This window comes from Heteronotia binoei, chromosome 6, assembly GCF_032191835.1.
Source record: "Heteronotia binoei isolate CCM8104 ecotype False Entrance Well chromosome 6, APGP_CSIRO_Hbin_v1, whole genome shotgun sequence".
Taxonomy (NCBI): Eukaryota; Metazoa; Chordata; class Lepidosauria; order Squamata; family Gekkonidae; genus Heteronotia; species Heteronotia binoei.
The window spans coordinates 8,582,830-9,143,478 of NC_083228.1; the positions used below are offsets into that span (position 1 = coordinate 8,582,830).

At 47.6% G+C, this 560,649-nt stretch overlaps 3 protein-coding genes and 4 non-coding genes across 7 annotated transcripts; 5 read left to right on the forward strand and 2 right to left on the reverse strand.

The window, feature by feature from the left end:
• Nucleotides 1-13,710: 13,710 nt before the first annotated feature.
• LOC132573511 (pre-mRNA-splicing factor SLU7-like) lies at nt 13,711-17,174 on the reverse strand. The gene is made up of 2 exons (XM_060241017.1): nt 16,980-17,174; nt 13,711-15,931 (listed from the first exon to the last, which is right to left on the reverse strand). Exon 2 carries the CDS (start codon nt 15,851-15,853, stop codon nt 14,102-14,104), a length of 1,752 nt encoding a protein of 583 aa, XP_060097000.1. The 5' UTR covers nt 15,854-15,931; nt 16,980-17,174; the 3' UTR covers nt 13,711-14,101.
• Nucleotides 17,175-22,705: 5,531 nt separating this feature from the next.
• Nucleotides 22,706-86,757, forward strand: BMS1 (BMS1 ribosome biogenesis factor). Its single transcript, XM_060241028.1, has 23 exons — nt 22,706-22,974; nt 28,247-28,518; nt 32,341-32,531; nt 32,905-32,984; nt 34,826-35,014; nt 35,618-35,760; nt 39,573-39,694; nt 40,833-41,029; nt 44,020-44,159; nt 45,649-46,421; nt 50,955-51,056; nt 52,647-52,801; nt 57,697-57,778; nt 60,472-60,548; nt 64,622-64,804; nt 68,248-68,436; nt 69,800-69,980; nt 74,010-74,068; nt 76,281-76,403; nt 77,798-77,945; nt 79,969-80,144; nt 81,608-81,769; nt 86,335-86,757. The coding sequence occupies exons 2-23, from the start codon at nt 28,343-28,345 to the stop codon at nt 86,563-86,565; spliced, it is 3,879 nt and encodes a 1,292-aa protein (XP_060097011.1). The 5' UTR covers nt 22,706-22,974; nt 28,247-28,342; the 3' UTR covers nt 86,566-86,757.
• A 78,938-nt stretch (nt 86,758-165,695) lies between these two features.
• LOC132573491 (heparan-alpha-glucosaminide N-acetyltransferase-like) lies at nt 165,696-477,587 on the forward strand. Its single transcript, XM_060240983.1, has 15 exons — nt 165,696-165,702; nt 168,081-168,150; nt 172,651-172,705; nt 205,071-205,153; nt 308,281-308,357; nt 310,658-310,688; nt 330,142-330,302; nt 346,106-346,218; nt 356,171-356,295; nt 387,592-387,718; nt 393,983-394,069; nt 433,119-433,196; nt 465,329-465,399; nt 473,169-473,281; nt 477,406-477,587. Exons 1-15 carry the CDS (start codon nt 165,696-165,698, stop codon nt 477,585-477,587), a joined length of 1,380 nt encoding a protein of 459 aa, XP_060096966.1.
• On the reverse strand, nt 177,379-177,450 carry TRNAI-GAU (transfer RNA isoleucine (anticodon GAU)). The gene has a single exon. It is a non-coding gene; the product is annotated as a tRNA-Ile (tRNA).
• Nucleotides 343,101-343,167, forward strand: TRNAS-GGA (transfer RNA serine (anticodon GGA)). The gene has a single exon. It is a non-coding gene; the product is annotated as a tRNA-Ser (tRNA).
• On the forward strand, nt 343,244-343,310 carry TRNAS-GGA (transfer RNA serine (anticodon GGA)). Its single transcript has one exon. It is a non-coding gene; the product is annotated as a tRNA-Ser (tRNA).
• Nucleotides 477,588-557,222: 79,635 nt separating the features above from the next.
• On the forward strand, nt 557,223-557,289 carry TRNAP-AGG (transfer RNA proline (anticodon AGG)). Its single transcript has one exon. It is a non-coding gene; the product is annotated as a tRNA-Pro (tRNA).
• The last annotated feature ends 3,360 nt before the right edge of the window (nt 557,290-560,649 follow it).

The window sequence follows — 560,649 nt, forward strand, 5'->3', positions numbered from 1 at the left end:
TCCATAGGGAATAATAGAGTCCCCCCCCCATTTTCTCTCTCTCACCCACACACCCGCTTCACTGTCTCTGGGGCAAGTGGGCAGCCGTGTTGGTCTGAAGCAGTAGAACAAAGCAGGAGTCTCCGGTGCCTCCACAAGGAGGTCTGGAAAGTACAGGGGCTACGCTGCTCTTTTACACACACACACACACCCACACACACACCCACTCACTTGTCCGAAAGGAAAGCCAAACAAACAGAAGGGCTGCACCCTCAGGAGGTCTGCTGTTGCTAACCCTTCCCCATAAAGGACTTCCTGCTCCAATTTAAAGGCACACACACATTTTAAAACTGGACCTGTTTGCTGGTCCTGCCCAAGATCTAGAGGTACGGGGGGGGGGGGGGGGCTGTGGGGGAGGAGCTTCCCCCGCCGGCCAGCTGGCTGGGGGCGGGGGGGGAGCCTGTAAAACTGGGGAATCCCCCGCTGGGACCTGGAGGTTGGGAAGCCTAGATGGGGGGAAACGCAGGGCGCACACACTCAGACCCAACCTTGTCTCCCTCCAATTGTACAAAAATGCGGGTTCCGTTTCAAGGATGTAGACACCTCACCACCGCTGCTCAAGTTTGAGAATCTTCCAACCCACTCAGTCATTCTAAAAGCACAACGAATGGACACACACGAAACATAAAAGTGAGAAAGGGATATTGAGGAAGCAACTTACTTGGACCCAGCTTCCAGGGACTCCTGTTCTCCTTGCCACTTCCTCCCATTTCCTGAAGCTCGGATACAGAATATCCTGGAAGGCTTCCTCCAAAATGTCCAACTGTTTCTTCATGAAATTCGTTCTCTTTCTTCTATCTCCGCCTTGGAAAGTAGCATTCCGGTTGAAAGGAGCGTCTGCAGGGGGAAAATGAAGAAGGTGGAGTGCCTCATGAATGCCCAATTCCCACTGTGCTCACTCCGCAATTAATCCAGCCTCCACATTCCATAGGACAGGAACATCTAACGGACACACCTCCTAGACTGTCATTCTCCTTTTTTCAATTTGCTCCTCACAACCCCTTGTGAGGGAGGCCAGGGTGAGTATGTGTGACTGGCAAAAGATGGCACTGGGAGCTTCAATGGCAGAGCTGGGAAGCTCACGGATTGGGAAGCAAACTGTCTTCCTTGAGAAGGAGATGGATTTTCAAGCAGGGCATCCAGAAGACCACCAAATTTGGTGAGAGTCAGTTTGGTGTAGTAGTTAAGTGCATGCAACTGAGAGTCATCGTTTACTATGCATCACCATACGCCCTCCCTGCGTGGGTCCAGATTGAAAAGGCAAACTTGCCCAGCCTACTTCTACACGAATTCTTTTGGTCCTCGAGAGCAGACAGAAAGGAGCTTAAAATATCAAACCCATTTTTAAAATTTACCCTCCAACTTTGGGATCAATGGAGGAATACTATTACACCGGCTTCATCTCCAGTTATGGCCTTCCTTGGGCAATCTTGGTTCCCCCCGGGAAAAGACAAAACTCAATTTAGAGTCTGGAGGGAGAACAATATTTTTAAGTTAACTGATATTACTTTGAATGGTAAATTGTGTTCCCACTCCCAACTAGAAAGTAAATTTAAGATCACCATCCCATGGTTCCAGTACCTACAAGTACACCATGCATTACATCATATAATACCCATTGTAATGCATAACAGGCCACTAAACCCGGTCGAGAAATTAATTAACATAGGTAACTGCACCATAAAAGGAGTTATTTCTATGATTTATATTCTTCTAAACCAAAAAACATGGAGATGCCCCTCCACTCATCTAAACAATTGGCAGAAAGATTGTGCAATCTCAATTAATGAAGACCAATGGAGCCAGCTTTGGACATCGCCTTTATTTAAATCCAAATCCCTTTATTTTTGTCTTCAAAATTATAAGTTATTCGCAAGATGGTATATGACTCCTCTTAATCTTTTTAAGGCAAAGGTGAAGGCTGACCCCCGGTGTTGGAAAGGGTGTGGGCTTTCAGGTTCATTCTTCCACTGCTGGTGGGACTGTCCCAAGGTAACTGATTTCTGGAAATGTATTCTGGAAATAATTTCAAAAATAATAGGGGTTAATATCCCTTGCACTCCTGCAGTGGTCCTGCTAAATCTATGGCCTGATCAATTGCTGTCCACATTAAAACAGGAATTGGTTACTTTACTTTTGCTGGCTGCTAAAATTACTTTGGCATCATACTGGAAACACCCGGATACCCCTCCACTCCAGAAATGGTGCACTAAAGTGTGGGACGTCTTGATCCAGGACAAGCTAACTACTGCCATATCTATGCTTGATAATATGAAATCAGGAGACTGGTTCTTACAGAAATGGTTTAGCTTCCTTGATTACGTAAATAGTTCCGACACTATATTTGGGAAACTGCCAGCGAAATATGTGAATTTTATGATTTATTAGTTCTGACCTGATGCAATCTATAGCTTTTTGAAATCCTGATCTATATGTATTTCTTGAGAGATCCTCTCTTCTTTGTTAAAATCTGCTGACAATAACGAATGTGACGGTACATTTAAGGCAATGTCGTAGACCCCATGTTGGGGCGTGTTGTTGGTTATTGAAATGTTATTTAAACTTCTTTAATAAAAATTTAAATTAAAAAAAAAAAGTGCATGGACTCTTATCTGGGAGAACTGGGGTTGATTCCCCACTCCTCCACTTGCACCTACTGGAATGGCCTTGGGTTAGCCATAGCTCTGGCAGAGGTTGTCCTTGAAAGGGCAGCTGCTGTGAGAGCCCTCTCAGCTCCACCTACCTCACAGGGTGTCTGTTGTGGCTGGGGCGGGGGAGGCAGAGGAGATTGTGACCGCTCCGAGACTCTGAGATTCAGAGTATAGGGAGAAATCCAATACCCAATATAAATCCAATATCCAAATTTGGAAAGGGCTTCATGGCTGGAAGGTCTTAGGAGTGGGCATCATTCACAAATATTACTTTCAAGGTGGGAGAGCTGATTGAAGCCAACGAACACTACTTTTATCTCCTCCCCCGTGTAATTCCTTTACAGGTAACAAACAAAGTGGCAACACAGTATATTACAGACCAAAATCAATACCACTGTGTATACAAGCAATTTGAAAAGTCTCTTATTTTCCAAAGACACCTTATACACAGTACAACAATCTGCAAAGGGGGTGGATTCCACAACAAATTTCTAGCCAATTCTTTCACCAATTTTCCATACAATTTATACAGGAAAGTTCCTTGTTGAAACTTTCATTTAGAGGATAAGTTTTTAGTCCTTCTCGTTGTGGCAATTACATTTCCTTATCACTAGTCGTTTTCAACTCTGGAGTGTCGTTGCTTTCACAACGTTTTCACAGCAGATTTTTTACGGGCTGGTTTGCCATTGCTTTCTCCAGTCATCTACACTTCCCCCCAGCAAGCTGGGCATTTGTTTTACCGACCTTGGAAGGATGGAAGGCTGAGTCAACCTGGAGCCGGCTACCTGAACCAGCTTCCGCTGGGATCGAACTAAGGTTATGAGCAGAGGGCTCCGACTGCAGTACTGCAGCTTTACCACTCTGCACCATGGGGCTGCTTGCACAGGGGACTACCTTTACCTTTTAGAATAACGGCTCCAATCTTCTCCGCCTGTCAACTTAATGGGTCACGTTTAGCAGAGACGCTTGATCATAGGGCCATTCTCCAAATGCAATCTTTTGACGTCAAAACTAAGACTTCTTGCATTCACAAAAGCCACAAGCCCCCAATCTACAGCTGTGTCCACCACCACAACAAATGCTGGATGAGCCAGGCGGTGTTTCTCAGGAAGGAAAGGAATACAAGGAATTAAACAGGCTTGTATTCAGCATGGCAGTCCAACTCTCCTAAAAGCAAAGGAAGTAACTTTCTGCTCTCTGGATGGAATTTTCAAAAACAAGCTAAGCTAGAGAAATGGGCCCTTCTCAGTCTGGAGTTTATTTATTCAAAAGAAAACCGGAGGATTTCACAATGCAATCCTATGCAGACTTACTCCAGTCTAAAGTCCCTGAAATCAATACATTTAGGAAGGAGTAAGTGTGCTTACAGCTGAAGTTCAGTGGCCCTGAAATTGCCGCCTGGTGGCGAACGTTGGATTTCCATGACACATTGTCCAAATTTACAAGGCAATCCATACACCAGGGGTGGCCAAACTTGCTTAATGTGAGCCAATAGAATGGTCAGGTGTTTGAGAGCCCCAAGACATGAACGCCAGAGGTAGGTAGGTAGCTAGGAAGGAAGGAAGGCAAGCTACTATAAATGCATTCTCCAAGCTGACAGATGACCTGGTTTGGAGAAGTGATTTAAAGAGAGAAATGCCTTCGCCAGGCTGGCTGAGCAGGGGGGGGGGGGGCTTCAAGAGCCACATAAAATGTATTAAAGAGCCACATGTGACCCCCGATCCACAGCTTGACCACCCCTGCCAGGCACTGTTATTCCAGGTTAAGGACATGAGATCAAGGGGCTTGGGCTCTTTTGATTTTGCATGGGAGGGTAAAGATGTTCCTAATTATTGCAGTCCTGAATGCATTTCTCTGGCAAAACCCCTCCACATTTCCCTGGGAGGAAAAGGCTTCTTTCTCCTGCGCCACATCAGCCATGAAAAGAAAACTTTTCCCCGATAGTACCTTCGAATCAAGGGGGTTCCTGCAGCCACTTACAGAAGGACGAACTGGCTTCTTGCACAAAACTTGGAAGTTTATAGCCCTCCTTTTCCCCAGGTAAAGCTTTTAGTCCACAAAAGCTTCTCCTGGGATTCAAGGGCCAGACTTCAAGGGCTTTGCCTAAGAGCTCCACTTTCCTTCCCCAGGGAATGGAGGAAACAGCCAAGCCAAAAGTTGCTCCCCCAGTGCCTTGACTGTACCCTTCATCTTTATCACATGGGAGACAAACTAGGAGGGTGTTTATGGCACCATCCCTGGGGATCATTTGGGCTTCATGCAACAAAGGGGTGACTCAGAGGCCCCTATCTATCTCCCCATTAGTGCAAATGGGCCTGTAATCTGGAGGGCTCTTTCCTGGGTGGGGCCCCTTGAATCACAATGGAGGTCCTTCCCGCAGTCTGAGTTAGATGCTCTTTGCCTCGGGCCATTTCACTCTGCAGGGGACACGTTGAAAGGGAGAAAATGTTCCATTCTTGAAAAGATAAAGTTAAAGGCTGCAAGGACACCTTGGCATGAGATTTCATTAAATATAGCTGCAATTTGCAATGTTGCTGCCCTATATGTGCTGTACTGTGTAACTTCTCCCCTTACTGGTTTTAAGTGTCTTCTATTCCCACACTCATCTCCAAAGTTCTAAAAACAGAGAGTGAAGAAGGGGGTAGTCTCTAAGCAAGTGAAAAAAGATGTGCTATATTTTAAAAACAAAAAAACACCAGATTCCTAGTCTCCTATAAGGCTGGGGAGGGACGGTGGCTCAGTGGCAGAGCATCTGCTTGGGAAGCGGAAGGTCCCAGGTTCAATCCCTGGCATCTCCAAAAAAGGGTCCAGGCACATAGGTGTGAAAAACCACAGCTTGGGACTCTGGAGAGCCGCTGCCAGTCTGAGTAGACAATACTGACTTTGATGGACCAAGGGTCTGATTCAGTATAAGGCAGCTTCATATGTCCAAGAGCTATTTTAGCTCAATTTCTCAGGGACTGTCTGCCATTTCCTCCCCACGGCTGTTCTGTATAGTTTTAAAATTAGTATTAAATTAGCACATATCTGTTTGCTTCTTTGGTTTGGATGTCTGAATATCAGCCAGGATGGAGAAGTGGGGGGGGGGGGGGGCAGAGCTTACCTAAGAGAAGCCATGTTGGATCAGGCCAATGGCCCATCCAGTCCAACCTTCGATGTCGCACAGTGGCCAAAAACCCCCCAAGTGCCCTCTAGAGGTCCACCAGTGGGGCTAGAAGCCCTCCCACTGTGCCCCCCCCCAGCACCAGAATACAGAGCATCACTGCCCCAGACAGAGAGTTCCAACGATAAGCTGTGGCTAATAGCCACTGATGGACCTCTGCTCCATATGCTTATCTATGAAGCTGTCTATGCTCGTAGCCGACACCACCTCCTGTGGCAGTGAATTTCAGCTTCAGCTGAGAATTTCTGCTTGAACACCACATTCCCAACCCAAATGAGACCGGGGGGGGGGGTGTCCTGTTGCATTATCAGGGATTTTTATTCTCCACACTGCCCCCCCCCCTTTGTTATGAACCATCAGGGTTGCCACTATACCTTGGCACTACAGTGTTGAGAGCTACTGTTTCCAACTCTTTCTAGCCCAAGGGAGTCGAACTCATTTGTTACGAGGGCCAGATCTGACATAAATGAGCCCTTGTTGGGCTGGGCCATGTTGGGTTGGGATGAGACATGCCAGGCTGGGCCAGGTGCGTACCTATTTAAGATTAGGCAGTAGAGAAATAAACTTTTTAAAGGACACAGACAAACACAACATTAAAAAAAATCCCTTAAAACACAACATGCTTAAAACATTAGCACTCGTTGGTCTTAAAGGTGCTTTCTGTGTATTTCTTCCATGGGATCCAGGGAACTGAGCAAAGGAAGCTCTGTCTCTTTCCTTCCTTCCCCAGGGGACCAGGAGGGTCAGAAGCCTCAGCCAATAGAAGGAAGAGAGGCTTGGTTCAGTAGCTCTGCTGTGCAATTAAGAGAGACTGGCAAAGCAAGCTCTCCCCCCTTCCTTCCCAAGGGAGGAGCCTCACCCAATGGAGAAAGCAAAGTCTTTGCTCTGTAACTCCTGTGCGATTGAGCAAGTCTGACAAAGCAAGCTGAGATGCAGAAGGAAGCAAGAGAGGGAGAAGGAAGCAGACAAGAGAAAGTTGCTCGTGGGGCTGATAGGAGCCCTCTAGAACATGATGCACAATGCAGGAAACTCACAAACACCCCCCCCCCCCTAAATTCACAGGATCTTCATTGCTGTCAGATGGCCATCTAGCCTCTGTTTAAAAACCTCCAAGGAAGGAGAGCCCACCACCTCCCGAAGAATCCTAGAGTTGGAAGGGACCTCCAGGGTCATCTAGTCCAACCCCCTGCACAATGCAGGAAACTCACAAACCCCTCCCCCTAAACTCACAGGACCTTCATTGCTCTCAGATGGCCATTGAGCCTCTGTTGAAAAACCACAGTTAAAGGCTCGCAGCCCTGCAGAGCAGCCTAACTGCCACCTGCAACCACACCCAATTGAGCTAGGCAGAGCGTGACCTGATGTCTCAGGCACTGGGCTCTTGGAGAGCCCTAAGAGGCATCAGGCAGGTACTTTAAAAACAGTAAGGCTTTTATAAGAAAAGCAAGTCAAAGTTTTAAAGGTAATTAAGGAAGTGCCAAAGAAAACAAAAACACTAACACAAATAAACAAACTAATACAACAGACAGCAGACAGGCAATTTACCATGTGGTTCCACCGCTTCAGTCGGACAGCATTCGTCACCCTGAGAGTGGCTAGAAGAGCGTAGGCAGCATGACCCACGCCCTCTGCAATCATCCCTCCAGAGTGGTGAATAGTTATAGGGATCCCAATTCCCAGGAACATTCTGGACCGCCAATTAGAAGAGGCTCCTCATTGGGAGATGACTCAGCAGATCTTAAATGGAGTTTTGACAGCTGTCAAACTAACTGCTGCCCACCGCAGTTTCTGGTCTAGCTCAACATTAGGCCTGATTAGGCATATCTGGGATTAGCAAGTCCAACTCAAGAAATATCTGGGGACTTTGGGGGTGGAGCCAGGAGACTTTGGGGGTGGAGCCAGGAGACATTGGGGGTGGAGTCAGGAGCAAGGGTGTGATGAGCATAATTGAACTCCAAAGGGAGTTCTGGCCATCACATTTAAAGGGACCACACACCTTTTCAATGCCTTCCTTCCATAGGAAATAATGGATAGGGGCACATTATTTTGGGGCTCATAGAATTGGACCCCCTGGTCCAATCTTTTTGAAACTTGGAGGGTATTTTGAGGAGAGGCACCAGATGCTATGCTGCAAAATTGGTGCCTCTACCTCAAAAACAGCCTCCTCAGAGCTCCAGATACACGCAGATCAATTCTCCATTGTACCCTATGGGAATTGGTCTGCTTAGGGAATAATGGAGTGTCCAGCAGACATCCCCCCCCCACCGCTTTCTGATGACCCTGAAGCGGGGGGGGGGGGAAGGCCTCCAAACCAGGGGATCCCCTGCCCCCACCTGGGGATTGGCAGTCCTAGCCATATCTCACAGATGGAGGAAATCAAGGCCATTCTACCTTCTAGGCTGGATCTTAAACGGCCCTTTCCACTTGCTGATGTTATTTATGCTTGTGCACCAGGCCACAGTCGCTGATTCAGGGCTTAGAAATCAGGAAAAGGCCAAGGCCACAGGCCTTTTCATGACATGCATGCAGATGGGTCTTCCCCAGCTAAAAATCCTTCCTCTACAGTACCTGAACCTAAAGGAAGAAGATGTCGACCAAAGCTTGCATGGGTGGGGTAGGACATCATTCTTAGGGATAAGGAAACCTGTAGCAGCCAATGAAACCCAATAAAAATGCAAAACCCACCCCATGACTAACCAGCACACACATTGGGGGCTGGTATTCAGAGACATAGGAGGCCCATAGGATTAGATCCAAGTGGGCAGCCGTGTTGATCTGAAGCAGTAGAACGAAGCAAGAGTCAAGTAGCACCTTTAAGACCAACAAAGTTTTATTCAGGATGTAGGCTTTCGTGTGCTCTAAGCACACTTCATCAGGTGAGGTAGAGTGAGCAGAGCTACATATAGCTGGTAGGGAGGGGTATAGAATGCAAAATGGTACAAATTTAAGATCCAATGACAGAACAGTAAAATTAACAAATTGAGCAAACCTTTGATCAGGGTAGCATGAGTGCGAGAAACAAATAAAACAGTAACATGTCAAAATGTGAGAATGTCTGTTAATCACTCTATTGTTATAAGCCTGGGCCAAAATGAGGGCATTTCTTTCTCAGACATTTTTCCCATCCAGCTAATTTACCTTTTAGCATGTGACATACATGTAGTTCACCATTAGAAAAAATACATTAAAATATAGTGGAAGATGGGTTTAGTATACGTAATGATATAAACAGCCAATATCCCTATTTGAGAATTAGAGGATTTGAGGATGAGGTTAGCATCCCTTGAGATGGCTCGCCAATGTTCTTCCTGCAGGAATTCCCCTGGGGCCACTTTCTTCCCTAGAAAAAACTTAATGTCTCTCCTTGCATGCAAGTCCTAAAAGTTGTGATTGGGTTGAGCTCTTGAATGTGAGCAATTTGGTTTTTATTTTTATCTGCGAATGATAGAGACTTGGTGGTATTTGTGATGCAAGTATGCCTGCGTAGAAGGAATCAGAGCGCGGAAGAAGGGGTGCCTGAGGATTTGATAAATCACAGATTTTCATAGCAGAACAACACCGGTTGAATTTCTGCAGCCGTTTCAAATGCTAGCCCAATGTGGTGGGTTTTCTGGAAGGTAAAGAAACCCCTCCCCAACTCTTCCAGGGTTGCTGGATGTCTGCAAAGCAGTCTTGAGCTGGTCGCAGTATTGGGGTGGGGGGAGAGCTGCTCTCTGCAATTTTGGATACCTGGGATCCACTGAGCAGAGAACAGAACATCTCAGACCTGAGATTCTACTCCCAGGAAGTTCATTCCTTTGACCCCCACTTGGAAGGTTCCTTGCCCAATGGTCCTTCAGACCAATGCAGATCTTCCCCAGAAAAACTAACAGTGGGTTGTGGATTTTGTGACTTGGTGGGAGGTCCTTTGGCCTCAAGGGAGAACCCCCAGTTTCAAAAAGGGGAGAAGCCAATGGCAGCCCACCCCTTGTGCAGCTTCACCATCAGCAGGCTAGAGAGAGCACCTGGCACAGTTTCTACATCACAAGTAGAGGGGCTGATGTGCACAGCACTCAGACCTGCAACCCAAGGTAGACTTCGGTAAGCTGAGAGTTGAGTTCACTCTTGTTGGTAACACAAAAGAACATGCGTATTTTGAGAGCAGCAGTTAAGTTTTGGGATTTTGTCATTGACTGATGTGGCTCCCTGTCCTCTTTCTCCCTCGAGAGAAGGGAAGCTGGAAAAGTTCTGGGTGAGTTCCTCTCTCTGAGGTTTCTTAAAAGTCTCCCCTCCCATCCTAAAGGTGCTAAGGTGGTAGCACCCCTTGGGGGGGGGGTGGATAGAGCAGAAGGCTGTGTGCCCTCTGGGATGCATCCCTTGTCATCACCAGCTCCCTACTTCCCCACTCCTAATTCTAAGGTACAAGGAAAGGAGGTAGAGTTTAAAATTCTTCCCCTTTACATTTGGAATACAAAATGCTGCAAAATCACCTTCATCTTTGGCCCTGCCCTTCCTTGCCTTGACTGAAGATCTCAGCTCAGGTATTCCAGAAAGACCCATTTCTTTTTTTCCCTTTGGGATGTGTGTGTGTGCGATTATGTCACTCCTCCGGTTGCTAGAGTGGCCTCTCACTTGCCAACAGGACTGAAGAAGGAATGCCCTGTCTCTTTAAGAGAGGCAGAAATGGGCAGCTGAAGCTTTTCATGGCCTGGAAGCAGATATTGCCCTCTTATGCCTCTCTTAAAGGGGCAGGGTGTTTTTTTCCAGGTGGTTGGCAACCCTGCCTTCCACATAGATATCAGAGAAGTCACATGCAAGGTGGAATCCAAACCCAAGGCAGACCCCCCCCCCCTCTCCTGATGTCAGGCCACTGCTGTCTCTTTCCCATCACCCAGCCCAATACAATCTACAACAGACACAAAATAAGAATATTATGATTAGATGGAAATACACTGAGATGGATTTTTCCAAATGTTTCTCTTTTTTCCTTACCCACATTCAGGCCTCATTTTGGGCAGGAGCTCACAGGAAAGCAACTGCGGAACCTCTAAATTTTATTATGCTCTTTCTTACCTACCCCCTCCCCCCAAAAATACTTGCTTCTGGGCTCCATTGTTCAAAACCTGCTGGGAAAATTTTGCTGAACTCTTAAGATCTGACAAACTTTCTAATATTTTTTCCTACAAGAGATGGGAAAATAAGCAAAACATATCGAGTAGACCAATGAAAATCTTCCTCATGCCACTTGGCCACAGAGGAGAAAGTGATTTTTTTTAAGTATGATGGGGGTAAGTTTTTATTATTACAATTATAATTCAAGGAGCATTTTAAGGTTCCACGGGTTATGTGGAAGAATGCTGATATAAACCCTCCAGTGGTGTCAGGATGCCTGTGGCTTTATGCACCTGAGTTATGCAAATGAGTGGTACTAATGAGCTCCGGCACCTCTTTTTCTACAAACAGCCCAGGTTAAAAAGGTGACTGTGTATCAGGTAATAGGCGATGAGACCTCAAGATGATCATTAATGAGGCGGGGCCCACCCTTTCCAATAACTCTGAATTCCATTACTGCAAATATGACAGACTTTGTCGGTCTCTATTTCTGAAAGGCAAAACCTGTGGGTCAAGTGTTATTAACTGATGTGACGTCTTTAGCTTGCATAGAAATTAGCGGATGCTCATCCAAGGCTCTTGGGTCTAGATGAGCCCTTGAGGAGAATAAATTAAGTTTCTACCCAATGGGAGATGTCTGCTCTTTCACATGGATTTCTAATCCCCTTCAGTGGACATGCACAGACCACTTTATGCTCCCTCACCACAGTCTGGGCCTGCTGAGATCCCTGCACTGATTGTGCCCACCTTTCAGTTTGTGCACTGGGCTGATTTCCAAGCGCTACTGGGCCAGGCTGCTCTTTTGCATCATGCAATAACTGACCCTCCCCTTTTTTAATTCAGCATGCTGGGAATCAAACCTAGGGTCTTCTGCATACAGAAAGTTTCCTCAGATTCTCATGAAGGCTGTTCTATGTACTGAAGATTTTTATTCTTAACCTTATTCACTGAATGCTGACGTGGGCTTCCTTGGTTAGGAGTCCCAGAATATCAGCCAGGATGGAGAAGGGGGCGGGGCAGAGCTTCAGCTGAGAAAGCCACATTCTAAACCCAATGACTGGAGGTGTTTCTGTTTCCAGCATTGGTTTGGGGCTGCTCACACAGAAGCCGCTTCTTGCATACAAACCTTGCTTAGCAGTACCTGAACCTCATGGTGGGGCATGAGTTTCTGTGAGGCACTGCTCACTTCTTCATCAAAAAGAGAGCCGGCAAAGCACAATAAAAAAGCAAAAGACCCTCCAGAAAGGGTGGGGTGTGGTGGGTATCTTTTTTCCACTCCACAAACATCCTCCAAAAGGATGATGGTTCCTCATCCTCTTGGAGAGGAGTGACAAGTGGAGTGCTTCAAGGATCTGTCCCAGGGCCTGTTTTGTTCAACATCTTTATCAGTGATTTAGATGAAGGAATAGAGGGAATGCTTATTAAATTTGCAGGTGATACTAAATTGGGAGGGGTTGCAAACACAGAAGAGGACAGAAACAGGATACAGGATGACCTTGACAGGCTGGAAAACTGGTCTAAAAGCAGTTGGTCTAAAACCAATAAAATGAATTTTAACAGGAAGAAATGTAAAGTTCTGCATTTCAGTAGGAAACATGAGTCAATAGTGTGATGCAGTGGCTAAAAAGGCAAATGCAGTTTTGGGCTGTATAGTGTCCAGATCATGTGAAGTGATGGTATTGCTTTTCTCTGCTCTGGTAAGACCTCGCCAGGAGTATTGTGTTCAGTTTTGGGCACCACATTTTAAGAAGGACATAGACAAGTTGGAATGGGTCCAGAGGAGGGCAACGAATATGGTGAGGGGTCTGGAGACCAAGTCTTATGAAGAAAGGTTGAAAGAGCTGGACATGTTTAGCCTGGAAAGGAGGCGGCTGAGAGGTGATATGATCACCATCTTCAAGTACTTGGAAGGCTGTCATAGAGAGGATGGTGTGGAATTGTTTTCTGTGGCCCCAGAAGGCAGGACCAGAACCAATGGGCTGAAATTAAATCAAAAGAGTTTGCGGCTGAACATTAGGAAGAACTTCCTGACTGTTAGAGCGGTTCCTCAGTGGAACAGCCTTTCTCGGGAGGTGGTGGGCTCTCCTTCCTTGGAGGTTTTAAAACAGAGGCTAGATGGCCATCTGACAGCAATTAATATCCTGTGAATTTAGGGGAGGTGTTTGTGAGTTTCCTGCACTGTGCAGTGGATTGGACTAGATGACCCTGGAGGTCCCTTCCAACTCTATGATTCTATGATCCTATGAAACACCCCTGGGGCTGGTCTTCAAAGGTGGATTAGCCCTATGTGATTAAGTTAGGCGCCCTTGCGGTGGGGCAGGTTAAAGACCCACCCTCTGAAAGTCCAGGAAAAGGGAAAGGAACCCTTGGGACAAAGGGAGAGTCTCCTCTATCAAATACAAATCTCTCGCTGTCTTCCAACACTCTGAATTAGGGCATTTCCTTAAATCAGAACCCTGCATTGGTTTACACTGGTGACACCCACTGACTGTCTGGAAGATGCTGCCAGCGACTTTCTTGTCTTCTGTGGCACCAATTCCCAGTTCCTACCAACTCTGAAAAAAATAACTCCGGGAGCTGCAGATCTGTGTTGGCAAACAGTTGCAATCCTCCATTTCTTCCCCTCCTCGCTGCAGCTCCCTAATTTGTACTTGCTGTTGATCTGTGTGGTTCCTGTGACTTCAGGAATGATTTTTCTAGGAAAGGAATGCTCAGGGGAGTATCCATATCCGCCAATATCTTTTGCTAGTGGCTGGCAACCTGGCATTTTATTTATTTATTTATTTATTTATTCATTCCGTAACTTATACCCCGCCCTTCCCACAGAGTGGCTCAGGGCGGCTCACAGCAAACGATAAAACAATAAAACAAAGTGCAGAATGATTACATTTAAAAAGTCAAAGCATTTAAAAACCTAAAAACCTAAAATTCTTAACATTAAAACTATACAATACAATTCACAGAAGTCTAATAAGCTGCATTTATCCAGTCAGGCGTAGGCTAACCGGAAGACGGTTGTCTTCAGCTGAAACACCTGCAGTAAACTCTTTCAGCTTAAAATTGCTATATATATATATATATACAAGGCAGAAAACGGGCAGAGCTTCGTTCACTTGGTCACCATGCCCTGTGGGCTTGTGAGTTCTTTTCACAAATACTACTGTCCCAAGAAAGAGGCCATGGGATCATCTGGACGCTGACGCTTCATTTGATAAGCCTCCATTTCTTCTTCTGTTGGCTCCCGGCTTTCATACATGCTGTTATAAGGTCTCTTTCTTTCATCTAATTGCATGATCTCTTTCACGTGGAGGAGACGGGCTTCTTCTGCATTTAGTGCCTTTTTCAGTTTTTCCTGTTTTTTTCTCTCTTCTCCCTCACTGTCAGAACTGGTACTTTTCTGATGCCTTTTCTTCTTCTTCTTTTCTTCTCCCTGTTTTTCTTGATGGATCTCTACAAGAGTTTTGGGAACAGTCCCGTACTCTTCCTCATTTGATTCTCCAGCAGGCAATTCTTCATCAGCATTAACCATTTCTTTTCCAGCCTCTCCTGTGCAGTATGAATACTTGACAAATGAGTAGCAGCATTTATATCCCCATTTGTCGTCCTTCCAATACGAACCCCAAATACACGTGTGATTGTTGATCATAACGTCTTCTTCATATTTAGAGCGAGCAACTGCCTTTTCTTGGCCTTTAATAACTGTTCCATGTCTAGAATATTCCACATAATCTTCTGTTTGAGCAAGCAGTAATTCATTTGGTGGGGCATCCAGATGTTCTTGCCCTCCATACTTCTCCAGGATGCTCTCTTTCTGCTGCTCCTTGAAGTCTTCTTTTTTCACTTTGAACGATTTGTACAAAAGTTCGAGTTTTGTAGGATCTGCTTGGAGATGAACCTCAGAGCCTTTTTCATAAGCCTCCCAAGCAAATAGCTGTGTTTGTGCCATTGAAATGGTATCCCCAGTGTAACGAACAAAGTTATCACCTGCATAACTGACCTCATCTGGATTCTTTCCTGCATTGGCATATGGATTCTCCCTCATTGCTCTTGTCTTGGGATCATAGTATGCTGAATTGGGGTCTAGATCCCGCAAGTATTTGGCAATATCTTCTCGAATGCGCAGATTCCGGACTGTAATGCGCCGCTTGGAGTCAAAATTCTGCCCAGGCATGTCAATGTCATCTGCGTATTTGTCTTCATCCTCATCTTCGCTGTTATGATCTCGTTCCATCTGTGAATTTGGTTCCTCTTCGCCCCACCGATGCCTTGGAGAGCTCACCTGCTCTGTCAGTTTTCCGGAAGCCAACTCCTCCTGCAGTTTCTGTGCTTTCAGTGTGCGCTTAGCTAAATCAACTTTGGCATATTCCTCTACAATCTTCACGTGCTCTTCTGGGTTGTAGCCATTCCAACGGTCTCTTTTTCCATCATAATCAAACTTCAGCTGTGGCTGCATGTGCTCATCAGGTGCAATGTTCGTTCCTGTGCATTTTGCTCCAACTTTTCTAGGTCTCTCCAGGCAATCTTTCTTCTTATGTGTCAACGCACCACAGTTTTCACAGGCTCCTTTGCGGTATTTTGTTGCAACGGAATTCTCTTTCACCCCTCGCTTATACCATTCTCCTTGTGCAGTCAATTCTTTCTGCTTCTCTGGCTGGGGTCTCTGATGCTTTAGTGTAGGTCTTTTGGAAGGGTCTATATACCATGGCACAGAGGAAATGTACTGAGGAATATGAGGATTAATGTCCTTTCCCTCTTCATCCACTTCAGCTGGTGCATTGCCCAGTTTTCTCTGTTCTTCCAACTCTTTCTTCTTTCTCCAGTCCTCCCTTGTCATTTTTTTAGGCTCTTCTAAACCATTTGACCCTCCAGCAGGGTTAGATGCTATTGCTTCCATATTTACAGATGCCATCGTCGTCTTGCTAAAGATCAGGCTCTCCTCGTACGCCACCGGTTCCACTTCCCACAATGCACGCTGCAACACCGTTTCCTGCAATAAGACGACAAACTGACGTCACTAATGGCGCATTTCCGGTGAGACATCTAAACCTACCACCAAAAATTCTTTTTTTACAAAAAAAATGCAATGTTCTCTTTGTTTGCAGAGCTACACAAAGTCCAAGAAATCCCAAAACGGGAGTACACTGGAATGAGACTACTGTTTGACAAAGATCCTGAACTAACTTACAGCTTGCAGCTTTTACAGCAAACCTTTCAGGATCCTGCATTAATTTAGAACTTTTTTAACAACCATGGTTACAAAAAATTATTTAACCAAACTGAAGACTTTTAAATGCATCAGACTGACGGAACTGGAGGCAGCGCCATCTAATATCAGATTTTTCAATAGTAACAGAACCAAAAAAAACTTTTTATATCAACACAAGTTTGAAATGAACAACAGACTGGAATTGGTACAAAGGAGAGGACTTTATTTAATGTTTACAATTTATCTCTGAAATGACTCCACTTGAAGGACTGATCACTTTAAAAGCTAATTTACCAGTTTGTGCCATAACTCTCAACACGAGTAGATGGCGTTCCCATAGGAAATAATGGAGAATTGATCCATGGCTATCTGGGGCTCTGGGGTGGAGGGGCTGTTTTATGAAGTAGAGACACCAAAGTTTTGAAACTTGGGGGGTATTTGCAGTGCCTCTCCCTGAAATACCCCCCAAGTTTCAAAAGGATTGATCCATGAGCCCCAAAAGAAGGTGCCCCTCTCCTTCATTATTTCCTATGGAGGGAAGGCATTTTAAAAGGTGTGCCGTCCCTTTCAATGTGATGGCCAGAACTCCCTTGGAGTTCAATTATGCTTGTCACACCCTTGCTCCCACCCCCAAAGTCTCCAGCTATTTCTTGAACGGGACCTGGCAACCCTTCTAGGATCTGAGTAGGCAGGTTCCATTCTGAGGATTTCTTCCCGCACTGCTGAGAAGTTTCCAACCCGCTCAGTCATTTGAACCGCACAATGAACACACCAGACACACAACCAGGCAAAAGGGAGGCAGAAAAACCAAGGAACCCCCCCGACTTACTTGGACCCTGCATTCCGGGGCGCCGATCCTTCTTGCCAGCTCCTCCCTCGTGCCGATGCCTGGGTACCGGTGCTTCTCAAAGGCGCCCACCAAAATCTCCAGCTGCTGCTTCGTGAAGACCGTCCGCTTCCTCCTGCGGCCCGCTGCGGAGCTGCCCTCCAGCCACTGGGGCCCCGGGAAAGCGGCGCCTGCGGGGAAAGCACAAAGGGGGCGCTCGCCTTGAAGCCGCTCCCTCCAAACCCGACCTCGCGGCCTCGCCCGCCCGCAGCAGCAGAAGGGAAGGGCAGGGCAGGTCCCCGGGGCGAGCCCCAGTCACCCCGAGGTGGGAAAGCCTTTGTGCCGTCCAGGAATCGCAGAGCCCCAGCTGTTTGGTGCCCACCGACCGTGATCGGGGGAGACTTTGCCCGAAGCTTGCTCGAGGGTGACCCAGCCTTCTATCCTCCCGAGGTCAGTTAAACGAGGACCCGGCTTGCTGGAGGGAAGGTGTAGCTGACTGGGGAAGGCAACGGCAAAGCGCCCCGTCCAAAGCTGAAAACCAAGTCTTCTTCTACGGCACAGTCATTGGACAAGGGATGCTGGCTCAGGGGCCAAGATTTAAGGGCTCCTTGTGGGGGCCCTGCCTTGACCCCGCCCTTGATCGTCTCCAATGGGAGGTGACCTGGGAGGGTCGTGAAGTTCTCAGCTGGGGAATGAGGCCTTCTTCAGGTTGTTTTGATGCTTTATGCAAAGAGGGGGTGACTCAGAGGGACCTTATCTTGATCTGGGCCAGGGAAAGACACAGATAAGCAGCTAAGTCCCTTCCGGCTGTGGAGCCCCTTTGACTGCAAAGACCTTTCTTGGGCCCCTGCCAGAAAAAAGGGCTAGAGCTCCATCCCCCCTCCTTGGCCCTCTGCAATCTGAACAGGGCCCAGCCTCTTCCCTGCCAAGTTCCAATCCTGGGCATGTTTCTCTGGGCCTAAGTCTCACCTTATGCAATTCCATTTACATGCATAGGACTGGGCAGGCCTCATTTGGGGCAAGAACTCACAGGAGCAGAACTCTGGAACCTCTAAATTTTATTGTGCTCTTTCTTTCTCTCCCCACCCCCCCAATACTTGTTTCCGGGCTCCAGTGTTCAACCCCCCCTGTGAGAATTTGGCTGAACTCTAAGATTTGACAACCTTTCTAATATTTCCCCCCACCAAAAAATGGGAAAATAACCAAAACATGTAAAAGCAGACAGATCATAGAATCATAGAGTTGGAAGGGACCTCCAGGGTCATCTAGTCCAACCCCCTGCAAAATGCCACTGCGGCTACATAGGAGAAAGTCATTTGAAAAGTATGATGGGAGCAGTGTTCCCTTGAAGCGGAGTTAGTGTGAGCTGGCTCACAGTCTTTTCGCCTCTGGCTCACACATTTTTTGTCTTAGCTCAGGAAAAATGGCCCCAGAGCAAGCTAATTTATGCAGTATCTCTTTACTTTTTACTTTATTTGATTTACATTCCGCCCTTCCTGCCGAAGCAGGCTCAGGGCGGCTCACAACATAAAATCACAACAATTAAGATTCCACAACTATATTACAAAATTTAATTCCATAAATAAAACGATCTGGTGCTAGCGTCCTTCAAGATAGTTCCAATGGCTTCAGTATTTCTTAAGATTTCCCTACAGTAAAAATGGCTCCGCATCAGTCAGACTTTAATGCCAGGAGCTCACAAAGAAGAATTTTTGCTCACAAGACTCCACAGCTTAGAGGGAGTATTGGATGGGAGCAAGGTTGATTATGACAATTGTACTTCAAGCAGCATTTGAAGGTAGAGGCTGAGCTGATATAATTTGGTTCACCTTCCGGTGACGTCAGGGGTGTGTGGCATATGCAAAGGAGTTATGCCAATAAGTTGTGCTAATGAGCTCTGGCACCCCTTTTTCTATGAAATGACCCCTGGGACTGGGCCCAAAAAATTATTCTCCCCAAATTTTGGTGGATGGGGGAGACGGTTGGCTGTGCAGGCAGAGGGCAAACCTGACCTCCAGTTTCCACTTCTGCAAGCTGACTCAAAGCCGTTGAGTGCAAAGAAAGGGCAAGATTCAAGTCCAGCAGGTTAAAGACCCGCCAGATTTCTGGGGATATTAACTTTAGAGATTCAAAGTCCCTGTCTTTACGTTCAAGTTGGAACAGAGATCTCGAAACCCTTACGTTGCAGGCATCTCCATCCTTCCTTGTATCAGACCCACAGTGGCTCCTGTTGCTCTTCTCTAGTCAAACTTCTTCCTCACAACAACCCTGTGAGGTAGGCTAGGCTGTGAGTCTGTGACTGGCCCAAGGTCACCTACCAAGCTCCATGGCACAGGCTGGGATTTCTATAAATAGGAAAGGCACAACATCACAAATCAACTTGTTCTGGAGTTGTGGGTCTCACTCACGGATGGCTGAGAAACTGCATTCCTGTGGCGACCCCTGGCCTTCTGTTTTTTTCATGCATGGAATCATAGAGTTGGAAGAGACCTCCAGGGTCATCTAGTCCAACCCCCTGCACAATGCAGGCAACTCACAAATACCTCCCCCTAAATCCACAGGATCTTCATTGCTGTCAGATGGCCATCTAGCATCTGTTTAAAAACCTCCAAGGAAGGAGAGCCCACCACCTCTCAAGGACGCCTGTTCCACTGAGGAACTGCTCTAACAGCCAGGATGTTCTTCCTAATGTTGAGTTAGAAACTCTTTTGATTTAATTTCAACCCCTTGGTTCTGGTCCTACCTTCTGGGTCCACAGAAAACAACTCCACACCATCCTCTATAGGACAGCCCTTCAAGTACTTGAAGATGGTGATCATATCACCTCTCAGCCGCCTCCTCTCCAGGCTAAACATGCCCAGCTCCTTCAAGCTTTCCTCATAGGACTTGGTCTCCAGACCCCTCAGCAGTCTTCGTTGCCCTCCTCTGGACCTGTTCCAGCTTGTCTATATCCTTCTTAAAATGTGGGCCCCAAAACTGAACACAAGACTCCAGGTGAGGTCTTATCAGAGCAGAGTAAGCAAGGCAGTCTTACTCTTGAGCTGCTGGTGGTCAGTATTGGGGGGGGGGGGAGCTGGTCTCCCCAGTCGCTGACCGCTGGGATCCACTCATCAGAGAACAGAAGAGAAGATCTTGGGCCTGGGGTTCTACTTGGAGGAAGCTCATTCCTTTGGCCCCCACCTCCCCAGGCCCCATTCAGACCAAGGCAGATCTAGTTCAGAAAATCTTCCCAGCGGGTTGTGCATTTTGTGACTTGGGGGGAGGCCCTTGCCCTTTGGCCTCAAGCGAGAGCCGCTGGTTTCAGAAAAGGGAGAAGCCAATGGCAGCTCAGCTCTCGTCCAGCTTCACCAGCGGCAGGCTAGAGAGAGCATCTAGCACAGTTTCTACGTCACAAGTAGAGGGGCTGATGTACAAAGCACTCAAATCTGCAACCCAAGGTAGACTTTGGTGAGTTGGGAGTGGCGCTCACTTTTGTTGGTAACACAAAATAACACGCATATTATGAGAGCAGCATTTCTAAGCTTTTTAGTTTTGGGATTTTTGCCATCAACTGATGTGTCTACCTATCCTCAGGGAGAGAGGTGAAGTTGGAAAAGTTCTGGGTGGGTTCCTCTCTCTGATGGGGCTTTAACGTCTCCCCTCCCATCCTGAAGGTGCGAAGGTGGCAGTGCCCCTGGGGATGGATAGAGCAAGAGGCTGGGTGCCCTCAGGGGGATGCCTCCCTTGTCATCACCAGCTCCCTACTTCCCCACTCCTAATTCTAACTACAAGGAAAGGAGGCAGGGTTTAAAATTCTTCTTCCCCTTTACATTTGGAATGCAAAATGCTGCAGAATCACCCTCATCTTTGGCCCTGCCCTTCCTTCCCTTGACTGAAGATCTCAGTTCAGATATTCCAGAAAGACCCATTTCTTTTTTTCCCCTTTGGGACATGTGTGTGTGTGTGTGTGTGTGTGTGTGTGTGTGCAATTATGTCACTCCCCGGTTGTTAGAGTGGCCTCTAACTTGCCTACCAACAGGGATGCCAACAGGACTGAAGAAGGAATGCCCTGTCTCTTTAAGAGAGGCTTCAGAGGCTGAAATGGGCAGCTGAAGCTTTTCATGGCCTGGAGGCAGATATTGCCCTCTTATGCCTCTCTTAAAGGGGCAGGATGTTTTTTCTCTAGGTGGTTGGTAATCTTGCCTACCAAAGTCACATGTGGGGTGGAATCCAAACTCAAGGCAGACCCCTCCCCCCATCAACTGATGTCAGGCCACTGCTGTCTCTCTCCCATAACCCAGCCTCATATCAGTGTGCAACATATACAAAAAATAATATTTGAATTAGAAGAATTTATGCTGAGATGGATATTTCCAAATGTTTCTCTTTCTGTTAACCTTAGGGGAGTGTGTAACAGGTAATATGAGAGGAGACAGATGATAATTAAGAAGTCAGCTGGGCTCACCCTTTCAAATAACTGCAAATATGACTGACTTTGCAGTTTTCTGTTTCTGAAATGCAAAATCTGTTAGCTAAACGTTATTCCCTTCTACTGATGTGACATAGGTAGCTTGCCTAGAATATCAGCTGATGCTCACCAAAAGCTCTAAAGTCTAGACAAGCACTTGATGGGAATAAATTAAGTCACTACATAATGGGAGATGGGAGATGAAGTGGATTTGTAATCCCCTCCTCCCCACATACATCCCCCCCTCAACACAACATGGGCCTGCTGAGATCCTTGCACTAATTGTGCCCATCTTTCTGTTTGTGTCCAGGGCTAATTTCCAAGGTCACAACTGCAGTGTTGGAATGGCTTGAAATTGGATTTCAGGTGAAACTCTCTGCCTTAAAACGAAGGCCCCAGCTTCCTCTTGCAACTGACATGAAGTTTCCAACCAGTCATGAGTAAAACTGAAATGTATCCTAAAATCAGGAATCCCTTCTAACTCCATTGAAGTAAATAGGACAGGGGTGGCCAAATCATGGCTTAGGAGTGGCCAAACCATGACTCTTTCACATATGTTGTGTGGCTCTTGAAGCTCCCACAACCCTGTCAGCTAGCTTGGCGACTTCTTCAATCCAAGCCAGCCAGTGGAAGAGAAATGGCTCGGCGAATGCATTTAAAGTTGCTTTCTTTCCACTTTCCCCTCCCCCATCTATTTGTTTTCCTTCCTTCCTTCCTTCCTTCCTTCCTTCCTTCCTTCCTTCCTTCCTTCCTTCCTTCCTTCCTTCCTTCCTTCCTTCCTTCCTTCCTTCCAGCTCTCAAATATCTGATGTGCGTGCCTTGCAGGCCTAAGAGTCATTTTGTAGAAAAAGAGATGCCGGAGCTCATTAGCACAACTCTTTTGCATATGCCACACACCCTGACATCAACTGAAGATGTACTAAATTATATCAGCTCAGCATCTTCCTTAAAGGCTTCTTGAATTATATTTGTCATAATAAAACCTTACTGTCATCATACTTTTAAAATTACTTTCTCCTATGTGGTCACAATGGCATGATGAAGATTTCCATCTGTCTGCCTTATATGTTTTGGTTATTTTTGCGGGAGAAAACATTAGAAAGTTTGTCAAATCTTAGAGTTCAGCAAAATTCTTATGGGGGCTTGAACAATGGAGCTCAGAAGCAATATTGGGAGGAGAGGAGGGGGTTAAAAAAAAAGAGCACAATAAGATCTGGAGGTCCCAGAGCTCCTGCCCAAAATGAGACCCACCTGCGGCTCTCAAACATCTGATGTTTATTCTATGTGGCTCTTACATTAAGCAAGTTTGGCCATCCCCGAAATAGGCAGAGAAGGCTGATAAGGTAAATAGGCAGAGATGCCTGCTTAGAATCGCATAGTAAGAGGGGGAATGAAAATGACAACTGAGAAGAGACTGAGCATAAGTATGCAAATACCTGAATGGGAGAGGGCTTACTTGCCTTAAAAGTGAGTGCTTGAGTGAAGCAGGATGCTGGCCCATTTGTCTAATACATTGGCACACTTCCTGTCTGGTGAACACCTTTGAAGTGGGTGAGTGCAAAAAATGTCAGCCAGTTGTCATGATGTCATAATGCCTTATATAAAATAACTGGTTAGCCACTGGCTGAAGAAGGATGCTAGCCCATTGGTCTGTTCCAGCTGCACACCTCCTGTCCTGTCAGCGCCTTGGAAATGGCTGGGTGAGAGAAATGTAAACTGGTTGTCATAATTCCATAAATGTCATCATGCCATATATAAATGATACAAAGGAACTGTTTAGCCACTGATTGAAGCAGGATACTGGCCCATTGGTCTGACCCAGCAGCAAACCTCTTGTCCCGTGAGCTTCATTGAAGAAGGTGAGTGACCAAAATGTCAGCTGGTTGTCATAATGCCATAAATGTTGCCATGCCATAAATAAATAATATAAAGCCATCAGTTAGCCACTAAGTGAAGAAGGATTCTTTCGCCAGGCCGGTTTGACCAGAGATCCTGAAGGTATATTTGCCATCTTCTGGGCATGGAGCAGAAGTCACTGGGTGTGTGTGGGGGAGGTATTTGTGAATTTCCAGGGAACTCTACTAGATGACCCTGGAGGTGCCTTCCAACTCTATGAATCCATGAACTTCAGCCTCCTGGCTCCAGCCCAGTTAGAAAGCTATCTTTTCCTCCCTCTTTCAAGTCGAATTTTCCCATCCAAAGGCACTTTGCAAATATTTGGTGTCTCTGATCTCATCATCCTAGAGCCACAGCTCAGGTTACAACTACAACTATGCTGCAGCCTTTGAACTAGTCGCCTTTCTTCCTGCGCTGTTTCGCTCTTAATTTGAACCTCAGCCAAAAAGGAGGATGAACAAAGATAACTGCGTTTGCTTTCATTCAAATATATATTTGTGGTAAAGGACAGAATACGTGGGTTGGGGGCGCAGACTATGCGCCTGTTCTTTTTGTACAGAGTTTTATGTTGCTGCACGTGGGTGATTTAATTAGGGTTGCCAATCCCCAGGTGGGGGCAGGAGATCCCTTGGTTGGAAGACCCTCCCCCGCTTCAGGGTCATCAGAAAGCGGGGAGGGGAGGGAAATGTCTGCTGGGAACTCCATTATTCCCTATGGAGACTTATTCCCATAGGAAATAATGGAGAATTGATCTGTGGGTATCTGGGGCTCTGGGGGAGGCTGTTTTTTGAGATAGATGCAGCAAATTTGCAGCATAGCATCCAGTGCTTCTCTCCAAAATACCTTCCAAGGTTTAAAAGGATTGGACCAGGGCGTCCAATTCTATGAGCCCCAAAAGAAGGTGCCCCTATCCTTCATGATTTCCTATGGAAGGAAGGCATTGAAAAGATGTGTCGTCCCTTTAAATGTGATGGCCAGAACTCCCTTTGGAATTCAATTATGCTTGTCACAGCCTTGATCTTGGCTCCATCCCTAATGTCTCCTGGCTCCACCCCCAAAGTCCCCAGAAATTTCTTGACTTGGACTTGGCAACCCTAGACTTAATTCATTTTATTTCAGAGTCGGACAGCCTCTGTCGCAGCCGTCGCGGCGTCTCCTAAGAGGGCGGCTCAACAGCGGGCGGCGGGCCAGCGCCTCCGGCTGCCCTTTTCCTCCTCCCCCCCCCCCCTTCGCTCTCCGCCAGACTCGGCTTCAAGGCGACTTGCAGGCCGAAGCCTCCGGAGGCGCTGGTAGGCCTCGGAACGCCGTCGCCATGGTGACCCTGTTAGTGCAGCAGCTATCGCCTTCCCCCTGCTGCGGAACTAACATCGCCGGCCTCGGTTTCGGGGAGGGGCGCGAAAAAGAGAGCGCAGCCATCCACACGCGCTGCGGGCGGCGCCGGGGCAGGTAAGGGGAGGCTTGGCCGGGCGGGGGGCGCCCAGAGGGGAATGAGCCGAAGGGAAGAGGCGGCGGCGGGGGGGGGCGCTTATTTCTCACCTCTCCGCTTTGGGGGGCTTGCGTTGCCTATTCCGCCGGGGAATCTTCAGATATGTTCCTTTTTGGAAGGATAACCTGCAGGGGCATTTCGACTTACAAGTACTTTGTAGCACTAAAGCACTTTAAATTATTTGTTCTGATGTAATTGTGCTTAGATGCGTTTTTGGAAATGAATTATACGTACTTACCTTACAATCCTAATTATGGCAATGGATTGTGACAATCAGATACTCTGAAGGTTTATACACTAATAATTGCAAGTGAATTTATGATTGTATTCGTCACGGTTTTTCTTTGGGTTCTCATTCTGTTCCGTGGTTCTCTCCATTGTATTTTTAATCCCCAGGTGGGGGCAGGGGATCCCCCAGTTTGGAGGCCCTCCCCCCCGCCTCAGGGTCACCTGAAAGCGAGGGGGGGGAGGGAAATGTCTGCTGGGCACTCCATTATTCCCTGTGGAGACCGATTCCCATAGGAAATAATGGAGAATTGATCCATGGGTATCTGGGGCTGTTTTTTGAGGTAGAGGCACCAGATTTGCAGCATAGCATCCGGTGCCTCTCCTCAAAACACCCTCCAAGATTCTAAAAGATTGGACCAGAGGGTCCAATTCTATGAGCCCCAAAAGAAGGTGCCTCTATCCATTCTTTCCAATGGAGGGAAGGTATTTAAAAGGTGTGTGGCCCCTTTAAATGTGACGGCCAGAACTCCCTTTGGTGTTCAGTTATGCTTGTCACACCCTTGCTCCTGGCTCCACCCCAAAGTCCCCAGATATTTCTTGAATTGGACTTGGCAACCCTACTCAGGAGCCACATGTGGCTCTTTCTGTGTGGCTGTTGAAGCCCCCACCACCCCATTGGCTGGCTTGGAGAAGACATTTTTCTCTTTCAACCACTTCTCCAAGCCAGCTGATGCTTGGAAAATGTATTTGAGGTTAAAGTTGCTTTCTTTCCACCTCTCTCCCCCATCTTCCTTCGTCTTATGACTCTCAAACATCTGACATTCATGTCTTGCTGCTCTCAAGCTTCTGATGTTTATTTGGTGCCTCTTATGTTAAACAGGTTTGGCCACCCCTGGCCTAGGCGAAGTCTCAGTGGTAGAGTTGCCAGCAGCCTGGAGGGGAGAGAAATGCCTTTTAAGCAGAGACTTAATCTGTGTGAGTCGGGAGTTGAAGCTTTGCATGGCCTAGAATAGGGATGGCCAAACTTGCTTAATATAAGAGCCACATAGAATAAATGTCAGATGTTTGAGAGCTACAAGACATGAGTGTCAGGAACGAAGGAAGGAAGGAATGCAAATAGATGGGGAGGGAGGAGAGAGGGAGAAGTGGAAAGAAATGCATTCTCCAAGCCACCAGCTGGCTTGGCTTGTGGAAGTGATTTAAAGAGACAAATGCCTTCTCCAAGCCAGCTGACCAGGTGGTGAAGGCTGAAAGAGCCACAGTTTGGCCACCCCTGGCCTAGAAGAAAGTAGCATCCCCTGGTAAATAGCGCGATGTTATGCACCTTGGGCCAGGGAAGTTGCTGTGTTAGTCAGTTGCAGCCCAAATAGGAATCTGGTTCCCAGCAGGGAATGAGGGGGAAGGGTTGCCAGAGGCTGGAAAACGGGAGATTTGGGGGTGCAGCATGGGGGAGACATGGACATCAGTATAATACAGTGCCATAAAGTCCACCTTCCAAAGCACCCATTTTTTTTCAGAGAAACTGATATCAGTCGTCTGGAGATGAGCTGTAATTCTGGGGGGTCCCCAAGTTCCGCCTGGAGGTTGGCATCCTAGGGTTCTCATCTTCCAGGCTGGGCTGAAGCTCTCCTGGAATTAAAACTGATCTCCAGGCTGCCTAAATTGCTACCCAAATGGCTACTTTGAAAGGTGGGCTGTGTGACATTATATCCTGCCAAAGTCCCTTCCCTCCCTAAAGCCCACTCTTCTAGGCTCCATCCTCAAATCTCTAGGTATTTCCAAACCTGGAGGTGGCAACCCTAAAACCCAGCACAAGCTTTTGTGAATTATTTTTCACCTACAGATTCCCCAGGGGACTGGGGGGCGGGGTAGCCTCAGCCAATAGAAGGAAGAGAGGCTTGTGAAGTCTTGTGAGCAAAAGTTCTGCTTTGTGAGCTCCTGGCATTAAAGTTGTGAGCTCCGGCATCAGTTAGTGTGCTCTGGGGCCCTCCTTCATGAGCAGGCTGAGTAAGACAAAAATGTGTGAGCCAGAGGCTAGAAAACTGAGCTAGCTCACATGAACTCAGGTTAGGGAGACACTGGTGGTGAGTTGGTTGGCCCAGGATTTGGGAGACCCCGTTTCAAAACCCCGCTCTGCCACAGAGCTTGCTGGGGGATCTTGGGCAAGTTGCATATGCTCAGCTTATCCTACCTCACAGGGTTGTTGTGCGGATAAACTGGAGAAGAGGGGAATGTTGTGAGCCACTTTGGATTTCCATAGGAGAGGAAATTGGGGTAGGAACAAAGGAAATGATTTTTTTGCAGCCATATAAATACATAGAAACTTTTTAAAGTCTTCCCCGTTTTGTTGGCTTCAACATAATTAGATTGGCTTTTCTGGCATTTGTCCTGATTTTGCATCTAAAAGAAAAAGAAAGGAAATAGTAGGAACCGTTTCCAAGGTTCCCATTCACTTGCTTGCTAGAGAGCCAGTTTGGTGCAGTGGAGAAGAGCACAGACTCTTATCTGGGAGAACCGGGTTTGATTCCCCACACCTCCACTTGCACCTGCTAGCATGGCCTTGGGTCAGCCATAGCTCTGGCAGAGGTTGTCCTTGAAAGGGCAGCTGCTGTGAGAGCCCTCTCAGCCCCACCCATCTCACAGGGTGTCTGTTGTGGGGGAGGAAGGTAAAGGAGATTGTGAGCCGCTCTGCGACTCTTCGGAGTGGAGGGCGGGATATAAATCCAATATCTTCATCTACCTCACAGGGTGTCTGTTGTGGGGGAGGAAGGGAAAGGAGATTGTGAGCCGCTCTGAGACTCTTCAGAATGGAGGGTGGGATATAAATACAATATCTTCATCTACCTCACAGGGTGTCTGTTGTGGGGGAGGAAGGGAAAGGAGATTGTGAGCCACTCTGAGACTCTTCGGAGTGGAGGGCGGGATATAAATCCAATATCTTCATCTACCTCACAGGGTGTCTGTTGTGGGGGAGGAAGGGAAAGGAGATTGTGAGCCGCTCTGAGACTCTTCTGAGTGGAGGGTGGGGTATAAATCCAATATCTTCATCTACCTCACAGGGTGTCTGTTGTGGGGGAGAAAGGGAAAGGAGATTGTGAGCCGCTCTGAGACTCTTCGGAGTGGAGGGCGGGATATAAATCCAATATCGTCTTCTTCTTCTTGTCTCTGGTGTTCGAGAAGCAGAGGCATCATTTGGCATCTCTTCTGTTCAAGGCGTGCCACGTGGAGTCCCTGGTTTCTCTCTTCCTCGGTGATATTGGCAGAACCACATTGTGCACTGTCAGCGGTAGCTGACCGCCGACCAAAGAGATGGACGAAAAAGAACAGAAACATCATCGCAAGAAACACAGTGGGCCCAAAGCGAACAGGAAAAAGAAGCGCCATTTGACAGACCTTGGCCTTGAAGATGAGGAGGACGCCAGGAAGAGAAACCCAAAGGCCTTTGCGGTCCAGTCTGCGGTGCGGATGGCCAGAACCTTTCACAGGTACGGCACGTCGAGATGTTAATCCATCTGCAATGACCGTCCTATCAGCATACGGTTTATTTTCTTTGTATCACAGCATTTCTAGATTTGACTTGTGGCATTTGTGTAACAGCGTCGTTTTTATTTAGCTGTAGCCACGGGAGAGATGCATTCTTGCTTGTGGGCAGAAACCGTGTTCATTTAAAGCTTTTTCTTGGTTTATTTTGCATAGAATGGTGTTGTATCTTCACTAGGAACCCCAGGAGAGAGGTTTTGGTGATAGTCATCGAATCATAGAATTGGAAGGGACCTCCAGGGTCATCTAGTCCAACCCCCTGCACAATGCAGGAAACTCACAAACGCCTCCCCCAAAATTCACAGGATCTTCATTGCTGTCAGACGGCCATCCAGCCTCTGTTTAAAAACCTCCAAGGAAGGAGAGCCCACCACCTCCCAAGGAGGAAGCCTGTTCCCCTGAGAAAGCACTCTTAACAGTCAGGAAGTTCTTCCTAATAGAATCAGAGAGTTGGAAGGGACCTCCAGGGTCACCTAGTCCAACCCCCTGCACAATGCAGGAAACTCACAAACGCCTCCCCCTAAATTCACAGGATCCTCATTGCTGTCAGATGCCCATCTAGCCTCTGTTGAAAAACCTCCAAGGAAGGAGAGCCCACCACCTCCCAAGGAGGAAGCCTGTTCCACTGAGAAACTGCTCTTAACAGTCATAGAATCCTAGAGTTGGAAGGGACCCCCAGGGCCATCTAGTGAGTCCAACCCCCTGCACAATGCAGGAAACTCACAAACGCCTCCCCCTAAATTCACAGGATCCTCATTGCTGTCAGATGCCCATCTAGCCTCTGTTGAAAAACCTCCAAGGAAGGAGAGCCCACCACCTCCTGAGGAAGCCTGTTCCACTGAGAAACTGCTCTTAACAGTCATAGAATCCTAGAGTTGGAAGGGACCCCCAGGGCCATCTAGTGAGTCCAACCCCCTGCACAATGCAGGAAACTCACAAACGCCTCCCCCTAAATTCACAGGATCCTCATTGCTGTCAGATGCCCATCTAGCCTCTGTTGAAAAACCTCCAAGGAAGGAGAGCCCACCACCTCCTGAGGAAGCCTGTTCCACTGAGAAACTGCTCTTAACAGTCATAGAATCCTAGAGTTGGAAGGGACCCCCAGGGCCATCTAGTGAGTCCAACCCCCTGCACAATGCAGGAAACTCACAAACGCCTCCCCCTAAATTCACAGGATCCTCATTGCTGTCAGATGCCCATCTAGCCTCTGTTGAAAAACCTCCAAGGAAGGAGAGCCCACCACCTCCTGAGGAAGCCTGTTCCACTGAGAAACTGCTCTTAACAGTCATAGAATCCTAGAGTTGGAAGGGACCCCCAGGGCCATCTAGTGAGTCCAACCCCCTGCACAATGCAGGAAACTCACAAACGCCTCCCCCTAAATTCACAGGATCCTCATTGCTGTCAGATGCCCATCTAGCCTCTGTTGAAAAACCTCCAAGGAAGGAGAGCCCACCACCTCCTGAGGAAGCCTGTTCCACTGAGGAACTGCTCTTAACAGTCATAGAATCCTAGAGTTGGAAGGGACCCCCAGGGCCATCTAGTGAGTCCAACCCCCTGCACAATGCAGGAAACTCACAAACGCCTCCCCCTAAATTCACAGGATCCTCATTGCTGTCAGATGCCCATCTAGCCTCTGTTGAAAAACCTCCAAGGAAGGAGAGCCCACCACCTCCTGAGGAAGCCTGTTCCACTGAGAAACTGCTCTTAACAGTCATAGAATCCTAGAGTTGGAAGGGACCCCCAGGGCCATCTAGTGAGTCCAACCCCCTGCACAATGCAGGAAACTCACAAACGCCTCCCCCTAAATTCACAGGATCCTCATTGCTGTCAGATGCCCATCTAGCCTCTGTTGAAAAACCTCCAAGGAAGGAGAGCCCACCACCTCCTGAGGAAGCCTGTTCCACTGAGAAACTGCTCTTAACAGTCATAGAATCCTAGAGTTGGAAGGGACCCCCAGGGCCATCTAGTGAGTCCAACCCCCTGCACAATGCAGGAAACTCACAAACGCCTCCCCCTAAATTCACAGGATCCTCATTGCTGTCAGATGGCCATCTAGTCTCAGTTTAAAAACCTCCAAGTCACCCAACAAGCTTCATGGCTGAGCAGGGGTTTGTAATACCCAAGCCCAGCACTTGTAAAGCTCTCTTACAGTGCCGTCCTGCGCAGAGTTCTTTCAGTAAGACTTGTTTGACTTAGGCTGGCGTATTTCTGCCTAGGATTGCATTGTCAATACTGGAGAGGAATGTTCATTTAATTGTTGGAGCCGTGGTTGAATCAATAAATGAATGGATGGTTGCAAGCGAAGGTACTCTGTTCCATTCTGGTGAATGAAAGAATTCGGGAACGGGTGAATCACTGGATTGAATAAGTGGAGTTCTTCTCCTCTTTGTATGTGGGAGGAGACATGGCCAGGCTTCTGTGGCAAGTTTTCTTCAAAGTGAAATTTGATGACTGCAAAACAGCAGTGATTCCTTTTAAATTACATTTGAAGTGAAGTTTTAATTGCATTTGAAGTGAAGTGTTTTCCAAGCTGAAGACTGCCTTCTGTGTCATAAAATGGCACTTAAAACAAAGTACAACCCCCAGAGAATGGTAATAGGAAAGAACGAGGCATGCTCATGATTCAGGAATGCTTATAGTTCTTCTAGTCGTGAACTTCTGAGCTGCTTTTGGGAGCTTTAGGGTTACCAGCCTCCAGATTGGGTCTTGAGAGCTCCTGGAGTTTGCAACTGATCCCTAGATCAGACTACAGAGAGATCAGTTCCCCTGGAGAAGTGGATGCTTCGAAGGATAGACTTTGTGGCAGGGGTGGCCAAACTGTGGCTCGGAAGCTCTTTGACACATATTGTGTGGCTCTCGGAGCTCTCTGAGAGCCGGTTTGGTGTAGCGGTTAAGTGTGGGGACTCTTATCTGGGAGAACTGGGTTTGGTTCCCCACTCCTCCCCTTGCAGCTGCTGGAATGGCCTTGGGGCAGCTGCTGTGAGAGCCCTCTCAGCCCCATCCACCTCACAGAGTGTCGGTTGTGGGGGGAGAAGATAGAGGAGATCGTAAGCCGCTCTGAATCTGATTCAGAAAGAAGGGCAGGGTATAAATCTGCTATTCTTCTTCTTCCCATTGCCCCATCAGCCGGCTTGGAGAAGGCACTTCTCTCTTTAAATCACTTCTCTGAGTCAAGCCAGCTGCCAGCTTTGGAGAATGCATTTACAGTTAAAGTTGCTTTCTTTCTTTATGGCATTATAGTCTTCTGAGCGCCCTCTGCTCTTCCTCCCCAGGCTCCATTCCCCAAATCTCCAGGAATTTCCCAACTCAGAGTTGGCAACCCTAGTGGGCTTGGTTACTGACAAATTTGTGACGCCCCACCATTGCAAAATTTTCTGGTTCTTGAGCTGGAGTTCTGCACGTAGCCCAATTCAAGCACATAGCTTAACTTTGCATCACCGTATAGTAAAGCTGCAGTGCTACAGTCCAAGCTCTCTGCTCATGGCCTGAGTTTGATCCTGGTGGAAGCCAGGTTCAGGTAGCCGGCTCAAGGTTGACTCAGCCTTCCATCCTTCTGAGGTAGGTAAAAAGAGTATCCAGCTTGCTGAGGGGAAAGCATAGATGACTGGGGAAGGCAATGGCAAACCACCTCGTAAAAAGTCTGCCGTGAAAACATTGTGATGCGACATCACCCCAGAGTTGGAAACGACTGGTGCTTGCACAGGGGACTGCCTTGACCTTTTTATAGTTATTGCAAGTTCGTAATTTTCCTTGTTCTTAAAAAACAGGACTCAGGATCTGAAGACAAAAAAACATCATATTCCTGTGGTCGACCGCACTCCCTTAGAGCCACCGCCAGTGGTGGTGGTGGTGGTTGGCCCCCCGAAAGTAGGGAAGAGTACCTTGATAAGATGTCTCATTAAGAATTTCACCAGGCAGAAGTTGGTTGAAATTCGGGGCCCTGTCACAATTGTCTCAGGTAAGAACTGATCGGAGCCTGTGCCAGAGCGTGCTTGCGTTTATAGCTAATCCTCAATTCAGACATCACACCAAACTGTAGTTCGGGTTAGCTGCAGTTAGAGCCCAAATCATGGCTGGACTGTCCAGATGTACAACAGAGAAATCATGGCTTCTCTACGCTGGTCAGCCATAGCTTAGTTTGTCAATTCAGGGGATTTGCAATTATCTTTTGTTTTTGTTGGGGACACTTTACTGTAACCAAGAGGAACGGTGGGATATAAATATTGTAATAAATAAATTAAATAAATGCTCTCCTAGAACTGAAAATGTTTTTGCACTTTGCAAGGCAGTACTGAAATTTGTTGTGTTTTGCTCTTTCTCCTTCTTTACAGGTAAAAAACGCAGACTGACCATAATTGAGTGTGGATGTGATATTAGTACAATGATCGACCTGGCGAAAGTTGCTGATTTGGTGAGTGGTTGGCTACGAAGAGGCAGATTTTCTTGGGGGGAGAAGAAGGGCACGCTTAATAACCAGAGGGTGTATTTCATCCTTGTTTTGTCCCACTGGGATTGGGCTCTGATGTCATAGCGTTAGGCTGCATTCTCTTCCATTCATACATGGGAGTTAAGTCCCGCTGAATTCTGAGTAAGCAGGCATACAATTGCACTGCGTGTCATTTTTATTGTTTGTTCTGTATAGAAAAGTGGTTTTTCAGGTACACCTTGCAGTTTGTTTATTTATTTATTCGGGATTTGTATCCCGCCCTTCCCACAAGTGGCTCAGGGCGGCTTCCAACAATTGATCACGCATAAAATTTAAACAATTTTAAGTATAAAACAATTAGATACTTAAACATTTAAAACCTTAAAAACCAGTAACATTTCAATTTCATAAAAACAATTAAACCTTAAAAACCAGTAACATTTCATTTCATATAAACAGATGGCTGGCCAGTTACATCAAGTTTTCATCCCAGCTAGGTGTAAGCTAGCCGGAAGAGGGTCGTCTTACAGGCCCTGTGGAATTGAATCAGGTTCCGCAGGGCCCTCACCTCTTCCGGCAGCTGATTCCACCATGTGGGGGCCATAACGGAGAAAGCCCTTTCTCTGGTGACTTTCAAACGCGCTTCTTTTGGCCCGGGGATAGAGAGGAGATTTTGTGTTCCTGACCTCAGTTCTCATGTTGGAGGTGGTCTTACCCTTCTCAGGGTTGAGGTGGTCTTATCCTTCTCAGGGTAGAGATTCCTAAATCTTTCGGAGCTGTCTGAAGGATGACATGCTCTCATGGTCTCTTGCCTCTCACAACTGAATGGAGGCCACTGGCTGCTCTGGGCAGGGCCTTCTTAGTGGTGGTGCCACAACTGCGCAGCTATCTCACCCAGGCTTGCTGAGGACAGTTCTCATTATTTTTGTTCCTGGTTAAGATTTTTTTTTATTACTTTAAAAAATTGAATTCATTTGGTAGGATTTTATTTGTTGCTATGAAAACTGGTGCTATTGGAGACTTTAGTTACTGCTGTTCTCTTTTGTTGCATTTCATTCAGATTTTTATTGTTTCTTGCTGCTTATTCTTGCTGCTGCTTTATTAGTATGCTGCTTTCTTTAGATATTTGATATGAAGTTTGAAAAGGTTTTTTTTGGCAAGGCAGGGCAAACCTTTTAAATAAGTCATTGTTTAAGACTTTTCTCTTAAGGGCATTCCGTGCCAGCCTCTTTGTCTGGGCCCTATTGTTGCATTAGCTGTTTAATTATCTAGTTATTCTGATTCTCTCTATAGCTGTCTGGTAGTTTTTACGAGTAGTTTATTGGAAACCATTGAATTTCAAACAGTGTAATATGACATTTAAAACAACGTGTTACTGCAATCACTGATTTTTTTTTCTTTTTAAATAAAACATGCTTTTTGTAGATTTCCTCTTAATGGGAACCATCTGACCCTAGGGTCTGTTGCTTTTCTTCATTACATATAGCCCTTCTATATGCTCTCTAGAGAGTCGGTTTGGTGTCGTGGTTAAGTGCCTGGATGCTTCTCTGGGAGAACCGGGTTTGATTCTCCACTCCTCCACTTGCAGCTGCTGGAAGGGCCTTGGGTCAGTTGTAGCTCTCGCGGAACTGTTCTTGAAAAGACAGCTTCTAGGAGAGCTCTCTCAGCCCCACGTACCTCACAGGGTGTCTGTTGTGGGGGGGAGGGGAAGGTAAAGGAGATTGTGACCGCTCTGGGATACAAATCCAATATCATCATCATCGTCTTACTGTCACTGACTCTTAATGGGGCCTTAAAATGCAGCATTTTATGCTTTTCCTCTTCAGGTGTTGATGCTCATCGATGCCAGTTTCGGCTTTGAAATGGAAACGTTTGAGTTCCTGAACATTTGCCAGATACACGGCTTTCCGAAAATCATGGGTGTCCTCACGCACTTGGATACTTTGAAGAATAACAAACAGCTGAAGAAGATGAAGAAAAGACTGAAACACAGATTCTGGACTGAGGTGTATCAGGTAACGGGATCTCAGTCACTCGGGATAAATGGCAGGCTCTGTGACGTGTTCTCTAGAAGGGAAGGAAACCAGTTTAGCTCGGTGGTTGTGTGGTAAATGTGAGCTTCTGCCGGTTATCAACCCAACGAACTCATTCTCACGAAAACATGGTTGAGAGGGCAGAATACTCAGATTAGATCCAGGTGGGCAGCCGTGTTGGTCTGAAGCAGTAGCACAACAGACTATTTATTGCACTTCACATCCAGGATACCTTAATGACATAGACATCAGTCTGCTATTCTGACTTACGTTGCCTTTGTTGTTGTCTCAGCCCAGTCAACACAAACTAACAAACACCAGACCCCAACTTGTGAGGTAAGTGGGGCTGGAGAGGGCTCTCACAGCAGCTGCCCTTTCAAGGACAACTCCTGTGAGAGCTATGGCTGACCCAAGGCCATTCCAGCAGGTGCAAGTGGAGGAGTGGGGAATCAAACCTGGTTCTCCCAGATAAGAGTCCGCACACTTAACCACTACACCAAACTGGCTCTCCAGTTTGGTACTCATAAAAGTACGTACGTTTTTTGAAATCGTTGAATTTTTGTGTGTGTGTGTGTTTTCTTTTAGGGCGCCAAGCTGTTCTATCTCTCCGGCATGGTACACGGAGAATATCAAAAGCAGGAAGTCCACAACTTGGGACGCTTCATCTCAGTGATGAAATTCCGGCCGCTCACATGGCAGACATCTCATCCTTACGTTCTGGCAGACAGGTAATTTCCCTGCACTCTCCTGCTGCTTCCCTTATTTTACAAAATAACGTTTTAGTAAAGATTGGATGTTTCTAGTGTTTGATGTTGGCTGCGGCAAAGCTGTAGAACAGTTTTATTTTAGATATTTAAAAAGCAGTTTTAGCCAACCCAGCATTTTCAGATCCAGGGACATAAATTATGGGGGTTCAGCCCCCTGAATTTCCTGGAGGGGGCATTCCCCCCCCCCCCAACTTCCATCATGAAGCTGCTTAAGATTATGCCTGGGATGGAGAAAGTAGAGAAAGAAGTACTTTTCTCCCTTTCTCACAATACAAGAACTTGTGGACACTCAATGAAATTGCTGAGCAGTCAGGTTAAAACGGATAAAAAGGAAGTACTTCTTCACCTAAAGGGTGATTAACATGTGGAATTCACTGCCACAGGAGATGGTGGCGGCTACAAGCATAGCCAGCTTTAAGAGGGGATTGGATAAAAATATGGAGCAGAGGTCCATCAGTGGTTACTAGCCACAGTATATATATGTGTGTGTGTGTATATATATGTATATGTGTGTATATACACACACGCATATTGGCCACTGTGTGACACAGAGTGTTGGACTGGAGGGGCCATTGGCCTGATCCAACAGGGCTTCTCTTATGTTCTTATGTGACACAGAGTGTTGGACTGGAGGGGCCATTGGCCTGATCCAACATGGCTTCTCTTATGTTCTTATGTGACACAGCGTGTTGGACTGGAGGGGCCATTGGCCTGATCCAACATGGCTTCTCTCATGTTCTTAAGCTTAAACTGTACATTTCCCATCCCCATTCATACAGAGGCTACCAATGCCACTTTCTTTCTTTGGGACATTTACTTGCGAGACAGGTGCATCTGTTCACTGCCTTACCTTATTTTGTCCTTGGGATGTTCAGAAGCACTCACTCTGGTTGTCTTTGGAGGCCCTACTTCAATTGCTGCTGCTTTCTGAAGCTACAGTGAAAAAACAGGGACGGGGAGAAAGACTATAACAACCAGAAAACACCAGATATCTCCCTTGTATAATGAAAACCATGCGCTAAATATCTCCAACACATAAATAATACACAAAACACTAGTATTACTTATGAGAAAAATTCAAAATGTTGTAACACACACACACTGTCGCCAATAAATACAATATCCAGAATCATAAACCAAACCACCAGGTTCCATTACAGTTCCAGGCTCCCAAGGAATATGTAAAGGACTTGTACAACACTCAAAAGGTGATATAAATATATTCTCCAACTGTGCGTAAAGGATGTTTTCAACGGAATTTCGATCGTTATATATCCCGTTTCGATTAATATCTTTGTCAAGAGATGCACATATGAATAACTTAAGCCTTTACTTTGAGGCTCTCTAAACCATATCTCAGCTTCGGAAATATTTATTTTAATATTTCTTATCTCTGGAGCCCTGCAGCCTCTGTAATATTCATGGCTCAGTGGTGCATACTTCCTACTGGGCCAGTGGCTCTCCTTTCTGAAGCTAGGCAGGTAGTGACCTGAGAAAGGGCCTTCTCAGTTGTTGCCCCAGAACTCTGGAAGTCCCTCCCCACAGAGGTTCATTTCCCTCTGTTGATGTTTTCTGCCAGTGGGTAAATTTTAAATGTTGTTTTTAATTGTTCAGATGTTTTAAAGGTAAATGGTAGTCCCCTGTGCAAGCACCAGTCGTTTCTGACTCTGGGGTGACGTTGCTTTTACAACGTTTTCGCAGCAGACCTTTTTACGGGGTGGTTTGCCATTGCCTTCCCCGTCATCTACGCTTTCCCCCCAGCAAGCTGGGAACTCATTTTACCGACCTCGGAAGGATGAAAGGCTAAGTCAACCTGGAGCCGGCTACCTGAACCAGCTTCCGCCAGGATTGAACTCAGGTCATGAGCAGAGGGCTCCGACTGCAGTACTGCAGCTTTACCACTCTGCGCCATGGGGCTCTTCAGATGTTTTACTATTGTCTTATGCATGCTGCCCCTTGGGACCCTGTTTGGGTGGAAAGGTGGCATAACAATGCTTTCTAAAATTGAATTGACCCACACTACATGTGTCGTAAGGAGTCTTATACCAGCTGGGGGATGTATGGGAGAAGTGGCTGTAGTTTGACCGCACCATCTGCAGAATCTGAGATAGCTTTTGAGATTGTTGTATAAATGGATTTTCTGAATTTATTAATTTTTGTTCCCCGGCCTGAGCCCATTGAGGGAAGGGCGGGTTATAAATAGAAAATAATGAATAAAAATAAATAAAATAATAAAACAACACCAGAAGGAGCTGTAGCAGAAATCCACAGGCTCACTTAACCATCTGCGAGCCTCTCCCCAGCACAGTAAGCTAGTTAGGATGAGCCTAAGGGACATTCACAGTTGAGTGTATGCTGCCAAAGGATAGAAGAAGAAGATGATGATGATATTGGATTTATATCCTGCCCTATATTCTGAATCTCAAGAGTCTCAGAGCAGTCACAATCTCTTTTACCTTCCTCCTCCCCCCACAACAGACACCCTGTGAGGTAAGTGGGGCTGAGAGAGCTCTCCCAGAAGCTGCCCTTTCAAGGACAGTTCTGTGAGAGCTGTGGCTGACTCCAAGGCCATTCCAGCAGGTGCAAGTGGGGGAGTGGGGAATCAAACCCGGTTCTCCCGGATAAGAGTCCACACACTTCACCACGACACCAGACTGGCTCTCCAGTCTCAAAGCGGCATGGGGTTGCCCCTCACGGGACAGTGTGATGGATGCACCCAGAGTGAGACGACAAGGTTTTTCAGAGCACACTGCAGTCCCTTTCGAGTCTCCCTAGCATGCCCTGGCACACAGTTAGGAAATGGCTGGTGGATATTCTAATGTTGGGGCAGTTGAAATTGCTTGGCCCACCCTTTGGTGATGGGTAAGCTGTGAACAGCCCAGACTAGCCCAGTCCTGTCAGATCTTGGAAGCCAAGCAGGGTCAGCCCAGGTTGGTTGGGAAACCACCAAGGAAGTCCAGGGTTGCTACACAGAGCCAGGCGCTGGCAACCCATCTCTCAGAGTCTCTTGCCTTGAAAACCCTGCGGGATCTGTGACTTGATGGCACTTTGCACCACCTCTGAGCAGCTGTGTGGCACTGCTGCGGGCAAATGCCAGGGAGAGGAGTGTAAAATTCAACCATGTTGCAATACTAAAGAGTGGGGACAGCTTAGGGATGTAAATTGATTAAGGTAAGCACTCAAAAGAGGGAGGTTTACAAGATGATGCATGGGATAGAGAAGGTGGAGGAAGAAGTCCTTTTCTCCCTTTCTCACAATACAAGAACTCGTGGGCACTCCATGAAATTGCTGAGCTGCCGGGTTAGAACAGATGAAAGGAAGTCCTTCTTCACCCAAAGGGTGAGTAACACATAGAATTCACTGCCCCAGGAGGTGGTGGCGGCTACGAGCATAGACAGCTTCAAGAGGGGATTGGATAAACATATGGAGCAGAGGTCCATCAGTGGTTATTAGCCACAGTGTATTGTTGGAACTCTCTGCCTGGGGCAGGTGATGTTCTGTATTCTTGGTTCTTGGGAGGGGCAACAGTGGGAGGGCTTCTAGTGTCCTGGCCTCGCTGGTGGACCTCCTGATGGCCCTTGGTTTTTTGGCCACTGTGTGATGGAGTGATGGACTGGATGTGCCATTGGCCTGATCCAACATAACTTCTCTTATGTTCTTATGAGAGCGATGCCTATAATATCAGGTTAAAGTAGCGTGCCTCGTATTTCCCACATTGTCCTTCCCAAACTTTTGGAAACCGTAACTCTGAAACCTCTTCCTGTATTCCGTAGGATGGAAGACCTGACGAACCCAGAAGTTGTCCGAGTTAATCCGAAGTGCGATAGGAAGGTTTCGCTGTATGGCTACTTAAGAGGAGCGCACCTGAAAAACAAAAGCCAGATACATATACCAGGTGGGATGTACTCCTTCCTCTTTCTCTCTCTGTGTTGTTATTAAAGGGACTCTCAAGTCTTAATAAGACTTTATGCTTGTACGTTAATCCAATTGAATGTATGGTTTTGAAAAAAATGAATCCAGCCAATCAGGGATTGAGGGGGTGTGGTTTTTGGCCCTGGCTCCAGGCTTGTGGAACTCTCTGCCAAATAATATCGGTACCCTGCAGGATTTAAGGCAGTGCCGCAGGGCCTACAAGGCAGAGATGTTCCGCCAGGCTTTTGGTTGAGGACGGTGATAGAGGTCTTTTCTTTCTCTTGGCCTCCTTCTTACCCTGACGGTGAGGTGGCAGCGTGGTCCAGAACTGGCTTAAAATTTGATTTATCGGTGCCGTCTGGGAGACGAAGAAGAAGACTGCAGATCTATACCCCGCCCTTCTCTCTGAATCAGAGAGCAGCTTACAATCTCCTTTATCTTCCTCCCCCACAACAGGCATCCTGTGAGGTGGGTGGGGCTCAGATATCCTGTGAGGTGGGGCTGGGGCTCTCCCAGCAGCTGCCCTTTCAAGGACAACTCCTGCGATAGCTCTGGCTGACCCAAGGCCATGCTAGCAGCTGCAAGTGGAGGAGTGGGGAATCAAACACGGTTCTCCCAGATAAGAATCCACACACTCGACCACTACACCAAACTGGAGATGTTTTTAAGGTTGTGTTGAATGATTTATTATTGCGGTTCCGTGATGGGTACAGTCTATTTTATTTGCTGTTGTGCGTTGCTGGAGCCCTGTGAACTTAGAGGTTGGGTGATCCATAAATTTAATTTATAAATCAATAAATATAAACAGTAACATAATTTGTGGCAGGCTCTCATGAGTCATTCCTTCTGTATCTGAAGTGAGCAGTGAATCCCAGAAGCTCCTCCCCTGCCACAAATTTTGTTAGCCTTTCAGGTGCTACTGGAGTTTTGCTCTTCATTTGATCCTCGCGACAACCCTGTGAGGTAGGTTGGGTTGGGAGTGTGCAGCTGGCCCAGCGAGGTTCCGTAGCATAGCGGAGATTTGAACCGGGACTCCAATATCCTAGCTTCTACACCCCCACTGACCCTACCATTATTAATGGTCCCTTGTCTGGCATCTCTTGTGATTTTTCTTCCGTCAGGTGTCGGGGACTTCACAGTGAGTGACGTCGCTTTCCTGCCAGACCCCTGCGCTCTTCCTGATCGCCAAAAGAAGCGGTCCTTGAACGAGAAGGAGAAGCTGATCTACGCTCCACTGTCAGGCCTCGGAGGTTTAGTCTATGACAAAGATGCCGTTTACATAGACTTGGGGGGAAGTCATGCCCGGCGAGACGGGGAGGTAAAGGCAAAGGGTCCTGGTTGAATCCTTTCCCCCTGCTGTGTAACAGCCACTTCTTGCAGGTTTCTTGTCCATTCGCCATTGTCCAGTTCTTTGACATTCTTGCCTGCAGCAAACTTCCCGAGGGGCTTTTCTCCCTGCGGGGAGACAATCACTACTTCCACTTCTACTGCAGCTCAGGAGCCACATGTGGCTCTTTCACACATATTTTGTGGCTCTCCAAGCCCCCACTGCTCCGTTGGCCAGCTTGGAAGAAGGTATTTTTAACCTATAAAGAAAGGTTAAAACGCTTGGGGCTCTTTAGCTTGGAGAAACGTTGACTACGGGGTGACATGATAGAGATTTACAAGATAATGCATGGGATGGAGAAAGTAGAGAAAAGAAGTACTTTTCTCTCTTTCTCACAATACAAGAACTCGTGGGCATTCAATGAAATTGCTGAGCAGTCAGGTTAAAGGATAAAAGGAAGTCCTTCTACACCCAAAGGGTGATTAACATGTGGAATTCACTGCCACAGGAGGTGGTGCCGGCTACAAGCATAGCCAGCTTTAAGAGGGGATTGGATAAAAATATGGAGCGGAGGTCCATCAGTGGCTATTAGCCACAGTATGTGTATATATATACGTGTGTGTGTATATGTATGTGTGTGTGTGTGCGTATACACACACATATGCTGGCCACTGTGTGACACAGAGTGTTGGACTGGAGGGGCCATTGGCCTGATCCAACAGGGCTTCTCTTATGTTCTTATGTGACACAGAGTGTTGGACTGAGGGGCCATTGGCCTGATCCAACAGGGCTTCTCTTATGTTCTTATGTGACACAGAGTGTTGGACTGGAGGGGCCACTGGCCTGATCCAACAGGGCTTCTCTTATGTTCTTATGTGACACAGAGTGTTGGACTGGATGGGCCATTGGCCTGATCCAACATGGCTTCTCTTATGTTCCTATGTGACACAGAGTGTTGGACTGGATGGGCCATTGGCCTGATCCAACAGGGCTTCTCTTATGTTCTTATGTGACACAGAGTGTTGGACTGGATGGGCCATTGGCCTGATCCAACAGGGCTTCTCTTATGTTCTTATGTGACACAGAGTGTTGGACTGGATGGGCCACTGGCCTGATCCAACAGGGCTTCTCTTATGTTCTTATGTGACACAGAGTGTTGGACTGGATGGGCCATTGGCCTGATCCAACAGGGCTTCTCTTATGTTCTTATGTGACACAGAGTGTTGGACTGGATGGGCCATTGGCCTGATCCAACATGGCTTCTCTTATGTTCTTATGTGACACAGAGCGTTGGACTGGATGGGCCATTGGCCTGATCCAACAGGGCTTCTCTTATGTTCTTATGTGACACAGAGTGTTGGACTGGATGGGCCATTGGCCTGATCCAACAGGGCTTCTCTTATGTTCTTATGTGACACAGAGTGTTGGACTGGATGGGCCACTGGCCTGATCCAACATGGCTTCTCTTATGTTCTTATGTGACACAGAGTGTTGGACTGGATGGGCCATTGGCCTGATCCAACAGGGCTTCTCTTATGTTCTTATGTGACACAGAGTGTTGGACTGGATGGGCCATTGGCCTGATCCAACATGGCTTCTCTTATGTTCTTATGTGACACAGAGCGTTGGACTGGATGGGCCATTGGCCTGATCCAACAGGGCTTCTCTTATGTTCTTATGTGACACAGAGCGTTGGACTGGAGGGGCCATTGGCCTGATCCAACAGGGCTTCTCTTATGTTCTTATGTGACACAGAGTGTTGGACTGGATGGGCCATTGGCCTGATCCAACATGGCTTCTCTTATGTTCTTATGTGACACAGAGCGTTGGACTGGAGGGGCCACTGGCCTGATCCAACATGGCTTCTCTTATGTGATACAGAGTGTTGGACTGGATGGGCCATTGGCTTGATCCAACAGGGCTTCTCTTATGTTCTTATGTGACACAGAGTGTTGGACTGGATGGGCCACTGGCCTGATCCAACAGGGCTTCTCTTATGTTCTTATTTGGTTCTTAAAATCACTTCGCCAAGCTAGCTGATGGCTTGGAGAATGCATTTGAAGTTAAAATTGCTTTCTTTACACCTCCCCCCCATCTGTTTGCTTTCCCCCCTCCTTCCCTTCCTGTCTTGAGTCTCTCAAACATCTGACGCATATTTGGTCTGGCTCTTATGTTAAGCATGTTTGGCCACCCTGAAGTCTTAGGCAAACACACCTGTGGTATAAGTCTGCACTTAAAACATGACTATTTTCCATCATAATCCGTTGGTTGGAAATTGCAGTTATTGGTAATCATAGAGATGAAAGGTACCTCCAAGGTCTTCTAGTCCAACCCCTTGCACAATGCCCCCTGCTGAGCTTTTTAAAGTAATGGAATTCTCAGTAATTAGTAACGAGAGTAACACAGCAGTATTGCCATTGATGGCTTATGGCAGGGCTCCTCAAACCCATGCTTGCGGGTGACATGGTGCTGTTTGACACTTTTCTGGTGCTCACCAAAGGTTTTTAGGTAATGGGCAGGACCAGGTGGGGCTTTGGCCCAGCAAGGCTTCTGACCAGAGATTGGATAGGTTGTGCAGATTTTTAAAAACTTTGCTTAAGCACCAGCTGCCACCACAGCACAAATATCTTCTCTGTGTGGTTGAATGGAAGCTGTGGCAGCCATTTTGTGGCTGGCTTCACCGCCTCAGGCAGCCATTTTGTGGCTGGCTTCACCGCCTCAGGCAGCCATTTTGTGGCTGGCTTCACCGCCTCAGGCAGCCATTTTGTGGCTGGCTTCACTGCCTCAGGCAGCCATTTTGTGGCTGGCTTCACCGCCTCAGGCAGCCATTTTGTGACTGGCTTCACTGCCTCAGGCAGCTCTTTTGTGGCTGCATCCACCACTATGTGTCAGAATTCCAGAGGAGCCCACAGGCTTTTTAGGATCAGCAGGAGAGCCAGGAAGTAAACAGCGAATGAAACCATTTTGTTTTGATTTGTCAGGAGGAAGCAAGGCCGAATCATGAGCTGGTCCAGAGCCTTATCTCCATGCATTCCACCATTGATGCCAAGATGGCTTCCAGCAGAGTCTCTCTCTTCATGGATTCCAAGCCACTAGGAACTGAGGACATTGAAAACCAAACGTAAGTTTCAGTGTTCTGATCAGTTGAGGGCCTTTCTGTGTATGCGCAAGAGAGAAGCCGTTGCCTTAATCTTTGCTTACCTCAGCAGCAGCAGGGGTCAAAAAGTAGGATTTTCAGGGCAAGAGATGTTCAGAGGCGGTTGTCCATTGCCTGCCTCCGTGTAGCAAGGTTTGACTTCCTTGGTGGTCTCTCATCCAAGTACTAACCAGAGCAGAGCAAACTTAGGTTCTGAGATCAGATGAGACTGAGTTAGCCTGGGCCATCCAGGTCACAGCAAGAGACATACAAAGGTGGTTTGCCATTCCCTGCCTCTGTGGCAACCCTGGACTTCCTGAGGCCTCTCCCATCCAAGTGCCAATGAGGGCCAGCCCCGCTTTGCTTTTCAAGATCAGGCTATTCTGACCCATGCAGGTCAGGGCTTAGTTTCTGAAAGCGTGCTTTGGCCTCAAGGCTTACCCTACTCAGCTTCCAAGATGAAGCTGCCTTCTACTGAATCAGACCCTGGGTCCATCAAAGTCAGTATTGTCCACTCAGACTGGCAGCGGCTCTCCAGGGTCTCAAGCTGAAGTTTTTCACACCTATTTGCCTGGACCCTTTTTTGGAGATGCCGGGGATTGAACCTGGGACCTTCTGCTTGCCAAGCAGATGCTCTACCACTGAGCCACCATTCCTCCCCTTAGACACATGAGCATATGAAGCTGCCTTATACTGAATCAGACCTTTGGTCCATCAAAATCAGTATTGTCCACTCAGACTGGCAGTGGCTCTCCAGGGTCTCCAGCTGAGGTTTTTCACACCTACTTGCCTGGACCCTTTTTAGTTGGAGATGCCGGGGATTGAACTGGGACCTTCTGCTTACCAAGCAGATGCTCTACCACTGAGCCACAGCCCATTCATGGCTCTCCAGGGTCTCCAGCTGAGGTTTTTCACGCCTGCTTGCCTGGATCCTTTTTAGTTGGAGATGCCGGGGATTGAACATGGGACCTTCTGCTTACCAAGCAGATGCTCTACCACTGAGCCACCAGCATATGAAGCCGCCTTATACTGAATCAGACCTTTGGTCCATCAAAGTCAGTATTGTCCACTCAGACTGGCAGCGGCTCTCCAGGGCCTCCAGCTGAGGTTTTTCATGCCTTTTTGCCTGGATCCTTTTTAGTTGGAGATGCCAGGGATTGAACCTGGGACCTTCTGTTTACTGAGGAGATGCTCTACCACTGAGCCACAGTCCCTCCCCAGAGATACAGCAAGAGTGGGCTAGCCTGGGCTATTCAGGTGTGGGTGTGGTGTGAGTTACAGCTAAACAGACTCAGCAGACCCCTGCCGGCTTCCTTGTCATGATGATAGAATGGGTTTCTCGCTCTAGAGAGAATTTGTGGTGGGGGGGGAAGGGTGTCAGTGCTGTGGCGTTCTTTTTAGTCTTGCAAGGATTGAGTAGGCTGTGAAAGCTTAAAATTGGTCTTTATTTTTATTCCCCCCCTCCTTTGGGAAGGATGTTTACAATGCCTAAAGAGGAGAAGAAAATGGACCCTCACACCGGGAGGATGCGTCGGAAGGCAGTGTTTGAAGACGAAGACGGGGAAGATGGGGAAAGCGAAGAGGAAGAGGAGGAAGAAATGTCCGTGGAGGAGAACGGGGAGGAGAGCGATAGTGAGGAAGAAGAGGAGGAGGCTCACAGAGAACAAGGCGGTCGAGATCTGGGAAAGGAACCAGCTCCGAGAACTTGCAAGCGCTTTAAAAAAACAGTGGAACAGGCGACTCCTGGAGAACTGCCCGCTTTTGCCGACAGTGATGACGATCTGGAGGTGAGCTCAGGCGACGAAGGAGAAGCTGTCCTTGATGAGAGCATGGAAGAGGCAGATGGAGAAGGACAAACAAGCGACGAGGAGGAGGGTACCGATTCTGGACAGATGGCCAGAAGTGCAGATCTGTTCGGTCGGCCCACGCGCCGTGGAATTGACAAGAGAGGCAGAGTACCGGGAAGCAATGGGGAAAAGGTAGCTCTCACCACAGATTCTGGAAATGGCACAGCGGAAGAAGTGTCCGGATCCGAATTGGATGAGGAGGAGGAAGGGGGATCGGTGGAAGACTCGGGCACTGAAGAGTCTGACGGAGAAGATGTTCCAGAGTCCCAGGCGCAGAGCATTGGAAATAAGAACCCTGAATCAAAGTCCATAAAGGAGGAGGAAGAAGATGACGTTGAAGGTCTATTGAAAGAGGAAGAGGACTATAAAGAAGCGTCTGACTTTTCTTTAGATACAGCTGGTAAGGTCCTTGCTGTGTACGCTTGATTTCTTTATATTTAATGAGGAATGTCTGTTTCTTAACATAAAAAGAGCTCTGCCGGATTGGGTCAGTAGTCCATCTAGTCCAGCATCTTGTCTCACGCAGTGGCCAGCCAGTTCCTCTGGACGGCCAGCGACAGGGCAGAGAGGCCGAGGCCTTCCCCTGAGGTTGCCTTTTGGCTCTGGGATTCAGTGGATTAGAGCCTCTGAATGTGGAGATTCCCCCCAGTCACCATGGCTAGTAGCAGCGTTCCTGCAGAGTCCTGTGAGCCAAAATTCTACTTTGTGAGTTCCTGGCATTAAAGCTGTGAGCTGCTGCATAAATTATTGTGCTCTGGGGCCATTTTTCCTGAGCTAAGAAAAAAAAGGTGTGAGTTGGAGGCTAAAAATCCGGAGCTAGCTCATGCTAACAGCTTAGAGGAAACACTGGACCCCACTAAGTTAAATGAGTCTTTCAGTGCAGTCAATGTATTTATTTATTTAATTTATACCCCGCCCTCCCCAGCAAGGCAGGCCCAGGGCGGCTCACAGATTAATAATAATAATAATAATCAAAGATTTCAGGTTTTCACGGCTAGCATCATCATTAGGGTTTGTAGAATCTTTCGGGCTCAAGTGCCGTGTTCTACAGTAGAACACGGCACTTGAGCCCGAAATATTCTACAAACCCTAATAATAATAATAATAAATTTTATTTATACCCCGCCCTCCCCACCGAGGCAGGCTCAGGGTGGCTTACAGGACATGGCAAAAGCCATTAAGGGTCACGCAGTCAGATCAGCGTGACCGTCCAAGGTAAAACAACAGTAAGAACATAAAAACAAGCTACTTTATAAATTAGTGTGTTCTGGGGTCATCCTTTCTGAGGCAAGACAAAAATGTGCGCGCTGGAGGCTAAAAATCTGTGAGCTGGCTCACACTAACTCAGCTTAGAGGGAACACTGGCTAGTCTGTTGATGATGATAATAATAATAATAATAATATTTTATTTTTATCCCGCCCTCCCCACCTCGGCAGGCTCAGGGCGGCTGACAACATTTCATAAAAACATACAATAGTAATCAAAACAGTTAAATTGAACAATATAGAACATTATAAGACATTGAACTTAACAATTTTAAAACCAGTCAATACAACTGATACAGTTAATAACTTCATCTGCCAGTACTGATGGAAATTGACGCTAGTTCTGCTAGTACCAGCAGCGCGGTATAGATCTTTAAACCGCATTTGGCGGATCCTTAATTCACGGTCCTCTCTAGCAGTCCGAATGTGCAAGTCTAAAACTGATAGACTTCTCCATGAATCAATTAAATTTCCTTTTAAAACTTTGTTCCTGTGGCCCTCACTACATCCTCTGCCAGTGAATTCCACCTTTTAACCACTCTCTGTGTTGTAGTATTTCCTTTTATCTGTTCTGAACCGACTGCCCATCAGTTTAATTGGATGCCCTCATGTTCTAGCGTCTTGGGAGAGGACGTAAACTCTCTGCACCCCATGCATTGTTGTTTTATAAACCTCTGTCATGCCCCCCCTCCCACTCAGTCATCTGTTTTCTCAGCTGAAAACTCCTAGCCTTTCCTCATCGGAAAAGTGCTCCCCCCTGATAATCTTAGTTGCCCTCCTCTGCACTTTTTCTTCCCGGTAGTAATGCTAGCCCTAGTTACTGTGGACATTTCTGCCTCTTTTTGGATTGCTTAGGAAAAAACACTCCCTCTTCCCTTTTACAAAATAGTAGCCATGTGTAATGCAAACTGCATTCGCCAAAACACCTTGAATAAGCAATACACGAATGCCTTTACAAAACCATCCCGTGTGCAATGTGGCTACTGGCCAGAATTCACAATGATTTATGATGAATCCGACGAAAAACAGAACCGGTCCACTTTCATTTCGGATGTACTATCCTTCCTCAAGGATAGTCTTGTCATAGATCCAAGCAGGCAGCCGTGTTGGTCTGAAGTAGCAGAACAAAATAGGAGTCGATTGCACCTTTAAGACCAGCTTAGTTTTATTCAAAACGTACGCTTTCGTGTGCTCTAAGCACGCTTCATCAGACGAGGAATCCGGCACAGTGAGCAGAGCCACCCATAGCTGGTAGGCAGTGGCCCAGAATGCAAAATGGTACAGATCTAAGAACCAATGACAGTGAAGTAAAATTATCTGGTAAAATGGTACAAATATAAGATTTTTTCTTATCATATATTTTGGAATAGTAGACTTGAAGTGCCAAAATTTCCTGGCTTCCTTAAGTTCTTATTTATTTTTTAATTTTTATTCCTGGAACGCCCCTACCAATTTGTATCCATCAGCATTCAGCTGCGGGATGGTTTTGTAACTGTATTAGTGTATTGTCTGTTCAAGGTGTTTTGGTGAATACAGTTTGTATTACGCATTGTTACTGTTTTGTAAACGGAGAGAGTGGGTTTTCCCCCCTAAGTTTCTCTACCTCTGTGATCGTGATCATCCCTGACGTCTTTTTGGTCTTCAGCTGAGATGTGCTGCGCCAGTCAACCATTCCTGATAGATTTACTGTTCATTTTCATTATTTTTGTATTACATATTGAGTGTGTCAAGTGGCACCTTTAAGACCAACCAAGTTTTATTCAGAACACAAGCTTTTGTGTGCTAGAAGCACACTTCATCAGACAATTCAGAAAGCTTGCGTCCTGAATAAAACTTGGTTGGCCTTAAAGGTGAAACTTGATTCCTACTTTGTTTTATTGCTTCAGACCAACCAAGATTTGGGGGGGGGGTGTGTGTGCTGAAGCACCAACGCAACTGCCCACTTGGATCTGTCTATATTGTGTGTGTCAAGTCGACGGATTCAAGAACGAGTCAAAGTTGATACTAAGACTACATTTATTGATAACTGGTACTCTGGCGCAAGCCTCTAGCTTGCTAAGAATGAAACCAATACATTGATACATGGGTTTTAAGATACACTTCCAAAACATTCCTACGGTGGGGGTTCCAAGAGGAAACGTTCACACATAACTACAGGATACTTTCTCACGCAGTTTTCTAGCCATTTGTCCTTGCGTTATCATGCAAGGCTTCCTCCCACCTCAGGCCCTGAGAAGGTGCCGACTATTTCTTTCACACCAGTTGCAAATCAAGAAATGGAAAAAGGGGGGGAAGGGAACGACTAAGGGCAAAACATTAGCAGCAGTGGATCCATTATGATTTTAACCAAACCTGATATAACAGGCCAAAATCCCCCCAGTCTTTATACAGAATTAGTCGATCTTGACATAGTGTGCTTATGTGCTGTCAAGCTTACGGTGACCCTAGGATTTAATGACCTCCAAAACATCTAACGTTAAGAGCCTGGCTCAGGTGTTGCAAACTGAAGGCTTCCTTTACGGAGCCTGCTTATCTCGTGCTGAGTCTTCTAGTGAAAAGGGGATCACATGAGATGCGATTTCAGGCACTTTCACACACACCCTGGCTAATGCACTTTCAATCCTGTTTCAGTGCCCTTTGCGGCTGGATTTTACTGAATGCAGTGGCAAAACTCACTTGCAAACAATTGCTAAAGTGAATTGAAAGTGCACTATTCGGCATATGTGAATGCACCCAGTTTGGTGTAGTGGTTAAGTGTCTGGACTCTTATCTGGGAGAACCGGGTTTGATTCCCCACCCCTCCACTTGCACCTGCTGGCATGGCCTTGGGTCAGCCATAGCTCTGGCAGAGGTTGTCCTTGAAAGGGCAGCCGCTGTGAGAGCCCTCTCCAGCCCCACCCACCTCACAGGGTGTCTGTTGTGAGGGAAGGAGATAAAGGAGATTGTGAGCCGCTCTGAGACTCTTCGGAGTGGAGGGCGGGATATAAATCCACTATCTTCATCTACCTCACAGGGTGTCTGTTGTGGGGGAGGAAGGTAAAGGAGATTGTGAGCTGCTCTGAGACTCTTCGGAGTGGAGGGCGGGATATAAATCCACTATCTTCATCTACCTCACAGGGTGTCTGTTGTGGGGGAGGAAGGTAAAGGAGATTGTGAGCCGCTCTGAGACTCTTCGGAGTGGAGGGCGGGATATAAATCCAATATCTTCTTCTTCTTCTTCTTCTTCACCCGCAAGCTTCATTTGAAAAAGGAGAGAGTAAAATATCTTTAGAGGTGAATACCAGCAAGGGCAGTTTGGATATTAAAGGTGGATCACCGCCTCCCCAAAAGCTTACCTAAGAACCCTGAATCAAAGAGAGCCAGTTTGGTGTAGTGGTTAAATGTGCGGACTCTTACCTGGGAGAACCAGGTTCGAGTCCCCACTCTTCCACTTGCAGCTGTTGGAATGGCCTTAGGTTAGCCATGGCTCTTGCAAGAGTTGTCCTTGAAAGGGCAGCTGCTGTGAGAGCTCTCTCAGCCCCACCTGCCTCACAGGGTGTCTGTTGGGGAAGAAGATAAAGGAGATTGTAACCCGCTCTGAGACTATGATTCAGAGAGAAGGGCAGGGTATAAATCTGCAGTCTTCTTCTAACACAGTCAGGTAAGCAACACTGTCTTTTTCTTTCAGGTGCACTGAAATGGAAAGAAGACCTTACGCAAAAAGCAGCGGAAGCATTTCTGAGACAGCAGCAGTCAGCTCCCAGTCTCTGTAAACTTGTTTATGGGACAGGTAAGAAAACCTCTCCAAACACTTTGCATCCTCTGATCCTATAAAGCGGTTATCAGAACAGACCTGGAACAGGGAAGAGGGAAAAAAGAACATGACAGTCAGAAGTTGTGTGCATGTAACCTTTTTTGTAGCCTTTTGTTCGTATACACCTAAGTATACACCTATTGCTTCATATTTTTTTAAAAATGTAGTTATTTATACATTGCTTTTCTCCCTGGTGAAAGAGCCCCGTGGTGCAGAGTGTTAAAGCTGCAGTACTGCAGTCCTAAGCTCTGCTCACAACCTGAGTTCGATCCCGGTGGAAGCTGGGTTTTCAGGTAGCCGGCTCGAGGTTGACTCAGCCTTCCATCCTTCCGCAGTCGGTCAAATGAGTACCCAGCTTGCTGGAGGGAAAGTGTAGATGACTGGGGAAGGCAATGGCAAACCACCCCGTAAAAAATCTGCTGTGAAAATGTGAAAGCAGTGTCACCCCAGAGTCAGAAACGACTGGTGCTTGCACAGGGGGCTATCTTTACCTTTTTACCTTTCTCCCTGGTGAGTATCCAAAGCAGCTTACAACAACATTCTCCTCTCCTTATTTTTTTATCCTTACAACAGCCCTGTGAGGTAGGTTAGATTGAGAGAGAGAGAGAGTGACTGACCAAGATCCCTCAGTGAATTTCCATGGCAGAGTGGAGATTTGAACCTGGGTCTCCCAGATCTTAGTCCACTTAACTACTATACAATACCTTAGCCCCTTGGCAACCCTGACGGTCTTAAACAAGTAAGTATCCTACTAACTTCTGGGGAGGGTAGGATAGATATCCAATAAAATAAAATAAAAATAAACTCTTTCTCAGGTTCGGGCCGGTCACCCAAATCCTGTTTATTTGAAACATTTATCGGCCACCTCTCTCCCTTGTAGGACTCCAGACAACTTGCAAAACAAATAAAACATTATTAAAAAACCCAACAAAGAACTCGCTTACTCAGATGCAGGTTAAATAAAACCTGAATGAAACCTCCTGAAGACTTGAGAGCGAGGGGGCCAGATGCACCTACCTCCCTGTGTTTATTCCGTAATCATGGGGCTGCCACTGAAAAGGCCTTGTTTCTGTGATTGGTGGGGCAATCAGGAGGGCCTCTCCCTGGAACCACAATAGACATTAGTTGTCAGTTATCTGAAAGTCGGGCTCCCGACCAACGTTCGCTCTAAGCTGCAGAGTCTTGTGAGCAAAAATTCTATTTAGTGAGCTACTGGCATTGAAATGGTGAGCTATTGGCATTAAAGTTGTGAGCTGCATCAATTATTGTGCTCTGGGGTCATTCTAAGACAAAAATGTGTGAGCTAGCTCACGCTAACTCAGCTTAGAGGGAACACTGCTCCTGACATACAGATCGAATACCAGCAAGATGAGTTTATTTTCCTGACTTTTTTAAGGCTTACCTTTCTGTGGTCCAATTCATAAAAGAGCTACCAGGGGCAGTATTTCCGGAGTGTTCTTTTGTTCCTGTGAGGCTTGCAAACCTACCTTGCAAAGTCTTGAAAAGTTATTGTAACTCTGGTATTTTTCTTAATTTTTTTTTTTTTGCTGCTGCTGTTTTATTCAGTGGCTGAGGATGAGGAGGATGAAGGTGAAGCCGGCGGGGAGCTCGGAGGGCTCTTCCGTGTCAGTCGGCCCGACAACGAATCCAAGCGAAAAGCCAACGCCCTTGACTGCTCCAAATTCCCGGTGGAAGCCCCCAAAGATTGGGACTTAGATGAGGTACGCTTTTGTTTTTAAAGTTAGAACATAAGAGAAGCCATATTGGATCTGGCCAGTGGCTCATCCAGTCCAACAGTCTGTGTCCCACAATGGCCTAAACCCAGGTGCCAACAGGAGGTCCACTAGTGGGGCCAGTTTGGTGTAGTGGTTAAGTGTGTGGACTCTTATCTGGGAGAACCGGGTTTGATTCCCCACTCCTCCACTTGCACCTGCTGGAATGGCCTTTGGTCAGCCATAGCTCTGGCAGAGGTTGTCCTTGAAAGGGCAGCTGCTGTGAGAGCCCTCTCCAGCCCCACCTACCTCACAGGGTGTCTGTTGTGGGGGAGGAAGATAAAGGAGATTGTGAGCCGCTCTGAGACTCTTCGGAGTGGAGGGTGGGATATAAATCCAATATCTTCTTCTTCTTCTAAACCCCTCCCACTGTTGCCCCCCCAACACCAAAACTACAGAGCATCAGAGCGTTCCGTATGTGGATCCAATTCCTTCTTGAATTCACTGCCACAGGAGGTGGTGGAGGCTGCAAACATAGACAGCTTCAAGAGGGGACTGGAGAAACATATGGAGCAGAGGTCCATCAGTGGCTATTAGCCACAGCCTATTGTTGGCACTCTCTGACTGGGGCAGTGATGCTCTGTGTTCTTGGTGCTTGTGGGGACACAGTGTCAGACGATGGAGGTTAATCTGCCTCCTCTCCCCAAACTCCATCCCCAAGTCACTGGAAATTTCCTAGACTGAAGCTGGCTGCCCCAACTGTAGGGAAGCATGGATATTATACCCTGACGCCATCCCTCCACTCTCCAAATTTCACTTGCTTTATGAAGAAAGGATAAAGAGGTTAGGGCTCTTTAGCTTGAGGAAATGAAGACTGAGCGGGTGACGTGACAGAGGTTTGTAAGATTATGCATGGGATAGTCAATCCTGTTTGAAATAATTGTCTGAATACACTATATTTTTAATATGCTAGCTGTGATAATTTCATGCCAAGTAAAATTGTCCATAGTCATATTTTATGTTCCTAAAGTAACAGAATGATTTTTAATCTGGAAAAGAAAAAAGAAGTGCTAATGTAGCATTTTTCCCCCCAATTTTTCCGAAGATTTCTGGGGTTTTTTCTGAAAAAAAAAGAAAAGAAAAAAACTGTGTTTTTTTTTCCTGAGCTTCAAAATTTCTGGAAATTTTACATCTCTACTCAAAGCAAGAGTGGAGCTAAGAAAATTCTGGGAGATCATGAAAGCCAGTCATTTTTGACAGAGATGTTCAGCCCAGATTGAACGGTTTCATCCCAGCTTTGAAAGTGCCCCATTTACGGGACTTCCGGGGTTGGAAAATGCCGAGCTGAGCTGCTTCTCAGAAGGGGAGCAGGCTGGAACTTCTGTTCGGGGTAGTGGAAGGCAATCTAATGCCTACTGCCTACTTTTCTCAGTCAGAGATTAGTCCAAGATATGCAAAGGAAACTTTGAGGAGATTTACTTTGGCTAAAAGGGAGTCCTGGGGGGGGGGGCGCTCCTTTGAGGCTTTGAAGGGTCTCCAGAGACGAGTTGCATTTTCATCATCTGCAGAAATTTCCAGAGTCATTTATTTGACTTAAGCTTGACAGGATCCTAATCTTCTTTGATACTACTAAACATCTAAAGCTATACAAGACCGGTGTTGATCTGGATAACTACAGAAAAGGTACAGATCGCTATCTTTCATTCTGGGACTAATTAAAGTTAAGCAAAATAAAATCAGAAGGTGGGAAATTGAAATCTAGAAAGCTTGGAAGAAGAAGGGGAGAAGGGGCGAAATTTGGACTTTGTAAATTTGAAGGACAGTGTTGAAAACTGGAAAGGAATTTATTGTTTGGTCTACTTTCGGTTTTTGAGAAAAAGCCCCATCGTCATAGAACTGCAGCTTCCACAGTCAACACAGGAAATACGTCAAGCATCGTGAGATCTTTCTACCAGCGAAAACGGGATTTGGTGGCAAGTAAATCAGGAAGTATTGGATGAAAAAGGGAAATCATTGAAGCAGCCAGCCTACTCTAGGACTATAATATAGAAAAACATCGGCAGCCATTGGGGATGAGAGAAAGCCGTTATGGATAGTGCCAGCAGAAGTAATAAAAATAACAGCTGAGATGGGTGAAGAAAAGTGGTTGTCATACAACCAACTATTAAAAATACAAAGCGGCAAAATAGAATTGAAAACGGCTGAAGAACTAAATAATAAATATGATTGGTTTCAAATGCAACAAATAAAGAGCTTGGTGGAAAAGGATATTAAAACTGAAGGAATAAGAAAAGAGCAAACAGAAATGGGAAGAGTTCTGCTTGGAGATAATGAGAAATTAATTTCAAAAATATATAAATTACTTCTAAAATGGTCTACGGAAGATGAAGTACTGAATTCTCAAATGATAAAGTGGGCAATTAATGTAAATAAAGAAATACAGATGGAAACTTGGGAATATTTGTGGAAGAATTCTATTACGCTTTCGACATGTCACAGTATTAAAGAGAACTGTTTTAAAATGATGTATAGATGGTATATGACTCCTAAAAATTTGGCAAAGATGAACAATAAGATGCCAGATGTTGGAAATGTAAAAAACATGAAGGTTCTTTCTACCATATGTGGTGGAATTGTGAAAGAGCAAGAAAGTATTGGCAAATGATTCAACAAGAAATTTCTAGGATCTTGGGATATGAATTTAAGAAAGTTGCAGAGACTTTTCTGTTGGGATTACAAATGGAAACATTTCCAAAAGAAGATAGAACCATAATCTGGTACTTGCTTTCAGCTGCTAGGACATTGTATGCGCAGTTGTGGAAGCAAGAAAAAATACCAGAGAAATGGGATTGGATTGTAAAAGTTATGACATGGAGTGAGATGGACAAATTAACAAGAATTTTGAGAGACTATGATTTAGAAGTTTTCACGATGGAGTGGAAAAAGTTTAGAAGGCATGTTGAGAAAGAGTGGAAAGTAAAAGGACATTGGACAATTCTTGATAATGATTAAGTATTAGAAGGAAGAAGGATATTAATCTTTGTTTTTATTAGTTAAGGGTGCCTTTAAATATTAGTATTTTAAGTAACTAACACCGGCGGGGGTCAAGTAACGGGGGGAGGGGTGGTTAGAAAGTAACATATGGGATAGATAAAAAAAGAAGTTATTAATGATGCAAGAAATAGATATTGTTACCATATGTTACCAAATAAAATTGTTTTAACATGGAAAGTGCCCCCATTTATGCCTGCTCACCTTGGCAATTAATTCCCCTCAGAATGGAGGGTTTCTCCACCTTGAACCAGCTCCTTGTCGCACAGGCTTGGGCCTTGGGGGAGGTCTTCTGACAGGACATGGGGAGGGAGAAGCTCCCGTACTGCCCTGCCTTCCCCTGGCACTCCTCACAACTGTTCTTCCTCCCTTGTTGATGGCCTCACCGTGGCAACAGGACCCCACCCTCTGTGTTCCAGAAGCCAGGAGGGTCATCGCAATGGGACAGGCAAAGTGGGTGTTCCTTCATATGTTGATCCACTTCCCTCTTGAATTCACTGCCACAGGAGGAGGCGGCTGCAAGCGTAGCTCCAAGAGGGGCCTGGATCAACATCTGGAGCAGAGGTCCATCAGTGGCTGTTAGCCACAGGGTATAGATGGAACTCTCTGTCTGGGGCAGTGATGCTCTGAATTCTTGGTGCTTGAGGGGGCAACAGTGGGAGGCTTCTAGTGTCCTGGCCCCACCGATGGACCTGCTGATGACACCTGGTTTTTTGGCCACTGTGTGACACAGTGTTGAACGGGATGGGCCATTGGCCTGATCCAACATGGCTTCTCTCTTATGTTCTTATACTCTTCCCTTCACTATCCAAAGTAGATACATCCAAGTGGGCAGCCATATTGGTCTGAAGTAGTAGAACAAAATAGGAGTCAAGTGGCACCTTTAAGACCAGCTTAGTTTTATTCAGAACGTAAGCTTTCGTGTTTCTCAGAGTGGCTTACAATCTCCTTCCCCTCCCCACAACAGGAACCCTGTGAGCAGTTTTCCCTCTAAGCTGTGGAGTCTTGTGAACAAAAATTACACTTTGTGAGCTATTGGCATTAAAGTTGTGAGCAACTGTATAAATTAGTTTGCTCTGGGGCCAGTTTTTCCTGAGCTAAGACAAAAATGTGTGAGCCAGAGGCTAAAAATGAGCTAGCTCACTTCAACTCATCTTAGGGGGAACACTGTCTGTGAGGTAGGTGGGGCTGAGAGAGCTCTGACAGAAACTTCTCTTTCCAGAACAGCCTCCGACAGAGTTAGGACTGACCCAAGGTCACTCTAGCAGGTGCATGTGGAGGAGTGGGGAATCAAACCCGGTTCTCCTAGATAAGTGTCCAAGCACTTAACCACTACTCTGAACTGGATCTGAAAAACCTGGTAGCCAAAAATCATCTTTGCTTAACTGGTGCTTTAGAAGGGGCAAGAAGAGACTGTTCCAAATTCATGGAAGAACAAGTGACTGGCTGTAATTCAAACATTTAGTTTGTGAGCTCTGTACTAAAATGGTTGCAGCTAACGAGGGTCAGAGGTAGTGCAGTTTCATAGCTGCATTGAGGCCATTGGACAGCAATGAAGATCCTGTGAATTTAGGGGGAGGTATTTGCGAGTTTCCTGCATTGTGCAGGGGGTTGGACTAGATGACCCCGGTGGTCCCTTCCAACTCAGGAGGTGGTGGGCTCTCCTTGGAGGTTTTTCAACAGAGGCTAGATGGCCATCTGACAGCACTGAAGATCCTGTGAATTTAGGGGGAGGTGTTTGTGAGTTTCCTGCATTGTGCAGGGGGTTGGACTAGATGACCCTGGAGGTCCCTTCCAACTCTATGGTTCTATGAGCAAGCAGGCGCATTGACCCGGCTCTCTTGTTTTGGCAGGTTATGGACAGCATCCGGGACTGCTTTGTGACTGGAAACTGGGAAGCCGATAAAGACGCGGCCAAACTATTGAAAGACGACGGTAAGGCGTACACTTTTCTTTGATAATTCTTCCGTCTGAATTGTGTAAGTGAGTGCTCCGGAGCAAGCTTCGCTATTGGAAGGACTCATGGGAGAACTTTCCTTGGGTTAAGGGAAAGCAATTTTAAGAAGAGTAGGTTTTTATACCCCGCTTTTCAATGCTTTAAGGAAACTCAAAGTGACTTACGATTACTTTTCCCTTCCTCTCACCACAGCAGGCACCTTGGGAGGAAGCTGGGGCTGAGAGAGTTCGGACAGAACTGTGCCGGGCTCAAGGTCACCCAGCAGACTTCATGAGAGAGGAGTTAGGAGTCAAACCCAGTGGTCCAGACTAGACTTTGCCAGTCTTAACCACTATATCACATTGGGGTGGTGGGATAGGCTCGTTTAGTAGCCGCTGGTGGCAGAAATGGAGAAAAGATGAACACATATCCTTTACTCAGGACAGCTTTTCTCATTGTTTCCCTTTCGATTTAATTTTCTCACCAACAAACCTTGTTAAGGGGGGTAGGTCAGGCGGAGAGATTGTTTTGACCACGTTCCCCAGTGGCGCTGGACCTTCCAAGAAGATCATCCCCTTAACTCCACAAAAGCTCGTTGGTCCTGTAGGGTTGGATCCAGGCTAAATTTTCCACTAACAGAAAGAGTGAAGTCCTTTCTACCCATTTTCTCTTCCCGCTGCAGCCCCCCCCCCCCAGTTTGCCCCTCATATTGTTCCTGAGGAGACTTCCCCATGGTGTAATGTTTTGGGGAGGTCTGTGGGCTGCTCTGGGGTGGGGTGGGGGAGGCAGGAACCTTCTTTTCCTCTGGAGGAGAAAAATGTCTTGCCTGAGCAGAACAAAGAGTCTGGATCTGACTCATGAAGCTGCCTCCTACTGAGCCAGATCTTGGACCATCATAGTCACACTCCAGCAGGGGGTCCCAGGGGCTCAGGCCAAGGATCTTTCAAATTATCTAATTCTGGGGTGTCAAACATGCAGCCCGTCGGCCAAATCAGGCCTCCAGAGGGCTCCTATCAGGCCCACGAGCAACTCACTGTCGTCTGCTTCCTTCTCCCTCTCTCGCTTCCTACTGCGTCATGGCTTGCTTTGCCAGGCTTACTCAGTCAAGCTACGGAGCAAAGCCTCTATTTTCTCCATTGGCTGACCAACACATGAAGCAGCTTATGTACAAAGGCTTGCAGTGCCCAGCCATTTCATGTTTCCCTCTGGGTCTTAGCCTCAAAGCACTGACCTTGAGATTCTGTCAGGAATGTCAATAAAGTCAAAAGTAGGTTTTCAGCTTACAGATACTCAGCTGAACAAGACCTGAACAGCATACTCAGAATGGCTACAGCACAGACGTCATCTCCAGATTTTGGTGCAATAATCTAGAGCAAGAGGTGCCAGTTATCAGAGACTGTTAATTTAAAAAAAAAAAATTGCAAGAGCGCTAATCTTTTAAGCATGTTTTAATTTTTTTTTAAAAAAATCCTTGTGTTTGTGTCCTTTATAAAGTTAATATCTCTGCTACCTAGCATTACATTTTATGAGACACATGGCCCGGCCCGACAAGGTCTCGTTTATGTCAGATCCGGCCCTCATAACAAATGAGCTTGACACTCCTTCCAGTGCCTGATCCTTTATGAGGGAAATGCTGGGGATTGAACTGGGACCTTCTGCATGCCGAGCGGAGGCTCTACCGTTGAGCCACGGTCCCTCCCCTTTAATGGCTCCAAGTCAGCCCCCTAGTAGTACTGGTTGTCTTCTGTGGTGGACCAGTAGGTTTCAGATCTTCTGAAAGTACTCCAAGTGAAGTAATTTGAGAGAAGCCCGCAGTGGAAGCGAATATCTTGCCATTTGTGTGCAGCTGGAAGCTTTGGTAAGCTGACGGGTGATGGCACAAGAAAGCCTGTTGGTTGATTGCAGAGATTTTTTTTTAAAGTTACACCGTCAATAATATATTACCAGAGAATCCTCAGTATTGGGGAGGGACGATGGCTCAGTGGTAGAGCATCTGCTTGGTAAGCAGAAGGTTCCAGGTTCAATCCCTGGCATCTCCAAAAAAGGGTCCAGGCAAATAAGTGTGAAAAACCTCCGCTTGAGACCCTGGAGAGCTGCTGCCAGTCTGAGTAGACAATACTGACTTTGATGGACCCACGGTCTGATTCAGTATAAGGCAGCTTCATATGTTCAGTATAGATCTATGATTTATTTTTAACTGAATGACTGTAACTTTTGGGCTTTATAAGTGAAAAATTACTAAACTGTAAAATTACTAATTAGGAAAAAAGGAAAGGTCCCCTGTGCAAGCACCAGTCATTTCTGACTCTGGGGTGACGTTGCTTTCACAACGTTTTCACGGCAGACTTTTTTACGGGGTGGTTTGCCATTGCCCTCTCCAGTCATCTACACTTCCCCCCAGCAAGTTGGGGACTCATTTTACCAACCTCGGAAGGATGAAAGGCTGAGTCAACCTCGAGCTGGCTTCCTGAAAACCCTGCTTCTGCTGGGGATCAAACTCAGGTCGTGAGCAGAGCTTAGGACTGCAGTACTGCAGCTTTAACACTCTGCACCACCTAGAATTTAAAGTATGGCAACGTAACATTTAATTCGTTCTAGGTATTATTTAATGTTTGTATCTGAGCTTTAAAATTAATAATAAACGTTATTGCACTATAAAAAAAATAGTCACACAATATTCTGCTTTTTATAGAAGAGCTCTATGGTGATTTTGAAGACCTGGAAACAGGAACCGTACACAAAGGCAGGCCGGATGATCAAGGAGAAGAGGTTTGAGAAGAGGGTTTGGGGTTTTTTTGGGGTAAATTAGATGTTTCACAAATGGAGCATATTTAAAAAAAGCTTAGATAAGCGCTGTCCATCATGCATTTGCCCACTCCCCTTGTAAAGCCTTCCAAATTGGCAGCCATCACTGCATCCTGTGGCAGCGAGTTCCACAAGTTAACTACGCTCTGGTGTGAAGAAACACTTTCTTTCTCTGCCCTGAATCTCTCACCCTTCCACATCCATGGATAACTCCAGATTCTCCAGAGAGGGAGAAAAGTGTGGTCAGGTGTTGATCGAGCTATCACCTATTTTTTTTCCTCATCGTCTGTGAGCATGAAAAGCTTTATTCAAAAGTGTCCCTGGTCTGTTGAATGCTGCCGGTTTTCAGTGTTTTCGCTGGAATGGGGGACTCAGTATCATTCTTGAACTGTCCAATGGCTCTGAGAGGCGCACAACCCATCACTTCCGGTTTCCTTACTTTGGGTAACATCAGTAGGCCAAAATAACCCCTGGAGTGCTTTGTAGTGATATGGCACTTGGGAGAACCACCAAGGTTTCTGTAAGATACTTGCTTGCTAGCATATGAAAGCTTGCTAGCATCTGGAGAGCCAGTTTGGTGTAGCGGTTAAGTGTGCAGACTCTTGTCTGGGAGAACCGGGTTTGATTCCCTACTTCTCCACTTGCACCTGCTGGAATGGCCTTGGGTCAGCCATAGCTCTGGCAGAGGTGTCCTTGAAAGGGTAGCTGCTGTGAGGGCCCTCTCAGCCCCACCTACCTCACAGGGTGTCTGTTGTGGGGGGAGAAGATACAGGAGATTGTAAGTCACTCTGAGTCTTTGATTCAGAGAGAAGGGGAATTTACAATAGCTACTATTCTGGGATTCCATGTCGACTCAAGTCTCTTTAAAAATTCTACAGCCCAAGTTTGTCCAAAGGGAGCTAAACCAAGATCAGTCTTTCTTGCTCCCAATGTTCATATGCGTATCTAAGCTCCAGTCACTTCCTTAGGTAAAGTCTGTGCCTTATAGAGTGATGCGGAGCGCTGGTGAGCAGATAAGAGAATCCACAGAAAATGAACTGGCGAGAAAGAAAACTTGTCCTTCTAGAACTTAAAGACAGTTTTGTACGCCTTTGTCAGCTCGATCCCTCATAGTAATACAAATATTCTTCTTGGAGCCACAGAGAGACATCAGGCCCAGTGGTAGGGGTTCTGCCGCTCCTGGCAGACCCCCACACCACGACCCCCCCAAACTCCCCTTTGGAATTTTTTTCTCACTCGCGCTACGCACGTGTGCGGCACAATGACATCACTAAATGACGTCACCGTGCAGGGCGGCATGGGGGAATCGAACCCGGACAACTGCTTGGAAGGCAGCTATGCTAACCACTATGCCACCAGCGCCTGAAGGGCGGGGTCTAAATCTGCAGTTCTTCTTCTTCTAGTCAAGCTGCAATCAATGAGACATTTGAAACTTCAAGGACATTATAAAATTTGTAATGTCTGAACGTCCTGAGTAAGAATGCCTGAGGACCGTTTGTTTCTTCTGCTCGAGTCTAGTTGCAGTTTAAAACAATGCAACCATCCATAGATTAGGATTAAAAATGCGATTCCCCTTTTAACAGTCCGAAGTGGTAAAGTCCATTGATCCAGGTCCGAACTCTGCCACCTCGTCCTGTTTCACTAGTGCAGGTAGCAAACTGAGAACAACAAAGCAGACATTTTCTTCTCTTAAGAACATAAGAGAAGCCATGTTGGATCAGGCCAATGGCCCATCCAGTCCAACACTCTGTGTCACATAAGGACATAAGAGAAGCCATGTTGGATCAGGCCAATGGCCCATCCAGTCCAACACTCTGTGTCACATAAGAACATAAGAGAAGCCATGTTAGATCAGGCCAATGGCCCATCCAGTCCAACACTCTGTGTCACATAAGGACATAAGAGAAGCCATGTTGGATCAGGCCAATGGCCCATCCAGTCCAACACTCTGTGTCACATAAGAACATAACAGAAACCATGTTGGATCAGGCCAATGGCCCATCCAGTCCAACACTCTGTGTCACATAAGAACATAAGAGAAGCCATGTTAGATCAGGCCAATGGCCCATCCAGTCCAACACTCTGTGTCACATAAGGACATAAGAGAAGCCATGTTGGATCAGGCCAATGGCCCATCCAGTCCAACACTCTGTGTCTCATAAGAACATAAGAGAAGCCATGTTGGATCAGGCCAGTGGCCCATCCAGTCCAACACTCTGTGTCACATAAGAACATAAGAGAAGCCATGTTGGATCAGGCCAGTGGCCCATCCAGTCCAACACTCTGTGTCACATAAGAACATAACAGAAACCATGTTGGACCAGGCCAATGGCCCATCCAGTCCAACACTCTGTGTCACATAAGAACATAAGAGAAGCCATGTTGGATCAGGCCAGTGGCCCATCCAGTCCAACACTCTGTGTCACATAAGAAAAGCCATGTTGGATCAGGCCAATGGCCCATCCAGTCAGACACTCTGTGTCACATAAGAAAAGCCATGTTAGATCAGGCCAATGGCCCATCCAGTCCAACACTCTGTGGCACACAGTGGCAAAAATTTTATACACACACACACACATACTGTGGCTAATAGCCACTGATGGACCTCTGCTCCATATTTTTATCTAAACCCCTCTTGAAGGTGGCTATGCTTGTGGCCGCCACCACCTCCTGTGGCAGTGAATTCTCTTCTGCATGGTAAACCTGTTCTGTGGTGTCCAAGATATGGCTTTATTTGTGCGGTCTCATTTGGAATACCGTGTGCAATTCTGGTCACTGCACCTCAAAAAAAGATATTATAGTATTGGAAAAAGTGCAGAAAAGGGCAACTAGAATGATTACAGGTTTGGAACACTTTCCCTATGAAGAAAGGTTAAAACGCTTGGGGCTCTTTAGCTTGGAGAAACGTCGACTGCGGGGTGACATGATAGAGGTTTACAAGATTATGCATGGGATGGAGAAAGTAGAGAAAGAAGTACTTTTCTCCCTTTCTCATGATACAAGAACTTGTGGGCATTCAATGAAATTGCTGAGCAGTCTTGTTAGAACGGATAAAAGGAGGTACTTCTTCACCCAAAGGGTGATTAACATGTGGAATTCACTGCCACAGGAGGTGGTGGCGGCTACAAGCATAGCCAGCTTCAAGAGGGGGTTAGATAAAAATATGGAGCAGAGGCCCATCAGTGGCTATTAGCCACAGTGTGTGTGTGTGTATAAATTTTTGGCCACTGTGTGATACAGAGTGTTGGACTGGATGGGCCATTGACCTGGTACAACATGGCTTCTCTTATGTTCTTATGTGATACAGAGTGTTGGACTGGATGGGCCATTGGCCTGATCCAACATGGCTTTTCTTATGTGACACAGAGTGTCGGACTGGATGGGCCATTGGCCTGGTCCAACATGGCTTCTCTTATGTTCTTATGTGACACAGAGTGTTGGACTGGATGGGCCATTGGCCTGGTCCAACATGGTTTCTGTTATGTTCTTATGTGACACAGAGTGTCTGACTGGATGGGCCATTGGCCTGGTCCAACAGGGCTTCTCTTATGTTGTTATGTGACACAGAGTGTTGGACTGGATGGGCCATTGGCCTGATCCGACAGGGCTTCTCTTATATTCTTATGTGTTTCCTTTTAAGCAACTGCCCCCCTGAACTGTTTGTAGTGGATGCGATGTAGCATTGGGGGTGGAAAGTGCTGTCGAGTAGCTCCATAGTGTTTTCAATGCAAGAGACATTTGGGGTGGTTTGCTATTTCTCGGCTCCGTGTAGCCACCGTGGACTTCCTTGGCAGTCTCTCATCCAAGTACTAACCAGGGCCGACCCTGCTTAGCTTCTGAGATCCGCCAAGATCGGTCTCACCTGGGCACCACGTAGCGTTACGTATCACAGTGCCTTTGTGCAAACCATCCTTTTTTGTGTCTCTACTGGAATGGCAACTCTTGCCCAGTTGGCTCCGTCCCCTTGTCTGCTGTGAGCATTTTGAAAACTGTCTTGGATGAGACCAATGTGTTCTCTCTTTCTCTTTTCGTTTTAGGCAGGAGGCGAAGAGGTGAAAGAGGCGGGCGAGGGGAAAGGAGGCGAGGAAGACGAGGAGCGGCAGCAGCAGCAAAGGATGGATAAGAAGCGGAAACTGAAGGAGATGTTTGATGCAGAGTATGACGAGGGGGACGCCACCTACTTTGACGATCTGAAAGGGGAGATGCTGAGACAGGCCCAGGTACGGAAGTCCCGATGGACAGAGAAGTGGGTGTTGTGTTGCGAGAGCTGCAAATCAGTAAGCGAAAACTACAAGGTGTCAAGCATGCGGTTTCAATGACGAGTCAAGTTTGATGCAAAACTACATTTATTGATAGACTGATACTTTCAGTGTAACAGATTCTTGAGAGTAATGCTAAGGATACGTTGTTACAATACTTTTAAGGCATACTTCAAAAGGATTCCAAAAGGTGGGGGCGAGGGATGTGCTCTCACACATAAACTATCATAAATGTCTACATTCTCATGGCGTTATCAGCACTCTGTCCTTGCTTTCCCCAGATGTGTCACACTCCCTAAGAGGAATGCATGGGAAGGTACTGATTACTCTTTCTCAAGTTAGTTTTGTTTCTCTCTACTTCTACTTTGCAAATAATAAAATAAGAAGGGGGAGGGGGAAAGAATAACAGAGTTAACAGACCTTGGTCCTCCATGACATTTCACAGGCCAGCTTTATGGAGGACCCTAAAACAATCAATTGCCAGTGGATTTCTGCCATGCTTGACACAAGGAGCCAAAACAAAAAATCCAAAAGCAGAAGCCAGCTGATATAGATATATTTTTAGTAAGACCAGGCAAAGACCACAATGCATTGGGCAGCCCAGCTAAGTCCCTGGTGTGAATCTAACTTCTGCATTAAACTAGCCAGGTGACGTCAAGCAGACTGAGACTTCACCTCCTTCTCCATCCTCTCTTTCAAATACGGGACAGTAATTCTTGCAATGGTTATAAAGCGGCGTGCAGGAAACGCTTTTGGACATTTAAGGAAATATTAGCGCTAAATATTGTCATTAAGTATGACATAGATCAGAGGTGGCCAAACTTGCTTAATGTAAGAGCCACATAGAGTAAACATCAGATGCTTGAGAGCCACAGGACATGAATGTCAGTGGTTTGAGAGCCGCAAGACAGGAAGGAAGGAAGGCTGGCAAACAGATCAGAGGAGGGAGAGAGAGGTGGAAAGAAAGTGACTTTAAATGTATTCTCCAAGCTAACTGGCCTGGAGTAGTGATTTTAAAAGAAACGCCTTCTCCAAGTCAGCTGATGGGACAGTGGGGCCTTTGAGAGCCGCACGACATGTGTGAAAGAGCCACATGTGGCTCTCGAGCCACAGTTTGGCCACCCCTGACATAGATTGAGACCGTGTGATGATTTGTCAGGCCTGTGTTTCTCACTCGGAAAAGAGGGAATCCTCTTCTAAAAGGGGATGAGACAGATAACAGGGAGGAGAGGTCCATCGGTGGCTGCTAGCCATGGTGACTGAGGGGAACCTCCACATTCAAAGGCAGTCAGCTTCTGAATCCCAGTGCCAGGAGGCAACCTCAGGGGAAGGCCTCAGCCTCTCTGCCCTGTTGTTGGCCCTCAAGAGGAACTGGCTGGCCACAGTGTGAGACGGGATGCTGGACTAGATGGACCCACACTGATCTGATCCAGCAGGGCTCTTCTGATGTTCTTATGAAAGCCTCAGTCTCTGTGCCCTGTTGTTGGCCCTCCAGAGGAGCTGGCTGGCCACTATGTGAGATAGGATGCTGGACTAGATGGACCACTGGTCTGATCCAGCAAGGCTCTTCTTATATTCCTAAATTGGAAAGGCCACATGGCTTCAGCCATTTTGAAATTATATGAGAACAAAAGAACCATCAGTGCTGTGAGGGTCACATTTTGAGATGTAAGTTTGGGGCCCCCAAAGAGGCCAAATGAAGGCTGTCGGAAGACCAATGAAATAAAGGGACCAACTCTAGGAACGTTGTAGTCTGTGTTTCCAATACTTTAGGGAGGGGAAAGCAATGCCTTTGTGACATCAAGCAGGAATACTGTGACGTCAGTGGCTTGCTCCACCAATCCCTATCCACAATCAGGAACTGATTTGCATGCCTAGCAACCAGCACAGCTGGAGACAGGAGCAAGGAGATGGGGGTGGGGAAGCAAAGACTGACGTCACCAAGGTGGCTGCTGATGTCATAAAGGCAAGGCTTTCCCTCTCATTTGGCCACAGGACTGGGTTACCTGTGAATGAGGGTTATGGCGAGGTGAAGAAGAAGAAGAAGATTAAGGCCGCAGATGTGCAGGATCCTGTAAGGCAAAAAAGTGAGAAGAGAAGAGGATGTCATGGGGTCTAAAGGATGATGACTTGGTGACTAGTCCGTCTCTGAATCCAAGTATTTGGCCGATGGGGTGTTGGGGGCTTCGAGAGCCACACAATACGTGTGAAAGAGATGGGCCTGATTGAGCTGGGCTCTGCTTATGTTCTTAAAGCATGTATGGAAAGAGGAGGAGGATTCACAAGTAGGTATTTGAAAGAGTGCTATAAATAAAAGAAGAGGAGTTTGGATTTATACCCCACCCTTCGCTAGCCAAAGGAGTCTCAGAGTGGCTTACAAATCCTTTCCCTTCCCCTCCCCACAACAGACACCCCGGGGCGTAGGTGGGGCTGAGAGAGCTTTCCCAGAACTGCTCTTGAGCAGAACAGCCTTGAGAGAACTTGTGGCTGACTCTAGGTCACATCAGCAGGTGCGAGTGGGGGAGTGGGGAATCAACCCTGGTTCTCCCAGATAAGAGTCCTCACACTTAACCACTACCCCAAACTGGAGAGGGACGCCACTCACTAACACTTTTAGGAGAGGTCATGAAGAACGGAGGGGCTCAAGTTACAAGAAGGTAGACCAGGCTCAGTACAAGAGAAAACTTAGTTTAGCATTGGTCTTGAAGAGGGTGGTTGTTCAGCAGGCTGTGAAAGGCTATAGATCAGGGGTGTGAAACAAGCAGTTTGGGGGCTGAATCAGGCCCACAGGGGGCTCCTATCAGGCCCCCGAGCAACTGGCTGTCATCTGCTTCCTTCTCCCTATATCTTGCTTTGCAAGGCTTGTTCAATTGTGCAGGAGCTACAGAGCAAAACCTCTATTTTCTCCATTGGCTGAGGCTCCTCCCTTGGGGAGGAAGAGGGGAGGAATGGCTTGCTTTGCCAGGCTCTCTCAATTGCGCAGCAGAGCTACTGAGCCAAACCTCTCTTCCTTCTATTGGCTGAGGCTCCCCCCTCCAGTCCCCTGAGGAAGGAAGGAAAGAGCCAGAGCTTCCTTTGCCCAGTTCCCTGGATCCTATGGGAGAAATACAAAGAAAGCATCTTTAAAACCAATGAGTGCTAATGTTTTAGGCATGTTTTAAAATATATATAGATAGATAGATATACATATTTGTGTTTGTGTTCATTATAATATTTATATCTCTGCTACCTAATCTTAAATAGATACACACACACCCCGGCCTAACAAGGTCTCATGCTAGATCTGGCCCTCATAACAAATGAGTTCGACACCCCTGCTATAGATCGTGCAAGTCAGAAGACTGTGGTTCTGTCAGCCTCATCTTCACTGTTGCTCCCTTTCCCTTCCTCCTTCTGCTATACAGCTTAACCGGGCTGAATTTGAAGACCAAGACGACGAGACCAGGGTTCAGTACGAGGGCTTCCGGCCTGGGATGTATATCCGCGTCGAAATTGACAACGTCCCCTGTGAGCTGGTGCTGAATTTTGATCCCCACTATCCGGTCATCTTGGGAGGCTTGGGAAACACGGAAGGAAACGTGGGGTATGTGCAGGTATGTAGTCCCGGCTTGGTGTGGTCTTTGTTCGGGAATTAGGTTCTTGGGTGCCCCTTTCTGGTGCCACATCTTCTGGTGTGGCCATGTCACATGGTTGCCATATACTGGAATGGACCTTGGTCTCTCGGGGTCAGTACTATCTACTCAGACTGGCAGCAGCTCTCCAGGGTCTCAGACAGAGGTCTTTTGCATCGTTTGCTGCCTGGTCCTTTGAACTGGTGGAAGCTGCGTTCAAGTACCTGGCTCAAGGTTGACTCAGCCTTCCATCCTTCCAATAGAATACAATCCGAGAGAGGTCACTATAATGGATAATACAACAAAAAATGCAAGCTAATGACCAATTTACTAAGAAGTATATAGAAACCAGTCCAAATGTCCAAAACATGTAGATTCAAGTCCCAAAGTAGTGTGGTAAAAAAATCTGCCATGAAAATGTCATGATGCGACATCATAAGAACATAAGAGAAGCCATGTTGGATCAGGCCAATGGCCCATCCAGTCCAACACTCTGTATCACATAAGAACATAAGAGAAGCCATGTTGGATCAGGCCAATGGCCCCTCCAGTCCAACGCTCTGTGTCACATAAGAGAAGCCATGTTGGATCAGGCCAATGGCCCCTCCAGTCCAACACTCTGTGTCACATAAGAACATAAGAGAAGCCATGTTGGATCAGGTCAATGGCCCATCCAGTCCAACACTCTGTGTCACATAAGAACATAAGAGAAGCCAAGTTGGATCAGGCCAATGGCCCATCCAGTCCAACACTCTGTGTCACATAAGAGAAGCCATGTTGGATCAGGCCAATGGCCCATCCAGTCCAACATTCTGTGTCACACAGTGGCCAATATATATGTGTGTGTGTGTACAAGCACACACACACACTGTGGCAAGCCACTGATGGACCTCTGCTCCATATTTTTATCCAATCCCCTGTTAAAGCTGGCTATGCTTGTAGCCGCCACCATCTGCTGTGGCAGAGAATTCCACATGATAAGAACATAAGTTCATCACCTCAGCATCGGAAGCGACTGGTGCTTGCGCAGGGGACGACCTTTTACCTTTTACACAGAATAAATGTCAGATGGCTGCAAGATATGAATGTAGGCTGTCTGAGGGTCGCAGAACATGAAGGAAAGACGATAGGTGGGGGAGGGAGGAGACCAACGGAAAGAAAGCAACTTTAACTCGAAATGCATTCTCTAAGCTGCTGGCTTGGCTTGGCTTGGAGAAGCGATTTAAAGAGCCTTTTAAATGCCTTTGAGAGCCACACAATTTGTGTGAAAGAGCCGCACGTGTCTCCCAAACCACAGTTTGGCCACCGCTGCTTTAAATAAAACCATTCCTTGCTTTTGGCTTAGATGCGCCTGAAGAAGCATCGCTGGTATAAGAAAATCCTGAAGACTCGCGATCCTTTGATTCTCTCGCTGGGCTGGAGGAGGTTTCAGACCATTCCCATGTATTACATCGAGGACCACAATGGCCGCCACAGGCTGCTCAAGTACACGCCACAGCACATGCATTGTGGAGCCTCTTTTTGGGGTAAGGAAGAACAAACTGGCACCCAGACCCTCAGCTTGCTGGCTTGAAGGGAAGGACCAGGAGCCTCTGGGGGAAGGGGAGCTCGATTTATTACAACAGATATTGAGAAAGAGCTGGTGACTCCACGTAACAGTGTAGAACTGTGTGAAACGCAGAGAGGTTTGTTCGTAGAATGTTGGGACAAACGCTCCCTCTTTGCTGTGGAGTCTTGTGAGCAAAAATTCTCCTTTGTGAGCTATTGGCATTAAAGTGGTGAGCGACTGCATCAATTACATTGTTCTGGGGCTGTTTTTTTCCGAGCTAGGACAAAAATGTGTGAGCCGGCGGCTAGAAAACTAAGCTAGCTCACACTAATTCAGCTTAGAGGGAACACCAGTTGGGACGGTTTTGAAAATTGTCTGTTCTTAGGCTGAAGGCATGCACGTCTAAGCCTATGACAAATGAGTTTGCGTTATAGTTTTGTTCTCTCCGGATTGTATCACCGGGGTGTATCAGAAGTGTTGCAAACGGGGGTGTGGAATCAGTTGAAGTCAGTGGTCGGCCAGTGTTTGGAACGCGGGGACGGGCAGACTCACAGCCACTGAAATATCCCCCCCAGTGCCATCCAATGTTCCCTCTAAGCTGCAGAGTCTTGGGAGCAAAAATTCTGCTTTGTGAGCTACCAGTATGAAAGTTGTGAGCTGCTGGCATTAAAGTTGTGAGCTCCTGCATCAGTTGTTGTGCTCTGGGGCCATTTTTCCTGAGCTAAGACAAAAATGTGCAAGCTGGAGGCTAAAAATCTGTGAGCTAGCTCACACTGACTCAGCTTAGAGAGCACACAGGTGCCATGTAAAGGCAAGCATAGGCTATCTGACTTGGTGTCAGCGCAGGGTTCATTGACTCTTCAAAATAATAGAACTCTTTCTTTTGAAATAAGTTTCTTTTATTGAATATACAATGTTACTGCTGCAGAAGGTCTTTGAGAGTGATAACATACATGGAACAGGCACTAGCATTTATGGGGGCACATCAAAGACAGGGGCCTTTAAATCATTCTCAAAACAAAGTTACTTTCCCTCTCGAAGGTGTTTGATTCACACGCTGGCTATCTCCTTCTCTGGGCCATCCACCCTCCCCCTTTCGGCCGATGTCCTTGCGGCGGCTGGGAAGCGGCGGCGCCTCCCTCTGGTCTTCCCGCCGTTTATGGCCTCTGGCGCCCTGCTCTTCCCTCCCCCTGGTTGGCATACCTAGCATTCTATCAAAGGGCCCTAGGGTTAGTTCTAAGCAAATAAACAGTATAGGCAATGTGGTTAGGATCAATAGGATGCAATTGAACACAAGCTGACACTTGGGGGACAATTCTTCCTTGACTTGTCACCTGCTACACCCTAGCATACAAACAGCTGTCTGGCGACAATCTCAGTGCAGTAAAAGCTTTGTTATCTGGTATTTGTGGGGAATGGGAGCAGTGTTCCCTCTAAGCTGAGTGTGAGCGAGCTCCCAGTTTTTTAGCCTCCAGCTCCCACGTTTTTGTCTTAGCTCAGGGAAAATGGCCCCAGAGCAAGCGAATCGATGCAGGAGCTCACAGCTTTAATGCCAGCAGCTCACAAGACTCCACAGCTTAGAGGCAGCATTGAATGGGAGTTGCTGTTTAATTAGATGTGCTGAATGCCTGGGCTTGTTGCCCTGCCACCTGCCCCAGCGCCTAAACCCCAGGGTCCCTGCTGGGCTTCCGTTGTCCATGGGGACAGCCCTTGCACCTGGCACGACCCTTCCCTTCCCCAAGCCATGACGGCAAGCAGAGAAGCGGGCCAGCCAACCTGGCCATCCTCTGTCAAACTGGTTCCCGAAAGGTCAAGGCAAGGTGGTAATCCGAAGCAGTACACCCTTCTGAGGCGCCCACTATGGCATCTACTTTGTGAGCTGCTGGCATTCAAGTTGTGAGCTCCTGCATCAGTGAGTTTACTCTGGGGCCCTCCTTCTGGGCTAAGACATAAGAACATAAGAGAAGCCATGTTAGATTAGGCCAGTGGCCCATCCAGTCCAACACTCTGTGTCACATAAGAACATAAGAGAAGCCATGTTGGATCAGGCCAATGGCCCATCTAGTCCAACACTCTGTGTCATATAAGAATATAAGAGAAGCCATGTTGGATCGGGCCAGTGACCACTCCAGTCCAACACTCTGTGTCACATAAGAATATAAGAGAAGCCATGTTGGATCAGGCCAATCGCCCATCCAGTCCAACACTCTGTGTAACATAAGAACATAAGAGAAGCCATGTTGGATCAGACCAATAGCCCATCCAGTCCAACACTCTGTGTCACATAAGAACATAAGAGAAGCCATGTTGGATCAGGCCAATGGCCCATCCAGTCCAACACTCTGTGTCACATAAGAACATAAGAGAACCCATGTTGGATCAGGCCAATGATGGTTGGGGGAAGAAGTATTTCCTTTTATCTGTCTAACCCGACTGCTCAGCGATTTCATTGAATGCCCACGAGTTCTTGTATTGGAAGAAAGGGAGAAAAGGACTTCTTTCTCTGCCTTCTCCTTCCCATGCATAATCTTGTAAACCTCTACCATGTTACCCCGCAGTTGACAAAAAATGTAAGCCAAAGGCTAAAAAACCTGTGGGCTAGCCCACGCTAACTCAGCTTAGAGGGAACACCGATCCAAAGCCCATCAATGGCTGGAGGTGTCAAGCTGCCCAGGCACATGAGAATGAGGCGCATGCACCCCCGGAGGCCTCGAGGTATGGTGACTGAGTCACAGGACCACACATGAAGCTGCCTTATACTGAATCAGACCCTTGGTCCATCAAGGCCAGTACTGTCTACTCAGGCTGGCAGCGATGCTCCGGGCTCTCCGGCAGAGGGCTTTCGCATCTCCTATTACCTGATTCTTTTAAAGTGGAAATGCCAGGGATTGAACCTGGGACCTTCTGCGTGCAAAGCAGAGGCTCTATCACTGAGCCACCGCTCCTCTTGAGCCTGAGATGGGGAAGAGCTTGCCTTCTGGGCTATGCTGGTTAACTTGAGCATTCTGGATTAGCCAAAATTGCTGGGTAACAAAGCTTTTACTGTAAATCGAAGGCTCTGGCTTCATTCTGTAGTAAGTTTCTTGTGTACTGGAGCAAGGAAAAGCTGGTAGAGTTTAGCGGCCATCCAACCAAAAGCTTTCTGTTTAATAGCCTGATACTGGGCATCACTGCATTCATAGAATCATAAGAGTTGGAAGGGGCCAAAAAGGCCATCTAGTTCAGCCCCCTGCTCCATGCAGGATCATTCGTCTACTTTGGATCAGCAAGACTCGCCTAGGTGATGGTGAGCTTTCTTAGTAGCTAGACGTATGCTAAATTTAAGCCTTGTTCTAGAAGGGAGATGCTCCAGATGTCATTTTAAACATCGTAGTCACTGAGAGCCAGTTTGGTGTAGTGGCTAAGTGTAAGGGCTTTTATCTAGGAGAACCAGCTTTGATTCCTCACTCCTCCACTTGCAGCTGCTGGAATGGCCTTGGGTCAGCCATAGCTCTCGGAGTTGTCCTTGAAAGGGCAGCTGCTGTGAAAGGTCTCTCAGCCCCACTTACCTCACAGGGTGTCTGTTTTGGAGTAAGAAGATAAAGGAGATTGTGACTGCTCTGAAATTCAGATGGACGGTGGCTCAATGGTAGAGCATCTGCTTGGGAAGCAGAAGGTCCCAGGTTCAATCCCTGGTATCTCCAAAAAAGGGTCCAGGCAAATAGGCATGAAAAACCTCAGCTTGAGACCCTGGAGAGCCGCTGCCGGTCTGAGAAGACAATACTGACTCTGATGGACAAAGGGTCTGATTCAGTATAAGGCAGCTCCATATGTTCATATAGGGTGGGATATAAATCCATTATAATCTCCTCCTACTACTGATAAGAACACAAGAGCACTGCTGGATCAGACCAATAGTTCTTCTAATCCAGTGTCCTGTCTCTTGAGATTTCATGTTGCTTTTTGCAGGGAAGAGGTGTGCTGTTAATGCCCATAACTGAAAATTTTGGCTAATCTTGTCTTTCAGGGCCTATCACTCCACAAGGGACGGGATGTCTGGCAATCCAGTCAGTCAGTGGAACAACAGTAAGTGTTATCGTAAGAACATAAGAGAAGCCATGTTGGATCAGGCCAATGGCCCATCCAGTCCAACACTCTGTGTGACATAAGAACATAAGAGAAGCCATGTTGGATCAGGCCAGTGGTCTATCCAGTCCAACACTCTGTGTCACATAAGAACATAAGAGAAGCCATGTTGGATCAGGCCAATGGTCTATCCAGTCCAACACTCTGTGTCACATAAGAACATAAGAGAAGCCATGTTGGGTCAGGCCAGTGGCCCATCCAGTCCAACACTGTGTGTCACATAAGAACATAAGAGAAGCCATGTTGGATTAGGCCAATGGCCCATCCAGTCCAACACTCTGTGTCACACAGTGGCCAAAAAAAGGAAGTGTCATCAGGAGGTCCATCAGTGGGGCCAAAACACTGGAAGCCCTCCCACTGTAGTGCCACTCCACCCAAAGCACCAAGAATACAGATCATCACTTGCCCCAAACAGAGAGTTCCAACAATACGCTGTGGCTAATAGCCACGGATGGACCTCTGCTCCATATGTTGATCCAGTCCCCTCTTGCAGCTGCTGTTAGCTTACAGCTAGCGTTTCCCATGATGGCTTGCAGCTAGCAAGATAATGATGGATTTTGTTCGTGAAGTGTGCATGAAATACACTGGTTTTTTAATGGAATAGTTTCTGGTGGGGAGCCGCATTTGGTCAGCAGTAGAACAGCATGATTTGGGTCCGATAGCTTGGGCAGGAGCTGTGGCTCAGAGGTGGAGCCATCTGCATAGGATGCAGAAGGTTACAGTTGCAGTCCCCGGCATCTTCGGTAAAAGGGACCAGGCGATGCAAAAGACCTCAGCCTGAGGCCCTCAAGAGCCGCTGCCTGCTCTCAGTAGTCAGGATGGGTTTTGATGGCCCAGTTCTGTATAAGGCAGCTTCACATGTTCACCATAAAGACCCGCAGGACTTCCAAGGTATAAGCTTTGGAGAGTCAAAGCTCGCTTTGTGAGATACGGCAGCCTTGTGTCTGATGTGAGATACGGCAGACTTGGGAATCTCATTAGTCTCCATCAGCTGCTGGATTCAGATCTTGTCCTTTAATGCAGGGGTGGCCAATGGTAGCTCTCCAGATGTTTTTTGCCTACAACTCCCATCAGCCATGCTGGCTGGGGCTGCTGGGAGTTGTAGTTAAAAAACATCTGGAGAGCTACCGTTAGCCACCCCTGCTTTAAAGGAATAAAGTTGTATTTAAGCAGTTGCACAATTAATATGTTCCACATGTGCATTCTGGGAAATGTCCTCGAGCAAGTGCCTTGCTTGGCTCCAGATGCAGCCCTTCTTCTCCACAGAAGGGCTTCTCATTTCAGGCTGCTGTGTTCTGGCGTAAGCGGAAAGCACTTGGGCCGGTGCCAGAGCCCAGTATGACAAATTGCGATTCCTGTCTTCCAGCTGGTAGAGGGAAAGGAGGATTTCTCAGGATACTTCTCTGATCTTCAGGGCAGGTGGAAGAAACCAGAGACTCTCCTCTCCCACATGCTCTGAAGCTTAGTGCAGTCTGGGAAATCCTTCTCAGGTTCTGTGGCATTCATAGAGGTCTTAGAGCAGAGATCCTCAGTGTCTTTGATACCCCCTGTGGCTCTCTGGCATCCCCCCCCACCTGCCGTGGCTCTTCTCAGCACTGTTTCCCAATGTGGCCCCTTGCCCCATGTTTCAGGAGAATGAATAAGATTCTTGCCTGGTGGGGGCTTGTGTTTGTCAGGTCATTCCCACCTTGGAACGGCTGTTGCCAGATTAACAGGTAAGCTGGCCTCACCTCAGGCCAAGGATGGAAGTAAATGAGGCTTTTTTGGTTGAGGGTAATTTTGTAGGTGGCTCTCCGTGGCTTGTGCAGTTGGGTACACCACTGATTTAGAGAGCAGTGAATTCAGTAGTGGTGCCATACTGTGACTTGGCCTAGCAGCTTATGGCCTGGTGGCTGAGCGAATCTGCTACTGCATTGTCCTGCCCAGCCACGTAGGTGGCTTTCAGTGAGAGAAGGTGGTTTTCTGCCCATGGAACAGTAACTCCGCTTCTGCATGTAGGGTCCTGAATCTTGTGCCCCCTTTCCTGTTCCTGTAACAAACTAAGAATTGGGCTGTTTGCTTTCAAGTCTTACATCTTAACAATTATTTAATGATGAATTTTCTGTGTCTGGCCTCAGTGGATCTATAAGTTGGCCGTGTCGTTTTCTTTCAGCCTGATTTTCGGATCGCCGCTACTGGAGTTGTGCTTGACTTAGATAAGTCAATAAAAGTTGTGAAGAAATTGAAACTGACTGGCTTCCCGTTCAAAATTTACAAGAATACAGCATTTATCAAGGTAAGTGCTGGAAAAGAATATCTGCAGACATACGAGATGTACGTGAGTGCAGATTAAATGCTGACAGTGTACCACTTTGGCCAAAGGCTTCAAAGGTAGGCAAAGTCTATATAGTGTTTCATACGTGTGTGTGTGTGTGTGTTTTAGATGATTAGCCTGCCCTCTTCTGCACTGCAGGGCTCAGGGTGGGTTACAACATTTTGAATACAATTAACAGTTAAAATTCAATTCACCAATTCAATTGTGTGTGTGTGTGTGTTAGACGATTAGCCTGCCCTCTTCTGCACTGCAGGGCTCAGGGTGGGTTACATTTTGAATACAATTAACAGTTAAAATTCAATTCACCAATTAATTTACAAACTTTCCGCACCCAGTTTCTCAGAAAGATGCCCCAGTAATAGGCAGGATCGGGAACACAGACGGTGATGACAACCTGTTACTTATCCTCAGCCCTTTGCCTGGTGAAACACCTCTGTTACAGGCCCCGCAGAACTGTTTCAAATCTCGCAGGGCCCTGGTCTCGTTTGACAGAGAGTTCCACCAGGTTGCTGCCAGGGCTGAAGAGGCCTGGGATCTGGTCGAGGATAGCCAGATGGCTTTCGGGCCAGGGATCACGAGCAAGTTGGAATTAGCTGAGCGTAGCGCTCTTTGGGGGACATACCAGGAGAGGCGGTCCTGCAGGTACGGAGGTCCCACATCGATTAGGACTTTAAAGGTCAATAAAGAAGTAAAGGTAGTCCCCTGTGCAAGCACCAGTTGTTTCCTACTCAAGTGACGTCGCTTCACGACATTTTCACGGCAGACTTTTTACGGGGTGGTTTGCCATTGCCTTCCCCAGTCATTTACACTTTCCTCCCCAGCAACTTGGGTATTCATTTTACTGACCTCAGAAGAATGGAAGGTTAAGTCAACCTCGAGCCAGCTATCTGAACCCAGCTTCCGCTGGGATCAAACTCAGGTCAATACTGGTATTCAGTTTGGAGCCAGTGCAGCTGGCAGAGCACTGATTGAATATATGCTCTTAGTGGGGGGTTTTCTATAGGAACCTACACTGCTTTGTTCTGGACCAGTAGGAATTTCTGGGTCAGTCTCGAGTAGCCCTGTGTACAGTGAATTACAGTAGTCCAGTCTGGAGGTAGGATTTGAGAATTTAGCTCTACATGCATCGTGGAAAAGCCACTTTGGGATCTGAGATTCTCAAAATCAATTTATAATTTACATCAGATTCTACTATTAAAAGAAATATCCCACTTGGCATGCCTAGTCCCCCACTTTGCATAGATTTAGTTAGTGTGTTTATATAATTTTTTAAAAAATGAAGTGTCCAGAAAATGCCGCACAATCCACGAGCGGTCTTTACACAAAACGCTTCATTGTTCTTTCGCGGCATGCAGGGGATGTTTAACTCCGTGCTGGAAGTGGCCAAGTTCGAAGGTGCGGCCATCCGGACCGTGAGCGGAATCCGTGGACAGATCAAGAAGGCGCTGCGGACGCCTGAGGGGGCTTTCAGGGCCACCTTTGAAGACAAGCTGCTGATGAGTGGTGAGCAGAGTCGTTCCTGTTGTGGGTGTGAAACTTGTTTGATAGGAGGATTGTTTCAAGTGACCCTCAATACCTGCAAGTCCAAATCCCGTCAATGGAATTCGTTTCACAGTTATTTCTATGATGGTAAATTGTCAGAAGAGTAATTCAGTGGATTCACATATGTAGGGAGAACTGTTGTCTGAAATTCTTTGAAGCCACCCCTTCAGGGATAAAGGTTGGCTTTCACTTTTGTGCTTGATAAGGAAACTAAAGTCTGCATTTCCATGTATGGCGAGTGCAGAATAAGAAGGCCTTTTTGGTGGCAACCCCATGAAGACAGTTTCATTTTAAGATTGTGTTTGACTAATTTTGGTTTTATTCATTGGCAATCCTAATTGAGGGTTTCAAACTGTGGTCTTTCATGTGTTTTTTATGATTGTTTTCTTTACGCTATAAACCTTTATTTATTTAGATTTCTATCCTTCCCTCTCCGCAAGCGGACTCAGGGCGGCTAATAACCAATTCAATATATATATTCTATTCAATTCAAAGTCAATATATCCCCCCCCCCCCAAAAAAAAATAATTATTCCTGTCTGAGGACAATTTCTATCACTTTTAATTCCCCTAAGAGCAGTGTCCATATTTCTCCTTGCCTACATTTTGTTGTTCCCACAGCCATCTCCTTGTATGGTAGGGAAGGCTGAGGGGGAATGATGGCTGAGGGAGGATTTGAACTTGGTTTTCACCAGTCCTATAATCTGACATTCTTAACTGTTACTCCTAGCTGGTCTTCAGCGGTTTTGGTTCGCAGATACTAAATTTGTTCTCCAGTGACAAAACATCGTAATGATACAGTTTCCTTTTAAAATTTGAAGTAAAAGCCAAATTTGAAGTCAAGTATGTTTCTGTCTCCTTTGCTCAAGAATATTATGAGAGAAATTCACATTTTCTTGCGTTAGCTGTAGGAAGTATTTGTGTAAAAACAATTTTTTATTATTCTACAACATATTATATCACTATTTCATTTACTTATTCAAATAAAAGTCATCTCGAGGTTGGACTACTGCAATGCCTTCTACATGGGGCTGCCCCTGTGCTGAACCCGGAAATTGCAGTTGGTGCAGAATGCCGCCGCCCGGTTATTGGGGCTCCCAAGACGGGAGCACATTCGGCCGGGGCTTCGGGCTCTGCACTGGCTGCCAATACTTTATCAAGTTTGGTACAAGGTGCTGGTCATTACCTTTAAAGCCCTATATGGCCTAGGACCTGCCTACCTGAGGGACCGTCTCTCCCCACATGTTCCCCAGAGAGTACTGAGATCGGGAACTCAAAACCTCCTTGTTATCCCCGGGCCAAAGGAAGCCCGTTTGAAAGCTACTAGGGATAGGGCCTTCTCCGTAATGGCCCCTTCCTGGTGGAACCAGCTGCCAGAAGAGGTAAGGGCCCTGCGGGATCTCGCTCAATTCCGCAGGGCCTGTAAGACAGTCTGGCTGGCTTACAACTAACCGGCACTTGAAACTGAGTGTAGTTTTTATAAGACTGCTGTATGTTTTTAATGTTTTAACTGTGTAAACTGTGTAAAATGTTTAAATTTTTATATTCTTATGTTAGATTTTATATGCTGTAAGTCGCCCTGAGCCACCTGGTGGGAAGGGCGGGATATAAATCACAAATAAACTAAACTAAACTAAACTAAACATGTTGCATCACATTTCCACCTCCCCGCCTCCCTTTCAAGACTTCCCCAGTGTTACTTACAATATAAAAGCAATAAAGGTAATTTAACATAGGAAGTATTTGTGTCGGGAGAAAGATAGTTGATTGATTCATGAATGAGAGACCTGGTGTGGACACACAGCAGAATGAGACGTTAGAAGGGACTGCACCATTCAGAATGCAGGGGAGGGGGAGAGGTTTAAAACATCCATCCTTCTGTGCAACATGGAATTCTGATTATTTTTTTCCTTCAGGAACTCTACAACAGTTCACCTACCGGCAGTCGCTGTGTTCAAAGCTTAACCTTTCTTTTCTCATTCCAGACATCGTCTTCATGCGGACTTGGTACCCTGTATCCCTCCCGGCCTTCTACAATCCGGTCACTTCCTTGCTGAAGCCTGTGGGCGAAAAGGATTCTTGGACCGGAATGAAGACGACCGGGCAGTTGAGACACGAGAAGGGTATCCGGCTAAAACGAAACAAGGATTCCCTCTATAAGGTAGGCTCCTGTAGTCAGGATCTCGAAGTCATGATATCAACAGAAGGGGGGAGCTGGGAGACCCTGGGTCAAATCTCTCTTGTGCCATGAAACTCTCTGGGGGACCTCGGGCGGTTTGCTTGCTTTCAGCCCAGCCTTCCTCTCAGGGTTGTTGTGAGGATGCAGTGGAGACGGAAGTCATGAGCACTGCCCTGGATATCTTGGAGGGAGGATGAGATTAAAACAGGGGTGGCCAAACTGAGGCCCAGAAGCCACACGTGGCTCTTGGAGCCCCCACAGCCCCATTGACCAGCTTGGAGAAGGCATTTCTCGCTTTAAATCACTCCTCCAAGTCAACCCAGCCAGCAGCTTGGAAAATGCATTTAAAGTTGCTATCTGTCCACCTCTCACACCCCATCTATTTTCCTTCCTTCCTTCCTTTCTATGTGGCTCTTACATTAAGTAAGTTTGGCCTCCCTTGGATTAAAATGTCCTAGGTTTACACAGACAGTTGAAATCGAGTGGAGACTCCAAATCCAAATGTAGAACAGAGTTGGTGGCATCTTTAAGACCAGCGAAGTTTATTTCTGAGCATAAGCTTTCGTGTGCGTATATCTTTCTTCAGGTACCACTTCACATATTGAAGAAGTGTGAATGTGCACAAAAGCTTATACTCCGAATTAAACTTCATTGATCTTAAAGGTGCCCACAGGACTCGTTCTTGGTTCTTCTGCTTCAGGCCGACGTGGCTCCCCACCGGAATCTCTTTTAAAATGTAGTCAGCTTAGCGCTTGGCTAGCTCTCCAGAAGGGGAGTGCTGCTTAGGGAATCCACACATGGATTGTTGTTTTAGAAAAGAAACAGAAATGCTGTATTGTGAAGAAGCTCCATCCTGGATAGGAAAAACAGAAAAGCAGGTTCTCATTGCCTATGTTAGGAGGTAGCGAGATTGCAGAAAGCACATCTTACCCTCATGATGGTTAGGGAGAGAAGAAGGAAGAGGAGTTGGTTGAAAGGAAGGAAGCTCCTAAGAGTAGCCTTCTGGGGAAACCCAAAAACAGGAAGAGCAGACAAGAGGAGGGATACACAGGACCCAGATTGCAAGATGCCATAATCCTGCTGTATACTGCAATGGTCAGGCTGCACCCGGATTACTGTGTGTGGTTCTGGGGGCCTCACTTCTGGGGGCCCTCCTCCGTGGTTCTTGCACATGGCTGCCTCGCCCTTCCCAGAAAGGAGAGCAATACTATGTGGAGGGAGCAATAGCCTGGCCTCCTTCTGCTTGCCCCAGACTTTTCACATTCCTGTTTGGCTCAGGAAAGAGGTGTGAAGATGTTCTTGGGGGGGGGGGCTCTATCAAGAGATTTTCATTCCATGATATTCCAGATATTTTGCAAGATGCGAATGGGGGTGAAGAGTGAATATGTTTCTAAAAAGCATAAGGAGTTGTTACGATTCCATTTCCACATCGCTGTGTTTTCTAGGAAATCGTACGAGAGAAGAAGCATTTCAATAAACTGCACATCCCCAAAGCCCTTCAAAAGGCCCTGCCGTTCAAGAACAAACCGAAGTATCAGGAGAAAAAAGGCAAGATCACAAAGGACAAGTGGAGACCTGCTGTTATCAGAGAGCCTCATGAGAAGAAAGTAAGTCCTTTCCCCTCCCCGTGTTTTGCCTTTTTAAATTTAACATCTTTGTTTTCACACAAAAAAAGATAGCATAGCAAACAAGCCCCCTATAACCCATCCCCCTCCCTCTTCCCAAATGTGTCCTATTAGCAGGGAAGGAAAGAAAAAGAAAGTAGGGCAGGCATGCAGGTTAAGAAAGTCAAGTCCAACATTATGGATTCAATTAAGGGAATATGTCAGACTAACCTTATCTCTTTTTTTGAGAAAGTTACTACCTTGTTGTTCAGTTGCACAGTCGAGTCCGACTCTTTGCGATCCCATGGACAAAGTCACGCCAGGCCCTCCTGCCTTCCACCATCCTCCGAAGTCTGCTCAAATTCGTGTTTGTTACATTAGTAACACTGTCCAGCCATCTCATCTTTTGCCTTCTGTCTTTCCTAGCATCAGGATTTTCTCCAGGGAGTGCTCCCTTCTCATTTGGTGGCCAGAATATTTGAGCTTCAGCATCTGACCTTCCAGGGAACAGACTGGGTTGATTTCCCTTAGGACTGACTGATTTGATTTTCTTGCAGTCTAAGGGACTCTCAAGAGTCTTCTCCAGCACCACATCTCAAAAGCATCTATTCTTCTGCGCTCGGCCTTCCTTATGGTCCAGTTCTCACAGCCATACATTACTACTGGGAATACCATCGCTTTGACTATTCAGACTTTTGTTGGCCGGGGTGATGTCTCTACTTTTTATTATACTGCCCAGGTTCGCCATAGCTGTCCTCCCAAGGAGCAAACGACTTTTAATTTCATGGCTACAGTCACCATCTGCAGTGATCTTGGATCCCAGAAATGTGAAGTCTTTCACTACTTCCCTGTCTTCCCCTTCTATTTGCCAAGGGGTGATATGGCCAGATGCCATGATCTTAGTTTTTTGATGTTGAGTTTCAAGCCTACTTTTGTGCTCTCCTCTTTCACCCTCAACAAGAGGTTCTTTAGGTCCTCCCCACTTTCTGCCATTAGAGTAGTGTCATCTGCATATCTGAGGTTGTTGATGTTTTCCCTGGCAATCTTAATTCCAGGCCAGCATTCCTCACGATGTACTCTGCATATAAATTAAATAAGCAGGGTGACAATATACATCCTTGTCAAACTCCTTTTCCTATTCTAAACCAATCAGTTGTTCCATATCCCGTTCTGACAGTTGCTTCTTGACCCTTATACAGGTTTCTTAGGAGACATGTGAGGTGGTCTGGTACTCCCATCTCTTTAAGGACTTGCCACAGTTTGTTGTGATCCACACAATCAAAGGCTTTAGCATAGTCAATTAAGCAGAAATAGAAATTTTTCTAATACTCCCGTGCTTTCTCCATAATCCAGCGAATGTTGGCAATTTGATCTCTAGTTCCTCTACCTCTCTGAAACCCAGCTTGAACTTCTGGTTCTTGAACATACTGCTGAAGTCTAGCTTGTAGGATCTTTAACATGTCCTTACTGGCTTGTGAAATGACTGCAATGGTGCGATAGTTTGAACGTTCCTTGGCATTACCCTTCTTTGGGATTGGAATACCTTACCGGATCAGAAATGGTGTAGACATAGTTTATCTTGATTTCAGTAAAGCTTTTGATAAGGTTCCACATAATATTCTTGTTGACAAATGGGCAAAATGTGGTTTGGATCCTGTTACTGTTAGGTGGATCTGTAACTGGTTGGCAGATCGCACCCAAAGAGTGCTTGTGAAGGGTTCCTCATCCTCTTGGAGAGGAGTGACAAGTGGAGTGTCTCAAGGGTCTGTCCTGGGACCTGTTTAGTTCAACATCTTTATAAATGATCTGGATGAAGGAATAGAGGGAATGCTTATTTTGCAGATGATACTTAATTGGGAGGTAGCAAATATGGTAGAGGACAGAATCAGGATATAGGATGATCTTGACAGGCTGGAAAACTGGGCTAAAATTAAAAAAAAATGAATTTTAACAGGGATAAATGTAAAGTTTTGCGTTTAGGTACAAAAATCAGATGCCTAATTATAGAATGGGGGAGACTTGTCATGACAGTAGTTTGTGTGGAAAGGATCTAGGGGTCTTAGGGGCTCATACGCTGAACATGAGTCAGTAGTGTGGTGCGGTTTACTAAAAAGTCAAATGTGATTTTGGGCTGTATTCCCAGAAGTCTAGTGTCCTGATTGCTCAAAGTGATGGTATCGCTTTACCGTGGTCTGGTTAGACCTCACCTGGAGTATTGTGTTCATTTGGGAACTACAATTTAAGAAGGATATAGACAAGCTGGAACAGGTCCAGAGGAAGGCAACGCTGAGGGGTCTGGAGACCAAGTCCTACGAGGAAAGGTTGAAGGAGCTGGGCATGTTTAGCCTGGGGAGATGACTGAGAAGTGATAGGATCACCATCTTCAGGTACCTGAAGGGCTGTCATAGAGGATGGTGCAAGAGTTGTTTTCTGTGGCCCCAGAAGGTTGGACCAGAACCAGCAGGTTGAAATTATATCAAGGGAGTTTTCAACTAAACATTAGGAAGAAGTTCCTAACAGAGCAGTTCCTCAGTAAAAGAGGCTACTTGGGAGGTGGTGGTCTCTCTTTCTTTGAATGTTTTTAAACAGAGGCTAGATGGCCATCTGACAGCAGTGCTGATTCTGTGAAATCAGGCAGATCGTGAGAAGAAGGGCAAGGGGAGGTACTGGTGAATTCCCTGCCTTGTGCCGGGGGTTGGACTAGATGACCCTGGAGGACCCTTCCAACTCTGTGATTCTATGAGTAAAGGTGAAGCAGTATCATTGCTCACATAGGTACAAGAATTAATACCAAATGGAGGTGAAGGTTCTGGGAGCTTCTTGCTCGTTGTATGCTCTTTTGCGCAAAAGTCTAGCATATCATTGACCCAGAGATCTATAGAGGGAGATATTTGAGATTTCCAGTATTGTAAAATGATTCTCTTAGCAGCTAAAGCTGCCCTTCGGTTCCAAAATATGTGGTATTTGGAGAATGCCCATAGAGTTGGTATAAAAAGGTAAAGGTAGTCCCCTGTGCAAACACCTGTCGTTTCACGAGATTTTCACGGCAGATTTTTTACAGGGTGGTTTGCCATTGCCTTCCCCAGTCATCTACACTTCCCCCCCAGCAGGCTGGGTACTCATTTTACCAACCTCGGAAAAATGGAACCTGAAGCCGGCTACCTGAACCCAGCTTCCGCTGGGATTGAACTCAGGTCGTGAGCAGAGAGCTTGGTCTGCAGTACTGCAGCTTTACCACTCTGCATTGCGGGGCTGCTAGAGTTGGTATATAACTCCCCAAATTCTAAATAGTAATTCAGATGTTTTCTTTAGCCAACGGTTAATGTTTAACTTACCTAATTTCTGCAGTGAACAGTTCAGCATTGCATGCTAATTTTCCCTTCCTCAATTTGTAGCACAAATTGTGATTGTTAAGCCTCTATTAAGGAACCCATGGTGCAGAGTGGTAAGCTGCAGTACTGCAGTCCTAAGCTCTGCTCACGACCTGTTCAATCCCGGCGGAAGCTGGGTTCAGGTAGCCAGCTCAAGGTCGACTCAACCTTCCATCCTTCCAAGATCAGTAAAATGAGGACCCAGTTTGCTGGGGGGAAAGTGTAGATGACTGGGGAAGGCAATGGCAAACCACCCTGTAAAAAGTCTGCTCTGAAAACGTTTTGTTGCGACATCACCCCCGAGTCAGAAACGACTGGTGCTTGCACAGGGGACTACTTTTACCCTTCAAGGTTCTATTCCCATGAAAGCCAGCTTAAGGCTTATTACTGATTTCAGTGGCATGTGGATTGCACCTCCATATGCTATCCGTTCTCATGGCACGTTCCACTCTCAGGATGACAGCAGTGCTTAATCAAGGATAATGGGTAAAGAGGAATCTGGGTTTGGGTATTGATGAGATTATACTTCAGTGTATCACTAGATCCTGGGTGATCCTGAGCTGTGCCTGTCTCCCAGGCGAGGAGGACATAGCTAGCCAGCCCCTTTACTCTGATTTTCCCAGGCTGCTGCCAGACTGACATTCATGTTGGCCCAAGCGCTGCCCTACACTGAAGGTTTTAGGGCACTGCACAGCTGCAGTACTGCAGTTCTAAGCTCTGCTCACGTCCTGATCCCGGCGGAAGCTGGGTTCAGGTAGCCAGCTCCAGGTTGGCTCATCCTTCCGAGGTGGGTAAAATAAGTCCCCAGCTTGCTGGGGAAGGCAATGGCAAACCACCCTGAAAAAAAAAAAAGTCTGCTGTGCAAATGTTGTGATGCAAAGTCATCCCAGAGCTGGAAACGACTGGTGCTTGCACAGGGGCCTTTGCCCTACGCCACCCCTCAGTGGGAGAAGGGGTTCGACAGGCTCAGAAAGGTTGGGGACCCCTGGACTAGAGGCACATTTCAGGCTCGGTAACGCACAAGGCTTTTTGCCCCACTGCCCGTTATGCCTCAGTGTGTAGGATTTGGGGGCCTGGGTTTCTCTCTTTGGCAGTCGTTATTCAGCCCTTTCAGTGGCACCCACCTCAGCCAGCTCTTCTGCCTTATCTCAGCATTTCTAACTCTCTCCTGGGTGTTCTGTTCTTTGTCTCATTCAGATTGCAGCCCTGCTGACAGCGCTGGGCACGGTGCACAACTACAAGGTGAAGAACGCCAAAACGAAGCATCGGCAGCAGGTCAAGGAACACCTGAAAGTGAAGCAGAAAGAGGAGGAAGCGAAACTCAAGCGGCAGAAGGAAGCAAAGAAGAAGCTTTTCCGGATCATGGGGCAGAGGGAGAAGAAGAGGCTCAAGTCGAGCCTGAAGGGGTCAGCAGAAAGAGAGAAGTGAGGAAACGAGGCATCTGGCTCTAGAGTTCTCAAAGAACAGGGAAAAAGAAACTCTGAAATGGTGTCTTGGACTCCCATGTCTTGGAGGAAAGAAAAGACATGAGCAAATGCTGGATGGGAACACCCAGCGCAATTTGCTCCAAGAACTCCTTTGTAAAGCATCCATTAAAATATTTTGATATTGAGTATTGAATGGGGTTCTCTTCTGATTTGTGTACCGACTACGGTTATTTGTAACATTTGAGTCGGATTTTCTTGCTAGACTGAATAAGAAATGGGGGCTTTGGGAACATGTGTCTAATTTTGACGTTTGAGCAACACACTCCAGAGTCGATCTGGTGAGCCCCCTCCGTACAGACTGAAATGTGTCCACAGCACTGCTTTTTATTCTGTAAAACAGAACAAGTCCTTTGCGATGAGGAGAGTGCGACTTCTGAAAACAATTCGGTTTGCCGAGCAGTTTATTAAAACTTTGCTAGATTAAACTGATTAACAAACTGGAGCTGGATTCGAGTCCAGTAGCCCCTCAGAGACCAACAAGATTTCTGAGTATAAGCTTTCAAGAATCACTTGGCAAACTGGATAACTATATTATCAGTTTTTGATGGCTTGAGAGCAGAGCGCTCCCATTATGTCTGTGCTTACAGAAGATACCTGTGCTCTAACACAGGGGTGGCCAATGGTAGCTCTCCAGATGTTTTTTTGCCTACAACTCCCATCAGCCCCAGCCATTGGCCATGCTGGCTGGGGCTGATGGGAGTTGTAGGCAAAAAACATCTGGAGAGCTACCGTCGGCCACCCCTGCTCTAACACTAGGCTTTGCAGAGGCAAATAATTGACAAATCACGGAGCATCATTTTACCTGTGGGGAAATCCTACTTGCAATTTAGTATTAGGGGAGCATAGCTGTGTTGGTAGACCAGCTGGATTTGAAAGCTCTCTTCATCAAAATAGGATTGCTAGACCCTGGTCAGGGCGGGGTTTCCCCAGATTTTGGGGGCTCCGACGTCCATGAGTGACATCACACGGAAGTGACATCATCACACCAGGCAGATTTGTGGCGACATGCTAGCATTTTGGGCAGTGCTAAATGGCAGAGCGTATCTGCCGTGATGATGTCAGATCACGTGCAGTGACATCACTCCTTCCTCCCCACTCCTAGAAGGTTCCTTCCCACCCTCTGGTGACCAGGTAAGTAAACCTGGCAACCCTAACCCAAAACCACGTTGGTCTCTTAAGGTGCTTTGGCTTGGGATTCAGGTGAGGTCACTGCGTTGGGCTGAAGCAACGGAACAAAGTTTGAGTGCAGAGGCACCCTGAGGCCTGTCACGACTCAGAGGGGGGGTCTTCCACCACTCTGGGTTAAAGGTTCCCCTTGAGAAGGCCCAGAGTCCCCTCCTCCCAAGCCCTTAGGCCAAATAATAGGTGTGAGGACCAGGCAGAGTGAACAACAACAAAAAGGTTTATTTTAGTGCAATATAAATTAACAAGGTGCATTAACCTGTAAAAGGGTGAAGGGAAAATAAACAAATGCCCTAACACGTCTGTCTCTACAGTCCCTACTCTAATACTACACTTACCCTGCCCCTTCCCCCCTGGGTAAGGGGCCTTTCCCTTGTTTCCAGCTCTCCAGGCGACAACCTACCTCCAGCTAAGCCTTCCAGGGAAAAAACACCCACTTTCTGGACTTGGCCTTTAAATTCTCTCCCCAGGCCGCACCCCTTTCTGGGCCTGTTTCCCTCCAAACCCCTTGCTACCCAATCAGAGGGGATTCTGGGAGATGTAGGCTTTCTCCAGTGACTTCTAAGCAGGCTTCCTGGGACCTGTAGGCCTCACTAGGCCAAGGATCATGGCCAGGCCGACAAAGTTTTATCCTGAGTATTGGCTTTTGTGAGCAAGCATGCTTTGTTCTACTTGGGATTTACTTCTGAGGACGGAACTACATATCCTAGGAGACATGAGGCTGCTGCCAAAACTCGCCACCCCGTTTCTTGAGCTCCTTCCTTGTCGCTCTGCAGTGGTCCAACAAACTCCATGCTAAGTTATTGTTACGGCTTTCTCGAACCAGGCCAGCCTGATCTCATCATGTCTCGGAAGCAAAACAGGGTCAGCCCTGGCTAGGGTTGCCAAGTCCAATTCAAGAAATATCTGGGGACTTTGGGGGTGGATCCAGGAGACTTTGGGGGTGGAGCCAGGTGCAAGGGTGTGACAAGCATAATTGAACTCCAAGGGAGTTCTGGCTATCACATTTAAAGGGGCAGCACACCTTTTAAAATGCCTTTCTTCCATAGAAAATAATGAAGGATAGGGGCATCTTCTTTTGGGGCTCATAGAATTGGACCCCCTGGTCCAATCCTTTTGAAACTTGGGAGGTATTTTGGGGAGAGGTACTAGATGCTATACTGAAAATTTGGCGCCTCTACCTCAAAAAACAGCCCCCCCAGAGCCCCCGATACCTGCAGATCAATTCCTCATCATTCCCTATGGGGATCGTTCATGGAGGTGCATAATGGCTGTGGGGGCGGGGCTTCCCCCGCTGGCCAGCTGGCTGGGGGAGGGGGGAAGCCTGTAAAACCGGGGGATCCCCCGCTGGGACCTGGGGATTGGGAAGCCTAGCCCTGGCTAATACGTGGATGGGAGACCACCAAGGAAGCCCAGGGCTGCTAGACAGAGGCAGGCGACGGCCAACCGCCTCTGAAAGTCTTTTGCCTTGAAAACCCCATGACGGGTGGCCAAACTTGCTTAGCGTAAGAGCCATACAGAATAATGGTAGATGCTTGGGAGTTTAGTTTAGTTTTTAGTTTAGTTTATTTATGATTTATATCCCGCCCTTCCCACCAAGGTGGCTCAGGGCGGCTCACAGCACATAAAATCTAACATTACAATTAAATTAAACATTTTACACAGTTAAAATTAAACATTTTACATAGTTAAAAATTAAAACATAGCAAAAATCGAATAGAACTACACTCAATTTCTATTTCTATGCCAGTTAGTTATAGGCCAGCCGGAAGAAGGTTGTCTTACAGGTCCTGCGGAACTGAGCAAGGTCCTGCAGGGCCCTCACCTCTTCCGGCAGCTGGTTCCACCAGGAAGGGGCCATTACAGAGAAAGCCCTATCCCTAGTAGATTTCAGGCGGGCTTCCCTTGGCTCGGGGACAACGAGAAGATTTTGGGTTCCCGATCTCAGTCTCTCTCGGCTTGGCTTCGCGAACGAAGATTCAAGAAGGGTGCAATAGTCCACGTTTGCTGCAGGCTCGCTGGTGGCTGACAAGACCAATGTGGGACAGGCAGGTCCGGCCACAGCGGCTGCAGGGAAAAGTCTGCTTTAGGGTTGGTCCTGTAGCAGTGCGATTCTTCCTCAATCTCCTTTTGTCCTCAAGACCAGCTATGCGTGCGTTCTCAAAGGAAGAGACAGCCTGGTGGATGGTGTGCCTCCATGCTTTGCGATCTGAGGCTAGGTCAGACCACTGGTGATGGTTGATGTGACAGGTGCTAAGGGATTTCTTCAAGGAGTCCTTGTACCTCTTCTTTGGTGCCCCTCTATTTCGATGGCCGGTGGAGAGTTCGCCATACAGGGCAATCTTGGGAAGGCGGTGGTTTTCCATCCTAGAAATATGCCCTGCCCAGCGCAGCTGAGTCTTCAACAGCAGTGCCTCGATGCTGGTAACCTCCGCCCGCTTGAGGACTTCAGTGTTGGTCACAAAGTCACTCCAGTGGATGTTGAGGATGGTGCGAAGGCAGCGCTGATGAAAGCGCTCAAGGAGTCGCAGGTGATGACGGTATAAAACCCACGATTCGGAGCCGTAGATGAGGGTTGTCATCACAACCGCTTTGTAAACATTGATCTTTGTGCCTTTTTTCAGATGCTTGTTGCTCCACACTCTTTTGTGCAGTCGGCCAAATGCACGGTTTGCCTTTGCCAGCCTGTTGTCAATCTCCTTGTCGATCTTGGCATCTGAGGAGATGATGCACCCCAGAACGAGAAGATTTTGGGTTCCCGATCTCAGTACTCTCTGGGGAATATGTGGGGAGAGACGGTCCCTCGGGTAGGCAGGTCCTAGGCCATATAGGGCTTTAAAGGTAATGACCAGCACCTTGTACTGGACTCGGCCACAAGACATGAATGTCAGATGCTTGAGGGCAGGCAGGCAGGCAGATAGATGGGAAGGGAGAGGTGGAAAGAAAGCATCTTTAAATGTCTTTTCCAAGCCACTGGGCTGGCTTGGCAAACTGATTTAAAGAGAGAAATGCCTTCTCCAAGTCAGTTGACAGCGTAGTGGGGGCTTTAAGAGCCACACAATATGCGTGAAAGGGCCACAAGTGGCTCCTGAGCCCCAGCTTGGCCACCCCTGCCCTATGAGGTCACCGTAAGTCAGCTGTGCTCTGACGTCCCTTTCCACCATCACCACACAGCATCCAACTCACTATGCTGAGAGAATGTTATGGCTTTCCCTGAAAGCAGCTGTGGCAGCCAGTGGGGCAGATCTAGCCATCCCTCTGTGGATTTTTTTTGCTGCCCATCCCTTTTCAGCCACCTGTTTTGACCGCCAGAAAGTTGGTTTCTTTGCTTTCTTGACAAAGAAGCTCCCATTGTAACTCGCCTCAGATTGTTGTGAGCCGCCCTGAGCCTGCTTCGGTGGGGAGGGTGGGATATAAATCAAGTCAAATAAAATAGATAAAATGATAAATGCATCACCTGCTGCATGGACCTTCTCACTGGGGATGCCGGGGATTGAACTTGAGACCATCCGCATGCTAAATAGATCCTTTGCCGCCAAGCCCTAAAAGGAGGTGCCAGGCTACAGGGCAGAAGGGAAGCAACGGATGAGTTCTTGGGAATCTCTCATTCTGCCATCACAGGATGGAGTAGGATTGCCAATCCCCAGGTGGGGGCAGGGGATCCCCCGGTTTGGAGGCCCTCCCCCCGCTTCAGGGTCATCAGAAAGCGGGGTGGGGTGGGGAGGGAAATGTCTGCTGGGAACTCTATTATTCTCTATGGAGATTTATTCCCATATAAAATCATGGAGAATTGATCTCCGGGTATCTGGGCTCTGGGGGAGCTGTTTTTGGGGGTAGAAGCACCAAATTTTCAGTATAGCATCTAGTGCCTCTCCCCAAAATACCCCCCAAGTTTCAAAAAGATTGGACCAGGGGGTCCAATTCTATGAGCCCCAAAAGAAGGTGCCCCTATCCTTCATTATTTCCTATGGAAGGAAGGCATTGAAAAGGTGTGCCGTCCCTTTAAATGTGAGAGCCAGAACTCCCTTTGGAGTTCATTATGCTTGTCACAGCCTTGCTCCTGGCTCCGCCCCAGTGTCTCCTGGCTCCACCCCCAAAGTCTCCTGGCTCCACCCCCAAAGTCCCCAGATATTTCTTGAATTGGACTTGGCAACCCTAGGATGGTGTTAAGTTTGGGGGAAAGTTACAACTCGGGGAGCAATGAGGAATTGCCAACTGAGCCCTTAAACGGCCGAGTTCCCTTGTGGCTTATCTCTTAAATAAAAGGAACAAAGTCATTAGGCACTTGCGACCTCTGAGCTTCACGCCCGAAAAGGTTCGCTGATAACAGTCTCGAAGAAAATGGCTGGGCGAACGCAGGCCGTCGTCTTGTTTTTCATCGGAATGAGCTTTGTACAAAACAACGCAGGTAAGAGAAACGCATGATGTTTGCTGAAGGAGCTGGAACGTTCTATCGGGGATTTACACCGGTGGCAAACTTGCTGTTATGGACTTTAACCCAAGAGGGGAACGAACTCTGTTAATTTCAGGCAGCTCTTAAAGGTTCCCGAATTGGACTGTTCTTTTAATTTGTCGTCGACTTAGTTGACAGGGTTTTTAGACAGCTCTGTATAACAGAGATGATACTCCCTGCCCATTACTGTCAGTGCCTTTGGTTTCAATCTGAGACGTTAGATATAATTTATGAGGTGAGTTAAGACTTGCGCCCCTTGGCCAGGTTTTTAAGAAAAGTTACCGATTAAGCTGGAAAGTCGGGGAGGGAACAGTTTCAGAATCCATAAAACTAGACTTATTTAACTGGTGTCACAATATAAGAGCTGGAAGGGACCTTACGGCTCATCTAGTCCAACCCCCTGCACAAAGCTAGACATTCACAACAACCTCCCCGCAACTCACCCAGCGACCCCTGCTGTATTCCCAGAAGGCAGAAAAGCTCCAGGATTCCTGGGCCAGTCTCACCTGGAGGGAAATTCCTTCCTGACTCGAAAGTGGTGACCAGCATTCCCCTGGGCATGTAAGAAAGGGCGACAAGGGCCAAGCACTGGCTTGTCCCTTCCTGCCCTCCCTCTCACCAGCTGTCTAAATTTGGTGTAGATCAGAGGTGGCCAAACTTCTTAATGTAAGAGCCACATAGAATAAACATCAAATGTCTGAGAGCTGCAAGACATGAACGTCAGATGTTTGAGAGTGGCAAGACATGGACATTAACATATGAAGCCGCCTTATACTGAATCAGACCCTTGGTCCATCAAAGACAGTATTGTCTACTCAGACTGGCAGCCGCTCTCCAGGGTCTCAAGCAGAGGTTTTTCATGCCTATTTGCCTGGACCCTTTTTTGGAGATGTCGGGGATTGAACCTGGGACCTTCTGCTTCCCAAGCAGATGCTCTACCACTGAGCCACCGTCCCTCCCTCCAATTAGATGTGTGAGAGCTGGCCAGGGAGGGAGGGAGAGAGGCAAATAGATGGTGAGAGGGAGGAGAGAGAAAGAAAGCAACTTTAAATGCATTCTCCATGGTGCCAGTTGGCTTGGCTTGGAGAAGTGATTTAAAGAGACAAATGCCTTCTCCAAGCCAGCCAACAGGGCAGTGGGGACTTTGAGAGTCACACAATATGTGCAAAAGAGCCACTCATGGCTCCCGAACCACAGTTTGGCCACCCCTGATGTAGATGAAAGCCACCGGGATAAGGGCAGTAGTAAAGGGGGGAATTGACTGAGACTGAGCAAGCACGTTGGCTGGATCCAACCTGTTATTTCTTTAGCATCTTAAAAAAATTGCCTTGCTTAGGCACCAGCTTGGGAGTGACCAAAACAAGAGTAGCATGAGTTTCTGCAATTGTTCCACAGGCCAACGTTTTCCACAGCCGTGGCACTCTGTGGCTTGCTGAGAGCCACATTCTTGGTCTCCATCAGCCCAAAGAACCACATTTGCTTCCATCCCTGGCATGAGGTGCGTAGCTCGCTTGTTCATTCTCCAGGGGTTGATTCAAAGTGGGACCCATCTGCTGATCATGAGCCCCACAGGGAAGAGGGCCTTGTCCACTTTTCTGAAACATGGAGAAGGTGCCATGTTGGGAACGGTGCTCAGAAGAGCCAGAAGGTGCCATGTTGGGGAACATATGAAGCTGCCTTCTACTGAATCAGACCCTTGGTCCATCAAAGTCAGTATTGTCTTCTCAGACTGGCAGCGGCTCTCCAGGGTCTCAAGCTGAGGTTTTTCACACCTATTTGCCTGGACCCTTTTTAGTTGGAGATGCCAGGGATTGAACCTGGGACCTTCTGCTTCCCAAGCAGATGCTCTACCGCTGAGCCACCGTCCCTCCCCAGTGCTCAGAAGAGCCTCAAGGACTTTTCCCAGCAAGGCTTCTTATAGGCCATTGGAGATTTGATTGGCTGTGCACGTTTTTGCTTTGGCAGCATCTGCTACCACAGCACCAGAATCATCACTGTGTGACTCAAGGTAAGCTGAAGCAGCCATTTTGTGGTTGGCTCCACCTTCTGTGGCAGGGTTGCCAAGTCCCCTGCAGCCTCTGGAGGGGGACTGTTTTTATATGTGCAGAATAATGACATCACTCGCAAGTGCCATCATCATGCCGATGATGTCATGTGCCAGCCGCTCTAGGAGCGTCCGAGAAAACTTTATGGTACAATAGGTACCATAGAGTTTCCCCATCCAAATTGCTAGAGTGTCTGGGGAAGCTCCTAGAGCGGTTGGTGCGTGACCTCGCTGGTGCGATGACATCACTGCAAGTGATGTAATCGCATCAGCGACTTCGGGGGAGGATCCCCCTGCTGGCCCAATGTGGACTGGTGGATTGGAAACCTCCAGGGCAGGGGAACTTGGCAGCCCTATGTGGCAGCCATTTTCCAGCTGTGCCCACCACACGGTGTCAGAATTGTAAAGGTGCCCACAGGCTCAAAAAGACTGGTGACTCCTGAAACAGATATACAACCAGGGAGTAGGGCAAATAAGAATTTACTGAGGGTACGCCAAATGAAATAAACAAGTCTTCATCTCCTGAGAGAACGGGTGGCCAACGGTAGCTCTCCAGATGTTTTTTGCTTACAACTCCCATCAGCCCCAGCCAGCATGGCCAATGGCTGGGGCTGATGGGAGTTGTAGGCAAGAAACATCTGGAGAGCTACCGTTGGCCGTCCCTGTGATAGAACACTCAGGGAGAGAGGCATATCTCCCAGAGGAGGGAGTTCCAAAATTTTGGAGTCACAACTGAGGAGGCCCTTTCTTAGGTTGACACCTCAGATGGCTGGAGCAACCAAAGCAGGGCCTCTGAAGATCACTGAACAGGTAGGTTCATATGGGAGTAGGCAGCCTTTCAGGCATGAGGGGTCCAAGACATATATAGAGTTTCATTTATTTACAGGGCCGGATCTTGGGGTGGGCAGAGGGGGTGCTCGCCCCAGGCGCCGATGGAGGGGGGTGCCAAATTGGGTATGGAGTCCATTGTATTCTATGGGACCATAAGATAGAATGGGCCATAAGGGGGCACCATTTTTAATTTTGCCCCCCCCCCTCAAAAAACATGTAGATCCGGTCCTGTTTATTTATGATCTGCCCCCTACCCATAATGCTGTTCTCTTAACCTCTTAGGCGGGAAGGAGTGCCATTTTTAGACACCCAGTCCCTTAAGTGATAGCTTGCTCAGGAAAATGGATGCCATATTGTTATTGTCACAGTGTCAAAAATGAATGTTTGAGCTTACCTGGTCAGACGTGTGTTACTCAGAGACCCTCTTTTTGTGTGTAGAGACTCCGTTGAAGTTTGACCAAGCTGTGCTCACTGTGGCCAGTTTCCTTCCCGAAGAAGTTGGCGTGCTCTACTGGTCTGATGCTTGTTACAGAGTAAGTAGGAGGAAGAGCTGTGCTTTTTTGTGTGAGTAACTGGCTGAGCCAAGGTGAAATGAAAGTTAGTGAAGCTGGAACAACTGAGAGGTGTTGAATTCGATGGATGCAACCAACCAACACTGTGTGGGTGGAAAGTGCTGTTAAGTTGCAGTTGACTAACAGTGACCCCATGGAGTTTCCAAGGCTGTCGTCGTCAGCCGCTCTGTAGCACCCTGCACTTCTTTGGTGGTCTCCTATCCAAATACAGATGAGGGCGGATCTGCTTCGCTTCTGAAATCTGGCAAGATCAGACAAGCCAGATTTATTTTTGAAACATTTCTCAAGGCACACTTTGAGCCCTCTCATGCCTTACTTGTGTGTCCCTGTACACACTTGGGAGCTGTTGAGGGGGACATGGATGTGAGTTTGTGCTCGTGGGTCCCCTGGTTCAGGCCTTTTTTTGGAGCAGGAACGCAGTTCAGGCTGGCTTGGTGTCAGGGGGTGGGGCCTAATATGCAAATGAGTCCCTGCTGCGCTTTTCCTACCAAAAAAGCCCTATGCAAAACCATGAGTAATTGGCTGAGCCAAAGTGAAATGAAAGGGGATGCCAGGGGGTGTGGCCTAATATGCAAATGAGTCCCTGCTGGGCTTGTGCAAAAAGCCGTGTGTGTGTGTATTTCAAATTTATATCCCACATCTCTCATAGCAAATGCACACTGAAACGGCTAACAACAATGCCGAATAACACAGAATCGTAGAATCATAGAGTTGGAAGGGACCAACATAAAACCCAACCACTTCCCCGCGATAACCCAGATATGCATCTTGTTGCTTGATGCCCCAGAGGAAGGCGGTGAGAGCCCCAGGAATAATGCAACCCATCTTTCATTGATTGGGAGAACTAAAGGCTCATCTGCTTAACACACTCACAGCATCTAACTACCCTTATGAGGTTTCAAAGCCCGTCGTTTAGCCTATCGTTTGAGAAGATTAAATGGAACACTTTGGTTCTTCAGGTGGCGAAAGGTTGGCTCGATATTCTGTTCCCTTGGCAAAGGCTTCTGGGAGTCATGGGCATCCATAATTCTGGAAGACGGATCTCCCCTTTTCAGTCGGGACTGTCACCCTCTTCAGTATTGATCAAAACGTCCGCGTCCCTTCTGTCGGATAGAATTTCTGGACGAACTAATTGTTTTTTCTCCTTTCATCTCGCTAAATGAGGTCAATAGCAAGGGCAAAAATGAAAGGGAATTAGCTTTAAGTGTTCTAGGCATCAAAGGCAGCCTGAAGGGAGAGGCAAAAGGCTTTCAGATTGCGGAGAGTCTGAAAATGTGGCTTGTAAATTGCTGAGAGGTTTTCCAAGAATACTAAATGGAGAGTTTACCTCAGATTAATGTGGTGGTCAGCTTTAAATGAGTTAGGGTTTTGGTTTTCTAAGCCTCTGTGTCATGTGGGCTAACCCCCCCCCCCTTTATTCCACTTCCAGTGTAAGAAATTTCTTACAATAATTTTTCAAGGTCTTTCCTGTTGAACCACCATTCTTTCTATGCTATAATTCTTAGGGCTTGAGATTTCCAAGATGGCACCTACCAATGTTTTTGCTGGGTCAAATTGACTGTTAGGGATGCCAGCTCTCGGCTAGCAAGCCCACGACTCTTTCAGGGATCCCATAACACTGCAATGTCACTTCCAGCTGCAATACTAGAAGTTATGACACTGCATTGTGGGACGCTCTAGGATTCATGTGAAAATCTATGCTCTTTACTGTAGTTTCATATGAATCCTTGAATGCCCAGTGATGCGGTGACATCACTTTTGGTTACCAGATGTTTTTAAGAGGATGTCCTCCTTTTTTTGGTATCCATTCTTTTTTGGGCTCTTTAAAAAAAAACTGATGAAAATGACCTCTTTTTGAAGTTGGGAGGTTAGGAATATCCCTAGTTAGCAGGGTTGCCAAGTCCAATTCAAGAAATATCTGGGGATTTTGGGGGTGGAGCCAGGAGATTTTGGGGTGGAGCCAGAAGCAAAGTTGTGACAAGCATAACTGAACTCCAAAGGGAGCTCTGGCCATCACATTGAAAGGGACTGCACACTTTTTAAATACTTTCCCTCCACTGGAAATAATGAAGGATAGGGGCATCTTCTTTGGGGGCTCATAGAACTGGACCCCCTGGTCCAACCTTTTTGAAATTTGGGGGGAGGCGCTGGATGCTATGCTGCAAATTTGGTGCCTCTACCTCAAAAAACAGCTTCCCCAGAGTCCCAGATACCCACAGTTCAATTCTCCATTATACCTTATGGGAATCGGTCTCCATGGGGAATAATGGAGTGCCCAGCAGACATTTCCCTCCCCCCTCACTTTCTGATGACCTTGAAGTGGGGGGAGGGCCTCCAAACCAGGAGATCACCTGCCCCCACCTGGGGATTGGCAGCCCTACTAGTTAGTGGCAATTCTCACAGCTTCAAGAATAGGGGGACTGAAAAAGAGATCTGTCAGAGCGATCACTGGTTTGAAGAAGTCAGTTGGGAAATGTGTCCTCTTTTGGGCTTTTCCGAATATGGTAACCATCACATTGGACTACTCCAAAGTGGGTGTGCGTGGCATGTTGTCCCATTCATTTGCCTTTGCATCCTGCCCTTTTCTCAAGGACTCGGTTTAGGCGCCATGCTTTCCCTCTCCTCAGCACTGTCCTCACAACAGCTCAGTGAGGTACTTTAAGCTGAGGCCCCAGGTCACCTGGTGAGTTTCAGGGGAATAGGACAAAATAATCCAAGTCAAGAAGATGTAAATTAATGATAAAAGGTAAAGGCAGTCCCCTGTGCAAGCACCAGTCGTTTCCGACTCTGGGGTGACGTTGCTTTCAGAACGTTTTCACGGCAGACTTTTTACGGGGTGGTTTGCCTTTGCCTTCCCCAGTCTTTTACACTTTCTCCCCAGCAAGCTGGGTACTCATTTTACCAACCTCAGAAGGATGGAAGGCTGAGTCAACCTGGAGCCTGCTACCTGAACCAGCTTCTGCTGGGATCGAACTCAGGTCGTGAGCAGAGGACTCCGACTGCAGTACTGCAGCTTTTTACCACTCTGCACCACGGGGCTCTCATAAATTAGTGATACCGGATAGCTTTTCCAGGAATTTGGGTTGCCAACTTCCAGGTGGGCCATGACTCCCAATGAAACTAAACAAAACCAGGAGGAGTTGAGAAAAGAGGTTAGCAATAAAGAAGAAAATTGCAGCCAAATTACTAACCTTTTTGCCTGTGTTATTATCCAATTGTTATATTCACACATTGTCATATTAGGTATAAAGTATTCACACCAAAATATCCATAGTCCAGACCGTGATTGAATAATAATAATAAAATTTTATTTATATCCCGCCCTTCAGCATTGTTTACATTCAGTCGTGGACTATGGATATTTTTGCATTAATAAAAAGGTCGTCGTTACCGACCCATGGGGTGACGTCGCATCACAATGTTTTCTTGGCAGACTTTTTAATGGGGTGGTTTGCCATTGCCTTCCCCAGTCATCTACACTCCCCCCCCCCCCAGCAAGCTGGGTACTTATTTACCCACCTTGGAAGAATGGAAGGCTGAGTCAACCTTGAGCAGGCTATCTGAACCCAGCTTCCGCTGGGATCGAACTCCGGTCGTGAGCAGAGCTTGGATTTCAGTACTGCAGCTTACCACTCTGCGCCACGGGGCTCCTTTTACTTTATACTTAATATGAATATGCAAATATAACAATTGGATAACAATACAGGCTGATTTGGTTGTGATTTTCTTCACCCTCTGGGTGGGGCCTGGTATTATCTTGGAGTTCCAACTGATTTCTAGATTACAGAGCTCAGTCCCCCTGGAGTAAATGGCTGCTTCAGAGGGTGTTGTCTCTGGCCTCGTATCCCTGCTGAGCTCCCTCACGAAACTCCATTCTCCTCAGCCTCTGCCCCAAATCTATAGGGCTTTCCCTACCCTGAGCTAACAGCCCTATCGCTAATCGGTTTTTAAACACTTCTTATTGCGTGTTTCCAGGCCCAAGTTTTTCTGTCACTGAAATCTTGCCCATCAACATTGCCTCCATTTTCCACAAGCAAATTTCATTTCAGTGGGCTACCGTTTTCCTTCTGTTTCTTCAGTGTCGATCCCAGCTTCTCCTCAGGGCTGAACCCGCTTCGCAGGGGGTGCCTTCCAACGTGAGTGTGGTTGTCAGTACCCGCTTTCCTCTTGCGATGGCTGCCTTTCTGGGAAGGGATGATGCCAATATTGTTTGCAGGTAAATCATACTACAGTGTTGTGATTGCCATTTCAAGGAGTCGAGTGGGAGAAATAGGACAAGTGAAGGATCAGTCTGCGGACAGAATTTGGGTTGTGATAGTTTATCGTGGGCTTTCTCTGCCTGAACAATCTCTCTTCTCACTCGGCGATTTCTGTCGGTTTATAGAAAACGATGCTGACAGGGGAGGCAAAATCTGGTCAATAATTGACCAACCGTCGCCCAAAGTCCTGTTACATGTTCAGAGTCCGTCTGTGTCTGTATTGCAGTCCTCAAACGGTGCAGAGCCACAGTGCAAAATCTCACTCAGCGGGACAATATTTGAGTCCAGTGGCACCCTTAAAGACCAACAGAGTTTAATGCTGGGTATAAGCTTCTGTGTTCATGCCTGCTTCTTCAGGTACATAAATCCAGAATTTAAATTAAAAGTGCCGTTGGACTAAGACTTTGTTCTGTTGCTTCAGACTGATACGGCTGCCCGCTTAATCTATCCTTAGTGAAAGCATCTGCAATGGCTTTCTTTCTTTTCTAGGCAGGGCTTTTTCTGTAGCAGGAGCTCCTTTGCATATTAGGCTGCACACTCCCTGATGTAGCCAAGCCTCCTGGAACTTACAGTAGGCCCTGTATGCAGAGCCCTGTAAGCTCTTAGAGGATTGGCTACCTCAGGGGTGTGTGGCCTAATATGCAAAGGGGTTTCTGCTACAAAAAAAGCCCTGTTCCTAGGAAAAGCCCTCTGTGCCCGTACCTGCAGGGACGAGGCAGGTGGTAAGCAGAGACAGGGCTTTTTCAGTGGTGGCACATCTCATTTAAAGGAACTGCGAACCTTTTAAATGCCTTCCCTACATTAGAAATAATGAAGGATAGGGCTTCTTTCAGGGCTCATAGAATTGGACCCCCTGGTCCAATCTTTTTGAAACTTGGAGAGCATTCTGAGGAGAGTCATCAGATGCTATGCTGAAAATGTGGTGCCTCTACCTCAAAAAGCAGCCCCTCCAGAGCCCCAGATACCCCCAGATCAATTCTCCATTATACCCTATGAGAATCGATCTCCATAGGGAATAATGAAGTGCCCAACAGACATTTCCATCCCCGCCCCCCCCCCCAATATCTGATGACTCTGAAGCGGGGGAGGGCCTGCTCCCACCTGGGGATTGGCATCTCTATTCCCGAGTTGCTGAACTTCCAACTTCTTCAAAGTAACACAGATAGGGTTAGGGGTAGGGGCAGGTGGGGGGGAGATCCCCTGGTTTGGAGGCCCTCCCCCCGCTTCAGGGTCATCAGAAAGCAGGGGGAGGGGAGGTAAATGTCTGCTGGGAACTCTATTATTCCCTATGGAGATTTATTCCCATAGAAAATCATGGAGAATTGATCCACGGGTAACTGGGGCTCTGGGGGGGCTGTTTTGGGGGGTAAAGGCACCAAATGTTCAGTATAGCATCTAGTGCCTCTCCCCAAAATACCTCCCAAGTTTCAAAAAGATTGGACCAGGGAGTCCAATTCTATGAGCCCCAAAAGAAGGTGCCCCTATCCTTCATTATTTCCTATGGAAGGAAGGAATTTAAAAAGTGTGCCGTCCCTTTAAATGTGATGGCCAGAACTCGCTCTGGAGTTCAATGATGCTTGTCACAGCCTTGATCTTGGCTCCACCCCTAATGTCTCCTGGCCCCACCCTCAAAGTCTCCTGGATCCACCCCCAAAGTCCCCAGATATTTCTTGAATTGGACTTGGCAACCCTAAACGCAGAGCAACCAAAGGTTCCAGTTTACCTTTCCTATGCAAACGGCCCCTGAAAAGCTTGTGCAGCCAAGGAAGGGTCTGTGCAGCTTTCACAGCCACTGGGAGCAGCCATGTTGTTCTGCCTACTCAACCCCCGTCCCCATTCAGCCTTAAAGACACAGACGCACCATCCCAAGAGGAAGCCTCCGGAGGTGGAACGGGGCATGGGAGCTGTGGGGCCGGCCCCAAAGTCTCTGAGTATTTTCCAAGGCAGACTTAATGCCCCTAGGCAAGTCGCTATCCTCTTAGTTCCAGCCTGGCTTTGTATGGTAACAACACCGGCCTGCTTTACTTGATTGTTGTAAATATCACTTTTTAAAAACATCCCTGTCCCAACACAAAAGGCAGCAGCAGGACGGCCTCTGACGCTAGTAGATAGTGGAGTCTGCCCAGGGGCTTGGAAGTGGATTGCCACTTTGCCTGTCCCATGTGTGAGGACCTTCCTGGCTTCTGGAACACAGAGGGTGGCGTCCCGTTGCCACAGTGAGGCCATCAACAGAAGAGGGACAGAACAGTTGAGACGAGTGTCCATTGGGCCAGGCCAGGGGAAGGCGGTGGAGTCTGGCTGCTTCTCTCTAAGTCCTGTCCGAAGAAGGCAGTTTGCCACCAAGGCCCGGTGGTGTAACCAGGAGGTGTTTCAGGATGGAGAATTCCTGGATTCTGAGGGGAATTGTTGAGGGGAGCAGCCATAAACGGGGGTGTTTCCAAAGGTAGGCTGAAACCTGAGCTGCTACATCTCTTTTCAAAAGTGACTGGCTTTCAGGGCCCCCAGAATTTTGTTAGCTCCACCCTTGTTATGAGTGGTCACGCCTTCTTTTGAGTGCATGGGGTTGCCAATCCCCAGGTGGGGCAGACAAACCGGAAACCGCTGTGTACTGATTAGTAATAGAAGAAGAAGAAGAAGAAGATATTGGATTTATATCCCGCCCTCCACTCCAAAGAGTCTCAGAGCGGCTCACAATCTCCTTTCCCTTCCTCCCCCACAACAGACACCCTGTGAGGTAGATGAAGATATTGGATTTATATCCCGCCCTCCACTCCGAAGAGTCTCAGAGTGGCTCACAATCTCCTTTCCTTTCCTCCCCCACAACAGACACCCTGTGAGGTAGATGAAGATATTGGATTTATATCCCGCCCTCCACTCCGAAGAGTCTCAGAGCGGCTCACAATCTCCTTTACCTTCCTCCCCCACAACAGACACCCTGTGAGGTAGATGAAGATATTGGATTTATATCCCGCCCTCCACTCCAAAGAGTCTCAGAGCGGCTCACAATCTCCTTTACCTTCCTCCCCCACAACAGACACCCTGTGAGGTGGGTGGGGCTGAGAGGGCTCTCACAGCAGCTGCCCTTTCAAGGACAACTTCTGCCAGAGCTATGGCTGACCCAAGGCCATTCCAGCAGGTGCAAGTGGAGGAGCGGGGAATCAAACCCGGTTCTCCAAGAAAAGAGTCCGCACACTTAACCACTACACCAAACTGGCTCTCCAAGAACAAGAACAAACCACTGCGAAATTATGAGTTGCAAACAATTGCTAAACAAATCTCTTTTATAAAATCTCTTTTATATTCTATTTCAAATATGAATATACTTTCTCCACAAACCAAAATTCTTGTCAATGTCCATCAAAATATAAATGCTTCTTCGTTAGTGCTGAGAGACGGTACTAAAGTCCATTGTCCTATAATTCCTTGTGTTGAGAGACGTAGACAGTACCCAAATTTTTACCTCTTCTCATGTGGGTAGTAGACCAAAAACTGGCAGGAGCGGCGGCTATGCTAGGTTCAGTCAGTGTTTTGTTCACCTTCCACTGGCCGCTTGTCTTTACATTCCAGAAGCCAAAAATCCTGTGACTTCCTCACAACTGTGAGAGCCAGTTTGGTGTAGTGGATAAGTGCGCGGACTCTTATCTGGGAGAACCGGGTTTGATTCCCCCCTCCTCCACTTGCAGCTGCTGCAATGGCCTTGGGTCAGCCAGAGCTCTCTTATCTGAGAGAACCGGGTTTGATTCCCCACTCCTCCACTTGAACCTGCTGGAATGGCCTTGGGTCAGCCAGAGCTCTCTTATCTGGGAGAACAGGGTTTGATTCCCCACTCCTCCACTTGCACCTGCTGGAATGGCCTTGGGTCAGCCAGAGCTCTCTTATCTGGGAGAACAGGGTTTGATTCCCCACTCCTCCACTTGCACCTGCTGGAATGGCCTTGGGTCAGCAATAGCTCTCTTATCTGGGAGAACCGGGTTTGATTCCCCACTCTTCCACTGGCATCTGCTGAGATAGCCTTGGGTCAGCCATAGCTTTCATAGAAGCTGTCCTTGAAAGGGCAGTTGCTATAAAAGCACTCTCAGCCCCACCTACCTCACAGGGTGTTCGTTGTGTGTGTGTGTGGGGGAGGTAGAGGAGATTGTGACTGCTCTGAGACTCTGAGATTCAGAGTATAGGGCGGGATAGAAATCCAAAATCATCATCATCTTCTTCTTCTCTAGCTCATTCGAATCTACTACCCACATGAGAAGAGGTAAAAATTTGGGTACTGTCTACGTCTCTCAACACGAGGAATCATAGGACAGTGGACTTTAGCACCATCTCTCAGCACTAATGAAGAAGCATTTACATTTTGATGGACGCTGACAAGAATTTTGGTTTGTGGAGAAAGTACATTCGTATTTGAACTAGAATATAAAAGAGATTTGTTTTAGCAATTGTTTGCAACTCATCATTTTGCAGTGGCTTGTTCTTGTTATTACTAATCCCCAGGTGGGGGCAGGGGATCCCCCGGTTTGGAGGTCCTCCCCCCGCTTCAAGGTCATCAGAAAGTAGCGGGGGGGGGGGAGGGACATGTCTGCTGGACACTCCACGAGTCCCTATGGTGACCAATTCCCATAGGTTATAATGGAGAATTGATCAGTGGGTATCTGGGGCTCTGGGGGCACGGCGGGATTAAACCCTGTGGAGGCCCCTAGGCAGTCAAAATCTCAGGGCCCCCCCTCCCAAATTATCTCAGAGTTGGAGCGCCTGCCCCACTGTGGCCTGTGTCCTTCACTGCAGCCTGCAGGCCCCTTCGCAAAAGCCCCTTGGACAAAGCTGCAGGGGAGAGGCAGAGAGAGGCAAACTCGGCGATGACACGAGCCCCAGCCACACCAAGCAAGTGGGACAGAAAGCAGCTCAGTTGCTGGCTGCACGTGCAGGCTGGGAGGGCTGCAAACAGGGGGAAAGCCTGGAGGAAAAGCCACCCCGGGCCCGCTAAAGGCATGGAGGCCCATAGGCCAGTACCTACTTGGGCTAACTGTTAATCCGGCCCTGTCTGGGGGGAGGCTGTTTTTTTGAGATAAAAAGGTCAAGGTAGTCCCCTGTGCAAGCACCAGTTGTTTCCAACTCTGGGGTGACGTCGCATCATGACGTTTTCACAGCAGACTTTTTACGGGGTGGTTTGCCATTGCCTTCCCCAGTCATCTCCACTTTCCCTCCATCAAGCTGGGGACTCGTTTGACCGACCTCGGAAGGATGGAAGGCTGAGTCAACCTTGAGCCAGCTACCTGAACCAGCTTCCGCCGGGATCGAACTCAGGTCATGAGCAGAGAGTTCAGACTGCAGGACTGCAGCTTTACCACTCTGCGCTACGGGGCCAAATTTGCCGCACAGTATCAGATGCCTCGCCTCAAAACACCCTCCCAGTTTCAAAAAGATTAGACCAGCTCATCCCAAAGCAGCATTTTTAAAAATCTGTCCAGGAAACCTTGCTGGACAGAAGCCCCACCTGGCCCAGCCCACTTGCCAAAAGCACTTGATGGGCACCAGGAAAGATATTGGCAGGTGCCATGGTATTCATGGGTAATATATTGGGGACAGCTGTTCTGCAGCACTTAACCCATTGTGGTGTGCAGTTCACACTTTGTTTCCTGTCTGCTTGAGACTGCTGTTTGCTTTCAGATTTCTGTAGTCCAAACCTTACTGTGCTGTTCATGGGGTATCTAGTGTCAAGTCGGCTGGATTCAATAACAAGGCTTTGCTGATACAAAGTAGCTAGTTTATTGATACCATTGTTCTCGACCTCAGAGAGATTGAAGGGCTGCGGTCCATACAGTAAAAGCAATCATATTAAGGTACACATCAAAGGGATTCTTGAGGGAGGGGTACACTATGCAGGACACATTCACACATTGATGTTACAATTTCGTTCCCAGGCCGTTTTGGCCTTGAGCGTCTTCGTCTCCAGCCTCCCACTGACGCCTTGCCTGGGAAGGCACCATAATCTCTTTCCCAAATTCCCATTTCAAAGCAATACTACATAACAAAGGAAAGGAGGGGGGAAGAGGAGAGAATAGCTAGCAGCATTGGCATACAGCATGGCTTTACCCAGGATGCTCTCCTTCTGAACCAAAGTTTGAGCCCGGCGTTGACCAGAGTTAAAGCAGACTTGACGTCTAGGGTGGCCAAGTCCAATTCAAGAAATATCTGGGGACTTTGGGAGTGGAGCCAGGAAACTTTGGGGTGTGGGGCCAGGAGCAAGGGTGTGACAAGCATGATTGAGCTCCAAAGAGAGCTCTTGCAATCACATTTAAAGGGACCATATGCCTTTTAAATGCCTTGCCTCCATTTGGAAATAATGACGGCTAGCGGTACCTTCTTTTGGGGGCTCATAAAATGTGACTCCCTGGTCTACTATCTTTGAAACTTGGGGGGTATTTTGAGTAGAAGCACCAGATGCTATGCTGAAAATTTGTTGCATGTACCTCAAAAACCAGCTCCCCAGAGCCCCAGATACCTACAGATCAATTCTCCATTGCACCCTATGGAAATTGGTCTCCACAGAGTATAATGGAGTGCCCAGTAGACATTTTTCTCCCTCCACCTCTGCTTTCTGATGACCTTGAAGTGGGGTGAGGGCCTCCAAACCAAGGGATCCCCTGCCCTCACCTGGGGATTGGCAGCCCTATGTCTCATCCTGTTGATTATATTTGACTTACAGGATGTAGTCTGCCTTGAGCTTCAGCAAGAAAGGTGGGCTAGGAATAACCTAAATAAGTAATTTTAAACTTTAATAAAAATGGCAATGTCTTCACCTGTTTTCTTTTTGCTAAGACGCCTTTATTTTTGTGCTGTTCTACTGTGGATTCTGCCCATTTCTTCTTCCTTCTGATTTGTTCCTTCACTTTTTGATTTAGGTGGCAGCAGTTGTACGGAGAACAAGGCCATTATTTGGTAACTGTGAAGCGTGACTCTGCTGGGAAGAACCCAACTGAAGTCTCCTGTGCCCAGACTGTGCAGAAAGACCCCGAGAACAGTTACATCCGTAAGTCCGAAGACAAAGCGGATAGAGGAAATGCTGTGTTGTCATGGCTGGGTTGACAAACGTGAATTTAATTCGATTTGAGATTTCGATGCAAAGTTCTATGGAGTGTACTGTGCTTCAGAGCCGAGAGTTACTTATTTTTCTGCTTGGATGTTATTCCCTCCCCCCGCCGCCTTTCTGGGCTTGTTGACTTTCTTTGCTGTCGTGGCTTTTGCTGTGTTTTGTTAGGGCTGAGCTGTGGCTTCGTGAGGCGGGTAGGCTTCAGCTGGGAGACTGCTTTTGTGAATGCCAAGGGCAGCAAAAGGCACCTTTCTGACAGGGCCGGCCCTAGACTGTCGGGCACCCTAGGCAAGGCTTACGTCTGGTGCTTACCCCGCACTGATGACATCACCAAGTTACATGATAGGGGGTGTCCAATTTGGTGCCCCCAGAAGGCCAGCGCCCTAGGCAATTGCCTAGTTTGCCTAGTGGCAGGGGCGGCCCCGGACCTGCTTCTCTTGGGGCTTTCTGAGGGCTTTTCTCCTCTCTTTTTTTTTTCATCACTTGTGTGCCTGTATTGTCTCTTTTTTTCTTTTCTGTATGGGATTAGCACCCTCTGGTGGTTGCTTTGATATTACATCACTGTATCTCCAGCTAATTTCCCCAGGAAATAAGCCGGACATACGGTGATATCTTATAGAAGCATCTACTAAAGGGAGCAAAAAAAGAAAAACAACAACAATGATGCACACAAGTGACAAAAGGAAGAGAAAAGCCCTAATGGGTCTGCCAGATGTGGATGAGAGGGATGCAGCTGTGGCCCATCCCCTTTGGCAGGGCTTTTTTTTTTGAGCAGGAATGCACAGGAATGCAGTTCCAGCTGGCTTGGTGTCAGGGGGTGTGGCCTAATATGCAAATAAACTCCTGCTGGGCTTTTCTACAGAAAACTCCTGCGTGAAACAATGATGACATCAGGGGGTGTGGTCTAATAGGCAAATGAGCTCCTGCTGGGCTTTTTCTACCAAAAAAGCCCTGCCCTTTGGTAGTAAGGTTCTGGTTGGCTGTGTTTGTTGTTGGGTTTTTTTGGCTATCAAACAGTGTCTATCAAACAGTGTGGGCCAGTTTGGTGTAGTGGTTAAGTGTGCGGACTCTTATCTGGGAGAACCGGGTTTGATTCCCCACTCCTCCACTTGCACCTGCTGGAATGGCCTTGGGCCAGCCATAGCTCTGGCAGAGGTTGTTCTTGAAAGGGCAGCTGCTGTGAGAGCCCTCTCAGCCCCACCCACCTCACAGGGTGTCTGTTTTGGGGGAGGAAGGTAAAGGAGATTGTGAGCTGCTCTGAGCGAGTGGAGGGCGGAATATAAATTCAATGTCTTCGTCGTCGTCTTCTCCTCCAAGAAGAGTAAAAAGAGGACATTTGTTGCCTTGTTTGAATCTGATATTAACCCAAAACCATAACAGCCATTGTAGAAAATCTGAAAAGTTTTTTTAAAAGAATCATTCTGAGGATCAGAATCATAAGAGTCCAAAAAGGGGGGTGGGGAAGGCACTGGGTAAGTTTTTTTTTACCAGGCTTGGGTGCCCTGGAGCCGTCTATGGGTCCTTCTACATGTGCCCAGACTGTGATTTATCATTTCCTGAAAAATTCCTCTTGAGGTCTGTGAAGCCAGAATAGAAAGTCTTGTGATGGGAATACACATGTCAAAACAGTTACAAAACCTGTCAAACAGACCACCCAAAATCTTGGCTCCGTTGATCTGACTACGTTAATGATGGCAGTGAAAAGATCTTAACTGAATCGGGTGGACTTCCATGTTGAGTAGTTCTCTTTGCAGTACATCTTGGTATAATGTTGGTTAACAAGTTGGCAGAATAACCACATTTTAGGGTTGCCAACCTCCAGGTGAGGCTTGAAGATCTGTTGGAATTAATGGATCTCCAGTCTACAAAGATCAATGGCCCTGGGGAATATGGCCGACCTGGAGGGTGGACTGATACAGAAGAGCCTTATGCTCAACAGATCAGAACTTACTAGTGGTCCCTGACCTGAGAGACTTCTGACTGTCCTTGACCAAACTGGTGTAAAGAGCCAATTTGGTGTAGTGGTTAAGCATGCGGACTCTTATCTGGGAGAACCAGCTTTGATTCCCCACTCCTCCACTTGCAGCTGCTGGAATGGCCTTGGGTCAGCCATAGCTTTCGTAGGAGTTGTCCTTGAAAGGGCAGCTGCTGTGAGAGCCCTCTCAGCCCCACCCACCTCACAGGGTGTCTGTTGGTGGGGGGAGAAGATATAGGAGATTGTGGGCCGCTCTGAGACTCTGATTCAGAGAGAAGGGCAGGGTAGAAATCCGCAGTCGTCGTTGTCTTCTTCCTCTTCTTCTTCTTCTTATCCTTCTCCTTCTTCACATTTAGGGTTGCCAGCCTCCAGGCGTTCCACCAGGTGTTCTGTTGAGGACAGCGCTGGTCCTGTCTTGGTGCTCCCACCTCCCTGCCCTTTCCCCCATGAGATAGCGACACCGTTGGGGTTTTAGTGCCATCTTTAGTTAGACCACTGTGTTTTTATTGTTTTATTCCCATCGTTATCCTGTCGTGCCCGGTTTTAATCTGTTTCATTTGATGCTTTATATGATCACTTTGTACACTGCCCTGAGCCCAGTTCTACTGGGGAGGGCGGTTCAGAGATTGAGAGATTCAGTAAATAAATAATTATAAATTTAGAAAATAAATAAATATTATGCTTGCCGAAGTCCTTCCCTTCCGTGAACTCTGACTTCAAATGTCCAAGAACTTCACAATGCCAGAGCCGGCAGCCCTATGACGGGCTCACTTCATTCCTTGTCAACAGGAAATGGCAGTCAAGATGTAGAAAGAACTTACTTGACCAGACAAAGGAAATCCCCAGGGCTTTTGTTGTAAGCCTACTGGAGCTTACAGAAGGCCCTGTACTAAGAGCCCTGTAAGCTCTTGAAGGATTGGCTACATCACGGAGGTGTGGCCTAATATGCAAAGGAATTCCCATTACAGAAAAAAGCCCTGGAAATTACCATTATTTCGATTTGGAAAAGTTAATGAGTTTTTGTTTCCATAGAATCATAGAATCGGAAGGGACCACCAGGGTCATCTAGTCCAACCCCCTGCGCAATGCAGGAAACTCACAAACACCTCCCCCTAAAGTCACAGGATTTTCATCGCTGTCAGATGGCCATCTAGCCTCTGTTTCAAAACCTCCATGGAAGGAGAACCCACCACCTCCCGAGGGGGAAGCCTGTTAGAATCATAGAAGAGTTGGAAGGGACCTCTAGGGTCATCTAGTCCAACAATGCAGGAAACTCACAAACCCCTCCCCCCAAATTCACAGGATCTTCATTGCTGTCAGATGGCCATCTAGCCTCTGTTTAAAAACCTCCAAGGAAGGAGAGTCCACCACCTCCTGGGGAAGCCTGTTCCACTGAAGAACCGCTCTGTTGGGAAATTCTTCCTAATGTTGAGCCAGAAACTCTTTTGATTTAATTTCAACCCATTGGTTCTGGTCCTACCTTCTGGGGCCATAGAAAACAATTCAACCCCATCCTCTATATGACAGCCCTTCAAGGACTTGAAGATGGCGATCCTATCACCTCTCAGCCGCCTCCTCTCCAGGCTAAACATGCCCAGCTCCTTCAACCTTTCTTCATAGGACTTGGTCTCCAGACCAAGCTGCCTTGCAGTTCAATTCATGGATAATGTCCAGAAAAACCTAATGGCTGACCACCTACTGAGGTTTTTAAATATAGATGAGTCATGGAAGTTTTGTGGGGGGGTGGGTGGTTAAACTTACGTGGTGCACTACTTCTCAGTGACAGTAAATCCAAGGGTTAACTGGCGTCCTACTACAGTCCTCACCCAACAGAGGGCGCCAGACACCTTGCAAAGTAGCTGCAGGCACCAGCCGAGCCATCCTAGACTATAACATCATCTGCCTTCTCCTCTTGTTCTTTTCTGCTAAATGCTAAACGAAGGGAATTAAAGAGTGGATTTTCTAGCAAGTTAATTCTGTTTGGGGGGGAGGCCCAACGGAGCTGGGGCTCAGCTGTAATTGATAGAGCACCTTAGAGTGTCCAAAGCACTTTGCAAAAGTATGATGGGGGCCAAAACCAGATGTGACACTGCCAGATTAACAGACTCCCCCCCCCCCACACCCACGGCAATAGCCGCTGTCTGGGGGTCTGGTTTGAATCCAGACCACAGTGAAGAGGGCTTAATGCTTTGCACTGAACACAGCCAAGACGGGCTCTTTCCTGGGCTTTGTTGATTCTGGAAGGGAAAAGAGAGAAATTCTTTCTCTCGGATTCCTCCCCCTCCCTAATGCTCATAAGGCAGGAAGGCGGACTGATTGAAAACATGAGAGAGGCAATGATGATGATGATGATGATATTGGGTTTATACCCCTCCCTCCACTTTGACTCTCAGAGTCTCAGAACGGCTCACAATCTCCTTGACCTTCCTCCCCCACAACAGACACCCTGGGAGGTGGGTGGGGCTGAGAGAGCTCTTCCAGAAGCTGCCCTTTCAAGGACCTTTCAAGGACCACTCTCTTGGCTGACCCAAGACTATTCCAGCAGCTGCAAGTGGAGGAGTGGGGAATCAAACCCCATCCTCTCAGATAGGGAGGGGAGGGGAAGGAAGGAAGGAAGGAAGGAAGGAAGGAAGGAAGGAAGGAAGGAAGGAAGGAAGGAAGGAAGGAAGGAAGGAAGGAAGGAAGGAAGGAAGGAAGGAAGGAAGGAAGGAAAGGAGGGAGGGAGGGAGGGATGGAAACAAAGCATTGTTAACCTTAAATGCATTCTCAGAGCCTCCAGCTGGCTTGGCTTGGAGAAGTGATTTAAAGAGAGAAAGGTCTTCTCCAAGGTGGTGAGGCTTCGAGAGCCACACAATATGTGTGAAAGAGCCACATGTGGCTCCCAAGTTTCAGTCGGGCCACCCCTGGGCTAGTGTGAAGATATCTTATCATATAAAACTGAGGATTTGGGTTCCTTCCTTTGGCCAGTCCCTGTGGCTTGTCCGACCTCACACTTTATCCATCTCTTCCCCATGTAGGTCAATGTAGGTATTCATGGGGAGGGAGGGGGGGGGCTACCCACTGATGTAATTCTACAGGCCCACGTGTCGCCACAGGGGTAAGGCGAGTTCACAGCCTCGCTTTGCCAGAAGAGTTCATTTTGTTCTCAGAACAAGTTTACGCCATTAAGCTGTCGCATCCGGTCAATATCTAATTTGGAGCATCAGGCAGAGGCCGGCTGGCAGGCCCTGTTACAGGCGAGGTCCTTGCAGGCGAGCAGCACAGGGGGGGAGTAGACACCACCGGCAACCGGCAGGGCGGCTGCTTAAAAACCCATCTGTTGATCTCAAATATTTGTTCAGCTGGTTTGCTAGGCCAGATAAGCCACCGGGAGGTCTTAACCGGATCAAAGGTAAACTGGTAACCACTTGTTGCTGGTCGCTGTCTTGTACAGCCCCATCTTTGTGGAGAAAGAGGTCGGAGATGGGAAAGCAATGCAAGGCAACCAAATTCTTTATTCAGGGCTTTTTTGGGAGCAGGAACGCAGTTCCGGCAGGCTTGGCATCAGGAGGTGTGGCCTAATATGTAAATGAGTTCCTGCTGGGCTTTTTCCTACATAAAAAAGCCCTGTGCAGAACAATGGTGCTGTCAGGGGGTGTGCTCTAGTAAGCAAATGAGTTCCTGCTGGGATTTTTCCAACCCCCCTCCTGCATGGAACAATGGTGCTGTCAGGGGTTGTGGCCTAATATGCAAATGAGTTCCTGCTGGGCTTTTTCTACCCCAAAAAAGCCCTGTGTGGAACAATGGTGATGTCAGGGGTGTGTGGCCTAACATGCAAATGAGTTCCTCCTGGGCTTTTTCTACCCCTCAAAAGCCCTGTGTGGAACAATGGTGATGTTGGGATGTGGCCTAATATGCAAATGAGTTCCTGCTGGGCTTTTTCTACCCCCAAAAAACCCCTGTGCGGAACAATGGTGCTGTCAGGGTGTGTGGTCTAGTATGCAAATGAGTTCCTGCTGGGCTTTTTCTACCCCCAAAAGCCCTGTGTGGGACAACGGTGATCTCAGAAGGTGTGGTCTAATATGCAACTGAGTTCCTGCTGGGCTTTTTCCACCCAAAGAAGCCCTATGTGAAACAATGGTGATGTCAGGGGTGTGTGGCCTAATATGCAAATGAGTTCCTGCTGGGCTTTATCTGCATAAAAGTCCTGTCTTTATTTACTTCATGCATTATGCCCTAATAGGGACCCAAAACTTCTTACATTTCTCTTCTCTTCCGTTTCATTCTCACTGGGCGGGGGGCAGCCCCCCTATTCTCCATCACTGCTCAACAGGCTGGTCGAGCGATGGAGACATTCCCCCCCCCCCCCCATGCACTGAAACATTATTTCCTTTGCAAACCAGAACTGTCATCATTGGATCGAGTATTCTAGTATTCACCTGAAACTTTATGGTAAAACTATAGAACTCTGGATGAACGCTAGAGTGTAACCCCTACACATTGACACTCACCCTTCCAGTTTTCTCCAGAAGGGATGCTGGGAATGCTGGAACTAGTACCCGCTCCCCCCACCCAATATCGCAGTGAGAAGGAATGGTTTATGGCAGAGATGGCCAAACTGTGGCTCAGGAGCCACATGTGTCTCTTTCACACATATTGTGTGGCTCTTGAAACCCCCATCGCTCTATTGGCTGGCTTGGAGAAGGCATTTGTCTCTTTGGCTGATTACAGACTTTGGGCCTACTCAGAGACACCTCTGAAGTCGACCCAAAAAATCCCTGCAGACAGCAACACCTGTCGGGTGTCCCCATCCCGCACTCACCCCGTCCTGTAGGTCGGTTCTCCCACCTCAAATTGTGACCACTTCGGAAGTGGTAGCAAATGTTTGAGACGGCCAGAAGTTGTCTTGTTGCTGTGTGGAAGCAGAAGGGCAGAGGTGGCTTACAAGAGGGTGTGAAAGCAGCAATGTGCCACGAGACCATCCCGCCCCATTTTCCTTAAAAAAAATGGGTGGCGGCATGTTGCACTTGGCAAGAGTCAGCCAATTTCCGGCCTAGCCTTGCTGTTTTCAGGCCCCCTCTAGCAGCTAAAATGCCCATGGAGCAAGCACGGCCCATGGGATATTTGTGCGCAGTGCTGTGTCGCGGGCGGCTACATGTGGAAAGTGCCGGCTTACTCACAGATGGGAACTGAGCGCCTTGGAGAGGCCAGCGCAGCGAGCGTCTGGAGACCTCCGCCCGGCTCTTTTTGAGCTGCCCCGATTCGGGACGCCTCCCAGCCGTCCCACTTTACCCGTCTGTTCTCAGCCTTTAAATCACTTCTCTAAGTCAAGCCAGCCAATGGCTTGAAAAATGCATGTAAAGTTAAAATTGCTTTCTTTCCATCTCTCTCTCTGTTTCCTTCCTTCCCTCCCGCCCTTAAACAGCTGACATTCATGTTTTGCAAATCTCAAACATCCGACATTTACTCCATGTGGCTCTTATGTTAAGCAAGTTTGGCCACCCCTGATTTATGGGATTTGAACCGGGGGGCTTCTTGATTCCTACTACAATCTTAGCAGCCTTCCACCTTGATAAAGGCAAATGGCATCGCTGACATTTCTTTCACTGGAATTAAACAGAGGTGCATGGCTTTTTCAGTGGTGGCCTCATACTTTGGAAACATGGTCCTGAAGGAGATCCATCTGGCCAAAGACATTTTTATTTAAGGAAAGAAATCCTGAACTGTCCAGCTCCTCCTACTCCTCCTGCTGCTGCTCAGAGGTAGAATTGGTGGTTTGAACTACTTTTAACCCCTGTGGTCTGATGCTGTCTTTTCCAAGGGCTCTTAATTTGATGTTTGTCAGATAACGATCGGACGGATCTTTCTCATTCAAGAGCTGTGCCTGCAGAGAATGGAATTAGCGGGGTGAGCAAAAGGTTAGTCCTGTTTGATGGACCTGGAACTTGTAAATGGCTCATGCATTTAAAAACCAAAAACTCTCTTCATAGTTTCACAACTGTTTTTAAATGTTTTTAAAATCAAAGGGATAAATGGGACGCTGCCTCTTTAAAAGCACAGTATTCCAGGGCTGCCAAGTGCCAAACCCCCAGACAGGGTGGGAGTCCTTCCACTTTGGGGGTCCCCAACCTGCCGGCCCACAGTGGGTCAGCGGGGGAATCCCCTCCAGATGTCGCCAGTGCGATGACATAACTTGTAAGTGTGCCGGCCACTCTAGGAACTTCTGGAAAAACAATGGTTTTCCCAGATGCTCTAGCAATTTGAGAGGAAAACTATGAAGACCTTTGAAGTCCCTCCCCCTCCATCCCCACCGTCTTCAGCTCCACCCCATATTTCCTAACCTGGAGGTGGAAACCCTACCGATCACCAGAGACTGTGCCCAAGGAAGACAAAGGGAGACAGTCCTTCAAAGCTGTGGTCCCAGTTCCTGGAGGACTTACAAGTCTTAACCTTGAATTGCGCTCAGTAACAGACTGTCCCTTTGCTGTGGCTCAAAGCGGGTTACAGAATTAGAGAAACAAAGCAAGTTTTTTAAAAGCAAAAGATTTGCCATAAGCGCTGTAACAACTAGATTGCAAAAAAACTGGGAAACGATGCAGTGCAAACAAGATAATAAATGCCCAGAACAACGCAATAACTGTCAGACCCAGAGCCAAGGAAAAGTCAAGTAGAGTTCAAGATCTTTATTTCAGCTTCATGGGCATACACGTGCGTTGTCAGAACTGACCTTCCCGCCAGTTCCTAGTGCTTATAAACCTTTGCCCTGACCGTTATAATTCAAGCCAAAGCGCGCCAAGCTAAAGCGGGGATTTTGCGCGGGGTTTCTATTAAGCTCTCATAAGAGCCAGTTTGGTGTAGTGGTTAAGTGTGCGGACTCTTATCTGGGAGAACCAGGTTTGATTCCCCACTCCTCCACTTGCACCTGCTGGAATGGCCTTGGGTCAGCCATAGCTCTGGCAGAGGTTGTCCTTGAAAGGGCAGCTGCTGTGAGGGCCCTCTCAGCCCCACCCACCTCACAGGGTGTCTGTTGTGAGGGGAGAGGACATAGGAGATTGTAAGGTGCTCTGAGCCTCTGATTCAGGGAGAAGGGCAGGATATAAATCCAATATCTTCTTCTTCTTCTTCTTCTTCATCACTGCAGTTCTTGGGTCTCATCAGTTTTTGGGTTACATCTTCTCCTGTTTGCGGCCTTGGTTGCATAGCAACTAGCCAGCTCCCAGATATACCATCCTCCCTTCAGATAAGCAACAAGTAGTAACTACATCAAAGCAGCATAGCTAGCGCAAGCACAGTATTGTATTTTTATTTATTTATTTTATTTATTTAAGATTTATATCCCGCCCTTCCCACGAGTGGCTCAGGGCGGCTTCCAGTAGTAGATCCAGCAAAATTACAATATTTAAACATATAAAGGGATCAGCATTTAAAACAGATAAAAACAGATAAAACCATACTGGATGTATAGCTGGATACACAAGGCAAGAGGAACAAGACGGAGTAACTCTTGACATTCTGCCCCTCCTAAGGGCCTCTTTCCCCCGGTGTTTATTGGGATGTTTGTTGTAAAACTCTTTAATTAAAGCTTTACAGTTTGTATCTTTGGAGCTGACCCAGTCAACTTGACTTAATGGGAAATGAGTCCATTTGATAAGATAAAACAGTTCACCACGTTTGATCTTGGCATCGAGAATTTCCTGCACTTCATGATGAATCTGACCACAAACCAGAGTCGGGGGTGGTGATTCTGTCTGGGGGTGCCAATGTGAGGGTCCAGGGTCCTTCTTCAAGTAGCTGGCATGGAAACAAGGGTGTATATGTTTAAGGTTTTTAGGCAGGTCCAGTTCAGCAGTTACTTTATTTAAAATCCTTATGATTGGAAAAGATCCCAGGTATTTCATCCCTAATTTCTTACAGTTCTGTGCATTGGATAAGTGTTTAGTTGAAATGTACACTTTGTCTCCCACTGCTAAATCCCACAGTTCAGAGTGCTTTTTATCATACTGAGTCTTATAGGCTTCTTGTGCCCTCTGATGTTGCTTACTTATGACTGCCCAACCCCCTGCAATCCCTTGCCACCATTCTGTGAAGTCTGTGGGAGCTGACAAAAGGGGGGCAAGTTCAGGGAACGGTTTGCTCTCATATCCGTATACCGCTTGGAAGGGGCTTACTTTGGTGGTGCTATGCACACTGTTGTTGTAAGCATATTCTGGGAAGGGCAGTAGGGCCACCCAGTTGTCCTGTTGGAAGGACATATAGCAGCGTAAGAACTGCTCGAGCACTGTGTTGGTGCGTTCCATTTGGCCATCCGTCTGCGGGTGGTAGGTAGAACTGAGCCCTTGCTTGATGCCCGCAAGTTCACACAGATGCAACAAAAATTTGGCAATGAATTGTGGGCCATGGTCAGAAACCACCTTGGCGGGAAAAGCATGTAGCCGAAAGATGTGCTGGATAAACAATTGGGCCAGTTGTTGGACCCTGGGGCGTTGTTTATAAGGCACGAAGTGGGCCTGTTTGGAAAAAGTGTCCACAATGACCCAAATTACTGTTTTCCCCATCGAAGGGGGTAAATCCGTTATAAAATCCATGGATATACATTCCCAAGAGCGTGAAGCAAGGGGAAGCAGTTGTAAGTGTCCCAGCAGCAACCCCCCCCCTCTTTTTTGCCATTATACAGGTGGGGCATCCTGCTGTATATCCCCCTACATCCTTCTGCAACCCTGGCCACCAAAATTGTCTTTGAATCAAATGCATTGTCTTTACAAATCCAAAATGCCCCCCCCCCCCACTTGGAATTGTGTGCTCTTTGAATCACTTGTTTCCGCGAGGAGGGGGGTACGTAAAGTTTCTTCCCTCTATGCCACAACCCATCCCCCGCCTTCACCAATTGTAACTCCTCCCTTGGGGAGTTGTCCTGGACCGCTTGCTTCAGTTCTCCCAGGAACCTGTCAGGGGGCTCTCCCCCCTTTCCGGCTTTGCGCATGCGTAGTTACCAATGCTCTGAGCTGGGAGGGCATGAACAATGAATCGATAATCTCCTCCCTCTTGCTAACGCATCCACCAAAAAGTTCAGCTTCCTGGGGATATGCCCTAGCTTGAAGTTGAATCGCTAGAACAGCTCACTGTACTTGTTTATTGTTGAGGTTGTGGGTAGCAATGAGGGCAGCTAAATTCTTGTGATCGGTCCACAGTTTGAACGGCTCTCGGGCCCCCTCTAGGTAGTGCCTCCATTTTTCTAAGGCCAGGCTTTTTTGTCCCACACTGACCAATTGCGTTCAGTTGGGCTGAATTTTTGGGATAAATATAAGCAAGGGTGCAATTGACCGTCTGGCCCCTCTTGGAGCAATACGGTGGCATGGGCGACATCGCTCACGTCACATTGCACCATAAATCTTTTGTTTTCATCGGGGTGTATTAGGCAAGGTTCGTATGTAAACTGGGCTTTCAGTTCATCAAATGCTTTTTGACACTCCTCCATCCACAGGAGGCTGGAAATACCCTTTGTGTCTTGCAGCTCCTTCCCCTTGGTTTTCAACAGTTCTGTGAGGGGTAGCCTCAGCAAAGTTATTAATGAACCCCCTATAAAAATTTGCAAACCCGAGGAAACTCTGGAGCTGTTTGCGGGTCCGAGGGGGTTTCCAGTCCACCACAGCTTGTAGCTTACCTGGGTCCATCACCAGCCCCTCCATGGAGATGTGGTAACCCAAGAAGTCGAGCTCTGTTTTGTGGAACTCGCATTTCGACAGTTTGGCAAACAATTTATGTTCATACAAAGTCTGTAGCACCTCTCTCACCAACTAGATATGTGAGGGCAGGTCTTGCGAGTATATCAACACGTCATCCAGGTAGCAGACCACGCCCCTATATAGGTATTTGTGTAACACCTCATTGATTAGGTTCATGAATACTCCCAGGGCCCCTTTGAGGCCGAACGGCATGACCAAATACTCATATTGACCAGTGGTGTGTTAAAGGCGGTTTTCCACTCATCCCCTTCTTTGATGTGCACCCTGAAATAAGCGTCTTGGAGGTCAAGTTTGGTGAAAATTTTACCTTGGGACACCTCCCCTAGGAGGTCCCATATGAGGGAGAGAGGGCACGCATTACTCATGGAAATCGCGTTCAAGCCACAAAAGTCAGCGCAAAGTTGTAAACTACCGTCTTTTTTCTTCCTGAACAACACCAGGGTGGCGTGGGGGGATTTGGCGGGTCATATGAACCCCCTACACAGGTTGAGTTCCAGGAATCTTTGTAGCTCCTCCCTTTCCCCCTGACTCATTGAGTATAGCTTGGCTTTGGGCAGTGGCTCCCCCTCCACTAATTCAATGGCACAGTCAGTGGGTCTGTGAGGGGGGAGTTCATCTGCCTCCTGGGCGTCCAATACCCCCTGCAAATCTTGATACTCGGGGTAGACTGGGTATTTCCACTTTGGTGACACAAAGATTCTTGAGCTGGGGAGGGGTGTGTGGTCCCCATTCTTTGTTCCACTGATGACTCTCACACACCGGATGTAAATGGCGCTCCCACTCCACTGGACGAATGGGTCGTGATCGGCCAACCAATCCAGGCTGAGGACGGCTTGGAACTTGGTGGCCGGGCGATAATGAAAGTGCGGGGTTCCCAATGTTCCCTCACCCTCAAGGCACACACTTCGGTCCCCGTCCTACACAACTCCCCCTTCATTGGGCTCCCGTCCATCTGCTCAAACACACAGAATTCTTGAAGGGGTACAGTTTTTAGTCTTAACGCTTCCACCAGACTCGGAGACAATAAGTCTTTGGAACATCTCGAGTCTAGTAGGGCCCTGATGCAGAAAAACCATTTTGTAACGGGTTTTACTAGAGTTATTGGTACATAATACAAAGTCCTGGATAATCTCACCCGTAGTGGCGCAGCCATGGCTCTGACCTGCTGTTGTGTGCTCTTCACAGCAGGCTTGGATCATTTCCCAACAGCTGGGCTCCTCCGTCCTCCTTGAACTCCTCGGGGATTTGTTCTTGGAACTGCAACACTGCTGACTTAGCCTTGGTCATTGAGGCTCCGGGGCCGCCAGTCTTCTTCGCCTCCAGTTTCAGGGGTATGGAGGTTCTCGGCTCCTTTGGTTTACTGGGGCACTTGCTGGCAATGTGATTCCCGCCCCCACACTTGAAGCACAGTTTCGCTTTGGCTCTCCAGTCATGCTCCTCCCGCGAGAGCTGCTCCGGGGCGCACTTGGCCAAGCTGGGTTGAGGTGTCTTCTCCCGAGCATCTTTTGGGGGGCCCCCTTGTTGTTTCTTATGGAGGGCGATCATCTTGTTGCGGTCCTCTATCTTGCAAGCTACTGGGTCCACCTGACCAGATCTCACGGTTCCCCCAACTTCAGAGCCTCCCCATAGATGTGGGAATTTAGGCCCCTTTTGAATTGAAGAAGATGAAGATGAAGAAGAAGATATTGGATTTATATCCCGCCCTCCGCTCCGAAGAGTCTCAGAGCGGCTCACAATCTCCTTTACCTTCCTCCCTCACAACAGACACCCTGTGAGGTGGGTAGGCTGGAGAGGGCTCTCACAGCAGCTGCCCTTTCAAGGACAACCTCTGCCAGAGCTATGGCTGACCCAAGACCATGCTAGCAGATGCAAGTGGAGGAGTGAGGAATCAAACCCGGTTCTCCCAGATCAGAGTCCGCACACTTAACTACTACACCAAATTGCTTGATCCTGGCCCTGTCGTCCCATCGCTGGACCTTGGAATTCAGCTCCATGAATGCACTGAGGTAGTCTCAGACTGACCTGGCGCCTTGCTTCAGGTCTTGCAGGGCCATTATCGCATTAGTTTCTTGTGGGGGGTCCTCGAAGTGGCATCACAAAGCCCTCAGAAGGTCGGAGGCTGAGTTCAGGGCGGGGGATTGTTTCTCAAAAAGGGTAACGTACCATCAAGCCGCCGGGCCCTGGAGACAGCTGCCGATGTACACCACCCACTACTGTTCCATCGGGAAGTTGCGGGCCCAGATGCTGAGGTGTCCCCGCACTGTCACAATGAAATAGGTCAGTTCCGATGAGTCCCCATTGAATCTTGCCTCACTCACTTGGGGCACTGGTTACTCTGGTCCAGGTTGGGATTGGGGTACTGGGTCACCTCCTGTGGGTGGGTCCCCTCAGCAGGGGCTTCCCCCCCAAGCAGGAATGAGTGGACTTTCACTCCCTCCCGGGGTTGGTTGCAGTGGGGGGGGGGCAGCCGCAATCCGTTCCCCCATCACCTGCACTTGCCAGGCAAGGTTCTGCATTTCTTGGATCATGAAGGTGTGCATGGCTTGCATCTCCTCACGAAGTTGACTGCTTTGAACGGCTAATGCTTCTTGCATCCACTCAGCAGTTGCGTTCTCGAACCCACCAGCCTGAGGATCCTCTCCCCGACTCTCATCACCCTGAAATCCCCATGGATGATAGGAGCATTGCAGCCCTAAAAGTAGGTGGTATTGCGGGGGTTCCTCTCTCAGATCTCCGATAATACTCTCCCGGAAATTCATGGAACCCCAGTCCTTTCTCTGCACCGTTACAGTGACCAGGGTGACCCAAGGCTCTTTGGGCTTTGGTTCTTCCTCCCCGTTCGTCTTGGTAATCCCTGTAGCCTGGTCCTGTTCACCAGCCCTTGTGAGTCTGGGATTAGGCTAGGCCAGGGTAGTTGTGAGTTCTGACAAAACGTCAGACCCAGAATCAAGGAAAAGACAAGTTGAGTTCAAGATCTTTATTCCAGCTTCAAGGGCATACACATGCATTGTCAGAACTGGCAAGCACGCTAGTTCTCCCAACTTATAAACCTTTGCCCTGACCGTTATAATTTAAGCCAAAGCGCGCCAAGCTAAAGCGGGGATTTTGTGTGGGGTTTCTATTAAGCTCTCATCACCACAGGTGTCGTTATCAGTTCTTGGGTCGCATCTCCTCCTTACATAGCAACTAGCCAGCTCCCAGACATACCATCCTCCCTTCAGATAAGCAACAAGCAGTAACTATATCAAAGCAGCATCGCTAGCACCAGCGCAGTATTGTATAGCTGGATACACATGGCAAGAGGAACAAGATGTATAACCCGCCATCCTCTTTCCTTTATGAAGGGGCCCTCCATTTTATTTACAACAGCCTTATATAAAATTCTTCCTAGCAGAAGCAGATTATGTAAATGAAACAGACATTTGTTGAATATGTGTCTTGTATTCTCTTTAAGATTCAGTGGGGGGACAATGTTGAATGCATTTGTAGAAGAACTATTTGGCAATGAATTGTGGGTCGCGGTTGAACTATTGGTCTACGCTGGCTATTGATGGTGTGGGGGAGGATAGGGTTGCCAGATCCAGATTGGGGAACTCCTGGAGATTTTGGGATGGAACTTGGGAAGGACAGGGACCTCAGCAGGGTATAATGCTATACAGGGATGGAATTCTAGCAGGAGCTCCTTTGCATATTAGGCCACACACCCCTGATGTAGCCATTCCTCCAAGAGCTTAGAAAAAAGAGCCTTGTAAGCTCTTGGAGGATTGGCTACATCAGGGATGTGTGGCATAATATGTAAAGGAATTCTGCTAGAATTCCACCCCTGATGCTATAGAGTCCACCCTCCAAAGCATCCATTTTCTCCAGGGGGACTGATCTCTGTATTCCAGAGATGAACTGAAATTCCAGGGATGTAGCTGGCATGCTTGGTTTATTTAGAACATAACAGAAGCCATGTTGGATCAGGCCAATGGCCCATCCAGTCCAACACTCTGTGTCACACAGTGACCAAAAAAACCCAAGTGCCATCAGGAGGTCTATCAGTGGGGCCAGGACACCAGAAGCCCTCCCTCTGTGCCCCCCCCCCCCAGAGCACCAAGAATACAGAACATCACTGCCCCAGACAGAGAATTCCAACAATATGCTGTGGCTAATAAGGTTAGCATGTCCAGACTGGAGATGTGTAGGGGGTGAAGTGTGAGGAGGGCGGGGTTTGGGGAGAAGAGGGAGTTCAGTGGGTTATCATGCCATAGACTTCACCCTCCAAAGTGGCCAATTTCTCCAGGGGAACTAATCTGTGTTACCAGGAGATCACTTGTAATTTTGGGAGCTTTCCAGGTCCCACCTGGAAGCTGGCAACCCCTAGGTCTAATTCTGCTGGCCTCAGTGTTGCTTAGGGTTGTCAAGTCCAATTCAAGAAATATCTGGGGACTTTGGGGGTGGAGCCAGGAGATGTTGGGGGTGGAGCCAGAAGCAAGGGTGTGACAGGCACAATTGAACTCCAAAGGGAGTTCTGGCCATCACATTTAAAGGGACCGCACAGCTTTTAAATGCTTTCCCTCCTCCACTGGAAATAATGAAGGATAGGGGCACCTTTTGGGGAGCTCAGAGTACTTCATCCCCTGGGCCAATCCTTTTGAAACTGGCATCAGATGCTATGCTGAAATCTTGGTGCCTCTACCTAAAAAAAACAGCCCCCCCCCAGAGCCTCAGTTACCCACAGATCAATTCTCCATTGTTCCCCATGGGATTCGGTCTCCATAGTGCCCAGCAGACATCCCCCCCTCCCCTGCTTTCTGGTGACCCTGAAGCAGGGGGAGGGTCTCCAAACCAGGGAAATCCCCTGCCCCCACCTGGGGATTGGCAACCCTAGTGTTGCTTCCATACTGTAGGAGTATGTGAGAAGGAAGAGGGGGGCATCGCATGTTCCCTGAGCTCCTTGCTAGCCTATTTCGCAATTCTGTAATCTCCATAAGCAAATAGGAGGTGGATCTTTTCCCTGCACTTGAGTCCACAGAACGCCAGTCCTTTGCGGCAAGATTTACAAACGGGTATTAAAAATGTCTTCGCCAGTAGCGGAAGGCTCAGCTCGTGCAGGTTCGGCATGTTCTCTGCACTCCGTTATTAATCCTCTCTCCCATTACGTGCGGCTCTGTTTGCTTTTGGCAGGGGCGCATTGTGTGTTCTGAAGGATGGCTTCCTATACCTTTATGTCAAATGCATCACTGTCTTTCTGTGACCTTTGCAGAAGGCATTTGCAAAGCTGGCTGCTGCCTCTTAAGAGCAGAGTAAATGTGCGTGCTCCGTGAGGAGGGCGGGGGTGGGGGGGAATAGATGGCTCCGTTTATTACGAAATCTCGTTCGGAGGTGTTAATTTAGCTTTCGTCAGAGTTGCAGAGTGTGATCCGATGCTGCAATAGATACTCCAGCTGGAAATGGGGAAAGTATCTCTACTGGAGTGTCGTGTGGGGTTGGGCCTCGATTGCACACCATCTTTGCCCTGACCTTAATGGCCCAGGCTTGCCAGAGGTCATCATAGAATCATAGAGTTGGAAGGGACCTCCAGGGTCATCTAGTCCAACCCCCTGCACAATGCAGGAAACTCACCAATACCTCCCCCTAAATCCACAGGATCCTCATTGCTGTCAGATGGCCATCCAGCCTCTGTTTAAAAACCTCCAAGGAAGGAGAGCCCACCACCTCCCAAGGAGGAAGCCTATTCCACTGAGGAACTGCTCTGACAGTCAGGAATTTCTTCTTAATGTTGGGCCAGAAACTCTTTTGATTTAATTTCAACCCCTTGGTTCTGGTCCTACCTTCCAGGGCCACAGAAAACAATTCCACACCATCCTCTTTATCAGGGTGGCCAACGGTAGCTCTCCAGATGTTTTTTTGCCTACAACTCCCCTCAGCCCCAGCCAGCATGGCCAATGGCTGGGGCTGATGGGAGTTGTAGGCAAAAAAAATCTGGAGAGCTATCGTTGGCCACCCCTGCTCTATATGACAGCCCTTCAAGTACTTGAAGATGGTGATCATCTCACCTCTCAGCCACCTCCTCTCCAGGCTAAACATGTCCAGCTCCTTCAACCTTTCTTCATAGGACTTGGTCTCCAGACTCTTCACCATCTTCATCGTTCACCTCTGGACCCATTCCAGCTTGTCTATATCCTTCTTAAAATGTGGGGCTCAGAAGCTAAGCAGGGTCAGCCCAGGTAGGGACATGGATGGGAGACCACCAGGATGCCATAGTTTAGCTCCAAAGAACACCAGATATCTCCCTTATTCAATGAAAACAGTGTGCTAAATTACACGAACACATGAAAATACACAAAACACTAGTAATACTTAGGAGGAAAAGTCATAATGTTATAGCACACACACTGTTGCCAATAAATACAAAGGTCAGAATAAGAAAAACCAAACCACCTGGGGCTGCAACTCGCTCCGCCTCTTTCGCGGGGCAAGCAAGATCCTCTAAAAACCAGTTTCTGCTTGCCATGGAAAAGAGGTAGAGTGAGTTGCAGTCCCAAGGCAGCTTGTGCAAAATTGGGTGGAAGCCCCATGGAGAAGAGGAGCGTGAGCCCGGGACAAGGCTAGCGGGGAATCGGTCTGTGATTCAGAGGCTTAGTGATTCTGCAGGAATTTCCCCTCAGTCACCGGGGCTAGTAACCATGGACATTTACCCTCCATGAATCTATCTAATCCCCTTTGAAAGCTGTTTAATTCAGGTGGCCATCACTAAATCACTCTCTGTGTAAGGTTCCATTTCCTTTTGTCTTTCCTGAACCTACTGCCCAGCATCAGCTTCCTTGGTTGCCCTTCAGTCCTAGCATTCTGGGAGAGGGAGAAAAATTCTTTGCCCACTCTCTGTTGTGGGGGAAGAAGATAAAGAAGATTGTAAGCTGCTCTGAGACTCTGATTCAGAGAGAAGGGCGGGATATAAATCTGCAGTGGTCTTCTTCTTCTTCGGAACAGATATTGGAGTGGTCCGCATGCCTGGACACCAGTGTGTATGGGGGTGTTACACCATCCTAAGGGTGCATAGGTGCTATCTCCTTGAATAGGATGCCTCTCTTTGGCTCACCCTGGGAGCTGCCCTCTGACCTCTCCTCTCTCTCCCACTTTGACCTCTCCCTCTCCGCACATGGCCTTCCATGGAGACACATGTCTTTGCAGGTCTCTCTTGTAGATAAACTCCCCACATACTGCCACACACAAGCTGGCCATTTGTGAGAAGGAAAGTACTCTTTAGATTAGGCTTCTCTCTCTTCTTTGGCCTGCAACGTCAACTGGATCTACTTGAATAAATGTAAGTTTATCTTCTTTGCAATATATTTCTTGGGAGATTTAAAAAAATATACCAATACCTACAACCAATTTTGTTTTTTTAAAAATCACACCTCTCGTTCACACTGGGGTTGCCAATTCCCAGTTGGGGGTAGGGGATCCCCTGGTTTGAGAGCCCTCCCCCTGCTTCAGGGTCATCAGAAAGTGGGAAGGGGGAGGGAAATGTCTGCTGGGCACTCCATTATACCCCATGGAGACTGATTCCCATAGGGTATAATGGAGAATTGATCCCTGGGTATCAGGTTCTTTGGGGGCTGTTTTTTGAGGTAGAGAGAACAAATTTTCAGCATAGCATCCAATACCTCTCCTCAAAACAGCCGCCCAGTTTCGAAAAGATTGAACCAGGGTGTCAGCAAAGGGTTCATTGAAGTTTCAAAATGATCAGACTTGTCTTTGTTCAAAACTAAGTTTCGTTTATTGATTACAACAATGTTACTCTCTACATGGATTCATTGAAACTGATAACGGATAGCTTGTATCATTGGCATTTATGAAGGCACTTCAAAGACTAGGGCTTTAAACTATTTCTCATAATAAAACTACAGTTGTCCCGGCAAGCAACACTTTCACACGCCTTCTTATCTGGCCCTGGTGATGGATGCTCTCTCCCCCCTCTGGTGATGTCCTTGCTTTGCTCGGGAGGCGCCAGGGCAGCGAGCTAGGCGCTCTGCACTTCAAAGACCTGTACTGGCCTTTGGTGTTTTAGCACCTTCCATTCCCACCCCTCCTTTTCTTCTTGCCGGGCATAATGCTAGCGGCATAGCATTTTATTCAGCCATTGGGTTAGTAAGCATAAGATAAACATAATCAGAAAATACTAGTAACTTCAATGAAGCATGGCCTGACACAGGGGGGTCCAATTCTATGAGCCCCCAAAAGAGGTTGCCCTATCCTTCATTATTTCCAATGGAGGGAAGGCATTTACACGGTGTGCAGTCCCTTTAAATGTGATGGCCAGAACTTCCTTTGCGGTTCAATTTTGCTTGTCACAACCTTGCTTCTGGCTCCACCCCCAAAGTCTCCTGGCTTCACCCCCAAAGTCCCCAGATATTTCTTGAATTGGACTTGGCAACCCTAATTCACACTAATGTTTGTCTACATAAGAACGATCAGTAAGCCGAACTTCCCCCTCAGGGATCTGCATCCCGTCCCAAGCAAACCCAGGCGGACAAACAAAGCCGTAACCCCCCATAAAATATAATGATAAAACATCAAGCGATCCTTCCATTTGGTTTCATGCAGTCTCCTCTCGGGCAGTGCTTTAAAGCTAGATTAATTTTGAATGCAATGGAATGCTATCATCTTTGTGCTATTCCGCTGGAGGGCTCTTCTGTGAAAAATAGGACAGTGTTTGGTTTATGGGCTGGAGGAGGTGAATTTTTTAATGGTCAATCATCAGTCAACCTTTTCAATAAGCAAACACCATAGATCAAATAATGGGGCTTTTTAAAATGGTACGTCGCACACGTACACGAAAGTGCGTTACCAAGCAGCTAGTTAACAACAAACATTTCTACTAGTCATTTCACTGTCAACTAATTTAATTTGAAAGAGACGGTCATTGTTCTTCTAGAAGGGTGGGAGTAGGAATTCCAAATAGGTATGATCTTTGTTGTAAGCATCATAACTGGGGGGGCAGGTGAGCTTCCAAGGACTAAAAAAAGAAGCCCAAAGGGTGGATGTATCCTTATAACACACACTAAGCGAAGTTCCTTGTGTGTGTATATATCAGAACTAGCCATAGGGTTGCCAATCCCCAGTTGGGGGCAGGGGATCCCCCGGTATGGAGGCCCTCCCCCCATTTCAGGGTCATCAGAAAGCCGGGGGGGGGGGGAGGGAATGTCTGCTGGGCACTTCATAAGTCTCTATGGAGACCAGTTCCCATAAGGCATAATGAAGAATTAATCTGTGGGTACCTGGGGCTCTGGAAGGGCTGTTTTTTGAGGTAGAGACTCCAAATTTTCAGCATAGCATCTGGTGCCTCTCCCCAAAACACCCTCCAAGTTTCACAAAGGTTGGAACTTAAGGGACAAAGCATCAACATAATAATAATAATAGCACCCATAATAATAGCACCTGGTAGTAGAACAGAATTGAACTGAACAAAGCAGGAGTCAAGTGGCACCTTTAAGACCAACCAAGTTTTATGCAGAACGTAAGCTTTCGTGTGCTCTCTAAGCACACTTCATCAGACGAGGGGATCAGGTATTGTGGGCTGAAATACAAGCAGTTCGTTGATTAAGTATGCAGACTGATCACATGGTAAATCAGTGTGGCTTGGCCATTTGGTCTGGATAGCCATAAAAGGTAATAAAGTCCTCTGCCAATTGGTGTTTCTGAAAATCTAGGTGAATCACAAAAAGGATGTGTATTTCCTAGTTGTAGTCCACCTAATTTACTTATCAACATCAATCTATACATTATAAACATCATTCTAGTCTGCCATTGGAAAACATACAAGAATACATAAAATGAAAATGGGTTAAGTATATGTAATGAGATAAATAGCCAATATCCCTTATTTGAATATGTCAATATAAAACATTATTCTGATACACTATTATAAAAGAGAAATACATTGGAATACTGTGGATGTATAGCTATACTCACTGAGAGTGGGTTTAGCATATGTAATGCAATAAAAAAACAATATCCCTGTTCAGTCCTGGGAAGGTGTTTGTTCCAAGCTTCAAAATAATTTGTAATTCAGCAATTTCTCTCTCCATTCTGTTCTTGAAGTTCCTTTGCAGTAAAACAGCTACCTTGAGGTCACCCATTGAATGCTTTGGAAGGTTAAAGTGTTCCCCCACAGATTTCTCAGTTCGGTAATTCCTAGTGTCAGATTTGTGTCCATTTATGGAGATCCATAAGTATTAGAACATAGGTAGGGCCTGGTTTGGGCCCAGCTAGGTCATAATCAGCCAGGGCCTGCAACCAATAGAACAAGTCAATACTGCAAGTAAAATAAGGCTTTTCCCCTTAAGGCATCATGTTAAAACAACTGTACAGTGCAATGAGGGAATGCCAATAAATTCACAATTGCCCACAATGTAACGTTGTCAATTGCACAGTCAATTGTTCACACATGCAGAAGCAACCTGCTGAACAGACTGGAGCTTCCCCAAACTGCTGAACTGCCCAATGAAAAACCAACTCCTTGCTTCTGATCAGCAAGCAGAACATGAGCTGAGCCAATTAGGACTGCCAAGTCCAATTCAAGAAATATCTGAGGACTTTGGGGATGGAGCCATGAACAAGGTTATGACAAGCATAATTAAACTCCAAAGGGAGTTCTGGCCGTCACATTTAAAGGGACTGCACACCTTTTAAATGCCTTTGCTCCATTAGAAATAATGAAGGATAGGGGCACCTTCTTTTGGGGCTCACAGAACTGGACCCCCTGCTCCACTCTTTTTGAAACTTATAGGGTGTTTTGAGGAGAGGCATTGGATGCTATGCTGCATATTTGGTGCCTCTACCTCAAAACAGCCCCCACAGAGCCCCAGATACCTACAGATCAATTCTCTGTTATACCCTATGGGAATCAGTCTCCATAGGGAATAATGGAGAACCCAGCAGACATTTCTCTCTCCCCCTCCCAGCTTTCTGTTGACCCTGAAGTGAGGGGAGGGCCTCCAAACTGAGGGATCCCTTGCCCCCACCTGCGGATTGGCAACCCTAAGGAGCATCCCTACTTAGGAATAGGCAGTGAATACCTTTTATGTTGCCAAATGCTCTTTAGAATTTGATTTGGCACTTACTAATGAAAATTATATACTATATAAACTATAAAACTCAGCATGCTTGGGGTCTGGTAGCACCACCTGACACTGATCTTCCTGTAGTCCTTTTAGTTGTGACACAGCTATTCTTTTTCAGTTTGAACTTTGGACTTCATTAAATACTGTGTTTCTCATGAACTCTTAGATTTTAATGAACTAGTCACAAACCTAAGCCTTGATTGATTTTTTAAAAATTGATTTTCCCATGCTACACAAAGATGTATCGTACACACATGCAACATTAGATGGATTCTTTTCCCGGAAATTACTAGCGAAATCCATTTTGCAAGTACACGGTTAATTTTGGAGGACTAGATTACAATAATATGCTATCTCCTGATTAGAGACTTTTGTGACAATGGGAAGGATTAACTGCTTAGTGATAGTAGTCATTTCAGCACAGAACATAACATAAGAGAAGCCATGTTGGATCAGGCCAATGGCCCATCCAGTTCAACACTCTGTGTCACACAGTGGCCAAATATATATATATATATATATATATATATATATATATATACGCGCGCACACACACACACACACTGTGGCTAATAGCCACTGATGGACCTCTGCTCCATATTTTTATCTAACCCCCTCTTGAAGCTGGCTATGCTTGTAGCTGCCACCATCTCCTGTGGCAGTGAATTCCACATTTTAATCACCGTTTGGGTGAAGAAGAACTTCCTTTTATCCGTTTTAACTCGACTACTCAGCAATTTCATCGAATGCCCATGAGTTCTTGTATTGTGAGAAAGGGAGAAAAGTACTTATTTCACTACTTTCTCCATCCCATGCATAATCTTGTAAACCTCTATCATGTCACCCCACAGTCGACGTTTCTCCAAGCTAAAGAGCCCCAAGCGTTTTAACCTTTCTTGATAGGGAAAGTGTTCCAAACCTTGAATCATTCTAGTTGCCCTTTTCTGCACTTTTTCCAATGCTATAATATTCTTTTTGAGGTGCGGTGACCAGAATTGTACACAGTATTCCAAATGAGACCGCACCATCAATTTATACAGGTGCAATATGATACTGGCTGATTTGTTTTCAATTCCCTTCCTAATAATTCCCAGCATGGCATTGGCCTTTTTTATTGCAATCGCACACTGTCTTGACATTTTCAGTAAATTATCTACCACAACCCCAAATCTCTCTCTTGGTCAGTCTCTGCCAGTTCACACCCCATCAACTTGTATTTGTAGCTGGGATTTTTGGCCCAAATGTGCATTACTTTCACTTGGCCACATTGAACCTCATCTGCTACGTTGACGCCCACTCTCCCAGCCTCAACAGATCCCTTTGGAGTGCCTCAGAATCCTCTCTGGTTCTCACCACCCTGAACAATTTAGTGTCATCTGCAAACTCAGCCACTTCACTGCTCACTCCCAACTCCAAATCATTTATGAACAAGTTAAAGAGCATAGGACCCAGTACTGAGCCCTGCGGCACCCCACTGCTTACTGTTTTCCATTGCAAAGCCTGCCCATTTATACTCACTCTCTGCTTCCTATTAATTAGCCAGTTTTTGATCCACAAGAGGACCTGTCCTTTTACTCCATGACTCTCGAGCTTACTAAGGAGCCTTTGATGAGGAACTTTATCAAAAGCTTTCTGGAAGTCAAGGTAAACAACATCTATTGGGTCTCCTTTGTCCACATGTTTGTTCACCCCCTCAAAGAACTGTGACAGGTTAGTGAGGCAAGATCTTCCCTTACAGAACCCATGCTGAGTCTTCCTCAATAACTTGTGTTCATCAATGTGCCTACTCATTCTGTCCTTGATAATGGTTTCTACCAACTTTCCCAGTATTGAAGTCAGACTTACTGGCCTGTAATTTTCCGGATCTCCTCTGGAACCCTTTTTAAAGATGGGGGTGACATTTGCTACCTTCCATCCTCAGGAATGGAAGCAGATTTCAATGAAAGATTACATATTTTTGTCAGAAGATCCACAAGTTCAACTTTGAGTTCTTTCAGAACTCTTGGATGTATGCCATTCAAACCTGGTGACTTATTAGTTTTTTATTTGTCTATCAGTTGTAGGACCTCCTCTCTTGTCACCTCAATCTGACTCAGGTCTTTCAACACCTGTTCCAAAATTAGCAGTTCTGGAGCAGGCAAACACTTCTCATCTTCCACAGTGAAGACGGAGGCAAAAAATGCATTCAGCTTCTCAGCCATTTCCCTGTCCTCCTTCAGTACTCCTTTGACCCCTTGGTCATCCAAGGGCCCCACTGCCTCCCTGGCTGGTTTCCTGCTTCTAATATATTTGAAGAAATTTTTATTGTTGGTCTTTATGTTTTTTGCAATATGTCCTCATAGTCCCTTTTTGCCTGCCTGATCACAGTTTTGTATTTGATTTGCCACAGCCTGTGTTCCCTTTTATTAATCTCACTTGGACTAGCTTTCCACCGCTTTGAGTCCTTCTTACCTTTTACAGCTTCCATTACTTTGTTTGTGAACCATGCAGGCCTTTTCTTATACCTGTTTGTGCCTTTCCTAACTTGTGGTATATCTTTTATCTGAGTTTCTAGGATTGTAGTTTTAAATAGCCTCCAAGCTTCCCCAAGGGTTTTGACTGTATTTACCTTTCCTTTCAGTTTCCTCTTCACATACCTCCTCATCTCAGAGAATTTACCCCTTTTAAAGTTAAACGTGGCTGTGCTGGTCTTTTGGGACAACTCTCTATTTATACAAATGGTGAAATCAATGACGTTATGGTCACTGCTCCCAAGCAGTGTGATCACTTTTGTATCTCTCACCAAGTCTTGGGCATTACTTAGGACCAAATCCAGGATCGCCCCACCCCTGGTAGGTTCTGAGACCATCTGCTCCATAGCACAGTCATTGAGAGCATCTAGAAAATCTCTTTCTCTCGACCTGAACACATATTGACCCAATCAATCCGCGGTTAGTTAAAATCACCTATTACGACCCAGTTTTTACGTTTAGCCACTATCTTTAATCCTTCCATCATATTATAATCGTCTATCTTTTGATTTGGTGGGCGATAACAAACTCCCATAGTTAAATTTCCTTTTGGGCCCTCTATTTCAACCCAAAGCATTTCTAGAAGGGAATCTAATTCTCTGACCTCAGTCTTACTGAACCATATACCCTCTCTGACATACAGAGCCACCCCACCTCCAACCCTTCCCTCCCTATCCTTCTGATATAACTTATATCCAGGAATCACCATGTCCCACTGATTCTCCTCATTCCACCAAGTTTCTGAAATTCCCACAATGTCTATATTTTCTCCCAACACTAAACATTCCAACTCACCAATTTTACTTCGAACACTTCTAGCATTTGTATACAAACATCTATAATTTCCCAGGCAAGTTAGGCTCGCAACCTTCCTCCTGTTGCCTCGAGACTTTGGCAGACACTCCATACTGTTTGTCACCATCTCAGTGGACTCTGATCCATTACCCGGTAGAAAAGTAACAGCTAACCCTTCATCTCTTTGAGAGGAGTCCTTCCGAACCAGAGACATTTAATCTCCTGTCAGCTTTCCCCCAAGATTTAGTTTAAAAACTGCTCTGCCACCTTTTTGATTTTAAGCGGCAGCAGCCTGGTTCCATCTGGAGACACATGGAGACCATCTCTTTTGTACAGCTCCCGCTTGTTCCAGAAAGCATACCAGTGCCTAACAAACTTAAACCCTTCCTCCTTACACCATCGTCTCATCCACACATTGAGACTTCTAATTTGTGCCTGTCTCTCCTGCCCTGCACGTGGAACAGGTAGCACTTCTGAGAAGGCTACCTTGGAGGTCCTGGCCTTAAGTCTCCCGCCTAGCAGCCTAAATTTTTCCTCCACGACTGCATTTCCTCACATAGTTGGTGCCAACATGCACCATGACCACTGGCTCCTCCCCAGCACTGTCTATCAGCCTATTTACTACACGCGTAATGTCCACTACCTTCACACCAGGCAGGCAAGTCACCATACGGTCAGTACGCGGTTTTGCCACCCAGCTGTCTACTTGCCTAAGGATCAAATCACAACTACCAAGACCCCCCCCTCTCCCTGCCCAAGGATGGTCCCTTGGCACGAAAGGATACCTGCTCACCAACTGAAGAAGAGGTCCCTTCTGAGGGCACATTCCCCTTATCCTCAGCACAGTGCCCTATTCCCTCTCGACCCTCATGCTCCCTGGCAGCAATGGGGCTGCCACGTTCCCCCAGAGAGCACTGAGATCTAGTTCTGAAAATCTTCTAAAAATTTCTGGACCAAGGGAGGCCAAACTGAAAACAACGAGGGAACAGGCCTTCTCAATAATGGCTCCCCACTGGTGGAATCAACTGCCAGAAGAAGCGCGAGCCCTGCGGGACTTTAATCAGTTCCGCAGGGCTTGTAAAACTGTCCCTTTTCAACTGGCCTATAAGATGGAATCCTGAAAGTAACATCTAACCATCTGGATGTATATATACTGTACTGTATCACCTTTCAATCTGTAGTGGTTTTAATTAATTTATTCATTGAATGTGTTTAATCTCATTATATTATTGTATTGTATAATTGTATTTTATAATCATGGTACACTGCATGTCTTGTGAGCCGCCCTGAGCCTGCCTCGGCTGGTAGGGCATGATATAAATAAGAGCTGCTTATTATTATTGTTGTTGTTGTTATTATTTAATACGTCCCTGAGAGTTTTCTCTGAAAGCCTAACTGACTGTCACAGAGAGAGAACACTAAACAGTTTTGCCAGATGAGATATCTGGAGCGGTTAAAATGAAAGGGACTGGCCAGGACTGGCCAGATTTGCCTTGGGAATCTCCTGACCTCTGCTCCTTGTGGGAAATTACCTGAGACTGCACAGTAGGGGAACAAAGAATATTATAGCTGAAGGAGGAGGAGGACAATGACAAGGAGAAGAACAACAACACCCCCCACCTCTCTGACCCCCCAACATTCCCCAACACCTCCCCAACCACCAACACCCTCACCCCACCCCCAACACGCGCAACACCCCCCACCCCAACAAACCCACCCGAACCAACAACAACGCCCGCTACACCCCAACCGCCACCACCCCCAACAACCCCACCACCCCACCACCTCCACCACTCCAAACCCCTGCCACCCCCCACCAATCCCAACAACACCCACCCAACACCCCAACATCACCCATGCCCCCAAACCCCCATCCCCCAACACCCCACCCCCAACACCCACAATACCCTACAACCCCCCAACACCCCCACCCCCCAACACCCCACCTCTACCCTCTCAACACTCACCAACACCCACCCCCCAACACCCCCACCCGCCCAAACTGCCCAACCCCTACCCCCCAACCCCCACCTCTCAACACCCCACCAACACCCCCACCCCCAATACCTCAACCCCCTACAACCAACACCCACAAAACCCTACAACCCCCCAACACCCCCACCCCTACCCTCCCAACATTTACCAACACCCACCCCCCAACACCCCCACCTGCCCAAACCACCCCACCCCCAATCCCCACCTCTCAACACCCCACCAACACCCCCACCCCCAATACCCCAACCCCCTAACCCCAACACCACCCAACCCCCAACCCAATTCCCCCAACATCCCCCACCCTGTAATAACCCCCACCCCCCACAAAAACTCCCACCCCCACACTCCCACCCCCCATTCCTCAACACCCCCCAACACCCTGAACCACCAACACCCCCCGCCATGCCCCCACCCCCCAGCCACCCAACACCCCAATGCGCCACACCCTTTCAACATCCCAAAATCCCCCAGCCCCCCAAAATTTCCCAGCCCCCACCCCCCAACTCCACCCACCCCCCAACCCAATCTCTGCAACACCCCCACCCCCACACTCCACCCAAAACCCCCAACCTGCACCCCCCAACACCCACCCCCGAACACCCTCCAACACCCCTACCTTCCAACACCATAACCCCCCAACACCACCACCACCCCAAACCGCCCCACTCCCACACCCCAACAACCCCAACCCCCCACCTCTCAACACCCCACCAACACCCCCACCCCCAATACCCCAACCCCCTAACTGCAACACCACCCAACCCCAAACCCAATCCCCCCAACACCCCCCACCCTGTAACAACCCCCACCCCCCACAAAAACCCCAACCCCCAACCAACCAACCAACAAACCTCAACCCCAACCAACCAACCAACCTACCCCACCCCCAATCAACCAACCAACCAGTCAACCACACCCCCCAACAAACCAACCAACAAACACCAACCACCAAACCCACCAACCCCATACCAATCACCCAACCCACCAACCAACCATCCAACACCAACGACCCAAACCACCAACCAAATAACCACACACCCCAACCAACCAACCCCACCCAACCAACCAAACAAACAAACAAACAAACCCACCCCTCAACCAACCTCACCCCCCAACAAACCAACAAAAAACCAGCCAACCCCACCCCTCAACTAATCAACCAACCAACCCCCAAACCAACCAACACCAACCACCAAACACACCAACCCCAACCCGACACCAACCACTCAACCCACCAACCAACCAACACTAATCACCCAACCCACCCACCAACCAACCAACCCGAACTCCCAACCAACCAACCAACCTCACCCAATAAACCAACCAACAAAACACACCAACCCCAACCCCACACCAACCACCCAACCCACCAACCGACACCAACCACCCTACCCACCAACATACCAACCCCACCCCTCAACCAACCAAGTAATCCACCAACCAACCCCATGACCCAACCAACCAAACAACTCCACCTCCCAACCAACCAACCAACACCACACCCAATCAACCAGCCAACCAACTAGCCAACCAACTAACCAACCCCACCAACCAACCAATCAAATAAACCAACCATCGACCCAACCCAACCCAACCCCACCCCCAACCAACCAATCAACAAACCTCAACCCCAACAAACCAACCAACCTACCCCTCCCCCAACCAAACAACCAACCAAACAACCCAATCCTCCAAACATTCAAATAGCCACCCCCACCCCCAACCAACTATCTAACAAACGAACAACAACCACCAAACCCACACCCACAACAACCACCCAATCCACCAACCAACCATCCAACACCAACCACCCCACCCCCAACCAACCAACCAACTAACCAACCCCACCAACCAACCAATCAACTAACGAAACAAACAACCAACCCAACCAACCAACCTCACCCCCAACAAACCAACCAACCAACCGCACTCCTGACCCAATCAACCAACCAACAACCCAACCAAACACACCAACCCCACCCTGACACCAACCACTCAACCCAACCATCCTACCCACCAACCAACCAATCAAGTAATCCACCAACCAACCAACCCCACACCCAACCAACCAGCCAACCAACTAACCCCACCCAATAAACCAATCAACCAAAGAACCCAAACCCACCCCAACCAACCAACCTCAACCAACCAACCTACCCCCACCCCCAACCAAACAAACAAACAACCCAACCCTCCATCCATCCAACCAACCAACCCCACCCCCAACCATCCAACCAACAAACAAACACCAACCACCAACCCCACCAACCCCACACCCTTACCAACCACCCAACCCACCACCCAACTATCCAACACCAACCACCGTACCCACCAACAAACCAACTAACCACCCCCCAACCAACCAACCAAGTAATCCACCAACCAACCAATCCTACCTCCCAACCAACCAACCAACACTGCACCCAACCAACCAGCCAACCAACTAACCCCACCCAATAAACCACCCAACCCACCCCCACCCCCAATCAATCAACGAATGAACCTCAACCCCAACCAACCAACCTACCCCACCCCCAACCAACAAACCAACGCCACACCCAACCAACCAGCCAACCAACTAGCCAACCAACTAACCCCACCCAATAAACCACCCAACCCACCCCCACCCACCAATCAACCAATGAATGAACCTCAACCCCAACCAACCAACCACCGTACCCACCAACAAACCAACTAACCACCCCCCACCCCCCAACCAACCAACCAAGTAATCCTCCAACCAACCAATCCTACCTCCCAACCAACCAACCAACCAACACTGCACCCAACCAACCAGCCAACCAGCTAGCCAACCAACTAACCCACCCAATAAACCACCCAACCCACCCCCACCCCCAATCAATCAACGAATGAACCTCAACCCCAACCAACCAACCTACCCCAACCAACAAACCAACGCCACACCCAACCAACCAGCCAACCAACTAGCCAACCAACTAACCCCACCCAATAAACCACCCAACCCACCCCCACCCACCAATCAACCAATGAATGAACCTCAACCCCAACCAACCAACCAACCTACCCCCCCAACCAATCAACCAACCAACCAACCAACCAAACAACCCAACCCTCCAAACATTCAACCAGCCTTCACCCCCAACCAACCAACCAACAAACGAACAACAACCACAAAACCCACCAACCCCACACCCACACCAACCATTCAATCCACCAACCAACCATCCAACACCAACCACCCAACCACTCCACCCCCACCAACCAACCCCACCCCAAACCAATCAACCAATGAAACAAACAACCCCACCCCAACCAACCAACCTTACCCCCCAACAAACCTACCAAACAACCAAACAACCAACCGCACTCCTTACCCAATCAACCAACCAACAACCCAACCCACCAACACCAACCACCAAACATACCACCCCACCCTGACACCAACCACTCAACCCACCCACCAACCAACCAACACTAATCACCCAACCCACCCCCCAAACAAACAACCCACCAACCAACCAACACCAACTACCAACCCCCCAATCAACCAACACCAACTACCAAACACAACTCCACTCCGACATCAAACACTCAACCCACCACCAACCAACCATCCAACAACAACCACCCAACCCACCAACCAACAACAACCACCCAACCCACCCCCCAGCCAACCCCACCCCCTGACCAACCCCACCCCCAACCAATCAACCAACCAACCTCACCCCCCAACCAACCAACCAACCCCACCCTTCAACAAACCAACCCCCCAACCAACACCAACCACCAAACCCACCAACCCCACACCCACAACAAGCACCCAATCCTCTAACCAACCATCCAACACCAACCACCCAACCCACCAACCAACCAACCACCCCACTCCCAACCAACCAACTAACCAACCCCACCCTCCAACCAGTCAACCAACGAAACAAACAACCCACCCGCAACCAACCAACCTCACCCCCCAACAAACCAACCAAGCAACCAACCAACCGCATTCCTCAACCAATCAACCAACCAACAACCCAGCCAACCAACACCAACCCCACCCTGACACCAACCACTCAACCCACCATCCAACCAACAAACACTAACCACCCAAACCACCCTCCCACCAACCAACCAACCCCACCCAATAAACCAACTAACCAACAAAAGACACCAACTCCACCCCCACGCCAACCACCCAACCCACCAACCAACCAACCAGCACCAACCATGCTACCCACCAACCAACTAACCCCGCCCCACAACCAAACAATCAAGTAATTCACCAACCAACCCCACCTCCCAACCAACCAACCAACGCCACACCCAACCAACCAACCAACCAACACCAACCACCATACCTACCAACCAACCATCCAACCCCACCACACCCCAACCAACCAACTAATCCACCAACCAATCAACCCCACCTCCCAACCAACCAACCAACCAACCAACCCCACCCCCAACCAACCAACCAACCTCAATCCCAACCAACCAACCTACCCCACCCCCAACTAACCAAACAACCCAACCCTCCATCCAACCAACCAGCCAACCCCACTCCCAACCATCCAACCAACCAACCAACGAACACCAACCACCAACCCCACCCCCTCACCAAGCACCCAACCTATCAACCAACCATCCAACACCAACCACCCTACCCACCAACAAACAAACTAACCACCCCCACCCCCAACCAACCAACCAAGTAATCCACCAACCAACCAACCCCACCTCCCAACCAACCAACGAATGCCACACCCAACCAACCAGCCAACCAACTAGCCAACCAACTAACCCCACCCAATAACCCAACCAACCACCCAACCCAACCCAACCCCACCCCCCAACCAACCAACCAACCAACGAACCTCAACCTCAACCAACCAACCACACAAACAACCCAACCCTCCAACCAACCAACCCTCACCCCCAACAAACCAAACAACCAAACAACCGCACCCCTCAACCAATCAACAAACCCCCTAACCAACCAACACCAACCACCAAACACACCAACCACTCAACCCACCAACCAACAAACACTAACCACCCACCAACCAATCAACCAACCAAACCCACCCAATAAACCAACAAAACACACCAACCCCACCCCCACACCAACCACCCAACCCACCCACCAACACCAACCACCCTACCCACCAACAAACCAACCAACCCCACCCCACCCCCAACCAACCAACCAAGTAATCCATCAACCAACCAACCAACCCCACCTCTCAACCAATCAACGCAACACCCAACCAACCAACCAGCTAACCCCACCCAATAAACCAACCAACGAACCAACCCCACCCCCAACCAACCAACAAACCTCAACCCCAATCAACCAAACAATGAACCTCAACCCCGACCAACCAACCAACCTACCCCACCCCCAACCAACCAACCAACCAACCCACCAAACAACCCAACCCTCCAAACGTTCAACCCGTCCCCACCCCCAACCAACCAACCAACAAACGAACAACCATGAAACCCACCAACCCCACACCAACCAACCATCCAATACCAACCACCCAACCCACCAACCCACCAACCAATCAACCCCACCCCCAACCAACCAACCACCCCCCCAACCAATCAACCAACGAAACCACCTACCCCACCCCAACCAACCAACCTCACCCCCCAACAAACCAACCAAAAAACCAACCAACTGCACTCCCCAACCAACCAACACCAACTACCAAACACAACAACTCCACCCCGACATCAACCACTCAACCCACCAACCAACCAACCAACCAACACTAACCACCCAACCCCCCACCCCCACCCCACCCCACCCCCCAACCAATCAACCAACCCACCAAGCAACCAAACAAAACCACCTCCCAACCAACCAACCAACGAAACAACCCAACCCTCCAACCAACCAACCAGCCAACCCCACCCCCAACGAACCAACCAACGAACACCAACCACCAAACCCACCAACCCCACACCCACACCAACCACCCAATCCTCCAACCAACCATCCAACACCAACCACCCAACCCACCAACCAACAACAACCACCCAACCCACCCCCCAACCAACCAACCGCACCCCCAACCAATCCACCAACCATCCAACACCAACCACCCAACCAACCATCGAACACCAACCACCCAACCCACCAACCAACAACAACCACCCAACCCACCCACCAACTAACCCCACCCCCCAACAAAGCAACCACCCCCACCCCCAACCAAATAACCAACTCCACCCCTCAATCATGCAACCAACAAACCAACCAACCAATCAAAACCACCCCCCAACCAACCAACCTACTTCACCCTGAAACCAACCAACCCACCATCCCACCGACCAACACCAGTCAACCAACCCACCAACCAACCTACAAATCCACACCAACCACCAAACCCACCAACCAATGAACCAATAGTAACCCACCCACCAACACCAACCAACCAACCCATCCACCAACCAACCAACACCAACCAACCCAACAACCAACCAACACAAATCCATCAACCCACCCACTAACCAACCAATACCAACCAATCAACCCACCCAACAACCAATCAACACCAATCAACCAACCCAACAACCAACCAACCCTTAAACCCACCAATCAACACCAACCAACCAGCCCACAAACCAACCAACTCCACCCCCAAGCAACCAACCAATGAAGCAACCAAACCACAAATGCACCAATCAACACCAACCAACCAACCCACCAACCAACCAACCCCACCCCCAAACAACCAACCAATTCAACCCCCAACCAACCGACCAACCAACCAACTCCACCCCCCAACCAAGCAACCCCATCCCCCAAACAACCAACCCCACCCCAACCAAACAACCACCCCCACCCCTAACCTACCAACCATCCAACTAATCAAACAACCCCACCCCTCATCCAACAAACCATCCAACATACTCCACCCTCCAGCCTACCAATCAAACAACCAGCCCAACCACCCCAACTGTCCAACCAACACCAATGACACTACCCACCCTAACCCTAACCAACCAACCAACCCCACCCCCAACCAACCTACAAAGCAACCAACTAACAAAACCCCACCCCCAGCCAACTAAACAATCAACACGAACCAACCCACTAACCAACCAACACCAACCAAACAACCCCATCCCCAACCAACCAACCCCACCCCCAACCAACCTAACAACCAAACAATAAAACTCCACCCCCAGCCTACCATCCAAACAACCAACCCACCAACCCCACCCGAACCAAGCAACCAACCCCACCCTTCAAACAAACAACCTTCCAACACCAACCCCTCAACCAACCAATCAACCAATCAACCAACCCCACCCCCTAACCAACCAACCCACCGACCAACACCAAACAACCAACCCACCAACGCACCAACAAACACCAACCAACCCATCAACCCACAAACCAACACCAACCAACCAACCAACACCAGCCAACCAACCCACCAATTATCACCAACCAACCCATCAACCCACAAACCAACAACCACATAACCCACCCACCAACCAACCAACACCAACCACCCAACCCCACTCCCAACCAACCAACCAACACCAACCCACCCCCCAACCAAACAACCAACCCAACCTCCAAACAAAAACCAACCAACCAAACCCACTTCCTACCAACCAACCATCCCCACCCCCAACCGACCAACCAACCCCACCCTTCATCCAACCAAACAACCAACCAACAAACCAACCCAACTTTCTAAACTTCCAACCAACCAACCAACCCCACCCCCCGAACCAACAAACCCACCAAACAATCAGTACCAACCACCCAACCCACCAACCAAAAAACTAACACCAACCACCCAACCCACCTACCAACCAACCAACACCAACCCACTAACCAACCAACTCCAGCCAAGGAACCCACCCAGCAACCAATGCACACCAAACAATCAACCCATGAACCAACCAACACCAACCAACCAACCCACCAACCAAGCAACCAACACTAACGCAGCAAACCACCAACCAACACCAACCAACCAACCCACCAAACAGCCAACCAACCACACCCCCAACCGACCAACCATCCAACCAACCCCCCAACCAACCAACCACCCCTCAACTAACCAACCAACCAACCAATCAACCAACCAACTAACCCCACCCCCAATCAACCAACCAACCAAACACCCCATTCCTTTACCAACCAACCAACCCCATCCCCAACCAAACAACACCAACCACACTACCCACCAACCAACCAACCAACACCAACCACCCAACCCATCAAACAACCAACAAACACCAACCACCCAACCAATCAACACCAACCACCGAAACCACCCTCCCACCAACCAGCACGAAACAGCAAAATCACCCACCCACCAACCAACACCAACCAACCAACACCAACCAACCATCACCCTAAGCAACCAACTAACCCCACCCACCCAACCAACCAACCATCCAACCAAACCCACCCCCCAACCAACCAACCCCACCCGCCAACCAACCGACCAACCAACCCCACCCCCAGCCTACCAACCAACCAACCCACCAACCCCACCCCCAGCCAACCAACCCCACCCTCCAACTAACCAACCAACCAACCAACCCCACCCCTCAGCCAACCAACAAACCAACTCCACCCCTAACCAACCAACCTGACCTCCCAACCAACCCCACCCCAACCAACCAATCAAGCAACCAAGCAATCAAACAACTCCACCCCTCATCCAACCAACCAACCAACCAACCAATAAGCAAACCGCAGCCCCAACCAACCTACCAACCAATCCCATCCCCCCAACCAACATCAACCACCCTACCCACAAACCAACCAACCAAAAAACACCAACCACCCAACCCACCAACCAACCAACACCAACCACCCAACCCATCAACGAACACCAACCACCCAACCCACCTATCCACCAACCAACACCAACTACCAAACCCACCAACCAATGAACCAATAGTAACCAACTCACCAACTAACCATCCAACACCAACCAACCAACCAACAGAAATCCATCAACCCACCCACTAACCAACCAATACCAACCAGTCAACCTACCCACCAACCAACCAACACCAATCAACCAACCAACCCACAAACCCACCAATCAACACCAACCGACCAACCAACCAACCAACCAACCCCGCCCTCCAACCAAGCAACCAAACAACCAACCCCACCCCCAAACAGCCAACCAACCCCACCCCAATCAACAATCAAACAACCACCCCCATCCTACAAACCATCCAACCAATCAAATGACCCCAACCCTCATCCAACCAACCATCCAACATACTTCACCCTCCAACCCACCAACCAATCAACACCAACCAAACAACCCCATCCCCAAACAACCAACCAACACCACCCCCAACCAAACAACCAAACAACCCCACCCCACCCCACAACCAACCAACCCCACCACTCCAACCCACCAACCAATCAACACCAACCAAACAATCCCATCCCCAAACAACCAACCAACACCACCCCCCAACCAAACAACCCCACCCCACCCCACAACCAACCAACCAACCAAACAACGAAACCCCAACCCCAGCCTACCAACCAAACAACCAACCCACCAACCCCACCCCAACCAACTAACCAAGAAACCCCAACCCCCAACAAACCAACCAACCCGATCCCCCAACGAACAAACCAACCAACCAACCCCACCTTCCAACCAACCAACCAAACACCAAACACCAAACCAACAAAACCCGACCCCTCCAACCACCCAACCCATCAACCAACCAACACCAACAACCCAACCCACCAACGAACCAACCAACACCTACCACCCAACCCACCAGCCAACAAGCCAACACCAACCATCCAACGCACCAACAAACCAATGAACACCAAGCACCAAACCCACCCACCAACCAATGAACACCAACCAACCAGCCCACCAACCACCAACCAAGCAACGCACCAACCAAGCAACCAAAACCAACCAACCAATGAACCCACAAACAAACCAACTAATGCTAACCAACCAACCCACCAACCGACCAACCTACAAACCCACAAACCAACACCAACCAACCCACCCACCAACCAATCAACACCATCGACCAAGCTTACCAACCAATCACCAACACCAACCCACCCCCAACCAACCAACCAACCCCACCCCAACCTAACAACTCAACGAATCATACGTCACCCATCATCCAAACAAACTACCAACCAAACAAGAAACCCAAACCAATCAACCAACTGCAGCCATACAAACCATCCACCCACTAAACAGACACCCTGTGAGATAGGTGGGGCTGAGAGAGTTGTGAGTGTCCCACAGTCACCCATCTGGGTTTTATGTGGAGGAGTAGGGAATCAAACTCAGTTCTCCAGATTAGTGTCTGCCACTCTTAACCATTATCCGCACTGGCTCTCAAAGAGGGATTCGCAATAAATAATAAACCCTATGAAGTAGCTCACAAAGTTTTAAGAGACGGTTTGTCCGAGTTGCCCTTCCTTTGTTCCTGTTTTCCTTGGACACGGAAGACAGCAATACGGCAATTGCTTTGCAAAATGGCAGAGCCTGAAAGTCCTTGGAATGTAGTCAAATTTGATTTTTTTTTCCTTTTGAAGAAAGCTAATCAAGATTAAATAACACAGGGCACATAAAATTTACTGACTTATTTAAGGAAGTACAAGTTAATTAAGCTAATAGGAATCCAAGAGCAAGCCAGGAATACAGGGCGACCAGTGAGTAATTATATCTGCATCTGTATCTATTATGAATAGCATCACTATGCGTGAGTAATATGTACAGCATGGCTATATGTAGTTACATTTCTAGTGGGCAGGAGGATTTACAACCTGTAACGCATTGTTCTAGCATTCCCCTTCATCCTTGTGAAGACACTGCTGGGAGATGGTTGTCCTTGGATTTTGTAATTGATATTTGGGGACTGAAGAAATGAAATGAAAAGCTGGCCCTTCCAGTACAGAAAGCTTTCCAGTACTGAAATATATCACAAGGAGTCCAGATGAGGAGAGAGTTGTGTTCTACGGAGACAACTAATCTTCTCTTCCTGTTCTTTTGCTGTTGTTGTTCTGGAACATCAAGATGAGTCGTCCGTGTTCTTCAGTTTGGTGTAGTGGTTAAGTGCATGGACTCTTACCTGGGAGAACTGGGTTTGACTCCCCGCTCCTCCACTTGCAGCTGCTGGAATAGCCTTGGGTTAGCCATAGCTCTGACAGAGGTTGTCCTTGAAAGGGCAGCTGCTGTAAGAGCCCTCTCAGCCCCACCCACCTCACAGGGTGTCTGTTGTGGGGGAAGAAGATATAGGAGATTGTAAGCCTCTCTGAGTCCCTGATTCAGAGAGAAGGGCGGGGTATAAATGTGCAGTCTTCTTCTTTCTTCTCAGCTGTGCTTTCTCTGTATTTTTTTTTTTTTTCATTTCAGTTCATATGGTTTCCCGCTCAAATTTAGGGTTGTCAATGCCAGGATAGGAAATTCCAGGAGATTTGGGGATGGAGCCTAGGTAGGAATGGTGGGATTTGGGGGATGAGAGATCTCAGTGGGATACAATGCCATAACACCCACCCTCTAAATCTAAAGCATCCCTTTTCTCCAGTGAAAATATGTGTAGTTTGGAAATGAGTTGTAACTTTGGGAGATCCCCAGGCTCCATCTGGAGGTTGGCAACTATATTTGTTGGTAATCTTGGTTTGAATGTGGCAGAGGATCCCTGATCCATATTAGGTCATGGGGGGGAGCAGCTTCTGGCCTTATCCCTGCACACCCGTTTCCCAATTCAAGTCTGAGAATTAAGCCTGAAAATCAAGTCTGAGAATTAAGTCTGGCCCCATTGGTGGACCTCCTGATGGCGCTTGGGTTTTTTGGCCACTGTGTGACACAGAGTGTTGGACTGGATGGGCCGCTGGCCTGATCCAACATGGCTTCTCTTATGTCCTTATGTTCTTGAGTACAGAACCCTCATGGATCGCTGCCTTGATGCGGCAAGGGGGCTTGCATGGTTTGATGAGGCTGTGGACTATACTGTGGAGGGCCATTCAGGATGAACAGACTGCAGTGGAGAACTCAGACAAAAAGTGCTCCACTGGAGAAGGAAATGGCAACCCACTCCAGTATCCTTGCCAAGAAAACCCCATGGACAGTAACAAAAAGCTAAAAGATATGGCACTGGAAGATGAGCCCCTCAGGTCGGAAGGTGCCCAATATGCTACTGGGGAAGAGCGGAGGGCAAGTCCACATAGCCACAGAAAGAATGAAGCGGCTCGGCCAAAGCCAAAAAGAAGCTCAGCTGTGGATGTGTCTGATGGTGAAAGGAAAGTCCGATGCTGCAAAGAAGAATACTGCATTTGAACGTGGAATGTATGAATCAAGGTAAGCTATAAAATGGACAGGAATGGGCAAATTTAACTCAGAGGATCACTACATCTATTACTGTGGGCAAGAGTCCTGTAGAAGAAATGGTGTGGCCTTTATAGTAAACAAGACAGTGAGGATGGCAGTAATGGGATACAATCTCAAAAATTATAAAATGATCTCGGTCCGTATCCAAGGCAAACCATTCAATATCACAGTAACCCAAGTCTATGCCCCAATCACTGATGCAGAAGACCAGTTCTATGAAGATCTACAACACCTTCTAGAACTAACACCCCAAAAAGATGTCCTCATCATCAAAGAAGAAGAAGAAGAAGAAGAAGAAGAAGAAGAAGAAGAAGAAGAAGAAGAAGAAGAAGAAGAAGAAGAAGATATTGGATTTATATCCCGCCCTCCACTCCGAAGAGTCTCAGAGCGGCTCACAATCTCCTTTACCTTCCTCCCCCACAACAAACACCCTGTGAGGTGGGTGGGGCTGGAGAGGGCCCTGTGAGGTGGGTGGGGGTGTGAGAGGGTAGGGGACTGGAATGCCGAAACAGGAAGTCAAATGGTAACCAGAACAACGGACAAGTTTGGCCTTGGAGAACAAAATGAAGCTGGGCAAAGGCTAATAGAGTTTTGTCAAGAGAACAAGCTGGTCACAGCAAACACCCTCTTCCAACAACCTAAAGAGAGCCAGTTTGGTGTAGTGGTTAAGTGTGTGGACTCTTATCTGGGAGAACCGGGTTTGATTCCCCACTCCTGCAGTTGCACCTGCTAGCATGGCCTTGGGTCAGCCATAGCTCTGGCAGAGGTTGTCCTTGAAAGGGCAGCTGCTGTGAGAGCCCTCTCCAGCCCCACCCACCTCACAGGGTGTCTGCTGTGGGGGAGGAAGGTAAAAGAGATTGTGAGCCGCTCTGAGACTCTTCGGAGTGGAGGGCAGGATATAAATCCAATATCATCATCATCATCTTCTTCTTCTTCTATAAGGGGACTCTACACATGGACATCACCTGATGGGCAACAGACTTGTGGGTCACAATCCTGATGACAGATGGAAAGTTGGGTGCTGTCTAAGGCAGTAATTAAAATCCTGTGTTATAATATCAAGACCATCAATGTGTTTTTTCTGATCAATAAAAGGCATCAGACAGCCAAAGAGCTGGAATTTAACAATTCCCCAAACTCATGCATGGGGCTATTAGCTTGTAGCCTCATACTTAATCAGTTACCTAACATCTGTGAAATGTCTCCTCTGTTCAGAGGCTGAGAGTTCAGCCCTCCCGAACCCAAACTTAAAATACTTGGGTAACTATTTTGCTGTTGTTACTGGCGTCAGCTTTGCAGAGGCGTTGAAAAGAGCAGAGAAAGCAGCTTCCCGTAGCCAATGCAAAGCGCCGTTAACTAAATAAGCGCACTTGGAAAGCTGCCGCTTCATTCTTTCAGAAGATGCAGTGAAGCAGAACCATCCATTTTGTTATTGGAAATGACCCAAGTGCAGCTGTCTCCATCACTCCACAGTTACACCTTTAAAAAACCTCGCCAGATGAAAAGTTTCCTCAGAACTTCGTGGTCAAACGTTCATCCTCCCTTTTCTTGACATCTTCCATCCGTATGGCTCGGTGATTTAAGAACTGGTGATAATGATTAAAAACGATTAATCTCTATGGCAAGGGTGTCAAGCTCATTTGTTATGAGGGCCGGATCTGACATAAATGAGACCTGGTTGGGCCTGGCCATGTGTATACATACTTAAGATTAGGTAGCAGAGATATAAATTTTATAAAGGACACAGACAAACACAAATGTATTTTCTTTTAAAAAAACATGCTTAAAATGTTAGCACTCGTTGATTTGAAAGATGCTTTCTTTGTATTTCTCCCATGGGATCCAGGGAACTGGGCAAAGGGAGCTCTGGCTCTTTCCTTCCTTCCCCAGGGGACCGGGGAGGGGAGGAGCATCAGCCAATAGAAGGAAAAGAGACTTGGCTCAGTAGCTCTGCTGTTCGATTGAGAGAGCCTGGCAAAGCAAGCTCTCCCTCCCCCCTTTCTCCCCAAAGAAGGAGCCTCAGCCAATTGAGAAAATAGAGATTTTGCTCTGTAGTTCCTGCGCAATTCAGCAAGTCTTGCAAAGCAAGCTGTGATGCAGAAGGAAGCAAGAGAGAGGAAGAAGGAAGCAGATGACAGCCAATTACTCAGGGGTCTGATAGGAGACCTCCGGGGGCCTGATTTGGCCCCTGAACTGCATGTTTGACACTCCTGCTCTATGGCATGTTTGTGTGCTCAAAATGCTTCTCACCCATTCCCTCTGCAATTCTGCTCCTCACTGAGGTACAAATTCTCTCTATAATTTATGCCACTGAAATGTCAAAATGGCCCAGCTCAGGACGGTGCAGGCTACCTAATCGTGTCACATTTTAGGATTGCTTCCTGGTTAATATTTGGGTGGGAGACCAGCAAGGAAGTCCATCGTGCGCAGACTCTTATCTGAGAGAACCGGGTTTGATTCCCCAATCCTCCACCTCCACCTGCTGATGTGACCTTGGGTCAGTCACAAGTTCTCTCAAGGCTGTTCTGCTCAAGAGCAGTTTCTGTCAGAGCTCTCTCAGCCCCGCCTACCTCACAGGGTGTCTGTTGTGGCGAGGGGAAGGGAAAGGAGATTGTAAGCTGCTCTGAGACTCCTTTGGCTAGCGAAGGCTGGGGTATAAATCTCCTCTTCTTCTTTGATTACAACCCATCTCCAAGCAACAGAGACCAATTCATCTAGAGAAAATGGCTGTTTTGGAAGGTGGACTCTGTGGCATTATGTCCCATTGAAGTCTCTTCCCTCACTAAGCCCCACCTCCAGGCTCCATCGCTCCCGAAGCTCCAGTTATTTTCCAGTCCAGAGCTGGCGACCAGAGGGGATCTGGTGACTCTAAGGTACATGGACTTTACTTTGTTTGGGGTAAATGGCCTTAACAGAATGAAGCCTAATCTTCCAGTTTTTCTATTGGTTTGGCAGTTTTTAAAGCACAAGCAAAGGTCTTCAGTGCTGGGGCGATGGCTGCTGCATTTGTGGTGAATGTAGGCATCCCAATCTCCAGGCCCCAGCAGGGGATCCCCTGGTTTTGCAGGCTCCTTCCTGCCCCCCCCAGTCAGCTGGCCAGCTGAGGGAAGCCCCGCTCCAACAGCCACTGTGTGCGTTTCCACTTTGGAAGGCTAGAAGAAGCTTGAAAACGGCTTGCTTTTTAGAAAGCGTGTGCCTTTAAATCTGTAGGAGCCAGGCAAGCTGGCAGAACAACATGGCTTCACCCAGTGAACTGCTAGAAAAGAAGGGAAACCTGTACAACAAATGGAGGGTTTGTTTTACATTCCTTTCAGAAGTTGTTTGCACAGTAAAATAGGGAGTAAAGCGTAAACTAGAACCTTTGGTTTCCCTGTGTTAGTCTGAAGAACTTGGTTGACTATAGAGCAAATGGTTACATTCAGCAACTCTGTGAGTAAATTGCCCCAGTAAGATGACAAAAGTGTGGGATTGCAAACTGTTTATTTTGGCTTTGTATGTATTTGTGTGTGTGTGTGGGGGGGAGACGTGCAGCTGCTGGGTAATAAGGAAATGAAGACTATTCAGGGGAACTGCACTGCTTTATTTTTATTTATACATTTTAGAGCAGGGGTGGGGAACCTTTTTCTTGCCAAGGGCCATATGGATATTTATAACATCATTTGCGGACCATAAAAAAATTATCAACTTTAAAAACAGTGCTCTGCCAAGGGAGAATGATTCAGGCCAGCAAAATTCATGCAAATAACTGTTTTTCTGTTTGAAGTCATGTGGGGAGAGCCTAATCTGGCACACACGCAAACACACACACACACACAACCCGCTGCCCTAGGCAAATGCATACGTCCAGGGCTTTTTTGTAGAAAAAGCCCAGCAGGAACTCAGTAGCATATTAGACCACATCCACTAATATTAGCATATTAGGTCACACACTCATTAGCATATTCGGCCACACCCTCTGGGATCATCAAGTGCAAACTGAACTGTGACAGTCACTTTCCCAGGCCCTGCAGCAATTCTGACCAGCCAGCCAGGCCCCAGGGAGGCTGCCGCACAGTACATCTAGGCCCTGTGATCCCTGCCTGGCCCTGGGGAGGCTACTGCACAGCAGAGCTGGGCCCCACGATCCTTGCTGGCCAGCTAGGCCCCAGGGAGGCTGCCACAGCAATCCCCGAGGGCCACATCAAGAGTGGCATACGGCCCTCGGGACGGAGGTTCCCCACCCCTGTTTTAGAGAATGTGAAAGACTCCTGGCTCTACCCCCAAAGTCTCCAAATATTTTCTGAGTTAGACTTGGCAACCCTAGGTGAATACAGCTTTGCCACTGCTTAGTCCTGTTCCTGTTTTCGGCGTGTGTGTCTTTGGCGTTCAAGGTCGGCAGGGAGAGGTAAAAGAGGAATCTGTCCAAGGCAATATTTATGAATGGGCTTTCATCCTACTCTAATTGAAATGAGCGTTGAGTCATCTCTTTTTTTCCCCTCCAGTAACTTTTCAAGGAGACAAATTTGACTGAATGGAGGGAGGGAAGGAACGAACTGGGCTCTCCAAAAGAGAGCAGAACATGTGGCCAAGCTGTAAATCACCACCCTGCAATTACACTGCAGATGCTAATTTGTCTTGAGTTTCATTTTTAGCTGTTCCTCTAAGCGTCTTTAGGGTGAGGGAACCTTCTGAGCATGAGCAGGAGAGAGGACTCAAAGTAATGTGAGAATGAGGCATTTTTTGGCTTGGTTCTGGCATCACATAAAGCCATGTTTTATTCATTTTGGCAAGCTTGCGAAACTAGGATTTGGCTCATAGGCAGTCGTTCCGATCTTGGGTTGCCTTGATGAATTCTGAAATCATCACCTTTGCTGTTTCCCCCACCTTCCTCCCCCCACAATGGCCCAGCTGGTGTCTCACCCTGCACACTGTAACATCAAGAGATCCACACAGGGTTGCCAACCACCAGGTAGGGTCTGGAGATCTCCCAAAATTACTGCTGATCTCCAGACAACAGAAGAAGAAGAATTAAAGATTTATACCCCGCCCTTCTCCCTGAATCAGAGACTCAGAGTGGCTTACAATCTCCTTTATCTTCCTCCCCAACAACAGACACCCTGTGAGGCGGGTGGGGCCGAGAGGGCTCTCACAGCAGCTGCCCTTTCAAGGACAAGTCCTGCCATAGCTATAGCTAACCCAAGGCCATTCCAGCAGGTGCAAGTGGAGGAGTGGGGAATCAAACCCGGTTCTCCCAGATAAGAGTCTGCACAATTAACCACTACACCAAACTGGCTCTCTACACCAAACAGAGACCAGTTTCCCTGGAAAAATGCAGTTTCAGGTGGGAAAGACTTTTCTGCTGGGATTACAAATGGAAAAATTTCCAAAAGAAGATAGAACTTTAATATGGTACTTGCTCTCAGCTGCTAGGACATTGTATGTGCAGCTGTGGAAGCAAGAAAAAATACCAGAGAAATGGGATTGGATTACAAAAGTTATGTCATGGAGTGAAATGGACAAATTAACAAGAAAACTAAGAGACTATGATTTGGAACTTTTTAAGTTGGAGTGGAAGAAATTCAGAAGATACGTAGAAAAAGAGTGGAAAATAAAAGGACATTGGACAATCTTTGATGATGATTAAGGTTTTTAAAATAAGAATATAACTTTTGGGGGTTTTTTTGTTTTTTCTTAATAGTTAAGGGTACCTTTAATATTTGCTTTCTTTAAGAAAATAACACTGGCGGGGGTCAAGTAACGGAGGGAGGGGTGGGGGAAAAGTAAGATATGGGGTAGAAAGATCTTTCTTTTATTTTAAGCTTTTATAAGTTGTAGATATAGTTCTGCTACCATATGTTACTAATAAAATTGTTTATACTCGAAAAATGCAGTTTCAGAGGATGGACTTAATGGCATTCTACCCTGGCCTCCCCAGGCTCCAGCCTGCAAAAAAAAAAAATCTCCAGGAATTTCCCGATGTCAAGTTGGCAACCCTATTTGTACATCAAATGCAAATGCAAATGCAATTTTGGGCTGTATCAACAGAAGTATAGTGTCCAGATCACGTGATGTGATGGTATCGCTTTACTCTGCTCTGGCAAGACCTCACTTGAAGTATTGTGTTCAGTTTTGGGCACTGCATTTTAAGAAGAATGTAGACAAGCTGGAACGGGTCCAGAGGAGGGTGACGAAGAAGGCGAGGGGACTGGAGATCAAGTCCTATGTAGAAAGGCTGAAGGAGCCGAGCATGTTTAGCCTGGAGAGGAGGCGGCTGAGAGGTGATAGGATCACCATCTTCAAGTACTTGAAAGGCTGTCATAGAGAGGATGGTGTGGAATTGTTTTCTGTGGCCCCAGAAGGCAGGACCAGAACCAATGGGCTGAAATTAAATCAAAAGAGTTTCTGGCTCAACATTAGGAAGAACTTCCTGACTGTTGGAGCGATTCCTCAGTGGAACAGGCTTTCTCGGGAGGTGGTGGACTCTCCTTCCTGGGAGGTTTTTAAACAGAGGCTAGATGACCATCTGACAGCGATGAAGATCCTGTGAATTTAGGGGGAGGTATTTGTGGGTTTCCTGCATTGTGCAGGGGGTTGGACTAGATGACCCTGGAGGTCCCTTCCAACTCTAGGATTCTATGATCAAGTGAAACGAACCCCAAGGTTAACTGTGGCCCGGCCCAACAAAGTGACATTTATGTCAGATCCATCCCTCATAACAAATGAGCTGGACACCTCTGAGAGAGGCAGCCTGTGACTTCTGCTGTCTTGGACCCTTGGCAGTGGTCCAACAATAACAGCCCCTAATGCCAGCCCAGCCCTCAAAGAGAGAATGATTGAGTGATGTTGGCCTTCAGAGTGGCCAACTCCAGAATGGGAAATTCCTGGAGATTTGGGGGTGGGACCTGGAAAGGGTGGGGCTTAAGATGGGCGGGACCCCAGCAGGGCCTCATGCCATGAGATCCACCCTCCAAAGCAGCCATCTGCTCAAGGGGAACAGATCTCTGTTGTCCAGACATCAATTGCAATTTGGGGAGATCTCCAGGCCCCACCCAGAGGTTGGCAACTCTAGTAGTAAGCTAACACCTGCAATAAATATTGGAACAGAATACCATAGTCATTAAATAGACACTAGAATAAAACGGAAAGTGTGTATGCCTACACTTTCTCCAAAAGTTATGTAGATTCTGGCATCACTTGTTCAAATTCCTCTCTCTATAAGGCTGCCAACTAATCTTGGAGATTGGGGGGGGGAGGGGAGGGACCTCGGGGGTATAATTCCATAAAGTTCACCGTCTGAAGCACCAATTTTCTCCAGAGGAGCTGATCTGTATCAGCTGTCATTCCAGGAAATCTCCAGACCCCATCTGGAAGCTCGCGACCCTATTAAATAAAAAAGGTAAAGGTAGTCCCCTGTACAAGCACCAGTCGTTTTCGACTCTGGGGTGACGTTGCTTTCACAACGTTTTCACGGCAGACTTTTTACGGGGTGGTTTGCCATTGCCTTCCCCAGTCATCTACACTCCCCCCCCCCCAGCAAGCTGGGTTCTCATTTTACTACCTCAGAAAGATGGAAGGCTGAGTCAACCTGGAGTCAGCTACCTGAACAAGCTTCCACTGGGATCGAACTCAGATTGTGAGGAGAGGGCTCCAACTGCAGTACTGCAGCTTTACCACTGCGCCATTGGGCTCTTACCCCTATTAAATACCTGCCTGCTAAAAATATTCAGGGACAATACATTCAATGTTCCCTCTAAACTGCAGAGTCTCGTGAGTAAAAATTCTCCTTTGTGAGCTACTGGCATTAAAATTGTGAGTTACAGGCTTACAGCATAAATTAGTGTGCTCCGGGGTCATCCTTCCTGAGCTAAGGCAAAAATCTGTGAGCCGGAGGCTAAAAATCTGTGAGCTAGCTCATGCTAACTCTGCTTAGAGGGAACACTGAATACATCATAATTTTTATATTCATTGGCTCATGCCTTCCAAAATGCTATAGGGACTGTTAAAATAGCATTAACACACTACTTGTGGAGGAAACTGAATGAACTGATCCATTCGGCCATTATCCAATTGCCACTTTCCCTTCGTTTCCTGATCTGATACACCATAGCATCAGAATCAAGAGTCTTCCTGGTGGCCCTGATCTGTCTTGCTTGTATTCCCTGGACTTACCTTAGTTTCCTGTTGGGCAGTTGCTATGCGTGACTTCAGAGGCTAGCCCCCCTCCCTGCACTGATACATAACGCCCACGGCACACTGGCTTCCTCCCCACTCTCGTCAGTGAATTGTTCACCTAATTATTGTCTGAGCAGTGAGGTGCGGCGAACAGTTTCAGACGGGGCCACAAATCCGCACATCTCAAACAAGCTGTGAGAAAGCGAGTTGACAACCTTTCTGGGCCTGTTGAACAATTACTCTCAGGTGGTGAGGAAGCGGCTGCTCGAACGGGCTGCTGTCCAAAAGCCAAACACGGACTGGAGAACAGTTGGTTTCAAAGGGATTACTACGGACAAATGAGTTCAGGATTCCCTCTTTAAACCGTAGCAAATTGAGAAATAAGCAACACTGTTGAAACTTTTCTAAACAGTCAAAATTGCTTCAAGATGTTCACCTGTGTAACCCTCCTCCAAGCAACAGACGTTGACTGTTGTATTTTGTATGGTATCTGATTTTCTTTTAAAAAAAAATTCCGTCATAAGAACACTGCTGGATCAGACCAGTGGTCCATCTAGTCCAGCATCCTGTCTCATACAGTGGCCGACCAGTTCCTCTGGAGGGCCAATAACAGGGCATGGAGGTCCAGGCCTTCAGAAGAACATCAGAAGAGCCTCGCTGGGTCAGACCAACAGTCCACCTAGTCCAGCCTCCTGTCTCACACAGTGGCCGACCAGTTCCTCTGGAGGGCCAATAACAGGGCATGGAGGTCCAGGCCTTCAGAAGAACATCAGAAGAGTCTCACTGGGTCAGACCAGCAGTCCATCTAGTCCAGCCTCCTGTCTCACACAGTGGCAAACCAGCTCCTCTGGAGGGCCAACAACAGGGCAAGGAGGCACAAGCCTTCCCCTTATGTTGCCTCCTGGCACTGGGATTGAGAGGTTTATTGCCTCTGAACACAGAGGCTTCCTTTAGTCACCATGGCTGGTAGTCACTGATAGACCTATCATCAGCTAAACAGTTGAGCATACCTAGCTATAATGAGATGTGCCAGTGGGACACATCAGACTGGGGTTAGGTAGGCTTAAGGCTGTTGACGTCAGGGACCTCCACATGCTCACCCCTGCACTGGGTTGTGGCCAGCATGTTCTTTGAAAAACAGGCCTGGGCAGGCATCCTCTGGCCCTGGGGCAAATTGAAGTGCTCTGTTTTCTCTGCTTTTGGGGCAATGCCCAGCAGGCCTGAATAATAGCTTGGCCTAATGGAATGATCTAGGCTCTATATCTAGATTTGTGGTTCTTAAAAAATGCATGCCTCTTCCTGTAGAAAAACTAAAAAACTGGGTTGGGGGTAGCTATGAATGCAGTTAGACCAGTGTTTCCCATCTGCAGGGTTGCGACCCAATACTGGCCCATGGAAACCTCAATACCAGGTCGCCATGGGCAGCCTGACAGCTCCCTCCCTTCTCTATTTATCTTCGGCACTGCATGCCGAACTGTGCTCCAGCCCCTGCCCCCCACGCCACCACCACCTGTAGCACTCACAGAGTGCTACAGACACTGTGCACTGGCCAGAAGCCCTCCCTCATCCCTCTCTGATGTTCGGAAACATCAGAGAGGGCGGGGAAAGCTCCTGGCCAGCGTGCGGTGGCTGTATCGCTCCCTGATCGTCCTCCACCCAGAAGACGCTCAGGGAGCGATACTGAGACTGCACGCTGGCCAGAAACCCTCCCCCATCCCTCTCTGATGTTTGGAAACATCAGAGAGGGCGAGGAAAGCTCCTGGCCAGCGCGCAGTCTCTGTATCGCTCCCTGAGCGTCCTCTGCCCGGACCACGGGGAAAGAACCAGGCCACCGGGGGGGGGGGGGGAGTTGGGAAACCCTGAGTTAGACAATAGATTTGTGATGTTGTTTTCAAAACAGGAGACGAAGAAGTGTCCTCACTTGCTCTCCACCCCCACCCCCACCCCCCAGTACTATGTGAACTTAGTTATCAAAGATTTCAAGAAGGAGACCACGTCATCCACTTTGAAAGAACTGAAGTCCTTTCTACGGTCTCACATTATTATACCCGCCTGAACAGAGAAGCTATTGAGATTTACAAACACCAGCACAATTTTAACAGAAAGGAAGAAGGCATTTTCATCCACCAGTCTTGGTACCCAGCTCTGCAAAACACCCTACAGACTATAAAATTGCAGAAAGTCTCAGAATAACCAGCAAATTCCACAGAACAATCAGCACAGTCAACAACCATCTTCCTTATCTTCAAACCCCTTCCAACCTCCCCAGCAATTAACACAGAACAATGGTCACATTCAACAGCCAGTTTCCTTATCACTACCCTTCCAGGAAGCCCCACCAAACAATGGGCACACCCACAAACCAATTGCCCTTTCATCACACCCCCTCCAGCCTACAAATAGCAGCTCTCCAGCAGCCCTGGCCCCACTCAATGCACAGCAGCCAAGAAGGTCTGAGCGCCTGCTCCGGCTGCAACGCCACTGAGGATGTTCTCCGCAGCTGAGAACGAAACGTCTGGAAGGAAAACTTTCTCCAGTAGAACACGGCACTTGAGCCCGAAAGATTCTACAAACCCTAATGAACTCACAGTGTTACTAATTTTATGTTGTCACTGCTATCTTATGAAACAAATCTCAGATGCCGTGTCCTTCATTCCTCCCTCCCCGCATATATATATGAATTTTAAACTTTTAAAATAAATATTATGAGATGAGATCAGTCTACTTGAGGGCTATTCAGGCGACTGAGTTTTCGTACCTCTGGCTAATAATGGGTGATGATGTCACTGCTTGTATCGCTGGTCGTAGGCTGGTGAGCCCCTGCTGCTAGATAGACACAGGACTGGAATGCTGCTTCGAAAGAGAAGTTTCTGTTCTTTCCTGAGCTCTGTGGTCTTGGAGGACACTCTATTTTAAATATCCCTGCCCTGGAGTAACGGGCAAGAGCAGGACAACTTCTGAATCTAGACAGTTGAGGCTATTCAGGTAGCTGGAATTGTTTTGCCAATGTAGCCCATTCCTAGGAGACGCTGAGCCTAGGAGGGGAAGGATCATATTTCAATCCAAAGGAAGGTGATAAGACGTCCCGACAGCTAGAATATATATTTTTTCCCCCTTTTGGAATGTATTTCAGGCACGGGGACATTGCTCTGAGATTTATGCAAGCTGAAGTAGGGTTGCCAAGTCCAATTCAAGAAATATCTGGGGACTTTGGGGGTGGAGCCAGGAGACATTGGGGGCGGAGCCAGGAGCAAGGGTGTGATAAGCAGAATTGAACTCCAAGGGAGTTCTGGCCATCACATTTAAAGGGACAGCACACCTTTTAAAATGCCTTCCTTCCATAGAAAATAATGAAAGATAGGGGCACCTTCTTTTGGGGTTTGTAGAATTGGACCCCCTGGTCCAATCCTTTTGAAACTTGGGGGGTATTTTGGGGAGAGGCACTAGATGCTATACTGAAAATTTGGCGCCTCTACCTCAAAAAACAGCCACACCAGAGCCCCGGATCTCCGCAGATCAATTCCCCATCATTCCCTATGGGAATCGTTCCTGGAGGTTCATAATGGCTGTGGGGGTGGAGCTTCCCCTGCCAGCCAGCTGGCTGGGGGAGGGGGGAAGCCTGTAAAATCGGGGGATCCCCCGCTGGGACCTGGGGATTGGGAAGCCTAAGCTGAAGGCTAAGGCTACCCGAAACCGGATATTAGCGATCACTGGTACAGCTTTGCTTCTTTAAGGTGGTCAAGTCTGAAGTGGCCGGAGAAGAATATTATTGGCTGAGCCACATTTTTGGACTGGCTTGATACATTTATTTGTTAAGAGCAACCTGCTTTTGTACTGATCGCTGCACTGTGTTACACTGCTTGTCGTATTACTTGTTAGTAGAATTGTCCTTGTTGGAGTGGGCTTTGTTATTTTGCATATTGTTCTCAGTTAAAAAGGTCAAGGTCGTCCCCTGTGCAAGCGCCAGTCGTTTCCGACTCTGGGGTGTCGTTGCTTTCACAATGTTTTCACGGCAGACTTTTAACGGGGTGGTTTGCCATTGCCTTCCCCAGTCATCTACACTTTCCCTCCAGCAAGCTGGGTGCTCATTTGACCGACCTCGGAAGGATGGAAGGCGGAGTCAACCTCGAGCCAGATACCTGAACCCAGCTTCCACCGGGATTGAACTCAGATCGTGAGCAGAGAGTTCAGACTGCAGGACTGCAGCCTTACCACGCTGCGCCATGGAGCTCTTTGTTCCCAGTTATATGTCTAAAACTTTGAAGTGTTGTTAAGTATTCTCGTCTTTTGTTACCCTGAGGCTTTTCTTGTATTTTTAATCCCTCCTGGTCTCCTTTGCTTGTTGATTGCCCCTTGCTAGGAGAAGGCTGCTGTGAGGACCTTCCTGGCTTCTAGAACATGGAAGGGTGCTGTTGCCAGGGTGAAGCCTACAACAGAAGGAGGGCAGAATAGTCGTGCACAGAGTCAGTTGGGCGAGGTCAGGGGAAGGCGGTGGAGTCTGGCTGCTTCTCTCTAAGCCTTGTCAGAAGAAGGCAGCTTGCCACCAAGGCCCCATGGTGTGACCAAGAGGCGTTTCGGGATGGAGAATTCCTGGATTCTGAGAGGAATTGTCAAGGCAAGCAGCCGTAAACGGGGGCATTTACAGAGCTGGACTGAAACCCTTTCAGTGCTGCTACATCTATTGTCAAAAACTAAGAGACGAGCAGAGATGGTGTGCCATTCCTTCTTCTGCATAGCTGATTGGTGGTCCCCCATCCAGGGCTTCTTTTTTGTAGCAGGAACTTCTTTGCATATTAGACTGCACCCCCACGTAGCCAATCCTCCAAGAGTTTACAGTAGGCCCTGTAAGAAGAGCCCTGTAAACTCTTGGAGGATTGGCTACATCAGGGGGTAGAGCCTAATATGCAAAGGAGTTCCTGCTACAAAAAAAGCCCTGCCCCCATCTGTGTACTGTCCATCGTTTCTGAGCTCTGATGATATTGGACTAGACTGGGCTAAAGGACAGTTAGAAAAGGGCAATTAGACTGGGAGGAAGAGAGAGAGGGTGCATTCACACTACAGTAAATAACGTGTTTTGCAACTGGATTTTTACTGTGTAAAGAATAGCAGAAATCCAATTGCAAAATGCATTATTCACGCGCACTAAACAATGCATTTTCAATGCTCTTTCCAACTGAATTTTGCCGGTGCACATATAAAACCCAATTGAAAGTGCATTGAAAGTGCATTGTTTAGTGTGTGTGATCGCAGCCCTGGGTCTCTCTCGTGAAGGATCCTTTTCTCCTCTGTTTAGTGTGTGTGATCGCAGCCCTGGGTCTCTCTCGTGAAGGATCCTTTTCTCCTCTTCTTGTCTCCTTTTCTTGAAGAAAATTGAATAACGTCTAAGCAATAGCCAATGAAATCATGCTACCACTTGGAGGTGCTACTCCACAAATATACAGAAAGAAATGGAACCGTGGCTTATTCGTGTGTTTCTAGTGAAACAGGGAGATAATATTTAGAAGGATGCACTTATTTTAATTTCATTGTAATGCTGAGCCTTGTACTGTGGGGACATCGAAGAAACACTGTTGCCATTGAAACGACACAACACCAAAGAGGCTAGCACCAAATCATTTTTTTTGACTGTTTTAATTATTGAATGTGAAATTTTATAATATTGTATGGATTTTAATTGTTTGTTGTAGTTTTATGCTGTGAGCCGCCCTGAGCCTGCCTCGGCGGGGGTGGGTGGGGAGATATAAATCAAATAAAGTAAAGTAAAATTAAGTAATTTCACACTTTCTTTACACACTTTATCTCACTACCTCTGTTTCTCTTGTTTCAAAGTGCAAAAACAAGCTTGCGTGTGGCAGATGATTCTTATGCTCCCCCTTCAGTTTCTTTTGGCTAAAGACAGAATGTTTCTCTTTGCAACGTTGAAGAGCATTTTCTCCTTCAAAGAGGGACATTTTGCACGCCACCCTGGCTTCTTAGTTGGTGTTTTGAGTTCTGAGACTTTGGCCTGCCTTCCAGTTCTGTGTTTCATTGGGAAGGCGATTGGTACGTTTTGTATCTTTGAGTTGTTCGACTGTTGGAATGAATCTGGAGAACTATGTGAAGTGCATGTTGTGCTTGTTTGGTATCTAATATCTGAGGCATGGCGTTATATCCACGTGTGTTTCGATTTGTCTTGTTGCTTTGTCTACAAAGACAGAGCCGTGGATATGTTCCCAGTCCCAAAAGAACCCCTCCCTTGCCTCTTCCGCATCTGAAAAGCAAACCAACTAGCAGCCAGAATGATTGAAACCTTCCAATTTCCCCTGTGAGATATGACCGCTTTTTTGTTCAGTTCTGAATGCATCATTTGTGCCAACTCCGGGTTGCAAAATGCCTGGCAATTTGGGAGGTGGATCCTGGGGAGGGCGATATTTGAAGGATGGAGGAACCTCAGCAGAGTATAATGCCATAAAGTCCAGCTTTCAAAGCAGCCGTTTCTCCAGGCCAATTGATCCATCCGAAGATCCATAAAAATCCTGGGAGACTTCCAGGCCCATCCGTTTGTGCTGATCTTAAAAGCGGGAGAATTTTAGATGATACAGCAAGAAATCTCCAAAATTTTGGGTTACGATTTCAAGAAAACTGCAGAGACTTTTTTGCTTGGATTACAATTAGAAAAATTTCCAAAGGGAGACAGGACTTTAATTTGGTACTTGCTCTCAGCTGCTAGGACATTGTATGCGCAGCTGTGGAAGCAAGAAAAAATACCAGAGAAATGGGACTGGATTATGAAAGTTTTATCGTGGAGTGAGATGGACAAATTAACTAGAACTCTAAGAGACTATGATTTAGATATATTTAAAAAGGAGTGGAAGAAATTTAAAGGATATATGGAGAAAGAGTGGAAGGTGAAAAGACATTGGACAATTTTTTAGTATTAATGAGAAAAAAATATATATTGAACTTTGATCGGTTAGTAGTACCTTTAGTATTGAACTTAAATTTATAACTTCGGGGAAGTCAACATTGGAGGGAGGGGGGATTGAAATATCATATGCGTTAGTACTGAAAGTTTATAATTAAGTTTTGTAACCATATGTTATCAATAAATTGTTAATACACAAAAGCGGGAGAATTCAGCAAATTTGTTTTTTCCGAATGTGACTGAGGACACAATATTTTGCAGTTCTGCAGATGTCAGATGCAGGGGGAGAGGCCACCGCCCCATCTGCCCATGAGAGAGGGTTGCCAAGTCTAATTCAGAAAATATCTGGGGACTTTGGGGGTGGAGCCAGGAGACTTTGGGGGCAGAGCCAGACTTTCCCATTTCCAAAATAAAAGCATAAAAATACAGCAGTGCAGTTTACCTGAATAGCCATCATTTCCTCATCCCCAATAGCTGCAATTCTAGTAAATGAAAGTTTCAATACACAAAAAGCAGCCAAAATGCACAGAGTTTGCAAGCTCACATTTTTGTGATCTCACTGGGGCTTCACTCGCAGGAACTGCTGTTCTTCAGCTTAACACAGGCAAACAAAAGAGAGAGAGGTGGCGTTTTCCTCTATCCCATAAACAGGCTCTTATACAAAGAAAACAATGCAAAACAAGCACAGAGACAGACACACACTATTACTGCCTCCCCTACAAAGACCTTTGAAAAGTCTGCTGGGAACTCTATTATTCCCTATGGAGATTTATTCCCATAGAAAATCATGGAGAATTCATCCGCGGTATCTGGGGCTCTGGGGGGGCTGTTTTTTGGGGTAGAGGCACCAAATTTTCAGCATAGCATCCAGTGCCTCTCCCCAAAATACCCCCCAAGTTTTAAAAGGATTGAACCAGGGGGTCCAATTCTATGAGCCCCAAAAGAAGGTGCCCCTATCCATTATTTCCTATGGAAGGAAGGAATTGAAAAGGTGTGCCGTCCCTTTAAATGTGATGGCCAGAACTCTCTTTGGAGTTCAATTATGCTTGTCACAGCCTTGATCTTGGCTCCACCCCTAACGTCTCCTGGCTCCACCCCCAAAGTCCCCAGATATTTCTTGAATTGGACTTGGCAACCCTAGAAGAAGGCCCAGTTGCTGTGGAGACACAACCTTCTTACATTTCCTGCCTGCAGGGGAAGGGTCACAGTAATGTCTTGAGCAGGATTTCACCCTTCTAAGCTTACTAACTACAGGGGACTTAGAAGGGTTTAACTTGGGGGTGGGGGGAGGGAAATGTCTGCTGGGCACTTCATTATTCCCCATGGAGACCAGTTCCCATTAGGTATAATGAAGAATTGATCTGTGGCTATCTGGGGCTCAGGGGGAGCCTGTTTTTTGAGGTAGAGGTACCAGATTTTCAGCATAGCATTCAGTGCCTCTCCTCAAAAACACTTCCCAATTTTCAAAAAGATTGGACCGAGGGGTCCAATTCTATGAGCTCCAAAAGAAGGTGCCTCTACCCTTTATTATTTCCAGTGAAGGGAAGGCACTTAAAAGGCTTGTGATCTCTTTAAATGGGATGGCCATAACTCCCTTTGGAGTTCAGTGATGCTTGTCACACCCTTGCTCCTGGCTCCACCCCCAAAGTCCAGAGATATTTCTTGAATTGGACCTGGCAACCTTACTGTAACATGACATCTCCTTTGAGAAAGAAGCAAAATGCATTCCCTTGGGTTATCAGAAATTAGACCTCCCATAAACAGAGTTAAAGACTGCTAATAAAGTACAATCTAATAAAGATATGCTGGTTTCAAAACTGTACCATCTGAGCTTTTTGGGGTAATCAGGGCACTTTTACACACACGAAGGCCCTGTTCAGACACACAGTATAATCAGATGTTGCTGCTGTTTCCTTCTGGATTTAAAGTGGCGGACCAGACAGCAACATCTGCCTCCCACTATTAACTCATGGTAGCCTCCCCTATCCTTCCGGAACCGGATTATTTCGTTACCTGCTCCTTTGCCGTGTTTTTTTAGTGCTCCAGTTTCACCTCTTAGTTTTCTCCCTCTGGATAGTTCTGCTGCGATATTAACCAACTTCTGGATGTCTGAAGGCTGTCCCAGAGCAAAAGGAGCCTCAGACATCCAGTTTATGGTCGCTATTTTTTTTTTTTACGACTTAGCGATATGCGCATAACCACATAATGTTTTAACCTATGTGCATGCGCATAATGCGTGAATGCATATAATAGAGGAAGAAGAAAAAAGAACCGCATGATGCTGCTGTGTGAACGACTGAAAGTTTCACCGCAACGTGATTCGAATTGCAGCGTGGCAGTCTGGTCGATAATATCCGGAACAAATATATTCGGAACAGAACCGGGTCAGTTTAACACGGACTCAACACGCTGTGTGAACAGGGCCTTAATAACCAATTTTAATCCACATTCAATGCACTTTGCAACTGGATTTTACTGTGTGAAGTGGCAAAAATCCACTTGCAAACAGTCGCTGAAGGGGCTTGAAACTGCATTCTTTAGTACGTGTGAAAGCTTGTATGCAAAAATTCCTCCTAGCTGCTGGACAGTGGCACCCTAAAACAAGCCTCCTCAGAGTCCTACTCAAATCAATTGAATGGTGCTTACTCCCAGGAAAGCATTTGTAGGACTGCGCTGTTAAGCTTATGGGAGATAATGTTGGAACGAGACTTCGTAGCTTTAGACATACTGGCTAGCAGCTCATTCGATTTGTATTATTAACTCCCCTGGAAATAGTCCAGTAGCATTCTCTTTGATTGGACTTGTGTCTCTCTTCTATTGTGTGCTTGATGAATAGATATTGCTTGCTGGCAGGCGTATAAATCCAGCCCGGTTTGTCATCAGTTTGCAGTTACAGGAAATAGCAGTACATGATTTTATAGAATCCGGCATGGCATCAGGGTTGGGGTAGGGTGAGCGAATGGGAATTTCAGGTTCAGAACAAACAATCCTCGTGACATTCATATGATGAATGACACCAAAGGGGAACCCAGCTATTATTATTAGGTTATTTGTAGTCTGCCTTTCTCTCCGATATTCAAGATGGATTGCATCGTGTAAATGAAGTACAGTCAACAGGCTGGGACGTCCAATGGACGGTACAGTAGGGTTTGGAGTGCAGTACTCTGAAAACAAGTAGAAAGGTCAAACAGAGCTGAAACAAATGATTTAAACATGATATATTAAGTGGTATAGAAACTACCTAGTGTGGAGCATATGTACAGTAATAGCCAGGGCTGGCCCTAGACCACCTGGCACCCTACGCAAGGATAACTTCTCCCCCCCACCCCGTACTGATAACCAATTTTCAAAAACAGATGAATTATGGGAAAAATGAAAAACACAAAACTTGAAATTGCTCCCTACCTGGATAGCGCAGGCAAACCTCATCTTGTCAGATCTGGGAAGCAGTGTTCCCTCTTAGTTCTCTCAATCGCACAGCAGAGCTACTGAGCCAAGCCTCTCTCCCTTCTATTGGCTGAGACTCCTCTTCCTCCTCATTCTCTGGAGAAGGAAGGAAAGAGCCAGAGCTTCCTTTGCCCAGTTCCCTGGATCCCATGGGAGAGCTACAAAGAAAGCACTTTTAAGACCAGAGCTACAAAGAAAGCACTTTTAAGACCAATGAGTGCTAATATTGTAAGCATGTTTAAAGATTTTTGTTTTTTAAAAATTGTTTAGCAGAGTAACATAGAGAAAACTACAATATTAGCAAGGCACACAATTTAGCTTTAAACAAAGTAAGTTTACTTGTCATGTGAGGGAAGGGAATAACTTGGAGTTCTACAAAACAAGAAAAGGATTTAATATCCTGTCTGACTCCTTAACTACATGTTGACTCTCTCAAGTCTAAATTGCAACTGCATGGTGATCTGAGGGCTTAAGACAAAGGGCCATAAATGGTAACCTAAAGCTTTCCCTCAGACCAATCCCAAAAGTATTGATTATCCAATTAGGGCTTTCCCTTACAGCTCACTATGCATATTGACACCTAGCCTCTGGAGGGAAATACAGACATTCTGATAGGTCCTACCACTGACTGGCTAAATATCAGCATGCATAAACAAACAATTTAATTAACTCATGATGACAGGAAGTGAAGTTGCCGAAAACACAACAAAAATTTTGTGGTTGTCTGTGTCCTTTGCAAAGTTTACATCTCTGCTATCTAATCTTAACTAGGTATACACATGACCCAGCCCTACATGGCCTGGTCCAGCCCAATATGGCCTGACCCGACAAGGTCTCATTTATGTCAGATCCAGCCCTCATAACAAATGAGTTCGACACCCCTGCTCTAAGCATTGAAGAGTCTCTTCTTAGAGATATTGACTTCCCAGTGGGACTTGGGAATCCCTCCAGAATTCCAGCTCATCTCCAGACTACAGAGCGACGTTTCCCTGGAGAAAATGGTTGCTTGGACGGTGCTCTCTGTGGCCTCGTGCCCCACTGTGGCTCCCGTCCTCTGCAGGCTCCACTCCCAAAATCCCCAGGAGTTTCCTAACCTGGATGTGGCAACTCTATGCCCCCAACCACCCATTGGGCATCTAGCAGCCCTACTTTTCGTTCTCCTTAATATTACTGGAAAAAGCTTTGTTATCTACTGAAGCTGATCCATAAGATGAACCTGGGTTCAGACAAACAGCTTAGTGCATAGTCAAACTTTCCCTAGACTTCTCCTGAAACTCCATGTATGTAATACCAGCAGGGCTTTTACTGAGCAGGAATGCACAGGAACACAGTTCCTGCTGGCTTGGCATCAGGGGGTGTGGCCTAATATGCTAATAAGCTCCTCCTGGGCCTTTTCCTACAAAAAGCCCTGTGTGAAACCATAGTGACATCAGGGTGTGTGTGGCCTAATATGCAAATGAGCCCTGAATATCAGAGGTTGAAGAGACAAGTTTTCACCTGACGCCTCTCAGACATCTGCCTTTGGTAATTTCACCTTTGTGTTAAAGCTGCAGTACTGCAATCCTAAGCTCTGCTCACGACCTGAGTTCGATCCCTGGTGGAAGCTGGGTTTTCAGGTAGCCGGCTCGAGGTTGACTCAGCCTTCCATCTTTCCGAGGTCAGTAAAATGGGGGGAAAGTGTAGATGACTGGGGAAGGCAATGGCAAACCACCCTGTAAAAAGTCTGCGGTGAAAACGTTGTGAAAGCAACATCACCCCAGAGTCGGAAACGACTGGTGCTTGCACAGGGGACCTTTCCTTCCTCAATCCTATATTGCAAAGAGGTCTGTGGGAATTTTAACAATTGCTAGAATAATCAGTTTTTGCCTTGCTGATTCTCTCTCCCCCACCTCCCCCAGTGTGACTTGAAAGTTAGTCCTTTTATAAAATTGAATTGCCTCTTTATGGTACTGTACGTTTTTAGCCAAGAGATCGAAAAGAGTTTATTTGCTATGTACCATGAAAGGGATAGGGAAAGAGCAGAATCTTGAACCGTAAGTAACAGATGTGACATTTTCTCTCTCTCCAGCCTTGTGGGTTGCTTTTGCCGTTTTGGTTGCTGTAACCCTTCTGTATCTCCTTGGATCCTATATCTCCACGTAAGTACGCATTTCATTTGACATGACTTCTGTATATCACTGTATTAAATGGTCCATGAAAAGATGGAATCTGTATGCTTATTAAAAATCTTGGAAACCATGGGAGAGGACCTCTGTTCCATTAAAAGTATACTAGTGAGCAGGGCTTTTTTGTAGCAGGAACTCCTTTGCTTATTAGGCCACACCCCCCTGATATGTAGCCAATCCTCCTGGAGCTTACAGTAAGCCCTGTACGAAGAGCCCTGTAAGCTCTTGGAGAATTGGCTCCATCAGGGCTGTGTGGCCTAATAGGCAAAGGAGTTCCTGCTACAAAGAAAGCCCTGCCAGTGAGGTTCTAGCAGCCCAATCCCCCAACCTAGCTCAATCTTGTCAGAGCTTGGGAGCTAAGCAGAGTCAGCCCTGGTTAGTACTTGGGAGGTAGGGTTGCCAAGTCTGTGTCCTCCGGCGTGGGACCTATTGTACCATAGAGTTTTCCGTCTCAAATTGCTAGAGCATCTGGGGAAACCATAGAGTTTCCCCGGAAACGCCTAGAGCGGCCACACGTGACGTCGGCGGGTTGGGAACCTCCAGGGTGGGAGAACCCCCGCCCAGCCTGGGGGCTTGGCAGCCTCATTGGGAGGCCACTAAGGAAGAGTGGGGTTGGTATGCAGAGGAAGGCAATGGCAAACCTCCCCTGCTCATCTCTTGCCTTGAAAACCCCCTGGTCGTGAGGTCACCATGGCTGACTGGTGACGACAGCACATGATGGTTCTATTGAAAAGGATATACGGACATGATTGGGTGGAGGGAAAGGGGTTATGTTTCCTTGCCTCTGCCCAAATCAGCATTGCATATATGCTGCTGGATAAAATTATTGCTATGAAAGTACAAATGGTATTTGAGAATCTGGCATATAACTGTAATGTCCAAAGTAATTACAGCTATGATCTACGTGGAGATAAACAATGGCTGAGTAGATGCATTAAAAATTGGTTTTATTAAAAATGGTCTTCATTAAGGACTTCCGGGGTTGGGAAAATGGAGAGCTGACCCGCTTCTTGCAAGAGGAGCGGACAGGAGCCTTTGTTTTGGACATTTAGTAGTTTTTGAGAATATCATCTGAACTTTGAATGGGAAGATAAAGTTGTAAACATGGATTTCTGATTTGATATGCAAATTAGTAAAGGGTTAGGTTCTGAGGTAAATAGAGGGTTAATTTTAACAACAATTAATACATGGTCTTGGTTTATTTTGTGTTTAGATAACTGGAAGTGTAAGTGAAGATTCCATAATTGCGAATTTTACCTTTTTTTTCTTTTTAATTACATTAAGCACCGGCGGAGGTCAGAAAACGGAGGGTTGGGGGGAGGAAATTTGTAATGTATTGGTTAACTTCTTAAAGTATATGCTTAAATATTTCTTAATATGTTGCAAAAAATAAAATTTGTTTTAAACCAAAAAATGATCTTCATTAATTTTTGGCATGATAAATCTAATGGCAATGTTGATCTAAGATCATTCCCTCAATTTAATATGTGACACAGGTTGTTGGCGCCAGTTTGGTGCAGTGGTGAAGTGCGTGGACTCTTATCTGGGAGAACCGGGTTTGATCCCCCACTCCTCCACTTGCAGCTGCTGGAATGGCCTGGGGTCAGCCATAGCTCTGGCAGGAGTTGTCCTTGAAAGGGCAGCTGCTGTGAGAGCCCTCTCAGCCTCACCCACCTCACAGGGTGTCTGTTGTGGGGGGAGAAGATATAGGAGATTGTAAGCTGCTCTGAGTCTCTGATTCAGAGAGAAGAGTGGGGTTTAAATCTGCAGTCTTCTTCTTTTTCTTCTTCTTCTTCCTACTAATCTTGGAGCCCTTCTCCATTGTGACAGAATCATACAATATAATTTCTATGACTTTGCATTCTTTCAATATATATATATATTTAAAAATGAAAATGTTATTCAGTAAAATGAAAGCTTTACACGTTCGCCTTCAGTGCTATAAACAAATCATACCGGCCTTCAGAGGTTCTATTCATCATCCTCGTTAGAAGTACCATTCCATTTATCAAACCTTTTGCCAAGCTACATAAAGGCGAGTTTATTCAACTGTTCAAATTCCTTTTTGTTTCTCTAACCACTCCTCTTTATTTGAGCTTGCATTACTTTCCCAGTATTTAGCAAAGCCTAATCATGCAAGGGTTAAGGAATTTAAAATGAATCCCTCTTGGGAAGAAAGTCTACATTATTTAACAGGAAACATTTAGAGGAGAAAGGTAACTCTGTAACTACTCCTTGATAAACAGCTCTAGCAACCATTTCCCAAAATTCTTTTTTCAAAGATCATTCAAATGCACAGTGCGTCAGGGAACATCTTATTGTGCTGGAAAGTGTCATCAAGTCCCAGTTGACTTAGGGTCACCCCATGGGATTTTCAAGGCAGGAGACAGACAGAAACATTGCCTGTTTCTGTATAGCAACCCTGGACTTCCTTGGTGGTCTTCAGGGCTGATCCTGTGTAGCTTCCGAGAACCGATGAGATGAGGCTGCTTTTCCCTCTGCATTATTTTCCCAACCAAAAACAGCCCTAGGAAACTGGTTTTTTGTTCTTTGGGGGAAACATACACGATGCCTGGATGTTTACCCCCGGGGGGGGGGAGAAGATATTGGATTTATATCCCGCCCTGTGTTCTGAATCTCAGGCTGGTTTCACACGGTGAAATTGACACGATTTTATCCCATTGCGAAAAAATCCGCTTCAGTTTGAACCGTTTCTTGGTTATCAGTCAGCCCCTGCTGAAGCGGCAGGATCCCGGCAGCAGCCCACTCACACTGCTAGCCTGGCTCAACCACAGACCCATTGTGGAAAGGGTTGTCTTTTTTAAAAGAGCCAGTTTGGTGTAGTGGTTAAGTGTGCGGATTCTTATCTGGGAGAACCAGGTTTGATTCCCCACTCCTCCACTTGTACCTGCTGGCATGGCCTTGGGTCAGCCAGAGCTCTGGCAGAGGTTGTCCTTGAAAGGGCAGCTGCCGTGAGAGCCCTCTCAGCCCCACCCACCTCACAGAGTGTCTGTTGTGGGGGAGGAAGGGAAAGGAGATTGTGAGCCGCTCTGAGACTCTTCAGAGTGGAGGGTGGGATATAAATCCAATATCTTCTTCTTCTTCTACCTCACAGGGTTGTTGTGGGGGAAGAAGGTAAAGGAGATTGTGAGCTGCTCTGAGACTCTGTCCTTGGAAGGGCAGCTGCTGGGAGAGCCCTCTCAGCCCCACCCACCTCACAGGGTGTCTGTTGTGGGGGAGGAAGGGAAAGGAGATTGTGAGCCGCTCTGAGACTCTTCAGAGTGGAGGGCGGGATATAAATCCAATATCTTCATCTACCTCACAGGGTGTCTGTTGTGGGGGAGGAAGGTAAAGGAGATTGTGAGCCGTTCTGAGACTCATCAGAGTGGAGGGCGGGATATAAATCCAATATCTTCATCTACCTCACAGGGTGTCTGTTGTGGGAGAGGAAGATAAAGGCGATTGTGAGCCGCTCTGAGACTTCAGAGTGGAGGGCAGGATATAAATCCAATATCTTCTTCTAAAAAGGCCCCTGTGTGTGCGCTCAATCGAAGAAGCACACAAGTGCACTTTGGAGAGGGGGAGGGACATCCGACCTTGCCAGAAACGGCTCGGTGATCACACAGCTCTTCTGCTTATGAGTCGCCTCAGGGCATTCAGACAGCAGCTGATTATGCGACCTACATCCGATTCAGGGGGATGGTACTGGGAAAATCCAGGTAGCTTTTAGATGTGGATAGGAGACATCTGGAGATGGGGTGAGTACCAGTGCGACTCAGAGGGCAGATGTGCTCGAGTGATTGTGCACTTTTAATCCGAATGGGAGGCGGGACTAGGTCAGGGCAAATCTCCTGTGTGAAACCATCCTTAAGTCTCAGAGCTGTCACAATCTCCTTTACCTTCCCCTCTCCACAACAGACACCTTGTGAGGGAGGTGGGGCCGAGAGAGCTCTTACAGCAGCTGCCCTTTCAAGGACAACTCCTACAAGAGCTATGGCTGACCCAAGGCCATTCCAGCAGCTGCAAGTGGAGGAGTGGGGAATCAAACCCAGTTCTCCCAAATAAGAGTCCACACACTTCACCACGGCACTGTACTGGGAAAGGCATTGGAGGTTAGGAACATGTGATGTGGACAAAGAGTGAACCTTCCCTCACAACCTCAGTTCCAGTTCAGATTGAAGCCACCTGCAGCTGATGTTGACAAAGAAAAAAACCTGATGGAGATCCCATCACGGCCGCCCTGCATCTCCATCTGGTTTGATGTACAAGAATCAGAACCTGAGCCCCCTCCTTTTGAAAGTCGATGGGTGATTTCCCCTCATCAAGTCTTTTTGCTGTTTTGAAGAGTTCCTTGTAAATTTGTTACATGGCAACCATACCTCTTTGAACCAAGTCACTTGCTATTGATTACTTGATTGTAGGCATTTCAGTTCTATACATTTGATAAGTTTGTGGCCTTTTGAATTCTTTCAGGCTACAATGTATGCAGAAATGCTGCCATTGGCTTCTGTGTAAATCTGCCTCTCACGTAAGTAGATGTTATTTCCCATGTTATATTATACTTGATTCTGAAGTATACATAGTCTATATGTATTTCTGTCTCCTTCACATATATTATACAGGCTGTTTAAGGCTGCCAGGTTTGGGTTGGGGAATTCTTGAAGTGGAGCCTGGGGAAGGGTAGATTTGTGGAAGAGAAGGACCTCAGCTGGGTGCAATGCCATACTTGTTTTTCAGTTGCACAGTCGAGTCTGATTCTTTGCGACCCCATGGACAAAGTCATGCCAGGCCCTCCTGTCTTTTACCGTTCTCTGAAGTCTGCTCAAATTCATGTTAGTCACATCAGTAACGCTGTCCAGCCATCTCTTCTTTTGCCATCCCCTTCTTCTTTGGCCTTCTGTCTTTCCCAGCCTCAGGATCTTCTCCAGTGAGTGCTCCCTTCTCATCTGGTGGCCAAAGGATTTGAGCTTCAGCTTCAGCATCTGACCTTCCAGGGAACAGTCTGGGTTGATTTCCCTTAGGACTGACTGATTGGATCTTCTTGCAGTCCAAGGGACTCTCAAGAGTCTTCTCCAGTGCGTGCTCCCTTCTCATTGGGTGGTCAAAGTATCTGAGCTTCAGCTTCAGCATCTGACCTTCCAGGGAACAGTCTGGGTTGATTTCCCTTAGGACTGACGGATTGGATCTTCTTGCAATCCAACGGACTCTCAAGAGTCTTCTCCATTGAGTGCTCCCTTCTCATTTGGTGGCCAAAGTATTTAAGCTTCAGCTTCAGCATCTGACCTTCCAGGGAACAGTCTGGGTTGATTTCCCTTAGGACTGGCTGATTTGATCTTCTTGCAGTCCAAGGGACTCTCAAGATTCTTCTCCAGCACCACAACTTGAAAGCATCTATTCTTCTGTGTTTGGCCTTCCTTATGGTTCAACTCTCACAGCCATACATTACTACTGGGAATACCATCGCTTTGACTATTGGGACTTTAGTTGGCAGGGTGATGTCTGTACTTTTTATTATCTCTGCCTAGGTTCGCCATAGCTGTCCTCCCAAGGAGCAAACATCTTTTAATTTCATGGCTACAGTCACCATCTGAATTGATCTTGGATCCCAGAAATGTGAAGTCTGTCACTACTTCCGTGTCTTCCCCTTCTATTTGCCAAGGGGTGATGGGGCCGGATGCCATGATCTTAGTTTTTTGATGTTGAGTTTCAAGCCTACTTTTGTGCTTTCCTCTTTCACCCTCAAAAAGAGGTTCTTTAGGTCCTCCTCACTTTCTGCCATTAGAGTGGTATCAGCTGCATATCTGAGGTTGTTGATGTTTTTCCCAGCGACTTTAATTCCGGCTTCTGCACTTGCTAAATCTTCAGGAGAACTGATTTCTGTTGTCTGCAGACGAGTTATAATTCCGAGAGAGCTGCCTACAGCCACCACCCCTAGAGGATGGCAGCACTAAGGTTTTGGGATGTCACTGCAAACACCTTGGGTGAGGTCAGACGTTCATAAAATCCCGCTACGAGCATGAGTGGAGTCCGGAAGCATGTCGGATTTTAAGTGGTTGTCCAAACGTCAGCATCTGCGAATGGTGGTTAGCTCATTCGAGTCCCGCGTTGAGACGACTGGGGCGCGGACTAATTTGATACTGCTTTAAATCAGGAACAAAATTCTTCTGATGGTTCCTGAGCGGAGTTTCTCTGTTTGAACGCTCCATCGTTGGCGACTCGTCGCAAGCGCACATCCGCTTCCCTGCGAGAGCCCACTCCAATGATATCATTGTGCCAGCAATTGTTGTCTCAGCCTTCCATCCTTCCGAGGTCGGTAAAATGAGTACCCAGCTTGCTGCGGGGGGAGGGGGAGTGTAATGACCGTGGAAGGCAATGGCAAACCACCCCATAAAAGGTCTGCCGTGAAAACTTTGTGAAAGCAGCGTCACCCCAGAGTTGCCGTGCGCCCCCCTTTCCATTTAAACACCACAGCGGGAGCAATGTTTTAAATGTTTTAAATGGTTTAATGCTTAAATTTAAATACTCTATGTTTAACGCCTATTTATGTTAGGTTCCTGTGTTGTAAGCCGCCCTGAGCCACTTGTTGGGAAGAAGAAAAAGAAGAAGATATTGGATTTATATCCCGCCCTCCACTCCGAAGAGTCTCAGAGCGGCTCACAATCTCCTTTACCTTCCTCCCCCACAACAAACACCCTGTGAGGTAGATGAAGATATTGGATTTATATCCCACCATCCACTCCCAAGAGTCTCAGAGCGGCTCACAATCTCCTTTCCCTTCCTCCCCCACAACAGACACCCTGTGAGGTGGGTGGGGCTGAGAGCACTCTCACAGCAGCTGCCCTTTCAAGGACAACCTCTGCCAGAGCTATGGCTTACCCAAGGCCATGCTAGCAGGTGCAAGTGGAGGAGTGGGGAATCAAACCCAGTTCTCCCAGATAAGAGTCCGCACACTTAACCACTACACCAAACTGGCTCTCCAAACTGGAAGGGCGGGATAGAAGTCATAAAATAAAATAAAATAAAATAAATGGGGGGGGGGGGGAAGGAAGATCCCACACCTTTGCCGTCTCCTCGCCAGGCAGAGAGACAGCAAAGAGTTGCCGTGCACCCCCCCTTCCATTTAAACACCACAGCGGGGTGTTTAAATGGGGGGGGGGAGGAAGATCCCACACCTTTGCCGTCTTCTCGCCAGGCAGAGAGACAGCAAAGAGTTGCCGAGCGCCCCCCCCCCATTTAAACACCACAGCGGGGTGTTTAAATGGGGGGGGGGGAGGAAGATCCCACACCTTTGCCGTCTCCTCGCCAGTCAGAGAGACAGCAAAGAGAACTCCCGGGCTTCCCTTTCCTTTCTGGGTGTTTAAATGGGGGGGGGGGGGGGCGCAGATCGCCCACCTTTTCTGGCACCTTAAAAAAAAAAAAAGCCAAGCACGATATCCCATGGTACTGTGCTTGCGTGAGTGTGGAATGCTATCTCAAAAAATGAGGTCCGGTTGAGCACTCTGATCAACCAGCGATGGGACCCACATGGGATAGAACGGGAACCTGGCTGTTGTCTGATCAGGAAATTGGTTGTGCGGATTATAATAGAGGCGCGTTGCAGATGGATTTAATGGTGAGTGTGACCGCACCCCTTCTGTGTTTTGAGCAAGTAACTTAATAATATTAGGAAAAAAGTTGACTTAGTCGGTGTGCTCTGCTTCTGCTTCCTCTCCTTTTTGGATGGATAAGATCCCTTTTGTGGAAGGACCTTATCCATTCTAGAAATGAAAGCAGAGCATCTTTACACACGTGGCTTGCAAATGTTTCTTGCTTTCTGCAAGCACAAATGCATTTCTTCCAAGCTAGTACAAAGCTCCCCACTTCCCCCAATTTAAAGATGGCTTGGGTGAGAAGGAATCTCCCACAACATTCCAGAGAAGGGCTCAACTTCACATTTTTTCTTCTCCATTTATTTTAAACCATTTGTTTTTCTTCTGAAAACTGAGTTGCCAGGATTGCTTTGCCCAGAAGCAGGATGCTGTGGGTAAAAAGGGGCTGTCCTTAACCAGGCTTTGAATTCAGCAGGAGCTCACAGACACACAGCTCCTGAACCTTTCTGAGGGCTCCCCCTCCTCCTTCCCACCTTGTCCATTGAATAGGAGGTGCAGCTACGTAACAATCGCTGGATGAGCTCCACCACCTGTTTTTCTACAAAACGACCCCTTCTTCCCCCCCTGAGGTTTTCTCACTGGAAAAAGACTATCACGAGTGGTTTTCTCTCCATCTGGAGAGAACTTAGAGGAATTAGGCAATGTTCCCTCTAAGCTGAAGAGTCTTGTAAGCAAAAATCCTACTTTGTGAGCTACTGGCACTAAAGTTGTGAGCTGCTGGCATTAAAGTTGTGAGCTGCTGGCGTTAAAGTTGTGAGCCACTGCATCAATTAGTGTGCTCCGGGGCCATTTTTCCTGAGCTACGACAAAAATGTGTGAGCTGGAGGCTAAAAATTTGTGAGCTCGCTCATGCTATCTCAGCTCAGAGGGAACACTGGAGGGGATAATAGTTCTCTTTATGTATTTGAAAGGCTGTCACTTAGCAGAGGGCAGGGAGCTGTTCCTGTTGGCAGCGGAGGAGAGGATTCTCTTACTAATGGATTTAAATTATGAGTGGAAAGGTATTGACTGGATATTGGGGGGTGGGTGGGAATTAGAGTTGTCCAGCACTGGAATTGCCTGCCTAGGGAGGTAGTGAGCTCCTCACCAGCACTCTTCAAGCAGCAGTTGGACAAATTCTTGTCAGGGTTGCCTTAGGCCGATCCTGCATTGAGCAGAGGGTGGACTAGATGACCTCTACAGGGCTTGGCAACTCTGTGATTTCCCCCCAGCAAAGGCAAAAACAGCTGAGGGGTTGCATTTTTGCAGCTGAGGAAATGGCAAGGGAGCAAGGTATTAAAGTTTCCCTTTCTGTCCATGCCATTCTGCCTGCTACAGTAGCCCCAGTGGCCAAATATACAAAATATATATATAAAAATGTTTAAAATAAATACAGAACAACATCACCATGTGTAGCAGAGCCTAAGCTACACATATATGAACATGTGAAGCTGCCTTATACTGAATTAGACCCTGGGTCCATCAAATTCGGTATTGTCTACTCAGACCAGCAGCAGCTCTCCAGGGTCTCAAGTAGAGGTTTTTCATGCCTATTTGCCTGGACCCTTTTAGTTGGAGATGCCAGGGATTGAACCTGGGGCCTTCTGCTTATCAAGCAGATGCTCTACCACTGAGCCACAACCCCATTCATGGCTCTCCAGGGTCTCCAGCTGAGGTTCTTCACACTTATTTGCCTGGACCCTTTTGAGTTGGAGATGCCGGGGATTGAACCTGGGGCCTTCTGCTTATCAAGCAGATGCTCTACCACTGAGCCACCATCCCTCCCGTATATATACACATCTGGGGCATAGGTATATCCTGGTTCTCAATAGCTGCCAGAGAGCTTCCTTCCTTCCAGCTCTCTCTTTCTACTAACTGACTGCAGTCATATCCTGTAACTAAAATGCTCCGAGGCTCTTGTTTTGTGTTCCTGTCTTGCTCAATAATGTTTTCTGTCAGACAAGTTGCTGGGTGATATTCTCTCTCCCCCTCCCCGCCCTTGCATAAGACAGCAGCTACCTTGATGGTAATGAGAGAACGCTACAGACAGGATAGATGTGACTGGCTTCAAAGGAAGTAGATTGGATGACTACTTTCAGAAATATCTATAGCAGGTGGGCAAGAAGATCTTGGGAAGGGTGCATTTCTAGAGAAGAGATTCTTAAATTCTTTTCAGGCTCCTATTGGAATGTCACAGGTCCCGGGGCTTTGGGCAGCCAGGAAACAGAACTTGTGTGCATTTTCCAGCTACAGGTTCCTGTAACTGGAAACTAGGACTGCCAAGTTCCTGGGTCGGGCATCACTCGTAATGACATCATTGCGCGGGCTACATCCCGCGCCAGCCGCTCTAGGAGCTTCTGGGGAAACTCTATGGTTTCCCAGGTGCTCTAGCAATTTGGGACAGAGAATTTTATGGTACCCCCCAAATTAGGGTTGCCAAATCCAATTAAAGAAATATCTGGGGACTTTGGGGGTGGAGCAAGGAGACATTAAAGGCGGAGCCAGGAGCAAGGCTGTGACAAGCATAATTGAACTCTAAAGGGAGTTCTGGCCATCACATTTAAAGGGACGGCACACCTTTTCAATTCCTTCCTTCCATAGGAAATAACGAAGGATAGGGGCACCTTCTTTTGGGGCTCATAGAATTGGACCCCCTGGTCCAATCATTTTGAAACTTGGGGGGTATTTTGGGGAGAGGCACTAGATGCTATACTGAAAATTTGGTGCCTCTACCCCCAAAAACATTCCCCCCAGAGCCCCAGATACCCGCAGATCAATTCTCCACGATTTTCTATGGGAATAAATCTCCATAGGGAATAATAGAGTTCCCAGCAGACATTTCCCTCCCCTCCCTCCGCTTTCTGACGACCCTGAAGCGGGGGAGGGTCTCCAAACTAGGGGATCCCCTGCCCCCACCTGGGGATTGGCAACCCTACCCCAAATTGCTAGTGCATCCAGGGAAACCATAGAGTTTTCCTGGAAGCTCCTAGACCGGCCCGCGCACGCCGGCGCAATGACGTCACTTGCGAGAGACATCATCACATGAAAACAGTCCCCCATCGGAGGCTGCGGGGGATTTGGCAACCTACTGGAAACCAGGAGATGGAGCTAGGTCTCCCAACTCACTCCGGTTCCTTTTTGGTTTATTTCCACTTTCTGGGTTTCGTCGCTGTTTTGTAGCACACAGGAACTGAACTGAATATAAGCGACATGAGCGCTTATATCCAGAATGAAACTTTGTTGGTCTTAAATGTGACACTGGACTCAAACTTTGCTCTGTTGCTACAGACCAACCCACCTGGAAAGTAGAAAATATACAGGCACATAAAGGCTCTGATAGACTCTCCATACGAACTCCTGGTTCAGATGCAGCAGTCTCTCAGCACAGCCCGCAGGCCGCGCCTCCTCACCCATCAACCAATCATACTCTACATGCAAATCAGCATTCCTCACACATGCTCGTTAGGTCTCTCAGGTTAGGCCATACCGCATCCACAAGTCCGGCGGGCACTACCATTTTAGAGCTTGTTTTTTAACTGTTCAGTATGCTGCAGTGGAGTGGGGAGAAGGGACTAGGGTTGCCATCTCCAGGTTGGGAAATTCCTGGAGGTTTGCAGTAGAGCCTGGATTTGGGCTGGGTTTGGGAACAGGAGAGACCTCTGTGGGGTATAATGGCACACTGTCCAGCGCAGTCATGGTCTCCTGGGGAACTGATCTTTGTAGTCTGGAGGTTTATTTATTTATTTATTTCATTTACCTCCCGCCTCGTTCCCCACTCCAGAGGTTCCCAACCTGCCAGCCCACATTGGGCTGCTGGGGAGATACTCCCCCAACATCACCGGTGCAATGACATCGCAGTGACACCATCACACGGCAATGTCACACACCAGCCACTTTAGGAGCTTCCAGGACAGCTCGATGGTTTTCCTGGATGCTGTAGCAATTTGGGAGGGAAAACTCTACCATAAGAAGAAGAAGAAGAATTGCAGATTTATACCCCGCCCTTCTCTCTGAATCAGAGACTCAGAGCGGCTTATAATCTCCTATATCTTCTCCCCCCACAACAGACACCCTGTGAGGTGGGTGGGGCTGAGAGGGCTCTCACAGCAGCTGCCCTTTCAAGGACAACCTCTGCCAGAGCTATGGCTGACCCAAGGCCATTCCAGCAGGTGCAAGTGGAGGAGTGGGGAATCAAACCCGGTTCTCCCAGATAAGAGTCCGCGCACTTCACCACTACACCAAACTGGCTCCGGTTTTCCCGGAAGCAACTAGAGCAGCCAGCGCGTGACGTCGCTGGCATGATGAAGTCACTTATGAGTGACGTCAAAGCGTGCATGGAAACGGTCCCCCACTGGAGGCTGCGGGGGACATGGCAACTCTAGCACTGTGGCATTTTGAAAAGTTTTTTTTAAAAAAGAAATCTCAGGCAGCAAATCTTTTTCTTGGGCTGCAAACTCTGGGTTGTTAAATAGCTAGAGATGATGGAGGGGGCTGAGGAGGTCAGGGTTTTGGGGAAGAGTGAGGACCTCAGCAGGTGGCAATGCTACAGAGACTACCCTCCAAAGCAGCCATTTCCTCTAGAGGAACCGATCTCTGCCAGCTGGAGATCAACTCTAATTCCAGGAGATCTCTGGGCTCCACCTGGGGGTTGGCAACCCTAGCACCTCATGTGGGTTGTCGGCTCCAGATTGGTAAATGCCAGGGTAATTTGAGGGTGAGCTACAAGAGTTCACCTTACAAAGTGGCCATTTTTCTTCAGTTGAACTCATCGCTGTCGTCTGGAGAGTAATTGTAATCCCAGGTCATCTCCAGCCATCACCTGGAGTCTGGCAACCCTACACCTCACCCCAGGGCCATTAGACCTTCTACAGCAGCCGTCCCCAACCTTTCTGGCACCAGGGGCCAGTTTTGTGGCAGTCAGTTTTTCCACGGACTACGGGGGAGGGGGTGCAATGGTTTTGGGGTGATACAATTATGCACTTTATTTCTGTTAGTTTGGTGTAGTGGTTAAAGTGCGCGGACTCTTATCTGGGAGAACCGGGTTTGATTCTCCACTCCTGCTGGAATGGCCTTGAGTCAGCCATAGCTATCACAAGAGTTGTCCTTGAAAGGGCAGCTTCTGGGAGAGCTTTCTCAGCCCCACCTACGTCTGTTGTGGGGTTAGGGAGATAAAGGAGATTGTGAACCACTCTGAGATTCGGAGTGGGGGACGGGATATAAATCCAATGTTGTCTTCTTCTTACATTGTAATATAATTTGGGGAGGGATGGTGGCTCAGTGGCAGAGCATCTGCTTGGGAAGCAGAAGGTCCCCGGTTCGATCCCCGGCATCTCCACTAAAAAAGGGCCGAGGCAAATAGTCGTGAGAAACCTCAGCTTGAGACCCTGGAGAGCCGCTGCCAGTCTGAGTAGACAATACTGTCTTCGATGGACCGAGGGTCTGATGCAGTATAAGGCAGCTTCATATGTGCATAATGAAATAATTATACAATTTACGGCCCATTTGCTAACAGGGCACGGATCGATACCAGTCCACGGTCCAGAAATTGGGGACCTCTGTTCTACAGGCTTATGCAAGGCCTTCTTTGGGCAAATAAAAAAATATCTCTTTGGCAACTCTTGTACCATTCTAACTGCACTCCCAGTCTAAGCACTGAGGTGCTTGTCTAGAAGGGCTAGCAGTGAATTTGTTTGCCTCCGTAGAACGCGAGGATATTTATGATACTTCCAGCCAGAACAATGTAATACATCATCTGTCGGGGCCGGGAGAATTGCTCCAAAGGAAGAAAGGAGAAAGCCGGTAATGGGAAGGACAAGGATGTGAATGTTTTGTCTTTCTTTCCCTCAGTTTGGTACAGCCTGTATCTCATTCACTGAGTACTTATTGTCCTTCTATAAGACAAATGGATCACAGCAGCGAGGTGGTTTGAAATGGGCCTCCGCACACTAAGAGGATGTAATGATCGAAAGCGGAAATAAAGCAGAAGCAGCCATAGATCAAGGGAAAGGATAGGATCAGACCCTGATCTAGAGTCTAAAGTTCCATAGTGTTCCTACTTGGGCCTCTCAGTTTTGTTGCCAATCCCCAGGTGGGGGCAGGGGATCCCCCAGTTTGGAGGCCCTCCCCCCGCTTCAGGGTCATCAGAAAGGTATAATTAGGGTATAATGGAGAATTGATCCATGGGTATCTACGGCTCTGGGGGGGGGGGTTTAGATAGAGGCACCAGATTTTAAGCATAGCATCCAGTGGCTATCCTGAAAACATCCTCCAAATTTCAAAAGGTGTTGACCCTATTCTTCATTATTTCCAATGGAGGGAAGGCATTTGGCAACTCTTGTACCATTCTAACTGCACTCCCAGTCTAAGCACTGAGGTGCTTGTCTAGAAGGGTTAGCAGTGAATTTGTTTGCCTCCGTAGAACGCGAGGATATTTATGATACTTCCAGCCAGAACAATGTAATACATCATCTTTGGGGGCTCATAGAATTGGACCCCCTGGTCCAATCCTTTTGAAATTTCTAAGATCTTGGGAAATGAATTCAAGAAAGTTGCAGAGACTTTTCTGTTGGGATTACAAATGGAAAAATTTCCAAAAGAAGACAGAACTATAATTTGGTACTTGCTTTCAGCTGCTAGGACATTATATGCACAGCTGTGGAAGCAAGAAAAAATAGCAGAGAAATGGGAGTGGATTATAAAAGTTATGACATGGAGCGAAATGGACAAATTAACAAGAATATTAAGAGACTATGATTTAGAAGTTTTTATGACATAGTGGAAAAAGTTTAGAAGATATGTACAAAAAGAGTGGAAAATAAAAGGACATTGGACAATTTTTGATAATGATTAAGTTTTAAAGTGGTAAAGTTGCAGAACTGCAGTCCTAAGCTCTGCTCACGACCTGAGTTCGATCCTGGTGGAGGCTGGGTTCAGGTAGCTGGCTCAAGGTCGACTCAGCCTTCCATCCTTCCGAGGTCGGTCAAATGAGTCCCCAGCTTGCTGGGGAGAAAGTGTAGATGACTGGGGAAGGCAATGGCAAACCACGTTGTAAAAAAGTCTGCCGTGAAAACATGGTGAAAGCAACGTCACCCCAGAGTTGGAAATGACTGGTGCTTGCACAGGGGACTAGCTTCACTTTTTTTTTTTTTGCTTTTTTAATGCCTGGGGCCACAGACATGTGCTCAACCTCTGACATCAAGAAACCTTCCAGATCGGAGGGGAAAAATCTAGAGCAGCTTCCGGTTATTGCCTGCAAATAGCAAAGCACAAATGAGGCAGCAATTTACGGAAGGAACCATGTCCATTATCAGTGAATCATCTTCTTTATTAGATGAGAAAGACAGGAATGGTAGGTCTTGGGGCACCAGAGCATTCGTCAAGCAGCTGAAGAATGATCTGTACTTTTCCACTCTGGTATTTTGGCTGTTCTTGCATCCATGCCCTGCTGTTTTATTTCCTGGACGTTTCAGTCCAGCTCATCCTAAATGCTCCAAATGGAAAATAGAACCTTTTTAAAAAAAAGAAACATCTTTTAACAAAGCCTCTAGTAAATTAAGAGTGACGATCAGAGCTTTTTTTGAGCAGGAACGCAGTTCTGGCTGACTTGGTGTCAGGGGGTGTGGTCTAAAATGCAAATAAGTTCCTGCTGGGATTTTCTACAAAAACAGCCCTGGTGGCAGTCATGGTTATGCAACTACTGAGACCAGTGTCCCCTCTCAGCTGAGTTGGCCGTGAGCTGGCTCACAGTTTTTTAGCCTCCAGCTCACGCATTTTTGCCTTCGCTCAGGGAAAATGGCCCCACAGCACAATAATGTATACAGTAGCTCACAACTTTAATACCAGAAGCTCACAAAGTAGAATTTTTGCTCACAAGACTCTGCGGCTTAGAGGGAGTACTGGCCGAGACCCATTTTGAACTCTGTTTGCGAAAGGCACAAGAGACAACCAAGTTGGTTAGCTAATTGGGGAGCATTCGATCCCAGTACAAAATGTGCTGAGTGGTGGACTTGGAGCATGATATTCATTTGTTTTTACGATACAATAAAGTTTATTGCGTATGGCTAAAAGGCCTTTACAATCTGACACATACAATGTAATGTAATTACAAACATCAGCCTTAAAACAATCTAACCAAAATCAGAAATCAAATAAAAAGCATTGCCCTCTTTTAGAGGCAGCCCATATTTTCTTGAGAAGAATCTTGAGAGTCCCTTGGACTGCAAGAAGATCAGATCAGTCAGTTCTCAGGGAAATCAACCCAGACTGTTCCCTGGGAGGTCAGATACTGAAGCTGAAGCTCAAATCCTTTGGCCACCAAATGAGAAGGGAGCCCTCACTGGAGAAGACCCTGATGCTGGGAAAGACAGAAGGCAAAAGAAGAAGGGGACGGCAAAAGAGGAGATGGCTGGGCAGCGTTACTGATGTCACTGACACGAATTTGAGCAGACTTCGGAGGATGGTGGAAGACAGGAGGGCATGGAGTGACTTTGTCCAAGGGGTCACAAAGAGTCGGACTCGACTGTGCGACTGAACAACAACAACAGAATATTTTCTTGACTGTTAAAGCAAAGAGTGACACTCTATGAGAGTAGGGCCCACCCTGCTGCTAGGCAAACTAGGCAATTGCCTAAGGGGGCACCGGCCTTCTGGGGGCACCTAATTGGGCACCCCCCACATGACTCAGCGATGTTATCAGTACAGATAACCGTCTGGGTGGTGCTTTTCCTATACAGACAAAGTAAGGGAACAGAAGGGGGACATATAGGGTCAGGAACATGTGCTCAAAGCAAGGGTGGAGCTAAGAAAATTCTGGGGCCTTTGGAGGCCAGTAACTTTCGACAAGGGATGTTCAGCTCATGTCAAAGGGTTCAGCCCAATGTTGGAAATGCCCCCATTTACAGCTGCTCACCTGGACAATTAATTCCCCTCAGCATCCAGGAATTTTCCATCCTTGTCACATCATTGGGTCTTGGTGGCCAGCTGCCTTCTTCTGACAAGACTTTGGGAGAAGCTACCAGGGAATCGCTTTCCCTTGGCCGGGCCCAACTGACATTCTTCACGACTGTTCTGTCCCCCTTCTGTTGATGGCCTCACCATGGCAATGGGACCTTTCCATGTTCCAGAAGCCAGGAGGGTCATCACAATGGGCAATCCAATTCTGGCCCCCTGAGCAGACTCAAATACCTACTAGCATCAGAGGCTGTTCTGCCACTGCCTTTTGTGTTGGGACAGGGATATTCTTAAAAAGTAACTTTTACAACCATCCAGTAAAGAGCCAGCTTGGTGTAGTGGTTAAGTGTGTGGACTCTTATCTGGGAGAACTGGGTTCGATTCTCCACTCCTCCACTTGCAGCTGCTGGAATGGCCTTGGGTCAGCCGTAGCTATCACAGGAGTTGTCCTTGAAAGGGCAGCTTCTGGGAGGCTCTCCCAGCCCCACCCACCCTACAGGGTGTCTGTTGTGGGGGAGGAAGGTAAAGGAGATTGTGACCGCTCTGAGACTCTGAGATTCAGAGTGGGGTGGGGTATAAGTCCGATATCATCATCTTCTTCTTAAAGGGGTCAGTGATGTCATATAAGGCAGTAGGTTGGAACTAATAGGAGAGAGGCTCGCCTCTAAAGCCACCTGGTGATTTTATGGTTAGGGTTGCCAGGTCCTACCTGGCTGCCGGAGGGGGGCACTTTTTTGTGTGTGCACGAAGCATGTGTGATGCAATGCCACCACTCAGAAGTATCATAATCAAACTGGGCACATTGTGCAGGACACTCTAGCATTTGGTGTAAAACTTTTATGGCACCATAGAGTTTTATGCCATATTGCTAGAGCATTTTCCGTGCCTGGTGCAATTATGGCACTTCCAAATGATATCATCATGCTGGGCACGTCAGACGCCATCAGAGATCTTCAGGGGCAGCCAATCCTGTACTGGCTGGTTGGAGACCCCGAGATTGGGGGAAACTCCACCCCAATGGGGGGTTTGGAACCCTATTTATGGCTGAGGTGGGATTTGAACTCAGGATGGCTGACTTATGTCCACTCTGGGTTGGGAAATTCCTTGAGATTTTGGACGTGGAGTTTGGGGAGTGTGGGATTACATAAGAACATAAGAGAGAAGCCATGTTGGATCAGGCCAGTGGCCCCTCCAGTCCAACACTCTGTGTCACACAGTGGCCAAAACCCCATGTGCCATCAAGAGGTCCACCAGTAGGACCAGAACTCCAGAAGCCCTCCCACTGTGGCCCCCTCCCAAGCACCAAGAATACAGAGCATCACTGCCCCAGACAGAGAGTTCCAACAAAACATTATGGCTAACAGTCATTGAGAGACCTCTGCTCCCGATGTTTATCCAATTGCCTCTTGAAGCTGTCCATGTTTGTAGCTGCCACCACTTCCTGCAGCAATGAACTCCATGGGTTAATTGCTCTTTGGGTAAAGAAGTATTCCTTTGATCTGTTCTAAGCCTACTGTTCATTAATTTCATTGTGTGCCCATGAGTTCTTGTATTGTGAGAAAGGGAGAAAAGGACTTCATCTAACTTCTCTATCCAATGCATAATTTTGTAACCTCTGTCGCTTCTCAGTTATCATCACTCCAGATTGAAATGCCCTAACCTCTAACCTCTTTAACTTTTCATCATTAGTAAGATGTTCCATCCCCTTAATCATTTTAGTTGCCCTTTTGAAATGCTGTGTCTTTTTAGAGGTATTGAGACCAGAACTGTAGACAGCAGGGGTGTCCAAACTGCGGCTCAGGAGCCACATGTGGCTCTAGCGCACGTATTGTGTGGCTCTCAAAGCCCCCCCCCCCACTCCATCAGCTGGCTTGGAGAAGGCATTTCTCTCTTTAAATCACTTCTCCAAGCCAAGCCTGCTGGTGGCATTTGAAATTAAAGTTGCTTTCTGTCCACCTTCTCCTCCCCCTCCAATTCCTCTCTCCTCCCTCCCCCTTTCTTCCTGTCTTGCCGCTCTCAAAGATCTGACGTTCATGTCTTGCGGCTCTCAAACATCTGACGTTTATTCTATGTGGCTCTTACATTAAACAAGTTTGGCCACCCATGGTATACGGTATTCCAAATGAGTTGCCAACTCCAGATTTGGCGATACCTGGGGATTTGGGAGGGTGGAGCCTGGGGATGGCAGCATTTGAGGAATCTCAGCAGGGTATAATGCCATTTAGCCCTCCCCCCTTCAAAGCTCTGTGGTGCAGAGTGGTAAAGCTGCAGTACTGCAGTCTTAAACTCTGCTCACGACCTGAGTTCAATCCCAGCAGAAGCTGGGTTCAGGTAGTTGGCTCTAGGTTGACTCAGCCTTCCATCCTTCCGAGGTCGGTAAAATGAGTACCCAGCTTACTGGAGGGAAAGTGTAGATGACTGGGGAAGGCAATGGCAAACCACCCCGTAAAAAGTCTGCCGTGAAAACATTGTGAAAGCAACATCACCCCAGAGTCGGAAACGACTGGTGCTTGCACAGGGGACTATCTTTACCTTTACATCCAAAGTAGTCACTTTCTCCAGGAGAACATATGTCTGTCGTGTGGAACTCAATTGTTATGGCAAGAGATCTCCAGGCCCCACCTGGAAGTTGTCAACCCTATCCTGTCTTTTCTTGAACATAAGAAGAAGAAGAAAAAGAAGAATTGCAGATTTATACCCCACCCTTCTCTCTGAATCAGAGACTCAGAGCGGCTTACAATTTCCTATATCTTCTCCCCCCACAACAGACACCCTGTGAAGTGGGTGGGGCTGAGAGGGCTCTCACAGCAGCTGCCCTTTCAAGGACAGCTCTGCAAGAGCTATGACTAATCCAAGGCCATTCCAGCAGGTGCAAGTGGAGGAGTGGGGAATCAAACCCGGTTCTCCCAGGTAAGAGTCCATGCACTTAACCACTACACCAAACTGTGATAGAGTGAAAGAGGAACAAAAGACTGCCCGAGCAAAAGATGCTGTGTGTGCTTGGACAATTCAGCTCATCATGTGCTGCTTAGCGTGCCGTAACGCCACGACTTTCCTCCTTTGCATCCCTCCAAGTCGAACCTCAACGATGAGACAATACCTGGCCCAGTTCCCGTCCCATTTTAACCTTTTGTTTAGATGCTTGCTCCGTCTGGGTATCTGGCTGCTGCTTCTTTTGGAATCTCCCAAATGTAGTTCCCCGGTGGGTTAAACAATGCATCCTTTCCCCCTATAAGACAGCTCTGGCTCCAGTTTTCGTTTTCTGGGAAATGCTGACTTGAGCATCGACTGGCTCGATGTCCTTGGCTCAGACCCATAAAAATAAATTGGGACACGCTTATAATTTCTCCAATGCAATCTCCAAATCACCCTCTATTAAGGGCGTGTCCACAATGTCACTTCTATTTTATTTCATTCCCTCCCCTCTTCAGAACATGTTGCTTGCCTGTATGTGCTTTCCTCCCAGAACTGCAAACTCGCAGAGGGGTCCCCTCCCATTATAAATGCTTCACTCATATGTTTGCAGCCTTCCAGCCGTAGATCTGTTTGATACAGCTCACTGGAAAAAGGTGACAGGAGTTTAAAATGGAATTGTCCATTAGCCAGGTTTAGCTTTTGCTGAAAGAATTTAGCTGGGGTGGGGACGGTGGGCAGGGGGGGGATTAAAAACATTCCTAAGGCTGGAGGCGATCAGTGGTTTCTGAGAGATGAAAAATGTGATGGCAAAGCTGGAGCTTTTGTGTTGTACTGCGTGTTCGGTTTCTGCCGTGGACCGGCCGATAGATTTGAGGAGAGCACTACAAACATTTGCAAACTTTGAGACCAACTTCGTTTTATTCCGAACGTAAGCTTTCGTGTGCATGCACACTCCTTCGGACGAGGAATGAGGTACAGTAACCAGAGCCACGTATAGCTGGTGGGTTTGGAATGCCAAGTGGTACAAAGATAAAATCCAATAGCACAGGGGTGGCCAATGGTAGCTCTCCAGATGTTTTTTTTGCCTACAACTCCCATCAGCCCCAGCCAGCATGGCCAATGGCTGGGGCTGATGGGAGTCGTAGGCAAAAAAACATCTGGAGAGTTACCGTTGGCCACCCCTGCAATAGCAGAATGGGAAAATGAACAAATTTAGAAAACCTTTGCTCTGGGTTGCATTAGCATGGGAAACCATAAAACAGTAACATGTCAGAGGATAAGTGGTTTGTAGAGGATTCTTAATTCTCAGTCCCTTAGGTAGAATGTCCAGGTGTTTGCATTTCGTAAGAAAGGAAATATCCGTCTGTACCTGGGCAAGTTTCTTTGTAAGGTTGATGGAGGCAGACCAACACTGTTGCCTATTTGGAGCTATCTCCGTGGGATTCACCACATTAAGCCGCATGGAATGGACCTCCATCAACCTTACAAAGAAACGTGCACAGGTACAGACGGATATTTCCTTTCTTACGAAATGCAAAAACCTGGACATTCTACCTAAGGGACTGAGAATTAAGAATCCTCTACAAACCATTTATCCTCTGACATGTTACTGCTTATGGTTTCCCACACTAATGCAACCCAGATCAAAGGTTTTCTGAATTTGTTAATTTTACTATCCTGCTATTGGATTTTAACTTTGTACCACTTGGCATTCCAAACCCCACCAGCTATATGTGGCTCTGCTTATTGTACCTCATTCCTCGCCTGAAGAAGTGTGCATGCGCACAAAAGCTTACGTTCTGAATAAAACTAAGTTGGTCTTAAAGGTGCAATTGATTCCTGTTTCGTTCTACTACTTCAGACCAACACGGCTGCCTATTTGGATCTGTTTGCAAACTTTGTGCTTCGTTTTGCTTTGACAAGAGAGGACAGTGGAGCAATATGGGCAGTGATAGATCTATCATGTCATCTTCAGCTCTTGAGAACCAACAGTCTCATTGGCCAAGCCAGGACTGGGTGGGGTTGCCGTGTCCCTCCTGGCTACCAGCAAGAGATGGAGGAAGGGAGGGAAGGTCATTAGATCCAGGTTGGGAAACTCCTGGAGATTTGGGGGTGGAGCCTGAGGAGGACAAGGACCTCAGCTGGATACAAAGCCGTAGACTCCACCCTTCAAAGCATTCATTTTCTCCAGAGGAACTGGTCTCTGTAGTCTGGAAATCAGCAGGGACATCAGAAAGGCAGAAGCTGGTTTAACCAGCTGAGGACAGAGTGAAAGGGCTTCCCAAAGGCTGAAGCCATACAATCAGAAACTGAGACAGTAGCAAATAGAAAGCCAAATTTACAGATCAAAAGTAGGCTTGCCCAAGGCTTTTTTTTTGTAGAACAAACCCAGTAGGAACTCATTTGCATATTAGGCCACATCCCCTGACAACAAGCCAGCTGGAACCGCAGTCCTGGGTGTTAAGGAAGGAAGGAAGGAAGGAAGGAAGGAAGGAAGGAAGGAAGGAAGGAAGGAAGGAAGGAAGGAAGGAAGGAAGGAAGGAAGGAAGGAAGGAAAAGAAATTCCTGGAGTTGTGGAGTAGTGTCTGTGGAGGGGAAAATCTGGGGAGGAATTTCACTTAGAATCTGTGTGTATGTGGGTGTTAAGAGCCGTCAAGTCACTTCTAATTTACGGCGGTCATTTTGACAGGCACAGGTTCAGGAAGTTCAGGAGTGTATAAAAACATAAGAGAAGCCATGTTGGATCAGGCCAATGGCCCATCCAGTCCAACACTCTGTGTCACACAGTGGCAAAAAAAATCCCCAAGTGCCATCAAAGTCTCAGGAGACCTCCCCTGGGTGCTCCTGTACATGCCCTCCAAGCTTTGAAATTGTGTAAACATTTAGATTAAGCAGAGACAATCTAATTGGAAATGTAGCCATCTACAAACCAGGAGGAACCTCCACTAACGTAAAGTTCTTGGAAAGTTCGTGCTGGTTGACCTGCCATGAACATGATTTCACGAACCACAAACTGGCCAAAATTCATCAAAAGCTTAATTTTGTGAGCCAGTTCGTCCCCTTAGATGCAGCTTTCCTATTGTCTGTAGAAGTTGCTCCCACCCAGCAATGTCTGTGTTTTATGACAGGGGGCAGCAGAGTTCCTGGTCCTACGAAGACTGGATCAAGCCGCACAGTTCATTTAGAGGAAAATGGTAGATCTCATTTAATGATTAGAGTTGCCAACCTCCAGGTAACACCTGGAGATCTGGAATTAAAACTCCAGATCTCCACATAATTCAGTTCCCATGGAACAAAAGAAAGAGCTCTCTAAAGAGGAGAGAAACCAACAGGAGCAAGAGCAGTGCTGTAAATGTGTTGTGGATATGGTTTGTTACAGGTGTAGACCACGTTTGAGTGTTCAGTTCTTCCATGCGCAGTGTCTTTAGGAGAAAGCAATTTACCACACCAAAAACCAACAGAACACACCTTAAACCTTTTGTGACATCCATCTCAAAATGAAAATAATTCCCTAATCAATTATTCTTCTGTTTCTTTTCACTGGCTCTGAACCATCTAGGCACAATGGCAATTAGCATTCAGGTCACCTTCCACCCAAGACGTTCTGTGATAGATGGTGGCTCTCTGCCCGAACCTCCCAACTGTGGTGCGAACCGTTCAACATAATGAATAACGTCCCTAACAGTATGAGAACCTCTGTCTTTAAAGTATGTGAAAAGCAGAGAGCCCAAGGACAGGGTTGTAGAGAGCAGAACACTATTTGGGTGTGTGTGTGTGTGTAATTGCTTTTACCAGAAAAATTAAGATTTAAATTTAGTCTATAGTTCTTCACATGCAACATTGTGAGGTTCTGACCTTTGGCTGAGAAGCAAAAGAGGACTTCAGTCCTCCTTCTCAATCTGAGAAAGCCCAAATACTTGCATTTTCGTTTGCTTACATTTCTTTTGGGTTCTGGAGGGCCCGGGTTGACCCAATCTTGTCGTATTTTAGAAGCTAAGCAGGCTTGGCTCAGGTTAGTACTTGGATGAGAGACCACCAAGGAAGTCCAGTGTAGCTACGAAGGGGCAGCCAATGGCAAACCACCTCTGGGAGTCCATAAAAGATGCTGCTGCAAATATCCAAGATTTCAAACAACTCAGTACCGCATGAAATGATCTCTCTATGGATGGTTTAAAAATGGTAAACTCAAGCGCTTTCCTTCTTTTAATCAGTTCAGCAATTTAAACCACGTATTTAATTTCCAAATAACCTCTGCCATTTAACTGGAACCATTTAACTCGAAGCCTTAACCAGTTTAAGGAAGGTTGCGACGTAATTTGCTCTCCCGGAAAATTAACTGCCTGGCAACTTGCTCTCGCTGTATCAAGCGTTTGTGTCCTTCTGGTAGAAACATCGCTGACCTCTCGGTGCTGCCAGAAGAGCTGGATTAACTAAAAATAGATGAGGGTAGAATGAAGTGACTCTCTGAAGATCAGTTCTTCCAGACCGAAGACTTAAAACCATTTTGAATTGACCCTTCCCAAGTAAGACACTAGAGAGGTCAGGCGCCCATTAATATCTTCACTTGTCACAGCCTTATTATGGCCTGCAAATCAGGCCAGCTAATTTCCCCTGTCCAAAGGTGAAAAATGAATTGGAAGGACTTGGACCATTCTTCTAGCCATACGTCTGGCATGTAGAGGATGGATTTTTTGAAGTTATCACACATGCCCGCAGAATAGGGTTGCCAAGTCCAATTCAAGAAATATCTGGGGACTTTGGGGATGGAGCCAGGAGTAAGATTGTGACAAGCACAACTGAACTTCAAAGGGAGTTCTGGCCCTCACATTTAAAGGGACTGCACACCTTTTAAGTGCCTTCCCTCCACTGGAAATAATGGAGGATAGGGGCACCTTCTTTGGGGACTCATAGAATTGGATCCCCTGGTCCAATCTTTTTGAAACTTGGAGGGTAATTTGAGGAGAGGAACTGAATGCTATGCTGAAAATTTAATGCCTCTATCTCAAAAAACAACCCCATACCCATAGATCAATTCCCCATTACAAGGGAATCGGTCTCTATAGGGAATAATGGAGTGCCCAGCAGACATTTCCTCCGCCCCGCCCCGCTTTCTGATTACCCTGAAGCGGGGGGAGGGTCTCCAAACCGGGGGATCCCCTGCCCCCACCTGGGGATTGGCAACCTTACCACAGAAATACAAAGGAAAAGTATGGTGGGATTAGTTATTCATATGGAATGGCTACCGGCTGATCAATTTGAGCTGCCAACCTCCTGATGGGAAATCACGAAAAGCAACGAATACTGATTCCCAATACTAAATTCAAAAAGCAGCAGTCAAATTAATTTCATAGAAACTTGGTGCGTAGTGCTGTGAGGCTGTTACCTGGGCTAGTTGATGAGTGGGAGAAGCCTCTTCGATAAAGGACTGGGTCTGCAACGGTGATATATGTCCGTCCTGTCAGAGGTTTTCCATGTACCCACTGGTTTATTTTTCCAAGAACTGAAGCCTTGCTTTTGATGATGATGATGATGATGATGATGATGATGATGATGATACTGGATTTATATCCCGCCCTCCACTCCGAAGAGTCTCAGAGCAGCTCACAATCTCCTTTACCTTCCTCCCCCACAACAGACACCCTGTGAGGTAGATGAAGATATTGGATTTATATCCCGCCCTCCATTCCGAAGAGTCTCAGAGCGGCTCACAATCTCCTTTACCTCCCCCCCCCACAACAGACCCCCTGTGAGGTAGATGAAGATATTGGATTTATATCCCGCCCTCCACTCTGAAGAGTCTCAGAGCGGCTCACAATCTCCTTTCCCTTCCTCCCCCACAACAGACACCCTGTGAGGTAGATGAAGATATTGGATTTATATCCCGCCCTCCACTCTGAAGAATCTCAAAGCGGCTCACAATCTCCTTTCCCTTCCTCCCCCACAACAGACACCCTGTGAGGTAGATGAAGATATTGGATTTATATCCCACCCTCCACTCTGAAGAGTCTCAGAGCAGCTCACAATCTCCTTTCCCTTCCTCCCCCACAACAGACACCCTGTGAGGTAGATGAAGATATTGGATTTATATCCCGCCCTCCACTCTGAAGAATCTCAAAGCGGCTCACAATCTCCTTTCCCTTCCTCCCCCACAACAGACACCCTGTGAGGTAGATGAAGATATTGGATTTATATCCCACCCTCCTCTCTGAAGAGTCTCAGAGCAGCTCACAATCTCCTTTCCCTTCCTCCCCCACAACAGACACCCTGTGAGGTAGATGAAGATATTGGATTTATATCCTGCCCTCCACTCCCAAGTCTCCTTTCCCTTCCTCCCCCCCACAACAGACACCCTGTGAGGTAGATGAAGATAATTGGATTTATATCCCGCCCTCCATTCTGAAGAGTCTCAGAGCAGCTCACAATCTCCTTTCCCTTCCTCTCCCACAACAGACACCCTGTGAGGTGGGTGGGGCTGGAGAGGGCTCTCACAGCAGCTGCCCTTTCAAGGACAACCTCTGCCAGAGCTATGGCTGACCCAAGGCCATGCTAGCAGGTGCAAGTGGAGGAGTGGGGAATCAAACCCGGTTCAATTTTGGCTGAATTGAAACTCTTACTGATACATCTAACAGCATTTAAGATCAGTATCAGTCACAGGACTGTTGGCGCGCACTAGCACTTTAATCCACCACAAAAGGAGCGGCAGGATCGTTTTTCTAAACTTTTGGAAGTCTTCTGGAGCAACGGCGTACTTTAGAAGAAGAAGAAGATGAAGATATTGGATTTATATCCCGCCCACCACTCTGAAGAGTCTCAGAGCGGCTCACAATCTCCTTTATCTCCCTCCCCGACAACAGACACCCTGTGAGGTGGGTGGGGCTGGAGAGGGCTCTCACAGCAGCTGCCCTTTCAAGGACAACCTCTGCCAAAGCTCTGGCTGACCCAAGGCCATTCCAGCAGGTGCAAGGGGAGGAGTGGGGAATCAAACCCGGTTCTCCCAGATAAGAGTCCCCACACTTAACCACTACACCAAACTGGCTCTCCAGACTTTAATGAACTGTTTGTTATGATTTTTGAGAGACGTTATCAATGGCATTGTTGTGTATATGATCTTATAGATGCTGTAATTTTCTATGAAATTAATTTGACTGCTGCTTTTTAAATTTTGTTCAGAGTATTGGGAATCGGTATTCATTGCTTTTCGTGATTTTCCACAGTTGTTATTTTGTTTGCCATTAACCTTCACTGTGGTTCTCTGGTTTTTCTCTGCTAAACCTCCTGATGGGGCCTGCATATCTTCTGGAATTGAAATGGATCTCAAGACAATGGAGATCAGTTCTCTGGGATGGAATGGCTCCTTTGGAGGGTGGACTATACGGCCTTGTCCCCTGCTGTGATGTCTCTCCAAGCCTCATCCTTCGCAGGATCCACTCCCACATCTCTAAGACCGATTCCCCACTCGCCTTCTGCCGCTCTCATGCTCCTCTTCTCCGCAAGGCTTCCGTCAGGTTTTGCTTGGGGGCTTCAACTCCTTCGCCTTTTTTGTGTGGCAAAGAGAAACTGGTTTTTAGAGGATCTCGTTTGCAGAGCGAGTTGCAGCCCCAGGGCAGAGAGTGCGAAATCCGACGGAAGTCCCACGGAGAAGAGGAGAGTGAGAGCGGCATAAGGCTAGTGGGGAATCAGTCTCTGTGTTTCCCAACCCAAAGTTAACAACCGCATCAGGCAGATCCAGGGCTTTTTTTTGTAGCGGGAACTCATTTGCATATTAGGCCACTCACCCCTGATATAGCCATTCCTCCAAGAGCTTACAGGACTCTTCTTACAGGGCCTACTGTAAACTCCAGGAGGATTGGTTACATCAGGGGTGTGTGGCCTAATATGCAAAGGAGCTTCTGCTACAATAAAAGCCCTGGGGATATCTTATTGGGATATTTGGTTAATATAGCAGAGTTTGCCAGGTTATAGAAGCAGCCCTCATTTTGGGCAGGAGCTCGCAGAAGCGGAGCTCCATAATCTCTAAATTTTATTGTGCTCTTTCTTTTTTAAACACCCCCCCCCCAATACTTGCTTCTGGGCTCCTTTGTTCAAACCCCCTGTGAGAATTTTGCTGAACTCTAAGATTGGACAAACTTTCTAATATCCCCCCCACACACAAAAAAAAGGGGTGGGGGTGGGGAAATAACCAAAGCATATCATCACGCCACTGTGGCCACAGAGGAGAAAGCAATTTTAAAATTTTATGATGACAATTAGAATCCAAGAAGCCTTTTAAGGTAGATGCTGAGCTGATATAATTTAGTCCACCTCCCGGAGATCTCAGGGGTGCGGAGCATATGCAACTGAGTTGGGCTAATGAGCTCCAGCACCTCTTTTTCTATGAAGTGACTTCTGCGTAGTCGCCTGATGTTACTTTTCAGGTCGCTAGAGCTGGGTGGCGTGCTGTAGGGATAAAAAAAAATCTTTATTAGCTCAGTTTTAACATTTTATTCCTTTAATATCCACGTTAAAAATATTTTATTGTATCCTGATGGTTTGTATACTGTTTATTGCCCTATGTGGCATTTTATCCATAGGTATTTACGTTGTGGTCTTTGACCATAATAAAGTTGAACTGAACTACTGAAAACTCTTGGAGGATTGGCCTCATCAAGGGTGTGAGATCCACGCCTCGGTCACCTCAAGAATCGATTACTGTAACGCTCTCGACATGGGGCTGCCCTTGACTCAGATTCGGAAGCTGCAGCTGGTGCAGAATGCTGCAGCCAGGCTACTAACGGGGCTTCCCCGTCAGGAGCACATTCAGCCTGTGCTGAGAGCGCTGCATTGGCTGCCTGTTGCATACCGAATCCGTTTCAAGGTCCTGGTATTAACCTTCAAAGCCCTATATGGCCTAGGACCTACCTATCTGCAGGACCGCCTTGCCCCACATGTTCCCCAGAGAGCACTGCGAGTAAGTTCTCAAAATCTTTTGGCTGTCCCTGGGCTAAAGGAGGCTAGGCTCAACTCCACCAGGGCAAGAGCCTTCTTGGTTGTGGCCCCAAGACTTTGGAACCACCTCCCAGAAGCCAGCAGGACCCTGCGGGATTTATTGCAGTTCCGCAGGGCCTTCAAGCCTGAACCGTTTCGGATGGCATATAACCTCTCATGGGAGAGGGCTGCCACCGCGTCTGGATCCATCGTGCTTTTATTACTAACTGCCTAGGATCTGTGCGCGTGAGAAAGAAAATATTATGTGATTCGCCTGAAGTAGCACCCATCGCCATTTATCTGATTGTTTTATTGTTTTAATATTGCTTCTGTTTACTGTCTATTTTATGCTGTTAGCCGCCTTGAGTCTGTACAGAATGGCCTGGACATAAATATAAATGAATGAATGAATGTAGGGTTGCAAATCCCCAGGTGTGGGCAGGGGATCCCCCGGTTTGGAGGCCCTCCCCCTGCTTCAGGGTCATAAGAAAGCGGGGGGAGGGGAGGGAAATGTCTGCTGGGAACTCTATTATTCCCTATGGAGATTTATTCCCATAGAAAATCTTGGATAATTGATCTGCGGGTATCTGGGGTTCTGGGGGGCTGTTTTTTGGGATAGAGGCACCAAATTTTCAGTATAGCATCTAGTGCCTCTCCTGAAAATACCCCCCAAGTTTCAAAAAGATTGGACCAGGGGGTCCAATTCTATGAGCCCTAAAAGAAGGTGCCCCTATCCTTCATGATTTCCTATGGAAGGAAGGAATTGAAAAGGTGTGCCGTCCCTTTAAATGTGATGGCCAGAACTCCCTTTGGAATTCAATTATGCTTGTCACAGCCTTGATCTTGGCTCCACCCCTAATGTCTCCTGGCTCCACCCCCAAAGTCCCCAGATATTTCTTGAATTGGACTTGGCAACCCTAAATGAATGAATGAATGAATGAATGAATATGCAAAGGAGCTCCTGCTACAACAAAAGAAAAAAAGCCCTGCTAAATGCCCCTGGGAAAGCGCATGGATCGCTGTACCTTTTGAGAGAAACCACAGCAGGCAACTTGTTGGATATATTAGTTTAAATTAGAGGTGAGGAGTTTGCATAAAGGAGTCAAAGATGATTGCTTACCAAAAGAAATCAAGTTTACTAGCATAAAACATCAGGAAAAGGTACTTAGGAGTAAAAGAAATAAAACTTAGCTCTCTAGCATGGCTAACTACATCTCAGGAGCATGGCTTATTTTTGACTCTTTTTTGTTTCCTGGCTTCTTCCCAGAAAAAAAACTTGAGGCGGGAATAGCACAATTTCAGTTTGCGTACAAGATCAAAGCTTTTCACACCCAAGGTGCTTTCTGACCAATACTATGTTTACATGTTTCCCCGGGCTTAGAAGAGAAGAAGTGGCCGTCTCTGTGTATCTCTGCTAGGTGAGCACTAGGGTCCTCTCTCTGGTAGCCCAGATCTCTAAAGGGCGATTCTGTGCCAAGGAAGGAGGCGGCTATCTCCAATCTGGCATCTGAAAATGACAAAGTGATCTATCAAACGGAATTAGACAGGCAGATCCTTCCTGTTCTGTTTAGTGTTGTAATTCAATCTGGGCCGAGCCAGAGGCCCGGCCAGGAGAGAACTGCTCCTTCAAATCTAATGAAGTCCTGCCCGCCTTTCCCACCCCACAAACATTAGCATGGAAACTTCCTCTATTTTTATGCAGAGAAAGACAGGCTGTGCATGGCAGGAAGAATGTATCAAGGCATTTGAGCTTTTGGAGATGCGCACTTGTTATATTACGGTTCAGGGAGCATAATGCACTTTTGAAGATCGGTCGTTGTTGACTTCTGCATGCCATTAATAGAATGGCTGACCTCAGTTTACTTACGTAGATTTTGATGCATTATTGTTTACCGTTTTTGAAAAATAGGGGCCACGCCACGCTGTGGCTTGTGTCTGATTAAGTGCAAAAATATAATCACAGCAGAGTGGTTTGTGCATTCATGTCCGAGGGGAAAACTTGCGCTCCAAAATTCTCAACTCTCTGAAACCACCTGTTTTCTGCCTGCCAGCATCCAACCAGGAATAGGCAGGTTTCACAGATGTGGATTTGGATACCGAATTTGCTTTTCGGACAGTTTGTGTTTTCCATTAAAAACTCACCACATTTCCAGTCTTTATGTCTGCTAGGGTAGAGGTGCACTTCGCGAGATACGGCTGAATGAGATTACCGGAAAAGGCAAATGTTAATTTGTGCCTCTCATAGTTCTGTTTCCCTCTCCATGATTTAGAGAATCAGATTCTGGTAAGCAAACGAACAAAATATACAAGCTTGCATCCTTTAAACAGAGTACCACCTTTCTTTGCATATAACCCTGGCAAGGCGCTGATGCCACTTATGGGCACGCAAAAAGTCATGCCACGCATCAGGATGCTAAAAAGCAAACACACGGGGGGGGGTCAAGCACAGGCAAAGGAAACCCCCAGTAAATAGTACTTCCCAGTCTTCACTAATACTTCACCATGTAATAGTATAGAATAATATCAAACAAACATCTCTCTGCTATGCCGGCTGAGAAAAACATAGTTACTTGAGGCCTGGGCGCTCCATTCGTTGAGGATTTTTTTTTCTCTTCTATGCTTAAAATGATGCATTAAGAACATAAGAATATAAGAGAAGCCATGTTGGATCAGGCCAATGGCCCATCCAGTCCAACACTCTGCATCATGTGGAATTCACCGCCACAGGAGGTGGCGGCGGCTACAAGCATAGTCAGCTGTAAGAGGGGATTGGATAAAAATATGGAGCAGAGGTCCATCAGTGGCTATTAGCCACAGTGTATATATGTGTGTGTGTGTGTATACACATACATATATTGGCCACTGTGTGACACAGAGTGTTGGACTGGATGTGCCATTGGCCAGATCCAACATGGCTTCTCTTATGTTCTTATGTGACACAGAGTGTTGGACTGGATGGGCCATTGGCCTGATCCAACATGGCTTCTCTTATGTTCTTATCACACAGTGGCCAAAAAACCAGGTGCCATCAGCAGGTCCACCAGTGGGGCCAGGACACTAGAAGCCCTCTCACTGTGCCCCCCCAAGCACCAAGAATACGGAGCATCATTGCCCCAAACATAAGAGAAGCCATGTTGGATCAGGCCAATGGCCCATCCAGTCCAACACTCAGTGTCACACAGTGACCAAAAAACCAGGCGCCATCAGGAAGTACACCAGTGGGGCCAGGACACTAGAAGCCCTCCCACTGTGCCCCCCCCCCCAAGCACCATGGAGTACATAACTCTGTGAGAGAAGCTCAGTGGTGGATCAAGATTCCAAAACTGGACTTTTTGCATCGATTCCCGGTCAGCTGAATGGATATTTTTATCTCCATGAGTAGCACCATCAGAGACTTTTCCATAGCTACCTGGAGGATTTGTAACAGAATTTTGGAGAGCAGTTTTGACTTATGGAAGTATGGACTTGGGAGTATGTTTGTATATTTTTGTTGTGTGTTATTTCTAATTGTACTATTGAAAGTTCATCGCTTACTGTGTATTTTGATATTGTATGAGAAGTGTCTGATATTATTATAAACCTGGGGTGGCCAACGGTAGCTCTCCAGATGTTTTTTGCCTACAACTCCCATCAGCCCCAGCCATTGGCCATGCTGGCTGGGGCTGATGGGAGTTGTAGGCAAAAAACATATGGAGCGCTACCGTTGACCACCCCCGTTATATACTATTACATGGTAAAGTGTAAGTGAAGACTGTAGTGTCCTGTTTACTGGGGGTTTCCTTTGCTGATGCATCAGGATGCTGCCAATACCCCCCTCCACAGTTTGTCAAGTGGGCAGATTCAATAACGAGTCCTTGTTGATAACAAAGTAACTAGTTTATTGATATCATGGCTCTCGACTACAGTGAGATTGAAAGACTAAAGATCATACAGTAGAATGCAGTCATATAAGGTGTACTTCAAAGGGATTCTTGAGGGAGGGGTACTATGCAGGGCACATTCACACATTGATGTTACAATTTCTTTCTCAGGCCTGCTTTGGCCTTGAGCGTCTCTTGGCTCCAACCTCCCCCAGCCTGAGAAGGCCTGATAAACTCTTTCACATATTCCCATTTCAAAGCAAAACTACATAACAAAGGAAAGGAGGGGGGTGAGGAGAGTCCAAGCTAGCAGCATTGGAATACATTGGAATACAGTATGGCTTTACCCAGGATGCTTCTCTCCTGAACCAAAGATTGAGTACAGGCCTGACCAAAGTTAAAGCAGACTTGACACAGTTTCCGGCCGTATTTCTCCCTCTGGGCAGTTGAGTGATGGTGGGCAGTGCCCACTGGCAGCAGGGATCCTTTGCCCAACAAGGGTCTGGTCAGCCTGTCTGTTGGGCAGAACACAAATCTGTCCTTGAATGCTGCTGGGAGTAAAATTCAGTGCCATTTCAATTTCAAACTTTAATTAATTAAAACATTTATATATTTTGTGCTCCCGTAGGGGAAGACATAGCGGGTCTTCTACTACGGGAGCACATTCAACCTGTGCTGAAAGCGCTGCCCATTGCATACCGGATTCATTTCAAGGTGCTGGTTCTTACCTTCAAAGCCTATATGGCCAGGGACCTGCATACATTAGGGAGCACCTTTCCCCACATGTTCCCCGGAGAGCACTTTGGTCTGGGTCAAAAAACCTGCTTTCAATCCCTGGCCCACGACAACTAGAGCCAGGGCCTTCTCTGTAGTAGCCCCACACTGGTGGAATGAGCTCCCTGAGGAGTTCAGGGCCCTGCAAGAGTTCATACAGTTCCACAGGGCCTGTAAGACGACACTCTTCCACCAGGCATTTGGAAGTTAGATCACTGGCTACTACAGTTTCTGAAAAATATCTCTTGCAGTCTGCTCCATATAGAACATCTGATCCATTAAGATCTGCTTTACGGAGAACACCTAGCTGGAATTGCAAAACAACACACTTAAGATCATAGCACCTGAAATGTCAAATTTTTTTATGTTTTAAATTGCTTTTATTGTTTTTATGTTTTATTGTATGTCTATATTCATGCACGTGCATGACCATGTGAGCTGCCCTGAACCTACCTCAGCGGTAGGGTTGCCAAGTCCAATTCAAGAAATATCTGGGGACTTTGGGGGTGGAGCCAGGAGACTTTTGGGGTGGAGCCAGAAGACGCTAGGGGTGGAGCCAAGATCAAGGCTGTGACAAGCATAATTGAACTCCAAAGGGAGTTCTGGCCATCACATTTAAAGGGACGGCACACCTTTTCAATTCCTTCCTTCCAAAGGAAATAATGAAGGATAGGGGCACCTTCTTTTGGGGCTCATAGAATTGGACCCCCTGGTCCAATCTTTTTGAAACTTGGGGAACATTTTGGGGAGAGGTACTAGATGCTATACTGAAAATTTGGTGCCTCTACCCCAAAAACAGCCCCCCCCCAGAGCCCAAGATACTCGCAGATCAATTCTCCATGATTTTCTATGGGAATAAATCTCCATATGGAATAATAGAGTTCCCAGCAGGCATTTCCCTCCCCTCCCCCCACTTTCGGATGACTCTGAAGCGGGGGGAGGGTCTCCAAACCAGGGGATCCCCTGCCCCCACCTGGGAATTGGCAACCCTACTCGGCGGGGAGGGCGGGATATAAATTGAATTAATTAAATAAATAAATAATAAAATTCTATCTAGCTTTTCCATAAGCCTACTGTTTCCCTTCCAGCACTCAGCGAGGAGGCAAGGGGGGGATGGGAGGGGCAAAACATTGTCTCACAACGCCACTTCCGAATGTGTAACTTGAAGTGGCGTAACAGTGACACAGGACATGCTAGGATTCTTTTGAAAATCTATGGTGTTTGCTATAGAGTTCTGGATGAATGGCCTACCTCTACCAATCTCCCATGCTGGTAACCCTATTCAATTTTCTCCCTCAATGCAGACTCAGAGCAGCTTACATCCCACCCCCTCACTACACAATTTAAAACTGAAATAAATAAAATGGGTATGTAGGTTACTCTTTAGAAGGCAATGAGATATAAAAGGGTGAGACCATTTCGCTTTCTCATTCTCACATCTAGGCAGGTGCATCTCAGAGGGGAGCCAGTTTGGTGTAGTGGTTAAGAGTGCGGACTCTAATTTGGGAGAACTGGGTTTGATTCCCCACTCCTCCGCTTGCAGCTGCTGGTGTGACCTTGGGTCAGTCACAAGTTCCCTCAGAGCTGTTCTGCTCAAGAGCAGTTTTCTCAGAGCTCTCTCAGCCCCGCCTACCTCACAGGGGGTCTGTTGCGGGGAGAGAAAGGGAAAGGAGATTGGAAGCTGCCATGGAACTGAAGGGCTTGGTATAAATTCAGCCTCTTCTCTTCCTCCTCCTTTTTTTGCACCAGAGAAACAGTTACAAGCTGTGAGCCGCAGAGAAGGAGCCAAGGCTTGAGAGCCCTTTAGCTCTTGTCTTTGGACCAGCAGTGGTTAACATGACCTGCATAATGGGGAGGGACTAGGGTTGCCCCCTCTGGGTAGAGAAATTCCAGGAGATATGGAGGGGCAGGACCTAGTGGGACAGGATCCACTCTCCAAAGCGACCATTTTCATCAGGGTTACTGATCTCTGTAGTGTAGTGGAGATCAGGTGTAATTCTGGGAGAGCTCCAGGCCCCACCTGGAAGTTGGCAACCCTAAGAGGGACTGATGCTCTTATTGGGATATTTGGTTAATACAGCAGATTTTGCCCAGTCACAGAAACATGATACTGAGCGCAGCAATGCATCTGCCAAGAGGTACATAGCAAAAAAGGTAAACTTCAAGTAGATTCAATTCACATTCAATTCAAGGGGAGGGATGGTGGCTCAGTGGTAGAGCATCTGCTTGGGAAGCAGAAGGTCCCAGGTTCAATCCCCGGCATCTCCAACTAAAAAAGGGTCCAGGCAAGTAGGTGTGAAAAACCTCAGCTTGAGACCCTGGAGAGCCGCTGCCAGTCTGAGTAGACAAGACTGACTTTGATGGACCGAGGGTCTGATTCAGTATAAGGCAGCTTCATATGTTCATCTGTTCATTCAAGTTGCAGTCAAAGAGTACTTTCCCTGTCACAAATGGCCAGCTAGTCTGTCATCATGTGTGTGGGGGCTTGAGGGTGCTGTTTCTACAGGAGAGACCAGCAAAGATACGTGTCTCCATGGAAGGCCATGTAGAGAGAGTGAGGAGACAATGAGAGACAGGGCGGGTCAGAGGACAGGTCACTCCGGCAGCTCACCCACAAGTGTTATTCCGTTGGCTCAGATATTCCCAGCCCCCTCTCCTCTCTCTTGGTGTGGCTAAGCATGACTTTTAAAAAGAAACAGCCGGGGCTTTTTTTTTGTAGCAGGAACTCCTTTGCATATTAGGCCACACACTCCTGATGTAGCCAATCCTCCTGGAGCTTACAGTAGGCCCTGTAAGCTCTTGGAGGATTGGCTACAACAGGGGGTGTGTGGCCTAATATGCAAAGGAGCTCCTGCTTCAAAAAAAGCCCTGGAAGCAACCATCCTTGAAAATTGATCCAGGAGCACTTTGAGGGAATTAAAGATGAGATCGTCTTGGTGACAGAAGATGAAGATGTCATATTAGTTGAGTATAATGTTCCAAGGGCCTTCAGTTTCTGCTGACATGTCTGAGGAATCTCTAAGCAGCCAGTAAAATGTCATTTTTTAAAATGGGCAGGCTTCCAGCGTTTTATAGTCTTTGGAACTGTCTCCACCGTTTTGACCATTAAAATTGCCACTAAAAAAACCGTAATTTAAAACTAAGTCCAGTGAGACTAACAGAATTTCTTCCAGTTGATGATTCAGAGCCATGCTGGAATAAGTTCTGTTTGTCTGTAAGGTGCCATTGAACTCCTGTTCTGCTCTGCTGCTGCAGTCTACCATGACTACCCATCTGGGATTATTCATTAAGCAGAGGCTAGATGGCCATCTGACAGCAATGAAGATCCTGTGAATTTAAAAGGAAAAGGTAATCCCCTGTGCAAGCACCAGTCAATTCTGACTCTGGGGTGACGTCAAATCACGACATTTTCACGGCAGACTTTTTACGGGGTGGTTTGCCATTGCCTTCCCCAGTCATCTACACTTCCCCCCCCCCCCCAGCAAGCTGGGGACTCATTCTACCGACCTCAGAAGGATGGAGGCTGAGTCAACCTTGAGCCGGCGACCTGAACCCAGCTTCCACCGGGATCAAACTCAGGTCATGAGCAGAGAAACTCTGACTGCCGTACTGCAGCTTTAACACTGCGCCGTGGGGCTCCTTCAGAATTTAGCTCCTGTGCATTTAGGGGGAGGTATTTGTGAGTTTCCTGCATTGTGCAGGGGGTTGGACTAGGTGATCCTGGAGGTCCCTTCCAACTCTTATGGTTTTATGATTCTATGATTCTATGTGCAATTGGTTTTTCTTGCCCTTTTGTTTCCAGGAACCTAATGCCCCAGAGTGCCCCAGGCCAGCGGCAGAGACGACCAAACGCCGAAGACTCCTTTCCCTGGATACATTCAGAGGGTAAAGTGGTGTACTGTGAGGATTTTTCTTTCCAGTAATACACAAGACTATACAGAAGATGAGTGAAAGGAGATATGTGGAACACAAGCCTGCCCTGTGAGAGGGAGGGTTACCTACTCTGTGTTGGGAAATTCCTGGAGATTTGAGGGTGGAGCTTGGGGAGGGCGGGGCTTAGGGAAGGGAGGGACTTCCGTGGTGTAAAATGCCATACAGTCCATCCTCCAAAGCGGCCATTTTCTTCAGGGGAACTGACCTCTGTCATCAGGAGATTAGTGTCATCAGAGGATTTCTAGTCTCTACCTGGTGGTTGGCAACCTTAGTGAGAAGCCATGGCATTGTGTAGATTTTTGGTGCTGGGGGAGCACAGTGGGAAGGCTTCTAGTGTCCTGGCCCCACTGGTGGACCTCCTGATGGCGCCTGGTTTTTTTGGCCACTGTGTGACACAGAGTGTTGGACTGGATGGGCCATTGGCCTGATCCAACGTGGCTTCTCTTATGTTCTTATGTCTGGGGCAGTGATGCCCTGTATTCTTGGTGCTTGGTGGGGGGTGGGGGGTGGGACGACAGTGGGAAGGCTTCTAGTGTCCTGGCCCCACTGGTGGACCTCCTGATGGCACCTGGTTTTTTTGGCCACTGTGTGACACAGAGTGTTGGACTGGATGGGCCATTGGCCTGATCCAACATGGCTTCTCTTATGTTCTTATGTGACACAGAGTGTTGGACTGGATGGGCCATTGGCCTGATCCAACATGGCTTCTCTTATGTTCTTATGTGACACAGAGTGTTGGTCTGGATGGGCCATTGGCCTGATCCAACATGGCTTCTCTTATGTTCTTATGTCTGGGGCAGTGATGCTCTGTATTCTTGGTGCTTGGTGGGAGGTGGGGGGTGGGACAACAGTGGGAAGGCTTCTAGTGTTCTGGCCCCACTGGTGGACCTCCTGATGGTTCCTGGGTTTTTTGGCCACTGTGTGACACAGAGTGTTGGACTGGATGGGCTATTGGCCTGATCCAACATGGCTTCTCTTATGTTCTTATGTTCCCCCTCAAGTCAGCTGGCCGGCGGCATTTGATGCCTCTACCTCAAAAAACCAGCCTGTCTGGATTCCCGATACCCACAGATAGATTCTCCATTATACCCAGGGCTTTTTTTTGTAGCAGGAACTACTTTACATATTAGGCCACACACCCCTGATGTAGTAGCCAATCCTCCAAGAGCTTACAGGGCTGTCAGTACAGGGTCTACTATAAGCTCCAGGAGGACTGGCTACATGGGAGGGGGGGTGTCCTAATATATAAAGGAGTTCCTTCTCTCTCTTAAACATCTGATGTTCACGTCCAGCAGCTCTCAAATATCTGATGTTTATTCTATGTGGCTCTTACATTAAGCAAGTTTGGCCAGTCCTGGATTAGAAGACACGCTTGATCTTGCATGCATCTGTTTGCAAGTTTTACTGTAGTTCTTCCGCTCTTCCTTTGTGAGAAAGAAGAAGCCATTAAGCTTTTGATGTTTTACCTGTGAGCATGTAGGCTGTTTAGATAAGACAATATTTGCTCCCATGTAATTCTCCCCCCTAGTTTTAGTTTCCAAGTCCCCTGCTTCCCACATTGGGCCAGTGAGGGAAACCTCCACTATGTTGCTGGCGCAATGATGTCACTTCCGGTACCATAGAGTTTTTAACCTTCCAAATGGCTAGAGCGGCCATAGAGTTTTCCCAGAAATGCCTAGAGCGGCCTCGCATGTGCGCTGCCATTTTGATGACATCACTTTCGGGTGACGTCATTGCACCAGCGATGTAGGCAGAGGTCCCCCCGCCAGCCCAATGTGGACCGGCAGGTTGGGAACCTCCCGGGCGAGGAAATCCCTACCCAGACCGAGGGCTTGGCAGACCAACCTAGTTTACTAGTAAAGTCAGATTATTTCTTTAAACTCATACCAACACACTGTGTCCATTCTTGTTTATTTACTTTGCAATCAATTTAAAATCAATAAGAACATAAGAGAAGCCATGTTGGATCAGGCCAATAGCCCATCCAGTCGCACACTTTGTGTCACAGTGGCCAAAAAAACCCCAGGCGCCATCAGGAGGTCCACCAGTGGGGCCAGGACACTAGAAGCCTTCCCACTGTCCCTCCTGCAAGCACCAAGAATATAGAGCATCACTGCCCCAGATATATGAAAATAAGAGAAGCTATGTTGGATCAGGCCAATGGCCCATCCAGTCCAACACTCTGTGTCACACAGTGCCAAAAAACCCAGGCACCATCAGGAGGTCCACCAATGGGAGGTCCACCATCAGGAGGTCCACTAGAAGCCTTCCCACTGTCCCCCCACCCCCCAAGCACCAAGAATATAGACCATCACTGCCCCAGACATAAGAACATAAGAGAAGCCATGTTGGTTCAGGCCAATGGACCATCCAGTCCAACACTCTGTGTCACACCAAGTTTCAAAAGGGTTGGACCAGGAAGTCCAATTCTATGAGCCCTCACAAAGGTGCCCCTATCTTCCATTATTTCCAATGGAAGGATGGCACTTAAAAGGCATACGGCCCTTTTAAAATGTGATGGCCAGAACTCTCTTTGACATTCAGTAGTGCTTATCATCTTGCTCCTGGCTCCACCTCGAAATTCTCCTGGCTCCACCCCCAAAGTTCCCAGGTATTTCCTGTCGGACCTGACAACCCCAGGTTAGATGCAGACCGTGTCTTCTGCTCACATAAGACATTTTTGTGAGCAGTGCGCAGATTTTCTGCCCACCCCAGCAGCCCACTCCTGGGCTAGAAACTTTCCTTTTTAAAAAAAAGAAAAGAAAAAAGTAAAATCTGAAGTTTTAAATTCTGCACTTTGTCTATTTTTGAGTGGAATTGTGAGATACGCACAACCCTGGTTAAAGACTGGGATGTTTTCTGCAGAGTGTTTTGCATTCGTGTACCGAGATGAGGAAAACAGTCAGTCCAAACAATGCCCTAGATGTTACTATGGTATAAATAGTAATGGTAACAATAACATTAATATCATCTTGAGAGAGCTGCTGGTTTGTCTGGGTTCATAAAGTTGTCGGAGGTAAGCAGTTCACCAGATCTTTTCCATGCATGTCTGCAACTGCATTTTGTTATTAGGCGTTACAATCCTCTCTAGGGCGAGAAAGTTGACGTTGTAGCTGCGGGGGACTTTTTCGGCTACCCAAGTGTCTCTGGAGCTTACAGTCTCCTGCTGTTCAACATCCTCTTCTTATTTATAAATCATAACAAGAAATGGATCAGAATGAAAATATTTTAACAATTTTAGTACTGATGGGTCTTAAATAGCGCTATGCTCTCCACAGTTCCCTGAACTGTCAGAAGTTCCAGGGCCTTTTGTTAGCGAGGCTCCTTTCATTTGGACAAGAGACCACCAGGGATTTGTAGCGTTTTGTAATATTTGCTTTATTTTACAAATGTGTAATAGAACAGAGGTGTAGACGTTCCCACAGGGCAGCAGACTTGTTAACTCACATCTGAGTCACATGAAAACATGAGGTGTTTGTGAGTTTCCTGCGTTGTGTGGGGGGTTGGACTAGATGACCCTGGAGGTACATTCCAACTCTGTGATTCTAGGATTCTATGACACTGCCTTATACTGAATCAGACCAGCTGTCCATCAAAGTCAGCATTGTCTACTCAGACTGGCAACAGCCAGGGCTGGTGCTGGGATTTTTGCTGCCCCAGGCAGGTTCTGTCCCCCTGCCTCCAGTGGGGGAGGGCCCCCAGAGCTGGACTAAATTGGCCCTGTTAGCGGGGAGCTGCTCTCGAGCAGCCCTCTATGCCAACGCCCCTCCTCATTCAACCTTCCAGTAGCGTGGAAAGCTGAGCGGAGCCAGATTACCCATTTGCACGGAGGGCTCCTTAAGAGGAGCCCTCCGTGCAAATGCCTCCCCCACTCAACATTCCTGCCACACAGGAAGGCTGAGTGGAGCCAGATCACCCCACTTGCCCAGAGGACTCTTGAGGAGTCCTCCATGCAAACTGCCAAGCCACCTCTTTCCTCCGCCCGAGTCTCGGGCAGGGGAAAGAGTACATCCAGCGAGCCCAAACAGGCCTCGTTCGCCTGGGGCTCTCCTGGGCCACTCCCCCACCCCCTGCAGTCAAAAGACCAGCAAGCCACTCGCCATCCAAAATAACATAAAAAGTGGAGAAAGGGTGGCATGGGCTTCTCCAGGGGTTAATGAGGGCTGCTGGGGGCATGGCTGGCTGGCTGGCCGCTCTCCTAATCCAGGGATTGTTATGCAGCTGCACCTACTATTCAATGGATGAGCTAGGTGGGGAGGAGGAGGGGGAACCCTCAGAAATGTTCAGGAGCTGTGCTCCTGTGAGCTCCTGCTGAATCTGAGGCCTGGGAATTATACTTTAAAAAAAAAACCCACATATCAGAATGTGAAAGATCAATATTTTCTATTATGTAATATGGCCCTCAGGAAAGGAAAGGTCCCCTGTGCAAGCACCAGTCGTTTCTGACTCTGGAGTGATGCTGCTTTCACAACGTTTTCACGGAAGACCTTTTTACGGGGTAGTTTGCCATTGCCTTCCCTGGTCATCTCCACTTTCCCCCCACAAGTTGGGGACTCATTTTACTGACTTCGGAAGGATGGAAGGCTGAGCCAACCTGGAGCCGGCTACCTGAACCCAGCTTCTGCTGGGATCGAACTCAGGTTGTGAGCAGAGGGTTCCGACTGCAAATCTGCAGCTTTACCACTCTGCGCCATGGGGCTCTTCATGACCCTCAGGCTCTGTAAGAAAAAGGGTCTCTTCCTTGCTACACTGCACTAGCTCCACGCCATCCACGAATCAAAGCTCGATATGAACGCAGCACGCTTCTTCTTCCGCTTAGACTATATGTAAGCCAGCCAACGCATCGCCTCCTTCAACTTCCGTCTGAAGTAACTAAACTTATCTAATGAAAAGGCCCAGGGGTCATGAACTGGTGAAGAGGCCATTTAACTCCCTCCCCGGGTGCCTGCTGGGTCAACAGGCCGCATCAGCCTGCTCTGGGCAAGTAACAATGAGCCGCTTGTGAAATCTGGAGGAAAAGCCGACTGATGGAGTCCAGTCCTGCCGGCTGAGTGACACCTAATTGGATTTCACGGCATGTGATTCTGCAAGCTCCGTCCAGGGAAGAGATGGCCCTGGAACTGATGCTGTCACCACCCCGTCGTCTAATTGAGGAGAGAGAGAGAGAGAGAGAGAGAGAGAGAGAGAGAGAAATAATGGCATCTTCTTTGGAAACAATGTTTAAGCAAATATTGACTCAGGCTTTGGGAGATGTTTTTTTTTCCGTGAGCAGAAAAGGAAAATCTGAACTTACAATAATATAGTTCAGAGAAGGTTTGTCTGTTTGTTTTCCATACTTGCCTTTCAATTTGATGGGGGCCCAAAGCAACTTGCAACATTCTCCTCGCCTCTGTTTTATCCTCACGACAACCACGCGAGGTCGAGAGGTGATGTTGGGTCAAATGTTTTGACATTTGGAGTTGACCCTGCTTCGGAAACTCCAGCGGGTGCTGTACGCAGCAGGCCCCGTTGTTGGCATTGAGGCCTGTGGGGGCGCGGATGCATCCGGTGCTGCACGAACGGCACTGGCTACCTCTTGAGTACCGGATCGGGTTTAAGGTGTCGGTCCTTACCTTTAAGGCCCTTTACAGCCAGGGGCCTGCATGTCTTTGGGACTGCCTCTGCTCACGATTGGCAGGCAGGGCACAAGCCAAACTGGTGGCCGTTTGTTCATCCCTAGTCATCATGACTGCCTTTGGTTCAGATCTGGGACTTCCGGGGTTGGAAAATGGCGAGCTGAGTTGCTTTCCCTAACAGGGGCAGGCTGGCACTTCCGTTCAGGGTAGTAAAAGGCAAATTAATGCCTTCTGCCTACATTTCTGAGCTAGAGAATTGTCCAAGATATGCACAGATACTTTGAGGAGACTTACCTTGGCTGAAAGGGAGTCCCGGGGAGGGGGGGCGCTCCTTTGAGGGATCTTCAGAGAGAAGTTGCATATTCATCGTCTGCAGAAGTTTCCAGAGTCATCCATTTGGCACAGGCTGCCCCTGTGCCGAACCCGGAAATTGCAGCTGGTGCAGAACGCCGCCGCCCGGTTGTTATTAGGGCTCCCAAGGTGGGAGCACATTCAGCCGGGACTTCGGGCTCTGCACTGGCTGCCAATATCTTACCAAGTTCGGTACAAGGTGCTGGTTATTACCTTTAAAGCCCTATATGGCCTAGGACCTGCCTACCTGAGGGACCGTCTCTTCCCACACGCTCCCCAGCGAGCACTAAGATCAGGAACCCAAAACCTCCTGGTTGTCCCCGGGCCAAAGGAAGCCCGTTTGAAAGTTACAAGGGACAGGGCCTTCTCCGTAATGGCTCCATCTTGGTGGAACCAGCTGCCCAATTCCGCAGGGCCTGTAAGACATTCCTCTTCCGGCTGGCCCACAACTAATCGGCACTGAGCATTGAACACCGAATACTGAACATCGAATACTGAATTTGAAACTGATGAGTGTAGCTGTAAGACCGCTGTATGATTTTAATGTTTATGTATATAACAAATGTTTAGATTTTTAACTATAAATTATGAAATGTTAATTTTAATGCTTAATTTTATACTTTATGTTAGTCTTATATGTTGTAAGCCGCCATGAGCCACCTAGTGGGAAGGGTGGGATATAAATCTTAGATAAATAAAAAAATTAAAAATAAGCTCGGCAGGATCCAAACCTTCTTTTACAATTTTAAACATCTAATCTACAAAGCCTGCTTCAGTGGGGAGGGCGGGATACAAGCTGAATAAATAAATAAATTTAACATAAAAGGTGAGGATACATGGAAAAAGACCAAAAGAACAAAAAAACAATCAGTGTTCTGTGATGCTACAAATTATTTTATATATATCATAACTCTACGCATAACCACATTTCTCCGTCATCACCTTCTGGATTAGGCCGATTGGAAATATACTACGATTCCTCCTGTTTATGTAAAATGCAGTCTTAAAAATGAAAGTCCAAGCAATAAATCAAAGTAGCTGGTGAAATGGAAGGTCCGTTCCAGGAAGACAGTTGTAGAACAAATTGTAACAATATAGCACATAACTCGACTTCCAGATAAATCCAACATTTGAGGATTAAAATCCTTCTTCAGGTAAGAGAATCAATCCAAAATTTGCCAACTGGCTTCAGGTAATTACCCGGACTTTGACTACTGTGAGTTTTTGCCAGTTGGAATTTTGTAATCGGGACCTCAATGAGTAATATTAGAATTCTGGAGTGATATTATTTCCTGAATAAGTGTTTAATCCTGAAACGCTGGACTTATCTGGAAGTTGCGTTGTGTGCTACAGCATCTGGCATTTAGTATTGTGATTAAGTTTAGTGTAGTGGTTAAGCATAGGGGCCCCGTGGCGTAGAGTGGTAAAGCTGCAGTACTGCAGTCCGAACTCTCTGCTCACGACCTGAGTTTGATCCCAGCAGAAGATGCGTTCAGGTAGCCAGCTCAAGGTTGACTTAGCCTTCCATCCTTCCGAGGTCAGTAAAAGTGTAGATGACTGGGGAAGGCAATGGCAAACCACCTGTAAAAAGTCTGCCGTGAAAACGTGATGCAGCGTCACCCCAGAGTTGAAAACAACTGGTGCTTGCACAGAGAACTACCTTTTTTTTTTTTTTTTAGTCATTAAGCACAGAGATTCTAATCTGGGAGAACCAGGCTTGATTCCTCACTCCTCCGCATGCACCCGCTGGACAACCTTGGGTCAGTCACAGTTCTTGAAATAGTTGCTCTCTCAAGATTAGTTCTTGAAAGAGCTCTCTCAGTCCCACCCACCTCACAGGGTGTCTGTTGTGAGGTGAGGAATGGAAAGGAGATTGGAAGATACTCTGAGACTCTGCGCCATGCTGGGAATTATTAGGAAGGGAATTGAAAACAAATCAGCCAGTATCATAATGCCCCTGTATAAATCGATGGTGCGGTCTCATTTGGAGTACTGTGTGCAGTTCTGGTCGCCGCACCTCAAAAAGGATATTATAGCATTGGAGAAAGTTCAGAAAAGGGCAACTAGAATGATTAAAGGGCTGGAACACCTTCCCTATGAAGAAAGGTTGAAACGCTTAGGGCTCTTTAGCTTGGAGAAACGTCGACTGAGGGGTGACATGATAGAGGTTTACAAGATAATGCATGGGATGGAGAAAGGAGAGAAAGAAGTACTTTTCTCCCTTTCTCACAATACAAGAACTCGTGGGCATTCCATGAAATTGCTGAGCAGAAAGGTTAAAATGGATAAAAGGAAGTACTTCTTCACCCAAAGGGTGATTAACATGTGGAATTCACTGCCACAGGAGGTGGTGGTGGCCACAAGCATGGCCACCTTCAAGAGGGGGTTAGATAAAAATATGGAGCACAGGTCCATCAGTGGCTATTAGCCACAGTGTGTGTGTGTGTGTGTGTGTGTGTGTGTGTGTGTATGTGTATATATATATATATATATATATATATATATATATATATTTGGCCACTGTGTGACACAGAATGTTGGACTGGATGGGCCATTGGCCTGATCTAACATGGCTTCTCTTATGTTCTTATGCACGGATCTCCTCTTCTCTTCTTCTTTAAATGTGGATACTATGGATCAGCTTGGGGGATATAACCCAGATCAGCTAATCGATCAACTGAAGTCCCCCATCTGACCCTGCGAGGTACATTAATAAGATGGACAAAAAGATAGCGAGCCAGATATGCCTTCGCTTACTTGATGGAAATCTGCTTTTTGCGTTGCTATTGTCTGGGATGGAGTCGATCTATCACTCTCAGCAGTTATGGGCTTTTTACTGTGCCATGCAGTGATGTGGAACTTTCATGATTGTGAGCATTAAGCATGAGTGATGCATTAATATTCTCGGTGTCACCAAATAATTAGCTCCTTCTCTCCTCCCCCCTCCCCCAGCCTCTGTACTCCCCTGAATCTCTCTCGCCTCCTCGACAAATCGCCTATTGTCCTTTCTCTAGTCCCTTATGTGACAGCCACTAGCTCTTTAACTTACTAAGCTACCTGTTAGGTCCCCGTTTACTTCATTTATGCCCAGCCTATCGCCCAAGCGGGGACCCAGAGTGGCTTACTTAGTTCTCCTTGCCTCCATTTTATCCTCACAACAGTTAGGTTTGACTGAGAGCGTGTGCCTGGCCCAAGGTCATCCAGCGAGCGTCCATCGCACAAGTAGGGATTCAAACAGCACTTTAACCATTACATCATAGGGCAGGAGTGTCAAACATGCAGCCAGGGGGCCGAATCAGGCCCCTGGAGGGCTCCTATCAGGCCCCTGAGTAACTGGCTGTCAGCTGCTTCCTTCTCTCTCTCTTGCTTCCTTCTACATCACAGCTTTCTTTGCCAGGCTTGCTCAATCGCAAACTTCAGAGCAAAGCCTCTATTTTCTCCATTGGCTGAGGCTCGTCTCTTAGGGACGGACGGGGGGGAGGCAGAGCTTGTTTTTCCAGGCTCTCTCAATCACATCGCAGAGCTACTGAGCCAAGCTTCTCTTCCTTCTATTGGCTGAGGCTCCTCCCCCGTCAGTCCCCCGAGGAAGGGAGGGAGGGAGGAAGGAAAGAAAGAGCCAGAGCTTCCTTTGCCAAGTTCCCTGGATCCATGGGAGAAATACAAAGAAAGCATCTTTAAAACCCACAAGTGCTAACGTTTTAAACATGTTTTAAGGGTTTTTTTTAAATAATTGTGTTAGTCTATGTCCTTTATAAAGTTTATATCTCTGCTACCTAATCTTAAATAGGTACACACATGGCCTGACCCAACATGGCTCAGCCCAACCCAACACGACTTGGCCCAACAAGGTCTCATTTATGTCAGATCCAGCCCTCATAACAAATGAGTTTGACACCCCAGCCATAGGGTTGCCAGGTTCTACTCAGGAAATATTTGGGGACTCTAGTGGAGCCAGGAGACTGGGGATGGAGCCAGGAGACTTTCCTATTCCCTAAAATAAATAAACAGTAGTACAGTTTCCTTGAATACAGTCTTCATTTCCTTTTCCTCTTCTTTGGCTTTTTTGTTTCCCAGCCGCTGCGCTTCCACTAAATGAAAATGAACCCACATACACATTCACAAAATAACCAAAGTAAACAGTTTGCATGCCCTCACTTTTGTGATCTCCCTGGGGCAATGGTATAGATAGCTTTACTCTCTGGAGTTACTGAATGTAACAATCTGCTGTATTTCAACCAACTTAAGGGGAGAGAAGTCTAGGGGGTGGAGTTTTCCTCCATCCCACAATCAGGTTCTAGTTAACTCTCTACTATCCCTTCTTGATTATACAAGCAACTTCTGAAAGGAATGCAAAACAAACAGGGGCAACCCTAGGGCACAGCAGGGCAAGACCAAACAGCCAGAGTAGTTTCAGTCCTGGGCATTTTGTGAGAGATGTTGGGAAACCATGCATTTGAAGATCTGTGGAGCTTCTGTATATGTCCACTGTCTTCCAAGTAACAGGATGTGGCTGACTCAGGACCTCCCAATTGGACTACTCATGCCCAAGAGAGCCAGATCTGGGAGGCTCTGGATTCTTGTCCAAACAGCATTCAGAAGAAGAAGAATTGCAGATTTATACCCTGCCCTTCTCTCTGAATCAGAGACTCAGAGCTGCTTACAATCTCCTTTATCTTCTTCCCACACAACAGACACCCTGTGAGGTGAGTGGGGCTGAGAGGGCTCTCACAGCAGTTGTCCTTTCAAGGACATCTCTGCGAGAGCTATGACTAACCCAAGGCCATTCCAGCAGCTGCAAGTGGAGGAGTGGGGAATCAAATCCGGTTCTCCCAGATAAGAGTCCACACACTTAACCACTACACCAAACTGGCTCTCCCCGCCCCCCACCCCAAGGAAAAGGCTCTGTAGTTTTACCTGTTTTGAACACATCCAAGGTCCTTCTAGTTCAGCATCCTGCTACTGGAAAGCCTAAAATGTTGAGAACATAGGCATTGCGAGCTTTTGTACATAAGTTGCTTTGTGTGCTGGTCAGCCAATGGAGAAAGTAGAAACTTTGTTTTGTAGCTCCTGTGTGATTGAGTAAGCCTGGCAAAGCAAGCTGTGATGCAGAAAGAAGCAAGAGAGAGAGAAGGAAGCAGATGACAGCCAGTTGCTCAGGGGTCTGATAGGAGCCCTCTGGAGGCCTGACCCGGCTCTCGGGCTGCATGTTTGACACCCCAGGTCTAGACAGTATACATGAAAGCTTAGCTTCTCTCCTTGCCCCACCTGGGGATTGGCAACCCTACAGACTTCCAGTATCTCCTTGAAATGGACTTCATCAGCACGACTCAAGAGGTTTTCCAGAAGAATCCAGAGCCCGCCCGGCGCTATGTCTGCTCGACCACAACCGCCACTAAAACGGCAGGAGAGCAGTAGATCCCCATAAACTGCCTCGCCCAGCTGGGCTCGAATGACCCTAAGGACTGGGGCCGCTCTGATGTTATTTAAGCTTCCCAGTGCATGAATCTCGGGCTGTTGACACGTCATGTGACAGATGTGCCATTATTCATTACGGCTTCTACTTTTTCAGCACAGGAGGCACTTAGGAACATGCGGCTTAACGACTTGTATTAATCTTTCTTGGTGGGTCACATGTCATCTGCTCCCTGGCAGGTAATGAATCATGAATCCAGGCCCATGGCTTGATCTAATGCAGCTTGAGAGAGAGAGAGAGAGAGAGAGAGAGAGAGAGAGAATGGCATAGCGTGAGCGAGCAGCCAGCGAAGCTCAAGGAAGCATTCTCTGGCACACCGGGGTCCCATCAGCCCTGCATTTTAATACATTCCCCCTTTCTGTATCTTCTCGAGCCCATTGATCTTCTTCTTTCCATTTAATTAACATCTCGGTTCTCCTTCAGGTGCCGCGCGGGCTTTGATCTCGTTGGAGCTTGATCCACATCTAAATAATTGAGGCTTCGGTAGAAATCTTTTATAAACGAGCTAATCACTGTACATTAAAACCTATTAGAGTCAATCTGTTTTGTTCCCACCGGGGGACCCGGGCTTGGGAAGAGGGGAGAGGGAGCACTCTTTGTTGTGTCCAAATAATCTGCTACAAAAAAAAAAAAAAAAAGGCCTGCGGTCGGACGATGCTTCCTGCAAAAAACTCTGTGATGCAATCGAGTGTGAGACTGCTCAGTGGCTACAACTGGAGGCCAATGGCCATCCAGTCTCTAATGTCCGTTTTCAAATGAGGCCTGTTGAAATCAAGGAAGTAAATGGATGCGATCAAAGGACCTTCCTGGGTGGGGGCTGTTTCCTCCAGGCTGACCACTCTCCTCTGTAAGGGCAGCAGACAAGACTGACTTTGATGGACCCACGGTCTGATTCAGTATAAGGCAGCTTCATATATCCATATGTTCAATCAGGAGAACACTTCAGCCTTTCAAAGATCTCAAAGTAGCTGTTTCATTGCAAAGGAACGCCAGAAACAGACTAGAACAGGAGGATTGCTGGATTACAAATTGTTACAATGCTCAGGACAATGGAACCCCCAGGACTCAACAGAGATATCAATTTCTTATCTCAGTATCGCGTGCTAACGTCATTCCGTTCTCGCATTTGTTTGTAAGCTTTTATTATACTGTATGTTAATTTGCTGCTGTTCACAGGTCTTACTCATTGCCTTCATCCAGTCTTAGCTGTATTTATTGCTTGGTTACTTATACATCTTGACTCTAACTAGCTCTCCCTGGCAGCATCCTCTCCACCTCTACCTACACGTCATGGTTGGTGACTTCTGTTTCGGTGTATCTGAAGCTGTGTGCATGCACAAGAAAGCTTTTACCCAGAATAAAACTTTGCTGGTCTTAAAGATGCCACTGGGCTCAAACTTTGATCTGCTAATATTTGATCAGTCAATTGACTGGTGTGCCCAAGGTCTTTTTTTTTGAGCAGGAACGTCGTTCCGGCTGGCTTGGTGTCGGGATGTGTGGCCTAATATGCAAATGAGTTCCTGCTGGGCTTTTTCTGCAAAAAAGCCCTGCATTTACCCAATATATATTTTTAGATATAGTTTTTTTTTGGGGGGGGAGGGGGGCTAAATATACACACAAAATGTGTAATGCTTGAAGGAACCCCTGAGACTGGGCAAAAATCTTTCTTGGGTACAATCAATGAGAACATAAGAGAAGCCCTGTTGGATCAGGCCAGTGGCCCATCCAGTCCAACACTCTGTGTCACATAAGGACATAAGAGAAGCCATGTTGGATCAGGCCAATGGCCCATCCAGTCTAACACTCTGTGTCACATAAGAGGAGCCATGCTGGATCAGGCCAATGGCCCCTCCAGTCCAACACTCTGTGTCACAGAAGAACATAAGAGAAGCCCTGTTGGATCAGGCCAGTGGCCCATCCAGTCCAACACTCTGTGTCACATAAGAACATAAGAGAAGCCATGTTGGATCAGGCCAATGGCCCATCCAGTCCAACACTCTGTGTCACATAAGAACATAAGAGAAGCCATGTTGGATCAGGCCAATGGCCCATCCAGTCCAACACTCTGTGTCACATAAGAACATAAGAGAAGCCCTGTTGGATCAGGCCAGTGGCCCATCCAGTCCTACACTCTGTGTCACATAAGAACATAAGAGAAGCCATGTTGGATCAGGCCCATCCAGTCTAACACTGGATCAGGCCAATGGCCCATCCAGTCTAACACTCTGTGTCACATAAGAGGAGCCATGTTGGATCAGGCCAATGGCCCCTCCAGTCCAACACTCTGTGTCACAGAAGAACATAAGAGAAGCCATGTTGGATCAGGCCAGTGGCCCATCCAGTCCAACACTCTGTGTCACATAAGGACATAAGAGAAGCCATGTTGGATCAGGCCAATGGCCCATCCAGTCTAACACTCTGTGTCACATAAGAGGAGCCATGCTGGATCAGGCCAATGGCCCCTCCAGTCCAACACTCTGTGTCACAGAAGAACATAAGAGAAGCCCTGTTGGATCAGGCCAGTGGCCCATCCAGTCCAACACTCTGTGTCACATAAGAACATAAGAGAAGCCATGTTGGATCAGGCCAATGGCCCATCCAGTCCAACACTCTGTGTCACATAAGAACATAAGAGAAGCCATGTTGGATCAGGCCAATGGCCCATCCAGTCCAACACTCTGTGTCACATAAGAACATAAGAGAAGCCCTGTTGGATCAGGCCAGTGGCCCATCCAGTCCTACACTCTGTGTCACATAAGAACATAAGAGAAGCCATGTTGGATCAGGCCCATCCAGTCTAACACTGGATCAGGCCAATGGCCCATCCAGTCTAACACTCTGTGTCACATAAGAGGAGCCATGTTGGATCAGGCCAATGGCCCCTCCAGTCCAACACTCTGTGTCACAGAAGAACATAAGAGAAGCCATGTTGGATCAGGCCAGTGGCCCATCCAGTCCTACACTCTGTGTCACATAAGAACATAAGAGAAGCCATGTTGGTTCAGGCCCATCCAGTCTAACACTGGATCAGGCCAATGGCCCATCCAGTCTAACACTCTGTGTCACATAAGAGGAGCCATGTTGCATCAGGCCAATGGCCCCTCCAGTCCAACACTCTGTGTCACATAAGAACATAAGAGAAGCCATGTTGGATCAGGCCCATCCAGTGTAACACTGGATCAGGCCAATGGCCCATCCAGTCCAACACTCTGTGTCACAGAAGAACATAAGAGAAGCCCTGTTGGATCAGGCCAGTGGCCCATCCAGTCCAACACTCTGTGTCACATAAGAACATAAGAGAAGCCATGTTGGATCAGGCCAATGGCCCATCCAGTCCAACACTCTGTGTCACATAAGAACATAAGAGAAGCCATGTTGGATCAGGCCAGTGGCCCATCCAGTCCTACACTCTGTGTCACATAAGAACATAAGAGAAGCCATGTTGGATCAGGCCAATGGCCCATCCAGTCCAACACTCTGTCACATAAGAACATAAGAGAAGCCATGTTGGATCAGGCCAGTGGCCCATCCAGTCCAACACTCTGTGTCACACAGTGGCAAAAAAACCCCAGGTGCCATCAGGAGGTCCATCAGTGGGGCCAGGACACTAGAAGTCCTTCCACTTTGCCCCTCTTGAAGCTGTCTAGCTTGTAGCTGCCACCACCTCCTGTGGCAGTGAATTCCACATGTTAATTACCCTTTTGGTGAAGAAGGACTTCCTTTTATCAGTTCGAACCCGACTGCTCAGCAATTTCATTAAATGCCCAAGAGTTCTCGCATAGTGAGAAATGGAGAAAAGTACTTCTTTCTCTACCTTCTCTATCCCATGCATAATCTTGTAAACCTTGTACAATCTTGTAAATTATCATCTTGTCTTTGTGTAGAAGGGCACATCTGTTTGTGTTCAAAGGCTCCCCCTGGGATTGGATAGTGGCCATCAATGAGAGTTGGTGGAGGCTGCGTATCAGACTTGTTTAACCAGAATGGCGTGCTGCGGTGCGGCTGAAAACAATCAATGTTTACGGCTGACATGCGAGTGGAGTATTGTGTTGACGTCACTGCGTGAGTGATGTCAGTCGTGAGCGGAGGCTTACCCCTGCTGGGAGACGATGGGGTCTTGACCTTTTCAAGCCATTAAGCGCATGTGTGTTTAAACTTTTAACTCTCGTGGGATCCCTCGGATGTGGAGAGTGAAGTATGCGCTTTGATCAAAGGCCTCGCCGCTTGCAACCTTCGGCCTTATTGCAAGAGCCCGTCTCCGCGCGGCGCTCTCCGTTTGGCGACTCCAAAGGGTTTTTCAGGCTGGGCATCCAAATATTCAGGCGTCTCGTGATTATCATGAATCCAAAGGGGGGGGACTTCATTTTCGTTACAGACCAACTGGCATCTCGTAGTGTGTTTAAAAAAAAGAGAGAAGAAGCAGCCAGTAACGGTGAATGCACAAAGCTGCCTTGTACTGAATCAAGCGGGCAGCCGGGTTGGTCTGAAGCAGTAGAACAAAGCAGGAGTCAAACAGCACCTTTCAGACCGACAGAGTTTTATTCAGAATGTCAGCTTTTGTTTGCAGGGCTGGCTCTCCCACTAGGCAAATTAGGCATTTGCCTAGGGCGCCAGTGGATGGGGGCGCCAAATTTGACCCTCCCCCCGCCCACCCGCTAGGCAAATCCCTATTTGTCTCCTCCTCCCCCCCTTACAATTTCACTGCCTGGGAAGGGGCAGTGGAGCGCTGTGCTCCCTGAGCTCTTTAAAGGCCGCCCCCGCGGGATCAGCTGATCTGCAGGTAAAATGCACTGGAGGCTTGCAGCTCCTATGCCGGCCCTTGGCGCCATCAGGATCAGTGTGGGGTTGAGGGGGCAGTAGTGGCGGGAAGGACAAGTGAGCCACGGAAAGAGCGGCCACCCTCTCCTCCTCCCCCCTTCCTTTCCCCACGATCCAGGAAGAAGAAGAATTGCAGATTTATAGCCCGCCCTTCTCTCTGAATCAGAGACTCGGAGCGGCTCACAATCTCCTGTATCTTCTTCCCCCAACAACAGACACCCTGTGAGGTGGGTGGGGCTGGAGAGGGCTCTCACAGCAGCTGCCCTTTCAAGCACAACCTCTGAGAGAGCTATGGCTGACCCAAGGCCATGCCAGCAGCTGCAAGTGGAGGAGGCTCAGTGGTAGAGCATCTGCTCGGGAAGCAGAAGGTCCCAGGTTCAATCCCCGGCATCTCCAAAAAAGGGTCCAGGCAAATAGGTGTGAAAAACCTCAACTTGAGACCTTGGAGAGCAGCTGCCAGTCTGAGTGGACAATACTGACTTTGATGGACCAAGGGTCTGATTCAGTATAAGGCAGCTTCATATGTTCATATGTGAGTGGGGAATCGAACCCGGTTCTCCCAGATAAGAGTCCACACACTTAACCGCTACACCAAACTAGCTCTCAAGGAAGGAAGTGGGGGAGGCAGCAGTGGTGGCTGCTCTTTCAGTAGCTCGCTTGTCCTTCCCGCTGCCACTGCCCACTCAGCCCCACACTGATTGAGATCCCACTGGAGGGCTGGCATAGGAACCATGAGCCTCCAGCGTGTTTAATGTCGATCAGCTGATTGGCAGGGGGTGGCCTTTAAAGAGCCTGGGGAGCAGGGCGTTCCACTGCTCCTTCCTGGGCATTGAAATTGTAAAGGAGGAGGCACCTCAGAGGGAGGTGGACGGGGGGATGGGTGCTGCCGCACTGCGCCGCAGAGGGGTGTGGCGGGCGGCAAGGCTTCCTGTCATTTGTATGCATGCCTACTTCATCAGACAACGGAATGGGGGTACTGTGAGCAGAGCCGCATATAACTGGTGGGCAGTGGTTAAGCATGCAAAATAGTATCAAGTTAGAATTCCACTGCAAAACAGTGAAATTAACAAACTGGAAGAACATTTGGTCTGGACAGCATTTGTGTGGGAAACCAATAAAACAGTGACAAGTCATAATGTGAGAAGGATGGTGAGCAGTGCAGCTGAAAGGTGCTCCTGGGCTCCTAAGGATGGTGGAATCTGAACGAACTGATTAGCAAACCATAGTAAAGTATTTGATAAACCCTAGAGACTGCCTGTTTGGCAAAGGCCTGACCCACTCGTATTTTAATTGCTTTTCAAAAAATCTCCGGGATGGAAATGCTCTTTCAGTGCTGTCTGTTCTATTGTACTGAATCAGTCCATCAGTCAGTCTTGTCTACTCAGCTGCTTTCCAGGGTCTCAGGCAGAGGTCTTTCACATCACCTACTGCCTGATCCTTCTAGCTGGAGAGGCCGGGGATTGAACCTGGGACCTTCTGCGTGCCCCACAGTTGCTGTACCGCTGAGCCACCGTCCCTCCCAGAATAATGTCTTGCACTTGGAGCAGCGTTTCTATGCGAAAAGGATTTTTGCCTGCAAAGTATGATTTTCTCACACATCCCCTCTCGCAGAGGCTCCAAATGTTCCAGGAAATGGGTGTGGTTGTGTCCCTTGAGGAACACCATTTTGGGGAGCGTTTGGGGTTGAGGGGGGTTGCTCTCCCCAGCAGAAGTCCCTGCATCCACAGACACACTGCTGAAGATCTGCCATTTGTTAAAGGATTTTCTTTAATACCAGTTTGGTGTAGTGGTTAAGTGCATGGACTCATATCTGGGAGAACCATGCTTGATTCCCCACTCCTCTACATGCATCTGCTGATGTGACCTTGAGTCAGCCACAAGTTCTCGCAGAGCTGTTCCTCTCAAGAGCAGTTTCTGTCAGAGCTCTCTCAGCTCCACTTACCTCGTAGGGCGCCTGTTGTGGGAAGGGGAAGAGAAAGGAGATTGTAAGCCACTCTGAGATGCCTTTGGGTAGTGAAGGAAAGGAAAGCTCCCCTGTGCAAGCACCAGTCGTTTCCAACTCTGGGGTGACGTTGCTGTCACGACGTTTTCACAGCAGACTTTTTTATGGGGTGGTTTGCCATTGCCTTCCCCAATCATCTACACTTTCCCCCCAGCAAGCTGGGTACTCATTTTACCAGCCTTGGAAGGATGGAAGGCTGAGTCAGCCTCGAGCTGGCTACCTGAAAACCCAGCTTCCGCCAGGGATTGAACTCGGGTCGTGAGCAGAGCTTAGGCCTGCAGTACTGCAGCTTTAACACTCTGCGCCACAGGGCTCTTTTGGATAGTGAAGGGTGGGGTATAAATTCAATTTCCTCCTCCTCCTCTTCTTCTCCTCCTCCTCCTCCTCCTCCTCCTCCTTCACGTTAAAACAAACAGGAAAAAATTCAGTGGAAGGACAAGCATAGGAGGAGGAGGAAGGGAGGATCTTAAAGGCTTGCCTCTGATAGGCTGGCATGGTCAGCTGCACCAATGATTGACAGGGAGTCAAAAGAGTTCCATGGCAGTGGGAGACAGTTGGACGCAGGTGAGAAAAGGAGGAGCTGTGTGTGTGGTGGGGGGGAGGAAGCACACTGAAGGAAACACGGTGAAGAAAATTGGATCTGGAAAGGCATGGTTATATAGGGTTGCCAGCCTCCAGGTCAGGCCTGGAGATCTCCCATTTTTACAACTGATCTCCAGCTGGCAAAGATCAGCTCCCCTGGAGAAAACAGCTGCTTTGAAGGGTGGGCTCTGTGGCATTGCACCATGCTGAGGCCCCTCCCCTCCCCTATACTCTGCCCTTTCCCAGATCCACCCCCGTCCTAGCCCTTTCCTACCGCCTCATTGACGCTCTAGTTTTTGGACTCAACTCTATAGTTTGTAGCCAATTTTACCATAGAGTCTTGTCCCAAAAGTACAGCATCACTGTGCGACATTGGCGACGTGATGATATCACTTCCTGGTGATGTCATCATGTCACCTTTGGGCCAGTTGGGGGTAGGATTTCCCCTACCGGCTGGCAGCTGGCTGGCAGCAAGGAAGCGCCCTGCAAAAGCAGGGGTTCCCCTGCCCCAGGTCTGGCAACCCTCGATCTCCCAGTAACGGGTCGGCCACAGCTCTTGTAGGAGTTGTCCTTGAAAGGGCAGCTCCTGTGAGAGCTCTCTCAGCCCCACCCACCTTACAGGGTGTCTATTGAGTGGGTGGAAGGTAAAGGAGATTGTGTCCACTCTGAGATTCAGAGTATAGGGCAGGATATAAATCCAATATCTTCTTCTTCTCCCCTCCTGATGTCCCCCCTCCCCAAACCCCACCCTCTTCAGGCTCCACCCCCAAATCTCCATGTATTCCCCAGCCTGGAGCTGGCAACCCCCCTCCCACAATTCCCAGCCAACCATTTTTAGAGCACTTCTGTCTCTTACATAAAGGAAAAACCAGAAGGATCCAATGTGATGTTTATAGTTGCTGGTATTTAAGGAACAGACTTTAACATTTTTATTAAACTGCAGCCAAAGCGCTAGCTGCGAATCCATAGTGCGGATATTTTTTGCGTCACCGCTATTCAGAAGAAATAGGTCTTCATTACTCATTAAATAGGAGCAACAAGTAAAATTGCTTATGGAAGTATGGTCAGTTATCTTCAGAGAGCTGCTGTGTGAAGATTTACGAACAATAGTTTCCTGCCGCTTCCAAAGAAGGAGCGATGTTACATATTTTTTTGTAGCGGCTGTTTGGATGGAATTTTTTCCCCCATTATGGCTATTGACTAAGGAGCGAAATGTCACTGTTAATAAGTAGACAGCATGGAATGCTGTTCTGTGGGTATTTAGAGGGGCGAAAGTCTACTATTTAATTGTGGGGGCAGTGTTCAATGTTTCCTTCAGTTGTTATTTAAATGAAAGAGGAATAAAAGATGCATTTTCTCTCTCGGCTTGGCTTCGCGAACGAAGATTTAAGAAGGGTGCAATAGTCCACGTTTGCTGCAGGCTCGCTGGTGGCTGACAAGACCAATGTGGGACAGGCAGATCCGGCCACAGCGGCTGCAGGGAAAAGTCTGATTTAGGGTTGGTCCTGTAGCAGTGCGATTCTTCCTCAATCTCCTTTTGTCCTCAAGACCAGCTATGCGTGCGTTCTCAAAGGAAGAGACAGCCTGGTGGATGGTGTGCCTCCATGCTTTGCGATCTGAGGCTAGGTCAGACCACTGGTGATGGTTGATGTGACAGGTGCTAAGGGATTTCTTCAAGGAGTCCTTGTACCTCTTCTTTGGTGCCCCTCTATTTCGATGGCCGGTGGAGAGTTCGCCATACAGGGCAATCTTGGGAAGGCGGTGGTTTTCCATCCTAGAAATATGCCCTGCCCAGCGCAGCTGCGTCTTCAACAGCTGTGCCTCGATGCTGGTAACCTCTGCCCGCTTGAGGACTTCAGTGTTGGTCACAAAGTCACTCCAGTGGATGTTGAGGATGGTGCGAAGGCAGCGCTGATGAAAGCGCTCAAGGAGTCGCAGGTGATGACGGTATAAAACCCACGATTCGGAGCCGTAGATGAGGGTTGTCATCACAACCACTTTGTAAACATTGATCTTTGTGCCTTTTTTCAGATGCTTGTTGCTCCACACTCTTTTGTGCAGTCGGCCAAATGCACGGTTTGCCTTTGCCAGCCTGTTGTCAATCTCCTTGTCGATCTTGGCATCGGAGGAGATGATGCACCCCAGGTAGCTGAACTGCTGGACTGTCTTCAGAACTGATTCACCCACAGTGATGCAGGGAGGGTGATAATCTTCCTGGGGTGCAGGCTGGTAGAGAACTTCTGTCTTCTTCAGACTAACTTCTAGGCCGAATAGCTTGGCAGCCTCTGCAAAGCAGGACGTCATATGCTGCAGAGCTGATACCGAGTGGGAGACGAGTGCAGCATCATCAGCAAACAGTAGCTCTCGGATGAGTTTTTCCATTGTCTTGGAGTGTGCCTTTAGTCGCCTCAGGTTGAACAGGCTGCCATCAGTGCGATAGTGGATGTAGACACCATCGTCCTCATCTAGATCTACTGCGGCTCTTTGAAGCATCATGCTAAAGAATGGGTTGGGTGGTATTTACAGATGAAGCTCCCTGAAAATTAATTATAAAGGTAAAGGTAGTCCCCTGTGCAAGCACCAGTCATTTCCGACTCTGAGGTGACGTTGCTTTCACAACGTTTTCACGGCAGACTTTTTACGGGGTGGTTTGCCATTGCCTTCCCCAGTCCTCTATACTTTCCCCCCAGCAAGCTGGGTACTCATTTTACCTACCTCGGAAGGATGGAAGGCTAAGTCAACCTGAGCCGGCTACCTGAAACCAGTTTCCGCTGGGATTGAACTCAGGTCGTGAGCAGAGGGCTCTGACTGCAGTACTGCAGCTTTACCACTCTGCGCCACGGGGCTCTAATAAATTAATTATGTTTGACAATTAAAGTTGGTATATGTCTCAATCAATGTTCCCTCTAAGCTGCAGAGTCTTCTGACCAAATGTTCTACTTTGTGAGCTACTGGTATTAAAGTTGTGAGCTACAGGCATTAAAGTTGTGAGCTACTGCATAAAATATTGTGCTCTGGGGTCATCCTTCCTGAGCTAAGGCAAAAATGTGTGAGATGGAGGCGAAAAATCTTTGAGCTGGCTCACGCTCAGCTTAGAGGGAACGCTGGTCTCAATACACACTACATCTCAGGGATCTGTCCTTTTGTTCAACATCTTTATCAATGATTTGGATGAAGGAATAGAGGGAATGCTTATTAAATTTGCAGATGATATTAAATTGGGAGGGGTTGCAAACACAGAAGAGGACAGAAACAGGATACAGGATGACCTTGACAGGCTGGAAAACTGGGCTAAAATCAATAAAATGCATTTTAACAGGAATAAATGTAAAGTTCTGCATTTAGGTAGGAAAAATCCAATGCATGGTTATAGGATGGGGGAGACTTGTCTTAGCAGTAGTATGTGCAAAAAGGATCTAGGGGTCTTAGTGGATAATATGCTGAACATGAGTCAACAGCGTGATGCGGTGGCTAAAAAGGCAAATGCAATTTTGGGCTGTATCAACAGAAGTATAGAGTCCAGATCACGTGAAATGATGGTATCGCTTTATTCTGCTCTGGTAAGACCTCACCTGGAGTCTTGTGTTCAGTTTTGGGCAAACATTTTAAGAAGGATATAGACAATCTGGAACGGGTCCAGAGGAGGGCGACGAAGATAGTGAGGGGTCTGGAGACCAAGTCCTATGAGGAAAGGTTGAAGGAGCTGGGCATGTTTAGCCTGCAGAGGAGCCAGCTGAAAAGAGAATGGGTCCCTTTGAAAAACAGTCCCAAAACATCAGTTCCAAGTGTCAATTTCTTGTTCGCAAGGAGAAATCCGTAGATCTCATTCCAGTAGTTGCAAAAGCATAATCCTCATACGCAGATAAATACCCTTATAGAAACTCCATGGACAGGCCGTCGTCTTCTGATATACCTGTTTCAGATCTTTATCAACAAGGGATATTCCACAAATTTTGCAATATTAAATATTATTAGTAAGCACAATTCATAGGGACCTGAAGTCTCCAAATGCTCTTTCAGTTGTGGCACAAACTCACAATGGCTCAAGGCCACTTTCTTTCCACTTCTCCCTCCCTTGCCAATCTATCTATTTTCCTTCCTTCCTTCCTTCCTTCCTTCCTTCCTTCCTTCCTTCCTTCCTTCCTTCCTTCCTTCTTTCCTTCCTTCCTTCCTTCCCTCCTTCCCTCCTTCCCTCCTTGCCTTGTGGCACTCAAACATCTGATGTTGATTCTATGTGGCTCTTACGTTAGGAAGTTTGGCCACCCTTGATTTTGCCCATTTGTAAGTTACCACCTGTTGCGGTACCTACTTCCCTCTGATGTCCAGGGCATTGTTTTAACATATTTTTAATGACTGCTGAATTAAGGATAAAGTGCCCTCATCATCCACGGAAACACTCTCTAATATTTCAGTACAGCTGCCCGACAAGATATAAGGCATCGTATTTCTTTTATGCTTGTCAAAAAAAAAAGTAGTAAAGTGTAATGTTTCATTGTGGCAGTTAATTAGGTGATACAGTGAGATATTTATGTGCGGCTGCCACTTGAGGAGTCAGGCACAATATCCGTCAGAGGCTGTGAAATGTGAGGGAAAGTTCAATATCTATTTGTGGCCCTCGATTAAAGAGCGCAGTCCTTTCATTGGTAGTGGCAGCCTGTAGTATTGGGGGCAGCTTTGACTGTGTTGATGTTCTGTTACCGAACAGCATAGTCATTGCAACATGATCCCTTTTGGTAAAAAGAAGCTTTGCAGAAAAAACCCAGCAGGAACACATTTGCATATTAGGCCACACCTCCTGATGGCAGCATTGTTTCGCACAGGGCCTTTTTTGTAGAAAAAAGCCCAGCAGGAACTAATTTGCATATTAGACCACACCCTCTGACATCAAGCCAGCCGGAACTGCACTCCTGTGTGTTCCTGCTAAAAAAAAAAAAAAAGCCCGGCTTTGGTTTAATTTTTCACTTGTCTTTAGGGTTGCCAGATCCGTCTTGGCAATCAGTAGGGAAGGGGGGGGGGAGTTAGCAGAAGCAGCAGGGAGGACCATCTGATGTATAGACAGACCTCATTTTGGGCAGGGGCTCACAGGAGCAGAGCTCCAGAACTTCTAAGTTTTATGGTGCTCTTTCTTGCTTACACCCCCCCCCCCCAATAATTGCTTCTGGGCTCCATTGTTCAAACCCCCTGTGAGAAGTTTGCTCAACTCTAAGATTTGACAGACTAATATTTCCCCCCACAAAAAATGGGAAAATAACCAAAACATCTAAAGCAGACAGACAGAAATTTTCATCATGCCTCTGTGGCCGCAGAGGAGAAAGTAATTGACAAAAGTAGGACGGGAGCAATGTTTCCTCTAAGCCATGGAGTCTCGTGAGCAAAAATTCTACTTTGTGAGCTCCTGGCATTAAAGCGGTGAGCTCCTGCATCAATTATTGTGTTCTGGGGTCATCCTTCCTGAGCTAAGACAAAAATGTGTGAGCTGGAAGCTAAAAATCTGTGCTAGCTCACGCTAACTCAGCTCAGAGGGAACACTGGATGGGAGTATTCTGACAATTCTAATTCAAGAAGCATTTAAAGGTAGATGCTGAGCTGATAGAATTTAGTACATTTTCCAGTGATGTCAGGGGGTGTGTGGCATACACAAATGAGTTATGCCAATGAGTTGTGCTAATGAGCTCTGGCACCTCTTTTTCTATGGAATGACCCCTGCGTCCAGCGATGTGTCCACATCACTGCCCATGTGATTCTGAAGTGCTGTCATCATGTCCAGCATGTCAAGGTGATGCTCTGGTATTTGGACAAAAACTCTATGGAAAATTTGATTTCTTCTATTAAAGTTTTTGTCCAAATACCAGAGCATCACCTGGACATCCTAGATGTGATGATGTCACTTCCAGGTCACATGGACAGTGAGGCAGACACGTCTCTGCACGTCAGATGGATCTCTCTGTTTTGGGGGGGGTAAGTCCCCCCCCCCATTGGGGCTGGTGCAACCCTATGTAGAGGACCAAAGGGGCATTGTTGGGATTTAGAAGACGAGCAGGTGAATAAACCTGTAAAGGTATAGTTGATGTTGTTAGATCCACTGTTTGTATTGTTTGGGTGTATGTGGCAGCAGAGTTGGCATCTGGGTTTAAAGCAAGTTTGTTATCAGTGTCCATGTTCAAACTAGTTATTGTATTATCGTGGGTGAGGAGCTGTTTGATATTAAGGGGTCGTATGTGTGCTAGAAAAGGTTTGCCCCCCCCCCTCCAGTACTTGTGAAAGGGATCTGCCATCATCCAGTAGACGTTGTAAGTCGCTGGTGATGTCTTCAGCTGTTTTTAGTTGAAAGGTGCATGTGACCACTAATGTTGTTCTGTTATTGTCTCTTTTTGGCCTAAAATAATTGCTTGGGAGGCCATTTTTATAAAGCAGGGGTGGCCACACAGAATAAATGTCAGATGTTTGAGAGCCAGAAGACATGAATGCCAGATGTTTGAGAGCTACAAGCCAGGAAGGGAGCCAGTTTGGTGTAGTGGTTAAGTGTGTGGACTCTTATCTGGGAGGACAGGGTTTGATTTTCCACTCCTCCACTTGCAGCTGCAGGAATAGCCTTGGGTCAGCCAGAGCTCTCGCAGGAATTGTCCTTGAAAGGGAAGCTTCTGGGAGAGCTCTCTCACGTCCACCCACCACACAGGGTGTCTGTTGTGGGGGGAAAAGATATAGGAGATTGTAAGCTTCTCTGAGTCTCTGATTCAGAGAGAAGGGCGGGGTATAAATCTGCAGTCTTCTTCTTTTTCTGGAAGGCAGGCAGGAAGGCAAATAGATGGGGGAGGGGAGGTAGAAAGAAAGCAACTTTAACTTTAAATGCATTCACGCTGCTGACTGGCTTGGCTTGGAGAAGTGATTTAAAGAGACAAATGCCTTCTGCAAGCTGGCTGACGAGGTGGTGGGGGCCTCGAGAGTCACACAATATGTGGGAAAGAGCCACACGTGGCTCTTGAGCCGCAGTTTGGCCACCTCTGTTATAAAGCTTATAGAGAACAGCACTGTAATCTATGCCAAGTGTACACTATGCATTATTGATTTGTTGTCCCGGATTCTTGGCCCAAAAATATGTCAGGTGGACCTTGTACCCTTTCCTGGAATCTCCATTTTAAATATTCATCCTTCTGTTACCAGGCAGAGGTGGCCCAGATCTAGCATATGATGTCATCCTCTGGCCATCCAGAGCTAATAATTCAATCACTTTCCTAGTATCCCTTATTAGCATGAGTGAATGCCTCTTATGAGCATCAGCTTCCCTGCTTTGGCTTCAAAAAAAACAGGTTTCTCTTGGACTTGTAAGTTAATAATTGGTTTACATAAGAACATAAGAGAAGCCATGTTAGATCAGGCCAATGGCCCATCCAGTCCAACATTCTGTGTCACACAGCGGCCAAATATATATATATATATATATATATATATATATATATATATATATATATATATATATATATATATATATATATATATATATATATATATATATATACACAGTGTGTGTGTGTATATATATATATATATACACAGTGTGTGTGTGTGTGTGTGTGTGTGTGTGTGTGTATATATATATATATATATATATATATATACACACACACACACACACACACTGTGGCTAATAGCCACTGATGGACCTCTGCTCCATATTTTTATCTAACCCCCTCTTGAAGGTGGCCATGCTTGCGGCCGCCACCACCTCCTGTGGCAGTGAATTCCACGTGTTAATCACCCTTGGGGTGAAGAAGGACTTCCTTTTATCCGTTTTAACCTGACTGCTCAGCAATTTCATCGAATGCCCACAAGTTCTTGTATTGTGAGAAAGGGAGAAAAGTACTTCTTTCTCTACTTTCTCCATCCCATGCATTATCTTGTAAACCTCTATCATGTTACCCCTCAGTCGACGTTTCTCCAAGCTAAAGAGCCCTAAGCGTTTCAACCTTTCTTCATAGGGAAGGCGTTCCAGCCCTTTAATCATTCTAGTTGCCCTTTTCTGAACTTTCTCCAATCCTATAATATCCTTTTTGAGGTGCAGCGACCAGAACTGCACACAGTACTCCAAATGAGACCGCACCATCGATTTATACAGGGGCATTATGATACTGGCTGATTTGTTTTCAATTCCCTTCCTAATAATTCCCAGCATGGCGTTGGCCTTTTTTATTGCAAACGCACACTGTCTTGACAATTTCAGTGAGTTATCTACCACGACCCCAAGATCTCTCTCTTGGTCAGTCTCTGCCAGTTCACACCCCATCAACTTGTATTTGTAGCTGGGATTCTTGGCCCCAATGTGCATTACTTTGCACTTGGCCACACTGAACCGCATCTGCCACGTTGACGCCCACTCACCCAGCCTCAACAGGTCCCTTTGGAGTTCCTCACAATCCTCTCTGGTTCTCACCACCCTGAACAATTTAGTGTCAGCCGCAAACTTGGCCACTTCACTGCTCACTCCCAACTCTAAATGGTTTACTTTATTGGGGGTGGATGGAGCCTCTTGGGCCAAATGAGAAGAGGTTAAAGCAGGCTCCAAATCAGCCAGCTAGCTTCTTTCACACCCTTTTCATCTCCTCTTTGTCAAGAAGAAGAAGAGGAGGAGGAGGAGCAGATTACTGGATTTATACCCCACCTTTCACTTGGAGTCTCAGAGCAGCTTGCAATCTCCTTTCCCTTCCCGACAACAGAGACCCTGTGAGGTAGGTGGGGCTGAGAGAGCTGTTTGAGAACTGATCTTGAGAGAACTTGCAACGGACCCAAGGTCACCCTAACCACTCCACCAAACTGGGTCAAGCAATTCTTCCAACAAGTAGGAAACTGTCGTATGTAATTGTGCTTTTATATACTCACACAAGCTCTGTCAAGTCTCAGCTGATCTACGGTGACCCTAGCAAGGGGTTTTCAAGGGAATTGAGAAGCAGGGGTGGTTTTCCATGGCCTTCCTCTGCAGGCTCTTCCTTGGTGGTCTCCCTTTTGGGTCCCAACCGCGCTTATCCTCTGAGATGTGACAGGATCGGACTATTCCATGCTGCCTTCCCTCCAGCACTTTTATATACATGCATCCAAACAACTATCCGGAATATATTGCTGCTGTGTTAAGGTGGTGAGAACCAGGGTGGTGAGAACCAGAGAGGATTGTGAGGAACTCCAAAGGGATCTGTTGAGGCTGGGTGAGTGGGCGTCAACGTGGCAGATGCAGTTCAATGTGGCCAAGTGCAAGGTAATGCACATTGGGGCCAAGAATCCCAGCTACAAATACAAGTTGATGGGGTGTGAACTGGCAGAGACTGACCAAGAGAGAGATCTTGGGGCTGTGGTAGATAACTCACTGAAAATGTCAAGACAGTGTGCGTTTGCAATAAAAAAGGCCAACGCCATGCTGGAAATTATTAGGAAGGGAATTGAAAACAAATCAGCCAGTATCATAATGCCCCTGTATAAATCGATGGTGCGGTCTCATTTGGAGTACTGTGTGCAGTTCTGGTCACCGCACCTCAAAAAGGATATTATAGCATTGGAGAAAGTCCAGAAAAGGGCAACTAGAATGATTAAAGGGCTGGAGCACTTTCCCTATGAAGAAAGGATGAAACGCTTGGGACTCTTTAGCTTGGAGAAACGTCGACTGCGGGGTGACATGATAGAGGTTTACAAGATAATGCATGGGATGGAGAAAGTAGAGAAAGAAGTACTTTTCTCCCTTTCTCACAATACAAGAACTCGTGGGCATTCGATGAAATTGCTGAGCAGACAGGTTAAAATGGATAAAAGGAAGTACTTCTTCACCCAAAGGGTGATTAACTTGTGGAATTCACTGCCACAGGAGGTGGTGGCAGCCACAAGTATAGCCACCTTCAAGAGGGATTTAGATAAAAATATGGAGCAGAGGTCCATCAGTGGCTATTAGCCACAGTATGTGTGTATATATAAAATTTTTTGCCACTGTGTAACACAGAATGTTGGACTGGATGGGCCGTTGGCCTGATCCAACATGGCTTCTCTTATGTTCTTAAGGTAGATTCTTTTCTCTACAGGAGATTTAAGACAAGTCTTCATCATACTTACATTTTTTCAAACCTGGCATCCTAAACCCACATCGAACCCTGTACAGAGATGTAAAACTGAACATTAATCTTTCTCATGGAAGGATGCTCGGCCGAGGCCTTCTCTCCTGCCTCACCCTTTCAACTAGCGATGCCGGGGATTGAACCTGAGACCTTCTGCATGCCAAGCAGAGGCTTTGCCATTGAACCACAAAGGAGGGATTTCAGGGGGAGCTGGAGCCTGGCTGTTCCCTTCTATACCTTGGTGGCCCCATTAGTGGCAACTGAAAGCTCTAGCTCTCCTCCTCCCCTTAGATTCTCTATTCAGTATTTATGACACACGGTTCCCCCCCTCCCAATATGAAAGGCATTTTTGTGATTCCATGACTGGATGATGTGACTGTATTTTTCAGGTTCCTTCGTACATTTTAAGTACATTTGGAAGGTCAGGAGCCCTGCTGGGTGACCTGCTAGATTCAAGTCCCGTAGCACCTTAGAGACTGATAGGATTTTTGGGGTGTGAGCTTTCAAGAGCTTTCGAGAGTCAAAGATTTATTGGCCGTCCTTTGCCGCCCCTTTCCGTTAAGGCACTTTGGCATGAAATCAACGACTGTAACATTCATTTCGTTGCCTTTAATATAGCAGTAGGATGTTACTGGATTATATGAAGACTGCCGGGATCGATGGGTCCTCCCGCAAGTTGCCACCTTGTCTTTTGGAACTCATAGAATTGGACCCCCCTGTCCAATCCTTTTGAAACTTGGAGGGTATTTTGAGGAGAGGCCCCGGGTGCGATCATGCAAATGTGATGCCTCTACTGCAAAAAACAGCCCCCACTCTCAGAGCCCCAGACACCCGCAGATCAATTCTCCATTATACCCTTTGGGAATCAGTCTCACTAGGGAATAACGGAGTGCCCAGCTGACATTTCCCTCCCCCCCCCCGCTTTCTGATGACCCTGAAGCGGGGGGAGGGCCTCCAAACCGGGGGATCTCCTGCCCCCCTTGGGGACTGGCAACCCTAATTCCGCCCCCCCCCCCATGCAGTCTTTTCAAATTTCGTTCCCAATCTACCTAAGATTCTTCACGCTTCATCCAATTAAACGTCTGTGGCTCAGGGCTGAGGCAAAATTAAACGGATCCCCTGTTCAGAAGCTGGCTGGAGACTTTGTCACCGAGTTGGCACACGGGCTCCTCTTGCCAATGTCACCTCTGACCCCCATCCAGATTTCGAGGCACTAAACGTTAAGCGATACTGGGGCTATCTGGCCTCCATTCTGATTTATCACTTCTCCCTTGCTCCGCCGAGATTACCGGGGGGCCGCGTGGAAAGCTCTGACTTATGGTTTTTGCAAAAACCATATGCATTAGCGAGGAGCCTCTGCCAAGGGTGTTCTCTGTAAGACACTGAATTGAATCCCAACAGCCTTCCGCTGCTGTGGGATGGCTCGTGAAGATGCTGAATGTTTTTTTTTTTTAAGTGTGTGGTTCTTAGCGAAAAAGAGGTACGCGGCCATCTTTCCAAGTCGAAACCACCAATAATGATTCCCCAAAAATGGAGAGGGGGGGGGGAATGTCATTTCATGACTTTACTGTCCTGGAAGGAAATGAACGAGCCTCTCAGGAGCTACAAAAACTAGCTTGTCATCCTAACTGCAAGGCTCTGAAATATGCCAGGTTATTTATTTTTGTATTTACTGCTCCTAGTTATTAATGTTCCTTCTTCTGGAGGAGCTCCGGCTCCAGCGGGAGGAAAGCAAATAGCACAATATGAAATCCAAAGAGCAGCAACCAAAATGCCATCAACCAGATTGCGAACGTCAAAGTCAACAGGAACGGAACGGCTCTTTATTTGTATTAACTTCAAAGCATTATTCAAGGGACGGCAAGTGCAAACCCACCCGACATTTAGTTTTCTTTCCCCAACTCTGACAAGTTCAGGATCTCTTGAAATGTGCCAGAGGAGAGTTTTATGGATATCACGGGACTCCGAAAAGATACGAAAGTGGGTTCAAGATCCAGTTGAGCCTCAACGCTCGGTAGAAGCTAAAAGGACCAAATTCAGTCTTTTCTACTTCGGTCACATCATGAGACGAGATAACAGCCACTAGAAAAGAGAAGCATCCTAGGAAAAACTGAAGGCAGGCCCAACATGGGATGGATTGTCTCAGGAAAGGAAGCTGCAGCCTTCCGTTTGCAAGACCTGCAAATGGCTGCTAACAATAGGACATTTTCTCCAGAATTCGGAAGCAACTTGATGGCACTTCACACACAGAGAGACCAATTTTGCACTCAACTTACGCCGCTGTCACATTTGTCTTCTCCGCGCTGCGTCCTTCGGATTTCCCACTATCCGCACTGGGGCTGCTGCAAACATTGGGGTTTTTGCGTGGCAAACAGAAACTGCTAAAAACCGGTTTCCGTTTGCCGCGCAAAAACCGCGATGTTTGCTGCAGCCCCGGGGCAGATAGTGGGAAATCCGAAGGACGCCGCGCTGAGAAGACGAATGTGACAGCGACATAAGGTGAGTGCGAAATCGGTCACAGCCTCTTCTCCCACTCTTTCTTGCCACCCTCTTGTCTGAGGCCCACCATTCTCTCTTCCCTCAAACTCTGCAGCAGACTGGCCCTTTAAATTTACTGGGAAAGCTCCCGGGGAGTTACTGCTCTAAAGGGTTGTTGCTGACCCTAAGCAAGCTTAAATGTGTCAAGTAGGCTGATTCAATAACGAGGCTTTGCTGATACAAAGTTTCTAGTTTATTGTTATCATTGTTCTCGACTACAGGAAGATTGAAAGACTAAGGAACATACAGTAAGAGCAATCATATAAGGTACAGATCAAAAGGATTTTTGAGGGAGGGGCACTCTGTGCAGGGCACATTCACACATTGATGTTACCATTTCGTTCTCAGGCCTGGCTTGGCCTTAAGTGTCTTCCCGGCTCCACACTCCCCCAACACTCTGCCTGAGAAGGCACTATAATCTCTTTCCCATATTCCCATTTCAAAGCACTACATAACAAAGGAGAGGAGGGGGGTAGGGAGAGTTCAGGCTAGCAGCATTGGCATACAGTATGGCTTTACCCAGGATACACTTCTCCTGAACCAAAGATTGAATGCAGGCTTGACCAGAGTTAAAGCAGACTTGACAAAATGGGCCTAGTGACCCTGGGAGAATGGCAACGCCTGCTTGACTTGAACCTGGCTGGTGGCAATGGGTACTACCAGGGCTTTTTTTGGTAGCAGGAACTCCTTTGCATGTTAGGCCACACCCCCTGATGTAGCCAATCCTCCAAGAGCTTACAGGGTTCTTAGTACAGGACCTACTGAAAGCTCCAGGAGGATTGGCTACATCAGGGGTGTGTGGCCTAATATGCAAAGGAGTTTCTGCTACAAAACAAGCCCTGGGTACTACAGGGTCACACGTTGGCTCCCCCTGTCAGCCAGATCCACGCTTCTGATAATGGGTGACGATTGTCACCACCACCCCAGCCCTAGGGTAGCTCAACTTGCTCCAGAGCTCTTTCAGCACCTCTGTTTGCCCCTGTTCCAAATCTGTCTCTTCCAGGAAGACTTTGGCTTAATCTTCATCCTCACCCTCAACAGAAATGAAGCCTAAGTATGTGTTTGGTCACATACTTCGGTCTAAATTAGGATGGGGAAATTCCTGGAGACCTGGGGTTGGTCCAAAGGAGGGAAGGGACATCCATGACGTATAATATCTTAGAGCCCACCCTAAAGTGTAGCCATTTTCTCCAGAGGAACTGATCTCTATCTTCTGGAGAGGAGTTCTAATACTAGGAGATATCCCGACTAATGTTCCCTCTAAGCTGCAGATATCCCGACTAATGTTCCCTCTAAGCTGCAGAAAAATTCTACTTTGTGAGCCACTGGCATTAAAGCTGTGAGCTGCTGCATCAATGAGTGTGCTCTGGGATCATCCTTCCTAAGACAAAAATGTGGGAGCTGGAGGCTAAAAATCTGTGAGCTAGCTCACGCTAACTCAGCTTAGAGGGAGCACTGATCCAGACCCCACTGGGAGGTTGGCATTCTCCTTGGCACTCCATTGGCTTGTTGCCTCCGTCTCTTTCAGTTCCCCCCCCTCCTGCTGAGTTGGGATACTCCGCTTCCCTGGATCTGGGACCTGCCTTTTATTTATTTATTTATTTCATTAGATTTGTATCCCGCCCTCTGTGTTATGGGCTCAGGGTGGCTAACAGCCAATAAAAGCAACCAAATATAAAACATCAAAACAGCAATATACAGTAAAAGCAATACATTACAAATCTTAGCAAATCTTTGGTGGTCATGGCGCTCATAATGCTGTGCAATGATGTAGACCGATTTTGTTTCTATAGCTCTGTCCAGTTCCATGCTCACTGTGCAAAGGATACCTTGTGTTGTCTACATCAGGGCTCTTTTTTGTAGGAAAAGCCCAGCAGGAACTCATTTGCACATTGGGCCACATCCCCTGGCACCATGCCAGCCTGCTCAAAAAAAGAGCCCAGTCTATCGCACGTTGCTTTTTCCATTTATCAAACAGTTCCCCTTCTCCCATTGATCAAACTAGCATTTCCATAAAGCTTGCTGATGCCTTTCAGGCAGCGTCTCAGAAGCTGCCAAGTGTGCTGGGCGGGACCCAGCAATGTTCTTAAGGGGATGGAGAAACGGAGTATATTCGTCTCCTTATGGAAATCAATTGTTGGAGCAGAAGGGCCTTCTGATTATGCAATCGATGTTGCTGCCATGACCCTTTGTGACAAGAGAATGCAAAGAGGCCCTGATTTGCAGCCACTGAGCACCAAAGTGCACATCAGCTGGCTTCGCATGATATCGCTGTTGCTCAAATTGAACCACATTGATGGTCGCCAGCCTCCAAGTGGAGCCTGGAGATCTCGCAGAATAACAACTGATTTCTAGATGACCGAGATCAGTTCCCCTGGAGAAAATGACTGCTTTGGAGGGTGGAATGGATAGCATCATGCTCTGCTGCATTCCCTCCCATGTCCCAACCATTCCTTCCTTAGACTCCACTCCCAAATCTCCAGAAATTTCCCATTGTGTATTGTGTAGTCTCATGGTATTGAGAGTCAGTTTGGTGTAGTGATTAAGTGTGCGGTCTCTTATCTGGGAGAACCAGATTTGATTCCCCACTCCTCCACTTGCAGCTGCTGGAATGGCTTTGGGTCAGCCATAGCTCTGGCAGGAGTTGTCCTTGAAATGGCAACTTCTGGGAGAGCTCTCTCAGCCCCACCCACCTCACAGGGTGTCTGTTGTGGGTGGGGAGGAGGAAGGTAGAGGAGATTGTGACCGCTCTGAGACTCTGAGATTCAGAGTATAGAGGGGAGGTACTTGTGAAGTTCCTGCATTGTGGAGGGAGTTGGACTAAATGACCTGGATGACCCTTCCACTTACAGCTGCTGGAGTGGCCTTGGTTCAGCCATAGCTCTCACAAGAGTTGTCCTTGAAAGCACAGCTTCTGTCAGAGCTCTCTCAGCCCCACCCACCTCACAGGGTGTCTGTTGTGGGGGAAGGAGATAAAGGAGATTGTAAACCGCTCTGAGTCTCTGATTCAGGGAGAAGGGCGGGGTATAAATCTGCAATTCTTCTTCTTCTAGTTTTTCTTCTGTTCAGGATTCTCCTGTATAGCTTAGCCCACCTGGGGATCAGCAACCCTAGTTAGGGTGCTTTTCTTTTTCCACATTCCATTTTTCTTGCACGTGAGGGGATTCTTTCTGCTCCCAGAATCTGTACATTGCATTTTCATCTTCTCCCACCTGTTCTTCATTTTCTATTTGCAACAGTTAGGTAAGGGTGAGAGGGAGAATGACTGGGCAAAGGTCATCCTACCAATTTTGCGGTTGAGTGGAAGATTTGAACCCAGTCCTCTCAGTCCTAACACAACAGTCTAATCGTTGCACCATTCTGGCTGCCGATGGAAGAGAGGGAAAATATTTTCGATTTTAATTTTTCAAACCATCTTAAAATTACAGAAATCTCCCTAAGGTTATTGTAAACTTTTGGAATACTGTGTACAGTTCTGGTCACCACACCTCAAAAAAGATATTATAGCATTGGAGAAAGTGCAGAAAAGGGCAACTAGAATAGTTAAAGGGTTGGAACACATTCCCTGTGAAAAAAAGGTTAAAACACTTGGGGCTTTTTAGCTTGGAGAAATGTCGACTGTGGGGTGACATGATAGAGGTTTACAAGATTATGCATTGGATAGAGAAGGTAGAGAAAGAAGTACTTTTCTCCCTTTCTCACAATATGAGAACTCGTGGACATTCAATGAAATTGGTGAGCAGTCGGGTTAGAATGGATAAAAGGAAGTACTTCTTCACCCAAAGGGTGATTAACACACAGAATTCACTGCCACAGGAGGTGGTGGTGGCTACAAGCATGGACAGCTTCAAGATGGGATTGGATAACCATATGGAGCAGAGGTCCATCAGTGATTATTAGCCACAGTGTTGTCAAGCATTGTGTATTCATCTTTGACTGTAGTTACCAGATCACAGAAATGTTACTAACCATGAAATAAATTCAGGCACATCAAAGTAGCAAACCCCTTTCTCTCTTTCGCTTTTACTAACAAATGCAGGAATGTCCTCTTTGAAGATAAGACCTCCTGGGACTGGTTCCCAGGCCAAGCCAGGCTTGGATCCAGCATGCACCAACCACAATAGAGATAAGAAAGCTAGAGTGTGAATTTCACACGCGAATGTAGAATTGTTTTGAGAATGTAGAATTGTTGATAGAACCTTTGATGTGCCATCTTAAAGCATGTATCCTAATGTTACAAGGTATCAGTTCCAATACTTAGCTCAGCTGAGCCACATGGATTATCAATAAACCAAACTTTGTTTCAGAATTCAAGGACTGGTTATTTTGAAATCACATGCTTGACAAGTGTATTGTTAGAACTCTCTGTCTGGGGCAGTGATGCTCTGTATTCTTGGTGCTTGGTGGGGGGCAACAGTGGGAGGGCATCTAGTGTCCTGGCCTCACTGGTGGACCTCCTGATGCCACTTGGGTTTTTTGGCCACTGTGTGACACAGAGTGGATGGGCCATTGGCCTGATCCAACATGGCTTCTCTTACCTTTTTTATGTTCATTTTTTGGAGTTAAATCCTTTGCTGAATAATATTGAAATTTTCTCTCTTTGTTGGCTCACCTAATCTGATACACCAGTGTTTTCTGTATGGGGACTTTAATTTTCCTTAGATGAAAGAATCCCCAGGTGTCTTGATAACCGTGATACAGAATGCACCAGGGGTGGAGATCGAAACCCCCCTCCTGGCTCTGTGTTTTCCTCCATCCTTGGAGTGTTTAGTCTTCGATGAGATTTTTGCATGGCTTTCTTTTTTGGAGAGAGAGAGAGAAAGCTACCAATGAAAGTCCACTTGACAGATCTCTTCCCATTATCCAGCCTGCTGCCTGTGATCAGAGTGAAGGGGAGAGAGAATTCCTGTCCAGGAAATGAATCTCGGGATTAATGCAGCCCCAAAGGGAGGGATAAGCTTTCTGTAATTCAGTGAACGAATCCCCATTGTGTGGTATGTGTAGACAAAATGGATGTGAGGAGAGAGAGCGGTGGCATTGTTTTCAAAGGGCTGGAATGAGGTGGCTGAAGATAGAAAACCGGGATTCCTTCCAAGCTTGGAGGAGGCAAAAGCTTGAGTCGGAATACGGTCACTTTATTTCCAGTCCTAAATTATTACAAAACTGGCCGTATAGTAAAAGATGTAGACACTACAGGGAACCGATGCCCAGCCAGGTTTTGCCCATCGCCCATTACATCCGCTCTCTCTTTCTCTCTCTCTCCTGATTAAATAAAAGCACTTTTTAGATAAAGTAAATTTGGGCTAGATATTTGTGGCATCATCATGTCTGTATGGTTGATAATAAATTTCATTCATGGCATCTAACAGGGGAGGCAAAACTGAGTGACTTCTGGGTCCTGTTAACTCTTTGGGAGCCAGGGTGAGTTTGGAAATGGGAAAGACTTGGTGCAGTTGCTGTGGCGCTAAGTTGTACAAAGCAGAGCATTTGACTTACTTCGTGTATTCTAGTCATTCTATCTATTAATTTTATATCACTTTGCTTTTGGACCCTGCTTTTCTCCACAGTAGAGACAGGGCTGGTCCGTGGGAGTCAGCAAACTAGGTGATTGTTTAGGGTGCCAGCTCCCGAAAGGGGTGTGGGGGCGGATGCGGGTGCACCCTCCCTGCTCGTGCTGTCCCTAAGCCTTCCACTCACTTTTTTTTTTTTTTAACTCTGAGGGATCGGAGCAGCTTCCCCAATCCCTCAGAGCTAAGAAAGAGTGGTGTTTCCCTTCCCTCTGAGGGTGCTGGGGGAGCAAAGGGCTCTGCTCTTTTGCCTCTGAGGGATCGGAGGAGCTCCCCCAATCCCTCAGAGCCAAAAAAAAAAGTGGTGTTTCCCTTCCCTCTGAGGGTGCTGGGGGAGCAAAGGGCTCTGTTCTTTTGGCTCTGAGGGATCGGAGGAGCTCCCCCAATCCCTCAGAGCCAAGAAAGAGTGGTGTTTCCTTTCCCTCTGAGGTCTCTGGGGGAGCTAAGGGCTCTGATTCCTCAGACCCAAAAGAGCACAGCCCTTTGCTCCCCCAGCACCCTCAGAGGGAAGGGAAACACCACTCTTTCTTTGCTCTGAGGGATTGGGGAAGCTCCTCCGATCCCTCAGAGCCAAAAGAACAGAGCCCTTTGCTCCCCCAGCGCCCTCAGAGGGAAGGGAAACACCACTCTTTCTTGGCTCTTGTTTAAAACAATTTATTATAATGTAATATATTATAATAACATATTATCATTTGTTGTTAAAAGTTAATACACATACATTACATTTTATCCACCCCTCCCCCCTTTTGGTGACCCCCGCCGGCAGTGCCAACCCCTTTAACAAACCTTTCCCTATTACTATTTTATTTAATTTGTTAAAAGGTAATAAACTCTATTAAAGAATCTTTCTTCATAAAAAAAAAACCTCAAAAAGAAAAAAAAACATAGGTTATAATTGTAATCCATCGTCATAGTAGTCCTTCATTAGTCATTCACAAAGAAACGAAAAAGATATAATCAAATAATCTCGGTTTTTTACTGTAATCCATATAAAGTTTTTTTAGAGATTAACCATTGTCAAAGATCACCAAATGTCCTTTAATGTTTTAAAACAATTTATTAATAACATATGGTAACAATATCTAATTATATCATTACTATCCCTAACCCATATGATATTTTTCTAATCCCCCCTCCCTTCTTTACTAGACTTCCGCTGATGTTATATACTTAAATTCACTTATAAAGGTACCCTTAACCCATCAAGGTTCAATTTCTCCCTTTTCTTAAATTCATTGTTAAAAAATTGCCCAATGTCCTTTCAAATTCCACTCTTTTTCTATATATCCTCTAATTTTCTTCCATTCCCTTTTAAACACTTCCAAATCATTGTCTCTTAAAGTTCTTGTTAGTTTATACATCTCACTCCATGATAAAACTTTCACAATCCAATCCCATTTCTCTGGTATTTTTTCTTGTTTCCATAACTGCACATATAATGTCCTAGCAGTTGAGAGCAAGTACCAAATTAGAGTTCTATCTTCTTTTGGAAATTTTTCCATTTGTAATCCCAACAGAAAAGTCTCTGCTACTTTCTTAAAATCATATCCCAAAATTTGAGATATTTCTTGTTGTATCATCTGCCAAAACTTTTTCGCTTTTCCACAAGTCCACCACATATGGTAAAAAGAACCTTCATGTTTCTTACATTTCCAACATCTATCCGACATCTTTTTACTCATCTCTGCCAGTTTTTTCGGAGTCATATACCACCTAAACATCATCTTGAAACAGTTCTCTTTAATACTCTGACATGTTGATATTTTCATCGAGTTCTTCCAAAGATATTCCAATGTATCCATTTGTATTTCCTTGTTTACATTAATTGCCCATTTAATCATTTGAGATTTTACTACTTCTTCTTCTGTAGACCATTTCAACAATAATTTATATATTTTCGATATTAATTTTTCATTATCTCCAAGCAGAACCTTTTCCAATTCCGTTTGCTCACGTCTAATTCCAACAGATTTAATATCATTTTCCATAAAGCTTTTTATTTGTTGCATTTAAACCAGTCATACTTGTTATTTAACTCTTCTGCAGATTTTAATTCAATTTTATCACCTTGAATCTTTAGCAGTTGGTTATATGACATCCCTCTGTCTTCATCAGATTCAGCTGTTATTTTTATTACTTCTGCTGGCACTATCCATAGCGGCTTTCTTTCATCACCATATTTCTTATATTTTATCCATGTATTTAGTAAGTTATTTCTGATATAATGGTGAGAAAAAAGACCATCCATCTTATTTTTCCCATAGTACATATAAGCATGCCAGCCAAATTTATTCCCATGAGCTTCTAACAATAAAAGTTTTTTATTTAACAGCATCATCCAATCCTTTATCCATGTCAAACAAACTGCATCATGGTACAGTCTTAAATCTGGAAGCTGAAAACCTCCCCTCTCCTTAGCATCTGTTAAAATTTTCATCTTAATCCTTGGTTTCTTCCCAGCCCATACAAATTCAGAAATCTTCCTTTGCCATTTGTTAAATTGTTTGCTATCTTTCACAATCGGAATAGTTTGGAACAAATACATTATTCTTGGCAGAATGTTCATCTTAATTGCAGCAATCCTACCCAACAAGGACAAATTGAGTCTATTCCATTTCATCATATTTTTATCCATCTTACACCATAACTTTTCATAATTGTTTTTATACAAATCAATATTCTTCATAGTTATTTCTAGACCTAAATATTTAACTTTAGAAGTAACTTCGCATCCCGTCTAACTCTGCAATTCATTCTGTCTATTTTGTTGCATATTTTACATAAAAATTTTGACTTTTCTTTATTTATATATAGTCCTGCCATTTCTCCGTATTCTTTTATCTTAGCTATCAACAAAGGTACCACTTGTATCGGTTTCTCAGTTATGAACACAATATCGTATGCAAATGCTTTATATTTATAAGAAAATCCTCTAATTTTCAATCCTTCTATCTCTTTGTCATCTTGTATTTGCATTAACAGAATTTCAAGAGTCATTATAAACAAAAATGGTGAGAGTGGACATCCTTGTCTTGTACCTTTGCTCACCTTCATTTCTTTTGTAAGGTCTGCATTTATACACAATTTTGCGTATTGATCCGTATATATTGCTTTCGTCATTCTTATAAAATATTCTCCCAGATTTATTTTTTCCATTACTGCAAACATAAAGTCCCAGTTCATATTGTCAAAGGCTTTTTGCATCTACAAAAAATAATGCCGCCTCTTTTTCTGGATGCTTCTCATAATATTTTACAATATTTACAACAGTTCTTACATTGTCTCTTATTTGCCTTTTAGGGAGAAATCCCGCTTGGTCTTCCTTTATAAAATTGATCAAATATTGCTTAAGTCGTTTTGCCAAGATTCTTGTATATATTTTATAATCATTGTTTAGTAATGAAATTGGTCTATAGTTCTTTACATTTGTGACATCTCTATCTTCCTTGGGAATCAATGAAATTACAGCTTCTTTCCAAGTATTTGGAATCTCCCCTTTTATTCTTATCGTATTCATCAATTTTTGCAATTTTGGTACTATCTCATCTTTAAGAATTTTATAAAATTTAGTTGTATATCCATCCGGCCCGGGAGCCTTACCTACTTTCATTACATTTATTGCTGCTTCAATTTCAATTTTTTCTATTGGGTCATTCAAAATCTTTTTCATATACTCAGTCAGGGGTGCTATTTTAATATTTCGTAAATACTCTTCCATTTTTTCTTTTTTGATTTTCACATCTTTAAATAAATTTGCATAATATTTAAAAAATTCTCTTTTAATTCCTTCTTGATCCACTATCTCTTTTCCGTTTGCCACAATTTTGTTGATAATTTTGTTTTCTTTCTTTTTCTTCAGTTGCCAAGCTAAATACTTCCCAGGTTCATTCGCACCTTCAAACGATTTCTGTTGCAAACTTTTTAAATTCCATTCTAGTTCTTTATTCAACAAATGTCTTACTTGGGATTGTAATATTGTAATTTCCCTTATTAATTTCTTTTTCCCTGGTCTTTTTCTTAGTTTCTTTTCTTTTTTCTTTATTTCATTTTGTATGTCTAACATCTGCTTTCCTTTAGCCCTCTTATCTTTATTATTCAATGTAATTAATAGTCCTCTCAATACTGCTTTATAAGTATCCCAAACCGTCTGGAATTCTATATAATCAGTGTCATTTATTTGAAAGAACGCTGTAGTTTCCTTTTCTAGAAAAGTCACAATATCTTTATCTTGTAGCAAGTCCTCATTTATTCTCCAACTTCTTGTTTTCTTTTGCAGTTTTGTAATCCAACATACTGGGTTATGATCTGCACAAACCTTTGGTAGAATCTCCACTTTTCTAGTTATGAGGCCCAAGCTTTTAGAGCCCCATAACGTATCTATTCTGGAAAAAGTATTATGTCTTGCTGAAAAGAAAGTATAGTCTCTTACTTCAGGATTAAATTTTCTCCAAATATCTTCCAAGCTTTCTTGTTTAACCAACTCAAAAAATGATTTTGGCAGTCTTCCTTCTTTATTATTCCTCTTTTGGCCAGATCTATCTATATTATTTTGTATTGTTCCATTAAAATCACCCATCATCAGGATCTGGTCATAGGACACTTCATCCAACAGTCAATTAATGTCTTTTTAAAAAAATCTTTTGCTCCATTGGGCGCATATAATCCTAATAACAACATTTCCTTTGCATCCATCATCACTTCCACTGCTATATATCTTCCATCTTTATCTTTAAATATCAGTTTTGGTTCTAATTGTTCTTTGATGTAAAAGACCACACCCCTTTTCTTTTGATCTGCCAATGAAAAAAATTCCAATCCCAATTGTTTATTCCACAAAAATTTGTAATCCTTTTGTTGTATATAAACTTCCTGTAAACAAATTATATTACATTTTTGCTTTTTAATCCAATGAAATATTGCTTTTCATTTTTGTGGTGAATTTAGTCCATTTATATTCCAAGATAGTAACTTGTACTCCATTATGATGCAGAATCTTTATTCTCTTCAAAAAAAAACTGCACATCTCTTGCTCATTCCTTATTGTAATCCTTCTTCCACGTTGTTCAAAGCCCAAACCCTCAGGTAGTATCCATCTGTATCTCGTTCCCTCTGCACGCAGCTTCTCTGTTAATCTCTTGTATTTCTTCCTGTCGTTTATCACTTGTCTTGGCAGCTCTTTCATAATTTTGATTCTACTCCCTTCCACTGTCAGAGCTTTTTGAAAACTTTTTTTTTAGAATTTTCCCTGCCATATCCTTTGACCTTAGTCTTATAACTATATCTCTTGGTAGACCTTTGTCTTTTGTATATGATGAATTAACTCTATCTACACTGTCCTACATGTTTCTGAATTTTTCAGGATCTTCCTCTAAATAGTCAGCAATTGTTTTCATCATATAATCCATTAAGTCAATTCCCTCTCCTTCATGTATTCCTCTCAGACGCACTTGAGTTTCCATTAATCTGTAGTCATGAATTGTTACCTTCTCTTGAAGTTTTAATAAGGTGGAAGCATGTACATCAACTTTCTCTTCAACCTCCTTGACCCTGTTTTTAACCATACCCAGTTCATCTTTAAAATCTTCAACTTCTTTTTTAAGGTCTCCAATATCCTTCTTAAACTCTTTTTTTGCTAGCTGTTATCATCTTCTCCACACCCTTCATAATCCTGGCTTCCATGGTATCAAACTAGCTTTGCATTTTGACCAAAGAATGAGATCTTGCACGAGTTAATCTTCCTTCTGACATAACCGCCCCCCGCCCAAAAAAACCCTCAAAAGGCTCCAATTCTAAATCCAGCACCAAGTCCAGTAGTTTAGAACTTGCTGTTTAAAATAAGACTAATTTCGTCCTTCTCCTACCTTCCTGGGCTGAGATATTGATTTTTAACAGTTTTTGGCAATTTTCCCTCTTTCAAAATGGCGATCGTAATTTCTCTATGGTTAAAAATCCCTAGCAAAGACCTTCTTCTTGCTCCTCTCACCTTCAGCTTTTACTTCCTGGTTCACTAAGCCCAAATCACGTTCTCCAACTATCGCGGTCTTTAGAATACTTGTTATGTTGATTGCCAGTACACCTTCAGCTTTTACTTCGTGGTTCACTGAGCCCAGCTCTCGTTCTCCAGATATCGCAGTCTTTAAATACTTGTTATGTTGATTGCAAGTACAGAGCCATAACACAGAAGCCTATGTCATTGGCCACAGGTATTCAAAACAATTTTCTTCTTTCCCAAATTCTATCAATGCCTTTAATTTAACAGAGTCCAAGTTTCAAAATTTCTTCTCCTCCCCTCGCTTTCTTCCTTATTCGAGCTTTCCCACCTTCCACTGTTATTTAGATTAGCTTAGAAACGTCCCAGAGCGAGAGATAATGATCAAAGTACCTTAGCGGCTATGCTTTTTAAACTTCGGTCTTCTTAGTCTTTCAGATGTTTATCAGTCCCAAAAGAGTGAGATCCAGACAGGCTTAAGCCAATTGAATGGCTCTTAATCCTTTGTAGATGCTGAACGACGCTCCTTTTCCATGCCGGATCTTCAAAGCTTCAGAAAAATCCCCTTCGGAATCAATCATCAGCTGAGATCAACGGCTCAAAGTATTTTGCACATAATCCTGGGCAAATCTCTAACTGAGAAATGCAGGCAGGGAGTCCGTTAAGGCTCCATACTACCCTGAACAAAGGATTAAGTTTCCCCCTTATTCAGGAGACTACAGCTCTGTTGGAAACTCACACCGGAAGCCTCACCAAATGTCCTTTAATTGTTCCATTGTTTTTCAATTTACTTTTGAAACTTTCCCCGCTCATTTTTAAACTTCTCTAAATCTTGTTCTTTTAAGATTCTTGTAAACTTGTCCATTTCACTCCAATGCATAACTTTCAAAATCCACTCCCACATTTCTGGTATTTTGTCTTGTTTCCACATTTGCGCATATAAAGTCCATGCAGCTGAAAGCATATACCAAATTATCGTTCTGTCTAGTTTTTGAAATGTTTCCATTTGTAATCCCAACAAAAAATGTCTGGCCCCTTCTTAATATTATATCTCAAAACTTTCGAAATCTCTTGCTGAAACATTTGCCAAAATTGTTTTGCTTTTTCACAAGTCCACCACATATGGTAGAAAGACCCTTCTTGTCTTTTACATTTCCAACATCTATCCAACACCCGATTGTTCATTTCTGCCAATTTTTTAGGTGTCATGTACCACCTATATAGCATTTTAAAACAATTTTCTTTAATGTTATAACATGTAGATATTTTCATAGAGTTCTTCTATAAGTGTTCCCATGACTCCATCTGTATTTCTTTATTTATATTTATCGCCCATTTTTGTAATTTAACTACTTCATCTTCTGTAGACCATTTCAATAATAGCTTATATGTCCTTGAAATCAGCTTTTCACTTTCACCCAACAGCATTCTCTCCAATTCTGTTTGTTCTTGTCTTATTCTATAATTCTTAATGTCCTGTTCAAGCAAACTCTTTATTTGCTGCAATTGAAACCAACTGTATTTATATTGTATATCTTTGGCTGACTTTAATTCCACCTTTCCTCCTTGAATTTTTAATAATTGTTTGTATGATAACCACTTCTCTTCTTTGGTATCTGAATACATTTATTACTTCTTTTGGTACAATCCAAAGCAGTTTCCTTTCATCACCATATCTTTTATATTTTGACCATGTATTTTACAAATTACTTCTGATATAGTAATGTACAAAGAAGCCATCCATCTTATCTTTCCCATAGTACATATAAGCATGCAATTACCATGTCCTTCTAATGCTAGTAACTTTCTATTTGATAATGTCATCCATTCCTTAATCCACACCAGGCATACTGCATCATGATACAACTTTAGATTGGGCAGCTGAAATCCACCCCTTTCTCTCGCATCTATCAAAATTTTCATTTTAATTCTTGTTTTTTTTCCGGCCCATACAAATTCTGAAAGTTTCCTTTGCCATTTATTAAATTGTTTGTTGTCTTTCACTATTGGAATTGTTTGAAACAGGAACATAATTCTCGGTAAGACATTCCTCTTAATTGCAGAAATTCTGCCCAACATAGACAGATTCAGTTTGTTCCATTTTATCATATCTCCATCAATCTTATGCCAAAGTTTCTCATAATTATTTTTATACAAATCGATATTTTTCATTGTTATTTCCACCCCTAAGTATTTTACTTTGGAGGTAACTTCACACTCTGTTAACCTCTGTAGTTCTTCCTGTTTGCTCTTTAACATATTTTTCCACATAATTTTCAATTTTTCTTTGTTTATGTAAAAACCTGCCAATTCTCCATATTTTTGTATCTTATGAAGCAACAATGGTGTTACATGAGTGGGATTTTCATTTATAAACATCACATCATCTGCAAATGCTCTGTATTTATAAGAAAAACCTTTCACTTTCAATCCCTCTATCTCTCTGTCTTCTTGGAGTTGCATTAACAAAACCTCTAAAGTCATTATAAATATCAATGGAGATAAAGGGCAACCTTGTCTAGTTCCTTTATTTATATTCATTTTTTTTGCTAAATCTGCATTAATACAGAGAGCCTTGCTGATTGCTCAGAATATATCGCTTTTACCGTTCTTATAAAATCTTCTCCCAATCTTAATTTCTCCATCACTGCAAACATAAAATCCCAGTGCACATTATCAAATGCTTTCTCTGTGTCTGCAAAAAATAATGCTACTTCTTTTTCAGGGTGTTTTTCATAATATTCAATGATGTCTATAACTGTTCTAATATTGTCTCTAGGGAAGAAATCCTGCTTGCTCTTCTTTAATAAAACTGTTCAAATCCTGTTTCAGGCGTTCTGCTAAAATTCTTGCATATAATTTATTATTAAGTAATGAAATTGGTCTATAATTTTTCACATTTGTAGCATCTCTGTCTTCTTTTGGTATCAAAGAAATTACTGCTTCTTTCCATGTATTGGGAATTTTCCCGTCTATTCTTATAATGGTCATTAATTTCTGAAGTTTTGGTAATAGCGTCTCCATGAGAAATTTTGCCGTAAAACCATCTGGACCAGGTGCTTTTCCTAACTTCATTGAATGAATCGCCTCCTCTATTTCTCCTCTCTCAATTGGTTTATTCAACACATTCTCTATGCTTTCTGTTAAGGAGTTTACCTTAAATTTCTGTAGATACGCATCAATTTTTTTTTTGATCCACATTTTGTCTTTTAAACAGCTTGGCGTAATATATATAAAATCCCTTTTTAATTCCTTCATGATCAACAATGTCTTCCTCCTGACACGATTTTATTAATTACTTTATTCTCCCTTCTTTTTTTTCATTTGCCAAGAAAGATATTTTCTAGGGTTATTCGCTCCTTCAAAAGATTTCTGTTGGAATCTTTTTAAATTCCATTCTTCTTTATTCAGCAAATGTCTCAGTTGGCTTTGTAATATTGTAATCTCTCTTATAATTTTCTTTTTCCCAGGTTGCTTTTTAAGTTCCTTCTCCTTTTTTCCAATTTCTTTCTGAATGTCCATCATTTGCTTATTTTTGGCTCTTTTATCTTTATTATTCAATGTAATTAAAATGCCCCTCATTACCGCTTTATAAGCATCCCATACGATTTGAAATTGAGTATGTAAAACATCACTCTTTCTTGGCTCTGAGGAATTGGAGGAGCTCCTCCGATCCCTCAGATCCAAAAGAGCACCGCCCTTTGCTCCACCAGCACCCTCCGAAGGAAGGGAAACACCACTCTTTCTTGGCTCTGAGGGATTGGGGAAGCTCCTGTGATCCCTCAGAGCCAAAAGAACACAGCCCTTTGCCCCCCCAGCACTCTTTGAGGAAACAGAAATGCCACTCTTTCTTGGCTCTGAGGGATTCAGGAACTACTTTGATCCCTCAGCACCCATAAAAATGCCACAGAAATGCCACTCTTTCTTGGCTCTGAGGGATTCAGGAACTACTTTGATCCCCCAGCACCCATAAAAGGTAAGGGAAACACCACTCTTTCTTGGCTCTGAGGGATTGGGGGAGCTCCTGAGATTCCTCAGAGCCAAAATAGCACAGCCCTTTGCTCCCCCAGCGCTCTTAGAGGGAACAGAAACACTACTCTTTCTTGGCTCTGAGGGATTTGGGGAGATCCTTCGAGTTCCTCTGATCCCTCAGACCGAAAAGAGCACACCCCTTTGCTCCCCCAGCGCCCTCAGAGGGAAGGGAAACACCACTCTTTCTTGGCTATGTGGTATTGAGGGAGCTCCTCCGATCCCTCAAAGCCAAAAGGATCAGAGGGCTCCCCCAGCGCCCTCAGAGGGAAGGGAAAGATCACTCTTTCTTGACTCTGAGGGCTTGGGAGAGCCTCTCTGATCCCTCAGATCCAACAGAACACAGCCCTTTGCTCCTTCAGCGCCCTCAGAGGGAAGGGAAACATCACTCTTTCTTGGCTCTTAGGGATGTGAGCTCAGTCCCTCAGAGCCAAGAAAGAGTGGTGTTTCCTTTCCCTCTGAGGGTGCCGGGGGAACAAAGGGCTGTGTTCTTTTGGCTCTGAGGGATGAGAGGAGCTCCCCCAATCCCTCAGAGCCAAGAAATAGTGGTATTTCCCTTCCATCTGAGGGTGCTGGGGGAGCAAAGGCTGTGTTCTTTTGACTCTGAGGGATCGGAGGAGCTCCCCCAAGCCCTCAGAGCCAAGAAAGAGTGGTGTTTCCCTTCCCTCTGAGAGCGCTGGAGGAGCAAAGGGCTGTGTCATTTTGGCTCTGAGGGATCGGAGGAGCTCTCCCGATCCCTCAAAGCCAAGAAAAAGTGGTGTTTCCCATTCCTCTGAGGGCATTGGGGGAGCAAAGGACTGCATTCTTTTGGCTCTGAGGGATCAGAGGAGCTCTTCCGATACCTCAGAGCCATGAAAAAGTGGCGTTTCCCTTCCCTCTGAGGGCGCTGGGGGAGCAAAGGGCTGTGTGCTTTTGGCTCTGAGAGATCGAAGGAGCTCTCCAGATCCCTCAGAGCTGAAAGAGGGGCATTTCCCTTTCCCAGCGTCCTCTGAGGGCCCTGAGAAGGGAATGGGTGATTTATCTGGCCCCACTTAGCTTTTCCGCCCTTTGGGAAGGTTGAGCAGCCAGGGGAGGGGAAGTTTTCACAGAGAGCTCCTCAAGAGGAGCCCTCCGTGCAAACGCCTGCTTTGGGCTGGCACTGGGGGGCCCTTCCCCATTGGAGGATGGGAGAGGCAGAGCCTTGCCTGTGGTGGCAAAAACCCCATTCTACAAACCTCTTGAGCAGAGACTCAAAATCAACTTGCATCATTTATTTATTATTTATTTGAACCATTTATTAGTTTTATTTTTTTTTGTTACAGTGCTCATGGAAGATTGCAGTATAAAAATAAAATACATAGAATACATAAAAATGGAATACATAAAATACATGAATTAAATAGAATACATAAAAATACCTAAAGCCAGAATATAAAAACACAGTTTAGTACTGCTTGCTTTACTCAAATGCAATCATAAATAAAACCACCTTAAGCTGTCTGCTAAATATGAAAAGTGAGGGGGTCAGACACGTCTCCCTGCAAAGGCTGTTCCACAGTTGCGGGGCTGCAACCAAAAAGGCCCTCTCTTCTGTACCCACCAAAAAAGCTTATTTGATTGGTGGGACAGCTAGAGGCTGTGGTCTAATTCCTAAGCAGGAACATATGGGGGAAATATGCTCTTTCAAATACCCTGTTTCCAAGTCATGCAGGGCTTTAAAGGTTTTTTTTAAAAAATGATTTAAAATAAGATTGAAAGAAACCATATGGTGCAGTAAAGCCCTGAGGTGTATTTTGATGAATCTCCATGAGAAGGAGACTCCAGGGGATTGGTGACAATAGCTCTTTCCTGGTTAATTTTGTAGATTGGGTTCCCCAACCTTTCTGAGCCCATGGGCACCACTGGAATTGTGCTGCTGAAACAATATCATTTCCAAGGCTTTTTTTTTTGTAGCAGGATCTCCTTTCCATATTAGGCCACACACCCCTGATGTAGCCAATCCTCCAAGAGCTTACAGGGCTCTTAGTACAGGGCCTACTGTAAGCTCCAGGAGGATTGGCTACATCAGGGGTGTGTGGCCTAATATGGAAAGGAGATCCTGCTACAAAAAAAGCCCTGAATCTGCACAGTGAATCAGATCTCCAGTGGCCAATCAGATGCCCTGCTGGTCAAGAACCCAACCTGGACTTACCCACTTTCTAAAAGCTCTTGGGGGTCACCAGCAAAAGTATTGGCAGGTGCCATGGTGCTCATCCTTGCTGCAGATGATGACGAAATGTAGGAGTTAGAGGGGGAACGGTGAATGTTGCTGGAGCTTTGTAGGTCCTCACTGAATTTGAGTCCAGAAGGCAACTAACATGTTGACAATCAAGTAAAGTGTTGGTTCAGTTGTGAAAAGTCCTGTTGGCCCCCGAGAATATGACAAGCAATTTTTCAAGGCGATATCTTTTCTGAAGGGGTCTCCAACCTTTTTGAACTCATGGGTACTTTTGGAACTCTCACACAGCCACAAAATGATTTCCACAGGAGGTGGAGTCTGCCACAAAAAGGCTGTCGTGGCTTATCTTCATTCACATACTGAAGGTCCTTGTGCTGTTATGGTAGCTGCTGCCAAAGCAACCAATCAGGTCTCCAGTGGCCAATCAGAAGCCTTCTGGGGCCAAAGCTCCACCTGGCCCCACCCACTTTCACAGGTGCTTGGCGGGCCCGAGGAAAGGTGTCAGTGGGCACCATGGCACCCACAGGCACCATGTTGGGGACCCTTGTTTTAGTGTATCAGCTTCTTTCAGTGCTAAGGTTGCCAGTCTCCAGGTGGGGCCTGGAGACCTCCTGCTTTGACAACTGATCTCCATCTGGCAGAGATCAGTTCTCCTGGAGAAAATGGCAGCTTTGAAGAGTGGACTCTGTGGTACTGTGCCATGCTGAGGCCCCTCCCCAAACCCCGCCCTCTCTCGGTTCCACCCCCAAAATCTCCAGGGATCTTCCAACCCAGATCTGGCAACCCTATTCAGGACTGGGTTTCAAACTTTGCAAAGTGAGTTGAGTTCTTTTATTAAGACAGTATTGCTGGATTCTGCATAGCAATAAGCTTTAATTTTTTCACAAGGATTCAAGTGCTCTCCTTAGAGGAGCTTCATTACCTGTGACTTTTCCGGGAACCGAAGATCGGACCTGTAAATTGTTTGCAATGGATTGTTCAAATGAGCTTTTCATCTTAGAGAGCTCCTTATTGAGAGTAATTATTTTCCAGCTCTGGGCAGAAGAGCACTGACCTCTCCTTGCTCCGTGTCCTTTCATGAGCTGCTCCCACCACATTTACCTTTCTGGTAGCTGAGACGGATCACAGGTCTTTCTGGAACGTGGTGCTGCTGTTTCTGAAGCATCCCCTCTTCTGGATAATTGCTAAAGTTTTAAGGATCTGCAGTTTGGAAGAGTGAATGTTCTCTTGTAAAAGACATTCTGAAAGAAATCTGTAGGCTCATATTCATTGCTTGTTACCCTGTAGGGTTGCCAAGTCTCTCTGCCGATGCGGCAGGGGACACCTCTCTCTCTTGCACATGTGGTGTGATGACATCACCTGGAAGTGACATCATCATGCTGAGCACATTGTGTCAGGACGCTCTAGAATTCATGGAACCATAGAGTTTTACCACAAACCCTAGAGCGTCACTTCCGGGTGACGTCATCGTGCAGGGCACGTTGTGAAGTGATGGGGCTCTTTGATGGTGGGGATCCCACCTGGTGGACTGCTTCGTGCCAGCGGGTTGGGGCCCTCAAAACCAGGGGATCCCCCACCCCCGGTGGGAGCTTGTCAGCCCTATTACCGTAGCCCCCCCAAACAAATTTTATATTGTAAACTTCTACGGTTACCAGCCTCCAGGTGGAAGCTGCAGATCTCTTGGGATTACACCTGATCTCCAGGCAACAGAGATTAGTTGTTGTTGTTCAGTCGCACGCTCGAGTCCGACTCTTTGCGACCCCGTGGACAAAGTCACGCCAGGCCCCCCTGTCTTCCACCATCCTCCGAAGTCGGCTAAAATTCGTGTTTGTTACATCAGTAACGCTGACAGTAACGGTGTAAATTCAGCGACTAAAACCAGTGTTAAAACTCACTTTACTGTCCATGGGGTTTTCTTGGCAAGGATACCGGAGTGTGTAGCCATTTCCTTCTCCAGTGGATCACATTTTGTCTGGGTTCTCAGCTGTGGCCTGTCCATCTTGGGTGGCCCTGCATGGCATGGCCATTCGAGATCACTTGGTCTGGCTGTCGGGGCTTGCTGGGCCAAGCCCCCCCCCTTTTGTGGGCATTGTGAAGGACTGCTGCTGGGATATGTGGGTGCCTTTAAAGGTCTGCTAGGAGCAGCTGCAGGGAGGGAGAGAGGGGTGGCAGGGGTGGGGGGGGTGGGAGCCAGATACCACCAGTTCAGTTTGCATGTGATTATCCCAGATGGGGTGGCCTAATATGCTAATGAGTGTGTGACCCAATATGCTAATGTTAGGGGATGTGGTCTAATATGCCTGGACCTAGGCATTTGCCTAGGGTGGAAGGTTGGGGTGTGTGGGTGCTGAATTAGGCTCTCCCCACGTAACTGCAAATAGAAAAACAATTATTTACATTAATGTTGCCGGCCTGAATCATTCTCCCTCAGTGGAGCAGTGTTTTTTAAATTGGTAATTTTGTATGGCCCATAAATGATGTTATAAGTATCCAAATGACCCTTGGCAGAAAAAAGGTTCCCCACCCATCCTAGGACCTGATCTCATCAGATCTCAGAAACTAAGCAGCATGACCCGGGGTTAATATCTGGATGGGAGACGACCAAAGAAGGTTGTTGTCACGGCTGGGGCTGGGTCAGGCAAAGTCCAAGGGCAGGCCGAGGTCTGTAGCTGGTAGGCAAGAGGGTCCGAGGCACCAAATCCGAATCACCGTCCAGGTAACGCAGGTCAGAGGTTCAGAAGCCGAAGTCAGGGAGTCCAGAAGTCAAGAGCTGAAGTCAGGCAGTCCAAAAGCCAAAGTCAAAGCCGGAGTGGATGCTAGAACATCAGGTAGATGACTAGTTGCTTCCACAAAGCCTCCTCCCAAAGCCCACAGCTATATAGCCCTCTGCTGGCTGTTGCCCATTTGGGCTAATTGCTGGCTCAGGGAGGCAGCCAGGATCCTGCTACAACTCAAGCATCCTTGCCCTTAGAAGGGCCAGAATCCTTTCAAAACTCAGGGCTCAGGGAGCGTCTTGCTTGTGAGCGTGCCGCCCTCCTCTGATCCCTGAGGTCCTGACGAGGGCGGTCACGCACACGAGCCACCCGAGAGGGTGAGGCAGGGGGGCTGGGATCTTCTCCAGCAGGAGGCAGGGGCGCTGGTGCAGGTGGCAGGGGCACAGTTTCCTCTGCAGGCTCCACTTCCTCTGCAGGGTCCCCAGCACCCATGACAGTTGTTGCTGTTGGTCTCTTGCCTTCAAAGCCCTATGGGGGTCGGTATAAGTCGGCTATGACTTGACGGCACTTTCTGCCACCAAATGGAATTCCTAAAGTGCTCTCTGCAGTTCTTGCAAGTCTTCCTCGAAGTTGTAAAGTCTTTTCAAAGTATGTCTTCTTCCAGGGATTCTCAAACTTGTGGAGCTTTTGGACACTTTAGAATGTTGAGAACACAGAGAGTTGCTGCGTCTCTGTTGGAAGAGACCTGGAGACTTTGGGGGTAGATTCGGGAGAGGGCAGGGCTTGGGGAGGGGAGGGGCCGTATATAATGCCACAGAGTCCACCTTTCAAAGTGGCCATTTTCTCCAGGGGAACTGATCTCAGCCAGCTAGAGATCAGCTGTAAAAGTGGGAGGCTGGCAACCCTACCAACAGAAGCAGCCTTTCCCCAGTCAGCCCAGTCCTCCTCTGTGACCTTGCCTCTGAGGCCACAAGGGCCAGGGGATGGGCTTCGTGGGGACAGGCCAGGACTTCAGCCCCCCTGCCTCCCCCAATGGCAGCAGCCTCCCCCCAGTCAGCTCAGCCCTCCTCTGTGACCAGGCCTCTGAGGCCACAAGGGCTAGGCGATGGTGGGCAGGACTTCAGCCCCCCTGCCTCCCCCAGCAGCAGCAGCCTCTCCCCAGTCAGCCCAGCCCTCCTCTGTGACCAGGCCTCTGAGGCCACAAGGGCCAGGCGATGGTCTCTGTGGGAACAGGCCGGGACTTCAGCCTCCCTGCCTCCCCCAGCAGTAGGGTTGCCAGGTGTGTATTGGAAAATCGCTGGAGACTTTGGGGATGGATCTGGGAGACGGGGGGTTTTGGGGAGGGGAGACACCTAAGCAGGGTCCAATGCCCTCGAGTCCACCCTTCAAAGCAGCCATTTTCTCCAGGGGAGCTGATCTCTGCCAGCTGATCAGTTGTAAAAGCAGGAGATCTCCAGGCTCCACCTGGAGACTGGCAACCCTAATTAGAATCTGGAGACAGGAAGGCTCCTCCCATCCACAGGTAAACTTCTTCAGCAGGGAGCAGAATTGTAGGCAGTCGTGAAGAGGAAGAAACGGAGAACGGGGGGGGGGGAGGGTTGTGGGGGTGGAGGGCACGCACAAGCCACAGAAACCTATTAAGTGAATCACTGAATGATTAATTGCTAAAGCAAGAGGCGTCTGCCTTGCAGCCATCGTCGTGTTACATGTCCCGTGTTCTGGAAAAAGTTACCCATCAAGAATAACAGAGAAGTACGTGGGACGGGAGAATCTGTGTGGATCTGAACTTGCCGGAGGCTTGCAAGTTGAAGAACAGCTGTAGGAGGGCAGTCTGGCAGGGAAAGAGGGTCACTTCAAAACAGTCAGTTGTGAGTGGGAGAGGGAGCCTGCCCATCTGGATGGGAAAGTAATGCAACAGTCATTCTCATTGGGTTCTGTTCTGTTGGCACCTTCTCATTTTATGTTGGAGGTTTTTGATCACTCTCGCTCGCTGCAATCAACATAAGAACATAAGAGAAGCCATGTTGGATCAGGCCAATGGCCCATCCAGTCCAACACTCTGTATCACACAGTAGCCAATACACACACACACTGTGGCTAATAACCACTGATGGACCTCTGCTCCATATTTTTATCCAATCCCCTCTTGAAGCTGGCTATGCTTGTAGCCGCCACCACCTCCTGTGGCAGTGAATTCCACATGTTAATCACCTTTTGGGTGAAGAAGTTCTTCCTTTTATCCATTTTAACCTGACTGCTCAGCAATTTCATTGAATGCCCATGAGTTCTTGTATTGTGAGAAAGGGAGAAAAGGACTTCTTTCTCTACTTTCTCCATCCCATGCATCATCTTGTAAACCTCTATCATGTCACCCCGAAGTCGACGTTTCTCCAAGCTAAAGAGCCCCAAGCGTTTTAACCTTTCTTCGGCTAAAACAATTTATTATACTGTAATATATAATAACACCATTAGTTATTAAAAATTAGTACATATACATTAAATTTTCTCCACCACCCCCCTTTCGGTGACCCCCGGCAGTGTATTTTAATTAAATTGCTAAAAAAAGTAATCAATTTAATCTGTTAAAGAATCTTTATAAAAAAGAAAGCATCATAAAGCAAAAAAAAGGAAAGGAAAAATAAAACCATGTTATAATTGTAGTTCATCTTCTTAGTAGTCCTTTAGTCATTGTCAAAAGAATGAAAAAAGATATATTCCAATAATCTTACTTTTTTACTATAATCCGTTTAACGTTCCTTTAAAATTTAATCATTGTCAAAGATCGCCAGATATCCCTTAACATTCCATTGTTTTTCAACATATTTTTGAAATTTTCCCCACTCATTTTTAAACTTCTCTAAATCATGTTCTTTTAAGATTCTTGCAAGTTTGTCCATTTCACTCCAATGCATAACGTTTAAAGTCCATTCCCACTTTTCTGGTATTTTATCTTGCTTCCACATCTGCGTTTTAACCTTTCTTCGTAGGGAAAGTGTTCCAAACCTTTAATCATTCTAGTTGCCCTTTTCTGCATTTTTTCCAATGCTATAATATCCTTTTTGAGGTGCGGTGACCAGAATTGCACACAGTACTCCAAATGAGACCACACCATTGATTTATACAGGAGCATGATAATACTGGCTGATTTGTTTTCAATTCCCTTCCTAATAATTCCCAGCATGGCATTGGCCTTTTTTATTGCAATCGCACACTGTCTTGTCATTTTCAGTGAGTTATCTACCACGACCCCAAGATCTCTCTCTTGGGGTGCGGTCACACGTCACATTAAAAGTGGGTGTGTAGCGCTCAAATTTGAACCGCTGAATATTGATTCGATGCAGGGTTGTTCAGACGAGCATCCAAGAATGCGACTCATTCTGTTGTTCAACGATCAGACATCCAATACTATCACGCTCTTTTCTTGGAGCATGCATGATCAGATGGTGATTTCTGGGAGGGGGGGGGTCCATTGAACATGCGCCCAACTGTTTGGAGGTGGGAAATCAAACATTGCTTCAGAGGCAGGGGGGAAGGGGAAAAGTTTCTGGAATTAACGTTGCCGATTCAAACCAAGGAACTGCCAGGAATTACTTTCCTAGAAATTGGCAGTGACAATGATATCTGGAAATACTCCACATTGAAAAAAAGAGATTTTTTTTTCCTGTTCTGAATAGTGGGATAATGTCCCCCCCCTCCCCTCCGATCCTGTGTTGATTGGAGAAGCAGAAGCATCATCTCAGATTCCCGGATGATCTAGCAATGAGCATGTCTCCTGGGGCTTTTTTTTTTTTTTAAAGGTGGGAGGAGCAGTAAACATTCCAAGGGGCAGTATCGCATGTGCGCTGTCCAAACAGGAAAAAGCCGATCTTCTGCTGCTTTTTTGAAAAAGGGCCGGACTTTCTGCGCTGCCAAATTAATGCGGCACTGATCCGCAGCAAGTCGGAATGACCCTGGATGATGCTCGATTGCCAGATGTGGATGTCTGGATGAACATATTTAATCCATCAGCGAGACGGAGCTGTGTCGCCACTAATGGTACGTGTGACCGCACCCTTGGTCAATCTCTGCCAGTTCACACCCCATCAACTTGTATTTGTAGCTGGGATTCTTGGCCCCAATGTGCATTACTTTGCACTTGGCCACATTGAACCTCGTCTGCCACGTTGATGCCCACTCACCCAGCCTCAACAGATCCCTTTGGAGTGCCTCACAACCCTCTCTGGTTCTCACCACCCTGAACAATTTAGTGTCATCTGCAAACTTGGCCACTTCACTGCTTACTCCCAACTCCAGATCATTAATGACACACTGGGCTGGATCATAATCAGGGCTTTTTTTGTAGAAAAAGCCCAGTACGAACTCATTTGCATATTTGGCTACACCCCCTGATAACACCATTATTTCACAGAGGCCTTTTTTGTAGGAAAAAGCCCAGCAGGAACTAATGTGCATATTAGGCCACACCTCCTGACACCAAGTCAGCCAGAACTGTGTTCCTACTAAAAAAAAAGCCCTGGATCCTATACTAAAATCAGTGGAGTGACTTTACAGATCGATATATTAATTTATACCCCATTTCTCTCCCCAAGTACATCACAACATTCTCCTCTTTCCCATTTTATCCTGCCTGCTAGATCCCACTCTGCCTATCCACAGTTTATGCTGGGGAGCAGGAACGCCCAGGAACGCAATTCCGGCTGGCTTGGTCTCAGGGGGTGTGGCCTGATATGCAAATGAGTTCTTGCTGGGCTTTTTCTACCAAAAAACCCTATGTGAAACAATGGTGACATCAGAGGGTGTGGCCTAATATGCAAATGAGTCCCAGCTGGGCTTCTTCTACAAAAAGGCCCTGTGTGGAACAAGGGTGACAGCAGGGGGTGTGGCCTAAAATATGCAAATAAGTTCCTGCTGGGCTTTTTCTAAAAAAAAAACCCCTGCTGGGGAACATTTGGTTTGGGGTGGCCAGGTAACCGGAGGGGATGAGGGAACTTACAAAGGTATAGGTAGTCCCCTATGCAAGGATCGAGTTGTTAATGACTCACGGGGTGACATCACATCACTCTGTTTTCTTGTCAGACTTTTTTATGGGGTGGTTTGCCATTGCTTTCCCCAGCCATCTACACTTTACTAAATGGTACTAAGCCAAGAGATCTGGTGAGGTTTGTAAATCAAATTAGTGTGCATTTCCATGCCAGGATGGAAGCTGATGGTGCTGGAGGTGGAGGTGATGTTTCCTGACCTTTTCAGCCGTTTTTGAGAGGGCGTTCCGCTGTGACAGGGAAACGTGGGAGGAATTAGCTGTGGAAAAAGAGGCACACTTTGCCTGTGGGCAGGGTTAATAGGCCAGCAAAAGCGGCCTCCTGCCTGTCAAAAGAGATTACATATCACAGGGTGACTCTTGGGTACTCTCTCTTTCACCCCTCTCCACATCCGTTTCAGGATTGTTTTCTTTGTGGTAATCCGGCAGAGCACAGTGGTGTTGACAGAGGCATATTTTAACCAGTCCCCAGAGGGTATAATAGAGAAACAATCTGTGGGTATCTGGGGCTGCGGGGTGGGGGGGGCTGTTGTTTGAAGTAGAGGCACCAAACTTTCAGCATAATGTCTGTTGCCTCGCCTCAAAAACTCACCTAAGTTTCAAAAAGCATGGACCAGGCGGTCCAATTCGACAAAGGCTATTTAACAGAATAGAAAGTATTTAGTCAGTATTTAAAAGTGGATAACATTTATATATTAAGTAAAGCTGGCTCTCAAATGAAGGAAATAGCCCCGGAGGGGAGATTTGATTCCCTTTTCTTTGGATAGGATACCTCAGCAGGTTCAAGGCTGCTGTTTTCTCTCACAGAGCACCTTTCCACAGATGCTAACACCAGTTAGGGATGATGAGCCCTTAACAGGATGCTTGTTTGTCACACTAAAAGAAGCCTTCTTCCCTAAACCTACCCCCAAACCCTAACTAAAAAGTAGGGCTGCCAAGCCCCCGGTCCGGGCAGGGGTTCTTCTGCCTGGGAGGTTCCCAATCCGCCAGCCCACACCCGTGAGTGATGTCATCGCCCTGGCAACATTGCACTCCGGCCATTCTAGGCGTTTCCGGGAAAACTCTATGGTTTTCCCAGATGCTCTAGCAATTTGGGAGGGAAAAACTCTATGGTACAATGGAGGCTGTGGGGGACTTGGCAACCCTACTAAAACACCAAATTCAGTTGGGCAGCTGTATAGGTCCAAAGCGATAGAACAAAGCTTGAGTCCAGTGGTGCCTTGAAGGCCAACAAATTTTAATTCTGGGGGTAAGCTTTTGTGTGCATGCACGCTTCTTCAGGTATTTAAAGAAGTGCATATGCACATGAAAGCTTGTACCTGCAATAAAACTTTGTTGGTCTTAAAGGTGTCACTGGACCTCAACTTTATTCAAAAAAGCCATGTAAAAGCCTGGCTAAGCTAATGCTCCTTCCCAGAGCCGGGTAGTTCCCTGTCTGAAGAAAAGAAGCTTTCTCCCCCCTTTGTAAGCTGTGCTGGTCCAAGGGCGTGGGGTGCCCCAGGAAGGCTCTCCCCCGCCCCCCCCTCTGCAGTGCTGCAATTTAGTTCCGAGCTCTGTCACCCCCCCGTCACCCCCCCATGAGAATGTGCTGCACCTTGGCTCCGTGCCCACCCCTTCCCGTTCCTTCCACTCTGCCTCCCCCCAGCGCGATCAGAGCGTGCCACGCCTTGGCCCCACCAACTGAGGTGCAGCATGCATCTTATCCTTCGAAGAACGCGCTGGAGGATGCTTCTCCCCCCTTTTTTCCGGAACCAGAAGGGAGAGAGAGCCAAGCCTCCTCCAGCGCGTTCTTCAAAGAAGGATAAGATGCACGCCACACTGCAGATGGTGGGGCCAAGGTGAGGCGCACTCTGATCACGCCGGGGGAGGAGGCAGAGTGGAAGGGAAGGGAGCAGGGGATAGGGGCGGGTGAGGCAGGCAAACTAGGTGCTTGCCTAGGGCACCGGGAGGAGGGGGGAGCTCAATTTGCCACCCCCTCCTCCCGGCACTCTAGGCAAGTCCCTCGTTTGCCTAGTGGTGAGCCAGCCCCGTTTGTAAGTGAGGCTGACTCTGGCCCTCCCCTCCATTGGGGTTTCCCGGACTCTGCTTGGCTGACAAACACTTGGATTTGCATGAGGCCTAAGTCACAAGGATTGGTTCAGGGCCCGGCAGGAGAGGCGGGACTTTCAAGGATGATTTATTTATTTTTTTATTAGGTGGGGTTTTATTCCACCCTACCTCACAAACGTGCTTAGAGTGGCTTGCGACGTGATTAAAACACAATTAAAATCGATAACTCAATAAGAAAACCAAACCATCTGATTTCGGAGCAGGAGACAAACTTGATTGAAATTAATACAGTTTCAAAGCTGGAACCAGTAAATCAGAAGGATGTCATCAAACTTTATCTGGGCTCTCTATAGGGTTGCCAATCCTCAAATGGAAGCAGGGGATCCCCCGGTTTGGAAGCCCTCCCCTCGCTTTAGGGTCATCAGAAAGCAGGGGGGCGAGAATGTTTGCTGGGTGCTCCATTATTCTCTATGAAGACCCATTCCCATAGGGTACAAGGGAGAATTGATCTGTGGATATCTGGGCTTCTGGGGGGGGGGTTGTTTTTTGAAGTAGAGGCACAAATTTCCAGCATAGCATCCAGTGCCTTTCTTCAGAACACCCTCCAAGATTGAACCAAGGGGTCCAATTCTATGAGCCCCCAAAGAAGGTGCCCCTATCCTTCATTATTTCCAGTGGAGGAGAGGCATTTAAAAGGTGTGTGGTCCCTTTAAATGTGATGGCCAGAACTACCTTTGGAGTTCATTTATGCTTGCCACAACCTCTCTCCTGGCTCCATCCCCAAAGTCTCCTGCCTCCACCCCTGTTGTGTCCTAGGTTCAAATGGAGAACTGTTACTTTTGGAGGGAACTGTTACTTTTGGAGGGAAGCTGAACAAGCCAAGCTTGTACTCCACACCAGGGTTCCAGAGAAGGCCTAAGCGTGCCCAATCAGGGGAAGGATTGAAACATAAGTAGCCAATCTACATCTAGGCTCATACTGTACCCTGATAGGCCCTTAGGCCTCTGTAAATAGCCAATCCATGTACATAGTTAAGGTCCAATCAGAAGGGGGCAAGAATTGTATAAAAGGAGCGGGAGGTTTGAATAGAGCTCAGTCTGTGTTGGTGTTCCTGAAGTAAAGCTTGCTGAAATCACTCTCCGACTCTGGTCTCTTACTGCGCCGACCCCAGTACTTTACACTGGCGACGAGGATGGGATGCCAGTAAGAACCAGCAACAGAACCAGGAACACGGAAAGGTGGCTAAATCCAAGCCATCTGGGTCCCCACCTCCGCTCTGCGCACACCCCATCTCGCAAGCCGCCCAGACACGCTGCCAAGAATGGAGGCTCCAGCCAACCTCCTGCAGCCCTTTAGCATCGATCGCCCCGAGCTGTGGGACTCGTGGGTCGAAGGCTTCCAGTCATACCTGACCTTCCGGAAGATTACAGAGACTACCATGCAGAGAGCTCTGCTTATCAGTACGTGTGGCACGGAGACCGTGGACTTAGCCAGGGCTCTTCTCCAACCCAGGAAGCTCTCAGAGACGCCGGTGGACGACATCATCAGCGCTCTGGAGAAGTATTTCCAGCCCCAGCCAACCAAGCTCACCCGGCACTGGGACTTCCGACAAAGGACACAGAAGGCAAGCGAAACCACGATGGCGTTCTTGACAAGCCTGCGCCGGGTGGCAAGCCGATGCAGTTTCGCAGACCTCAACGAAGCCCTTCTCGACCAGTTTGTATGGGGCTTGAGGGACGAAAAACTAGTACAGAAACTCCTGTCCCTCTCCGAGTGCGACCTAACAAAGGCAATCGATGTGGCCACCAGCTGGGAGAAGGGCAGATCAGCAGGGCCATGGCTGACAAGACAGGCTGCGGCACACCAGATCAACCCTGAACCATCTACAGAGGACTCAGACAAGGACAAAGCTCTACAAACCGGCTATCGTTCAGCAGGAAGGAAGACCACCCATACCCCACAGGGCATGAGACACAAGACACCACCTGCATGTGCAAGCTGCGGGGGCCAGCACGAGCGAAAGACCTGCCGATTCCGGAATGCCACCTGTCGACTCTGCAGCAAGGAAGGCCACATCGCCTGCGCCTGCAGATCCACATCCCGAGCACGCGTCCCGCAAAGATCTGCGCACTCTGAAGGCCAGCCAGACTTCGAGACCGACGCTCTCCACGCCCACCAATACCCGGTACAGTACCTACCCTCGCCAGTCAGGCCCTCCAAAATCCGGGTCAATGTAGAGATCGGGGGGGTGCCCTGCCAAATGGAGGTGGACTCTGGGTCAGCATCATCTATTATAGCGGCAGAGACATTTTTTAAAATCCCCACCAGGCTGAGGCCTCGTCTCAGGGACCCGGGGTTTACCTTAGTGGACTTCCAGAAGAATAAGGTGCCTATCTTGGGAGTGGGCCCGGTCCCAGTCGAATACAAGGGGTTCAAGGGCCAGCTACAAGTGCTAGTGGTCAAGAACCACCTTACAAACCTTTTGGGTCTCGACTGGTTCAAGCCCCTGGGAATAGAGATCAGGGGGGTCAATAAGACTGTCGGAGTGGACTTTAACAAGGTTTGCGAAGAGTTCCCGGCCGTTTTCGATGGCACCTTGGGCTGCTACACGGGTCCCCCGGTTACACTACACCTCGACCCCACAGTGCGGCCTATTAGGCTTAAAGCGCGGCGAGTTCCATTCGCGCTCAAGCCTAAAATTGAGGAGGAACTGGATAAACTGATTGCACAGGGAATACTAGAGCCTGTCACCCACGCAGCCTGGGAAACGCCCATCGTGACTCCAGTCAAGCCCAGTGGGGAAGTGCGGATTTGTGCAGACTATAAGTGCACCCTCAACAAGGCTCTTCAGGCCCACGCATACCCTGTGCCCATCGTCAGCCACGTTTTAGCCACCCTAGCCGGCGCAAAAATTTTTGGCAAGTTGGACTTGGCCCAAGCTTACCAACAGCTGCCGGTGGATGAGGCCACGGCCAACGCCCAAACAATTGTGACCCACCGGGGGGCCTTTAGAGTAAAGCGGTTGCAATTTGGCGTGAGTGTGGCTCCGGGGTTGTTCCAGGAACTCATGGACTCTCTTTTAAAAGGACTTCCCGGAGTCACTCCATTCTTCGATGATGTGCTGATCGCTGCAGCCTCACCTGAAGAATTCGCCGCCCGCCTTAGAGGAGTCCTACAACGTTTTGAAACAGCCGGCCTCAAGGTCAAACGGGAGAAGTGCCTCCTGGGCGTGGATCGGGTGGAATTCCTGGGGTTCTCCATCGATGCCCAGGGGGTCCACCCCTCCGACGCCAAGCTGCGTGCCATCAGAGATGCTCCAGCGCCCACCAACAAGCAAGAACTCCAGGCCTTCCTCGGCCTCCTAAACTTTTATCATGCTTTTCTCCCCCACAAGGCAGCGGTGGCCGAACCCCTGCACCGGCTTCTAGACAAGAACCGACCCTGGGCGTGGGGCCGCCAGCACGCTAAAGCCTTCCAGGATATCAAGGGCCTCCTGATGTCCAACTCCGTCCTTGCCCATTTCGACGAGACCCTGCCCTTGGTCCTTGCATGCGACGCATCCCCTTATCGCGTGGGGGCAGTTCTGGGCCACCGACTCCCTGATGGGACCGAAGTCCCTATCGCGTACTACTCGCGGACCCTCTCGTCGGCGGAGCGGAACTACGCTCAAATCGACAAAGAAGGGTTGGCAGTTGTGGCCGGCGTCAAAAAATTTCATGATTACATCTACGGCCGGCCCTTTACCCTCTATACGGACCACAAACCCCTCTTGGGCCTCTTTGCATCAGACCGGCAGACCCCTCAGGTGTTGTCCCCACGGGTCCTCCGTTGGTCCATTTTTCTAGCCGGCTACACTTACACCCTAGTGCATCGCCCGGGCAAGGCAATGGGCCATGCTGACGCCCTGAGCCGCTTGCCCTTGCCTGACGTGGATCCCGATCCAGCCCCGGCTCATCAGATCCTACTGATGGACATGCTTCCGGACAGGCCATTGCTCGCCCGCGACGTTGCTGCCCGCTCCGCTCGTGATCCAGTCCTCTCCCGTGTCTTGGACTGGGTGGGGAGGGGGTGGCCCAAGGGCTCGCCTGGGCCGGAATTTACTCCGTTTGCAGCCCGGAAAGATGAACTATCCACCCACAAAGGCTGCCTACTATGGGGCAACAGAGTCGTCATCCCCAAACCCTTGCAAGACCGTGTGCTTAGAGCCCTGCACGAGGCACACCCGGGCATAGTCCGCATGAAGGCTCTCGCACGAAGCTATGTCTGGTGGCCCGGCCTCGATGCAGAAATTGAGGCTTGGGTTAAAAGGTGCCCGACATGCCAGGTGTCAAGGCCTGACCCCCCACGTGGCCCAGTGCAACCATGGGAATCCACCAAAACCCCCTGGTCAAGACTGCATATTGACTTTGCTGGCCCCTTCCATGGGCGGACTCTACTCATACTAGTGGATTCATACTCCAAGTGGTTGGAGGTGGTCCAGGTGCCCTCGCCATCATCGCAGGCAACCATCACGGCTCTGAGGGCCATATTTGCAACCCACGGGTTGCCGGAGACCATCGTCACCGACAACGGCACAGCATTCACGTCCGCAGTGTTCCAGGACTTCTTAGCCAGGAACCTCATCAGGCACATTCGCTCTGCCCCGTTTCATCCAGCCACCAACGGCCAGGCAGAGCGGATGGTGCGCACAGCAAAGGAGGCCTTGAACCGTCTGGGCCCCTCAGACTGGCCAAAAGACTTGGCGTGTTTCCTAATGGCCTACCGGACCACACCCACCGCCTCCACAGGTCGCAGTCCAGCCGAACTCCTCATGGGCCGCCGCATCACCACCCTGCTGGACAAGCTGCACCCTGACCGAGCCCCAGACAGGCGACCGGCGCCGGAACACCTTAAAGCCCCCAGAGGGTTCTACCCAGGTGAGACAGTGTGGGCACGGAACTATGCCACCACTGGCCCCGCCTGGCTCCCTGGAAAGGTGGACCACGTCACAGGACCGGTTTCCTATGCAGTGACCTTGGAGGGTGGACATCTCCTGAGGCGACACATCGACCAACTCCGTGGTCGCCTGCCTGCCGGGGAGCCAAGGTCAGAGGCTCCAGATCCGGACAACGTAAGTCCCCGTGAGCCTGACACAGAACAGGGTTCCGTGGAGCCCGCTTCGGCCCAGCAGGAGGAGACCCCCGACCGCGCAGCTGAACCCAGGTCTTCCGGGGCCGCCGTCCCAGATGTCTCCAGCTCTGCAGCCGCGGAACCACCAACCGAGTCAGAACGCCCAGTCCCCTCGGAGCTCCGACGCTCGACACGAGACCGCCACCCTCCGGCATATCTCCAGGACTATGTCACCTGATAGCTGGAACTATGGGGGGAGGGGTGTTGTGTCCTAGGTTCAAATGGAGAACTGTTACTTTTGGAGGGAACTGTTACTTTTGGAGGGAAGCTGAACAAGCCAAGCTTGTACTCCACACCAGGGTTCCAGAGAAGGCCTAAGCGTGCCCAATCAGGGGAAGGATTGAAACATAAGTAGCCAATCTACATCTAGGCTCATACTGTACCCTGATAGGCCCTTAGGCCTCTGTAAATAGCCAATCCATGTACATAGTTAAGGTCCAATCAGAAGGGGGCAAGAATTGTATAAAAGGAGCGGGAGGTTTGAATAGAGCTCAGTCTGTGTTGGTGTTCCTGAAGTAAAGCTTGCTGAAATCACTCTCCGACTCTGGTCTCTTACTGCGCCGACCCCAGTACTTTACAACCCCCAAAGCCCCCAGATATTTCTTGAATTGAATTTGGCAACCCTAGCCATCTAAAGTTGGAATGCTTCACCAAGGGAGGCTGATTTAATTTGGGTGCTCGCCAGTCGTCACCTCATTGTAGCCTATTGAACGTTACTTTCTAATTCAAACAAATGTGCGTTGAGCAAAAGGGGGGGTTGCCCCCTTATAAAAACTTGAAATAGAATAGATAGATTCAGGGGTGGAATTCTAGCAGGAGCTCCTTTGCATATTAGGCCACACACCCCTGATGTATCCAATCCTCTAAGAGCTTACAAGGCTCTTTTTTGTAAGCTTTTGGAGGATTGGCTCCATCAAGGTTGTGTGGCCTAATATGCAAAAGAGCTCCTGCTAGAATTCCACCCCTGGATAGATTGAAGAAGTTGCAGGGCTCTAAAAAAAGATACACAATCCGGGAGGTCAACCGCTTAGCAGTAATTCTTCATTGTTGTTAAGAGTATGAAAGAAGATCAGGAAACTTGGTTTTAACGTAGTCTGTAGCTTAGGACACATGACAGCCCCATGAGTTCATTAAATTCATGGAGAAGAAGATTGGGAGCAAGTACATTGGCACCACCTCCTGCCACCACGTGGAGGGGCAACTGGGGGAAGGAAGTGGGTGTGCGGAACTGTCACTTTGTGCAGCCAGGGCCAGCCCTGCCGGTTGACAAACTAGGCAATTGCCTAGGGCGCCAGCCTTCTGGGTGTGCTGAATTGGGCACCCCCATGTGACTCGGTGATGTTATCAGTGGGGGGGTGGAGGCGCTAGAAGTTAGCCTTGCCTAGGGTTCCAGACAGTCTATGCACAGCCACTTCCTCTGTACAGTTACCCACGCAGACAACCACAGAGACAAGAAGCATGGCTAGTGTGATGCAGAAGGTCCCAGGTTCAATCCTTGGCATCTCCAGTTAAAAGAATAGTCAGTGACGTAAAAGACCTCTGCTTGAGATCCTGAAAAGCTGCTGCCGGTTGAGTAGACAATACTGGCTTCGATAGAGCAATGGTCTGATTCAGCATAAGGCAGCTTCATGTGTATTCAGTTAATATGTTGGGCTCTTGCGGACACTGGATTTGTGTCAGTGATTTTTCAAGTTTGTGTTCTGAGAGGCCTTGAGGTTTTTCGGAAGCTTATCCGAAGTTTTCTAGAAGAATTTCAGCTCTGCTTGAAAGGCAGGTCGGCCTCCGCAATGTATTTCCAACTCGGGTGTCCAGAAGCAGGAGAATGGTGGCCTCAGACACAGCAAAAGTGAGTCCGGCACTCTTGGCCAATGTCCCTTGTGGTCTGCCATACAACATTCAGGGGGATCTCCTACAATCAATGGACTAATCATAGGGCGTTTTCGCACTGACCTAACTCCGGAGCGACGTCTCTCTTCACCGCGCAGCGTCTGCGCGGATTTCGCACCAATTGCTGCACAGAACCCAGAAGAGCCGCAAAGTCCCGCAGCTTTTGCGTCGCAAATGTAAACTGGTTTTTGGTGGTTTACATTTGCAACGCGAAAGCCGCGGGACTTTGCGGCTCTTCTGGGTTCTGCAGAGAAATTGGTGCGAAACCAGCACAGATGCTGCGCGGTGAAGAGGGACCTCGCTCCAGAGTTAGGTCAGTGCGAAAACGCCCATAGTAACAGTAGGTCATCAAGTCAAAACAAGCTCACAGTGACCCCAGGACCATGAGGCTTTCAAGGCAAGAGATAAGCAGAGGTGGTTTGCCATTGCCTTCCTCTGCATAGCAACCTTTGTCTTCCTTGTTGGTCTCCTATCCAACTCCTGACCCTTTCTCACCCTGACCGGCCCCGTCTGTTTAGATTGCTCAATAGAAATGGTTCTCTACAAGCAGAAAGTTCGAAAACCATTGGTGCTTATGTTTGAAAAGTCCATGAGAGGTTTCCATTTTTTTTTCAAGTTAACTCTCAGATTGGGTCTTTATACTATAGATACAAAGCAAAATCACACGCTCTATTAATCAGAAGTCAACCGATGGCAGAGCAAAGATAGACAATTTATTACGTAACTTGCTATTCCTTAATCACAGCATGGCCGTCCGTTATGACTCCAGCTTAGATCATGATGAAGACGGCTTGCAGCAAATGACACTTTGGCGAATGAGTTAAAGGACAGCATGAAATAAGGCCGGGTTATTATTTTGAAGGGATCACGCTCCGGCTGAATTTATTTCACCTTCCGCGACAGCCGGTATTTCAGCCGGGAATTTCGAGTACACAGTCAAAGTGTCTCGCCTGGTGTTAATTGTTCTGTCTGAATTAATACGGCTGTGTTATTTATTGGAACACAGCAATCAAGCCCCAGCTGCTGACTGTAGCATGGGGGCCCATTTCAATTAACAGACCCGTCCTCCCAAAGGAGCAATTGGATGAAACAAGCGGTAGATGTACAATGAAACAAGAGGACAGCTGGCTTGCGTTCACCCGCCTTGAGGTGAACAAAGATTGTGTTCCAGGAGTAGAAGATGATAATCAGCTACATCCCCAGTTGTGTAGATTTACCATTGTCTTTTTTTTCTTTTTTTTTAAAATGAAAATAGCATACATTTACTCCTTCACAATCTAAACTGATTTAATTTGTTGGAAATTTGAAAGAATGGATTCGACAATGAATGAGACTGTGAGTAGAACAAAGTAGGAGTCTAATGCACCTTTAAGACCAACAAAGTTTTATTCAGAATGTAAGCTTTCGTGTGTGCATGCACACTTCTTCAGACGAGGAATCAGGTACCTTGATTCCTGATTCCTCATCTGAAGAAGTGTAGATGCACGCACAAAAGCTTACATTCTGAATAAAAGTTTGTTGGTCTTAAAGGTACAACTTGACTCTTGCTTTGTTCTACTGTGAGTGTGCTGGATTAGAGTGCATGCTTCCAGCAAACTGCACATAAAAAAACAGGCATGAAACACACATGAATCTTGGGAAATGTTCAGTTTTGGCTAGACTGTGTGCTGGTGAATCCTTCTTTGGCCCATTTCTACGCTGGTTTTTCATTCTGTGTGTCATCATCATGTCCAATCTGGAAATAGCAGAGCTGGCTGCTTTAGAACATGGTCCCATGAACACACATAGCTGCTTTATACGCAATCAGACCACCCTTCCATCAAGGTCAGTATTGTCTATTCAGACCAGCAGCGGCTTTGCAGGGTCTCAGGCACAGATCTTTCGCATCATCTGCTACCTGGTACTTTAGCTGGAGATGCCGGGGATTGAACCTGGGACCTTCTGCATGGCAAGCAAACGCTCTGCCACTGGGCTACAGCCCCTCTCCTGTACTGATGCCATGTTTTGGTTCAGCGTGGATCACTGATTGCATCTCAAATTGTATCACTGGGCTGATTTTGTAATTTAGAATATAATTTTTGGGCTATCCTGCTTGCCTTGGGAAACTGTCACCCCTTAGGAATGTTCTCAACTCAAAGAATTATGCAGTCACCCCACTTTAGCTTTTATTGTTTGCTTTGACCCTTGAATAATATAAAACTCGCTGGAGAGCTATTAATCCTTCTGCTACTAAAAATGCTAGTAAAATTTGGTCCACGGGGCATCCCTTTCCTTCTTGGGACCAATTGCTTGCTGAAGCTCATCTCATGGCGACCAACCTCTTTTCTCATTTGAGGTTTCAATGAGGCTGGATTCATAGGCTTTTTTTGTTTGGATATTTCTTTCATGTAGTGGTGAAGTGTGCGGACTCTTTTCTGGGAGAACTGGGTTTGATTCCCCGCTCCTCCACTTGCACCTGCTGGAATGGCCTTGGGTTAGCCATAGCTCTGGCAGAGGTGGTCCTTGAAAGGGCAGCTGCTGTGAGAGCCCTCTCTAGCCCCACCCACCTCACAGGGTGTCTGTTGTGGGGGGAGAAGATATAGGAGGTTGTAAATTGCTTTGAGTCTCTAATTCAGAGAGAAGGGCAGGGTATAAATCTGCAGTCGTCTTCTTCTTTAAAATCAAGGCCTGTGATTAATAGAGTTGGGCATGAACCAGCTCATGAACAGAAGTTCATGATGAATTTTGGCCAGTTGGTGGTTTGCGAAGCAGTGTTTGCGAACTGAACAGCTGCCATGAACTTTCATGAATTTTAAGGCAGTTTGTGGTTGTTCATGTAAAACAGCTGAGAGACAGGGAGCAGAAAGCAGGGGTCACAAACTGACAGATTTCATTTTGGCCAGAAACTCACAGAAGAGGAGCTCTGAAACCTCTAAATTTTATTTCTTTCTCTCTTACCCACACCCCCAAGTACTTGCTTCTGGGCTCCATTGTTCAATTCCCCCCTGTGAGAATTTTGCTAAACTCTAAGATTTGAGAAACTTTCTGATATCCTTTTCCCCACAAAAAAAATGGGAAAATAACCAAAACATATAAAGCAGACAGGTGGAAATCTTCATCATATCACTGTGGACACATAGGAGAAAGTAATTTAAAAAGTATGATGGGAGTAAAGCTTTATTATGAGTTATAATCCAAGAAGTATTTTATGGTAGATGTTGAGCTGATATAATTTAGTACACCTTCCGCTGATGTCGGGTGTGTGTGGCATACACGAATGAATTATGCAAACGAGTTGTGCTAATGAGCTCTGGCACCTCTTTTTCTACAAAATGACCCCTGCAAACTGATATGAACCAGTTTGGTTTGCGAACCAACCTACCGGTTCATATTGGTTCTTGGTTTGGTTTGTGTTCATCCATGAACCATGAACTGAACCATAAAAATACAGTTCGTGCCCATCCCTAGTGATGAATTCTCTCTCTCTCTCTCGGCTTGACTTTGCAAACGAAGATTTAAGAAGGGTGCAGTAGTCCACGTCTGCTGCAGGCTCGCTGGTGGCTGACAAGACCAATGCGGGACAGGCAGATCCGGCCACAGTGGCTGCAGGGAAAAGTCTGATTCGGGGTTGGTGCTGTAGCAGTGCGATTCTTCCTCAATCTCCTTTTGTCCTCAAGACCAGCTATGCGTGCGTTCTCAAAGGAAGAGACAGCCTGGTGGATGGTGTGCCTCCATGCTTTGCGATCTGAGGCTAGGTCAGACCACTGGTGATGGTTGATGCGACAGGTGCCAAGGGATTTCTTCAAGGAGTCCTTGTACCTCTTCTTTGGTGCCCCTCTATTTCGATGGCCGGTGGAAAGTTCGCCATACAGAGCAATCTTGGGAAGGCGGTGGTTTTCCATCCTAGAAATATGCCCTGCCCAGCGCAGCTGCGTCTTCAACAGCAGTGCCTCGATGCTTGTAACCTCCGCCCTCTTGAGAACTTCAGTGTTGGTCACAAAGTCACTCCAGTGGATGTTGAGGATGGTGCGAAGGCAGCATGAATTATGAATTATGAACCAGTAAAAAAGGCATCCATGCCCTGGTGTTTCATTAATATAAAAAGAACATGCTCTGAGCAATGTAAAAGCAATTGTCTCAAGGTGTAATTGCATTTGAGCCACTCCTTATCAAAAACCCTGCATGACTTCATCTCTGTAAATTTTGGTTTGATTGGGTTAAGCAAACTCGGGAGTTTAGACACTCAACAAGGAACAGCTAAGTGCTTAAACAAAAGAGAAGACAACAATGTATTATGGAGCTTTTATTTTTACTTATTTTGTTTAAAACATATGGGCTTTGCCTTTCCACCTAATTTAGAGTCCCCAGGGTGGCAAACAAGCACAATGTAGCTTTAAAATCTTTAAAATAGCTTTAAAAAAGCTTTAAAATCCTGCTATAAAACACATAAAAGAATGTAGATATATTAAACGTTTAAAACATTGTAATAAAATGTAATAAAACATGTAAACAGAGATATATAAACAGAAAAGTGGGCGGCCGAACATTAATACGGGAATGGCAAACAAAACAAAAGTCTTCACCTACAAGTGAAAGACAAAGATAAGGGGACAGACTAAACTTCCTAGGGAGTGAGTTCCACAGTTTTGGTGTCACAACTGAGAAGGCGGCAAGAATAATGTAACTGTGGCAAGAATAATATATGTGAGAAATCGCAATGAATACCTAAGAAAGAGGAATTTATTGGGAAACTGTTTGAAGTGGCAGAAATAGATTATTTATCAATAAGAATGAAAGGGGGGAAATATACAAGACTGTGAAGAGACCTGGAAGCCCTTGTATAATTGGCTGAAGTTGCTAGGATAATGGTGTGATAAACTAAATGGAAAATGAAATGCCTAGAAGTATTCGAGAGGGATTTGTAACTGGCATAAATAGAGTATTAATTGTGAGTAACTGTAGTCTAGAGAACAAGTTATTGATGGAACACTAGGTAATTGATTGATAGAATCTTTATACCCCAGTTTTAGAGTATGTTTTGTTTTTATTCGTGTGTCTGTCTTGTATGTGTTTTTGGGTGTTGTGTCATATTTTATTTCCAATAAAAAGTTAAATCACAAAAGAGAGAGAGAGAGAGAGAAGGCGCTTTCTTGAGTGACTACCCATCTAGCCTCAGATGACGGGTACTCAATGGCGGGGCCTTTAATCAGATAGGTTCATAGGTTCATATGGGAGTAGGCAGTCCTTAAAGTATGTCAGTTTTACTAGGGCTTTTAAGATCAGGCCTTTACGGCCTGGGGCCTACATATCTCCGGGACTGCCTCTCCCCATACAAGCCCCCCTCCAGGCCCACAGGTCAGCTGCACAAAAACTTCTTGTGTTCCCTGGTCCTAAGGACGGCTGACTGGCTTCAACAAGGTCCAGGGCCTTTTTGGCCTGGGCCCCCACCAAGTGGAATGAGCTCCCGCTGGAGATCTGGGCCCTGCGGGACTTATGCAAGTTTTGCAGGGTCTGTAAGATGGAGCTCTTCCGCCAGGCTTTCTATTGATCCAGCAGGTGTCCCCTGAAGTCATCGTTTGGCCCAGCACCTTATCAGCACCTTACCATCTAGGTGCTTAAGTTATGTTGGGTACGATTTTGCTAATTCTGTGATTTTACAGATTTTGTAATTATGATATTGGTTTAATGTTTCTGTAAGGTTTTTAATGCTGTAGGCTGCTCAGAGCCTGCTTGCGGATTGGGCATGGTATAAATCGAAAAATTAAATTAAATTAAATAATCTCCAGCTCCTTGAATTGACCCTGGAAGCAAATTGGGAGCCAGTTTAGGTGGGAAAGGACTGGCGAGATCCAGTAATCCATTCCTGCAGGCCCATAGCCATGGGGGAGGGCGGGGGGCATGGCCCCCCACCCAACCCCCCTTGGACCTTTATGGCCCCTCTGTTCCCCGGCCCCCACTCTCTCCACGCCGCTTTGGCAGCCCCCACTCCACTCCTTGGGCACCTCCCCTGGCATCTCCAACTAAAAAGGGTCCAGGCAAGAAGACGTGAAAAACCTCAGCTTGAGACCCTGGAGAGCCACTGCCAGTTTGAGTAGACAAGACTGACTTTGATTGACCCAGGGTCTGATTCAGTATAAGGCAGCTTCATATATATATATCTCTAAGTATCAACATGACACAATAAATCATGCAAAAATAACATCGTCAGATCCTCTTTTCAGCAAGTGAAACACAGTAGTACAGCCCACAGCCCTTAATAAATTTTTCTAAGGAACTCTTAGTGCTGATCAAGTCTTTGGCCTGCATAGAAAAACCCTCTTGAATAATTCAGTTTTGCATAGTTTGCAGAAAGCCTTCCTGACCTCCTCAGATGGGCCATTCCATGAAGTGAGGGCCACAACGGAGAAGGCATGTGCATGGGCAGTTGTTGATTTTGCCCATTTGCAGGTTGGCACTTGAAGCAAAACTTGCTCTGGTGAGTGCAGCTGTCGTGCCAGTGCATAGAGGGAGAGGCAGTCTTGTAGCTATGAGGGTCCAAGGCCACAAAGGGCTTTTTATGTGATAAAATGGAGCCCCATAACTAGGGTTGCCAAGTCCAATTCAAGAAATATCTGGGGACTTTGGGGGTGGAGCCAGGAGACTTTGGGGGTGGAGCCAGGAGACACTGGGGGCGGAGCCAGGAGCAAGGGTGTGACAAGCATAATTGAACTCCAAGGGAGTTCTGGCCATCACATTTAAAGGGACAGCACACCTTTTAGAATGCCTTCCTTCCATAGAAAATAATGAAGGCTAGGGGCACCTTCTTTTGGGGCTCATAGAATTGGACCCCTTGGTCCAATCTTTTTGAAACTTGGGAGGTATTTTGGGGAGAGGCACTAGATGCTATACTGAAAATTTGGTGGCTCTACCTCAAAAGACAGCCCCCTGACACCCGCGGATCAATTCCCCATCATTCCCTATGGGAATCGTTCCTGGAGGTGCATAATAGCTATGGGGGTGGAGCTTTCCCCGCCGGCCAGCTGGCTGGGGGAGGGGGGAAGCCTGTAAAACCAGGGGATCCCCCGCTGGGACCTGGGGATTGGGAAGCCTACCCATAACTGATGGGCAGTCAGTGGAGTAACTGTAGAATGGGAGGAATATGCATGCTGTCTAGGTCAGGGGTGTCAAATATGTGGCCTGGGGGCTGAATCAGGCCCCCGGAGGGCTCCTATCAGGCCCCCAAGCAACTGGCTGTCTCATCTGCTTCCTTCTCCCTCTCTCTTGCTTCTTTCTGCGTCACAGCTTGCTTTGCCAGGCTCTCTCAATCGCACAGCAGAGCTACTGAGCCAAGCCTCTTTTCCTTCTATTGGCTGAAGCTCCTCCCCTGGGGAAGGCAGGAAAGAGCCAGAGCTTCCTTTGCCCAGTTCTCTGGATCCCATGGGAGAAATACAAAGAAAGCACCTTTAAGACCAATGAGTGCTAATGTTTTAAGTTTTTTAAAAAAATCTTTAGTCATGTTTGTGCCTTTAAAAGTTAATATCTCTGCTACATAATCTTAGATAGGTACACACATGGCCCAGCCTGACATGGCTGGACAGGTCTCATTTATGTCAGATCCAGCCCTCATAACAAATAAGTTTGACACCCCTGTCAAGGTCCATCTCTGTTTAACAGGGTGCCTTTTAAAAATGAACATATTGTATTTCAAAATATCTTCTTGCATACGCACAGCTTACCTTCAATCACACAGTGAGGAGTCTTGTGCTGTGGTGGCAGATGTTGCCAATGCAGCATTTAAAAAAAAAAAAATCTGCACAGCCAATCAGAAGCCATTTTGGGCAAAAGCCCCATCTGGTCCCACCTACTTTCTAAATCAGATGGCAGACACCAGGAAAGGTGTTGGCGGGGCTTTTTTGGTATAAAAAGCCCAGCAGGAACTCATTTACATATTAGGCCACACCCTGTGACACCAAGCCAGCCGGAACTGCATTCCTGTGAACATATGAACATATGAAGCTGCCTTATACTGAATCAGACCCTCTTGGGTCCATCAAAGTCAGTATTGTCTACTCAGACTCGCAGCGGCTCTCTAGGGTCAAGCTGAGGTTTTTCACACCTACTCACTTGGACTCTTTTTAGTTGGAGATGCCGGGGATTGAACCTGGGACCTTCTGCTTACCGAGCAGATGCTCTACCACTGAGCCACCATCCCTCAAAAAAAGCACTGGGTCTTAGCAGGTCAGCTGGTTCCTTTGGAGGGCCAACAAAAGGGCACCATTTTAGAGCACCGTTTTGGATAAGAGCACTCGTTAAAATAAGAGTAATTACCATTCTTTGGTGTCAGAGGGGTACCATATTTAACAGCTAAATGGACTACTTATGTAAACAAATTCTATTTCTTCTTTTCTAATTTTCTTAAATTTCATATACTGTTGAGGCCCATTCTCCAAAGAGCCTAGGAAAAGTGCTGCATTTCCTCTTCAATTTTATTTTATTGTCTTTGCCTATAATTTGTGGGTTATGAGATGGACACACTTTGACAGTTCACTTAGATTAAATATTCTGATATTATGCTTTGCAATTAGCTGTGGTGTAATAGCTTTTCCTTTAATGGATGTTTTCTTCAAATTCAGTTATGATCCTCTTCTTCTGGATTGCACATATTTCTTTTTGCGGTAAAACGTCAAACAAAAGGTACCAAGCTTGGTATTCAGAAGACTAAGCCAGAGATGAAATGTGAGCTTGGCTGGAGGATCTTATTGGAAAACACTTCAGCACTTACTCTCTCTTCACTATATATTCTGTCAGAGTGGATGATCTGGTGTCAACTGGTATTCCACCTAAAAAACATTCAAGCAGAACTCTGCTGGACTGGACTAGTGGTCCATCTAGTCCAGCATCCTGTCTCACACAGTGGTCAGTCAGTTCCTCTAGATGGCCAACAACAGGGCACAGAGGCCAAGGCCTTCATAAGAATGTAAGAAGAGCCCTGCTGGATCCGACCAGTGGTCCATCTAGTCCAGCATCCTGTCTCACACAGTGGTCAGTCAGTTCCTCTAGATGGCCAACAACAGGGCACAGAGGCCAAGGCCTTCATAAGAATGTAAGAAGAGCCCTGCTGGATCAGACCAGTGGTCCATCTAGTCCAGCATCCTGTCTCACACAGTGATCAGTCAGTTCCTCTAGATCAGGGTTTCCCAAACTTCCCCCCCCAGTGGCATGGTTATTTTTACATTTCTCCTTCGTGGCCCAGTAAAATTTTGGGGTGGAGACAGGAGACTTTGGGGATGGAGCCGGGAAACAGGAAATGATGTACAAATGAGCCTAAAACTCTTGCAGTATTTTGTTTAGGAAAGGTAGGAGAATAGTGGGATTTTGCAATGCAATTTTAAAAATAAATCAAGAAAAAGCACAAGGATCACACAGCGGAAAACTAAAAATAAAAAATGCTCTCAGCCTGGGGAAACATGAAATGGCGGGGCATTTATTTATTTATTTGATTTATATCCCGCCCTCCCCACCGAAGTAGGCTCAGGGCAGCTCACAACATAAAATCCCACAAACAATTAAATTAATAAGTATTAAAATTACACATTAATAAAATAGATGTGCAATGATTAAAACAGTTAAAACAGAATATTGAGTTGGTGCTATTCTTGTGGCGACGGCCTTCTTCCACTTCTCTTAAATACTGGTGCTGAGTCAATTGAATGTCAGCTGGAAGAGGACAGTCTTGCAGGCCCTGCGGAACTGCACAAGGTTCCGCAAGGCCCTCACTTCATCTGGCAGTTGGTTCCACCAGCAGGGGGCTACAATTGAGAAGGCCCTGTCTCTGGTTGATTTCAATCAGGCCTCCTTCGGCCCGGGGATTACCAATAGATTTTGTGATCCCGATCTAAGTACTCTCTGGGGAACATGTGGGGAGAGACGGTCCCTAAGGTAGGCAGGTCCTAGGCCATATAGGGCTTTAAAGGTAATAACCAGCACCTTGTAACGAATCCGGTATACTATTGGCAGCCAGTGCAGTTCCCGCAGTCCCGGCTGAATGTGCTCCGAATAACAGGCCCAATAACAGCCGGGTGGCTGCGTTCTGCACTAGCTGCAGCTTCCGGGTTCGGCACAAGGGCAGCCCCGTGTAGAGAGCATTACAGTAGCCCAGCCTTGAGGTGACCATCGCATGGATCACTGTTGCCAAGCTGCCGTGCTCCAGGAAGGGGACTAGCTGCCTTGCCTGTCTAAGATGGAAAAAACGTGGATTTAGCAGTGGCTGCTATCTGGGCCTCCATTGTCAAGGCAGGCTCCAGTAGCACCCCCAAGCTCTTGACCTTGTGCGCCATTGCCAGTGATGCACCATCAAACACCGGTAGGGGAATTTCCCTTCCCAGACCGCCACGACTCAGGCAAAGGACCGGATTGAGCTTCAATCTACTCAGCCTAAATCGAGCCTAAGCCAAGTTTATGAAACTGAATTTAGCCTGAAATGAAGATTTCCTTCCAGAGTTATACATGACCTCACTCTCTAACATTTTGTAGTTGGCTCTGCCTCTTGTGGCAGCAATTTTGTAACTGTGCCCACCACCCTGCGACAGAATCCCAATGATGCCCGCAAAGTGGACCAAAAAAAGAAAAAGGAAGCATTTCGTTACTTTCCCCTTTTTCTGTGGTTCATAGTTCAGTCCCACCGGGTGCCAGAGACCTGTTGCACATCTCATTTGACAGAGGTGATTGTCACCTAAAAAAACAATTCATTTTAGATGGGAAGCCCCAAGAAACACCTCCCCAAGACAACAGGTGTTTGATCACACTGCAACCACTGAGAGGTGAGCCTCAGAATTCCTAGCAAAGTTACAGAGAATAAGTGGGTGGATCTTTTGAGGTTTTGGAGAGAATCCTTGGTCTGCATCAGTACCCATCCTAGAAACATGGCTGCCTCACAGAACAGTTTGTGTGGGTGGGATGGCTCTGATTGGTCCATTTGTTTCAATGATTTAAATTGCATATACGGGGATTTTTTAATATATGCCTTGTGCTCTAGGTTTGATATTCGACAGGAATTAAGAAACTTAAAAGGAGTGTAATAATTCTAGAGGCATGAAGGTCTAGGGGGGAAAAAACAGCCACAATTTTCCCACGTATTTTTCCCAAGGATTTTTTTTTCAGTTTTTCCAAAAAGTTCTCTGAAACATATAGCAAATAAAACATTTAATGGACTTGTGCTATTTGGCCAGCACATCTGCTCACCCATTTCCAGAAGGCAGGCGGAAGGGAGTGCTTCATTGGAAGTTTATCCCCAAAGAAAAGTCACCTTATGAGGGCTGCTGCTGTGATCCAGGATATAGGCTAACTGGAGACAGCAGCCAAGGCAAAGCTACATATGACCTTTGCAGCTATGGATGAATAATATTGGTCTAACCTTCTGTGCTCTGTCTATAGAACCCCTGAAGGGAACTGACAACCTGTTGCACTGACACAGTCACAAACTGAAATGCATCAGCTTTCTTTCTTTCTTTCTTTCTTTCTTTCTTTCTTTCTTTCTTTCTTTCTTTCTTTCTTTCTTTCTTTCTTTCTTTCTTTCTTTCTTTCTTTCTTTCTTTCTTTCTTTCTTTCTTTCTTTCTTTCTTTCTTTCTTTCTTTAAAATACATAGGTTGCAAATATATTTTCAGATCTGTGATTCCCAAAGCATAGAAGTGTCAAAAATTGTTTACCCACTTTATATGAGACCTTAAGCTGTGTACTGTTGCGATCTTTTAAAATTCATTTTCACCCTGCTCTGGCAGTCTGAATAGCGCAGACCAGCTCACGTGCAGCATAGCATACGGTGATTACCCTGTTGTTTTTGCTCCCCATCTGAGAACTCTTTTCTATTGTGCATTGATACAAATCTCTGTTCAAAATTTCTGTCGCCTCCTTTCATCGGGAGTAATTAAGCTCTAGTTGGCTTTTCGAAAGCTGGGACCAATGTAAATATTGGCAATCTGATTTGGCCCTGTTGACTGCTTCCAACTGAGCGGAAAGCAAAATGGTTTAGTTAAAAGATTAGCAATAAGTTGGTGTTAATGCAATAATCTGGGGATGAGTTTTGTCTGGAGAATGGCTTCACCTCTGCCTCTGTTGCTGGGGCAACTAATGGATGTAATTGGAAGATTCCATGTCATAGACCCAGAGGGTGTGAATGTGGGGAGGGCTTGGAGAATTTTTGAAAGGTTGTGATATAATGCTGATGCTAAAAGATTGGATAGCTACACAAGTAAATTGTGCTGCCAAACCTCATTTTAATATTTGGGGTTGGGAGGGGGCTATAAATGGCTGATCCTATACCAAGAGCTTTTAACTGTTCCATGAGAAATGTACCATGAAAACATGCAATGATTTAATGGGCCAATGTGTACTTAATATCCTGTGATACAATCTGAGAGTTGCCACACATTCTCTTGCGATTAAAAGTAATGTATCTCATAGGATTTTTCGCTCAGAATTCATATTGACTTGTGCGAGAGTTAAGAGTTACATCATGCTAACATAACTCTACAGAACAAAGTAGGAGTCAAGTGCACCTTTAAGGCCAACAAAATTTTATTCAGAACGTCAGCTTTCATGTGCTCCAAGCACACTTCATCAGACGAGGAATCAGGTACAGTGAGCGGAGCTATATATAGCTGGTAGGCAGTGGTGCAGAGTGGTAAAGCTGCAGTACTGCAGTCCTAAGCTCTGCTCATGACCTGAGTTCGATCCTGGCAGAAGCAGGGTTCAGGTAGCCGGCTCCAGGTTGACTCAGCCTTTCCATACTTCCGATGTCAGTAACATGAGTCCCCAGCTTGCTGCGGAGAAAGTGTAGATAACTGGGGAAGCCAATGGCAAACCACCCCGTAAAAAGTCTGCTGTGAAAACGTTGTGAAAGCAGTGTCACCCCAGAATCAAAAATGACTGGTGTGTGCACAGGGGGCTACCTTTATCTTTTACCTAGGCAGTGGTTTAGAATGCAAAACGGTACAGTTTTAAGATCCAATGACAGAATAGTAAAATTAACTAATTGAGCAAACCTTTGATCTGGGTAGCATGCCCCTATCCTTCATTATTTCCAATGGAGGGAAGGCATTTAAAAGGTGTGCGGTCCCTTTAAATCCGATGGCCAGAACTCCCTTTGGAGTTCAATGATGCTTGTCACAACCTTGCTCCTGGCTCCACCCTCAATGCCTCCTGGTTCCGCATCCAAAGTCTCCAGATATTTCTTGAATTGGACCTGGCAACCCTATCAGTTCCCCTGGAGAAAACGGCCACTTTGGAAGCTGGATACTCTGCACTGTACCCCCCCGAGGTTCCTGTCTTCCCCACATCCCACCCTCCTCAGGGTCTACCCCCCAAAACCTTTAGGTATTTCCCAACACACATCTGGAATGCCTCATTGGTGACTACTATTTTCTTTGATGGGCCTGTTTTTCTTCTTGTGTTCAGTTTGGTGTAGTGGTTAAGTGCGTGGACTCTTATCTGGGAGAACCGGGTTTGATTCCCCACGCCTCCACTTGCACCTGCTGGAATGGCCTTGGGGCAGCCATAGCTCTGGCAGAGGTTGTCCTTGAAAGGGCAGCTGCTGTGAGAGCCCTCTCAGCCCCACACACCTCACTGGGTGTCTGTTGTGTGGGAAGGAGATGAAAGAGATTGTAAGCCGCTCTGAGACTCTGATTCAGAGAGAAAGGCGGGGTATAAATCTGCATTCTTCTTCTTCAGTTCTGCCTTTATGAGTGCCAATTTTGCAAATTTCTTTTAGTGCTTCTTTAATTTAAAAAATTGTTCATCGCTTCCTTCATGTCGGGTCTTCGGTACCCCTCCCGGTCTCCCGGCGTCGCCGTCGCCCCTCCCGGGCACTCTGGGGCGTTCCCCGGAGGTCTCAGAAACAGGGGTGGGCGCTGGGTTACTTCACCGCAGGCCCCCGTTCCCCTCTTGGCTGTGCTGTGGCTCCTGTCCCTCTCTCTCGCGAGGCAGCCTCTTTGCGCATCAGCCAGTTTCCTCAGCGACCTCCTCCCTCCCTCCTTTTATGCTCCCCGGCCCCTCCTTCCCCCTTCCCGGGTCCTGCCCCCCTCTGGCCCCTCCCCCCTTCAAAGCCCCCGACGCCCAGGAGAGGCGTGCCGGGGCTGGGCTGACTGGGCGTGCCTCGGGCGGCCTAGCCCTCGGCTGCGTGCTGCGATGGGGCGTCTCGCGCTGCGACGAGACGAATGGGTCTCCCCCTCGGGCGCCGAGCTCAGCTTCTCCCTCTTGCTTCCCGGCGTCTTGCCCTGGCCAGACTTCGCGGACTCAAAGCCGGGCTCGCCGTCTGGGAGGTGTTGCTCGGGCGGCTGCTGTTGCCCCGTCAGTCGAGGTGAGGGGTGGGGCCGCCCCGGGGGCTTGGAGAGGTGGGGAAGGCTCTTGGGGCGATGACGGGGGCTTGGAACGGCTGGCAGGCGCCGGGGGGGTCTCCTCCGCGCAGTCCCCGCCCGGGCTGGGCGGGACACACCCCCCCCGTGTCCCTTGCTTCTCCGCCTCCTCCTCGAAGACCCGGGAGAGGTAGTCGGCCACGCGGTGGTCGGCCCCGGCTTGATGGTGCACTGTGAAGGAAAAGGGGAGAAGAGACATATACCAGCGAAGGACTCGGTCATTGGAGTCTTTCATTCTCGACATCCACAGCAGGGGGGCGTGGTCCACCACCAACCGGAAAGGGTTGTTGGTGAGGTAGAACTTCAATGCCCCGACGGCCCACTTGAACGCCAGGGCCTCCTTTTCTACGGTGGAGTACGCCCGCTCAGCGGGCAGGAGCTTGCGGCTGATGAATAGCACCGGGCGTTCGTCCCCAGGGCCCCCCTGGAGCAGGGCCGCCCCGATACCGGTCCCCGAAGCATCCGTGTGTAACACAAAGGGCTGGGAGAAGTCCGGGTTTCTCAGCACAGGGTCTCGGGAGAGGCTCGTACGCAGCACCTCAAATGCTGCGTCTTGGGCTGGCCCCCACTGGAGGACGTTCGGGCACGCCTTCCGCAGGCTGTCCGTCAACGGGGTGGCCACTGCCGCAAAGTTGGGGATAAACTTGCTGTAATAGCCCGCGAATCCCAAGAAGCGCCGTAGCTGCTTCTTGGTGCGCGGGCGGGGCTGCTGCTCCAGGGTGACGACCTTCTCTGGTAGGGGTCGGAGTTGGCCTTTCCCTACCAGGAACCCTAGATATTTTAGCTCCTGGAAGCCGAGGCGGCTTTTCCGCGGGTTAGCGTGGAGCCCGGCGGCCTGCAGGGCTTGGAGTACCTGGCGGAGGTGGAGCAGGTGGGCCTCCCAGGTGGGACTACACACCACGATGTCGTCGATATAGGCCCGAGCGAAACCCTCGCATTGGGCTAGGGCCTTGTCCACCAGCCGCTGGAACGTGGCCGCAGCCCCATTCAAGCCAAAGGGCATGCGCTTGAATTGGAACAAGCCTTGTGGGGTGGCGAAGGCAGTCTTTTCTCTGTCGGCCGGGTGCATGGGCACCTGCCAATAGCCCTTGGTGAGGTCCAGGGCGGAGAGGTACCGGGCCTCCCCCAGCTGGTCGATTAGGACATCGGCCCGTGGCATCGGGTAGGCATCGAATTTGGCCAGTTTGTTCACTTCCCGATAGTCCACACAGAAGCGCACGCTGCCGTCGGGCTTTGGCACCAGGACCACCGGGCTGCGCCACTCACTCTGTGATGGTTCGATGACGTCGAGGCGCAGCATCTCCCTTACCTCCCGAGCGATCACATCCCAGCGCTTCTGTGGGACGGGCCTCCACCGGGCGCGTGCCACCTGGCCTGTAGGGGTCACTACCCGGTGCTTGACCAGGGTGGTCAGGCCCGGCTGGTCGGAGAATACCGTCGGGCACTCGGCCAGGACCTTCTGCAGCTCCTGCCGCTGGCTGGGGGTGAGAGCGGCGTCCAACACCAGACCTCCCCCGGCGCCCCCCGCGGTCGTCCAGGGCAGGGTTCCGTCCTGGAGCTCGCCCGGGTTTTCGGCCAAGAGCCCCTGCTCCGGCCACGCCTCCCGCCGCACCCAGGCCTTTAGGCTGTTCACATGGAGGGTCTTTCTTTGGCGGGCGCGAGGCCCGCACTGGACCTCGTACGTCAGGGGACCCAGGACTCGGGTGATTCGGAAGGGGCCCCACCACGGGTCCCCCTGGCTCTGGCCCATCACTCCCCGGTGGACCAGGACGTCGTCTCCCGCCTGGAACCCGCGGGCCTTAGCGCCCTTGTCATAACGCCTCTTCTGGACCTCCTGGGCCTGTGCGAGGTTCTCCCGGGCCTCCCGCCGCACGTCTTCTAGGCGCTCCTGCAGCTGCCTGACGTACTCCTCCGGGGCTTCTTCTGGCCCGGCTCTGCCTTGCACCCACTGCTCTCCGAGCAGCCCCAGGATGCCCCGGGGTTGCCGCCCATACAGCAGCTCGAACGGGGAATACCCCAGGGACGCCTGGGGCGTCTCTCGGATGGCAAAGACCAGCGGGTCTACGTAGAGATCCCAGGCAGTGGGGTGGTCGTATGCCGTCTTCCTCAGCATGGCCTTCAGGGTCTGGTTCATCCGCTCCACCAACCCGTCAGTCTGGGGGTGGTGAACGGAGGTGAAGAGCTGCTTGATGTGCAGCGTCTGGCACACCTGCCGCATGAGGCTCGCCGTGAAGGGTGTGCCTCGGTCCGTGAGTATCTCCCGGGGCAGCCCCACGTGCGCGAAATAGTGCATCAAGGCCCTGGCCACACCCGCGCTCTTCATGGTGGGCAGGGGGATAGCCTCCGGGTACCGGGTGGCGTAGTCCATGAGGACCAGGATGTAGCGGGCCCCACGAGGGGTGCGGGGTAGGGGCCCCACAAAGTCCATGGCCACCCGCTCGAACGGAACCCCCACTATGGGCAAGGGGGCAAGGGGGGCTTGCGGCTCGGCCCTAGACGCGAGGCGTTGGCAGATGCCGCAGGAGCGACAGTAGGCCTGGACCTCCCGGGCTACGGAAGGCCAGAAAAAGTTGGCTAACACCCGGGTCAGAGTACTCTTCACCCCCTGGTGGCCTGCCCATTGGTGGTCGTGGGCGCCCCTCAGGACCTCGGGCCGGTACCTGTGAGGGACCAACAGCTGCTTCCCGGGGCCCAGCCGCCCTTTTACCTCTCTGAACCACACGCCCTCTTCCCGGATGATTCGAGGCAGGCGCCGGCTCCTGCGCTCGTCCACGATCACCCCGTCGCGGACTGCTTCGTGCCGTCGCAGCGCTTCCAACTCTTCGTCCTCGGCCTGAGTCTCCACGAACTGCGGGTCCGCCGGCCACGTCTCTCGGGCGCCTGCCCCGGGACGTTCCGCGGTGGATGGGCCTTCCTCTGGGTCGCTGTCCTCTGTCTCCCCAGTGGGGGCAGCGTCGTCATAACCGGCCCCGACGGGCTGGCCTGGTCGGCCGGGGTCGGCCGCCTCCACTACGTCGCGAAAACGCGGAGCATCCCGCCCGAGCAGTACTGGATAGGGCAGGCTGGTGACTTTGGCGACTGGCACGCTCCAGTAGCGGCCCAAGTATTTCAGTGGGATGGACACCACTGGGCTTCTTTCGATGTGCCCATGGACGCACCTGATGGCGGCGGTGCGGATGACAGGCAGCGGGGCGGTCACCAAGTGGGCCCGTATCATGGACAGCGAGCTGCCATTGTCGACCATGGCCTGCAGTTGCCGTCCTCCCAAGGACACCGGGACCGTCCAAGGGGGGGGGCGAGCCCCCACTTCCGCCGTCTGCAAGGACTCCTCCCAGCTCACGTCGCACTCCATCAGGGGGCACTCACGCTTGAGATGGCCCCACTGGCCACAGGTGAAGCAGGGCCCTATGTCTCCCGCCGGACGGCGGGCCTCTGGCGGCGGGCGTCCCTCTTTCTCCCCCTCATGGCCTCTGGGGTGTAGACCCAGTCCGGGTAGCGCCGGGCGTGCTCCGGGCCTCCACCACCCCGGCGTGGCACGGGCTGGCGGCGGCCGCGCCCGGCCCCCGCGGTCTCCGGCTCCGGCTCCGGGCGCCCTCCCTGGTGTCGCTCCTGGGGCGGCCCGTCCGCCGGGCGGGGGCAAGCCCTTCCCTGGCTTGCCGCCCTCTGCGCGGGGGGGCAGGCCGTGGTGGTCGGCGGCCTGAAAGTTCTCCCACAGCTCCTGGACCTCGCTGAGACGGGTTGGCTTCCAGCAGGCCACCCAGTGGCGGGTACGCGGTGGCAGCACCTGCAGCAACTGCTCCACTACCACCAGCTCCACGATGCGCTGCCCGTCGCTGGTGGTGGGGTTGAGCCAACGGGTGGCGGCGTCCTTGAGGGTCGCTATTGCTGAGCGCGGTCGCGTCTCCCCTGTTGGAAGCCAGGAGCGCAGCTTCTGGCGGTGGGCTTCGGGTGTGATCTCCAGGCGGTCCAGGATGGCTGCCTTAAGCGCGGTATAGTCCGCCGCCTGAGCCCGCTCCAGGGCCTTCATGGCAGCTTGGGCCTCCCCGGTCAGGTAGGGTCCCAAAATAAAGGCCCACTGCTCTCTGGGCCAACGAGCGGCCTCAGCCACTCGCTCAAACGCCTCCAAGTAGGCCTCGACATCGTCCTCCGCCCCCAGCTTCGTCAGAGGGGGCCAGGGGCTCCTCCCGGCGCCGAATGGTGCTGGCCCCGCCGGCTCCGGGCGGGCGAGGAGCGCCTGTTGAAGATCCCGCACGAGGGTGGCTTGGGCCGCCGTCTGCTGCTGGGTGACCTCCCGCAGGAGTTGCGCCTGGGGGTCTGCGAGCCACTGCCCAAACTGGGCTAAATCCACGGGGGCGGGGTTAGTGTCCATGGCGGCGGTCCGCCCCAGGTGTATCACGGAGTCCTCACTTGACTCGTCTGTCGACGACTCGCTGGACTCCGGCTCAATGGTTGGGGTCGCCACTCGGCTTGAGTGCCACCCGGGCGGGGCCGGAATATGGGGGCGTGGCCGTCCTAGGCTCGGGAGAGTGCCCGCGTCCTCCACCACGTTGTTGGGTCTTCGGTACCCCTCCCGGTCTCCCGGCGTCGCCCCTCCCGGGCACTCTGGGGCGTTCCCCGGAGGTCTCAGAAACAGGGGTGGGCGCTGGGTTACTTCACCGCAGGCCCCCGTTCCCCTCTTGGCTGTGCTGTGGCTCCTGTCCCTCTCTCTCGCGAGGCAGCCTCTTTGCGCATCAGCCAGTTTCCTCAGCGACCTCCTCCCTCCCTCCTTTTATGCTCCCCGGCCCCTCCTTCCCCCTTCCCGGGTCCTGCCCCCCTCTGGCCCCTCCCCCCTTCAAAGCCCCCGACGCCCAGGAGAGGCGTGCCGGGGCTGGGCTGACTGGGCGTGCCTCGGGTGGCCTAGCCCTCGGCTGCGTGCTGCGATGGGGCGTCTCGCGCTGCGACGAGACGAACGGGTCTCCCCCTCGGGCGCCGGGCTCAGCTTCTCCCTCTTGCTTCCCGGCGTCTTGCCCTGGCCAGACTTCGCGGACTCGAAGCTGGGCTCGCCGTCTGGGAGGTGTTGCTCGGGCGGCTGCTGTTGCCCCGTCAGTCGAGGTGAGGGGTGGGGCCGCCCCGGGGGCTTGGAGAGGTGGGGAAGGCTCTTGGGGCGATGATGGGGGCTTGGAACGGCTGGCAGGCGCCGGGGGGTCTCCTCCGCGCAGTCCCCGCCCGGGCTGGGCGGGACACTTCATGATTCAGCTAAGTCCTAAAAGCTCATTGTAGTCTCTGTTTCCTTTCTACGGCATGGCCTGAGAAGTACTTTTGTCTCACAATTGTAATAGTTAATAAATCACCCCGTGCACCTGAGCATTAGAGGAGAAAGATAAGTGGTACAAATATTCTGATGTGTCCCGGGCAAGCAATGACATGCTCCCAATGGATAGTGTCGGATCACAGGAGATAACAGGCGAGCACAAAAAAGTCCCTTATCTAATGAAAGGGGAGGGGGAACCATGTAATGGCTTACAAAACCAGGCCAACGTGCTAATTTGTTTGCAGAGCAAGGCGACCAGAAGCCTGCAAGACAGAATGGAAATCCTGTGAGTAATTAGAATGAGAGGACAGCAGTGTAACAATATATTCTGCAGCGCCCACAGATACGGTTAATACAGGTCGGTGAAACAGGAAATGAAAGGTTTTGTCTGTTTGCCATTGGCAGGCAGTGTGTGCAGTCGCCAGCGTGGCCTCTTGGGTTGAGACATTTATTGTGCGTTGTAGCAGTTCTTAGGTGTTTCTCACCGTCGGGCAGCAGCGATGTTATAAAGTGCTTCTGGTGTGGTGGTAGAAAGCGCCGTCAGGTCATAACTGACTTCTGGTGGCCCCAGAGGGGTTTTCAAGGCAAGAGATGTTCAGAGAGAATTGCCATGACCCGTCTCTATGCAAGAACCCTGTTCTGATCCTTGAAGACCCCAGCGGTTCTACAAGAGTATCCGCCCTAGGCATGGGGTATGCATCAGGTTGCATTGTTCGCATTAAGTCACCTGTAGTCTACACAAATGAAGAGCCCCGTAGTGCAGGGTGGTAAAGCTGCAGTACTGCAAACTGAGCTCTCTGCTCACAACCTGAGTTCAATCCTGGCAGAAGCTGGGTTCAGGTAGCTGGCTTGAGGTTGACTCCGCCTTTGATCCTTCCGGGGTTGGTCGAATGAGTCCCCAGCTTGCTGGGGGGGAAGCATAGATGACTGGGGAAGGCAATGGCAAACCACCCTGTAAAAAGTCTGCTGTGAAAACATTGTGATTCAACACCCCAGAGTTGGAAATGACTGGTGCTTGCACAGAGGACTACCTTTACCTTTTTAGTCTACACAAAACCCTGGTGAAGACCATAGACGATAAGATGTCTTATTACTCCCAGTGTTAACATATCAGCCATCTCCTTCCTTCCTTCCTTCCTTCCTTCCTTCCTTCCTTCCTTCCTTCCTTCCTTCCTTCCTTCCTTCCTTCCTTCCTTCCTTCCTTCCTTCCTTCCTCCCTCCCTCCCTCCCTCCCTCCCTCCCTCCCTCCCTCCCTCCTTCCTTCCTTCCTTCCTTCCTTCCTTCCTTCCTTCCTTCCTTCCTTCCTTCCTTCCTTCCTTCCTTCCTTCCTTCCTTCCTTCCGTAGTATGGCTTTATAGGCCATAGCATTAAGCCTAACCACAGCAATAATCTCCCTTTTCCCATATAAGTCCATTTTAACCATAAACTTTTTTTATTTTTGTTTTATGCTGGATGACTAAAAGATAAGAGGCCAAGAATGTAGTCAAGTTCAGATCCTTGTCCCACAGAAGAAAGGAAAAACTTTGATCATTGCTCATAAAGTCATCCTTCTCTAAACAACGGAATTATCCATGGCCCACTACAAACACACACACACACACACACACACACATTTTACGCAAGTTTTCAGAGCAAGAAGTCTTTAATCTTGACTTCAGATTCCGTGCCCATTTTACACACCATTCTTTTTCCTCTGGTGCATATATTCTGCAGTTACAATTTTAAAAAAACTGTGCTTTTCTAAATTGCAGTGGAGCATCACTTGTGATGTGGGGGGGTGTGTGTGGATAGGTGGCATCAAAAGTCTTTTTTAAAAAAAAAATACAGACTTGCTCTATTGCAGCTGCGCAGTAGCATCCAGCAAATGCCATCCATTTAAATCCTTGTGGTTCAGGTTTTGCGCACGCATTTTAGTGTTGGTTCATTGAATGAAAGTGTAAGATAGTGGTTTGAATGCATGAGGAGACTTAGTTGCAGTTGATCACAGCTCTTTATTAGTGATTACAGCATTGCAGTAGGCAGACTAAGACTGCTGAGCAGAGCCAATGGGGCCGACTATATACAAAGTTCCTGCGCTAGAACACCATTGGGTCATTTGAACCAGCAGGGGGCTGGCGATTGGTCCGGGGAAGCAGAGATTTGGATCCTGCATCCCATGGTTCCCATGTCCCCAAGCTCAGTCCTAAAGGCTCCAGTGGGCCAGGCAGGAACTAACACTCACATTAAACATAGGACTGGCTACATCAGGAGGGTATCGCCTAATATACAAAGGATTTCCTGCTACAAAAAAAGCCCTGGTTTCAGGGGTGGTCAGGCAGCTGCAAGGTGACACAGCGAGCTGCTTTGGAAGTCAATAAGGAGAGCTTCCAAGAAAAGGAGGCCTCAAGCCTCCTCTCCCATCTCTTGAAGGGGGCAACTGCGAGGGGAAACCCAAAAGTTACCTTCCTGCCAGAGTAGGGCTGCCAAGGCCCCGGGCCTGGCGAGGGTTCTCCCTCCCCCAATGCTGCCGGCACGATGATGTCATCGCGCCGGCGACATCGCGCGCCAGCCACTCTAGGCGTTTCCAAGAAAACTCTCAGAGTTTTTACCTCCCAAAAATGCTAGAGCATCCAGGAAAACCATAGAGTTTTCCTGGAAATGCCTAGAGCAGCCGACGTGTGATGTTGCCGGTGCGATGACGTCATCACGGGTGATGTCATTTCGCCGCACACATGAAAACAGTCCCCCACAGGAGACTGCAGGGGACTTGGCAACCTTCTGCCAGAGGGAGGGAGAAAGAGGGCTCCTATCTGGTCACATTTGAAGAAGCTCAGCGCCAGACCATACAACTCCTCCAGACCAAAGCCCCAATGTCCCTCAAGGCCCAGCACTCTGTCACCACTGTCCCTGCTGGCATCGTTGTTATGTTGGCTTCCTACCCAGGCTGAACTGCCGGACTGACAATGGTAGGGAGCGGCCTAGCCTCTGGCTGGCCCAGCCTGGCATCCTCTGGTCTCGGGGTCAATTGAGACCTCCAGCCACTCCAAGCTTGGCACAGCCATGGCCGCCGCCACCTGCCTCACCCCCTGCTGCTCAGGTGGGCAGCCACATCTCAACTTCCTGCTCCCTCCTGATGACTCAGATCTTCTGGCTCGAAGTGGCCTGCTAAGGCTGGTAGGTGGGAAGGAGGGAGTGGCAGCACTCCCACATGGCCTTGCCTTCTTTCCCTTCATTCACTTCTCGTGTGCTTATTTGGGAGTGAGTCCCAGCCAGGGCTATTTTTGAGCTGGAGCACTGGCCAAGGCAGCTGAAACAGCATTCTAGTGTGTTCCGGCTCAAAAAAAGCCCTGGTGCCATGAATGATATTAGGTCCACAGCCTGCTGTGAGGAGGTGACATCAGCATGGATGTTGAACTCCCCAAAGATTATAAGCCATGGAAATGCCCATACCCAGCTGGTTGCCTCCTCAAGCAGGCATGGAAGGCTGTCTTCTGGCATGCTTGGACACCAGGAAGACAGCCAAACTCACCTCCGAGTCCCAGGCCACTAGGTCCATGGCCTTTCAGGAGGCAGCCTTGTCTGCATGGACACTGAAATCCCACTGAACCAAAAAACTCCAAGGGCCAGCTGACTGGCACACCAGTCAGACAGTCAAACTCTTTTCAGCGCCCCAGCCAGGCCAACACAACTGATATGGAGATCTTTGGTGCAGGGAGTGTCCTGGAGGAGAAAAAACACCAAAACTCCCTGATTTTTTGTTTGAGACTAATGGACGACCAAGAGACCCAGAGGGCAACTGTCTTACCCTCCCTGGTCCAGTTCTTGTTCACACATGCCAGATCCACTTTCTGTGTTGCAAAATTATTTTGCAGTCTGGTGGTTTTATTACTAAGTGCTTGGAGGGGGCACAGTGGGAGGGCTTCTAGTGTCCTGGCCCCACTGGTGAACCTCCTGATGGCACTTGGTTTTTTTGGCCACTGTGTGACACAGAGTGTTGGACTGGATGGGCCATTGGCCTGATCCAACATGGCTTCTCTTCTGTTCTTATGTGACACAGAGTGTTGGACTGGATGGGCCATTGGCCTGACCCAACATGGCTTCTCTTATGTTCTTATGTGACACAGAGTGTCGGACTGGATGGGCCATTGGCCTGGTCCAACATGGCTTCTCTTATGTGACACAGAGTGTTGGACTGGATGGGCCATTGGCCTGATCCAACATGGCTTCTCTTATGTTCTTATGTGTCACAGAGTGTTGGACTGGTTGGGCCATTGGCCTGATCCAACATGGCTTCTCTTAACGTTCTTATGTGACACAGAGTGTTGGACTGGATGGGCCATTGGCCTGATCCAACATGGCTTCTCTTCTGTTCTTATGTGACGCAGAGTGTTGGACTGGATGGGCCATTGGCCTGATCCAAGATGGCTTCTCTTATGTTCTTATATGTTCTTAATGGACTTGGCATTGCACAACCCCAGTGTCAGATAAATGTTTACCATCCTGTCCCGACTACCAGCATATCTCAGGATGGGACAAAGGTCCGAGAAAGAGCAAGCATAGCCATATCTCCATCCCCATCCCTTACAAAGCCTTCTCCCCCCCATCATACTTCCCTTGCTTCCCAGTTACTGGGATCCTCAGCCCCATGTTGGCCTCGCCCATGCAAAAGATATCTGGCTCCAAGTCTACCCTTTTCTAATACCCTTCACCCATCTAATTCCATCTGTTAATTGGCTTACATTAAATATTAACCTAACCAGATAATTTAGCTTCCTTCTGATTCCTGTTTGAATAAAATAAAATATAGTTTAATCTGTCCCACCCAACCCAGCAATCACTAACCTCCCTAATCAATTACGACTTTACCCCCTAAGCCCATATCAATAAATCCTATTCCGTTAATAAATCCAATTTAATTACTTAAATTAACCGAACGATCAAATATTATCTTAAATAATTAATTGGACAATCATTCCATCAAAAATCGGTCTTATTCTTTATCAAAATGGGTTCACTGTCCCTCTGGTGCAATCGGAAGAGCTCCTTGGATCCGGCCTGTTAGAAGTGTAAATAATGCATGTGAAATATCAAATGCCCCGTTGGCAGTATGATTGAAGGACTCGTATTCCTAATTTCTTCTCGCTGGTTTCCCAGCCTTTCCAGTTTTCCAGACAGATGCTCTGAATTCCATTTAATTGGGTCACAGGGGGCTTCCCTACATAGGTTCCATATGAGAACTTGGACGCCAAGTTTAAATCCCGGGATGTTGAGGCCATGTACGTAATACAGCAATTGATGAGATTATGTGGCGTTAAGGCAAACCTGCTGTTCTATGAATTCTCTTACTGGGATCAATGCCAGCCATCCCATGCTGCTATAACTACAAGCCATCCTATATGGAAGGTAGCAATAACAGCACAAAAGCCCTAATATTACCTCCCAAGTTCCCACTGAAGGCATCTACTGTTCAGTAATTGAGGGTCAGAAGTGGTCCGGACAACAAGTCGCCTGTTGCAGGAAACATCTGGTTACAGGAAGACCCGAGTGGTGATTGGCTTAATTCCAGGTATTACCGTTGCTGCGTTTGCTGCTAAAGGCTTCCAGGTAGGCTTAACAGAATTGGGCAATTGGGAAAATTGTTCCTGAGCTTTAATTGGATGGTTAACCTGTCACCCGAAGAGGAATGAGACGCAAGGAGAACACTCATCGTAACAAAATGTGTGTGTTGAATGAATGCGTGCATGTTGGGGCCCCACAAAGAATCATATTGGGGTGTGTCTGCATATGTAGCAGGTGAACAGTTGGTTTTTCTGCTTTTATGACTGTTGCTCGGTGCCCATTTTACTATTTGATCAGGAGTCCCCAAAGTGGTGCCCACCCAGCGCCGGTGCTAGGGTGCCGACGCAAAGCCAACACCCTAGACAAAGTGACGTCCCCACCCCGCCCTTTCCTCCACCCTCGCCTCTTTGGCAAGGGAGAAAGTGAGTGCAGTGGCATGGCGCAGCTTCTGAACCTGAGAGCTTCCTTAGTCTCCCAGCTTCCGGAAGCCAGGAGGTGGAGCAAGCTACAGCAACCGGGTGGGAAGGCAGGCCCAACCAGGTGCCCCCCTCCCCAGGCTGTGTTCCAAACAGCCACCTATGGCTGCCTAATGGACACACCAGCCCTGTGCCCACCAAGTGCTTTTAGAAAGTGGGCAAGGCTAGGTGGGGCTTTCGTCCAGCCTGGCTTCTGATCGACTGTACAGATTAAAAGGCATCCTATTAAACAGAGTGTCTGCCTGAAATGTTGAAGAAGTACAATCAGAGTTTTGGACAACCTTGATCCCTGTCATAGGCTGATTCCCCACCAGCCTTGTCCCATCTCATGCTCCTCTTCTCCAGGGGGCTTCCATCTGATTTTGCACACGCTGCCTTGGGGCTGCAACTCGCTCCGCCTCTTTCCTGCGACAAGCAAGAGCCTCTGAAAACCAGTTTCTGCTTGCTGCAGGAAATAGGCAGAGCGAGTCGCAGCCTCGCAGCAGCTTGTGCACAATCAGATGGAAGGCCTGCGGAGAAGAGGAGCATGAGACCGGGACAAGGCTAGTAAGGAATCGGTCATATTGTTCTTGGCTCTTCCTTCTGCAGCAGCCATTTTGTGATTGGCTCCACCTCCTGCGGCAGCCATCTTGTGATTGTGCCCACTGCCCTGTGTCGGAATTACAAAGGTACCCGCAGGATCAAAAATGTTGGGGACCCCTGCATTTGATGTCGTGAAGTAGTGATAATGATTACAAAAGAATAATCTGAGTACCTCTTTATTTCTTTTCCTAATAAGTATCTAGCACTTCTAAAAAACTAACAGATTTTGAACTCCATGATGCAGCAATATCTATGTGAGAATTTATTTTCTTGATTTATACCCCACCTTTCTCTCCAATGGGGACCCCAAGCAGCTGACATTATTTCTCCTCCATTTTATTCTCACTACAGTTCGGTGAGTCAGATTAGCCCGACCATGTGTGGCTAGCTCACCCAACAAATTAGGCATTCAGACCTGTCTCTCTCAGATTTTAGTCCAACACTCTCTGTCAAGTCTGCAGATTCAATGATGAGTCGGTGTGGATACAAAGACTCTATTTTATTGATACTGATAATTGTGGCCTAAGCCAGGTCTTGAAAAGACTAAAGTACATACAGTAGATACATTGCATATAAGGTACACTTCAAAGGGATTCCTACGGGGAGAGAGGATTGTGCAGAGGACATTCACACATAGATGTTACAAACACATTCTCATGTTGATTAGAGGCCCATTTGGCCTTGATACTCCCAGGCTCCTTCTTCTCCCCCAAGCCTGAGCTGAGAAGGTACAGATAAGACTTTTCACACATTACCATTTCAAAGCAGGAACAGTTCTCTGATAGGAGGGGGGAATAGGAGAGGATGAGCTAGCAGCATTTGGTTATACTTTGGTTCTACCCAGCATGCTCTTTGCTTGAGCCAGAGTTACAGACCGACTTGACACTCTCACCAAATGCACCATACTGGCTTGCAGAAAAACAGTATTTGAGAAACATCCTTCTAAACAAAGGTGTTACATGTACATATATACCAGGGGTGGCCAAACTGCGGCTTGGGAGCCACATGTGGCTCTTCCACACATATTGTGTGAAGCCCCCATCACCCCATTGGCTGGCTTGGAGAAGGCATTTGTCTCTTTAAATAACTTCTCCAAGCCAAGCCAGCCAGCGGCTTGGAGAATGCATCTAAAGAAAGAGCGCAATAAAATTTAGAGGCGGCAGACAGAGTTCCACGCATGTAAGCTCCTGTCCCAAATGAGGCCTGGTTCAGACGATCTATCACATGTTGAATCTTCCTTTTCTTGCCGCCTTCCACTTCTCCTAGCATTATGGTCTTTTCCAGTCACTTCTGTCTTCTCAAACTATCATTTAGGATTCTCTAAAGCTGGGGAGAGGAGTCCCAGGTTTGCAGAAAATCTAGAATTGTTAAGAAACCCTCTCCCCCCACCCTAGGGTTGCCAAGTCCAATTCAAGAAATATCTGGGGACTTTGGGGGTGGAGCCAGGAGACTTTGGGGGTGGAGCCAGGGGACATTAGTGGTGGAGCCAAGATCAAGGCTGTGGCAAGCATAATTGAACTCCAAAGGGAGTTCTGGCCATCACATTTAAAGGGACAACACACCTTTTCAATTCCTTCCTTCCACAGGAAATAATGAAGGATAGGGGCACCTTCTTTGGGGGCTCATAGAATTGGACCCTCTGGTCCAATCTTTTTGAAACTTGGGGGGTATTTTGGGGAGAGGTAGTATATGCTACACTGAAAATTTGGTGCCTCTACCCCAAAAAACAACTCCTCCAGAGCCCCAGATACCCACAGATCAATTCTCCATGATTTTCTATGGGAATAAATCTCCATAGGGAATAACAGAGTTCCCAGCAGACATTTCCCTCCCCTCCCCCCGCTTTCTGACGACCCTGAAGCGGGGGGAGGGCCTCCAAACTGGGGGATCCCCTGCCCCCACCTGGGGATTGGCAACCCTACCCCACCCCCAAAAACGAAAACATGCATCTGAGATGCCAAAGTTGCAAAAAAACAAACTTCCAGATCAGGATACATTTTAAATTCCTGCAGCAGCCTAAAAGCGGTGTGTAAAAACTGACGTTTTGCGAGGCAGAGTCTAGGACGTGGAGGAGGAGGAGGAGGTGAGGAAGGAAATAAGCCAGAAGTGACAACGAGGGGAGTGGGCAGTAAGTGGTAGGGATGGAGAGAAATGGGATTTCCCCGCACCTGTGAGTCTGTTGTAGCTCTCCACTAGTCTAATACTAAAAACACACAATCCTGAAGATAGTATAAAGTCTTGATGTGGGGGGGAAAGGGAAAGGTCCCCTGTGCGAGCACCAGTCGTTTCCGACTCTGGGGTGACGTTGCTTTCATAATGTTTTCACGGCAGACTTTTTAATGGGGTGGTTTGCCATTGCCTTCCCCAGTCATCTACACTTTCCCCCCAGCAAGCTGGGTGCTCATTTTACCGACCTTGGAAGGATGGAAGGCTGAGTCAACCTCGAGCCGGCTACCTGAAAACCCAGATACCGCTGGGGATCGAACGCAGGTCGTGAGCAGAGCTTAGGACTGCAGTACTGCAGCTTTAACACTCTGCGCCACGGGGCTCTCTGCAGCAGCCTAAAGGAAAGGAAAGGTCCCCTGTGCAAGCACCAGTCGTTTCCGACTCTGGGGTGACGTTGCTTTCACAACGTTTTCACGGCAGACTTTTTTATGGGGTGGTTTGCCATTGCTTTCCCCAATCATCTACACTTTCCCCCCAGCAAGCTGGGTGCTCATTTTACCGACCTCGGAAGGTTGGAAGGCTGAGTCAACCTCGAGCCGGCTACCTGAAAACCCAGCTACCGCTGGGGATCGAACTCAGGTCGTGAGCAGAGCTTAGGACTGCAGTACTGCAGCTTTAACACTCTGCGCCACGGAGCTCTCTGCAGCAGCCTAAAGGAAAGGAAAGGTCCCCTGTGCAAGCACCAGTCGTTTCCCACTCTGGGGTGACGTTGCTTTCACAACGTTTTCACGGCAGACTTTTTTAATGGGGTGGTTTACCATTGCCTTCCGCAATCATCTACACTTTCCCCCTAGCAAGCTCTGCTCACAACCTGAGTTCGATCCCTGGTGGAAGCTGGGTTTTCAGGTAGCCAGCTCAAGGTTGGCTCAGCCTTTCATACTTCCGAGGTCGGTAAAATGAGTACCCCGCCCCTGTGAGTCTGTTGTAGCCCTCCACTAGTCTAATACTAAAAACACACACAATTCTGAAGATTCTATAAAGTCTTGATGTGGGGGGGGGGGGATTATAAACCTTACTCTGGAAGAAGAGCCTCACCTTTGAACATCATCTGAGAACATGGTGCAAAATGGGGCCTTTTTTTATTAATCGTACACATTGGCTCGAAATGTGACTGTGGAAATTGCCTATCTTTCTGAGATCAATACCGCTGGCTGGAAGGGGGTCATTTCCTCCTCCATCACGGCTGTAAAGAAGAGAGTGGCGCTTCTCCTTTCCATTGCCACCGAGAATTAATTAATGCCATCTATCCTTCTGGCACTGACCCCAGGTTGTCATATTCCCTTTCCCCATTCATTGATCTGTAATATAACCTTCAACGTCCTGCGTGAGCCGCTAAGTAAAATCAAATGCATAATGGCCGTGCTCATGGACATCGTAACACCTGTGTACCGCCATGGGGTTGCACGAAAAGCTTTGGCACACAGCCGCAACATGGATAAATGAAACAATGCGCTCTTTTGCTGCCGTTAGGATTTCTGACGGCAAAGCAGAGTAGTTGGCATCTGTGTGGTTTAAGATTGCTCTTCCGTTTGCAGAGCTCCAAAGAAAGAATCGCCTCCTCCCCTAGGTTTGGATTTCTTTTTTAAAAAAAATATTCACCCTATTAGTGCCTAAGTGCATTATTCTTCTGGGGCAGCTCTGAAAGGTATTCATCAAGCGAAAACTAATTAATCTCCCCCCCTTTAAAAATACATCGCTGATGCCAAAAGCAATATCTTTTTGTCCTCCAAGGCAGATTAAACAGCAGCCAGTGACGTCTCCCAGCTAAACATAATGAGCAAAATGATCAGTTTCCGCAACTGTGCTTATCCGGGGTCTCAGAAAGCGGGTTGCTCGTCACAGTCTGAATTCTGTGTCTACTCTATACCAACCTTTCACGGCTGGAACGCTTGGTAGGTTTGTGCTCTGACAACGCAGGGAGCCAAAGCCAGTAGCAGGCACCTCCTGCACTCCAGGAAACGAATAATAAACAGAGATGCGTTTTTACAGTCTCACTGCAGGTATTGTAGGTGTGCCTCTGCTGATGGGTGCGGCAACGGAGGGGGAAGGCATCCGGCAGCGAGACTCAAGTGCTTTACTTATTCTCTTTTTAAAAATGCAGACTCGAGTTCTTAACAGAGAGAGCAGCGTAAGAGAACACCTCTGAGAGTTGAGTGAGCCAGGAGGGCGGTGCATTGCTGGGTGGAGACCTGGGACGGAAGGTAGAACCTCAACATCTTGGGGAGCCAAACATAGCAGGGTCAATGGGAGGACTGTTTCACCAGAGGTGGCTCTGACCTTTATGGCAGGGGTGTCAAACATGCTGCCCAGGGGCCAAATCAGGCCCCTGGAGGGCTCCTGTCAGGCCCCCGAGCAACTGGCTATCAGCTGCTTCCTTCTCCCTCTCTCTTAATTCCTTCCGCATCTCAGCTTGCTTTGCTCAATCGCACAGGAGTTACAGAGCAGAACCTCTATTTTCTCTAGTGGGGGGAAGGGGAGGCAGAGCTTGCTTTGCCAGGCTCTCTCCATTACACAGCACAGCTACTGAGCCAAGCCTCTCTTCCTTCTGTTGGCTGAGGCTCCTTCCCCTCCTGGCCCTCTGGGGAAGAAAGGAAAGAGCCAGAGCTTCCTTTGCCCAGTTCCCTGAGTCTCAAGGGAGAAATACAAAGAAAGCACCTTTAAGATCAACGAGTGCTAATGTTTTACGCATGCTTTAATTTTTTTAAAAAATAATTTTATAAAGTTTGTATCTCTGCTACCTAATGTTAAATAGATACATACATGGCCCGGCCCAACAAGGTCTCATTTATGTCAGATCCAGTCCTCATAACCAATGCGCTCAACACCTCTGCTTTATGGAGTAGCTGTATTTCATTTACGTCCCATCTGTGTTTCCTGTGGTAAACATCTTACGTCTGAAAGGGAGACGTGAATTCCCTAAACTATGCAGTGGATGTGTGAGAGAGCTATTGTACCGCCGTTGCTTTAGCTGCCTCCCGTCCTCTGAGAAATGTCTCCTAAGTGACTGTTCCACCTGATAATTAGCATTCTGCAAGAGTTGATACTTGAATTAGAATTTATTTTAGAATTAGAACATGTACGGCCTCGGCTGCGGGAACTGCACTGGCTGCCAATTGCGTACCGAGTCCGTTAGAAGGTGCTGGTCATTACCTTTAAAGCCCTATATGGCCGAGGACCTGCCTACCTTAGGGACCGTCTCTCTCCATACGTTCCCCAGAAAGCACTGAGATCTAGTTCACAAAATCTTCTGAAAATCCCTGGGCCAAAGGAGGCGAAGTTAAAAACAACTAGGGAGCAGGCCTTCTCGATTATGGCACCCCAATGGTGGAACCAGTTGCCAGAGGACGTGCGGGCCCTGCGGGATTTTAACCAGTTCCGTAGGGCATGTAAAACCGCCCTCTTTCAACTAGCCTTTTAAGTTGAACTTAGCAGTAACCTCAAGCCATCTTTATGTATACTGAGTTTGTAGCACCGTTAAGTTTTACTGGATTTTAGACTATTTATGTAATTTAATTAACGTATGAACAGTTTTATATTGTTATTGTTTTGATTTTATTGTTGATGTATCATGGTATGTACTATGTCCTGTAAGCCGCCCTGAGCCTGCCTCGGCGGGGAGGGTGGGGTATAAATAAAAATTTATTATTATTATTATTATTATTATTATTATTATTTTGTTTTCTTCCCAACCTGTCCCTTTCTCCTTTTGAATGGTGTTTCTTATTAAGCAAGTATATTGAATTTGTATTGCTTTAAGTGTATTAGCAGAAATATGGGGTTGGATCCAGTGCAGAATTTCCACTTGTGCTTGAGCACTTGCGTGAGTGAGCCTACAAGGGGAAAAAAAAGTGGTAGATGCTTGTGTTGTGCCACACTTATTGCATCCTTTGTGTTTCCACTTGCACAAAATCTTGTGCAATATCTGGGCATCTTAATGTGCTAGGTATTGTGCATGATCTTGTGCAAGCAGAACTGTTCTGTTTATGGAAGTAATACTTCTTCAGCTAGAGAGTAATTAACACAGAGAATTCACTGCTGCAAGAAGTAGTGACAGCTACAGGCATAGGCAGCTTCAAGAGGGGATTGGATAAACATCTGGAGGCGAGATGCATCAGTGGCTAATAGCCACAAAGGTATAGGTGGAACACCTTGTCTGGGACTGCGATGATCTGTATTTTTGGTGCTTGGGAGGCAAGAGTGACAGAGCTTCTGAAGTTCTGGCCCCACTGGTGGACTTCCTGATGGCACTGTGTGGCAGCGTGTTGGACTGGATGGGCCATTGGCCTGATCCAGTGTGACTTCTTTTATGTTCTTATGTAATCCCAGGTTCCACTCCCCCAATCTCCAGTAATTTCCCAACTCAGAACCCTGAATTCAGATTCCACCTTAGCCATAAACTCACCAGGTGGCTTTAGAGGCCAGCCTCTCTCCCCTTAGTTCCAACCTACAGCTTTATATGGTAGCAGTGGCAGGCTGGGTCTAAAAATACTGGTTGCCAGGAGATATAGGGGGCCCGACCACAATGATGGCTATCATTTAATTTGTATAATAAATAAATAAAATGTTCCGAAAATACAAAAGTGGAAAAAAGGTACAATTAAAACTTTTGCAAAATAAATGTATATATATTTAGTAATTACAGTGCACATATATTGTACATATTACTGGCAGTGTACAGTAGATGCTAAATGTAAATCCAGATTGCATTTTCTCCAGGGCAGCTGATCTCTGCCAGCCGGAGATCAGTTGTAAAAGTGGGAGATCCCCAGGCCCCACCTGGAGGCTGGCAACCCAAAATACAATGTAAATTTTAGCTGCGTTACAGTAATAATATTCGGACGTCTAATATATTTTCAAACTACTGAAAGGTCATTAACATTTTTAACATATTGTCTAATGTTTAAGGGGGCCCACTTCATCAAGGGCCTACAGGGCCCATAGGGTTGCTAAGTCTCATTCAAGAAATATCGGGGGACTTTGGGGGTGGGGCCAGGAGACATTGGGGGTGGAGCCAGGAACAAGGGTGTGACAAGCATAATTGAACTCCAAGGGAGTTCTGGCCATCACATTTAAAGGGACAGCACACCTTTTTAAATGTCTTCCTTCCATAGGAAATAATGAAGGAAAGGGGCGCCTTCTTTTGGGGCTCATAGAATTGGACCCCCTGGTCCAATTGTTTTGAAACTTAGGAGGGTACTTTGGGGAGAGGCACTAGATACTATACTGAAAATTTGGTGCCTCTACCTCAAAAAACAACTCCCCCAGAGACCCCGAAACCTCCAGATCAATTCCCCATTATACCCTATGAGAATCGATCTCCACATAGGGAATAATGAAGTGCTCAGCAGACATTTCCCTCCCCGCCCTGCACTGTTTCTGGCGACTCCGAAGTGAGGGATTGGCCTCTCTACTCATGAGTTGCAGCCAACTTCTTCAAAGTAACACAGACACATCATCCCAAGAGGAAGCCTTTCAATCGGAGATTGAAGCCTCCGGAGGTGGAAAGTCACATGGTGGCTGTGGGAGTGAGGCTTCCCTCTGCCGGCCAGCTGACTGGGGGCGGGAAGGAGCCTGGGAAAGTGAAGAACCCCTGCTGGGACCTGGGGATTGGCAAGCCTAAGGGCCCACTTGCCATTGGTCAAGCTGACACCCTGGTCGCCACTGTATGGTAGCAACACTGGCCTACTTTACTGAATTGTTGTAAACATCACTTTTAAAAAAATATCCCTGTCCCAACACAAAAAAACAGCAGCAGGGCAGCCTCTGATGCAAGTAGATATCTGAGTCTGCTCAGGGGACTGGAACTGGATTGCTCATTTTGCCCGTTCCATTGTGAGGACCCTCCTGGCTTCTGGAACACGGAGGGTGGGGGGGTCCCGTTGCCAGGGTGAGGCCATCAACAGAAGAGGGACAGAACAGTTGAGAAGAGTGTCAGTTGGGCCAGGCCAGGGGAAGGCGGTGGAGTCTGGCTGCTTCTCTCTGTCAAAAGAAGGCCGTTTGCCGCCAAGGCACAATGGCATAACCAGGAGCTGTTTCATGATGGAGAAATCCTCGATTCGGAGGGGAGTTGTCAAGACAAGCAACCATAAACATGGATATTTATAAAGCTTTGTCCTAAGCTGAACATCTCTCAAAAGTGACTGGCTTTCAGGCCAGGGGCTCCAGAATTTTCTTAGCTTCACTCTTGCTTTGAGTGGTCAGTGGATTACCTTCCTTCCTGAAGTGGTATCTTTGGTTCTATTCACTAAAATGAAGGTGTCGTCTTCATATTTTTAGCGCTAGAATGCAGCTTACTTTGCCTTAAAGACTTCCACATAATGTCTATAATTACAACCAGGCCTCAGATTCAGCAGGAGCTCACAGGAGCACAGCTCCTGAACCTTTCTGAGGGTTCCCCTTCTTCTTCCCCACCTACCTTATTCATTGAATAGCAGGTGCAGCTGCATAACAATTCTTGGATTAGGGTTAGGAGAGCAGGCAGCCAGCCAGCCACCAGGGGCTTTGCCACGCCCCCAGCAGTCCTCATTAACCCCTGGAGAAGCCCATGCCACCCTTTCTCCACTTTTTATGTGATCTTGGGTGGTGGGTGGCTTGCTGGCCTTTTGCTGGGATGGGCGGCCCAGGCGAGCGAGGCCTGCTTGGGCTGGCTGGATCACTAGCCAGCCGAAGCAGGCCTTACTTGCCCAGGGCTCTCCTTTCTTGCATCGGGTTGCTTTGGGCTGGGGGGCATATGCTAATGAGTTATGTTAATGAGCTCTGCCTCCTATTTTCCTATAAAACGACTGCTTACAACCATAAAATAATGAAGTGGGAAGCAGTTCTTAGGATTTGTTTATGAAATCCTTAAGGAACTCAGTGAATGGTGACTCTGGAATCGCAGCATAGGGACCTTGGGCTTCCCCTCTCCCCATATAGAGAGACAATCACTTTCCTCTTGGGTTGCCAACCACCAGATGGGGCCTGGAATTCTCCCAGAATTACAACTGGTCTTTGGCCTATGGAGAAAATGGCAGCTCAGAATGTAGACTGTATGACATCACATCCATGTTAAGCTCCCTCCCTTTCCCAGACGCTCTCAACCCCAGACAGATCTCAAACCGCCAGGAATTCCCAGTCAGAGCTGGCAATCGTCCTTTCCTCATTCTCCCCTACAGCTGGGTGATGGGGCATTGGCAAAAATGTTGGGTCACAATGGGGACCTCTGCATGATACCTCTTCAGACTTCGCTCCCCCTCACTTCCAGTTCTGGAAAGGAGGGGGGAGAAGGCTCCTCCCACGCTGGCTTCAAAAGACATGCGGCTGCCTCAAAGCCAGTGGGGCCCGGCCTCATTGCAGTGGGCGGGAGGGGGAAGCACGGCAGATGGGAGGGGGCTGGCGGGGGAGAGAGGCGAACTAGGAGGTTGTCTTGGGCACCAAGGGGGAGTCCAATTTGGCGCCCCTCCTCCCACAGCCTAGGCAACCTCCTAGTTTGCCTATTGGGTGTGCCGGCCTGTATGTAACCACCATCTCACAATCCAGTCTGAAGGAGTATCATGCAGAGGTCCCCATTGTGACCCAACATTTTTGCCAATGCCCCATCACCCAGCTGTAGGGGAGAATGAGGAAAGTACGATTGTCAGCTCTGACTGAGAATTCCTGGAGGTTTGAGATTGTCTGGGGTTGAGAGCCAGTAGGGCCTGGTTTTGTCACAGCAAGCTTGGGGGGGGGGGGGGTGCGCATGACAGAGCGCACGCAACGGAGAGAGGGTGGGAGGCGGTGGGGGGGGGCACCAGGCAGGAAGCCTGCCTGGGGTGCCATGTACCCTAAGGCCGGCACTGGTTACATATTTGAATACTTCTGTACAAAATAAATATCCTGGTTCACAGAAATCTAAGATGGCAGAGAGCAAATGCCTTCAGCATTTGACATGTTTCCCCTGACCATCATTCTGCCAAGTCCAATTCCTTCCTTTTCTCTTTTAATGTAAACTCGAATTCTTAGATTCAGGTGGGTAGCTCTGTTGGTGTGGAGCAATAGCGCAGTTTGAGTCTAGTGGCAACTTTAGGGAGCCAGTTTGGAGAAGTCCTTGATGCACCCTTTCTCCACTTCTGATGTGATTTTGGGTGGCAGGTGGCTTGCTGGACTTTTGACTAGGGAGGGCAGGCCAGGAGAGCGCCAGGCGACTGAGGCCTGCTTGGGCTGGCTGGATCTCTAGGCAGCCCAAGCAGACCTCGCTCACCTGGGGCTCTCCTTTCTTGAGTCGGGCTGCTTTTGGCTGGTGGGAGGCAGCAAATGCTAATGAGTTGGTCAGCAGTAGATCAGTTAGGATCAAGTCCAGTAGCATCTTAACCACCAACAAGAGTTTCAGGGTATCAGCTTTTGAGACATCAGAGGTACTAGACTCAAACCTAGAAGACTTGGTTGTTTGAACAACCCGATCCTTTATCCTTAATTCCAGACCTTGCTGATGTAACAGTCATGATGCTGAAAAACCTCTTTTTTCCCCTTTCTGCAGACTTTCTCTTACCCTCATGATCTTTGTAAACTATGGAGGCGGTGGATACTGGTTCTTCGAGCACGCGGCCTGGAACGGTACGGTACCAAGTCCCTTTCACTTTGCTTTCTCCCCGAGCACTTTCCACAACTCAGCAATCCCATTATCGATCTCCAAAAGAAAAAAGGAATTAATATGGCCGACCATCTCCTTTGTAGGTAAAGAGTATTTAACAATGAACTCTGCTTAAACTTCATAAAAGCCTCTTCAGCAAATCAGCAGGAAAAAAAAAAGTATTGATCTTAAAATAAGCATGTGAATGCTAATTGTATTTTGCCTTTCCACGGGAGGACCATTACTTTATTTAGCTGGAGTTCATCCTTTAATTTTATTGTCTCGGTGCATTGTCTACGAGGCCATTTTCTTTAGGTTTAAGCAAGGTCTGTAACGGCTCCGTTCTGCTGACCCTTCCTTTTTCGCAAGAAGCATATTGACTTCTGAAAGCTCGAGAAGCTTTTAAGATCATGTTACAGTCGCCCAAATCTGAGTTACATATTGTGTAACAATGGTTTCCTGTTATTGGGCTCTCGGTTAAATGGATTAGCATGATGCCAAGTACAATAATTGCCTCGCTCTGTATTTTAGCTCAGAAATCAATTGACGGTACTTCTGAATCGCCATCTTCATAACACCAGCTTTAATTACATGCACAGTTTAATCTGGGGAAACCACATGTATTTTCCAGTCCGGCCTCAGTCACAAGAGCATTGGTTTGGTGGATCTCCTCTTACAACTTGTCAACGCTCAACAAATGTTTCTTGAAATATTCCTCGGTCCCTGCCAATTGGCAGCGGTCCACTGAACCTGTGAAGCAAAGTTAGAGTTGTCCACGTGTCTTTTGTGCTCGGTAGTTACCGGGTGGGAAAAGTTGTATATGCTAAAACTGAAGGGCGAATTTTCATTTCTTTTTTCTTTTCTGAATGTCTCATCATGTATCACAACCGTCACAAACTTACAGGGCTATCATCACATTACTACATCAGGTCTGGCCATGCTGCTACCCACCAAGCTGGACACACCCTCTCCCCCAGCCATTTATGGGATATATCTCTCTTCTTCTTTTTTTCTTTTTTGTAGAAAAAGCCCAGCAGGAACTCATTTGGATATTAGGCAGCACTCCCTGAAGTCTCCATTGTTTCACACAGGGCTTTTTATAGAGAAAGTCCAGCAGGAATTTATTTGCATATTAGGCCACATCCCCTGGTGTTAGCATTGTTTCACACAGGGCGTTTTTGTAGAAAAAGCCCAGCAGGGACTCATTTGCATATTAGGCCACACCCCCTAAGCCAGCCGGAACTGTGTTCCTGTGCGTTCCTGCTCAAGAAAAAGCCCTGGATCTGTCAAGACATTGACAACTGTACTGTGTTCAATGTCCTAAGTGCCTGGCAACCCCCCCAGGAAGTTTCTGGAACTCCTGGTTGGCTGCCATCATTGTTGACTTGGTCACCTTCATCTTGGTAGGTGACAGTTTGGGCAGGCTGGTGTGAAATGTGTAATATTAGAATTGACCCTCATGGGAAGTTATTTCTGCAGCAAAAAGTGTGATTCCTACAGTTCTGAGTGGTGAAGGCTGTCGGCTTAGGCGTCTTTAAACAAAGGCTTAGACCAGTCCGTAAAAGAGGGCTCTTTCATTGGCTGTTTGCCATGCTAGCTAAATGGAACCTCCACATACAAGGCAGTATACCCTAAATATCAGGGGCTGAGATGGGGAACGGCAGTCACCTTCATGTCCTGATCATAAAAAAAAAAGTAAAGGTAGTCCCCTGTGCAAACACCAGTCGTTTCCGACTCTGGGGTGACATTGCTTTCACAATGTTTTCATGGCAGACTTTTTATGGGGTGGTTTGCCATTGCCTTCCCCAGTCTTCTACACTTCCCCCCCCCAGCAAGCTGGGTACTCATTTTACCAACCTCGGAAGGATGGAAGGCTGAGTCAACCCGAGCCGTCTACCTAAAACCAGCTTCCACTGGGATTGAACTCAGGTCGTGAGCAGAGAGTTCAGACTGCAGTACTGCAGCTTTACCATGGGGCTCATAGATTTCCTTTATTTAAGGGAATTTCTGGGCCACATCACCAGAGAACGTGCTTAAGATATCTGACTGACTGTTGTTTGGACACAAAACGCTGGGCTGACTGAACTGCCGTCTGATCCAGCAAGATGATTTTGTATGTTCTTAACAGTCTAGCGAACTCACTGCTGAAATGATGTTTGAATGGAAGGGCACGTTTCAAATGCCAGCTCACAGTTAGCCACTACATGTTTTTTTTTTAAAAAAAATATGACCTTTTAAAAAAATGTTCCCAGTTCTAATTTTTCTTTTTGTATTTTACTTGTAGGACTGACAGTTGCAGACTTGGTCATGCCATGGTAAGCGAACATAAATCCCTGCTGGATCAGACCAGCGGTCCATCTCATCCAGCATCCTGTCTCACCCAGTGGCCAACCAGTTCCTCTGGAGGTCCAACATAAGAACATAAGAGAAGCCATGTTAGATCAGGCCAATGGCCCATCCAGTCCAACACTCTGTGTCACATAAGAACATAAGAGAAGCCATGTTGGATCAGGCCAGCGGCCCATCTAGTCCAACACTCTGTGTCACGTAAGAACATAAGAGAAGCCATGTTGGATCAGGCCAATGTCCCATCCAGTCCGACACTCTGTGTCACATAAGAACATAAGAGAAGCCATGTTGGATCAGGCCAGTGGCCCATCCAGTCCAACACTCTGTGTCACACAGTGGCAATTTTTATATATATATATATATATATATATATATATATATATATATATATATATATATATATATATATATATATATACACACACACACACACACACACACACTGTGGCTAATAGCCACTGATGGACCTCTGCTCCATATTTTTATCTAAACCCCTCTTGAAGGTGGCTATGCTTGTGGCCGCCACCACCTCCTGTGGCAGTGAATTCCACATGTTAATCACCCTTTGGGTGAAGAAGTACTTCCTTTTATCTGTTTTAACCTGTCTGCTCAGCAATTTCATCGAATGCCCACGAGTTCTTGTATTGTGAGAAAGGGAGAAAAGTACTTCTTTCTCTGCTTTCTCCATCCCATGCATTATCTTGTAAACCTCTATCATGTCACCCCACAGTCGACGTTTCTCCAAGCTAAAGAGTCCCAAGCGTTTCAACCTTTCTTCATAGGGAAAGTGTTCCAGCCCTTTAATCATTCCAGTTGCCCTTTTCTGGACTTTCTCCAATGCTATAATATCCTTTCTGAGGTGCGGCGACCAGAACTGCACACAGTACTCCAAATGAGACCGCACCATCGATTTATACAGGGGCATTATGATACTGGCTGATTTGTTTTCAATTCCCTTCCTAATAACAGGGCATAGAGGCTAAGGGCCTTCATTAGAATGTAAGAAGAGCCTTGCTGGATCAGACCAGTAGTCCATCTAGTCCAGCATTCTGTCTCACACAGTGGCCAACCAGTTTCTCTGGAGCTCCAACATTTCCCACCTTCTTAGGATCTGGCCTTACTGAGTTGTTAGGAATAGGATTTCTTGGTCATAATGAGAGCATTTTACTCTTAATGAAAATGGGACCAATAATGGCAGAGGAACCCATGTTCCTCTTAAGGGCAGTTATTTTGGCCGAGGTCAATATCTATTCTGTTCAATCCCCTTTTCTGAAAAGAGAGTTCCTTTTCCATAGTTCTTCCCCTCCCCCCCGCAAAAAAAAAATAGTATCTTCAGTTCCGTTCACTAAAATGAAGGTATCTTCTTCACATTTTTAGAGCTAGAAAGCAGCTTATTTGCCTTAAAGCCTTCCACATAATGTAAAATGGCTCCTCTTCTTCTTTATAAGAGGAACAGCTTGAAAAGCTGCATCTACTGTAAAATCATTGTCCTGAGCTGAATGCATATCTAGCTTTTTCATCACACTAAATATTATTAAAAATCCCCAAAGACACATTCAGTTCCTAATCAGACTCTCTGCCGTCTAAATTCCGGTAACTGTTTTCAAGACTGAACAAAATAGGAGTCGATTGCACCTTTAAGACCAACTTAGTTTTATTCAGAAGGTGAGCTTTTGTGTGCATGCACACTTCTTCAGACGAGGAATGAGGGACAGTAAGCAGAGCCACATATAGCTGGTGGGGTTTGGAACGCCGAGTGGTACAAAGTTAAAATCCAATAGCAGAATAGTAAAATTAACAAATTCAGAAAACCTTTGATCTGGGTTGCATTCGCGTGGGAAACCATAAAACAGCAACATGTTAGAATGTGAGAATGCCTGTTAATTATTCTATTGCTAATAAACCTGGGTCAAAAAGAAGGCATTTCTTTCCCAGAAGTTTTTCCTGTCCAACTAATTTACCTTTTAACATGTAACATAAATATATACACCATTCTAGTTTGCCATTAGGAAAATATAAAATACATTAAAATATAGTAGAAGGTGGGTTTAATATATGTAATGAAATAAACAGCCAATATCCCTTGTTTGAGTATGTCAATACAAAAGTATTATTCTGATACATTATCCTAAAAGAGAAATACATTGGAATACTGTGGATATATCGCCCTACTTGGTGAAAGTGGGTTTAGCATATGTAATGAGATAAAAAAACAAAACAACATCTCTGTTCAGTCCTGGAGAGGTGTTTGTTCCAAGTTTCATAACAGTTTGTAATTCAGCAATTCCCCTCTCCATTCTGTTTTTGAAGTTCTGAGAGTGGGTTTAGCATCTGTAATGAGATAAAAAACCAATATCCCTGTTCAGTCCTGGGGAGGTGTTTGTTCCAAGTTTCATAATAATTTGTAATTCAGCAATTTCTCTGTCCATTCTGTTCTTGAAGTTCCTTTGCAGTAAAACAGCTACTTTGAGGTCACTCATTGAATGTTTTGGAAGGTTAAAGTGTTCCCCCACAGGTTTCTCAGTTCTGTAATTCCTGATGTCAGATTTCTGTCCATTTATCCTTTGGTGGAGGTTTTGTCCTGTTTGCCCTATGTAGAGAACTGAAGGGCATTGTTGGCATTTAATGGCGTATATAATGTTGGAAGATGATCAAGTGAATAAGCCTAAGACGGTGTAGTTAATGCTGTTAGGTCCAGTGATTGTGTTGTCTGGGTGTCTGTGGCAGCAAAGTTGGCACTTGGGGTTTTTTGCAAGCTCTGGTACCAGTGTCCATGCTCAGATGAGATGATGTATTGTGAGTGAGGAGTTGTTTGAGATTAGGGGGCTGTCTGTGTGCAAGAAAAGGTTTACCCCCTCGTACTTTTGAAAGAGAGCTGTCACTATTCAATAGAGGCTTAATGCCAATAAAGGTCTATGGTATGGTATGGTATTCAATAGAGGTTGTAAGTTGTTGATGATACCTTGAACTGTTTTCAGTTGAGAGTTGTGTGTGACCACTAGTGTGTTCTGTTATTGTCTTTTTTGGGTTTGTCTTGTAGCAGGTTTTCTCTGGGTATCATTCTGGCTTTGTTAATCTGTTTCCTGATTTCCTCAGGTGGGTACTTTAGTTCTAAAAAGGTTTGTTGTAGATCCCTCAGGTGAGAATCTCTGTCAGCAGGATTGGAGCAAATGCGGCTGTAGTGTATAGCCTGGCTGTATACAATGGATCGTTTGGTATGTTTGGGATGGTAGCTGGAGGCATGCAGGTATGTTTGTCGGTCAGTAGGTTTCCAGTATAAGGTAGTGTCTATGCATCCACTGTGTATTTAACAGTGGTGTCCAGAAAATGTATTTCTTGCGTAGACTGGTTCATTGTCAGGTTGATGGTGGGGTGGAAGTCATTGAATGCCTGGTGAAATGCATCCAGGGCTTCTTTACCATGTGTCCAGACCACAAAAATGTCATCAATGTAATGCAGGTATAAGGTAGGTAGGAGTGGGTGGGAGTCTAGGAAGCGTTGCTCCAAGTCAGCCATGAAGATGTTAGCATATTGTGGGGCCATGCGGGAGCCCATGGCTGTACCATTGATCTGTAGGAAAAGTTCATTGCCAAATCTGAAGTAGTTATGGGTGAGAACAAAATGGCACAGTTTGGTGGCAAAGTCAGCTGTGTTTTTATCAGAGATTATATTACTTACAGCTTGTAATCCATCTTGGTGTGGGATGTTGGTATATAAAGATTCCACATCCATGGTGGCTAAGATAGTGTTCTCTGGAAGGTTGTTCAAAGATTGTATTTTCCTCAGAACATCTGTAGTATCACGAACATAACTGGGAGTACTGGTGGCATAGGGTCTTAGAATAGAGTCCATATATCCAGATGGTGCCTATCCCTGACACAATGGGACGTCCCGGGTTGCCTGGTTTGTGTATTTTGGGTAGAAGATAAAAAGTACCCGGTCGAGGTTCCTGTGATGTGTCTGACAGGATCTGTTCCTGAATGCTCAGTGGTAATTCTTTTGTAATCTTGTTCAATTCTTTTTTTGTAATCCTGTGTGGGGTCTGAGTCCGGTGGTTTGTCAAATGAAGGATTTGAGAGTTGTCTTTGAGCCTCCTTGATGTAGCCTGATGTGTTCATGATGACAACAGCTCCTCATTTGTCTGCCTCTTTAATTGTAATGTCCATCTTGTTCCTGAGACTGTCTATGGCCTTCCTTTCAGCATGGTTGAGATTCTGCTGTGCGTGGTGTTGTTTGTTGATCACATCAGTTTGGACCTTCTGGTGAAAGCACTCAATGTAGTGATCCAGTGTGGCATTGCGACCGTTGGGTGGAGTCCATGTGGAGTTTTTTTTTCTTGTAATGTTGTTTTGTTGGTATGATGCGGCAAGTATCCTGTCCATTGTTGGGTTGTAGGGATGGTGAATGTTCTCCAGCGGAGTGTGTGATGCTATGTTGTGAAGATGTGGTATGTTCTTCCTTGTTCTGTTCATGTGTATGTTGGAAATATTCCTTTAGGCAAAGACGGCGGGAAAAGGTTCCCAGGTTCCCACAGATATTAGATATTAGCTCTTTTCTCTCTGCCATGTTCTTTCCTCTTTTCCTGTGTCTCGAACCAAGTACATAAGCTAGCCAGCCAAACAGGTTTCTCTTCTTGCATTCTCCCCACCATCAATCTATCTGTGACTGTCAGAGGGAACAAAAACCATCTAACTCAGCATTTTGTCAGCCTCATATCCCCTTCCTCATCTCGGCCCAGTCACTAGGGGGGTATTTGCCTTTTTTGCTTCAACAGGAAAAGAAAGAGGCACATGTAATGGAGTTTATTTAGACTCCCTTGCTTTAAGTAAGCAAGTTTTTAATCTAGCGTGTGCATTCCTGTAATGTAGGTTTGATGTTAATGGGTTGTAAAGTGGGTAATAATTTTCCTACTGGCCCCCTTCAATCAGATTAGATCATGTTATTGACCACGCCGTTCGTTTTATAACCACAATCATATTGCGGAGGAAGGGCTTTGGCAACTTGTGCCGTTGTAAGTGCCCATTAAGACAAAGAATGGCAGATTTGCACATTGGGCATTTTTTTTTTGTTTTCTAAAAAAATATTGCCTTTTCCCTGCAGACCGTTTTCCTGGCCACATCCTGAATTAGCATCTTTCCATCCGTCTCAGGTTTACATGATCTCTTGCTGGGTGGTAGCTGATTGCTTGAGACATTTCTTTTATAAGATATGATTGCAAGTCAGATTGTGGATATATCTCCTTTGAGCCAGTGTTGCTATTCATCCTCTAGTGTTGCCTAGCCTTTTTATCTCAGCTTTTAGTTAGCTTTATTAAAATCTCATTCCGGCATCTTCGTTTGACCACCTTCTTTTCATCTTCTCTGCACCTTCCCAAATAATATCAAAACCTCTCCCTCTGTTTGGTCACATTGCAAATAGTCATCAACTAATATGTTCTTTCAGTGACATTTTCATTTTGAAAAAGAACACTGTAGATTAGGGGTGTCTAACATGCAGCCCAGGGGCTGAATCAGGTCCCCAGAGAGCTCCTATCAGGTCCCCGAGCAACTGGCTGTCCTCTGCTTCCTTCTCCCTCTCTCTTGCTTCCTTCTGCATCACAGGTTGCTTTACAAGGCTTGCTCAATTGCACAGGAGCTACAGAGCAAAATCTCTATTTTCTCAATTGGCTGAGGCTCCTCCCTTGGGGAGGAAGGAGGAAAGGCAGAGCTTGTCTTTCCAACCTCTCTCAGTTGCTCAGCAGAGAAACTGAGGCAAGTCTCTCTTCCTTCTATTGGCTGAGGCTCCTCCCCCTCTCAGGCTCCTGAGGAACAAAGGAAAGAGCCAGAGCTTCCTTTGCCCATTCCCTAGCTCCCATGGGAGAAATACAAAGAAAGCACCTTTAAGACCAAGTGCTAATGTTTTAAGCATGTTTTTAGTTTTTTTAAAAATTAATTGTGCTCGTCTGTGTCCTTTATAAAGTTTATATCTCTGCTACCTAATCTCAAATAGGTACAGACATTCAGAATTTAATTCACATTTAATTCAGAAGTAAAACATCATAAAACAGTTTCAATAGTCAAAACAGCATATTCAGAAGAGACAGGCGCTATCTCAGGCATAAGCGGCAAACATATAACAGCACGTATGGCCAGTGACTGTCAGCTCTATATATGTACCATGAGTGTAAAATGGTGGAGGAAAGTGATGGCATTCAAAGGGATGCCCGCCAGATCAATTAAAAGCCTGGTGGAAAAGTTCCATCTTGCAAGCCCTGCAGAACTTTGAAAAGTCCCGCGGGGCTCGAATCTCCACAGGGAGCTCCACCGGGGGGGGGGGTGCTCATATTGCGAAAGGCAGTCCCATAGATATGCAGGCTAGGGTTGCCAATCCCCAGGTGGGGGCAGGGGATCCCCTGGTTTGGAGGCCCTCCCCCCCACTTCACGGTCATCAGAAAGCAGGGGGAGGGGAGGGAAACGTCTGCTTGGATCTCTATTCCCTATGGAGAATTATTCTCATAGGAAATAATGGAGAATTGATCCGCGGGTATTTGGGGCTCTGGGGGGGCTGTTCTTTGAGGTAGAGGCACCAAATTATCAGTATAGCATCCGGTGCCTCTTCCCAAAATACTGCCCCCCCCCCAAGATTCAAAAAGATTGGCTTGTCACAACCTTGGACCAGGGGCTCCAATTCTATGAGCCCCAAAAGAAGGTGCCCCTAACCTTCATTATTTCCTATGGAAGGAAGGCATTTAAAGGGGTGCGATCCCTTTAAATGTGATGGCCAGAACTCCCTTTGGAGTTCAATGATGCCTGTCACAACCTTGCTCCTGGCTTTGCCCCCAGTGTCTTCTGGCTCCACCCCCAAAGTCCCCAGATATTTCTTGAATGGGACTTGGCAACCCTAAAGACCCCTTCGAAAGATGCCATGAGAGGCCAAGTAAAACCTGTTCATTTGAACCCGGCTATATTCTAATTGAACGTTCTCTGATCCTTAGCGTGGGAGTTCTGAGAGTAAGAAGAGTGCAAATAAAGCTATTCAACCCTTTATTTGCCCACCCTCAGTTTACCTTTTCTTCAGTCACGCTCAGTAAACTAGGGTTGCCAACCTCCAGGTAGTAGCTGGAGAGCTGCTAGGATTATAGCTGATCTCCAGGTGACAGAGATCAGTGCCTCTGGAGAAAATGGCTGCTCTGGAAGGTGGACTCTGTGACATTATCCCCCACGGAAGTTCCTCTTCAAACCCTGCCTTCTCCACACCCCATCTTCAAAATCTCCAGGAATTCCCCCAACCAGGAGCTGACAGCCCTATCAGAAACATAAAATGATTTGACTTCCTGTTTGGCTGGAAGACAGTCTGCAGCTCCCTAACAGAGGGGGATTTTATTGTCACTGTTCAGGGTATTAAAGACCCCTGATAAGGTCTATGCTCATTAACCCTAGGCAAGGGTTAACCCAAGACGACTTATCTTCCTTTAATGCTGTTGATATCGAACTGGAGCAGTCAGGGAGCTGACTCCTTCATTTCTTGATGTCCGGCAATGGAATGTCAACCATCGTCTGCAGTGACTCTAAAGTGACTTCGGTCACTTAAGGCTGTCGGAATCCAAGCACGCTAGAAGGACTGATTTTAATTGCAAGAAAATAGCAGCCGGGGGAGTTGAGAACATCTAAAAGGTAGACTCATCATTCTTATCTTCACTCTGAGAGACTTTGAATATAGTTTAAACACTGAGTGGATTAATAACAGACGAAGGCAAAGCATAATTGAATGAAAAAAAACTTTTACCTTGTTAAGCTGAGCTCTGTGGCTTTGGATGTGAACAACAGCAAAAAAAAAAAAAAACCTTTCAAGATAAGAGTGAAAGTTGGCAATGGGAGGCTGGTGACGCAGAAGAAAGAAAAGAGAGTTGCCGTGTATATATGCCCATAAACTGCAGAACCTAGAATGAACTGAGCTGAGTGGGGGCACAGCAGGAAAAGAATTCAGCTTGGGAAAACTGAACGCCGTAAAAACAATTGCCTTCAAAGATATTTTGGAGAAAGGACATATTGTTGTGAATTTTTGTGGTTGCGGTTTCTTCATGCAGCTCAAAAAACTGCGAGATTAGACACGAGATCAGTCTAAGCTGTGACAGGAAGTGAAACTAAAAGGGGCTGGACAATAAATCAGAGCCTATAAGGACAACAAGAGCTGTGACATCCGACCTTTGAACTAGGAAGGAATTGAGTCCAAGACTCAGATCAAGAAAGACGAAGAGAGACCTCTCTAGGCTGGAACTGTACCATAGAGAAATAACGATTGCCATTTTAAAAGGGAGAAAAACTGTCAAAATTGTTAAAATTCAATATCTTTGCTCAGGAAGAAGGGAGAAAAACGAAACTAGTCTCATCTGAAAGAACTGGCTCTAAGCTATTGGATTGGATGCTAAATTTTATGTGGGGATTTTTTTAAGGTTTGGTGATTTTTTATATGTCAGTAGAAAGAACAACACGTGCAAGAGCCCAATCATTTGACAAGATGCAGGCTCAATTTGACGCTCTGGAGGCAAAAATGTTAAAAGCTATGGACAAATTGCATTTGGCAATAAAAAAAGATATTAAAAAAGAAGTTGGAGACCTTAAGAAGGAGATAGAGAATTTTAAGGAAGAGACTCAAAATAAAGTGAAAGAGGTAGAGATGAAAGTGGATACACAGGCCTCTGCCTTGCTAAAAATTCAAGAAAAGGTCATAATACACGACTGTAAGTTGCTGGAGTCACAAGTGCGTCTAAGAGGGGTACCTGAAAAAGAAGACACAGACTTAAAAGGCTATATGGTGGATATCATCACTGAGTACATAGAAGAAGACCCTGACAGATTTAAGAGTATGTTGGAGGGTGCCTACAGAGTCAACTCAGTTTATGCGAAAAATAAAGGTCTGCCAAGAGACATCGTCATAAGATTAAGATCAAAAGAAGTGGCAGAGAAAATTTTGAGGAAAGGGTACCAAAAAGCCTGGGCAATAGAAGGGAGCAGAGTTAAAATAATGAAAGAGTTACCAAGAGAAGTGATCAGCGATAGGAAAAAGTACAAGAAGCTAACCGATCAGTTGCGTGCAGAGGGCACAAGATATAGATGGATAATACCAGAGGGTCTTGGATTTGAACAAAATGGCAAAAGGATTACAATAAGAAGCGAACAAGAGATGCATAGCTTTTTTGAAGAAAATAAAGAACCAACATCATAATGGAGTACAAATTACTATCTTGGAATATAAATGGACTAAATTCACCACAGAAAAGAAGGAGAACATTTCATTGGATTAAAAAGCAAAAATGTAATATAATTTGTTTACAGGAAGTTCATATACAACGCAAGGACAGTAAATTTTTGTGGAATAGAAATTTGGGGTTGGAATTTTTTTCACTAGCAGAGCAAAAGAAAAGAGGGGTGGTTTTTTACATTAAAGAACAACTTGACCCAAAATTAATCTTTAAAGACAAAGAAGGAAGATACATTGCTGTTGAGGTGACGATAGAGGCGAAAAAAACGTTACTACTAGGACTCTATGCACCCAATGGAGCGAAAGACAAATTCTTTAAAGACATAAATAGACAAATGGACGAAGAGACTTATGACCAGGTATTGATGATGGGCGATTTTAATGGGACAATACAAAATAACCTTGACAGATCAAGTCCAAAGAAGAATGATAAAGAAGGGAAGCTGCCCAATTCTTTCTTTGAGTTGATTAAACAGGAAAATCTAGAAGACATTTGGAGAAAGTTCAACCCTGAGGTAAGAGACTATACATTTTTCTCAGCAAGGCATAATTCTTTTTCCAGAATTGACATGTTGTGGGGTTCCCAAGGCTTGGGCCTCATAACAAAAAAAATTGAGATTCTTCCAAAGGTTTGGGCGGACCATAATCCAATATGCTGGTCAACAAAATTGCAAAGAAAATCAAGAAGATGGAGAATTAATGAGGATTTACTACAAAATAAAGACACTGTATCATTCTTAGAAAAGGAGACTGCAGCATTCTTCCAAATAAATGAAACGGATGATATGGAATATCCAACAGTATGGGACACTTATAAAGCAGTAATGAGGGGTATATTAATTACATTGAATAATAAAGACAAAAGAGCAAGAGAAGAAAGGCTGTCAGCACTGCAAAATGAAATAGATAAAAAAGAAAAGGACTTAAAAAAAAGACCAGGGAAGAAAAAATTAATAAAAGAAATTACGATATTACAATCCCAAGTTAAACATTTGCTGAATAAAGAATTAGAATGGAATTTAAAAAATTTGAAACAGAAATCGTTTGAAAGTGCAAACAAACCTGGTAAATACCTGGCCTGGCAATTAAAAAAAAGGAAAGAAAATAAGACTATAAATAAAATCATGGCAAATGGGAAAACAGTAGTGGATCAAGAAGGAATTAAAAGAGAATTCTTTAAATACTATGCAAATTTATTCAAGGGTGTGAATGTAAGTAAAGAAAAAGTGGAAGAGTATCTACGAAACATTCAGGTGGCACCTTTGACGGAACATATGAAAAAGATATTAAATGACCCAATAGAGAAAATTGAAATAGAAGCAGCAATAAAAGCAATGCAAGAGGGTAAAGCTCCAGGGCCAGATGGATTCACGTCAAAATTTTACAAATCTCTCAAGGATGAATTAACACCCAAACTGTTGAAGTTGTTAAACACGATAAGAGAAGAAGGGAAAATCCCAAAGACCTGGAGGGAAGCTGTAATCTCTCTGATTCCTAAGGAAGATAAAGATAGCACAAACGTAAAAAATTATAGACCAATCTCATTGTTGAATAATGACTATAAGATCTATACAAGAATTTTAGCAGAGCGACTGAAACAATACCTGACCAACTTTATAAACAAAGACCAAGCGGGATTTCTTCCTAAAAGACAAATAAGGGACAATGTAAGAGCTGTTATTAATGTTGTGGAATACTATGAAAAGCACCCGGAAAAAGAAGTGGCCTTATTTTTTGTTGACGCAGAGAAAGCCTTCGACAACTTAAATTGGGACTTTATGTTTGCGGTAATGGAAAAAATTAATTTAGGGGAACAATTTATAAAAATGACAAGAGCAATATATACAGATCAGCATGCAAAATTGTGTATAAATGCAGACCTTACCAAAGAATTGAAAGTGAGTAAAGGAACAAGGCAAGGATGCCCGCTATCACCATTGTTGTTTATAATGACTCTTGAAATTTTGTTACAACAAATTCAAAAAGATGAAAAAATAGAAGGTCTAAAAATTAGAAGATTCTCTTATAAATATAAAGCTTTTGCAGATGATATAGTGTTCATAATGGAGAATCCGGTTCAAGTGTCACCACTGCTGTTAGCTAAGATAAAAGAATACGGAGAACTAGCAGGATTATACATAAATAAGGAGAAATCGAAATTCCTCTGTAAAAACATGCAACCAAATAAAACAAACGAACTACAAAAGGTGACAGGTTGTGAAGTCACAACCAAAGTTAGGTACCTTGGAATAGAGATAACAATGAAGAACATTGATTTATACAAAAACAATTATGAAAAACTGTGGTGTAAGATGGACAAAGATTTGATGAAATGGAATAAACTCAACTTGTCCTTACTGGGCAGGATAGCTGCAATCAAAATGAATATTTTGCCAAGGATAATGTATTTGTTTCAAACCATCCCGATTGTAAAAGAAGCAAAACAATTCAACAAATGGCAAAGGAAAATCTCTGATTTCATTTGGGCCGGAAAGAAACCAAGGATAAAGATGAAGATCTTAACGGATGCCAAAGAGAGAGGAGGTTTTCAACTTCCCGATCTAAGACTATACCACGATGCAGTTTGTTTGACATGGATAAAAGATTGGATAATGCTGTTAGATAAAAAACCTTTGTGGTTAGAAGCTCACGGAAATAGATTCGGCTGGCATGCATACATGTACTATGGGAAGAATAAAATGGATGGTTTTTTCTCTCACCACTATGTCAGAAATACATTACTAAATACTTGGATAAAATACAAGAAATACGGGGACGAGAGAAAACCATTATGGATAGTGCCAGCAGAAGTAATAAAAATAACAGCTGATTCTGAAGAAAAAAGAGAAATGTCATATAACCAACTGCTTAAGATTCAAGGAGACAAAATTGAATTAAAAACCTCAGAAGAGCTAAATAACAATTATGATTGGTTTCAAATGCAACAAATTAAAAGTTTGATGGAAAATGACATAAAATCAGAGGGGATTAGACGAGAACAAACAGAACTGGAAAGAGTCCTGTTAGGTGACAATGAAAAATTGATATCAAAAGTATATAAGTTATTATTGAAATGGTCTACAGAAGAAGAAGTAGTAAAGTCTCAAATGGTCAAATGGGCAATTAATGTGAATAGAGTAATACAAATGGAAACATGGGAGCACCTCTGGAAGAACTCAATGAAGATATCAACTTGTCAAAGCATTAAGGAGAACTGTTTTAAAATGATGTATAGGTGGTATATGACTCCGAAAAAATTGGCTAAGATAAGTAAGAAAATGTCGGATAGATGTTGGAAATGTAAAAAACATGAAGGTTCTTTCTTCCATATGTGGTGGACATGTGAAAGAGCGAAAGAATTCTGGAAGATGATACAACAAGAAATCACCAAAATTTTGGGCTATGATTTTAAGAAAATTGCAGAGACGTTTTTACTTGGATTACAATTAGAAAAATACCCAAAAGAAGACAGGACTTTAATTTGGTACCTGTTATCAGCTGCTAGGACTTTGTACGCGCAGCTTTGGAAGCAAGAAAAAATACCAGAGAAATGGGAATGGACCATGAAAGTTTTATCGTGGTGTGAAATGGACAAATTAACCAGAACACTAAAAGACTATGATTTAGAGATATTCAAAAGGGAGTGGAGAAAATTTAAAGGATATATGGAGAAAACTTGGAAAGTAAAGAAATATTGGACATTTTTTTAGTTGTAAGAATATATATACGGAACTTTGAGCAATCAGAAGTGCCTTTAGTATGGATTTGAACTTATAACCTCGGGGAAGTCAACATTGGAGGGAGGGGGGATGGAAATGTCATATGGGTTAATGTGAAAAAAAAGAAAAAATTAAGAAATAGATAAGCTTTGTAACCATATGCTACCAATAAATTGTTTAAAACGAGAGAAACATAAAATGATTTGAGCTGGGGGAGAAAACGTCACGGTAGGAAGCGATGAGGAAAGAATCGCTGGGCAGGGAGAGTTCATCTCCCTTCTCGCGAAAAGGAAAGGAGAGGTCCCCTGCGCGAGCACCAGTCGTTTCCAACTCTGGGGTGACGTTGCTCTCACAACGTTTTCACAGCAGACTTTTTACGGGGTGGTTTGCCATTGCCTTCCCCAGTCATCTACACTTCCCCCCCCAGCAAGCTGGGGACCCATTTGACCGACCTCGGAAGGATGGAAGGCGGAGTCAACCTTGGGCCGGCTACCTGAATCCAGCTTCCGCTGGAATAGAACTCAGGTTGTGAGCAGCTTTACTGCTGCTTTACCACTCTGCGCCACAGGGCGAAAAAGGCAAATGCAATTTTGGGCTGTATCAACAGAAGTGCAGTGTCCAGATCACATGATGTGATGGTATCGCTTTACTCTGCTCTGGGAAAACCTCACCTGGAGTATTGTGTCCAGTCTTGGGCACCACATTTTAAGAAGGATATAGACAAGCTGGAACAGGTCCAGAAGAGGGCGACAACGATGGTGAGGGGTCTGGAGACCAAGTCCTATGAAGAAAGGTTGAAGGAGTTGGCCATATTTAGTCTGGAGAGGAGACGGCTGAGAGGTGATATGATCACCATCTTCAAGTACTTGAAGGGCTGTCATATAGAGGAAGGGGGTGGAATTGTTTTATGTGGCCCCAGAAGGCAGGACCAGAACCAAGGGGTTGCAATTAAATCAAAAGAGTTTCCGGCTCAACATTAGGAAGAACTTCCTGACCGTTAGAGCAGTTCATCAGTGGAACAGGCTTCCTCGGGAGGTGGTGGGCTCTCCTTCCTTGGAGGTTTTTAAAAAGAGGCTAGATGGTCATCTGACAGCAATGCAGATCCTGTGAATTTAGGGGGAGGTATTTGTGAGTGTCCTGCATTGTGCAGGGGGTGGGACTAAATGACCCTGTAGATCTCTTCCAACTCAATGATTCTGTCATTCTATGTACCATTTTGTTCTCAAAATGAACCCTGTCACTCCTTGATTTACAGAATAAGTCCATGTTTAAACCAGCTGGTTTGCTGTCACTGCACAATGTCTGATCCTTAGTCATTCGCAATGTTTAAAAAATAAAATAAAAGATTCCAGCTGAGGGAATATTGAATTCCTAGCTGAAGTTGGCACACCCAAGGGAGGGTATTGGAGGAGGCATGTCATCAAGCAATGTGCTCAAAAACACTGACGTTGGCCTTGTATAAAGAGGAGAAGCCTGCGAGGAGGTTGCTACAGCTCAGAGCTGCTGGGATCCAGTCCAAAGAAGCAATTTCCGCAAGTGCATGGGGAAATACGCCAAGCCAGAGATTTTGTGTGTGTGTGTGATTTTCTCTAGTATAGCTTCCTCAGATGAAAAGGCATGCAGCTTCAAAACCTGAGCCATGTCTTGTCACATCAACCATGGACGTTGCTGCAATAGGTTGCAAAGGCCATTAGATAGATAGATAGATAGATAGATAGATAGATAGATAGATAGATAGATAGATAGATAGATAGATAGATAGATAGATAGATAGATAGATAGATAGAAGTTCTCCACCAGCCTGCACCCCAGGAAGATTATCACCCTCCCTGCATCACTGTGGGTGAATCAGTTCTGAAGACAGTCCAGCAGTTCAGCTACCTGGGGTGCATCATCTCCTCAGATGCCAAGATCGACAAGGAGATTGACAACAGGTTGGCAAAGGCAAACCGTGCATTTGGCCGACTGCACAAAAGAGTGTGGAGCAACAAGCATCTGAACAAAGGCACAAAGATCAATGTTTACAAAGCGGTTGTGATGACAACCCTCATCTATGGCTCCGAATCGTGGGTTTTATACCGTCATCACCTGCGACTCCTTGAGCGCTTTCATCAGCGCTGCCTTCGCACCATCCTCAACATCCACTGGAGTGACTTTGTGACCAACACTGAAGTCCTCAAGCGGGCAGAGGTTACCAGCATCGAGGCACTGCTGTTGAAGACGCAGCTGCGCTGGGCAGGGCATATTTCTAGGATGGAAAACCACCGCCTTCCCAAGATTGCCCTGTATGGCGAACTCTCCACCGGCCATCGAAATAGAGGGGCACCAAAGAAGAGGTACAAGGACTCCTTGAAGAAATCCCTTAGCACCTGTCACATCAACCATCACCAGTGGTCTGACCTAGCCTCAGATCGCAAAGCATGGAGGCACACCATCCACCAGGCTGTCTCTTCCTTTGAGAACGCACGTATAGCTGGTCTTGAGGACAAAAGGAGATTGAGGAAGAATCGCACTGCTACAGGACCAACCCTAAATCAGACTTTTCCCTGCAGCCGCTGTGGCCGGACCTGCCTGTCCCACATTGGTCTTGTCAGCCACCAGCGAGCCTGCAGCAAACGTGGACTATTGCACCCTTCTTAAATCTTCGTTCGCGAAGCCAAGCCGAGAGATAGATAGATAGATAGATAGATAGATAGATAGATAGATAGATAGATAGATAGATAGATAGATAGATAGATAGATATTAATGAACATGTATTTATTGGGAGGGGAGGGAAGATGGCATGGTATGGCTTCATCTTGTCAGATCTCAGAAGATGGGAGGCCCCCAAGGAAGGCTCTACAGAGGAAGCCAATGGCCAGCCATCTCCGCTTCTCACTTGCTTTGAAAGCTCCTTGCTGGGGTTGCCTTAAGTTGGAAGCTGAGCACGGTCACTACTTGGAAGGCAATGGCCAAACTACTTCTGCTTCTCACTTGCCTTGAAAGCCCCGTGCTGGGGTCACCATAAGTTGGAAGCTAAGCAGGGTTGGTATTTGGATGGCAGACCACCAAGGAAGGCTTTGCAGGGGAAGGCAACGGCAAACGATCTCTGCTTCTCACTTACCTCAAAAGTGCATTGCTGGGGTCACCATGAGCTAAGCGGGGTCAGTATTTGGATGGGAGACCACCAAGGAAGTCTCTGCAGGGAAAGGCAACGACCAACCACCTCTGCTTCTCACTTGCCTCAAAAGTCCCTTGCTGGGGTGGCCATAAATTGGCTGTGACTTGATGGCACTTTACACACATTTATTGGGATCTTTGCTTAATATATGAGCCCCATGGCACAGAGTGTTAAAGCTGTAGTACTGCAGTCCTAAGCTCTGCTCACGACCTGAGTTCGATACCTGGTGGAAGCTGGGTTTTCAGGTAACGGGTTCAAGGTTGACTCAGCCATTCTTCTGAGGTCGGTAAAATGAGTACCCAGCTTGCTGGGGGGAAAGTGTAGAGGACTGGGGAAGGCAATGGCAAACCACCCCGTAAAAAGTCTGCCGTGAAAACGTTGTGAAAGCAACGTCACCCCAAAGTCGGAAGTGACTGGTGCTTGCACAGGGGACCTTTCTTTGATTAATATAGCAGAGCTTGCCTACTCATACAAGTGTGATACTGCATGCAGTAAATAAATCTCCCAAGAAGTATATTGCAAAAGTAAAATTTACATCTCTTGAAGTAGATTCAGTCCACGTTCAGGTTGCAGTCGAAAGGAGAGACAGAGGCTTAATCTAAAGAGTGCTTTCGCTGTCACAACCGGCCAGCAAAATCCACCACCACCAATGTGGAATTATGAGGGCATTATTTTTGCAGGAGAGACCTGAAGAGATGTGTGACTCCATGCAAAGGCATGTGGAGGACAGAGGAGAAAGAGGAGGGGTCAGAAGGCATCTCCCAGGTTAAGGCAAAGAGGAAGACATCCTATTCAGGAAGAGGGCTTTTTTTGTAGCAGGAACTCCTTTGCATATTAAGCCACACACCCCTGATGTAGCCAATCCTCCTGGAGCTTACAGAAGGCCCTGTACTAAGAGCCCTGTAAGCTCTTGGAGGATTGGCTACATCAGGGGTGTGTGGCCTAATATGCAAAGGAGCTCCTGCTAGAAAAAAAATCCATGGAGATAATATTTACAACAACTTTGAGTGATGCAGCCAAGCTAGGCTTGCCAGCTTTGGATTGGGAGATAACTGGAGATTTGTGGCACCTGAGGAAAGTGGGGTTTGGGGAGGGACCTCGATAGGGTACAATGCCACCCTCCAAAGCAGCCATTTTCTCCAGAGGAACTGATCTCTATTATCTGGTGATCAGTTTTGGGGGATGCACAGTGGGAGGGCTTCTAGTGTCCTGGCACCTCTAGTGGACCTCCTGATGGAACTTGGGTTTTTTGACTACTGTGTGACACAGTGTTGGACTGGATAGGCCACTGGCCTGATCCAGCATGGCTCCTCTTATGTTCATATGACTGGGGCAGTGATGCTCTGTATTCTTGGTGTTTGGGGGGGGCAGTAGGAGGACTTCTAGTGTCCTGGCCCCACTGATGGACCTCCTGATGGCACCTGGGTTTTTTTGGCCACGTGTGACACAGAGTGTTGGACTGGATGGGCCACTGGCCTAATCCAACATGGCTCCTCTTATGTTCTTATGTCTGGGGCAGTGATGCTCTGTATCCTTGGTGCTTGGTGGGGGAACAGTAGGAAGGGTTCTAGTGTCCTGACCCCACTGGTGGACCTTCTGATGGCACCTGGGTTTTTTTGGCCCCTGTTTGACACAGAGTGTTGCACTGGATGGGCCATTGGCCTGATCCAATATGGCTTCTCTTCTGTTCTTATGTGACACAGCGTGTTGGACTGGATGGGCCATTGGCCTGATCCAACATGGCTTCTCTTATGTTCTTACGTTGCAATAGCAAGAGATATTCAGGCCCCACCTGGAGGCTGGCAACCCTAGCACCCCAATATTGAGGCATACTGAGTCATTTACTATGACATAGGGTTGCCAGGTCCAACTCAGAAAATATCTGGGGACTTTGGGGGTGGAGCCAGGAGACTTTCCCATTCCCTAAAACAAATACATAAAATATTTATTTATTTATGTTATATTTATATCCCACCCATTCGATGCAGACTCATGGCGGCTAGCAGCATAAAATATACAATAAAGAATAAGCAAAATTAAAACAAAAAAACCCAAAACAGTGTAAGCAATATTAAAGCAATCAAACAATCAATCAAACAATCAAATCAAGCAAGCAATCAAAATCAATCAGACAATCAAATAAATCAAATAATGGTGCTACTTTAGGCGGATCATATAATATTTTCTTTTCTCAGCACGTACAGTTAGTACTAAAGTACGATACAGCAATGCAGTTCCTTTGAATACAGTCATCAGTTCCTTGCCGCCGTGCCCCCCCCCCCAGCAGTTGGCTGCACTTCCACTAAATGAAACTAAACACACACACACACACACACATAAGGCAGCCAAAATAAACAGAGTTTGCAAGCACACACTTTCAGGATCTCACTGGGGTAATTTACTCACAAGAGTGGTTGAATAAAATGTAACCTGGGCTTTTTTTGTAGAAAAAGCCCAGGAGAAACTCATTTGAATATTAGGCACCCCTTGATGTCACCATTGTTCAACACAGGGCTTTTCTGTAGAAAAAGACCAACAGGAACTCATTTGCATACTAGACCATGCCCCCTGGTGCCAAGGCAGCTGGAACTGCGTCCCTGTGCGTTCCTTCTAAAAGAAGAAGAAGAAGCCCTGAATGCAACCATCTGTTGTAAGTCAACCAAGTTCTTCAGACTAACACTAGGAAACAAAAGGTTCTGGTTTACTCTGTACTGTGCAAATGACTTCTGAAATGAATGCAAAACAAACAGAGGGGCTGGGCTCCTTCCTTTCTCACAGCTTCACAGACTCACAGGAAAACCCAGGTTGCTCTGCCTGCTAGCACCACCCCTGTATAGCTTCTTCTAGCAGAGATTTAAAGGCACACACACCACCCAAAACACAATGCATTTCCAAACTTCTTCTAAGCCTTCTGAGGTGGAAAGGCACATGGTGCCTGTTAGGGAGGGCTCCCCCCCCCACCGGCCAGCTGACAGGAGGCAGGGAGTAGCCTGCAAAACTAGGGGATCCCCTGCTGGGACCTGGGGACTGGCAAGCCTACTCCGACAGCATTTCAGGCGTGTGAGATAAAAATATGAGCTAACTTCCTAAAGAGCATCCCTCCATCCTTCTTTATCTTATCAAGGGGAGTTTCATTTGAGCTTATTGCAGGGGCTTTATGGGCAAAGGGTCTTGAGTCGTAAAAGAGGATTTTATTGCCTGTGGCCTGCTGTGGATTGGATTGGAATCAAATGCTTTAAAAAGGAAATTAACGAGCGTGCTGTTCGAGCCAGCTTTTGACCCAGGCCTTTGGTGTTTAGGTTTGTTTTCATCATCGGCACCTCTGTAGCCCTGGCTTTCCACGCGATGACGAAAAGAGGAGTCAGCCGGATGCAGCTCGTGCGTAAAATGACCTGGAGGACCGTGGTCTTGTTTGTGATTGGCATCTGTTTCCTGAACTACGGCTCAGCGGATGGTCCATGTAAGTATATCTTCTCTTCTGCTGTCAGTCTTCTGCTAGGGCTGGGAAATACGGGGAGATTTGGGGTGGGGGGTGGAGCCTGAGGTGGGCAGGGTTTGGGAAGGGGAGGGATTTCAATAGGGTACAATGCCATAGAGTCCACCTTCCAGGGCATCCATTTTCTCCAGGGGAACTGACCTCTGTGGCCTGGGGATCAGTTGTAATAGTGAGAGACCTCAAGCCAGCACCTGCATAGGGCTGCCAAGCCTTTGGTCCAGGCAAGGGTTCCCCTGCCTGGGAGGTTCCAGCAGGGGGAACCTCCCCCTACATCACCGGTGTGATGATGTCACCCCAAAGTGATGTCATCATGCCGGCGATGGGGCGCAGCGGCCGCTCTCGGCATTTCTGGGAAAACTCTATGGTGTCAGGCTATGCTTCATTGAAGTTACTTATGCTTTATGATTATATTTAATCCATACTTACTAACACCATTGCTGAATAAAATGCTATGCCACTAATACCTGTGCCCTGCAAAAGAACGAGGAGGGGTGGGAATGGAAGTTGCCAAGACTCCAAAGGCCAGTGAAGCCTTTGAAGTGTAGAGCGCCAAGCTAGCCTCTCTGGCGCCTCCCAAGCAAAGCAAGGACATCACCAGGGGGGAGAATGCAACCATCACGGGTAAAAGATAAGCCGGCGTGTGAAAGTGTTACTTGCAGGGACAACTGTAGTTTTATTATGAGAAGTAGTTTAAAGCCCAAGCCTTTGAAGTGTATTCATAAATGCCAATGGTTCAAGCTGTCTGTTATCAGTTTCAATGAATCCATGTAGAGAGTAACACTGGTGTAATCAATAAATGAAACTTAGTTTTTAACAAAGACAAGTCTGATCATTTTGAAACTTCAATGAACCCAATGAACCCAATGAAACTTCAATGACATGGTTTTCCTGGACGCTCTAGCCATTTGAGAGGGAAAACTATGTGGTACAATAAATCCCTCCCAAATGGCTAGAGTGTCTGGGAAAACCATAGAGTTTTCCCGGAAACACCTAGAGCAGCTACGGACGAAGAGGACTTGGCAACACTACACCTGCAGGTTGGCCACCGTATCTTCTGCCTTTGTGGCAAGCATAAAAGGCACTGCTGCTTTCTCGGGCGGCAGCTCTATTTTTCTAGCAAAGGATCTGAAATTGGCCCATTAAGCCCCCAAGAGCCATCCACTCCTTTGAGGACAGGGTTGCCAATCCCAGGTGGGCAGGGAATGAAGCCAAAAAGGCCTCTGAGAAATATTTCAACCATTCACAAAACAATTTTTGAACAAAAGGGAAGAATTCTTATTAAATAGAAATGAAATTAATCCAATTCAGGCTGAAAGAATGCTGACCACGCCCTCATCCAAAGTCCTTCAAATTGTAGTCAATGCCGACTTCTCCAAACAAGCGGGTCCAGAAAACCATTTTCCATATAGTCCATTGCTCCAAAGTAATTTTCCAAATGCAATAAGGTGATGGGTGTCATTGCTGAATGCAGCAAGGCGCTGATGATACGCGACAGGGTTGTACGTGATGCCCTGTTTCACTCTCGGCTTCTACAAGCTTCAAAAAAAATCATTTTACAAATTCACAATAGAGCCAGCCGCTTCACAATACTTTCCAAATTTGCAGAGAACTGATTTCTATCTGTCAGCATTCAGCTGCAACTGAACGCTGACAGATAGAAATAGGTAGAGGCATTCTATAAATGAATATAAAAAAAACAAACAAAAAATCACAGAATGCCGGGAGTCTACTGAGCCCATGAACATGACAAGAAGAACGAAATTCTTTCAAGGGACCGTCAATTCCTTCTTCAGAGGAAGAAAACGAAATTGGACCGTTTCTTTTTATCATTGCCTTTAATTAGAACATTATTGTGATTTGTGGACAGTACTTACGTTGTGCACCGGATGGTTTTTGAACTGCGTTATTGTATTGTATCTTTAAACCCGTTGGAAAATGTAGATGATTTTGTGAAGACTGTTTAATTATATTGTATAACTTTGTAAACGGAGTGAGTTCGCTATTTTTCCAATCCCCAATTGGGGGTAGGGGAATCCCCTGATTTGGAAGCCCTTCCCTTGCTTCAGGGCTATCAAAAAGCAGGTGGATGAAGATATCAACATGTCAGAACATCAAAGAGAACTGTTTTAAAATGATGCATAAGTGGTATATGACTCCGAAGAAACTGGCAAAGATGAGTAAAAAGATGTCAGACAGATGTTGGAAATGTAAGCACCATGAGGGTTCTTTTTTTCATATGTAGTGGACTTGTGAAAAAGCAAAAAACTTTTGGCGGATGATACAAGAAGAAATTTCTAAAATTCTGGGTTATGATTTCAAGAAAGTTGCAGAGACTTTTCTGTTAGAAAAATTTCCAAAAGAAGATAGGACTTTAATTTGGTATTTGCTCTCAGCTGCTAGGACATTGTATGCGCAGTTGTGGAAACAAGAAAAAATACCAGAGAAATGGGATTGGATTGTGAAAGTTTTATCGTGGAGTGAGATGGATAAATTAACAAGAACTTCGAGAGACTATGATTTGGAAGTGTTTAAGAAGGAGTGGAAGAAATTTAAAAAATATATAGAGTTAGAGTGGAACGTAAAAAGACATTGGACAATTTTTTAATATGAGTGAGAAGAAAAGACATTGTATTTTGATGGGTTTGGGTTACCTTTATATTTGGATTTTAATACATAACTTCGGGGTAAGTCTAATAATGGAGGGAGGGGGGATTGAAAACATCATATGGGTTAGGGATAGAAAAGATATAACTAAACATTGTAACCGTATGTTATTAATCAATTGTTAAAACAAAAAAAGCAGGTGGAGGAGGGAAATGTCTGCTGGGCACTCCTATGGAGACCAATTCCCATAGGGTATAATGGAGAATTGATCTTTGGATATTTGGAGCTCTAGGGGGGCTGTTTGTTGCAGTAGAGGCAAGCAATTTTCAGCATAGCATCTGGTGCCTCTCCTTGAAACAACCCCCAAATTTCAAAAGGATTGGACCAGGGGGTCCAATTCAATTAGCCCCAGAAGAATGGGGGGAGGGAAGGCATTTAAAAGGTGTGCGGGCCCTTTAAATGTGATTTTCAGAAATCCCTTTGGAGTTCAATCATGCTTGTCACAACCTTGCTCCTGGCTCCACCCCCAAAGTCTCCTGGCTCCACCCTCAAAGTCCCCAGATATTTCTTGAGTCGGACCTGGCAACCCTAATATTGGCAGACCGTGGCAGGACAGGTGGGCTTGTGGCAAACTAGATGGGCAAAGAAAATGGAGGCTGAATGAACATGACAGTGTAGGCCGGACCCTTCTCACATATACACAACAGTCCTGGAGTTTAAAAGTAAGTATAGAGAGGTCCAGTGTTTCTGACTCCCCCCTTCACAGATGAAAAGGATGACGTATAAGCAAGAGGCTAGGATGCAAAAAAGTACCCAGTTGACTGTATAAACTGCAACTTGATTTCAGTAATCCTCACAACAACCTTGATGATAGATGCAATCCCAGTATTGCAAACGGGAGGTTGGGAGAACAATGACATTCAAGGGCAGGAGAAGGATTGTAGCTCTGCGGAAGAGCCTCTGCTTGGCGTGCAGAAGGTCCCAGGTTCAGCCCCCGGCACCTCCAGTTAAAAGGACCAGGTGACGGGAAAGACCTCAGCCTGAGACCCTGCAGAGCTGCTGCCAGTCTGAGTAGACAAGACTGATCTTGATGGCCCAAAAAGTCGGATTCAATAGAAGTCGGCTTCATTTCAAAGGACAGTGATAAGGTGAGATAATCACCATCTGTCATACAGAGGATGGGGTGGAATTGTTTTCTGTGGCCCCAGAAGATAGGACCAGAACCAGTGGGTTGAAATTAAATCAAAGGAGTTTACGGCTCAACATTAGGAAGAACTTCCTGACCATTAGAGCAGTTCCTCAGTGGAACAGCCTTCCTTGGGAGGTGGTGGGCTCTCCTTCCTTGGAGGTTTTTAAAGAGAGGCTGAGTGGCCATCTGACAGCAATGCGGATCCTGTGGTTTTAGGGGGAGGTATTTGTGAGTTTCCTGCATTCTGCAGGGGGTTGGACTAGATCAGGGCTTTTTTTGAGCAGGAACGCAGTTCCGGCTGGCTTGGTGACAGGGGGTGTGGCCTAATATGCAAATGAGCTCTTGTTGGGCTTTTTCTACAGACAGCCCTGTGTGAAACAATGGTGATGTCAGGGTGTGTGGCCTAATATTCAAATGAGTTCCTGCTGGATGACCCTGGAGGTCCCTTCCAACTCTTATGATTCTATGAAAATGAAAACCATTTCAGAGGAGGTGCCTTCCTCTTTTTCAGCCATGAGACTTTTTAGCCCAACCGTTGTGGTGCAAGCTTAGGCCAAGAAACTTGTTCATTTTGCTAAAACCCCAGCTTCCTGGGAAATACTTCAAATTGCAGCTTTGCATTTACCAGCAAAACCCGCTAGTTGCTGCCCTGCAGAGCGCCAGCAGCTGGTGCCAGGCGAGTGTCGAGGCTGTTAGCACTTTCCTGCTTCCAGCGAGAGCGGCTGGCTAATTTCGTTTGGCCAAACAGGGGGACTTTTAGTGACAATAATCGGATCTGGAGACTTTTAGAGGCGACAATTACCAGAGCAGAGGTGTCTCTTTTCCACTGCCTCCCTATGGCAAATCCCGTAAGCTCTGCAAATATTTGGGAAAGCCTGTGGTGGTTTGTGTGTGTGTGTGTGTGTGTGTCTGTGTGTATACATGCGTGTCATTTATTTATCAAAATGCTTTCTTCTCTCTGTCTCTTGGCTGTTACACGCAGCATCCATTTTCCAGCAGAAACCAAAGACAGCTCTGTTTTTTATAGAGCCCCAGGGAAGGAAGATAAATGAGAAGGAACTAAAGTTCGTGGCACTTAGATTGGATATGTTTGCGATTCCCCCTCCAGATCACTCTGCTTCCACTCCAAATGCTGAGGACTCATGAAGCTGTTAAGATATTATGGGGTTGCCAAGTCCAGTGGGGGACTATTTTCACATGTGTGGCATGATGATATCATTCATAAGTGACATCATCGCACTGGTGACATCACATGACAGCTACTCTAGGAAAACTGTATGGTTTCCTCAGACGCTCTAGCAATTTGGGAGGGAAACTCTATGGTACCAAATTGCTAGAGCATCCAGGAAAACTATTGGGTTTTCTCGGAAGCTCTTAGAGCAGCCGGCGCACAACTCGCCAACGTGATGCCGTCACTTGCGAGTGACATCATCATGTTGCTGACATTGAGAGAGGATCCCCCCGCTGACCCATTGTGGGCTGGCAGGTTGGGGACCTCCTGAGTGGGAGAACCCCCGCCCAGGCCGGGAGCTTGGCAGCCCCATGGTATTAGCTTCCAGATCCCAAGGTGTTTTTTAAAAGGCCATTTCTGCTCCTTAATGTTGCAGTTTTGATTTGGCAACTCTGTGTGGATGTGCCGTTTCACTAATAATGGTTGTCAAACTCCAGGTGGGACCTAAAAATCTCCCCAAAATTACAGCTGATTTCAGACTGTCAAGCATGAGATTTCAAAATAACCAGTCCTTGGATTTTGAAACAAAGTTTGGTTTATTGATAATCCATGTGGCTCAGCCGAGCGATGTATTGGAACTGATACTTTGTAACAACAGGGTGCATGCTTTAAAATGGCACATCACAGGTTCTATAAACAATTCTACATTCACGTGTGAAATTCACACGCTAAACTCTGTATCTATATTACGGCTGGCGCATCCTGGGTCCAGGCCCAGCTGGGCATGGGAACAAGTCCCAGGAGGTCTTATCTTCAAAGAGGACATTCCTGCATTTGTTAGTAAAAGCGAAAGAGGCAAAGGGGGGGGGGGGGGTTTGCTACTTTGATGTGCCTGAGTTCAATTAATGGTTAGTAACAATGCTATGATCTGACAACTACAATAAAGAATGAATATACAATGCTTGACACAGACACAGAGATGAGTTCTCCTGGATAAAATGGCTACCCTGGAGAACGGAGTTGACTAAGAAATTAGATCCAGCTCTGGCCCCTCCCTTCCACAAACCCCATTCCCCCCCCCCAGGCTTGACCATCCAATCTCCCAGAATTCCCCAGTCCAACACTGGCAACCCTGATCTCTAACCACAACTTCCAGTTTTCTTTAAAGGAAGATCCTCAGATTGTTAGCAATGGAGGCTTTAAGAAAGCCCAGTATTGGCGAAACTGGGAACTGCAGATTAGATGCGTGGCTGCCACTGAAAACAGCAGCTCTGTGTCTCCGTCTCTACCGTGCTCTGGTAACACTGAGTGGCACAAAATATGGGACACGACATCATCGTATTGTGACATTCCCACTCCATGAAGTAGGGTTGCCAATCCCCAGGTGGGGGCAGGGGATCACCTGGTTTGTAGGCCCTCCCCCCACTTCAAAATCTTCAAAAAGCAGTGGGGGGAGGGAAATGTCAGCTAGGCACTCCATTATTCCCTTTGGGGACTGATTCCCATAGGATATAATGGAGAATTGATCTGTGGGTAGCTGGGGTTCTGGGGCGGGGGGGGGCTGTTTTTTGAGATAGAGGGACCAAATTTTCAGCATAGCACCCAATGCCTCTCTTCAAAACACCCTCCAAGTTTCAAAAGGATTAGACCAGGGGGTCCGTTCATTCATTTGATTTTAATACGGTCAATGACCAGCACAAATCAGAAAAAATTAACAAAAGCTAAAAAACAAAGCTAAAACACTTACAAAATATTCAAGTATTGCATAAGATAACAGTAGGACATAAGGTATATAAAATAGCAATTCAAACGAACAAATCAAACGAACGAACGGACCCCCTGGTCTAATCCTTTTGAAACTTGGAGGGTGTTTCGAAGAAAAAAGGTGCCCCTATCCTTCATTATTTCCAATGGAGGGGAGGCATTTAAAAGCTGTGCGGTCCCTTTAAATGTGACGGCCAGAACTCTCTTTGGAGTTCAGTGATGCTTGTCACAACCTTGCTTCTGGCTCCACACCCAAAGTCTGCAGATATTTTTTGAGTTGGACTTGGCAACCCTATGAAGTAGCATTAGGAAACCACGCCCCATGTTTCATATCACCATTCGTTACAGGAAGAAAAGGAGATGCAGGCCTGCTTTTTTCAGCAGCAGCCCCGCAATTGCTGCAATATCTTGTTCCAGTCTTTAAAAAAAAAAACCCAAATCTTCTTTCCATGTTGCGGTTGTAATGAACTCTGCAAAGTCCCCTCTGTGTCTGAAAGCTGCCCTGATCCAGAGATCAGTAGATTCCGCAGTGGTTTGCACATGTATGCCTACAAACCCTGACCTGGATGACCCAGGCTAGCCTGATCTCATCAGATCCTGGAAGCTAAGCAGGGTCAGCCCTGGTTACTACTTGGATGGGAGGCCACCACAGAAGGCCAGCGTCACTCTGCAGAGCCAGGCAATGGCAAACCACTACGGTTCATCGCTTGCCTGGAAAACCCTAAGGGGTCAACAAAATGTCAAGTCGGCAGATTCAATAACGAGTTGTTGTTATTATTCTATGACTTATTCTATGACTTATAGCCCGCCCTTCCCATAAAATGGCTCAGGGCGGCTCACAACAAACAATAAAACAATAAACAGAGTGCAAAGTTATTACATTTAAAAAAGTCGAAGCGTTTAAAAACCTAAAAACCTTAAAATCTTAACATTAAAACTATACAGTATATTTCACTGAAGTCTGATAAGCTACATTTATCTAGTCAGGCGTAGGCTAACCGGAAGAGGCTTGTCTTACAGGCCCTGCGGAACTGAGTAAGATCCCGCAGGGCCCTCACCTCTTCCGGCAGCTGGTTCCACCATGTGGGGGCCATTGTAGAAAAGGCCCTGTCTCTGGTTGTCTTGAGACGGACTTCTTTGGGCCCGGGGATGGTGAGAAGGTTTTGCATCCCAGACCTCAGTACTCTCTGGGGAACGTGTGGGGAGAGACGGTCCTTCAGGTAGGCAGGTCCCAGGCCATATAGGGCTTTAAAGGTAATGACCAGCACCTTGTACCGGACTCGGTATATTATTGGAAGCCAGTGCAGAGCCCGAAGACCCGGCCGAATGTGCCCCCACCTTGGGAGGCCCAGTAACAGCCGGGCCGCGGCATTCTGCACCAGCTGCAATTTCCGGGTCCGGCACAGGGGCAGCCCCATGTAGAGGGCATTGCAGTAATCCAACCTCGAGGTGACCGTAGCATGGATCACTGTTGCTAGGTCGTCGCGGTCCAGGAAGGGGGCCAACTGCCTTGCCCGTCTAAGATGAAAAAACGCGGACTTGGCAGTGGTTGCTATCTGAGCCTCCATCTTTAGGGACGGCTCCAGTAGCACCCCCAGGCTTTTGACCCTGTCCGCCGCCATCAGCGGCGCACCGTCAAAAACCGGCAGGGGGATTTCCCCCCCCGGTCCACGACGGCCCAAACAAAGGACCTCTGTCTTCGCAGGATTCAGTCTCAGTCCAATCAGTCCACTTGAAACAAAATAACTAGTTTATTGATGCTGTTGTTCTCGACTAGGCTAAGATTGAAAGACTAAGGATCATACAGTAGAATGCAATCATATAGGTACACTTCAAAGCGATTCTTCAGAGAGGGGGGACTATGCAGGGCACATTCACACATTGATGTTACCAATTCGTTCTCAGGCCTACTTTGGCCTTGAGCATCGCCGGCTCCAGACTCCCCCTGAGCAGAGCCTGAGAAGGCACAGATAAAACTTTCACATATTCCCATTTCAAAGCAATACTACATAACAAAGAGAAGGAGGGGGGTAGGGAGAGTTTAAGCTAGCAGCACTTGAATACAGTTTGGCTTTTACCCAGGATGCTCTTTGCCTGAGCCAAAGTTAGATACAGACTTGACCAGAATTTTATACACAAAAGTGGGCTGGAATTTGATGGCGCTATATGCACACCCAGGAACGACTATTGTCATTCATGTCCTGATGGCCTACGCTCACCCAGTCTTGTCAGATCTCAGAAGCTAAGCAGCCTCAACCCTGGAAGAACTTGGATGGAAGACCACCAAGGAAGTCCAGGGTTGCTGTGCAGAGACAGGCAATGGCAAACCACCTCTGAATGTCTCATGCCTTGAAAGCCCTACAAGGTCTCCATGAGTCAGCTGTGACTTAATGGAGCTTTCCCACAGTGCTGCCATGCATGCGCACTGGTTCACTTCATGTGTCTGATGAAGACAGCTTTAGCCAGGAGAGGACTGAGAAGGGAAAATGGCCCTGGAGCAAGACAAACTGAACAGAACAAGCTGGAGCTGAAGGGGTCACTCAGCTCAGCAGCACAGACAAGGGGTACGGATTCACCAATTGCTTTTTCCTGAAAACTGGCAGCAAAGCATGATGCCAATGACGGCTGTCTGGAGGTGACCTGTAATTCCAGGGATCCCCAGGTCCCACTTGGAGGCTGGGTATCCCTAAGTCGTTATGGCATTACACCCCGCTGAGGTCCCTCCCCTCGCTAAACCCTTTCAGTCTTTAAGGGGCTACTGGACTCTTGGGCCAATTCCCCACTAGCCTTGTCCTGGTCTCATGCTCCTTTTCTCTGCAGGACTTCCATTCGATTTTGCGCAAGCCGCCACAGAGGTGCAACTCACTCCCCCTCTTTCCCACAGCAAGCAGAAACTAGTTTTCAGAGGACCTTGCTTGCCACGGGAAAGAGGCGGAGCAAGTCACAGCCTCGTGGCAGCTTGTGCAAAATCGGACGGAAGCCCCATGGAGAAGAGGAGCGTGAGACCAGGACAAGGCTAGTGGGGAATCGGTCTTGCTTTTTATTTATTTTTTAGCAGGAATGCACAGGAACACCATTACGGATGGCTTGGTGTCAGGGGTGTGATCTAATATGCAAATAGGTCCCTGCTGGGCTTTTCTGTCCCCAAAAGCCCTGTGTGGAACAAGGATGACATTTGGAGGTGTGGCCTAATATGCAAATAAGTCCCTGCTGGGCTTTTCTGACCCCAAAAGTTCTGTGTGGAACAATGGTGACATTGGGGGTGTGGCCTAATATGCAAATGAGTCCCTGCTGGGTTTTTTCCTACCAAAAAAGTCCTGCTCTTTTCTGCCGCTACAGACTAACACAGCTACCCATCTATAGCAAAACCAGAAACTATTATAAAAGAAATCAGATTCATTAGGGAAATAGGAATAAGAATGAAAGAAAAAAGCTGGAGTATATTTAATGAACAGAAATAAGAAACTAAAACGTAGAAAACAAAACTGCATGTGACAGAGTTGACTGAAAGTGTTGTGAGAGCACTCAATATATTTTGACTGGTTAAAATACCCTGAGTTCTTCGGCATGTCAAACATACCACTTTTGATAGATGCAGCTTGATACATACATGTCAGTATCGCTCAGCCAAACATTTCAGGTGTGAGGAAAGCAGGGATCATAATATGCTGTCACGATAGAAAGGTCATTGGCCGAGAATAGTTTCTTTTGCATTGTTGGAATAAGGGAACAGTGCATTGAAGCATAACAAAGGTATATGCTGAAGGGCAGTCTATTCTATCCTACGCAATGTTTGAATTTAAAAGAAAAACTTATTTTCAATTTATAATAGAAAGAATAGGGCATAACTAAAGAAAAGAGGAAAGTGCAAAATAACCAGATTGAAGTTTTCTTGCATATCCATGTGCTAACTGTATACTAGATGGGTGACGTCAGTCATAAAACCAGACCACAGAAGAAGAAAAAGAAGATATTAGATTTATATTCCACTCTATACTCTGAATCTCACAATCTCAGAGCAGTCATAATCTCCTTTACCTCCCCCCCCAAACAACAAACACCCTGTGAGGTGGGTGGGGCTGAGAGAGCTCTTACAGCAGCTGCCCTTTCAAGGACAACTCCTACGAGAGCTATGACTGACCCAAGGCCATTCCAGCAGCTGCAAGTGTAGGAGTGGGGAATCAAACCTGGTTCTCCCAGTTAAGAGTCCGTGCACTTAACCACTACATCAAATCTGGGGGACCTGGGAATCCCCTGGAATTACAGGTCATTCTTAAGGGGGGGGGGGGGGTTACCATAGAGAGGCGGAAAAACTGACCTCCTCAAACCTCTGAAGAAGGTCAATCATGTGGAGGGAAATTCCTGTGGTTCTTCATGGGTTCTCTATTCCTGTAGTTTAGGAGTTCCTAACTTGTTATCATATAATGAGAAAATAGATATTTTAAAAGTGAGAGGAATCATTGCACTTAGCAGTGAGTTGTGATGATTGTTGAAATTTAGAGACACATCCTTAGAGGAACAGAGAGGATGGGAGTTTTCAGAGGATCCTTGCTAGATGAGAGATAATAACAGAACACCACTTGTGGTCACACAGAACTCTCAACTCAAAACAGTTCAACGTATCATCAACAACTTACAACCTCTATTGACAGCTCTCTTTCAAAAGTACTGGGGGGGTAAACCTTTTCTTGCACACAGACAGCCCCCTAATCTCAAACAACTCCTCACCCACAACAATACAACATCTCATCTGAGCACGGACACCGGTACCAGAGCTTGCAATAAACCCAAGTGCCAACTTTGCTGCCACATACACCCAGACAACGCAATCACTGGACCTAACTATTAACTACACCATCTCGGGCTCATTCACTTGCTCATCTTCCAACATTATATATGCCATTAAATGCCAACAATCCCCTTCAGTTCTCTACATAGGGCAAACAGGACAAACCCTACACCAAAGGATAAATGGACAGAAATCTGACATTAGGAATTACAGAACTGAGAAATCTGTGGGAGAACACTTTAACCTTCCAAAGCATTCAATGGGTGAGCTCAAGGTAGCTGTTTTACTGCAAAGGCACTTCAAGAACAGAATGGAGAGAGAAATTGCTGAATTACAAATTATTATGAAACTTGGAACAAACACCTCCCCAGGACTGAACAGGGATATTGGGTTTTTTTTTTATCTCATTACATATGCTAAACCCACTCTCAGTGAGTATAGCTATACATGCACAGTATTCCAATGTATTTCTCTTTTATAATAGTGTATCAGAATAATGTTTTATATTGACATACTGAAATAAGGGATATTGGCTATTTATCTCATTACATATAAACCCATTTTCATTTTATGTATCCTTGTTTTCTAATGGCAGACTAGAATGATGTTTATAATGTATAGATTGATGTTGATAAGTCAACTGGGTGGACTACAACTAGGATATCCATGTCCTTTTGTGATTCACCTAGATTTGCAGGAACACCATTTGGCAAGGGACTTTATTACCTCTTATGGCTATCCAGACCAAATGGCCAAGCCACACTGTTTTATGTGACCATGAGATCAGTTAGTTTGCCCTCTTAATCAACAAACTGCATGTATTCCAGCCACAATACCTAATCCCCTCGTCTGACGAAGTGCGCTTAGCACACGAAAGCATACGTTCTAAATAAAACTTGGTTGGTCTTAAAGGTGCCACTTGACTCCTGCTTTGTTCAGCTGCTTCAGACCAACACGGCTGCCCACCTGGGTTCATATGTGGTCATTGATCATTAAGATCAGCTGCTTCAGGGACTAGCTCATGTATTAACGCCCATGGTGTGAATACTGCAACATCCAGTGACAACTTGCTTCAATGCATGCTGGAACGGATAGGGCAACTCTCTCCTGACTTGGTCCAGGCTAGCCTGGCCTTGGAAGTTAAGCAGGGTCAGCCCTCATTAGGACTTGGATGGGAGACCCCCGAGGAAGCCCCCAGGTTGCTCCGCAGAGTCAGGCAATGGCAAACCACCCCTGGGGAGGGACGGTGGCTCAGTGGTAGAGCATCTGCTTGGAAAGCAGAAGGTCCCAGGTTCAATCCCTGGCATCTCCAAAAAAGGGTCCAGGCAAAGAGGTGTGAAAAACCTCAGCTTGAGACCCTGGAGACCCTGGAGTCCCTGGGGAGGGACGGTGGCTCAGTGGTAGAGCATCTGCTTGGAAAGCAGAAGGTCCCAGGTTCAATCCCTGGCATCTCCAAAAAAGGGTCCAGGCAAATAGGTGTGAAAAACCTCAGCTTGAGACCCTGGAGAGCCGCTGCCAGTCTGAGAAGACAATACTGACTTTGATGGACCGAGGGTCTGATGCAGTAGAAGGCAGCTTCATATGTTCATATGAACATCTCTTGCCTTCAAAACCCAGTAAGGAGTCGCCATAAGTCAGGGGCTACTTGATAAAAGGATTCCTCCCGTGGTTCTTAAAATCCTGCCCAACGCACATGGCCCTACAAAAGATCATCTTCCCACCCCCAAAATCTCACCATCTGAATTGCGGAGCCCGGAAACACAGGACTAGCCATGGGCCAGTGACATTCCGTTGAAATGTATTTATTGGCCTTTCATTCTGCCTGGCTGAGTTCCTCTGAAAGAGCGAACGAGAAAGCCAAGCCCTCTTCCAGCTGCGTCCCTCTTGTGCTTGCACAAACAAAAGGAGAGCGCATTAAGAATAAATGGCCGTAATGGACTGCTGGGAATACTTCCCCTTTCAGTGGGCAACAAGGCTAGATGGAGCCCGGAGCTTTCAGAGCAGGAAACCTGCTGATTAATTCTCAGGTTTGCAGCTGTAAAGGTAAGCACTTTTCAAAGGCCAGAGGACTGCGTGGAAAGGGCAGCGTTCTGGGGAACAGGCGGCTTGAACAGGAGGAAGGTTGAGCTGAGATGGTCAGAATCGGCGCATGCCCAAGGTTTTCTTGTAAGGAGGCAGCCTGAATGGCATCTCCTAAGAGGGTTCGTCAGACAGGGAGGAGAAGATCATAGAATCATGGAAAGGACCTCCAGGGTCATCTAGTCCAACCCCCTGCCTAATGCAGGAAACTCACAAACACCTCCCCCTAAATTCACAGGATCTTCATTGTTGTCAGATGGCCATCTAGCCTCTGTTTAAAAACCTCCACGGAAGGAGAGCCCACCACCTCCCGAGGAAGCCTGTTCCACTGAGGAACCGCTCTAACGGCCAGGACATTCTTCCTAATGTTGAGCCGGAAACTCTTTTGATTTAATTTCAACCCATTGGTTCTGGTCCTACCTTCTGGGGCCGCAAAAAACAATTCCACACCATCCTCTATATGACAGCCCTTCAAGTACCTGAAGATGGTGATCATATCACCTCTCAGTTGCCTCCTCTCCAGGCTAAACATGCCCAGCTCCCTCAAGCTTTCCTCATAGGACTTGGTCTCCAGACCCCTCACCATCTTCATCGCCCTCCTCTGGACTCATTCCAGCTTGTCTAGATCCTTCTTAAAATGTGGTGCCAAAAACTGAACACAATACTCCAGGTGAGGTCTTACCAGAGCAGAGTAAAGCGATACCATCACATCACGTGATCTGGACACTATACTTCTGTTGATACAGCCCAAAATTGCATTTGCCTTTTTAGCCACCGCATCACACTGTTGACTCATGTTCAGCGTATGATCCACTAAGACCCCTAGATCCCCTAGACCTCTATTAGGCATCAGCGTTTTTGCTTCCAGTTCTTCAGTTCCAGCTCAATCTCATTAGATCCTTGACGATAAGCAGAGTCAACCCAGACCCAGTGCTAGGGCCCCAGGCACCCCAGGCCAGCACTTGCCCTGCTTGACTATGAATCCTTGTTTGTGTTGACCTATGACACATGTAAAATGAAGACTGAAGGCGATAAAATGGATTTACTAACTCAGCTACTTATTACATTTAGCATAAAGTTCATTGCCATGATGTGTTTTTATTCTTCTGTGTAGTGAACCATCCATCTCTTCAAAGCCGCATGACTCATGTGTGGTACAAGTCCTACTGATCCATGGAATGATGAATGCTAGTACTGTTGTTCAGTATTCCCTTAACATAAGAGAAGCCATGTTGGATCAGGCCAATGGTCCATCCAGTCCAACACTCTATGTCACATAAGAACATAAGAGAAGCCATGTTGGATCAGGTCAATGGCCCCTCCAGTCCAACACTCTGTGTCACATAAGAACATAAGAGAAGCCATGTTGGATCAGGCCAATGGCCCATCCAGTCCAAAACTCTGTGTCACATAAGAAGCCATGTTGGATCAGTCCAATGGCCCATCCAGTCCAACACTCTGTGTCACATAAGAACGTTAAGAGAAGCCATGTTGGATCAGGCCAATGGCCCATCCAGTCTGGCACTCTGTGTCACATAAGAACATGAGAGAAGCCATGTTGGATCAGGCCAATGGCCCATCCAGTCCAACACTCTGTGTCACATAAGAACATAAGAGAAGCCATGTTGGATCAGGCCAATGGTCCATCTAGTCCAACACTCTGTGTCACATAGTGGCCCAAACCCAGGTGCCATCAGGAGGTCCACCAGCAGGTCCACCATTGTCAGGTCCTGCCTGGTCACTTCACTGGACCCTGCAACTGGACTCTTAAGACTTTTAACACTATTGCCCAGTAACTTATGTATATGTGGTGTTGGAAAATGCTATCACGTCTCAGCCAACATATGGTGACCCCCCATAGGGTTTTCAAGGCAAGAGTCATTAGAGGTGGTTTGCCATTGCCTACCTCTGCAGAGCAACCCTGGTCTTCTTTGGTGGTCTCCAGAAAGTACTAACTAGGGCCAGCGCTGCGTAGCTTCTGTGATTTGATGAGATCAGGCTAATCTGGTGTATCTGGGTCAGGGCAGAGCAGTACATACATGTATTTAATAAACACATGAATATTCTGGAATCCAGAGATTCAAACAGACCACTAGAAGAATCAGGGTGACCAAGGAAATTTGGCTCAAACTGGACTATTATATCTATAACCTTAAGCTTTCTTTCTGTAGTGTCATGGAGATGGGCAAGAATTCCAGGAGTTCTGCAGCGTCTTGGATTTACCTACTTTGTTTTGGCTTTAATGCACGTCTGCTTCGGCATAAAAGATCCTGACAGCTATCAGGTGAGGTACAAAGACACATTCACAAGCTATAACACAGGGTGGGGGGCAAACTGTGGCTCGGAAGGCACACGTGGCTCTTTCACACATATTGGGTGGCTCTCGAAGCCCCCAGTGCCCCATCAGCCAGCTCGGAGAAGGCATTTCTCTCTTTAAATCACTTCTCCAAGCCAAACCAGCTGGCAGCTTGGTGCTTAAAGTTAAAATTGCTTTCTTTCCACTTCTCCCTCCCCTTCACACATGCCTTTGAAATTCTTGTGTGGGGGTGGGGATGGAGAGTAATTTGGGGCAAAGTCACTGCAGGGAAAGAGGTTACATGCATGCACACATACACACCATTTCTTTCTTGCAGTTCCTTCTTCTGAAGCTGTTGGTGAAGCAGCCCTTGGTCTCTTTGTGCATGCATTTGCATTTGCATGCCCTCACTGCAAGCTTCTTAAAGTTGGGACTTGGATTTCCCAAGGTGAAGGCTGATGTAATACATTAAAAATAGAGAGGCTGTTTTGGAAATGCCCTCACTGGCTTAAATGCAAATGTACTTCATTCTTTCCACTGATGAATTCTGAAAAAATTGTTTCAGCATGTTTTTAAACCAAGGGAAAGCTAGCTATGGAAGGGACCTATTGGCTAGCAACTGTATCATCACTGACACCTCACTGCCAATCCCCAGTATAATTTTGTGGCTGTTTTTGCTGACAGAGAGAGGGAGAAAGGATATATATCTATATCTATCTATCTATCTATCTATCTATCTATCTATCTATCTATCTATCTATCTATCTATCTATCTATCTATCTATTCATTCTGAAATACATTTTGGAAAGTAGACTGTTTGGGGAGGGACGGTGGCTCAGTGGTAGAGAATCTGCTTGGTAAGCAGAAGATCCCAGGTTCAGTCCCCGGCATCTCCAATTAAAAGGGTCCAGGCAAATAGTTTGAGACCCTGGAGAGCCGCTGCCAGTCTGAGTAGACAATACTGACTTTGATGGACCAAGGATATGATTCAGTATAAGGCAGCTTCATATGTTCATGAGATATGAGGGAAACGGCATGACTAACAGGTGAACTGGCATTTGATTTATTACTGTGTTTTAAAAGCCTCAGACTGAATAGCCTCAAACCAGTCTAGCTAAGCAGGGTTGACCCTGGGTAGTACTTAGATAGGAGACCACCAAGAAATGCAAACCACAGTTATGCAAAGGCAGGCAACAGCAAACCACCTCTGTTCACCTCTTGCCCTGAAAGCCCTACGGGGTCACTATAAGTTGGCTTCAATTTGACAGCAATTTCTACCATACGTGTAGAGCACAGTGCAATTGTGATGTCACTTGTAACCTGAGATTCTCTTTCAACATCTCTCGCATCAATCTAGCATACTCTTGTTCGGAAAACCCCATGTAAGGTTGCCATAAGTCAGATGAGACTTGACCGCACTGTTGTTATTATTAGTATTACTAGCCATAAGGCCCATTGTGAGATGAAATACAACAGGCTCTGGAAAGAAGCGTGGGCTGATGAGTGTATAGCCAGTAAGCACACGGGAGTGTAGTATAGTCAAAAGAACAGGCAGGGAAGTGAAGGACAACATACCTTTTGGCAGTAGAGAATAAGTGGGCGCAAGGGCAGTTGGGAAACCAGATTAGAGTGGCAGGTCTGTCCGAGGCATGTTGATAGAGAGAAGCATCTCTGAGATAAGCCCGAGTAAAGCAGCAGCCCTGACTGAAGCATGTTGACAAAGAGAAGCGTCTCTGAGGTAACAGTTTTGGCGGGCTTTTGCAATGCTCCTAATCCTGCAGAGGGTGGGGGGCAGAGGAGTCTGCCAAAGGAAGGCCAAAGACACTGACTGAGCCACGATGGGCCAATGTTTTATGGAGTGCATGGAATGCAGCCCTAAGCAAATGGGAGAGCTCCATTTGGCCACCACCACAAGGCTTTTATTACAGAAAGGATTGTTGTTGCTGCTGTCGCTGGAGAGCCAGTTTGGTGTAGTGGTTAAGTGTGCGGACTCTTCTCTGTGAGAACTGGGTTTGGTTCCCCACTCCTAGACTCGCACCTGCTAGCATGGCCTTGGGTCAGCCATAGCTCTGGCAGAGGTTGTCCTTGAAAGGGCAGCTGCTGTGAGAGCCCTCTTAGCCCCACCCACCTCACAGGGTGTCTGATGTGGGGGAGGAAGGTAAAGGAGATTGTGAGCCGCTCTGAGACTCTTCGGAGTGGTGGGCGGGATATAAATCCAATATCTTCATCTACCTCACAGGGTGTCTGTTGTGGGGGAGGAAGGGACAGGAGATTGTGAGCCTCTCTGAGACTCTTTGGAGTGGAGGGCGGGATATAAATCCAATCTCTTCATCTACCTCACAGGGTGTCTGTTGTGGGGGAGGGAGATAAAGGAGATTGTGAGCCTCTCTGAGACTCTTTGGAGTGGAGGGCGGGATATAAATCCAATATCTTCATCTACCTCACAGGGTGTCTGTTGTGGGGGAGGGAGATAAAGGAGATTGTGAGCCGCTCTGAGACTCTTTCGAATGGAGGGCGGGATATAAATCCAATCTCTTCATCTACCTCACAGGGTGTCTGTTGTGGGGGAGGAAGGTAAAGGAGATTGTGAGCCGCTCTGAGACTCTTCGGAGTGGAGGGCGGGATATAAATCCAATCTCTTCATCTACCTCACAGGGTGTCTGTTGTGGGGGAGGGAGATAAAGGAGATTGTGAGCCTCTCTGAGACTCTTTGGAGTGGAGGGCGGGATATAAATCCAATCTCTTCATCTACCTCACAGGGTGTCTGTTGTGGGGGAGGGAGATAAAGGAGATTGTGAGCCTCTCTGAGACTCTTTGGAGTGGAGGGCGGGATATAAATCCAATATCTTCATCTACCTCACAGGGTGTCTGTTGTGGGGGAGGAAGGTAAAGGAGATTGTGAGCCGCTCTGAGACTCTTTCGAATGGAGGGCGGGATATAAATCCAATATCTTCATCTACCTCACAGGGTGTCTGTTGTGGGGGAGGAAGGGAAAGGAGATTGTGAGCCGCTCTGAGACTCTTTGGAGTGGAGGGCGGGATATAAATCCAATATCTTCATCTACCTCACAGGGTGTCTGTTGTGGGGGAGGGAGATAAAGGAGATTGTGAGCCGCTCTGAGACTCTTTGGAGTGGAGGGCGGGATATAAATGCATTCCCCAATGGTGGAATCAGCTGCCAGAGGAGGTGTGAGCCCTGCAGGACCTCAATCAGTTCCGCAAGGCTTGTAAAACTGTCCTCTTCCAACTTGCTTTTAAGGTGGAATCCTGGTAATGACATCTAGCCATCTTTATATATATGTATTGTACTGTAGCACCTTCAGTTTATACTGGTTTTAATTTATTTATTTAACTGTATTCTAATTGTATTTTAACTGTATTTCTTTGTATTAATTGTATTTTATTGTAATCATGGTATGCGCCATGTCCTGTGAGCCGCCCTGAGCCTGCCTTGGCGGGGAGGGCAGGATATAAATAAAAGTTTAATATTATTATTATATCTTCATCTACCTCACAGGGTGTCTGTTGTGGGGGGAGGTAAAGCAGATGGTGAGCCGCTCTGAGACTCTTCGGAGTGGAGGGAGGGATATAAATCCAATATCTTCATCTACCTCACAGGGTGTCTGTTGTGGGGGAGGAAGGTAAAGGAGACTGTGAGCTGCTCTGAGACTCTTCGGAGTGGAGGGTGGATATAAATCCAATATCTTCATCTACCTCACAGGGTGTCTGTTGTGGAGGAGGAAGGGAAAGGAGATTGTGAGCCGCTCTGAGACTCTTTGGAGTGGAGGGAGGGATATAAATCCAATCTCTTCATCTACCTCACAGGGTGTCTGTTGTGGGGGAGGAAGGTAAAGGAGACTGTGAGCTGCTCTGAGACTCTTCGGAGTGGAGGGCGGGATATAAATCCAATCTCTTCATCTACCTCACAGGGTGTCTGTTGTGGAGGAGAAAGGGAAAGGAGATTGTGAGCCGCTCTGAGACTCTTCGGAGTGGAGGGTGGGATATAAATCCAATATCTTCATCTACCTCACAGGGTGTCTGTTGTGGAGGAGGAAGGGAAAGGAGATTGTGAGCCGCTCTGAGACTCTTCGGAGTGGAGGGTGGATATAAATCCAATATCTTCATCTACCTCACAGGGTGTCTGTTGTGGGGGAGGAAGGTAAAGGAGACTGTGAGCTGCTCTGAGACTCTTCGGAGTGGAGGGCGGGATATAAATCCAATCTCTTCATCTACCTCACAGGGTGTCTGTTGTGGAGGAGGAAGGGAAAGGAGGTTGTGAGCCGCTCTGAGACTCTTCGAAGTGGAGGGTGGGATATAAATCCAATCTCTTCATCTACCTCACAGGGTGTCTGTTGTGGGAGAGGAAGGTAAAGGAGATTGTGAGCTGCTCTGAGACTCTTCGGAGTGGAGGGCGGGATATAAATCCAATCTCTTCATCTACCTCACAGGGTGTCTGTTGTGGGGGAGGAAGGTAAAGGAGACTGTGAGCCGCTCTGAGACTCTTCGGAGTGGAGGGTGGATATAAATCCAATATCTTCATCTACCTCACAGGGTGTCTGTTGTGGAGGAGGAAGGGAAAGGAGATTGTGAGCCGCTCTGAGACTCTTTGGAGTGGAGGGAGGGATATAAATCCAATCTCTTCATCTACCTCACAGGGTGTCTGTTGTGGGGGAGGAAGGTAAAGGAGACTGTGAGCTGCTCTGAGACTCTTCGGAGTGGAGGGCGGGATATAAATCCAATCTCTTCATCTACCTCACAGGGTGTCTGTTGTGGAGGAGAAAGGGAAAGGAGATTGTGAGCCGCTCTGAGACTCTTCGGAGTGGAGGGTGGGATATAAATCCAATATCTTCATCTACCTCACAGGGTGTCTGTTGTGGAGGAGGAAGGGAAAGGAGATTGTGAGCCGCTCTGAGACTCTTCGGAGTGGAGGGTGGATATAAATCCAATATCTTCATCTACCTCACAGGGTGTCTGTTGTGGGGGAGGAAGGTAAAGGAGACTGTGAGCTGCTCTGAGACTCTTCGGAGTGGAGGGCGGGATATAAATCCAATCTCTTCATCTACCTCACAGGGTGTCTGTTGTGGAGGAGGAAGGGAAAGGAGGTTGTGAGCCGCTCTGAGACTCTTCGAAGTGGAGGGTGGGATATAAATCCAATCTCTTCATCTACCTCACAGGGTGTCTGTTGTGGGAGAGGAAGGTAAAGGAGATTGTGAGCTGCTCTGAGACTCTTCGGAGTGGAGGGCGGGATATAAATCCAATCTCTTCATCTACCTCACAGGGTGTCTGTTGTGGGGGAGGAAGGTAAAGGAGATTGTGAGCCACTCTGAGACTCTTCAGAGTGGAGGGCGGGATATAAATCCAATCTCTTCATCTACCTCACAGGGTGTCTGTTGTGGGAGAGGAAGGTAAAGGAGATTGTGAGCTGCTCTGAGACTCTTCGGAGTGGAGGGCGGGATATAAATCCAATCTCTTCATCTACCTCCAATATCATCATCTTCTTCTTCTTGCTGCTGTTGTCATCACAATCAGATATTTGACTGGCAGATGGTGTTCTGCAATCTGACTTCTAGCCAAGTTCTTGGGAACTGCAGGTGTCTCTTCACAGGATTCTTGTTGTACCAAACAACACTGCCTAAGGTGGTGCCATTTGTTCCATGCCCAGAATGTCTAGGTGTTCCTTGAGACTTCCAGGCACTGCTCCAAAGGTTCCAACGATAATTGACATGTTGATTATTGCTGTTTGTTTGTTTGCTTAAGGATAAGACAAGTTGCAAAGCAGATCTCATACTGTGGGTGCAGGAGCTGTTATGAATATTGTTCAGAAGGTTGTGTCTGCTTCCATGTTTGAAAAGGGAGTAAGTTCCCCTGGAGTTCCAGTTTGAAAAGGGCAAGGCCTTCCTCTGGGGGAGGATGACAAGGCCTGTTTCTTGCACTGGCAGAGAAATGAACCGGGTGACCTCACCCTTCCCTTCCCCTCCCCGTTCCTCTCCCCCATCCATTTCCTTTTATCTCGGACTGGGAGGACTCTGTTTTAAATTTGTTCAAAATGCATATTTATAGAGCAGACTCGAGGATCTTCTCGTCGTGATGATGATCTGCTAATACTGATAAATCCTGATGAGCTAAGTATGTCATTACCCGGCAGACAACGTGGACTCCAGGCTGCTGGAGAAGCGTCTTTTAATAACTGCCTAAATAGATGTTTGCATTAGAGACAAGCAACCGGTGCTCTAGCAGGGCTTCAAAAACCAGGCACAGATTTTATCATTCCTTCCCTCCGCCAGTGTTTCTTGGGTCGTGGTGTCCTCGATGGCAGTGTGAAGACCAGGCCTCAGATTCAGCAGGAGCTCACAGGAGCGCAGCTCCTGAACCTTTCTGAGGGTTCCCCCTCCTCCTCCCCACCTCCCTTGTCCTTTGAATAGTAGGTGCAGCTGCATAACAATCCCTGGATTAGGAGAGTGGGCAGCCAGCCAGCCACGCCCCCAGCAACCCTCATTAACCCCTGGAGAAGCCCCCACCACCCTTTCTCCACTTCTTATGTTGATTTTGGGTGGCAGGTGACTTGCTGGCCTTTTGACTGGGGAGCAGCAGCCCAGGAGAGCCCCAGATGAGCGTGGCCTGCTTGGCCTGACTGGATGTCTAGCCAGCCCAAGAAGGCCTCGCTTGCCCAGGGCTCCCCTTTCTTGCATCAGGTTGCTTTTTGGCTGGGGGGGGCAGCATTTGCAAATGAGTTATGCTAATGAGCTCCACCGCCTATTTTTCTACAAAACGACCCCTGGTCAAGACCAGCCTTAGAACATCTGGAACCGTAGGTACAGATTGAAAAAGCATGCCAGATATACCACCACAACCCCCCCCCCCAACACACACACACTCGCGCGCATCTATGTTTCAATGCTGGCAAAGTGCCTTCCATTCCCATTTCTCTCATGTTTCAGCCTCTTCTCATCTTTCAGGAAACAGTCTTGAAGTGGAGCATTAAGGGTGTCTTTCTGATGTTTCAGAGATTTGATTTACAGCAGCGGTGCTTCTCGATGTGTGTTTGTGTGTGTGTTTGTGTGTGTGTGGCTAAATCCTTCCCCCATTCATGTTTTTGTGTCGTTTGGTAGAGGTCTATGTCCACGATGAAAATTTCAATCTCTGTAAGGATCAAGCAGCTGCAAATTAGCAGACAGATGGTACCACTGTACACTTTGCATAAAATGTGTGGCATAATATGGAACAGAATTGTTGTGAATGTGGACTAATGTTTTGTTTCATCAGAGTTCCTGCCTGGCTGGCTCCTTGGAGTCTGGAGGCCTGAGCCTGGGGCCTCGGGAACAAGGGGCAGGAGGATCCAAATCCCTGCTGCCCTGCACCAATCACGGGCCCCCTGCTGGTTTGAATGGTCCAATCACGTGCTTGCGCGGGAACCTTGAACTGTATATAGTTAGCCCCATTGGCCCAGTTAGCCAGTCTTAGAGTGCAGCCCTATACTAAAAAGGTCAAGGTAGTGCCCTCTGCAAGCACCAGTTGTTTCCGGCTCTGGGGTGACGTTGCTTTCACAACGTCTTCACGGCAGGCTTTTTTACGGGGTGGTTTGCCCTTGCCTTCCCCAGTCATCTCCACTTTCCCCCCAGCAAGCTGGGGACTCATTTTACCGATCTCGGAAGGATGGAAGGCTGAGTCAACCTGGAGCCAGCTACCTCTGAGAGCCAGTTTGGTGTAGTGGTTAAGTGTGCGGACTCTTATCTGGGAGAACCAGGTTTGATTCCCCACTCTTCCACTTGCACCTGCTAGCATGGCCTTGGGTCAGCCATAGCTCTGGCAGAGGTTGTGCTTGAAACGGCAGCTGCTGTGAGAGCCCTCTCCAGCCCCACCCACCTCACAGGGTGTCTGTTGTAGGGGAGGAAGGGAAAGGAGATTGTGAGCCGCTCTGAGACTCTTCGGAGTGGAGGGTGGGATATAAATCCAATATCTTCTTCTTCTTCTACCTGAACCCAGCTTCCGCCGGGATCGAACTCAGGTCGTGAGCAGAGCTTAGGACTGCCGTATTGCAGCTTTAACACTCTGTGCCACGGGACTGCAGCCCTATACTATGCTGTACCTAAAAAAGAGCTGTGATCGCTACCGCCTCCCCTCTTCGTTGCATTGAACCCAGTGTATTATAACATGTGACATAACGTTGAACAAAATCAAAGCGCTTTCTGGGAGAACTCTCACCGGCACTCTCTCACTCTGCAGAATGGGTACCCACCAGAACTCTGCCATCCATATGGCTGCTGAGTAAATGCCCAACTTCTCTCCGTATAAAGAATATATAACAACTTACAACAATTTATAGCAAATGCCTGTAGTCTATAACAGATCCAAATAGTAATATTGTATGCAGCACAAAATATACAAACTACGAGAGACCATACAATAAATTCTCCATCCACATTGCACTCTTGCTCCTACTGTCCCTTTTGTGACCAAGGTCCAAATCAATTTATAATCGTGAATAAAGTCTGACGACCAAGAGAACCGGTCCAAAAATCGTTTAGAGCTTGAGAGCCCTTCAGTATGAACAGTAGGAGCAAGAGTGTGCTGTGGGTGGAGAATTTATTGTATGGTCTCTCGTCGTTTAAGCGGCCCCACGGCGCAGAGTGGTAAAGCAGCAGTACTGCAGTACTGTGGTCTGAACTCTCTACTCACAACCTGAGTTCGATTCCGGCGGAAGGTGGATTCAGGTAGCCGGCCCAAGGTTGACTCAGCCTTCCATCCTTCGGTAAAATGAGTACCCAGGTTGCTGGGGGGAAAGTTTAGATGACTGGGGAAGGCAATGGCAAACCACCCCGTAAAAGGTCTGCCGTAAAAACGTTGTGAAAGCAACGTCACCCCAGAGTCAGAAACGACCGGTGCTTGCTACGGACTGGACCATGAAAGTTTTATCATGGAGTGAAATGGACAAACTAACTAGAACGCTAAGAGACTATGACTTAGAGATATTCAAAAAGGAGTGGGAGAAATTTAAAGGATATATGGAGAAAGAGTGGAACGTAAAAAGACATTGGACAATTTTTTAGCATTAATGGGAAAAAAATACGTATTGAACTTTGATCAGTTAGAAGTACCTTTAGTATTGAACTTGAATCTATAACTCCGGGGAAGTCAACATTGGAGGGAGGGGGGATTGTAATGCCATACGGGTTAGCACTGAAAATTTAAAATTAAGATTTGTAACCATATGTTATCAATAAATTGTTAAAACACAAGAAACGACCGGTGCTTGCACAGGGGACCTTTCCTTTCCTTTTCCTCTCATAGTTTGTATATTTTGTACTGCATGCAATATTGGTATTTGGACCTGCTATACATTGTTGTAAGCTGTTATACTGTATATTCTTTACACGGAGAGTAGTTGGGCGTTTACTCGGTAACAGTTCCTCCGTGGTCCGGGCAGTCCGTCTCATTCCTATGGCTGCTAGCAGGTATTGTGTGTTGTGTAGTCTGCAAAGCAGTCGGTGTGGAGGAGCTGAGAGGGCCAAAGAAGCATCTTCCTCTGTTTCAGGACGCTGTAGACACTTGTGGACATTGCAGGACAACATAGGTCTAGCACCCCGTTCATTAAAACCATGCTCTCCCATCCTCCTCCCTGGACTTGACAGCAAATGATGAGGTACCTAAAAGCTTCATTTCCTGTCCATCAAAGAAAAGTGTGATGGATTGCCTTCAGCTGGAGGCGGAGGGGAACCTCTCAAGTGAAAGCAACCAGAACTGGCTAACAGGTCATAATGGCTTCTTGCCTTGCTCTGTAGTTAAGAGACCCATTTCCTGTCGGTTTATATGCAGGGTGGGGGGAGATGAGGTCTGTTAGGTTTCATGAATGGTTCTGAGCTCCAGTGCTTTCTGAAATGGCCAGACGCATTCTCCTGAGGGCGGTTTTTCTGTGACAATGTGCATTTCCTTCTCTTTGAAGGTTGGTAATTGCCGGGCTTCACTCAGAGACGTCCTTCTCTACTGGCCAGAGTGGATTGTCGTGGCAGCCCTGGAGACGTTGTGGCTCTGTCTGACATTCCTGCTGCCTGTACCTGGCTGCCCCAGGTAAGTGGGCGGGGACAAGAGGTTTCCCATCACAGTAGGGCACTGCCCAGTAAGGTTTTTGCAGTGGAGGGGGAAAAAAATGTAAGCGAATTTTGAAGGTGTTCTCTCACTAAAAGGTAAAGATAGTCCCCTATGCAAGCGCCAGTCGTTTCTGACTCTGGAGTGACGTTGCTTTCACAATATTTTCATGGCGGACTTTTTACAGGGTGGTTTGCCATTGCCTTCCCCAGTCATCTACACTTCCCCCCCCCCCAGCAAGCTGGGGTCTCATTTTACCGACCTCGGAAGGATGGAAGGCTGAGTCACTCACTAGCATCTCGTAAAAGTGCATTTCCTAAATGAAAGGCTACAAAAGAATGAGTTACATGAAGAATGGGGCCGTGTAAAGCTTTCAAGGCAAGAGATGAGCAGAGGTGGTCTGCCGTTGCCGGCCTCTGTGTAGCAACTTTGGACTTCTTGGGTGGTCTCCCATCCAACTACTAACCCGGGGCCAACCCTTCTTAGCTTCCAAGATCAGACAAGATCAGGCTAGCCAGGTCAGGACAGACGAACAGAGGTGGTTTGCCATTTATACATTACTTCTCCAGTGGTACTTAAAAGTAAAGGTAGTCCCCAGTCATTTCCGACTCTGGGGTGACGTCGCATCACAACAAAAGAGGAGTCGATTGCGCCTTTAAGACCGACTTAGTTTTATTCAGAACATAAGCTTTCGTGTGCATGCACACGTCTTCAGACGAGGAATGAGGTACACGAAAGCTTACGTTCGGAATAAAACTAAGTTGGTCTTAAAGGCGCAATCGACTCCTGTTTTGTTCTACTACTTCAGACCAACACGGCTGCCTATTTGGATCTATTGCATCACGACGTTTTCACGGCAGACTTTTTTTACGGGGTGGTTTGCCTTCCCCAGTCATCTACACTTTCCCCCCAGCGAGCGGGGGACTCATTTTACCGACCTCGGAAGGGTGGAAGGCTGAGTCAACCTGGAGTCAGCTACCTGAACCCAGCTTCCATCAAGATCGAACTCAGGTCGCGAGCAGAGAGCTCGGACTGCAGTGCTGCAGCACAGAGGGTAAGTTCTGGAGATGTGATCGCTCTTCGGCAGATGTGTTCCATAGTTTCTCGTCTTGCCCTAAGATGCCAACCTATTGGAAAACTGGCAAATGATGTTAATGAAATGTTGGGTAGAGAAATGCCTTTTCAACCAAAATTCATCCTTCTGGGCTTTTTGAGAGGTTACGTTGATTATTCAGATTTGGAATTAGTTTATTTAGAGAGCCTCGTGGAGCAGAGTGTTAAAGCTGCAGTGCTGCAGTCGGGCCAGGCCAGGTGTGGCATAAAATGTAATGCCAGGTAAGTTTTATAAAGGATGCAGACAAACAAAATCAAAGATTTTTTAAAACTTAAAACATTAGCAGTCATTGGTCTTAAAAGTGCTTTCTTTGTATCTCTCCGGTGCGATCCAGGGAAGTGGGCAAAGGAAGCTCTGGCTCTTTCCTTCCTTCCCCAGGGGACCAGGAGGGAGAGGAGCCTCAACCGGAAGAAGGAAGAGAGGCTTGGTTAAGTGGCTCTGCTGTGCAATTGAAAGAGCCTGGCAAAGCAAGCTATCCGTCCCCCTTTTCTCAGCCAATGGAGACAACAGAGGTTTTTGCCCCCCCAGTCGGAAAGAAGAGACAGACACAAAGTGTTGGGTTTAAAACTGGGCCGCTTTATTAAATAATTAATTAACCTGTAAACTGGCAGGGATGAGACCAAACCAGGACAAGCCCTGGGGTCACCCCCGGACCCCGCCTTGTCCCAAGGGCGAGCCACCCTGCCCCCAGCACAAACCCGCCGTATTCGGGTTGTAACTGAGCGGCCAGGCCCCAGCCATTCTCCACCTGGGCTAGCATCAATCCCCTATGGAAAGATCCGCCCAGGTGAGGCTCTCAGTGATCTGCATTCCCCGCACTGAGCCGTGTAGCCCATCTGCGGTTCCTACAGACCACCCGCACCAATGGTGCAAGGCCATAGGTGCTCCCCTGCAAACCCTGTGGCCAAAACATCCTCCAGCCTGCGACCAAATAAAAAATTCCCTCAAATGAACACCTATCACTATAAGGCAGTACAAGGTAGGCGAAAAACAACTTCACATGGGCCAATTGTGTGAAGATGAAAAAATTCCTACCTGGCCCCTCAAAAGGCGACCGGTTGAAACCTGTACTGCCAAGGGAGGGCGGGCGGGCAGAGAGCCAAACAGGACTGCCTGAGCTCTGGGCGGGGCCGGGGCTTATATAGCCCCGACGCCACGCCCAGAAGTCGACCCGGATATGCCAGAGCCGAGCAGTCTGCTGCTCCCTCCATCCGAGGGGGCAAAGACGGCCCCCAGCCTGAACGCCGGTGAAGCCGGCTTGGCTGGGAAGTGCCGGACCTTGCCCCCCCAGTCGGAAAGAAGAGACAGACACAAAGTGTTGGGTTTAAAACTGGGCCGCTTTATTAAATAATTAATTAACCTGTAAACTGGCAGGGATGAGACCAAACCAGGACAAGCCCTGGGGTCACCCCCGGACCCCGCCTTGTCCCAAGGACGAGCCACCCTGCCCCCAGCACAAACCCGCCGTATTCGGGTTGTAACTGAGCGGCCAGGCCCCAGCCATTCTCCACCTGGGCTAGCATCAATCCCCTATGGAAAGATCCGCCCAGGTGAGGCTCTCAGTGATCTGCATTCCCCGCACTGAGCCGTGTAGCCCATCTGCGGTTCCTACAGACCACCCGCACCAATGGTGCAAGGCCATAGGTGCTCCCCTGCAAACCCTGTGGCCAAAACATCCTCCAGCCACCGCCAATGCCAAGACTCGGCTTAGGCATTAGCGCCCCAACGGACGGCCCAGAGCCGACCGCCAACCCTGCCGTATCTCATTGAAAAAAGGCCCAGTTACCCAACTCTGAAATGAACCCCATCCAGCCTATACGTGGCCGGATGAGGGAGAGAAATCCCAAGCCATTCTCCATGGCTTTCTCCAGGGCCCTACTGGCCTTGCGGCTAGCGTGCTCTAAGCTCCCAAGTGCAAGGGCACCTCCAACTCCTACCTGGCGATCTAGCTGCCCATACTAGGACCAGCCAAAGGACAAGCCCTGGGGCCACCCCCGGACCCCGCCTTGTCCAAAGGGCGAGCCACCCCGCCCCCAGCACAAGCCCACCGTATTCGGGTTGTTGCTGAGCGGCCAGGCCCCAAGCCATTCACCACCCGGGCGAGCATCAATCCCCCATGGAAAGATCCGCTCGGGTGAGGCTGTCCGTGATCTGCAGTCCCCGCATTGAGCCGTATAGCCCATCTACGGTTCCTGCAGACCACCTGCACACTTGGTGCTAGGCCATAGGTGCTCCCCTAAAACCGCCCAGGTGGATGAAAAGATGTGCAGACGAGGTGCCCTCCTCTCTCCGCACTGCAATGGCCTAATCCCAGGCCAACACCGACCCCAACGACCCAGCCACTCTTCAACAGCCCCATCGCTGAAGCCCAGCTGGGTGCCTGTTGGGGAGCGCCCAGCCTGATGAGCCGCCCGGAACACCTTGCTGCGCCCGCAGATGAGGATACGATGCCTCTAACTACAAGCCACAGCACCTGAAAAACAGAAAATTGTCAGAACAGATAGTGACCAACCGGCGAAAAAAACGTCGCCCTCCAAAACCACCTCCTAGGTGACCAACGGGTGCACCTGGTTTTTTTTTTTGTTTGTTTGTTTTTTAATAAAGCTGCCAACCGCCACAGGCCAACCAATTTTGTAACGCCCCGGGCCTGGGGCGCCTGCCCCGCGGTATCATTCATAAACTACATAACCAACTCGCTAATCATAGCGCCGAAAAAAGGGGGGGCCATCAACAAGGCCGCATGAAGCAGAGCAGCCCCGAAAGGGGGACTGTATAACCTGTGCCACGGGACCGGCAACTATCCAGCTGACCCGCAGTGCCCCCAAATGCCCAGAATTGGGAAGCCACTCCATTGTAAGCCCCTCAACAAGTGGGTATCCTTCGCCAACCCATGAGCTTTACTACTAAAGGCCAACTCCACCAGTCGGCCCTCAATAATGCTCAACCCCAGACCTCTCTCTTTCAAAACACACAAAATTGCCTAATATGAGCCGCCGAGGTTGGCCAGCCATCATGCAGCGTAGCGGTTCCTTGCCACCCTGGATTGGGAAACCGCTCTATCCTGAACCCTTCAGGTACTAGGCGCTAGAGCCAGTTGAATGCCCCTACCGGCTTCAGCTTCCCAGATTACCAGAGATCCAGTGGCCACTGACTCATAGCGTCACTGAGACGCCTCAAAGACAAGGCCCTACCGGATGCCCCCCACTCTGCATGCCAAATTAAAGTGACCCACCACCCACTGCAAATCAAGCAGCGAGACCTTGCGCTGTCTCATCAGGGCCACCAACCAGGCCTTAAGCTCCGTTACTTCTGCCTCTGGCAGCCGAGAAGCCTGTTTGTGTGAGTCCAGTCAAATGCCTAGAAAGGCAAGCACCGAACTGTGCCCTTCAGTCATCTCATGTGCCAACGGTACCCCACACTCGATGGCTGAGTCCTGAAAGGAAGTTAACAGCCTGGCACATAGCCCCGTGCCCATAGGACCAACAAAAAGGTAGTCGCCCAGGCAATGCACTGAATCATTAAGCACGGTCCAGTCCCGCAGCGCCCACTCCACAACGGAACTGAAGCGCTCGAATGCAGGCAGGATACCGGGCAACCCCTTGGGAGGGCAATAGAAGGACGCGATCCATGTAGAATTTGCCCTGAGCAAAAACCCAGAAGCTCGAAATCCTCGGGATGCACAGCCAGAGATGAAATGCAGACATTAATGTCGCATTTCACCATCCCAGCCTCAACAGCCCAACCACGCACTACTTTGACCACCTGGCCAAAGGAGTTGTACCGCCCAGAGCACAATTTCATGGACAGCTCCCCTTTTGTGTAGGACAAGTAACGAATGAGGCGATACTCTCCAGGCGCCTTCTTAGACACCATCCCCAGGGGGGATACCCGCAATGTGTATACAGGGGGCGTATCAAAGGGGTCCAAGAACCCTGCCCTCCAGATACTCCCTGGAGATCTTGGCCCTGACTATGTGATCAAGACCTACCCTGACCGAAGGTTAGAAGCCAAAACAGGGGGCCCTCAGGCCCCTGCCAGGGGATCCTAAACCCAAAAGAAAAACCCTATCCACAAATATAGCCCGCCCGCTTTACATGGGTATATTCTCAATAAACCATTGAGTACCCTCAGCCGAATGGGACTGGGCCCCTTTTTCGGGGTCTTATTGACTGGCGCCGTCGCAACCGAGGCCCTACCACCAGGCCGAGGCCTAGACCTGCTGCAAGCGGAAAGGGCATGAGGCCCGCTACTAAGTGGGCATACGAGTTTGAACTTACAGGGCTTTCTGGGGCGCACTCCCTTTGAAGCGAACTCCCAACAAAACAGCCGGGAATGAACTGGCTGGCCCTCCATGAGGCAGGCCCTTGCCAAAAGCTGCCGTTGTTGCTTCTGTGCCCAGAGTCCGCCATCGGACCTATCCCCCATGGGCTTTGTCGAGGACATCAACTGCAGCAAAAGCTGCAGGCCGACCTGGTACCATGGCAACCCCGGGTTGGCGGCAGCCCTCGCTATATTGCCGCCATGCCGCGCCCAGTAAATCTATCTATCTATCTATCTATCTATCTATCTATCTATCTATCTATCATCTATCTATCTATCTATCTATAATGTCCATGTGATGAAACAAAGCGGGCGGCCCCAGCTATGGCGCCCGCAGAAATAAAAAGGCCGGGCAACCAGTTTGCCCACATCCTATCCACCCCTCAAAAATAGCCCTGGTGGTCTCCCCTCCAAGTACCGTCCAGGGCTAACCCTGCTTAACCTCTAAGATCTAACGAGACTGGGCACCTTCAAACCTGCCTCTCAGCCTGCATTTTAATTTTTCTTTTCCCCTCTCGATGAGCACATTGTTGCTCTCCTTTTTGAGCTCTCTATAAAGTAGGCCTAACCCGTAGGCCTAACCCGTTTACCTACTCTCCCCGAAGGATTTTTTTTTATTTTTTTTTAACAGCTGTTAAATGACCTCCCAGAGGAAATAAGGTGTCGCCATATGGGAGTATGTGCAAAAATATACTGGCATAAGGATTTGGAGGGTAAAACCACCCGCCTCCTTGCTCCCTTGGTCACAACCTTTGCCTCTGCGCATACTGCCGCCCACCCCAAGGCAGAACCGGCCGGGGGGGGGCGGCACTGCGAAAACTGCCAGCGTCGCCGCCAGTACCGCCCGCTGACCAAGTGCCTGGAAACCAACGCTACCTAAACCAGGCCTTTGTGGGGCGGAACCTGAAGGGCCCAAACCCAAGGCAGCCGCGAACCCCAATGCATAGCGGGTGTTCCGGACTGCCCTGCGCCCCAAGTCCCTCCCCCCGCCCCTGGGGGAAGGGGAGGCACCTGAATAGGCCCCCAGGCCACCCCAATATCTGCTGCAACGGTACCTTACCCCCAAAATCCGAGGGCGTCGACACCGTCCGGAGTCTGTGGTACACTACCTCCACGCATGCCGCTGGTCGCCTGCTCGCCCGACGGGCCTTCACCCGGGCCGTCATCCTGTTCCGGTTCCGGCCATGGGTCCGGCCCTGCCGCACCACCCTGTAATGCAGACATGCGAGCCAGCATCTCGCCTCAAAAGTAAAACGCTTCTACCGCCCCGAAGCGCGGCACCGCCCCTCCCATATGGGAGCCCCAACGGCGACCCTCTACTGTTCTAATGCCTCCAATTGACTAATGATGGCCAACTGGACTCGCTCCCCTTGTCCCTGCTTCTCAGCTGGACCTGGCTGCAGACCCCGCCCACGAGACGGGTAGGCAGGCAGCTTACCCATGGACCCTCCTTAACCCATCTTGGGTGCCATAGTGTTGCCCTTACACCAAGCGGTACACACAACGGTGACCAAGATAGCCCACACAGCAACCAAGTAGTCACTGAGTTATGCTAATGTGAGCCACCCAACCATGAGAGGAAGGGTGGAGGCAAAATAAGGCGAAGCCGGTCCCAAAATGGCCCCAATGCATGCCAGCCATCACAATACCCTGAGGAGGGGGAGGGTGGGTTCACTGAATAGGGTTTACCAGCCGAAACCAGTATGGTAACATATGAAGCTACCTTCTACTGAATCAGACCCCCGGTCCATCAAAGTCAGTACTGTCTCCGACTGGCAGCGGCTCTCCAGGGTCTCAATCTGATGCTTTCCACACCTCTTTGCCTGAACCCTTTTTGGGAGATGCCAGGGAATGAACCTGGGACCTTCTGCTTGCCAAGCAGATGCTCTACCACTGAGCCACCGTCCCTCTCCACGAAGCCCCAGCTGTGGCTCTCCAGGGTCCCAGGCAGAGATCTTACCCCTTGCCTGCTGCCTGATCGCCTCCACTGTCCTAACTTGTAACTGGAAATGCCGGGGATTGAACTTGAGCTCCTCTGCCCCACTAACCCACGGAATCTCCCACATAAAGATGAAATACAATTAAACCTCTAGCCCCAAGGGGACGGAAACCCAGTCCAGGCCTGAGCAACAGCCCAGCCACCCACGGGCTCAATAAACTTGGCAAGGGGGGGGGGTGCCTGGCGGCAGAAAAATGCAGGAAAACCAAGCCCCAAGCACTGCCCTGTATTCCCTTTGACAAGGCGAGCTCCTTCCCACCCTGGCCTAAAGGGTAAGGGGGTGGGGGAGCTGTCAAATGCCCACAAAGGACCCCCTGTGCCACTTATTGCCCCAAAATAGCCACACAAGCGGCCTCGTGCGGCAGACAAAATGGCCGCCGCGCGCGCATTTCAGAACCCCTCAAGGCTTAAAATGGCCGCCGCATGCAAATCCCGCTGCCGCGCATATCACCCAGTCCTGAGGGACGAAAATCAGCTGGCCAGTGCTTGCAAGCCCAGTCCTGAGGGACGAAGATCAACTGGCCACCGCTTGCGCTGCGCCTGCCGCTCGCACTCCGCTGCCGCCGCCCAGTCCTGAGGGACGAAGATCAGCTGGCCAGCGCTTGCAAGCCCAGTCCTGAGGGACGAAGATCAGCTGGCCAGCGCTTGCAAGCCCAGTCCTGAGGGACGAAGATCAGCTGGCCAGCGCTTGCGCTACACCCGCCGCTCGCGCTCCGCTGCCGCCGTGTCAATCCGCGCCAAGCTGCAGCCGCACGTTCCTCGGCTCCCTCAGTCGACGCTCGCAAGGCCCGTTCTCCTTGTGATCCACACGTGGCTCTCCAAACAGAGAGCCAAACAGGACTGCCTGAGCTCTGGGCGGGGCCGGGGCTTATATAGCCCCGACGCCACGCCCAGAAGTCGACCCGGATATGCCAGAGCCGAGCAGTCTGCTGCTCCCTCCATCCGAGGGGGCAAAGACGGCCCCCAGCCTGAACGCCGGCGAAGCCGGCTTGGCTGGGAAGTGCCGGACCTTCTCTGTAGCTCCTGTGTGATTGAGCAAGCCTGGCAAAGCAAACTGAGATGCAGAAGGCAGCAAGGAAGAGGGCGAAGGAAGCAGATGACAGCCAATTGTTCGGGGGCCTAATAAGAGCCCTCCGGGGTGCCTAATTTGGCCACCAGGGTGCATGTTTGACACCCCTGTATCAATTGATAGAGTTGCCATGAGTCAGAAGGAACTTGTCAGCACCTTACACACACCTACAGAGCCTGTGGAGAGCAAGACTCATTTCTCTGCCACCTTCCAAGCAAGACTTACCAGACAATCCTTTTTACTGCTGGGTTCATCGAGGTCCATCTTCTTCAAAAAAAACTCTGTCCCACCCCCCCACCCCCTATCACTCTTTAAAATATCTGAAACTACCAGGCCTCGGATTCAGTGGGAGCTCACAGGAGCACAGCTCCTGAACCTTTCTGAGAGTTCCACCTCCTCCTCCCCACCTTGTCCATTGATTAGTAGGTGCAGCTAAATAACAATCCCTGGATGAGCTCCACCACCTATTTTTCTACAAAAATGACCGCTGGAAACTACTAATCTCCCCCAATCAGACCAGGAATCTCTCCTCTAATGGTTTTGTTGGGAAACGACACTTCCTTTAGGGGCTGAATTAGGAGAGGTTTTCATTCATTTCCTTTTAAAAAACCCCAGTTTTGCCAATTGATGTGTTCTCTCATCTCCTGTCCCCCTCCCTACAACCCTGCCACTGGGGAATAAGGAAAGAAAAAAGAGAGTTTAAGGTGTGTGTGGGGGAGGGGGGGGTTGGCTGCTTGTTAGCCATTCCTGATGCATGCCTACTAATACAAGCAGTTGGATTTGTGTGTGTGTGGGGGGGGTTGACTGTATTTCTCAAGTTCCCCCCCCCCCCAGGACATCCATCCTTCAAACAAGCACATGCAGGGTAATACTGCCATATGCTACGTATCCTGCTGTTTTATCATTTAAAATAATGATCCAGCCATCAGCGGACACAGCTTGAGGTTTGCAGAAGGAACCGGCAGCAGAGCTCCATTAAAGGGAGAGACTGGGTTTTGTTTGAATATGGGAAATACGTGCATCTTTGTGAGTCACCCAGAACTAGACTGCTGCCTCTAACAATATGGTGTAGTGGTTAACATGTCTGACAAGGTCTGGGAGATCCAGATATGAATTGCCACTCTTCCATGCTACCTCTAATAATGACTCACAGGGTCTAGGAGACCCAAACAGACAAGCTGGAACAAGTCCAGAGGAGGGAAACAAAGATGGTGAGGGGTCTGGAGACCAAGTCCTATGAAGAAAGGTTGAAGGAGCTGGGGATGTTTAGCCTGGAGAGGAGGAGGCTGAGAGGTGATAGGATCACCATCTTCAAGCACTTGAAGGGTTGTCAGATGGTGGGGAATTGTTTTCTGTGGCCCCAGAAGGTAGGACCAGAACCAGCGGGTTGAAATTAAATCAAAAGAGTTTCCGGCTCAACATTAGGAAGAACTTCTGACCGTTAGAGTGATTCCTCAGTGGAACAGCCTTCCTCCTTGGGAGGTGGTGGGCTCTCCTTCCTTGGAGGTTTTTAAACAGAGGCTAGATGGCCATCTGACGGCAATGAAGATCCTGTGAATTTTGGGGAAGTGTTTGTGAGTTTCCTGCATTGGGCAGGGGGTTGGACTAGATGACCCTGAAGGACCCTTCCAACTCTGTGATTCTATGTTTCTATGAAATTTGAATCCCATCTCTGCCATGGAAGTTTGGGCCAGTTGCAGGCCCTCAAGCTAACCTACCTCACAGGGTTGTCGTGGTGAGGAGCTATCCACTGTGACCGAAAGAGCCTTCTCCTCTCAGTCTCAGCAAGTCCAGACCCCTGTTGCATTCCTCAAAGGTGCAGGGATAAGGAATGGGCAAGGAAGCTGAATGAACACAAGCACGCTGACCCCACCTCGGCACCGTCCCCTGGCCTTCTGCAGGGTGCAACTGGCTATATGCAGCCACTCACTCCCACCACTCACACCAAATCATCTGTATTGGGCTAGGGACAAAATGGGATTTCAGAACCATGCCTGCTTCAAGAGAGCCAGTTTGGTGTAGTAGTTAAGTGTGCGGGCTCTTATCTGGGAGAACTGGGTTTGGTCCCCCACTCTTCCACTTGCAGCTGCTGGAATGGCCTTGGGTCAGATATAGCTCTTGCAGAGCTGTCCTCGAAAGGGCTCTCTCAGCCTCACCTACCTCACAGGGTGTCTGTTGTGGGGGAGGAAGATAAAGGAGATTGTGAGCCACTCTGAGATTCTGAGTGGAAGGCAGGGTATAAATCTAGTATCTTCTTCAATTTCTTTTTCGAGAACCAGTTTGGTGTTGTCGTTAAGCGTACAGACTCTTATCTTGGAGAACCGGGTTTTATTCCCCATTCCTCCATTTGCAGCTGCTGGAATGGCCTTGGGTCAGCCATAGCTCCCACAGAGTTGTCCTTGAAAGGGCAGCTTCTGTCAGAGCTCTCTCACCCCCACCCACCTCGCAGGGTGTCTGTTGTGGAGGGAGAAGATAAAGGAGTTTGTAAGCCGTTCTGAGACTCTGATTCAGAGAGAAGGGTGGGGTATAAATCTCCGGTCTTCTTCTATTATCTAGACATGTAACTGTGGGTGTGTCACATGCTAGGAATGCTAACCTCCAGGTGGGATAGAATACAATCCGAGAGAGGTCACTATAATGGATAACACAACAAAAAATACAAGCTAGCGACCAATTTACTAAAAAATATATAGAAACCAGTCCAAATGTCCAAAACATGTACATTCAAGTCCCAAACTAGTGTGGTGACAAGCCAAGAGAAACAAGTACGTACTTGTTTCTCTTGGCTGGTCACCACACTAGTTTGGGACTTGAATGTACATGTTTTGGACATTTGGACTGGTTTCTATATATTTCTTAGTAAATTGGTCACTAGCTTGTATTTTTGTTGTGTTAACCTCCAGGTGGGGCCTGGAGATCTCCTGGTACTTCAATTGATCTCCAGACTACAGAGATCAGTTCCCCTGGAGGAGAGGGCTGCTTTGGACTCTATGGCATTGGACCCTTTCCAACCCTCACTTTCTCCAGGCTCCACCCCCTCCAAATTTCCAGATGATAACCAATCCAGAGCTGGCAATCCCAGATATGTACTGTCAAGTTGCTTTTGGCTAAGGTTGCCAACCTCCCGGCAGGGCCTGCAGGCCTCACACTTTTGCAATTGATCTTCAAGGGACAGAGCTCAGTTCCCCTGGAGAAAAGGGCTGCTTTGGAGGGTGAACTCTGTGGCATTGTGCCCTGCTGCGGTCCCTCATAAGAACATAAGAACATAAGAGAAGCCATGTTAGATCAGGCCAATGGCCCATCCAGTCCAACACTCTGTGTCACACAGTGGCCAATATATATATATATATATATATATATATATATATATATATATATATATATATATATATATATATATACACACACACACACACACACACACTGTGGCTAATAGCCACTGATGGACCTCTGCTCCATATTTTTATCTAAACCCCTCTTGAAGGTGGCTATACTTGTGGCCTCCACCACCTCCTGTGGCAGTGAATTCCACACGTTAATCACCCTTTGGGTGAAGAAGTACTTCCTTTTATCCGTTTTAACCTGTCTGCTCAGCAATTTCATCGAATGCCCACGAGTTCTTGTATTGTGAGAAAGGGAGAAAAGTACCTCTTTCTCTACTTTCTCCATCCCATGCATTATCTTGTAACCCTCTATCATGTCACCCCGCAGTCGATGTTTCTCCAAGCTAAAGAGCCCCAAGCGTTTCAACCTTTCTTCATAGGGAAAGTGTTCCAGCCCTTTAATCATTTTAGTTCCCCTTTTCTGGACTTTCTCCAATGCTATAATATCCTTTTTTGAGGTGCGGCGACCAGAACTGCACACAGTACTCCAAATGAGACCGCACCATCGATTTATACAGGGGCAAGTCGTGCTCTTCCCCCTCCTCAAGTCGTGCTCTTCCGAGGCTCACACACACACACACACACCACAAATCTCCAGGCATTTCATGACCCTCGATGACTCCTGCCCTCGCTTCCGACTCATGGCAGCCATATGAATTCCTGACCTCCAGAACATCCTGTCCTTAACAGTCTTGCTCAGTGAAGGCTTCAGCTCCCTTGATGGAGTCCATCTCCCGTTGAGTCTTCGACGGATTCCCCACTAGCCTTATGGCGCTCTCACGCTCCTCTTCCCTGCAGGACTTCCGTTGGATTTCACCCTATCTGCCCCAGGGCTGCATCTCGCTCCGCCTCTTTCACGCACTGAACAAAATCCTCTAAAAACCAGTTTCTGTTTGCCGCAGGAAAAAGGTGAAGCAAGTTAGTGTGAAATCCGATGGAAGCCCCACGGAGAAGAGGCGCGTGAGAGCAGCGCAAGGCTAGTGGGAAATCGGTCTTCCTTTTTTTCTGCTGCCCTCGACATTTTCTAGCATGATCGTCTGGGTGTCGTTGGGAGCCAGAATCCCAGACTCCAGATCTTTTGCCAATAGCAGTTTCTGTGACGTGTTTTGTGCCACCCCAGTTCACCCTTTAAAAATATATATATTATTTATTAAATTATCATTAAGTACATTCACACATAAGTCCTCATCTCTTATAAACATTAAACAGTAATTGTTTAAAAAAATCAGAGAACAAAGGTAGTTACTTCACCTGTATTCCTTATACATTCAGTTTCAATACTCAGTTATAAATTACTCAAACATTCATTATTACATTCCAAAAAAAATAACCCGTGACTAATTTGGCTGATAAATTCAGTTCCCACCTTTCTGTGTCCACTCATATAATTTAACCCATTTTTCTGTGGCTGATTGGTTTGAATTCCTGTTCAACGTGTCAGTCAATATGTCAAGTTCTGCTGCTTGCAGAACTTTTTCTACTAATTCCTCCACATTTGGGATTTTTTCCTGCCTCCGATATCTCGCATGTAATATCCTAGCTGTGGTAACAACATGGATTACAATATGAAAATTTCCTTTCTCCGCGCATTTCTTAACTAAACTTAACAGAAAAATTTCAGGATTGCAAGGAATCACCGCTTTAAGCATTGTTTGAAGGAATTCATGAATTTAAGGCCAATACATTTTCACCTTTTTACATGTCCCCCAGTTCACCTTTTTAATATCTGCCCTTTCGTGAACACTCTACTAAAAAAAAAAAAAAAAGCTAAGGAAGCTGAGACAGCTTGAACCTGGATAGCCCAGGCAAGCCTGATCACAACAGATCTTGGAAGACAAGCAGGGCCAACTATGGCAAGTACTTGAGTAAGAGACCACCTTGGAATACCAGGGCTGAGATGCAGAGGCGGGCGATAGCAAGCCACCTCTCTGAACACCCAAGCCACCAGTAGGGGTCAACAGAAGTCAACCACAACTTCCAGGCATGTGTGTGTGTGCATGTTTGTGCGCGTGCACACACATCCACCCAGGAAGGAAGGAAGGGAGGAAGGAAGGAAGGAAGGAGGGGAGGGAGGGAGGAAGGAAGGAAGGAAGGAAGGGCGGGAGGGAGGAAGTGAGGGAGGAAGGAAGGAAGGAAGGAAGGAAGGAAGGAAGGAAGGAAGGAAGGAAGGAAGGGAGGGAGGGAGGGAAGTTGAGATGCAGTAGACTGCAAGGGTGTCAAACATGCAGCCTGGAGGCCAAATCAGGCCCCTGGAGGGCTCCTATCAGGCCCCCAAACAACTGGCTGTCATTTGCTTCTTTCTCCCCCTCTCTTCCTTCCTTCTGCATAACAACTTGCTTTGCCAGGCTTGCTCAATTGCACAGGATCTACGGAGCAAAGCTTCTACTTTCTCCATTGGCTGAGGCTCCTGCCTTGGGGGGGAAGTGGGGGAGGGATAGGTTGCTTTGCCAAGCTCTCTCAATTGCACAGCAGAGCTACTGAGCCAAGCCTCTCTTCCTCCTAGTGGTGGAGGCTCCTGCCCCGCCTAGTCCACTGGGGAAGGGAGGAAAGAGCCAGAGCTTCCTTTGCCCAGTTCCTTGAGTGCCCTAGTAGAAATACAAAGAGAGCACCTTTAAAACTGACTGCTAATGTTTTAAACGTTTTATTTTAAAATTGTTGTGTTTGTGTCCTTTATAAAGTTTATATCTCTGCTACCTAAACTAAAATAGGAACACACACGCGGGGGCAGCCCGACGCCCCATGGTGCCCTAGGCAGATGCTCTGCCTGGCGCCCCCTACAGTCCGCCCCCCGCGGCTCCATGCTCCCCCCCACCTCGTCCCTCCCTTCCCCACCCTGTGTTGATTTCAAAGCCGGAACCGGCTCTAGCACTGCATTTCGGCAACCTAAGGCCCCCCCACCCCGTGGATCGCTGGAACAGCAGGTAAAACTGCACCACGGGGCCACGCTCACCATCTGTTCGGACTGGTGTCCTGAAAGGGCAGCCTCACTGTCACTGACTCCTCCCCTCCCCATTTCCTGGATGGGAGAGGAGTCAGTGGGGCCAGCCTTTCAGGACACCGGTCCTGACAGACTGTGAGCACGGTCCTGTGGTGTGGTTTTACCCGCCGTTTGAGCAATCCGCAGGGGGCGGGCTTTAGATAGCCAGAACGCAGCACTAGAGCCGGTTCCAGCTTTGAAATCGACACGGGGTGAGGGAGGAGGAGGCGTGGGGGGCAAACTAGGCGTTTGCTTAGGGGGAGGGGGGAAGGCTGAATCTGCCGCCCCCACTCTGCCAGTGTCCTAGGCAACCACCTAGTTTGCCTAGTGGGAGAGCTGGCCCTGCGCACACAGCCCGGCCTGACACGGCCTGGCCTGACGAGGTCTCATTCATGTCAGATCTGGCCCTCATAACAAATGAGTTTGACACCCCTGCATTAGAGTCATTGTAATTTTTCTCCTCTAGTCCTCTTCTCCTCATTTAGCCATAAACTTTAGCTGCTCCTCCCAGATTAGCAAAGTCATGACACACAGTAAAGGCCAGCTGCTAGTCAAGTGTAAATGTAGTCACAAGTGCTTTGCTCCTCCTCTTCCATAGCAGGGTGGGGTTGAAAGTCCATAGATATTGGCTGTTATGAGCAGGGGTCGTGTTGTAGAAAAAGAGGTGCTCGAGCTCATTAGCACAACCCATTTGCATAGCTCATTTGCATAGGCCACACACTCCTGACGTCACCGGTGTCAAGTCTCCAAATTCAATAACGAGTCGTTGTTGAAACAAAGTAACTAGTTTATTGATAAGGATGTACTTGGTTAGGTTCAAATTGAAAGACTAAAGATCATACAGTACAATGCCATCATATAAGGTGCACTTCGAAGGGATTCTTAAGGGAGGGGCACTATGCAGGGCACATTCACACATTGATGTTACAATTTCTTTCTCAAGCCGACTTTGGCCTTGAACGTCTTTTGGCTCCAATCTCCGCCGATGCCCAGCCTGAGAAGGCACAGATTATAGCTTCCCATATTCCCATTTCAAAGCAAGGCTACATAACAAAGGGAAGGGAGGGGGGTAGGAAGAGGTTTGGCTAGCAGCATTGAAATACAGACAGGCTTTACCCAGAAGGCTCTTTGCCTGAACCAAAGTTAAGTGCAGGCTTGACCAAGGTTTTACAGAGACTTGACAACCGGAAGGTGGACTCAATTAGAACACCTCAGCCTCTACCTTAAAATGCTTTTTGAATTATAATTGTCATAATAAAACCTTACTCCCATCATCATACTTTTAAAATTACTTTCTCCTATGTGGCCACAGAGGCATGATGAAAATTTCCATCTGTCAGCTTGATATGTTTTGGTTATTTCCCCACCCCCACCCCTTTTTTGTGTGTGGGGGAAATATTAGAAAGTTTGTCAGATCTTAGAGTTCAGCAAAATTCTCACAGGGGGGTTGAACGATGGAGCCCAGAAGCAAGTATTGTGGCGAGGTGTGGGGGGGGGGGAAGAAAGGAAGAGCACAATAAAATTTAGAGCGCCTCTCCTGTGAGCTCCTGCCTAAAATGAGGTCTGGTTATCAGTGAAGAGAATTTTTCCCCCTTTGTGTAAGATTCCGTACAAAAGGAAGTTAATCTTTAAAATCTTCCGATGCATTTGAAGCACATAAAAAGGGGCTTGTTACACCAAAGGCTCAGTCATTAGAGGCCTTGATTTCAGTTGATTGGGCGGAAATGAGATGCCACAGAGATGCGATAGATGGAGAGAAGTGTCTTCGGAAGTGTAAAAAGATGGATGTGGCTTGCTCTTCGCTTGAGACAGAGTGTGATTGTTTAATATCCCTCTATGAGGAAGCGAATATGAAGCCATAAATCACACCCAACGGATTTTCAAGGAAGAAACTGCTCTCCCAGTGGATACTGGCTCACGACCTTGACCTGTGAAGAAACAGGTGTGTGTGTTCCTATACAGGGGCTGAATCCTTGGCCATCTTGAGCTAGCTGGCTGTGGCAGTGTATAACTCAACACCAGTCTCCATTTTGAGCACATCCTCTAAAACAAGGGTCCCTGACATGGTGCCCCTGGGTGATACTAATGCCCGCTGTCAGCTTTCTTTTGGGAAATGTGGTTAATATAGCAGAGTTTGGCCCATCATAGGAGCATGATACTGAGACCAATAAATAAATATCCCAAGAAGTATACTGAAGGCAAACTTACATTTATTCAAGTGAATCCAGTTCACATTCCGGTTGCTGTCAAAAGAAACAAAAAAAGCTTAATCTAAAGAATACTTCCTTATCACAAGCAGCCAGCTTGTCCAGCATCATGTATGTGGAAATATGAAGACACTGTTTCTACAGGAGAGCCCTGAAGAGACATGTGTCTTCATGGAAGGCCATGTGATGAGAGTGAGAAGACAAAACATGTGTCTTCATGGAAGGCCACATGAAGCGAGCGAGAAGACAAAACATGTTTCTGCATGGAAGGCTGTGTGAAGAGAGAGAAGATAAAACATGTGTCTTCATGGAAGGCCGTGTGAAGAGAGAGAAGATAAAACATGTGTCTTCATGGAAGATCGTGTGAAGAGAGAGAAGACAAAACATGTGTCTTCATGGAAGGTTGTGTGAAGAGAGAGAAGACAAAACATGTTTCTTCATGGAAGGCCGTGTGAAGAGAGAGAAGATAAAACATGTGTCTTCATGGAAGGCTGTGTGAAGAGAGAGAAGACAAAACATGTTTCTTCATGGAAGGCCATGTGAAGAGAGAGAAGATAAAACATGTGTCTTCATGGAAGATCGTGTGAAGAGAGAGAAGACAAAACATGTGTCTTCATGGAAGGCTGTGTGAAGAGAGAGAAGACAAAACATGTTTCTTCATGGAAGGCCGTGTGAAGAGAGAGAAGATAAAACATGTGTCTTCATGGAAGGCCGTGTGAAGAGAGAGAAGATAAAACATGTGTCTTCATGGAAGATCGTGTGAAGAGAGAGAAGACAAAACATGTGTCTTCATGGAAGGTTGTGTGAAGAGAGAGAAGATAAAACATGTGTCTTCATGGAAGGTCGTATGAAGAGAGAGAATATAAAACATGTGTCTTCATGGAAGGCCGTGTGAAGCAAGCGAGAAGACAAAACGTGTCTTCATGGAAGGTCGTGTGAAGAGAGAGAAGACAAAACGTGTCTTCATGGAAGGTCGTGTGATAAGAGAGAAGATAAAACATATGTCTTCATGGAAGGCCGTGTGAAGCAAGCGAGAAGACAAAACGTGTCTTCGTGGAAGGTCGTGTGAAGAGAGAGGAGATGTGTCTTCATGGAAGGCCACGTGAAGCGAGTGAGAAGACAACGAAATAGAGAGAAGAGGGATCAGAGGGCATCTCCCAGGTCAAGGCAAAGAGAGACAGCCCGTTCAAGGAGATAATAGAATGAGGTAGCCCCCACCCCAATGTCCAGGCATGCCAAGTCGCTCTCTCTAACACTTTCGTGGTGACTGCTAAGCATTTTTTAAAAGTGGGCACAGTAGGGTTGCCAACTCTGGGCTGGGAAAAACTGGAGATTTATGGTGGTGGTGCCTGAGGAGGGTAGGGTTTGATGACGGGAGGGACCTCAGCTGGGTATTTTGTCTTAGAATCCAACCTCCAAAGAAACCATTTTCTCCCAGGTAAATGATTTCTGTCATCTGGAAAACAGTGGTAATTCTGGGAGAGCTCCATGCCCCACCTGAAGGTTGGCCACCCTAGAATGAGACCAGGCAGGGCCTTTGCCTAGCAAGGCTTTTGATTGGCCACTGCAGATTTGATTGGCTGTGCAGATTTTTTAAAAAAACATTGCTTGGGCATTAGCTGCCACCCCAGCACAGCTACTGTGCGGGCTGAAGGTAAGCTACAGCAGCCATTTTGTGGCTGGCTCCACCTCGTGTGGCAGCCATTTTGTGACTGCACCCACTGCGTCACAATTCCAAAAGTGCCCATGGGCTCAGAAAAGTTTGGGACCCTGGCTCTAAAATCTGGTGCCCAACATAGATACAAATGGAATTTGTACAGCGATTGAAGAGGGAGAACTGCTAACGTTTTGCCATAAGATGGCAACCAGAGAGTAAATACAGATGGAAGAATTTCCTATTTCAAGAGACAGACCTAGCAAGAAACGGGCCAATAAGGCCTGGGAGGGATGCCCCCAGTGTGGCTGGAGGAGAGGCATGACCGGCCCTAGACCGTCGGGCACCCTAGGCAAGGCTAACTTTTGGTACCCTCCCCCCCCACTGATAACGCCACTGAGTCACACGGAGGTGCTCAGTTTGGTGCCTCCAGAAAGCCAGCACTCTAGACAATTGCCTAGTTGGCCTAGTGGCAGGCAGTGTTCCCTCTAAGCTGAGTTAAGGTGAGCTAGCTCACAATTGCTTAGCCTCCGGCTCACACATTTTTGTCTCAGCTCAGGAAAAATGACCCTAGACTGAGCAAACTAATCTATGCCGTAGCTCACAACTTTAATACCAGTAGCTCACAACCTATCTATCTATCTATCTATCTATCTATCTATCTATCTATCTATCTATCTATCTATCTATCTATCTATCTATCTATCTATCTATCATCTAATCCATCCATCCATCCATCCATCCATCCATCCATCCATCCATCTATCAGATTTTTATCCCACCCTCCCGCGACAGGTTCAGCTAACAACAGTTTAAAAACATTAACAATTTACAAACATATTAAAATTAAATATATAAAACATTTCCATACATATTTAAAATCCGAGATGGCAAGCTTCTGATTTCCATTATATTAGTTCAGTGAGATTGTCGCGGCTGAAGGTAATAGCCACCTCCCCCTAACTGTTAAAGGCGAGCTTGAATCGTTCGGTCTTACAGGCCCTGCGGAACTGTGGCAGGTCCCGCAGGGCCCTGATGTTTTCGGGGAGGGCATTCCACAAAGTGGGGGCTATTACCCAGAATGCTCTGGCTCTAGTGCTGGTCAATCAAGCTTCTTTTGGTCCAGGGATCTTACGGAGATTTTGAGACCCTGAACGTAGTGCTCTCTGGGGTACGTATGAGGAAAGGCGGTCCCGAAGGTAGACAGGTCCCAGGCCATATAGGGCTCTAAAGGTTATAACCAGCACCTTGAAGCGAATCCGGAATACCACAGGCAACCAGTGTAACGCTTTCAACACAGGTTGAATATGCTTCCGTACAGGTCGCTCCATTAACAACCTGGTGTTCTGCACCAGTTGCAGCCTCTGAAGTTGAGTCAAGGGCTACTTTTATACCAGTAGCTCACAACTTTAATGCCAGCAATTCACAAAGTAGAATTTCTGCTCACAAGACTCCACAGCTTAGAGGGAACGTGGGCGGCAGGGCCGTCCCTGAGGAGGGGCGAGGAAGAAAAATCCAGCGGAATCTATATGCTTTTGAATTACCTTTGGCTTGGAAGCGAAGCAAGGAGGGAAATCGCCACAAAAGCACTCTCAAAAGGCCTGAGTAAAAACTGAACTGAAAGCGAACTGAGCGCTGAAGGGAGGAAAAACAATGCAGAACGGGGGTCGGGGTGGGGAACTCTCGACAGACCTGCGTGATGAAGGTGTGGCAAAACACTAGTGCATAATAGACCACAGTGTCTCTGAGGCTAAGTTGATAGGATGTGTTTTAATTTGGGCTTCTTTTAGAAGTGGCAGCAACAGAAGAACATGGTCTTTCTCTCCTGGCCAGAGATCTCTCTTAGGGCTAGAGAGCCAGTCTTCTGTTGTCTGCACTGGCTCTCTGTATTAATATTAATTTGTGTAGGGTCAAAACCTCTATGTGGCACTTGGCAGAGTTGTACAAACTGAAGACAAGTCCCTGCCAATCTTTTTGTTTCTGCATGTGGCGGAAGGGGTTGAATGAGGGAGGACAGGCAAGGACCGCAGCGGCTGGAAATGGGTGGGATCGAGTTACTTCATTTCAGTTGAAGGCAAGGATTAAGGAGTTAAGCCTTTGATAGCCCTTGAATCATAACTTGAAATTGGATTCAACTCAATTTCGAGTGGATTTGTGCGATTTCACGGAGGGAAAACGGGAGGAGAAATTGGGCAAGACGAGGAGCTGCCCATCTGCTTCCCCAAAGCTCACAATGTACTTGGGAAGCAAACCCAGCGTGTAGATAAAACAATGGATATTTTGCTAATCTCAAATCTGCCTTGTTTCATGTCACTTCTGCTCTCTGCCTCATAAGTGAACAGCGGCGTCAGCTTTGAAAACCTTCTGACTTTTACATTACCTCAGGTAGAACAAAGCAGTAGACAAGTGCACCTTTAAGACCAACTAAGTTTTATTTAGCTTTCGTATGCTCTTAAGCAGACTTCATCAGACAAAACGGGAATGGCAAGCAGCAATTCTTAATATAAGTGGGCAGTGTGGAATCGTGGGAATGTTTTTAGCAGATTAAAAGAACCACAAACAGGGATCTGTGTTTGTTAGTGTAACGTACTCGAGGCGGAGACGAGAGTAGGGCAACATGGTTTATTTGGAGCACGTTGCAAGAGAGCGAACACGCGGGCCGGGTCCCGCTTATATACAATCCCCGGTACAGCCTACAGGGTTGGTCAGGCCAATCCTGACCCGTTGAACTTCCCGCCACAGCTGTTGATGGGCGGGGAGATTCGCGCCCTGCGCTCGGTCGCATATTATTTACTGATACACTACACCCCTCCCCCCCTGGTTAATGAACATAGTCTTGCAGATATGCGGGAGGTCGGCGCTCTCTGGTGGACCGTCTGGGGAGGTCCTGTGGGGGAGGCGCCGCCACCGCATCTGATGTTGCGGGGGACCCTGGTGCGGACGGTGGCGGCCGGACTGGTTCTTCGGCTCCTTCGGGCTCTGGCGGCTCCGGTGCTACCTGGGCCGGCGTTAGGGGTGATGGGGCCGCGTCCTCCGGTCGGTCCCCAATGAGCTCCTCTCCGGCTCTTGCCTCTTCTGTGTCTGCCAGTTCCTCTGGTAGCGTGCGGCGCCTCAATTGGTCTATGTGCCGCCGTAGTACCTGGCCCCCCTCAGTTGATATGTCGTAATGGCGGGACCCGGTGACTCGTAGCACTCGGCCCGCCACCCAATTGGGCCCCCTGGCGTAGTTTTGGGCGTAAACCAGGTCGCCCGCGAAGAAACCCCTGACTGCGTCCCGGACCTCGGGGCTCTCGCGGGTGTCTGACGCCCGGTCAGGGTGTAGTCTGTCCAGCCTAGTTATGAGCTTTCGCCCCATGAGGAGCTCGGCCGGGCTAACCCCTGTGACCGGGTTGGGGGTGATCCTATTGTCGAATAGGAATGCTGCTAATCGGTGGTCCCAGTCTCCCTGTACAATACGGCCCAGGGCTTCCTTGGTGGTGCGGACCATCCGCTCTGCCTGGCCGTTGGTGGCTGGGTGGAAGGGGGCCGACCTTATGTGCCTAATAAGGTATCGCTGGAGGAACGCCTGGAAGTCTGCGGACGTGAAAGCGGTCCCATTGTCCGAGACTATGGTGTCCGGGATACCGTGTGTGCTTAAGACCCTGCGTAATGCTCGGATTGCGGCTGCGGACGAGGTGGACCCTACGGGGATGACCTCGAGCCATTTGGTGTAGGCGTCCACAATTATCATGAAGATCTGCCCCTGGAATGGCCCCGCGAAGTCGAGGTGGAGTCTCGACCATGGTTTCCTGGTGGACTCCCACCTAGTGGCGGGGGCGCTGGGAGGCTCGGGCCGCGACTCTTGGCACGTCTGGCACCTGCGGACCCAACTCTCTATTTCCCCGTCCATTCCTGGCCACCAGACGTAGCTTCTGGCCAGGGCCTTCATGCGAACTATGCCGGGGTGGGTCTCATGGAGGGATTCTAGAACACGCCTTTGCAGCGGGGGCGGAATCACCACCCTACTCCCCCATAGTAGGCACCCCTTGTGTGCCGCTAGTTCCTCCCTCCTGACCTTATAGGGTTTGAAATCTTCCCCCATGTTCCCCTCTGGCCACCCCCTCACCACCCAGTCGAGCACCCGTGCAAGTGTCTTATGTTTCTGGGTGGCCTTGGCGACCTCCGCTGCGTGAAGGGGCGGCTCTGGGAGGCTTTCCATCAGCATGACCTGGTGCGCGGGGGCGGGGTCTGGACCCGTTTCCAGAAGCGGCAAGCGGCTGAGCGCGTCAGCGTGACCCATAGCCTTGCCGGCCCGGTGTACCAGTGTGTAAGTGTAGGAGTTGAGGAATTGATTCCACCTCAACACGCACTGTGACAGGATTTGGGGGGTTTGTCGATCTGGGGCCAGCAGGCCTAAGAGGGGCTTGTGGTCCGTGGCTATGGTGAACCTCCGCCCGTACAGATACTCATGGAACTTGCGGACCCCCGCCACGATCGCCAGAGCCTCCTTGTCTATTTGCGCGTAATTGCGCTCTGCTGGTGTCAGTGTGCGGGAGTAGTACGCTACCGGCACCTCCCTCCCGTCCGGGAGTTGGTGCCCCAGGACTGCTCCCACCCCATACGGCGACGCATCGCAAGCCAAGATGACGGGGAGGCCCTCGTCAAAATGGTGGAGCACCGCGTTGGACACCAGAACGTCCTTGACCGCCTGAAACGCGGCGGCTTGTCGTTTGCCCCAAACCCAAGGGGTTTTTTTATCCAGTAGGCGGTGAAGGGGCTCTGCTAGGGCTGCCTTGTGGGGGAGGAATGAGTGATAAAAGTTAAGGACCCCCAAGAAGCTTTGTAGCTCCGCTTTGCAGGTGGGGGCCGGAGCTTGCACGATGGCCCGTGTCTTTTCTTCCGTGGGGTGGATACCCGCTGCGTCCACGGCGAACCCCAGGAACTCCACCCGCGGAACCCCCAGCAGGCACTTCTCCCTCTTGACTTTTAGCCCCGCAGCCTGGAACCGGCGGAGCACCTCTCTTAGGCGGTTGCCGAATTCTTCGGGGTCCGGGGCGGCGACTAAAACATCATCGAAGAACGGCTGGACTCCGGGGATCCCTTTAAGGAGAGCGTCCATTATACTCTGGAAGATCCCCGGAGCGACGCTTACCCCGAACTGTAGCCTCCTCACCCGGAAGGCCCCCCTGTGCGTTACTATCGTTTGGGCTTCCGCCGTCTTAGCATCTACCGGGAGCTGTTGGTAGGCCTGTGCCAGGTCCAGCTTCCCGAAGATCTTGGACCCCGCTAGGGCCGCCAGAACGTGGTTTACCACCGGCACTGGGTAGGGGTTATCCTGCAGTGCCTTGTTTATCGTGCATTTATAGTCTGCACAGATCCGCACCTCCCCGTTTGGCTTGATGGGGGTTACGATGGGGGTCTCCCAGGTGGCATAGTCCACAGGCTCCAGGACACCCTGGGCTGTGAGGCGGTCTAGTTCGGCCTCTATTTTTGGCTTTAAAGCGAACGGGACCCTCCTTGCCTTGAGCCGGATCGGCCTGACCGTGGGGTCTAGGGGCAGGGAGATGGCCGGCCCCTTGTAGCTTCCCAGGGACCCATCGAATACTTCGGGGAACTCTTCGCAAATCTCCCCGAACCCGCTGGGCGTTAAGGTTTGCCCCACCCCCTCCACGCGTATCCCCAAGGGTTTGAACCAATCTAGCCCCAGCAGGGTGGCAAGTTGGCGCTTTACCACCAGGATGTCCAGCGGCCCGTAGAAGGACCCCCTCTCAACTTGCACCCGCGCCCACCCCGCGATTTGCACCGGGTTCTTCTGAAAGTCCCGGAGTATGAAGTTCGCCGGCCGTAGTTGCAGCCGCTGCCGGGGGCACAGTTCCCTCAGGGTCTCCTCCGCTATGAGGGAAATGGAGGAACCTGAGTCCACCTCCATTTGGCAGGGGTTCCCTTCGATGAGGACTGCCACTTTAATTTTATCGGGGGTGGCGTGGGGCAAGTTCAGTACCTGTAGGGACGTGGAGTCTGCTGAGTGGGACTCCGCTGACTCGTGGTGCGTGGTCGGCCTCCGACGGTTGAGCTTGGCCCGGCAAGCCCTGGCGATGTGGCCGGTCTTCCCGCAACTCCGACAGTCCCAGGTCCGGTACTGGCAGTCTCTCCGATCGTGGGAGTCGCCGCAGCTGGCGCACTTGGTGGCCGGAACCCTCTCCGACGCTGGTGGTCGATCGGCCGCTCGGGGGCGTTGGGCCGCTCTGCTGGGTGGGCCGGCGGGGCGACGCAGCTGGTAGGCTTCTCTCTCCTCCATGCGGTCGTGGTCCAGCTCCTCGTGGTGGACGGCGTCTGACCGGGTCTTGGGAAAGGTCCTGGAGGTCCTCTCGAACGCCACCGCTTCGCTGAAGGCGCTCTGGAGGGTGAGCTCTTCTTTGGCGAAGAGCTTCTGTTGGAGCCTCTCGTCGCGGAGGCCCCACGTGAATCTGTCGGCCAGGGTGTCTTCCAGCTGGGGGAAGTTGCAGTTCCCGGCGATCTTGCGGAGGGCCGCCAGATAGTCGGCGGCCGATTCTCCTGCCACCTGGTCCCTCCTGTGGAACAGGAATCTGCGAGCCACCCGGGAGGGCTGCGGCAAGAAGTGGCCCGTGAGGAGTCTGATGATCTCCTCGTAGGATTTCTCCGCCAGGCGGGCGGGCGCCGAGAGACCCTTTGCGATCTCGAACGTAGCAGGCCCGCATACGCTCAGGAGAACATCCCTCTTTGCTCCGGCGTCGGTAACCTTGTTGGCCCGGAGGTAGAACTCGACCCGTTCCGAGTAGGACTCCCAGCCCTCTGGGTTTGCGGGGTCGAAGGGCTCGAGGTGGCCGGTGATTCCGCCCTGGTTGGCCATGGTGGCGGCGGCGGTCGTGGCCGGTCGTTCGTTGCCCGAGATCTCCGTCGTAGCCGATAAGGCTAGTATCCCATCCTCATCGCCAGTGTAACGTACTCGAGGCGGAGACGAGAGTAGGGCAACATGGTTTATTAGGAGCACGTTGCAAGAGAGCGAACACGCGGGCCGGGTCCCGCTTATATACAATCCCCGGTACAGCCTACAGGGTTGGTCAGGCCAATCCTGACCCGTTGAACTTCCCGCCACAGCTGTTGATGGGCGGGGAGATTCGCGCCCTGCGCTCGGTCGCATATTATTTACTGATACACTACACCTAGTGTAGGACAAAACAGGGCTGAAAAAACATTGGAGAGTGATAAAAAGCAGACAGCTGTCGTAGGTGCTGGTGCCATAAATCTAGGTAACATTCTGGCTTTGTTAGTTTAAATAGAGGACATGGTTTCTCAAGAGATTATAACATCCATATAGTTTGCCATAAGATGGGTTGGTATATGCAATAAGACAAACAGCCAATATCCCCCATTTGAGTATGTCAATACAAAAAAACAAAAACAAAAAACCCAAATATTCTGATATACTGTTCTAAAAGAGAAATAATATGTTATCCCTTAGGAAAACAGGGTGCATTAAAGTATAGTGGAAGGTGGTTTAGTATATGTAATGAGACAAACAGCCCACATCCCTCATTTGAGCATGTCAACACACACAAAAAAAAACATTATTCTGATACAGTGTTCTAAAAGAGAAATGCATTGGAACACTGTGGATGCACAGCTATACTCAGTGAGAGTTGGTTTAGCATATGTAATGAGATAAAAAACCAATATCCCTGTTCAGTCCTGGGAGGGTGTTTGTTCCAAGTTTCATAATAATTTGTAATTCAGCAATTTCTCTCTCCATTGTGTTCTTGTAGTTCCTTTGCAGTAAAACAGCTACTTTGAGGTGTTACCTCAGGTAAATAGCCTATTGGTTCTGTGTTCCAGCTAGCCTTAGGGCCAAAGCAGAAGTAACGGTGCTCTCCCGGTCGCCACAAGGATCTCATCACCATTTTAAATAGATTTGGAAGTGCTGTGAGGGTCTGGATCTGATTGGGTCCACAGTACGGCCCTCTTTTCCCCTCCCCCTGTGCTGTTTCATGTGCCGAAGGAGATCCTGGATTAGGGACATGGTAAAGTGAAGAGGGGCGCAGAGTGGTAAAGCTGCAGTACTGCAGTCGGAGCCCTCTGCTCACAACCTGCGTTTGATCCCAGCGGAAGCTGGTTCAGGTAGCCGGCTCCAGGCTGACTCAGCCTTCCATCCTTCCGAGGTCGGTAAAATGAGTACCCAGCTTGCTAGGGGGAAAGTGTAGATGACTGGGGAAGGCAATGGCAAACCATCCCGTAAAAAGTCTGCTGTGAAAACGTTTTGAAAGCAGCATCACCCCAGAGTCGAAAACAACTGGTGCTTGCACAGGTGACTACCTTTACCTATAGTCAAAGTGATGGTATTCCCAGTAGTAATGTGTCAAGTCGGCAGATTCAATAATGAGTCGTTGTTGATACAAAGAAACTACTTTATTGATACTGATACTTGAGGCTAAGCCAGCATTGAAAGACTAAAGAGTATATCATGATACATTGCATATAAGGGATACTTCTGAGGAATTCCTAAGGGAGGGGGGATTATGCAGGGAACATTCACACATTAATGTTACCAATTCGTTCTCAGACTTGATGGCCTTGATCGTCCTGGGCTCTTGACTCCCTCCTGAGAGCCAGGCCTGAGAAGGCACAGATAAGACTTTCACATCTTTCCATTTCAAAGCAAAACTATCCACTACAGGAAAGGAGGGGGTAGGGAAGGTTTGAGCTAGCAGCATTTGGTTATACTTTGGTTCTACCCAGAATGCTCTCTGACTGAGCCAGAGTTTACAGACAGACTTGACATAATGTATGGCTGTGAAAGCTGGACCATAAGGAAAGCCGAGTGCAGAAGAATAGATGCTTAAGAATAGATGTTAATAGATGATTAACATGTGGAATTCACTGCCACAGGAGGTGGTGGCAGCCACAAGCATAGCCACCTTCAAGAGGGGTTTAGATAAAAATATGGAGCAGAAGTCCATCAGTGGCTATTAGCCACAGTGTGTGTGTATGTATAAAATTTTTTGCCACTGTGTGACACAGAGTGTTGGACTGGATGGGCCATTGGCCTGATCCAACATGGCTTCTCTTATGTTCTTATGCTTTTAAGCTGTGGTGCTGGAAAAGACTCTTGAGAGTCCCTTGGACTGCAAGAAGATCCAATCAGTCAGTCCTAAGGGAAATCAACCCAGACTGTTCCCTGGAAGATCAGATGCTGAAGCTCAAATACTTTGGCCACCAAAGGAGAAGGGAGCCCTCACTGGAGAAGACCCTGATGCTGAGAAAGACAGAAGGCAAAAGAAGAAGGGGACGGCAAAAGATGAGATGGCTGGACAGCGGTACTGATGTAACAAACGGTACTGATGTAACGAATTTGAGCAGACTTTGGAGGATGGTGGAAGACAGGAGGGCCAGGCATGACTTGGTCTATGAGGTCACAAAGAGTCGAACTCGACTGTGCGACTGAACAACAACAAAGTGAGGAGGGGGGGGGGGCAAGACAATTTTGGTACATGGTAAAATGAGGAGGGGGGGACAAGAGCCATTCACCCAGGACTGCCAGTTCTGGCTTAGAAAATGCCTGGAGATTTTGGGGGTGGAGCCTGAGGGAGAGGGCTTCCGTGGGGTCTGAAGCCATTGGGTCCACCCTCCCAAGCAGCCATTTTCTGCAGGGGAACTGGTCTCTGTTGCTGGGCAATCAGTCATAATCCCAGGAGCCCTCCAGCCACCACCTGGAGGTTGGCAACCCTAGTTTCACTCCACCACACTGCAGGGGGTGGGGGAATGAGCATCAGACCCTTGTGGCATTTTAAAAATCACTTTGAAATGTTGACCGGCATCCACATGGCTGCCATGAGAGCACCATTACATCTGATTTGCTCCTTACATTTTGTGGCATGCATAACCTAACCTGATTAACTTTGCAAACGATTCCGTTGTAGGAATATTGATATTTTCCCGGGCTTAATGGAAAGCCCAGTTTACAGTTTGTAGGCGATGGCAAGCTGGGCTTTTCATTATGCCCCCCCCCCCCAAAAAAAAAGAGATTGTCCTCCTCCTACCCCTTCTATTGTCATTTTGTACATTATCTTGTCTGCTGGAGTCCAGTAGCCCCTTTAAGACCGACAAAGTTTTATTTGGAATGTAAGCTTTTGTGTGCTAAATAAAACTTTGTTGGTCTTAAAGGGGTTACTGGACCCCAACTTTGTTCTGTTGCTTCAGACTGACACGGCTGTTTACCTAGAATTATCTTTTCTGGCGATAGATCAAGGCGGGAAGGGCTTTTTTTGAGCAGGAACGCACAGGAATGCAGTTCCAGATGGCTTGGCATCAGGGGTGTGTGGCCTAATATGCAAATGAGTTCCTGCTGGGCTTTTTGTACCCAAAAAAGCCCTGAAGATTGGTAGCCGTCCGTCTGTATCAGAAAAAGAAAGTGGCAACACAGTAGAGGGCAGCAGGAAAAAAAAAAAAAAACGTGTACAAGAAATAAATATATTCCAAAAATTTATAGACTGTCAATTTTTTAAACACCAAGTAACACAGTAAAAACAATTTCTTTCATAAGGGAAGGTTCCACTGCAGAGAAGGGACAGTCCTTTTGCACATAAAGTTCACTTTTACAACAACGTTTTTGAGCTTGTGCCTAATAGAAATGCATTAATTTTTTTTTTGCCTGACATCAAATTGTGAATATTACAGAACAGTAAGGCTCTTGAAAAAGCATATTGATGCGAAATGTGGTCTGAAGTCAACTGACACATAAGGAATACTTCTATTCCAGAAGTTTATTTTTCCTTTGGAGCCACATCATCTAAGGCAGGGGTAGGGAACGTTGGCTCTCCAGATGTTTTTTGCCTACAACCCCCATCAGCCCCAGCCAGCATGGCCAATGGCTGGGGCTGATGGGAGTTGTAGGCAAAAAACATCTGGAGAGCCAAAGTTCCCTACCCCTGATCTAAGAGGCGTGTTGGATTCCACACAGAGTGCTTGGAAATGTGCAAAAGACTTGTTGTGAATGTGGACTTTATGTGCAGAAGGACTGCCTCTCCTCTGCAGTGGAATCTTCCCTCATGAAAGAAATTGTTTTTATCTGTCTGAGAGTTGGACCATAAGGAAGACCGAGCACAGAAGAATAGATGCTTTTGAGCTGTGGTGCTGGAGAAGACTCTTGAGAGTCCCTTGGACTGCAAGAAGATCAAATCAGTCAGTCCTAAGGAAAATCAACCCAGACTGTTCCCAAGAAGAAGAAGAAGAAGAAGATGATATTGGATTTATATCCCGCCCTCCACTCTGAAGAGCGGCTCACAATCCCCTTTCCCTTCCTCCCCCACAACAGACACCCTGTGAGGTGGGTGGGGCTGGAGAGGGCTCTCACAGCAGCTGCCCTTTCAAGGACAACCCCTGCCAGAGCTATGGCTGACCCAAGGCCATGCTAGCAGGTGCAAGTGGAGGAGTGAGGAATCAAACCCGGTTCTCCCAGAGAAGAGTCCACACACTTCACCACTACACCAAACTGGCTCTCCAGAAGGCCAAAGAAGAAGAGGGCAGCAAAAGAGGATATGGCTGGACAGCGTTACTGATGTAATTTGAGCAGACTTTGGAAGATGGTGGAAGACACCTGGCGTGACTGGGTCCATGGGGTCACAAAGAGTCAGACTCAGCTGTGCGACTGAACAACAACAAATCAGCAGAAAAGAGCTGGAGTCCAGCAGCACCTTCAAGACTAACAAAATTTGTGGCAGGGGAGGAGTTTCCGTGAGTCATGGATCACACTATGAGCTCACATTGTGAGGTCGCACTGCTTACAGAAGTCAGCAGTGACTCACAAAAGCTCCTGCCCTGCCCCAAATTTTTAGTCTGGTGAATGCTGCGATTTGGTAGCTGGCCTTAGTAAAGTTATTATATTATTTTTTTCCCCGACTGTCACGTTCCCTACAGATAAATAATAACTGTAATCTGCTTAATAAGAGTAATTGTAAATTTACGGGATACCTTTTTTTGATTATACTGTCTTCGCTGTGAAAAGGCTAAGAATTTGGGGGGGGGGGATTGCTTGTTTGGAGTTGCGTCTGTGGAGTAAATATTGACACAATAGAACTCATTTTATATTCCAGCCGCGATGTCACTCTCCATTGTCGGCCAGAGATGGGGAACACACAAAAAAAACCCCACCATCAAATATTTGAATTAGCTGAGAAACGTTTTGTAGATATTTGGTAGCAGATGGTACATCTCAATTAGAGAAGCATGTTTTCGGTTTGCGTTATTCTAATGCGTTTCCCTCCCTTAAATTATATTCCATTCTGGGGGAAGATCAGAGGCACATATACACAAAAAGAACCCTAGCAGTTACCAGAATTAGTGGGGCTTTTGAGGCCTTCTGAGATCAAAGAACTCATTGCAATTTAATGGGGGCACGCATAGTAAACGCGATTTAAGAACTGCCAAAGACACTCACAAATTCATTTTCAAATTCTTTCCATTTCACTCTGGTCTAGCAACAAAAGATTTTTTTTAAAAAAATGAGTTCTGGTGCTTGGAGACCTGACAGCTGCTATTAATATTGGGATGTTCTCTCTGCAGAGGATACCTGGGCCCTGGGGGAATAGGAGACTATGGACAATACACCAATTGTACGGGCGGTGCAGCAGGTTACATCGATAAGTGGTTGCTTGGAGAAAACCACATCTACCGCCATCCCACATGTAAGGTAATAGATTATCTCGGGTCCCGGCTGGGTGAAATCTTTATAAGTCCCAGGCTTGTTTTGCTTCTGGCTTTCGTTTGAGGGTGTCCATCTTCTAACAGCCTCTCTGTTCCTCTCCTTCCCTCCATGGATAATAGGCAGGTGCAGCCAAACAAAAGGAATATTTATTGCGACTTCAATGTTCTATTTTTTTTCTAAAAAAAGAAATTCAAAAGGATGGGGGGGGGGTGGAATCCAGAATCCGTGTTAGTGGTTGAGCCACCAGAATGTTCAGTTCAATTCAAAAGCGGCCTCAGCAATTTGGGATTTACCTTTATATCAAATACTGTAGGGATACCCCAACTGGAAGAGAGAGAAGGTCCATCTATCTTGTCTCTGGCATAGGCTGGATCCAGATGTTTCAGGAAAATTTAACACCTCACACCTCTGAGGATTCTGGCTGAGGATTAATTAGTTGGCCTCCAGTTAACTACAGCTTTGAGTTATGGAAAAGCTAGATCATGGATGAGTATCTTCTGTGTTCTTAGAGGGTCACCATATTCTCTATATGGTGCTCAGTGTCTAGATTTTGCAGCACAAATCAACCTATTCACAAAGAGACTTGTCTTGGCAGTAGTATGTGCGAAAAGGATCTAGGGGGTCTTAGCAGACCATATGCTGAACATGAGTCAACAGTGTGATGCAGTGGTTAAAAAGGCAAATGCAATTTTGGGCTGCATCAACAGAAGTATATTGTCCAGATCATGTGAAGTGATGGTATCGCTTTACTCTGCTCTAGTAAGGCCACACCCAGAATATTGTGTTTAGTTTGGGGCACTACCTTTTAAAAAGGATATAGACAAGCTGAAACAGGTCCAGAGAAGGGTGACAAAGATGGTGAGGGGTCTGGAGACCAAGTCCTATGCAGAAAGCTTGAAGGAGCTGGGTCTGTTTAGCCTAGAGAAGAGGCAGCTGAGAGATTATCACCATCTTCAAGTACTTGAAGGGCTGTCATATAGAGGATGGTGTGAAATTGTTTTCTGTTGCCTCAGAAGGTAAGAAATTAAATGGGTTGAAACTGAATCAGAAGAGTTTCCGGCTCAACATTAGGAAGAACTTCCTGACCGTTAGAGCAGTTTCTCAGTGGAACAGGCTTCCTCAGGAGGTGGTGGGCTCTCCTTCCTTGGAGGTTTTGAAACAGAGGCTAGATGGCCACCTGACAACAATGAAGATCCTGTGAATTTAGGGGGAGGTATTTGTGAGTTTCCTGCATTGTGCAGGAGGTTGGACTATATGACCCTGGGGGTACCTTCTAACTCTATGTTTCTGTGAAAGTCCCTATGTTCTGTCACAGCACTGTATATAACAGGGGTGGCCAACGGTAGCTCTCCAGATGTTTTTTGCCTACAACTCCCATCAGCCCCAGCCATTGGCCATGCTGGCTGGGGCTGATGGGAGTTGTAGGCAAAAAACATCTGGAGAGCTACCGTTGGCCACCCCTGGTATGTAAATATATGCATTTCCATGGGATTCACAAAATTCAAAAGGGAGATGTAGCGGTAGTGGTGGAAATTCCCATCAAGTCACAGCCACCTTGTGGTGACCCTGTAGGGCAGAGGTGGCCAATGGTAGCTCTCCGGATGTATTTTGCCTACAACTCCCATCAGCCCCAGCCAGCATGGCCAATGGCTGGGGCTGATGGGAGTTGTAGGCAAAAAACATCTGGAGAGCGACCGTTGGCCGCCCCTGTTGTAGGGTTTTTAAGGCAGCAGATGTTCAGAGGTGGTTTGTCATTGCCTGCCTCTGCATAGCAACCTTGGTTTTCCTTAGTGGCTTCCTGTCCAAATACTGACCACGGTCAACCCAGCTTAGCTTCTGCGATCTGATGTGATCAGCCTAGTCTAGACCAGCCTGGTCAAGGTATATAGAGGTAGTTTCCTATTGCCTCCTTCTATGGAGCAACCCTAGACTTCCTTGGTGGTCTCCCGTCCAAGTATTAACCAGGGCTGACTTTGCTTAGCTGATAAGATCCAGTTAGCCTGAACCATCTAAGTTAGATCAAAAGACAGCTACAACGTAAGTAAGTTGTGGAGGAACTTGAAAACATTTCCTCACCTTTTAAGTGAAACTGAGCCATGTATTGATTTCAATTTTGTACCATGAATTGATTTCAATTTTGGTCAGGCTGCTAGACCCCTGCTAAAATTGCCCCAGGGACTGAACTAGGGACTCACACCACCAATTGACCTTCCTTGAATTAGTTATCAAAACAAATCAACCAGTACATTCAGCAAAGTGATCTTTAGACCTCCTGTCATTGGATGCCTCATTTACAAGGCAATGATATTTCCTTGGGTGGGGAAAGCTTTCCTCCTCCTTCCTCTGTAAACCCTCCTAAGCAGTGAGCTTTCTTGGAAGACCATTGTGAGGAAAGGGGCATGAAATGGTGGGCTGTAGCAGGCCATCTTCTGTGTCTGACTAAGAGTGGGCATTCTGAAGAGGAGGTTGGCTTCTGGAATGGCCAGGGCCTCATCGCTAGGGTGACAGCATCAACAACCATGATGGAACGTTGAGGAGAAGCAACAGTTGGGTGAAGAGAGGCTGAGCCTGGCATGGCAGCTGTCTCTGGGCACGGGCAGCAGGAGGCAGGTTGAATCTCAGAGCTCAGCCTGTGACAGTGATGGACAAGACCCATGAAGCTGCCTCACACTGAGTCCATGAAGGTCAGTAGTGTCTACTCAGACTGGCAGCAGCTGTCAAGGCATTGATGTTAACTGACACATATAAGGCAATCAATCCTAAACACAATTGCTGATAACAGACGGCCAGTTTGGGGTGGATGGGAGGCATCCCAAATCCGGCCAGCTAAAAAGAAGCATCCCAAAGTGTCCAAACGCTCCCCCGCCAGCCGTTCCCAGCCCGTCTGCGGGGCGACTTGGCGCTATGAGATGGCTGTTGCGACCGTGTCTTGTAGCACCAAGCGGCTTGGGATGGCTTGGCAGGTTCACACTGTCAAAGCGCATCACTTGCACACTTCTGCACCCAGACACTGAAGAGGCGACTGCTGCGCGGCTCAGAAATTTGCTCCCACTTCAAATGTGGTACCTTCTTGAGCCGCTCTGGGGACTCCAGAGGATGAGGCGAGTACGGGATGGGGACGGGCGGCAGATGTGCTCATTTGGATGGATTTTTCAAGTTGGTTTCTGAGGCGTCTTTGGGTCGCCTCAAACTGCCAGTCTGTAATCAGCCAATTATTCCCTTTTAAATTCATTACAATTAATGGATTTAGAAGGGTGTAACTTTGTTTAGGATTGCACTAATGGTATGAGTGGCACCGACTTTTAATATAGCTGATTTTCAGAACATGGAAAAGGTAATGTGTTCATATTGATGAAGAGGGAGGACTGAGGGCCCCCAAGGGGAAGAAACTTTATTTATTCCCTATTCAGATGTTTACCGGAGGTGTTTATACTGTTTCTCATTTTTCGCTACTTGTGAAATCCAGTCCATTGGCGAAATCCAGTCTGTTGCTTGTATTATGCTGTTCCCCTCCCCCCCCCATTCAATTGTTCTTGAATTGTGTGATCTCATTTTATTGTATTGCCGGCTGTATATATTGCACTGGTCTTGAAGGCATCGTTCATACGACTCTGTAATCCAGTCCATTGGCGAAATCCAGTCTGTTGCTTGTATTATGCTGTTCCCCTCCCCCCCCCATTCAATTGTTCTTGAATTGTGTGATCTCATTTTATTGTATTGCCGGCTGTATATATTGCACTGGTCTTGAAGGCATCGTTCATACGACTCTGTAATCCGTCTCGAGTTTTAACAAGGAAGGCAGATGATAATAGAAGCAGGTAGGCAGGGCATGGGAAGAGAAAACGAAAATTATGCCGTTATTAAATGCATTTTCGGTTTTCTCCTTCCCATGTTTTTTTTTTTAAGGGAATAATTGAGACAGAGGAGGAAAGTGATCATTGCTTCCCTTGCGTCCAGGAGAGAGGGAGGTTGCTGTACCTTTACTAAACGTAGTTATAATGGTCAATTTTCTGCAGGAAACCTCATTTTTCTTACCCGTCTCTGGATTGGAGGGAAGGCGGCATGGTATAGCCCCATCTCATCAGCTAGGCGGGGTCAGTACTTGGATGGAAGACCACCCAGGAAGGCTCTGCAGAGGAAGGCAATGGCCAGCCACCTCTGCCTCTCACTTGTCTTGCAAGCTGGGGTCACTGTAAGTTGGCTGTGTCTTGACAGCACTTTCCACACACGCACACCCCCCTCTGGATTTCATCCCGTGTATGACATTAAATAGCATTTTAACTACTGTGCTACGTTAGCTCTGATCTCTGCTTCAGCCATGTTAGGTTCTTTTACAGTTGCCGTTCTGCTATGATTTAAAAGTTACCTGAGATTAAGTTTAAAAATGAGGTCAAAATTGTACAAACGTGTGTTTGAGTTGGACCGCCATTGGGATGGCGGTGGAAAGTGCTGTCTCATTGCAATCGCACAGGGTTTTCAAGGCAAGAGGTGAACAGGGGTGGTTTGCCGTTGCCTGCCTCTGTGGCATGACCCTGGACTTCCATCTAAATACTAGGAAGGGCCGACCCTGCTTTGGTTCCAAGATCTGAAGCCCAGAAGGGTGAGCCTGGCTCATCAGAACAAGGCAAGAGACTAACTGATGTGGTTTGCCATTGCCCGCCTCACATCCCTGGCCTTCCTTGGTGGTCTCCCATCCAAGTAATAAGAACATAAGAACATAAGAGAAGCCATGTTAGATCAGGCCAATGGCCCATCCAGTCCAACATTCTGTGTCACACAGCGGCCAAATATATATATATATATACACACACACACACACACACACACACACACACTGTGGCTAATAGCCACTGATGGACCTCTGCTCCATATTTTTATCTAACCCCTTCTTGAAGGTGGCTATACTTGTGGCCGCCACCACCTCCTGTGGCAGTGAATTCCACATGTTAATCACCCTTTGGGTGAAGAAGTACTTCCTTTTATCCGTTTTAACCTGTCTGCTCAGCAATTTCATCGAATGCCCACGAGTTCTTGTATTGTGAGAAAGGGAGAAAAGTACTTCTTTCTCTACTTTCTCCATCCCATGCATTATCTTGTAAACTTCTATCATGTCACCCCTCAGTCGACGTTTCTCCAAGCTAAAGAGCCCTAAGCGTTTCAACCTTTCTTCATAAGGAAGGTGTTCCAGCCCTTTAATCATTCTAGTTGCCCTTTTCTGAACTTTCTCCAATGCTATAATATCCTTTTTGAGGTGCGGCGACCAGAACTGCACACAGTACTCCAAATGAGACCGCACCATCGATTTATACAGAGGCATTATGATACTGGCTGATTTGTTTTCAATTCCCTTCCTAATAATTCCCAGCATGGCGTTGGCCTTTTTTATTGCAAACGCACACTGTCTTGACATTTTCAGTGAATTATCTACCATGACCCCAAGATCTCTCTCTTGGTCTGTCTCTGCCAGTTCATAATAACCAGGGCCAAGCCCACTTAGCTTCTGAGATCCATTCCAGTGAGATTGGGCTAGCCTGTTCCAACCAGGTCAGGGTAGAAGAAGAAGATAGTGGATTTATATCCCACCCTCCTCCGAAGAGTCTCAGAGTGGCTCATAATCTCCTTTACCTTCCTCCCCCACAACAGACACCCTGTGAGGTGGGTGGGGCTGAGAGAGCTCTCACAGCAGCTGCCCTTTCAAGGACAACCTCTGCCAGAGCTATGGCTGACCCATGGCCATTCCAGCAGGTGCAAGTGGAGGAGTGGGGAATCAAACCCTGTTCTCCCAGATAAGAGAGCTCTGGCTGACCCAAGGCCATTCCAGCAGGTGCAAGTGGAGGAGTGGGGAATCAAACCCGCTTCTCCCAGATAAGAGAGCTCTGGCTGACCCAAGGCCATCCCAGCAGCTGCAAGCGGAGGAGTGGGGAATCAAACCTGGTTCTCCCAGATAAGAGTCCGCACACAACCACCACACCAAACTGGCTATCCACTAGTATACCATTAGTGCAGAATTTTAGCAAATTGTTTTTTGGTCACACAACAAATGAGCTGACTGGCTCTGAGGTTCTTCTGTTAATGGCTGCAACTGATCCAAAAATAGATGGCTGCGTGAGGTGATGAGACAGTCTGGATGTACGCCAGGTTCTCTTCTGCGGCCCACATTTATTCGGTGACCCTGTCTATTTATGCCTCAGAGGCTGTCTAGACCTTGGCCATTTTGGTTAATGTAAGCAATGTCTTCTTCATTGACAGGAGCTCTACAAGACCACCCAGCCTTTTGATCCTGAAGGCATTCTGGGGACAATCAACTCCATCGTGATGGCTTTCTTTGGACTTCAGGTAATGTCCCACGGTGTGCTAAGTGGGGGCTTTCTCCTCATGCTTCCTGAGGTGCTTCATATGCATCAAATGTTTTGTGGCCAATGCAGGAGTCTACGCAAGTTTCTGTGGTATCCATAAGACCATATTGTTCCCATCATGCAAAATGGCAGCCACAGGGAACTGAGTTCTCAGAAACCTGCCAGTTCTGGGTGGGAACATTCCTGGAGGTTTAGGAAGGGGTGTGGAGCCTGGGAAGTGTGATGCTTGAGAAGGGGAGGAGTCTCAGCATAATCCTGGTCGTTTTTGCACTCACCTCCAGCCGGCGCGACCCCCTTCTTCACTGCGCAGGATCTGCGCGGATTTCGCACTAAATGCCGCGGAGCAGCCTTTTGCGCCGGAAACTCCCGTCGCAAAAGCCGCTCAAACGTAAATCGCCAAAAAGCAGTTTGGCATTTGCGCCACTTTTGCGACGGGAGTTTCTGGCGCAAAAGGCTGCTCCGTGGCATTTAGTGCAAAATCCGCGCAGATCCTGCGCGGTGAAGAGGGGGGTCGCGCCGGCTGGAGGTGAGTGCGAAAACGACCACTGTGTCCAGAGCAGCCATTTTCTTGAGGGGAACAGGTCTCTGTCATCCGGAGCTCAGTTGTAATTCTGGGAGATCTCCATGTCCCATCGATTGCCAGTCAAGCTGATGAAGCTTCAACTTCAGTTTATGAATTTTTATGAAGTTTATACAACAGTTTCTGATGCTATTGACTGTATTTTCACGTGCAGCTTACAGACTTCTTCTGTAAGAATTTACCTTGCAATGGCTTTCTCTGGAGGACCGTGTCTGGATCGTTTGCTAGTTGTTAGTACATATAGAGTTGTGCAATTTATTTGTTTGTTTGTTTGATTTATATCCTGCCCTCCCCATTGGAGAACCTGGAAATCTAGCAGATATGTTTTGAACCTTGTTGGTCTTCTGTGAATGTATTGTAAAGATTGGTTTCCAGTCATAAATAGGTCTCCAAACTGAAGAAAGATGGATGAAACGTCTTGGTATCTAGAACAGACATCTTTGGAAAGGCTTCCTTTAGTTCCATGAACTAAATACTGAAATATTGTTACTCCTTTGTGATTGGAAAGACTGTTTTTGAACTGTCTTCTTTTTGCTACATGCTCTTGTTTATTTGAAATTCTAAATGCAAGCTTTGTCAGAACACCACTGACCTCTACATTATACTGTCTGGTTGCTTAAAATTTATGGTATTTCTTAGCGGTTTTTTACTTACACAGCTGTACGCTAAGATCCTATAGTTTCACTACTCCCCACTGGAGCAGGCTCAGGGCAGCTTACATGTTTAGTTATATACGTGGAATATAGAAGTACATTAAAAAACATAAAAGCATAAAATCAAAACATTTCAGGTGCTATATTAATCTTTGGGTGGCAATCTGTTTGATAAGATGGGTACTGCCTAATCTGTTTTTATATCTCATTTTACTGCGCTGCTGTTCCAGCTGGATGTTGTCTGTAGAAGCAAATCTTAGGTTCATGCTAGAGGTGGTCCAGATGTTTTGAAGTCTGTAGTAGCCTGTGGTCTTAATTAATGAATGCCTGGTGGAAGAGCGCTGTCTTACAGGCCCTGTGGAACTGTGCGAGCTCTCACAGCTCCCTAACCTCCTCAGGAAGCTTGTTCCACCAGCACGGGGCTACAACAGAAAAGGCCCTTTGGTGTATTGTGTGGTTAATATTATTCACTTATATTACATTACATATTTTCATTATATACTAATTTCTAGACTGGTATAGCCCTGTGGCGCAGAGTAGTAAAGCTGCAGCACCGCACTTCTAAGCTCTACTCACGACCTGAGTTTGATCCCGGCAGAAGCTGGGTTCAGGTAGCTGGCTCGAGGTTGACTTAGTCTTCCATCCTTCCAAGGTCGGTCAGATGAGTACTCAGCTTGCTGGGGGGAAAGTGTAGATGACTGGGGAAGGCAATGGCAAACCACCCCGTAAAAAGTCTGCTGTGAAAATGTTGTGAAAGCAACATCACCCCAGAGTCGAAAACAACTGGTGCTTGCACAGGGGACTGACTACCTTTACCTTTTAGACTGGTACAGATTTTTTGATCACAATGTTTGGTGTATTGTTGAATCAAACTGTGATTCCTCTTTATTCTGTTACCCACGTGGAAGTTGGCAGCCCTACTCGGATGGATGTTTCCCCTGGTTTAATGCGAGGGGCAGGTGAAGGTGCTGGGGCTACCTTGGAAGGCAACATGGCTAGGGTTGAGCTGCCAGCTCTGAACCGGGGGGTGGGGTTTGAGGAGGGGAGGGAGCTCAGTAGGGTATAATTCCATAGACTCCACCCTCCAAAGCAGCCTTTTTCTCCAAGGGAATTGATATGTGTGGTCTGGAGATCACTTGGAATAGTGGAACACCTCCAGGTGCAGCCAGAAGGTTGGTAACCCTAGGGTGATGTTATGAGAACATATTTGCACATGTAAAAGTGAAAATTTGCAGCTGAAGAGCTAAGTCAGTTTGGTGTAGTAATTAAGTGTGTGGACTCTTATTTGGGAGAACTGGGTTTGATTCCCCACTCCTCCACTTGCAGCTGCTGGAATGGCCTTGGGTAGCTCATAGGAGTTGTACTTGAAAGTGCAGCTTCGGTGAGAGCTCTCTCAGCCCCACCCACCTCACAGGGTGTCTGTTGTGCGGGAAGGAAGATAAAGGAGATTGTGAGCTGCTCTGAGACTCTGAGATTCAGAGTGGAGGGCAGGATATAAATCCAATACCACCATCACCACCACCACCCATCTTCTTCTTCTTCTTCGTCATCAAAGAGGTAGCTTTCTGTACTTCAGTCCAGCTGTAAATCAGAGGATGTGTAGATCAGTAGTGAATGTAGACTGAAAAGATCACCCAGTAAGATTCCATGGCACAAGTGGGGATTCGAACTGGGGCCTCCCAGCTCCTAGTTTTACACTCTAACCAGTACACCACCCTGGCTCTCAAAAGTGTAAATTAATTTAAAATCTCCACAGCAGCTTTGGTGTCATGAAAGGGAAAGCCCCGTGTGTCAGGTGCTGCACAATCTGCATCAATGATAACCTCTGTGATGAAAGCAGATTAGGTTTATTCGTTAAATGAAAATGTTACAGTTCCAAGACTTTGTCTTGGTGAGACTGGGGCCCTTGGGCTCAGGAATACGTTACAAGTTTGAAGCACTAGGCGCCTTTTTCTCTACCACTTGTTGCTGTTATCAGCTCCAGCTGAAGCAGTTTGCTCCACAAAGGGCGTTTTCGCACAGAGCTTACCCCGGAGCGACGTCCCTCTTCACCTTTTGCGTTGCAAATGTATACCGCTAAAAACCAGTTTACATTAGCGACGCAAAAGCCGCGGCTCTTCGCGACTCTTCCTGGTTCTGCGGAGCAGTTGGTGCGAAGTCCGTGCAGACGCTGTGCGGTGAAGAGGGACGTCGCTCCGGGGGTAAGCTCTGTGCGAAAACGCCCAAAGTCTCTGAGCCGTGGCCTTTAACTCTGAACAGTACCATGCACTTCGGGTGAGAAAGTGACTTGTATGACATTACAGACATAATAGAACAAAGCACTAGAGAAGTTGCACCTTTAAGACGAACTTAAGTTTTATTCAGAATGTCAGTTTTCGTATGCTCGAAGCAGACTTCATCAGACAAAAGTGGAACGGGAAGCAGTCCTAAATATAGAGAAAGTGGGCGGCTAGTATGTAGAGTCATGGAAATGTTTTTAGCAGATTAAAAAAAATTACAAATTGGTTTGTTAGTTAGTGTTTGTTAGTTAGTGCTGTTAACCGGGCTGAAACGACAGTGGAGGGGGATAAAAAGCAGATAGATGCTGTAGGCGTGAAGTGCCATAAATCTGGGTATCAGCCCGGCTTTGTTTAGTTCTGGATTATAATAGAGGGCATTCGGTTCTCAAGAGGTTAGAACATCATTATAGTTTGCCATTGGGAAAAAAAGAATGCATTAAAATATAGTGGGAGATGGATTAGTATATGTAACAAGATAAACAGCCAATATCCCTTATTTGAGCATGTCGATACAAAAAAAAACACCCGATATTCTGATACACTGTTCTAAAAGAGAAATACATTCTCGTTTGCCATTAGTTGATAAGCCAGGAAGCAGGTTGCACATAGCCATTCCCTTCTACAGCAGCTCAGTTCTACAGCACTGGACTGAATTCAAAATGGAGGTGCTCGTGGCAAGAAACCTTGATACTGTGGGGGAAAGATTCCTCATGCGTAGTTGGATTCTCAAAAAGGGAAACGGTAATGGTGCTCTCTGCTCCTGATCTTGTTTTCCTTGATAACAAAATAGTTGGCAGTGTTTAGGGATGCCAGCCTCCAAGATCGGACCTGGGGATCCCCCAGAGTCACCGTACACCTCCAGACCACAGAGACCCGTTCTCTTGGAGAAAAGGGATGCTTTGGATGGTGGTCTCTATGGCAGAGCTTTGTCCTGACGTCCCCAGTGTGCCCACATGATTTCAGAGTCACTTTAGAGGTCATGTGGACAGGGGTGGAATTCTGCCAGGCGCTCCTTTGCATATTAGGCCGCACACCTCTGATGTAGCCAATCCTCCAAGAGCTCACAAGGGTCTTTTTTGTAAGCCCTTGGAGGATCGGCTCCATCAGGGGTGTGTGGCCTACTATGCAAATGAGCTCCTGCTAGAACCCCACCCCTGCATGCGGGCATGTTGCTGAAATGTGCGATAAAACTCCCAGCTGCCAGTAAGCTCACCCCGACCCCTGCCAGCTGCCTGGAGGGAACTGGCAGCCCTAGATCCACCACGCGTCAGCAGAGGGGCAGACTTTTCTTTTTAACAAGAAGAATGGAAACCTTGGTATTTTCTTCTCCGGTTTCTTGCATTTCCAAGGTATTCATTTGTTTAACAGATGCCGTGTATCATGAGAACATGAAGAAACTGAGTCAAAAGCACGACCTCTTTTGTCTGAAATATGGGATGTTCTGTTACTATACAGAAAAATTACTTTAAAACAAACAAAAAAAGAGAAGTATTTTATGACTCCCTTGCTCAGAGGCTAGGGACCAGCAGGATTGTGAAACACAAAACCCACTGCAACTTTATGAGACTCTCGGTCACTAATTTTACAACCGCAGTTAATTCTCAGGCTTATATGAGGTGTTGGTTCTGTCAGCCGGGACCGGGAGGGGGTGGATTGCAAAGCAAACCTTAGATACTAGCCAAAGCCTCCCCCCCACCACAAGCCATGTTTCTCATTTGTTGTCAATGCCCTTTCAGCAGAGACTTCCTTTAAGACAGCTGCTGCTGACATCATGGTGCAGGCTAGAAATCCCTGCAGATGTGTTGCTGTATAATTCGATGAGAGTGGTTTTCTAATCCAGTGGAGTATTGAGGCTACGAGCTAAGCCAATTAGTGTTTTGGAGCACGACTTCTCATATGTGGTCATACTGGGCTTGCAGACGTTCATAGACTGTGGCTGGACCATGTATCTCTGGTCAGCAGCAGGCCCTCCAACCAGACCCAGAAGAGAGGTCTGAAGACCAAGTCGTATGAAGAAAGATTGAAGGAGCTGGGGATCTTTAGCCTGGAGAGGAGGCAGCTGAGAGGTGATAGGATCACCATCTTCAAGTCCTTGAAGGGCTGTCATCTAGAGGATGGTGTGGAATTGTTTTCTGTGGCCCCGGAAGGCAGGACCAGAACCAGTGGGTTGAAATTAAATCAAAAGAGTTTCCGGAAGAACTTCCTGACCGTTAGAGTGGTTCCTCAGTGGAACAGGCTTCCTCCTTGGGAGGTGGTGGGCTCTCCTTCCTTGGAGGTTTTTAAACAGAGGCTAGATGACCATCTGACAGCAATGAAGATCCTGTGAATTTAGGGGGAGGTATTTGTGAGTTTCCTGCATTGTGCAGGGGGTTGTTGAGTCTGGAGGTCCCTTCTAACTCAATGATTCTGTGATTCTATGCCCTCTCATGCCCACCATTGACACCAGCCCTGCACATCAAAAGACAAAAGAAAGCACTTCTTCGCTCAATCAATAATTGACTGTGGAGTGCATTGGCAGTGGAAATAGGGATGTGACCTCCTGTAATTACAGCTCATCTCTAGACCAAAGAGATCAGTTCCTCTGGAGATAATGGATTCTTTGGAGGGTGGACTCCATGGCATTGTATCCCACTGATGTCCCTGTCCTTCCCAGACTCCATCCCCCAATCTCCAGGAGTTTCACAACCAGGAGTGGGTCACCCCTTCCCCCTCAGTGTGGTGTAGTGGTTAAGTGTGCGGACTCTTATCTGGGAGAACCGGGTTTGATTCCCCACTCCTCCACTTGCACCTGCTGGAATGGCCTTGGGTCAGCCAGAGCTCTGGCAGAAGTTGTCCTTGAAAGGGCAGCTGCTGTGAGAGCCCTCTCCAGCCTCACCCACCTCACAGGGTGTCTGTTGTGGGGGAGGAAGGTAAAGGAGATTGTGAGCCGCTCTGAGACTCTTCGGAGTGGAGGGCAGGATATAAATCCAATATCTTCATCTACCTCACAGGGTGTCTGTTGTGGGGGAGGAAGGTAAAGGAGATTGTGAGCCGCTCTGAGACTCTTCGGAGTGGAGGACGGGATATAAATCCAATATCTTCTTCTTCTTCTTCTCATCCCCTCCCGGGAGACCCGGCAATCCCAAATGGAAGTGGGTATTAGCATACATGGTTCTAAAGAGGAATTAGACAGAATTGTGGCGGAAAGGTCCATCAGTAGACACTAGCCATGGTCACTACAGGGAACCTCCACGTCTAGAGGAAGTCAACCTCTGAATACCAGGGCCAGGCAGCCACATCAGGGACAGGTGCTCATTTTCTTGGCCATCAATGGCAACAGGTTGGTGACTGTGTGAAACAGGATAGACAGATCATTGGTCTACCCAGAAGGGCAAATCGTTTTGATATGCCCACTTGTACCTTATTTTATGATTGTAGTGAGAGTCAAAGTACACGATGCATTTGCTCACTCATTTACTGTAGTTTGCCCATGTTCCCCACAGCCACAGAGCCTGGAATGGCTTAAAAAAAAAAAACCAGGAAGATCCAGATGGTCTTGGAACAGCACAAAGGGGAGAGGAAGGGCTTCTGCCTCTGCCCCCCCTGAACAAGTTTCTCATGCAAAAACTTTGGGGGAAGTGATTTCACCAGTTTTGCTTCTCCACATGCCCAGATACTCCACATGGAGCAGCAAAATCGGAAGCTAAAATCAGTTCAGGGGTAGCTATTCCAGCACAACTGATTCTGAAAGGAAGTCCCCAATAGATCTTTTCTGGGGCAAGGCTTGTGGATTTGAAATCAGGTTTTCTGGTGCATAGAACAGTTGAGAGATACTTGCAACCCAAATAGAATGAATTCTTTTTTTATTGGGATAGAGCTCCAGATATATCTATTTGTAGCCTGGTGTGACTTTGTCCAAGGGGTTGCAAAGAGTCGGACTCGACTGTGTGACTGAACAACAACAAATGCAGCAAGGGCAAGCTTGCCAGTCCCCAGGTCCCAGTGGGGGATCCCCTGGTTTTGCTGGACTAGATGGACCACTGATCTGATCCAGCAGGGCTCTTCTGATGTTCTTCTGAGCTCCAGAGGAACTGGTTGGCCACTGTGTGAGACAGGATGCTGGGTTAGATGGGTCCCTGGTCTGATCCAGCAGGGCTCTTCTGATGTTCTAATGAAGGCCTTGGCCTCTATGCCCTGTTGTTGGCCCTCCAGAGGAACTGGTTAGCCACTGTGTGAGACAGGAGGCTGGACCAGATGGACCACTGGTCTGATCCAGCAGGGCTCTTCTAATCTTCTCATGAAGGTCTGGGCCTCTATGCCCTGTTGTTGGCCCTCCAGAGGAACCACTTGGCCACTGTGTGAGACAAGATGCTGGACTAGATGGACCACTGGTCTGATCCAGCAGGGCTCTTCTGATGTTCTAATGAAGGCCTTGGCCTCTATGCCCTGTTGTTGGCCCTCCAGAGGAACTGGTTAGCCACTGTGTGAGACAGGAGGCTGGACCAGATGGACCACTGGTCTGATCCAGCAGGGCTCTTCTGATATTCTTATGAAGACCTCGGCCTCTATGCCTTGTTGTTGACCCTCAAGAGGAACTGGCTGGACACTGTGTGAGATAGGATAGACCACTGGTCTGATCCAGCAGGGCTCTTCTGATGTTCTTATGAAGTACATTAAGTGGACAGGGAGGGAAGGCCTACGCTCCCACCCCAACTGCCCAACCCCCAAAGCCCTATATCTGTTTGGCCCACAAGGATGAGAAAACCCAGACTTGTGTCAAACCTGCAGCCCCGAATCCCCCCCCCCCCCCGCCCCCCAACAGAGCCTTCTTGCAGCAGGATTACTTCAGAGTAACTGTTCCAAAGTCCGCAGCTGGGATTAATTTGTTCACAGTTCTTTTCCTGTAAGAAATCTTATTTCCAAAATTATACCACCATCAGCAGCAGTCAAGCGGGATTTCGGCAGCAGTGTTCTTTAGATGGTAGAGTAAGTTCTCTGCAGCGCAACAGACAGAAACTCTCATTCGCACTCCCTGAGCATAAAAATTGGGAGTGTTATTCATGTAAACGGGAAATAGTTTTGGAAGGGAGGATTCTTTCCCACACTTCTCACAAGCCGTTGAGTGAAAACTGCTGATTAACAGAGCCCAGCCTCCTCGCCACGTCAGTTGTGCCAATTGCCATGACTGCAAGTAACATTCTAAGGAGTTAGCTGCAGCAGGGTCAAGGTCCCACAAGCTTTGCTTCTGGATGTCCAGAATTTCTGTGTCATAAAAACCACAAGGCAGTCCAAGTCCAGAGGTATTTGTTAGACAGGAGGACACCCAATATTCACTCAGGAGAAAAAGAGCCGGCCATCCATCATTGCTCCTTACAAACCTCAAGTCTGAGAGTTAGTAGTGCGGCAAGTCAAAATCGTAAGATGGGAAAAATCAGAACAAGAGAAAGGGATTGTAAATGTTTCTGATTTGAGAAAAGTACACATTTGCCATGGAGTCTGGAAAACCGTGCAGCCTCCTTTCTCATAAGCAGTTATTAAATTCCATTTATATCCTCCCATCATTGAACGCAGGCCAGCTAATACAGGGTTCTCATCTCTGCACTCTATAGGTGCGGGTCTAGTGTAGATGATACCCTCACCACAGGGTTAGTTCTGTTTTCAAGTGATCCCGCCTATACTGAAAATTGATTAGCACCTTGAAATGTATTTTGTTTTTTAATTGTTTTAAATTGTAACCAGTTTGGTGTAGTGGTGAAGTGTGCGGACTCTTATCTGGGAGAACCAGGTTTGATTCCCCACTCCTCCCCACTCCTCCACTTGCACCTGCTAGCATGGCCTTGGGTCAGCCATAGCTCTGGCAGAAGTTGTCCTTGAAAGGGCAGCTGCTGTGAGAGCCCTCTCCAGCCCCACCCACCTCACAGGGTGTCTGTTGTGGGGGAGGAAGGTAAAGGAGATTGTGAGTCGCTCTGAGACTCTTCGGAGTGGAGGGCGGGATATAAATCCAATATCTTCTTCTTCTTCTAACCTTAAATTGTTTTAAATTAACCATTAACTGCCCTGAGTCTGCTTGCAGAGAGGGCGAGATAGAAAACTAACTAACTAAATTAATAAATAAATAAGTGACCTGTTCATTGGTATATGAAGAAGACTGTAGATTTATACCCTGCCCTTCTCTCGGAATCAGAGATGGGCAGCCCAATCCAGATATAAGTGGCGGCCGGCCATGGCATAGCTGCCGCGCCGCTAGCAGACTTCCTGAGGACTTCAGCATGCTGGAGCATGGAGAGGGGAGAGGCTTAGCTTGCCGTGAGGGAGACAGTTGCCATGGCAATGCTGCTGGTGTAGGCACATAAGGGTTGCGGAGGCAGCCGGAGGGGAGGGCCAGCCCACCCACCCCCAATTGGCCAGTCCTGGCACATGTGCCGCAGCTCATGACAGTCAGGGATGGTGAGAGGCGGCCCCAGAGAGGCTGTTAGCCATCCCCAACCCGCCCCCAAACAGAGAACAGAGCCAATGATGGGCAGACCATCACAGGCAAAGGAGAGACAGCCCACTAACACGGGGAGGGAACAGGAGTGAGGCTGGGCATGCGCACACGAGAAGCCTGGCTTGGTGGTGAGGCGGGGGTGGGGGCGAGACAGGCCTGCATGGGACCACGGAGAAGCCGTCAATCCCCTCATACCCTCCCGCTGTCAGAGACACACGCAGAAGCCTCTGTGTTGGAGTCCCACCTGCAAAATGGAGATAGAGATCAAGAGCACCTGCTGGGGCGGTGGCTGGAAGAGCAGGCTGCATTTCAGCCGGGTGCTCTCTTAAAGGGACAGTCTCTGACCCACCTCCCCGCAACGGGCAGCTGCCACACACACACACACACACACACACCATTCCCTGACAGGGGTTTGGAATGTGGCAGAGGGCAGACCAAGGGATGGGAGCAGGCAGCAGCACAGGGGAGCGGGGTCAGCAAATGCCCCCTGCCGGAGCCCACTGTCTGGTTCAAGTGCCAGAGACACTCGCACACCAAGCAGTCAAGAGCAAGGGGAGGGGGAGGCTGGGGGGGGGGGGGGACAGTGGAACTTACCCAGCCATGGGTGACAGTTCTTGCATGCAGAGCCTCCGGGAGCCTGGAACCTGTGGAGACCTGGAAACAAGAGCTGTTAGCCCCAATGGAGAGACCTCTCTCTCTCCCTCGCAAGTCAAAGATACTGTCAAAGCAACCACGCAGTGCAAATCCTGTCACCAACATGCCTGTCTGTCCCTCACTCTAAGTCTGTATGGCTGGGAGCTTGCTGGCAGAACTTCCCGCCACACGCTTCTCTCCCTAACAACTGAGTTGTGTGAGGCCAGAGTGGAAGTATTTCTAGGAGGGGGAGACCGATTGGGTGCTGGGGAGGAGGCTCATCAGCCCAAGGTGCAAGGGGATTGGCAAGGCAACCACGCTGCTCCCTAAGGGGTTTGCGAGCTTCCGCAGTGGTGGAGGCGACCTTTGTTTTTGGTTTCAACGAGTGCCTATGGGAAACGCCACTATTTTTGCCGGCGTAATGTTGCGCCTCTCGGGGGGGGGGGTGTCCTGGGCCAAATTGCTCAGGAAGCCACCTAAGCCTGGCCACGCCCCCAACTCCACCCCCTCCTCTGCCTGAATGCTGCGCTCTGCCTTGGGCGGAACAGTGCTCGGGCGGCCCCCCACCCATGTAACTCCCCTCCGCTGTGGTGGCGCCAGTCGTATGTCGGTACAAACCCTTCCTGCGCCCATGTAGCGGCTCATCTGCTCCAAAAAAACTTTCCGCCCCCCCCCCCAGATTGTTCTGTTAGAGCGTCTTACAATCTCTTATATCTCCTGCCCCCACAACAGACACCCTGTGAGGTGGGTGAGGCTTAGAGGACTCTCCCAGCAGCTGCCCTTTCAAGGACAACTCCTATGAGAGCTCTGGCTGACCCAAGGCCATTCTAGCAGGTGCAAGTGGAGGAGTGGGGAATCAAACCCGGTTCTCCCAGATAAGAGTCCGCACACTTCACCACTACACCAAACTGGCTCTCCTATGTACTGCTCTGCCCTGACGCAGATTTCCTAGGCTCTTCGGTGAACTACTTCCACAACAATTGATAGTCTTAGCTGAAGTCCGACACTCATAAAAACCGGTCCTTAAGTCATTTCGAGGCTTAAAGCTCTTCTTCCAAGGACCGTCTGCTGCCAGTGTGCTGTGCAGTAGGTAAGTAGTGTCAAAATACAACTTCAAATATTCTGTATGTCTCATTCATTTTGCCTTGCTCTCATTCAGTCATAATGCTGAAATATTTCTGCTAATTTCATTCACATCTGTTCTCCAAATTGAGCGTCGGACTTCAGCCAAGACTAAGACTATCAATTGTTGTGGACGTTGTTCGCCAACGCATCAGTAGGAGCAAGAGTGTTTTGTGGATGGCGAATTCTTGTATGGTTTCTCATGATTTGTATGGACATACTATTTATATTGAATTTTGAATTTGATACCGAATACAGAGTGTTGACATATACCGGTCTAGTTGCTTTGTAATTTTTGCACGGAGAGAGGTTTTCTGTTGTGCTAGTAATAGTTCCTTTGTGGTCCTGGTAGCGCATCACATTTTCTCCAAGGGAACTGGTCTCAATCATCTGGAGATCAACCGTAATAACAGAAGACCTCCAGGTTCTACCTGGAGACTGGCAACCCTAACATCAGCCTCCTCCATACAGTATATGCATGTGTGTGTGTGTGTGTAAATTACATTTCCTAAACTGAGACAATGCCAGTGAGGGGTTGGGAAGTGAAGATGATAAACTGTGTTGCTTGTGGAGCCTTTAATTGTATTCATTCTAAATTCTCAATGGCAGGAAATTACAACTAACTGGCCTTTTGGAAAAGAACTGTGTCTGATAAGGGAGGGGGGAGGGAATTTGGCAAGCCCTTCTGAAAGCAACTTTACCCCTCTTCGTAATGCTACTCTGTCTTAAAGATAGGCTTATAATTGTATGATGGAGCATTTAGAATACCTTGCGGGCTGGAAGCCTAAATACCTGCACGATCGTGCTCCAAAAACCAGATCTTCTCAGATGCCTCGCAGAATATTTCCTGCACCGATAAAGGAGTACTGTCGACCATATCTTATCTCCAAGCTGTGTCAGTAAGTTCAGTGCTACTGCTTGGAAATTGCGTCAACAGTCGATGCCTTGATGGATGTAAGGATGAAACTTGAACATAAGAGAAGCCAATTTTTATCAGGCGAATGCCTCATCCAGTTCAACACTCTGTGTCACACAGTGGTCAAAAACCAGGAGCCATCAAGAGGTCTAACTGCAGGGCCAGAACTCCAGAAGTCCTCTCATTGTGGCCCCCCAAGTACCAAGAATACAGAGCATCACTGCCCCAGACAGAGTGTTCCATCTATACCTTGTGGCCAAAAGCCACGGATGGACCTCTGCTCCAGATGTTGATCCAGTCCCCTCTGTAAGCTGCCTGTGCTTATAGCCACCACCACTTCCTGCGGCACTGAATGCAATGTATTAATTAATACGTATTAATGATTTCTTAGGTGAAGAAGTAATTCCTTTTATCTGTTCTAAAACTTGCCTGCTCTCGGCCTAATTTTGTGCTGGAAAGGGCTGCCAAGTCACAGCCAACTTATGGCAAACCCGTAGGATGTTCAAGACAAGAGATAAATAGAAGTGCTTTGCCACTGCCTGCCTCTGCAAAGTGACTCCAACATTCTTTGGTGGTCTCCCATCCAAATACTGACCAGGACCAACTCTGCTTAGCTTATTAGAGTCAGTTTGATGTAGTGGTTAAGTGCGTGGACTCTTATCTGGGAGAACCGGGTTTGATTCCCCACTCTTCCACGTGCACTTACTGGAATGGCCTTGGGTCAGCCAAAGCTCTAACAGAGTTGTCCTTCAAAGGGTAGCTTCTGTCAGAGCCGTTTCAGCCCCACCCACCTCACAGAGTGTCTGTTGTGGGGGTGAGAGAAGATAAAGGAAATTGTAAGCCACTTCTTCTTCTTCTTCTTCTTCTTCTTCTTCTTCTTCTTCTTCTTCTTCTTCTTCTTCTTCTTCTTCTTCTTCTTCTTCTTCTTCTTCTTCTTCTTCTTCTTCTTTCTGATGAGATTGGGCCAGCCTAGGCTTTGGTTTAATTTCTAGAGGTCAAATATGCCTTCATGTGGTATAGAATTCAGCTATCGGGAACAATATGGAATATGCCTGACTCTACCTTTTCTGCAGTTGCTACATTGGTACTGATTAATTCAGTTCAAAAGGGCCCTTCTTCTGATAAGGTTCTTGTTTGAACACGCATGGTCCCAGAGCTCTCTGATGAATGTTGCTAGAATCACTTTCATAGCTCAGTCCTGATATACAGTCCTCGATCTTCTTCTCCAGTTACAAGACCCACTAAAGAAGAGAATTTCCGAATTACTAGGACCACAGGCTGGGAGAGGCATATCTGATTCTTCCCAGATCCCCAGTTATATCAGAAGTACTACCCAAGTGAAAACATGTCCCACCCCAAGTGGGTTTCTAATTATATTGAAACTTTTGGAACTAAGCATAGCAGTTGGACAGCCCAGAAACACACATACACATCTTGGCTGATTTTATACCTATTCAAATAACAACTTGAAAAAAGTTAAGCCATGGTTCCAAAAAAGTTAGAAAGACAGGATGGTGCTTGGATGGAGAAACAATTCCCCCACCCCACATAAGCTGCTGAGATAGAGATAGAGAAGGTAGAGAAAGAAGTACTTTTCTCTCTTTCTCACAATACGAGAACTTGTGGACATTCAATGAAATTGCTGAGCAGTCGAGTTAGAACTGATAAAAGGAAGTACCTCTTAATCCAAAGGGTGATTAACACATGGAATTCACTGCCACAGGAGGTGGTGGTGGCTACAAGCATAGACAGCTTCAAGAGGGGATTGGATAAGGATATGGAGCAGAGGTCCATCAGTGGCTATTAGCTAATCATTGGAACTCTTATCGTTGGCTATCAGCTTATCATTGGAACTCTGTCTAGGGCAGTGATGTTCTGTATTCTTGGTGCTTGGAGGGCACAGTGGGAGGGCTTCTCGTGTCCTGGCCCCACTGATGGACCTCCTGGTGGCACCTGGGGTTTTTTGGTCACTGTGGGACACAGAGTGTCAGACTGGATGGGCCAATGGCCTGATCCAACATGGCTTCTCTTATGTTCTTATGCTGGTTAGATTGCTTTTTATATATAATAGGGATTTAATTTACCTTTTATTCTCAGAGAGGCCTGAGAGGAGCAGAACAGAGCAGAGCAGCTCTGATAAGCTGAGACAGCTGGAGAAGTTGCTAAGAATTTCTGCGTTTTGAAAGACTTCATTCTGAGGCTTGGGTGACTGCTGAAAAGGCTGAGTTGTGATAGCTGGGGAACTGCTGTATGTTTGGGTGAGTGGGCTAAAGGTGAAAGTGATTGATTGATTGATTGAGAGTAATTGTTGATGATTGCTTAGGAGTGGTCTGCTCCACCCTCTTTGCATTTTAAGCTGCGCCTTGCCAAAGGCGGGAGCCGAAGGGCGAGAGCTAAAGGGCTCTTGGCCTGTGGCTCTTTGCCTGGGGGCTTCCTAAGGACCAGGAACCCAGATCCCTGATTTCCTTGTTCTCCCAATAAGGTAAGTTGACCTTCCAGAAGGGGAGCCACGTAAACAACAGCATTTAAAGAGGACTGTATATTTAATATATATATCATGAAGGTAGAATGCCAGCAGGGGGGTGGGGGCTTTCCAGTGTTTTGCACTGAGTGTCACATGTATGACTATCTGCCCACAGGACGGAAGTCTTGGGTGTGTGCTCGATGCAAGGAGCTCCTGGTCCTCAGGGAACGAGTTCGTACCCTTGAGGCCGAGGTGACTGCCCTGGAGAAGCAGAGACGGTCAGTTAGGCAATTGGGGAAGACTCTCGGGGGCGTATTAGATGAGCCCCACTCTGAATGTGGCAGCCCCGTTGCTGCCAGAGAGCGTGAGGGTCGAGAGGGAACAGGGCACCTTGCTGAGGATAAGGGGAATGCGCCCTCAGAAGGGACCTATTCTTCGGTTGGTGAGCGGGTATCCTTTCGCGCCAAGGAACCATCCCTGGGCAGGGGGAGAGGGGGGGTCTTGGTAGTTGGTGATTCGATCGTTAGGCAAGTAGACAGCTGGGTGGCGAAACCGCGTATTGACCGTATGGTGACTTGCCTGCCTGGTGCGAAGGTAGCGGACATTACGCGTGTAGTAGATAGGCTGATAGACAGTGCTGGGGAGGAGCCTGTGGTCGTGGTGCATGTTGGCACCAACGATGTGGGGAAATGCAGTCGTGAGGTCCTGGAGGAGAAATTTAGGCTGCTAGGTGGGAGACTTAAGGCCAGGACCTCCAAGGTGGCCTTCTCGGAAGTGCTACCTGTTCCACGTGCAGGGCAGGAGAGACAGGTGCAAATTAGAAGTCTCAATGTGTGGATGAGACGATGGTGTAAGGAGGAAGGGTTTAAGTTTGTTAGGCACTGGGATGCTTTCTGGAACAAGCCGGAGCTGTACAAAAGAGACAGTCTCCACTTGTCTCCGGATGGAACCAGGCTGCTGGCGCTTAAAATCAAAAAGGTGGCAGAGCAGTTTTTAAACTAAATCTTGGGGGAAAGCCGACAGGAGATGGAATGTCTCTGGTTCGGGAGGACTCGTCTCAAAGAGATGAAGGGTTGGCTTCTATTTTTCTACCGAGTAACGGATCAGAGTTGTCCACTGTGATGGTGACAAACAGTATGGACTGTCCGCTAGAGTCTCGAGGCGGCAGGAGAGAGGTTGCGGGCCTAGCTTGCTTGGGAAATTATAAATGTTTGTATGCAAATGCTAGAAGTGTCCGAAGTAAAATTGGTGAATTGGAATGTTTAGTGTTGGGAGAAAACATAGACATTGTGGGAATTTCAGAAACTTGGTGGAATGAGGAGAATCAGTGGGACACGGTGATTCCTGGATATAAGTTATATCGGAAGGATAGGGAGGGAAGGGTTGGAGGTGGGGTGGCTCTGTATGTCAGAGAGGATATACAGTCCAGTAAGACTGAGGTCAGAGAATTAGATTCCCTTTTAGAAATGCTTTGGGTTGAAATAGAGGGCCCAAAAGGAAATTTAACTATGGGAGTTTGTTATCGCCCACCAAATCAAAAGAGAGAGGACGATTATAATATGATGGAGGGATTAAAGATAGCGGCTAAACGTAAAAACTGTGTCGCAATAGGTGATTTTAACTACCCACAGATTGATTGGGTCAATATGTGTTCTGGTCGAGAGAAAGAGATTGAGTTTCTTGATGCTCTCAATGACTGTGCTATGGAGCAGATGGTCTCAGAACCTACCAGGGGTGGGGCGATCCTGGATCTGGTCCTAAGTAATGCCCAAGACTTGGTGAGAGACGTAAAAGTGATTGCGCCGCTTGGGAACAGTGACCATAATGTTATTGATTTCACCATTTGTATAAATAGGGAGTTGCCCAAAAAGACCGCCACAACCACATTTAACTTTAAAAGGGGTAAATTCTCTGAGATGAGGAGGCATGTGAGGAGGAAACTGAAGGGAAAGGTAAATACGGTCAAAACCCTTGGGGAAGCTTGGAGACTCTTTAAAACTATAATCCTAGAAGCTCAGATAAAATACATACCACAAGTTAGGAAAGGCACAAACAGGTATAAGAAGAGGCCAGCATGGTTAACAAACAAAGTAATGGAAGCTGTAAAAGGTAAGAAGGACTCCTTTAAGCGGTGGAAAACCAGTCCAAGTGAGATTAATAAAAGGGAACACAGGCAGTGGCAAATCAAATGCAAGACTGTGATCAGGCAGGCAAAAAGGGACTATGAGGAGCATATTGCAAAAAACATAAAGACCAACAATAAAAATTTCTTCAAATATATTAGAAATAGGAAACCAGCCAGGGAAGCAGTGGGGCCCTTGGATGACCATGGGGTAAAAGGATTACTGAAGGAGGATGGGGAAATGGCTGAGAAGCTGAATGCATTTTTTGCCTCCGTCTTCACCGTGGAAGATGAGAAGTGTTTGCCCGCCCCAGAACCACTAATATTGGAAGGGGTGTTGAAAGACCTGAGTCAGATTGAGGTGACAAAAGAGGAGGTCCTACAACTAATAGACAAATTAAAAACTAATAAGTCACCGGGTCTGGATGGCATACATCCGAGAGTTCTGAAAGAACTCAAAGTTGAACTTGCGGATCTTCTAACAAAAATCTGTAATCTTTCATTGAAATCTGCCTCCGTTCCTGAGGACTGGAAGGTAGCAAATGTCACCCCCATCTTTAAAAAGGGTTCCAGAGGAGATCCGGGAAATTACAGGCCAGTCAGTCTGACTTCAATACTGGGAAAGTTGGTAGAAACCATTATCAAGGACAGAATGAGTAGGCACATTGATGAACACAGGTTATTGAGGAAGACTCAGCATGGGTTCTGTAAGGGAAGATCTTGCCTCACTAACCTGTTACATTTCTTTGAGGGGGTGAACAAACATGTGGACAAAGGAGACCCGATAGATGTTGTTTACCTTGACTTCCAGAAAGCTTTTGATAAAGTTCCTCATCAAAGGCTCCTTAGAAAGCTTGAGAGTCATGGAGTAAAAGGACAGGTCCTCTTGTGGATCAAAAACTGGCTGAGTAATAGGAAGCAGAGAGTGAATATAAATGGGCAGTCTTCGCAGTGGAGGACGGTAAGCAGTGGGGTGCCGCAGGGCTCGGTACTGGGTCCCATGCTCTTTAACTTGTTCATAAATGATTTAGAGTTGGGAGTGAGCAGTGAAGTGGCCAAGTTTGTGGATGACACTAAATTGTTCAGGGTGGTGAGAACCAGAGAGGATTGTGAGGAACTCCAAAGGGATCTGTTGAGGCTGGGTGAGTGGGCGTCAACGTGGCAGATGCGGTTCAATGTGGCACATTGGGGCCAATGCACATTGGGGCCAAGAATCCCAGCTACAAATACAAGTTGATGGGGGTGTGAACTGGCAGAGACAGACCAAGAGAGAGATCTTGGGGTCATGGTAGATAATTCACTGAAAATGTCAAGACAGTGTGCGTTTGCAATAAAAAAGGCCAACGCCATGCTGGGAATTATTAGGAAGGGAATTGAAAACAAATCAGCCAGTATCATAATGCCTCTGTATAAATCGATGGTGCTGTCTCATTTGGAGTACTGTGTGCAGTTCTGGTCGCCGCACCTCAAAAAGGATATTATAGCATTGGAGAAAGTTCAGAAAAGGGCAACTAAAATGATTAAAGGGCTGGAACACCTTCCCTATGAAGAAAGGTTGAAACGCTTAGGGCTCTTTAGCTTGGAGAAACGTCGACTGAGGGGTGACATGATAGAAGTTTACAAGATAATGCATGGGATGGAGAAAGTAGAGAAAGAAGTACTTTTCTCCCTTTCTCACAATACAAGAACTCGTGGGCATTCGATGAAATTGCTGAGCAGAAAGGTTAAAACGGATAAAAGGAAGTACTTCTTCACCCAAAGGGTGATTAACATGTGGAATTCACTGCCACAGGAGGTGGTGGCGTCCACAAGCATAGCCACCTTCAAGAAGGGGTTAGATAAAAATATGGAGCAGAGGTCCATCAGTGGCTATTAGCCACAGTGTGTGTGTGTGTGTATATATATATATATATATATTTGGCCGCTGTGTGACACAGAATGTTGGACTGGATGGGCCATTGGCCTGATCTAACATGGCTTCTCTTATGTTCTTATGTTTTCTTTTAGGTTTCTCATCAGAAATTGGATCTTCTACTTTTCTTTAACGCTGTGGACTTTTACATTGAATTAGGTGTTTGATGAATATGCATGTTCCTGCTTTTCAATTTGTTTCTAATTTTCCTCCATCTGGACTTTTGCCCATCCCTGATAGGATAAAATGCAATAAAGGCTATTTAGTTAATAATAACGAACCATGCAAATTGGACTGGGACTTCTCAGAGTCCACCAGTGTTTCCTGGTGCCCCAAGAGAAGATCCTATATTGGTCATAAAAAGGGTTTCAAAGCACTTCATGAATCTGGGCAACAATTATATATAAGAAAACATCCAGAACACTTTTCCAAATGAGGTAAAATCCTACTGGGAGATCGTTGAGCACATGTTGACTTCCCAGCATAGGGAGTTTTCAGTGTCCTGTAAAGAACTATGCAGACAGACTGTATACAATTAGGCTATTTGTTTCCATCCTTTAACTGGCCTGTTTCTCACAGAGGTGGGGGAAGCCTATGAACATATGAAGCTGCCTTATACTGAATCAGACCCTCGGTCCATCAAAGTCAGTCTTGTCTACTCAGACTGGCAGCAGCTCTCCAGGGTCTCAAGCTGAGGTTTTCACATCTATTTGCCTGGACCCTTTTAGTTGGAGATGCTGGGGATTGAACCTGGGACCTTCTGCTTACCAAGCAGATGCTCTACCACTGAGCCACCGTCCCTCCCATTAAGATGATTTTTTGGGGGGTCTTTTGATCATATGAACATACGAAGCTGCCTTCTACTGAATCAGACCCTTGGTCCATCAAAGTCAGTCTTGACTACTCAGACTGGCATCGGCTCTCCAGGATCTCAAGCTGAGGTTTTTCACACCTATTTGCCTGGACCCTTTTTAGTTGGGGATGCCAGGGATTGAACCTGGGACCCCCTGCCTATCAAGCAGATGCTCTACCACTGAGCCACCGTCCCTTCCCACTGAGCCTATGTTCGGCTATACAGGCTGCAGATAAGACACCCTTGACAGAGTGTTCCTCTGTTCATGGAAATATAGCATATTAAGTAGACTTTCCAGCTGTGAGTCAGGAAATACCTGGAGATTTTGGAGGTGGGTCCCAGGGAGGGCAGTGTTTGGGACCTCAGCAAGCTATAACGCCATAGAGGCCATCTTCCAAAACAGCCATTTTTGTCAAGATCCCTTGCCATTTTGTAATGCTTCACTATTCTACTGTCTGTACTGAAACACCTGCTATGCTACTTGGAAAATGAAGTTATGTAGGTCTTCTAACACTGTCTGTCCTTCAAGGTCAGCCCTATCTGTGAGAATGTTTCGCCGACGTATACTGTGCTGTGAGAATGGCTGCCTTGTTTCAATTTAGTGTTTTAAACTGATCTTGCGCCATAAAGCTGGGCGCTCACGTAACAGCTAACTGCTTCTGTATATTCTACAAACCTGGCCGTAACATTTTATTCATAGTTTTATCAACTTCTTGATGGGCTCTGGGCAGGTGACATGTTCTTCATGCCAAAATATGCTCTTTATACCCCCAGAGCAAAAATCTAGGGAGAATCTTTAATGAAAAAAAGAATAGTATTGATTGCTTCACAACCACACTAAAATACCTTAGGAAAGGAATTTTTAAAAAGTCCTCTATCCAACACTGGGGTCTTCTTTCATTCATTAATATCATGCCTTGGTATTTGTGAGTCCGGTTCAGTCTGAAAGAAAATGTGATTAATGCAACTGTCACAATGATTAATAACTGAATTTATGTCGCGAAGACTTGCTTCTCCCCTGGGTTCCATTCCTTTCCCCCCAAAAAACCCCTTATTTTAGGCAGCAAGGGAGACTCTGTGGAGAATGCAAAAATTAAATGTCAAGACTTTTAAATATGACTTCAGAAAATTTAAGTAGTAAAAACTTGGCTCTACCAAACCAAGTGCGGCCTTAAAAATGCAGAAGGCAAAGTTATCCCAAAGCATTCTTTGAACCACAGCTAACAACTCAATAAAAGGACTCATACAAGGCATTAATTCCCGTCTGCAGTTGGGGAATAGTTTCAGGTGGGTAGTCCTCGATTCAAGTCCAGCAGCATCTTAGAGACAAACACGAATTCTTGTCAGACCCAGAGGCAAGGAACAGACAAGTAAAGTTCAAGATCTTTATTCCAGCATCATAGGCAGGTACAGGCGTTGTCGGAACTGGCTCTCCTGCCCGTTCCCCGCTCTTATAATCCCTTGCCTTGACCATTACAATTCAAGCCAAGCGTGCCAAGCTGCAGCGGGGATTTTGCGCAGGTTCCCTCCTACTCTATCATTACCCCAGGTGCCTGTTATCTACCCCCTCGGCCACTGGCTCCCTTGACCTTGGTTGCATAGTAACGTGCGAGTTCCCAGACATGCCACCCTCCTTGGAGTGACTCTTGACAATTCTGGGGTAAGAGTTTTCGAGAATCAAAGTTCCCATAATCAGATACTTATCTAACTTAATCAGATACTTTATCTTGAAAGTTTATTCCCCCCAAAACACTGTCGGGTAAATAAGGCACAGAGGCAATGGATAGTTATTTAAAATGAAGCTCTTTAAGTCTATTAAGACAAAGAAAGAACAGGATGGTCTTTAAGATGATAACAAAAATTCTAAAAACTACATATTTACTCTACAAAGTAATTTAATTTAATTTAATTTTTTTATTTATACCCCGCCCTATCCCACAAGCAGGCTCTGGGCGGCTTACAACATGAAAAGCCTTACAAAAACTTTAAACAAACCACATCCAGACTAGACAATATCATAATTACAAAATCTGTAAAATTACAGAATCACAGAATTAGCAAAATCGTACCCAACATAACTTAAGCACCTAGATGGTAAGGTGCTGATAAAGTGCTGGGCCAAACGATGACTTCAGGGGACACCTGCTGGATCAATAGAAAGCCTGGCGGAAGAGCTCCATCTTACAGACCCTGCAAAACTTGGATAAGTCCCGCAGGGCCCAGATCTCCAACGGGAGTTCATTTCACTTGGTGGGGGCCTGGACCGAAAAGGCCCTGGACCTTGTTGAAGCCAGTCAGGCGTCCTTAGGACCAGGGATCACAAGAAGATGTTGTGCAGCTGAGCTCTGGGCCTGGAGGTGGGGGGGCGCTCATATAGGGAGAGGTGGCTCACACATAAAACAAGGTGGTGGCCACAACAGGTACAAAGGTAGTAGTAGATAGCACTAATAGGCAATTAACCTCTTTTTCTACAACCTCAACAGGAAGAAGCTAACTCATTAGCCAACCCAAACACTGATAAGTTGAAACCACCCAATCAGTTCATCAAACACACCAGTCAACACACAGGATTGGCTCTGAGCCAGGTTGTACTTCCAGGTCAGGTCTCTGCTAGAATCGAAACAAATATATTAACCGCTTAATGACTGAAATTTAGATCTTGCCATAGCCCAACAAAAACCTGTTGGTCTCTAATGCAGGACTGGATCCGCATGTTTTTGAGGGGGCCCAAAATTAAAAAAATGATGCCCCCTTATGGGCCATTCTATCTTATGGTCCCATAGAATACAATGGACTCCATACCCAATTTGGTGCCCCCCTCCTTGGCGCACGGGACAAGCACCCCCCCTTTGTCCCCCCCCCCCCCCCCCGATCCGGCCCTGCTCTAACATGCTACTGAATTTAAATCAATCTGGGAATAATAATACTAGCTTACTTTTAGAGTGTCTGTAATGAATAGTTACATTGAAGCATAGGAAGAATTTTGTATAACCAAATTATTAATTACTGTTATTAGGCATTAAACAAATGCTTCAAGAAGTAAACCAAAACCGGTTCCTGCTTTTGCTTTACTGCGCTTGCACTTGAAAATGTAACAGTTGGGGCGAGGGATTAAAAGGAGAGTACTTGGGCTAAGACGTTAGTCTTAGCAAAGATGGTGTACTGTCTTATGATGCTTATGGAATAAACTGCTGAATTATTAAAGAAGTAAACCAAAACACAATGGGTGCCTCTATAAGGCGCAAGATTTCTGATCTCGAATAGAAGCCCCATAGAAGTATGAAATATCAATACAATCTGCCAAAGTTCCAGCATAGGGCTGCTAAGCTCCCGGGACTGGTGGGGCTTCTCCCACTCAGCAGGTCCCCAACCCACCAGCCCGTATTGGGGCAGCGGGGGAATCCCCTCCCGATGTCACTGGGGCAATGACAACACTTGCAAGTGACATCATTGCGCTGGTGTATGCCGGCCGCTCTAGGAGCTTCTGGGAAAACTCTATGGTTTTCTTGGGTGCTCTAGCAATTTGGGCAGAAAACCATAGCGTTTCCCTCCCAAATTGCTAGATCGTCTGGGAAAACCATAGAGTTTCCCCAGAAGTTCCTAGAGTGGCCAGCGTGTGACATTGCTGGCATGATGGCAGCACTTGCAAGTGATGTCATCGCACCACGCACATGCAAAAAGGCCTCCACCGGAGGCTGCGGGGAACTTGGCAACCCTATTCCAGTGGTATGGAGCAGCCTTGCTTAAAAATGTCAGGGAATTTCATCTCTCTCTTTTGAATTGTTACTCTAACAGCAGAGATGTTGGTCTAAGCGGAAAAAAGCTCAAGGATGGAAAGCTAGACAAATTTTCTTCTCTAGTAAAACCAGTGAGATACAGCCAGGACTTTTTTTGTAGCAGCAGCTCCTTTACACATCTCTGATGTAGCCAATCCTCCTGGAGCTTACAGTAGGCCCTGTAATAAGAGCCTTGTGAGCTCTGGATGATTGGCTACATAAGAGGGGTGTGGCCTAATATGCAAAGGAGTTCCTGCTACAAAAAAGCCCTGTTTAGACCCCACCTTTCTCCCCAATTGGGACCCGAGGTGGCTTCCACTGTTCTCTTCTCCTCCATTTCATCCTCACAACAGGACACTGGATAGGTTAGGATGAGAGGATGCGACTTGTTTTGCTCTTCTCCTCTGCTTCCCTGCTATGCTTCAGGTGACAGAAGCGAAGGTATCAACTCCGGCTCGCCTTCCATTCACCAATCCTCCTAAAGGTCAGGCTTTAAAAAAAAAAACAAATTAACGAAGTCTCTGCTATTGAGGAAGGCTAAGAAAGTATCAACAGGAAACCAGAGCAGCCGTGAGTCATTGTCAACAGGCTTGTTAATGCGGGGTGCGGACAGACATCGTTCAGCCACCTGCCCTTCTAAGAAACGGCAGGCAACACTTGGTAGGCGATGCCCCAGAACCGACACTGAAAGGGCTTCACAGGGGTGCGAATTATCATCCTCAGTGGGAAAGCCACCTAGCCGCTTCACCTCCCCCCAGAAAGCTGCACCACAGAGCAATTAGATGGGACTTTGAAGTTCTGAAACAAAACAGTCATTTCAGATCCCAGTGGCAAAACTGACCCTATGTCTGCTCTTTTTCACACCACGGCAGAGCCGTCAGGTGTGGTGCGGGGCTGGTTTTTCAAGCAACTGAGTACGATTTCGTTTCGAAACAAGGCACATTGTAAGTTTTAAGCAGTAGAAAGGCGCAAGGGCCCCGTAACACCTTAAAGACTGACAACATTTGTTGCAGGGTAAGAGCTTTCGTGAGTCACTCTTCAGTTCTTCAGGGACTTCAGGTATTTGAAGAAGTGAGCATTGATTCACAAAAGCCCCTACCCTGTCACAAAGTTTGCTAGTCTTTAAGGTGCTATTGGATTCTTGCTCTTTTCTACTGCTGCAAACAGACTGACACAGCTACTCATCTTGAAGTAAGTCGTAAAGCAGGCATAACAATGGCTGCATCATTCACTAAGACAGCCTAGGCCCAGGTCAAAACTCAGCCTTTCTATTTCTTGTTTTAACTCTAACCATCCCACATCTTCCAGCAGGCTGTATTGTCTGTTTCCCTCCCTTAATTTGAGTCTACTGCACTTTAAAAAAATTGACATTCTCAAGTATTCCTGAATCCCAGTATTGGTATTATATTGAAATTTGGGTAAATATTCAGGAAACCCAAATTTATTCAGCTCTGTTTTACCCCGTGGGGACCATCCCCATAGGGTATAATGGCGTTCAGAAGGCATTGAAACGCCTTCTGAGTTCACTCACAGAGTCACTCTGCCACGGTGGTCTCTAAATGCCTTCTAGCCGTGCCCAAATAAAAGCCAAATAATATCAGTTTTTATTCGGGTGCAGCTATTTCAGTAGCCCCATCAGATTTCCTAATCTGATTCAGCTGAATAAATGTCCCCCCAAATGCTGATAAAAGTATATTTCAGGTTTTTATTTGGCTCGGTATATAACGAGCATAAAGATAAAGAAAACGCCAGCACAGTGGGCAACTACACTCAAGTACCCTAAAAAGCTATGGCCTTCAATGCCTTACTACATGAAATGGAGGGCTATTATTATGAACTTCAAACCACTCCTTTGGGAAGACAGCGCTGGAGAGGGAATCCTCCTCACTCCACAGTCCCAAAACTAATCATCAAGTCCTACAACTGGAGAGCCAGTTTGGTGTAGTGGTTAAGTGTGTGGACTCTTATCTGGGAGAACCAGGTTTGATTCCCCCCTAGTTTTTAACCATTGCTATATCTAAGAACACCCCAACAGCACGTGTACGCTCATGTAATTTTAACTGCTCCTTTTTCAACAGGGATGGATTGTGTGGGCAGGCATGGGATGCTGTGTGTACGTATATGTATACACAGTTCCACAAACCTATGGCTAGTAACCCCGTCTCACTCTGTGAACACGGGCACCAGGTTTGTGTACAGCCTGTCCCTTGATTTTGGCTTTATTTTGTGCTGGGCGCCCCCACCCACAGTCAGCTTGCTTTTCCCAGCCCCTGGCTGAGCTTGTATCTGCCCTTGGTCCTGCCTGGCTGACTTATTGCTTTAGCCGCTCCCATTACAACAGGGTCAGGATATTGTTCCCGGTGCTGAATCTGCACTAAACGTGAACGCAGCGCTAAGAGAGAGCCAATAGACTTTGTTGGTAAACATTTGGACCGGCTCTCGGCTAGTCTCAGCGGGCTTTCTCTGACTCCTGCACTTTGCTTATCTGGCGCCGTATCAAAAAGAGGAATTTACTGCTCTTCCCGGGCAAATATGATTCCTGCATCAAAGCAGGGCTGGGTTTCTTTCTTGTGGTTTTGTGCGATTTCCTTTCAGTGCTCGGTACATAAAAGCGGTGGGCAAGCCTCACAAGTGGAATCTCTAAAAGGACACAAAATCAGACTCGATTGGAATCAGGGCCGAATTAACCATTAGGCCAAGTTGGCACCGGCCTATGAGCTCCCAAGCCTTTAGGGGCCCTGGGATGGCTCCCCTCCCCCGTTTCTCCCCCTGCTTGCAGCCCTCACAGCTCCCTGCACAACCAGCCAGCAACTGAGCCGCTCTTTGCCCAACTTGACTGGTGTGACTGCTGCTGGTATAGTGGTCAAGTGTGCGAACTCTTACCTGGGAGAGCCGGGTTTGATTCCCCACTCCTCCACATGCTGCTGCTGGAATGGCCTGGGGTCAGCCATAGCTCTCTCAGGAGTTGTCCTTGAAAGGGCAGATGCTGTAAAGAGCCCTCTCAGCCCCACCCACCTCACAAGGTGTCTGTTGTGAAGGGAGAAGATATAGGAGAGTGTAAGCCTGTTGCTGCTCTGAGTCTCTGATATAAATCTGCAGTCTTCTTCTTCTGGTGTCATTGTGAAATTTGGCTCTTTCTGCGTCTCCCCCACAGCTTTGTCAAAGGGACTTTTGAGAAGGTGCCTGCAGGCTGTAGCAGGGCTCCAACTCTGAGATAATTTGTGAGGGGGCCGCCGAGATTCTGACTGCCTAGGGGCCTTCACAAGGTTTAATCCGGCACTGACTGGAATACACTTATCAAGGGCTCTTTCACTTACAAATGGGGAAAAAGCTCAACAATAATAGAAACATAAGCCTGGGGTCAGATAAGGTTGCCCGTTCTGGGTTGGGAGATTCCTGGGGTCAAGTTTGGGGAGGGTGGGGTTTTGAGAGGGATTTCAACATGGTTTATTGCCATAGAGTCCACCCTCCAAAGCAGCCATTTTCTCCAGTAGGTGGAACCTGCCACAAAATGGCTGCCACAGCTTATCTTCAGTTACACAGTGACGATCCTCACGCACTGGTAGCAGCCGCTGCCTGAGCGACATTTTTAAAAATCCGCACAGGCAATTAAATCTCCAACAGTCTTGCCGGACAAGCGCACCTGCAGGCCCTGCCCTTTTTATAAAAACACTTGGCAGGCACCAAGAAAAGTGCAGGGAGGTGCCATGGATGCCACACTGGGGACCCATGCTGTACTGCCTTTGTTCCTTTTCTCATTTTTTCTGTCAGAGGGTGGAGATAGGTGGTGCATAGGAGGTGTGTCTGTGGTAGGCTTCCCAACCCTCCCGCCCTGGCGGGGGACCCCCGAATTTTCAACCTTTTCCCCCGCTCTTAAAAAATCTGGGGGCGGGGGGAGAGAGAACATACCTGTAGGCATCATGTTGTTTTACAGCTTGGGGTTCGTTTTTAAAATGTGTCCCTTTAAGGCTGCACAGGAAACAGGAACGGCCCCTCCCTTTCTTTTCCTGTGCAGCCTTACTTTCGTTTTCACAGCGAGCAAATTCTGCTGGAAGAAGACCAAGTACGGTAAGTATTTGTGTGTGTGTGTGTGAGAGAGAGGGAGGGGGCAGGGAGGGGGGATTCCCTGGTATGGAGGCCCTCCTCCCCTTTAGAAAGTGTGGGGGGGGAGGGAAATGTCTACTAGGCATTCTATTATTCCCTATGGAGAACGATTCCCATAGAGAATAATAGGGAATTGATCCATAGGTATTGGGGGCTCTGGGGGGGGCTATTTTTTGAGGTAGAGGCACCAGATTTTTAGTATAGCAGCTAGTGCCTCTCCCCAAAATACCCCCCAAGTTTCAAAAATATTGGACCAGAGGGTCCAATTCTATGAGCCCCAAAAGATGGTGCCCCTATCCTTAATTATTTCCTATGGAAGAAAGGCATTTAAAAAGGCGTGCTGTCCCTTTAAATGTGATGGCCAGAACTCCCTTGGAGTTCAATTATGCTTGTCACATCCTTGTTCCTGGCTCCACCCCCAATGTCTCCTGGCTCCACCCCCAAAGTCCCCAGATTTTTCTTTAATTGGACTTGGCAACCCTAGTCTGTGGAGGCACAATCTGGTTGACTGCTTCCATATAGGGTTGCCAGGTCCCATTCAAGAAATATCTGGGGATTTTGGGGGTGGAACCAGGAGACTTTGGGGGTGGAGCCAGGAACAAGGTTGTGGCAAGCATCATTGAACTCCAAAGGGCCATCACATTTAAAGGGACCGCACACCTTTGAATGCCTTCCCTCCATTGGAAATAATGAGGGACAGGGGCACCCTCTTTTGGGGCTCATAAAATTGGACCACCTTTTTGAAACTTGGAAGATCTTTTCATGAGAGGCAACGGACGCTATGCTGCAAATTTGGTGCCTCTACCTCAAAAAAACAGCCCCACAGAGCCCCAGACACCTGCAGATCAATTCTCCATTATACCCTGTGGGCAGGGACCGGCTCCAGGGCCAGGCTGCCCACAGCGGCCCCAGGGCCATCAGGGTGGGGGCACCGAATTCGGCCTCCCCCCTGCTCCACCATTTTAAGGCCCGGGAAGGGGCGGGGAAGTGCCTCCAGGGCAAGCACGACCCTCCCACCAATCAGCTGATCAGCAGGGAAAACTGTAGGGGGTGACCTGCTGAAAAAGCGCTGCCACCCTTGCCTCCTCCCCACTTTCTTCCTGGGTGTGGGAAGGAAGTGGGGAGGAGGCAAGGGCGGCGGCGCTTTTTCAGTGGTTCGCTCCCCGCTGCTGCCACAGTTTTCCCCACCGGGGGTTGGGCTTGCCCAGGAGGTGCTCCACCACCCCTTCCTGGGCCTTAAAATGGTGAAAAAGAAGGGGGGAGGAAGCACCACAGGGGGGCAGTGAGGCTGCATGGCACCACGGGGGGCGGGGCAGGGAGGCTGTGCAGCCCAGTTGCTAACAGGTCGCAGACCAATACAGACCAATGACTCTCACGCAATGAATTGCGTTTAACATCCTGGGGGACGTAACCAGTTTGTAAATCTGGAAGGATGCGTAGCCCGGAAACGAAACCAGACTGGGTCCCAACTAACGAATGACCATACTCAACATTGGAGGAGTTAAACGCAATTCATTGCGTGAGAGTCGTGACTGAGGAAGGCGTGACCGAAACCGGTCTCTTATAATGAATCGTTTCTTCTCCTTGAATTATTTCTACGATTATTGAAGACTACAAGTACAAGAATTTGGACTGAATAGAATATTTTGTACACCGGGACTTTTTGATGGAATTTGTATGTTACTGTATCTTTAAAGTGTTAATTATTTATTATAATAGAGTGTGTTTGTGCTACTCGGATTTTGTAATTTTTGCCACATTCTTACCGGGTATCCTCTGTACCCACCTGGGGATTGGCATCCCTACCGCCATATATGGCCGAGGACCTGCCTACCTTAGGGACCCGCCTCTCCCCATATGTTCCCTAGAGAGCACTGCATTCCAGCTCACAAAATCTTCTGGAAATCCTGGGGCCTAAGGAGGCCAAATTAAAAACAACCAGGGAACAGGCCTTCTCTATAAAGGCACCCCAATGGTGGAATCAGCTACCGGAAGAGGTGCGGGCCCTACGGGATTTTAATCAGTTCCGTAGGGCTCACAAAACCGCCCTCTTCCAACTAGCCTTTTAAGATGAACCAGAATTAATATCAAGCTATTTTGTACAAACAGAGATTGTAGCACCATTGTATGGTTTTTAGATTAATTTTAACGTTAACTTGTATATTGTATTTATTTATGTCACCTGTTTATTGATTTTATTTCTTTGTTTTATTGCTATATCATGATATTTATATCATGCTTTGTAAGCTGCTCTGAGCCTGCCTTGGCGGGGAGGGCGGGGTATAAATAAAAACATTATTATTATTATTATTATTATTATTATTATTATTATTATTATTATTATTATTATTATTATTATTATTATTATTATTATTATATATGGCTGTCATGGGGATGTCACTGCTCCAGGATTACTGAGGCAGGTGCTCTCATGATAGATAGGGTTGCCAAGTCCAATTAAAGAAATATCTGGGGACTTTGGGGGTGGAGCCAGGAGACTTTGGGGGTGGAGCCAAGATCAAGGCTGTGACAAGCATAATTGAACTCCAAAGGGAGTTCTGGCCCTCATATTTAAAGGGACGGCACACCTTTTCAATTCCTTCCTTCCATAGGAAATAATGAAGGATAGGGGCACCTTCTTTTGGGGCTCATAGAATTGGACCCCCTGGTCCAAACTTTTTGAAACGCAGGGGGCATTTGGGGAAGAGGCACTAGATGCTATACTGAAAATTTGGTGCCTCTACCCCAAAAAACAGCCCCCCCAGAGCCCCAGATACCCGCGGATCAATTCTCCATGATTTTCTATGGGAATAAATCCCCATAGGGAATAATAGAGTTCTCAGCAGACATTTCCCTCCCCTCCCCCCGCTTTCTGACGACCCTGAAGCAGGGGGAGGGTCTCCAAACCGGGGGATCCCCTGCCCCCACCTGGGGATTGGCAACCCTATAGACAGTTGCTGTGACCTCCGCTCGTTGGAGGAGTTAGGGAGGAGCATGTCTTTTCTCTTCTGAGAGCACATAGGAGCACCTAGCCGCCTAGCTACCCCAGTGCTGTGCCAGGATCCGGATCTTAAGATCAAGCTGTTAATGACTGGGAAGACTCTCTTCCTTTCAAAAAAGAATTGATATCTGTTTGGCGAAGAGATTCTGTTATGCTTTAACTGTCTCACTTAGAAACATTTCAGGATAGACAGCAAAGCGGGTTTTGCTTATCGTTCCAAATTGCTTCCTCCGTGAGCGTGATGCAAAACTGCCAAGAGATGTGATCTCTGGGGATATATTCCTTCATTTAACCCCCCCCCCAAAAAAAAAACTCTAAACAATCATAGAATCATAGCTGGAAGGGACCTCCAGGGTCATCTAGTCCAACCCCCTGCACAATGCAGGAAACTCACCAATACCTCCCCCTAAATTCACATTCATTGCTGTCAGATGGCCATCTAGCCTCTGCCTATAAACCTCCAAGGAAGGAGAGACCACCACCTCCTGAGGAAGCCTGTTCCACTGAGGAACCGCTCTAACTGTCAGGAAGTTCTTCCTAATGTTGAGCCGGAAACTCTTTTGATTTAATTTCAACCCATTGGTTCTGGTCCAACCTTCTGGGGCCACAGAAAACAATTCCACACCATCCTCTATGACAGCCCTTCCAGTACTTGATGACGATGATCATATCGCCTCTCAGCCGCCTCCTCTCCAGGCTAAACATGCCCAGCTCCTTCAACCTTTTCTCATAGGACTTGGTCTCCAGACCCCTCACTATCTTCTACGTCCTCCTCTGGACCCCTTCCAGCTTGTCTGTATCCTTCTTAAAATGTGGTGCCCAAAACTGAACACAATACTCCAGGTGAGGTCTTACCAGAGCAGAGTTAAGTGGTACCATCACTTCATCTTATCCTTGTGTCAGCTCTCAGATCAGCCGACAAAGTCTTCCATTGGGTGCGTTCACTACACCAAATAATGTGTTTTGCAAATGGATATTTTAAATTCAATTTAAAAATCCAGTTTCAAAACACATTATTTAGTGTAGTGTGAACACACTCAGGCTTCATTTTTGGGCAGCAGCTCACAGGAGCAGAGATCCAGAACCTCTAAATTTTATTGTGCTCTTTCTTTCTTAAACCCCACCCTCCCCAAATACTTGCTTCTGGCCTCCGTTGGTTAAACCTCTTGTGAGAATTTTGCTGAACTCTAAGATTTTGCAAACCTCTTAATATTTTCCCCCACAAAAAATGGAGAAATAGCCAAAACATAAAAAGCAGATGGATGGAAATCTTCATCATGCCACTGTGATCACATAGGAGAAAGTAATTTTAAAACTATGATAGGAGTAAGATTATATTATGACAATTTCAAGAAGCATTTTAAGGTAGAGCTCTGGCCCTTCTTTTTCTACAAAATGACCCCTGAATGCACCATAATCTTGGGTGGTAACAGAACAGTTTTGAAACATATATAGAGACCTTGCCTGGTTGAAGGACTAAGTCCAAGAAAGAGATTATACTAACTGGATATTCACAAGTTGATTTCCCCTTGCATTTTTATCTTGGGAATGAATAAGTGTTGGAGCTATTTCCTGTCTCACGAAAGGACGGCTATAGAATTCTCCTTGTTTTTCGATCTGAAATCCCCACTTTAGCATAGGCTTAATATCTCTGCCTAAGACTTAATGAGAAGAGAAAACCAACACAGGATATGCCGATACACTCAGTTAGGCCAAAATGTCAATCCTTCCACTTGATTGCCTCTTTAAAAGATCTGGATGAATTAAAAATCAGGATGTGGTCAGCCAGAGGCTATCCTGACACCCTCAAAGAGGGTAGATGTGTCCATGGCTATTAAGCCTAATAACTTAATGGAATTTCCCTATTCGGAGAGAGTAAACTTTTAATCATCAAATGCTGGAAACAGTCAGCCCTGGTCTGGATGGCTCAGGCTAGCCTGATCTCATCAGATCTCAGAAGCTAAGCAGGGAAGACCATGGTTAATACATGGATGGGAGACCACCAAGCAGTTGCAGATGATACTATATTGGAAGTAGATGACAGTAGAGGATAGACACAGGATACAGGATGATCTCGACAGGCTGGAAAAGTGGGCTAAAACCAATAAAATGAATTTTACAGGGATAAATGTCAAGTTCTGCATTTAGGTAGGAAAAATCAAATGCCTAATTATAGGATGGGGAAACTTGTCTTAGAAGCAGAATGCACAAACCATAGTGGACCATATGCTGAACATGAGTCAACGGTGTGATGTGGTGACTAAAAAGGCAAATGCAATTTTGGGCTGTATCAGCAGAAGTATAGTGTCCAGATCACGTGAAGTGATGGTATCGTTTTACTCTGCTCTGGAGTCCTCACCTGGAGTCTTGTGTTCAGTTTTAGGCATCACATTTTAAGAAGAATATAGACAAGCTGGAATGGGTCCAGAGGAGGGCAACAAAGATGGTGAGGGGTCTGGAGACCAAGTCCTATGAAGAAAGGTTGAAGGAGTTGGGCATGTTTAGCCTGGAGAGAAGGAGGCTGAGAGGTGATAGGATCACCAAGTACTTGAAGGGCTGTCATGTAGATGAAGAGCCAGTAGCAGCAGATCAGAGCATGTGTTGATACATGCTGTAAAGAGTAGACCTGTGGCTCCGTGTCCGTGTAACGTCGGGAGAAAGAGGCTGAGGAAGAACTAACAAGCGAAACTGTGAGGAGTCCTTTTAAAAGTGGTTCCTTATTCTCTCCGTGCCTTCACAAGTAGAACACTAAGAGATTAAAGACTTCACCCATGTCTTCATTAAGTCCAATTTTCTAAGACTGTTGAGAGACTTTGTGGGGAAATTTTATGTATATATTATTCAGTGTTCTTTTGTTTTTGTTTAATTTTCACTCAAACGCATATTTACTCACTTTGCGTGAAAGTTTCATTGCTTCCGGTGGTTATCTTATATAGCTTACTTTCACACCGGTTCCGGTTGTATTTATCATAACCTCCAGGTGATAGCTGGAGATCTCCTTGGATTACAGCTGATCTCCAGATAACAGAGATCAGCAACAGAGATCCAGACGACAGAGACCTGGAGAAAATGGCTGCTTCGAAAGGTGGACTCGATGGCATTGTACCCTATTGGAGTCCCTCCTCTCCAAACCCCACCCCCCCCCTCATGCTCCGCCCCCAAAATCTCCAGGTATATCCCAACCCAGAGCTGGCAACCTGATGCATTCAGGATGTCAGGAGAAGCCTTCAAGCCCTTAGTGGCTCAGAAGTCCAGGATTCCAGAAACCTCTGCAGCCTGAAGAAGTCCAAACATACACTGCCAGCTGGCTCACCAAAACCTTTTCTGTTGATGTCACAAAGAGTTCTAGAATGCTGATAAAACAGAACATCCATTTGTAAATACAGATCTCAATAATTTTAATAGCAATCCTTGTTCTTCTGTGGTTTGTTTCCCAGTGCGATGGATAATTGCAGCACCTTCCACCATTTTGCCTGGAGGAAAGTCAGGCTGATGGGTGTATCATATCACCGAACTTTCAAATCAGTGTTAAAGTTGTCCATCTTGCAACCCTCCAGTAAGATACATGGAGGGCTCCTGCTTTGGCCTCTATTAATGCTTAGAAATTCATGAGTAATAAGCACACTTGTATCTTGGGAGGGAAACGTGCGTTGTGAGTCTAATGTGCTGGGATTTCATTACTGCACTGAGATTCCATTATTGCCTCTAATATTTGATAAGACTGCAGTGTGATGGTTAAAACACTTCTCAGGTCTTGAGAGCTGAGAATTTAGAATGCCCACCACTAAAACCGGGAGTGACCAAAAGGAACCTACCAGAGAGAGGCTGTTAAATAAGGCAATTAGAAATGGGTGTGATCCCCCCCCCCCGTTTTGTAATTCTAGCAATGGAAACAGGGGTGGAATTCTAGCAGGAGCTTCTTTGCATATTAGGCCACACCCCCTTGATGTAGCCAACCCTCCAAGAGCTTACAAAAAAAGAGCCTTGTAAACCCTTGGAGGATTGGCTACATCAGGGAGGTGTGGCCTAATATGCAAAGTTGCTCCTGCTAGAATTCCACCCTTGGAAAAGGCATTCTGCAACATGCAGAAAATTTCCCCCTTGTTCATACGTTCGTTTATTTCATTTGTATTCCTCCTTTCTTCCCTGTGGGGACTCAAATCGGCTTACATCTTTCTCCCCTCCTCTATTTTATCCTCACAACAACCCTGTAAGGTAGGTTAGGCTGAGAACGAGTAACCGGCCCAGGGTCACCCAGCAAGCTTCCATGGCACAAGTGGGGACTCAAACCTGGGTCTCCAGATATTAGTCCCGCACTCTTAACCACCCCACCCCATTGGCTCTCACCCCACCCCATTGGTTTGTAGAAAAACCCCAGCAGGAATTCATTTGTATATAGGGTCACACCCCCTTACGTGAAGCTACCCAAAACTGTATTCTTGTGTGTTCCTGCTCAAAACAATCCCTGACACTCCAGCGCCAAATAGAGTAGCCAGCTAGCCTCCAGGGGGGACTTGGAGGTCTCCGAGAATTTCAACAGATCCCCAGACTACAGCAATCATTTCCCCTGAAGAAAACGGCTGTTTGGGAGGATGGGCTCTATGGCGTGTCACCCTGCTGAGGTTCACGCCTTCCCAAACGCTGCCATCCCAGAGCTCCACCCCCAAATCTCCAGGAATTTCCCAACCTGGAGTCGGTGACCCTGGTGCCAAGGTAGTGGCCTGCAAGAACAAGGATGAAAGAGGATGGAAATGATGGGAAAGGGAAGGGGAGCAGCAAGCTGGCTGCGGAGGTGGCAGGCGCCATTTTGCCAGCTGACCCACGAGCAGAGGAGCGTGGCCTCAACCATACTCCTCCAACCAGGGTCAGAGATGACTGCATCCTGAGGATTGAAGGCATCCTTTAGAGCAGGGGTGGCCAAACTTGCTTCATATAAGAGCCAGATGGATGGAAGGAAGGAAAATAGATGGGGAGGGAGGAAGAAGTGAGAAGAAAACAACTTCAAATGGCTTGGAGAAGTGATTTAAAGAGACATATGCCTTCTCCAAGCTGGCTGACAAGGCAGTGGTGGCTTCAAGAGCTACACAATATGTGTGAAAGAGCCACATGTGGCTTTCGAGCCACAGGTTGGCCACCCCTGCTTTAGAGTGAGGGTGTCCAGAAGCGGGCCCACCCCTATTGCTAGGGCCACCCCAGGAGCCAGTTCTTCTAGAGGAAATGGCAACTTCAGAGGGTGGTCTGTGTTGGATCCCATCACTGGAGAACTTCCAGTTTAGAGGATGATGCTGTGGGTGACCAAATAATACTCATTGTTTGCTTCATTGTTCCCGGTGTCCCTACAATACTGGCCTGAAGCACAGTGAGGGCTGCTCAGCTGGTCATACAGTTTGCTGGATGATGTAGTGGCTTACCTAATAAAGCCCACGGTTTGCCTCCCTGAACTGCTTGGCCCTACAGTGCTAGGGTTGCTTAGGTTGACTTCTAGTTTGGGGATGATGCAGTGGGGGATCTAACAATACTCATTGTGTGCTTCATTGAAACCTCACCTGGAGTCTTGTGTTCAGTTTTGGGCACCACATTTAAAGAAGGATATCGATAAGCTGGAACGGGTCCAGAGGAGGGCGACCAAGATGGTGAGGGATCCGGAGACCAAGTCCTATGAGGAAAGGTTGAAGGAGCTGGGGATGTTTAGCCTGGAGAGGAGGAGGCTGAGAGGTGATATGATCACCATCTTCAAGTACTTGAAGGGTTGTCATACAGAGGATGGTGTGGAATTGTTTGCTATGGCCCCGGAAGGTAGGACCAGAACCAATGGGTTGAAATTAAATCAAAAGAGTTTCCGGCTCAACAATAGGAAGAACTTCCTGACTGTTAGAACGATTTCTCAATGGAACAGGTGTCCTCAGGAGGTGGTGGGCTCTCCTTCTTTGGAGGTTTTTAAACAGAGGTTAGATGGCTAAAAAGTGCCTAAAAAGGCAAATGCAATTTTGGGCTGTATCAACAGAAGTCTAGTGTTGAGATCACGTGATGTGATGGTATCGCTTTACTCTGCTCTGGTAAGACCTCATCTGGAGTACTGTGTTCACTTTTGGGCACCACATTTTTAAAAGGATATAGAGAAGCTGGAACGGGTCCAGATGAGGACAATGAAGATGGTGAGGGGTCTGGAGACCAAGTCCTATGAAGAAAGGTTGAAGGAGCTGGGAATGTTTAGCCTGGAGAGGAGGTGATATGGTCACCATCTTAACAAGTACTTGAAGGGCTGTCATATAGAGGATGGTGCATTGTTTTCTGTGGCCCCAGAAGGTAGGACCAGAGCCAATGAGTTGAAATTAAATCAAAAGAGTTTTTGGCTCAATATTAGGAAGAGCTTCCTGACTGTTAGAGCGGTTCCTCAGTGGAACAGGCTTCCTCAGGAGGTGGTGGGCTCTCCTTCCTTGGAGGTTGTCAAACAGAGGCTGGATGGCCATCTGACAGCCATGCTGATTCTGTAAACTTTGGCAGATCATGAGAAGGAGGGCAGGAAGAATTGCACCAAATGCTTAGTTCTTATGGCCTTTTCTTACACACCCAGGAAATGCTGACTGCCACTTTGGTGTCAGGCAGCAATTTGTCTCTAGGCCAGTTTTGCCAGGGATCCTGGAGGTTTTTTTGTTTGCCATCTTCTGGGCATGCAGCAGGTGTCAGGTATCACTGGGTGTGGGAAAGATGTAGTTGTGAATTCCCCGTATTGTACAGGGGGTTGGAATAGATGTCCCTGGAGGTCCCTTCCAACTCTAGAAGGGACCTCTGAGAACCAGTTTGGTGTAAGTGTGTGGTTAAGTGCATGGATGCTTATCTGGGAGAACCGGGTTTGATTCCCCACTCCTCCACTTGCACCTGCTGGAATGGCCTTGGGTCAGCCATAGCTCTCTTATCTGGGAGAACCGGGTTTGATTCCCCACTCCTCCACTTGCACCTGCTGGAATGGCCTTGGGTCAGCCATAGCTCTGGCAGAGGTTGTCCTTGAAAGGGCAGCTGCTGTGAGAGCCCTCTCAGCCCCACCCACCTCACAGGGTGTCTGTTGTGGGGGAGGAAGGGAAAGGAGATTGTAGGCTGCTCTGAGACTCTGATTCAGAGAGAAATCTGCAGTTCTTCTTCTATTCTGTAATCTTGGAGACCCTGGTTGCAGTATGCACATTTCAGGTGTAGACATGGGTACAGCAGTGATGACTCTGGTTTGGCCCTCAGCCTTTTAAGAGCTTGGATTGTTGTTGTCACCCAAGAACACTCTCTTAATGATGTCCTCTGAGATTCAGTTAAGGGTGTGTCCAGGGATATGTATGAACCAGAAGAATGCAGAAAGCCTGAAGAACACCTGAGCGATGGGGAGAAGCCTCCTTCTCATCGCTCAGCTGTTTCAGGATGTCTTGTCCAGTCCCTTTAAACTTTAAAGGGTCTCCAGATATTAGTCCAGCACTCTTAACCACCCCACCCCATTGGCTCCCTTTAAACTTTAAAGGGACTGTAGAAGACAGCCTGAAAAATAGCTGTACAGCGAGGAGACACTCCCCACTGCTCAGCTGCTGTCACCTTTAAACTTTAAAGGGACTGCACAGGACCACCTGGAACAGCTGAGTAGCAGAGAGCGCTTCCTAGCTGCTCAGTTGTTTTCGCAGGTTTTGCGGGAAACAGAAAGCAGGGGTATAAAGGGGACTCAGAGTCCCTTTAAGCCCATGCTTACTGCTCCATCCATGAACCATGATGAACTGCTTTAAACATCACAAGCTTCCGTTTGCCAACTATGAACAGAGCAAAATTCATAATGAATTTGCTTTGCAGTTTGGTTCGTGCCCCTCCCTAGGCTTGTCAAAAGGTGTGGTAGGTGGTTCCTGTGATTGAGAATCTCCTTATTCCATATCTACCACACTGGGGCTTGACAATTTTGAGCTGATTTTGGTTCAGGTGGACATCAGTCTCCTTGGAGGAATTACTAATGGGTTTTTAGCGATCAGTTACTTTATTAGTCTTTGGATATTTTAGTAATTTGATTTGCATCCGGGAAGACCTTGCATTGATTGCTTCCAACTAATTCTGTGCTTTTTTTTTCTTCTTCTGTGTTTCAACTCCTGATTGATCGTGTTTTCATTTTCCCTTTCTGATTTTCAGGCGGGGAAGATTATCCTAATGTACCGCCAGCGGCCACGGAGCATTTTAAAGAGATTTCTCATCTGGGCGATTTTGCTGGTGAGTTGTTGAAGCCCCGTGCTTTAAAGATAATAGAATTAGCAGCGCTACCAGGCGCTCATTATTTTTAATTATAGCAGTTGAGCGCAAAGTGCGGATAATCTCACCAAGAAAGGTAATGGTCCATGGCCCACAGCCATTGCAGCGAAGTTCTGCTGTCCATTACGTATTTTCAATTATGTCTTTCTGGTTCTGTGTCTCCTAGCATACTCTCGCTTTTCGCAACAGTCTAAGGGAAGCTGTCTCCTTTTAACTGGAGAGCCAGTTTGGTGTAGTGGTTAAGTGTGCGGACTCTCATCTGGGAGAACCAGGTGTGATTCCCCACTCCTCCACTTGCACCTGCTGGCATGGCCTTGGGTCAGCCATAGCTCTGGCAGAGGTTGTCCTTGAAAGGGCAGCTGCTGGGAGAGTCCTCTCAGCCCCACCCACCTCACAGGGTGTCTGTTGTGGGGGAGGAAGGTAAAGGAGATTGTGAGCCGCTCTGAGACTCTTGAGTGGAGGGCGGAATATAAATCCAATGTCTTCTTCTTCAGTGTTCTCTCTAAGCTAACTTAGCATGAGCTAGCTCACAGATTTTTAGCGTCCAGCCCACACATTTTTGCCTTAGCTCAGGAAGGATGACCCCCAGAGCACAATAATTTATGCAGCAGCTCACAACTTTGCTGCCCGTAGCTCACAGCTCACAAAGTAGAATTTTTGCTCACAAGCTTGGAGGGAACATTGGTCTCCACTGCCTTAAGTACATGAAGCTGCCTTGCACTTAATGCACCCTTGGTCCATCAAAGTCAGTCTTGTCTGCTCAGACTGGCAGAGTCTTTCCAGTGTCTCAAAGGATCTTTTACATCACCTATTGCCTGATCCTTGTAACTGGAGATGTTGAGGACTGAACCCACGACCTTCTGTTTGCAAGGCAGAGGCTTTCCCACTAAGCTGCAGCCCTGCATCAAGTATCAAAACCAGATTTAATTTGCTACAATTAGAGATGCCAGGCCTGGCCTTGCAACCAGTGAAGGATGGAGAGGGAGCTGTCAAGAGATGGCATGATGTCATTTCCTTTGAAAACCTGGAAGTGACATCAGTCCTCTCTAGGAACTGCCATTAACTATGACCGATTGCCCACTAGCCTTCTGCCGCTCTCACTCTCCTCTTCTCCGTGGGGCTTCGGTCGGATTTCACGCTATCTGCCCCGGGGCTACAACTCACGCCGCCTCTTTTGCATCAAACAAGATCCTCTAAAAACCGGTTTCTGTTCTGTGTTTCCCCTGGAGGTGTTGTCATGTGATTGGCCTGAAGGCCATCATCACTCATAGCAGGGGTGGAAAACAAGAGGCAGGGAATCCCCTTCAGCCACTGCAAGACTGGCAACCCTAGTGTGTAGGTCAGTCTCATTCTCCCTTGGGGAAGAGAGGAGGCCTTTGTCTCCAATTGCAGCAGCCAAGGGGAAGAGCTATACGAAGCAGCCCCATTTGTCCCGTCTTTAGCGGGAGTGGCAGTGAAGTCTTTAAGAAGAGATGCTCATTGTGGCCCCCAGCACACCCTTTCACAGCCTCCCTCTTCATCCTTAGCTGGATTTGAATCCAGTAGCCCCTTAGACCCCTACAAGTTTTGGAGGGTGTGAGCTTTCGAGAGTCAAACCTAGGGCTGCCAATCCCCAGGTGGGGGAAACAAGGTACAAACCTCCACGAAAAACCAGCCTCAAATATAGATATATACAAATGATGCAAGTGTTTTATAAATAACCGGAAAATAGAGGCAAGTCATATAAAGTGAAATTAATCATGAAAGAAACAAAGATCACATTCACACTCAAGTCTCTTAATGAGCGAATCAACGCCGAAAAGATAAGAGAAGCCGTTCAAGGCATGGCAAAGGTAGGTTCTTCTGGGAAGTCCAACGCTTCAAGACGTCTTCATGGATTTTTAGATGAAAGAATCCAGTGCAGCAAGGCACAGGTGACGCGACAGGGTCGTACTTGATCCCCTGTTTCACTAAGAAGCTTCTATGAGCTTTGGAAAACCATCATACATTTTGCAACAGAGGAGAGCTTCAGAATTCTTAGCAACCCTCCTCCTGCTTCAGGGTCATCAGAAAGCCGGCGGGGGGATGGGGAGGGAAATGTCTGCTAGAGACTCCATTATTCCCTATGGAGATGAATTCCCATAGGGTATAATGGAGAATTGACTCACGAGTATCTGGGGCTCGGGGGGGAGGGCTTTCTTTTAGGTAGAGGCACCAAATTTTTAGCATAGCATCCAGTTCCTCTCCCCAAAATACCCTCCAAGTTTCAAAAGGATTGGACCAGAGGACCCAATTCTATGATCCTCAAAAGAAGGTGCCCCTATCCTTCATAATTTCCAAAGGAGGGAAGGCATTTTAAAAGTGTGCCGTCCCTTTAAATGTGATGACCGGATCTCCCTTTGGAGTTCAGTTATACTTGTCAAAACCTTGCTCCTGGCTTCACCCCAATGTCTCCTGGCTCCACCCCCAAAGTTTCCTGGCTTCACCTGCAAAGTCCCCAGATATTTCTTGAATTGGACCTGGCAAGCCTAGTTAAACCTCCCTTCTTCCTTGTATCTGACTAAGGGAGCTTTGACTCTTGAAAGGTCACGCTCCCCAAATCTTACCAGTCTTTAAGGTGCTGCTGGATTCGAATCCCGCGGTTCTGCTTGCAGACCAGCACAGCTACCCTCCGAAACTATCCCTATTCATTCTATCTTTTCAGTAGTCATTTCCCCTTTCAGCATGAAATCTCTCGCTTTCCCTTTGGTTGCGTTCCAAATCCGTTTTACCGTTGCCTCCGCATCTTGCCCCATTCCTCCAATATTGCATTGTTATTACGAGCCTGTTGTTGTCCTGCTAGCTGGCTTCAGTGTGATCAGGAGAAATTACTGTGTATCAGACGCTGGGCACTTTCATACGTGCTAAATAATGTGGTTTCCGTTCACTTCAGCGACCGTTTGCCATTTCACACAGTAAAATCCAGTTGCAAAGTGCACTGAAAGTGGATTGAGAGTGCTTCTTTTAATGTTGTTGGCCAAAGACAGGAACAAGCTGACCACTGTTGTAAGTCAGAATGATCGACTAGACCAGGGGTGACCAAACTGTGTCTTGGGAGCCACATGTGGCTCTTTCACGCATATTGTGTGGCTCTTGAAGCCCCCACAGCCCCATTGGCTCACTTGGGGAAGGCATTTCTCCATTTAAGTAACTTCTCCAAGCCAAGCTAGCTGGTGTCTTGGAGAATGCATTTAAAGTTAAAGTTGCTTTCTTTCTACATCTCCTTCCTTCCTTCCTTGTGGCTCTCAAACATCCTTGTGGCTTCCTTGGGAAGAATCAATGATTCTTGATTCTTGTCTTGTGACTCTCAAACATCTGATGTTTATTCTGTGTGGCTCTTATGTTAAGCAAGTTTGGCCATCGCTGGACTAGACAGACCACTGGTCTGATCCAGCAAGGCTCTTCTATTGTTCTTATGAAGTCTTTGGCCTCTGTCCATCAAAGTCAGTATTGCCTACTCAGACTGGCAGCAGCTCCCCAGGGTCTCAAGCTGAGGTTTTTCATGCCTCTTTGCCTGGACCCTTTTCAGTTGGGTGACACCAGGGATTGAACCTGGGACCTTCTGCTTACCAAGCAGATGCTCTACCACTGAGCCACTGTCCCTCCCCATGCAGAGGGACAGGTCGGCCACTGTGTAAGTTAGAATGATGGACTAGATGGACCACTGATCCAGCAGGGCTTTTCTCAAAGCATGAAATCTCTCACTTTCCCTTCCAATGCTTTTTCTGCAGGAAAAGCCCAGCAGGAACTCATTTGTATGTTAAGCCACACTCCCTGACACCAAGCCATCCGGAACTGCGTTCTTGTGTGTTCTTGCTCAGAAAAAGCCCTGGCTTTTAAAAATGTCCTTATGTATTCAGTGGGCAGTCTGAGCCACTGACCCAGCAAGGGCAGAGCCCAGACAGTGCCCGGCCGGTTCCTTCCCCTTCTATTTTCTTTTCCTCTGGCTCCGAGCCCACCATGCATTTTGTTTCCCAAATTGTATCAGTTCTCACCATATTTCATTTAAAGCACTTAGCTAGATGGTGGCATCCGTGTCCCCTTTCCTTCCATTCACCTTCGAAGTTCTGCACGGCATTTCCACCGTCTGCTCCAGCTCCGAAGAAAGGATTTTTGCCAAGACGAGGACAAGTTCGTCCGCATCCCCCTCGGGACCTGTAATCATGCCAAATGTTTAACATCGTTGACCATGAAAATGGAGAGACGTTCCTGTGACAGCAGCTACTTGTCGCAAGGAAATGATCGGTTTGGGGTGCCAATTTCTTTTCTTCTTTTAAAGGAAGGGTGTTTGAGGCCTGTGCCAAAAAATGTATAGATTTTTAGCTAGTCTGAACAGACACTGTGATTTAATCCATTACTTTATCCTGGGCAGTACATGTCATTCTAACCCCACCCCCTCATTTCATCATCACAGTGATTCTGAGAAGCAGCAAAACAGAATGACTGGCCCAAGGTCATCCTGGGGTATGGTTGCCAATTCCAGGTTAGGAAATTCCTGGAAGTTCAGAGATGGGGCCTTGGGGAAGGCAAGGAATGGGGATAGGGTTGCCAAGTCCCTCCGGCGGAAGTGACGTCATTGCACTGGGGGCATCATGCCAGGGATGCTCTAGGACAGGGGTGGCCAAAGGTAGCTCTCCAGATGTTTTTTGCCGACAACTCCCATCAGCCTCAGCCAGCATGGAGAGCTACCGTTGGCCACCCCTGCTCTAGGACTCTCAATAAAACTCTATGGCACCACAGAGTTTTACAGCAAGTCCTACAGCGGTGCACCAGGGACGCTCTAGGATTCACAATAAAACTCTATGGTACCATAGAGTTTTACCACAAGTCCTAGAGCATCCCTGGCATGATAACGTCACTTCTGGGTGATGTCATCACACCAGGGACGGCACGCAGTGACAGGGCTCTTTGGGGGTGGGGATCCCTCCAGCAGCCTGCTCCCTGTTGGTGGGTTGGGGCCCTCCAGACTGGGGGAATCCCCCACCCCCAGCAGAAGCTTGGCAGCCCTATATGGGGAGGAGAGCAACTTCAGCAGGATCCAATGCCACAGTGTCCACTCTCCAAAGCAGCCATTTTCTCCAGGGGAAATGATCTTTGTCATCTGGAGACTGGCAACCCTAGGAACAGATCTTCCAATGGGAGGGTTTGCAAGAACTTCAACAAGTACAGGCTTGGTTAGAAAACAGAGAACCATTTTGTGTTTGAGGGTGATTCCTCCATGGCCTACTTCGCAGCACGTAGCATTGTTGCCATGCTGGTAACGAAGCCTGTTTTCCCAGCTGTATGAACAAGAACCTTCCTGGGGGGTGAGAACTTTTCCCTTTCTGGTGGCTCAGCAAACGGCCATCCCATTTGAGCAAACTGCGGGGGCTGCATGAGCCTTCTGAGATGCCATTTTGTACAAGGCATGTCCCTTGACCACTTCCTGTGAGGCTCTGATGGCTTGCCTTCATCCATCTTGGTGGGTGAACTTTTCATCTGTTGCAGAAAGTCCATATCAGATATCACCATCTGCCAGACTTTCGGGATTTTGTCCAGACTTCTCCGCACTGATGGCTTCAAGGCATGGCCTTGAGTACCTCTGAGATCTCAAAGCCACCCACACTCAACACAGAGCAAAGCTTTGATATGTGCTTTTTTCTGCATCAGACCTTGGAGATCTTGGACACGATGCTGGTTCAAGTCCGTCAAGGTTGATTCCCCCTATCTCCAAGATCCCTCCGATCTTGACATTCTGGCTGCGCGGTAGGAAGTCACTTACTCCAATGAGGACTTGAATGATTGATGCATCAAATTAAGAAAATCAATGAGATGTTCATTTACAAAAAAAGGGAAAAAATTAATCAGTTAACATAGTTCTAAATGCAGTCTTGTTTACCTTACCCTGAAAGGCAAAGGCCTGATTAGTTGTGACAGCCAGTGAGCTAACCTGACAGGTGAAATGCACTTGATCGGACATGCTATAAAAGCTGAACTGGGAGCAGAGGGGTTCCCCATCTTGTAGAGCACTTCCGTTTTTCTTTTTGGCTTTCCATTCGTATTCGCCATTTATTCAAAACATGTCTATGGAAGTGCTGTCGAGATGGAGCCGACCTGCGGTGGCCCCAAACAAGGGACTCTCTAGGTGATAAACAATTTTATTAGTAACATATGGTAGCAAAACTATATCTACAACTTACAGAAACTTGAAGAAAAAGAAAAAAAATTTCTACCCCATATCTTACTTTTCCCCCACTCCTCCCCCCCGTTACTTGACCCCCGCCAGTGTTATTTACTTAAAGGAAACAAATATTAAAGGTACCAACTGTTAAAAACCCAAAAGTTATATTCTTATTTTAAAAACTTAATCATTATCAAAAATTGTCCAATGTCCTTTTATTTTCCACTCTTTTTCTACGTATCTTCTGAACTTCTTCCACTCCAACTTAAAGAGTTCCAAATCATAGTCTCTTAATTTTCTTGTTAGTTTATCCATTTCACTCCATGACATAACTTTTATAATCCAGTCCCATTTCTCTGGTATTTTTTCTTGCTTCCACAGCTGCGCATACAATGTCCTAGCAGCTGAGAGCAAGTACCATATTAAAGTTCTATCTTCTTTTGGAAATTTTTCCATTTGTAATCCCAGCAGAAAAGTCTCTGCCACTTTATTGAATTCATATCCCAAAATCTTAGAAATCTAAACAAGGGACTTTCAAGGAAGTGAAAAGCAGGGATGGCTGGCAATTGCCTTCATCTGCAGAGGCTTCCTCCCTTCCAAATACTGACCCTGCTTGTTGTTGTTGTTCAGTCACACAGCCGAGTCCGACTCTTTCTGACCCCACGGACCAAGTCACACCAGCTCCCCTGTCTTCCACCCCTGTCTTCCACCAGAGCCCGTTCAAATTCATGTTACTTACATCAGTAACGCTGTCCAGCCGTCTCCTCTTTTGCCGTCCCCTTCTTCTTTTGCCTTCTGTCTTTCCCAGCATCAGGGTCTTCTCCAGTGAGGGCTCCCTTCTCATTGGGTGGCCAAAGGATTTGAGCTTCAGCTTCAGCATCTGACCTTCCAGGGAACAGTCTGGGTTGATTTCCTTTCGGACTGACTGATTGGATCTTCTTGCAGTCCAAGGGACTCTCAAGAGTCTTCTCCAGCACCATAACTCAAAAGCATCTATTCTTCTGCGCTCGGCCTTCCTTATGGTCCAGCTCTCACAGCCATACATTACTACTGGGAATACCGTCACTTTGACTATACAGACTTTTGTTGGCAGGGTGATATCTCTACTTTTTATTATACTGCCTAGGTTCGCCATAGCTGTCCACCCAAGGAGCAAATGCTAGCATCTAAGATCTAACAAGATCAGGCCATACTGTTCCACCTGCTTGTATAGAGGGTTGTGGGGTTTTTTTTGGGGGGGGGGGGTTTGGCTGTCAAGTCACAGCTGACTTATGGCAACCAGGGCTTTTTTTTGAGCTGGAACACACAGGAACACAGTTCCGGCTGGCTTGGTGTCAGAGGCCGTGGCCTAATATGCAAACAAGTTTCTCCTGGGCTTTTTCTATTAAAAAAAACCCTGTGCAAAACAACAATGATGCCAGGGGGTGTGGTCCAATATGCAAATGAGTTCCTGCTGGGCTTCTCCTGCCAAAAAAAGGCTCTGATGCCAACCTATGGGATTTTCAAAGCAAGAGATATTTGGAAGCGGTTTGCCATTGCCTGATTCTCTGTGTAACCAATCCTGGATATTCTTGGTGGTCTCCCATCCAAACAATAACTGGGGCCAACTCTGCTTAGCTTCCATGATCTGATGGGATGCTAGCCTGGGCTATCCAGGTCAGGACTATCCAGAAAGAGGCACCTGTATATTTCAGGTGTAGAACTGAATTGTTTGAATAAGTTATTATTACTGTGTTCCTGGGCTAACGGCTGACTTGGCTGCTGAAGCTGAGCAGGTCTGGCTGTATAAGTGAAGAATTGTACATGCACATATATGAACATATGAAGCTGCCTTCTACTGAATTAGATCCCCCTGGGTCCCTCAAAGTCAGTCTTGTCTACTCAGACTGGCAGAGGCTCTCCAGGGTCTCCAGCTGAGGTTTTTCACATCTACTTGCCTGGACCCTTTTTAGTTGGAGATGCCGGGGATTGAACCTGGGACCTTCTGCTTACCAAGCAGATGCTCTACCACTGAGCCACCGTCCCTCCCAATGGAGGACAACCATTTGACCAGTAGTCAAGCCAGTCATATATGGGCATATGAAGCTGCCTTATACTGAATCAGACCCTCGGTCCATCAAAGTCAGTCTTGTCTACTCAGACTGGCAGCGGCTCTCCAGGGTCTCCAGCTGAGGTTTTGCACACCTACTTGCCTGGACCTTTTTTAGTTGGAGATGCCAAGGATTGAACCTGGAATCTTCTGCTTACCAAGCAGATGCTCTACCACTGAGCCACAGTCCATCAATAAAACTATGTTGGCCTGGAGGACCAAGCTGGTTTTCTTCCTAAAAGACAAATAAGAGACAATATTAGAACTGTTGTAAATATTGTAGAATACTATGAAAGACATCCAGAAAAGGAAGTAGCACTATTCTTTGCGGATGCAGAAAAAGCATTTGACAATTTAAATTGGGACTTCATGTTTGCAGTGATGGAAAAAATGGAGCTTGGAGAAAGTTTTATAAGAATGATAAAGGCAATATATTTTGAACAAAGGGCAAGGTTGTGCATCAATGCAGATCTTACAGACGAAATGAAAATTAGTAAAGGTACTAGACAAGGCTGCCCGCTTTCGCCATTGTTGTTCATAATGACTCTTGAAATTTTACTGATGCAGATCCAAGATGAAAAAGATTTAGAAGGACTACAAATAAAAGGGTATACCTATAAATATAGAGCATTTGCGGATGATATAATGTTTATAAATGAAAATCCCTTACAAGCTACACCGTTGTTGTTAACGAGAATACAAGAGTTTGGGGAGTTGGCGGGACTTTACATAAACAAAGAAAAATCGAAAATTTTATGTAAGAATATGCAGAAAAATAGACAACAAGAACTACAAAGACTAACGGGTTGTGAAGTTACCTCTAAGGTAAAATACCTAGGGGTAGAGATAACAATGAAAAATATTGATCTGTTTAGGAACAACTATGAAAAGCTCTGGCGCAAAATAGAAGAAGATATGCTAAAGTGGAACAAGCTCAATTTGTCATTGTTGGGCAGAATAGCTGCAGTAAAAATGAATATCTTACCAAGGATTATGTATTTGTTTCAAACCATCCCCATTGTGAAAGATGCTAACCAATTTGATAAATGGAGAAGAAAAATCTCGGAATTTGTGTGGGCCGGGAGGAAACCTAGAATTAAAATGAAAGTCCTGATAGATGCAAAAGAGAGAGGTGGGTTTCAATTACCAGATTTGAAACTGTATCATGAAGCAATTTGTTTAGTATGGTTGAAAGAATGGATAACGTTATTAAATAAAAAACTTCTAGTGTTAGAAGGCCATGGGAAAAAATTCGGCTGGCATGCCTACTTGTATTATGGGAAAAAGAAGATGGACAGTCTTTTCTCTCACCATTATATAAGGAGCAGCTTACTAAATGTGTGGATAAAGTACAAGAAATATGGCGATGAGAGAAGACCTTTGTGGATAGTGCGGGCTGAAGTGATAAAGTTAACGGCCAAAGCAGTTAAGGAAAAACAACTATCATACAACCAACTACTAAAAATACAAAGTGGGAAAATAGAAATGAAAACTGCAGAAGAATTGAATTATAAATATGATTGGTTTCAAATGCAACAAATAAAAAGCTTGATGGAGAATGATATCAAAGCTGAAGGAATAAGGAAAGAGCAAACAGAAATGGAAAGAGTTCTGCTTGGAGATAATGAGAAATTAATTTCAAAAGTGTACAAATTACTTTTACAATGGACTACAGAAGATGAAGTAGTGAAATCTCAAATGATAAAATGGGCAATTAATGTAAATAAAGAAATAAAGATGGAATCTTGGGAATATCTGTGGAAAAACTCTATGAAACTCGCAACATGTCATAGTATTAAAGAGAACTGTTTTAAGATGATGTATAGATGGTATATGACTCCAAAAAAATTAGCAAAGATGAACAATAAGATGCCAGATAGGTGTTGGAAATGTAAAAAGCATGAAGGTTCTTTCTACCATATGTGGTGGACTTGTGAAAGAGCTAAAATGTTTTGGCAGATGATTCAACAAGAGATATCTAAGATCCTAGGATATGAATTTAACAAAGAAGCAGAGACTTTTCTGCTGGGATTACAAATGGAAAAATTTCCAAAAGAAGATAGAACTTTAATATGGTACTTGCTCTCAGCTGCTAGGACATTGTATGCGCAGTTGTGGAAGCAAGAAAAAATACCAGAAAAATGGGACTGGACTATAAAAGTTATGTCATGGAGTGAAATGGACAAGCTAACAAGAAAACTAAGAGACTGCGATTTAGAACTTTTTAATCGGGAGTGGAAGAAATTCAGAAGATATGTAGAAAAAGAGTGGAAAATAAAAGGACATTGGACAATTTTTGAAGATTAAGACCTTTAAGACAAGAATATAACTTTTGAAGGGGGGATCTTTTTCTTAATCAATTTTTGTTTTTTCTTGATAGTTAAAGGTACCTTTAATATCTGTTTTTTTTTAAAAAAAATAACACTGGCGGGGGTCAATTATTGGGGGGAGGGGTGGGAGAAAAGTAAGATGTGGGGTAGAATGATGTGTTTTTTTTTATCTTAAGCTTTTTATAAGTTGTAGATATAGTTCTACTACCATATGTTACTAATAAAAATTGTTTATACTAAATAAATAAATAAATAAAACTATGTTGGCCTTAATTGGTGCCCCTGGATTCAAACTTTGTTCAATACAGTAATATCATTCCCAGCTCAAACCAGAAATGATATTGTGGGGAAATCCCCCCATTCCCCACCCCCAGCTCTCCAACTGAGTGGCAGCAAGCACAGCTCTCTGGAGGTCTCCCACTTGGCCTCCTTACTTCACACTGATATCACCAGGCTCCTGGGTTTATGGATGCATTCATTTGAAGAGTTCAATAATCATACAAACTTGAACACATAAAGCACACTATGCCAATAAAACAAAACAGGTGTCCCTAACTCTAATTTTTAACCAGTATTCATTTTCAAGGAGCCAAAAAGAAATAATTTTACTTTTGGATCAATGCCTGGTGCAGAGCAAAAAAAGAAATGCGTTGATACAAAAGTAAAAATATTTCTCTGTGGCTCCATGAAAAGATGGTTGTGGAGAGATCAGGCTGATGAAGGGACAAGAACGAAACCGTAATTTGACCCGGGAGTACAGTCCCCTTCCTCTCTCCAGTGGAATATAAATCCAATATCATCATCTTCCTCTTCTTTCTGTCACTCTAGCATCCTTAAAATTTTCAAACTTCCACCAATCAGACCCACAGCTTACAACCTGACCTGTCACAGGCAAGCCAATCAGTAACCAATCCCCTTTCATTTACAGCCTCCCCCCCCCCCCCCGGTTAAAGCTCATTCACTCCACTGAATCCTTCTTATTTGTTGTCACTTTACCATCTGGCCTTTAACTAAAATGCTCACTTTGCCACAAGTACATGTATCTCTTCTCCCAGCTGCGCTGGAGCTGCTAACAGATGGGAAATGTCTAAAAGTCGGCAAAGTTAAGGAGACAAACTGAGGCTCAGAGGTGGATTTCAGAAGACTTCCACTGAGTCTGAAAATTATAGGGGAGTCCCAGTGGTACTGTATGGCTGTGAGAGCTGGACCATAAGGAAGGCTGAGCGCAGAAGAATAGATGCTTTCGAGCTGTGGTGCTGGAGAAGACTCTTGAGAGTCCCTTGGACTGCAAGAAGATCTAATCGGTCAGTCCTAAGGGAAATCAACCCTGACTGTTCCCTGGAAGGTCAGATGCTGAAGCTGAAGCTCAAATACTTTGTCCACCCAATGAGAGAGGAGCACTCACCGGAGAAGACCCTGATGCTGGGAAAGAGAAGGCAAAAGAAGAAGGGGGCGGCAAAAGAGGAGATGGCTGGACATCATTACTGATGTGACTAACATGAATTTGAGCAGACTTCAGAGGATGATGGAAGACAGGACAGCCTGATGTGACTTGGTCCATGAGGTCGCAAAGAGTCAGACTCGGCCGTGCAACTGAACAACATAAAAAGCTTGGACTAGTAGTGACCACACAGTTCTTAAGGAAGATGGAAGAGGTTTGAAAGAGGCTTTTTTTCTTCTTGAGTGCGCATCAGGGCTGGCGTCAGCACCCCTCGAGGCTGGGCAGCTGCCAGGGCTCAGGTCTTCTGGCACAGGCCACTCTCACAGACCCCCCCCCCTCTCACCATCACAGGTGAGGTGTAGAGGTGGCACTCCTGGTGGGCATGTGGTCAGTAGGAAGGGAGCCAGTTTAGTGTAGTGGTTAAGTGTGCGGATTCTTATCTGGGAGAACAGGGTTTGATTCCCCACCCCTCCACTTGCAGCTGCTGAGATGGCCTTAGGTCAGCCATAGCTCCCATAGGAGTTGTCCTTAAAAGGGCAGCTGCTGGGAGAGCTCTTTCAGCCCCGCCTACCTCACAGGGTCTCTGTTGTGGGGGAGGAAGGGAAAGCAGATTGTAAGCTGCTCTGAGACTCTGATTCAGAAAGGGCAAGAGTATAAATCCAATATCTTCTTCAATTTCTTTTTTGAAGAGCCAGTATGGTGTAGTTGTGACGTGCATGGACTCTTATCTGGGAGCTTCTGGGAGAGCCCTCTCAGTCCCACCCACCACAGGGTGTCTGTTGTGGGGGAGGAAGGGAAAGGAGATTGTTGTCATGGGCGATGCCGATGCTGAAGGAGAGCTGCCGGCTGCAGAGTTCGCAGAGCAAGCAGCTCAGCCCTCCGACAGCACAACAGCCGGCCCCGCAGAAGAAACTGACAGTTGGCCGCGCTCGCCCTCATTCCCTGCAGTGGAGCAGCCACAAGCACAGAGCCCCCCCCCCCCGACTCACTCCCACGAATGACTCGTCTGCAAGAGAAACTTCGCCAGGATTGGGCCCTCAGGCACCGAAGAAGATGAAGATATTGGATTTATATCCCGCCCTCCACTCCGAAGAGTCTCAGAGCGGCTTACAATCTCCTTTACCTTCCTCCCCCACAACAAACACCCTGTGAGGTAGATGAGGATATTGGATTTATATCCTGCCCTCCACTCCGAAGAGTCTTAGAGTGGCTCACAATCTCCTTTACCTTCCTCCCCCACAACAGACACCCTGTGAGGTAGATGAAGATATTGGATTTATATCCCGCCCTCCACTCCAAATAGTCTCAGAGCGGCTCACAATCTCCTTTACCTTCCCCCGCCCCCACAACAGACACCCTGTGAGGTAGATGAGGATATTGGATTTATATCCTGCCCTCCACTCCGAAGAGTCTTAGAGTGGCTCACAATCTCCTTTACCTTCCTCCCCCACAACAGACACCCTGTGAGGTAGATGAAGATATTGGATTTATATCCCGCCCTCCACTCCAAATAGTCTCAGAGCGGCTCACAATCTCCTTTACCTTCCCCCGCCCCCACAACAGACACCCTGTGAGGTAGATGAGGATATTGGATTTATATCCTGCCCTCCACTCCGAAGAGTCTCAGAGCGGCTTACAATCTCCTTTACCTTCCTCCCCCACAACAAACACCCTGTGAGGTAGATGAGGATATTGGATTTATATCCTGCCCTCCACTCCGAAGAGTCTTAGAGTGGCTCACAATCTCCTTTACCTTCCTCCCCCACAACAGACACCCTGTGAGGTAGATGAAGATATTGGATTTATATCCCGCCCTCCACTCCAAATAGTCTCAGAGCGGCTCACAATCTCCTTTACCTTCCCCCGCCCCCACAACAGACACCCTGTGAGGTAGATGAGGATATTGGATTTATATCCTGCCCTCCACTCCGAAGAGTCTCAGAGCGGCTCACAATCTCCTTTACCTTCCCCCCCCCCACAACAGACACCCTGTGAGGAGGGTGGGGCTGGAGAGGGCTCTCACAGCAGCTGCCCTTTCAAGTACAACCTCTGCCAGAGCTCTGGCTGACCCAAGGCCATGCTAGCAGGTGCAAGTGGAGGAGTGGGGAATCAAACCCGGTTCTCCCAGATAAGAGTCCGCACACTTAACCACTACACCAAACCGGCTCTCCGAGAAGCGAGGTCAAGGGCGAGGCGTTCCCTGAGTCCCTAGTTCTAACAGGAGCTGGGATGCTCACTAGTTGGAAACAGCTGCAGCAAGCTATTAAGCTCTGGGCAGATTCCTTTGTGAGAGCAACTCGTTATCTAACATTGGGGCTGCCTTCACCCCGGCTTGCTTTGAAACCTGATCCTTGGCTTCTAGACTCCTGGCTTGAACGACCAGGCTTCTGGTTAGTGTTTGGGGACATTATTCTTTCCTGGCTTCTGTTCTGATTGGCCCCAACCTCGGATTGGCTTGAGACCTTGGGTTTGGACTTGCTCTCCCTCTGCTCTTCATCTTACACCCTGCCTGGGACTGTGTCTCATTCCTCGCCGGCACCCCAGAGCATGACAATTGTAGGCCACCCTGAGAGGCGAACAGTGGTCTTTATTAGATAACCCATTGCATCGTCCAGCAAACTGGAAGTCAAGCTAAGCAGCCCTCTGGTGCTATATGCCAGTTCTGTACAGCTAGGCAGTTCAGTGATAAAAATAGCGGGGTTCCTTCAATAACCCCCAAATCATCCAGCAAACGGGAGGGCTAGCTGAGCAGCCCTCTGGTGCTATATGCCAGTTCTGTACAGCTAGGCAGTTCAGTGATAAAAATAGCGGGGTTCCTTCAATAACCCCCTACATCATCCAGCAAACGGGAGGGCTAGCTGAGCAGCCCTCTGGTGCTATATGCCAGTTCTGTACAGCTAGGCAGTTCAGTGATAAAAATAGCGGGGTTCCTTCAATAACCCCCTACATCATCCAGCAAACGGGAGGGCTAGCTGAGCAGCCCTCTGGTGCTATATGCCAGTTCTGTACAGCTAGGCAGTTCAGTGATAAAAATAGCGGGGTTCCTTCAATAACCCCCTACATCATCCAGCAAATGGGAGGGCTAGCTGAGCAGCCCTCACTGTGCTAGAAGTCAGCATTGTGGGGCCACTTGGCTCAAGGAAGCAAACAAGGTGTATTATTAAGTCACCCAGAACATCATCCCCTGAACTGGAAGTCAAGGTGAGCAGTCCTCTGGTGCTACAGGACCGCACTGTAGAGCCAGGCAGTTCAAGGATGCAAGCAACGGGGCTTATTAGATAACTGCGGGAGCTCATACAGTTCCGCGGGGCCTGTAAGACGACACTCTTCCACCAGGCATCCACAATTTAGATTGTTGGCTCCTGCAGCGATCCAAAAATATCTGAGTTGCCTCTTGCAACCTGCTTCAGTTAGAACATTTGGACCGTTAAGATCTGCTCTAGGGAGAACATCTAGCCGGAGTCGCAGGGTAACCTAATTAAGACCATAGCATCTGATTTGTTAATTTCTATGTTTTCAATGGTTTTTATGGTTTGACGTTTATCGTATGTCTATCCTCGCGCACAGTCATGAGCATGTGAGCCGCCCAGAGCCTGCCTCGGTGGGGAGGGCAGGATATACATTGAATTAAATAAATAAAAAGAAATAAACCCATTGCATCATTCCGCAAACTGTGCTCCACTGTGCTCCGAGCCAGCACTGCAGGGCCACTGGGCTCCAGGAAGCGAACAAGGAGCACAATTAGGACCCGCCCCTGCATCATCCCCCAAATTGAAATTCAAAGCTGAGCAGCCCTCAGGTGGTACAGCCAGCACTGTAAGGCCGGGCAGGTCAGTGACGCAAAGGAGCAAACAAAGGGCGGGGGGGGGGGGACCGTGCATAACAGAATTTTTTAAAAAGCACAAGGCTCGACAGAAGAGCACCTGTGCGGTACATATCGCCACCGGCTTTCCGGCATGACTCGGAGCGATTGAGTTTTTTCGAAAAATGAGTCCTAGGAGCACGCAAGCCTGAAGAAGCCTCTGGGAAATGGGACGGTACGACATTCCGTCGCAGTCAACATTATGCGTGCAGGGACTGGCAAGAATTTGGAACCGCCAGGAAATATTAAGAACATAAGAGAAGCCATGTTGGATCAGGCCAGTGGCCCATCCAGTCCAACACTCTGTGTCACATAAGAACATAAGAGAAGCCATGTTGGATCAGGCTAATGGCCCATCCAGTCCAACACTCTGTGTCACATAAGAACATAAGAGAAGCCATGTTGGATCAGGCCAATGGCCCCTCCAGTCCAACACTCTGTGTCACATAAGAACATAACAGAAGCCCTGTTGGATCAGGCCAATGGCCCATCCAGTCCAACACTCTGTGTCACACAGTGGCAAAAAATTTTATACATACACACACACTGTGGCTAATAGCCACTGATGGACCTCTGCTCCATATTTTTATCTAAACCCCTCTTGAAGGTGGCCATGCTTGTGGCCGCCACCACCTCCTGTGGCAGTGAATTCCACATGTTAATCACCCTTTGGGTGAAGAAGTACTTCCTTTTATCCGTTTTAACCTTTCTGCTCAGCAATTTCATCGAATGCCCACGAGTTCTTGTATTGTGAGAAAGGGAGAAAAGTACTTCTTTCTCTACCTTCTCCATCCCATGCATTATCTTGTAAACCTCTGTCATGTCACCCCGCAGTCGACGTTTCTCCAAGCTAAAGAGTCCCAAGCGTTTCAGCCTTTCTTCATAGGGAAAGTGTTCCAGCCCTTTAATCATTCTAGTTGCCCTATTCTCGCCCAGCACAAAAAGTACAGCATAAGGACCAGGGGTTCCTTTTAAATTGACTGGACTCTGTCGAGTCTGCATTGTATTGGGTCTCATGTAGAGGCGGGATTGTTCCCTGACGGTTTCTGAATAATTACATTGCAGTTATCTTTAATTTGCTTTAAAATCATTTATTATACAGCTTGTCTTTACCGTGAGCCTTTTGCTTTTTTTTTTTTTCCAGTTCAGGGATGCAAACAATGGGCTTTATTGGATAACCGACCTGGGTGCCATAGCCCGCCAAGAGCCCCACATTGGGGACCCCTGGTCCATTTTAAACCGGCCTGCTAGAAGAGCGTTCTGCCGCTTGGGGAAGTGGGAAGCGTGAAAGAATAGATTCTGAAGAACTGATGTATCTAACCCCCTTTCCAAATATTGTTGGCTGTGAAGACAGAGGTTCTAACTGAACAGAGTCTAGGAACGCTTCTGCAGGAAGACAGCCTTGGAGACCTGCACTGCTAATGCCATCTGACAGGCTACAGTTTGAGTTCCCTGTGTAGGGTGTGGAGCTTGGGTCAACGGCTTGGAAATATTTCTGCTCACCACAGTCAATTGTGCCTTCCAGGCTGATTGTACCACAGCTGAGCAAACACACAATTCTCATCTTGTCGCCTGCAGTGGTCCCTTTCCGCTGCATGCCATAGGCTCCCAGAGAGGAACCACACATGCAGAATTAGGGAGGCCATGAACTTCATGGAAACATGTTTAGAAGTTGACCGTAATGAGTTGGACAACCCCTGTTACCCGTAATCTGAACCTCTGCTCTGTTCATTTTCCTGCCTTTTTCTCTCAACCAGTGTACGGTAGCACTGGCCATATGTATCTCCTCGGGATGCTCTTTCTGTAACAATTGTACAAATAAATCCCTTTTTTGATGGCCACTCTTGTTACTTCCTCTGCTATTGGGGACAATATAAAGTCCCAAGCCTGTTTTGGGGAAGGGCAGAATAGAAATCTGAAATCATAGATAAATGCAGCCATTGCCTCTGTCCATTGCCAAAGTCCATCAAGGAGGTTTGTCAGAAATCCTTTCCTTTCCTTTATTAGCTTCCATGACCAAACGTCTTAAGCTCAACCAAGATATATCAATCATTGAAACAAATATGGATATACAACATTACTCACAATCGGTGTTCCCTCTAAGCTGAGTTAGCGTGAGCCAGCTCAGTTTTTTAGCCTCCAGCGCACACATTTTTGTCTTAGCTCAGGAAGGATGACCCCGCCCCCAGAGCACACTGATTTATGCAGCTGCTCGCAACTTTAATGCCAGTAGCTCACAACTTTAATAGGAGTAGCTCACAAAGTAGAATTTTTGTTCACAAGACTCTGCAGCTTAGAGGGCACATTGCTCACAATATTCACAGAATTCAAAAATTGTAGTCAAAGCCATCAAATCTAAAAGCGAACAAAATATTAAAACAGGAATTTCTAATAAAACCTATCGTTCACCTAAAATCATCATATGAGTCAATGTATATACCAGATTCCATCACAATCAGATCAATCCAGATTTTTGCCGTTTTGCAGATAAAATTATCATTAAAAATTTTGTAACAAAATAGGCGGTTTCAGGATTGACATCTGCCAACAAGTAGGAGACCACCCAGTTGGTAATTGGTGTTTGGTAAGAACAGGAGTTATCTAAATTGATCTAGGAATTGACCACCGATGACAAAATAATAGAAGATGGTCAAGTGCGTCTACAGTTCCAGACTCACAATCACGTAAGCGATCCGCGTATGGGACTTTAGAAAACCGACTTGCAAGCTCGCCTTTGGGAATAAACCCTAGAGGCGTTTGAAGAACGTGCATGTTTCTCCAAGCCCTGCAGGGTCTCAATACCCTGGCAATGGAGATGTGGCATTAAAGCCACCTGAGGATATGGGATGCTATGAATTTGGAGATGAACATGTTAGACTGTTAAACTTGTGTTCGATGACAACGATCAGAAATGAGTTGATCACCGGTTCGGTTCAGTTCAGCTCCAAATGACTCGAATGCCTGCCAATTGATTTAAAAAAAAAAAATCTACTGCAAAGCTAAAGATCAGCAAGCATGAAGGCTGCCAAATGCTGGAGATGAACGCTGAACCACAGGATTTTTTTTTAAAAAAAAAATTGTTTATAGCTAGAGATGTGAAGGCCCAAGAAAAAACCTGGGGGGAAAAATCGCATAGTCGTCATACCCCATTTTCCCTGAAGCCTTCTCTTCCAATTTCCCAATGGGAAAATTGAACGATTTGAGGCAGCACTGAAAAACAATTCCTATGAAATATTCTCTCTATTAATATGAATAAAATGCTTCCAAAGGCAAGATTTTTCACACTCAAAATGTCCAGCATGAAGCCAGCCTCAGTCCCACTGTCCCAGGTAGACACAGGGGTCCTCCACTCCAGGTCCAATCAGGTGGGGGAGTGGGAGAGCCATCTTATGTGCAGCCACATTCTACAACTGCCCACATGACCTGGAAGTGACATCACATCTGGGACATTGGGGCAATATTCTGGTGATCCTTGTCCCTAAAGAAGAAGAAGAAGAAGAAGAAGATATTGGATTTATATCCCGCCCTCCACTCTGAAGAGTCTCAGAGCGGCTCACAATCTCCTTTACCTTCCTCCCCCACAACAAACACCCTGTGAGGTGGGTGGGGCTGGAGAGGGCTCTCACAGCAGCTGCCCTTTCAAGGACAACCTCTGCCAGAGCTATGGCTGACCCAAGGCCATGCTAGCAGGTGCAAGTGGAGGAGTGGAGAATCAAACCCGGTTCTCCCAGATAAGAGTCTGCACACTTAACCACTACACCAAACCAGCTCTCCTAAAGAGGTCCGGCTGTTCTCAACAAGGGCCAGGACTCCTTCCTACTTGGTGGAATGCTCACCTGGAAGACACAAGAAGAGCCATGCCAGATCAGACAGTCCATCTAGTCAAGCTTCCTGTCTTATTCGGTGGTCTACTGGTTCCTCTGGAGAGCCAACAACAGGGCAGAGAGGCTGAGGTTTTCCTCTGATAAGAGCCCTGCTGGATGGTCCATCTAGTCCAGGATCCTGTGACATACAGTGGCAAACCAGTTCCTCTGGAGAGCCAACAACAGGGCATAGAGGCTGAGGCCTTCCCTTGATAAGAACAGGCTTGCCAGATCAGACCAGTGAGGTCCATCTAGTCCAGCACCCCATCTCACACAGTGGCCAACTGGTTCCTCTGGTCAGCCAACAACAAGGCATAGAGGCCAAGGCCTTCCCCTGAGGTTGCCTCCTGGCACTTGGATGCAAAGCCTTACTTCCTCTGAATGTAGAAGTTCCCCTCAGTCGCCATGGCTAGCAGCCACTGATAGACTCATCCTCCATAAATCTAGCTAATCCCCTTTGAAAGCTGTTTATTCCTGTCCAGTTACAATGAAGCAACCTGCTTTTACTGCAGGATAGTGTGAATAACAGAGTGAGTCTTTAGTTCCATGGGCAACACTGCTTTCTAACCCTTTGGGGGGCATTGAGATGGCCACTCCTTCTCCTCACATTTCCCACTGCATTCCTTAGGTCCATGTGCATCTCTAACCTTGCTGTGACTCTTTCCCTCCTCTCACATACTGAAACGTCTTTGCCTCCTGAGGAAATGTGAAATGGTGCTTGTTGTTATCTACACGTTCTCTTTCATGCGCTCTGGATACATGCTATTTGTGGGGACGTGACAGGAAGAAGCCTACAATTCTTCACGCAGCCGGCCTGGTTGTGCCTCTGCCGTGAATTATGTGTCTGCCACCGACTATCTGATCTTGCCCTCCGAGGCTGGATCTTACTAATGAACACTGTCATGACACAAAATCAAACCTAATCTCATTTTGGAAGGGACAGCTGTGACTTTTGTTGTAAATACGATGCTGTTGCAGGCTCCCCCCCCCCCCATCCTCTGCTGCAGTGATGGAGAGTTGCATGAAATGTTCACTGGCCACTGGAAGGAACCGAGCATACAGGGGAAAGGATATTTATTAAAAAAAAATTATTTAAAAATCTCTCATAACCTTAAGGCGCAAAACGAGAAGAAATATTTCCTTTTGCTGATACAGAAGATGGTTACTGGACTGCGATACTAGCTGAAGCAAAATCCCAAACCAAAATGGTGCAATAGCTTTTATTAGGGCCTACCTGAAAGCACACTTTAAAGCTTCATTTAAATCAAAAGAGTTTCCAGCTCAACATCAGGAAGAACTTCCTGTTTCTCAGTGGAACAGGCTTCCTCTTCGGGAGGTGGTGTGCTCTCCTTCCTTGGAGGTTTTTAAAGAGAGGCTAGGTGGCCACCTGACAGCAATGAGGACCTCCAGGGTCATCTAGTCCAACTCCCTGCACAATGCAGGAAACGCACAAACACCTCCCCCTAAATCCACAGGATCCTCATTGCTATCAGATGACCATCCAGCCTCTCTTTAAAAACCTCCAAGGAAGGAACAGAGCAGCAAATCCAACAAAGAACTTCTCTTCCCTCTGACTTGGCTGCTACTCTTGTGGCGGCATTCAGTTATGACAGGCCGTTACATTTATAGGATGGTTTCATCTGTTGATTTATTTAATTAATTTAGAGGGGGGGGGGTTAACGCGTAGCAGGGGCATGTGACAAATGGTGGCGTTAACTGTTTCCTGCTCTATAGATTTATTTCATTCCTCAGCCAAGATCTTTTTGAGAGACCTCAAGCAGCATTCCAGCATGGCCGGGCTGGTCTTCCTGACAATGAAAAACACGAACACATGAAGTTGCCTTCTACTGAATCAGACCCTCCCTTGGTCCATCAAGGACAGTCTTGTCTCCTCAGACTGGCAGCTGTTCTCCGGGGTCTCTGACTGGGGTCGTTCATATCATCTACCCCCATGATCCTTTTAGCTGAAGTTGCTGGGCGTTGAACTTGCATGCCAAGCAGAGGATCTACCGGTGATCCGCAGCACCTCTCAAGCTACGTTGGGACTGGAAGGAGGACCATGAGCTCTTCCAAGGCTGAAAGGCCATCACGCTACTGTGGGATATGTTTCACACTGAGCTTCCTTCTTGGATCAACATTTCTCATGGCGTTTCATTGGTGCCATCACTCAGCTGTAGGATGCGTTCTCAATATGACACTCCAACCCAGAACAGGTCAACCCTGAGCAGGTCAAGCGTGCAAGCAAAGGTTCTTTTTGAGCCACAGCAGGGGGCAGTCCTCTCCCCGATGTTGTTTAACATCTACATGCGCCCCCTTGCCCAGATTGTCCAGAGATATGGGCTGGGTTGTCACCAGGATGAGGATGACACCCAGCTCTATCTATTGTTGGAAGGCCAGTCCAGCTGCGCCCTGGAAGACCTGGACCTGGCATTGCAAGCCATAGTGAAATGACTCAGGCAGAGATGATTGAGATTGAACCCAGCGAAGACAGAGGTCCTATACCTGAGTTGCAGTGGCCTGGGTAGGGAAATCCCCTTGCCAGCCTTCGATGGGACGCTATTAGTGCTGGCGTCGAGGGTGAGGAGCTTGGGGGTGCTCCTGGAGCCTTCTCTGACAATGGAGGCGCAGGTAGCAGCCACTGCCAAATCCCCATTCTACCATCTTAAGCGGATAAGGCAGTTGGTTCCATACCTGGAGCGCGACGACTTGGCAACAGTGATCCATGCAACCGTCACCTCGAGAATAGACTACTGTAACGCCCTCTACATGGGGCTACCTTTGACTCAACTTTGGAGGCTGCAACTGGTTCACAACGCAGCAGCCAGGTTGTTAATGGAGCGACCTGTATGGGAGCGCGTTCAACCTGTGCTGAAAGCGTTACACTGGTTGCCCGTGGCGTTCCGGATTCGCTTCAAGGTGCTGGTTATAACCTTTAGAGCCCTATATGGCCTGGGAACTGTCTACCTTCAGGACCGCCTTTCCTCATACGTAGGGTGGCCAGATCGTCCCGGTTGGCCGGGAAAGTCCCTCCGCCACTCCCAAATTCCCGCCTCCCGGGCTGGGCAACACGGGACTATTCAAAATCCCGGTTTAGAAAAAAGGGAGCCAATGGTGAGGCTCCACATCGGCAGCCAGCCTGCCCAGCCACTGGGGAGCATGTGGGGGCGTGACAGGCAGCTAGGGGCCGTCACCTAATTGGTCCACGTGGCTGCCCACCCCCGCTTCCCGCTGCTTCAAGCTTCCTTCCCTTTTTACTCTGATCTAGGCTGGGCAGCGCAGCAGTCAGCAGACGAGCTGCTCGATCTGCTTTGCTTGCCCATTGCCTATTGCAGAGAGCGAGAGAGAGAGAGAAAAAAGAAGAAGACAGAGAGGAGAAGAAGAGAAGAAGATTCCTAGACTACAGTAAGTAAGTGGCCTTCCCCCCATTTGCCGAGGCGCAATGGGCCGCGCGGCGGCCCATCGCTCCGGCCTGCCCTGCCCTGCTCTCCTCGCGCCGCTCGGCTGCTGGGTGGATGGGCCACGCTGCAGCCTATCGCTCCCGGCCGCCCTGCCCTGGGCCTGCCCTGCTCTCCTCGCCCCGCTCGGCTGCTGGGTGGATGGGCCGCGCTGCAGCCTATCGCTCCCGGCCGCCCTGCCCTGCCCTGGGCCTGCCCTGCTCTCCTCGCCCCGCTCGGCTGCTGGGTGGATGGGCCGCGCTGCAGCCTATCGCTCCCGGCCGCCCTGCCCTGCCCTGGGCCTGCCCTGCTCTCCTCGCCCCGCTCGGCTGCTGGGTGGATGGGCCGCGCTGCAGCCTATCGCTCCCGGCCGCCCTGCCCTGCCCTGGGCCTGCCCTGCTCTCCTGGCCCCGCTCAGCTGCTGGGTGGATGGGCCGCGCTGCAGCCTATCGCTCCCGGCCGCCCTGCCCTGCCCTGGGCCTGCCCTGCTCTCCTCGCCCCGCTCGGCTGCTGGGTGGATGGGCCGCGCTGCAGCCTATCGCTCCCGGCCGCCCTGCCCTGCCCTGGGCCTGCCCTGCTCTCCTCGCCCCGCTCGGCTGCTGGGTGGATGGGCCGCGCTGCAGCCTATCGCTCCCGGCCGCCCTGCCCTGCCCTGGGCCTGCCCTGCTCTCCTCGCCCCGCTCGGCTGCTGGGTGGATGGGCCGCGCTGCGGCCTATCGCTCCCGGCCGCCCTGCCCTGGACCTGGGGGGGTGCGGGAAACGAATTAGGGACAGGAGCCCGGTCAAGCCAGTGGGAACAAGCATCGAGGTGGCGAGCGTCCTGCACACCTGCACTCTCCAGCGCGTGAATCCCCAGAGAGGAGTGAGATTTTACTTTCAGAAAGTGCATGACACGAGATGACCTGAAGTTGCAGCCGCTCCTCGGGTTGCTTTCCCCTCTGGGAAGCTGCGTTCCCCGCCCCTTCATAGCGGCGGGGGGGGGGGGGGGTTGTGGGAAACAAATTAGGGACAGGAGCTTGGTCAAGCCAGTGGGAACAAGCATCGAGGTGGCGAGCGTCCTGCATACCTGCACTCTCCAGCGCGTGAATCCCCAGAGAGGAGTGAGATTTTACTTGTGGAATATGCATAAATCCCCAGAGAAAGATTTTTCCTTGCAGAAAATGCTTAAATCCCCAGAGAGGAGCGAAATTTTACTTGCAGCCCCCTCCCTCTTTCTTTGCTCTCCCCTTCCACAGACTCTTTCTGCCTAAAAATGAGTCCGTTTCGTGCTCTCGCCTCCCCCCCCCCCCGCAGCGATCAATGACAAAAGTGGTCGATAAGCTCTTTTGCATTCCCTGCTAGCTACCCCGCTGCAGCCTTGTGCAAGGAAAAGGCCTTTTCCATTGTCCTGATTCAACCTGCCCCTCCCCTCCCCTCCCCTCCTCCCGGCCGCCCCACGAAGCCTGCGAAATAACTGGGAAGTTTGCGCGCCGCAGCAGCCCGAGGAAGCGCTTTCCGCAGATGCGTTTAATCTACAGCGGGAAACAGAAAGCAGTTCCTCTCGCCGCCACCGTCTTTCCCTCCCCTCCACCGCCTTTGCTTCCCACTTAATCTCCTTTTGCATTGACCTGCGGAGGCATCGGCCCCGCCCCCCTGGCAGATCGCTGCGCACCGAGCCGGAGAAGTTGAAACTAATCCTCCAGGAGGGGAGCAGCCGCCGAAATCAGTGAGCAGGATTTTTTACCCCCCCACCCCACCCCACCCCCTTAACAGGCCGGAGTATAGTAAAAACTACAGGGTGGATAGTTTGGGAGCCTTTTAGAACCACTTTATATAAGGAGATTGGAGGAAGCCCCTCTGGAACCAGAAGGTGGTGGGAACTATTCCAGGGGGTAGTGATGTGGAGAAATGCGGTTCACACTCCTGGTAACTGAATGGGATTCATTACTCCGTACTGTATGTATTTGGTCCCCCTTGCCTTGAGTCATCCAGTTGATAGATTGCTGTGCTCTTTCTTGAGTGGTATGCTTAAACTAGTTTTAACACAGGCTCATTAATCCTCAGCACATTTTTGCTATCTGGTCATATTTACAAGATAGGTCAAAAAGGCTGAAAGTGTGGAGAGAAATAAATGCATTTAGAGAACTGGATGGGGGTTGGGGGGGAATGACCATTTATGTTCTGGATTAGTCAATGCAAAGCACAAAGGTACTGGGTATGTAGCAACCCTAATCCCTCCGTCCTGTTAGCTGATCCGTAATAATTACCACCTGCTGCTTCTGTATTAGCAGCCACTAATGAGGTTTCAAGTTTTACTTCACCCATAAGTCTGTTTGTAAATCACAGTTTTATCATGCCTTTCCTCTAAGAAACTCTAAATAGCCTTCCCCTCCATTAGTCTTCAAAACAACCCTGTAAGGTAGGCTACACTACAAAAAGGTGGCCAAAGAATCCTAAGGCTGAGTGGGGATTTGCACCCAGGTCCCCCCAGTCCTAGTCCAGTTTACTAACCACTGCATCACACATCTGCAATGAAAGGATGGAGAAAATCTTTTGACACTCTTGAATCATCTTCCCCTCTTGGAGCCTGTTTGGGGCGGGGAGGGGAAGTACAGAACAAACCTAAACCAAAATATGGCAGAGCTTTTCACCATTCTGCATGCTGCCCCTGCATGTGTTACAAAGAAGTAAATCCCATCAAAACCAAATTATGTGTTTGGAACAGGGATGTTGATTTATTTACCATCCACCTCTCACATTGATCATGTGGTGTAAAACAAGGTCACCAGCATGAAAGTTCTAACACAGAGTTCAATAGGACTAGGATTATTAAAATCAGAATACTGCAGAAAAATGATCATACCTGATATGTTAATAGATGCAGAAAATGGAATTACCAAAGCAGAAGGCGATGCAGTTAGAGCAGGAGGGCTTCTCTTATGTTCTTATGTGGCACAGAGTGTTGGACTGGATGGGCCACTGGCCTGATGCAACAGGGCTTCTCTTATGTGGCACAGAGTGTTGGACTGGATGGGCCACTGGCCTGATGCAACAGGGCTTCTCTTATGTGGCACAGAGTGTTGGACTGGATGGGCCACTGGCCTGATGCAACAGGGCTTCTCTTATGTTCTTATGTGGCACAGAGTGTTGGACTGGATGAGCCATTGGTCTGATGCAACAGGGCTTCTCTTATGTTCTTATGTGGCACAGAGTGTTGACTGGATGGGCCACTGGCCTGATGCAACAGGGCTTCTCTTATGTGACACAGAGTGTTGGACTGGATGGGCCACTGGCCTGATGCAACAGGGCTTCTCTTATGTGGCACAGAGTGTTGGACTGGATGGGCAACAGGCCTTCTCTTATGTTCTTATGTGGCACAGAGTGTTGGACTGGATGGGCCACTGGCCTGATGCAACAGGCCTTCTCTTATGTTCTAATGTTTTACCATCTTATTATAATTTGTAAATTTTAACTTGTAATTTATCTTAAGTTGGATTTTATATGCAACACAGAGTGTTGGACTGGAGGGGCCACTGGCCTGATCCAACAGGGCTTCTCTTATGTTCTTATGTTCTAATGTTTTACCATCTTGTTATAATTTGTAAATTTTAACTTGTAATTTATCTTAAGTTGGATTTTATATGCAACACAGAGTGTTGGACTGGAGGGGCCACTGGCCTGATCCAACAGGGCTTCTCTTATGTTCTTATGTTCTAATGTTTTACCATCTTGTTATAATTTGTAAATTTTAACTTGTAATTTATCTTAAGTTGGATTTTATATGCAACTTAGGGTGCATTTCATGCCTGCTGAGTTGTGTTCAATCTATATTACAGTTTCTGAGTTGCTGTGAATTGAGACACTCACTTTCCAGTGTGTTCCTCCTCCACATTCTTTAAAAAGATCTCTCTGTCCACCTTCACATTATGTGTGCAAGTGTGGACTTTCAAGTAATCAGGCACATAGTAGAAAGATTTATGATGTGGTGAAGAAAATGCCTTTTCCTTTTTAGCCTTTCTGAGCCCATCAACTCTGAAGAGAATCTGTTATCTTGTTTATCACTAGTTAACTAATGTCAACCTGTACTGAGTGCCTTAGCCTTGTTATTTGAGGAACCATTCACCTCGTTATTGAGTAACCAGAAGAGGCTGTGCTATTAAGGTAATAGCCATAGTTTCCAGGTAGGCCTGGATCATTTCAGCTCTTGCTCTAAGAATTTGTCACAATTGCTGTGTGTAATCTGTTACCCATAATACCAGTCTGCCCAGTGTAAACATTGATCTGAGTACCACAAAGAACTTGGTCAGCTTAGCAAAACTGATTCTAATACATAATGCTATTTTAGGGTTAAATTATATAGCAGGGGTGGTCAAACTGCGACTCAGGAGCTACATGCGGCTCTCAAAGCCCCCACCGCCCTGTTGGCCAGCTTGCAGAAGGCATTCCCTTCTCCAAGTCAAGCCAGTCAAGATGCGGGGCTTGGAGAACGCATTTAAAGTTGCCTCCCTCATTCCCTCCCTCTTGCTCTATCACTTTCTCTTCCTCATGTTCATGTCTTGCGGCTCTCAAACATCTGACATTTCTTCTATGTGACAAGCAAATCTGGCCACCCCTGTTATAGAGCCTACTTCTAGTTAATGCCCCATCTTTCAAAAAAAATTTTTTTGAATCATTCTACATAGACACAGCAGTGGCAGTTTGGGGAAATGATGTCACAGGAAGTGATGTCACTTCCCGCTTCCGGCAGGTGGCGCAGGGGAAATGATGTCACAGGAAGTGACGTCACTCCCTGCTTCCAGCAGGTGGCGCAGGGGAAATGATGTCACAGGAAGTGATGTCACTCCCTGCTTCCGGCAGGTGGCGCGGGGGAAATGATGTCACAGGAAGTGATGTCACTTCCTGTTTCTGGCGGTGGCATGACATCACCGGAAGTGATGTCACCGGAAGTGCCGTCACTTCCTGTTTCTGGCGGCGCGCGCGCGAGCCGCGCGCACGCACTCCTACCTCCCCCCCCCCAAGGTGTCCCTGGCTGGCCTTCAGACATTATGGCCACCCTACTCATACGTACCCCAGAGAGCACTACGTTTAGGGTCTCAAAATCTCTGTAAGATCACTGGACCGAAAGAAGCTCGATTGACCAGCACTAGAGCCAGAGTGTTCTCAGTAATAGCCTTCACTTTGTGGAATGCCCTCCCCGAAAACATCAGGGCCCTGCGGGACCTGCCACAGTTCGCAGGGCCTGTAAGACCGAACTATTCAAGCTCGCCTTTAACGGTTAGGGGGAGGTGGCTATTACCTTCAGCCTCGACAATCTCACTGAACTAATATAATGGAAATCAGAAGTTTGCCATCTCGGATTTTTAATATGTATGGAAATGTTTTTATATATTTAATTTTAATATGTTTGTAAACTGCTAATGTTTTAAAACTGTTGTTAGCCGCCTTGAGCCTGTCGGGGGAGGGCGGGATAGAAATCTGATAAATAAATAAATAATAAAACCCCAAGCCTTACTCTTGATTAGAGGTTTTGATGGGGAGGTTCACATTGTGAAGGTAAGTAACATTCCCAGGCCAACCGCTTTTCATTAAGTTTCTATGAAAGGGACAGCACTTTTTTTCTCTCTCCAGGAAGCGGACAACCTGACTGACAAGAGACAAGATGTGAGAAGAATTAACAGTACAGGGAAGAAATTGTACTTCATCAGCTGTGGTAAAACTGAGGAGTCTCTGAAATCCATTTGAGAAGGGAGGACAAGCAATGGGAAAACCTTAAACTCTTCTATGATAGTCGCGCTGTGGTTGGCAGCTGATTTGGTTTTAGGGGCATAGCCCAAAGCCCAAGATGTGCTTTGCAGGTTTGATCCCTGGCATCTCCAGCGAAAAGGACTAGGTAGCAGGTGATGGGCGAGACCTCCACCTGAGACCTGGAGAGCCTCTGCCAGCCTGAGCAGTCCATCCTGACCTTGATGCTAAGACCTGACTGAGGCTGCGACCCTGAAGAAAGATGTAGTGGTCCACCAAAGCCTACTTACTGCCAAGTCCTGTTGAAACAGATGCTGCTGGCTCTTTTCTTCATTGGGTTCCAGAATAGGCAGTTGAGGGGGGAGGGCACCAGTTGGCCAAGAGGCAGATGATAAGAACATAAGAAAAGCCCTGCTGGATCAGACCACTTGTTCATCTAGTCCAGCATCCTGCCTATTAGCCACAAGGTTTAGCTATTAGCCACAAGATATAGATGGAACTCTCCGTCTGGGGCAAGTGATGCTCTGTATTCTTGGTGCTTGGGGGGCAACAGTGGGAGGGCTTCCAGTGTCCTGTCCCCACTGGTGGACCTCCTGATGGCACCTGGGTTTTTTGACCACTGTGTGACACAGGGTGTTGGATCAGATGGGCCACTGGCCTGATCCGACATGGCTTCTCTTATGTTCTTATGTCTCACACAGTGGCCAGCCAGTTCCTCTGGACAGCCAACAACAGGGTATAGAGGCCAAGGTCTTCTCTTGATTTTACTTCCTGGCTCTGGGACTCAGAAGATTAGTGCCTCTGAATGTGGCAGTTCCCCTCAGTCACCATGGGGAGTAGTCATTGATGTCCTCCATGAATCTATCTAATCCCCCTTGAAAGCTGTTTGTTCCCGTGACCATCACAACATCCTCGGGCAATGAATTCCATATTTTAATCACTCCAAATAAGTATTTCCTTTTGTGCATCCTGAACCCACTGCCCATCGATTTCATTGGATGCCCTCCAGTTCTAGTATTTTGGAAGAGGGAAGAAATGTTCTCTTTGCCAGCTCTCTCCATCCATGCATCATTTTATAAACCGGGGGTGGCCAAACTGTGTCTCTTTCACACATATTGTGCAGTTCTTGAAGCCCCCATCGCCTTGTCAGCCAGCTGGGAGAAGGAGTTTCTCTCTTTAAATCACTTCTCCAACTCAAGCCAGGTGGCAGCTTGGAGAATGCCTTTAAAGTTAAAGTTGCTTTATTTCCACCTTTCCTTCCATCCCCATCTATTTGCCTGCCTTCCCTCCCTCCTTCCCTCTCTTGAGGCTCTCAGATCTCTGACATTCATGTCTTGTGGCTCTCAAACATCTGACATTTATTCTATGTGACTCTTACGCTAAGCAAGTTTGGCCACCCCTGGTATAAACTCTACATCAATTGCTGTCTTTCCACAAAGTGCTCAATATGAATATCTATTTTTCCAATGTGGGCAGATCTACGGATATCTAAAGCCATGGATTGGGTCCACACTGAGAGAAAAGACATTTTTCTTCAAACTTGAGGGTCCCCCCCACCCCCAGGTTTGCAGAAGTATTTTTTAAACGCTTCAAGGTAAAGAGGGGAAAGGAAAGAGAGATAGGGAGATTATTGACAGAGAAGAGGAGAGGGAAGAAAGGCAGGTAGTTTGTCAGAGAAGAAGACTGCAGATTTATACCCTGCCCTCCTCTCTGAATCAGAGACTCAGAGCTGCTTACAATTTCCTATATCATCTCCTCCCACAATATACACCCGGTGAGGTGGGTAGGACTGAGAGAGCTTTCACGGCAGCTGCCCTTTCAAGGACAACTCTGCGAGAGCTCTGGCTCACCCAAGGCCATTCCAGCAGATGCAAGTAGAGGAGTGGGGAATCAAACCCAGTTCTCCCAGATAAGAGTTGCCGTACTTAACCACTACACCAAACTGGTATTCCCCCCCTCAGAGAAATAGAGGGGGGAATTGACAAAGAAGGGTGAGAGAAAAGGTGGGGTAAGACTGTAAGGGAATGGAATAGAGAGAAATAGAGGGGAACACTGACAGAAAAGGGGACGGGGGAGGAAAAAAGAAAGGAGAGATTGTCAAAGAGGAGAGAGAAACAGGAAATGGAAGACTGAAGAACGGAGAGAAGCAAGGAAGCAAAGGTGGAGGGAAGGGACACACCCTCCCTGTGAGTTTCTTGTGGGGTCCCAACTTGTTACAAACAATTCTCCCACGAAAATCACAAGTCGTTTTTTGTCTTGGGGCCACCAGTTGCGACCACCAGGGGTCATTTAATAGAAAAAGAGGTGTCGGAGCTCATTAGCACAACTCATTTGCATATCTCACTAGCAAATCCCACCCACTGGAAGGTGGACTAAATTATATCACCTCAGCATCTACCTTGAAATGCTTCTTGAATTCGAATTGTCATAAGAAAACTTTACTTCCGTCATACTTTTTAAATCGCTTACTCCTCTGTGGCCACAGGGGCGTGAGGAAGATTCCCGTCCGTCTGCTTTTTATGTTTTGGTTATTTCCCCATTTTTTGTGGGGAAAAACATTAGAAAGTTCGTCAAATCTTCGAGTTCTCACAGGGGGGGTTGAACAATGGAGCCCAGAAGCAAGTATTTTGGGGGGGTGGGAGTAAGAAAGAAAGAGCACAATAAAATTGAGAGGCTCCGGAGCTCTGCTCTTGTGAGCTCCTGCCCAAAATGAGGCCTGGTGAGCACAGTGGCTCAATTTTAGCATAACTCGTCAGAGCTAAGATATTTGGCATACAGCCACCTCATCTCTGATGATACTGAATGGTGTTCAGCTTGCTGTCTAGCAGCGTTGGCTGTGAAGATCTTTGTGGGGAAAATGTACAAAATGACACGATAAGTGGACTCTCATATCACTGTGGTTCTTGGATTCCGGCTAATATAATTTCTGGAAAAGCCTTTGTTTGAGTAAAACTGATAAAGTAAAAGAATCGCATTTTGAAATCAAAGTCTCCTGCGTAGTTGGGTTTCTCTCTCTGTACCGTGGTGCATCTTTTGATTAGTAAATCAATGGAAACACTTAGAGCTTGGCACTGAATCCACTGCCTTCCTCTCCCTCCTTTCCTGTGATTTCTGTGTTAGATACATCCTCCTGTATTGCTCATTATTGACCTCTTTGAATTTTCTTTTTCTTAAGGGGATTCTCTCTACTATCCTATCCAGCTTCAACCAAAATATAGGATACATTCCCATCAATAAGAATCTCTGGTAAGTGCACTCATCTCTACCTGAGAAGTTTGATTTGTACAAGTCCCTAGCAGTGTTCCCTCTAAGAAGAAGTAGACTGCAGATTTATACCCCACTCTTCTCCCTGAATCAGCGAGAGCAGCTTACAATCTCCTATATCTTCTTCCCGCAAAAGAGACACCCTGTGAGGTGGGTGGAGATGAGAGAGCTCTCCCAGAAGCTGCCCTTTCAAGGACAACTCCTATGAGAGCTATGGCTAACCCAAGGCCATTCCAGCAGCTGCAAGTGAAGGAGTGGGGAAGAAGAAGACTGCAGATTTATACCCTGCCCTTCTCTCTGCACTCAGAGACTCAGAGCAGCTTACAATCTCCTATATCTTCTCCCCTCACAACAGACACCCTGTGAGGTGCTTGGGGCTGAGAGGGCTCTCATAGCAGCTGGCCTTTCAAGGACAACTCCTATAAGAGCTATGGCTGACCCAAGGCCATTCCAGAAGCTGCAAGCAGAGGAGTGAAGAATCAAACCGGGTTCTCTCAGATAAGAGTCCACGCACTTAACCACTACACCAAACTGGCTCTGAGTTAGTGTGAGCTAGCTCATGGTTTTTTAGCTCCCCCAGCTCACATATTTTTGTCTTAGCTCAGGAAGGATGACCCCAGAGCACACTAATTTATGCAATAGCTCACAACTTTAATGCCAGTAGCTCACAAAGTAGAATTTTTGCTCACAAGACTCTGCGGCTTAGAGGGAACATTGGTTCCCTAGTAAAATGGGCACAGATCCCATTGAGACGGTTGATGTTTCCCAGTTTTCTCTCTTAAGCTTCAGCACCCTCGTGCCAGTTGAGGGTTGGAAGGGACAGTGTCACTCTTGGGGTCACATTTCTGGAGCATGATGCCAAGTCCCAGCTACACACACTGAAGCAACGTGGAAGTCCTCAGGCCTGGATGGCTTGCTGCTAATTGTAAAAAGGTTGCCAACACTATCTTGGGAAATTCCTGGAGATTTGTGGGTGGAGCCTGCAAGGAAGGGAATTTGGGGAAGGCTACTATGTTATACGAGGGTGGCCAAACTGTGGCTCGGGAGCCACCTGTGGCTCTTTCACTCATATTATGTGGCTTTCGAAGCCCCACACCATCCTGCCGGCTGACTTGGGAATGTTTTTTTCTCTCTTTAAATCATTTCTCCGAGCCAAGCCAGCCAGCAGCTTGAAGAACGTGTTTAAAGCTAAAGTTGCTTTCTTTCTACCTCTCCTTTTCCCATCTATTTTCCCTAGTAGGGATCTCCAGCTGCTAGGTTCCACCTGGCATTTCTGCAATGTGCCTAGGCATGTCAGGGGCGATGCTCTAGTTATTGTCAAAAACTCTATGGTAGAAGCTAATTTTACCATAGCGCTTTGCCCTCAAACCAGAGCATCACTCCCTGGTGTCCCCAGGTGTTCCTCTCTGCTCCAAGTAAGTGCACCCCCCTTCTTCCACCAGCTGCTTGGACAGATCTGACAACCCTAATACAAAGAAAGCCACCTTTCCAAAGGAACAGGCATATACAAGAGTGGATATGTAACAGAGAAAGGACATGTGCCACTGGAAATTCTTCTCCTGGAGTTCCTTATGAATAAGCGTACATGTGACCAGAGCTTTTTTTGGTAGCAGGAACTCTTTTGCATATTAGGCCACACACCCCTGCTGTAGCCAATCCTCCTGGAGCTTACAGTAGGCCCTGTACAAAGAGCCCTGTAAGCTCTTGGAGGATTGGCTACATCAGGGGTGTGTGGCCTAATAGGCAAAGAAGCTCCTGCTACCAAGAAAGCCCTGTGACATAGATTAGCTCTGCCCTCAGTTACCCGTTTCATATGTTGCATGTCACATGGGTCCAAAGCAAAATTAACAACAACAAAAATCCTATGGAACAATACCTTTTCTTAAGAACACATCTGGCACAGACTGGCGGATTGCATCTTTGGACTTCTGGGAAGAAGCATTTTTAAAAAGGAAGCTTCTAATTGAAAGCATAAAACCTGATAGCTGATCAAAGATTGCTCTCAGCTCCAAATGGAATGTGCAAGCCCCTTGAAAGTCTGAGAGCAGAAGAAAAAATGTTGTAATAATTACATTAACCACAAGGTAGGGTCCTGCGAAGATTCATGGAGAAGGGGAAATCGAATCTCTCTCTCTGTCAGATCCCGTTACTTCCCTTCTGCAGCCTTTATTTTCCTTCTCCCAAGTGCAGCATCCCAGTTGCCCATCCAATCAGGTGGATACTCCCCTTTGCCCAAATGATGTAGCCCATCAGGGTTCTCCCTTCTGTCCAAACCAACCAGTCACCTTATTCCTTCCATACTTCCTAACTTGCTAAGCAACCCAAGACCGAGCCGTTGTCATCATGAGAGAGAAAAGAAATGCTGCAGTGGAACCACACCTAACATGGATACATGAATGACTGCTGGATCCACAAACTTTGTACCTTTGGATCCAAAGGTACAAAGTTTGTGGATCCAGCAGTCATTCATGTACTAACAAGAATTGTGCTTAAAACCCACAGTTCTGACAACTAAGCCGCCATGTCATAAGAGAACATAAGAACATAAGAGAAGCCATGTTGGATCAGGCCAGTGGCCCATCCAGTCCAACCTTCTGTGTCACACAGTGGCCAAAAAACCCCAAGTGCCATCAGGAGATCCATCAGTGGAGTCAGGACACTAGAAGCCTTCCCACTGTTCCTCCCCCCCACTAAACACCAAGAACACGGAGCATCACTGCCTCAGGCATAAACATAAGAGAAGCCATGTTGGATCAGGCCAGTGACCCATCCAGTCCAATCCATTGTGTCACACAGTGGCCAAAAAAACCCCAAGTGCCATCAGGAGGTCCACCAGTGGGACCATACAACTAATCGTTTCAGAAACAATTCAACAGGAATACGAATCTGTAAGAACAAAGCTTTTTGAACATTATCCACATTCAGTCACCATTAGTAAATGAAAATGCAAGTCTTTTAAAGATTCATTAACCATGAGATTATAAACCTGTTGCAGTTCAGTTGGTGCAACACTCCATCGAGGTCCAGTGAATGTAAAACTCCAGTCCAGTTGCTAATACAGCAATCCAACCAGTAAATAACTTCAAAATTCCAGTCCACTAATTCAACAAACATCTCCCTCCCTTCCTCCCTCTCTCAACATCTGTTTGCTTTCTTCCCACCTTCTTTCTTTCTTTCCTCTGTCCAGGAGCTCCAGATTCACAGAAATCCAAGGAAACAATATGCAAGACCCAGGTTTGATTGCAAGGAGATTTTTAATAAGCAATGGTCAAGCCTACAGAAAGAGCAGGCTGAGCTCCCATTCTCTGGGTTTGGAACACACACACATATGCAGTGAAACTTGAGAATGAGATATGCAGCTAAAACTAAGCCTTTTATACCCTAATTGCTGGCTACAAGTAAAGAAATACTTAATCAAGCTATCCTTCCAAACACTGAGAGGAGCCAAGGTGAGAGGAAACAAGTCAGGTTTTGAAAATAAGAACTGCTAACAAGCATGAGCAGGGCTTTTTTTGTAGCAGGAACTCCTTTGCATTTCCGGCACACACCCCTGATATAGCCAATCCTCCAAGAGCTTACAGTAGGCCTGTGCTCCTGCACTCTCGGATAGCCTCTTCAGTTTCCTGACTCCCAGCTCTAGACGACCGTGTTTTCCGCTCTCTGACTTGGCTTTTTGACTCAGCTTTCATTGGAACTTTTGGCTTGACCCTTTTCTGGACTTGGACTTTGTTCATGCCTGCACCCAACCCATGATACTCCTGTTGAAGTACTAACCAGGTCACAGGGGCAAGTCAGGTCTGACCCTGTTTAGCTTCTGAGATCTAATGAGTTTAGGGTTCCCAGCCTTCCACTGGTTTCCCCTGATTTCAGGACCCCCAACCTGCTGCCATGCAATAAGCCAGTGGGGGAGACCCGCCCCAAAAACACCGGCACACTGCAACCTGCCCAACACGATGTCATCCAGAAGTGATGTTATCATGCCAGGCATGTTGCCAGGGGGATGGTATATCACTTGGGGGGAAACTCTGTGGCTATCATACGAGTTTTTCCCCAAGTGATATACCATCCCTCCAGGCATTGTGCCCGGAGCAATGACATCACTTCCAGGCGGTGTTCCCTCTAAACTGAGTTAGTGTGAGCTAGTTCACAGTTCTTTAGCCTCTGGCTCGCACATTTTTGTCTTGGCTCAGGAAAAATGGCCCCAGAGCAAACTAATTTATGCAGTAGCTCACAATTTTAATGCCAGTAGCTCACAAAGTAGAATTTTTGCTCACAAGACTCCACAGCTTAGAGGGAGCATTGCTTCCAGGTGATGTCATGTGTGTGAGGAGGATCGCGCACTGAGACCAAGGTAGACCTGGCAACCCTAGTTGAGTTCAGGCGACCTTGGATCATCCGGTTTAGCACCAACTCACTTCTGATGGTGGAAAGAGTCAAGTTTGCCACCAACTAGCAGCCACCCAAGCAAGGATCTTTCAAGGCAAGTGAAAAGCAGAGGCGGCTGGCCATTGTTTTCCTCTGCAAAGTTTTTCTCGGGGGCCTGTTGTGTATGTGATCTGAAATGTGTATAATGTATGGTGTTCTTGCCTGGCTCATTGGAGCCTGTAGGACTGAGCTTGGGGACTCAGGATCCAAATCCCGGCTGCCCTGCTCCAATCATGAGTCCCCTGCTGGTTTGAATGGTCCAATGGCATGCTAGCGCGGGAACCTTGTGTGTATATATAGCTGGGCCTATTGGCCCAGTAGTCAGTCTTAGAGTGCAGCCCTATACTGCACCTCATCTCTTCATCGCGTTGGACCCACTATATTATAGGGCCCCTCTTCCAAGTATCGACTGAGACCTGACAAGATCAGGCTGTACCATGCTGCCTTTCCTCCCAGCCATTTGGACTGTACGTATTTTAAAAGTGATATATGTTTAAACTGAAATATACAGTGCTTTGTGATGAAGTCTCTTTGCAAAAGGGCCAGACTGAAAAGCGTGGATGAAAATCTCCCCGATAACAGCGCTGCTTGTTTTGAAACCTCTCTTCCGGCAGAGCTCTTTGCTCGCAAAGGCTGCGGGCTTTCCTTTGAAACAAGCACAAGGGGATTGCACTTGAAGGCCCAGCGCCTCTTTCATGTTTTCCAGAAAGCCGGAGAAAACGCCTTGGCTCTTAATGGAGAGTTAACTAGTTTTGAACACCTGAGCCGGCCCATTATCACCAGCTCTTTTTTATGGTGCCGATCAGAGTGATATTGGATGAAGCACGTGACGGTTTTAAAGGAGAAGCGGAAAATCAATACGCGGCTATTTTACGGGCTTTGCAGTATGCAAATGGGCAGGCTTGGTGCCTGGCACTGAGGAAGGACATGTACAATCCTGTAATATTTTTTCTCTTTTTCTCAGTGACCTCGTTAGGAGTAACCTCTATCACTTCTCTGTAGTGTTCCCAAGTGAGGTGTGCTAGGTTGCCTTCTTGCTTTTTGTAGTGTTCCCATGTTATTTTCCCGCAGGGGTTTTTTTGGTAGAAAAAGCCCAGCAGAGACTAATTTGCATATTAGGCCACACCCCCTGGCACCAAGCCAGCCGGAACTGCATTCCTGGGCGTTCCTGCTAAAAAAAAAAAGGGCCATGTTTTCTCTTCTACTGAAGGTTCTCACCTAAGAATTCTTAGTTGGACCCAAAGAACAGGATGTGTTTTCACACATGCTAAAATAATGCAGTTCCAATCCACTTCAGCGACTGCAGGCAAGCAGATTTTGCCATTTCACACAGTACAATCCACCTATAAAGTTCATTGAAAGTGAATTGAAAGTGCATTATTTAGTGTGTGTGAAATAAAATCTAGTAGAATGACACAACGTTGGCGTATGAGGGTGGTTCTGAGGTAAAAGGGGATCCTTTTATTCTAAATCTAACAGTTGTTTCTGTTAAAAACCATAAGAACATAAGAACATAAGAGAAGCCATGTTAGATCAGGCCAATGGCCCATCCAGTCCAACATTCTGTGTCACACAGCGGCCAAATATATATATATATATACACACACACACACACACACTGTGGCTAATAGCCACTGATGGACCTCTGCTCCATATTTTTATCTAACCCCTTCTTGAAGGTGGCTATGCTTGTGGACGCCACCACCTCCTGTGGCAGTGAATTCCACATGTTAATCACCCTTTGGGTGAAGAAGTACTTCCTTTTATCCGTTTTAACCTGTCTGCTCAGCAATTTCATCGAATGCCCACGAGTTCTTGTATTGTGAGAAAGGGAGAAAAGTACTTCTTTCTCTACTTTCTCCATCCCATGCATTATCTTGTAAACTTCTATCATGTCACCCCTCAGTCGACGTTTCTCCAAGCTAAAGAGCCCTAAGCGTTTCAACCTTTCTTCATAGGGAAGGTGTTCCAGCCCTTTAATCATTTTAGTTGCCCTTTTCTGAACTTTCTCCAATGCTATAATATCCTTTTTGAGGTGCGGCGACCAGAACTGCACACAGTACTCCAAATGAGACCGCACCATCGATTTATACAGAGGCATTATGATACTGGCTGATTTGTTTTCAATTCCCTTCCTAATAATTCCCAGCATGGCGTTGGCCTTTTTTATTGCAAACGCACACTGTCTTGACATTTTCAGTGAATTATCTACCATGACCCCAAGATCTCTCTCTTGGTCTGTCTCTGCCAGTTCACACCCCATCAACTTGTATTTGTAGCTGGGATTTGTAGCTTGTATTTGTAGCTGGGATATAAAACCAATATAGTTTATAAGTATAACAGTGTCACAGTTTCTGTATCATTCATAAATGGAGTGGTTTCAGAAAGGTACATAAGTAAAATGGTTCCTTAAACAGATCTAGATACACAGACTTATTTTCTCACTTGCCACACAGCTTAACTTCCCAGCTTGCCACACTGGGCAAAAACTTCCCACACAGAACACAGTTTTCCCTCACAGCACTCCACAATACCGCACTCAAGCTCCTTCCTCCACACTCCCACACACACCAACCCTGCTTAACTTCTGAGTTCTGACAAGATCAGGCTATACTATTAGGGTTGCCAGGTCCAATTCAAGTAATATCTGGGGACTTTGGGGGTGGAGCTAGGAGACTTTGGGGGTGGAGCCAGGAGACACTGAGGGTGGAGCCAGGAGACACAGGGGGTGGATCCAGGAGCAAGGTTGTGACAAGCATAATTGAACTCCAAAGGAAGTTCTGGCCATCACATTCAAAGGGACTGCACACCTTTTCAATGCCTTTCCTCCACTGGAAATAATGGATGGGGCACTTTTTTTCTGGGGCTAATAGAATTAGCCCCCCTGGTCCAAACATTCTGAAACTTGGAGGGTGTTTTGATGCTATGGATGCTATGCTGAAAATTTGGTGCCTCTATCTCAAAAAACAGCCCCCCCCCCCCGAGCCCCAGATACTCACGGATCGCTTCTCCATTATACCCTATGGGAATCAATCTCCATAGGAAATAATGGAGTGCTCAACAGACATTTTCCTCCCCCACCCCCGCTTCTGATGACCCTGATGCAGGGGGAGGGCCTCCAAACCAAGGGATCCCCTGCCCCCACCTGGGGATTGGCAACCCTGTACTATACCATTCCACACTCGCAGGTTGTTAGTAGTATTTGCCTTTTCCTTTCTCTTCGGACTTCTCCACTGGACAATCGACTGAGGCCAGCTGGGTTTCGAAGGCCAGGCTAAGCACACAAACCGGAGCTGACATCCCTTGCCATTCTCTGTATTTCTTAGGTCTCTGTCCTACGTCACCACCCTAAGCACCTTCTCCTTTGTCTTGCTGGGAATCCTGTTCTATGTCGTGGATGTGAAAAGCTGGTGGGGAGGCCAACCTTTCATTTTCCCAGGTAAGATCGTGCAGCTGTAACTGCAGGTGACCCGGCACCAGAACATGTTGAGTTTGCGGTAACACCAGGCCTCATTTTGGGCAGGAGCTCACAGGAGCGGAGCTCTGGATATTCTAGATTTTATTGTGCTCTTTCTTTCTTACCGGCATCCCCCCTGCCCCCCAAATACTTGCTTCTTGGCTCCTTTGTTCAAACCCTCCCCACCCCCCCGGTGAGAATTTTGCTGAACACTAAGATTTGACAAACTTTCTAATATTTTTCCCCCCCCACACACAAAAAGGGAAAATAACCAAAACATAGCAAGCAGACTGATGGAAATCGTCCTCATGCCACTGGGGCCACAGAGGAGAAAGTCATTGAAAAAGTATGATGGGAGTCAGGTTTTATCGTGACAGTTTGAAATTCAAGAAGCCTTTTAAAGCAGATGCAGAGCTGATCTAATTTCGTCCACCTTCCGGTGATGTCAGGGGTGTGTGGCCTATGCAAATGACTGGTGCTAATGAGCTCCGGCACCTCTTTTTCTACGAAATGACCCCTCGTTCATCATGGCAGAAGTCTAGCAGCTCAGAAAGAGACCTCAGTTGTGACCCGTTGATGTGTGAGGTGCGATTGTACCCCCTGGCCCAACCCCGCATTGCACCTAGGACTGACAGCTCCAGGTTGTGAAATACCTGGAGATTTTGCCAATGCCACCCGCAAATTTCCAGGAATTTTGCAAGCTGGAGTTGGGAACCCTATGAATGGTGGGAAGTCCCAGGGCTGGTGCTTCCCTAGGCTGATGTCTTCTGGAGGGGCAGCCCCAGCTGTTTGCGGTGTCTTTGCTTCCATCCATGCTCTGCTTCTATATTGGGCAACAAAGCAAGTACTGCAAATTACAGGGCAGCAGATCCACCCCTCCATATTGGATCTCCCAAGAGTTCTGTACTTCTCCTAGGAGCTCCAAGTAATTCACAGCAGTCTTTCTCTTCCTCTCTCGGTCTCAGCTAGTGTCTAAAATGGGGGTGTCGAACTCATTTGCTATGAGGGCTGGATCTTGACCTTGTTGGGCTGGGCCATGTATGTCATAAAATGTAATACCAGGTCAGGGAGATATAAACTTTATAAAAGACACAGACACACAGACACACACTCAGCCTAATCCACTTCCCTGGCTTGCTGAGCCTCAGCCAACAGAAGGCAGGGAGGCCTGGCTGAGTAGCTCTGCTGTGCAATTGAGAGAGCCTGGCCAAGCTGGCTCTCCTTCCCCCACTTCCTCCCCAAGGGAGGAAGAAGAAGAAGACTGCAGATTTATACCCCGCCCTTCTCTCTGGATCAGAGTCTCAGAGCGGCTCACAATCTCCTTTCCCTTCCTCCCCCACAACAGACACTCTGTGAGGTGGGTGGGGCTGGAGAGGGCTCCCACAGCAGCTGCCCTTTCAAGGACAACCTCTGCCAGAGCTCTGGCTGACCCAAGGCCATCTCAGCAGGTGCAAATGGAGAAGTGGGGAATCAAACCCAGTTCTCCCAGGTAAGAGTCCGCACACTTAACCACTGCACCAAACTGGCTCAAAGAGGAGCTTTGCTCTTTTGCTCCTGTGCGATTGAGCAAGCCTGGCAAAGCAAGTTGCGGTGCAGAAGGAAGCAAGAGAGAGGGAGAGGGAAGCAGATGGCAGCCAGTTGCTTGTGGGCCTGACAGGAGCCCTCTGGGGGCCTGATTCGGCCCCCGCATGTTTGACACCCCTGGTCTAAAATATTATTTGCCTTACAGTGTGTTCATTATTTTTCCCACAGTAAATTCTTCTCGTTGGGACTTCACCTCCAGGTAGTGGCTGGAGATCTCCTGGGATTACAATGGATCTCCGGGTGACAGAGCAGTTCACTTGGAGACAATGGCTGTTTTGGAAGGTGGACTCTGTGGCGTGGAAGCTGACTGCAGTCCCTTTGTTCCCCAAACCCCGCCCTCCTCAGGCCCCACCCCCAAAATCTCCAGCCAGGAAATAATTCAAAGACATATAAACACACAACATCAGAAGCAGGAAAGAGCATTTTTCATTCCTGTTGTGTGTTTGTGGCGGTTAAGGGCATGATCATTTGTTGTGGATCTATTTTATGTGAGTTTCTCTATAACTTATTAGACTTCAGTTGCCGGCTGCTGGTTGTTTTGCGGGCTTTGCAAAGAGAGCTGAAAATTTACTGTGAAATAAATGAATACCAACCGGCGCAAAGCCTGCCCATTCCTTGCCTGAGACTCCTACCGTGCCAGCCCCTGCACGTCAAGGAAGTCGTTCTGTGATTCATTGAAGTGCTTCTTGACACTCACAACGAATCTGACTTTGAATGGAGAGGGACTACCTGGCTGAGGCCAGATAAATCTTCCTGGACGTTGCTCAATCTTCAGGCTTCCTCTGGAGCCGCTTGACAATCCCTGTTGAATTATGTGTTTGTTCAGGAATATCAGTTTGTGATTTACGACGCTGCAGGAGATGGCTAATGGCTAGAACGGGTCGTAACTCTGGTCCCTTTCCGAGCTGCTAGACTTCTGCCACGATGAGTTCGCAGGACGGCTGGCTGCTCAGGGGTCATTTTGTAGAAAAAGAGGTGCTGGGGCTCATTAGCACCGTTCATTTGCGTATGCCGCACACCCCTGACATCTCCAGAAGGTGTACTAAATCATATCAGCTCAGCATCTACCTTAAAAGGCTTCTTGAATTGTAATTGTCATAATAAAACCTGACTCCTCTCATACTTTTTCAATAACTTTCTCCTCTGTGGCCCCAGTGGCACAATGAAGATTTCCATCTGTCCGCTTGACGTGTTTTGGTTATTTTCCTATTTTTGGAGGGGGAAATATTAGAAAGTTTGCCAAAAACATTAGAAAGTTTGTCAAAATTCTCACAGGAGGTTTGAACACTGGATCTCAGAAGCAAGGAATTTTTTTTTGGGGGGGGGGCGTGTTTGTAAGAAAACAAGAGCGCAATAAAACGTCGAGGTTCCAGGTTGCCAAGTCCCCTGCAGCTCTTGGCGGGGGGACTTTTTCTTGCACGCAGTGCACACAGCACAATCACATCACGCAGCACTTATAGAATCATAGAGTTGGAAGAGACCTCCAGGGTCGTCTAGTCCAACCCCCTGCACAATGCAGGAAACTCACAAACACCTCCCCCTAAATTCACAGGATCTTCATCGCTGTCAGATGGCCATCTAGCCTCTGTTTAGAAACCTCCAAGGAAGGAGAGCCCACCACCTCCCAAGGAAGCCTGTTCCACTGAGGAATCGCTCTGTCAGGAAGTTCTTCCTAATGTTGAGCTGGAAACTCTTTTTATTTCATTTCCCCCCATTTTATTTCATTCCCCCCATTTTCCCCTACTTTCTGGGGCCACAGAAAACAATTCTACACCATCCTCTATATGACAGCACTTCAAGTACTTGAAGGTGGTGATCATATTGCTGGTCTTAAAGGTGCTTTCTTCGTATTTCTTCTAGGGAGCGGGTCAAAGGAAGCTCTGGCTCTTTCCCTCCCTCCTCAGGGGACCAGGAGGAGCCTCAGCCAATGTAGAAAATAGAGGTTTTGCTCTTTAGCTCCTGTGTGATTGAGCAAGCCTTGCAAAGCAAAGCTGTGATGCAGAAGGAAGCAAGAGAAAGGGAGAAGGAAGCAGGTGACAGCCAGTTGCTCTGGGACCCAATTCAGCCCCTGGGCCGCATGTTTGACAGGCTCAAGAAGGTTAGGGATCCCTGCAGTAACTCATCCATGGGTTAAGTTTTGAATGTGTTACAGGTTTTTAAAGAGGCATTTGCTACAGCAGACACGACAGTCCTGGATCTCTTAACCGTACAGAAGCCGGCAAACTGTCATGTCTCACTAGGAATTCTGGCCTTAAACTTGGGCCATGGGCCAAGAGAAGACACTAAGGCATGACCTCGTCAGTAGGATTTGTGGCAATCGCAAAGACTTTCATTAAAATCTCTAGCGCTTCCATTAAAATCTCTAGCAGCCGCCCTGAGCCTGCTTCAGCGGGGAGGGTGGGCTATAAATCGAATAAAATAAAATAAAAAAGGTTTCCAAAATGTTGCACACTGGTTACATATTCGACTCCATGAGAGAACATCCCATTATAATGTATTCTTTGTCCTTCGCGCGTGTACAGGGATGAATTCAATCTTCGTCTATGTCGGGCACTCGCTTCTGGGCAGCTACTTCCCTTTCAGCTGGGAAATGAAGTCTCCGGCCTCCCACGCCGAGCCCCTCTTCCAAAGTATTCTGGGCACAGCGATCTGGGTCTTCGTTGCGTATCTCCTCTACAGGAAGAAGTTCTTTTTGAAAATATGACTTAAGGCACGAGTGATTGATTTGTTCGCTTTTTGGGATGCGGTTACAGCCACTGAAAGATGCGATCGCAAAACCTGAGGGACACGCTTGAGTTTGTGGGAGAAATGGAGCCACCACGGCTGACTCCTCTTCTTGCAACATCTGCACAAATAATGTGTGACGTTCTCAGACTGCTGGTCTCCAAAGGATCCAGAAGCCCTTACGTCACCAGGCAGTGCAAATCACATCACATGTTGTTTGTGTAGAAGGGATGGAGAAGAGGCCCGGTGGGGTCAGCTCCATCCACCTTACAAAATCTAGTGTAATTCTGAACTTCCAAGGATTCCAGATTCCCTTTGTGGGGCAAAGTTCCAAGGCAGACAATGGTTGTTTGTTTTGAAACCCTATGGGGTTGCCACAAATTGGCTGTAACTTGATAGGACTTCTAAGCACTGTTCTGCCAAAACAGATTGAAATGGTGGCCAACTATGGGGAATAGAGGTTGAGGCCTTCCTCTGATGTTGCCTCCTCTACCTCCCAGAGCAAGGAGACCTCAGCCTCCATGCTCTGTTATTGGCCCTCCAGAGGAACTGGTTGGCCACTGTGTGAGACAGGATGCTGGGCCAGATGGACTACTGGTCTGATCCAGCAGGGCTCTTCTGATGTTCTTATGAAGGCCTCAGCCTCTCTGCTCTGTTGTTGGCCCCTCAGAGGAACTGATTGGCCCCTGTGTGAGACAGGAAGCTGGGCTAGATGGACCACTGGTCTGATCCAGCAGGGCTCTTCTTATATTCTTACATTCATGCACTGGAAGTGGCAATCCATAGATATGAAATAAGGTTGCGAGGTCAGATGATCTCACCGGCATGTGTGCATGGGGGGGGACATTCCTAGAGTATGCACTGTGCAGCAGGTTAGACTAGATGACCCTGGAGGTCCCTTCCAACTCTATGATTCTATGAGTGAGAGCAGAGCACCATGACATGCTGACGTCACTCAGAAGTGGCATCATCATGTTGGCAATGTTGCACAGTGAAGCTGGTTTTGGGGGGGCAAAACTCTATGGTAAGATCACCCTCAAACCATAGAGTTTTGCCTCAAAACTGGAGCATCGCCATGTGACATTGCCAGCATGATGACGTCACTTCCGTGTGACATCAGGACACCACACTTGAGGGCAGGATTCCCCCCCCCCCACCAGCCGACTGGTTTTAAAATGTTTTAAGGTATTGATTGTTTTATCTGCATGTTCCTTATGGACTTGTACATCACCCAGAGCCTTGCAGCGGCAGGAACTGGGCGATTCATAGATGATGATGAAGATGATGATGATGACAACGATGACGACAACGATGATGATTATATGCACTGTCGCGTTGAAACTGGTCCTTGCACCTCTCTTTCATTATCAGAAGACTGATCAACTTCCATCACAAATAAAGCATCTTGTATTGAAGTCTGAGTTGTGCCATCATTTGCATATTCGGCCGCACCCCCTAACACCAGGCCAGCCAGAACTGTGTTCCTGTGCATTTCTGCTCAAAAAAAAGGCCCAGGTCCATAGGCATAGTATAAACAACAGGGGAATCACAGTGAGGATAAATACAGAAACCGAAAAACATCTGTGACCAGACTACCCAACTTTTTAATACTTTTTAATATATTTATATGCTTTTTAAATATAAAACTGCTTCAAACTTAATATATTTAATACAAAAGTCCGCATTGGCAGCCATAAAATATATACCACATAAAATATAAACCACACATATATATAAGTGGCGTGCTCCTTATAGAAAAAATATAGTGCAACAATGGGTGAGTTTTTAAGAGTGTCATATGAACGTATGAAGCTGCCTTATACTGAATCAGACCCTTGGTCCATCAAAGTCAGTATTGTCTTCTCAGACGGGCAGCGGCGCTCCAGGGTCTCAAGCTGAGGTTTTTCACACCTATTTGCCTGGACCCTTTTTTGGAGATGCCAGGGATTGAACCTGGGACCTTCTGCTTCCCAAGCAGATGCTCTACCACTGAGCTACCGTCCCTCCCCAATGTCTGCTCCCTATAATAGCTAAATTGTTTTTGAGATAAAGGGCGTTTTCGCACTGACCTTACTCGGGAGCGACGTCCCTCTTCACCGCGCAGCGTCTGCGCGGATTTCGCACTAATTGCTCCGCAGAACCCGGAAGAGCCGCAAAGTCCCGCGGCTTTTGCGTCGCAAATGTAAACTGGTTTTGGGCCAGTTTACATTTGCGACGCAAAAGCCGCGGGACTTTGCGGCTCTTCCGGGTTCTGCGGAGCAATTAGTGCGAAATCCACGCAGACGCTGCGCGGCGAAGAGGGACGTCGCTCCCGAGTAAGGTCAGTGCGAAAACGCTCAAAGTTTTGGTTTCATCCCTGGGTCTTTGAAATGTATTATATTAGTTCACAAACAACCTGTATTAGAGTTTTGTTATTTATATTTTCAAGGTATTTCCTTCATGAAGCCTCAGTACTTATATGAAGAGTTTTTTGGCCAGCAATGGAGTTGAAGGCTTTGTTATGGTCGTTTTCGCACTCACCTCCAGCCGGCGCGACCCCCCTCTTCACCGCGCAGGATCTGCGCGGATTTCGCACTAAATGCCGCGGAGCAGCCTTTTGCGCCGGAAACTCCCGTCACAAAAGCCGCTCAAACGTAAATTGCCAAAAAGCAATTGGGGGGGGGGTGGAGTTTCCGGCGCAAAAGGCTGCTCCGCGGCATTTAGTGCGAAATCCGCGCAGATCCTGCGCGGTGAAGAGGGGGGTCGCGCCGGCTGGAGGTGAGTGCGAAAACGACCTATGTTTCTAATAAAAGGAGCTGGCTTCCTCCCTTGTATTATACGGCACAAGTGGAAGATATCATAATACTGAAGAAGTGGGAACACGAAACGCGTCTATTATATCATTAACTAGTTGTTTGTATGCTGTATTGGTTCATTATGGGCTCCGTTTATAAGGATGTACTGTATTTTATGGTTGTCAATGTGGACTTTTGTATTACATATATTAAGTCTGAAGCAGTTTTATATTTAAAAAGCATATAAATATATTAAAAAGTAGGGTAGTCTGGTCACAGATGTTTTTTGGTTTCTGGTCCATATGCAGCAGAGGTTCTGCCTCAGGCACCACTGCCAATATCAGCCCGCCTTGCCTCAGCATCTGCCAACTGCTCGGTGGTGGCCCTGGAGGTGAGAGAAGAAGCAGGAGTTATCGTCGCCAACCCCTCCACCACCACAGCTGTTCCCTCTGCAACCGCCGAGGCAGTGGTTTTCAGGCTGGGAGGCTGGGCAGAGAGCTGTGACCACCACCCCTCAGACGCTGTGGCAGCAGGGCAGGTGGAGGAGGAAGAAAGAGACTAGTTACCCCACCCCCCTCAGTATGTGAGCCATTTGGAGTGAGATGATGGACTAGCGCTTGGTGGGCAAGTAGCGGGTGGGTGGGCTGTTTTTGAGTCTTGTGGATGCCTGCTTGTGTCATGAGCCCTGACGAGGAGGAGCTGGAAGGGTTAACAGACCTGGAAGAGTTGCCAGCCAGTTCCTCAGCTGAACAAACAGCAGCTGGCCCATCAATCATTCTCCAGGCACCAGTGTCAGCTGTTGATGATCAATCTCCTCCAAGCTCTCCTCCTCCTGTCTCAAGAGTTCGAAGCAGGCTCCGGAAAGAACTTTCAGAGCAAAGACATGAGGCACACCGATGCTTCAGATCTCTCAGCCCTGAGTTCTAGCAGAGTCACTGCCACCCAGGGAGCAGGCTGATTGAGGCTCCCATATAGCTCCCACCCAGGACCTGGTAACCTTGTGGAAGCAACAAGTCTATTCTCTGGCTTGCATCCACGCTACTTCCTGATCCTGACCTGCTTGATTTCCTTGGCACCCTGACCTTTTGGCTTTTGGACACTGACTTCTGATTCCGGTTTGCGATTCTGCATTGGTGACTTGGCTCCTGCTTGACTTCCTGGACTTTGACCTTGGACTGGCTTTGGACTCCTGCCTGCCTGCCCCCGGAGAACGTGACAGCTTGTACCTGCTGACTTCAGACTCGTTACTTTCTGGCAGTGCCAGTGCTGTGTACGCGGACTCAAGTGAGCGTGTTCCTGCCAGGCTCAGTGGAGCCATACGAACGGAGCCTGGGGACTTGGGAACAATGGGCAGCGGGATCCAAATCCCTGCTGCCCTGCACCAATCACAGGCCCCCTGCTGGTTTGAATGACCCAATATCATGCTTGTGCGGGAACCTTGAGTTGTATATAGTGGGCCTTGTTGGCCCAGTTCCTCAGTCCTTAAGTGCAGCCTATCTAATGTTGTACTTAATAAAGAGCTGGTGTTTACTACCACCTTGCCTCTTCCATGCAGCAAACCCACTATATTATAGTTAGTTTTAAGGGTTTTTGGGGGAGGGCTCATGAAGCTCCTAAGAGCCCCGTGGCGCAGAGTGTTAAAGCTGCAGTACTGCAGTCCTAAGCTCTGCTCACGACCTGAGTTCGATCCCTGGTGGTAGCTGGGTTTTCAGGTAGCTGGCTCAAGGTTGACTCAGCCTTCCAGCCTTCCGAGGTCGGTCAAATGAGTACCCAGCTTGCTGGGGGGGGGGGGTGGAGTGTAGATGACTGGGGAAGGCAATGGCAAAGCACCCCATAAAAAGTCTGCTGTGAAAACGTTGTGAAAGCAACGTCACCCCAAAGTCGGAAACGACTGGTGCTTGCACAGGGGACCTTTCCTTTCCATGAAGCTCCTATCAGGTTGTCCTCTCTGACTTACCCCTATGCAGTTTTCTCCCCTGTCCCACACCTTTCCTCGGCAGCAACAGGAGTGGGTCATCCCTAAAGGTACGGATGGCTACTGCTGTGATGAAGGAGCTGACCAAGTGAGCTCATCTCTCCAGAGAAATATATGCACCACCCTAGCCCGTTTGGGTAGCATCCAAAGGTTTCGCTCAGCATTCTGGAGTCCTGAGGAAAACATATGCTGACACCTTCCCAAGTATAGAGGTGAATACATGATCGCAAGACGGCAGGGCAACAGCAGAGGGGAGCAGAAGAGGCCAGCGTTGTTGCCAAAGAAGAAAACAGCCAGATCTCTGACCATCATCGTGGGCTTCCAGATAAACGAGAAAGAAGTCTCTCTCCCTGATCCAGCTGGGGAAGTCATCAAATTTGGATTCTTTTATTTTTTAAAAAATTCCCATAACCAATTTTACTCAGCCAAGGAGGGGGTTATCATTTTAATTATTCATTTATTTAAGTTGACTTATAGTCCTCCCTTTCCTACAAGTGGGTTCAGAGTGGATAACAACATAGATTAAAAGTCAAGGTAGTCCCCTGTGCAAGCACCAGTCGTTTTCGACTCTGGGGTGACGCTGCTTTCACAAGGTTTTCACGGCAGACTTTTTATGGGGTGGTTTGCCATTGCCTTCCCCGGTCATCTACACTTTCCCCCCAACAAACCGAGTACTCATTTAACCAACCTCGGAAGGATGGAAGGCTGAGTCGACTTCAAGCCGGCTACCTGAAAACCCAGCTTCCGCCGGGGATTGAACTCAGGTCATGAGCAGAGGGCTCCGACTGCAGTACTGCAGCTTTACCACTCTGTGCCACGGGGCTTTGAACAACATAGATTAGGCAACAATTAAAATTTATAAATTAAAACCAAAAATACAATAAAATCAAAAAGCCATAATATAGATCATAGGCGGCAATTTCAGTTGGGCATCAATACATCTGTGGCGCAAGAGTATGATAAATAGGACGGTGGCTGAGATAGCATCACAACAAGGGAGGCCTAAACAGATGGAACAGGATGCCCGCTGCCTCAATCAAAGGCCTGGTGGAATAGCTCCATCTTACAGGTCCTAATGGTAAAGGAAAAGGTAGTCCCCTGTGCAAGCACCAGCCGTTTCCAATTCTGGGGTGACGTCGCATCACGACGTTTTCATGGCAGACTTTTTAATGGGGTGATTTACCATTGCCCTCTCCAGTCATCTACACTTTCCCCCCAGCAAGCTGGGGACTCATTTGACCAACCTCAGAAGGATGGAAGGCTGAGTCAACCTCGACCAGCTACCTGAAAACCCAGCTACCGCCGGGGATCGAACTCAGGTTGTGAGCAGAGAGCTCAGACTGCAGTACTGCAGCTTTACCACCCCGCGCCACGGGGCTCTTCCCCTTACAGGTTCTACAAAATGGTAATAGGTCAGATATGGCTCAGATGTCTATGGGGAGCTGATTCCACGGGCCCCGGCCATGGTTGAGGCAAGTCGGACATCCTTCAGGCCGGGGATGGTCAGCAGATGTTGTGAAGCAGATTGTAGCAATCTCTGGGGCACATATGGAGAGAGGCAGCCCCGTAGGTGGTATTGCTGTTGTCATTTGCCAGTAGTAATTTATTTTTGAAAGAAGATCTGTTGGGGAGCCTTTGGAAGAGAAGATTGAAGCGAGGGGACAAATCTGGGATACAGTTTTGCGGGGAGAATACGGCAGAGGAATTAACATGTCAAAGAAGAAATATTTTCACTACAGGGGTGGCAAAAGGGTGGTAATTGGGTTTGGTACTGGTATAAGAATATATTATCATCCTTGCTGGATCAGATTATAAAGATATTTAATCTCTAAACATGGAGATTACTTGCCTCCTGGCCCTAGATCAACGGACTCGGGCACACGTTTCCCTCCCCTCCACTGATCAAGAGACCTTCACCAAGGTCATTTGCATAAGAAGATAAATCAGCTGAGACCTCCTAAATGCTGGACTAGCTAGTAAAGATCCCCTATATGCTGGCCTAGCAGGAAGTATGTACCACTTAGTCATGAATATTACAGAGGCTGTAAGGCCCCAGAGATAAGAGATATTAAAATTATTTTTCTTTGAAGCTGACATATGGTTTAGAGCAGTGGTCTCCAACCTTTTTGACACCAGGGACTGGTTCTGAGGAAGGCAATTTTTCCATAGACGAGGGTGGGGGGGAGCGATGGTTTCGGGATGATACAATTGTGCACTTTATTTTGGAATGGTGATTTAAGTGCGAGGACCCTTATCTGGGAGAACGGGGCTTGATTCCCCACTCCTCCACTTGCGGCTGCTGGAATGGCCTTGGGTCAGCCATAGCTCTGGCAGAGTTGTCCTTGAAAAGGTAGTTCCTGTCAGAGCTCTCTCAGCCCCACTTACCTCACAGGGTGTCTGTTGTGGGGGAAGAAGATAAAGGAGATTATGAGCTGCTCTGAGATTCGGAGTGGAGGGCAGGATATAAATCCAATATCATTATTATTATTACTACATTGTAATATATAATGAAATAATTATACAACTCGTGGCCTGGTTGCTACCAGGCCACAGATCAGTATTGGTCCATGGCTCGGGGGTTGGGGACCCCTGGTTTAGAGAGCCTCAGAGTAAAGGCTTAAGATATTCATATGTGCATCTCTTGACAAAGATACTAATCAAAATGGAAAATTTTAATGATCAAAATTCCGTTGAGAACATCCTTTATGCACAGTTGGAGAATATGTTTATATCACCTTTGAGTGTCGTACAAGTCTTTACGTATTCCTTGGAAGCCTGGAACTGTAATGGAACTTGGCGGTTTGGTTTATGTTATTCTGGATACTGTATTTATTGGCCACGGCGTGTGTGTTACAACATTTTGAATTTTTTCTCAGAAGTAATACTAGTGTTTTGTGTATTATTTATGTGTTGGAGATATTAAGTACATTGCTTTCATTATACACGGGAGATATCTGGTGTTTCTGGTTGTTTAGTCTTTCCCCCAGTCCCTGTTTTTTCCATTGTTGGACTAGTTAGTATGGCAGGAAACTGATAGCCCAATTATTTAGTGAAGACTTATCGAACGTTGAACTTTCTGTTTTAATGGCAAGATAACGTTCTGTTTTAATGGCGATCAAGGGCCAAAAAGTAGCATTGTCTGATCGCCGATAAAGAGAAACTAGTAAGTCCAGATGGCATATTTTGCCTGGATCGCCATTAGATTTCTACGGTGGTTTGTTCTCCGAATGGCCATTCAGTTGTTCCGTCCCTGCACTTTGCTGGTCAGACACGTAATGGATGTAAAGGGACGTTGCGGCTTTGAGCTTGAGTCAGACCGATCAATCAGAGGACGAGGAATGAAGACAGTTATTAAAATTCAAATTGCATTTCCACTTCCTGCAGAATTTTTTTTTATTATTATTATTATAGCGTATTGTGTCAGCAGTCAGGGTACATATGAACTCACTGCCAATTAACATAAACATTTCTTTCTGTGATTTATTATTTCTTTCTCTTTATCATTGTCTTTGCCTAAACAGTGAACCAGTCCAAACGACAGGAAATTAATAGTTCTATTATTCTTCTACACGGTTTTTTTGTTGAAACAGAGTTGGAAATAAATTAAAAGCCATTAATTAGATTTGGCAAAGCATCGGGAGCGATAAGATTTTTGGCAACAGGACTAGAGGCTGTACAGGATCTTGAAGGGAATCTAATGTAGGCTTGTATGTATAAACAGCACGTTTGCTAGACTTGAAAGATTAGAGGGAGATCTCTTATCACATTCCCAATAGCATCATGAATCAGACAGCTACCAGGTTGGATACAACTGTCTTCTGAACTTAGATCCTGATAGGCAGCCATGTTGGTCTGAAGCAATAGAACAAAGTTAGAGTCAAAAAGAAGACGAAAGAAGAAGACTGCAGATTTATACCCCACCCTTCTCTCTGAATCAGAGTCTCAGAGCAGCTCACAATCTTCTATATAGACAAGCTAGAACAGGTCCAGAGGAGGGTGATGAAGACCAAGTCCTATGAAGAAAGGTTGAAGGAGCTGGGCATGTTTAGCCTGGAGAGGAGGCAGCTGAGAGGTGATAGGATCGCCATCATCAAGTACTTGAAGGGCTGTCATATAAAGGATGGTGTGGAATTGTTTTCTGTGGCCCCAGAAGGTAGGACCAGAACCAGTGGGTTGAAATTAAATCAAAAGAATTTCTGGCTCAACATTAGGAAGAACTTCCTGACCATTAGAGCGGTTCCTCAGTGGAACAGGCTCCCTCAGGAGGTGGTGGGCTCTCCTTCCTTGGAGGTTATTAAACAGAGGCTAGATGGCCATCTGACAGCAATGATGATCCTGTGAATTTAGGGGGAAGTGTTTGTGAGTTTCCTGCATTGTGCAGGGGGTTGGACTAGATGACCCTAACCCTTCCAACTCTATGGTTCTATGATTCTACCCACACAAGAAACACCCTGTGAGGTGGGTGGGGCTGAGAGGGCTCTCACAGCAGCTTCACTTTCAAGGACAACTCCTACGAGAGCGATGGCTGACCCAAGGACATGCTAGCAGGTGCAAGTGGAGGAGTGGGGAATCAAACCGGGTTCTCCCAGATAAGAGTTGCACACTTAACCACTACACCAAACTGGCTCTCAAAGCCAGTGTTAGCTGTGCTCTCTCCTCCAAAGGTGCAGCAACTCAGCTAAGTGCTGACTCTGGAATTTCCCTTTGATTGGCGAAGCGGGGAACGTGTGACCATATCATTATGTCTGCATTTTGCCTGAAACACGGCACGTTTGGGAGGTATTAACATGAAGGCCCTTTCAGCCATCTATATATCATTTTTTCTATTCAATGCACTTTTTTTCTAATTCAGATAGACCCAAAGTGTTTCTTGAAAAGGGAGGGCGCTTCTCATGTGCTCTTCTACGGAAGTCCAAATGTTAGCCATGAATTTTAAAAAGGTCATTTCATTTGGCCGATCGGTATAAATCGGGAGTCGTTTGCCGTCTGTCTGTCTTGCCTGTTCGCTTAGTCTGGCCGGGTTGGCTGTGAAGCTGTGCCCACAAGACCTCGTCTCACTGCAGTAAGTACCAGGAAGAGGTGGGAGGAATCTTACAGCTGAAAAAAGGAAGACAAGCACTGCAAGGTGACCCGGGATCAGCACCACTCCTGCCGGCATGCAGCTCTGCAGAGCATCAGTGGCTTGAGTCCATGTTGCACAACGAGGTTGACCCTCCTGTTGAAGCCACGGCACGTGGTTGATCCCTTTAGGTAGTGACTGCACAAGGGCATAACGCTGATGCACAATCCTGGGCCACAAAAGCAGCTGGCTGAGATACTCTAAAGGTGTATCGAGGCTTTCAGGGTCTCTCACAGCCACAGCCACCACTGCTGCCACACTCTACACAATTCAGTGATTGTCAAAGCCAAGAAAACAGAAAGGGAACGAGGAGGAGGAGGAGAAAAGGAGGAGAAGGAGACTGAGATTGGATTTATATCCCGCCCTCGTCTCAGAGTAGCTTACCATCGCCTTTCCCTTCCTCTCCTCACCCTGTGAGGTAGGTGGGACTGAGAGAGCTCTTTCCAGAACTGCTCCTGAGTGAACAGCTCTGAAAGAACTTGTGGATGACCCAAGGTCACACCAGCAGCCGCACATGGAGGAGGTGGGGAATCAGACTAGAGTCCACGCGCTTAACCACTTCACCAAACTGACTCCACCTTCCCATTTCAATCCCTCCATGTGCAACTCTGTGGTAAGCTGGTGTCTGGTGAGTCTGAGGAAGAGAAGGCCCCTGACATCACCATTGTTTTGCATAGGGATTTTTTTGTATAAAAAGCTCAGCAGGAAATTCATTTGCATATTGGGCCACACCCCCTGATGTGAAGGCAGCCGGAACTGCGTTCCTCTACGTTCCTGCTCAAAAGGGTGATTAGCATGTGGAATTCACTGCCACAGGAGGTGGTGGCAGCTACAAGCATAGCCAGCTTCAAGAGGGGATTGGATAAAAATATGGAGCAGAGGTCCATCAGTGGCTATTAGCCACGGTATATATATATACATATATATATGTGTGTGTGTGTGTGTGTGTGTGTATGTATATGTATATGTACGTATATATACACACACACACACACACATATTGGCCACTGTGTGACACAGAGTGTTGGACTGGATGGGCCACTGGCCTGATCCAACATGGCTTCTCTTATGTTCTTATGTGACACAGAGTGTTGGACTGGATGGGCCATTGGCCTGATCCAACATGGCTTCTCTTATGTTCTTATGTGACACACAGTGTTGGACTGGATGGGCCATTGGCCTGATCCAACATGGCTTCTCTTATGTTCTTATGTGACACAGAGTGTTGGACTGGATGGGCCATTGGCCTGATCCAACATGGCTTCTCTTATGTTCTTATGTGACAGAGTGTTGGACTGGATGGGCCATTGGCCTGATCCAACATGGCTTCTCTTATGTTCTTATGTGACACAGAGTGTTAAACTGGATGGGCCATTGGCCTGATCCAACAGGGCTTCTCTTATGTTCTTATGTGACACAGAGTGTTGGACTGGATGGGCCATTGGCCTGATCCAACAGGGCTTCTCTTATGTTCTTATGTGACACAGAGTGTTGGACTGGATGGGCCATTGGCCTGATCCAACATGGCTTCTCTTATGTTCTTATGTAGCACAGAGTGTTGGACTGGATGGGCCATTGGCCTGATCCAACAGGGCTTCTCTTATGTTCTTATGTGACACAGAGTGTTGGACTGGATGGGCCACTGGCCTGACCCAACATGGCTTCTCTTATGTTCTTATGTGACACAGAGTGTTGGACTGGATGGGCCACTGGCCTGATCCAACAGGGCTTCTCTTATGTTCTTATGTGACACAGAGTGTTGGACTGGATGGGCCACTGGCCTGATCCAACATGTCTTCTCTTATGTTCTAAAAAAAAGCCCTGGCCTTGGCTCAGTGGGGAAACATCTGCTTGTCACGCAGAAGGCCCCAGGTCCAATCCCTGCCATTTCCAGGAACTGGGCGGAAGGAGATGTGGAAGGCCCTTGCCTGAGACGCAGGCGAGCCACAGCCAGTTTGAGTCAACAGGACCAACCTTGATCGACAAAATGTGTCCGAGTCAGGAGCTGGTCCACTGGTCCCCTGCAGGAGCTGCTTGGCTTGGACCCAACTTCTGACACCATCAAAGGAGCCAGATGGTTTCTGCTCAGCTTGACGGTTTCTGTGGTTTGATCTCTGCAGCCCAAGCCCTGTGCATCAGAATCCAGCACGGAGGCTCTGGTCACAGCAAGAGTCTTTATTCTCTGCCTTGATTTCACTTCCATACTGCGTGGCCTTGTTGTTCAAAGTGGTGCTGGGGGGGGGGGAGACCCAGATGCCAGTTTTCCCCACTGCATTGCCACAAATTCAATACCAAGGTAAAAGTAGTTCCCTGAAATGGGATTTGGTTTTTTTGTTTTTGTTTTTTTGGGGGTGGGGGGTTGAGCAGGAACGCAGAGGAACACAGTTCCAGCTGGCTTGGCATCAGAGGGTGTGGCCTAATATGCAAATAGTTCCTCCTGGGTTTTCTACAAAAAATTCCTGTGTGAAACCATGGTGACATCAGAGGGTGTGGCCTAATATGCAAATGAGTTTGCTGCTGGGCTTTTTCTACAAAAAATTCCTGTGTGAAACAATGGTGACATCAGAGGGTGTGGCCTAATATGCAAATGAGTTTCCTGCTGGGCTTTTTCTACCAAAAAGCCCTGTGTGAAGCAATGGTGACATCAGAGGGTGTGGCCTAATATGCAAATGACTTTCTTGCTGGGCTTTTTTCTACCAAAAAGCTCTGTGTGAAAACATGGTGACATCAGAGGGTGTGGGCTAATATGCAAATGAGTTTGCTGCTGAGCTTTTTCTACCAAAAAGCCCTGTGTGGAGCAATGGTGACATCAGAGGGTGTGGGCTAATATGCAACTGAGTTTGCTGTTGGGCTTTTTCTACCAAAAAGACCTGTGTGAAACCATGGTGACACCAGAGGGTGTGGCCTAATTTGCAGATGAGTTTCCTGCTGTGAAACCATGGTGACATGAGAGGGTGTGGTCCAATATGCAAATTTTCTAGAAAAAAAGCTCTGTGTGAAACAATGGTGACATCATGTATTACCCATGGTTCTAAATATTCATACAAGCAATAAATTGTAGCCAAAGAAATGCAGCTTTATTCAGCTTTAACAAAGAGTAACAGCTAAAATATCCCTCACCCACCCAAGTGAACTTTATAAGGAGAAAGAAAAGTCTACTTCATGAGGCTAGCAGCCTGTCCAGGAAACCAGGCTGGAGTGCAGGGTTTCTCTACAGCTTGTACACAGCTTAGAAGTTTGTCCTCTCCCTTGCGAGGCCTTTTCACTCCCCCGCTGTCTTCTGTGCTTGAAGCTGTTCTCCCTCTGCCGTCTTCCAAAGCTACTGTCTTCCAAAGCTGTCGCTGAATCCGTCACTGAAGCCGTCACCACCCCCTCTCCACAGTTGCCTGCTTCTTATCTACACAGCTCTCCAATCCCAGGTGTTCTTCATTTACAATGCTGTGTAGGATTTAACCCCCTGCTGTCCTGGATTCTGCTGACTCATGGAGAAGGGCTGAATGGCTCACCACTTATCTAATTTCTGTCAGCGAAGGTTCATTGAAGCTCCCAAAATAAGCAAGCTTGATTATTTGAAACAAAGTTGCATTTATTGTATACTCCAAAGTTACTTCAGCATGATAGGCATTGGAACTGATGGCAAGCAGTTCGAATCATTGGTATTTATCATTCTACTTCAAAGCAATTACAACTACCCCCCCCCCCCCGATTCCCAAAACAAAGGCTGCTTTTGCATGTGAGACTTTTCACACAGTCCCCCCTTATCTCCTACAGTTGGTGGTTACATTTCCCGGTGGCAATGACCTTGCTGCCTCTTGGGGGGAGGTGAGAATCTGCCAGGCATTCTCCACTTCAAAGACTTCCTAACAACCTTTGATATTCCTGGGAAGTTACTCTTCGGCTATTCCCTACTTGGCCCCCCCTTCTACTGTTCTGCTAGCATATGTTAGTGAGCATATATGTGCACTGGTCAATCTGGTTAGTAATCAGCATTCAGCAATAGTATCAATGAACAGAGCCTGACAATTTCCACTACACATCACTATTTTAAAAGCCCTGGTAAGTGCATAGCAAGAGGAACAAAACTGTGGATTTGCACCTGGGAGGGCAAAATGTTCTGTGGAAACCTGGAGAAACTGCAAATGAATAATGGTACGGGTGTGGGGAAATCTGACACTGCAGAATCGGTCTCTGTGTGTTATGTTCTGTCAAGGCATTTCTGACTTTTGGTGACCCTATGAATGAGTGATCTCCAAAACATCCTATAATTAGGAGCCTTGCTTAGGTCTAGAGCCCCATGGCGCAGAGTGGTAAGCTGCAGTACTGCAGTCCAAGCTCTGCTCATGACCTGAGTTCGATCCCAGCAGAAGCTGGGTTCAGGAGCCGGCTCAAGGTTGACTCAGCCTTCCATCCTTCCAAAATTGCCAAAATGAGTACCCAGCTTGCTGGGGGGGAAAGTGTAGATGATTGGGGAAGGCAATGGCAAACCACTCTGTAAAAAGCCTGCCGTGATAACATCGTGATGTGACATCACCCCAGAGACGGAAACGACTGGTGCTTGCACAGGGGACGACCTTTCCCTTTACTGCTTAGGTCTTGCAAACTGGGGGCTGTGATTTTCTTGACGGAGTGAATCTGTCTCATGGCGGGTCCCCCTCTTTTCGTACCGCCTTCAACTTTTCCTAACAGCATTGCTTTAAGTATTTAACATAAAAAAGGAAGTGCTTCAAACCAGGCACCTCACATGCTGTAGCATCAACACAAAACCACGTCCGGAAACAACTTCATACAGCTGTCTGAAATGAACGAGAGAAGGGGTAAACTTTCCTTCAGCTAGAATCCTATTTTTTAAGGACATCGCTACCATCCAAAGCATTATTGCTCTGGCAGTCGCAGATCTTGCCTCCTTGTAGGGGTGAAAAGACGGCAAACTGTTCTCGCAAGAGTGCTCTTGCCACAGTGCGAGTGTACTGACTTGTAACCTCAGCAATGTGTTTTGACGTGAAGTGTGGTAATGTTGGGGGTTTAGAGATACTTTAGCAGAGTTGCGTGGAGAGAACCACAATAAACAAGCCAGGCACACGTTTTAGCTTAAGAATGAAGTCGTTTACTTTTACTGTGAGGAAAGAGCAACTGGGATTACTGGAAAACAAATAAGGACTCAATATCCTTACTACCTTCTAAGCTACATCTCGACTCTACGGAGACCAAACTCTAACTGCAAGGAGATCTGAGGGCTTACACAAAGGGCAATAAAACTGACCAAAAGGTTTCCCCCAGACCACCTCCCAAATATATGGATTAACCAATTAGGGCATTGCTTCAATGGTCACTTTACATTTTGACACCTAGCCTGAGCGGGAAATATGTGCACACATTCTCATTGGCTCTGTCTCTCACTGGCTAAGCATCAGCATGCATATACATTCATTTAATTAACTCATGACAACAGGAAGTGAAATTGCAATAGAAACCCCAACAAGTAACCCCAGCTTTCTCCAGCTCAGCTGCTATCTCTTGAACTCTTTCAAAACCATCATGTATCCACTATCACCCTGTGCTCAGACACCTCAAGGTCACGGAGTCTTGTTTTCAGCAAACTGCCTGTACCTGCAGAAAACGGGGCGTTTTGGAAAAAAAGAACTTTGGTGGGAAGGAATACTTTGGTGCCTAATGCTTGAACGTGTAACGGTTCTGAGTAGGGTATATATAGGGATTGAGTGCCCACCAGAAGCAGTTTTAGCAACGCTCGTCTAGCCTGTCATGTCATTCTCAATAAACTGATCTCTTGAACCCACTCAAGTTGTTTAATGGGGAAGAACCTACAGGAGTTGACGGCAAGGCTATTTTTTCTGGCCAGATATAACATGAAGCAGTTAATTCCTAGCCAAAAAATGTCAATATGCATCTCCATACCTCTAAGATGATCATTGACTCTTCAGTGACACACAGGTCACAAAGTCCCCTCCAGGACACTAATTTCACTCACCACCATCACCTCTGTCTTCTCTGACTTAACCTTCTTGAGTCACTTGACCAGGGCTTCAAGACAACGGCCAAGGATTGAGATAGCCATATTCGGAGGCTTGAAGCTACAACTAAAAAATGGAGCAGGATGCAATTCTAGATTGCCTCTGGATAAGGCTAAAGAGCTAGAACTTCTGGCTGCCAGACAAGCTCCTGGCTCCACTACACATTTTGCCATACAATAAATAAATAGCAAGCATATTGATGACGCCCAACCAAAAAGTTATGGTCAATCTCTCCTAATGGTCTGGCATAACAATTAAACAGTCTAGGAGAAGTCATGTTCCTGGGGGCACTGTACCTGTCATCTCCCAAGGAATCGTACAAAACCACTTATTCCTATCTGCTGTTCAAGAGAGAGAAGAAGCATGGCATGTTCTACTAAATCAAACTCTGATAAGGCAAGAACCATCAACTGTCAACAAGGAAGGGCTGCTACTTTTATTTTCGGTCTTAGGTTATCCGCCTGCTCTACCAATATTATCTTGGCGCATATCCCAAACTAAAAAAGGTAAAGGCAGTCCCCTGTGCAAGCACCAAGTCATCACCCACCCATGGGGTGACGTCACATCACAATGTTTTCTTGGCAGACTTTTACGGGGTGGTTTGCCATTGCCTTCCCCAGTCATTTACACTTTCCCCCCAGCAAGCTGGGGACTCATTTTACGGACCTCAGAAGGATGAAAGGCTGAGTCAGCTTTGAGTCAGCTACCAGAACCCAGCTTCCACCGGGATCAAACTCAGGCCATGAGCAGAGTTTGGACTGCAGTACTGCAGCTTACCACTCTGCACCACGGGGCTCTGTGTAGCCCAAACTAAAGCCAGATTGAAGAAGTCCTGTCCTGACTGGCCATTTTTTGCCCCTGCCATGGGCTACTAGACTGTATGCCAACCTGACCCAACACCATCCCTTGATCCACCCAACAGCCTCCTTTAGCCCCTAAGCTCTGTCCCCAGCATCTCAAGTCCTGAGCTATGGGAACCTTAATAATGGAAGAAAGTACACAGGCCTGATCTTTCAATCTTGTTCCTTGCTCCTCAAATAATGAGATGTGTGAGCCGTCCCCATTTATTTCCAGGAAATGTGGAATTCTAATCCATGCCAGTGGTACCAAGGGCGTACATGTGTGATCGGTTGGCGATGTCTGGGTGGTGGATGGAGATCTCCTGGGAATCTGGGATTACAGCTGATCTCCAGGCAACAGAAATTGGTTCCCCTGGAGATAACAGCTGCTTTGGAGGGTAGGCTCTGTGGCATTATACTCCACTGAAGCCCCTCCCCTTCCCAAACCCCAGCCTCCTCCAGCCCCACCCTCCAAGTATTTCCCAACCCAGAGTATAGAATACTGGGCTCAAGATGCATTTCAGTGAAAGAGCTCTGCCTTATTTAGTGAAATCAGCCGCAAGCAGGCCTCAGATTCAGCAGGAGCTCACAGGAGCACAGCTCCTGAACCTTTTTGAGGGTTCCCCCTCCTCCTCCCCACCTACCTTGTCCATTGAATAGTAGGTGCAGCTGCATAACAATCCCTGGATTAGGAGAGCAGGCAGGCAGCCAGCCACCAGGGGCTTTGCCACACCCCCAGCAGCCCTCATTAACCCCTGGAGAAGCCCGCACCACCCTTTCTCTACTTCTGATGTGATTTTGGGCAGCGGGTGACTTGCTGGCCTTTTGACTTGGGGGGGCAGCCCAATAGAGCCCCAGGCAAGTGAGGCCTGCTTGGGCTGGCTGGATCTCTAGCCAGCCCAAGCAGGCCATGCTTGTCCAGGGCTCCCCTTTCTTGCATCGGGTTTCTTTTGGCTGGTGAGGGGGGTGGGGGTGGCATATGGTAATGAGTTATGATAATGAGCTCCACCACCTAATTTTCTGCAAAATGACCCCTGGCAACAAGACTGACTCCCAGCGCCAATGGCTCTGCTTATATACATGCAAATGACCCCCTCCCCCCATAAACTCTTAATTATAGGTACAAGTACTAAGAACATAAGAACATGAGAAGCCATGTTGGATCAGGCCAATGGCCCATCCAGTCCAAGATACTGTGTCACTTAAGAACAGAAGAGAAGCCATGTTGGATCAGGCCAATGGCCCATCCAGTCCAACACTCTGTGTCACATAAGAACAGAAGAGAAGCCATGCTGGATCAGGCCAATGGTCCATCCAGTCCAACATACTGTGTCACACAGTGGCTACAAAAAAAAAAGTGCCATCAGGAGGTCCATCAGTGGAGCCAGGCCACTAGAAGCCCTCCCACTTTGTCCCCCTAAGCACCAAGAATACAGAGCATCATTGCCCCAGACAGAGACTTCCAACAATACACTAATAGACCTCTGCTCCATATGTTGATCCAATCCCCTCTTGAAGCTGGCTATGCTTGTAGCCACCGCCACCTCCTGCGGCAGTGAATTCCATGTGTTAATCACCCTTTGGGAGAAGAAGGATTTCCTTTTATCCATTCTAACCCAACTGCTCAGCAATTTCATGGAGTGCCCACGAGTTCTTGTACTGGGAGAAAGGGAGAAAAGCAGTTCTTTCTCTACCTTCTCCATCCCATGCATAATCTTGTAAACCTCTATCATGTCACTCCTCAGTCAACGTTTTCTCCACTTTTTCCAATGCTATATTGTCTTTTTTGAAGTGTGGTGACTAGAATTGTGCACGATATTCCAAATTCGACAGTATTCCAAATTCTAACCCATGCCAGTGGAACCAATGGCATACATGTTTGATAGGGTTGACAATGTCTAGGCGGTGGATTGAGATCCCCTGGGAATCTGGGATTACAACTGAGCTCCAGGCAGCAGAAATTGGTTGCCCTAGAGATCATAGAATCATAGAGTTGGAAGGGCCCTCCAGGGTCATCTAGTCCAACCCCCTGCACAATGCAGGAAACTCACAGACACCTCCCCCTAAATTCACAGGGTCTTCATTGCTGTCAGATGGCCATCCAACCTCTGTTGAAAAACCTCCAAGGAAGGAGAGCCCACCACCTAACGGCTGCTTTGGACTCTGTGGCATTAGACTCCATTGAAGCCCCTCCCCTTCCCAAAACCAGCTTCCTCTGGCTCCGCCCTCAAAATCTCCAAGCATTTCCCACCCCAAAGCTAGCTACTCTAATGTGCGATCTCTGGCCCTGCGTTAATAGCTGCATAAAAGCATAATATGTGAACAAAGGCACCACGGCATGAGACTATCATCCCGCTCTCTAACATCTATCATCTGGTATCATCTTCAAATCGACGTCCCTATGTGCTCGCCGGTCCAGACACCGTAGATGAATAACGGAGACTTCTCAACTGATGGCCCTTGAAGAAAAATCTATTCTTTCTGTCCTGCTTTCCCTCCCCCGACTTCCCCCTGATGTGAAATGTTCATGCTTGGAACATTTTGGAACATTTTGTATTGTCAGTATCTTTCTCGTCTTCTCTGAACTGCTGTCTCTTTGTGTAACAGATGGCTCTCGTCCAGGTGTGCGTTATTCAGGTGGAGAGCCAGACAAAATGGCCAAGGGGCTCCACAAGAAAGGAACGCAGCGAACAGGCCCCCGGTTGGAGGGGGCAGGCTTTGATCAGTTGAATCAGCAGATTAGTCAAGGAGAGCTGTTGATGGTTTGACCGTTGGGAGCCCATTTTCTTGGACAAGACCAAATTTCACTTGAGCAAAAAGAGAAGGGGTCAGAGACCCGGATGGCCCAAGCGAGGCTGATCTCATGAAAGCTCAGAAGCTAAGCAGGGTCAGCCCTGGTCACTACTTGCATGGGAGACCAACAAGGCAACCCGGGTCGCTACGCAGGGGCAGGCGATGGCAAACCATCTCTGAACACCTCTTGCCTGGAAAACCCCCTGGAGTCACCATAAGATGACGACGCTTTCCACCCACAGGAGATAAGGGTGGGAGAGGAGGTGGGATGGTGTAGCCTGACTTCATCAGATCTCAGAAGCTAAGCGGGGTCAGTATTTGGATTGGGGAACCACCAAGGAAGACTCTGCAGAGGAAGGCAATGGCCAACCACCTCTGCTTCTCACTCGCATTGAAAGCCCTGTGCTGGGATTGCCATGTCAGTTGCAACAGAAGAAGAAGAAGAGGAGAAGGAGGAGGAGGAAGAAGAAGAGGAAGAGGAAGAGAAGGAGGCGATTGGATTTATACCCTGCCCTTCGCTAGCCAAAGGCATCTCAGAGTGGCGTATAATCTCCTTTCCCTTCCCCTCCCCACAACAGACACCCTGTGAGGTAGGTGGGGCTGAGAGAGCTCTCACAGAACTGCTCTTGAGCAGAACAGCCTTGAGAGAACTTGTGGCTGACCCAAGGTCACACCAGCAGCTGCAATGGAGGAATGGGGAATCAAACCCGGTTCTCCCAGATAAGAGTCCACGCACATAACCACGACACCAAACTGGCTCTCTTAGTGGCACTTAACTACATAAGATATATGAGTAAACTTTTTTTAAAAAGACTATTACGGTTCTGGTGTGTAAGGACAGAGAAAATTAAAAGTGGAATGACTAGCTGTCACTTATGGGTGGATAAGGTTTATGCAGACGGAGTACCTGACATTTGCTGTCGGTTGTTTCCATAGCACCCTTAATACACATGATGCTCGATGCGCATACAACAAAAAACACACCTCGATGCTGAAAGACTTGCTATCTGCAATTCAAGGGAGAGACAATAAGGGAGGAAATGAAAATGGAGCGAACAATAGAGCAGAAGGTTGGATCTCACGGTCCCATTCTAACTCCAAATGATACTTTGCTCTAACATCTTCTGACAACGCAGGAGGTGTTTTGTCCTGCATAAGTGTACCTTCCTTCAGTGGAAGATTACTACCGGTGCCAAAGGAGAGACTTCTTTTGTTTTTATTATTATTGTTGTTTCAGCACAATCATACACTCAGTGCATACAGGGCTCGGAGTCAGTGGGAGCTCAAAGGAGCACAGCTCCTGAACCTTTCTGAGAGTTCCTCCTCCTCCTGAGAGTTCCACCTCCTTGTCCATTGAATAGACGACTATGCATTCAATTCTGTTCAATTGGTCCAGGGTATGATCTGAAGCAGTGTTCCTTCTAAGCCAGCAGTGGCCAGACTGCGGCTCAGAAGCCACATGTGGCTCTTTCACTCATATTGTGTGGCTCCTGAAGCCCCTACTGCCCTTTTGGCTGGCTTAAAGAAGGCATTTCTCTCTTTGCCAAGCCAGCTGGCAGCTAAAGAATGCATTTAAAGTTGTTTTCTTTCCACCTCTCCCTCCCCCATCTATTTTCCTTCCTTCCTTCCCTCCTGTGATTCTCAAACATCTGACATTCATGTCTTGTGGCTCTCAGACATCTGATGCTTATTCTATGTGGCTCTTATGTTAAACAAGTTTGGCCACCTCTGCTCCAAGCTGAGTTAGTGCGAGCTAGCTCACAGTTTTTTAGCATCCAGCTCACACGTTTTTGTCTTAGTTCAGGAACAATGACCCTAAAGCAGGGGTGGCCAATGGTAGCTCTCCAAATGTTTCTTTGCCTACAACTCCCATCAGCCCCAGCCAGCATGGCCAATGGCTGGGGCTGATGGGAGTTGTAGGCAAAAAAACATCTGGAGAGCGACGGTTGGCCAGCCCTGCCCTAGAGCAAACTAATGTACACAGTAGCTCACAGCTTTAATTGCCTTTAGCTCAAGCAGGAGAATTTTTGCTCACAAGACTCCACAGCTTAGAGGGAGTATTGTAGGTCCCCCAAACTGGAAGTCAAGGTGAGCAGCCCTCCATTGGTCAAACCAGATCTGTAGGGTCAGGCAGTTCAGTGATGAAAACAATAGGATTCATTACATAACCGATTGCAAGAGGGCCTTTTTTTTTCTGGAAAAAAGGGTTCCAGAATTCTGAAGAGAGAAATGTAGGAAGAACACACGGGTGCTCCTCGTGAACTTTTAAACATTTTTTTGAGGATTTTGTTTCCATGAAGAGGTTCCGGAACTCCATTCCGCAGTGTTCCTCCAGCAAAAAAGCCCTGGTCACGTTGACGTTTGGTGCACCTCCCTCAAATACACTGCTGCTAAATTGTATAGCATCCTTATCACAGTCAACTGAATAATTTAATTTCATCAGCCCACTGTTTTCAAGAGAACAATTGTATTTACACATTATCAACATCACAATAGGTTTTTTTTCCCCTTAGGTACAGTAGTAAACAAGAAACTGAATCCAGGACAAGGCTATGCAAATATAAGCTGGCTTTAGTCTCATCAGCTGTAAAGGTAAAGGTAGTCCCCTGTGCAAGCACCAGTCGTTTCCGATTCTGGAGCGGCGTCGCATCACAATGTTTTCACGGCAGACTTTTTATGGGGTGGTTTGCCATTGCCTTCCCCAGTCATCTACACTTTCCCCCCAGCAAACTCCTGCATAAATTAGCTTGCTCTGGGGCCATTTTTCCTGAGCTAAGACAGGTGAGCTGGATATTAAAAAACTGTGAGCTAGCTCACGCTAACTCAGTTTAGAGCAGGGGTGATCCAAACTCGCTCAATGTAAGAGCCACATAGAATAAACATCAGATGTCTGAGAGCCACCAAGACATGAACATCAGATGTTTGAGAAGGAAGGAAGGAAGGAAGGAAGGAAGGAAGGAAGGAAGGAAGGAAGGAAGGAAGGAAGGAAGGAAGGAAGGAAGGAAGGAAGGAAGGAAGGAAGGAAGGAAGGAAGGAAGGAAGGAAGGAAGGAACCAGTCTAACCCAAATGTCAGGGCACCTAACATCATATTGATTCACTGGCTTGCATGCCCCGAAGTTAGCATCCTGTGATCTAGTAGACTTGACATTACTAACGTTTCTTTAATGGAGGCGACTACGTGGGTGTGGAATAGGTTACAGAGCATGTAATCTTCTGTGCAAACAGAATGCTCTTTCTGCAGGTTAATCTTGTGTGTTTTTTTAACCCACATAAATGTCATTGAATCTGAGAAAACAAACCAAACATTAAAGAAAAGAAGCAGTGCTTCTGGATTTCTCATGTTCTTCTAATACAATGTTCGCAAACTTTTAATTGCAGTGAACCCTCTTATTTGCAACTCTGTATTCATGCAAGTAGGGTTGCCAGATCCAATTCAAAAAATATCTGGAGACTTTGGGGAGTGGAGCCAGGAGACATTGGGGGTGGAGCCGGGAACAAGGTTGTGACTTCAAAGGGAGTTCTGGCCATCACATTGAAAGGCACCGCGCACCTTTTAAATCCCTTCCCTTCATTGGAAATAATGGATAGTGACACCTTCTTTTGGGGCTTATAGAATTGGACCCCCTGATCCAATCTTTTTGAAACTTAGAGGGTATTTTGAAGAGACACACAGGATGCCATGCTGAAAATCTGGTGCCTCTACCTCAAAAAGCAATCCTTCCCAGAACCCCAGATACCCACGGATTAATTCTCCATTAAACCCTATGGGAATCGGTCTCTATAGAGAATAATGGAGTGCCCAGCAGACACCCCCCCTCCCGCTTTCTGATGACCCTGAAGCAGGGGGAGGGCCTCCAAAGTGGGGAGAACTGTCAGTGCCATTGAGAGAAACTGACTAATTGTGCACATATTGTTTGTGAGCATCGGTTCCAGACAGGGTTCATTTTGTAGGGAAAAAAAGGTGGTGGAGCTCATCCAGGGATTGTTACGCAGCTGCACCTCCTATTCAATGGATAAGGTGGGAAGGAGGAAGTGGAACTCTCAGAAAGGTTCAGGAGCTGTGCTCCTGTGAGCTCCCGCTGAATCCGAGGCCTGGTTCCAGATATTATGAAGTAATATCGAAGGTCGACACCGAAACACATGGTTTTTACCCAGGAAGGAAAGGAAAGGTCCTCTGTGCAAGCACCAGGCATTTTCGACTCTGGGGTGATGTTGCTTTCACAACATTTTCACAATAGACTTTTTACTGGATGGTTTGCCATTGCCTTCCCCAGTCTTTTTACACTTTCCCCCCAGCAAGCTGACCTCGGAAGGATGGAAGGCTGAGTCAACCTTGGGCCAGCTACCTGAATCCAGCTTCCGCTGGAATCGAACTCAGGTCGGGAGCAGAGAGTTCAGACCACAGTGCTGCTGCTTTACCACTCTGCACCACGGGGCCGCTTTTACCTAGGAAACGTGTTATCAAACCATCATTACTTCATCATCGTTATTTTGTTTAGTGCACATCGTTACTCCAACAGAGAGGTCTATGCGTCTGCAAGGGTACTTCCGGCCTTGGAATTTTCCATCCGTGGTAGACTCTCTCCGTGACGCATACTCCATCATTGTTTCACTGTATCCGCACCTTGGTTGTGTGAGCGTCTATATGAATTTGTAATATGTGCTTGGTGCTTTAAATTGTATGATACTGGGAGATTAGTAAGTAAATTGTTTTTCTCTGCATCAAGCTTTTGCATTTATTGTATTCGTGAAAATTCAATATTATTGATTGTTTATTACGTGTATTATAGAACACAGGTTTCTCCAGGCTCCCGCCTGGGGATTGGCAACCCTACATGCAAATGGGATAGCCCTACTTGGCAGATATCATTACATTACAGTACGAAGTCCCGGCTGTAAAGTTTTACCACATACGAAGAAATTTTGAACGTGTTCCTAATTTTAAAAAATGAACCTCATCACTTAAAGAAGGAAAATCTATGGTAATGAAAACGAAATCCTGTTGTTATCTTTATGTGGGGTTGAACATAGTGGCACATAATCTTCTGAGCGTCATTGGGTGGGCAGACAGGTCTCATGTTTAGGGCTGCCCTGTCTCTTTAACAGAAACTTTATCTGCAGAAGTGGAAGAGAAGCTAATGTCACCAATAAACTAATAAGTCGCCAGGTCCGGATGGCATACATCCAAGAGTTCTGAAAGAACTCAAAGTTGAACTTGTGGATCTTCTGACAAAAATATGTAATCTTTCATTGACATCTGCCTCCGTTCCTGAGGACTGGAAGGTAGCAAATGTCACCCCCATCTTTAAAAAGGGTTCCAGAGGAGATCCGGGTAACTACAGGCCAGTCAGTCTGACTTCAATACCGGGAAAGTTGGTAGAAACCATTATCAAGGACAGAATGAGTAGGCACATTGATGAACATGAGTTATTGAGGAAGACTCAGCATGGGTTCTGTAAGGGAAGATCATGCCTCACTAACCTGCTACATTTCTTTGAGGGGGTGAACAAACATGTGGACAAAGGAGACCTGATAGATGTTGTTTACCTTGACTTCCAGAAAGCTTTTGATAAAGTTCCTCATCAAAGGCTCCTCAGAAAGCTCAACGGTCATGGAGTAAAAGGACAGGTCCTCTTGTGGATCAAAAACTGGCTGAGTAATAGGAAGCAGAGAGTGAGTATAAATGGGCAGTCTTCGCAGTGGAGGATGGTAAGCAGTGGAGTGCCGCAGGGCTCAGTACTGGGTCCCATGCTCTTTAACTTGTTAATAAATGATTTGGAGTTGAGAGTAAGCAGTGAAGTGGCCAAGTTTGTGGATGACACTAAATTGTTCAGGGTGGTGAGAACCAGAGAGGATTGTGAGGAACTCCAAAGGGATCTGTTGAGGCTGGGTGAGTGGGCGTCAACATGGCAGATGAGGTTCAATGTGGCCAAGTGCAAAGTAATGCACATTGGGGCCAAGAATCCCAGCTGCAAATACAAGTTGATGGGGTGTGAACTGGCAGAGACTGACCAAGAGAGAGATCTTGGGGTCGTGGTAGATAACTCACTGAAAATGTCAAGACAGTGTGCGATTGCAATAAAAAAGGCCAACGCCATGCTGGGTATTATTAGGAAGGGAATTGAAAACAAATCAGCCAGCATCATAATGCCCCTGTATAAATCGATGGTGCGGTCTCATTTTGAATACTGTGTGCAATTCTGGTCACCGCACCTCAAATAGGATATTATAGCGTTGGAAAAAGTGCAAAAAAGGGCAACTAGAATGATTACAGGTTTTAGAACACTTACCCTATGAAGAAAGGTTAAAACGCTTGGGGCTGTTTAGCTTAGAGAAACGTTGACTGCGGGGTGACATGATAGAGGTTTACAAGATTATGCATTGGAGAAGGTAGAGAAAGAAGTACTTTTCTCCCTTTCTCACAATACAAGAACTCGTGGGCATTCAATGAAATTGCTGAGCAGTCGGGTTAGAATGGATAAAAGGAGGTACTTCTTTGATCCAACATGGCTTCTCTTATGTTCTTAAGCAGTTCAGGGAATTTAGGTACATAACATCAACCGATGAATAATATCTATTTAAGAAGAAGATAGAGCCCCACGGCGCAGAGTGGTAAAGCTGCAGTACTGCAGTCGGAGCCCTCTGCTCACGACCTGAGTTAAATCCCAGCGGAAGCTGGTTCAAGTAGCCAGCTCCAGGTTGACTCAGCCTTCCATCCTTCCGAGGTCGGTAAAATGAGTACCCAGCTTGCTGGGGGAGGGGGGGGAAATGTAGGTGACTGGGGAAGGCAATGGCAAACCACCCTGTAAAGACGCCTGTTGTGAAAACGTTGTGAAAGCAACATCACCCCAGAGCTGAAAATGACTGGTGCTTGCAGAGGGGACTACCTTTACCTTTTAAGAAGAAGATGAAGATATTGGATTTATATCCCAACCTATACTCTGAATCTCAGAGCGGTCACAATCCCCTTTACCTTCCTCCCTCTCCCCCATAACAGACACCCTGTGAGGTAGGTGGGGCTGAGAGACCTCTCGCAGCAGCTGCCCTTTCAAGGAAAATTCCTACGGGAGCTCTGGCTGACTCGAGGCCATTCCAGCAGGTGCAAGTGGAGGAGGGGGGGAATCAAACCCGGTTCTCCCAGATAAGAGTCCGTGCACTTAACCACTACACCAAACAGGCTCTCGCACCAAACTGGCTCTCGGGAAGGGAAGGTGGCAGGACATAGCTTAGTCTCATCAGATCCTGGAAGTTAAGCTGGACTTGGAGACCACCAAGGAAGACTCTGCAGAGGAAGGCAATGGCCAGCCTCCTCTGCTTCTCACCTGCCTTTACAGCCCCTTGCTGGGCTGGCCGTAAGTGGATTGTCACTCGATACCACGAACATACGAAGAACCCTCTATTAAAGGCAATTGTTCTCTCTGTGCAAATGGCAACCCAAGCTTAACAATTTATTTTGCGTAAGATCTGAAAGTATTGATTACAGATCCTTTTTAACTGGTCCTTTGTAACTGGTGATGCCGGGGATTGAACCCAGGACGTTCTGCGTGCTAAGCAGATGCTCTACCACTCAGGCACAGGCGCTGGCCCGTGAGGCAGAACGGGGAGCTCAACTTTGGCCTCCTAGATCCTGGCCCAGCCCACTAACCAGAACACGCCTGGTGTTGGTGAGCCTATATGACCAAATATTGAGGCTGGAGGGTGGGGAGAATCGATGAGGCTGAAAACAGAGAGAAAGAGTTGAATGAAACATTATCTATGTTATCTCCGCGTTGCCCTCAGAGAAAATAGAGATTAAAAAAAGAGAGAGATTAGTTTCCCGCGCCTGGAAATACGTTTTGCATTTTCATAATAAATTTACAATAAAATAGTGACAATGTACCTCAGGCCCCTGAAACCTCCTTTCTCCCCCCCTCCAGGTTCAGATGCCTCACCCCACCTTTGGTTTTGAGGGAATCTTCTCTGAAAAGCTAAATGCGCACAAAGAGGCCGATTATGGCTTGAATTACTTAAAGTTGAGGCACACGAGAGGAAGATGTCGTCATTTTAAGACTCGGCGTGTCTTAAGTGCACTGCCAGGAAGAAGTCGTAGTAACCGAACAAGAAAGCGGCATTGATGATTTATACGGCTTGGCTTAAAAGAGAGGGACAAAAGGGAAAAGAAAAGAAAAAACGCTCTGTCTTGAAAACCGCTCTTTCTTTGAGGCCGCCGCTGTTCCGCTCTCTGTTCCCTGCCATTCTCACCTTAGATCCTACCTTGACCAGTTGTAGTTACAGCATCAACTGGGTGCAAAGGAACAAACAGAAAGCAAGACGTGGCAACTCTCACCCTGGAGTACTTACTCAGTATTCTGTTTTGTTCAGAGGGAAAGTCTATTCACAAGTTAATAGGACTGTACTGCTCAACAGGACGGATTAGTGGACATATGAAGCTGCCTTATACTGAATCAGACCCTTGGTCCATCAAAGTCAGTCTTGTCTACTCAGACTGGCAGCGGCTCTCCAGGGTCTCAAGCTGAGGTTTTTCACACCTATTTGCCTGGACCCTTTTTTGGAGATGCCAGGGATTGAACCTGGGACCTTCTGCTTACCAAGCAGATGCTCTACTACTGAGCCACCGTTTGCTATGAGGGCTGGGTCTGACATATATGTGACCTTGTTGGGCTCATGTGTGTCATAAAATGTAATGCCAGGTAGTGGAGACATAAAGGACACAGATAAACACGATTAAATATTTTGTATCTCTCCCATGTGATCAAGGGGACTGGGCAAACGAAGATTTGGCTCTTTCTGTCCCTTCCCAGGGGATGAAGAAGAAGACCATAGATTCATACCCCACCCTTCTCTCTGAATCAGAGTCTCAGAGCGGCTTATAATCTCCTTTATCTTCTTCCCCTACAACAGACACCCTGTGAGGTAGGTGGGGCTGAGAGAGCTGCGACAGAAGCTGCCCTTTCAATGACAGCTCAGCGAGAGCTATTGCTAACCCAAGGTTATTCCAGCAGCTGCAAGTGGAGGAGGCGGGAATCAAACCCGGTTCTCCCGGATAAGAGTCTGCACACTTAACCACTACACCAAACCGTCTCTCAGGGCGGACGGAGGCTCTCTCGGCTCTCAGGAGGGGGTGGAGCCACAGCCAATAGAAGGAAAAGAAGCTTGGCTCAGTAGCTGTGCTGTGCGATTGAGAGAGCCTGGCAAATCAAGCTCCCCCTCCTCCCTCCCCAAGGGAGGAGCCTCAGCCAATGGAGAAAATAGAGGCCTTGCTCTGTTACTCCTGTGCAATTGAGCAAGTCTAGCAAAGCAAACTGAGAGGGAGAAGAAAGCAGACTTGCTTGTGGACCTGGTAGGAACCCTCCGGGGGCTGGGCTGCACATTTGACACCCCTGGGTAGAAATGAAGAAGACAGAGTTATCCCATAGAGGGACCATACGGTACATCAGTTCAGCTAACCGTGGTTCAAAAACACCAGAATACATGTCTGTTGTTTCATTTTTAAGAACATAAGAGAAGTCATGTTGGATCAGGCCAATGGCCCATCCAGTCCAATATTCTATGCTGCACAGTAGCCTAAACCCAGCTGCCATCAGGAGGTCCACCAGCAGGGCCAGAACTCCAGAAGCCCTCCCACTGTTGCCCCCCCCCCCCCAAGGACCAAGAATAGAGAGCTTCACTGTCCCAGAAAGAGTGTTCCATCTGTAGCTTATGGCTAATAACCACCGATGGACTTCTTCTCCATAAGCTTTTTTTAAAAAAATTGCAATGTAGAACCCTGATCTAGTTTGGAATTTGGCCCCAAGAAATGCTGTAATGGAGCTACAATATAACCTTTTTTAGAGTGGCCAATACTAGGTTCGAAAATACCTGGTGATTTGAGGGTGGGGTTTGCGGAAGGAAGGGTCCTTGGTAAAGTCTACAGTCATACAGTCCACCTTCCAAAGCAGCCATTTTCTCCAGAAGAAGTGAAATAAATGTTGTTAATAAGTGATCTATGTAGCCTGGAGGTGAAGTTGTGATTCCAGAAGATCTCTAGCCACCCCCTGGAGAATAGTAACCCTATTATTTTTTGCACCTTAGAAGTCACTGGCTCTTATCAACCACACAGTTCTGAAGACTTCAGAATGAGGGCAGCAGTTTCTGCAGATTCCTCCCTCCCACTTCAGGCAACTGTGCTATTCCTAGGCTTGCCAGTCTCCAGGTGGAGTCTGGAGATCTTCCAAAATCACAACAGATCTTCAGATGGCAGAGATCTGTCCCTCTGTAGAAAACGGCTGCTTTGGAGGGTGGAATCCATGGCATTATTCCCCATTGAAACCCTTCCCCTCCCCCAAACCCTGCCCGACCCACGTCTACCCACAAATCTCAACCTGGAGTTCGCAACCCTATTGCTGACCCCCAGGGAAGACACGTCAGCAAGATCTACGAGTCAAGGGCGAACAGAAGCCATGATTTTCATTATGGGATAGGGCTGCGAGAGGTATCTCCGGGGCTGGCTCTGCCACTAGGCAAACTAGGGGATTGCCTAAGGCACCAGCCTTCTGGAGGCACCAGATTAGGTGCCCCCCATGTGACTTGGTGATGTTATTAGTGTTGGGATGGGGAGGATGTCAGACTTTAGCCTTGCCTAGGGCGCCAAAGAGTCTAGGGCTGGCCCTGGGTGTCTCCCTTTTCAGCTGTGAAAAGCTGATGTACAGGAGTTAGTTATCTGCTTAGGGTTCCCAATCCCCAGGTGGGTAGGAACGGAGCCCAAAGGCATCCACGCAGAACCAACCTCAATTATGAAAACTATATATAAAGAACTTATTGCATAACAAACAATACTAATAAATACCGTAACAAAGTGCCCTCTCATTCAATACAGTCCTCTCATTCAATACAAGGATGTATCTTGATAATGGATGTCTGAGGAAAACCTTATGAAGCTGTGAAGTGGAAGTCCAAGGTTACGGCGATTCTTTCAGCCAAGAAGGTATTGACGACAAGCGACACATCAACCGTTTTCCCACACAGCTTACCTCGGAGCGACGTCCTTCTTCACCGCACAGCGTCTGCTCGGATTTCCCACCATCTGCTCCGCAGAAGCAGGAAGAGCCGCGGCTTTTGCGTCGCTAACGTAAACTGGGTTTTAGCGATTTACATTTGCGACGCAGAAACCCCGGCACTTCCTGCTTCTGTGGAGCAGATGGTGGGAAATCCGAGCAGACGCTGCACGGTGAAGAGGGATGTCACTCCGAGGTAAGCTGTGTGGGAAAACGGTTATCGTTATTTCGCATTAGCGGCACAGCGCAATTCCGTAATCCTTTCAGCCAGGAAGGTGTAGACACGAAAAGCGATAAACCGCTATTTCGTAGGGGCAGCACAGCGCAATAAAGCAACAGGGAAGCGCATATCGCCCTGTTTCACCTGGGGCTTTAACAAGCTTCACAATTCCTGAAAAATTCATACACAGCCATAGCTGAATTTTTTTTTCCGGCAAATTGAATGGCTGCCCCTACAAAATAGCGGTTTACCGCTTTTTGTGTCTACACCTTCCTGGTTGAAAGGATGATGGAATTGCGCTGTGCCGCTAATGCGAAATCACAATGTGTCGCTTGTCATCAATACATGAGCGGATTGTGTGTTTGGGGCACTTTGTTACTGTATTTATTAGTATTGTTCGTTATGCAATAAGTTATTTATATAAAGTTTTCATAATGGAGGTTGGTTCTGTGTGGATGCCTTTGGGCTTCATTCCTGCTTGACTTTTCCACGTTACTCTTTGTGTTTCTCTAATCCCCAGGTGGGGGCAGGGGATCCCCTGGTTTGGAGGCCCTCCCCCCGCTTCAGGGTCATCAGAAAGCCAGGGTGGGGGGAGAGGGAAATGTCTGCTAGGCACTCCATACCCTACGGAGACCAATTCCCATAGGGTATAATGGAAAATTGATTTCCGGGTATCTGGAGCTCTGGGGAGGCTGTTTTTTTGAGGTAAAAGCAACACCAAATTTGCTGCATAGCATCTTGTGCCTATCCCCAAAATACCCGCCAAGTTTCAAAAGGATTGGATCAGGGGGTCCAATGCTATGAGCCCCCCAATAAGGTGCCCCTATCCTTCATTATTTCCAATGTAGGGAAGGCATTTCATTTAAATGTGATGGCCAGAACTCCCTATGGAGTGCAGTTCTGCTTGTCACAACTTTGCTCCTGGCTCCACCCCCAATGTCTCCTGGCTTTACCTCCAAAGTCCCCAGATAGTTCTTGAATTGGACTTGGCAGCCCTAGCTGGAGAAATGAGTATTACTGAATCCCCAATAATCTACAGCATTTCACGGATGAGAGTGGGGGGAGCGCAGACGCAACATTTGAGCCAGGCCACGAGGAAAGGCGCTCTAGCTGTGGTGGCCTGCCATCAATCAATGGTTTTAATTACTTACATGATTGAATAATAAAAAAATCCTCACTGCCGAATTGATTTCTTGGCCTGGCTCATGCTTGCATTACGAAAGGGCTGCCCTTCCCCTTCAATCCAAATAGTGTGTTCTCGAAATAGAAGGGCTGGCGGCACATAGGAGGGAGGGAAGAAGGGAACGAGGAGCGGGGCGGGGGGGGGGATGTTTGTGGATTGGACTGGCTCCAGGTTTTGGGAGAATTCTTGTGTGCCTCTATTTTAGGGTTGTCTGGTCTGCATTGGGAAATACCTGGAGGCTTAGAGGGTAGATACAGGAAAGGGCGGGATTTGGGGAGGGGAGGGGTCTCGGCATAGTACGATGCCCTAGAGTCCACCCTTCCAAGCAGCCATTTTCTCCAGGGGATTATATATATATCACAGGTACCAATGTAATGATAATATAATGGTAAAAGGTAGTCCCCCGTGCAAGCGCCAGTCGTTTCCGACTCTGGGGTGACGCTGCTTTCACAGTGTTTTCACGGCAGACTTTTCACGGGGTGGTTTGCCATTGCCATCCCCAGTCCTCTACATTTTCCCCCCAGCAAGCTGGGGACTCATTTGGCTGACCTCGGAAGGATGGAAGGCTGAGTCAACCTGGAGCCGGCTACCTGAAACCAGCTTCCGCAGGGATCAAACTCAGGTCATGAGCAGAGGGTTCTACAGAAATCCCTTCAATGCCTTAAAAGGTAAAGGTAGTCCCCTTTGCAAGTACCAGTTGTTTCTGATTCTGAGGTGATGTCGCATCACATTTTCACGGCAGGCTTTTTACGGGGTGGTTTGCCATTGCCTTCCCCAGTCGTCTCCACTTTCCCCCCAGCAAGCTGGGGACTCATTTGACCGACCTCGGAAGGATGGAAGGCTGAGTCAACCTGGAGCCGGCAACCTGAACCCAGCTTCCGCCAGGATCGGTCGTGAGCAGAGCTTAGGACTGCAGGACTGCAGCTTTACCACTCTGCACCACGAGGCTCCTAATGATAATATACTGCAAGATAAATCACCGATGAAAAATGCCACTTTCACGCTTACAGTGTGCACATGCGTTCTATTCAGTGCAATTTATAAGAAAGTATAAGTTTATAAACAAGCATGAATAGCGCAGCTACTCAAAGCTGAAACGCAAAACCAAAACACAAAGTGTCCTTTTCTCCCCCAAGCGTCCCTATAATAAGCTTTAATCATCAGGCAACGGTGTTCCCTCTAAACTGAGTTAGCGTGAGCTAGCTCAGCTTTTTAGCCTCCAGCCTGCACATTTTTGCCTTAGCTCGAGAAGGATGGTCTCAGAGTGAACTAATTTATACAGTAGCCAAATCCCTCTCACACAATTTTAATGCACCAAGTAGAATTGTTGCTCACAAGATTCCACAGCTTAGAGGGAGCATTGCTTCCACAATCTGACAAGATCAGGCTGTGGTGCGCCACATTCTCTCTGACACACATCACCTCTAACTAGTCCTTTCAACTAGAGATGCCGGGGATTGAACCTGGGACCTCCTGCATGCCAAGCAGAGGCTCTACCGCTGAGTTAAGGCTCTGTCCCCCAACATAGTTGCTCTATTGAGAATAGGATTGCCAAACCCAATTCAAGAAATATCAGGGGACTTTGGGGGTGGGGCCAGGAGACTCTGGGGGGTGGAGCCAGGAGCAAGGTTGTGACAAGCATCATTGAACTCCAAAGGGAGTTCCGGCCATCACATTTAAAGGGACCGCACACCTTGTAAATGCCTTCCCTCCATTGGAAACAATGAAGGATAGGGGCACCTTCTTTTGGGGCTCACAGAAGTGGACCCCCTGGTCCAATCCTTTTGAAACTTGGAGGGTGCTTTCAGGAGAGGCATTGGGTGCTATGCTGCATATTTGGTGCCTTAACCTCACAGCCTCCCCCCCAAAGCCCCAGACACCCGCAGATCAATTCTCCATTATACCCTATGGGGAGCGTTCTCCATAGGGAATAACAGTGTCCAGCTGACGTTTCCCTCCTTCCCCTCGCTTTCTGATGACCCTGAAGCAAAGGGAAGGTGTCCAAACCGAGGGATCCCCTGCCCCCACCTGGGGACTGGCAACCCTAATGGAGAAATGCACAGCATATCCAACAACGTATTAAGTACCATCTTCCACACATGCCAGAAACATCCTAAGAAGGAGATGCGGCTTTGCAGCCAGCGAGGGCTTCCTATATCTTTGTTTTTAACGATCCGCACGGCTTACGTCTCAAAGGTGCCTCTTAGCATGACCGTAGATGTTTTAAGGTAGGCCAGGCTCATATTTCCTAATCTTTTATTGATTATTAAGGCGTTGAAACAGACGGTGTGGAATGGGAATCAGCGGCAAGGGATGATTTAACCCCACGTGGGTTAACTTCCAGGTGAGTTCGCCGCAAGTCCTGGCAGCTGATATTTTTATGCTAACTCCTATCGCGTCCAAATTAATTCTTAATCCATGGATGTTATCTTTCCTTTATGGACTTTATATTCATGGACCTCAGGACTATTAACGATGGCGAGGTGGCTAGGGGTTGCATCGCACCCAAGGAAAAGCATTCCACTGCCATTCTATCTGCAAGGAGAGAAGGCTGCGTTCCTTGCTCATAAATGTATGCCATATGATTCTCCAGTTGGTGACCCAGGGAGCCAACCGACATTTGAGGAATTAGGGTTGCCAATCCCCAGGTGGGGACAGGGGAGCTCCCGTTTTGGAGGCCCTCCACCCGCTTCAGGGTCATCAGAAAGAGAGGAGAGGGAGAGGAGGGCTGGGGTGACGGGGGAGAGGCTGCTGCTGGGGGAGGCAGGGGGGCTGAAGTCCTGGCCGGTCCCCATGGAGACGATCTCCTGGCCCTTGTGGCCTCAGAGGCCTGGTCACAGAGGAGGGCTGGGCTGACTGGGGAGAGGCTGCTGCTGGGGGAGGCAGGGAGGCTGAAGTCCTGGCCTGTCCCCATGGAGACGATCTCCTGGCCCTTGTGGCCTCAGAGGCCTGGTCATAGAGGAGGGCTGGGCTGACAGGGGAGAGGCTGCTGCTGCTGCTGGGGGAGGCAGGGGGGCTGAAGTCCTGGCCTGTCCCCACAGAGACCATCCCCTGGCCCTTGTGGCCTCAGAGGCCTGGTCACAGAGGCGTGCTGGACTGACTGGGGAGAGGCTGCTGCTGCTGCTGCTGGATAGGGTTACTAGCCTCCAGGTGGGTAGTCAAAAAAATGGACTGCAGTGTGGAGAATCGAAATAAAAAATACACCGCTTTCAGGCACAACAACACGATAACAAAAATATTTTAGTGATAGCCAGTCATACACACCAAAACACTAATTCCAAATATACATTCCCAATATATGGATACACAGATTCCAGAAACTAATTCCAAATATATTGATGCTATATTAGACTGGAACCTGAGGGCTGGCAACCCGAACCCCTGGAGAGAATAGTTTCCAAGGGTAGCCTTTTGGGTCTGCGGCAGGACAGCTAGATGTGAGTCCAGGGGCACCTCAGAGACCACCGGCAACCGTTTCAGGTAGATCAGTGACTTACAGAGGTTCATACGCTGCTTGCCTGGGCTATCCAGGTCAGGGTGGTCATTAATTCTTTTTAAAAAAAATTCTGTGAGGCGCACAAAAGCAACTCCCACCATCACGTCTGGGTTGGCCTTCAGTGTCTCTGCACTCGAGCTTCCATTCAGCACAGAGCTAAGCGTGCCGAATCCTGCACTGATTTCAATAACAAGAACAGAGGTCAATCTAAGGAAGCGTGCTTAGCAATGGAGAAGGAAGTAAGGGGCAAAGGCCGGACTAACTCTGCCGTCCCTATATATGCCCTGACAGGGCTGCCAACTGCAGGTTGGGAAATTCCAAGAAATTTGGCAGGTGGCACCTGGGGAGGAAAGGGTTTGGGGATGGGAGGGGTCTTGGCGGGGTAGAACGCCAAAGAGTCCACCCTCCAAAGCCACCATTTCCTCCAGGGAAAGTGATCTCTATTATCTGGAGGTCAGTCGTAATTTCAGGAGAACTCCAGGCCCTGGCGGTTGGCAACCCATCGTTTCTCTGTTTCTGTTCCATTTGCCTGTGCCACATACCCTTTATGAGTCTCGTATTCTTAGCTGCGATTCCTTCACTCTCTTCTCCTCAACTCGCTGGCTGCCCAACTGACCCTAACTGCCGGTGACTTCTTGTCAATCATCTGCATAACTGACCACCTCAGCCTATCACAGGCATGCCTTTATGATCCAAACCACCCCCTTCTGCGCTCATACTCACCAATGACTTCTCTGTCTCTCTCTTTTAACTTTATTGTCTGGCGTACAAACTAAAGCCCTCCTTTGGTCACAGTTTCTCACAGTGCATCATGAGACAAACGTAATGCCCAGAACAGGATCAGTGTGATGGAGTGGATAGACTAGGATCTGGAGGTGCAGGTTCAAATCCTCCCTCTGCTTGGGAACCCTAGCAGATAGACCAAGGATGGCCAAACTTGCTTAATGCAAGAGCTGCGTAGAAGAAATGCCCAAGAGGCGCAAGACATGGACGTCAGATGTCTGAGAGCCACAAGACATGAACATCAGATGTTTGAGAGCTGCAAGACAGGAAGGAAGAGAGGGAGGAAGGAAAGCAAATAGATGGGAAGGGAGAGGTGGAAAGAAAGTGACTTTAACTGTAAATGCATTCTTCAAGCTGCCAGCTGGCTTGGCTTGGACAAGTGATTTAAAGAGACAAGGGCCTTCTCCAAGCTGGCCGACAGGGCAGTGGGGGCTTCAAGAGCCACACAATATGTGTGGAAGAGCCACATGCGGCTTCCGAGTCACAGTTTGGCCACCCCTGAGATGGACTATGGACTCATATCCCCACAGAGCTCCATCCCTCTTCCCCAGGCTCTACCCAAGGATCTCCAAGGATTTCCCTTGCTGGAGATAGCAATCCTACACATACCGAAATGCACAGTTTTATGAGGCAATTCTTGTGGTACGTGTTTGCAAATTGCACAGCCTGGAATGGGTTCAAATGCCACGAGGGTACTATTTTTTTTAATTATCGAATATGGCCGGTAAATCATTGGGGAAGTGTTAAGTTAACACGATGAGTGTGTTTTATCTGTTCTGTGACTTGAAAACCTCAGACATCGGCCCTGGCGCCTTCTAGCATAAGACCTTTTCCGTCTCTCCCCAGAAACGGGGCAGGAATGCAGAGGAGGGGGAAAGACAAACCACAACTAGGATTCGGATGGAATCTTATCTACTGAAGCCTGACAAGGAATGAGGGAGGGAGAGAATCCCCCAACGCAACATTATATTTTGTTAGCTGGTTTGAATTTATCATCTGTTGACAACAATCTGTTTCTTCAAGCAGCTGTACGAGGACTACTGGAAAAAAAATAATAATCAGCACCAGGTCGCTCCGATTCCCACAAGAAGGTCAACTTCAGACTGGTTTATTTTGGGCAACAGAAATTCTTTAGGTGTCAAGAAGGGTGAGATGAGAGATCCTTCCCATGTAGCATCTCAGAACGCGAAGGGTACACTCGGCAGATCATGTCGCGGACAACTTATGGCCAACCTGTAGCGTTTTCGAGGCAAGAGATGAACAGAGGTAGCTTGTGATTGCCTGCCTCTGCATAGCAAACCTGGACTTCCTGGGTGGTCTCCCATCCAAGAACCAACAAGGGATGATCCTGCTTAGCTTCCAAGATCTGACAAAATTGAGGTGGCCTGGACCATCTAAAGGTAAAAAAGGCAGTCCCCTGTGCAAGCACCAGTCGTTTCCGACTCTGCGGGGATGTCACATCACGTTTTCATGGCAGACTTTTTACGGGGTGGTTTGCCATTGCCTTCCCCAGTCACCTACACTTCCCCCCCCAGCAAGCTGGGTACTCATTTTACCAACCTTGGAAAGATGGGAGGCTGAGTCAACCTTAAGCTGAACTCAGCTTCCGCCGGGGTAAAACTCAGGTTGTGAGAGTTCAGACTGCAGTACCGCAGCTTTACCAGTCTACACCACGGTCAGGATAAAAGACATAGTGTTGTTGTGTTACTTTCTTCCTTGGTGTAGTAAGGGAGGTGGTGAGTTCCTTCTCGTTGGCAGTCTTTAAGCAGCGACCGGACAAACACTTGTCAGGGATAGCCTCTTTTTAAAAACCTCCAAGGAAGGAGAGCCCACCACCTCCCGAAGAAGCCTGTTCCACTGAGGAACCGCTCTAACGGTCAGGAAGTTCTTCCTAATGTTGAGCCGGGAACTCTTTTGATTTAATTTCAACCCGTTGGTTCTGGTCCTACCTTCCAGGGCCACAGAAAACAATTCCACACCATCCTCTAGATGACAGCCCTTCAAGAAGGGAAATATAGAAAAGTCCCGTATGAAGACCGACGCTGTCCTTGTGCTATGGGAGAGGTGGAGTCGATGACTCATATGTTTTTTCGATGCCCTTTCCACCAGGTACAGAGGGATAGGTTTGTTTCCCCATTTGTAGTCAAACCAATGGCAGACGCGGACGAGGCATGTTTGGAGAAACTTTTGGTGGATGCAAGTCCAACTATCTCTAGACAGATAGCCAAATTTTGCCATTATCTTGTGAAGTTCCATACTAAGAAACAAGAAACTGCATGTCTTGTATGATCTCTTGGAATTTTAGTTTATAAATGTTTTTTATACTCTGATTTAAAGGATTTAAAGGACAGCCCTTCAAGTACTTGAAGATGGTGATCCTATCACCTCTCAGCCGCCTCCTCTCCAGGCTAAACATGCCCAGCTCCTTCAACCTTTCCTCATAGGACTTGGTCTCCACACCCCTCACCATCTTCGTCACCCTCCTCTGGACCCGTTCCAGCAGCTTGTCCATATCCTTCTTAAAATGTGACTCTTACCTCTTTTCACATCTTCAGCTGTGACTCACCAAGAGTTGAGTAAAAGTGATGAGAAATCAAGTGATGAAGAGGCATGTTGAGGTGATGAAGGGACCAAGCCTCAATTGCCCTTCTCCAGAGGAACAAATGCATTTCTAGAACACTGTGACACTCTCTCTCTCTCTCTTTTTGCAATCTGCATTCCTTTGTTCATGGATTCCATGCCGTGTATTAGTGGTAAGGGAAAACTCCCAAGACACTGCAATAACAAGTGTGACTAATATGTAATGAGCCGTAGCAAAAAGTACATAAATCTAAGTTATTGGAATCAGATGAGCCTGAAAGATTCCAAAGGAAATTTCTTTTGGTGATGAGTTTCAGAAAAATATGACCACATTAAAGCAAATCCTTCAAAGTATGCTGCAGCTAACATAATTGAAGTCCAAGATCTGGGAACAACATCCACAGACACCTATTAATGGTTCCAGGGTGAGCGTCCGGTCATCTTTGTTTGTTCTTAACAAAAGGATAATACAGTGATTTAATCAGTCGGTGATAGCTGAACTTTACCAGCGCAGAACACTGTAAGAAGAAGTGAATCAGTATGGACTTTCAAATCCTTATTCATCCATGAAACTCACTGGGTGACATTGGGCCTGGCTCAGAAGAAAAGGAAGAAGAAGATATTGGATTTATATCCCGCCCTATACTCTGAGTCTCAGAGCAGTCACAATCTCCTTTCCCTTCCTCCTGCACAACAGACACCCTGTGAGGTAGATGAAGATATTGGATTTATATCCCGCCCTCCACTCCGAAGAGTCTCAGAGCGGCTCACAATCTCCTTTACCTTCCTCCCCCACAACAGACACCCTGTGAGGTAGATGAAGATATTGGATTTATATCCCGCCCTCCACTCCGAAGAGTCTCAGAGCGGTTCACAATCTCCTTTACCTTCCTCCCCCACAACAGACACCCTGTGAGGTAGATGAAGATATTGGATTTATATCCCGCCCTCCGCTCCGAAGAGTCTCAGAGCGGTTCACAATCTCCTTTACCTTCCTCCCCCACAACAGACACCCTGTGAGGTGGGTGGGGCTGAGAGAGCTCTCACAGCAGCTGCCCTTTCAAGGACAACCTCTGCCAGAGCTATGGCTGACCCAAGGCCATTCCAGCAGCTGCAAGTGGAGGAGTGGGGAATCAAACCCAGTTTTCCCAGATCAGAGTCTGCACACTTAACCTCTTCACCAAACTGGCTCTCGAAAGGCAAACTCTAATTTTGTACAATATGAACAACCTTACCAGGAGCCTCCATCTCACTTATATGATTCCAGGGCTTTTTTTTTTTTTGTAGCAGGAACTCCTTAGCATATTAGGCCACGCACCCCTGATGTAGCCAATCCTCCTGGAGCTTAAAGTAGGCCCTGTACTAAGAGGCTTCTAAGCTCTTGGAGGTGTGTGGTCTAATATGCTAAGGAGTTCCTGCTACAAAGAAAGCCCTGTATGATTCCTGCTTCCATTTTCTCTTCCACTCAAATGCCACGAGCTGTTTTTACTGACCAACTGAGGTTTGAGCATTTGCTGCAAACAGGGATTATAAATCAGGAACAAATCATGGACTGATTCCCCACTAGCCTTATAGAATCATAGGGCGTTTTCGCACTGACCTTAATCAGCAGCGACGCCCTTCTTCACCGCGCAGGATCGGCGCGGATTTCGCACTAATTGCCGTGGAGCACCCGGAAGAGCCGGAAAGTCCCGCGGCTTTTGCGGCGCAAACAGAAACCGCCAAAAACCAGTTTCCATTTGCGCCGCAAAAGCCGCGGGACTTTCCGGCTCTTCCGGGTGCTCCACGGCAATTAGTGCGAAATCCGCGCCGATCCTGCGCGGTGAAGAGGGGCGTCGCTGCTGATTAAGGTCAGTGCGAAAACACCCATTGAGTTGGAAGGGACCTCTAGGGTCATCAAGTCCAACCCCCTGCACAATGCAGGAAACTCACAAATACCTCCCCTAGATCCACAGGATCTTCATTGCTCTCAGATAGCCATCTAGCTTCTGTTTAAAAATCTCCAAGGAAGGAGAGCCCACCACCTCCCAAGGAAGCCTGTTCCACTGAGGAACCGCTCTAACGGTCTGGAAGTTCTTCCTAATGTTGAGCTGGAAACGCTTTTGATTTAATTTCAATCCGTTGGTTCTGGTCCTACCTTCTGGGGCCACAGAAAACAATCCCACACCAATGCAGAAGTTATGCCACTCTCACTCTCCTCTTCTCAGCGGGGCTTCCATCGGATTTCACACTATTTGCCCTGGGGCTGCAACTCGCTCTGCCTGTTTGGCGCAGCGAACAAGATCCTCTAAAAACCGGTTCCCACTTGCTTTGATGTTTTGACAAACTCAGGGGTGTCAAACTCATTTGTTACGAGGGCTGGGTCTGTGCCCCCCTTCCCAACCCTGGGACAAGAACCATTTTGATGCCATTAACTAATCCCCAAATGAGTCATATCCCCACTGAAGAAAGTTCTGTGGGTTTTCAAGGGGTAACGAACTCTGAGCTTCATAACAAGGTGGGATTTTGCAAAGAAGAATACTGCCGATTTCTACCCCGCCCTTCTCTCTGAACCAGAGACTCAGAGCGGCTTACAATCTCCTTTATCTTCTCCTCCCACAACAGGTACCCTGGGAGGCAGGTGGGGCTGAGAGAGCTCTCACAGCTGCTGCCCTTTCAAGGACAACTCCTGCGAGAGCTATGGCTGACCCAAGGCCATTCCAGCAGCTGCCAGTGGAGGAGTGGGGAATCAAACCTGGTTCTCCCAGGTAAGAGTCTGCACACTTAACCACTTCAACAAACTGGTAGCGGTGAAAAGTGAGCTAAATTCAAAGAATTTTTTTAAAAAAATGTGAGATGACTCCTAACAATGAGGTGTTTGGATTATGGTGAAGGCAGGAAACATGCTTACTTATATGTTGTGGAGCAGGGAAAGGCAGAATAGTACTTATTAATTTGCATTCAAGGGATAATTTTAAACTATGCAGGCTTAAAATTAACAATTACTTGTTTATTGATCATGATAGTCGCTTCTAGATGCTTAGGTAGCCGTAGCTTGTAAGGACAGTTTAACTGACAACTCGATCATTCTTCTCCTGTCTGTTATTTTCCTTCTGCGACAAGAGGTTTCCTTTCATTATTGTCGTTATTTCTCTGGGAAAAAAAATGCCATCCGTTTGATTATTTTTCTGTAACCTTTCCCTAGCAAGATAATATTTATCACAAGATGAATCTCCGTGACAGCGGGTTTGTCGATCGATGCCGTAGCCTTGTATCCTGATGGAGGAAATAACCTTTTTGAGCGATGGTGACAAATAAAGAAATGTTCCAATGTAAAAACTGTTTTTAAAAAAACCGCTTTCCCTGTATAGATTCCCAAAGTCATTCCACTGAGGTGCTGGATCACAATACTTCACTTCATATTCCATACTGCAGTGTAGGTAATAGGAAACTGGTGTGTTAAAATGTCCCGCAAGGGTTGCCAGGCTCCAGGTGGTAGCTGTAGTTCTCCTGAGATTACAACTGATCCCCAGGTGACAGAGATTGGTTCACCTGGAGGAAAATGGCCACTCTGAAAGATGGGATTTATGGCATTCTACCCCACTGAACTCCCTCCCCACCTCAAACCCCGCCCTCCTCAGCCTCCACCCAGTTTGATGTAGTACAGGAGTGGCCAATGGTTTTTTTTTTGCCTACAACTCCCATCAGCCCCAGCCAGCATGACCAATGGCTGGGGCTGATGGGAGTTGCAGGAAAAAACATCTGGAAAGCTACTGTTGGCCACTCCTGGTGTAGTAGTTAAGTGTGCGGCCCTCTTATCTGGGAGAACGGGTCCAGAGGAGAGCGACGAAGATGGTGAGGGGGTCTGGAGATCAAGTCAGAGAAGAAGAAGAAGAAGAAGAAATTGGATTTATATCCTGCCCTCCACTCTGAATCCTAGAGTCTCAGAGCAGCTCACAATCTCATTTATCTTCCCTCCACACACAGCACACACCCTGTAAGGTGGGTGGGGCTGAGAGGGCCCTCACAGCAGCTGCCCTTTCAAGGACAATCTCTGCCAGAGCTATGGCTGACCCAAGGCCATTCCAGCAGGTGCAAGTGGAGGAGTGGGGAATCAAACTTCGTTCTCTCAGATAAGAGTCTGCACACTTAACTGCTACACCAAATTGGCTCTCTAGACACCAAACTGGTTCTCTCTATGAAGAAAGGTTGAAGGAGCTGGGCATGTTTAGCCTGGAGGGGAGGCGGCTGAAATATGATATGATCACTATCTTAAAGTACTTGAAGGGCTGTCATATAGAGGATGATGCAGAATTGTTTTCTGCGGCCCTAGAAGGTAGGGCCAGAACCAATGGGTTGAAATTAAATCAAAAGAGTTTCCAGCTCAACATTAGGAAGAACTTCCTGACCATTAGAGCAGTTCCTCAGTGGAACAGGCTTCCTCAGGAGGTGGTGGGCTCTCCTTCCTTGGAGGTTTTTCAACAGAGGCTAGAAGGCCATCTGACTGCAATGAAGATCCTGTGAATTTAGGGGGAGGTATTTGTGAGTTTCCTGCATTGTGCAGGGGGTTGGACGCGATGACCCTGGAGGTCCCTTCCAACTCTGTGCTTCTATGATTCTATTCAATGATTCCCTACTCCTTCACATACACCTGCTGATGTGGCCTTGGGTCAGCCACAAGTTCTTTTGCCGGCTCTTTCAAGAGAAGCCACGGACAAAGAGAAGCGGGGAGCCGTGCTTGATCCTTTGGAGATAGACAGGGCAGTGCCAAATTGAAACTGTATCTCTTGGTGAGCTGCCTGAGGAAGGATTCACTCTGAAAGTGGACGGAAGCAGCCGTCCGGTTGCAGCCACACCAGTTTGGGAACTGCAATCACGCCTGCTTTGGACTTCAGGAAGTCCTACAAATGATGAAAAAATATATATTGTAAAATGGACTGTAAAATAATTCTAAATATGTGAGAAATACTGTGGTTTAAAACGTTGTTTTCAATATACGTATTAGTTAAAGCTCTCGTGGAGTATTCTTTCTCTGTAAAAAAAATTCTCCGCAGTGTAGAAAAGTTCCCTAGCAACAACAAAAGTTGGCACGGCAAACATGGTAACATAAAGCTGGAAGGCACCCCAAGGGTCATCTAGTCCAACCCCCTGCACAATACCTTCCCTCCCTCTCCCCCCTGTGACCCCCACTCTGCCCAGAAAAAGGCAAAAAACCCTTAATAATAATAATAATAATAATAATAATAATAATAATAATAATAATAATAATAATAATAATAATAAACTTTTTATTTATATCCCGCCCTCCCCGCCAAGGCAGGCTCAGGGCGGCTAACAAGACATGGTAAAACCATGATACAATAAAACAATATATAATATAATTAATAATTTAAACAGTAAAACCAATAAAACAATATAACATTATAATATAATCAAATTGCGTATGAGATGGCTCGGTGTTATTGATGTTATCAGGGGTTCCGTCTTAAAAAGCTAGCTGGAAGAGGACAGTTTTGCAGGCCCTACGGAATTGGTTAAAATCCCGCAGGGCCCGCACCTCTTCCGGCAGTTGATTCCACCATTGGGGGGCCTTCATAGAGAACGCCTGTTCTCTGGTAGTTTTTAGTTTGGTTTCTTTTGGCCCAGGGATTTCGAGAAGATTTTTTGAACTTGATCGTAGTGCTCTCTAGGTAACAAAGATCTCTGGGCCAATTACACCTGCAGGAAAATTCTTTCTTGACCCCCAAGTGGCGATTGGCATTACCAGGGCTTTTTTGTTGTTGTTGCAGGAACTCCTTTGCATATTAGGCTACAGGTGCCTGAGGTAGCCAACCCTCCAAGAGCTTACAGCAGGCCCTGTACTAAGAGCCCTGTAAGCTCTTGACGGATTGGCTACATCAGGGGCTGTGTGGCCTATTATGCAAAGGAATTCCTGCTACAAAAAAAAAAAGCCCTGGGCATTACTTTGGGCATATAGGAAAGGGCCACCAGAGCCAAGCACTGACATATCCCTTCCTGCTCTCCCTCTCTTTTCCCATCCTAAATTCATAGTAAGTCACTATATCAGCATGGCTGTCAAATGGCCCTTTGGGTCTTGTGCTGGAGTAATGTGGGAGGGATTTTTTGCGAAACGCATCCTCTGCCCCACAGTGAGCTGACCTTTCTACCAGCTCGGCTAGTGCAGGGGTGTCAAACATGTGGCCCGGGGGCTGAATCAGGCTCCCAGAAGGCTCCTATCAGGCCCCGGAGCAACTGGCTGTCATCTGCTTCCTTCTCCCTCTCTCTTGCTTCCTTCTGCATCTCAACTTGCTTTGCCAGGTTTGCTCGACTGCACAGGAGCTACAGAGCGAAACCTCGTTTTTCTCCATTGGCTGAGGCTCCTCCCCCTCCTGGTCCCCTGGGGAGGTAAAGAAAGAGCCAGAGCTTCCTTTGCTCAGTCCCCTGGATCCCATGGGAGAAATACAAAGAAAGCACCTTTAAGACCACCGAGTGCTAATGTTGTAGGCATGTTTTATTTTAAGTTAAAAAAAATCTTTAGTCATGTTTGTGTCCTTTAAGAAGTTTCTGTCTCTGCTTTGTTGTTGTTCAGTCGCACAGTCGAGTCCGACTCTTTGCGACCCCACGGACCAAGTCACGCCAGGCCCTCCAGTCTTCCACCATCCTCCAAAGTCTGCTCAAATTACATCAGTAATGGCTGTCCAGCCGTCTCCTCTTTTGCCGTCCCCTTCTTCTTTTGCCTTCTGTCTTTCCCAGCATCTGGATCTTCTCCGGTGAGGGCTCCCTTCTCATTTGGTGGCCAAAGTCTTGGAGCTTCAGCTTCAGCAGCTGACCTTCCAGGGAACAGTCAGGGTTGATTTCCCTGAGGACTGACTGAGTTGATCTTATCCAAGGGACTCTCAAGATTCTTCTCCAGCACCACAGCTCGAAAGCATCTTTTCTTCTGCGCTCGGCCTTCCTTATGGTCCCACTCTCACAGCCATACATTACTACTGGGAATACCATCGCTTAAATAGGTACACACATGGCCTGACCCAACACGGCTCATCCCGGCCTGACAAGTACAAATGAGTTCGACACCCCTGGGCTAGGGTATTGCCTGCTTTCTCTGCTGCACCCCAAGGGCCTGAGCTGTCTCCTCCCTCCCAAGTGATCTCCGCTGCAGCCCTCACAGTGAGCTGGCCATGGTCCTGACCACAACTCCTTCCTCTGGACTCCTGCCTCTCCTTGGCACTACGCCCTGCGGACAGCGCCTGGGATGGAGACTCAAGCTCTTCAGGCCTCCTCCCTGCCACATCTCTGGCCTGTTTTTCCTTTCACTAGGGCAGGGGTGGCCAACGGTTGCTCTCCAGATGTTTTTTTGCCTACAACTCCCATCAGCTCCAGCCAGCATGGCCAATGGCTGGGGCTGATGGGAGTTGTAGGCAAAAACATCTGGAGAGCTACCTTTGGCCACCCCTGCACTAGGACACAGGGAAGCAAAGCCATTGCGCTTGCCTCTGGAGTTGGCCTTCCGGCAGCCTTCAAAGCAAGCAAGGAAACAGCCGGGAGGCGAGAAAGGATGGGCGGGTGTGAAAAGGGGTGGCAGAGCAGTATACTGCTTGAGCAGGGGTGTCAAACATGCGACCTGCGGGCCGAACCAGGCCTCTGGAGGGCTCCTATCAGGCCCCCAGCAACTGGCTCTTGTCTGCTTCCTTCTCTCTCTCTCTTCCTTCTTCATATTTTTCATCCTGGAATAAACCATGCTAATTATAATGAGATACAACCGCTGACTGTGTTAGCCAGCGTATCGCAGCATTTGGAAGAAGAAGAAGAAGATGATGATATTGGATTTATATCCCACCCTTCACTCTGAATCTCAGAGTAGCTCCCATTCTCCTTTATCTCCCTCTAGCAGACGCCCTGTGAGGTGGGTGGGGCTGAGTGAGCTCTCACAGAAGCTGCCTTTTCATGGACAAATCTGCAAGAACTATGGTTGATCCAGGGCCATTCCAGCAGGTGCAAGTGGAGGAGTGGGGAATCAAACCTGGATCTCCCAGATAAGAATCCACGCACTTAACCGCTACACCAAACGGGCTTTATAATTTCCTATAAAGCCATTAATGTCACAATCCCAGATATAAATAATACAAGGCAACCGGTTAGTCACTGAGTGAAGCAGAATGCTGGCCCATTGGAGTGATCCAGCTGCACACTGCCTGTCCTGTGAGAGCCTTGGGTGATGGGTGGGTGAAAGAAAGGTCACTTGGTGGCCATCAGGACTTTTTTTGTAGAAGAAGCTCCTTTGCATATTAGGCCACACCCCCTTGATGTAGCCAATCCTCCAAGAGCTTACAGGGCTCTTCGTACAGGGCCTACTGGAAGCTCCAGGAGGATTGGCTCCATCAGGGGTGTGTGGCCTAATAGGCAAAGGAGGTCCTGCTAGAATTCCTTACAGGGCTCTTTGTACAGGGCCTACTGTAAGCTCCAGGAGGGTTGGCTACATTAGGGGGGTAGGGCCTAATATGCAAAGGAGGTCCTGCTAGAATTCCTTACAGGGCTCTTCGTACAGGGCCTACTGGAAGCTCCAGGAGGATTGGCTCCATCAGGGGTGTGTGGCCTAATAGGCAAAGGAGGTCCTGCTAGAATTCCTTACAGGGTTCTTTGTACATGGCCTACTGTAAGCTCCAGCATGCTGGCTGGGGCTGATGGGAGTTGTAGGCAAAAAACATCTGGAGAGCTACCGTTGGCCACCCCTGCCATAAATGTCATAATACCATATATAAATGACGTGAAGTAACTGGATAGCTACGGAGAGAAGCAGGGTGCTGGCCCATGGTCTGAGCCAGCGGCGAGCCTCCAGTCTTACAAGCACCTTGCAAGAAGGTGAGTGACCGAAATGTCACCTGGTTGTCATAATGCCCTGAATGTCATAGAGCCGTATTTCAATCGTATAAACTAACTGGCTAGTCATGAAGTAAAGCAGGATGCTGGCCCATTGGTCTGATCTAGCTGCGCTGCTGCTGCCTAGCGAATGCCATGGGAGAAGGTGAGTGACCAAAAGGCCATCTGGTTATCACAATGCCATGTAATTCAGCATTGTGTTATGAGACGCAGTTACAATGAGATGCAACACAAACTGTACAACAGGGATTCCTAACCACAGGTGCCACGGTACCCCTCTGAGTGTTTTGGTCCAGGAAGGCTTCTGACCTGCCACTGGAGATAGTTTTTTTTAAAAAACATAGCTTTGGTGTAGTGGTTAAGTGCATGGTGTAGTGGTTTGGTGTAGTGGTTAATCGCACTGCTACAGCACCAACCCCAAATCAGACTCTTCCCTGCAGCCACTGTGGCCGGACCTGCCTGTCCCGCATTGGTCTTGTCAGCCACCAGCGAGCCTGCAGCAGACGTGGACTACTGCACCCTTTTTAAATCTTCGTTCGCGAAGCCAAGCCGAGAGAGAGAGACCTAAGTGCATGGATTCTTATCTGGGAGAACGGGGTTTGATTCCCCACTCCTCCACTTGCACCTGCTAGCATGGCCTTGGGTCAGCCATAGCTCTGGCAGAGGTTGTCCTTGAAAGGGCAGCTGCTGGGAGAGCCCTCTCCAGCCCCACCCACCTCACAGGGTGTCTGTTGTGGGGAGGAAGGTAAAGGAGATTGTGAGCCGCTCTGAAACTCTTTGGAGTGGAGGGTGGGATATAAATCCAATATCTTCTTTGGCAGCAGCTGCCTCCACAATACAAAGAACTTCACTGTGTGAAGCCATTATGTGGCTGGTTCCGCCACATAATGAGTGCCAGTGTGGTGTAGTGGTTAAGTGCATGGATTCTTATCTGGGAGAACGGGGTTTGATTCCCCACGCCTCCACTTGCAGCTGCTGGAATGGCCCTGGGTCAGCCATAGCTTTCGTAGGAGTTGTCCTGGAAAGGGTAGCTTCTGTCAGAGCTCTCTCAGCCCTACCTACCTCACAGGGTGTTTGTTGTGGAGGAAGACGATAAAGGAGATTGTGACCACTCTGAGATTCAGAGTATAGGGTGGAATATAAATCCTATATCTTCTTCTTCTTGCTCCTTCTCCTTTGACAACCATTGCTCCTTGCTCCTTCTCCTTTGACAACCATTTTGCAGCTGCACCCACCACACTGCCATAATCCTAAAGGTGGCCACAGCCTCAAATAGGCCAAGGACCTGTGCAGAAATGTTGGTAGCTGCTGCTAAATCTGGTCTTTTTATCACACACCCGATTTGCTGAGCCCTGTTCTGCAGCGGGCCCAGGTAAACCACTCCAGGGGCTGTTGAAAAGGTGCCAAGAGCAGGGAGACCTTGCCCAAACTGTTCCCGGAAAGTCTTCTACATCCTGACCAGAGGTGACATTTATAGGGCATCTTCTTTTTGCCATTAGGGAAACATTTTGTGCAATGTTGCTCTTTTGTTTCAGAGGATGCTCGTATTGATGGGTTGATATATATATATATATATATATATATATATATATATATATATATATATATATATATATATATATAAAAATTATTTAAGATCAAGATCAATCGGAGGCAAAACATTTCTAACGCAAAGCATTGACTGGAGGCTAATTTTGCCTCCGTGCTGCCTCTTCGACATTCTTCTGATAGAGGTTCATTAATTTCTACCTTTCCTGCACAGTTAATTTCCAGCTCTCCATCTGTCTCTGCCGGTTCCCATCAAGCCAAGAGCGAGTAAGCAAACAAAAAGAATATATTTTGCAAAATCCATCTCAACATTTTTAAGGAGCTCAGTTTAGCCTGCCAAGGGCACAATCCAGCTATAGAGCTTTCTGGATAGTATTACATTCAGGCCTTTTTTGGTAGGAAAAAGCCCAGCAGGAACTCATTTGCATGTTAGGTCATACCCACTGACTCCAAGCCAGCCGGAACTGCGTTCCTGCTAAAAAAAAAAAAAAAAAGCCCTGATTACATTCAACCCGTCCAGCATGGTGTGTTTGGAAGCCATGGGGAAGGGTAGGAGGGGCAGGACAGATCCCTGTGGCTGGGCTTTCTTGGAGGCAGCCAGACAGTGATTGCCCAGCAGACGAAAGCTGAAGAAGGCCTACCCTTGGTGAAGTGGTTAAGTGCACGGACTCTTATATGGGAGAACCGGGTTTGATTCCCCACTCCTCCACTTGCAGCTGCTGGAATGGCCTTGGGTCAGCCATAGCTCTCGTAGGAGTTGTCCTTGAAAGGGCAGCTGCTGTGAGAATCCTCTCAGCCCCACCCACCTCACAGGGTGTCTGTTGTGGGGGAGGAAGGTAAAGAAGATTGTGAGCCGCTCTGAGATTCAGAGTGGAAGGCAGGATATAAATCTAATATCTTCTTCTTCTTGTGGGACAGAGGAACAGATCCTGAAAATCATGAGCAGTGACTTAGAACAGAAAAAAGGAAGAACTTCTTCACCTGAAATGTAATTAACATGTACGGTGTGCTGCCACAGGAGGTGGTGGTGGCTACAAGCATAGACAACTTCTAGAGGGGACTGGAGAAACATCTGGAGCAGAGGTCCATCAGTGGCTGTTAGCCACAAGGTGTAGATGGAACGCCCCGTCTGGGGCAGTGATGCTCTGTATTCTTGATGCTCGGGGGGCAATACTGGGAGGATTTCTGGCCCTGCTTGGGGACCTTCTGATAGCAGCTGGGTTTTGGCCACTGTGTTGGACTGGATGGGCCACTGGCCTGATCCACCATGGCTTCTCTTATCTCTTGATGTTCTTAATGATAATCAAAGCAGCCAGGACCCTGCTGAAAGTCTAGAAGCTTACGTGTTGTATAAATTAATAAGCAAATTGGCTGTGCAGAATTCCCAGCAGTGGTGGTGACCACATAAGGCAGGGGTGGCCAACAGTAGCTCTCCAGATGTTTTTGCCTACAACTCCCATCAGCCGCAGCCATCGACCATTAAAGCCCTATATGGTCGAGGACCTGTCTACCTTAGGGACCGTCTCTCCCCATATGAACCCCAGAGAGCACTGAGGTCAGCCGGGAAAAACTTGTTGACTATTCCCGGACAGAGAGAGGTGAAGCTGCAAAGCACCCGCAATCGGGCCTTCTCCTCTATAGCCCCGAGCCTATGGAACCAACTTCCAGAGGAACTGCGGGCCCTGCGGGACCTTGAACAGTTCCGCAGGGCCTGCAAGACCCTCCTCTTCCGACTGGCTTTCGCTGATGAAAATGGAAATTGCTAAGGAAACCGCCATCAAAAAAGCAAAATAGTACTAGCACTTTTACTAATTTAACTTAATTAATTTTAAAACTTAAGCAGAATTTTTAATTAAAATGTTTATGATGTTTAAACGTAATTTTATCTATTTCTGTATAACTAAACCTGAATTATGTTGTTAGCCACCCTGAGCCTGCTCCGGCGGGGAGGGCGGGATACAAATAAAATTTTGTTTGTTTGTTGTTGTAGGCCAAAAACATCTGGAGAGCTACCGTTGGCCACCCCTGACATAAGGGATTTAAGAAAGAAGTGAATAGAGGTGGTTGACCATTGCTTTCCTCAGCATAGCAACCCTGGTTCCTTGGCGGTCTCCCATCTAAGTACTAACCAGGGCCAATTGTTCGTAGCTTCTGGGGCCTGACAAGATCAGGCTCGCCTGGGCCATCAGATAAGGGCAAATAATGAAGTGCTGTTAAGTCACTGCTGACTTACGGCACCCCTGTAGGGTTTTCACTCCTTTATGGTCTGCTTGCTGCTTCTGAGTGCCATTCCTCATGGAGCATCCTGGGGTGGAATTCCAGCAGGAGCTCCTTTGCATATTAGGCCACACCCCTCTGATGTAGCCAATCCCCCAAGAGCTTACAAAAAAGAGCCTTATAAGCTCTTGGAGGATTGGCTGTTGCCGGTGGGTGTGGCCTAATATGCAAATGAGCTCCTGCAAGAATTCCACCCCTGGGGTACCTTATGTATGAAGTTCACATAGATTCAACAGTCATCTTCGCAGATTCTCTAAAATGGGTTGGGTATGATCTACGCATCATTGGATATCGTGCTACAGTAATGATTTGTAATCTCCTGGGTTTCCTCTCCAGACAGGAAAAGGCATGGACTGAACTATCACAAAAGGTCCATGTCCAACAATGTGGATACAGCTGGGCTTGAACCAGATGTCTCAACTTTCCCATTCTCTGTGGCCACTGTATTTTCCCATTCATGAACTTTCTGCCTAATTTGGAGTGTGGCATGGTCATGGTTTTCTTTCCAATGCACCTCCATCAAGTTCCCATCCTTCCCCTATAGCACCCTGAATGGCCCAACTTCAGTCGGGCACATCGGAGTGTGAGAGTGAAGCAGGGCTGACCAGGGGTCACTTTGCAGAAAAATAGGTGGTGGAGCTCATCCAGGGTTTGTTATGCACTTGCACCTACCATTCAATGGACAAGGTGGGGAGGGGGAGGGGAACCTCAGAAAGGTTCAGGAGCTGTGCGCCCAAGAGCTCCTGCTGAATCGGAGGCCTGGGGCTGATCATGATGAGCACTTGAATGGGAGACCACCAAGGAAGACGGGGGTTGCTGCGCAGGGGAAGGCAATAGCCAACCATCTCTGAATGTCTCTTGCCCAGATTGCCCCATGGATGGGATTACCATAAATTGGTTGTGATTAGGGCTGCCAATCCCCAGGTCCGGGCAGGGCTTCTCCCGCCCGGGAGGTTCCCAACTTGCCGGCCCACATTGGACCAGCGGGGGCAACCTCCCCCAAAGTCACTGGTGTGATGACATCACCTGGAAGTGACATCATAAGAATGGCGGCGCTAACACAGGGCCACTCTTGGCGTTTCCAGGAAAACTCTATGGCAAGGGTGGCCAACGGTAGCTCTCCAGATGCTTTTTACCTACAATTCCCATCTGCCTCAGCCAGCATCGCTGATGGCTGGGGCTGATGGGAGTTGTAGGCAAAAAATATCTGGAGAGCTACCATTGGCCACCCCTGCTCTATGGTTTCCCCGGAAGCTCTAGCTATTTGGGAGGTAAAAACGCTATGGTGCATATGTACCGTAGAGTTTTAACTTCCCAAATGGCTACAGCGTCCGGGGAAACCATAGAGTTTCCCTGGAAACGCCTAGAGCAGCCCTGCACGGGCACCACCATTTTGATGATGTCACTTCCGGGTGACATCATCACGTTGTGTGCGCGCTCCGCACGTGAGAGAGAGAGTCCCCCGCTACGGGAAGCTGGGGACTTGGCAACCCTAGTTGTGACTTACTGGCTTGTTGTTTGTGTCGTCTTCTTCTCCTTCTTTTCCTTCCAGAGCTGTTCTTTCAAGAGCAGTTGTGGAAAGAGCTTTCTCAGCCCCACCTACCTCACAGGGTGTCTGCTGTGGAGATGAGAAGGGAAAGGAGATTGTAAGCTGCTCTGAGACTCCGAGTGAAGGGTGGGGTAGAAATCCACTCTCTTCCTCCTCCTCCTTCGGGGTGTTCTTATGTATGGAAAGCCCTGCTTCGGCACAGGATTAGATCATTATCTACAGGTACCATCCAAGCTTTATAATTAGACTATTTTTCTTATTCCATGACCTAGGTTTGACTACAGCTATGATTCAGCAGTGACCTCATTGCTCAATATAGATCATTTATATTTTATGCTTCCAAAGTTTAATGCTGCAGAAAGAACTCATATTTTCTATTAATGGAAATGATCACTGTATTTTTTTTTAGTGAAGCTGAAAAGATACTTGATTTACCCTGGTTGCTCCGGAGAAGAATCGGGGGGGTACCCTATCAAAGAATGGCTTTGTTGTGTGGGGTTGTGGATGACAAGGGAAACCAATGTCAGCAGCATGACAGATGATGCCACAGGGAGGGAGTATGGCATAGTGGACTAGGAGCAGGAGGCTGTGGATTCAAATCCACATTCTGCCACAAATTGGTTGACTTTGGGACAAGTCACTCTTTTAGCATCCATTTTTTTATTTTTTAAATCTTTTTTTAAATGAACGAACAATGAAAGAAAATATGAAATACAAAGGTAGATAAATGACAGAACTATCCCTTTCTCCTGTAGAAGAAGAAGATATTGGATTTATATCCCGCCCTCCACTCCGAAGAGTCTCAGAGCGGCTCACAATCTCCTTTACCTTCCTCCCCCCACAACAGACACCCTGTGAGGTAGATGAAGATGTTGGATTTATATCCCGCCCTCCACTCCGAAGAGTCTCAGAGCGGCTCACAATCTCCTTTCCCTTCCTCCCCCACAACAGACACCCTGTGAGGTGGATGGGGCTGAGAGGGCTCTCCCAGCAGCTGCCCTTTCAAGGACAACCTCTGCCAGAGCTATGGCTGACCCAAGGCCATTCCAGTAGCTGCAAGTGGAGGAGTGGGGAATCAAACCCGGTTCTCCCAGATAAGAGTCCACACACTTAACCACTACACCAGACTGACTCTGTACAGCCACAGGGATAGATATTCTTTATCGGCATAGGGCAATGATGGGTTTAATTCAGTCTATTCTATTGCCAGTTCCAGCCTCTGCATAGCTGGCGTTGACAGCTCCAGGTTGGGAAACACCTGGAGGTTTTGGGGGTGGAGCCAAAAGAGGGCGTGGTTGGGGAGGGATAGGACTTGAATGAGGTCTAATGCCATGGAGTCCACCTTCCAAAGGGGCCATTTTCTCCAGGGGACCTGATCTCTGTTGTCTGAAGATCAGTTGTAACTAAGGCTGCTAAGCTCCCACCGAGGGCAGGGGAATCCCTTTCATTTGGGGCCCCCTAACCTGCCGGCATGGAGCAGACCACTGGTGGGATCCCTACCCCCAAAGGGCCCCATCATCACACAGTGTGCCCTGCATGATGACATCAGCTGGAAGTGACATCATCACATGGAGCACATAATGCCGGGGATGCTCTAGGATTCGCAGTAAAACTCTTAGGTTTTACCATGAATCTTAGAGCATCGTGCCAGGCAGCTTAGAGTTTTTACCATGGTAAAAAGGTCAAGGTAGTCCCCTGTGCAAGCACTAGTCATTTTCAGCTCTGGGGTGATGTTGTTTTCACAACTTTTTCACGGCAGACTTTTTAGGGGGTGGTTTGCCATTGCCTTCCCCAGTCATCTACACTCCCCCCCCCCCCAGCAAGCTGGAGACTCATTTGACCGACCTTGGAAGGATGGAAGGCTGAGTCAACCTCGAGTCGGCTACGTGAAACCAGCTTCTGCTGGGATTGAACTCGGGTCGTGAGCAGAGGGCTCCGACTGCAGTACTGCAGCTTTACTACTCTGCGCCACAGGGCTCTTTTTACCATGGTTCCATAGAGTTTTTACCATGAATCCTAGAGTATTCCCGGTGCGACATGCCCAGCATGATGATGTCACTTCCAGGTGATGTCATCATGCTGTGCATGCAAGAATAGTCCCCCACTGCAGCAGCAGAGGGACTTGGCAACCCTAGTTGTAACCTCAGGAGCTCTTCAGTCACCACCTCAAGAAAGAACAGGAAGTCTTAGAATAAATTGGAAGAGGCTGATGTGGAGCAATGGAGCATGCTGGGATAGTGTGATTCTTCTTGTTTTTCTGCTCCAAGCTCCCCCACCCCAGCTGCTTTCCTTTCTTGCAAGGTTCCAGACAGGGTCACCAAGGAGATCCCTCAACAGTCCAAATGTTTACCAGGTGGCAGAGGTCAGCTGACTGAGGAAATGGCCGCTTTGAAAGTTGCACTCCACGGCCTTCTGCTCCATTGAAGCCCCTCCCCTCCCCAAGCCCCGCCGCCTCAAGCTCCACCCCCAAATCCCCAGATATTTCCCAGCCCAGACTTGTGGCAACCCAAGCTCCAGAGTTCTGCTTGTGGCCCCCTTGTCCCAAAAGAAGGGTTTCCCACCCATCTCCCAGCAAGCCCCGCCCATATCCCAGTGGGACGCAGCTAACAAAAAAATGCAGAAGGAACCACAAAACTGAAACGGAAACCAAGGAACGGCCACGGGGAAGCCACAAAAGAGGGAAGGAAAAGTCTGCCTGGTTTGCAACCGGGCCTGTAACCCCGGCAGGGCCTTGAGGAACCTGGCCCCACCGCTGACCACCCCGACTGGCCTTCTTGGCCTTCCACGCTGCCACTAGCCCCTCTACCCTGATGGCACCATTGACAGCTGCTGCTGCCAGTTCTGGGTTGGGAAATACCTGGAGATTTGGGGGGTGGAGCCAGGGCCGGCACGTGGGAGTCGGTGGGGCAGGCAGCTTCTTAGGGCAGTACCCTGCCTGGTGGCGCCCCCTTACTCCTGCTGCTTGGAAGCCTCCGAATAGCGCCCGAATAGCGCAGTGTTTTAGCAGCGCCCGGCCACTTTGGGGTTGAGAGTGGCCGAAAGGAGCCTTCCCATGAAGGAAGCCTCCAAAGAGCGAAGTGGCTGCTTTCGCCTTGGAAGTGGCCAGGCGGTGCAAGGGGAAAGCGGCAGTGTGGCAGCACTCTTGTGTGCCGCCCGTCGCTCTCTCCCCCAGGCTACCTTGCGCAATGACGTCGCTTAGTGACGTCATTGAGCCCCGCGTGTGAAAAAGAAAACCAAAAGGGAGCTGGGGGGCCACGGTGCGGGGGTCTGCTGGGAGTGGCAGAAGACCTAGCCTGAGAAAGGTGGAGTTTGGGGAGGGGAGGGACTTCAGTGGGTATCATGTCCTCCTGGCAAACTGATCTCTGTCATCTGGAAATCTGTTGGAAATGTTGTAACTGATGTCCAGCTACCACCTGGAGGTTAACGCAACAAAAAAAATAAGCTAGTGACCAGTTTACTAAGAAATAGATAGAAACCAGTCCAAATGTCTAAAACGTGTACATTCAAGTCCCAAGGTAGTGTGGTGACAAGCCAATCGATTAAGTACTTGTTTCTGGAGGTTGGCAACTCTAATTTCCTGGCCGCTTGCTTTTCCCGGAACAGGCCTGTCCTGCCCGCTCGGCTTTGTGGACAGCCAGTTCTGTGCTCTGTGAGAACTGAGTCATCCTCTGCACCGTCATCTGCGTTTGCTCCTCTTGGCCAGGAGCGCAGCTCATGCTGCTGTAGCGAGCTGGAGAGAGTTTCCAAGAAAAGGAAATCTTACGGGCCTGTGATTCCAGAGCGGAGCCGTAGAGTAACCGTAATGTGGATGACCTGGCACGAGAAGCCAGGCTGAAGATGCAAGATGGAGTAACATTTCCTGGGCTTTGGTTAACAGAGCAAAAAGTCAGGCTTCCAGGGCTTTTTTGGTAGCAGGAGCTCCCTTGCCTGTTAGGCCACACACCCCTGATGGAGCCAATCCTCCAAGGGTTTACAGGGCTCTTAGTATGGGGCCTACTACTGAAAGCTCCAGGAGGACTGGCTACATCAGGGATGCGTGGCCTCATATGCAAAGGAGTTCCAGCTTGAAAATGAAAGCCCCGCAGGCTTCTGTGCTGGATTAAAAGTGAGGACGCATTCCGTCACTAGACCTGAAAGGTTTGCTGTTAGGATATGAAAGAGAAAGCAGCACTAGCTGTGCTTCTGTGGGGAGTTGCTGTTTTGTGCATCTCTCCTGATGGGATGGAGGCGAGCCCAGAGCAGCTACTCATACAGAGACACAATGGGGAACACCCCCCCCCCCCCACAAAGGGATGGTCATTCTGCAGCATATCAGAATCAGGAATAACTGAGGCACATTCAATGTAGCAATGTGGTCTTGTGTGGAGATGCCAGCCTCCAGGTGGGAGCTGGGGATCCCCTGGAATTACAGCTCATCTCGAGACTGCAGAAATCAGCTCCCCTGGAGAAAACGGATACTTTGGAGGGTGGACTGTGTGGCACTGAACCTCCCATGCGAGGAGAAGACTATCAGTGGCTACCAGCCATGGGAACTGAGAGGAACCTCCACGTTTTCATCACTCTGTGTAAAGCAGTATATCCATAAGGGAAGGACTGTGGCTCAGTGGTAGAGCATCTGCTTGGGAAGCAGAAGGTCCCAGGTTCAATCCCTGGCATCTCCAAAAAAGGGTCCAGGCAAATATGTGTGAAAAGCCTCAGCTTGAGACCCTGGAGAGCCGCTGCCAGTCTGAGAAGACAATACTGACTTTGATGGACCAAAAGGTCTGATTCAGTATAAGGCAGCTTCATATGTTCATCTTCATATGTTCATATTAGTCAACATCTACATTTACAGGTGACGCAGGGCTTTTTTTGGTCGCAAGAACTCCTTTGCCTGTTAGGCCACACCCCCCTGATGTAGCCATTCCTCCTGGAGCTTATAGTAGGCCCTGGAAGAAGAGCCCTGGAAGCTCTTGGAGGATTGGCTACATCAGGGGTGTGTGGCCTAAGATGCAAAGGAGTTCCTACAACCGAAAAAAGCCCTCCAAGAGCATCAGTAACTATCAGTCTGGCCAGTTGGGTGTGCAAATGGGTGGGGTGGGGGTCCAAATTCACACACACACACACACACACACACACACACACTGCTACAGAGTTGCCAACTTCCAGGTGGGGCCTGGAGATCTTCTAGGATTACAGCTAATCTCCAGGCTACAGAGTGTGACGCTCCTGGAGAAGACGTCAGGTTTGGAGGGGACTCTGATACCCCGCTGCGCTCCTTTCCCTGCCCTTCCAAGCCCCCAAGCCTCCAGGGATTTCACCATCCCAAAGTTGGCAACCCTGTTGCTGCATAACGAGCGATGCAATCCTGATGGCGACATCTCCCCGGCTCAAGACGGCCCCCACCGAATAAACTTGAGCCAACCTTTCCTGCAAAGAAAAAAAAAATCAAACCCGGGGGTGGGGTTGCGCAGACGTGTGCAGCAGCGGTGATAAGCTAGCTGTTGTATTATACGGGAGAGGTTCTAAAAAGCTTCCATTCTGGGCCGTGTTTTCTTTCGTAGGAGCTTTTAGCTGAGTATTGATGGCTTGCTGGAAAGGCTAATAGGTTGTTGAACATTCTTTTCTCCTCCCCCCGCCCTCTCTCATTTGTGGTTCAGAAGTGGCATTATCCTAATAAGCGGAATGCATGTTCCGGGCTGCTTTGGGCGCTTGCCAGCGAAGACGGTCTCCCCTCAAGTGTCTCGGCCCATCAGGCAGAAATCTCTGGGATGAATTATTCACCAGTTTTAATGTAGGCGGGGTGGGGCAGGTTACTATTGCGAAGCTGAAACGGTTGCATTATAGCACTGTTACAGGGCGTAGGTGGCTGCTTAAGGTTGCCAAGCCCAATTCAAGAAATAGCTGGGGACTTTGGGGGTGGAGCCAGGAGACATTGGGGGTGGAGCCAGGAGGAAAGGTGTGACAAGCACAAGTGAACTCCAAAGGGAGTTCTGGCCATTGCATTTAAGGAGACCGCACACCTTTTAAATGCTGCCCTCCTTTGGAAATAATGGAGGAGAGGGGCACCTTCTTTTGGGGCTCATAGAATTGGACCCCCTGGCCCAAGCCTTTGGAAACCTGGAGGGTTCCGTGGCTGCTGTCTTATAAAACCCTCCACAACTTTTAGAGTAGAAATTCCACTTTGAGGGCCACGCAGGCACAGTCCTCCTTGCTTCCTTCCTGACTAGACATCATCTCGCCTTTCTTTTTCTGCAAACATACCGAACCTTTTCAGCGCATTTTCCCACTTGCTAAACAACGTTGGCCGTTTTCCCACAGACCTTACCCCGGAGCAACGTCCCTCTTCACCGCGCACCGTCTGCGCGGATTTCCCACCAACTGCTGCGCATAACCAGGAAGAGCCGCGGCTTTTGCATCGCAGATGTAAACTGGTTTTTAGCAGTTTACATCTGCGACGCAAAAGCCGCGGCACTTCCTGGTTCTGCGCAGCAGTTGGTGGGAAATCCGCGCAGACACTGCGCGGTGAAGAGGGACGTTGCTCCGGGGTAAGGTCTGTGGGAAAACGGCCAACGTTGTTTAGCAAGTGGGAAAATGCGCTGAAAAGGTTCGGTATTTTGCCACTTCACACAGTACAATCCAGTTGCCAAGTGCATTGGAAGTGGGCTGAAGAAGCATGTGTGCACTTGGCAACTCATACCTTAAATAAACTTCCGTTGGTCTTAAAGGTGTCACTGGACTCAAAATCCATTCAACCAAAAGTGTGTGAGTGTGTGTGAAAAGCACCAGCATTGGTGTCTTGAAGACAGCAATGTGCTCTGCTTCTGACAATATTTTGCAGCCAAACAGGGGTCATTTTGTAGAAAAAGAGGTGCTGGAGCTCGTTAGCACAACTAATTTGCATATGACAGGCACCTCTGACATCCCCGGGATGGTGGCTCAGTGGTAGAGCATCTGCTTGGGAAGCAGAAGGTCCCAGGTTCAATCCCTGGCATCTCCAAAAAAGGGTCCAGGCACATAGGTGTGAAAAACCTCAGCTTGAGACCCTGGAGAGCCGCTGACAGTCTGAGAAGACAATACTGACTTTGATGGACCAAAGGTCTGATTCAGTATAAGGCAGCTTCATATGTTCATGTTCACCGGAAGGTGCACTAAATTCTATCAGCTCAGCATCTCCCTTTAAAGGCTTCTTGAATTAGAACTGTCAAAATAAAATGTTACTCCCATCACCCTTTTAAAATGACTTTCTCCTCTGTGGCCACAGTGGCAGGAGGAAGATCTCCAATCTATCTGCTTGAGATGTTTTGGTTATTTCCCCATTATTGTGGGGGAAAAATATTTGAAAGTTTGTCAAATCGTAGAGCTCAGCAAAATTCTCATGGGGGGTTGAACAGTGGAGCCCAGAAGCATTTCGGGGGGGGGGGGGTAAGGAAAGAGAGAGCACAAGAAATTCTTACTACACATATAACACTTATGAAGCTATATGACACATATGAAGCTGCCTTATACTGAATCAGACCCTGGGTCCATCAGTCAGCATTGTCGACTCGCTTACCCACTTATCTTACAGTTCCAAATTCAATGTGGGCGATCTGAAGAAGGGAGAGTCACTTGAAACACCTTTCATCAAACCCAGGAGGTGTGTCATCACCTTTCTAGCTAAATCACCACTGGAAATTGACCAGAGTCTTGGGAACTGATCAGAGTTTTCTATATGGACTTCTGCTATTGATAATGCGGTTTTAAATTGTACAATGGCTTTGGGAAGTGTAACACTGTATAGACAAAGTGTATAAGCGTGTTAATACATTCACGACATGTTAATATAAGCAGGTTATACGGTGTTAGGTTTTGTTGTGTTTGCTTAACCTGTACAGTGCAGTTCTGCATGTTTGCTAAGCCTCCAGGTGGGGCCTGGAGATCTGCTATTCCAACTTATGATTAGGCAACAGTTGAGTTCCCCTAGAAAGGTGGCTACTTTGGAAGGTGGACTCCATGGCATTGTACCATGCTGAGGTTCCTCTGCTCCCTAAACCCCACCGTCGCCTGGCTTTTGTCCCCAAATGTCCAGGTATTTCCCAACCCAGAGGGAGAAACCCTATTCTAGCACTCCCCCCTCCCAGTTTTTGACAACTTGCCCCTCAACAGCAGGTCTGTTCACCTTTCCTCTCGCCTCTTTTCCTTAAATCCTCAACTTTGATTCAATCTAGGAAGTAACGTGAAGTGGTTAGAGTGTTGGGTCAGGCTCTAGGAGAGACTCAGGTTCGAATCCCCCCGTTAACCACAAATGTTGCTGGGGGACCTTGGGACGGGGCTCTGTCTCTCCCCTTACCAACCTCACCGGGGTTGTTGCGAGAGCCGGGGTGGTACAGCGGGTGGTTCTAGGTTCAGATCTCTGCTTGCCATGAAGCTCGTTGGGCAACTGGAAGCCAGGCATTCTCGCATAGCCTAGCCTACCTCATAGAGCTGTTGCGAGGGTAAAGCTGAAGAGAAACATGTATGCCTTCTTGAAGATCAAATAAGCAGGGCTTTTCTTGAGCAGGAATGCGCAGGAACGCCGTTCTGGCTGGCTTGGTGTCAGTGGGTGTGGTCTAATAGCCACATGAGCACCTGTTGGGCTTTTTTCTACAAAATAAGCCCTGTGTAGAACTTTGGTGACTTCAGGGGGTGTGGCCTAATACGCAAATAAGTCCCTGCGGGCTTTTACTACAAAAGAAAACCCTGCTCTGAAGAATAAATATGACAGATTCGATGGAGGAGTTTGGGATGGTGAACGTAAATCCCCGCGGCTCAGGGAAGGGAAAAGAGGACTGGGAAGCAGAAGAAAACCTAAGAAGACCGAGTGCCAGGCTAGGTCCCAGGAGATGTTGGTTCTCATTTCTGTCCAGTCATGAAGCCCACTTCCAGCCCAAAGAAAGACCAACTAGCCATCCCAATGTCCCTCAGCCAGCATCCATGGTAGGGTATAAAAGTTAAAACACTCCGTGAGAGCTTTAACTAATACATATATTGAAAGCAAAATTTTAAACCATAGTATTTCTCACATATTAATTTGGAATTATTTCACAGTCCATTTCCCAATATACCATGTTTTGCTTCGTTTGTGGGACTTCCTGAAGTCCAATGCACCAATGCAGGTGTGACTGCATTTCCCAAACCGGTGTGGCTACAACCGGACTGCTGCTTCCGTCCACTTTCAGAGAATCCTTCTTCAGGCAGCTCACTAAGGGATACAATTCCAATGTGGCACTGCTCTGCCTATCTCCAAGGATCAAGCACGGCCCCGCACTTCTAAGAACATAAGAGAAGCCATATTGGATCAAGCCAGTGGCCCATTCAGTCCAACACTCTGTGTCACATAAGAACATAAGAGAAGCCATGTTAGATCAGGCCAATGGCCCATTCAGTCCAACACTCTGTGTCACATAAGAACATAAGAGAAGCCATGTTGGGTCAGGCCAATGGTCCATCCAGTCCAACACTCTGTGTCACATAAGAACATATGAGAAGCCATATTGGATCAGGCCAGTGGCCCATTCAGTCCAACACTCTGTTTCACATAAGAGAAGCCATGTTGGATCAGGCCAATGGCCCATCCAGTCCAACACTCTGTGTCACATAAGAACATAAGAGAAGCCATGTTGGATCAGGCCAATGGCCCCTCCAGTCCAACACTCTGTGTCACATAAGAACATAAGAGAAGCCATATTGGATCAGGCCAGTCCAACACTCTGTGTCACATAAGAACATAAGAGAAGCCATGTTGGATCAGGCCAATGGCCCATCCAGTCCAACACTCTGTGTCACACAGTGACCAAAAAACCCCAAACAAAACCAAATGCCATCAGGAGGTTCAAAAGTGGGGCTAGAAGCCCTTCCACTTTGCCCCCCCCCCAAGCACCAAGAACACAGAGCATCACTGCCCCAGACAATTCCAACAATACGCTGTGGCTAATAGCCACTGATGGACCTCTGCTCCATATTTTTATCCAATCCCCTCTTGTCCTTAGCTTCTCTTGAAAGAAATGTTGGATTTACTGCCTCTGTGTAGCAACCTTGGATTTCCTTAGGGGCCTCCCACTGAAAGACCCTGCTTTGCTTCTGAGATCTGGCTAGTTTTGGCCACCCAAGCCAGGCCAAAAAAATTCTGCATTGTCAAGCCCCAGCCGAGTTACAGCAACGTCATAAGATTTCATAGCAAGCTCTGGCCCCACTGGTGGACCTCCTGAGGGTACCTGGGTTTTGGCCACTGTGTGACAAAGAATGCTTAGCTTCCACAATTTGACAGTGGTGGTTTCCCATTGCTTGCTTCTGCGTAATGACCCTGGACTTCCTTGTGGGTCTTCCGCTGAAATACCAACTGGGGTTAACCCTGCTTATCTTCTCAGGGGGTCAGTTTGGTGTAGTGGTTAAGTGTGCAGACTCTTATCTGGGAGAACCAGGTTTGGTTCCCCACTCCTCCACTTGCAGCTGCTGGAATGGCCTTGGGTCAGCCATAGCTCTGGCAGAGGTTGTCCTTGAAAGGGCAGCTGCTGGGAGAGCCCTCTCAGCCCCACCCACCACACAGGGTGTCTGTTGTGGGGGAGGAAGATAAAGGAGATTGTGAGCCGCTTTGAGACTCTTCGGAGTGGAGAGCGGGATATAAATCCAATACCATCTTCTTCTTCTGAGATCCAATGAGACCCAGCTAGCCTGGACCATCCAAACCAGGACAAGGCCCATCGATGTTCTGACAACTCTATAAGGTTTCATGGCAAGACCTGGCCCCACTGGTGGGCCTCCTGAGGGCACCTGGGTTTTGGCCACCGTGTGACAGAGAGTGCTGGACTGGATGGGCCATTGGCCTGATCCAACATGGCTTCTCTTATGTTCTTAAGAGCGCAAGCCCATGAGTGGCTCCTAGCCACAAGGCATAGATGGAACACCCTGTCTGGGACAGTGATGCTCTGTACTCTTGGTGCTTGGGGCGGGGGGGGGGGGGCAACACTGGGAGGATTTCTCAGTTCTGGCCCCGCTGATGGGCCTCCTGATAGCCCCTGGGTTTTGGCCACTGTGCGACAAAGAGTTACTGGGATGGGCCATTGGCCTGATCCGGCATGGTTTCTCTTCACCTTCTTATGAGACGTCCACAAGTGGTTCACCCCCGCCCGCCTCGTGGGGTGTGTGTGTGTCTCCAACCCCAGTCCTCACCAGGGCCCACCCCATCAACAGCCTTATCTGTGATCTCCCCTGAGCTATTCAGGCAAAGCCAGACCAAAGCTTAGGACAGGGGTGGCCAAACTGTGTCACTTGTGTGGCTCTTTCACACACAACGGGCGGATCTCAAATGTGTGGATCAGCCAGCATGGAGAAGGCAGTTCTCTCTTTAAATCACTTCCCCGAGCCAGTTGGTGGCTTGGCGAATGCATTTAAAGTTAAAGTTGCTTTCTTACCACCTCTCTCTTCTAATCTATTTTCCTTCCTTCCTTCCTTCCTTCCTTCCTTCCTTCCTTCCTTCCTTCCTTCCTTCCTTCCTTCCTTCCTTCCTTCCTTCCTTCCTTCCTTCCTTCCTTCCTTCCTTCCTTCCTCTGACGTTCACGTCTTGAGGCTCTCAAACATCTGACGTTTATTCGATGAGGCTCTTACCTGAAGCAAATTCTGCCCCCCCCCCCCCTGGCTTAGGCGGCCTCAGCTGCCCGCTGGGCGCGTGGCGCTGCCTTTCCCTCCTCTCTGCTCCAGCTGCCATTTCCTCCTTAAGTTGGAGGGCGAAACGGCTCGTCCATTGGCCGCCCGAGCCCGGCAAGCGCAGCTCGGCCGCCAGGGGGAAGCCGGCCCGGCCCAGCCCCTCTCAAGAGGCGAGCAGCAGCAGCCGCCGCCAGTAGTTCCCCGGCTGGACGAGCGCGCACCACCCCAGGCGGCCGCGGCAGGCGCCGCCGGCCTGGCTCCAGCGCAGCAAGCCCAGCGGCTGCAAGAAGAGGAGGAGGAGGAGGAGGACGGTCGCCGGAGCCAGCAGGGGACCCAACGCAGCCTCTTGGGCCGACGGCGCGGCGGAGGAGGGCGGCCCGGCTGTGGGGCGGCCCCCGCTGCGCTCCTCCCGTGCGCTCCCGAGAGCGCACGGCCGGCCAGGCGCGCCTTTGCTTCCCACCCCGACGACGGGCCTGGCGGTGCCACGCTGCAGTGCGAGCCGGGCGGGCTGAGCCGACGACGCGCCCCGGCTCTCTTCCTCCTCGCCGGGTGGCGTTTTCCGAGGGGGGGGGGGAGCTTTCCGGCTTCGCCTCGTGGCGCCCGGGCCGCCCCTTCGCACCAGCCGCGGAACCCGACGGGGGCGCACGACGCGCGCTTGGCCCGCTTGGACCTGTTGACCTGCCCGGCTGCGGACGGAGGGCGCGCGGGCCATGGGGTCGCCCTGACCGCAACGGCGTTGGAGGCCCCCCTCCCCAGTCATAGCCCCCTCCCCAAAGTCGCCTCCCCCCCCCCCTTCTCCGGCGCACGTGCGGAGGTGGTTTCCCGGGGCTTCTCCCTTTGGCAAAAGTTGGAGGAAAGGGGACAAAAATGGGATTACCGGACGGCGGGAAGCGGAAGATGGCGAAATGGGCTTTAAGTCTCTTTTTCTTGGGCCAAGGTGAGTAGAGCCGACGGGGGGGGGGGCGCGGCTGGGGGGGGGCACGATTCAGCCGGAGCTTCGAGCAGGGGAGGGCATCGAACCCAGCCCTTGAAGGGGGGCAGGGGCGTGGGCAGGATTTTAAAAGCGAGGGGGCATTTTTAAAAAGTCGGGGGGGGGGGGCGCACCCTTTCCCATCTACCACTTGCCACTTCTCATAAGCTGCCTTCTGTCCAAAAAAATAAAGGAGGGGAGCAGGCTGTACCCCAGAGAGCCCCCCGGAAGTCAGGGGGAAGTGCCCCCCATAGTCCCCCCCAGTGGCTGCGGGCCTGGCGGGCGCTTTCTATTAAAGCTGCGTCGGTTTGGGTGGACTCAGCTGCCCCCCACCCTCCGATATACGCTGGAGGCGTCCCGCGCAGCACCTGCTTAAAGTAATCCCATTGCAGTCCGTGGAGATGTCGCGGCCCCCGCGCCTGATCATAACGCCCTGAGGGTGCCGGTTGCAGCGCGGTCCTCAACAAAGTTGCGCCGGTCGAAGGCTGTGGAAACGAAGGGGCTTCAGACTGCGTAGGATTGCGCCCTGAATCGTTTACTCCGTCGTCGAAGAGAGTGGAACTTGTGAGTGGGCACGTGTAGGGCTTGGCCGCGTGGAGTCTGCATGCGCGGGTAGGGGTTGTAAGGGTTGCCAAGTTCCAGGCGGGACCGGGGGATGCCCCGGAATGAAAGCTCCTCTCCAGCCTACAAAGATCAGTTCCCCTGGAGAAAAGGGATGTTTTGGAGGGAGGCCTCTGGGCCATTGTACCCCAGCCATGGTCCCAAGCCTCCCCAGGCTCCATCCCCAAATCTCCAGAAATTTCCCAACTTGGATCTGGCAACCTTACCCCCCCTCACCCCCTGCTGGTGGCCATGAAAGACATGGCAACAAACCTTGCTTGCTTGGGAGAAAAGCCCCATTGAACATATGAACATATGAAGCTGCCTTATACTGAATCAGACCCTTGGTCCATCAGAGTCAGTCTTGTCTACTCAGACTGGCAGCGGCTCTCCAGGGTCTCAAGCTGAGGTTTTTCACACCTATTTGCCTGGACCGTTTTCAGTTGGAGATGCCGGGGACTGAACCTGGGACCTTCTGCTTCCCAAGCAGATGCTCTACCACTGAGCCACCGTCCCTCCCCAATTGAAATAAGTGGCATCGCTTTGGGATAAACATAGTTAGAATTAGGCTGGGTGGGTTCCCCCCCGTGCAGCTTCCTTCTGAGTAAACCGTGCAGTAAGCTTGCAGCGTTCATGGGATTGGATCGGGTCTCTGTGTGTCGGCTCTGAAGGCCCCTCCTAGCTCTGAAAATTTCTGTAACTTTTTGTCAGTGGGGCAGAATTGATTTGCTCTCTTGGAGCAAACTTGGAGGGTGGCGCTGGTCCCTGGGGGATGCAGCTAGAGGGTGTTCCATCCGCACCCCAGGTTCTCAGAGCTCTCTTTTTCTCTCCCTCCCATCATCAAATTAAATTGGCTTCAGGTTGATAAATGGGAAAGGGGGTGGGGGGGTGGAAAGAAGCCACGAGATGAAAAGTTATTGGCTGGCTCTAGCAGCTGATGCCTCCCGCAGCTGGTTAGTTTCTAAGGCAAACAGAGGGGGAAAAAATCCCATTATCTTTTCTCCTCCATCTGGCCCTGTTTGCCAAAGCCCTTCTGATGTTGACGGGAATAAATCAAAGTTGGGTGTTTGGTGGAAGAAACTTGTTTGCAGCCTTTGCGGGGGGGGGGGGGGCAGGAGATTCATTTAAATCATTAAAAACACCCCCCCTCCTCCAGTGAGACAAAGAACACCTTTTCCCAGACAGAGTCCGCTGGCTGGTTTGAGAGGTGGATGCGTTTGGCCATTGTGTGATTTCCAGCGTTTGTTTTCGTTTAATGCTGTGCATGGATTTATCGTTCAAAATCATTCAAAGACGGTCGGTTTGGGGAATGATAAAGCCGAGACTTTGGCTGCCTTGTTTGGGGTGTGGATTGAGGTTCCGGAACCTTTTCCTCAATGAAGTTCTTAAGACTCAGTCCTTGCTGTATTTCAAGTCTTTGGGCAGTGAGATTTTACCTGCGCTTTGTTCGTCGCTCTCAGTCCATGCTCTGCGCCTCCTCTGTGGTACTTTCTAAAGTGTTCGGAAGATGTGACGAGGATAAAATGGACAGAAATACAAAAATTAGAAGCCCGCGTTGTCCGTGGCTCCAGATTTAATTCAGTGCATTCAGCAATACGCTTTGTAGATGTCTCACACTGCTTTTAATTTTTCATTATGCAGGTCCAAGGGGTTAGGTCACTGCCCCAAAGTATTTACAGTGCTCGTTTTAACAGCAGAGAAAGGCATTGAGGGAGAAGAGAGAAAGACAACATAACACAATGCAGTTGAACAAAGCAGGAGTCAAGGGCATCTTTACGACCAAGTTTTATTCAGAATGTAAGCTTTCTTGCGCTAGAAACACACTTCTTCAGACTATATCTGATCCCCTTGTCTGAAGAAGTGTGTCTTTAGCACACGAAAGCTTATGCCTTGAATAAAACTTGGTTGAACTTAAAGGGGTCAGGTGGACTCCTTCAGACCAACCCGGGTGCCCACCTGGATCTATAACACGATGCAGTTTAAAACATGATGTCCCTCCCCCAGCACAGGCGAACTTCTAGAATTACAAACTTCCGTAGTTTGAAAAAAGCAATTTCATATTTTAAAATACTGAGTGAGGTTTGCCTTCGTTAATTTCAAAGGAATTGAATAGTGTGCGTATTAATCCCGAATCTGAAGACGCACCCTTTTAATTCTTTGCAAAGCTGCGTTATGTTTGTATAAAAATTCCCTTCTGTCTTCCCAGAATCTATTTTTCAGCTCAGCAAGACACTTCTAAAACAGAGTCCTCCCCTTTTAAATCTCAAACATTTAGGGAACTGCGACCCTGCGTGTGAGAATCAGCCCCGTTGAACTTGGGAGCACTTGCTGCAGAATAAACATGGATCCAGTTGTTAGCAGCATATCGTGCTTGGTTTTCCACCATAGGGAATTTAATTTTTTTAGCTAACACAGTGGGAATTCTAGATTAAAAAGCAGGATGTCCAGGAAAGGTGCCCTTTCCTGTGGAAGACCTTGTCGAATGCACAAGAGTTGCATAAGAACACCTGTGTCCCTTCACTCTGCTTGGCTTGCTCAGGAGAACGGAATAAAAGTCCAGCGGTGCCTTCAGGGATGAACCGCCTTTGTTCCAGCCGGAGTTTTTGTGAGTGAGAGCCCCTTTCTTCCGTCTTTTAAGGTGTCTCTGGAGGTCAGTGTTATTTTGGAACTGTAGGCAAACATGACTGACTCTCTGGATTGGACTGCGCCTTCTGAAGCGTTCACATTCAGGCTTTTGCTAGTCTTGAACTATCACCTGGTGAAGTAGGAGCCCAGGAGCACCTTTAAGACCAACAAAGTTTTATTTAAATGCAAGTGTTTGTGTGCATGCAGACTTCTTCAGATGAGGAATGAGGTACAGTGAGCAGAGCTACATATATCTGGTGGGCAGCTATATGTGTATGTAGCTATACGCACATGAAAGCTGACATTCTGAAGAAAACTTTGTTGGTCTTAAAGGTGCCACTGGATTCCTCCTTCGTTCCATTGCTTCAGACCACCACGGCTGCCCACACGGATCTGTCATCTGGTGAGCGCTAGCAGACATAGCTCAGCGTCTTCTGCCTTCTTCTTCGAAATTGCTTGGGTCTTGCGCATTACAGGCCCGGGGTTGGTGGAGAACGCCTTTGAATATTTCATTAACCCCGTCCTTCCCAACGCAGTATCTTGTCCTCAGTTTCTTAAGTCAACTTTTCTTGTGGAAATTAAGTGGCCAATTTCCAACTGTGCCACCTCTCTCCAGTATTGCTATTTTTCCTGCATTGTGCAGGGGGTTGGGCTAGATGACCCTGGAGGTCCCTTCCCTGTGGTTTGCTGCACTGTGATGAAAGTTAGAGTTGAGATTCGAACTGGGTGGCCTGTCTCCACTTTTGCCTTTCGGAAGATTTAAAGGCAAACAGTGTCAGAAAAGTGAGAAATGGTTTCCACCAATTTCTGCCTCCCGTTGCAGACCCCAGCTTGACCCTTTTGCTATTTTTCCGGGCCCCTGATCCCCCTGGGACAAAGTTTTGGGTGAGGAGTAAGACCCCATCTGTCTTTGGGTTGTTTGATATAGATCGTATCCTGAATGGCTTCTTTGGCCCCCTGTCCACCCCATCTTTCTTATGGGACTCTTCATGCTTGGACATAGTGTGGAGGGGCTGTGGCGTAGTGGTAGAGCCTCTGCAGAAAGTCCCAGGTTCAACCCCCCCCTCCCCCTGCAGCTCCAGTCTATAGACCAATCAGGTGGTAGATGATGTGAAAGATCTCTACCAGAGATCCTGGAAGAGCCACTGCCAATCTGAGTAGACAGTGCTGACCCTGATGGTGTCGGAGCGGGAGTAGCAGAGTGAGGGAGATGACTTGCCCGACACAGGGCTTCAGGAAAGAAAATCAGGCCGACACGTGCAACTAGTGCCAAAAGGTGTATTAACATATATACACGACAAGTGCTCTCTTGTGCAGTCTATACAATATCACCTCCACGGACAAAGTGCTTCGCCTAACCACCATCTCACAGGGAGAGACCTGTGTGATGCACACACAGATCATATATAGTCCAAGCAGCCAATCCTGGCCGTGCTGACTCAGCAGATTGCATCACTTGGCTTCTGCCGGCTCAAGCCGGTCTGCTGATCAGGTCACTGTGACCTAGCCTGGTAGCTAGATCACCAGCTGTCATACTGTAGCTGTCAGACTGGGTTTATGTAGATTCTTGCTCCAACACACCTCCTAATCTATTTAAACCCAGTGCACCAAAACACTTTACACAGTTTACATACATGTCCACCAGCAACATTACAGTTCATATTTACGTAGCTCGGAACCCTTTCCGGAATTCGTTCAGGAACTCATCATGATTGTAAAACACATCATCGTGTTCCTGTTCAGCCAGCTCTTTCAGACGCTTGGCTTCAGCCTCCTTCTCCCTTGCCTCGCACTCTGCCACCCAGGCTTTCCATTTCTTAGCCTTTTCTTTTAACATTTCCTCAAATCCGGGTGGGTCTGGATTGACAGTCAGAGTGACATAGGGACACTTGTACCTAGCGGGACGTTGGCCTTTGGTGGACCTGGCAGACACCCGTGGCCCTGTGCTTGGACCAGCTTTGTCTTCTTCGGGTTGCTCTGTTCCCACCTCCTGGGCTGGTTGCTCTGCCCCTGTAATTGGGTGTTGAACCTCCTGACTCTCACACTTTACCTCCAGTTCCTGCATTTGAGGCTCTGCCTCCTGACTCTGCTCGTCAGGCTCTGTGCCAGCATTCGGCTCACCTTCTCCAGCCCCACTGGGTGCCACCTCCTGGGCTGGAGTTCTGGGCTGCGCTCCAACATCGTTATCGCTACTTGGCAGCAGGACAAATTGTTTCTGCAAGGAGTGCAACCTTGGCCAGCTGCTTTCTTCATTGAACTGGGCACTCTTACTAAGTGTTATCTTGCTTTTGCTATTGCAGAAACGATAACACCTGGCCCTTGGCTTGTAGCCCAGAAAAATTAGGCTCTCTGCCCGGACATCCCCCTCCCCGCTACTCGTGGAGTGGATGCCAACCCGAGCCCGTGACCCAAAGACTTTTAAAGAACTCAAATCTGGGGTCTTGTTCAACAGTAACCTGTAAGGCACATTTTTCACAGTATTACACCAAACCCTATTTTGCAAAAAAACAGCTGCATGTATGGTTTCTGCCCAATAGGTCATTGGCAGTTGTGCATCCTCTAACATGCAATACATCACATTCTGCAATACAGCCCCATGCCCATTTTCTCGGGGCGTTGCCGGGTTCGTCAGACGGTGGGCGATGCCCTTGTTCTCCAGCCAACGTTTCATCTGGTTAGATAAGAATTCCCCCCCTCTGTCGGTTTGTACAGCCAGGAGATTAACCCCTAATTGTCTCTCCACTGCTTTGACCCACTTGGTGAATGTCTTATACACCTCAGACTTATGCACCATGGTGAAAACCCACGCGTACCTCGTGTGGTCGTCGGTGGCCACCAAGCAGTATCTCCTCCCCGACAGACTCTTTGGCAATGGGCCAATAACGTCTAAATGGACTAGTTCCAGGGCTCGTGTGCTTTCCCTTGAGCTTTCTTTAGCAACAGCACACGCCTTGCTTTTGGTCTTCATGCAGACCTGGCAATCCAAGTAACATTTGCAAGGATTTACTTTCAAACTAGGCACAAGCTCCAGGGTTTTCTTTAACGCCCTAAATCCGCAGTGCCCAAGTCTCCTATGGAGCAAATGTATACAATTATTGTGCACAGGCTCATTCGACACCTGAGCCACCTGGGCACAATCACTCTGGACCACATACAGTTTACCTTCCCTCTTTCCTGTCACAAGCAACTTTCCCCCACCTCCCAGGATTTTGCAGCAGGTTTTCTCAAATCTCACCTGGTATCCCTGGTCAAACAGTGTGCTAACACTCAACAGGTTAGACTGCAGTGAGGGTACATACAACACATTTTGCAACATACATTTCAGTGCAGGAAATTCCACATTGCCTGAGCAAACAGAATTGGCAGTGGTCCCATCAGCCAATCTCACATACTTATGCTCAGGACTGTCAATGTTTTTCAACAACTCCTTCTCGCAGCAGAGATGGCTCGTTGCCCCGGAGTCTAAAATCCAAGCAGACCCTGTGCTCTCTACTGCAGACGTGACCAGCCGGGTTGCTTCCTCACACGGGCTGGCGGTCCTCCGCTCTCGCCGCACACGCCCCCGCCTCTTCTCCCTCTCAGGGCAAGCTCGGAGCAGGTGCTGCGACGACCCGCATCCATAGCAGCGACGGACTGCAAACGCAGTCGGCTCCACTTCCTCCACCTTCGGACGCCTGCCAGCAGCAAAAGCTGGCTCATTCTTGGCTGTCTTCCCGGACACACCGATAACAGCACGCTGCCCGGCCGACACCCCCGGACAGCTCACGGCCGCAATTCTCTCTTGGAAGTCAAGCAGGTGGGCACAGACGTATTCCATGGTCAGGGTCGCTACGTCCACCGTCTCCAGAGAAGTTATCAGGGGAGTGTACTCAGGTGGCAACGACGACAGCAAAATGTACACTCTGTCGTCTGGAGCTACAGTCTTGCCTCTTGCCTCCAGCTCAACGAAACAGTCCGTTAGCCGTTTGATGTGATCTTTCACACACCCTCCAGCCGGCATAACGGTGCGGAACATCCTCCTTGTCAAGGCCATGAGGGAACCAGCAGTGGTGCTAACATGCACCGCACTCAACGCGTCCCAGGCAGCCTTGGGAGTGTCCTTCCCTCGCACATAAACCAGCTGGTCATCTCCTATAGACAGCACTATGTTGGCCAGTGCCTTATCCGATAACACAGTCTCGGCAGGAGATAAGTCAGCAGGGGGGTTACTCACGAACAGCCATTGCCCTTCACGCTTGAGGTAGTGTTGCATTCTCAGGCTCCACACCGCGTAGTTGGCTGAGGTGAGCTTCTCAACGGCTACTCCAAGCTGTTGCTGAGCCATCGTGCCGACTCCTCCTCACAGCTGGCTGCCGACGTCCCTCTGGCTCTCAAACAGAGAACGGTGGTGCTTCTGTGTCCTTCACCGGCGTTCCTCGCCTCCGGCTCTTTCCAACCTCACAGTCAGCTCAACTCTCAACTCTCTCCTCCGCGCAGCGGAAGCGTGCTGGGCCCATAACCCTGTCGGAGCGGGAGTAGCAGAGTGAGGGAGATGACTTGCCCGACACAGGGCTTCAGGAAAGAAAATCAGGCCGACACGTGCAACTAGTGCCAAAAGGTGTATTAACATATATACACGACAAGTGCTCTCTTGTGCAGTCTATACAATATCACCTCCACGGACAAAGTGCTTCGCCTAACCACCATCTCACAGGGAGAGACCTGTGTGATGCACACACAGATCATATATAGTCCAAGCAGCCAATCCTGGCCGTGCTGACTCAGCAGATTGCATCACTTGGCTTCTGCCGGCTCAAGCCGGTCTGCTGATCAGGTCACTGTGACCTAGCCTGGTAGCTAGATCACCAGCTGTCATACTGTAGCTGTCAGACTGGGTTTATGTAGATTCTTGCTCCAACAGATGGACCAAGAGGATTGATTCAGTGCAAGCTTGACATGACAGCCGCCCTGAGCCTGCTTCGGCGGGGAGGGCGGGATATAAATTAAAAATTATTATTATTGACCCCCTGGAATTTGCACAGCAGAATCTGTTCTTACAGTCTAAGGCAGGGGTCCTCAAACTTTTTAAATAGGGGGCCAGTTCACTGTCCCTCAGACTGTTGGAGGGCCGGACTGCCGTTACTGTACAAGGCCGCGGGCCGTCAGTTCTCCGTCTTCTGCATCTCTCTCCCTTCCCCACACCACACACCCCGGCCTGGGAACTCACCTCACCTCGGTATCACCTCACACTCTGTCTCCGCCGCCTCAGCCCAGTGCTGGAAGTGTGCGTTGCTAACGCAAGTTTAGGTCGAACGTCACTTCCGGTCTGATTTTGCCATAACCCGGTGGGCCGCATAAATGTCCTCAGCGGGCCACATCTGGCCCACGGGCCGTAGTTTGAGGACCCCTGGTCTAAGGCTAGCATGTGTTTATATGTGTGGGTTTTTTTAAAAAAACAACAACACCTAAGCCGTTGGAGGTGAATCTCCTTAGGCTTCCTCGGGAGGCGGTGGGCTCTCCTTCCTTGGAGGTTTTTTAAACAGAGGCTAGATGGCCACCTGACAGCGATGAGGATCTTGTGAATTTAGGGGGAGGGATTTGTGGGTTTCCTGCATTGGGCAGGGGGTTGGGCTAGATGACCCTGGAGGTCCCTTCCGACTCTGTGATTCTTTGATTCCAAAACCCTTTCTTGGGTCACCTCAGATGGCTGGAGCAACTGAAGCAGGGCTTCAGAGGATGGCCAGAGCGATTGAGTAGGTTCTTGTGGGAGAATTAGGTATTATATCTGCCACAGACGCAGGGTTGCCACTTTCTGGAAAGTCAGGGAAATGGAAATTGGTCTGAAGTCAGGGAAAGTCAGGGAAATGGTGATTACAATACATTCAAGCAGTGGAGTTTTGACCTGCTGCTGCAAGAGCCTGATCTGTTCTTGTCGCAACTGGAATAGAAAAGTAGCAGGATACAAGCAAAACTTAATGATGCCCTTTCCCAGCTTCACCACCAGCAACCAGCCCAACGTTTGTTGCGCTCTCTCCCTGCATGATTTCCCAGGTCTGCCTGTAGCATTTGCAAAGCATGTGATATGGTTTGTTTCAATGAAGCGCTACACGTTAGACATTGACAGCAAGGCTAGTTTAAACATTTAGCAAAATACAAACTTTAAACGACTGACTGTTTTCATCCCTACCTGCTAGTGCTGCATTTAACTTACACATAAAGATCAGCATGTTTTTGAGTCGTGCTTGTGTATGGAATGGACGTTTTGTCTCCTGCTAAACCCAGCGCAGAGTTGCAAATCAGTTTTGCTGTTGTTGGATTTCACAGACGACTAGCACTTTCTGTTCTGCACCATGCAAAGTAAATTTTGCAAATGTGATTGCTTGTTCCTGCTGGAGTTTACAGAGTACCAGCTCTCTCCCCCTCTCTCCTGACATCTCCCGTGCATAAAGGTTGCAAGTGAGGGTTGTCTGCTTCTCTAGATTGCAGAAACTCCACCTCCTTTCTGACCTGCTTATTACACTTTCTGGAATCAGAAAGTGAAAGTGAAACTTTCCCAGCTTTGGAAAGTCCCTGCTTGCTAGCCTGCAGAGTTTGCTTGAATGTAAGTTTATATCTTGGTGTAATCATTGCTGCACTTGCAAAACAAATGCTGCTGCCGTTAATGTTGAAAGAGGCTGATGTTAAATCTCTTGCTTTGACAAATATTTTTGCAGCTGAGACTTGGGCCGTTGTAGAGTGGAACATTTCATTAAGCCTTGCATTGATGCAACATGACCTATTCGTTTTTTAAAACTCGTGGTTATATTTGAATGGTGGTCATGTCTTAACGTTTTGTTTTGACATCGTAGGCTTTCTGACTACTACTTCAAACAGCGACCGGGGGTGGGGGGAGAGGTGCTCAGAGGAATCAGTATCCCACCATTCAAAAAATTTCCAACACATACAAAAACTAGCATGCCAGAGGGGGGAGTCCTAGTGTAGTCTTTACACGGAGAACTAGCTTTCTAAATGCAGGGATACGGCTTCAGGTGGGTTGCCATGCCGGTCTGAAGCAGCAGAACAACGTTTGAGTCCAGTGGAACCTTTAAGACCAACAAAGTTTAATTCTGGAGGTCAGCTTTTGTGTGCACGCGCGCTTCATCAGATAGGTAGTCCAGGTCTTCCACCTCAAATTGGAACTTACAATCCGTAGCTGTTCCAGGGACGCCAGTCGAGCTGTTGAGTTGCTGTTATGGAGATTGTGTTAGTTTGAATAGGAATACATTTTTGCAAAACTAGTTCGGATTTTTCAGGCTGGTTGAATGTCTGGTTGGCAAAAGGACTGTTCAGGGACGGCCAAACTTGCTTAACGTAAGAGCCACATAGAATAAGTGGCAGATGTTTGAGAGCTGCAAGACATGAATGTCGGGTGTTTGAGAGGAGGGAGGGAGGAAGGAAGGGAAATAGATTGGGGGGAAAGAGAGAGGTGGAAAGAAAGCAACTTTAACTTTAAATGCATTCTCCAAGCCACCAGCTGTCTTGGTTTGGAGAAATGATTTAAAGAGGTAAATGCCTTCTTCAAGCCAGCCAAGGGGGTGATAAGGGCTTTGAGAGCTACATGTGGCTCCTGAGCCACAGTTTGGCCACCCTCGGGCTGGTTAGAAAAGAAACCCACAGGCTACTGCTTTTGGAAGCTGGAATGAAAGTGCAAAAAGTTCTGACTTCCCCTGGGGTAAATGGCAAGCACTTGCCTTGGGAATTGCACTGGGTGAATATCTTCCAGGCAAGCAATGGGTGAATATCTTCCAGGCACTAAAATTCTGTCTCAGTGTTCATAAAGGGAGGGGGTGTTTCCTTGTGCAACTTCTGACCTGTATCTTTCATCGGCCCTCTATCCGATGCTTGGGGTGTGAAAGGGTTGCAGTATGGAGTTTCTCCACAGTTTCACAGCTGTTTGTGGTAGAACAAGGCCGCAAGTATTGTAATGTGCAGCTTCGATACTTTTTTAAGCAGCCTCAGCAAAAGAAAATGTGTAGCGTGAGAAGGTTTGGACAGGTGGTTTGCTAAACAGGGAGATGAAGACCCAGAAGAAGAAGAAAATACTCGATGCTGTTTTGTACAGCGCTGGTCATGTGACCAGTCAAAAGGATTTATTGACCCGTCGCATGGTGGCTGGTGTCCTAGCTTTTCTGCTCATCAAACTTTGATGCTTTATTCCATTTTAAGGAGCCTTCCTGCAACGGGAGTGACTCTTCATCTTGCTGTCATCTGAGGAAGTTGTCTTCAGCTGGAAGAACGCTTCCAACTCTGTTGAGCTGAGCGGTGCGATAGAAGAAGACTGTGGACTGCAGATTTCTACCCCGCCCTTCTCTCTGAGTCAGAGACTCAGGGCAGCTTACAATCTCCTATATCTTCTCCCCCCACAACAGACACTCTGTGAGGTGGGTGAGGCTGAGAGGGCTCTCACAGCAGCTGCTCTTTCAAGGACAACTCCTGCGAGAGCTGTGGCTGACCCAGGGCCATTCCAGCAGTTGCAAGTGGAGTAGTGGGGAATCAAACCCGGTTCTCTCAGTTAAGAGTCTGCGCACTTAACCACTACACCAAACTGGCCACACATGACAAGCTGTTATGTGTAGGCCCAGGGCTTTTTTTGTAGCAGGAACTCCTTTGCATATTAGGCCACACACCCCTGATGTAGCCAATCCTCCTGGAGCTTGCAGTATGCCCTGTAAGAAGAGTCCTGTAAGCTCCTGGAGGATTGGCTACATCAGGGGGGGGTGTAGCCTAATATGCAAAGGAGTTCATGCTACAAAAAAAAAAAGCCCTGTGTCGGTATATAACTTGTTACATCTTAGTACACATTAGACACAGAAAAGTGTGTGATTGCACTATGGTGCCCCCTCGCTATAAACCAGGGGTGTCGAACTTATTTGTTATGGGGGCTGGATCTGACATAAATGAGACCTTACTGGCCGGGATGTGTGTGTACCTATTTAAGATTAGGTAGCAGAGATATAAGCTTTATAAAGGATACAAACGCAATTAAAGATTTTTTTTTTTAAAAAAAACCCCTTAAAATAAAACATGCTTCAAACATTAGCACTCGTTGGTCTTAAAGGTGCTTTATTTCTATCTCTCCCACGTGATCCAGGGAACTAGGCAAAGGAAGCTCTGGCTCTTTCCTCCTTTCCCCAGGGGGCCAAGAGAGGAAGGAGCTTCAGCCAATAGAAGGAAGAGAGGCTTGGCTCAGTAGCTCTGCTGTGCGATTGAGAGAGCCTGGCAAAGCAGGCTGCCCCTCCCCCCTTCCTCCCCAAGTGAGGCACCTCAGCCAATAGAGAAAATAGAGGTTTTGGTCTGCAGCTCCTGTGCCATTGAACAAACCTTTGAAAGCAAGCTGTGAGGCAGAAGGAAGCAAGAGCAAGAGAAGGAAGCGGACGACAGCCGGTTGCTCGGGGGGCTGAGAGGAGCCCTCAGAGAGCCTGATTTGGCCCCTGGGCTGCATGTTTGATACCACTGCTTTAAACTGAGAATGCCTCCAAGTCGCAGCTGCCTTAATAGCAACCCTGCAGGGGTTGTCAAGGCAAAGACGTTCAGAGGTAGTTTGCCATTGCCTTCCTCTGAATAGCAACCCTCGACCATCAAGTTACTAACTGGGCCAACCTTCCCTAGCTTCCAAGATCTGAAGGGACCAGGCTAGCCTCGGAAATCCCGGTCAGGGCTGGCTCAGTTTGGGGAACAGTTGTTTATGCAAATTTTTCTTTGCTTGGACCTGCTGTGAAGGAAACCAGAACAAAATGGCACAGGGTGGAAGAAAATCAGCGAAAGGGTTGTGCATCCCCTAATGGTGTGCCGGTAGATCTTATTTCTGTGGGGACTCCGCACACGTACGGTTGTTTGCGACAGAATCACGGGATTGGAAGCCACATTTTTGCCTTGTAGTGGATCTGACTTGGATGGCTCAGGTTAGACTGGTCTTGTCATATCTCAGAAGCTAAGCAGAGTGAGAACCAGAGTGAAGCCTCTCTTCCTTCTATTGGCTGAAGCTCAGCTAAGCAGAGAAGCTAAGCAGAGGGAGAACCAGTTTGGTGTAGTGGTTAAGTGGACGGACTCTTATCTGGGAGAACCAGGTTTGATTCCCCACTCCTCCACTTGCAGCTGCTGGAATGGCCTTGGATCAGTCATAGCTCTCACAGAGCTGTCCTTGAAAAGGCAGCTTCTGGGAGAGCTCTTTCAACCCCACCCACCTCACAGGATGTCAAAAGAGATTGTGAGCCACTCTGAGGCTCCGATTCAGAGAGAAGGGCAGGGTATAAATCTACGGTCTTCTTCAAAGAAGTAGGCATTGGCAAACCACCAACATCTCTTTTCTTGAAAACCCTTGGAAGTTCTGTTAAATGGGTAAAAAAACAAAATCAGCCTCCAGAACGTAGAGCAGCTGCTTCATGTTATAGGTAGTCTTGAAGACAGTTTTTCTTACAAAAGTTATTTCCTGTAGTAGGTGTTAATGGTACCCGTTGGCAGTAACGCAAAACAAAGTGTTCGCAAATCGCATCCAAGACTTCTTTCATAGAATGAGTGTGCGAGAGAGAAAGAAATAGCTTTTGTCTGGAATTATTCCCGTGGGAAAAATGGGATATGAGTGATTATTGTTTTGTACTGGTTAGATCCAACATGGTTGAATTTATTTTTCTGGGTCATACCGTACTTATAACACAATGGTGTCCCCCCGCCACTGATGGCTGAATCATACAGGGGAGGGACGGTGGCTCAGTGGTAGAGCATCTGCTTAGGAAGCAGAAGGTCCCAGGTTCAATCCCTGGCATCTCCAAAAAAGGGTCCAGGCAAATAGGTGTGAAAAACCTCAGCTTGAGACCCTGGAGAGCCGCTGCCAGTCTGAGAAGACAATACTGACTTTGATGGACCAAAGGTCTGATTCAGTATAAGGCAGCTTCATATGTTCATATGTTCATACAACAAGTTCTGGTCTAAGAACAATGTATTTGGATCATCAGATCTTGGAAGCTAAGTGGAATCCTGGTTAGTACTTGGATGAGAGGCAGCAAAGGATGGGCACGAACCAGGAAAACCTCCATTCGCAAATTTCCACGAACTTTTCGATTTACTGAACTGATTTAGGTTTGTGAGGTTTGTTCCAGGGGGGGCGGATTTTTAAATGCCTCCCCTTCCCTCTCTAATACATGCTGCGGCGGCATGCCTCCTGGAGCGAAGGGATTTAAAGAGGCCTGCAAACCACTGCAAATAACCATGGCAGTTCGCGAGCGGTTCACAAGCAGCACAGTAGCCTGAATTGTGGTTTCCAAATGAACGAACCATTCCCGTTCCTCACGAAATTTAGATCATAAGTTGGTTCATATCAGGGCTTTTTTTGTAGCAGGAACTCCTTTGCATATTAGGCCACACGCCCCTGATATAGCCAGTCCTCCCAAGAGCTGACGGTAGGCCCTGTAAGAAGAGCCCTGTAAGCTCTTGAAGGATTGGCTCCATCAGGGGTGTGCGGCCTAACATGCAAAGGAGTTCCTGGTTCATGCTCTTCTCTTCAGGCCATTAAGGAACTCCAGGTTCACTGTGAAGAGGCAGGCAATGGCAAGCCACCTCTGAGAATCTCGAGTTTTCAAAAGTTTTATTGGTTTCAGAAAGAGTGGGGGTAGGGAATAGGGGGAGTGGAAAGCACAGTACATTTTGACCTTGTTCTGCATGAAAATACTTTCAAAAAGTACAAGCTTAGTTCTACAATACTTTCTTTACATAAATTGTCCCATATTATTATGTCTAATAATAGCCCTGGTTCATGCCCTTCCCTACGGGCCATTAAGAAACTCCAGGTCACTGTGAAGAGGCAGGCAATGGCAAGCCACCTCTGAGAATCTCATGCCTTCAAAACCCTACTGGGTCACCATAACTTTATTGATGGCATTTCCCATCACCATTTGGATGTTGCTTTTCCTTAGGAAGCTCAAAGCAGCCTTTATGGGCTTCCCATCCAAATAGCAGACAGGTCTGTACAACCCCATGCAGTATTGGGTGCTCTCTTCATAGACTGTTTTGGAAATGTGGGACTGTTTTCACGTATGATGCTGAAAAGCGCCATTTCTCCTCTCTCCTGCTTCTTGAAGGGCCAAGGATGAGTGTTAATACAGGGTACCCAGTTGTCAATTCTATATTGTAACCCAGGAATGTCAAACATGTGGCCCAGGGGCCAAATCAGGTCCCTGGGAAGGCTCCTATCAGGCCCCCGAGCAGCTGGCTGCCATCTGCTTCCTTCTCCCTCTCTCTTGCTTTCTTCTATATCACAGTTTGCTTTGCCAGGCTTGCTCAATTGCACAAGAGCTACAGAGCAAAGCCTCTATTTTCTCCATTGTTTGAAGCTCCTCCCTTGAGGAGGGGGGGAGGATAGATTGCTTTGCCAGGCTCTCTCAGTTGCACAGCAGAGCTACTGTGCCAATCTTCTCTTCCTTCTGTTGGCTGAGGCTGCTCCCCCTCCTGATCCCCTGGGGAAGGAAGGAAAGAGCCAGAACTTCCTTTGCCCAATTCCCTGGATTGCACAGGAGGGATACAAAGAAAGCACCTTTAAGACCAACCAATGTGCTAATCATTTAAGCATGTTTTATTTAAATGATTTTAAATCTTTAATTGTGTTAGTCTGTGCGCTTTTTAATGTTTATATCTCTGCTACTTGGCGTTACATTTTATGACGCCTATGGCCTGGGCCAACAAGGCCTCATTTAGTGGTAGTGGTTAAGTGTGCGGACTCTTATCTGGGAGAACCGGGTTTGATTCCCACTCCTCCACTTGCACCTGCTGGAATGGCCTTGGGTCAGCCATAGCTCTGGCAGAGTTGTCCTTGAAAGGGCAGCTGCTGTGAGAGCCCTCTCCAGCCCCACCCACCTCACAGGGTGTCTGTTGTGGGGGAGGAAGGGAAAGGAGATTGTGAGCCGCTCTGAGACTCTTCGGAGTGGAGGGCGGGATATAAATCCAATATCTTCATCTACCTCACAGGGTGTCTGTTGTGGGGGAGGAAGGGAAAGGAGATTGTGAGCCGCTCTGAGACTCTTCGGAGTGGAGGGCGGGATATAAATCCAATATCTTCATCTACCTCACAGGGTGTCTGTTGTGGGGGAGGAAGGGAAAGGAGATTGTGAGCCGCTCTGAGACTCTTCGGAGTGGAGGGCGGGATATAAATCCAATCTCTTCATCTACCTCACAGGGTGTCTGTTGTGGGGGAGGAAGGGAAAGGAGATTGTGAGCCGCTCTGAGACTCTTCGGAGTGGAGGGCGGGATAGAAATCCAATATCTTCATCTACCTCACAGGGTGTCTGTTGTGAGGGAGGAAGGTAAAGGAGATTGTGAGCCGCTCTGAGACTCTTCGGAGTGGAGGGCGGGATAGAAATCCAGTATCTTCTTCTTCATCTTCTTCATTATGTCAGATCTGGCCCTCATAACAAATGAGTTCAACACCCCTGTGTAACCAGTGCATATTTTTCAGTTATGTAGCAGAGTACAGAACGGCGGGGGGGGGGGGGGGGGACCACCATTGCATGATGCGCGAAAATTTCCTCTGCTACTTTCTGTAGGGGGGAAAAATCCTTTAAAATAGAGATCTCTCCCCCCCCCCTTTTTTTTTCCTGGAAAGACCTTTCTTTAATTTAGGACAGTATATATTCAAAGTCTCCGCTTCTGGGAAAGGCTAATGAGATCAAACAGTGAAGCCAGGGCACTAAGTCAAGGGCCAGGCTTAGAACGTGTATAAATTTTGCTCCATATCAGACTGTTTGGTCAACGGGATGTCCGTGGAACTGTGTCATTTCCGTTCTTGTTCAAGCGAGTCTTCATCAGACTTTTGAGAAGCCAAGGAGCAGACTTAATGTGATGGCGCCACGACCCTGGCATGGGTCATGTTGAATTCTGGTAAAGCACGTTGGGGGGATGCCAGGTTTGGGAAGCTGGATGTTACTGAACTATCAGCTCTCACCTTCCCAAGTGCTTCCGTCCCAGTTTGCTGTAGTGTTTGGTGTAGTGCTTAAGTGCACGGACTCTTATCTGGGAGAACCGGGTTTGATTCCCCACTCCTCCACTTGCACCTGCTGGAATGGCCTTGGGTCAGCCGTAGCGCTTGCAGAGTTGTCCTTGAAAGGGCAGCTGCTGTGAGAGCTCTCTCAGCCCCACCACC

What these genes read in the sequence shown, in the direction of transcription:
- LOC132573511 (XM_060241017.1), bottom strand. Translation starts at nt 15,853, where the DNA reads ATGGCATCTGTAAATATGGAAGCAATAGCATCTAACCCTGCTGGAGGG.
- BMS1 (XM_060241028.1), top strand. Translation starts at nt 28,343, where the DNA reads ATGGACGAAAAAGAACAGAAACATCATCGCAAGAAACACAGTGGGCCC. An exon ending in ATGGCCAGAACCTTTCACAG is followed by an intron (nt 28,519 to 32,340) that starts GTACGGCACGTC and finishes CTTAAAAAACAG; the next exon opens with GACTCAGGATCTGAAGACAA. An exon ending in CCCTGTCACAATTGTCTCAG is followed by an intron (nt 32,532 to 32,904) that starts GTAAGAACTGAT and finishes CCTTCTTTACAG; the next exon opens with GTAAAAAACGCAGACTGACC.
- LOC132573491 (XM_060240983.1), top strand. An exon ending in CTTGGATCCTATATCTCCAC is followed by an intron (nt 168,151 to 172,650) that starts GTAAGTACGCAT and finishes GAATTCTTTCAG; the next exon opens with GCTACAATGTATGCAGAAAT. An exon ending in CCAACCTTTCATTTTCCCAG is followed by an intron (nt 473,282 to 477,405) that starts GTAAGATCGTGC and finishes GCGCGTGTACAG; the next exon opens with GGATGAATTCAATCTTCGTC.